Raw genomic sequence first — 576,716 nt, 5'->3', positions numbered from 1 at the left:
AAAGGCTGTTTAGTTTGTCAATGGCCTTCCTAAAATGTAGTACCTAGAGCTGTAAACAATGTTCAAGGTGTGATCTGACCAGTGAAGTATAACAAGAGTTAATAACTTTGTTTCTGATACTATGCAAGAATATATTGGAGTTTGCTTTTTTTTTTTTGCAACTGTATTGCACTTGTAGAAAGTTACCACCCATCCAAATCCTAGAACCGTGATGGCAAACCTATGGCACGCGTGCCACAGTGGGCACATGGAGCCATTTGTTACAGCATGCGAGGCGTTGCCTTGTCAGATCCAGCACGCATGCGCACACTGGCCAGCTGACTTTGGCCTTTTTTAAAGGCTGTTTTTCGCCCTCCGGGGACTTCCTTGGAGCCTCAGGAGCGCGAAAAACTGGCTCTGGGCAAACCAGAAGTTCGGGAACAGATTTCCGCTTTGCTCATGTGGCCGTTTTTTGCCCTCTGGAGGCTTCAGAGATGCCTCCGGGGTGCGGGGGAGGCTGTTTTTGACCTCCCCAGGTTCCTAGAAAGCTCTGGAGCCTAGGGAGGGCGAAAAAAGTGTGCCAAAAGGGGGGGAGCACTGGTCATGCGAGCATGCATGCTGGGTCGCACACATAGCATTACGGGGGTGGCACACCTGTGCATAACCCCCTGCACTCCCCCCACTTTTGGCACACGAGCCAAAAAAGGTTGGCCATACTGTCCTAGAAGAATTAAATATTCTAGGAAATATTAAAAAGGCAGAATATTTCCCCTAAAAGAGAAATAAAAATCTTAAAGGAAACAGAAACAAAAGACCCCAGCTCCCTGCCCTCAGCAGATATTTTGGTGCCAGCTTATCTACAAAAGACTGGGCCAGTCTATCTACAAAACAAAAGACCTCAGCTCCAGGATGATGGGATTATTCTTCAGGGCAAAGCCACTCAGCCACAATAGGAAATTGCCCTTCATTGCATCACCCAGCAAGATTCAACCAAGTCTGGGACACAGACAGCCTACAAGGTTAGCTGGACCCCTGCATAGCCTCCTGGGAGTCTGACAACTAGTAGGATACATTTCTTGCAAAGCTCAAGAGAGTGTATAAATATATCTCCCTCGCCACTCCATGCGTTCAGCTATCCAGGACTTCAAACCTATGTGGTCCCATTCACCATTAAACCATCCTTCCAAGCAGTCTCCCATGTTTCCAGTGTCTTTCTTCCCACTTGCAACTGAACGCAGATGGACATTTCTTCCAATACACCTTTGGCTCAGAGAGTTATCCGATGAGGTAAGAATTCAAAGAAACAGGTACTTAGGGGACTGGAGGCTAAAACATATGAAGAACGGTTGCAGGAACTGGGTATGTCTAGTTTAATGAAAAGAAGGACTAGGGGAGACATGATAGCAGTGTTCCAATATCTCAGGGGTTGCCACAAAGAAGGAGTCAAACTATTCTCCAAAATACCTGAGGGCAGAACAAGAAGCAATGGGTGGAAACTAATCAAGGAGAGAAGCAACTTAGAACCGAGGAGAAATTTCCTGACAGTTAGAACAATTAATCAGTGGAACAGCTTGCCTCCAGAAGTTGTGAATGCCCCAACACTGGAAGTCTTTAAGATGTTGGATAGCCATTTGTCTGAAATGGTATAGGGTTTCCTGCCTAGGCGGGGTTGGATTAGAAGACCTCCAAGGTCCCTTCGAACTCTGCTATTGTATTGTATTGTATTGAAAATAGAAGATCTTTGCAATCACCAATTTTTCTATTTAGTCCTTGTTATTGCATTGATTCCTGGCTCTCTTCTTTCTCCATAGGGCTTGAAAACCCTCCACACCACTTTTGCAAATTCCTAAAATTGCTTCACTTTCTTGCCCAGTGCTTCATAGTGTCTTGCAGTGTTTAAAGTAAATTTGCTGATATATTTGTTCCCATATGCACTAATAGCAACAGTACTTAAACTTATATACCACTCCATAGTGCTTTATGGCACTCTCAAGATGGCTTACAATATCAGCACATTTCCCCCAGCAATCTGGGTCCACATTTTATCAACCTCAGAAGGACAAGAAGTCTTAGTCAATCGAGCCCTGTCAGGATTGAACTCCAGGCTGTGGGCTGTTAGCCTGGAATACTGCATTCTAACCACTAACCACATAACGACACCAGGGCTATCATCAAAGACTCCTCTTGATTGAAAGAGATTTGTCTCTGGGCTTAACAATTCCATAGTATTTGTTAAATTTCTCTAAGTGAAATGCATCTATTGGTAGGCTATCAAGCCAATAGATCGATGGTTTGATTCCACCCTGTAGAGCATAGGTTGTCAAACTCGTGTTGTCATGGAGATGTCACATGATGTATTGGGACTTCCCTCCCCCTCACTAAACCAGGCGGAGGCGTGGCCAGTACATGACACAATTGGCCAATGGGCCGTGAGTTTGACAACCTTTCTGTAGAGGATCTCCATTCATTACTATCTGTTGCTTTTTTTCTCTTCAGGATGCAGATAGGAAGCTTTCCTTTTACAGAGCCTGGAGATTCCACTTCCTTGGTTTTTGAGAGCTGTGGCAATTGTTTTTCATCTAGGAGTCTAGAAACATGATCAACAAAGGAGTCTAGAAAATTCTGAACCTCAAGAGAGGCTTGGTTTTAACAGGCTTGGTCTTTTGTATCACATTCCATCATCCCTTCTGGTACCTTTTTATCTTCTGTAAAAAAATTTGGGTAACTTTGTTCCTCTGTATGTACTTGTCTGGTTTGGTCTACCTAAAGAGGCTGGCATTCATAATGCTGGCATTAGTAGTTATAGGCACAACTTGATGTGCCCACATACAACCGTGTTCTGTGGGCTGTGTTCGATCCTAGGGGGATTCAGGTACAATTCAAGATGCTGGTTTGACACCTATGTAGCTCTTCATGACACAGGACTAAGTACTTGTAAGAACTCTCTAACCCTTTGAATGTGGCTATTCCATGATATCTGACAGATCCATGATATCTGACAGATACTCTAGGTTCCCTTTATATAAAGGTCTGGTGGCAGTCAGGAGGTACATCTCTTTTGCTGGGATGCCTGTCCTCTAGAATAGCTTCTTGCTGGCTTTCAGTAAAGTCTTTAAGGCTTGGCCTTTCCCCAGCCTTTAGGCCAGGGAAATACATAGACCAGTTCTTGGAAAGTGGGTGGGCTAGCCACAATTATGTTTTAGTTTTTATTTTGTTTAGTTTTTCAATTTGTTAGGTGTTCAGAGTTGCAATTTGTAAGTTGGATCATCATATAGAAATAAATCCAAAAAGATGCCTAAACAATAATATTTTACACATGGGCATGGCCTACCTTACTATGATATAAAATAGGTGTTTCAGTACACTTAGGAAATGTTAATGGGCCACAAATAAACCATTTCTGACATCACTCTCCCCACCCTTGGACTCACACCAGGTGTGTCAAGCTCGATTTCATTGAGGGCCGCATCAAGCTTGTGATTGATCTTGGGGAGCTAGGGTGGGCATGGCCAGCTCGACGTCACTCGTGTTGGGATACCTGTGGTAGCCCAAGCACTCTGCCAGCAAAAATGGGCTCCCGAGCTCCGTTTTTGGATGCAATAGCCTCCTGCAACCCTCTGCCAGCGAAAATGGAGCTTGAGAGGACCACATGTGGCCCTCCCAAACTCCATTTACACTGGCAGAGGCACCGCGGGCTTCTCCTTTGCTGTTTCCAGGGCGGCTCTGCAGGCCAGATCTAAGCACCTCAGACTGGATCTGGCCCACGGGCCTTGAGTTTGACACCCCTGAGTCAGACATAAAGGTATCAACTCTGTATCAGCTATACACAAATTGATTGGCAGAGACATCTGTCCAGAGTTTCAAGTGTTTTATGAGCAAGTACACAAAAAATATACTGAATCAAAAGCTTGCAAGTTTTCTATTTGCATAGTTCAGTGTAGGGCAAATGCAATGAAAATGCAAAATATCAGTGATATTCTAAGGTGATACCTTAGAATCATAGTGAGAGCTTCTCTAACTTGAAAAAAGTTCAAGACAAGCAGCTGAAACTAGTTGAGCAAACTCATAATGAAACCAGTCATTCTGATAGCCAGCAAAGCCAGAAGTATTGCGCAACATGGTTGGGGACTCAATTGTAATTTCTGAATTATCACCAATAGCATCTACCCCTGAAATAGACACAGATCTAGTGGCTGCTCCACAGTTGCTAAAGTATCACACTGAGTATGCCCATTTGTGGTGGTAGAGAGGCTATTCTAATTTCATATAAAAGCCTCCATAGGAGCTAGATTTGTATACATACTGTACATATACATACATACATACATACATACAGTCAGGTCCAGAAATATTGGGACATCGACACAATTCTAACATCTTTGGCTCTATACACCACCATAATGGAGTTGGAATGAAACAAACACAACGTGCTTTAACTGCAGACACTTTAATTTGAGGGTATGTACATCCAAATCAGGTGAACGGTGTAGGACTTACAGCAGTTTGCATATGTGCCTTCCACTTGTTAAGGGACCAAATGTATTGGGACAGAATAATAATCATAAATCAAACTTTCTCTTCTTAATACTTGGTTGCAAATCTTTTGCAGTCAATCACAGCCTGAAGTCTGGAACGCATAGACATCACCAGATGCTGGGTTTCATCCCTGGAGATGCTCTGCCAGGCCTCTACTGCAACTGTCTCCAGTTCCTGCTTGTTCTTGGGGCATTTTCCCTTCAGTTTTGTCTTCAGCAAGTGAAATGCATGCTCAATGGGATTCAGGTCAGGTGATTGACTTAGCCATTGCATAACATTCCACTTCTGTCCCTTCAAAAACTCTTTGGTTGCTTTTGCAGTATGCTTTGGGTCAATGTCCATCTGCACTGTGAAGCGCCGTCCAATGAGTTCTGCAGCATTTGGCTGAAGGTGAGCGGATAATATTGCCCGAAACACTTCAGAATTCACCCTGCTGCTTTTGTCAGCAGTCACATCATCAATAAATACAAGAGAACCAGTTGTATTGGCAGCCATACATGCCCACACCATGACACTACCACCACCATGCTTCACTGATGAGGTGGTATGCTTAGGATCATGAGCAGTTCCTTTCCTTCTCCATACTCTTCTCTTCCCATCACTCTGATACAAGTTGATCTTGGTCTCATCTGTCCATAGAATCTTGTTCCAGAACTGTGAAGGCTTTGTTAGATGTTATTTGGCAAACTCTAATCTGGCCTTCCTGTTTTTGAGGCTCACCAATGGTTTACATCTTGTGGTGAACCCTCTGTATTTACCCTGGTGAAGCATTCTCTTGATTGTTGACTTTGACACACATACACCTACCTCCTGGAGTGTTCTTGATTTGGCCAACTGTTGTGAAAAGTGTTCTCTTCACCAGGGAAAGAATTCTTTGGTCATCCACCAGAGTTGTTTTCCGTGGTCTCCCGGGTCTTTTGGTGTTGCTGAGCTGGTGCATTCCTTCTTTTTGAGAATGTTCCAAACAGTTGTTTTGGCCACGCCTAATGTTCTTGCTATCTCTCTGATGGGTTTATTTTGTTTCTTCAGCCTAATGATGGCTTGCTTTACTGATAGTAACAGCTCTTTGGATCTCATCTTGAGAGTTGACAGCAACAGATTCCAAATGCAAATAGCACACTTGAAATGAACTAGGGGCCTTGAATTGCACATTGTAATTGGAGTAATGAGGGAATATCACACACCTGTTCCCACACACATGGAACAGCTGAGAAGCCAATTGTCCCATTACCTTTGGTCCCTTAACAAGTGGGAGGCACATATGCAAACTGCTGTAAGTCCTACACCGTTCACCCGAGTTGGATGTACATACCCTCAAATTAAAGCTGATGGTCTGCAGTTAAAGCACATTGTCTTTGTTTCATTCCAACTCCATTGTGGTGGTGTATAGAGCCAAAGATGTTAGAATTGTGTCGATGTCCCAATATTTCTGGACCTGACTGTACATACACACACACACACACACACAAACACATATATGACAAATACCACTCACTCATCACGAAATCTCCAGAACCGTAAAGCCTACAAACTTGAAATTTGGCATGTATGTTCCTCTTGACTTCTAGGTGCTTGCTAAGAAAAGGCTTTTTGAAGTGACCATCAGATCATTAGTATTTCTTATACAATAATTAACAAGCTCGGATGCTAAGGAGTTTTACTTCCCCTCCCCACCTGAAAAGAACTCTGTTCCAACTGCTAGTTGTCTCATGTTCCTTCACCTCAGTTCAAACTGGCAGACGTTCCATTCCTTCATTCTAGAGTGGTCGGGGCTCCTTACAGTACTAAATGTCAGTACTTCGTCAAAATGTCTACACCTTCTACCTATGGAACTGCTTCTGGACTCAAGGCGGCGGGAGCAATATTCCCTTATGTGTTTTAATCTCCGACCACCACTGAGCCAACAGATTGTAAACCGAATTTCTCCTGCATAGTCCGATCACATAGTTTCGTTGTGAAGCACGGGTATCCAGCTACTTGTATAATATATAATCTATATTTTCCTGTGAAGAGGTACAACATACTGGATTATTATCACTGATCAAGCATGTCCATTACCCACTATTGTAACTCAGTTACAACTCCTGCCTATGTAATTCTTGCAATTGGTGTTCTAGAAGCTTAAGAACTGGAAGCACAAGAAAAAATATATTCTTAATTTTAGTATCTTTTTCTTGATAAGTAAAAAAGACAACAAGGGTCATTTCTGGTCTACGTACTATATTGTATTCCAACTCCAAAAGCCCAAAGATGCATACTTAATGAGGTTGACAGTAACATATACACCCACATTTTCCTGTTCTAGATTATGATGATACAGCTAGCTGAGACTGTTATTTTTGTTTAAAAATTCACATAATAACAGCATCTGTGAAAGAGCAGCAGCCATATTTCTTGAGAAAAAAAAATCCAACATGGTCCCACAGATAGAAAATAAAGACATGCTGATTTTGGAAAAGCTTTGTCACCCTTAATATGAAATAACTACTGAACAAGAAGAGAATTTTCTCTGTTTCTCTTTTACGAAAGGTCAGTCCACATTTTTATTGGTTTGAAGTTAACTGCTTGGATACAGGTAACATTAAGCAGGGCTATTTTTCTGTCTCTTTCATTCAATATGAAAAATGAAAAGCTAGAGCAAAAGAATTCCAATTCCCCCACCCCTACAGTTTCACCAAGTCAACGTCATTCTCATGTCAACTGAATTAATCATGTGGAAAACATGTTTTATGCATCACCTGAAATAACCCTGAAACTGTTCATGCTTACTAAAATAAGATGAATTGATTCACATTATATAAACTGCATTATTAAAACAAAAGGCATATTTATTTGCATCCTGCTTTATTGTTTTTACAAATAACTCAGCAGTGAGCATATCCAACACACTTTCTATCTTCCCAAAAACACTCTGAGGTGGGTTGGACTGATAATGACTGGCCCAAGGTCACCCAGCTGGCTTTCATGACTAAGGTGGAACTTGAACTCATGGTCGTCTGCTTTTTTTAGCTTGGCTCCTTAACTACTAATCCAAACTGGTTCCCAGTTTGATTCCTATATTCACTATATGAATAGTGTCTTCTCTGAACTATCATTTATGTAAGTACCGTGTTTGCGTCTATCACTATTAATTGTATCTTCCTTGAAAACAGCCCATGTTGAATTGTGCAGCAGAGTCAAGCTTTAGGATTTGACCACAGGACATGTTTTATGACATTAATATTATATCATAAACGAAATTTTTATGTCAAAATGTTTTATAAAATTTGACAAATTTTAATTGTAGGGGAGTCATTTGACACATTCTGTAAGTCTGCCCATTTGAGTTCACTTGGTCAAAAATTGATGCTCTATGATCAGAGGTGGATTTCAAATCCCGGCACTACCAGTTTGTTCATGTGCGGGCATGCACACAATGCTTCTATGCTTGTGCAGAAGCGTCCAGGTGTGTGGGCGGAGCCTCCTGCCACCGCCACTACCAATTTGGCTGATCTGGGCCGAACTGGGAGCAACCATCTCTATCTATGATGCATTCTTTTACCCAGTTAGAGGTTACCGGAACCAGAGTTTTAGTAGTATGTAGATATAAATACACCAGACACACCTCATAAAGTTGTTGTTTTAGGGAAAATAGGAAGCAGAAGAAATGTTGGTATATTCTCTGCTTTGAGTTATGTATGAAAAAAGGGGATAAATATATAAAAAAGTGTTTTTGCTGGTAAAATACCATCATTCAAAAACTTAACTGGTAGGAATACTTAGCTGGGTGGGCATGGCCATGGGGTTACTTGGCTTACTTGGCTTCCTGCACTATGGTGGGGGTGGGGGTGTTTGCTCTCCCCAGGCTCTGGAGGCTTTCTTTGAGCCTCCGGGAGGGTGAAAATGGTTTTCCCTGGGCTCACTCAATGACCATATAATTTGCTTAATGACTGTGGCAATAAAAGGTGAAAAATTCAACCACAACACACTTAATGTCTGCTTTGCTTGGAAATGGAAGTTCAGTTCCCAATTGTGATTGTAAGTTGAAGACTGCCTGTATAAGATTATATTTATAATCAGAAAATTCACTTTGTAATTAATCAATAACCATTCACATGTCTCCAAATTTTTTTCCCAGATTAATATTATTTTATTTTTATTTATTAATTTATTCATTCAATTTATTTGCCCCATCTCATTTCAAAGCGACTCTGAGTAGCTTACAATATTAAAAGCCTTAAAACCATTGTTTCTAAAATGATAAAAATGGAACTACAGTCAGAAAATAAAAGATAAAACATTATAGTTAAAGATTGGGAGGGAGGGAGCAGGAAGTGCAGGGTGGGGGTGGGGGAGGTGGGATTGCCTCTTAATATTAAAAGCTTTTATTCCTACATTCCGAAAAGCTTTGTAAATCTGGCTTTGGTCCCAGCCTGCAGTTGATGTTTATTTTTTTAAAAAATGTTTTGTCCAAGAACAAAGAGCTTTAGAACTGATCCATGGATTTTCAAATCATTTTGAGGAAAAATATAATTAGGAAATGGCGAGGTGATCATAAAAGCAAGCAGCTGGGGAAAAGTTGAGCCTTTCAAACCATTAATTTTTGACATTGCTTTAATATTGCAATATTATTTACTTATTTAAATTTATTGATTGCCCAACTCCAGCGGACTAGAAAAAAAGCAGCTAAAAGTATTAAATAAGATAGTTCAAACTAAAATAGTGTAATAAACAGAGCAAAAAGAGATTAATAGTTAATAGTTCCCTAGTTGTTCCTCTTTTATGACAAAAATGTCATTATGTACCAGATCCATTTCTTGGGTTGTATGCATAGGGGTGCTGTAGATTCTAGGTGTTGCATTACGATCTCTGCTGAGTCCAGAAAGTGGCGATCCCATAGGTGTTTCTTTGTTGATGTATTTGTCCATCAAACTAAAGTTATGTGGTCAAAGGTTAAGAAGGTCTACGATTCTGGTTATTTCAATCTTGGTGTATTTGCTTAGGTCAGGTGTGCTATATAGTAATGGTGTCATGGATTCTTTTGCTCATTTTGGGTTTTTGGATATAAAGAGTGCTATCAAATATCAAATGAGACCATCATTTGATAATGAGATATCAAATGAGACCATTATTTCATCTTCATCTATTGTCAGGTCTTTGATTCTTCGGAGGCATTGCAGCAGGGAGTTGATGGAGTATTTAGTTCCCTTTGTGAAGTGTCCAAACTTCTTTGTCAATTCTTTAGTACAATGTTGTAGGTTGGGGTCCCTGGTAGTGATACAATTACACAGAGAGGTATATCTGGCTCATGTGTGTTCAGGCATCCATAGAAGCATGGGAGAATGGTCCATTCTTTTCATCAGTCATTGTTTTTCTTTACTGATTTGACTTTTTTTAGTAAGGTCACTGAGAGTTTTCTTGATCTGATTGACTAGTTTCTGTATTGAATTGGTGTTCACTAGGATGTAAGTTTGTACTTCTTTGTCTTTTTGTATATATTATGATCTATCCATAATAATCATGATTTGGCATTTGTCAGCTGGTAGGATGATGTTAGTTTCGTCCTTCTTTAGGTTTTTGAGGGCTGCCCTGTTCTCTGTTTTGAGTTGGTTTTGTTTGTGTCTTCTCTTGGAATGGTCTATGACAGTTCTATTTTGGTCAGTGTTACAATCTTGGTATTAATTATCTATATATCAATTAAGATTTCATAAATCCAAAGTTCACAAAAACTTCACAATTCTCCCACCCCCAATAAAAGTGCCACTTTTTAAGGTGCTACAACAGTTTTCAGACAAACATAATACTTTCATGTATCTATTATTTACTTATTGGATAAATGCTGCAATAGTTTTCAGACAAATATAATATTTTTATGTATCATTTATTTATTGGATGTTTATCCCACCTTCATTACTTTGTAAGTAACTCAAGATAATCAAAATATACAATATTCCTTCCCCCTATTTTCCCCACAACAGTCCTGTGATGTGGGTTGGGTTGTTGCTACCTGACTGTACGCACAACATAGCAGGTAAAGGTACTGTAGTGCCTCACACAAATGTATGGTTGCAGAGTATTGTGCTTAGGTTCTTCTTATACAAAAACCTGTCAAAAAGGTCCCAAGAAAACAAATGTGCATTCTGGTATAAATTTGAAAATAGTAAGCACAATTAATTTAAAAAAAAGAATTTAGAGGGATTTAGCTGTCTTTTAGTATCTTTAGAAATGCTTTTGCTAACTAAAATATGGTATTTGTGTGCATCTCTATTTAAAAATTCTGTATGACTTCACAGGACTTTTCACCCAGAATATTCCAAATAGAATTGTTCTTCTTCAATTAGTTTCTGTAGGATTATCCCTCTTTAATAAACTCATGGAATAGGATTATCTGTAGGATTATCCCTCTTTAATAAACTCCTGGCATAATTCAACTGTCCCTCCTGGCAAACATACTATATCTGGTTATTTTAGGTTTTTTTTAATTTACTGTATTTGTTTTTAGGGGTTTGAATTTATTTTATATCTGCTCTGTACAGTTCTTTTAACGGCATTTTAACCTCCTCCATGTCAACTGTCAACTGTACATATTTAATTTTATTGTATCTTGTTATATTTTGTATGAACTGTACACCGCCCCGAGTCCCTTTCGGGAGAGGGGGCAGTCTAGAAGCATTAAATTAAATTAAATTAAATTAGAAGACCTTGGAAGGTATAGGACAGCCACAGGATTTCAAGTTATGTTTATATGGGATTCAAAATGCTGGTTTTTTTTAGGTGCGAAATTAAGCCCTTCCAAAATGGCTGCCGCTCCGGTGCGAGGGTTAGGAGGAAGATAAGATGGTGGCCGTGCATTTAAAAGCGGCCGCGCACCTCTCCGCGGCAGGCTGCACCTTCCCAAAGGCAAGAAAACTGGAAAAAAACCAACAACAAAGCAAACTGCCGGCAGCCGCCGGGAGCCTTGCCTCCCTGCCGCGTTTAAAAGTTGATTCGGCAGCTCTCTGCTGCCGTCCAAAGGTGGCACGGTGAGCGGAGCATCCCCCCCACCACACTTACCTCCGAGTCTCAAGAAGAAAGTCAACGACAGTGAAAAAAATTAATTCTAAATAGCCTACTCTAAGGAGTAAAAAATACAAATAAGGACAACAAGGAAAAAGAAAAAGGGGAACAAGTAGTAGGAGAGTCCAAGCCTAGGATAAATTAAGCTGGAGCTCTCAAAAACAAGTCCTGAATGGGTAGACTGAGGAAAAATTCTGAAATTTGAGTTGAATCTCATTTACGTTTTTGATTTGAAAGAATTCTAATTGCAATTTATTTCCATTATTGTCACCAATTTATAGTGTTTTTATCCAGAGAGTGGCAGCTAATTCTTCTCTAAGCAAACCTATTCAATGTTTTTTGCTATCTTATGATTCGGCATCTCCTCTACCTACCACATGGGAAAAGCTGGTGAAGGTAGTCACTGTATAACAATGCTCAGTTGCTCACACTATACTTGTCAACACTGTTGTGCAAAAGAGTTTTTCCCCAGTGGAAATATTACAGGAAAGCATCTGGTTTAGTATCACTGCACAGACACACTCTCTCTATCCAGCATAACATTACTTTCTTAGTATCAAAAGCACTTACCTGAACTACTCTTATTGTGTTCAGTGCAGTGTACTTAAATGTATATTGTAGAATCAGATCTGATGACATTCATTTGGACATTCAGATAAAACATACAATTGCTGACCTCCTAGTAATAATTGATATGTTCCTCATTCTTCTTTTCTTCCGTGTCTAGATCAAACTTTAAACTACCAGAATGAAGCCACCTTCTGGGCTTTGTTGCTGGCCAAACAAATCATTATCAGTACATATTTATGGTAGTAGCCGACTTCCCAGCAGAAGTGCTGGGCTCTGCATCTTTCCACATTCACATAGTGTGAGGACCCTGAATAGGTTGAGAGTTGGAGTGCCTAAGTGTAAAATCAATATGCTGAAGTGGAGGCTCTTAGCAGATAACAAGAGCTTCCACTTCACAGCATATTGGTTTTACACTTAGGCACTCCAACTCTCAACCTATTCAGGGTCCGCCAAGTAGTATAAGGGAGAGTACACAGAAGAGGCCTCCTCAAAGATTGTGGATCAATACTTCAAACCACAATTGGGCCTGTTTGTACCCTGTTTGCTGGCTAATCCTTCTCACGCTAGATCAAACCTGGGAAAACCATTGAATGACTTCACAAAAAGATCTTTGTCAAGACCAATTTTAACAAGGATCTCAATAAATATTGAGGGATTCTCTAGCAATAAGAGTACCTTATTAGTGGATATGTGCAATTTGTTCCTCATATGTTACTCAGTGCCACTGTGACACAATTAAAAAAAAGATGTAGAAAATATAGAAACAAATGGTTGAAATGGTAATAAATGGTAATTAAAAACCCTTCTGTTAGGAATTCTACTTTTAGACTTATTCACAAAGGTTCTTGACTTGAGTGAGTAATGAGCAGGAGAACATTGCAAATAGTGCTGAATTATTGCAAGTGGTAAATACCAAAATCAACGAGAAAAAAAATGAGAAGCATCTTTTTAAAATGGTGGTCAATCAAAAGGCAAAAGTGGATTTATTTTAAGTAACAATAAAGTGATGCATGCTGAGACAAAACACCTAATTTCACATGTGTACTGGTATCATCTAAGCTGGATCTTGGAGTTTTAGTAGATAATGACATTGACTTGACATTGTGTGCAGGGGCAATGAAAAAAAAGGTGAATTCCAGATTAGGGGTCATTAAGAAAAGGATTTAAAATAAACCATCCAATGCTTTTATACAAAGTTTTGGTACTCCTTTGAGAAAAGATATAATAGAGCTGGAAAATATGCAAAATGTGAGCTGAGGAAGGACATGATAGACATGCATAAAATCACACCTGGCTTGTAGAAAGCAGCCATAGTTTGTTCCTCACCAGATGTCCTCCAATAAAGCTAATTTTTAAGAGATTTAGAATAGGCAAAAGAAAATACCACATAATTATCTTGTGGCATTTAAAAGATGATGTGGTAATTGTTTCAAATTGGTATGGCTTTAAAAGTGTTGTATGGAGGACATGTTTCTACATGGGTTATCAATCTTGCTGCTGTATAATGTACCTGCTATAGCAGCATGATTCTAAATACTAGGCGCAAGGGAATAATAGTGGGTGAAAAGTATATCTTTACCTCCTGGTTTGACATTGGCATAGAATCTAGCTAACTCGTGGGTAAAACAAAATGGTGAAAATAATTGAGCTTGGCTTATTTCCTCAAAACTGTTCTTAACAAAGATTGTTTCAGAATGGCAGTTTCAGTAGGATTATCCCTGTTTAATAGACTCGCGGAAAGCTTACACTTCAGGTTTTAGACGACCTTGGAAGGTATAGGACAGCCACATGATTTCAAGTTACGTTTTTATGGGATTCAAAATGCTGGTTTTTTTTTAGGTTGCTCACTTTATTTTTTTCATGATAAATATATGTTTTCTATTCCATTTTTTTTTCTATAGCCAATTTTTCTCCTTCAGAAATAGATACTTCATGTTAATGACATAACACAGCTAAATATATAGCTTCCCTTTTTAAAACATAGAAGTAAGAATTATGGAAAATATTTTACAAAGAAACGAAATAGCAAGAAAAAAGAAACCAGGAGAAAATTTGCTGGTTAAATTACAAGGTATTATATAAACATAATATCGTGCTGCATCAGAAGATATGTGCAAGTAAGTAGGGTTACTCATTGTTTCTTAGGAACTGAGAATATAAATAATATATACTTGCAGCTATAATTTAGTTGATGTTTATATGAACTGCAATACTTTTCATATGTTGCTTATTAGAGTTACATTACAATTCCAAATAAAATGCAATTTGAATTGAATTTCATATTTATGTTTTTGATATGAAAGAATTCTAATTGCAATTTATTTCCGTTATTCTCACCAATTTCTAGTGTGCTTTTATCCAGAGAGTGGCAGCTAATCCTTCTCTAAGCAAACCTATTAAATGTTTTTTGCTATTATGTTTCGGCATCTCCTCTACCTACCACATGGGAAAAACAGACATTTCATTCTGAAGTGCATCTGGAAATGAAGTTCATTAAAATGATTTCTTAAGGGAAAAAAAAGCATCCAAAATCAGACCCAAGATTTCAATCTTTAAAGCACTGACTATTCAGGAAGTAATTGGTTATTTCAAATTCTACTTTCATTGTTTGTCATTGATTTATATTTCATCAAATAATTCAAAACTGCAGTTAAAGGATTCCTCTTTCATTCAGAGGAAGTCTAATCATATAGAGCAGGCAACTACTTCATATTTCTTAAACCTATGCTTAAAATTATGTATATTGTAAGACATTAAGTGTATCTTTCTGCACAGTGCATAGAGTTAATATTTTAACTGAATTCCCATGCTCCAAAACATTTAGTTACTTTGTTCAGACTTTGTCAATATAGATATGAATTTAATCCTTGACATTTTCTCAACTCAGAAAAAAATGACTGAACCAAAACAGTTTTCTTAAATTACTACTTTGGAAAATGAATGTATATGCATGTCTGAAGGTACCTCTATAAAATGATTAATAAATATTAATATTTTTCAATTAGCAGAGAATGGTACCCTTAGAAGATTTGAATTGGGATCTAAGAATAAGAATTGGGGTAATGTTTTCTAATCCTTGCAAGTTGATTTAAGAGCTGTTCTCAAATCAAGAATAGGTAGAATGTTTTTAAAAGCAGAAGTTAATCATTCCAATGATGCCAAGAGGCAGGAGTTATGCAAATTATCTCAGAACCTTTAGCTAAGACAGTTGAGAAATAACTGCTATTTCTAGTTTTCTAGAATCTATCTGATTCTCAGAAGATTTCATTTGCAATTTGTTCAGCATACATAGTGAATTGAAATACAGTGTGGCTAATCAGTTTCCTAGCAAAAGGTGCATGTCTCATCTACTGGGTAATAACTTAAATGTTAAATTTCTATTTTGGAAAAAAAATGACAAGTATCAAAATATCAGTGAACATTATGGAATGAAATCTCACACTCCTGGAGTTTTTATTTGCAAGTCCTAGATTGCAATTTCAAATAATCAAATCACATTTCAGTTAGCTTAACTTCTTGCAGTTGTACTTCTACTTTAAATATTGCACAATGCTCTAAAATTCTAGATTTGAGGAACATTATATTTAGGTATTATTAACATAATATTATATTTAGGTATTATTAACATAATATTATATTTAGGAATTATTAACATAACAAATTTAAAATTAATGAGAAAACATGACCATCTTTGGATTCTGGCTGTATATCAATGAGAGATATACAATTAAATGGTACAGTTTAGAGAACTAATTTGAAGTACACTCCTAATTTCTGGAAATGTTTCTAAGACTCCCCCCCCCCCGTTTGTTTTGAACATTATAATTAAAGGTGGTCAGAAACTAATCTCAGAATCCTTAAAAAGCCTTATAAAAACACTAACCACACAAATAATTTTTGCTTACCAGGCATTTGTCATTTAAATCAAAGGCAGATATCTACATGCCATATTATAGATTATAGTACCTTGCCAGACTTTCTACTTAAACTATGTGCTTTCAGAGATAATTCTGAGATAACTCGGAATTATATAAATCAGAGCAAGATATGATGAATAAGCAGGTACCGGTAGAGTTATTATATTTGGTGTTTCTCATGTGTAACAAATGTATGGTTAGTTTTTATGAATGACAAAGAAAAGTTCATTGTCACTCATGTTCCACTGTTCTATCACTTCACAAACCAATTTAATTTCAGTACTGCAGATCACCAAGGCAGGTGAGAAAACTGCATGAAACAATAATTATAATAAAATAACACAGTAAGATTAATTTTTTGTAATCAAGTCTTGTAAAACCTGGACTGCTTAGTCCATTTTTTACACAGGATAACTATGTGAACAAAGAAGCATGATTGCTTCTCCCAAAGGATTTAACCAATTCCCCATTTTGGACCCAATCCTTTCAAATGGAAGAACAGTTTTGTACCATACTGGGTAAAATTGCTACATTGTAATGTAGTCATTGACTTACAACTATTAATTTAGTGATGATCTGAAGTTACAATGCCCCTGAAAAAAGTGACTTACGACTGTTCTTCGCATTTATGACTCAACAGTCATGTGATCAAAATCTGGATGCTTGGCAACTGGCAAGTATTTATGGTGGTTCCATTATCACGGAGGCATGTGATAACTTTTTGTGACTTTCTAACAAGCAAAGTCAATGGGGTAGCCAGATCCACTTAAAAACCATGTTACTAACTTAAAAACCGCAGAGATTCACTTAACAATTGTGACAAGAAAGGTTATAAAATGGTGCAAAACTCACTTAATTGTTTTGCTTAGCAACAGACATTATTGACACTGTGGCCAGTAAGTCGAGAGCTACCTGTATATAAATATCAATTTCATTTACCCCTGGTTAATAAAAACAAGAACAAAATCATTTATGTAAAAAAAATTATGCTAATATAACTCATCACATGAACAGTACATGTAATCAGATCTGAAGAAAAATATAGGATTCACTATCGCACTGAGAATAAGGTTTGCTTATGTGTGTAGACTGGGCATTTTAAAATTAAATATTCTATGATCCAAAATTAGAGGGTTTACTGACAGACCACAAATACATACTAAAGTTGACGTAACAAAGATGGTATATATAGCAAAGCTTGCTCTTTTTGAGGTTATAAATATGGTCTCTAAGAAGAGTTTTAATACATCTCAGACTTCAGAATTTATTTTTTAGTGAATCAACACAAAATATAGATAGATAATAGAAAGAAAGTAATGCACAGCAGTCTCAGTGAGGTACTGTATTCCTTCATATCTTTGGCTTCTGTCATTGACAATGTTGAAGTCATCAAGGTAACTACATCCGATTTGAGATCAACTTCAATATTGCCCCCGCAATACTGTTTGAACAATATCTTCACATACTGTAGGCAGAGTCACTGTCTTTCCCCTCTATTTTCAACAGGGATTGAAGTCCGTTCTTCATTTTGCCTCTTTCTACAATAGTATTTCTTTCTTTAATAGTATCAAATGATTACCCTAAATATTTTACACACTGTAAGCATTTTATGTTATAAACATTTTTTTAAAAAATAAGTTATATGAACATTTTTTCCTTTTTCCAATCTGTTCTAATATTGAAACATAAATAGCAAAGAATTTGTCTTAAGAAACATCTGAGTTCTTGGTTTTTTTTTTGCTTGATACATTTATAGTCCATTTCAAGACTATAGGCCTGATGGCAAAATTATGCCTTCAGGCCCCTTCTGGAAGACTAGTAATGTTAGGGCCTGACTGGTGAGTGAAAAATGTTCTAGCTGGCAAAAAAGAGAAGAAATCTATGTTAATGAGAGGCCAAAATCATGTATTGTAATGATTAATACTGTGTGTTCATGTGTTGAAGGAAAGTGAGGCTTTATATCAGTGATGGCGAACCTTTTTTTTACGGCGTGCCAGAATTGTGTGCACGCTCGCTACTGCACCCCCCGCATGCCCACTCAATTCCCCACCCAACTGTGCATGCACACGTCTCTCTCTCTCTCACACACACACACACAGCATGCACCCCCCCCCCATGCTCCGGAGGCTTTCCTGAAGCCTGCGGAGGGCAAAAATGGCCTCCTCCGCCCTTCTAGATGCCCTCTGGAAGCCAGAAACAGATCCTTTGGGGCCGTTTTTTGTCCTCTCCAGCCTCCGGAGGCTTTCCTGAACTCTGGCTCCTCTTCCTTCCTCGGCTGTTGGAAGAGCGCTGCGCCCGTTTCATTCTCTTTGGGAGCCATCATGCTTGCCCTGGCGCAAGACTAGCGCTGCCGGGGAGAAATCAGCAGGAGGGGGAGAAGAACACAAACTTCTGCTAGGGATGCCTTCTCCCCCCCTCTCTCCCTGATCTCGCCGCTGTTGGGGAAGGGAGGAAGGGGTGGCGGTCACCTGTTCTCGCCACCGCCACCCCTTCGCCCCTGATAATGGCGACTGTTGCACTGCTGCTTCCAGCCAGGACGCTGGAGGAGCTGCTGGCGGGGAGGCGAGCTACCTGCAGAAAGACGCTGCCGAAGGCCTGGCAGAATATATCCCGCTGGAAGCGGCAGCACTCTGGACAGCGGATCCTCATCAGAGCCACAGCCTGGAGCCGTGCAAGAAGGGTGGGGAGGAAGGGAAGCCCTTGCCCGTCCTTGCTACCACCGTCCCCTCGTCCCTGGCGGCTATCACAGTGCCGCTTCTGGCTGGTGAGTGGCTGCAGGGGCCGGCTGGCCGCTCCTGCCCTTCCCCTTGTGGCTGCCGATGCCACTGCTTTTCTGAGGTGCCCGAGCCAGCCAAGTCCTTCGGATTGCAGATGAGCCATGGGCTGGAGGGCGAGGGCCACGCAAGAAGCCCACTCGGGTGGGGAGGGAGGGAAACCCCGACCACAGCTCTGCTCTACTAAGCGACGGCTGGGATCCCCTCTCCACATCTTTTGGCATGCACGGCCCTTGCTCTTCCTGTTGGTGTTTTTTGTGTGCACATGTGCACCAGGAACCAGATCACCAAACGGCCAATACGCATGTGCACACTGAAAACAAGATCATTTTCCTGGCGTGCGCATGCGCATCGGGCGGCTCCTCTTCTGTTTTCTGGCACGCCAATGCACGTAAAGACCAGCTGGCTGCTGCGCCCGAACCCGGAAGAGCAACTGGTGATGGCTCCGCGTGCCAGGAGAAATGGCTCTGTGTGCCACTTCTGGCACGCGTGCCATAGGTTCGCCATCACGGCTTTGTATCTTTACTCAGTGAATTAAATTTATTGGGTCTATCTTTCTTAACACCTAGCATCTTATCTTTCTAATAAGCAGTATTTGTGCCCCCAGATTAACTATATATCTTTAAACACAGCCTGCTGTGTTCAATTTCTAAGCAGCAGATTAGAATAACTACCACATAAAAAAAATTCTAAACAGCCAATATAGGAATCTTCCAATTCATGTTACCTGTTTCATGGATTATTCAAATAAAATAGGTCAAAAATAAAAAATTAGCATAACAAATACTGCATTGAAACAGCCTGATTACAACTGGTTCTTAATGTTCTCAAATGGAAAAGTTGGTCTCACAAAAATCACTTGTCACCTTTTCAATTTGTTTCATCATGCTTTGTATTATTAAAATTAAATTGCATTTTGTTAATGCATACAATAGCTAGGTACCTGTCAAAATCCAATGCTGCTTCATAGAACCATACTTCAAACCTTCAATCTGAAAATGTTCCATCAATTAAAAATTGCTAGCTGGGGGAATAAATACAATACACTACTGTTACCTGGAATTTTAGGCTTCATTATTAGCATGTTAATAAGGGTTACATTAGCATTTTAGCCTTGCAGTCTGGACCCCTTTTGTAACTTTAGAAAAACGAGTTTCTCCTTTTTGCCATCTTTTGGTATGCGAGAGCATGCCTTTTCAGCAACTAAACAATATAGATAGCCCTCAATTTACGACAATTGAGATTTTGAATCTTGATCATTGAACGAAGTGGTCATTAAAACAAGGTATCACATGACTGCTTCATTCTATGACTGCAATCCAAGTGCTCTTGGTTATGGTCATTAAGATTATTGAGCATATGGAGTACCAGGTTAAGGCATATTGAGTGCCAAAGGGAGGTGAAGACCTTGGAAGGCCTAGCACAGGCCACTCACAAGTCTCTGCATCCTTCATGCAACCAGCACTTCTTACCTTATTGCACTCTGTTCAGGAATTTAAAAATTTGCTTGGATTTCTGATCTCATTTATCTCTGGGGGCTGGTTGAAAAAGCTTCCTGCCAAAGGATTTCAGCTCTATCCCTACTTTGATTTAGAAAGTGTGAATAGGTTGCCAAGCATCCAGATTGTGATCATGTGACTAAAAAGTGGTGATGCACTGTTTTGCAACAATCTGAAGTGCTTTCCAGGCCACAAAGCACCCTTTCTGAGACCATCATTAAGAAAACAGTTCTAAATCGAGGACTACTTCTATACAGCATATTGTTAAAGTCCTTGAATACACTTGCACGTTTTAAGGAAGATATAATAAGAAAGTAATATAACTCACCAATTTACCACTAGTAGAAAATATTCACTAAGAAGCAATATTTTCTACTGTTCAATTCTCACATACTGATCAGTTTTATTGTTTGATCACTTGCTTTCTGAGGTACCACATAGAGTGACTATGGGTACCATTTGTTTCACTATGTACCCAGTAAAAAACGCTTAATCCCCTTTAATAAGTGCTTTTTGCTTTGCCTGGATTACTTGGCCATTTGAATTTTTGGTTAGGTGAAGAAGCCACATCGCAATGGTCTCTCTCAAATTCAGGGATCAAATTCTTATCAACTCCATGCCAAATTCAGGGCCTCTGAATTTCAAGGCAACATTACCTGCATTAAATCTTCCACTTTCAAAAGATAATAGATGACAGGCGGCAACACATTTCCTGTTTGAAAAGAATCGTACAGAAGAAATGAAGCCGGTCCTTGGCGCAGAGAAGCGATTGTGGTACCCTACAAAACAAAACCTTTTGTTTCAGGAAACACGCAACCCCTCAGGAAGTTCCCGGTTTGCTACAGTCAATTTTCTTATAACAGTTTTTTTTTTGGGGGGGGGGGAAGAGGAGAAAAATCCAAACTTAGCAAAGCTTTTTGCTCTAGAAAAAAAAGGTAATTTCATTTGTAAAAAATTATATATATTTTAATGACAAGACAGCTGTTTAATGTGAAGACCGGTGGAAACTGACCATTCACTGAGGCGGGCGGCGCGCGGAACTCTTGTTGCCGGAGCTCCTCTCGTGCCTCACGGTACTGTCCGGATCCGGGTAAAAAGTTTCCCACAGCAATTCCAGGGGAAAAACCGGACCTTTCCCCGCAAGTCCGTCAGCGGGAGAGCCGTTCAAATTTTGCAGCGAGCGTCCTTTAATCGCCTTGTACACTTTACCACAGGGAGCTCTTCCTTCTCTCGGCGTGATTCCTCCCGTCCCCCCCCTTCCCCTCCAACACGACCACCCCTGAGGGCCTATCCAACAACTACTGCGGGAGCGGCGCGAGGAAGGCCTGTTTGAGTGATTTTTCTTGCCCAATGAGGCCGCGCGTCGTACTTCAGTGACAGGAGCGTCGCGCGCAGCCTTAACGGCTCCGCCTCCTCCTCCTCTGGCCCGTGGGCGTGTGCGCGAGGCGGAGCGGTGAGGGTAGCATGTTGGGCTGTGAGTGAACGGCTGGTTTGGGTGACGGCGTGAGCGCGAGCGAGCGAAGGTGCGCGCTCCACGGAGAGCGAGCGAGCGAGCGAGCGAGAGAGAGCGGGAGAGGGCGCGAGTGAGCGGGCCATGGCCGGAGCTCAGTGACTGACTGACTGACTGACAATAGAAACCAGCGAGAGCTGCAGAAACGCCCGCAGTCCCAGGAACAGAAGAGGAAGGCCGCAGCCGCCAACAGAACGCCGCCTCTCGTTAGCTTTCGCCGAGCCTCCTTCTTCTTCTTCCTCCCCTCCTCCTCCTCCTCCTCGCACCCCGCAGGCAGCTCGGGCCGCGCTCGCTTGGCGCCCCTCCTTTCCCCAGGCCGACTCGCCGGGAATGTGAGAGAAGCAGCCGCGGTGAAGAAGGAGGAGGAGGAGGCCTGGCAAGCGGCGGTCGGCTCGTCAGGAGGAGGAGGAAGGCGGGAGAGGCCCCGGCCCGGAGCGTTGCATGGGACCGAGTGGAAGCTGCTGCTGTTGCTGCTGCCGCCGTCGCCGCCTCCGATCCTGACTCCGCCGCTAACGTCGCTTTGCGCTGGGGAGGCCGACGAGGCCTACCAGGCTGCGGCTGCTGCTTCTGCGGCAGGGAGCGCACCGCAGAAAGAGAGAGGGAGGGAGAGACACGCGCCGACTAGGCTCGCCGCCTTCGCTTCAACCAGGGATCGATCTCGTCCTTTTCTCTCCTTTTCTTGTCTCCGGATTCTCTACCAGGAGGGATCAAGGTAACTTGCTTACCAGGCCGGGGAAGCCGAAAGACCCGCCTGCCGACGGGGAGAAATGGGGGGAACATTATTAGAGAGGGGGCGGAGAAAAGGGAGCCGGTGGAAGGAGAGCGGCTTAGGGTTTCCTGTAACAAACCCGCCAGCACGCGAGTTCTTTTAGGACTTGATCTCTTCCTTCTTGGGGGTCATCCAGCATAGGCAATAAGCGAGCAGCCGATCGCACATCGGGATTGGTGTCTTCAAAGGGTCCCTTCCCTTTTAATGTCCTTGGTATATATATATGTTTTTCAACCTCGTTTCCTAATTTTCCCTTCTCTCAATCTCTGACGTCTGTGATAAATCAGTTGCTTTATAGTAATCATCCTCTTTCCATCACCTCCTTTAAAAATAATCTCTCTCATCTCTGCACTGTCTCCGTGGTGCCGATGGTGGGGATAAATGCTGCGGTTCACCTTAATAAATGGCAGTTATTTCAAGAATAATTTGTTATTCCCATTTTTAAAGAATGAGGTCCTATTATAGAAGATATGAAGGAGGGTGGGGGGTAAACCCTCCACGATCTCGTTTATGCCTATTGCTAAGGATGGCTAACTTAGAGTGAGGTTTAATAATTTATAAAGCAGGAGAAAAGAACTGTTACTAAATTTATAGCTGAGAAGTGTTGCTTCTTGTTGACACAATGATCCTGCAGCTGAACTGATCTGCTTGAGGACTTGTCAGTTAATATGGTGAGTGGTTCGCTTTTTGTGGAACTGTGGAAATATTTCTGGAGGGATGGAGATAATGTAGTCTAAGAGTTATGGGCAGTGCAAATATAAACCATCCTTAATATATTCAGAATCTAAGATTCTCATGATCACCATTGCATTGTTTCACCATGTTGCATAGCCTAGTATGAAAATATAGTGATACTTGATTAGTATAATAGTTATCAATTTTAACATAATATAAACAATTTATATGTAGGCTTTCTGCAAGAGTAACATTGCTATCAGTATTTTTAGTTGCATGAAACCAGCACCTTATGCATACTGAGAAATGTTCTTCAAATGACAAAAGTATTACTTTGTTTCCACTGGGAATCAGATATCTCCACCAAATACTGGTAACATGGACAGCACAATTCCAGCCATTAAATCCAAAGGTTCTACAAACCTTCGCCCCCCCCCCCCCAATATACTTAAACTAGAATAATGATATCAAGTAGCAATTGATTTTGATAAATCTGCTTTTCCCACTGAGCATCAGTTGATGTGATCTTTGTAGTAGAAAAATAGTTGTTATGTACACAATTGTGGTTTATCCCACTTATATTTTATAGCTATATTGTCATGCCAGATATTAAATTTCCAGTTGGTTGGGATTGTGTAGATGTCTCATTGTGTGGTCTTATTGACCTAATTAAATTTACTAAAGAAATAAATGAATCTTGTAGTGATTTTAGTGAGTTTTTAAAAATAATATGTAATTTTACTATTATGCTGAGTATCACTTGAAAATCTGTTTTGGGCATAAGCCTTGCTTTAAAAGCTTGATATTATATATTTAATATATTCTCTCAGACCTACATCTCCATCAAATAAACAAGAAACCACTTTTTTTTCCTAGGAGGACCTTTATATATATTTAAAGATAATAAAACATTTTTATTTTTATTTGGACATACTTTTACTATATTTACTTTTCCATCTTTAGCATTATTGTCATCATTATAAGATGGTAGCACACAAAGTCTTTCTCTTATAACATGAGCAAGGTTGAACTAAACTTGTCTGAATGCCAAGATACTCTAAGAATCTCCTCAGCCTCCGTGTATTTGCTATATAAATAGATGCTTTGGCATGAATGGACTGAAAATAGTAGAGGAGAAAACCCCTAAAACATGCAAGGTGAGAAAAGGATCATAGCATGGAAATGTTATGAAGTTATGAGTTTGAAAAAAAAAATCTTGTGCTTATCGGAATGCTACTGCTGCATTTATATTTTCTTCTTACCAGGCTATTCCCTACATTTTGCTTAACCAATGCAGAGTGGTATTTTGGCTCACTGACAAAGGTGACCAGATGCCACATGCCAGGTTTACGAAGGAAGCAGTTACTTGACTGATAATACTCAGAGAGATAAGATGTGAAAAGCAAAAGTAGAAATCTGGTCTACTAGTACCTCCCAGATCTGAATTAGCTGTGAGAGGGACAGTCCATGATGCGCAGGGAGCACAAGTAATGGGTAAGGTGGGTTTAGGGACTTAATATATAGCTAACCTAAATTTAAATAGACAATTGAGTTATGTATCATCCACCGTTTCCCCCCATTTTCTGTGAAGCAAAGATAAAAGTAGCATAATAGCAGATATATAAACTGTCTAACTTTTGCATAAACTCTTATTGGATAGATGTCCTTGAATGTGGAATTTTTCAATTGTGATGTCAAGAAGACACATACTCTTGCCAAAATATAATAATTGTAGAAAAAAATATTACCTATTATATATGTCTGTGTCTGTGTGTATTACCAAAGTGCTATTGCTATTAAGATATTACGGACTTTTCTCTGCCTGTTAGGGGCAGATGAATGTAATAGATGCAGGAAAATTTTGAAGAGTATCTCAAAAGAAGGCGAATACAATGGTAATAAAATAAATTCATGGCACAGGAAACTGAAATACTTGTGAAGCTAGACAACATGGAAAAGTTCAAGTTGTTGGATAGATCTGACTAGTTGCTTTCAAGATAGGGTAATCAGAACTGGATTAGGATAATGGGACTTAAATATATACCCAGCAATGTTCCCTCTAATTTTTTTTCGATGTGAGCAGAAAAGTATAGTGTTTGAGCGGCACATTTTCATGCCTGGGCACCCGAATTTTTTTCACAGATGTCACCTAAGACAACAACGAAATCAGTATGATTTGAAACTCAAAGTTATGTTTCTTCAAGGTACCCGCTTAATTCAAAGTGTTATATAATATCAGTATCACTTAACAACGCTCCTGCTTAGCAACCAAAATGTTGGCTCAGAAACTCTGGCATTTGAAGCACGCAACTCTTAAAGCTGTCAAGTTACAAGACCCTTGCACCCCTAACCCTTTAGGGAAAAAAAACCCCAGGGGTCTTCAAACCTGACAGCTTTAAGATTTGTGGACTTCAACTCCCAGAATTTCTCCTCCAGTCCTGTTGGCTCAGGAACTCTGGCATTTGAAGCATGGAAGTCTTAAAGCTGTCAAGTTACAAGACCCTTCCACCCCTAGAAAAAAAATGCAGAGCTCTTCAAACCTGACAGCTTTAACACTTGTGGAGTTCAACTCCCAGAATTCCTCCTCCAGTCATGTTGCAGCGACGTCATCTGCGTGGATCTGCTCCATCTCTGCTTTCTTCATTGTGGGCAGGGCTGCTGCTGAAGTTGCCAGCAGAATAACTGCTGCTACCTCCTCCTCCTCCAACAGCACCACCAGATTTGCTCCTGAGCTCAGCGCTGGGTAACCCGTGCCCGCTCCTCCTCCTCCGTGCTTTTGAAGAACCATGAGGCTTTTTTTCCCCCCTGCTCCCTCCCCGCCTTCCTACTGTCTCCCGCAGCACGGGAGAGGAGGAGGAGGGGGCAGGCAGGGGTAACCCAGCGCTGAGCTCAGGTGCTCCGAGCAGAGGGGAGGCGCCGCTGCCACGCGCGGAGATGCCGGCTGGGGCTTTGCCGGCTTCATCTCAGCCGCAGCGCCGGGCGGCAAATCCGGCAGTGCTGCCTGTTAAGAGGAGGAGGAGGAGGTGGTGGCAGCAGTTCTTCCGGTGGCGGTGGGGGCTTTGGGGCTTCACAACTAGCCTCAGTCGCCCCGTGCTCCTCAAAGCAAGTCTGGGGAAGTCCTTTGCAGGCGGCCCGTTCTAGCTGCCTGCAAAGGACCTCCCCAGCTTCCAAAGCCTGTGGCAATAGAAATCACTGCGCGGCAGTTGAAAACTGCTGCGCGGTGTTTTCTTGCCACCTGCGCGCTAGCGCAGCCGCGCACCTTAGAGGGAACGTAGATACCCAGTATATTAAAGACACTCTTCCTCAATTATATTGATGTTACCTTGTACTGTCAGCATTGGTCAAGTTGGCTGGAGAATTCGTGATAAAATTTCAAACAACTGGAAGTTATGCAGTTTGTAGAAGGTTACACTAAACTATACACAGTAGTTGACTATTACTTGATACTGTGATCTGAATGAGAGAATAAAACGTGGACAGATTATGATTTTTTTCCTTCATATTTATTTAGAAATAATGTCTGTTTTTTTCAGTAGGGATATGTCCTCAGCACCAACCACTCCTCCATCAGTGGATAAAGTAGACGGATTTTCTCGGAAGTCCGTCAGAAAAGCTAGGCAGAAGAGGTCGCAAAGCTCCTCCCAGTTTCGGTCTCAGGGCAAGCCTATTGAGTTAACTCCACTGCCTCTGCTAAAAGGTAAGGCTTTGTAGCCCTTTTGAGTATTGAGAAACAATGGTTATACAAAGTCTATCTGAATATGCATTTACTATTGTGTTAGTAAATTTGAATATTTGTATGTATGTATGTATACAGATATGATGTTCCTTAAGCCTGACAGGAATATACCCAGGGACGTGCGGTCAGGGGAGGCAAGGGAGGCAGAGCCTTACCTCTCTTCATGAAATAATAGTATATAATATAATATACATCCGCCCGGCCGTGCCCGGGAGCTGCGGAGGCAGAAATGTTGTCGGCGCTCCCGGATGACGAAGCCACGAAAGCGACTGGGGAACGTCGAGAACCTTCCTGCCTCTGGTTCTCGTCGTTCCCCAGTCACTTTCGTAGCTTCGTCATCCAGGAGAGCCGAAAACATTTCTGCCTCCGCAGCTCCCGGGCACGGCCGGACGAATGTAGCCAGAGCGACGCCGAGATGGTCCGGGCTGACGAAAGAGCGAGCGAGCGAGCGATGGAGGTCCTCGGTCGCTTGCCCGCCAGACTGCCTCGGCGCCACTCTGGCTACCTCCGTCTATCCGCGCCCGCGAGCTGCAGAGACAGAAATGTTGTCGGCGCTCCCGGATGACGAAGTCACGAAAGCGACTGGGGAACGACGAGAACCTTCCTGCCTCTGCTGGACTGCAAAGTCCAGCAGAGGCAGGAAGGTTCTCGTCGTTCCCCAGTCGCTTTAGAGGACTGCGGAGCGCGAGCCGGTGGAGCACGCTCAGGAAGGCGGGGAATGGGATCACGTGTGCTGGAGGCTGAGGCAGCCTCAGCTTCCAGCACACGTGGTCCCATTCCCCGCCTTCCTGATGACGTCACCAGCCTCACCAGCCATAAACCTCACCGCACGTCGCTGAATATACCTATGATGCAGGAATATTTCAGGCTCACTTCTGCTTGTTAAATAGCTGCTATTTTAGCAGGAAGTACAGGATTTGTAAATTACTGCTTCATCATAACATCTGACTATTTTTGAAACATTTAATCTTTAATAGTTTTGTAGCCTAATGAGAGAGGAAAATGTGTGAAAAGTATAAAACTATGGTGAATGTTTGTTTATTTTCTATTCTGGGAACAATTTTACTGTCAGACGTTTTAGCCTATGGAAAAGTATAGTTCTCACTACATGTTATATTTTGTAAATATGGCAAATAGGTATTAGAACATTTTGTTTCGGTTATTTGAACCTATCTTGGTTTTGTTCAACAGCTGCTCACATTTTCTCTTCCATCTGGTTATTTAGTTCATTTACATAGAGCAAGGTATAGATTGTAATTGAACAAAGATGATGCATCATCATTTCACTAGAGTGAAGCAGAACTTTTTAAAAATATGTATCTCACAGTAGTGAAAGTAGCCTGATAATCATGACTTTGTATGGCAGAATTGGTTTGTGTTGGACTTATGGACATACCTTGTTGATAGAGGTTGGGTCTTTACTCAAAACTCAAGCTCAATCAACTTGTCTACTTTCTTAAAAACTTAAGATATTGGAGAAGAGGGGTAAAGGATATATTGTCCTTTCCTAGTGCTATATAGTATGTTCTAAGACAAAGTAGCCAGATCCTCTGAAAATTCTATTGTTTTGTAAGCTTTTTCCAGTTTCCTCTATGTGCACACATATGTTTAGAAAACATTTCTGTTAGGACCAACTCATTATTTTAATATTTTGAGGAGGGTGCTTCGCTTCCAAAATACCTTTTGTGCTATCCTTTGCATTGCTTTACTAAAACACTGCAGCCAACGTTCTTGGTTTTTCATGTCTTATTTTAAATGAAACAATATTGCATTTGAATATTAAGTATTGTTTAAGGTTTCAGCATAACATTCCATGTGACTCTTGAATTTTACATAAATCTACCAAAACTAAAATGCTTACAAAGTAATGGAGCCGACTTGCCTTATGTTGGATTTTTAAAAAAAGCAGTTTGACTGATCAAATGGTGATTGAGACTAGAGAAATTATATAAGAGAAGAGAGGGTGGTAATAATTAGAAAAGTCTTGCTTCAAAGATTTATAATGGCTAAGCAATATTCTAAACTATTGCAACCTAATTATTATAAATAATTTATGGATTGTTACAGATACTAGGAATTTAATACGTAACCTTCTGTATACAAGATGCTTGTTTTATGACTGAGTACACTTTCCAAATATTATTGCAATGCCAACAGTTTTTGAGAAAGTGGATTATTTTTATTAATTTATTTATTTTATTAATAGCAAATATTAATTCAAATTTGAACTAAAACTAACCATCCGATGAACAGAATTATTTTTAAAGTGGAAGTAGTGGTGATAAGGAAATTTCATGATTTAAAAGGGGAAGTATATTTGTATGTGTCCAGTCCTTGTATAGCTGGGTAGTAAAGAACATTGATTTGTTTTTGTAATTGTTAGCAAAACATGTCACATTTTTCATAAGAGGTATTCTAGACTTCATAGAATATTTATTTATTTAAAAAGGCTTGTTTTCCTCTCCAATCCTACAAGATGTTTGAGTACCTTAGATTCCTTTCTAACAAATTAAAATATAAAAATGTTTTATAATTAAATGGGATATTTGATCATGGACAAAATGAGCTTGAAAAACCTTGAGTGCTAGACTTAAAATTAAATGTAAAAAATACTTAGGAATTCTATGAGTTATCTATCTAAGATGCAATTATTCATATATAATTGTACATCACACATAGATAATATAAGTTCTGAGTTACATACTTTTTATAATTGCTCAAATCTCTTTATTAAATTGTTGGGATAAGAGAATGTTTCTGATTTTTCAGTACCACCATTACATTGCACAAGGGTAAATAAATATTTAGTAATACTTTTGATCATTTCTTCAGTATTCAAAACATATAACCTACCTAACTAGGTTGTGGTAAGTTGCTTAGAAATGTAGTTCTATACTACTGTTCATATGATGGGGGACTCTGTACTCATGATTGAAAATTAAATTATATACTCATTTATAATTCAGTCTACATATTACTACATTAATTTGGTTTAATTTCTTAATGTTTGGGAAAACGTTTACTCATTGAGATTTGTAAATTTAGGGCATCAAAAAATTTCAGGTCTCCAGCACAAATTTGTAAAAAACAATTCATTTATTAATAAACTAAGTACATATCAGAAGTACCTGATGACAATTTTTACACTAGGACTATGATTTACTCAATGAGTAATTTGTACAGGTATGCAGGTTTGATGGAAGATTTTATCTTTTAATTCTAGAATGTTAACTTGAATTATTGACTACCTGCCAGAACTTCATTGATTTAGGTAGAACATTATATATTTAAAGAGCTAATAATTGTGTTGGTGGCAGGTATAATTATGTCAGCTGAAGAATTCATCTATCAAATGAAGACTATTGAACTTAAAAGACTGTTGAATCTCTATATTAACTCTGTTGTAAAAATGTTTACTTCAGGATTCCCTCTCACAGAAAGTATGTTTGATATTCTTGAAATTATATTGCATTCATTGCTCATTATCATGAAATATTTCTTTTATGATATCAGAGTAATATTAATGGCTCAAATGAAAGACCCCATGATAGGAAAATGGGCAGAATGAATTAAGTACTTTGAACTACTTATCAGAATTTTATTTAGTGATGAAATCTTTTAGGTAAGCTCAGAAGATCTAGTTATGCTGATTTTAACACTTTCTAGAATAACATATTCATGGAAAGTTATGAAAATTAATCAACAAATCTGGACTTGGTGAGTGGAAGTATATGAATGTATATTATTTTCATTTTCCTAATTTTTTTCATAGCCTTTTGTGACTCATCACATCTTTAGTAGGTGTTGCTAAAAGAAGTGATAAAGAGATTTAGATTTTACAAGTTGTCTAAGTGAATTTATTCAAACAAAACGTCCTAACTTAACATAGATGTTGATGGGATTTGATTTAACTCTGATGGTCCAAGGGAAGGATGTTGGGTTTCTGCAAGATGGCTGGAATATGTTTATCCAATGTCTGGCTGCTGTGAAAAAGACAAATTTTATATTAGGAATAGAGTAATTGAAGATATTAATATCAGTATATTAATATAAGTATAATAATACTTATATAAGCTTGCTTTATGCTATCTTTATTTTGAGTCTCATACAAATCTATGATGCAGAATAAACTTGTATATATAAGGACACATTACGACATTTAGATTTTTAATTGAAAACAATTACAGGTTGAAATGGTAGGAATGTATTATGCACACTGTAGAAAAGGTTTATTCCATATGAGAGTTGGAAAGAAAGATTTTTCTAAAGGGGCCACATTTCATTTATAGATTGTTTTGGTGTTAATGTTGAGTATTTCTATCTGGTAAGAATGCTGAGAGAAGGCCTGTAGAAAACTGGACACTGTATCCCAAATGAGGCCTAACAGAAGTAGTATTGAGTGGTTCAAGTTCCTGTTAATGTATTCAAAACAGAATTTGTCTTTTTAACATCATATTATTGGGTCAAGTCCAGTTTCTGATTCTTTTCATGATTGCTACCACTACAGCTCAGGCAAATTCTCTTATACTGTCTGGTAGCCTTTAACTTATGACCATAATAGGACCAGAAGTTTGGTTATAAGCTGTGTCAGTTGTACATTGAGGCACCCACATGATCAACCCCCTTTTACAATCATTTTTACAGTGGCTGTTAAGTGAATCATAGACTTGTAAGTTGTAAGTCCTAATCTATTCCCCTAAATGGGTATTTTTTGCTGGAAACTGGAAAAAACTTTGCAAATTATGGCATGTGATCACAATGTATGTGTGACATTTTACAACAGCTAGAAGTGCTTTTCAGTTAAAGAATGAGTCATGAATCAAGGGCTACCTCTAATTATGACTGCTGCTTTTCTCCCCAGATGCACAACTTTACATTTCTCACCTTAAATTTCACTGTAGTTGTTTTTGTATGAACTTGTGTATATCTTTGCTTTTTATTCTGAAGAATTAGCTACTACTCCAATTTTTGTGTCATCTGCACATTTGATAATCATATTCTCAATCCAAGTCATTAATAAAAATGCACACTCTAGGACACTTCATTCAGTACTACTCTGTAATCTGTTGTAGAGCCATATGTCAGTATTTTCTGGATGTGAATGTTCAGTCAGTTTTGAAGCCATCTAATAGATTTATCACCTAGCTTATATTTTATCATTTTATTAATTTTAATTAATTTTATTAAGACATTATAAAATATTTTGTTGAATGCTTTGCTGAGGTTAAAATATTCTCCAGTATGTCAATGGCATTCTCCTCAGCGCTGCTCGGAGAGTCCAAGCATGGGTTAAATTCTGCCTTCTGCCCAAGGACTGAATTGAATTTCTTTGGCCACGCTCTCTGGTGCTTATTCTAGCCAGTTTTTCAATTCAGTCTATTGCCCAGTGGACGTAGTCAAAGAAGCCCCAGCAGTTCTTGACCAGATACGTGGACTCTCTTCTTTTCCCCCCACTTCTTTCTTCTTTATTGTTTAGTTAGTATATTTTGCTATCAATGTCAATGACATTATCAAATCTATTAAACTTGCAATTCTCTCTCAAAGGAAGAGATAAAGGTTATGTGACTTATGTGACTTGACATATTTGTGACAGACCCATGGTGGCTCTTCTTAATTGTTGCATTCTTACATAAAAGTTCACAGATAAAAGTTCACTATCTGCTCAAAAAAATTGCCCAATATGAAGGAGCTGCAAATCTGTTAATTTAATTATCCTCCTCCTTTCCTTTTTAAAATTTAGGTATTTTTGCGCTCTTCTATTCTTCTGGGACCTCACTGATTTTCCAGAAGCTCCCCTACAGAGGTTATCTTGAAGAAAGAATATTACTCTTAGCAAAATATTATTTAAAGCTGGGAAAACAAAAGAATATTAGAAAATAGCTCTGTCTTCATTCTTTTTGGCATAAGCGGGAGGGAGGGAAAATGCTGCTAGAACTTCAGCTCTGTTACTTCTTCATGTGATTTTACTTGATCTATTGGTGAATTATGGTATATGGCTCTAGTCTACATCATTTTAAATCAAAGGAATACTTTCTGTGTTGTACAAGACTCAATGTCAAACACAGAAGGTTCTCTTCAAAGTATGGGAAAAAATGTGGACACTGCTTTGGTCATTAAATCCCTCACCTTTCACTTTATCATTAAAACTCCCAAACTCTCTGAAAAATAAATTGTATCCACTCCAGCAATTTTGATATCTCACTGGCTCTTGTGGTAATATCTGGTCTGCAAGCCCATCTCCCAGATGTTGAGAGTGTAACCAACTATAGTACAAGTTGGTTTTCAGAAGGTGGAATTTCTGGCTCAGAGTACACCCTGCTTAACATATTTCATTTGCCATATAGTAATTTAGTAATTTTTAAATAACCTAAATTATTTAATATCTCAAACATTACCATATATACCAGTATTTATTAGTTGTGGATCTATGCTTCTTGTGTTTTAACTGGTGTGAAAACCTATCTTCTCCTATGAATGTTAATAGGTTAAGTGCTTTGGGTAAGGAGTTTTGTCAAAAACCATTTTAAAATCTAAGTATATAATGAAATATATTCTAAAAACCAATTTTAATAAATTGATAGAGAAGTCTGAAGATGCGCTGCTGTTTCTTGAAATCTGAAGATACTGTTCTGTTAAATGATCAACTATTGTATTGCATCCAGTTTTGGTCGCCATAGATGTTGAGACTCTAGAACCGTGATGGCGAACCTATGGCACGCATACCACAGGTGGCACGCATACTACAGGTGGCATGCGGAGCCATATCAGTGGGCATGCAAGCTGTTTCCCTAGCTCGGCTCAGCACACATGCGTGCACTGGCCAGCTGATTTTTGGCTGGCCCACTCACACTGCCCTTGCCTTCCCAGGAGTCTCCACGTGATACCACGTAAGTACAGACTCTGGAAGGGTATTTTCAGCCTCCGGAGCAAGGGGGGATGTGGGAGGCTGTTTTTGTTCTCCTCAGGCTCCAGGAAAGCCTCTGGAGCCTGGGGAGGGGAAAAAACAGGCCTACCTGGCCCACCAGAAGTTGGGAAACAGGCCGCTTCCAGCCTCTGGAGGTCCTCGGGGGGAGGCTCGTTTACGGCCTCCAAGCTCCAAAAAAGCTCTGCGTGCATCTGGGGGGATTAAATTATGGGTATGGCCACATGCGCGATAGTACACACATGCTTTTGGCATCCAAGGGGAAAAAGGTCCGCCATCACTGCTCTAGAAGAAGAGCAACAAAGATGATTAGGGGACTGGAGAACAAAACATATGAAGAACGGTTGCAGGAACTGGGTATGTCTAGTTTAATAGAAAGAAGGACTAGGGGAGACATGATAGCAGTGTTCCAATATCTCAGGGGTTGCCACAAAGAAGAGGGAGTCAAGCTATTCTCCAAGGCACCTGAGGGTAGAACAAGAAAGGGTGGAAACTAATCAAGGAGAGAAGCAACTTAGAACTGAGGAGAAATTTCCTGACAATTAGAACAATTAATCAGTGGAACAATTTGCCTCCAGAAGTTGTGAATAATCCAACACTGGAAGTTTTTAAAAAGATGTTGGATAACCATTTGTCTGAAGTGGTGTAGGGTTTCCTGCCTAAGCAGGGGGTTGGACTAGAAGGCCTCCAAGGTTCCTTCCAACTCTGTCATTCTATTCTATTCTATTTAAAAAGGACAAGCACTTAGATTGACAAGATAGCTTTTCTAGATTCACCTGGATCCTTTTTTTAAAATTCGCCAATCACTTTCAATAAAGAGCTTCTTTTCCTATTTCACTATAAATAACCAATAGTGTGATCAGTCTATTGCCTCTGTGCTTAACAGATTCTTTGTGGCCAAATGTCCTGTTAAAATCTTTGTCATCTACTTTTTAAAATATGGTTGCATAGGAACCATATCATTTCCTTTAAATGGAAATGATAACCGGCCCTTTCAAAATAAATAAAATTGTCATGCTTTGCTGTTTTCAAGATTAGATCATTATTTTACACTGTCAATTAACAATAATCTAACAGTGATGTCTATATTACCAACTTCACAGTGAAGGTCCCTCACATGCCTACCTATATGTTCCCTGCCAACTGTATACTGGTTCCAGTTCTCCCATGGCTGTTTGAGGCACTGTGCATGAATTCCTAAGCCCAGTCAAATAAAATCTATTTCATAATGGTTCAGTCTTTTTTGAGCACTCCCAGTTCAAGTAATGCTCAGGAATGAAGAAACTGTCCACTTTCTCTGCTTTTGAATCCCACTTCCTATTCCTCTTTGGAAGAGGATATCACTATGTTTTTATGAACACTGAAGGGTTCTTAGCTAGCCAAAAGTCCATTCATTTTTAGAGACACCCAAGTTAGCTTTTAGATCACTGTGTATAATGCTATAAATAACTTAGTTTATTGTGTTTTATTTCTAATTTGCTGCTGACAAAGGCAAATGTAAGTTTCTTAAAATATTAAAAATAATGCAATATGCTAATAAGTACCAAAAAAGAATATAGTACAATTATATAAAAGCATATATCTCAATATAATATGGTCACCTAAAATAAAGCCCATAAAATTATTTGAAGAAAATAGTTAAAGAAAAAGAATGGCTTAGTTCAGCATTAAAAATTGCCGATATGGGCATCAGGCTTCCTTTAAGTTGGCATCTCATAAATTGTAGACATCTCATAAAGCCACATCTGAGAAGGCATGAAAAAAAGCAGAAACAGAATCTAGTTTCCTCTTAGGGTTGAGTGTACAAGACAATTGACTGGTGTATCTGCTAACTGATGTACTGACACGAAACTCGTATTTTGTTTCCTGTTTCTTTGTTTTTGTTTGCTGAATAATTGTTATGGCCTGACAAACAGTAGGAAGGTATTACTTGACTATGTTACTTTCAAGTGATGGCTCTCTTCCATTTAATTTTGTTTACTATCCAACAATACCTTTCCCCAGTTTTCTTGCTCATTTCTCATGAATAAGTTTCTCATAAGCTTTGTCATTTTGGATGCTCCAAATATCTTCTGCAAATTGCAGTGATTAGCTGTAGCCACTAGAGAGGGACAGATAACACTTGTGGGTGATGTTATGCAGCCGAAAACCCTATTTTACAAAGTGAGTATTTCAAACCAGTCAAACATTTGGTGTGTTCAGCAAACATACAGTATCTCCTGTAGTTTTAAGATAATGAAATGTTGCATAATATGCTTACTTTAAGTATGCTAAGTTTTAATAATTTAACAATTGTTATTTTGAGTGAAAGTGCATTTTAAATGGTTATAAAAGTTGATTATTTTTTATAGAATGTTGTTTATAATAATAAGTAAATGTCTTCTGATGGCAGGGACTCCATAATTTAAATGAAATGTTAAAAAATGTAGGGATCAGTAAGCAAGTATTTTGTATTGGTGGTCTTCTGTTGACATAATTTTGTTACTTATATTTCATTTTTCTAATGTCTAGAATATCTGCCTCATTTTTTATGACTTCAGAATCCCTTGGTGAACTGGGGGTTAGTTACTATGTGTGTGAATACAAAATTAAAATTGCTGCCTCTATTCCCTGTTGAGATCTACATTCAGGAAGGATATTTTTTGCCCTTATTTTATAAAACTGAAACGAGAAGGATAGAAAAAACAGCAACAGCAACGGGGAGGGGAAGTAATGCAAAAATAAAAAGTATGTTTAAGGGTACATATATTGAATGTGTTTATGGGTGTATAAATTCTATGCAATTTCAACAAAGGATAACCACATTTCTTTATTATTTACAACTTGCTAATGAATTGCTTACCAATGTTTCTTATGTTATATATATTATATATATCCAATTGCAGCGAAATATGGTTATATTTTGGAATCAGAACTGGAGGGGCGGTTCATCAATCGTTAGTTGTCATAATTCTGTTGAGGCATTTGATCAAAGTCTTTCACACAGCTAGTAGCAAAGCTGCTTTTCCCAACAAAGTATGCTTCCAAAAAACCATAGGGAATCCCAGTTTCTAATTACAGGAAATAATTACTTATAACCACATGGTGGTTTGTATCCATGTAATGAAGGCTGTGAATATCTCATACACACAAGCTCTAGATTTTGCTTGCATATTTTCAGTATTAAAGGGTATGCTGTTATTGGTGATATGATGATCTATATTCATGATGTCCAAGGAAACAAATTTAGTAACTAGTTGGGATATTTGAAAACAGTGGCATCCATGGGGTATGTGTATGTCAAAATCAGCAAAATGTTGGGTGCAGCAAGCTCTGCCTGTTTTGTACACGTTTCAACATTTCACTGCAATTTCAAAGAGGAACAGTTTGCATTACAATCCTCTGTCTGCCATCTTTGCAATTTTGATTTCTCCTCCTCTTCCTATGGACACCACTGTTTGAAAAATCAGATCTTCCAAAATAGTTTTCTCTGAAATGTTTCTGTGGATGGCTAGCACCAATAGATGAAACAGAAAGGCCCTAACATGGATGAGATAATGACATAAGGAGGAAGAATATTTAAATGTAATTATATAGAATTGCAACTATAATATTTTATAAACTTGATTATTTGTAGATTGAATTTGGTAAGATCCTATACCGAAAGGCCAATTACAATAGATTCACTAGGAATCTGAATTAAAGCAAGATTCTTCTGAGAGAGACTAAAATTTGCTTATAATCTGGAGATTTAGAAATCCTGAAAATGTTTGTTATGGTCGTTTTTCCCTTCATAGAAAAAAATGGCCTAAGAGGCGAGTTGCAGAGGAAATTATGAAGTATGGTTTTGAGATTATATAGTACTCAATCTAACTTCATGTTTGGGGAACAGGGTATTTCAATATTTTATTGTATGACTGTTTTAGAAATTGCTAATTTTTTAACTTTTTGCTTCTGAAAGAGGTAGAGTTTGTGGGATGTAGAAGGGTGTAGCATTGGGTGTTTGCTTAGAAAATTCTGGATGTTCAGGTCCTTCTGCTTCTACCATTTTTTGCTCACATCAATCATCCAAACCTGTCCTATTGCACTTACTGTGATTTAGGTTCTAATTGAGAATTAGACCTAAAAAGCCTTTAATTATTTACTTATTACAGTGATGGTGAAACTTTCGGGTTCAGTATGTCAACAATTCAGAAAATGCCTAATTTCACTTTGCTGGCATGTCACATGCACACACCCTCCCAAACAAAAGAGAAATAACCTTAACTGCAATTTCTGTTTGATACAATGCTGCTATTTGACATAATTAATCCAGTTCAAATAAATGGTTTAGCAAATCAGGTGGGTCTGGCTGCTGTTCTTAAAAATTAGAGACTTTTATCTGAACCTAAGATTTAACCCTTGATTATATGTGCAGATAGGGAATTATTGTCTTGGTTTCTATAATTAAACAGAATTTGAAGAAATTTCATAGCAGTATTTGAAAATGATAAATGGAATTGTAACATTGCAACTTAAAATAGAAGTAAAAAATCTGTGAGCATCTTCTTTGTGAATAACACATCATCTTTTGATGACTACTCATCAAATTAGTATAACTTCCTTTTGACTTATACTCGTATCATATTATCACCATTGAATTGCATTCATCATCTTATTTAATACATTTTTCATTGATACTTGTTGAAGATACAACCTCAACTTTCAATAGTGATAGATTTAGCGAATTATGGTTATAAGTCCTAGCAGTCATAAAGCAGGTAATCACGTGATCAACCAAATTTGGCAGCTTTTTTGTGGTCATTAAATGAATCACCGTAGTTATTAAGCGAATGCCATGGTTATTAAGTGAACACTGTTGTTAAGCAAATGACCGTAAATGTGGGCTGGTTGCCCAGTGCCTAAAATGCAGTCATGTGGGGCGACTATCAGAACTTTGGAAACAGGTCATAAGTACCTTCGGTGGAGTCTGTCATAACTTGGAACAGTTGCAAACAACTAGTCGTATGTCAAGAACTACCTGTAATCTTTACTACTCTCTTAATTCAAAGTTCTGCTATTCTAAATTGTAACTTGCAAGAGTCTTTCTGCTGTATGAATAGCAAATGTTATAAATGCTATTTTGTGGATGAGAATCATAATGATATGATTAAAGAAACATAACCCATGTCAAATTAATGGTTGGTTAAATGAAGTGTGACAAGTAATTTGTCACTACTTAAGAATGGGAATATATCTGCAAAGAATGTGTGCATCTTTTATACAGTGTTGGTTGGAAAAGAGAAGCATTCAGTTAGCATGAAACACTAGAAAACCTGTAGGAACAGTATACAAAATGGCAGATTTTTATAAATACAATATTTTTTGTGGAACAGTATGAATCTACTTTTTAAATTTGGATTCAAAGAACCATGTTCGTGAACAAAAGGAACGTCATTTAGGCAAGTGAGAGTTGCTGATGCAGATAGTCCTCAATTTGCAACCACAATTGAATCTGGAATCTTGGTCATTAGACATTGTGATTGTAAATCGAGTCACCATATGATAAGACTCGATTTTACAACTGTCTTCGCTGGTTGCAAGTGAGACACAGTGTTATTAAGCAAGTCATGTGATCATACGTCCTAATGGAGTTTATCAAATGGTTTGACACTTCTTGCCAGAAAATCGCAAAAAATGTCGCAAAATGCAATTAACTGGGATGCTGCAACTGGTTGTTATTGGTCCAGTTGCCAAACACATGTGGAAATGTAACCATGTGATCACAGGGGTGGAGTGTGGTAGTCACAACTTTGAGTACAAGGTATAAGTAACTTGCTTTGAGCCTGGTTTACCTTTGAACGGTCATTAAGTGACTGTTGTAAGTCGAGGTTTACCTGTACCCTTTTCTGAGTGTATTTTATGATGTATAGAGCTTGTTTTCCTGTACACCGCTTGGAGAGTCCAAGCAATGGGTTAATTCAGTCTGCTTGCCCTTAGGACTGAGGAACTATTTTTCCTTAAGCCACACCTCCTCCTGGTGTGCTCAATCCCCCAGAATTCTTCCTCAGTCAGCCCGTTTGGACGTATTTAGTTAGAGCTCTGAGCTAAATTGATCTTTTTTTTTTGGCTTGGACTCTCTAATTGCGTTTAAAGTTTTTTCTCTAATATTCCCCAACCTCGTGAGACGTTTCTCTCTTCAATTCTGCGACTTTCTTCAATAGAATCTGCACTTGAAGGCCAGGAGGTAAGCTACAAGGTGGTGGGGGGTGCCCCTCAGCCGATCCTCTTGGGACGGCTTCGGAGGCCTGCCGCTTGTCGTTTAAAACGGCGCGGCTGCAGCGGCGAGGTTCCTAAGTCCCCAGGCCCCTCGTTTGTTATTTTCGTCGAAGTTTTTTCGCTCCCCGGCCTGCTAGAGGACCTCTGCCGCAGGGAGGAGTGGGCGATCGTCGCCATTGCGAGGCGCGTTCGCCCCTCGCTCTCCCTTAGCCCCACGCTGTTGCGGCGGCCATTTTTAGGCGCGAAAATAGCGCGCCCAGCCATGGCCGCCATTTTGCATCAGCCTCGTTGTCAGGAGGCCGCTGGAGGTGGCAGGGCCTAGCAAGGGTTTCTCGGGCTAGGATCGCCACCTTCGCCATTTGTCTATTTTTGCGAGCGGCGCTGGTTCCTGTGCCATTCCAACGGTCATCATACCGGCTCAGGGAGGAGGCCTAAGTAAGCGCAGGCCTGAAGATTTTTTCTATAGTCATTCTCCTCCCTGCTTCTCCTGCGGAGCCTTGCACCTCGGTGCAGGCCCCAATCCTACCCCTGGGCCTCCGACTGGTGTGAAACATGGGATGATTTCATAGTATTGATTCGATTAATTGTATATATGGCAATTTTAACGATCATTTCGTTTTGTTTCCCATTACAGCACCCAGTCTATATCTATCCTTCTGCCTTATCATAGCCTTGCTCCATCTTGTGTGGTCATTGACTATGGACCTGCCCAGTCCTCCCGATTCCCAAGACGCTAGGCCGAGCCTCTCGCAGGCCCCTAGCAAGGGTTCCTCCTCTTCGGGGAGTGGGGGTGCGGGCAAGAGTGGTGGGGGTAGCTCTGGGAAACAGCGTTCCAGAACCCCTTCGGTAGCTGAGGCCAAGGATGCTGAAAGGCGCCAGCGGGCCCTTGACAAGCAATTCGAGAAGGCCAGACGCCAGGCAGACAGGGTGCAGTCCCTTTCAGGAGCCCCTCCCTCCCGGGAAGATCTCCAGTCGGTCCTCGCCGAGGAGGTGGAATCCCAGGACCTATCCCCTAATAGGTCATTTGCAGAGCCGGCTTCCCCGGTCCCTTCTTGGGCCTGTGAACAGGTTCCTCCCCCTGGGGATGCTAGCATAGACGATATGCAGGGTGAGGCTTCACCCCCCCTAGAAGAGGGCTTGGATCCCGATTCTGACTCTGAGGAGTTATCGCCCCGCATGCAGGAGCTAATGGCCCGCGCCATTGCCAAGGGCATCACGGAGGCCATGAAATTTAAAAGCCCTACCGCAGCGGCCCCTAGGGGTCCCAAGCCCGATCAGGCAGCTCCGCCCCCAAGCAAGCGTGCTCGCCATCCTTCCCTGGAATCCTCGGTGGTCAGCGAGGCCTCTGCCATTGAGGACCCTGACCCGGAGGTGCTAGGCCTCTCGGACGACGAGGACCTTCCCCCCGAAGCGCCCGCCTTTGCGGGTCTCTTCAAGCCCAGCCTTTTTAAATCGGTCCTTCACAAGGTCAAGGCTGCCACCAGGGTGGGGATCAAGCCCAAGCCGACCGCGCCGGCGGATGATGCCCCTCCGGCTAATCCCAATGCGGTCATGTTTGATGTGCCAGCGCCCCAGCAAGAGCTGGTTCCGGTCCCGGGGCTGTTCCTCGACTTAATCCAGCGCCAGTGGGCTCAGCCAGCCACGCAATCCTCTCCCAGTGGGGTAGATAGGAAGCTTTATACTATGGAGCCAGTGTTGGAGGACCTTCTGGCCCTTCCCACTGTCGACCCGCCCATCGCTGCGCTCACTTCCAACTCCTCGCTACCGGCCGACCTCCTGGAAGGCCTTAAGGCGGAGGACAAGAAGGCGGAAAAGGCGTGCCACAAGACCCATCTGGCGGCTGCCTGGGCCATCAGGGCCTCTTCTTCCGCTTCCTTTTTTAATAGGGCTTCTGTGATCTGGCTGCGCGAGCTCCTAAACAAGCTCCCGGCGGGAGACGTCCGTCTCCACCAGGACGTGTCAAAAATAATCGCGGCCTCCCAGTATGCCGCTGACGCGTCCCTCAATGCCACCAAATTTGCCTCCAGGGCCCTCGGTTCTAACATAACTTCCCGTCGACTGATCTGGCTCCGACATTGGCAAGCGGACCAGAAAAACAAATGGAAACTGGCTTCCGCCCCCTTTAAGGGGTCCAAATTGTTTGGCGAGTCCCTGGATCCTCTCCTCATTGAGTCCAAGGACAAGAGGAAGATCCTACCTTCTCTAAATAAAAAGCAGGAACGTAAGGCCGCTCCCTACTCTAGGAGGCAGTCCTTTCGTGCCTCCGAGCCTTCCACCTCTGCCTCTTCCTTCTCTCCCTCTAATAGGTCCTTCGGCCAGCAGGGCGACAGGTCCCAAGACAGAGCGCCCTTTCGGGACAGAGGCAGGCAGCAGTTCGGCTTCCGCAAGTATAACCGCGGTGGGGCCTCCAACAGGCCGTTCCGTAAGTCAAAGTGACTGCCAGGGTTTGGCGCCCATCGGGGGTCGCCTACAGCTGTTCGCCTCCCATTGGGCCCAGAACACCGAGGATGCTTGGGTTCTGCAGACAGTCAGGGAAGGCCTCTCCTTGGAATTCCTGTCCCTTCCCCCTCGGACCTTCATCCGATGCCCTGTCCCGTCCTGCCCCCAAAAGAGGCAGCGTATGGACCAGGAAGTCCGTCATCTCCTGGACATCAGGGCCGTGGAACCAGTTCCCCAAGGCGAAGAGGGGAAGGGGTTTTACTCCATCCTCTTCCTGGTACCAAAGAACTCGGGGGGGTGGAGAGCCATCTTGGACCTCAAGAACCTCAACAGGCATATCGCCTACCGGAGGTTCAAGATGCAGTCTCTGCAGTCCATTCTGGCGGGGATTCGACAGGGAGATCTTCTCACATCTATAGATCTCAAAGAGGCATACCTCCACATCCCCATCCGTCCTCAGCACAGGAAGTTCCTGCGCTTCTATTATGCGGGTCGCCACTTCCAGTACAAAGCTCTTCCATTCGGCCTCTCGTCCGCTCCTCGGACGTTTACCAAAGTGCTGGCGGTAGTGGCGGCTCAGCTAAGACGCAGGCCCATAAGGCTCCAGTGCTACCTGGACGACATCCTGATCCAGTCGTCGTCCAGGCAGCAGGCCCTTCGGGATCTCCAAACCACTATGAGATCCCTCAGAAATCACGGCTTCACTCTAAACATAGAGAAGAGCCATCTCACTCCAACCAACAGACTTGTACACCTGGGGGCGGTGATAGATACCAACTTGTGCAGGGTTTTCCTTTCCCGAGACAGGTTGACCGGTCTAAGGTCCATGACCCACAAGGTGTTGAGCTTGAGGCAGGCTCCAGTGGTCCTTCTGTCGCAGCTGCTGGGAAAAATGATCTCCTGCATTTCCATCGTGCCGTGGGCCCGCCTGCATTCCAGGTCTCTTCAGTGGCTGCTGCTGCCGCACCAGAGGGCATCCAGGAGCAACTCTACCAGGCCGATTCGAGTTCCCCCGGACGTGAAGAGGTCTCTCCGCTGGTGGGTGTCTCCGGCCATCCTCAAGGGCCACCTATTCAAGGAACCCGAGAGGTTGATCATCACCACAGACGCCAGCCTCTCCGGCTGGGGAGCCCACATGGGGTCCCTGGTTGTTCAAGGCAAGTGGTCCCAAGTGGAATCCAGCTACAGCATCAACCTGCTGGAACTGAGAGCTGCTCGCCTGGCCCTGCGACATTTCAGCCGGCCCATCCATCGTCAACATGTGCTTCTGATGACGGACAATGTGGCCACCAAGGCCCACATCAACCGTCAGGGCGGCACCAGATCCAGAGCACTGATGAGAGAGGCGGAGTCCCTGGGACGCTGGGCGGAGCGCCATCTGGAATCCCTTCGCTCCGACCATATCTCCGGAGTGGACAACACACAGGCCGACTGGCTGAGCAGGACGACCATAGATCCTGCGGAGTGGAAACTGGACCCTCGCCTGTTCCACCAGATGTCCGACAGATTCGGGACTCCGGCCGTAGACCTGTTTGCGTCAAGGGACAACAAGCAGCTCGACCGCTTCTACTCCCGGTTCTTCACCCCGGGGGCGGAGGGGACAGACGCACTGCGTTGCAAGTGGCCCCGCGAGCTACTGTATGCCTTCCCTCCCCTGCCTCTCCTTCCTCAATTCATCTCCAAAGTCATCGCAGAGGGAGCAGAGGTCCTTCTCGTGGCCCCGCATTGGCCCCGCAGGTCGTGGTTTGCCGACCTTGTCCACCTGTCGGTGTCTCCTCCGTGGCGCATTCCTCCGGACCAGATCTCCCTCAGCCAGGGGGCCGTGATTCACCCAGAGCCCCAGTGGCTCCAGTTGGCCGTCTGGCACTTGAGGGGGACCAACTAAAAGACCAAGGCCTGTCGGAGGAGGTAGTGAACACCATTCAGGCGGCTAGACGCCCTTCAACCACTAGGATTTATGATGCGTCCTGGGCCGCCTTCGCCAAGTGGTGTGAGGAGCTGCTCATCGAGCCGACGACCGCGCCTGTTCCCAGAGTGCTTGACTTCCTTCAAGCGGGACTCAACAAGGGCCTGGCCCCGAACACCCTTCGACGCCAAGTGGCGGCTTTGTCTACTGTCTGGTCGGGCGACCACCTTTTGCCTCTCAGCAAAATCCCGAAGGTGCGTCTTTTCCTCAAGGGCGCTTCTAACCTTCGCCCTCCCACCGTTCATCGCTATCCTACTTGGCAGCTGTCCGTGGTCCTGCGGGCCCTCTCTGGCCCTCCATTCGAGCCTTTACGCACTACTTCTCTTCGATTCCTGACGCTGAAGACGGCCTTCTTGATTGCCATCACGTCAGCTCGCCGGATTTCGGAGCTGGCGGCTCTCTCTGTTCGCCAGGATCTGTGCGTCATCCACCCTGACAGGGTCATTTTGAGGCTGGACCCGACCTTTACCCCCAAAGTAAACTCATGGTTCCATAGAGCGCAAGACATTGTGTTGCCAAATTTTTGTCCTCATCCGTCGCATCCCAGAGAGCGATCCTGGCACAATCTTGATGTCAGGAGGGCCCTGAAGGTCTACATCGCTCGTACTGCGGAATTCAGGAAATCAGAGGCTCTTTTCCTCTCCTTCCAGCCCGGTTCCCTAGGGAAGAAGGTCACTTCCTCCACAATTGGCAGGTGGCTTCGCGCTTGCATTGCGACTGCCTATGAAAGTCAATCCAAAGCCGTTCCGCGCGGCATCACTGCACACTCCACACGAAGTGCTGCTACTTCAGCGGCCTGGGCCACCCAGGCCTCGATCCTGGACATCTGCAGGGCCGCTACGTGGTCCTCTCCTTCTCCATTTGTGCGACACTATAAACTGGACATTTTCGCCTCGGCTGAGGCGTCTTTCGGCAGGCGTGTGCTCCAGGCGGTTGTGTCAGAGACCGAATCCCGGGAGCCTTCTTCTGCCCACCCAGATGGACAATAACTTTGGTATGTCCCATTGCTTGGACTCTCCAAGCGGTGTACAGGAAAATGACCATTGGCTTACCTGAAGGGTCCTTTTCTGTACACCGCGGGAGAGTCCAACCCACCCTGACTCTCAAGGCCGGGATTCGGGTTCCTCGTGTCAACAGTACATCATCTTGGACGCTTCGCTCCGTCCGCACGAACTGACTCCTTCAAAGAATTCTGGGGGATTGAGCACACCAGGAGGAGGTGTGGCTTAAGGAAAAATAGTTCCTCAGTCCTAAGGGCAAGCAGACTGAATTAACCCATTGCTTGGACTCTCCCGCGGTGTACAGAAAAGGACCCTTCAGGTAAGCCAATGGTCATTCTGTTCAGCCCCTGATTTTTCCAGAACAGCTCTTTTGGAGGTATAAGAAACAATAGAAATGTCTGGTGGAAATAACCTACACTACTTGCATTAATTTGGTAAGTCATATATAATTTTCATTCATTTTTTTTTAAAAAAAACCTTTATTATTGCAGATGACAGCATCTAGTCAGCCTTTGTTATCCCAAAAAAGCTAAGGTGTGTCAGGCCACTAGGAAATCCTGTTGCATGAGACTGGAAAGTTGAAAAAATTGCAAGAAGCCGTTGAACTTTCCTTACGTTGTGAAGAAAACAACTATCAGGTCCAAGCAACTAGAACCGCTAGTGGATAGGCACAATTTGATATTTTATTGTTGATCTCTATATTATAAGAATCTGCCAAACTGTCTGTCTTCTCTTAGGAAACAACAGATATAGATCTGAGGGTTTGACCTCAGATGTTTCCTCTCCTGAACAGACTCTAAATTGGAATGTGCCTTTAGTCCCTCTAGAGAGTCCCTTCACCTTCAGCTGGTGGTTCTGTCATAACAACATAGTCATGTCCATTTAGTGAACAGAAGACAAAGGGAACTTTATCTTTTTTTAGGATTTGTTTTCAAATAAATAGAAAGCTCACAGATATTTAAACTTGAACAGTTAACATACAATAATATGAACAATACATTAAAATAATATAAAATTAGCATTCATGTTAAAAGGAAGAATAAAAGCAGAAACAAAATAAACGTTCATACAAGGATTGGCTGTAATGATATTTTTTTCGCTCTAGCATTTTCAAGCAAGTTCAGGGACCAGTTTTTGGGGAAAAGATCAACTGAATGTTGGTCCATTAGTTACAGCAAGAATTGACTGGCCAGCTTGTCGCTGATCTGACATCATGGGCTGAGAGGCGATGAGTGACCTAAAGTCACGCAGCTGGCTCTTATGAATAAGGCAGGATGATTTGGGGCCAGGTACTCTTTCTCAGCCACCTAAAGTCGGTCTCAGGTGACAAGCTGATTGGTCAATTCCAGTTGCAACCAATGGACCAAAACTTAGTTGATCCAGAGGGGGAAAAGGCAGACCTTGCACTTGTGGGAAAACGCTAGTAGGAAGAAGAAAAAAATCTTGACCCTGTCCTACCTGAATGGATATGTATTTTGTTTCTGCTTTTCTTTTCCCTAGTTTTTCAGGAATGTTTTCAGATTAATTATTATAAGTGCATCTCATATCTCAGATGTGGGGAAGAGAACATGAGTATTTGGGTAACTCTTAAAAAACACAGTAGTGACAATTTGCATTGTTTTAGGTGAATTAAGGCCTACTTATATTCATAAGGATTTAATCATCTGTATTAGAGTTATGAGCTGTCCACATATTCTTTGCTAATGGGAAACATCCTACTGGAGAAGGGTAGAAGTGATTTTAACTTTCCTTACTCTTCTTTTCTCTGAAAAATTTCAATAACGGTAAGAAACTCCTTTGAAACAACATGGAAGCAGGTTGTTGACTATGAGCTGCATAGAAAGTGGAAATATGTGAAAAACCAATTTCTACAAACTTTTCTATAGTAAAAAGCATCTTCATGACCCAAGTGCTGCTTTCCTGCCTTCTTGCACTGCTTGGAAGCTTTGAGGACCTGGATGGGGACAACAGGCTTCGACTGAAACCAGGCAAGATCAAATGGCTTTGGGTGCACGGGGCCTCAAGATTTGGGACTTTGACATCTTTAGGTCTACTATGAGGTGGTGCTACAGTTTGGGGGGGGGGGTTCTCTTGGATTCACAACTTCTGCTTGAAGAGCAGGTGGCAGTTGCAACTAGGTGAGCCCTTGCACAATGTTGGGTTGTGTTTTGCGGCTTTCCCTGATCAAGAATTCCTGTGCTCAGTCGTTCGTACCCTAGTCATCTCGCACTTGGACTATTGTAATACGCTGTTCATGAGGTCACCCTTGAAGAGCATTTGGAAGCTACAGCTGGTGCAGAGTGTGACAGTATGGGTACTTTTTGAGGCTCCAAGAGTGGTCATGTAACACCACTGCGCTGCAAGCTGCATTGGCTGCTAGTTTGCTTCTGGGAGCAATTGGCAATCATCTTTAAAGCCCTTCATGGCATGAGTCCATCTCATCCCAATGAGATTGGCCCATCCCACCTATGCTGGCAGAGGAGCCGTGCTACGGGCCCTATGGCCTGCTGGAATCCAGGAGAAGAGTCTTCTCTGCTGTCACTCCTGCCCTTTGCAACATCTTGTCTTTGGCTCCAACCTTTCTGATCTTCCATAAGAGCTTAAAAACTTGGCTCTGCCATTTGCTTGGAGCTTCCGTGGAGGAACTTTACATTGGAGGTGGTTGATAAATTAATAACAGATCCCACCTTCCCCTCCATGTTCATCCTATTACCCCCCCCCCTTTCCATCTTTCAGTTAGTGTTGAGAATTTGCATTTTTATAGAATAGTTTTTTATTATTGTAAGTCGCCAGAGTTACCCTGTGTTAAAATAGGTGGCCAATAAATGTAATAAATAAATAATAATATTAAAGAGTCACTGCCAGAAAGTGCATATTGTACAGAATTTAGATGGATTATTGTATTTACTTTGTACAGGTAGTCCTTGACTTACAACCACAATGGAGCCCCAAATTTATTTTGCTAAGTGAAAAATTCATTATGTGGATTTCCCCCCATTTTATGACTTTTCTTGCTACATTTGTTAAGTGAATCACTGCAGTTTTAAATTAGGAACACAGTTTCCCCATTGACTTTGCTTGTCAGAAGGTCGCAGAAGGGGATTGCGTGACCCAGGATGCTGCAACCATAATAAATGTGAGTTTGTTGTTAAGAGGATACCTGTATAAGACACCTTTTGTTATTTATTGAATGTTAGATTTATTCAGCAAATAAATAATTGGCGTAAATATAAGAGATCATTTGTTTGGCATCCATAATCCCAAAATTATACATGATTTTTGCTTGATACTTTAGAACTCACTATACTAATATCTTTGAGGAAAAAAGTTGTAATTTTTTACATAATGTAAATTTTAGAATCAAGTTCAATATCATCTAAGGTTAAGGGCTGAAAAAGATATAATTTCTACAAAATACATGTTTGTAGAAACACACACAATCATGCAGTACTCTCTCATGTTAAGCTCTCATGTCTGTGTTGATTTCTTCTGAAAAGAAGTCTAGGCACAAAAGGTCTCTATTTTGCAACTGAGTTCATTCTAAATCTAGTTATTCCAGTACGATTTCTTCAAGATAGTAAACCTCTGCTTGAACTGCTTAAGAAGCTGTTGGCATTCTGTTTAGCCATGGAGGAAGTAAGTTGTAGCTTGATGGAAAATCTACATTCCAGACATAGCTAATTCAAGGGTGTGTATTTGTACATCCAGGAGAGAAGGAAGTCATCAATCTACTGATGAAATAAAAGGACACATTATTTCAGATGCTTTTTTTTGCATCCTTGATAGAAACTGCCTTTTAAAAATCCTTGCTCAAGAAAGAGATTATCATGTCTTATAAAAACAACAATGTATTTATTTCTTCTGAAAAAAGAATCCAGAATATTAAACAATCATATCTTTAACCATTTATTAGTAGCATAAACTGATGCAGCAAAATAACGCATATTCCCTTGCTTTAAAGCGCTTGTACGTATTTCTAGCTTATGTAGAATAAATATCTTTCTTTAATTTTTCATTCATTCTTCTCCTCCCTCCCTCTCTCTCTCTCTCCCCCTCCCTCCCTCCCTCCCTCCCTCCCTCCCTCTCTCTCTCTCTCTCTCAGTTTTATTATTTTTACAAATAACTCAAGGTGATAAACACATCAAACACAACTTCCTCCTCCTATTTTCTTTCTAACAACAACCCAGGGAGGTGGGTTGGGCTGAGAGAGGTGCTCAAAGTCACCCAGCTGGCTTTCAATACAGAATGGAGCAAAAACTTCATTTGATGCTGCAAATTAGCAGAAGATTGTGACAACAGTCAGCATCATAACCTTGAGGAAACTAGGACTGCAGATTATTTGGGGGCTGTACAGGGCCTACAGATTATTCACTCTTGTTTTATCTCCAGAGGGGTTAATGTATTTCCTTTGCCTTACACCTGGGGGTCTGGCAGTAGTGGTGAGCCTTGGCAATAGCTATATTAAAAGGGTGTATGATTTACGTTCACCACCTGATTATGATTCTTATTTTATTAAACTTTTGTGATTTTAGAATAGTTGCATGCTGTTGCATTTATATTTTACCATTTCTATTGCTTTAATTGTGATTGTCCAGAGTCACACTAATGAGATGGGTAACTACAAATTAAACTAAATAAATTATTTTTCACATTTATATTGTCATTGACCTTACATAGAGACTAAATAAATAAATAAAACCTGTTTTACAATTGATTTCAATACAACTGAATATCAACAGGTAAACATACCGTGTTTCCCCGAAAATATGACATGTCCTGATAATAAAGCCATGCCACAATTTTCTGGTGGGCAAAAATATAAGCCCTCCCCCGCAAATAAGCCCACTGGACAATCCCCCCTCCGGCCAGGCAGAGTGGGGAATGGGGAGGGGGGGGAAAGGTGATCGCGTTGCTTAGCGTCTTCGGGATACCGCTAGTTTGGTAAGCGTTGCTGTGCCCATCTAGAGAGGGGGGTTGCTGGGCAGCTGCTCTCTTGCGAGTGGGCTCCCAAAGAGCCGGGCACAGCATCAGTGTGAATGGCTATGTTGCGCTGTCGCAGCAGCGCAACACAGCAGCCATGAAGTGACCGCGCTCACGAGCAGTAACCTGGCAAACCCCCTTTCCAGCCGACCTAGGGGTATTGCCAAGCGGCATGAGTGCCTGTTCGCTGCCGAATGCCCCTAGGTCAGTGAATGGGGCTTTGCACGACTGGAGAGGGAGGTTGCGCGAGCAGCTGTTCCGCTGCTGCTCGCGTGCCTTCCAGCCTCACCATGCCCTGGCCCAGCTCTTTCTGAAGAGCCAGAGCACCTCTGCTGCCACCGCCATCGCAGCATGGCTTTTTCGGCGGCTTCCAAACTGAGTCTTCCGGCAGTGGCTGCTCTGGGCGTATGCTCTATGGTTGTGGGCCGGCTGCCAGCAGAGCGTACTCCCAGAGCGTACAACCATAGAGTGTACGCCCACTGGCCACTGCTAGAAGACTAGGTTTGGAAGCCGCCGAAAAAGCCATGATGACAGCGGCGGGAACGGAGGTGCTCTGACTCTGCAAGGGGAGCTGGGCCAGGGCATCGTGAGGCTGGGAGGCCTGCGAGCGGGAGAGGAATAGCCGCTCACGCAACCCCTCTCTCCAGCCGTGGAGAGCACCATTCACTGGCATTTCGAAGGTGCCAAGCCACGGGAGCCAGGCGGTGGCGAACAGGCGCTCATGCAGCTTGGTGATACCCCTAGGTCAGTGAATGGCAGTGTGCCAGGCTGGAAAGGGGTTTGCTAGTTGGCTGCTCGTGAGCGTGGTCGCTTCATGGCTGCTGTGTTGCACTGCTGCAACAGTGCAACACAGCTGTTCACCCCTGAGGCTGTTCCCGGTTCCTTGTTTTGCATGCCCGGACTGCCTGCAGTTCTCCTTCCTCCTCTCACGGACAGTCCGGCAGCCTCAGTAATAGTAGTAATACAGGTGGTAGCAGTAGCAGCAGTTTCTTTGGCAAGACGCACACACACTCACACACACACACGGCCATCAGCCACCATGCACTAAAGAAGCTGGCGGTGCCGGGGGAGTTGGCCAACTGGGCATGCAAAACAAGGTGCCCAGTGCAATCGCCCTCTCTCTGGCTGCCCGCCCCTGTGTGTCTTGGGAGCGGAAAACTCAGGGAGCGGGTGTAAATAGGGTGAAAGCTGCCAGGTGTACTTATTTGAATGGAAGGGAGCAGAGGGATTTCAGAAAGCTGGGGCGTCAGGACGCCCCTGCATTGAGGAGCTTGACTTGATCTCACCTCCCTGACGGCGGGAAAATATTAACGATGACAAGCAGTGGATCTCTCTCTCCCCCCCAGCATTAAATTCTTCTGGGATAACACGGAGTAAGTCTGAGCTGAGGATGAGACAGTCACAAGTGGCCACAGCAACCCCATGCGATCGAAATGGCTGTGCTGAGAACTGTATGATTCTTGTTCCAAAGAACTTGTTTTCCAGGCAGCAAGATTGGCTCTAGCGATGTGAGCCAAATTCTGTATTTCTTGCTTGCATTTACTTTTGATTTCATTTGTCTCCAAATGCATACATACATACACACATCTCCCTTCTCTCTTTCTCTCTCTTGCTTTCTCTCTTCCTTGAAGCCTCCGGAGGGCGAAAAACGAACTTCCAGGTTGCCTGTAGGGCCATTTTTCCCCCTCGGAGGCTTCAGGGAAGCCTCCGGAGGGCCTCTGGGGAGTGGGGGGGGGGCTGTTCGCCCTCCCAAGGCTCCTAGTAAGTCTCTGGAGCCTGGGAAGGGCGAAAATATGTCCATCCGCAAAAATGGGAGGGGGATCACGCGCACATGCATGTGTGTGGGGTCGCACGCATAGCATTATGGGTGTGGCACACAAGCGCATGACCCCCTGTGCTCCCCCTAGTTTTGGCATGCGATGGCAAAAAGGTTTGCCATCGCTGCGCTAGACCAACTGGCTATCTACATTCTTCCTAGGATGTCAGGACAATGAATAATATAATATATTAAATATTAAATGTGTATAATACAGTAATACCATCAAGCATACACACATACACAAGCTGCATATAATTTTAAACTACGCATTAAAATGATGGTAGCGTTAACAGGAAGCAAATTTGAGTCGGTAGGCTGTTTCAACACTATCATTGGGATAGAACACATGCTTTCCATTCCTAGTAGGATTAGTAAAACAGCTTGAAATTCTAGAGTGTTACTTAAGAGATAAATCCAAGATTTCTATAAGAGACCTTTATATTTTTGTATAAAAGCAATAAGTCTTATATGATATCTTAAAGATTAACCAATATTAGTATAAAATTATAATTAATTTCATTAGATGCATCAGGGTTTTAGAACTGAGAGAAGAATATTATATAGATACCCAGTTGTTTAGCAGGGAGAGAGAGAAAGGAAAAGGTGAAATGGTGGGAAGAGAGGTTAGGGACAATAAATGCAATGAATACAATAATTTATGTAGTGGTTATAAATAAACAGTTAAATGTCTTAGTTTCCAAGGAAGCAGATTTGTCAGTATATTGCAGTAAAAATAGCCAAGAATCCTGTAATATTACAGACAATAAAGCAAATGCCGCAAACCTATTGTTAATATATTTTCTTAAAACTGGATGCCAACACAGAGAAGGTCCTCTTCTAATTCTCTCATAGTAAACTACTTTAAAAGAAAACCAAGAAAAGAATTACTTTATTAGGGTGCAGACTTTCTTTTCCAAATGTTTAGCTCCAAAGAAAATTCAAGCACCAGCACTTAGAATAGGCAGTAAATATAACTCCCAGTATTAAACTATTATCAGGTATAATCCTTAGGGCAACATTCTCATAATGCTGTGTTTTTCCAGGCCAAATGAGAAGTTATATGTGAATTTAGATAGGATTTAGAATGTTGAATGGATACGATGATCTGGTGATGAAATATGGTGGCCATGGTGATCTTTTGAATTTGGAACTGGTAAGAAACTATGTGGCAGAGAATGGAAGACAGAAGCCAAGGGTAATATATGATTCTCTAAAGTAATGGATAGTAAGGGTGAAATGGGGGTGGAGGATGACATTACTTCCCTTGCTGATGTAATTGGAGTAGATTCCTTACACCAGTGTTGATGAATCAGGCTAGGTGCAAGGAGGTACATCACATATTGCTTAGTTGGGGATTTGCTGGTAGTATGCTGACATAGGTTTCAAAGGCCATGGCATTTCCATTGGCTACAGTGGCTATTGGGGGTTGTGATACTGTGGAGGGCTGCCTATATAGCTTCTGGCACCTTTGACAATCTCCCTTTCTCTCTAATTACAACTGGGTCAAGTACTTGCACTCACATTCTCCTTGAATAAGAAACAAGGGGTGAGGTGAGAGTGCTTACCCCACAATAAGAGGTTGGGAAAGTAATGTCTCCCAAAACGTTGATGGAGCTTTTACTGAGGGGATGCTGTTGCAGTACATGTGATTATAAGTTGATTGGGCAAGTCAGAGTAGTAGTCTTCATGCTGTTTGTTTGCTAAAGTATATCTAATGTGATTGATGGTACATGTTGCGATTAAGATGGCTCAGGATGAGAATAGTTCCTTTGGCAACAGCCACTTGTCAGGAGGTGGGCGTCACATAAAGATGGGGGGGAAAAAAAGCAAATTTTGGTGGTCATGGGTTGGAGATAATGTAGTGAATGACACGGAGAACACCATCATAGAGCAAGGAAGACCAGTGATTTAATGGTGAGCCCTGAAGATTTTGCCCTGAAGAACTCATTCCTCAGTTCAGGAGTCACTATCACAGACAGCATCTTCTGTTGGTAAACACCAAATCTTGAAGTGATAGAGTGTGAAAATTAAATTGTAGTGACAGGTTGGGGAACTTGTTCATTTACCATCCTGCTGCCTGACTAATTGCTTCCTGAGCTATAGGATCTCATGTGAGATTGTCCTATTGGTATTTGAGGATTTCAATTTCCATGATTTGGGAGTGGCTTCTGGGAAGTCTCAGCAATTAATTATCTTCATGACACACATGAATTTGGGCTAGGTAATTGAGACTCCAATGCATACAATTATGCTGTTCAAGAGCAGTTGATACGTGATCTGAAGATGGGAGACATTATTCTGAGTTCTTTGCCTCAGATAATTTATTTGGTCCAGTTGATATTTCTTCCTTCTACTTTTAAGATGCTTTAATATATGTAAGTGATCTTAAATATTATATATGTAAGTAGATTGTGTATACTTTTAAGTTAGTGGAATAGAGACAACAGTATATTGGTTTATGCGGTGATATCTAAATTGAAGACCTTAGATTGCATAGAATAGCAGATGTTTGTTACCCTCTAGTGAGTTGTGATAAGAACAAAATAGTTCTGGGGAAATTATGTAGTACTGTTAATCAGTATCCAGAGAAAAAATATTTGGCTGTGTGACATGTTTGGACAAGCATGAAGAAGAAAATAAAGTAATTGGGCCATTCAAAGAATGAATGAGAATAGTGACTGGTGAGCATCTCTTTAAGGAAAGGTGATTTTGAATATATGGAAGAAAGGAAGAAAATCTGGAGTGAAAGCAAAATTACTGTGTTTGTCCTATGTAAAGACAAATTAGTAGTTTATTAATCTCCAAACCTTATTAATGGCAGGAGGATACAGAAGCTGATTCAGAGTAAAATCATAGAATGCCATAGAATTGTGTGAAGGTACATATGCCAATTTTAATTACTATAAGTCTTAACAGTTCAACTTATAAGAAAAAATTATGAAAAAGCCAAAACTACATTAAACACACTTTATTAGGCAAAAATGGGTAAAGTATGCCAAATAAAAATGTTTATAACAACATCATTGGCAACTTTAATCTTAATACTTTTGATATTAATTTGGAAAAGTTCAGTCCTTCCCACATGTGAATTTTGAAATATTCAACAGACGCCTCAAAAAACTCTCCAAAAAAGTTACTATGAATTGTAGATTGAAGTTATTAAAAGGTTCTAAGTGCCCAAAACTTTAGCCTTGATTTTTTAAAAGTCTGTAATTGTAGTAATCTATAGGTACAACTAGAGAAGTTCTCTTGGTTCATTTGTGTTTTAATTTTCTACTTTATTTCAGCTTCTCTTATTTCATTATATGTTTCTGGCTGCTGATGGTTAAGGATATCAGTGTGTAGCTTACTGATGCTCTGTGGATCTCAGTTGTTAGATAAAAACAAGATGAAGAACAAAACAAATTTGATTCCTGGCCAAACTGGAGTCATGTTGAACTGCAGTTTGTTCTTCTCTCCCCCTGTGAGCTGCTTGAAAACTCTATCTGGACTGCTTGTTAAAAATAATTGGTAAGCAGACATATTAATTAAACTATTTTCTACTAAGTTTTGAATTGGGGGAGATTGAATGCCTTGTAAATACATGAAACAGACTCTTCCTGCTTCCATTTCACCCACTGGGGTGGTATTGTCTTGGATGGAGATAGAACAATCCCTACCAGCTGCTGATCCAATTATTCCTGTGTATAAGAGCTTGGCTCCAACAGAAGAGGCAATTGTTTTGGCTGTTAACATGATTGAACGTCAGATTGGAGATGTGTATCAAACAATATTAACTTAAGAGCTGCCATCTGAAATTGAGCCAGTAGTCACCAATTTTGAGATTATTATCATGATATATATCTACAAGTAGAAGGATGACAAAATCTGAGTGAAGTTGATACACTAGAAAGAGCAGCTGATTCTATGCATAAGAGAACTAAAGAGCTTCAGAAAATGTTTGAATGCACAAGAAGAACAGAAACACTGAAATGAAAGTTGGAAAGGAGAAAGTGGTACTAATTCAAAAACAAGAGATATAGATTATTACATTTCCAATAAGTAGGGGATGAACAGCTTTAGTGGTTCTTATGGAGAAATGTTTTTAGAAACTGAAAGAAATTAGTCATCCTTCCCGATTTGGCTTCAGAGCTTGCTAAAAAGTATAAATAATTGAACCATGACAGCAAGAAAATAGGAGCTTTATTTCCTTATTCTGCAGGTTTTCTCTAATCTTTCAATGGAGCAACAACATTTATTTGCTTTACTGAAACTGTTTATACTCCTGCCCAATTTACTAAAGTGTGACTCCAGGGTTTGTATATCTTAACCGTCTTTCAGTTGGCTTCAGGCTCAGGTGGAACCCAAATGACATTGATTGCATGGGTGGATAATCTCTAGCAACAGTGGGATAGCAGTAGTGTGTCCATCCTGTTGGTCTTTTGACCTCTCAGCAGTATTCAAAAGCATCTATCACAGTATCCTGGACTGATTCCAGGAGTTGGGAATTGAGGCACAGAGCTGCATTCGTTTCCTTCCTCTTCTGGGATTGGTTTCAGTCAGTGTTGATATGGTTAGTATTAAGACCGACCATTTTTTCCAATTGTCTTTACTTGCAGAATCTAATCTGGGTCAGTCACCAGGACCAGAGCTTTGCCTTCTGAGCTTTCAGACTCATGCTGGAGCCCATGCTCAGGGAGCTTCTCTGTAGCAGAGAGTGTGCTTTGGACTATTGTGTGTGTGTGTCCCAAAGGTACTTTTTTCAAGAGGCAACTGGACTTTCTGATCCAGAAAGTCCAGTTGCCTCTTGAAAAAAGCAGCTTTGGGACAACCATGATCTGGATGATTGAGAATTTCCATAGGCAGACTATTCTCTTTGTGTGTTATTTGTATAGTGCCTGGTTGTGGGTGGCTTTTTATGTGTTGATTGGGGTGCTGATGACTGGCTATTAAGTTGCTGTCTATTGTTTCCTTGGATTGTCAAGCCCCTGCATCCAAATACTTGGTAAACTGGTGGTAAATCAGCACTTCTATTGACTGACAGGGGCCAGTTTAGCAGGCTTCAATTATTTCCCTGGCTGTTTTTGTATCTGCTCATCCAACAATCTTGGTAGCTGCAAAACTGAATGTGTGTCCTTGTTTGTTGCAATATGAGGCTACCAATAACTTTGTGTCTCCTTGTCTGAAGGCTTTCTTGTGTTCTTGCATTCTGGTGGTTAGTTTCCTCCTACATAGTCACAAGGGCAATGCAAATCCATACAGGGTATCCGGTAGATTACTTTGGAAGTATCTCCTACCACCAAGTAATCTTATCACTGCATAATTTGTCCTCGTATGGTAGTCTCTGGGCTGTGTGCAATACTCACTTGCAGAACTCGGAAATTGTGTTTTACTGATTCTGAACTGTTTTTGATGTATGGCAGGGTATGTCATGTGGTTGGTCTTGTACTTTATTTCTTCCTTTCTCTCCGCACTGTGTTACACAGACATCTTGTAACAAATGCTTGTGGGTGCCTATTCTGCCTGAATTGTTTATGTAGGTACTTGCTCTCCAGTAGTTTGGTTTGCTGGGTATTACAGTGAGTTCTCAACCTACCATATAATGTTCTGATGGAACTCTTTTTTGTCTTTACTTGCCCCATCAGATCTGGAAGGATGGGCACTATCCATTAAAGAGTATTACTTAGGGGGAGCCAGGGTGTGTTTTTTTGAAACACCATCCCGCCTAAGATTAAGATTGGTCCAAGTCTGATGGTGTTTTAGAAAACCCCTATGACATTGCTGTTGTCCCAGGCATAGGGTTTGGAAAGTTAGCTGAGTCTTCCATTTGTTGCTTTTAATATGATTATAATGTTTATAACCTGTTTGTTTTATTGTTACATTGATATTTTAAATTGTGCTTCCTGCACAGGGTTGCCTTGCTGAGATGCCTGTATATCTGTTTAAATGTATACATAACCCACAAATACACATGCTACCATGTTTCCCCTAAAATAGGACATGTCCCGAAAATAAGGCCAAGACTGATTTTTGGGGTGGGCCTAAATATACATCCTCCCCCCCAAAAATAAGCCCCAGTGAAGGGGTAGGCGTGGGCAGCACAGGAGGCAGTCCTTCCCTTCCCCAGTCAGCTAATCACAGCTGGGCCCCTTAATTTCAACCTGGGGATCAGCTGAGCTGATCAGGAGCTGCCTCTCTATCTCTCCCCTGCGTTATTGGTGCTCGCCCGTCTCCCATCCATCCATCCCCCTCACCTGTAATCTCCTACCCTGCTCACAAGAGAGCAGCCACCTGGCACCTCTTGTCACGTAGTGGCCAGCCAGCGGACAGCCCCCTCCCTCTGGCCAGCAGAGCGCCACTCACCAACTGAGCAGTATCCCAGAGGCGCCAAGCTGCATGAGCGCCTGTCCCTCCCATTTGCGTGCCTCCCAGTCCTCAATACATCAATGTGGGCAAAGCCGGTGAGTACCAGATCCTTGAGGAGCTCACAGCCAAGGTCGCCAGATGCCAGTACCTGCACAGAAGCCACGGCGTAGGCCAGCTCCCCCTGCAGGGCCAGGACTGCTGTCGCTGTTGCCACCATCCCAGGACTGAGGATGGCTTCCTCTGTGGCTTCCAAACCCCTGTCTGGAAGCGCACTCTTAGAGTGGCCACTTCCCACTGTATGGTTCTGCCCTGGCTGCCGGAAGACTCTCTGCCCCGGCTGCCAGAAAACTTGGTAGCAGGCGGCTGGCCTGACCGGCCTCTTCTCCACTTCCAGCGGCTTCCAGCCAAGGGTTTAGAAGCCGCAGAGGAAGTCATCCTCAGTGCTAGGATGGCAGCGGCAGGCTTGGTCCTGCAGGAGGAGCTGGCCCAGGTTGTGACTTCTGCGCAGGGGCTGGTGGTGGGCACCAGCAGCATTGGCTGTGACTTCCTCAAGGACCTGGTGCTCACTGGCTTTACCCACGTCAACGTGGTGAGGATGGGGCGCGCGTGGGGGAGAGAGGACAGGTGCTCATGTGCCCGAAGAGCCTGCGCTGTCGCAGCAGCACAACACAGCAGCCATGAGGGAGGTGTCACTGCCTCCTCCAAAATAATAAGTCCTCCTCCCCTGAAAATGTCTTATTTTAGGGGAAGCACGATATATACCTTCTGTGATATACTGTACATACATCCATACATACCTGCACCACTTGAAATTGCAGAAAATTGGCACATCTATGATTGTCCCAAAGCCATTTTTAAAAAAAGTATTACTAAAGTCTATTGTGGTCTGGGCCACCCAAATTTTGTCTGTGTGTGGGGGAGTGGGTGTGTGTGGAACTGATAGAAATCATTGCAAAAGGCAAATGCTGCAACATTTAAACAAGGTTCCTAACTCCCATTATATGACTTTTGCTCAGGGAGGGCAAAAGGGAGGACTTCTGCTCAGAGAGGAGCATACTGATCTGGTGAGAGGCAGAAATAACCAGAGACGGGTGCTCCCACAAATAACATGATTAAGTTGTGTATTGTAAGACTTTGCAAGTGATAATAACTGGAAATAACTGAAATTTGTAAGATATTCTCTGATAAAAATAGCCAGAACCCCCATCCCTGCCCTATAATCTCAGCTGACACACTTGAAACTTGGCTAGGCAAATTTCAGAAAGGGCAACCTTCCCTTTTTGAACATGCCATGATCAAATGGATAAGGGAGGCTTTGTTACAGTGTGACTTGGCATTCAGTAGCAGCAACCAGAGTTGCTTTTTCTTTTCTTCTTATTACAAATTGAATTATTCCCTTCCCTCTAACCAACATGTAATATGGAATCTGTCAGTGATGTTTGCTATCTTATTTTAGACATTTGATTTATCATGTTAGGCAATGTAGCAATATTCAGTATAAACCATTACAGCCACTCATTTAGTGATTGTTCACAAATATGGTAATATGTAAATGGATCATTTTCTGACCAATGCATGCATTAACAGCCAAATTTTGTGTGTCTGACAACAAAAGCTGCCATTTTAAAATCTACTAGAGGAAGCCAGAAGGCAATTAAAGGGCAAGTTTTAAATTTGATTAGTTGACATAGATTGGAGCAAAATAATTTAATATTGGATTTATTGAAGAATATTTGTGAACAATGGACTCAGAAGTTAATTTTTACGATCTCTGCCAAAATAGACTGTGCGTAAATAATGTTATGGATGAAGAACAAGTTCTACTGGACAAGAATGAAATAGATTTTAATGTGGATTTTAAAATGACAGGCTACAAGAATGATCTGGAAAAAGATGATATACTGGATATACAAATGAAACCAGCTGATGTCCTGATAATTAAATAATAATAATAATAATAATAATAATAATAATAATAATAATAATAATAAATTTTATTTGATTAGCCGCAACCCTCTCCCGAAGGACTCAGGGCGGCGTACAATCAAAAGGATAAAATACACATAGGACACACATACATACGAAAAAACAAGGACAATTACATTTGTGCATGAAGGAGAGTAGACTTGTAAGTGAAGGACAATAAAGACAGCTAAAAACACAATTAAAACACAGTTTAAAATCCCCTTAAATAAAATTGCTAAATTAAAAACCCCTCAGGAGCGTAACGAAGTTATGGTTGAGCCAGGCCAGATATTTGAAAAAGGTGGGTCTTGAGCTTAACACGGAAGGAGCGGAGGTCTGTAGTGGTCCTAATATCCGGGGGGAGGTCATTCCACAGGGCTGGGCCCGCCACAGAGAAGGCTCTGCTCCTAGGCGCCGCCCCATGGCATTGTCTAGTGGACGGCACCTGGAGAAGTCCCTCTCTGTGCGAGCGAATAGGTTGTAGGGATGTGTGGGGCAGAATACGGTCCCGCAGGTAACTAGGTCCTGAGCCATGGAGCGCTTTAAAGATCGTGATCAAAACCTTGAAACGCACTCGATAGACCACAGGAAGCCAGTGCAGCTCGCGCAGGTGTGGTGTCACATGGGAGTACCTGGTGCTCCCCATAATCACCCGCGCGGCCGCATTCTGGACCAACTGTAGTCTCCGAGTGCATTTCAAGGGAAGCCCCATGTAGAGAGCGTTGCAGTAGTCCAGGCGAGACGTCACCAGCGCATGGGTGACTGTGCGTAGGGCGTCCCGGTCCAATAGGGGGCGCAATTGGCGCACCAGGCGAACCTGATGGAACGCCCCCCTGGCCACGGCTGTCACATGTTCATCCATGGACAGCCTGGCATCCAGGAGGACGCCCAAATTGCGCGCCCGCTCCACGGGGGCGAGTTGAATGCCCCCAATGGCCAGAGATGGAATTATCTGGTTGAACCGGGGAGCCGGAACCCACAGCCACTCCATCTTGGAAGGGTTGAGCCTGAGTCGGTTGTCATCCATCCAGACCCGTACGGCTTCCACACACCGGGACATCACTTCGACGGCCTCGTTGGGGTGGTTCGGGGTGGAAATGTACAGCTGAGTATCATCAGCGTACAGATGGTATCCCACCCCAAAACCACGGATGATCTCACCCAGCGGCTTCATGTATGTGTTGAACAGGAGTGGCGAGAGGACCGACCCCTGTGGCACCCCACAGATAAGGGGGCTTAGGGTCGACCTCTGCTCTCCTGCCAACACACGTTGCGTCCTGCCGGAGAGGTAGGAGCCGAACCACCGCAAGACGGTGCCCCGGATCCCCAACCCCTCCAGTCGGTGCAACAGGATACCATGGTCGATGGTATCAAAAGCCGCCGAGAAGTCTAATAGGACCAGGATAGAGGAACAGCCCCTATCTCTGGCCCTCCAGAGATCATCCACCAACGCGACCAAGGCCGTCTCTGTGCTGTGCCCAGGGCGAAAGCCGGACTGGCGCGGGTCTAGATAATCATTCTCCTCCAGATGTCGTGGAAACTGAGAAACCACCACACTCTCCACAACCTTCGCCAAAAAGGGAAGGTTGGAGACAGGACGATAATTGACCAGCTCCATAGGGTCCAGGGAAGGCTTCTTGAGCAAGGGTCTCACCACCGCCTCTTTCAAGGCGGCCGGGAGAGACCTCTCACCCAACGAAGCGTTCACTAGGTCCAGGAGCCAGTCGCGTGTAACCTCCCAGGATGCCAGTACAAGCCAGGAGGGACACGGGTCCAGTAAACATGTGGTAGGTCGCAGTCCTACGGATATGGATAACAAACAGGAAGAGTGACTTGATTGGATTTACAAAGGAGACCTGTTGAAGTTTTGAAAACTGATGAGAAGGAACCCACCAAAAATATATATATCAAGCTCTAGGGCTTTATTTGAAGGGATTAAAGACTGAGGTTTTAAAAAGGGAAGGAATGTGAAGTTAGCTTTTTGATCAAGGTTAAAGTAAATGTTATTTCTGGTAACCCTTAATGGATTTTTGCTGACAAGGACTGAATTACAGGGTTTTAAAGATGTGTTTATAGAAAAGTGATGAAATATGGGATGTGGAGATTGCTGCATTTTAAGAGAAGGTGATAAGTTGTTAAAATTGTCTATACATGTTATGAAAAAGTATACTTCTCAATTACAGCCATTCATTGAATGATGGCTCAAAAGTGCAACAGTCTAGGCAAATGTGACTTGCAACTTGTTCTTGAAGTTATGACTATTTCACCAACTCCATGGTCACATGATTACAACTTGAGCGCTTGGCAACTGGCAATGTATTTATGATGATTACAGCATCTTCAGGTCATGTGATTGTGATTTGTGATCTTTCTGGCCAACTGCTGGAAACCAAATTTACCTGGGGAAGCCCTCTTCTCTTAATGACCACATGGTTCACTTAACTAGTGGTGTACTTAATGACTGTAGTAAAAATGGTCACAAAATCAAGTCCAATAACATGGGGACTATTGACTGAGCCATGGTGGCACAGTGGTTAGAGTGCAGTACTGCAGGCTACTTCTGCTGCCTGTTGGCTGCCTGCAGTTTGGCAGTTCAAATCTCACCAGGCTCAAGGTTGACTCAGCCTTCCATCCTTCCAAGGTGGGTAAAATGAGGACCAAAATTGTTGGAGGCAATATGCTGACTCTGTAAACAACTTAAGAGAGAGTGGTGTATAAGTCTAAGTGCTATTGCTATTGCATCGCTTAGTGACCAAAATTCCAGTACCAATTGTGCTTGTAAATCGAGCACTACCTCAATTTATTGATCTATTTTCCAATTATGAATTATTGTTTTACTCTTTTGAAATCTTAGAACCTGTTGTTTCTAATTTGTCAGGAATGTACAACCAGATCCACACCTTTACTGTTGAGTTCAAACTAGCTTTATTGTTCTATGCCTAATTCACAGGAATCTCCCCAAACTGGCAGGTTTTTCAAGAAAGACAATATAAGGCTCACAGGCATTGTTGAGGGGTGGGGGAATGGAAGGTCAGAGCTCTGCCACTTGTGTTGATGCAATGAGTCCAGACTAATTTCCTGCTGGAGTCTTTCTCCTTACTGGGACGGTTCATCTCCAACAAATTATAGCCAAAAATGTATTGTATTTCCAGGACTGAAGGCAGTTAGATACTTTGGATGAAATTGGGAAAGGAATTTGGGATTTCATGAGAATTTGTTTCATTGTTAATGATTCTTCAAAAACCTTTGAGAGTCACGAGAAGAATGCCAATATATTCAGAAAACTCCATATGGATGACTCTGAATCTTTATCAACATACTCAAATAAACATTTGGTATGTTCTCATTTTGACCAGATGTATTGCATCGTCAGACATTCCTATGATATATGGGAAGATATCTAGATATATGGGAAGATATCTAGATATATGGGAAGATATCTAGATATATGGGAAGATATCTAGGGAAGAAAATAGTAAGTTAGCACCTGACTACCCTAGACGAGTTCAAATCACCAGGACCGGCAGGAACTGGCAGATGAGATCTCAGAACCACTGAACTATATCTTTCAGAGATCCTGGAGCACAGGGGAACTACCAGAGTACTGGAAAAGAGCTGATGTGGTTCCCATCTTCAAAAAAGGGAAAAAAACAGATCCAGGAAACTACAGACCCATCAGCTTGACCTCAATACCAGGAAAGATTCTGGAAAAGATAATCAAGCAACGAATTAGCAAACACCTAGAAGCAAAAAAAGTAAACCAAAAGCCCAACACGGGTTTGTCAAAAACAGATCATGCCAGACTAATCTTATTGCATTCTTTGATAATGTGAAAAAATTAGTGGACCAGAGGAATGCCGTCGATATAGTTTACTTGGACTTCAGTAAGGCATTTGATAAGATAGACCAGTGATGGCGAACCTATGGCACGCGTTCCACAGGTCAGGGCACACGAGGCGCTGCCCTGTTAGCTAGCCAGCGCGCTGGCCAGCTGAGTTCACCCTTTTTAAAAGCCATTTTCGCCCTCCCCAAGGTCCAGAGGCTTTATAGGAGCCTGGGGAGGACAAAAACAGCCTCCCCTGCCCCCCCCCCGGAAGCCCCCCGGAGGCGTCAGGGAAGCCTCCGGACAGTCCCTGAAGTCTTCGGAGCGCTCAAAATGACCCTCCGAGCAAACCGGAAGTCACTTACGGTTTGCTCGGAGGATCGTTTTGAGCTCTCCGAAAGCTTCAGAGACTGTCCGGAGGCTTCCCTGACGCCTCCGGAAGATGTCCGGGGGGGCGGGGGGCTGTTTTCGCCCTCCCCAGGCTCTTATAAAGCCTCTGGAGGCTGGGGAGGGCGAACAAAGCATGTAAAAATGGGAGGGGGAGCGCCTGTAGTGCACACATGCGCACTGGGGGTCGCGCATTGCATTATGGGTGCGGCACGCCTGCACACGACCCCCCCCTGCACTCCCCCCACTTATGGCACGCGAGCCAAAAAAGGTTCGCCATTGCTGAGATAGACCATAACCTACTACTAGATAAAGTAGAAGAATGTGGGTTAGACAGCATCACCACCAGATGGATTCGTAATTGGCTGACCAGCCACACTCATCGTGTAGTCCTCAATGGAACTACATCTTCATGGAGGGAAGTATGCAGTGGAGTACCCCAAAGCTCTGTTTTGGACCCAGTACTCTTCAACATCTTCATCAATGATTTGGATGAAGGAATAAATGGGGAACTCATCAAATTTGCAGATGACAACAAGCTGGCAGGAATAGCCAACACTCCAGAAGATAGGCTAAAGATACAGAAGGATCTTGACAAACTTGAACATTGGGCACTATCTAATAAAATGAAATTCAATGGTGAAAAGAGTAAGATTCTACATTTACGCAACAAAAACGAAATGCACAGGTACAGTATAGGTGGTACCTTCCTCAACAATAGTAACTGTGAAAGGGATCTTGGAGGCCTAGTGGACAAACATTTAAATATGAGCCAGCAGTGTGCAGCAGCTGCCAAAAAAGCCAACACAGTTCTAGGTTGCATAAACAGAAGGATAGAATCAAGCTCACGTGAAGTGTTAATACCACTTTATAATGCCTTGGTAAGGCCACACTTGGAATACTGCATCCAGTTTTGGTCACCACAATGTAGAAAAGATGTGGAGACTCTAGAAAGAGTGCAGAGAAGAGCAACAAAGATGATTAGGGGACTGGAGACAAAAACATGAAGAATGGTTTCCAAGGCACCTGAGGGTAGAACAAGAGGCAATGGGTGGAAACTAATCAAGGAGAGAAGCAACATAGAACTGAGGAGAAATTTCCTGACAGTTAGAACAATTAATCAGTGGAACAGCTTGCCTCCAGAAGTTGTGAATGCCCCAACACTGGAAGTCTTTAAGAAGATGTTGGATAGTCATTTGTCTGAAACGGTATAGGGTTTCCTGCCTAGGCAGGGGGTTGGACTAGAAGACCTCCAAGGTCCCTTCCAACTCTCCTATTGTATTGTATTGCATTGTAAATAGATATATAGTTTTCTTAAAACTAAGCTGACAAATCAAGTTTTGTTAGTTATTAAATAATTTTATTAAAGTAAATATTTAATAATTCACAAGTTTGGAATGGAGAATTGTGCTATTCACCATGTCTATTGCTCTCTGGTTTTTAAAAAGTTTGGAAATACACCAGTGTACCAGATACCAAAAGCTGGTTTGGCAAAATGTGTGAATTTTGCCTGAACTGGATGTCCCTCAAAGAACAATATGATTTTGTATGGCCAAACTTCAATTTGTTGTTTAAAAACGGAGTTGAATACATATTGTGTGTCTATGTGTGTAAGCAGTTTTTTATTTAGTTCTTTTTCTTATATGTTCCATTTTGGGGTTTTCTTTTGTTCTATTAAAGCATTAGAATATAAAGTTAATATAACAAGTTTCTCTTTTTTTTTTCTTTTTTGCACAACTAACATGGAAAAAACTACTAAACATTATAGAATATGAAGTTATTACATGCCACAATTACATATGCATAATATATTTTATATTCTGTCTTTACAAGTGGCAGATTGATTTGCTTATGATCAAGCCCATCAAAATGTTTTGAGGGATGTGAAAGTTTATGTAATACTTTCCCTTTCTTTTGCTGTTATATTTTTTAGTAATATTTGTTTTTCAGTAATATTTGTTCTTCAAGGTATATGGGTTGTTCAGCATTTTCCACTTCTGTTAGGTCGGAATTTAGAATGTTATTTTCTTTTCCAGGACTTAGGCTTTTTAAGCCACCATTAATTTAACTCCAAATCAGTGACCTAGCTATGTTGCTGAAAAATTATACAAGTATTACAAATTGATAACTAAATAAGTAATTCTCTGCTCAAAAAGTTAAGACAATCACCAATTGTCCTTATTTTGCCAAAAAATATGTTATTAGTTATGCTACTGTCTTCTAAATCTAAATAATGATTTGTTTTATGCAATCATTTTAAAATTATGTTTTTTTTCATCCTGCAGACGTTCCATCTTCAGATCAACCTGATTTGTTTCTAAAGAAACTTCAGCAGTGCTGTGTAATTTTTGACTTCATGGACACACTATCAGATCTTAAAATGAAAGAATACAAACGTTCAACTCTTAATGAACTTGTGGATTACATTACAATAAGCAGAGGGTGTTTGACTGAGCAGACTTACCCTGAAGTAGTTAGAATGGTAAGTTATTCTTTTAGAAAACCATAAATGCTTTACAGATACCATTATTTGGTAAACAGGCTTAATGTGAATATTACATTTCGGTTAGTATTCCACCTTAGTCTTTTCTAATACAAAATAAGAAAGGCATTTAAATTGTAGTTGTTCTTAATTTCAGATAAATAATATGCCTAATAGAAGAAGTGGGGGAATATAAAGGCATATTTTATTCTTAGCTTATTTATATCCATGACTGTTTTGTTAATTTGCTACATTCAGAAAGATGTTATGCTTTATTTAAACACTACGTAGTATTTTGATTATTTTAGGAAAAAATAATGTTCATCTATGAGGTTAAGAAATTTTCTGTACCGGCTATAGTTATAAATCAGCCTTTTTAAAGTGTGGTTTCAATTGCCTCTTGTATTATTATTTTGATTTGCAAAGTAGTGAGATTTCATTAGACTGATCTCCAGGTAACCAAAAATAATCTTGATTGCTGTACAATAGTTAACAATTTGGGACCTGAAATCATTTCTAGATACTTAAGGGGCTACTAACTGGAAGTGCTTTAATAAAGCCATTGCTTTATACCAGATTTGGCTGGTACAAAAGCTATTCATTTTTCTGAAAAAGGGCATCCCTAGCCAGAAATATTCATATAGTGGTAATTTGTAGACTCAGTCTTTAGTGAACTGTATGTGGGATTAACTTTGAAACATATTATTTTGTGAATGCAATCCACTACTTCTCTACAAGGAAAAAGATCACTTGGAAAAATAATAGCATGTGTTATTTTCTGTATGGACTGGCACATATTAGTTGTTACATCTTCCCTGATTTTAATGATGAACAGCTCTTTTGATGCTAGGCCAGTATCACTATGTTGCTGTTACTGGTATCTGCTAAGTCACCTCTCTAACTGCAGATGTTCTTCAGAAAACTTTTTACATTAGAAGAACAAAAGTGTGTGCGTAACTCAGAATCTCATCTCTCCTACATTATTTTTTCCCCAAAGTTATGTTGCATGCAGCAGATTTTAACAAATACTTTGTATGTAATTTGAACATATATTATAAGATTCTTTGTGTTTTTCATAGAAAGGAGGAATTTTTAAATAGAATTATAGAAAAAAAAATTCTGTCTAATCCAGAAATAACTTGAAATAAGATGAAGTTGGATATCTTTATTTTGGAAAAAATTAAAATATAAAGTCCATTGAATTGATGGGAAAGTGAATCTGTGAGATACAGGTATTATCTACAGGAATGTAGATAACCAAGATATTAACTTATTTTCCTTGGCCATTTTTTGATGATGGTTTGGTATTTTTTGACTCATTGAAAAAAAGAAATATTCTTTTTACCTGATTTTTTAATCATATAAATTGCTAATAAATACAGTTTTCTTGTTATAGCATTCACTTTTTCTCCATGTTAATATGATTTGGCATCATCTAAATAGTGAAAAAGATCTAAAAGCAAAGAAAATAGTAAAAGAAGTCATGTGCAATAAATACTTGTTTCAACTAGAATATACATGCACCTATATACATCTGCTCCCTATGTAACTAAATGCTTATTATATAGACCAGAATAGCAGTTTTGGGTTCAGAGACCACAATATAACTTCTGTTCTGCCTGTGGCCCACAAGATCTTTTGTTAATGTGTATTGTCGCTGGAAAGATACTCAAAATGTTCAGCCCTTTTACTTGTTTAGGTTTTAATTTTCAGATGGGAATGGAGGGATTTACTTAATGTAAAACTTGTATACACATTAATCAGACCTTCCAAAATTAATTAAAAATTGCAATAATAAAAATTGGTAGTTTTCCTACAGTTTCAGTAGTATGTTATCTTTGAGATTGTATATAATGCAGGAGGCATTATACTTAAAATTTTAATTTAATGATTATACTTTGTATGTAAAGTCTGTACATAAAGAATGCTTTGCCTTTTATGGAATTTTCTGGTAGAGGGTCACCATATTTTTATACCAATTGGTTGTACTTGGTCTTTGAATACTATATAGATAGTTCTCCACTTACAGCCACAACTGAGCCCTTTCCCAATTTTACAACCTTTTTTACTGTGATTGTTAAGCAAATTAAATTGGTAATTAAATTAAAATGGCTTCCCTCATTGACTTTGCTTTTTGGAAGTTAGCTAGGAAGATCAACATTGTAATTACATGACTGCAGAACTCTGCAGCCATGGTAAACACAAGCTGGTTGCCAAACACCCAAATTAGCGTTGCACGACTTTGGCGGCGTTATAATAGTCATAATTTTGAGGATAAATCATGTTACTTTTTCCAGCACTGTTATAACTCTGAACAATTAAACAAACGGTTGTAAGTGAAGGACTGACTATATTTTAAAAAATGCCAAGTTGGATCAGAATAAATTGAATCGAAAATCATTAACAGTTGAGTTAAAACAACTCAATTAATATAGTTTCTCCTCAGTTAATAATTTTCCTCTTCTTTTAAGGATTCTAATTTGGTAAAAACCTTTAGGAGCTTGGGGCTCATGTTGAAAGTTTTTGGTGGCTTCATGTGTGCTAGCAACTACAGGCTATGCATTTTGCTTCGTTGTATAACTAATAACTTTTTCTAGCACAGTCATAAGTCTGAGCCATCAACCATTTGAGGTGGATGTCAAAATGTTAGCATCTTATAAATATTAATCCTGTAAACAGTATACTTATCATTTGATTTCTGGTGTGTCAATTGACAAACATTCCTATGAGAGATTATTGGAAGAAATGTCCTTCTGGGTTCGGCTCCAAGTGGGGGAAAAGACACTGGAGACATGGAGGCTGCTTGGAAAGAGGGTTTTAATGGTGGAGAGGACCACATGACCTGAGTCCTGAACAGAAAAGGTGATCACATGCTTCAATGTTGGTGGAGAAGAACAGAAGGAATGGGAAGGGGAGAGAAGAGAAGAGACTGAAGAAGGGCTTGCAGGGCTTTTTATAATCTGTTCCCACCTATCTGTTTCCTGTTCCTGTGTAAGAAATGTATTCTGATTGGTTGTCAAACTCACATGGGCTTCCATCATTTGGCTTTGGGAATTGCAGTCTAAACTTCCAGTGGGAGACACTCTTTTCCGCCAGGACGTGATAAAAATCATTGCAGCAGCCCAGTACTCGGCCAATGCCTCATTTAATGCGGCGAATTTCGCCTCCAGGGCGCTGGCTTCTAATGTCACATCTTGGTGCCTTCTTTGGCTTTGTCACTGGCAGGCCGACCTGAAAGCTAAGTGGAAGCTAGCTTCTGCACCCTTCAAGAGGTCAAAACTGTTTGGAGTTGCAGTTTTGTATATTATTTGACAAATAATATACTGGATTGATGATATGAGAATTTGTTTGAAATGAGTTGATAATTTGTGATCTTACATACATTTGAAAGTGAGGCCTATGGAAGTGATGCACAAAAACATTACAACCAAATGACATGCTGTATGTGATTGAAGAAGGTTCTATGTGTTATTTGTTGTCTGTCTTTGTCTGATCAAAAAAGAAAATATTCTTTTTTAAAAAAAACAAGAAATGGTATACAAAGATTTTTGGGTTTGTGGAAATACCACCCCAAGAAAATAGAAATTAAGAGCGGGAAGAGACACCTGCAGCAATAGAAAAAGAAAGGAGGAGAGGAAAAGGAGGGAAGGAAGAGAGAAGGTGAGGAGAGGAAGATGGAAGGGGGGAGGAGAGAAGGAGATAGGGTAAGAAGGGGAAGAGGTAGAGAGAAGTAGGGGAGAGGTAAGGGAAGAAGGAAGGGAAAGGAGAGGAGGAAAGAAGAAAGTAGAGAAGGGAGAGGGAGAGAAAGAAAAAGAGGAGAGGAGATGAGAAGAAGAGGAGGGAAGGAAGATAGTGAGCAAGAGAGGAAGATGGAAGGGAGAAGGAGAGAGGGTAGGAAAGAGAGGAGGAGGGGAGAGGTAAGGGAAAAAGGAAGGGAAAGAGAAGGAAGGAAGTAGAGGAGGGAGAGAGAAAAGGAAAGGAGAAGAAGGTGGTGTCAAAATAGGCGAGGGATGGTAAACAAAACAACCCGAATGGAATATTACAATTCTATAAATGGAATGACAAATGTATTAGAATTATGAATGTTAAAAAAAAGAATAATAATTATGTGAATGTATATATGTATGTATGAATGCATATGTATGTGTGTGTGTGTGTGTGTGTGTGTGTATAAGAAGCAAGACCGCAAATCCACTCCCTACTTCAGGAGGGAGTCCTTTCTTGCGAACGACTCCTTTAATTCTTCCTCAGGCAACAGACCCTTCAATCAACCTTTTGCAGACAGGTCCCAGGACAGGCAGTCCTTTCGGGACAGGGGTATGCAGCAATACTCTTATCGCAGACCCGGCCGTGATGGGGCCTCCAACAGACCCTTCCGCAAGTCCAAATTACCACCAGGGGAACCCTCTCATTGGGGGACAACTTCAACTCTTTGTCGCCCAATGGGAGCACACCTCAGAGGACGCCTGGGTTCTGCAGACCGTGAGAGAAGGACCCTCTCTAGAGTTCGTTTCTCGTCCCCCCAGGAATTTCATCCGATGCCCCACCCCCTCTTGTCCAATGAAGAGAGAGCTCATGAACCAGGAGATCCATCACTTTCTGGAGATCAATGCCGTACAGCAGGTACCATCCGACCAGGAGAGGACGTGGTTCCTCCTCCCCCATCAGAGATCCAACAGAAGCAACTTTCTCATGAAGGTCCCACTTCCTCTGACCGTGAAGAGATCCCTCAGGTGGTGGCTCTCAGCAGCCTTGTTAAAGGGACATCTCTTCAAAGAGCTAGAGAGAGTAATGATCACAACGGACGCCAGCCTTCTCGGCTGGGCCGCGCACATGGGACATCGCGTGACTCAGGGCAAGTGGTCTCCAGCCGAAGCGGCCTGCAACATCAACTGGCTAGAGCTGCGGGCAGCAAGACTCGCCCTACGTCATTTCCAGCAGGACATTCTACACCAGCATGTACTATTAATGATGGACAATGTGGCCATCAAGGCACATATAAATTGCCAGGGCAGTACAAGGTCCAGGAGGCTCATGGCAGAAGCAAAGGCCCTGGGTAGGTGGGTGGAGCGTCACATCGAATCCATCTGCTCCAATCACATCTCGGGGGTGGGCAACACCCAGGCAGACTGATTGAGCAGGATCACCATAGACAATGCAGAATGGCGGTTACACCTGTTCCCGTTCTGCCAGTTGTCCTGCAGATTCGGCATCCCCCGTAATCAACCTGTTTGCCACCTGCAAGAACACGCAACTCCAGCAATTCTTCTCCTGCTTCCACTCGCCGGGGGCGGAAGGGACGGATGCCCTCGGCTGCAGATGGCCTCAGGGACTGTTGTACGTGTTTCCTCTGCCCCCCCCTTCTGCCACAAGTGATTCGCAAAACCATTGCGGAGAGGCCGGAGGTGCTTCTGGTAGTGCCCCACTGGCCTCGCTGGTACTGGTATGCCGACCTCGCCAGCCTCTCGGTGTCCAGCCCATGGTGAATCCCTCCGGGCCAGGTCTCCCTCAGCCAGGGGGCTATCATCCATCCGGATCCCCAGTGGCTCCAGTTGGCCGTCTGGCACTTGAGAGGGACCTCCTGAGGAGGGATGGCCTGTCAGAAGAGGTGATACGTACCATCCAAGCATCCAGGCGACCCTCGAAAACCATAATTTATGATGCCATGTTGGCTACCTTCGCCAGAAGATGCGATGAGCTCCACATCGATCCAGTCACAGCACCAGTCCCCCTCATATTGGACATTTTACCGGGGGGCTTGATAGGGGGCTTTCTCCCAACACTCTTTGCCATCAGGTCGCCACGCTATCCACTGTGTGGTCTGGAGGCTCAGATCAGCCCCTCAACAAACAACCAAAGGTCCACTGTTTCCTTAAGGGCGCCTCAAACTTACGTCCCCCCTATCGTCCATCGGGACCTGACCTGGCAGTTATTGGTTGTTCTACAAGCACTCTCTTCAGGTCCTTTCGAGCCTCTGCTTGCGTCTTCCCCATGGCATCTCACGCTTAAGACAGTTTTCCTTGTCGCAATAACATCTGCATGGAGAATATCCGAACTGGAGCCCTATCTGTCGAGAGGACTTACGTATCATACATCTGGAAAGAGTTGTGCTTCGTTTGGATCCGGCCTTTGTTCCAAAAGTCAACACATGATTTCACAGGGCGTAGAAGATAATTTTGCCGAACTTTTGCCCTCGCCCTAGACACCTGAGGGAACGAGTCTGGCATACTCTAGATGTCAGACGGGCCCTGCGTAGGTACATTAAAGCTGAATTCCACAGTTCCGAGGCCCTTTTCGTGTTGTTCCAGCCAGGGTCCATGGGACGAAAAGTAACATTTCCCACCATCGGCAGATGGCTAAGAACGTGCATCGTGGCTCCATATGAACACCAGTCCAAGGCGTTCCATCAACATATCACTGCTTACTCGATGAGGAGTGCTGCTACCACCGCCGCCTGGGCAACTCAGGCTACAATAGATGAAATCTGCAGAGTGGCAACGTGGTCAAACCCATCACCCTTTGTCAGAAACTATAAATTGGACATGTTTGCTTCAGCCGAGGCATCATTCGACAGGTGGGTTCTGCAGGGGGTTGTTTCCATGACCGAATCCCAGGACAGACCTTCTTCCCATCCCTGTGACAGTTAACTTGGATATGTCCCATGGTTGGACTCTCCAATTACCTCAGTCCTAGGGCAACTAGGCTAATTTAACCCATGCTTGGATTCTCCCGCAGCGCACAGAAAAGGACCCTTCAGTAAGCCAATGGTCATTTTTACAGAATGTTTAAAATGTTATTTTCATAAATTAAGTTTTGATTATTGCTCATGTAACACATGATGAGGATATTTCTCCCTTTACCTGAAATTATCTCCAGAAATCTTAATTTTTCACTCTTTTGTCTGTGATTGGCAATATTAAGTAGAAAAGTAGAAGTCTTTCCCTAGCCATTTCCCCCCTTTTTCTTGCATCATGTACCAGTGTTTTCCCTAAAATAAGACCTGTCTTACATATTTTTTGTCACCAAAAAGGCACCAGGTCTTATTTTCAGGGGGAAGATGTCATCCACTGACTCAACTCACTTATGCGCGTTGCCCCAGGCCTCTTTTTTCACTATCAGAGGCCTTCAGGAACTTCTTCATCCAGCAAGGCCAGTAAGTCTTTCTTGAAAGGCTCTGCAGCCAATAACAGAGTTCCAAATCGATCCGGACCTCTGTTATCAACTACAGAGCCCTTCAGGAAAGCCTTGCCAGCTGCAGCAAAAGAAATGGGTCAAGGTGTGCGAGGCCTGGCTGAAACTATCTGAAGTTAAGTAGTAGGACAGCTCCACACACACACCCATCTCCACCCTAGCTTACTTTTATCTATTCATCCTGGAGTGGGTGGGGTCTTAATTTGGGCTTGTTTTGAGGAGTAGGACTTATATTGGGTGCATGTGTAAAAATTGAGCTAGGACTTACTTTCTGAGTAGGTCATATTTTCGGGGAAACATTATCTAAACTTACTTTCTTGATAGTTTAAAATAGAGTTTATTTCTGTTCCTCAGAAGCATGCCTCACTGTCGATTCTTAATTTTGAAGTGGGGAGGGAAATTTAAGGACATACAATTCAGATTAGATATATGACTTCTGTAGAAAGTGTAATCCTTTCTATAACAGAGGATAATATGTTCTGGTTTGCAGAATATCTGATCATTATTCTTTCAAGTGATTATCAATATCATTTTTCTCAGCTTTAATAATTTTCTTAATTTTTAATATGTTTTTACAAATTAGAGTTGTCTTGATTACTATGATAAGGGCCAGCATTAATAGCAACAGCACTTAGACTTATATACCGCTTCACAGTGCTTTTACAGCCCTCTTTAAGCAGTTTACAGAGTCAGCATATTGCCCCCAACTATTTGGATCCTTATTTTATCGACCTCGGAAGGATGGAAGGCTGATTCAACCTTGAGCCTGGTGAGATTCGAACTGTCAAATTGCAAGCAGCTGGCAGTCAGCAGAAGTAGCCTGCAGTACTACACTCTAACCACTGCACCACCATGGCTCTTATTAAGTTATATTTGTAGGGATAAATGACAAATACTATGTTCATTGGAACATAAACCTGTTGGAAACAGTCTTTGTAGGAATTCTTCATTTCTCCCAATGTGCCTAATTTGATTGACCCTGTTGTCCATGCTTAGTCAAATAGTATGAATAGCCGACATTGATCCTGTCACATAGGTCTTAATTTAATTATGGAAAACAGAACATAGATTATGTTAACAGATATGCCCAAAAGAAAATTAAATATATCATGGTATTTATTACTAATTATAAGGATTCTTTCTTCTGAAAATAATATGCTATGTGAGATGCATGCTAAAGATCTCAGTAAAGATAATCTTGTTTTTACTAGCAGTATATTAGAATGCACCCTCTTGTGGTGAGGAGATGCAGAACAATTTATTCTTAGTTACAGGTGAAACTCGAAAAATTAGAATATCATGCAAAAGTTCATTTATTTCAGTAATACAACTTAAAAGGTGAAACTAATATATGAGATAGACTCATTTCATGCAAAGCAAGATAGTTCAAGCCGTGATTTGTCATAATTGTGATGATTATGGCTTACAGCTCATGAAAACCCCAAATCCACAATCTCAGAAAATTATAATATTACATGCAATCAATAAAACAAGGATTGTACATAGAACAATATCGGACCTCTGAAAAGTATAAGCATGCATATGTACTCAGTGTTTGGGGCCCCTTTTGCAGCAGTTACTGCCTCAATGCGGCATGGCACTGCTGAGGTGTTATGGAAGACCAGGATGCTTCAGTAGCGGCCTTCAGCTCTTCTGCATTGTTCTGTCTCATGTCTCTCGTCTTTCTCTTGGCAAGGCCCCATAGATTCTCTATGGGGTTCAGGTCAGACGAGTTTGCTGGCTAATGAAGCACAGTAATCCCACGGTCATTGAGTCAGGTTTTGATGCGTTTGGCAGTGTGGGCAGGTGCCATGTCCTGCTGGAAAATGAAATCAGCATCCCCATAAAGCTCGTCTGCAGAAGGAAGCATGAACTGCTCCAAAATCTCTCCGAGAGAGAGAGGGGGGGGGGAGGGAGGGAGGGAGGGAGGGAGGGAGAGAGAGAGAGAGAGATTAGCTTAACGACCTTGTGATTCACTTAACAACTGATTAGATTCACTGAACATCTGTGGTAAAAAGGTAGTAAAATCAGGTGTGATTCACTTAACATCTATCTTGCTTAACAATGGAAATTCTGGTCTCAATTGTGGACATTTGAGAACAACCTGTACTATCACTTGACCTGGATTAAAAATTAGGGTCCTTGGTGCCCCTCATTTCAACCCTGAGCTACAAATATTCTCCTTTATTGGATTAAGAATTTGTGGTACAAATTCCTACAGAATCCATTCCATGGTTTTAGGAAGACATTATTCAAGGATAACGTTCTGTTCTGTTCAATAGGGTAGCTCCTTCAGGCTGGAACTTAAAGGTCCTAATCAGTTTACAGTACAGATAGTCCTCGACTTACATCAGTTCACTTAGTGACTGTTCGAAGTTTCAACAGCATTAAAAAAGTGACTTACGACCATTTTTCACACTAATTTATTTATTTATTTATTTATTAAACTTCTAGACCGCCCCCTCTCCCCGAAGGGACTCGGCTGTTGCATGGTCTTGTAATTTATATTTGGATGTTTGACAGCTGACTCACATTTATAATGGTTGCAGCATCCTGGGGTCATGTAATCACCTTTTTTGACCTTCTCACAAGCAAACTCAATGGGAAAACCAGATTCACTTAGCAACTATATTACGAATTTAACAACTGAAGTGATTCACTTAACAAATGTAGTAAGAAAAGTCATAAAAGGGGGCAAAACTCACTTAACAAATACCTCACTTAGCAACATAAATCTTGGGCTCAATTGTGCTCGTACGTTGAGGACTATTTGTAGTAGCAAAAATATAGCCACTTCAGTGCTGTCAGAAGCTGTTACCTGCTTTTATTACAAGAGGTAAAAAAATTGATAAGAATCATTAATGCACTTATTAATCATATAATGCCATATAGATTGTTACTATCTAAGAATAATTTTCTAAAATCTTTTGTAGAATGAATTCTTATAAACTGTAAATTATCCAAAAATATTCTATTTTAATAGCTGCATCTCATCTCTTAGAACTGGCTGATTTTTGTAGTAGATATTTGAACGTTCTTTCTTTGCAATTTCAAGGTTTCTTGCAATATATTCCGAACACTTCCTCCAAGTGATAGCAATGAGTTTGATCCAGAAGAAGATGAACCTACTCTTGAAGCATCATGGCCACATTTACAGGTAATTTTATTTAGCACAGTCTTCAAGCAACCCCAAATGCCTGTTGAAGAGCCATGCTTTCATAGCTCTCAAAACTATAATAGGGAGGGATAGGCTATTGCAGAGGTTGTGGGAGCATCAGTGGGATGTTTGAAACCAGTGTGGATAAAAAGCAATGTTTTTTTTTTTAAAAAACAGATAATTTTATTTAAATAAGATTTTTTTGATTTTTATCCAATTTATTTCTAAAGATGTTTTCTATTTAAGATACATTAATAATTTAGTTTATTCAGCATGAAATTAGTTATGTAGCATGAGGCTGTATATTCTGCAATATTTATATTTTTGGTAAACTCATTCAATGAATCCAAGCTCTGCAAGCTGAGATAACGTGCTTTCTAAATAGGAAACCTTCATTTTGTTTGCAAATAATAATATTAAAGATTTCAACTACCAGCAAGAACGAGTCCTTACATTTAAAGAGCACTTGTTAGTTCAGACCATCATGGTAGCACCTGTTAGCAGGCATCCACTCACCTTCTGTCACTGCTACATCACCAGCCGTCCCAGTAAAGTGAATGGGACTGTCGGTGAGTCAGTAGCAAAGCAGGAGGAGCCACTCTGGGACCAAGATGACAGTTTCTCTTTGAAAATTATGATTTAAATCAAATTGATTTAAATCAAGCCTTTTTACTAGTAATTTACATTGTGATTTAAATCGAATTTATTTTATTTATTTATTTATTTTATTCTTCGCATTTCTAAACCGCCCCCTCTCCCAAAAAGGGACTCGGGGCGGTGTACAGTCCACACAACAAATAACAAATAAAATACAAATATAAATATAACTATAAATATACATATATATGTGGAGGAGGTTAAAATTAAGAGTACTGTACAGAAGAATAAATATGGGTCTAAAAGCCCTAAAAACAATTAGAAATTAAAACATTACCCTTAAAATAACCAGATGAGAGTATACTACCAGGAGTTCATAGTTGTAACATTTATAATTATGCCAGGCCAGCTAATCGGAACAGGTGAGTCTTCAATTTTTGTCGGAAGGAGCGGAAGTCCAAGGTGGTTCTAATGTCAGGGGGGGGGGGAGGTCATTCCAGAGGGTTGGGCCCATCACAGAGAAGGCTCTACTCCTTGGCGCCGCCCGCTGGCATTGCCTAGAATTGATTTAAATCAAATCTACCCTGTTTGAAACAAACCAAAGGCAACATTGGACGGTACACAACAAATGAGTAAAACCACATATAAAAACCACAGATACAACCCCCCCACCACACAATTACATAAACATAAGAACAGAGATACAAACCTTAAGCAAAGAATAAAAATAGCCAGCATTGGAGCCAACTAAACATGTCTCCGGGACCCTGGGAACACGAGGAGTGATAATTTAACCAGGCCTTGAGGGCCTTCGAGAATATCAAAATAACACCTAATTTTTTTGCATCAGATATTGACCCTTAGCTGATGGCACCCAGAACATGCCTTCTCTGGCAGAGCTAATGGAATGGTCATATAAGTGATTTTCAGGTGGAAAGAAGCCAAGTTTTTATAGTATGCTAGAGACTTCTGATTAAATCTGATCAATCAATCAGACATCTCTTTTGCTGTAGTGTATAATAGTTCTATATATTTTCTGATTGCTATTACATTAATCCAAACAGTTTAATTAACTCTCTTCAATGTTGTAATTGCTTTGTTTTATGTGATTTCAAAAGTGTGGAGAGAAAAAGAATATGCTGTTGATTACTCCTAGGAAATTTGACAATTCAGTGAACAAGTATACAGGTGGAGAGTGTCTGTTCTTAGCTGAGTTCTTCTGATGATAGTTTTAAGAAGAGTTAATGAGCACTATATTTGAGTCACAAAGATTCATGTGAACCCACGGAAATAAGACACTTGTCTAGATTTATATTTACTTTTTTTAAAAAAATGGATTGAACAGTGGTGTCAGCAAACTGTGTACATGGGGAACATTTAGGGCTTCCGTATATGAGAAATGGGGCAGCAGATGGGCAGTTGAAATGATCAAAATGTATATGTTAAATTACTTTTTCTTAACAAAAATTACAAAAATAATAACATATTAACATGTGCAGTAGAATTACAACATGCAATTAATCAGGACTAACCTGTGTTATTATTTTTTGCAGCTTGTATATGAATTTTTCATACGATTTTTGGAAAGCCAAGAATTTCAGCCCAGCATTGCCAAAAAGTATATAGATCAAAAATTTGTATTACAGGTACAGAGCTCTATTTTATTTAATCTTATGGTATTAATAGATATACCAGTCTTCGTTAATCAAGATGAATAATAATGTTTACTTGTACTCATTCAGTTCAAGGGATATTTTGTATGAATGTTTAATATTGGAGAATTACAGCTAAGTTCAAGAAATAGTAAATGCCATGACTAAGAATTTTATATAAAAGTTTTCCAGAATCCACTAATTGAAACATTTCTTGTTTCATATGAATATACCCTAAGTCCTGCAGTAAATCTGAATTGACCCTCTGGCTATTACTTGCTAATAAAGAAACATGGCAAGAATTAGGCAGAAAGATAAAAACTAATGTGATTTTGGAACATAGTAAATAGAAAAGTGCAGATTTTGGATAGAATAAAGCATTTCAGAGATATTAAAAGATGAAAGTCAAATAGCATTTGTAACCTGTTGTGTTTTGCTTTATTTTATTAGCTTTTGGAGCTATTTGATAGTGAAGATCCTCGGGAACGGGACTATTTAAAAACAGTCTTACACAGAATTTATGGCAAGTTCCTTGGTCTTAGAGCATTTATCAGAAAACAGATTAATAATATTTTTTTACGGTAAGTTTTAAGAATAGGGGCACAAGAAACTTCTTTTGGTGTTACATGATAATATTACTGAATAAATATGAACATTTAATATATGCAATTTGCTTTGCAGGTTTGTTTATGAAACTGAACACTTCAATGGTGTGGCTGAACTGCTGGAAATATTAGGAAGGTAATGAAGTCCCATTCTTTACAACTAACTAAGAATATAAATATAGTAATATTATGTAAATATACTGCTCTTTCATCAGAGTTTATATGTTAAAGCTATATTTATTTATTTATACATTAGCAAAAACTTACTTCATTAAAAGTAATATAAAAACTAAATTTAGATGCAAGATCACACAATTACATTTCCATTATATCCTGACCCTCATTTATTCATTCATTCAAAAGACAAGAAAACAATACAATAGCAGAGTTGGAAGGGACCTTGGAGGTCTTCTAGTCCAACGCCTGCCTAGGCAGGAAACCCTATATCGTTCCAGACAAATGGCTATCCAATATCTTCTTAAAGACTTCCAGTATTGGGGCATTAACAACTTCTGGAGGCAAGCTGTTCCACTGATTAATTGTTCTACCTGTCAGGAAATTTCTCCTCAGTTCTAAGTTGCTTCTCTCCTTGATTAGTTTCCACCCATTGCTTCTTGTTCTACTCTCAGGTGCCTTGGAGAATAGTTTGACTCCCTCTTCTTTGTGGCAACCCCTGAGATAATGGAACACTGCTATCATGTCTCCCCTAGTCCTTCTTTCTATTAAACTAGACATACCCAGTTGCTGCAACCGTTCTTCATATGTTTTAACCTCCAGTCCCGTAATCATCTTTGTTGCTCTTCTCTGCACTCTTTCTCGAGTTTCTACATCTTTTCTACATCGTGGTGACCAAAACTGAATGCAGTATTCCAAGTGTGGCCTTACCAAGGCATTATAAAGTGGTATTAACACTTCACGTGAGCTTGATTCTATCCCTCTGTTGATGCAGCCTAGAACTGTGTTGGCTTTTTTGGCAGCTGCTGCACACTGCTGGCTCATATTTAAATGGTTGTCCACTAGGACTCCAAAATCCCTTTCACAGTTACTACTGTTGAGCAAGGTACCACCTATACTGTACCTGTACATTTCTTTTTTGTTGCCTAAATGTAGAACCTTACTCTTTTCACCATTGAATTTCATTTTATTAGATAGTGCCCAATGTTCAAGTTTGTCAAGATTCTTCTCTATCTTTAGCCTATCTTTTGGAGTGTTGGCTATTCCTGCCAGCTTGGTGTCATCTGCAAATTTGATGAGTTCCCCATTTATTCCCTCATCCAAATCGTTGATGAAGATGTTGAAGAGTACTGGGCCCGAAACAGAGCCTTGGGGTACTCCACTGCATACTTGAGGTGGAGCTCTGTGCCCATTACTGATCCAGCCACAGACCATCCATCTGGTCGGTCAAGAGTCACTATCATCTCATCAGTCCATAAAGCCTTTGAAAAATCTGTCTTCAGATATTACTTGGCCCAGTCTTGTCGTTTCAACTTATGTGTCTTGTTCAGTAGTTTCAGCTTTCGTTACCGTGGCCATGTCTCTGAGCCATTGAACACCTTGTACTCCTAGACACTGCAGGTAGGTGGCAGTTCTGGAATATGACAACACTGGAGGATAATGGGTTCCTGGTAGCTTCACGTTTGATTCTTCTCTAATCTTTGGCAGTTAATGTGTGTCTTTTTTCCTCAACACGTTTCTTGTGACCTTGTTGACTATTTGCAACAAAACGTTTGCTGGTTCTGTGATCACCCCCCAATATCCTAGCAATTTCAAGAGTGCTGCATCCATCTGAAAGATTTTTTGTTGACTTTTCAGAGTCACTTAAATCTCTTTTTTTGGCCCATTTTGCCCGAGGCAAAGAAGCTGCTTAATAATTATGCACATAATTAATATAGGGTGTTGATCTCCTTAGACCACACCCTCTTATTACACAAATGCACATCACCTGAAATGCTTATGTCCATTAAGCATTCAATTTTATAAACTTGGAGGTGGAAGATATGCATTAAAGTGATATAGTCAAAATACGCACTTTCCTAATAATTGTGCACACAGTAAACATTCTGCTTATGATACCTTTAACATAATCAAACATCCACATCTGCCAATTCAAGGTCCTTGCGAAGGAATCAATAGGTGACAAAAATGCCAAATCCCATCTAAACTTTTGGCTAATTGTGTGATGAACCATAATAATCAGAGAAAAGTCTCTAGGCTTGTTTAGCTTTTTATCAGTATTTATAGACTGATCTGTTCTAGCAAATGGACAAAGTACATAAGCGAACAGTACAGAATGTCTCAGGAATTAAAGCAATCAGAACAATAAATCAGTCAGTCATCATCAACAAAATAGAATTATACACACTGTGTTACATGTGGTGGGCTTTTCAGAGTCTAAACCTGTATATAAGTGATCAGTGATTATGAATGTGCAGTATTTTGATAACATAGCCATAACATTTTCTGAATTCAGAAAGTGTTTTCTCAAACCTACGTAGCTTCTATGCAATTTCATAAAAACACGTGTCTCTTTAAGGAGTTGCTTACAGCTGCAGAAAGTGCACTTGTGCCAGATCAGAAGCAGTTTTGCTCCTTTCAGATTTCAGTATATTGTATATTGAGTACATTATAAGTAAGATGTAGAACAAGGTCCAGGGAGATCTAGGTTCAAGTCCACTCTTCACCATGGACACTGACTGGGTTTGGACCAGTTGCACTCAACCTAATTCACAAGGTTTTTGTGGTGGGAATAAAATGAAGATGGAGTTCGTTTGGAGGAAAATCAAATTATAGATCATATTACAAATTAATAAATTAAAAAAATCTTTTTTTCTTATTTCTAGTATTATCAATGGCTTTGCTTTACCTCTTAAAGCAGAGCATAAACAGTTTTTGGTGAAAGTATTGATCCCTCTACATACCGTTAGAAGTCTATCGCTGTTCCATGCACAGGTAGAAATTTAAGTACTATGTTATGTATTACATTTTTGTAAGAATTGTGTCACATTCTGTTCTATAAACAATGTACAATATTATTAAGTTAAAACAAATTTACTACCATGCATAAAGAAGCACATGCTGGGTCCACAAATAGTTCTAATCCGTTCACTGTTGTAAACTAGGTTTATCAAATAGACCACATTTGACTGGATTCTTAATGAGTTATCTCAATAAGTACTATTACTACATCTAGCAGAAAGATGGATGATGTTTTGGTAACGGTGCTACAGTGAATGATATTGCATAGATTTAAGCCACATCAGTATGATTGAAATTCAGAGCTGGGTAGGTTCCCTTAATTTTTTAAGAGTTAAACTATTTTATGCTTCTAATGCATTTATTCTACCTTAAAGTCATGGAAAACTGTCAGTGATTTACAGTAATCATACCAGTAACATTCAACAGCTTGTTTGAAAGATGCTCTGAGGCTACAAAAGAAAGATTTTGAATCTTTATACAGCTTGGGGAGTCAGAAGCCCTCCCCCCACCCTACAAATTAGCACATTTGGATGAGAACAGAAATGGAATGAGTTATGTCACCAAAAATAAAATAGGCTCTGGGTCAAGCAGCTATCTATATCTGTGTCTGTTTATTAGTAGCTGCCGTCTTTCTTTCAAAGTAGGAAAATCAGGTTTAATATGTCCCCATATTTGATTGGGGAAAAGCAAACAGTCATAATAATCTACTTACATTTTTTTTTCCTTTCTTAATTTGCTTCTTGGTGAATTCTATGTCAGTTGAAGGTTACATCTGAAATGGAACTATAGACAATAAGAGGAGTGCTTTATGTTTTAAAAACAAGCTCTATCCAGTAAGGAGTATGGATAGAGCTAAAAAAAACTTGTTTCTGATGTTATACAATTAACTACTTGTGTCAGATGTGATCATGGTGTGCGAAATATCCAGCATGAATTCTGATTGCTTCCTGTACTTTAGGTTATATAATATTCTTCTTTTCTTAAACTGATAATTGTTACCCTACTGCATGCCTAATCTTTTCCTCAATCAGTGAAAGCATTGTTTGATAAACATTTCCTCTAACGTTCCTGCAGATGTAGCCTTGCTAACTTTTCATATATCTATTTTCTACTACTAATTACTAAGCTACTAACTCATCTCATAAGATCTCAGGAGGTGTTTAACGCTTTCAGAAATGTAAAGGAAAAATATCTTAAAGACAAATTATATAGTGATGAATTGTAAATGTTATTAAATTCACATTTATGTAGTTGCTCTGGCACACAGGTACTCCTTGACTTATGACCACAGTTGAGCCCCAAATTTCCATTGCTAAGCAAGTTAAGTGAATTTTACTCCATTTTACTACCTTGCCAAGTAAATCACTGCAGTTGTTAAGTTATCAACACGGTTGTTAAGTGAATCTGGCTTCCCCATTGACTTTGCTTGTCAGAAGGCTTGTAAAAGGTGATCACATGACCCTGGGATACTACAACCTTCGTAAATTGCCAAGCCTCCGAAGTTTAAAGTTTGATCATGTTGCCATGGGCACAAGTCACTTTTTTCAGTGCCATTGTAACTTTAAGTGATCACTAAATGAATGGTGGTAAGTCAAGAACTACTAGAAATGTCTTTTTGTAACTGTTTAAATCAGAGGTGAGGAAGATGGCTGTCTAAGGAGTTCTGGCAGTTGGCAGTCCACAAGTCATAAAATACATGACTTGTATTATCTGGACTACCTGTACAGTGGAATGTGATTTAGAACAAATGGGTTGAAGTCTTGCTTGCAGAAGCAGAGTATGGCTTGTAGTGAAATAAGACCTATATCCCAAACCGCCCACTTACAGACAGAGAAGGAAGCTCCCAATCTGTCCTTTTATATTACAGCTTCATTGCTCCTTGTTCTATTTTAAAGGAATCCCCCAGACTATAGTTGCAGTTAATGAAAGGTGGAAGACACTGTGGTAAAAAGTAGAACTAATGGGCATTCTGTCCTTACTAGTTATGATTCAAACTATGTATCAAGTTTAATTGCTTATAACTATTTTTGTTTCCCTTTCAATTAAATATTTTAATGTGCATGTTTTCTTTTGTTTCTGCAGTTGGCGTATTGCATTGTGCAGTTTCTAGAGAAAGACCCTTCACTCACAGAACCTGTAAATATAAGAAATACATGCACAGATGAACATTTTAAAATATTGAATAAAAATTTTGTGGACTGATATATTATTATTTCTAATTGGTCTCTTTACTTTTTCTGCTTTAATTTAGGTCATTAGAGGTTTAATGAAATTCTGGCCGAAAACGTGCAGTCAAAAAGAGGTATATTTGATGAACAGAAATCAATTGTATTTCATAATAAAGAGAAGAATATAATTCTTAAGAGGAACATAAAGACTTGGTTGTCCTTAGCAAATAATTCTTAAGAGGAACATAAAGTCCTTGGTTGTCCTTGTCAAAGTAACAAAATCTGCATTGCCCCTTATTTATTTGCATGCAACTTCCTGACCACTAATCTGTAAGGAATATATTTTGTATTGTAATATCATAATGAATATTTTCTCATTTGTTGTCATCATCACTCCAGTGTAGATTTTTATATAATACAATATTATTAGGCCCCATATTGTGGTAGGAATAAAGAAATTCTTTCTTAATGCCATCTGAAAATATAAAAGGATGTTCTTAAAAGTAATATTTAAACTTTCATTTTAAATATTAGATGCCAATCTGAAATACAAAGCAATAAAAAATATTGAAACATGTTTTGCATGATATTATCAATTAAAATGTATTTACAGCATTTCTGAAGAAACAGCCCAATAATTGCAGCTAGTATTAACGAACATTACCTGTATTTTTCGGAGTATAAGATGCACCAGAGTATAACATGCACCTTATTTTTGGGGAGGAAAATAGGGGGGGGGGGAATTCTGCCTACCAGGCATTCATTTTTATTCCAATAACACCAGAAAAGCAAGCAAACACAATAGTATAATAAAATGACACTTTTTTTCTTTCCCCAGGCTGAGGGGAAACTCTTAATAAGCTTAACTATATGTCAGGGCATTCAGCCAAAAGCACTTCACACCTGTAAAAATGTAACAAAGCTGAATCAACAAACCAGCCAAGCGCTTGCCTGGAAAACATTGAGAAAGCTCAGATAGCCATATGAAAAATCCTTGCCTTGCCCTTAAAGGGACTATCTCCAAAATAATAGAAATTGAATAGAAATCACATAGTCACCGGAACTCTCTGCCTTACCCTTGAGAGGATTATCTCCCAAAAATCTTTCATGTCCGCTTCTCCCAGCTGGAAGAATGGGAAATTTTTCCAACAGTATGCTGCAGTAAAAATATTCAAAGCTTTTTTCCAGCCCTAATGAGGTGCTAATGAGTGAACCTATCTTCTGTTCTATTAAGATCTCAGATCGATCCCTTCACTTGTTAGCACCTTATTAGGGCTGAAAAAAAGCTCCCCAAAAAGCTACATTTGGAGTATAAGACACACCCAAAATTTCAGCCTCTTTTAGGGGGGGGAAAGTGTTACCGGTATTCTGAAAAATATGGTACTTTAGTTCATAAAATTGAATTGTTGAATTGATGCTTCTTTGGAAACATAATATATAGGTTGTAAGGAAAATATGTTTGTACAGTATTTCATATTTTTTTTAAATTTTATTTTAGGTCATGTTCCTTGGAGAGCTGGAAGAAATATTGGATGTGATTGAACCTTCACAATTTGTCAAAATTCAGGAACCCTTATTTAAACAATTAGCTAAATGTGTCTCTAGCCCTCATTTTCAGGTCAGTATTGCAACTAGATGAGACTAATTATTATAAACGTGTTATGTCTGCAAGATTAGGTTCAGATTGGAGTTTAGGAAATGGCTTAAATTGCTTCATATTAATGTGGAGTTTGATTGGAATTGACCTTCATTAGATCTAATTCTTCTTCAGAAGCCCATTTCTATCATTTCTATTATTACAAATTAAATATAAGGTGATGATTGGACAAATTTCAATCAGATAGATGTAAATGGCTTTGTGTGATATTATTATACTAGTAATAGTTGCTGATATTATTAGTATTATAACTGCCATTATTTTTAAAATGACAATGTTAATTCTATTTGCTGGAAAAATGTAATGAAATTTGCAATAATATTTGTTCCTTTTAGATGAATAGGTTCAGGATTTTTGTTTCTTCATGCAAGATTTTCACAGTTTGTGACAAGCGAGTTTCACATTCATATAACACTCACACTTTTCTTTCTAGTAGGAGATTGTTATGAAAGAAACAGTATTGGATCCATTCTAATAAAATTATTACAGTTTACTGAAAAATAAATGGAGATAGGTGTAAAAAAGTTTCTTTTAATTGCTCATGGACATCATAGAAAAATTAATAGAATATGTTAGAGTGATAGATGGAAAATGTATATATGATTGTGAAAGATCATTTGCTAAGTACAGTGGACTCTTTGTCCCTCATCTTTCTGTGTCAATAGACACTATCAGATGTAATTTAATATTTCAGGTCCCCAAAGAGAGAAATAATTAAGAACATTTAATTAGAGATATACAAAATTAGCAGGATGTATTGATTTGATGTTCCGTGGAACGTTCCATTTTCCTTCTGGTATATGCCAGGCTAACCGTTCTGGGGGCTAGTCTGATAGTTTCTTGGAAGTCAGTAATCTGGAATAGGAAATAATTTACGATATTTCAGTTGTAGTCCTGAGAACTCTGTCCTTGCCCCACATCCCCTTCCCAGCTATTAATTTTGTCTGGAGCTTGCTTTACTTTATTTTCTCTCTTCTCTCCTCCCGCCAACACAGAAATATTTGTAGGGATATGGTCAACACTGGCAAGATGGTGGATGGAGTATTGTAATTCACTCTGAAGGGCCAGACAATTATGGATCAGTATACACTCACACGTGCATGCATACCAAATATTTCTGCTTGTGTTGGGAAAACTTTATCAGATTTCTGGGGGAGATAACTAAGAAAATTTACTCTACTTAAGCAAATTCCTGCTTTTGTCAGTTGGGTGTTACCTTTATAATTTCTTTTTCGGGGGAAAGTTTTTTTATTTGCTTTTGTTGCAATTAGTCATAAGCAGTTTTGAAAATAATACTATTTTTTTAAAATTTCAAGGTGGCTGAAAGAGCACTTTACTATTGGAATAATGAATACATAATGAGTTTGATAGAGGAGAATTCCAACGTAATACTTCCTATCATGTTTTCCAGTCTATACAGGATTTCCAAAGAACACTGGAATCCGTAAGTTGTTGTGGTTGCTGTTGCTGCTGATTTTTTCAGTACATTTGTTTGAATTTAGTGCTTTATTTTGTATTGTAATATGGAGAACTACATATGAATGGTGGTAATGTTATCAGTAGTTTACCATACTTACTCAGTATTTTGTATACCAGCACCAACTAGGGAAATGTAGACCATGATATTATTTTAATCATCTGACAAAGAATAAAGCATCCCTTTGCTACTTGAAAATGCATATTTTTGGGGATGGAACCTGATTTGATTTATTTAAAAAAAAAAATCTTCACAATGCTTTTCATAAGGTGTTGTTTTACTCAGTGTGCTCTGCGGTAGAAAATTATTTTGAACTGAATAAGAAGAATGTGAAACTAAAGTTTCAAAATAGCGCCCACCTATGTTTAGGTATGAGCCTAATAAGATCAGTATTATTAAATTTATAATAAAGATCTTTTTCTTCCATGATAGCCATGGACCTGACCCAATTAATTCAGGGCCCCACACACGAAGGTGGCCACACTCTGGACCTTGTTTTCGTATCTGAACAGTGGACGAGTGATCTGGGAAGAGGGGATGTAACCATCACTCCCCTGTCATGGTCAGATCACTCATGTCTCCGGCTGGACTTCCCTGGCGCTACCCCCCACCGTGAGGAGGCGGAACCAAACTGTCCAAGTTGGTACCGCCCCAGGCGCCTGATGGAACCGGATAGGTTCCAGACGGAGCTTGGGCCATTCCCTGTAGCCCTGACCCGCTCTCACTCCGAGAACCTAGTGGCCGCCTGGAATAGGGCGGCCGCTGGGGCCCTGGACCGAGTTGCGCCTTTGCGGCCTCTCCTGCGGCGACGACCCACCCGGGCTCCTTGGTTTACCGAGGACCTGAGGGTGATGAAGCGCCATAGGAGACGCCTAGAGGGCAGGTGGAGGTCCTCACGCTCCGAATCTGACCGAACACAGGTAAGAGCCTATTCACGGACTTACCTTGTGGCATTAAGAGTGGCCAAACGCAGACATTGTGCCACTCTTATTGCGTCCGCCGATAACCGCCCTGCCGCCCTGTTTCGGGTGACCCGCTCTCTCTTATCACAGAGGACGCGGGAAGCCCCTTTACAGGGCAGAGCAGAGGAGTTTGGGGAATATCTGCAGGACAAAATCGCTCAGATCCGGAGCGGATGGGCCCCCTTCAGTGGACCAGAGGAGCCGCCAACAGTGAGTCTTGTGAGACCATTCTGGGAGGAGTTTGATTCTGTTGCCCCCGAGGATTTGGATAGGTTGCGTGGACGGCTGTGACCGACCACATGTTTAATGGACCTGTGTCCCTCCTGGTTGGTACTGGCATCCTGGGAAGTGACACGAGGCTGGCTACTGGGCTTGATGAACGCCTCTTTGAGCGAGGGGTCCTTACCTGCCGCCTTGAAAGAGGCGGTGGTGAGGCCCTTACTCAAGAGGCCTTCCCTTGACCCGACGGAGCTAGCTAATTATCGTCCAGTCTCCAACCTTCCCTTTTTAGCGAAGGTTGTAGAGAATGTGGTGGCACAGCAGTTTCCATGACACCTTGAGGAATCCGAATATCTAGACCCACGCCAGTCCGGCTTCCGGCCCGGACACAGCACGGAGACGGCCTTGGTCGCGTTGGTCGATGATCTCTGGAGGGCCAGAGATAGGGGTTGTTCCTCTATCCTGGTCCTATTAGATCTCTCGGCGGCTTTGATACCATCGACCATGGTATCCTATTGCGCCGGCTGGGGGGGATGGGAGTTGGAGGCACCGTTCTGCGGTGGTTCGGCTCCTACCTCTCCGACCGGACGCAATGTGTGTTGGCAGGGGGGCAGAGGTCGACCCTAAGGCCACTCACTTGTGGGGTGCCTCAGGGGTCGGTCCTCTCGCCCCTTCTGTTCAACGCATATGTGAAGCCGCTGGGGGAGATCATCCGTGGTTTTGGGGTGGAGTATCATCTGTACGCTGATGATACGCAGCTGTACATTTCCACCCCAGACCACCCCAACGAGGCTGTCGAGGCGATGACCCGGTGTTTGGAAGCCGTCGGGGTCTGGATGGGGGACAACAGACTCAAGCTCAACCCCTCCAAGACTGAGTGGCTGTGGCTACCGGCACCCCGGTTCAGTCAGTTGATTCCATCACTGACCATAGGGGGCGAGCAATTGCCCCCTGTGGAACGGGCGCGCAATTTGGGCGTCCTCCTGGATGCCCGGCTGTCAATGGATGACCATGTGGCAGCCGTGGCAAGGGGGGCGTTCCACCAGGTTCGCCTGGTGCGCCAATTGCGCCCCCTACTGGACCGGGATGCCCTACGCACGGTCACTCATGCACTGGTGACGTCTCGGCTGGACTACTGCAATGCCCTCTACATGGGGCTTCCCTTGGGACGTGCTCGAAGACTGCAGCTAGTCCAGAACTCAGCCGCGCGGGCTATTATGGGGAGTACTAGGTACTCCCACGTAACACCGCTCCTGCGCGAGCTGCACTGGCTGCCTGTGGTCTTTCGGGTGCGTTTCAAGGTGATAATTACCATCTTTAAAGCGCTCCATGGCTCAGGACCTAGGTACTTGCGGGATCGCATCCTACCACACACTTCCCTGCGACCGATTCGCTCTCACAGGGAAGGACTCCTCCGGGTGCCGTCCACTAAGCAATGCCAACGGGCGGCGCCTAGGAGTAGAGCCTTCTCTGTGATGAGCCCAACCCTCTGGAATGACCTCCCCCCCGATATCAGAACCACCACCGACTTCCGCTCCTTCCGACAAAAACTGAAGACTCACCTGTTCCGTTTAGCCGGCCTGGCCCATTCATAGTCTTATTCTACCTCCTGGCAGATATTTTAATTGGGTATTTTTAGGGTTATTTAAATATTGTTTTTAACTGCTTTGCTTTTGTACAGTTTCTTATTGTCTCCTCTTTTATGTTTGTATTTTCTACCTATTGATGTGTTTTATCTGACTGTACACTGCCCCGAGTCCCTTTGGGGAGAGGGGGCGGTATAAAAGTCTAAATAAAAGTAAAGTAAAGTAAAGTTTCTGAGGTTCCACATTTTTAAAGATTATAGTGTGGGAAATAATTTTAAATGTGTTTTTTTCTCTTGTGCCTTCAAGTAACTATTTTATCTTCTTTCTGTTTTTCAACTTTGTATCTGTCAGCATTATTAAAATATAGGTCTAAATTTCCTTTTCTAGCATTGGGTCAGATTGCATGGGTTACTAATAGATTTGGGGAAATAAGGAAAGGCCATATATCAAAAGAAAATTATTGTCTTTTATGGCCAGTGCATCCAGAAAATTTGTTTAATCATTTTTTAAAATTATTATTTTTGGATATACATTAATCAATTTTAATAATGTTGTAGATGGACAAAAGCCTGAAACATTGTAGAATGGAAGCTGACGTGAATCATTCAAATAAAATGTCTCCAAGAGTGTCTCAAAGGTCTTTGAGATTAGATTAGAATAGTTTCCCTTTTGTGAGTAAAATGAAAGGAATTTGAATATTAGAAACATGAACACAGCAAATCTACAACAAAATGTTTTCTAACCTTTTTGATGAATTTCTTTCATATTTTACAGGGCTATTGTGGCATTAGTATACAATGTGCTGAAGGCATTTATGGAAATGAATAGTGCAATGTTTGATGAGCTCACAGCAACTTACAAGTCAGATCGCCAGCGGTAACTTTTTAAAGCTTTTTGTCAGCTTTGCATAAAGCCTGCAGTTTTTGGTTCCTTCCTCCCTCCCTCCCTCCCTCCCTCCCTCCCTCTTTGCAGTAATTGCATAATTTTCACACACAATTGATTGCAATGCCTCATTTTTTTTCTTCCTGCATGCTCATTAGCCTGGCCCTTGCAAGACATAGATGGTTATTTTTTTTCTCCCTTTATGAGATACAGTACCCATTGCGTAGCTTGTGAACTTGCATTCCTCACAGAACTTCTTTTGGCTCTATGTTATTAAAGACTTACATGTATCAAGAATTTAGGTCTAATAAAAACCATACAGTTACCAAAATAATAATAATAACCCCCTCAACAATTTAATCATCACTTTGCTTGAAGATAGTGTTCAGAATATACTAGACTTTTTGGTGGAGTGAGAAGGTATTTGACACTAACCCTTGTGATTTCTACCTGATCATTTACTGAAATCTCTGAGCAAAGTGACACATTTTCAATCCTGCTTTTCTGCATCTGTTATCTTGATACATCCAAGGCTTTGACATTGCAGGATCTAGAAGAAGTGTCATTCATACAATCATTAGTTGCACCTTAGATAAAATGTTTCTCTGTCTTTTCCTTAATAATCCTTCTCCAATTATAGTTCATCTTTTGTCTGAAATTTCAGCTTATCCAAAGCAGCAGGTGAAACTAATGAGGAAACTTCGGGAACTCTGGGCAATTTGCGACTTGGTGAAAGTCGTTTCTTTTGTGAGACTTGGGGTTCCCACAAGCAAAGCGAAGGGTACTGTATGTCATCAAGCCTTGTTAGGTTAGTATAGCCTCACATATTTTTGGAGGCCACGATGTTGTTTAATTCGATTACCAGGCTCTCATGGCTCACTGCTTTTTTAAAAAAATTAGAAATATGAAATGTAATTGGTGGGTTAATAGATGCTCTTAATATTATCTGAGCTTTCTACATTGTGGTACAAACCAATTGAGTCTATATTATGCTTTCTTATTAACTTTTTTCTTTCAACTAGACAGAATGCTTTAATATGCAGGAATTTCTAGGAAAACTCATATAAAAAGTTGCTACTTATAATATGAATCATTTTGTAAACTTGATTGATTATTCATAAAGAAATTGTACAACCTCGGATGTCAAGCATACAACTATCATGCTTTTGGCATCTTGGCTGGAATCTTATATTAGTTAAACTCAGATTGTCAAAATTAATTTTCACCAATTTTCCATCAAATATATTTTAAAGCTATGTCCTTTTTACATAAGAATCAAAGAAATTATTTTAAAATTTAAGAATGGTTCTTCATTGGTGATTTGTTTATTCTTTTATTTAAAAAAATAAAATAAAGCCAACATTTCAATTATTACAAATCCAACCATAATATTGTTTAGAACAAGATATTGATAGCAATATGGTAATTATAAATAAAGAAAACTTTGATGAGCTATAGGATGCAAACCTTTTGTTTTTGCTTTGTTTTTTATTAAAATAAAGTTCTAAGATTTCAGGTTGTTCATGAACATACAATACTATATTTTCTACATGTGTTTGATATATATTATTTTTCATTCTAGGAATGAATGATTCACTCTATTATACAGATTTTGATGGTAGATTAGTTGGACTTTGAAAAATGGAAAATGAAATATTACAAAGCTTGTAAACAGGAAAAATATACAAATCTAAAATAGTTATTTTGTGAAAAGCTGGTCTTAAAATTTTTGATCACCATTAAATTACAGTTCAGTGTGAAAATTAATGCTAGCAACAAATGTTTTCATAAATAAGGAAACATAAGAATAAGTAAGGAGAGAACAAAAAAAAATTCCTAGACACAAAATGTACCTCTCTCGTGCAGGTTTATACTAGACTTTGTGCAATGGTAACTTCTCAGTGAAGAGATACATTAAACATAATATAATTTTAAATGGCTTTAAATGCAGGAATTACAAAAAAAATACCACAGTATATATTTGATACATAGCTTTATTTCATTAACTTTTAGCAATCTTTTGTTTGTTATCTAGAGCACATTTTCAATTCAACAGTGAAGAAATTCAAATACATTATGAGAGCCAATGATGCAACTTTTGGACTTGAAATAATTGAATATTACAAGGCACCATTTGTTTGTATTGTTATTTAAATCCATGATGTTACTATGAAGTTTATCTTTTTTTATATTCAATTTTAGAATTCTTCAGACAAAATTGGATGCTTGGTGCATAATTTACATCTAATGCTGTTTTGTAGTGGTTCAGGTGTTAAAATGTTGCCATTTTTTAAAAATTTTGCTAGTGAGAAGAAAAAAGAGAAAGAACGTGAAGAACTATGGAAGAAACTGGAAGATTTGGAACTGAAAAGAGGTCTTAGACGTGATGGAATAATTCCAACTTAACAAAAAGAAACAAAGCAACATTAATTAACCTGTGGAGTCACACATGTATGTAGTAGAAGATGGAGCAACAGTTTTCTGTATTGTGCAACTTTACAGTAGATTTCACATTTGTTTCATTATTACAACAGCACTGTATATATCTGTCTCTAAGTAAAAAAAATAAGGACTTCAATCCAAAGTTTGGACAACAGATGGACTTTTCAGAACTTAAAAAAAAATCATTGTTTTAACCCTTTAAACCAGTCTTCAAAAGATCTGTTGATGAAAATTGCTATGTCCAAATTCCATTGTCAGGACCTGTTCCTTATTTATCATTAGCAGAGAGTGATACAACTTCAAATGTGAACAATCTTAAATTTAGCTTGTGTTTCTGCTAAACTGTTAAATGTATTTATAGTAAAAGAGAAAAAAGATTGTCATTTTCTTATGAGTTTGTGTAACATCTTTCTCCTCTGATAACTATGATGTAATTTGACTTTTTTTTCTCCTTTTTGCACATCTTCTTGAGTTGAATGTTTATACAGAATAGGGCCATGAAAAATAGAGGTCCTTAATACTAAGAAGTTTTTTTTCCTGGTATAAGCAACTTTTGAGTACCAGACTTGCTTTGGTGCTCCTTCAGTGTGAACTTTATAAATAGTATGAGGTGGTTATAATCAGGATTGGGAAGTATGCTCTGAATTCGTCAATGAATCAATTGACAGTGAATCAAAGCTCATCTCACCAATCCTTAACTGAGTGTGCAGTGGCAGCAACACAGACTTCAATATATGATCAGTATTAAATGTACACCGTTGATCATATGACCAGATTTGTGTTAGTAATACTGAGGCTAAATTATTGTATTGCTATATTTTTCTTTAGGCCATTTGAAAATAATTTTTTAAAAAATACACCAATGAAATGGGTCTGACTGTCATGATGGATCGAATATGTGTTAACAGGTGAGGGATGAGTTGAGTAAAGAGTTTGAATTATTTGAAGTTGTTGCCTTCCCTCTCTAGATATATATTTATTAAACGTTCCAGCCAAAAGGAAAAAAAAGAAAAGATGTAATCTTTGGGGAGGAAAGTTTTAGTGGTGAGTTGCACCCTAATGGTATTTCTCATCACAGTAACGTCTTTTTTGGTTTGAGCTGGAATGGATTATGGATAACATGTTTCAGCATCCTAAAGGTGGATGCCAATCCCAGTTTTATTTGTTATCAAAAGCAGTTCTCAAGATGCTGTTGAAAGAAGAATAGCCCAATTCTGGCAATTCTAATGTCCTGAGTATTAATAATAAAATTTAAAATGATTTTATATCAAAGGTGCATTGTGACCAAATTGTTCCAGGTTTAAAAAACAAAGGAAAAAAGAGGGCTGTATTATAAGTATACATTACTGGCTATCTGCTTTGTATTTAAAAGTGGAATCTCACATCTTTGGTAGATAAAATGCTGATAAGACTTGTGTACAGTATATATTTAGCTAATGCAGGTGCATTATTATATACCGTAAGGTATGTGTTTTTCAGGATTTTTCTCCAGGATGCTTTTGAACTGTTATAGACAGCATATGACAACAGTGATTGATAATCCTAAACCATTGATCCAGCATTACTTACAGTATGAAACTGAGTTGTTGTTCATGAGTCTTTTGTGATATTTGCAAACATGAATTTACAACTTGTTGACATTGACAAAAATGTGGTATTAATTATAAGCTTATGTTTTTTTCTTCCTGCCATATACATATTTGGTAGACTTTGTGGGTTTATTGTTTTCACCCCCTGCCCCAGCTTCAGCCCCCAAGACAACTGGGAGAGAGAGAAAAACAATCCTATCTGATATTTTGGGATTATCAGGTCACAGTTTGTACATATGGGTCTTTCATACTGATATTGTGAATTGAAGAGCTTTGTAAAAACTTGACACTGCTAAATCAGGGTGGGTTGGGGGATTCAGAATTAAACTAGTCATATATAACACTAAACACAACATGGTTAATGATATTAATCTAAGCCTCTTTTAAGAACATTGACTGGGACTCAATGTAAACTTGGCAAATGTTGCCATAGGCGAAATGTTCTATTTTAAAAAGTGCTGGAGCAAAGGTGCAACCTGAAATTCTGAAGATGAAATAAATTTATAACAAATCATATCCCTCAGACCTTCTTGATTTTGACGGTCCTTTTTTATTGTAGGTTTTGGGTTTAATCTGTTTCTCTGTAACTAAAATATTTTAAAGTAGCTTTTTTTTAAAAAAAATTCATGTTTTAGAGTTAGTGACTTCCAGTTGTTTTCAGCAGTGTTACCTTAGGGACAGTTTTTGAGATCATTTTTTTCTTTAGAGAGGAAAAATATTCTACAGGCAGGTTTCTATCTGAAGAGGTATAAACATTTAATATGAGATGCCTTCCATTAAGTGACTTTCTCTGAGTAAAGAACCAAGATGGCTCTGATTACTCTAGCCCAGAGCTCGGCAATCTTAAACACTCAAAAGAGCCACAAAGGTCCTAACCGGAAGCTCCTCATTCAGTTCTGGAGCCAACCGGAAGTCTGGTTTCCCCACCATAGACTCTCCTCCTAGCTCAACATCCTTTTTCCTCTGCTGACTGGAAGTCCAGTTCCCCCATCATAGAGTCTCCTCCTAGCATGGAGTCCTTTTTCTTTTTACCGACTGGCAACAGGGAGCTGCAGCAGAAGGATGAAAGAGCCACATGCGGCTCCAGAGCCGCAGATTGCTGACTCCTGCTCTAGCCTGATTCCATTTCATTTCCTTCACAAATATTAGGTTTGTCTGTTTGGTTTTTATATTTCTTAGCCACCCATCTCTCTAGGAGAGGGGCTCTTGGAGTGGGACTCTTGCAGATGCCATATTGGTGAAGACTAGAATAAAAACAGCTTCCGCACAAAAAATGAGTTCATCCCAACCATATATTTTCACATAGGTAAAATAAGGAACAAAATATTAGATGAATGCTAGCAAAACAATGGCTATTATTATGTAAGTGCTAGGGTGTTAACTGTCCCCCCCTCCCAATGACAAAATTATAACAAATTTATACAAGTCTAACTAACTTGTACAAATCTAAGCCTCTATTACATCCATAAAGGTAGAACACATTTAACAATTTTATAGCAAATTGGAAAAAGTGCTAAATGCAACATATTTTTAGCTCAAAAAAGATAAATATAGAAGTAAGGAAGAGATAAAGAGGAGGAAGGCAGTGACAAATTTCCACAAGATCATGAAGGAAAATATTATTTCTATAGAGGAAATAGCCCAAATGCATTGTAAAGTCTGCAAAATGAATAAAAGGGAGAAAAAACCACCTTCAAATAATGAATTTGGAGTTAATTACTGAAAGTAATAAGGACTTCTTGAAGAACCAGTCAATCTTGGACAATATTTATGTTGAGGTGGTGATGGGCAAGCAGTAATTCACATACTTGGGTCATGTGAAATGAGTAGACGAACCAGAAAAAAATGGCTATCTTCAGCAAGTTTGAGGAAAGGAAGAAAAGGACCATGAATCAGACAATGGATGGATCAAGGACATTGCCAACATATTCATGTAAGAGCTTCAGATTGTAGCCAAGAACAGTTTAAAATGAGGGCCCTTTGTCCATTCAAATATCAGGGACCAGGTGCTCAGGGCACTTAATATTTAAAATTATTTTGTTTTTTTAAAGGACTTATTTGAAAAGAACTGTTGTGGAAGACTACCAACCTGATTTTTGTCATCCTGGCCTCCTGATGCTCCCCACCTTCCCCCTCACTGCTGTTCTCCTGATACTGCTAATGCGCCATCTGATGCCACTGACACAGGCAGGACTTGGACATTTTATGACCCAAAGGCCATAAAATGCCCAAGTTAGCACTTGCCCAATCTCACTTGATAGATAATTGAAGCATAGCCTTTCTTCAAGAAAAACCAAGCACTTAATAGTGAGTGCCATACCATGTGCATGAATCATACAAGTGGCAAGAAAATAGGGGCAGTCAGGCATAACACAGGTTATGTAGACAGTAAACACAGAGTCAATCAAAATGGACTTAAATGTCTATACACCAATGCACAGAGTATGAGGAATAAACAGGGCAAATTAGAAATTCAAGTAAAAGAGGGCAGATATGATATTGTTGCCATTACAGAAACTTGGTGGGATGAAACCGACAAATGGAACATACAGCTAGAAGGATTTAAATTATTTAAAAGAAATAGACCAAATAAAAGAGGAGGTGGAGTTGCACTATATATAAGAAATAATCACCTCTCTACAGAAATAGAGGACAACAATGATGAGAACTATCTTGAATGCATTTGGGTCAATATTAAAGATTGGGGGTAATGACATTGCCCTAGGTCTATACTACAGGCCACCCAACCAAGCAGAGGAAGTAGATGAACTTTTTGCTAGTCAGCTAACTAAGGTATGTAGGAAGCACACCACAATAGGAGTGGGGGATTTTAACTACCCTGACATCAAGTGGGAAACAAACTCTGCACCAAGTGGAAGATCCAACAGGTTCCTAACAAACCTAGCAGACAACTTTGTTTCCCCAAAAGTAGAGAAGGGAACAAGGGGATCAGCCATATTGGACTTAATTCTCACTAACAGAGAGGAAATGATAGAAGGTGTTGAAGCCACAGGAACCATGGGACCATGCAATATTGGAATTCAACATTATGCAAACACAAGTAGTAGAACAAAGCCAAACTAGAGTCTTGGACTTTAAGAGAGCTAATTTCAATAAACTTAGAGCTTGGGAAAAATTCCATGGATGAAAATCCTCAAGGAGAAAACAACTCAAGAAGCTTGGGAAATTTTGAAAAATGAGATTACAAAAGCCCAGTCTAGCACAATGCCAATGAAGAAGAAAAATAACAGCTCCCAAAAGAAACCAGCATGGCTGCATAAAGAATTATCTGACAAATTGAAAGACAAAAAAGATAAGTATAAAAAGTGGAAAGGGGGGGACATAACTAAGGCAGAATATCAGCAAATAACCCGAGCATGTAAAGATGAAGTGAGGAAAGCTAACGCTCACAATGAAGAAAGGCTTGCCACAAAAGTAAAAAATAACAAAAAAAGCTGCTTCCAACATGTTAAAAACAAGAAAAAAGTTAAGGAAACAATTGGTCCATTGCTGGGAGAAAGTGGCAAGAAGGTGACAAGCAACAGGGAGAAAGCAGAACTATTTAACTCATGTTTTGCATCTGTCTTTACACAAAGGGATAAAACAGTCCAACCTATCAAAAACACCACAAAAATCAGATTAGGAACACAAGTTGAAATAGGGAAGAAAATGGTAAGTGAGCACCTGTCTACCGTAGACGAGTTCAAATCACCAGGACCCGATGGATTACACCCCAGGGTTCTAAAGGAACTGGCAGACGAGATCTCAGAACCACTGAACTATATTTTTCAGAGATCCTGGAGCACCGGGAAACTACCAGAGGACTGGAAAAGAGCTGATGTGGTTCCCATCTTCAAAAAAGGGGGGAAAAAAACAGATCCAGAAAACTACAGACCTATCAGCCTGACCTCAATACCAGGAAAGATTCTGGAAAAAATAATCAAGCAACGAATTAGTGAACACCTAGAAACAAGCTAAGTAATAGCCAAAAGCCAATATGAGTTTGTCAAAAACAGATCATGCCAGACTAATCTTATTGCATTCTTTGAAATGTGATGAAATTAGTGGACCAGAAGAATGCCGTCAATATAGTTTACTTGGACTTCAGTAAGACATTTGATAAGGTAGACCATAACCTACTACTCGATAAAGTAGAAGAATGTGGGTTAGACAGCATCACCACCAGATGGATTTGTAACTGGCTGACCAACCGCACTCAACGTGTAGTCCTCAATGGAAGTACATCTACATGGAGGGAGGTATGCAGTGGAGTACCCCAAGACTCTGTTTTGGGCCCAGTACTCTTCAACATCTTCATCAATGATTTGGATGAGGGAATAAATGGAGAACTCATCAAATTTGCAGATGACACCAAGCTGGCAGGAATAGCCAACACTCCAGAAGATAGGCTAAAGGTAAAGAAGGATCTTGACAAACTTGAACATTGGGCACTATCTAATAAAATGAAATTCAATTTAGGCAACAAAAACGAAATGTACAGGTACAGTATAGGTGGTACCTTGCTCAACAATAGTAACTGAAAGGGATCTTAGAGTCCTAGTGGACAACCATTTAAATATGAGCCAGCAGTGTGCAGCAGCTGCCAAAAAAGCCAACACAGTTCTAGGCTGCATCAACAGAGGGATAGAATCAAGCTCACGTGAACTGTTAATACCACTTTATAATGCCTTGGTAAGGCCACACTTAGAATACTGCATTCAGTTTTGGTCACCATGATGTAGAAAAGATGTGGAGACTCTAGAAAGAGTGCAGAGAAGAGCAACAAAGATGATTAGGGGACTGGAGACAAAAACATGAAGAACGGTTGCAGGAACTGGGTATGTCGAGTTTGATAGAAAGAAGGACTAGGGGAGACATGATAGCAGTGTTCCAATATCTCAGGGGTTGCCACAAAGAAGAGGAAGTCAAACTATTTTCCAAGGCACCTGAGGATAGAAGAAGAAGCAATGGGTGGAAACTAATCAAATGTCAGCGTTCCAAGTATCATGCAGAATTAAATCAGAATCCAAGGCAAAACTTTCCTTAAAGTTCCAATTTAATAAGTCAGACATCTTAGCACATCTGTGGAATTCCAACTCTGATTTGCTTCCTGGAATTCCACCCAGTTGAAAGTTCATGATCTATCCCCACACCCATAAATCCATCACATGGTCCAATCTTCTTCTTCTACGCTGGCATCTACACTCCTCTGCTTCCGGTCAGGTGTCGAGGTGCGGAGACAAAGGATGACCTTGGCTTCTAGAAAAGAATGACAACAACACATTCCACAATTCTACTCCTTTCTATTCCCCCCTCCCAACTACTACACTAATGAAACAGCATAGGAAAATAATAGAAAGTGTGGCAGGCCAAAGATCCTAAAAGGAACATAACTACAGGCCTGACAGGTGGCCTCTCCTCAGAAGAAAAACGTTTCCTGAAAAGAGAACAACATAAAAGTTAACATAACACAATTAACCACCTCTTCTCCCCCCAGGGGGACCCTTTGACTTGTCGGGAAACTTCTCATGGAATTGCTTTACTAACTTCTCCACTTTTAGGTTCCCACTGTTCACCCAAGTAGCTTCAGTCAAAGGGTAACCCTTCCAGTGCACTAAGTACTGTAAGCGACCCCTATTCAGCCTGGAGTCTACAATTTTTTCCACCTCAGAGTGTGTTTCCCCTTCTATCACTACAGGAGGAGAAAAAGCTTGGATGTTGGACCCAATGACTGGTTTCAATGAGTTACAATGAAATTCTGGGTCAATTTTCCCTAGAATTCTGGGTAGACTGAGTCGAACTGAAACTGGGTTAACTATCTTCACTATTGGGAATGGACCTAGAAATTTCGGACCCAATCCCTTACTAGGCATTCTTAATCTTATGTATTTGGTAGATACAAAACTTTGTCTCCCACACGAAAGGGGGTTTGGAGCAAGCAATGTTTATCAGCTTGCTTCTTGTAGGCTTCTGCCGCAACAGCTAGAGCCTTCTTCGTAATCTCCCATCCTTTCTTTAGCATGTCCATCCTTTCATTCAAAGACATGGAGGAGGGAGGTTCTCTAGGCAGTTCAGGCATGGCAACAAATTCCATGCCACTGGTAATCTGGAAAGGAGTTAATTCAGTGCTGCTGTAGACTGCATCATTGTACGCCACTTCCGTGAAGGGTAGCAAGTCTGACCAGTTGTCTTGCTGATAGTCCACATAACACCGGATGTATTGTTCCACCACCGCATTGGCTCTCTCTGCTGCGCAGTTCATGCTGGGATGAACCTCTGAGCTCAGTTCTTGTGTGGACCCAATGGATCTCAGGACCTCTCTCCAGAACTTAGCTGTGAACTGGACTCTGCAGTCTGAAATGATCCTCTTGGGCAATTCATGCAGGCGATAAATGTGTTTCACCAACATTTTCGCTAATTTCTTTGCGGATGGCAATCCTGAGCAAGCGATGAAGTGCGCCTGCTTGGGAACCAAATCAATGACTGTCCAGATTGCTTTGTTCCCACTGCTGTTTGGGAGTTCCACGATAAAGTCCATTGCGACCTCTTCCCATAGTCAGTTAGGGCTGGTCACTCGTTGTAGCAGTCCAGGGGACTTCTCCGGCAGTTGTTTGGGCTTTTCCTCCTCCGAGGCTTCCCCTTTGTAGGACTCTTCGTCACCTTAAGTTGGGGATCCTCTTCCAGAGGTTGTTTGGGCTTTTCCTCCTCTGAGGCCTCCCCCTTGGTAGGACTCTTCATCACCTTAAGTTGGGGATCCTCTTCCAGAGGTTGTTGGCCCTTTTCCTCCTCTGGTGGTAGCGGCTCAACCACAATCATCAATTTCCTACCACCGTCTTCCCACTTTATCGTAGGCTTCCACTTGTCAAGCCATGCAAGCCCCAAAATTATTTTTTCTGGCATCTCTGGAGCCACAATGAATCTGAGAAGTTCATAGTGGCGGCCAACTTATAACTTCACCAGTTCAGTTATTAGCGTGGCTGGGGCCCCTCCAATTAGCATTCCATCTACCTGCTCAACCCGAATGGGACAGGCTAGAGGTCTTGTGCGAATGCCTAGTTGCTTGACAATCGACCTGCTGATTAAGCATCGAGTGCAATTGGTGTCCACAATTGCTTCAACTTCCCCTTCCACCCCCCTCTCAGGTACTTGAGGTTGACTTGGAAGGCAAAGGGATGGATGGGTGCACTCACCATTGGGTCATCTTTGGCATTTTCCTCCTCCGAGGCCTCCCCCTTGGTAGGACTCTTTGTCACTTTAGGTTGGGGATCCTCTTCCAGAGGTTGTTTGCCCTTTCCTCCTCTGAGGCCACCTTCTTGGTAGGACTTTTTGTCACCTTAAGTTGGGGATTCCAGAGGTTGTTGGCCCAGATGACTTTTTTCTGGTGGCATCTGGGGCCTTCTCTTTACCGCCATCGCGGTTGGTGTGCACGTTTGTGGCATTGGGGCTGGAGCCAAGCACTCTGACGCTCTGTGCCAAGTTGACAGCAACGGTGGCATTTTATTGCCCCCCCCCCAAGGAAGGAACCTATTACATCTCTAAATTTAGGAACCGCCTCTACACATTGTTCTGTTATCCATCCTGCAGTCTTCCCCTCATTCATCCCTTCTTCCATTGTTGAGAACTCTTCTCTGTAGGAAGTGGGGTAAGAACCTTTTGAGGCATTGTAGGTGCACATGGTCCTGCTATCCATCCTGCAGCCCTCCCTTTGGTAATCCCTTCTTCCATTGTGGAGATTGCTTCTCTGTAGGAAGGTGGGGTAAGAACCTGTTGGGGCATTGCAGGGGAGAGTGGAACCGGTGGGGAGGTCAATCCCTCGGTTGGCCACTGCCCAGTTATCTGCCATGGTGCCATCTGCTGAGGGAGGGCAGGTGCCCACTGGCATCCCTTCCATCCATGACCTGGAGTTAAGACCCATCCCGGGGTTGCCTGATTCACAGGTTGCAGTTCAACCAACAATGGCTGGCTAGGGGGGGGGGTTATGTGCCAAGGACCCCTCTGCTGGCTTGGAGGAGTTATGGGCCAAGTAGGTGCCCTCTGCTGGCTTGGTGGATTTTCCCATGCTGATGGCCACGGATTTGCCCACTGGAATCTTTTCCATCCATGCCCTGGGAAGAAAGTCCAATTTGGTAGTGCTTCATTCACAAGCTGCAGCCCAATTTGTGGTGGCTGGCAAGTGAAAGATGCTGGCCAACTCCATTCTTGCTGTCTGGGTTGAATTTCCCATTTTGATAGGGAATCTGCTTCAACTCAGTTGCAGGGTAAAGTCATTTCATTTATCGCTGTTTGGAAGGAGTCAAAATCTCCACTCCAGTTTTTTCCCCCAAGCCTTGGCTGGGGGAAGGAGGGGGAGCATGCACTCACGTTTAGTTGTTTGAAATGGTCCAGGAAGCCCATCAGAGATGAGTGTGTGAGGGCGGCTGGGATCTCCATTCATTAGATCTTCGGGCCATCCTCCAGTCGGGTGTAGAAAACGCCTTTCCAGCCCCCTCCGTTCCATCCCCCTCAGGCTGTGCCTCTTCCCAGATGCTATAAATCTTAAACAGGAATTCCTTCTCCTTTGAAGATTTGCAGAGAAGCATCTCATCTCAGCTTCTTATCTCAAAAAGCTTACTCATAATTGTTCACTGATATTTTACTCTGATCCGGTCAGCGTTGGGAATTCAGCACCCCCTCACCATGCGAGGGGGTGCTGCTGGTGTTTTATTTTAAAGAGAGAGTTGGTATAATGTCAGCGTTCCAAGTATCATGCAGAATTAAATCAGAATCCAAGGCAAAACTTTCCTTAAAGTTCCAATTTAATAAGTCAGACATCTTAGCACATCTGTGGAATTCCAACTCTGATTTGCTTCCTGGAATTCCACCCAGGTGAAAGTTCATGATCTATCCCCACACCCATAAATCCATCACATGGTCCAATCTTCTTCTTCCACGCTGGCATCTACACTCCTCTACTTCCGGTCAGGTGTCGAGATGCGGAGACAAAGGATGACCTTGGCTTCTAGAAAAGAATGACAACAACACATTCCACAATTCTACTCCTTTCTATTCCCCCCTCCCAACTACTACACTAATGAAACAGCATAGGAAAATAATAGAAAGTGTGGTAGGCCAAAGATCCTAAATGGAACATAACTACAGGCCTGACATCAAGGAGAGAAGCAACTTAGAACAGAGGAGAAATTTCCTGACAGTTAGAACAATTAATCAGTGGAACAGCTTGCCTCCAGAAGTTGTGAATGCCCCAACACTGGAAGTCTTTAAGAAGATGTTGGATAGCCATTTGTCTGAAACAGTATAGGGTTTCTTCCCTAGGCAGGGAGTTGGACTAGAAGACCTCCAAGGTCCCTTCCAACTCTGCTATTGTATTATTGTATTCATGTATTCTGAATTTTTCAAGAACAAAATTACTTCCTTTTTCGATATAAAAAGTTTTTCTCTAGTTGTTAAATTATCTAATTTAATCCGGGCTGAAGATAAATAACATTTAAACATAGTGCTTGGGGATATGAAATCCCAATACTGTAAGCTGTCCAGAACTATCTTGTGATAAGTGGGTCAGCCAACACATTTAATAAATAAAAAAATTAAAATAAAAAGACTCAGAAAATAAAACCAAATTAATTGATTTCAATCTTTTTTAAATATTCAGGAATCAGGATACTATTTTGTCTATTTTGACTTATGATCACAGCTTTGTAAACATTCCATTGCGCATATTGTTACTTTTGTTTTAAACTTAATTAAATGCTTTAGACCTCAAAAATCCCCAATGTGCAACTCTTGGACCAATATGCCTATGGAGATCTTTCTTGGCATACATCAGAATCCTGCCCATTGTTTAATATTTATTAATATAAACAAAATGACACCTAAGGGGTAATTCCAACTGAGATAGGTTTCTATCCGATCCCAGATTTTTCCAATCTTTTCATCATTTCTCCATTCCTTCTTCTAATCCTGCTGTTCATTCAATCGAGTAAAATCAATATTTTGGCTTGAGGCACAAGGTGCAGAGAAATGCTCTAAACTCTTGTTTGTTTAAAAAAAAAACCAACCCAAATTTCATTTATGGTGCACAAAGCTCCAATAATCAAAAAATATATGTCGTTGGATTCTTAAGAGAGAGGCAAATACAACTTTTCACTCTGGTCCAAGGGTTTCTGATTTAGAATGATGTTTCAAAAATCTTAATTGTTATATTTTGTTATACTTAAAAAGAAGGCATTTAAGTTCTTTCATAATCTGCTGAGCAGTCTCACAGAAAAGAAAATGCATATGCATAATGAAACAGTTCATTTGTAATTCAATGGTGGGATTTGAGACAAAAAAGGACTACATAGATAACAGGAAATTTGCAATAAATCAATTTAAAATCATCCATCCTAACATGGCTATCTGCAAGGGTAAGTGTGTCAAAACCTCCAAGATATTGGGTGAGTTATTGCACATCAAACATAGTCCTTTTTGTATATCTAGCAATGTTGCCCAGGGACTTCAGTTGTGATGCTGTGCCTAACATCTTGCAGAGTTTGACCTCACTGCCACAAACAAGTATATTTAGATACATATTTTTGTTGGGCTTAAGGCAAATACTGATTTAGCCTCAGTTACTAATGCCTCCCTTCTCTAGATTTATTTATTTATTAAATTTATAATTTATTCAATCTGTCCAATAAATAAATAAAAATAAATAAAATTTATTGGGTAAATAAAAATCTCTAGCAACTATTGTTAGATGACCTCAAAATTCTAGCATCCTGAGAAGGCTAAAAAATGTATCACCTCTCTTTGTCTCCAAATCATTCCTCATTTCCAAAGCTTGTAATATGTCTATATTTAATCATTAAATCCTCATGTTTAGAAGTTTTTTGGAGGCATATATTTCTCTAAATTGGTGTCACATAGATGTATTCAACTATGATGACTGAAAATTATGGAAAATTTCTCTGACATATTTATTTGCATTATATGCTATTTTAGTAAGTACTTGAAACAGTCTGGTGTAAATCTAGTTCTCCCCTTCCATGGTGCACTATGGTTAGGAGGAACTTAAGCGCTGAACAGACTCAACTAGCATCCTAGGCTGTCAGGACTGCATTGTGTCTCTAGCATGTGTAGGTTTCCCTCGCATTGTATGCCATGCTAAATAATAACTAATCCTTGATACGACTGATAATCTTAAAAGTATAAGATGCATAAATTAAATTAAATAGACACAATCTGAGAGAAAGGGGATGAAGGAAGGCTGATATATGTGTACTTTTAATCAGTCTTGATTAATGCTGGCCTGGGACCATAATAAAGATTGTCAGTCTTGATTCCTGGCAACCCCATGGACAAGTGAAGGGTCCTTGGTGCTCTCTGAGCTTCTTTTCTTGCAGATGTTTCATTACCCAACTAAGTAACATCATCAGTGCTGGTTCTGAAGTGTTGACACCCATATGGTACCAATAAAGGAGAATATCTGCTAGCAATGTTGATACCACCTAGGTTTGCTAATGAAATGTCTGCAAGAATAAAAGTAAGCTCAGAGAGCACCAAGGACCCCTCATTTCAACCCTATTCTCCTTTATTGGTACATGGACAAGTTGAGGCAATTTTCAGAAGTGATTTGCTGTGGCTGCCTTCTTCCTAGTGCTGAGGGAAAACTCATTGGGGCAATTAGCTTTGATGCCTAAAGCAAGAATTCAAGATTCCCATTCCGAGTCCAATTCCTTAATCACTAGATCGGATCTTTGATTTTAGTGACTTATTAACTTTTTTTGAATTGTGTTGTGGTTGAAGGCTTCAGCACAAGAGGGCAGTAAAAGCTTAATTTCTACTTTGTAAAACTGTTGAGGTCCATTGCACTTTTTAAAAATAGAAATCCATGAAAATATATGGAAGCCAGTGGAACTAGTTTATAGGAATGAATGAATGAATGAAAGAATGAATGAATATCATTATTTAAATAAAAGAAAAGTTACCTGGAATCAACGTGAGCTTGAGTATTTCTGCAAGGGGACTCGAAATATTTGCTAGTTATGAACTAATGAAATCTAAGTTATAAGTCTTTTCCTCGGACGTTGCTGTAGCACAAATTCCCAATCATGGCCCACATTTGCTGGACTTCTGGGGAAGAAATAATGAAGATTGCTCCATTGAATGCAGAGCCAACTACTACGGTAGAATGACAAGCAATAAAGTAGAGCAACTCTGTAATTCTCCGGAAAAGGAGAAGACTTGAGATCACCCACAATGCTCCAGACAGTTGCTCCTTGTGAGGATACTGCAGAAGAGATGAGAGAATGTCATCTTCACTCAAACCACAGTTGGTGCATTTATGGACAAAGGGTCTTCATAATCCTTTTTTATAATCAGTTTTATGAATTGTTTACAACTTTTTCCTTGATTTACAATAGTTTATTTAGTGACCATTCGAAGTTACAACAGCATTGAAAAAACAACTTATGACCGCTTTTCACACTTATGACCATTGCTACATCTCCATGGTCATGTGATCAAAATTCAGGTGTTTGGTAACTGACTCATTTATGACGGTTACAGTGTCTTGGGATCATGAGATCACTTTTTGTGACCTAACAAAGTCAATGGGGAAACTAAGTTCACATGTCACTAACGTAATAACTTCAGTGATTCACTTCACAAATGGGGCAAAAAAGGTCGTAAAATGAGGCAAAACTTATTTAACCACTGTCTCACTTAGCAACAGAAACTTTCAGCTCAATTGTGGCCATAAGTCAAGGATTACATAAATGGAACCTTTGGTTTGAGAAGTCTGAAAACACCAGGCGAGTTTTCCTTCAATCTTTATTGAAATAAATTTTAAACAAGTTTAAGGAAGGTCTTAAAATAGTCCAGTTTTGTTTTCTGACTAAACAGTGAATGTGTGACTATAACATTGATTTTGGAAAGTTACAGGCAGTCTAAGGGTCCAGGTGGATTTGAAATAAGATTTTGAAATTAATTATAAAAATCCACCCTGTTCGAAAATACTGTTGTTTTAGATTTTTTTAAAAAAAGAAAAACCAGTGGAATTTTGAAGGTTGGAGACTAGAGATTAGAGTACATTGTTAAAGACTGCAATTAAGAAACAAACACTTAAATTTGATTTACATTTTTTGACAAAGTTAGTAATAGACCAGCGAAATGCTGTGGACATAGTATACTTAGACTTCAGCAAGGCATTCAACAAAGTAGATCACAACCTATTGTATTTTTCAGCGTATAAGACGCTCCGGAGTATAAGATGCACCTTAGTTTTTGGGGAGGAAAATAAGAAAAAAAAAATCTGCCTCTGTCTACCAGCATCCATAAGTATTTATCTGGCTAGTGTCCTTAGCAAACAGCCTGGTCAGCTTCAGCACATTAGCCTGAATCAGCATGAGCAGCTGATTGGCGGGTGGATCTGCCTTCCAGAATACCGCCAATCTGCTGTTCCCACAGGTCAACTTTAGCAACAGGGTCACTGGTTGTGAGCTCGCGTGTGGCTTGTTCTATGAATGCTGTTGAAATCATTTAGCTTGGGGAATAGGAAATAACCTAAGAAGCTTAGAAACAAGGTATCTAACACTGCTAGTGCACAGGCAGGAGAAAATATCAGCAGGGTTTGAATGGAAAAAATTCTAGATTTCGTCATGTTTATTTCATTGTATTTACATAGCCACACATCTCACAGCAGGTGACTCTTGTTAAGATTGAGTTGGAGTATGATGAGGCCCTAACTTTGAATGATCGAGCAATCGAAAATTAAATTGGTGTAGTCAATAAACAGTATCCAGTATTTAAATATTTCCCTACTTCTTCCCAATTAGTGAGGACATTTGGTCTTTCATTAAAATTGACCTTGCTCAGAACATATGGCTTAGTGATGGAGCTTTGCCTGCAGGTAGAACTCCAAACATCCCCTATTAAATTAATTTCAAATAGTGGATGATGTGGAAGATCCTGTAATGCTACTATTGGTCAGAATATTGGACATTCCCATATAAAGGGTGTCATACTTTATGTAAGTAGTGTTAATAAATGGGCAATATGCACAAATAATTTTCCATTTCCTACTGGATGTAGCTCAGGATATCATATCTGAATTACAAAAATATGCACTATCACTATATGACATCATTTTATGTATTCCCCTGTTGCTGTTTTCGTACCTGAATTTCTGTGGCCTAGATGTGGTAGCCCTGAAATCTAGTCATAACATTTGGTTTTCAAGAACCATCTAAACAAATAACGTTGACTGGAGGATGACCTCATAAAGACATCGTTGTCCTCAGCACAGCCTTTGGAGAAAAGTGTCATTCAATACCTGCCAAATATCTGATTTCCTGCCCTTGGCTGCTGGGAATTGCATGGGTACGGTATTACTGAATTGTTTTGTCTCTGTGCTGAAGAAATCTAATGAAATCAGATGGATGTCATGAAGCTGAATGCAGTTTAATTGTGCATTATTAAAATAGAGCCTACAGTATATGGCTGAATTACAGGGGGAAAATGTCATGAGATGTGCCATCAGTTCACTGATAACATGAATTTACTAGTTAGTTAAACACAAGACATGGCTGAGTTGTGCAAGTTAATTATGGTTTAAGTACAAACATGCCCTTTCCTCAAGGTTATTATACACATACTGTACCTTCTTTGTATTTCTGTGGTAATCTGTGAACTAATAATTGATTTGGGCATCTGAGTTCCATATTTCCTCGCTCAAACAAACTTGGACATTTATTTGGAATTCTCAGAAACCAGGATTAAGCCCTTCACTTCAGTTCACCAAGCAGCCTACTTAATAAGATTTGAACACTTCAGGATGAGATCACAAAAGCAAATTTTCTGCAGAATGAAAAAAAGGGAGAGCTACTTCACCCCAGTTCTTGGAGGAAATGGCATGTGATTGAATACTGTGTCCATATTTCTGCTTTTTAATTCTCCTTTGTATGACATGTTTACTAAATTTAATAAATATATTGCTGGAGAAATAGGCTCTTTATAAAACTTTATGTATTCATTGGGTCACTTCCAAAGTTCACCTGCTATTTCATAGGCTTACACAAGTACAGGCTACATGTAGACCAGTGAGCTTCCTCACTTCCATCTGGCCTGTTGCACTCGTCACCTTTTATCTTTATATTTTATCTTTTACTGATTTTATAGTAACTTCTTTTATTATTGTGAAATCTCCCTCTGAGCCGCTGAGAATCAGGTGACATACAAGTTTAACAACAACAACAGCAACAACCAGGTCTTTGGGAAGGGTTTGATAGGTGGATAAAAATGTCAAATTCAATCTAACCATTTGGTCAACTATGTGATAAACAGTATATATATTGCTTCCTAATGCTTTACAGCTCTCTCTAAGGCACCGCATAATGGAGTGAGCTCCCATTATTTGTCCTAACTGGCTATGGTGGTTCCAGTGGGTACATTGGGTGCCATACAAAAAATCTTTGACATAATTTAGAAAATCTGCATGTTGACAAAAATTTCTATCTATCAATTACAAAAGGCCAGACTGCTTGGATCTGCACATATCACACACTATACACATTATGATATATTAGGTTCTTGGGAAGAACTCAGTGTAAATGAAGGCCAAAACCAGCTAAAGAACTGGCATTGGTCACTTCATATTGCTGTAATCAGATTATAATAATAGTTCTGGTCTGGAGTATTGTAGGAAATTATAATAGTTGCTTTTGCTCACTTAGAGTCTTACAGAGTTTGCTATTTTGACTAGGGATGCTGAATTATTTTTAAAGAAAAATGATTATATGAATTTAAGATGAATTTAACTAATTCTTGTCATTATATATTCTTATATTAATACGTTTTTTAAATAACAGATTAGACTTGCCAATGCAATTTTTCCATGGATGGACGCATTGACTATGGATGATTGAAAAGTTTGCATTCCTTCTTAAACATATTTTTTCTCTCTCTCTGTCTTTCCACACATACACACACCTTTATAGTCATTCAAATTTTCATAGTTTTAAATAAGTGGAAATTTATGGATAATTTTTTTTAAAAAAAAGTCAATTTCCAAGAGAAATGGACATAAGTTCTGTGTGTGTGTTTTTGACACACGGAAGAAATGGGTGAACAATACAAAAATGTTGGTTGCCATTTCAGTATTTCATAGTGCCACATAGTTGTTTGAACAGAATTTTCTACTTTTGTGATAGAAAGCACCCCACCCCCCCGAGCTCCATTTTCACTGGCAGAGGATTGCAGGAGGCCATCGCAGCCCAAAACAACATGAAAGGGCTGTGTGCAGTGCTCTGATGCTTCGTTTTGCTGGCAGAGGCACCATGGGCTGGTCCTTTGCTGTTTCCAGGGTGCCCAGTTGGCCAGATCTAAGAAGCCCATGGGCTGAATCTGGCCTGCGGGCCTTGAGTTTGACACTCCTGGCTTAATCTAATGTGACAGTGGGATGCTGCGAGGTAAATGCAGGTCAGTTGCCAAGGGCCAAGATCATGATCAACTGTGAGGATGCTGCGATGGCCACAACTATGAGGTCCTATCATAAATCCTGTTTGTTTAGTGCCATTGTACATTTGAAAAATCACTGAATGGTGTTAAGCGAGGACCATCTGTAGTTCTATTAAAAAAAATTACTCTCAAATTTGGGGGGTTTTAAATTGGTTTTAGAATTGTTTTAATTATTTAATTAGTTTGGGTTATATTTACAGACTGTATGTTTGCGTTGTTATGTCTGGTGTTTCATGTCATGTTTTGTTGTTTTTATGTATGAACGGTCTGTACACCGCCCCGAGTCCCTGCGGGGAGAGGGGGCGGTCTATAAATTTAATAAAACCTAAAACCTAAACCTCTCATTTTAAAAAAACCATTCTTTTTTCATGTTTTATTTATATAACGCTCAATTTTCATCAAACAGTGTGTATTCTGGGTACAAGTATGTTTAGATAGTCATATTTATACATCTTCATTATATTTAGTCATCACCATCATAATAATAACAACATTATAATATTCTAACCTTTATACTTAACATTTAGCATCATCTTCTTTAACGACTCTTCTCTATACCATTATCTACCTTTATATCTCCTTTTTAAAAAACCATTCTTATTGAAGTACATAAATTTCCCCCCAAATGAGAATATTTTGCTCAATCTCTCATAGGTGGAGAATGGGACTATTTTACAAGGTAGCTGGTGGGTAATTATGTCACTATCTCTGTGATAGGCCACCTTCAGAAGATTTGATGCATTCAAAAATGTCAGCAATGAACTAGAGATGTTCATCTCAGCACTTGATGGAACACTATTCAAATTGCTATTGTGAATGGAAAGCAAAATATATGTGTTTGGCTTAATTGCCAGGGAAAACAGAAATTCCTAGGTAAGCCATTAAAAGGATTCTCTTGTGATGGAAACTAAATTAGTTACTTTGGGAAGAAATCCAACCCCAGTTGCATCATGCCTGGAAAACTTAGGCAGGGTGTGGGTGAGCTGAAAGGGAGGTGGTTATTTTCATTTAAAGAAAAGCTGTATTTTAAAGCCAACCCTTTGCTCCTCCCATGATTTCAAGTGGTAATTCTTTTTAACAGTTTCTGAAAAGAGTTGAAATAGTTTTACAGCAAGTATAGAGCTAGTTTTGCTGAGGGTGCATCCCAGCATTTGGACTAGTAGAATTAGCCTTTAAAAGCCTTTGAAAAATGATGATAGGTAGGTAGGTAGGTAGCAGTGGTGGGTTCCTGCCGGATCGCACCGGATCGCGCGCGCTCCCTTTCAGCGCTCCACCTGGCTCGCGCGCTCCCTTTCAGCGCTACACCTGGCTCGCGCGCTCCCTTCCGGCGCTAAAACCGGAAGTACAGTTTTGCCCGGCCCTGGCGAAGCAACGACGCCTGGCTGCGCTCCACCAGCTCGGCTGGGAACGGAGATGTTTCCTCAGCGGAGCGGAGCGCCTGAAAAGACTTTTCAGGCACTCCGCTCTGCTGAGGAAACATCTCCGTTCCCAGCCGAGCTGGTGGAGCGCAGGCAGGCGTCGTTGCTTTGCCAGGGGCGGGGCAAGACTGTACTTCCAGTTTTAGCGCCGGAAGTGAGCGCGCGAGCCAGGTGTAGCGCTGAAAGGGAGCGCGCGAGCCAGGTGGAGCGCTGAAAGGGAGCGCGTGAGCCAGGTGGAGCGCTGAAAGGGAGCGCGCGCGATCCGGTGCGATCCAGCAGGAACCCACCACTGGTAGGTAGGTAGGTAGGTAGATGATAGATAGATAGATAGATAGATAGATAGATAGATAGATAGATAGATGATAGATAGATAGATAGATAGATAGATAGATGATAGATAGATAGATAGATAGATAGATAGATAGATAGATAGATAGATAGATGATAGATAGATAGATAACTATAAATAGATGATAGCTGGATAATAGATAGATGATGGGTGGGTGGGTGGGTGGGTGGGTGGGTGGGTGGATGGATGGATGGATGGATGGCGGATGGATGGACAAACAGGTTAGAATGCAGTATTGCAGGCTAATTCACTGCCACCATCAGGAGTTCAATTCTGACCGGTTCTAGGCTGACTCAGCCTTCTATTCTTCTGAGGTTGGTAAAATGAGGACCCAGATTGTTGGGAGCAATATGCTGATTCTGTAAACCACTTAGAGAGGGCTGTAAAGCACTATGAAGTAGTTTATAAGTCTAAGTGCTACTGCTGTTGCATGATAGATGACAGATGATATATGACAGATGATAGATACATAGACAGATGATAGAAGATAGATAGATAGATGATAGATAGATAGATAGATAGATAGACAGACAGACAGACAGACAGACAGACAGACAGACAGACTTACTGATACCTTGCTGCAAAGTATCAATGTCCAGTAACATTTATTTTTATCAGAACAGAACAGAACAACAGAGTTGGAGGGGACTTTGGAGGTATTCTACTCCAACCCCCTGCAGGACAAAGGGTAGTCTAATCTCTTCTTTAAAACTTCCATTGTTGGAGCACTCACAACTTCTGAAGGCAAGCTAATTCCACTAATTAATTGTTCCCACTGTCAGGAAATTTCTCCTTAGTTATCTAGGTTGCTTCTCTCTTTGTTCAGTTTCCATCCATTGCTTCTTGCCTTGTCTTCTGGTCCTTTGGAAAATAGCTTGACCCCCTCTTCTTTGTGGAAGCCCCTCAAATATTGATCATGTCAAAAAATGTTTATATATTTATTATACATAAAGACTGCCAAGTATCTTAATGGATTGCTAGCAAAATACAAATCCACAGTTGGATGCTGCTGGAAAATATAATGTGATCGTGGGGAGGGGTGGGTGCGAGGACGGAAGAAAATCTCGTAGTCGGTTGGGAGACCGTGGCTGCTGGACACGCCCGGTCGCTTGTACCAACCCCCGCAGCCTACGTGGCCAGGACCTACAGAGCCAGGGCCTGAGGCTGATGCTCTGCAATGCAAGGTCCGCTGTTAACAAGGCCCCCCTCATCAATGAGTTGATCTCAGAGGGGGAGCCGGACCTTGCAGGGATAACGGAGACCTGGTTGGGCCACGAGGGTGGTTTACCCCTCGTGGAGTTGTGCCCGCCAGGCTACCGTGCATTCCATCAGCCGCGGGCCCTGGGTAAGGGTGGTGGGGTGGCGGTAATTATACGGGAGAGTCTGGAACCGAGGGAGTTCACTGTGCCACAGATATCCGGTTGTGAGTCCCTTGGTGTGAAATGGGGCCCGGGGAGGCAGTTGGGCTTGCTGATTGTATACTTGGCTCCTCGCTATGCATCAGCGGCCCTGCCTGAGCTCCTCGAGCTGATCACGGAGACGGCGGTTGATACCCCCAAACTTGTGGTTATGGGGGACTTCAACCTACCGTCGACGGGTGACGCATCCGAGATGGCTCGGGAGTTCATGGCTTCCATGAGAGCCATGGACCTGACCCAATTAATTCAGGGCCCCACACACGAAGGTGGGCACACACTGGACCTTGTTTTTGTCTCTGGACAGTGGACGAGTGATCTGGGTATAGGGGATTTGGTTATTACACCCCTGTCATGGTCAGATCACTCATCTCTCCGGCTTGACTTCCCCGGCGCTACCCCCCACCGTGGGGAGGCGGAACCAAACTGTCCCAGATGGTTCCGCCCCAGGCGACTGATGAAACCGGATAGGTTCCAGACGGAGCTTGGGCCACTTCCTGTAGCCCTGACCCGCTCCCGGACGGAGGACCTAGTGGCCGCCTGGAATAGGGCGACTGCTGGGGCCTTGGACCGGGTAGCGCCTTTGCGGCCTCTCCTGCAGCCACGAACCACCCTGGCTCCTTGGTTTACCAAGGAGCTGAGGGTGATGAAACGCCACAAGAGACGCCTAGAAAGCAGGTGGAGGTCCTCACACTCCGAATCTGACCGAACACAGGTAAGATCCTATTTACGGGCCTACCTTGTGGCACTGAGAGCGGCCAAACGTAGACACTGTGCCACTCTTATTGCGTCCACAGATAACCGCCCTGCCGCCCTGTTTCGGGTGACCCGCTCCCTCCTATCACAGAGGCCGCGGGAAGCCCCTCTGCAGGGTAGAGCAGAGGAGTTTGGGGAATATCTGCAGGACAAAATCGCTCAGATCCGGAGTGGATGGGCCCCCTTCAGTGGACCAGGGGAGACGTCGGAAGCAAGTCTTGAGGCACCACGCTGGGAGGAGTTTGACTCTGTTGCCCCTGAGGATTTGGACAGGTTACGTGGGCGACTGCGAGCCACTACATGTTTATTGGACCCGTGTCCCTCTTGGCTTGTACTGGCATCCTGGGAGATTACACGAGGCTGGCTCCTGGGTCTTGTGAACGCTTCATTGGAGGAGGGGTCCTTGCCGGTCGCCTTGAAAGAGGCGGTGGTGAGGCCCCTACTCAAGAAGCCTTCCCTGGACCCAGTGGAGCTAGCTAATTATCGTCCCGTCTCCAACCTTCCCTTTTTAGCGAAGGTTGTAGAGAGTGTGGTGGCACAACAGTTCCCGCGTCACCTGGAGGAAACCGACTATCTAGACCCGCGCCAGTCCGGCTTCCGGCCCGGTCACAGCACGGAGACGGCCTTGGTCGCGTTGGTGGATGATCTCTGGAGGGCCAGAGATAGGGGCTGTTCCTCTATCCTGGTCCTATTAGATCTATCAGCGGCCTTCGATACCATCGACCATGGTATCCTATTGCGCCGGCTGGAGGGGTTGGGAGTAGGGGGCACCGTTTTGCGGTGGTTCTGCTCCTACCTCTCCGACCGGACGCAATGTGTGTTGGCAGGGGAGCAGAGGTCAACCCTGCGGCCACTCACTTGTGGGGTGCCGCAGGGGTCGGTCCTCTCACCCCTCCTGTTCAACACATACATGAAGCCGCTGGGTGAGATCATCCGTAGTTTTGAAGTTGGATACCATCTGTACGCTGATGACACACAGCTGTACATTTCCACCCCAAACCACCCCAACGAGGCCGTCAAAATGATGTCCCGGTGCTTGGAAGCCGTTCGGGTCTGGATGGGGGACAATAGACTCAGACTCAACCCCTCCAAGACTGAGTGGCTGTGGCTGCCGGCGCCCCAGTTCAACCAGTGGATTCCATCGCTGGCCATAGGGGGCGAACAACTGCCCCCTGTGGAACGGGCGCGCAATTTGGGCGTCCTCCTTGATGCCCGGCTGTCGATGGATGACCATGTGGCAGCCGTGGCAAGGGGAGCGTTCCACCAGGTTCGCCTGGCGCACCAATTGCGCCCCCTATTGGATCGGGACGCCTTACGCACAGTCACTCACGCTCTCTACATGGGGCTCCCCTTGAGATGCACCCGAAGACTGCAGCTAGTTCAGAATGCGGCCGCACGGGCCATCATGGGGAGGACAAGATACTCCCATATAACACCACTCCTGCGCGAGCTGCACTGGCTGCCTGTGGTTTTTCGGGTGCGTTTCAAGGTGTTGGTTACTATCTTCAAAGCGCTCCATGGCACGGGACCTAGTTACCTGCGGGATCGCATCTCACCGCACACATCCCTGCGACCAATCCGTTCTCACAGGGAGGGACTCCTTCGGGTGCCGTCCACTAAACAGTGTCAACGGGCGGCGCCCAGGAGCAGAGCCTTCTCTGTGATGGGCCCAACCCTCTGGAATGACCTCCCCCCTGATATTAGAACTATTACCGACCTCCGCTCCTTCCGACTGAAACTTAAGACCCACCTGTTCCAATTAGCTGGCTTAACTGATTTAGAGTCCCATTTTAACCTCCTGGCAAACATCTTATTGGGTAGTTTTTAAGGGTAATTTTAATGTTTATTTGTATTTTAATTCAAATATTGTACAGTGCACATCCTACCTCCTCCGTTTACCTATTTGTATATTTAAGTATATCTATATTTTGTACTTATACTGTTTTTAATATGACTGTACACCGCCCCGAGTCCTGTTTAGGAATGGGAGTGGTCTATAAATTAAAATTTTTTATTATTATTATTATTATTATTATTATTATTATTATTATTATTATTATTATTATTATTATTATTATTATTATTATTATTATGTTAAGTCACATTACGTGAAACCCAGGGTCCAAGTCACAAAATCACCATTCTATTGTAGTCTGAATTAGTTAGGCCACCTTTAAACACTGCTTATAGATTGGGTATCACAGTTGATGCAGGTTTTCAGCAACTGATGCATCTCCAGAAAAGAATAACCACAGAGTTAAAGGTTCTAGAAATCAAGGCCTGGAAGGAATTACTCAAACCACTTCTTCTGGAATAGACAAGGTTATGCGGAGATAATGGCAATAATCATATTTGAAAAACTGCTAAATGGGAGACGGAATTAAAGTGTTCTCCTTTGCTCCGGAGGACAAGATTAAGTCCCATGCCTGGAAACTGCAAAGAATCAAGAATCAACTTTTGGAAGAAAGGACCTAAAGTAAGTATTGTTCGACAGAAAAACAATTTAATTTCATATGGATGGGTCTCAGTTTTGCCTTAAGAAAAGAGGAGTGAAGTTTCGGGGAGCCAAGAGTTATCCTCTATAAACTAGCTAAAGTCAGGACAAACATGGACATAGTGTGAGAATAAAAATTAAACCTGATGTACTGTAATTTAATTTACTGTAAACTTAAACCAAATGAAATTATTTTGCAAAAATCTTTAAAGCGTGAAATGCTCCTTGTAGTCAGTTACAGCCCCTCTCCCTTAATTTAAATTACCGTCTTTTGAAAACTCTTGAATTGTGCCAGAATTGTTCTTATCAGATCTTGATCTGCAATTAATTCAAACATAAAAAGTTCACTGAGAAAGAAACAAAACGGGAAATGGAAAATACACAATGAATCCATTGTGTAATTGAACTTGTTTTCCCTCTTTCAATTAATCAGTTCTGAATTGAATAAGGCTTGTGTCTCTTTACAGAAAATGTAATGGTATTATCCAAAGCTATATTTTTGACTTATTTTTATTGGCATAAAAAGTTGTCATGTGGCACTTTTTGATATAATTGCACAGCAGAAATGAATTTGTTTATCTTCTTGTTTGGAAAGAGAGTAGTAAAGTGAAATTCTTCAAAGTGTCTAGTCCAAAGAGGCTAGTCCAGCTCCTGTAAGATAATTTTAAAATAGTCACAGTGGCTAAACTGTTTTAGCAATGACACAGGAACCTTTACAAAAGGAACATATAATAAAGAACATCAGAGTTGTAAGGGACCTTGGAGGTCTTCTAGTCCAACCCCCTGCTGAAGCAAGAGACCCTATACCATTTGGATAACCATTTGTCTGTAGTGAAGACCTAGAAGACCTTCCAACTCTGTTATTCTATTCATTTCAGACAAATGGTTGTCCAGTCTCCTCTTAAAAGCCTCCAGTGATGGACCCTCAACTTCTGAAGCCAAGCTGGAACAATACACATGTAACACATCTGTGTTAGAGCTATCAGAACTTGGATTTTTAGAAATGCATTTGACAAGTTCATTTGTCAAATGGGTTCCATTTCTCATTTTGTCATTTTATATCAAGGAATTAACAGAATTATTTTCAGTCCAATTAATGGTAAATAGATCATCTAAGCTATGGCTTGTTTTAAGTTTATCTGTTGGGTTTACGTCTTGTTTATAGTACTATAATTGTAAGTCCATTAAGTCACCCATTAATACATAAACAAATATTAGCTAAAGAAAGTGTTCTATGTATGTCCACTTTCCAATTGTGCTTCCACCAATGAGATGCATTGTTTGGCAAGCTCTGTGAATTACTTGCATTCTGTCTTGGAAGATGGAGGGTCTATGGAACCATCATAACTAATAGCTATCAATAGCTTCTCCTCCATTAATTTGTATACTTTCCCCTTTAAAATCATATAAGCTACTGATCTTATGTCATACCATGGCAATATATTCTAAATGGTCTATTACAGGGGTCAGCAAACTGCGGCTCTGGAGCTGCATGTGGCTCTTTCCTCCCTCTGCTGTGGCTCCGTCACTGGTTGGTGCCACAATTTTGAGAGGAACTTCCGGTGGGGAGGGGGGGAGAAGCACAGTGTGCCAGGAGAAGACTCTATGGCAAAGGGAGGGTTATCCAGTTGTCTCCACAATTGGTAGGGCTTTCGGTTATGACAGGTGGAGGAAAAAGTACGCCTCGCTAGGAGGAGACTCTATGGTAGGGGAACTGAACTTCCGGACAGCTCCAGAATTGAACAGGGGGCTTCCGGTTAGGACCTTTGTGGCTCCTGGTGTTTTCTTTTCCATAGGAAACAGGTCCAAATGGCTCTTTGAGTGTTTAAGTTTGCCGACCCCTGGTCTATTATATTGAGCCATGAGGGCGCAATGGTTAGAGTGCAGTATTCCAGGCTACTTCTGCTGACTGCCAGCTGCTTGCAATTTGGCAGTTTGAATCTCACCAGGCTCAAGGTTGACTCAGCCTTTCATCCTTCCGAGGTCGGTAAAATGAGGACCCAGATTGTTGGGAGCAATATGGTGACTCTATAAACCGCTTAGAGAGGGCTATAAAGCATTGTGAAGTGGTATATAAGTCTAAATCATTGGTTCTCAACCTTCCTAATGCAGCGACCCTTTAATACAGTTCCTCATGTTGTGGTGAACCCCAACGATAAAAAAAATTTCGTTGCTACTCTATAACTGTACTTTTGTTACTGTTATGAATCGTAATGTAGAGATTGATATTGGAAAACTGCTATCATATCACCCTTAAGTCCTTCTTTTCATTCAACCAGACATATCCAGTTCCTGCAACTGTTCTTCATATGTTTGAGCTTCCAGTCCCCTAATTCTCTTGGTTGCTCTTCTTTGTACTTTTTCTAGTCTAGAATCTCCACATCTTTTTTATAGAGGCAGCCAACATCGTGTCTGCTCCTAAATTTTGGGTCTCAAAAGAATCACATCCTGAAGGCTGGACAACCTCGGCTGCTATACAATCATACACACACATACACAGAGACACACAGTGGCTTTATTCCCACAGCCTCCTTAACTAAGTTGCCTGCAGCTGCATTCACAAACTTGCTTACCCTGCCTGGATGGATCTTCAACCTGGTTTGGGGTTGTTTTCAGGAGTGCTTTTAACCTTGGTGATGGTGGTAAGCTTAACCTTAATTTATTGGGCAAACGTCGTTCATTGTTTATTTATAATTTTTATTTTTTTAAAAAACAAGTTTTTTATTTTCTCTTTCAAGTTTATTCACAAATATACACTCTTATAATTACCATTAATTATATCATTATCATTAATCATTTATCGTTATTTTCTTACAAATATATAGAATACAGTTTGGGTCACTTTCTTGCCACCCCATTTTATTTTGCAACAACCTTGCTCCTTCTATCTTCTCTACCACCTTCCTCTGCCTTCTTCTTTCCTCCTCTCCTTCCTCCCTTCTTCTTCCCCTCTCTTTCCTCCCCTCCTCCTTCTTACCCTCTCTCCTCCTCTTATTTTCCCTCCTTTGCTTCCTCTGCTTTACCCTTTCTTCTTTTTCCTCCTCCTTCCTCCCTTCTTCTTCCCCTCTTTCCTCCCCTCCTCCTCTCTTCTCCTCCCTCTTACCCTCTCTCCTACTCTTAATTCCCCTCCCTTACTTCCTCTGCTTTTACCCTTTCTTCCTTTCCCTCCTCCTCCTTCCTCCCTTCTTCTTCCCCTCTCTTTCCTCCCCTCCTCCTCTCTTCTCCTCCTTCTTACCCTCTCTCCTACTCTTACTTCCCCTCTTTTGCTTCCGCTGCTTTACTCTTTCTTCCTTTCCCTCCTCCTCCTTCCTCCTTCCTTCTTCCCCTCTCTTTACTCCCCTCCTCCTCTCTTCTCCTCCCTCTTACCCTCTCTCCTACTCTTGATTCCCCTCCTTTACTCCCTCTGCTTTACCCTTTCTTCCTTTCTCTCCTCATCTTTCCTCCTTTCCGTTGTTGCCCTTGCTTATTTACTTTCTCTGATGGGTTCTCGGGGTGGCCTTTCAGGAAATACAACTTTATATTTTCATACATATCATTTTCTCTGTTACATTTTATTTCTAATAATAATTCCACTTGTATCATTTTTTAAATTGTTATCTTGCATTGCATTTTTTTTGCTCTTTTCTTTTGTGCAAGGTTATGTCACTTTTAGCAAGCAGGTTTTCATTGTATGAATGGGGCCAATTCGGGCTCCTGAGCTTGGCTCTTGATGACAGGTCTGGTTGTGGATTTAGATATAGTTAAAATATCCTGGCAGTGGCATGGATAACATAGCCGCGCTCACGCCCCGCACAATTACAGCATGGAGCAGGACCTCAGCCCCTTCCTCCCTCGTAGGAACACTTCATTACGAAGTCTCTGAGGCTAATTGTATGGGATGTGTGCACGCACTTATGTTTTTTACGGTGTGGAGCTGCGGCGACGCTCTGGAGCCCATCCGCGGGGATTTCAAGGAACGCAAGGTGGAATCTAAACTTTAGAGTTGTGCTGGTCTCAGCGACCCCTGTGAAATGGTCGTTCGACCCCAAAAGGGGTCGCGACCCATAGGTTGAGAACCGCTGGTCTAAATGCTATTGCTATGCTATATAGTTTAATTTTAATTTTATTGCTTTTTTTTCATTGGATGATCCTGAGTTCCCAAAGCCACTACACCTCTGATTCAACTCTTCACTGATTTATATTTTCTTATTTGTTCTTTTGGAAAGAAAGCTGTTGAGAGTAATTTTCCACATATTAATGGATGTGGTACAAAGTATTCCTGCCTTCAGATTTTAGCTTTTACTGACTTTTAGTTTTAACTGTAAGTTGTATTGATTTTTTTTTTCAAATAAAAAATGGGATATGCATCTCAGTAATAAGCTGATCTGATGTTATGTATGCAAAGGAGTAAGACGATTAGGAAAATTGTGGCTTTCCTATCTTGGGTGATCATTATCAGAAGCTTAGAAGGATAAGAAAACTGGAAACATTTTTTTCTTGAATGAGACAAATTAAGTCTCACAAGTATCACCATTTCCATTCAGCATAGCCGTTTCCAGGGCAACATTTATATACAACAGAATTTAAAAGAGGGAGGAGGATCAAGCAAGTGTGTGTGTGTATGTGTGTAATACATTAACTCATTTCTTTTCATGATAAGCCAGATAAACTGTCTGAAAGTATTACCATATTCTACCCAATATTGTGGCAAGTTTAGGATCTCTACAATATGTTCCTTTCAGTTGTCATCTGTAAATCAGACTTTTTGGATGGATATGCAATCATGGGAGAGAACAGTAGGGAGTTTGGGCCTTGATTTTGGGAAGACCCTTAATTTTGCACAGTAAGCATTATTATTTTTTATTGACTAGAATAGAATATAATTCTTTATTGGCCAAGTGTGATTAGACACACAAGGAATTTGTCTTTGATGCATATGCTCAGTGTACATAAGGAGAATAAAATACATTCATCAAGAATAAAAAGATACAACACTTAATGATAGTCATAGGGTACAAATAAGCAATCAGGAAACAATCCATATCAATATAAATCATAAGGATACAAGCAACAAAATTACAGTCCTGCAGTCATAAGTGGGAGGAGATGGATGATAGGAACGATGAGAAGACTAATAGTAATAGTAATGCAGCCTTAGTAAATAGTTTGACAGTGATGACGCAATTATTTGTTTAGCAGAGTGAAAAACTGTTCTTGTGTCATGTTGTCTTGGCGTGCAGTGCTCGATAGTGTCATTTTGAGGGTAGGAGTTGAAACAATTTATGTCCAGGATGTGAGGGGTCTGTAAATATTTTCACTGGTGCAGTGTACATGTCCTCAGTGGAAGGCAGGTTGGCAGTAATTGTTTTTTCTGCAATTCTGATTATCCTCTGAAGTCTGTGTCTGTCTTGTTGGGTTGCAGAACCAAACCAGACTGTTATAGAGGTGCAGATGACAGACATACTACTTGCTGCTTCCTTAGTGCAAGGACAGACCTCCCTTTTCTGTGCTGATCATCCTTGGTCAGGACTGGGGCTGAAATTCTGTAATTTGCTATGTAAAGCACATGGGCATGGTGGCGTGGGAAAGGATTTCTTTGTCTTCTGGTTTTTGGGGAATGGGAATGCTGGTGGTTTTCTTGTTCAAATTATTTTAAATCCATTTTAGGACATTGATTTTATGATTTTTCACCATAAGAAGGTAGGAATATTGACAATTGTGGGTGGAAGGAATTCTTGGAGACATAAAAAGGGGAGTTGCACTTGCAACTCTGGGGCTTCTGGTTCCTCACTCCACCTTAGCATTGGGAGACATAGTTGAATCAGGATCCTAGAAATGTGTGCTATTGCCTTCCTCTTTCTCTTATCTTTCAGATGGTGCTTCTTCCTTGTCCACTGACAGTAAAGCAAATGAAGAGACGACTGATAGGTATTCTTGTAAATGAGATTTCTGGGATGTTTTACATAAAAAGAAATAGTGATCAAAACATATAGACCCCTGGAATTTCACACATTCCCTAAGTGATATTGATTCCTCTCTCTTGCCATTCCATACATTGATTAAAACAATTCTATTCCACTAGAGTGAAAGTTAAAGTTTGAACTCTAGTTCATTGTTTTATGGTATCCCTCCTGGATGGGTTGATTAATCTTATATGCTATTTTTATGTGTTTATTCAGTTGTTACACTATCCAGAATCTTTGGATTAGGCTGAGTTGAAAAAAAATCTTTAAATAATGCATGAACGAAGAAATGCATTGGTGATGGTTTCCAGAGCTGCACACATATACACAAACACACAGAGTTAATGCCTTTGAATAATCACTACACAAAAATCAAAACAAGAAAGTAATCTAAAACCCATATATGCCAAGTAAAAAAAAAATGCCAAGAGCACTCACGTTAACCCAGGATTTTCTTTGTGTACCCTTTTTTGTGTATGGGTGTGTGTCTAACGGACTTAGCTCTCCCCCCCCCCCACGCGTAATGGATAACTGAGAGACTGACTTCACATAGTTCAGAATTTTAAGACTTTGAAAATGCCACGAAGGGGAGGGGGAGAATCCAATGGGCTTCTCATTCTTTCCTTAGGAAGATTCTGCAGCCCCACCAAGGTGTTCCTTTTGTTTCAATCAGGTGATGCTAGAGAACAAACAATACTCCTGAAGTTAATAAGCATTGAAAAGGAGCACCTCATTTTCTAGCCCAGTACCTTTGATGCTGCTTGTTCATGTAAGGATCTGCCTCCATTGTGATTTGACTGACACGGCTCTTGCCTATAAGTTTGAGCAATTAAGCAGGCTAGGAGGCAGCTGGTAAGGAGAGGTGCAGAGAGAAAAAACCTGCAAGAAGTTACAGTTTCAGGTCTCCTGATTTTTGCACACAACCATTTTCAAGCACAAGTACGACAGTGGGAGAAATCAGTGCTGTTGACACATCAAGCTAGGTAAGAGATTTTGCTACTTTTTGCCAGATGCAAGTCACTCCTTCAGCTTTTTTTGAGACAAATAAGAGAAGACAAAGAATAAGTCAATTAAGGACCCAAAATATTATTATTATTATTATTATTATTATTATTATTATTATTATTATTATTATTATTATTATTATTATTATTATTATTATTATTATTATTATTATTATTGTTATTGTTGTTATTATTATTATTATTGTTGTTGTTGTTGTTGTTGTTGTTATTATTATTGTTGTTGTTGTTATTATTATTATTAATAATAATAATAATAATAATAATAATATACTTTTATTGAAAAATTATGTTTGTGAACCAATGACTCAATTTCTAGATATAAGATATGTACATATTCACAGAGAACTGTGTGACATAGTAATTGAGGCAAGGGTGAAATGCTACTGGTTCGGACTGGTTCGGCCAAACCGATAGTAAAAATGCTACTGGTTTGCCTGAACCAGTAGTAGAATAATTGAAACCGGTTCAGGCAAACTGGTTTTTCCGATGGTTCACTGTGCCGCGCGATTTATATTAGCTAGAGAGCAGGATTTCCTGCTTTCTAGCTAATATAAATTGTGAGGCACAGCGGATTCCCCCCCCCCCCTTGCTGTTTGCTTAGCTTACCTTTTTGTCTGCACATGAGTGAGAGGTACTGTGCATGCACAGAGGTGGCACGTGTGAGTGAAGTGAGAGCCAGTGCTATCCGAAGATATCTCTTCGTCTCCCTTCATGATCATGTGGTCGACATTACTAAACTCCAAAGGTGCATGGAATGCTGTTACTTTTCTACAAAAGTCATCCCTATTTTTCTACTTGCAATTTTTACGTGCTTTTGAACTGCTAGGTTGGCAGAAGCTGGGACAAGTAATGGGAGCTCACTCTGTTACATGGTGCTAGGGATTCGAACCACCACACCTCCAATCTTTCTGATCGACAAGCTCTGCGTCTTAGCCACTGAGCCACCGCATCCCTTTAGATTGCTATAATTACATGTAAATCAGTAAGATTGATTGATTGATTGATTGTCATCAGTACAATTACATTGATAGAAAATACATAGATCTCAATGACAATCTATCCCTAACCTCTTCTTCCAGGACTCCCAAGGATGCACACTGTATTGCTGTAACTAATATCCATCTTAATAATAGCAATAGAACTTAGATACTGCTTCATAATGCTTTACAGCACTCTCTAAGAGGTTTACAGAGTCAGCATATTGCTTCTAGCAATCTGGGTCCTCATTTTACTGACCTTGGAAAGATGGAAGACTGAGTCAATCTTGAGCCAATCAGAATCAAACTCTTGGCAGTGGTCAGAGTCAGCCTGCAATACTGCATTCTAACCATTGTGCCCCCATGGCTCTTGCTGTGCAGTACTTGGTAGTATGTGTAATAAACAAAATAATAAATCAATTATGTTGACTAATCAATGAGATTGGCCCCTGTAGCTGATTCATTATTTGTTTATTTTGAGTATTCTATACTCTTTAAATAATCCCTAAGGAAGTTTGCGATGAGGGCAATAAAAGATGATTAATTAAATGAAATAGATTTAAGTAATGCCTGACTTCAAATTATTCTAGGAATTTTATGTCTAAAAATAGCCAAGACATTAAAAAGAAAAAGATAGGTGTCCAGAAAAATAAGAATCTAAGAAATAAAAATCTTATCAAACTCTTCCCTCCCTCCCTTAGCTGTCTGCAAACAGAGCTGCAAAATCCTTTCAATTGTATGAACATCTGGTCATCTCACTAACAACTTCCCTACAATGTCAGCAATAGGATGCAATTTTTATCCACAAACTATGTCAGAGTTTGTTGCATAAAAATCAAATCCAGAAAACGCACACAGATAATGGATTCAGCTGGATTCATTAATTTCTTTATATACATAAGAATAGATGAATAAATGTACAATACCAACAGGTGGTTCTTCCAAGTAAACCCAAGGCAGGAGAGTTACAGACAAACACAAGCAGCTAGTAGTTTACTTCTCAGAGCAGCAGACTGTTAAAGTTTCTGTTTCAACTCTTTGCACAGATTCAGATTTGTTTAAGCTCCCATTGGCTTAGTTGCTATGCCTAGTCATTGGCTGACCTTGTTCCCATGTCTCTCCCAGTCATGAATATTTTAACAGACTATGATATCTGTGAAAAAATCCTAGTTCAATTCTTCACCTGATCTTTTTCTTTTGCTGCTTTTCTTAGAGGATGAAATGCCAAAGGATGACCCAAGCCATCTTATCTCTCTTGATTTTGGCTGGCTGCATCACTACACACAAGCCTTCTAACGCAAACTTGCAGACATTCATTGGCTGTGCTGTGCGAGAGTTCACTTTCCTAGCCAAGAAGCCTGGATGCAAGGGGCTGCGCATCACCACAGATGCTTGCTGGGGCCGCTGTGAGACATGGGAGGTAAGACCTATGGCCCATGGCTCATTGTATGGGTTTGGCTCTCTTGTCCAGGTTACTAGTGATCATGTTTTAAAGGGGCAGGGATACATTTTAGTGGCAAAGGAGATGATTTTGGTGAAGAAGATCCCAGATCCAGCACATCTACGGTAAAAGGAGTAAGAAGATGCCTGTTTGAAATGCACAGCAGTCCATTCTATGCTGCCAGTACTGATGTGTAGCAGGTCTCCAGCATTTCATGTAGAGGTATTTACCTGTTCCCTGAGCTATTCTAATAATTAAATAAATGCATATTTTCCTGACCTGATATTAAGAAATGTCCAAAGAATTGGGGAGCCCTGACCGAGATGATGACTATACTATGCAAATTAAGGAATACTTCTTAATTTTCTATTTTGCAAAATTTGTTCTATCTGCTAATTATGTGAGAAAGCCAGGATATTGAAAACCTGCTTCCAACTTTCGCTTTCTGTTTTCTAAAAATTTTAGGCAGTATCTCACTTAGATTTCAGTAGACATTAACGGTAAACATTGGAAACATATTTGTTTTTAAATGAAAGCCAGCATTCTTGGGAACCTAAGCTAGGTGTTCAACATTATATTTTCTCTTTGGTGCTTTTTGCACTTCCATGGAATTGTATCATGTCCATATTGGTATAAATGCAGGATTGAAGTCAAGAAATGAAGCAGATATCATCACCCCAATGTTCTATAAATACATGGGTGCTGCTTTATGTGGATTAGAGAGACATATAAATATGGAAGCAAATAAATGTCAGAAGGCAGAAAAAAGGCACAAACCTGATTTAAAATCCTGATCACACTTACAAATTGTTTGGAAGTCTATAGTTATTCAGCCCTACACAAAAAGTCTCAAGGAGAGTTTGTGTCGTACATATCACATAGATATGGGGAATGGGACAGAGGTGGTATTCAGCCAGTTTGGACCCGTTCTAGTGAACCGCTAGCAGAAATTTTTAATAGTTCAGAGAACTGGTATACCGCCTTTGGCTAGTCCCACCCTCCTGCCCCCGCCGTTTCCTGTCCTATATTCCCTTCTTTTTTAGCTCAGCTGATTAGCGCTGCAGAGCGAATTGCTGTGCCTCAACTGAGCTAAACAACAGCTCAACTCACCAGTGCTCACACTGAGGGGGGTCTTTGAGGGCTGCGCACATGCACGAAGTATGTGTTAGGCACGTATGCGTGCACAAAGCGCTCTCTCATAGAACCGGTAGGAAAAGATTTGGAATCCCACCACTGGAATGGGAGTAGTCAGCTCCCAACTCACCTGCTGCAGTAATCTGTTTCCATAACTCCTGAATAGGCCTTTACCTCCAGTTATGAGATATTGGCAGTCCTCAGTATGTATCTGCCCAGGACCAAGTCCATTTACTAAGGCGGATGCATATAAGATAGCAACTATCATGAATTAAAAGGGAAAAGTCAAATCAATGCCAAATATTTCTGCTGAGTTTTCAGGGATTGAGAAATGTGGTCATGGAAGGTTCAGCCAGCATGTCTCATTGATATTCTACGATTCAACTGGTACTGCAAAGCCATGGCTGAAAGGAAATGGGCCTGATCCACCATATAAACGAGACATAGTATTGCTGCAGGGCAGGGGCCCTTTGTTGCTTTTTTGATGCACAATTCAATGACCTTACAGATATCCAGAGCATTGAAGTGAGGTTTGTTCCTTATTGACAATCAATTGCTTAAAAATTTCAGGCTCCCTGATCCTCCCCCCTCTCATTTTTTAAGCTTTAATGTTGTATGTCAAAGCATTTTTGCAGAGTTTATGTAATGCTTTAATTGTATAATTCGGAAAGCTTCTTATGACTTAAACACTTAATGGGAAACTGTCCTTTATTGTTCCATTGACAGAAAATTCCCTGGAGATTAAACTAGAGCCCCTGATTTACAAGTGATACATTTTATTCCATACCTTAATAATAATACCTGTTTCTAATTTTAAGTGGCCTCAGAACTGTGGCAAATATGGATAACTTTAGAAGAGGAATATGAGTAGCTCAGAGTTGAACTGGTACTCTCTGAGTTTGATTGTTTCCTTGCAGTTGTCAACAATCTAGACAACATCACAAGTGTTAGTAGGCTGTGGGATTTGCTTTCATTTTATATACTAGTGGTTTGCTGTGTCAGTGTTGATGGGGGTGGGTGGTCTTAGAAGCTCCTTGCAGAGGTGGGTTCCTACCGGTTCGGCCGAGTAGGTAGTAACTTGGCCTGCCATGCCCCTGAACCAGTTCTTTTGGTGGCACCTATGGTGCTGCCACCTTGTTTTTTGCTTCTGCGCATGCACAGAAGCATTTTAAATACATTTCATGCGCACTTAGCATGCATCAAGCGCGCATGTCCCTGAGTGAACCAACAGTAGCAGCAACCAGAACTCACCCCTGGTTCCTTGATTAGGCTGTTGTCTTCTGTTAGCTTCTTTGTCTGAGATAGTGGTGTGGGGATGTTATTTAATAGATTGTTAGGTTATTTTGGATTATGTTAAAACATAATATTTAGCTTTACCACCTTTAAAACCTGGAACAAGTAATCATTCAACAAGTCTAGATTAAAACTAGACCAACAATCAAGGAGCAGAAAAAAATGCTTCCAGCAAAGGCTATCTAAATATAGTTAGCCAGATGTGTTACGAACTCAAAGTCTGATACAATACAATACAATACAATACAATACAATACAATACAATAGCAGAGTTGGAAGGGACCTTGAAGGTCTTCTAGTCCAACCCACTGCCTAGGCAGGAAACCCTATACCGTTTCAGCCAAATGGCTATCCAACATCTTCTTAAAGACTTCCAGTGTTGGGGCATTCACAACTTCTGGAGGCAAGCTGTTCCACTGATTAATTGTTCTAACTGTCAGGAAGTTTCTCCTCAGTTCTAAGTTGCTTCTCTCCTTGATTAGTTTCCACCCATTGCTTCTTGTTCTACCTTCAGGTGCCTTGGAAAATAGTTTGACTCCCTCTTCTTTGTGGCAACCCCTGAGATATTGGAACACTGCTATCATGTCTCCCCTAGTCCTTCTTTCTATTAAACTAAGCATACCCAGTTCCTGCAACCGTTCTTCATATGTTTTAGTCTCCAGTCCCCTAATCATCTTCGTTGCTCTTCTCTGCACCCTTTCTAGAGTCTCCACATCTTTTCTACATCATGGCGACCAAAACTGAATGCAGTATTCCAAGTGTGGCCTTACCAAGACATTATAGAGTGGTATTAACACTTCACTTGATCTTGATTCTATCCCTCTGTTTATGCAGCCTAGAACTGTGTTGGCTTTTTTGGCAGCTGCTGCACACTGCTGGCTCATATTTAAATGGTTGTCCACTAGTACTCCAAGATCCCTTTCACAGTTACTACTGTTGATATTTGAAAGCATAACATTTCAGCCAATAGATTAATCTATTTAAAACTTTAAAAACCTATTTAAGCCAGCCCAACATCTTATCTTGTAAAGACACTTAGTGCCATGGATGAACATCTGCTTTTCAAGGAGGAGCTCCTAAATTCAGCCCTTGTCATCTCCAGTTAAATGATTGAGTAGCAAGTCATAAGAGAGATTCCTGCTTGACACATTGCAGAGTCACTAATTTCGATGAGATAATCCAGCAGAAGGCTAATTTTTCTTTTTTCCTCTTTTATAAACAGAAACCCATCCTGGATCCCCCTTATATTGAAGCCCACCACCGAGTCTGTACATACAATGAGACCAAACTGATGACAGTGAAGCTGCCAAGCTGTGCTGCCAATGTGGATCCTCTCTTCACATATCCCAAAGCCATCCGCTGTGACTGCAGTGTGTGCCTTACCACAACCACAGAATGTGAGACTATCTGAATGCTTCAACTGATCAAGAACATTTTCTGGGTCAAATTCTCTCCAGGTGAAGACTACAATAGGACAATGATAATGGAGCATAGTGATGCACGTCAGGAAGGTGTAACTGCCTAGTTCTGAAGCTTTTCTTCTGTTTGCCAGCTTTGAATAGACCTGAGTAACTTGCAATTTTCATTCCATTCCATTTCTTTTCAGCATAGTTGTACAGTTAATGTCTTTTCAATGGTTGTCAATTTTATACAGATTAGAATTTCTTTGGGATCATTTCTTCAGAAATTTGCATAAAACTCAAACTGTATTTTCTATTCCCTTCCTGATATTATCCCTAGGATGTTTTTTGAAAGCAGTATAAATAGGACCAAAGTTTGCATTTGCACTTTTAACATTTTCAGAGGATCAGGTACAGGAGTGGGTTCCTGCTGCCAACATTTAAAAAGGAATAAAAATCACAATTTTTTTAATGAAGATTGTTCTGAGCATGTGCAGAACAGAAAATAAAGATGGTGGCACCCAGGGTAGAACTGATATGGTCACGTGTCCACCGAAATTACTACCTATTTGGCTGAAGGAACCCACCTCTGATCAGGTAGAAGCAGTGGTAAGTTGCAGGCGGTACGCCCCGGTACGGGTGTACCGGAGCCTGCCTGGAGCACTGGATACCGTTCCGGTACGGTGCTCTGGAGGGCCCACTCGCCCGCCGAGCTCCTTACCAGTCTCTTAAGTCTTCGGTGCTTCCACGCACAGCGCATACAGCACCTGTGCAACACTCCGCTGAGCAGCTGGAGTGTTGCGGAGGCGCTAAGACGCATGCATGCACCAGTTGGAACGGGGTTAGGATTAAATATATACTAAGGGGGTGTTCACACACTATATTTGATGCACGGGCTGTACATGTTTAGCCTAGATTTGTCAACATTCCTAATTTGACAATTGAACGAATTCATTGTGGGGATTTGTGCAATATACTGAACTATAAGCTAAACAAAAATAGCAATAGCACTTAGACTTATATACCACTTCACAGTGCTTTACAGCCCTCTCTAAGCGGTTTACAGAGTCAGCATATTGCCCCCAACAATCTGGGTCCTCATTTTACCCATCTCAGAAGGTTGGAAGGCTGAGTCAACCTAGAGCAGTGCTTCTCAATTATTTTCTGTCATGCCCCCCCTAGGAAGAAGAAAACATTTCGCGCCCCCCGCGCGACTGTAAATAGTATCATTTGTCTATAAAATTGTTATAAGTACACCTCTGCATAACACTGTATTCTTATTAACGTATAAGAGAATAAAAAAAGAAAGAAATGTGGATCAATTTACAACAAAGAATAGCTTTATTAACTGTAGCAGAAAAGATTTAAAGGAGCACAGCTAGAACATATACATACATATATTTATATATAGAGTATCACAGAAGTGAGTACAGCCCTTAACATTTTGTAAATATTTAAGTATACTTAAATATTTACAAAATGTTAAGGCCGGAACTAGATCCGGTTCCCGTACGGCTCCAGCGGCCGATAAAGGTTCCGGGTCGGAGGCCTGATAAATGGGCGCCACCGCTGGCCGCGGGAGGAGCAGTCGCCTTGTTGTGGCTGCCCGAGATGGATAGGCTTGAGTCGCAACTGTGAGGGCCGGTCGGAAGAAGGAGAAAGAGAAGGGGCGGCTGAGGGAAGAGAGACGCGGGCGGGCTCAGCGATCCTGACGGGCAAACGAGCCCCCCTTTATGGAGCCTCGCGTCCCCCCTGGGGGGGGGGCGCCCCACTATTTGAGAAGCACTGACCTAGAGCAATGAGACCTGAACTTCCGAACTGCTGGCAGCCAGTGATCAGTAGAAGTAGCATGCAGTACTGCACTCTAACCACTGCACCACTGAAGCTCTTAAAAACCATTTGTATATCAGTAGGCACAAAATTCTAACCATAATTTAAACTAACTAGGTTTCGCATATTGTGTAAATGCAAGACATTTGAACATTGGCTGACTTGAAAAAGCATGTATGAGCACATGTACTTACTTATGTGGCCTATTCATTACAGTTATAATCAAACTATGCTGTTATGCAAGATAAAGGATCGTGCAAAAAAGACATAAAATAATTGTGTTTGCTCTATCATACCCCTCCCCCATTCTTATATATTTTCAGAATTGAAACTTAATAAATTCAAGAATTCTCCTTGTTAATCTTCCTGTTCAAGTAAAGAGAGATCGTGAACATTGAAGACAGGCTGGCTCATGCAAGAATGGGGGAGAGGGATGATATAGCAAACGCAATTATCTTGTGTCTCCTTGCTTTTATATATACGGTATATGATTTCAGATATACATTTAGATTAACATTTAGATGAACTATTCACTGACTATGGATTTGCATACCAGAACAATGTTCAGATATAAAGGATGAAATATCTTTTTTCCTATCAAAAAATGTTTCTTCGATGAAAGGACCGGCACAGGACATTGAATCTTCTACAATGCTAAAACATGGGTCATTATTCTTAATTAGCAAGTGGCGGGTAGGGGAGGGATTCAGGCTCATAAAAATACTGCAGCTCTTTCTGCAGAGAAAGATCTTCCACTTTGTTCATTTAGGCTTGGATAAATAAGATGGTGACTCTGGAAAAGTATTCATTAAACCAGAAGGTAGTTGGTTATCTATAATTTATCAGCTAAAAACCTTACTTCTGAAAACTAAATAAAAAGTCAAGGGGTTTTATTGCCAGTAATTTATTCAATAATGGAAGAGAGAATATAATGCAATCAGAACAATTAAGGTAATGTATGATTTGAAATAGGTTAAAAAGAAAGGATGGGGAGAACGGAGTTAAAAAAATAACTCTCTGTGAGCGAGCATCTATTCTTGGGCACTTGTTCCCTCATACAATTGTCAAACGTGGTAATTCTTCCTTGCCTTTTTAACTGCCTCAACACAGATAAAGATAAAATATCCCAAAGCTGCTTTTTCAGCAGGCCAGTCAAGGAATAGAAATCCTTCCATTCCCCACCATCCAGCCAGAGCTGAAGAAGCTTCTTGGATGAGAAGTGAAACATCTTCAAAGAAAAAAAACAAGAAAATCCAGTTGCCTCCTGAAAAAACACCTTTGGGACAACCATGATCTGGATGACTGAGAATCTCCATAGACAGATAAAGATAAAACATAACCAAATGTGAATCTATGTTAACATAATTGATTTAATTTTAAAAAAACTTTTAAGTTTTCAGAAAGTGGACAATTTGGTGATGAAGCCTAGTAATGGAGGCAATGAATTGAACAGCTTGAGAGTAATGCTGGAGATAACCCAGGGGTGGGTTCTGGTTTGCTCGTGGGGGTGCTGTGCGTATATGCACATGGGCAGCGCCATAAAAAATGTTCTGCGCATATGCAGAAGCAAAAAACAAGATGGCGCCGCCTATGGCGCCACCTGGATAATTAGTTCGGGGACATGGCAGGCCTGAGTCGCTGCCGATTCCAGTGACCCAGGCCGCCAAACTACTACCAGTTCACCCAAATCGGTCTGAACCGGTAGGAACCCACCACTCCTGTATTCTCAGCAATCAGATCTCTGTAGTACAGATGACCATATCCTTAAAGGCTAAGTGGCTTATTCTAATGGCTGGCATATCCTTATTGTTAACTATAGTAACTGGCTTGCTTGAAATGAGAATAAGCTGATTTCCATTTGTTTTTTAAAAAAAAATATTGCTGTAGTTTGATAAGTCTTTGTAGGAGAAAAACAGGCCCAGAAGGAGACAAGTAGTACTTTTCTAGACAGACACACAATTAATAAATGCAATTTATTAAAGGCATACAGCTTATGAAAGCTTTGGTCTTTTCATAAAAGGAGCTACCAGACTGTTTCTCATTTTTGAACAGGTTGTAAAGCATCTTATTTTTCTTCCTTCACCACATTAATTAATTAGGATTCTCATCTTCCATAAGCTGCTTGTCTGAAGGGTGATTTCCTTTCAGTAGTTACATTTTTTTTGGGGGGGGGGGACGGACAACTACTCAAAGGCAACATTTAAAACCCGCAGAGTATTTACAAGAACTATCCTGGGATGTAACCCTCTAGCTCACACTGGCTTCAGTCAATTCAATTGAGCGTACCCTGCATTTGATTACCCTATTTTTTGGACTATAAGACGTACCGGTGTATAAGATGCACCAAGATTTTGAAGAGGTAAGTAAGAAAAAAAGGTTTTGTCCTCCCTGGCCCCCAGGAGCACTCTGCAGACTTCAGCAGGGCTGGGGGGAGGCAAAAATGCCCCCATTTCTGTGAAAAACAGGCAGAAAACAGGCCATTTTCCACAAAAACTGAGGTGTTTTTGCCTTCCCCCAACCCTAATAAAGCCTGCAGAGTGCTGCTGGGGCCTGGGGGAAGGGAAAAATGCCTCAGTTTTTGCAAAAAAATGGCCCATTTTTCACCTGTTTTAGGAGGCCAAAAATGGCTGTATTCAGTGTATAAGATGCACCAACATTTCTATCTCTTTTAGGGAGGAGAAAAGATGCGACTTATACTCCAAAAATATGGTAACTTGAGTATCTCTTTGGTAAAGACATCATCATCATAATTTACCGCATTTTTCAGATGGGCCAAAATCGAGCAAATGGGTGGGCCAAAAACGAGAAAAAAATGGCTTGTTTTTCGTGAAAATGGGCTCATTTTTTTTTGTCAAAAAAAGGGCATGGATAGCCTTCAGAAGAATTATAGAGTGCTCCTGGAGGTTGGGGGGGGGGGAAATTTCTGCCCTACCCAGCCTCCAGGAGCTCTCTGAAAGCCTCCTAAAAGCTATGCAGGGCCGTTTTGGTGAAGGGGGCAGGGTTTCGGGAGACAAAAAATTTTGTATTCAGTGTATAAGATGCACCCAGATTCTCAGCCTCTTTTTTGAGGGAAAAATGTACGCCTTATACTCCGAAAAATACGGTAGTTCCATCATCACTTTGTAGAAAACAGTGTTGAGATGTTGTGTCAGCAGAGAAACTGGGGATCTTTTGAGTTACACCTCTTAAAAGCCATCTTGTCTGATGTCTGTTGAAACAAGTTTGCTGTTCCTTTTACACCTGTTGTTTTTTAGGAGAAGATCCTCTCCCAGGAAAGTGAGCTGTCAGAATGCAATCACAAGTTGGCAAGTAGATCCTTGTGCATTCCATCCAGCTGTTTAGCCTTTGCTTTTCAAGTTAAAATTTTGCACAATATTTCAGTTTGACAATGAACTTTGTGATCTCTTTAAGGGGGACAGGGACTAGCTTCATCTGTACATGCACTGTCAGCAGGATTTAAGAGGCTACCTTAAATCTAATAACAATATATCTTCTTTTATTTTATTCCATGATATTTCCATGCTAGTTCAGGTCTTCCGAGCTTCTTCCATAAACATTCTAAAGCAAATGGTTAAATTGCAGTTACAATTTAAAATAGCACGGCAGATTTTAAATCAATATATTGATAGTGGAGCTTCGAACTTTAAAGAGGAGAGAAATTCACAATGCCATTAAAAGAATGTTCTACTCTAAATCCTTAAACAGACTGATGAGGTTTCTGGAAGGAGTTAGGCTTACTGAAGCTGTTTATATTGTCTCACTTGGAGCAGCATTCAAAGAAGGCTGGATTTCATGTTGTTTATGATTTTATAGATTAAGAAGAGCAAAGCTAAGACGAGAAACAGAATGAAAACACCATCTTGTTAGTACAGTAGTTCTGCAGAATATTAAGCAGATAATTTTCTCACCACATGATAGCTGAGATGCCAGGAACTGAATGTGCTTTACAACTCAGCTATGGTCCTTCCTCCTTTAGACTGTGATGTGATTGATAATAATTTCAGGGTTCAGGAAACCTCATGATGGGACCTCTTGGGATCCCAGACATCAGGGGTGTCAAACACAAGGCCTGTGGGCCAGATGCGGCCTGCGGGGCTGTCCTGGAAAATGTAAGGAGCTGGCCTGCATCGCTTTGGCCCAGTCTACCCAGTATGAAAAGGAAACATGGGGCCCGTGTGGCTTTGGCCCAGCCTACCCAGTGTGAAGAGGAAACATTGGACCAGTGTGGCTTTGGCCCGGTCTACCCAGTACAAAATGGAAACATACCAGTTTGGGGAGTGGTGTCAAGCTGGCCATGTCCATCCAGTTGGCCATACCCAACCAGTTGGCTATGCCCACCCAGTCAGCCACTCCCCCTCCCGAGGTCAACCACAGCCCTAATGCGGCCCTCAATGAAATTGAGTTTGACACCCTTGCCTTAGATAGAAGGCTATTACATTTTTTTTCTCTTCCCTCAAAGCTTCTTTTTTTCTTGAAACTCAGGTTACAATGCACCACATCCTGGAACATTGGCTGGCAGTGATGATTCTGATAAGCTTCCGCTTGTTCGATAACTTATGTCCAGAAAAGGGCAAACAAACGCACACGCACAAAGATTACTCAATTCAATTAGCAAAAATCTAGCTTGATATTTATTAAACACCGGCACTTAACTGCATCAGAATAGAAATGGAAAGTAGGACAGCAGGCGATTCCTCCTGTATTCTGCATAATGAAATAAATAAATGGTGGAAAAGCAATAATATATTCAACAAGAGGGATCTTATCTCATACCCCAACTAACTGACAAACTGGCTAACTGACTGGGTGGATATTTGCAGCATCATGATTTGAGAAAAATAACTCTAAAATAAATTATGCTTGTTTTGGAATGATTTTTCTTTTTTTACTAGTAGACTAGAGACAACCTGTGATTCTTTGGTTCATTCTTCTTTCCACATATAATATGGGCTTGTGCTGTTTCTCCTCCCCTCACCAACCCCAGAAGAAGGAGAAGCCGCTTCCTTCTTCTCTTTAGTTGACTCGTGGAAATGCCTGCCACTTTACTAAGGGGAGTAGAAACAAAGGGAGTGATGAACCATGAGAATAACTGCCACACACCCCCTCTCCATTTTGGTATGTCCCCATGGTCCTGTTTATCAAAGGAGGTAGAGGGTTTACTTGTCACTGGCACTTTCTAGTCAGCCCTACCTCATCAACAGCCATCCCAGTTGCTCCCTTGTCCTTTATATTTTCACATAGAGATTTGTGCCATTTCTCCTCCCCTCACAACCCTTAAGGGAGCAACTGGTGAAGAAGCCTCTTACTTCTCTGCCTCAGCTGAACCCATAATACTGCATGCCACTTTGCTGTGGACTAGGGGAACAAAAGAGAACAGCAGAACGTGGGGATAACTGCATCTTCGCTCTCCATTCTAATGTATCCTAAGGGCTTCCACCCTACTGGGAGGAAGAGAGCTCACACGTCAACTGATCATACTACCTATGCAGCCCTTATGTTGCCAGCTGATATCCACGTCACTCCCTGGTTCTCCCCTCACCAGTCTTCATCATTAACAGAGTTTGAATTTTGACTTCAGTCCAAAGCAGACAATGGTTGTTTGCCCATAGGGCCTTGCCATCAGCTGATTGGGTATTGGAGGAAGAATGTGGAGATATGCACCACCCATTTTCCTTTACACAATACAATTTACAGATTTTTGGGAAACGTAGTCAGAAGATGTGGTTGTGGTAAAGTGGCTACAAGTTTGCCAAATGTCAATTCTATAGGAGTCATGGGTCCAGATTTTGGACACCTTTTGTAAGTTTGCTTATTTGCAGTACATTGATTCAAACACAGTTGTTCCATGGTCCATCGTTTTGCCTAACTGAAGGTTACAAAGTATCAAGCGGAGAGAAGAGTTTTAGTAGTTTAAAGATACTATAATATATGCAGCTAAGGATTGAGCTGTTGAGCCTTGGTGTTCTCTAAGCTTAGTTGTTTTCCTGCAAACATTTCATTACCAAGCTGAAAATTCTTCTTTTCTCTGCATGAGCCCAGAAAAACTCATATGTACCACTGGTGTTATCTCTGTGGTAGTACTTCTAAAGACTTCTATTTGTTAAAAAAGAAAATGAAGAGAGGGGAAAATAGCTACTTGGACAAAGCTTGAAAGGTGTGTGGATGAATACAGATGCAAGTAAGAAACCTGACTACCAATGAATCATCATCATCTTTTAATGACCCCATAATCCCTTCTAGGGTGCAGTCTGGGCAACTGAATGGAGCTGAGTGTTTACTGACCAGATGCCCTTCCTGTCACCAATGCGGAGTTATATTCAGCAGATATATTCTCACTGTGCCCAGAGAGAGAAATATCTGCCTCTACCTAGGATCAAACTTGCAGTCTCCTGACTGCGATGCGAGAGTTCCACCTCTAGGCCACTTCTAGGCCACAGCACCACTAAACCTGACTACCAATGAATGCATGGAAAAATTAGGAGGCCACTCTACATTGAAACCTCTATTCCTGGCAGCTGCAGGACATGCTTTGGATGGAATCTGCTGTCTTCTGTCTGTCACATTTTCCAGAAATGTTCTGATTTTAAAGCTGCACTTGTCCAAATATATCTTCTGTTTCATCTTTGCTTCCTGTCCCCTCCCTTTCCAGCCCCTTTGTGATGCTGAACCTGTCATGTTGAATGCTCCATTTAGCTCTCTTCCAGCTGTATAACAAATGTTTCAGAGTATACCTTTCTTGCTCTCTGGAAGCAATGACTTGAACAACGTGGAATTTTTTGACCTCTTGAGTAACATGTCACCGTTGGAAACGTTTGCCTATATCACAGGTGGTATTCAGCAGGTTTGAGTAGTTTGTAATCTCATTTTTTGCATCATTTAATCCTAATCTCTGAAATCAGGCAGAGTGGGCTTGCTCCAAGACAGCCAAAACCTGTCATCTATCAGGAGATAGATGAATCTATTACAATTTCTCTGCAATTTCCAGATAAAGTAAATGTCTGCTTCAGAGGTGGTATTCAGCAGGTACTGACTAGTTCTGGAGAACTGGTAGCAGAAATTTTGAGTAGATTGGAGAACTGGTAAATATCACCTTTTACTGGCCCCGCCCCCATCTATTCTTGAGTCCCAGCTGATCAGGAGGAAATGGGGATTTTGCAGTAAACTTCCCCTGGAGTGAGGAGGGAATGGAGATTTTGCAGTATCCTTCCTCTGCTACACCCACCAAGCCACGCCCCCAAATCATGTCATGCCCAAGCAATGTCTATAGAACTGGTAGTAAAAATGTTTGAATCCCACCACTGGCCTATATACAGTAAGTAACAATGACAGAAGCAAACCAATCAGTATATTAAGAGATGTGCTCAGTGTCAACACTTAGACAGTTAACTGTCCTTGCTGACCCCATGTTAAAGTCAAATGTTAACCAAACATTAGGCTACAATCATCGGCAGATTCTCCAATCTGTCCTGACACAGCTGAATTTCCTGATGTACTCTTAGAGAATTATAACACCCCAAGCCAAGAACTCCAATAGCATTTAACTGTTTAATATGTACCCCCAAAGCAACATTAATCCAAACCATAGTTTGACAAGGATTATATTAATGCAAAAAAGTTCTTGCTATCATTTACCAGACTTATGTATCCAATACTACACCAAGGGCTTCACAGGACCTCCTCCAGCAGAAAAGATACAATACAATAGCAGAGTTGGAAGGGACCTTGGAGGTCTTCTAGTCCAACCCCCTGCCTAGGCAGGAAACCCTATACCATTTCAGACAATTGGCTATCCAACATCTTCTTAAAGACTTCCAGTGTTGGGGCATTCACAACTTCTGGAGGCAAGGTGTTGCACTGATTAATTGTTGTAACTGTCAGGAAATTTCTCCTCAGTTCTAAGTTGCTTCTCTCCTTAGTTTCCACCCATTGCTTCTTGTTCTGCCCTCAGGTGCTTTGCAGAATAGTTTGACTCCCTCTTCTTTGTGGCAACCATTGAGATATTGGAACACTGCTATCATGTCTCCCCTAGACCTTCTTTTCATTAAACTAGACATACCCAGTTCCTGCAACCGTTCTTCATATGTTTTAGTCTCCAGTCCCCTAATCATCTTCGTTGCTCTTCTCTGCACTCTTTCCAGAGTCTCAACATCTTTTCTACATCGTGGCGACCAGAACTGAATGCAGTATTCCAAGTGTGGCCTTACCAAGGCATTATAAAGTGGTATTAACACTTCACGTGATCTTGATTCTATATGTTCTATATGATTCTAGACATCTTGATTCTAGATGCTGTAAACAGTTGCAAGAAAAAGGAAGCTATGGAAAACAATTGGACATGACTCATTCAGTCAACCAAATATAATGATTCAGATTCATTTTGGTCTATTGCATCATGCTTCCAAAGAAATGGTCCAGGCATGGTGGACTGTCGCATCTCCCCAGGCTTTCGGTCAGGAACTCTGTATGGACACCTCTTTTGGAAGTAGAAACCTTAACCAATATAAATATAGTACTTGACTTAGGACCACAATTAAGTCCAAAATTTATGTTGCTCAGCAAGACAGTTGTTAAGTGAATTTTGCTTCATTTTACGACCTTGCTTGCCACATTTATTAAGTGAATCACTGCAGTTGGTGACACGGTTGTTAAGTGAATTCCCCATTGATGTTGCTTGTCAGAAGGTCACAAAAGGACCCTGGGACACTGCAACCATCATAAATATGAATCAGTTGCCAAGCATCTGAATTTTGATCCCTATGGCCATGAGAATGCTGCAACAGTTGTAAATGTGAAAAATGTTCATCGGTCACTTTTTTCAGTGCTGTTGTAACTTTGAACAGTCACAAAATGAACTGTTGCAAGTCTAGGGCTACCTCTGTAGAAAATCTGCCAATGTGGACGCCAGTGACAAAGATCAAGAATCAGATTGTGAACATACTTGTTATATAGGACTCATACCTACCATGAGAGTTTCATTCAAACAGTCTTCACTATATTAACTAAAAAGTCCCTGTTATTTATAAACACACACACACACATTAAAAACACGCATAAACAAATATATATTTAAAATGTTTCTTTTAAGAATCATGTATCAATGATATAAATTGTAGAAAACATTTGCAAAGAAGGCATTTACAACAATAAAAGCCTTTTTGGTTAGAATAAGTACTTTCTTATGCTTTCCTAGTGGGGTGACAACCATTTTTTTCCGTAATGACAAGTAGCTTCTAAGTTATATGTTTATAGCTAGTTACGCCTGATAGAAAGAACAGAAGTTGTGATTGCTTTCAATCACATAGCATCTATACTAATGAAGCTAGCCAAGCCTGGCCACTCTGTGCAAGGGGGAATCAGTTCCAAAGACCACCAGAGGAGGCCCTAGACTGGAATTGTTTTGCATCTGCATAGATTTATTGCCAACTGGATTGAATCAAGAGAGGCGGAATTGGCAAAAGCAATAGGAGAAAGAGGTGAAGCTACTGAAAAAGAGAGCAGTTGAAGCCATTCTGCATATGTTTCATCCCAAAACTGAACCTTCTAATGCTTCTACTGCTGCTCCTTCTAAAAATCTTTCATTTAGTAAGCATTTTGGTAGTTTCAACTATTTTTTTCCAGGTCGGGGAAAGAGGTAAGAGTGGCGGTTTGTGCTGGTGTATCTATTTTGTGTGAGCACACATCCATGTGCGTGAGATGCATGTATTCGATTTTCTCAAGATCTTCTTGTGTTCTATCTCGAGCTGCCTTTTGATCTTGATTGTGCAAATTAGCATCTTTAGTAAGGGACCCTAGTTGTCCTAACCTATCTGGGTTGAGAAGTTAAATAGTTACAGGCTTATTTAGTACTCAGATGGAAGACACCAAGGAATAATACCAGACCCATGGATTATCCTAAGAGTTAAAAAAAAAAACAATCCCAGAAGAAAACAATGGCCAATTGCTTTCTTGTCATTGTCAAGAAAATTAGTAATCAGTAACTGGATTTGAGCTGAGACCATCTACACCAATGTTTCTCAACCTCAGCAACTTTTAGATGGCTGAACTTCATGCATTCTGGGAGCTGAAGGTTGAGGAACCTCATTTATGCTGTTTAAAGGGCAGTTTGTAGTTCTTATTGTAGTTATGCATAATGCTTGAATAATAATAATTATAATAATAAATTCTAAGAAATGAAGTCTAGATTTGCAGATAGGGCATATGTACATTTCCCCCTGAATTTTCTGACTTCTCAAATCCAGACAATTACAATTTCGAAATGATTTTGAAAAAATGCACAATGTGAGAGCTTTAGATTTGATTTAAGAAGAGGAGAATTCTCACAGGTTCAGTGGCAAAATGACAATGTAACCTGAGAGTATGTCTTTGGATTATGCTTCGTTTATAAAAGGAAGACAAGAATAGTGTATGAATGACTTTGTATTCTGTGCCATCTCTTTCAAAAGCATTGCTGTTCATTCAGTTTGGAAAGATTGAATTGACACTGATCTTCTACATGAGTCAACATGGTTGACTCCTAAAAAATGTCTAAATGCCATTTTGTGTGTTTCAAGTTTAATCATTATTGCATATTCATACTGGGATTTACTATCTGCTGCAAACAAATATCTGCTGCAAACTCCATGTAGGTGTCAGGAAGGGCATCCAGTTAGTAAATGCTCAGCTGCATCCAGCCACGCTGGCATTATCCTGAATTAAAGGACTACAGGGACATAAAAAGAAAAGAAAATACTGGGATTTACTCATTTCTTCCTGTGGCTTGCTAATGACAAAGCTTGTTCTTTTTGGCTCAGGTGTAGGATTAGGATCCTTAGATCTTTTTTTCCCTTCCAGGTGCATCAGGGATTCTGACAATATCAAGAATTTCTAAAGGTTCCCCCCCCCCCCCCCTTGTATCTGCTGGATAAGCAGAGAGAAGTTATCACAACATGAACTTGTATTTATAGATGCATAGTCATTAGGGGAAAAAAACAAGCAAGGCATGAAAGGTCTACAAAGTTGCATTTGAGAGGAATCGCAGATTCGGAAGAATCACTTTATAAAGTAAGAGTTTTTTTTTTTCTGGTCACGTCCCTCTGTGCAGGATTGGAGTATTAACTGGCAATACTGGTCCACTTTGAACTCCAGGCATCATAGAACTGAACAGCAGCTGCAACACTTGGCACAAAGTTTCTTCTTCCTCTTGGGATTGAAGATTGTGAGGATTGCTTCATCAAAGACAGTTTTCAGGCCTTTCTGGGTCAATGCTGAGCACTCCAAGTAGCACTGGGCTCCAATCTTGAATGAAAGAGAAAGAGCAAGAATGCTGACAATGAGAAGTAAAGCAGAAGAAGAGACCTTGCTGGATCAGACTGAAGGCCCACTTAGGTCAGCATCTTGTACCAAATGACTCTGGGAACTCAGGAGCAAACCAGAAAGGTGTTTGCTCCTTTTGTTCCTAATTCCCATTTAAATGTAACTGAGATATACACCTGTTCAGTGCTGGGTCCAAATTATATTTATGATTCTGTTTAGGTACAGCATTTGTTTTAGTTGATCTAAGAAAGAGTTTACCTTAAAAAAAAAGAAGATTTGGGATCAAACCATTTTGTGGTCACGATAAATGACTGACCAGATTATGAATTTACAATACAATACAATAGTAGAGTTGGAAGGGACCTTGGAGGTCTTCTAGTCTAACCCCCTGACAAATGGCTATCCAGCATCTTCTTAAAGACTTCCAGTGTTGGGGCATTCACAACTTCTGGAGGCAAGCTGTTCCACTGATTAATTGTTCTAACTGTCAGGAAGTTTCTCCTCAGTTCTAAGTTGCTTCTCTCCTTGATTAGTTTCCACCCATTGCTTCTTGTTCTACCCTCAGGTGCTTTAGAGAATAGTTTGACTCCCTCTTCTTTGTGGCAACCCCTGAGATATTGGAACAATGCTATCATGTCTCCCCTAATCCTTCTTTCTCTTAAGCTAAGAGTAAATTTAGTTTAGTTTACTTTATTTTATTGTCATTGCACATCATACAACGAAATTAAATGCCATCTTTAGTGTACTATACATTATAACTTTAAAAATAAAAACACAAAAACACATACTTCACATGCTATATAATTGAAATTGAAAACCCGATATTGCATTAATATTGCACTATACCGTAGAATTCAATATAGTTACTGCTCTGGGATAGAAGCTGTTTTTCAGCCTATTTGTCCTTTTTTTTATTATTCTGTACCGTCTAGTTCAAAAAAAGGGTGTCCAGGATGAGATGGATCTTTAAGAATGTTTTGAACTTTCTTAAGGCAGCGGGAGCTACAAAGCTCTTCCAAAGAGTGGAGAGGGCAACCAATGATCCTCTGGGCAATGACGTTGAGCCTCTGGAGCGCTGTCCTATCTTCCACTGTGCAATTGGAAAACCATACACAGGTGCAGTAAGTTAAAATACTCTCCATGGTGCACCGGTAGAAGGTCACCAGCAGTTTTTCATTCAGTTGTTGTTTCCTGAGAAGTCTCAGATAGTATAATCTCTACTGTGTCCTTTTGACCAGTGAATTTTATTTAACCATGGGCAATAGGACAACATCCCTTGTAGCATCTGAGAATGCAGGTAGGTACTCTAGAAACAGGAATCTCTTCTTCTCATTTGTCCTCTTGGCCCCCGCCCCACAATCATTATCCAAGAATTTCCCTCCCTCCTACCTATCCTTTGAGGATGTCTTCTACAAACGCCATGGAAAAAACAGGAGAGTATTTCTTAAATTGCCATACACTGTAGAGTTAAAAATATAGGCATTGTATTTAAGGGTCTCTCATAGTTTGTGGTGCTGCCCCAAGTGACTCCTTGTTTCTGAGCTGGTTCCATCAGTTCCTTCAATGGAAGAAATGAAACAAAAGTAAAATAAAATGTGTGTATCTATTAAACTGGGAACCAAGTCTAAAATAATGGCAACGTGATTGGGGCTACTCACATAATTGAAATCATCGAGAAGCCAATGCTAAAAGTAGACAGGTTTTTTGAAATTTCTCTCCAGATGTATTGAGATAACAACAACCCAAATTCCATTGACCAATGTCTAGGAATGCTAGGACTTAAAGTATTTCTAAAAGCTACCAATTTGGGGAAGGTTTTCTTAAGGGTCAGCATACAAAAGACTTTAGATGGTGAAAATAAATTATACTATACAATAAAAATCAAGATCTACAAAAACTCTTAGATATATCTATTGTTTCATATTTCTTAGGGGACAACAATGAGTGAATGAAATATCTGGTGTGTTTAGCCCTGAGAAAAAGAGAAAAGCCTTTGGCTTAACTCCGATGAGATCAATTTAGGAACTATTACTGTTGTTGAAGGAAAACAGTACCTCTTTGGCCAATTTGATGCCATGTTCATAAGTCAGGGGCTTCTCTTTCATGTATAATAACCGAGCCAAAGTTTTGGGGTCATCTCGAAGGTCAATCTAGAAATATACCGACAAACAGAAAACTTAAATACTTAGATCCTTCTCTCTCTAATTCTCAAACAATAAACTTCATCAGCAAAATGCTCAGATCTATTTGAACAACTTGTAGGTGAGATGTTACTTCTTCCATACTGATTTCCATACTCATTTTCAGTACGTCTGTAATTACAGTGGACCAAAATAAGACAAACTATCCAACCCCCTTCATTTATCGAAGTCTTTGGATCCTTTTGTGATCAAACATAATTCATTGCAGGAAAGTTTTCCCTGCTATTCCCCCAACTAGGTTATATTTCACAGAGTATCCTGGTCTACAACTGATGGACGTTTCCACTGTTTCTTTTTGGTCATTTACCTGTGTTCCTATCAGAACATAAGGCACATGTGGCATGCAGACTTTCAATTCTGGAACCCATTCCTCTTGGACATTGTGATAGGAAGCAGGGTTTACCACAGAGAAACAGATCAAAAAGACATCTGTGTTGGGGTAGGAGAGGGGTCTCAGTTGATTGTAGTCCTCCTGTCGGAGCAAACAAGTACACAGGATGAGACAGAGAATTGCTATTTGATCTCGGTTGTGGGGAATTCACTTCTTATTCAAAAATGTGAAAGAAAAAGGTAGGAAGACTTCGGAATCTTTGAAGATGCTCCAAAGCTCCACAAGTTGTTCAAGGATATTACTATTATGTGGATGATAGCTTTAGAAACAGTCTCTTAAATTAAACAGAAGGTGGTGCTAGTTGCCAGCGTAAACCACAAGATTGGCTTTCACATTTTCAAGTTCCTACTGCTGTATTCTGAGAGTCAAACACTGAAATCAATTTAAAAAGGTCAGAAACAAAGCTAGCGGGATTAAAGGAAGACAATCCACAGGATTGAGACGGCTGTTCTTAATGATATGAGAGGGCGGCCTCGTCAAAGTTTTATGCCAAGAGAAACCTGCGACATCTCTGAGATGCAGAAAACTGGATTTGCTCTAATTATTCATCATGGCTGATATTGTAAGTTTAGGGTGGCAATTATATGATGTTTTTTGTAGAAATGTATATATTTCTGTCTTTACAGAAATGTAAAATGTCTATTTCAGAATGTCACAAGGAAATGGAAAACAGCTTTGTTCTTCATGACTAAAAAGTTATGGCCTGAAAACAATAAATAAACTGGAGATGTTATTTACCTGTCCTGCTGTGTCATAAAGTCCAAGCAAATGTTGCCTGCCTCCAACTGTCACGGTAACTATAAAAGGAGGAGATGTAGAAGAGAAAATACTTATTATTTGTTAAATTTATATGCTGCATAACTCCCAATGACTCTAGGTCCGTAATGGCAAACCTATGGCATGCATGCTATGCAGTGCTGTCTATGGGCACGCAAGCCGTTGTCCCAGTTCAGGTCCATCATGCATGCGTTCATGCCTCCCACTGGCCAGCTGATCATTGGGTCTCCACCATGCATGCATGGGAAGTGGGGGGCATGCATGTGTGGGGAGTGGGACGTGTGTGTGGGACACACAGACATGCGTGGGGGTGGGGCACACGTGGGGGAATGCGCACATGCACTGGGAACATGCACGGGGCTGTGCACACATGTGTGTGGATGGGGCGCATGCGCAGGGCCATATGCACATTTCAGTTTGGGAGTTTGGGTGCGCATGTGCAGGGGGCATGCATAGGGGCTGCACGCGCATTGCATTTTGGATGTTCTGGTGTGCACACACTTGGGTTAGCCATCATGGCTCTAGGCAGATTATATGCCATTTAAAACATTAAAACAAGATTTGAATATAATAATATAAGGGGTAAAAGTGGCAGAGATAACAAACCCGGATGGAAACAAAAGAAGAAAAAGGGGCTTCAAAGGCTTGGTTGAAGAGCTAAGCCACATGGAACAATTCAGCCATAGTTCAGATATTTATCTGCTTACACGCAACAGACAGAATCTTGCCAGACTTAACCCTTACTACCCCCAGCCTAATGGACATACCCTGGAAGATTCTATGGAGTGGCTATCTGAATTCTCTTTTTCTGTCTGTTATCCATCTCTGGGCTGTGCTTCTTCTTTTCTGTCTTCCCCGCTTTCTAGAATTTACTCCTTCTTTCTGAGAAACTGCCACTTCACTATAGTCCTTCACATCAGCTCCCTCTCTCACAGGGCCCTTTGAAACACCAGCTGGATGGGGACATTCAGATCTTGAGAGGAATGTCATTTCTCAGTCAGGGGCTGCTTCAGAGAAGGTACATTTCTAGAGTCCAAATAGTTAGCATTGAACTGACAAGCAAATAAGCATCTTGCTGGTGGTCCCCCCTCCTCCTTTTCTTATTTTTGAACCATTTGCAAGATACATTTTTCCCAAACTGATTTCTTGCTCTTGAGTTTGCTAGATAAGCAAAAACATTCAAATATCGTATCTGAGGCTGCTTCTGAACATAAGTATTCTATCCACAACATAGCTGTAGAGATCATGAATCTTTATGAATCTAACCAGGTTCTTATTACAGAAATCCTATAGAGATTTAACTGTGATGGTTATTAGCATATTTGTTGTCCAACATAATTGAAACATATAATGTTGGGGAATGCCATACATAGAGATACTGTATATAGAGTAACATTGTTGTTGTGGTTCCTTGGACATGTCCCCAAAACTTTGAAGTTACGCATAAGAAAGGTAGCTAGGAAACTGGGATTATCCAAGACAATTTGAAAAGAATAATTCCATAGATTTAGGCTTTGATTACAGTTAGGAATATTTTCCCACTATGTGTTTCATAGATTCTGAAATGTTCTTTGTGTAAAAATTATTTTTGCCATCCTCAAGACAATTGTGGATTAAAAGTATTGCAGAAAGCTGACCTTCAGCATATAGAGCCTTGTTTGTTTATTTATATCTCACTTTTATTATTTTTTACAAATAACTCATGGCAAACACTCCAGCACACCTTCCTCTTCCTGTTTTTCCCACAATAAAAACCCTGTGAAGTGAAATGGGCTAAGAGAAGGACTGGCCCAAAGTCACCCAACTGGTTTTCACATGTGAGGCTGGATTTCAACTCATGGTCACCCTTTCTAGTCTGGTGCATTAACCACTAAACCAAGTGGCCTCTCTAGTAAGCATTATTAGCACTCTTTGGCTACAAGGGGATGTCATTAGGATCAAGGACAGGCCACTAGGTAGTTGAGTAGTTCAGAGAACTGGTAAATACCACCTCTGACTGGCCCCTCCCCCATCTATTCTCTGCCTCCTGAGTCCCAGCTGACTCACTTTCGGGAGAAAATGAAGATTTTGCAGTATCCTTCCCCTGGACTGGGGAGGGAATGGAGATTTTACAGTAGAAGGATACTGTCACACCCACCAAGCTACACCCACCAAGTCACATCCACAGAACCGGTAGTAATTTTTTTTTAATCCTACCACTGGACTGTATCCTCTTTAAGGTCTTGAGTCAAGTAATTACTCTTTCCCACTGGCTATGCTTTAATATTATCTGACATGACTCTTGCTACAGTATATTATTTTTCTTGTCTTTTTTCACACTTGAATGGATGGCTTTTTAAAAATTAAGTGTATTCTAATGTCTTACTGTTTTGATGAAATACGATTGATAGTCACAAAGCAAAGCTCTTATGCTATACATTTGCATCTTCCCATATGTACTGGTTGAAATCTTCTGGTGTGGGTTCTATCCTTCCTCTAAAGCAGGCCTGTATGATTTTTACTGCATCAGGAACCATGTTGATTGTTAAGTGGCACGCCATGTGGAATTGTGCTTTGCTTGCATTACATGTAATTAAAATTAACAGTTTTATAATGATAGCTTGTATCAGTGGTGGGATTCAGCCGGTTCGCACCACTTTGGGAGCAGAGGTGGGTTCCTACGAGTGCGGCCCGGTTGGGCCGAGTAGATAGTAACTTGGCCTGCCACACCCCCATACAGGTTCTATCGGGGGCGCTGTAGGCACTGCCATCTTGTTTTTGTAAGTACATTTTTAAAATACTCCACATGTGCATGTAGCATGCAACAAGTGCATGCATGCAGTGCATCCCTGAGCGAACCAGCAGTAGTAGCAGCCAGAACCCACCCCTGTTTGGGAGAACCGGTTGTTAACTTTCTCAGCAGTTTGGTGAACTGGTTGTTGGCAGAAATCATTAGGGCGGAGAACCAGTTGTTAAATTATTTGAATCCCACCACTGGCTTATATGATTACTTTGCAGCAATATATTTAACCGTTTCCCATTTATGTCACCTTTCAAAGTACTTGGTTATAACTTTTAGAGGTCTTTGAGAGGCTCACCCAAATTTCTTGGAGGGGGGAAGTTGCATGTAGTTCTCAGATGGTATATTTCTACCGTCAAGGCATGAGACCACAGAAGCATAAATGAAGACTTAGACAGCCCCCATCCAAAAAGTCATCTTACGTCTGCTTAGTTTTACAGGTTAATAATTATATTTGGCTGCCATTACATGACTCATTGTTTGGTTGGATCACCTCCTTTGGCAAAAGGACTAGATGGAATCAGTTGCATGAAAAGAAAACCGGAGCTCAGCTGGGAGAACAGCTGTGAAGATTAGGACATTCTTGCAACAGATCCCGTAGTGTATATTCTGTGATATGGAAAACAGAAATCAAAACCTAAACTTTAGTTGGTGCAAAATGAAACCCTGAAAATGGCCTTATCATATTTTATTTGTCTATTATGTATTTGCTTACTGACTAAAGTGTGCATGAGTAACTGACTAAAGTGTACTTGAGTAACTCCAAAGGAAAGTAGTACTTAATAAGGAGCTATGCACTAAGGATTGCACTAGATTTACCTGAAATCTGGATTCCATGATAGTTTGAAGCAGGGGTGGGTTCCTGCCAGTTCTAACCTCTTCTATAGAAGAGGTTCCACAAATCTGCAGTGTCGTTTAGAACCGGTTCCAGCTCCCTCCCTCCTGCCCGTCTGCACATCATCAAGATGAAGAGCGAGAGGAGGAATTCTGGGAGTTGAAGTTCACAAGTCTTGCCGGCAAGCCACTCCCACTCAGTCACATGGCCGGCAAGCCACTCCCACCCAGTCACATGGCTGGAAGGCACTCCCACAAAGCAGGCCACACCTGCAGAAGAGATTCTAAAAAAATTTGAAACCCACCACTGGTTTGAATTGACTGAAATAAATTTATCTGATCGTAGATCCACATATCTGTCATGTTCCAATTCTGGTTCTTTATGAAGCTTCAAGCCTACTCTGCTTTAGAAGGGTGAGATTTTCTAAAAAGGCTGCACAGCTATATTTGTATTGCCACACATAGAAATAACCTATAACAATTTATAGAGTACAGATAATCCTCGACTTACGACCACAACTGAGCCCAAAACTTCCATTGGTAAGCAAGATAGTTATTAAGTGAGTTTTGCCCCATTTTATAACCTTTTTTTGCCCAAGTGAATCATTGTAGTTGTTAAGTTAGCAACTTGGTTGTTATGTGAATCTAGTTTCTCCATAGATTGTGCTTGTTAGAAGATTGCAAAAGGTGGCCACATGATCCCAGGACACTGCAAAATGTTATAAATACATTCCAGTTGCTAAGCATTTACATTTTGATCATGTGGCCACAGGGATGCTGGAAGGTCATTAGTGACTCTAATGCATACTTCTAGTTTATGCTTAGTGTCTCTAAATTATCAAGTACATTGATATTAAGGAATCTGTATACATCTGTAGATATCTATGAATAGACATCTACATTCCACATGGGATAACTCAACATGATAAACATTATCCACCACTGTTTCTTCGACATTATTTCCATTCACAAAGATAACATTTACCATGTTGAGTTATCCCATGTGGAATGTAGATGAATATTAATATATACATGGATTGCCCATAGTGAATTGCCACACACAGAGCTGGCTGTGTCAAGATGGCCATGGTGGTTGGCTGTGTCAAGATGGCCATGGTGGTTGGCTGTGTCAAGATGGCCATGGTGGTTGGCTGTGTCAAGATGGCCATGGTGGTTGGCTGTGTCAAGATGGCCATGGTGGTTGGCTGTGTCAAGATGGCCATGGTGGTTGGCTGTGGCAAGATGGCCATGGTGAGTTGGCTGTGGTGATTTCAAGGGTGATTTCAATGGGAGAATGATGATCCAGTATTGGATTTAATCTTTATGTACCAGCCCAATGTATTCTATTTGGTTTTCCGCTATGTCTATAGAGGATTGGAAGCAAAGGATAATGTTTTGATCAAAGTACTGATTCTAATACTCTTACAGCTAATTTCAGAAGCTGCAGATACTGCTCATAGAAAAGACACTGTGTAAGAACACATAAAGATTGTGCTCATTGTGTAAAAATAAAGAACATGTACAAAATATAAGTATTTTAAAGAAGAAGTGCAAGTCGTCCGTGTAAGATTAAGGCAATATTTGGATATTAACACATTCTAAAAATCACACATGATCTTTGTTAGAACTTGGTTTAAATAAATGTATCAAATTAGTTTTGTTTCTTCTTGGTTTCAATAACTGATTTAAATGGCCTTGACTGATATTTATTGTAACAGTGATACACACTTTAGAGCAGTGAGCTGGCTTCAAAGATGTGAGCTATTGTTTTGTTTTGTTTAACTAGAGTGTACTACACTGAGATGTCATTATGAATGAAGGGGAACAGGGCACAGATAAGCCCTTAGATACAAAGCTTGTGAACAAGAGGCTCGAAGTTCATGTCCTTATCACTCAACCACTCGCACATCACTTCTTGTTTTCCTTATTTCAGCCAACAATAGGTGGGAAGAAGTACTTCTTAGGGATATTGGTAGGAACTGAGGATGTTACTTTAGTCCAGATCAAACTATTTGTTCATTAACGTATGCAATTTTTCTTCTGATTTGAAATAATAAAGACTCTTCTCTAGAGCTGAGTTGCAGTGCTATTTTCTACCCATCCTTGAGTTGGCAGAAGAAAAAATGAATATTAGGACCTTATTTATGTATTCATCACATCACATTGGGTGGTCTACAATAAACCCTGCCTCTATTTCTGTTTCTATTCATGGCACTTCTTGGACTTCCTAAGCCTAAGATTTTACATGCTTTGAGGACACCCTGAGATAGAATTAGAATAAGGAGTAAAATAAATTTTTAACAGTGGTACAGCTTAAGAATGACTTAAGAATGATTTATCTCTACCTTAGTCATTGGCTGAGGATAAAATGGAGACAGCATCATGGGGATACAGGAGAGATAGGTGTTGCCAAAGCATGTTTGTGCCATGCTTAGGTGCAAAAGAGCCTTTTCACATCTGTGATTGATTAGCAGCAACCCAGATGTTGCTGTGGTGATATAAAGCCTAGTGTTATATTATCACAACATTGGCTGACTGGTACCATAAATGGCTAATGTGAATGTTTGGGTTCTTTAGTTTTATCATCTATTTTTAATTGAGTAGTAAGGACTGAATTTGGGCAGGTGCTTTACCACGGTCTCATAAGAATTCACTGGGAACCGGGTACTTTTGCTCAACTGCTGCAAGTCAATCAAACATTTACCAGCCAGATCCAACTTTCTGCTAAGAGGTGCGCTTTCTGTCAATTATAGGCTTGGGGTGATAAGTTACAATGGCAAACAGATTAACTGCTCAGCAGGATTTCCATAGGAAAGTTTCCTGAGGCTGATAGACAAACCCAGGGCTTTGATATTTATTTGGCGATCTTGGGAACCGATATTAGGCCTGCATAAATATCCCATCTATAGTAAATTATGCCCTTCTGCTGGCAAACAAACAAGTCACGTTACAAACATGCAATCATTTCCAGCAGAATCAACCCCAAAATTGCTGCTTCATCCATCTTACTTTAAAATTCATCAACAACTGAAGGAAGGGAGAGAGAGAGGGGGGGGTGGGAGGGAGGGAGGGAGGGAGGGAAGGAGAGAGAGAGAGAGAGAGAGAGAGAGAGAGAGAGAGAGAGAGAGAGAGAGAGAGAGAGAGAGAGAGAGCGCTTCACAGTTTTGTTTTTTTCATCTAACATAGATCTCTGGAAGTTTGACTGAAGTTGGAAGAGAAGGAAACAACTCCCTCTCTGTAAAAAAATAAAGAATGTAAGGTGTCAAACTCTTGTTCACATGACCAACTAATACTTTTTTTAAAAAAAAATCTCTTTTGCTACTTTACACGGCCCTCATCTTTACAAAACGATGTCTTGTGTAAATGATCTTTTCTCTCCCCCCCTTTCAGTGCACACCTTTCTTAGCTATGTACAATCATTGTCATCTTTTAACGACCCCATAATCCTTTGTGGGGTGGAGTCTAGGCAACTGAATGGAGCTGTTTACTGGCCGGATACCCTTCATGTTGCCAATGTAAAGTTTTGCTCAGCAGATATAGTCTCACTGTGCCCAGAGAGAGAAATATCTGCCTCTACCTAGGATCGAACTCACAGCCTCTAAACTGTGAAGGGACAGTTCCACCTCTAGGCCATCTCACCACTCTTCTTAGCTAGGTACGATGGTACGAATTAAATAAATGATCTCGACTTTTGAGCCTTGTTATCACAGGAATATCCATCCTGTTGTCTAATTTTGTCACTCCTTCCTCTCTAGAATAAATCTTCCTTTTACTTCTCCAGTACATGGTCCTTATTTCCCATTCTTGATGTCTCAAAGCAAAACTATTTGCCATTTTGATTCTTCACAATAAAGTATAAGTGCGCTAAGCATGCCTAGTTGGTGTTAACTTAATCTTAATATTTACCACTAATCCAGATTTTTAACTTCGCATCTTTACTTTCATAATAAGCTCTTCTAGGTTTATTTTACTTCCATGTATCAATGAAGGGTCACAGATTGTTAGTGTTTCTGTCAGGCTTCCCAGCTTGAATTGAGCAAAAGCTACCCAGACAAGGCTAAGTCTTTATTGCCTGCTATAATGCTACAGAAAAGTCATTTCGAGAAAGACAAAGGTGACACATGTGTGTTTGCGTGTATTTATTTGAGTTCGAAGAAGACATAATGTTGTGCAGTTTATCTATGGGCACAAAGGTGGCTTTGCAGTCCCAGTCTGGGAGTGTAGGGTCTAGCAAAACAGGGGTTCTGGAAGTCCATTGTTATAATAAGTGGATGTTATTCTTGATACTGCTGTGGTTTTGGTAGTGCCTGTCTTCCAAGCCTTTGTAGCATAGGGCTCTCCCGTGAGTTCTGTCAGCAGCTGCAGCTTCTAGTTCCTTTGGCCGGATGTCACAGCAGCATATGGTTTCCTTCACAGTATTTTTGTATAACTTGTGTGGATGAGCTCATGGTTATAGTCTCCCATACATGCTAGAGGAATTGCGAGGCATAAGGTGGTTGGCCATTCTGATGATGTGTCCCACCTCATTCATTGGCATCCTTCAGTCTCAAAAGACCATGGTATCGTGCTCTGGAAAGAGGTCCCAAAGCAGCATCTTGTGTGGCTAAAAAGGCCAATTTGGGAGTGGCGATCCCTTCCACACTGAGGGCAGATACATTCTGTCCCCTGCCTAGCCCCTAGTTTTCGCTGGTTCTGGGACTGCCTCTTTGCCTCAGCCTGCCAAACAAGTGTCTCTTTGAATTGGAGACGGCCATACTGCGTCTTTAGCCTCCAAGCTGAACAATCAGAGGTCAAGGTTTCCCAGCTGTTAATGTCCATTCCTAAGGCCTTTAGATCCCTCTTGCAGATATCCTTATATCGCAGCTGTGGTGTCCCTCTGGGGCGCTTTCCCTGCACTAATTCTCCATACAGGAGATCTTTCGGAATCCGACCACCAGCCATTCTCACAACATGGTTCTGATAATCAGAATCTTAATGCTGGTGGACTTTGGGTAATCCATGGCCTCCTGGTGGGAGACAGAGCCTTGCCAACAAATGGTGAGGATGGAGTGGGGAAAGCACGTATGAAATTTCTCCAGTTGTTTAATGTGGCATAGGTACAGAATACAGGGTGTACATCTGTATAGGTGAGCAGGGATAATAACCGCAGCTCTCTGACTTTCAGCTTTGTGGCGATATGCATATTGTATTGATTGAGCACTCTAGTGTAGAGCTGATGCACAGCCTGGCTGTACCAGGACTTCCTGAGAGGAAAGCAGAACTATGTAATGCATTCATTTATTCCAGTAGGTAGATATGTTTTTCAGCAGAACATTATGATTCCTATTCTGTAAATCCTGTCACTCTGTGATTTCCCTTTCCAAAAGAACATATATCTATTTGCTGCTTCCAGTAATGAACTGTCATCTGAAAACTTGGTCTGAGCGCAGTAATGTCACTGTTATAATGATGAAGTTTGGTTACTCTGTGTGCTGTCTGTCTTTCAGGCCTTGATGCCTTGTCTCTATCCAGCAATCTGTCGATGTTCCAGGTTTTGATAAGGGTTTTTTTTGTGTGATTTGTTTTTTTCTTGATACTCAACTGCTAAGGAGATTATCTACCTGTCTACAGTTAACTAGCCAAATGTTGTAGGGTAAGCAATGTTTGAGGTACCTTTTCTAACTCCCTCCATCATGCGAGGGAGGGCAGTACTATCCTAAAAATGGTTGCCCAGGCACTCTGGATGCTGATGGATGCTTTTGCTGCCAAGGGTACAGAGACGAACACTGGTCCAAAGGCTACCCATGTGCACAATTGTGATTGCAGCTACCCATAGTCATTTTCACTGTTGCTTCATCATTCCCCCATCACTGGAGTTGGAACTGAAGTGAATTGCAGATGGTTTGTACCGTGTTTCCCCGAAAATAAGACAGGGTCTTATTTTCTTTTGACCCCCAAAATAAGCACTTGGCCTTATTTTCAGGGAGGTCTTATTATTTTTGAGGTGCAGAAGGTGGCGAGTGTGGTCACCTCATGGCTGCTGCTGTGTTGCAATATTTTCAGGGAGGGCTTATTTTTTTGGGGAGGGCTTATTTTAGCGCATGCGCTCAAAAGCCCGATTGGGCTTATTATCTGGGAAGGTCTTATTTTCGGGAAAACGGAGTAGATGAAGATGAATTTCACAATGGAAAAAAGGGCATAATGGAGTCTTAAGTGGAGCAGCCATTATTCTATGGACTGTCCCACACCCAGCAGAAGAGACCCAAATCCAGGTATAAAGACAACCATTGCATCTGGAGATCTCTTCTACTATGGTGGATTACCAGGATGTCACACTCTTAGCTTTTTACAATGCCTTCTTGACCGTTGGACTGTTGATTGGTCTCTTCTGTGCATTTTGCTGGGTCCAGACTTCACATGCTGCAAGAGAGAGAGATCTTCTACTTCACCGAAGGTTGAAGACCTGTTGGCAACCCTTACCTGGTTTGGTTCTTCTGCCAAGATGGTTTACCAGGGAACAGTTGCTGCATGTGTTATAGCTACTTGGAGTCACAGGTAAAAACCGAGTGCCAAGTGGGGTCCAAAGTTGAATGAGCAGAGCTTCAAACCTACTATTTGTGGCCATCTTGACTTTTTTTGACCCTACTGTGTGAACACCTCTGAAGCAATTGATTGCCCTCCTATCAATGGGAGATTACAGCTGTGTGTAATACTCACAGCAGAATCTATGACTCCTTCTTCATTCCTTTCCCTTTCTCAGGTTTGATCCTGGGTGGCATTGGATTGTTAACATAACTCTCACATTAGTTGCAATCATATAATTGGAACTCATATAATTCCTACTATTCTGATAATGTATTAGCTTACAATAAGTCAACCAGATGTAAGATAATATGCATCCTTACTTCACTTTTTCTTCTTCTATCCACTCCCTTTCTCCAATTTCATTTCTTACAGTAGCTTCTTATCCATGATAAAAGTTCTGCAGAAGACTAATATGATATTTTGGCACACCCACTAGCCTTAGTAAATTCCTTGTTCTGGCATGAGTTTCATAACCAAAGGCTATGCTGTAGTCAGTTAATCTGCTTATGTTGTCATATACTCTTCCTTTAGCTAATTTTATATTCTTGTTTCTGATCCTACTCTGCCCTTTAAAAAAACTATTTCTTCGTTGTCATTTCATTGCCTTGTATCATTCTATTCATCTTTGTAAGATTGTGAGTATAACTTTGATGCAGTGAGGAATACATGCAATAGTTCCATACTCTGCATATTCTCTATTGTCTTTTCATTTTCCTTTGGCCACCAGTGGTTCAGTTAGACTTCTACTGTAATTATTCTTGATTATAATAAAATCTCAATTCTCTGGGTGGGAGTGAGGGAGTGTCTGTTAAAATTGGAATGTTAGTTTTGAACATAAGTTATGAATTCAAATTCATACAGCTTCATGACAGCTATGTAAATTTGATATAATATATGCATGAATTTCATATAATGTATGAACACTGATTCATCAGACAATGGACTTCATTTTTTAGCCAAATATCTATATTCAGATTTTACTTGTTGCATCCTAAGTCTGTTGATCATGCCATGATTTTTCTGATCTTAAAAATCTCTCAGATTTTCTTGTTATTTGCCCACATTTCTTGATATTCAACCCAGATATCTCATCATTTGGGATCCAAATGCTTGAATATTTCAGTCTGTCCATGCAGTTGTTTGCAGGTTTAATTGTGGAGTCCCTTCTCTTAGGTGAGTTGGTATCAGTCCTTCAAACAGTCAGGATACCACATGAACTATTAACTTTATTGTTAAAGGATGTAATAACAAAATCTTGAAAGACTGATAGAGTTTTCTCTCCCTCTCTTTAATATCAAAGAAAGTCAAGGCAGAATAATCTTGATTTTCTTCTTCTTCATCCTCTCCCATCTTTGGGAGCTAAAATCATGTTTTCTTAACAATTACTCCATACCTTCTCCAAGACTATCTCTGTAGTCCTCTACATGTGATTTGCTCATGCACCCACCCTTAACCTCATTGTGGATTACTCTTACCCAGAGGTAGTTCCCAGCAGTTCGGACTGGTTTGGCTGAGTAGGTAGTAACTCGGCCTGGGAGGAACTCGGTCCATATTTATTTTGAAATTAATACCAATAAGTATTTATTTACACATTTAGGCTGCTTAGAAGACTGCCAATGGACAGTAGTGGCCAAAATTGTGGAAACCTTTTGGGAAAGGTATATTTTATAATACTAGCTAATAACACCACTTTTTTTTGTATGAAGTTTTTTTTTATTTTCATAACATATAACCACATGTATACCATTACATAGCCAACATTGTATTGTATTATTAAATGTTTACATCAATTCATCTTACCATCAAATCCCAAAGACAATTATTGGCTCTTCTGCTCTCCATACGCCATATTTGTCACTTTCTTCTCCCTCTCTCCTCCTCCTCCCTACCTCCTTTCTTCCCTCTGTCATCCTTCTCTTTTCTACTTCCCCTTCCTCTCTCCTTCTCCTCTCTCCCCTTTCCACTCCTTCTTCCTCTCCTCCTCTTCCACCCTGCCCTCTCTCCTATCCCTCTCTTCTTCCCTTACCTCTCTACTTCACACTCTTCATCTCATTTACTTGGTGCATTTCAGCTTCTGAGAAAGCTCCATTTTATGTTGATGATATTTATAATTCCTTTTCAATATACATATTTAGTTTTAACATATATCTTCCTTCTTTTTAAAAAAAAAGAGAGAAAAGGGATACATATGTAGTAATTGTACTTTTAATATATAGTAACGCCATTTTTTTTGGAGTAGTACCATAAAATTATACATCAATGGAAAGATAATTTAATCAGGAATGTAATGCAATAATTTTCATGAAGTATTTGCTATTAGAATAGCAGTTATAAAGAAGAAAAGTGAAACGAGATATACAAAAATTATCATGATAGAAAAAATGAGATACACAAAAATTATCACCATGTCATTTAATACTTAGTTGGGTGACCTTTAGCATGAATTACAGCCTTACAATGTCCTCCCGTGGAGTGAACCAAGTCTTTTAGTTCTGCAGCTGTTATAATGTGAAACCAAGATTGAATGATTGTTTCTATTAACTGGGTTTTATTGCTGGGTCGCTTCTGAGTAACAAGTTTCTATAGTCGGCTCCATGGATTTTCAATTGAATTAAGGTTTGGCTATTCTCAGGCCATTCCAGCAGTGGAATATGATTTATTTTGAAACTCCAAAAAACAAAAAATTGGTGTTATTAGCCATCAAACTTCAAAAATACACTTTTCCCATAAGGTTTCCACAATTTTGGCTACTACTGTATATCAATCAGCAGTTGACAATTGTTTACAGTTGTTACCTGAATCGCTGGACTTTAAATGACTATACTTTGGTTTGTATTGATCAAATCCACAAAATGTGATCAAAGCATTGCAGGAGGAAAATAGCTTGCCTTACAATTTCAGATCATTTGCAAACTGTGTGGGGAGCTCCAGCAAGGTGGAGAAACAAGTCAATAGTGCGTGGGGGAGATCAATGTGTTTGATATCGCTGCCTCTTATTAAAATGGCCTGGCAGTAAATCTAGTTACCAACAATGACCTATGCTCTGCCAAGAGCCAATATAAACAGGTTCTAATAAAGATGCCCATGACTTTGTGATAGGCAGCTAATGAGCAACCTGTCCCCAGAGAAAGGATTCTTCCTAACTTTAATCAGCTGGAGGTTGACAAGCTGGTAATAGGAATACCAGGTACAATGAGTCTGTTCTTTAAATGATGAAAAAGGGTGAAGGAGACAGATAAACAGAACAACAGCCCTCTGATACCTCCTTGCACAAGGTGGAAGAATAATCTTGATTTGTTAAATGCCTGGAACAATGCTGATCGGCAGAGTTAGATGTATAGTCCTAGATCCTGGAAAAAAGCTGCCTTTGATTGTGTCTTTGCAGCCGCTCCACTCCATTCCAGCAGGCAGTTGCTTACACAGGCCTCGCCCTACGGGGGGAAGTGTTTTTATTATTATAATCTGTCAACTTCAGAGGGTTTTTTCCCCCTTTCCCCAACAGTCCAGAAGAGAGAACAATTCCACTCTTCTGAAAGAGAAAGGCTTATACATGAGCCAAGAAGATGGTCCAGATGAGTTTTCACCTGTTGTCGGCAACGAAGAAATAAATAACCTGTCCCTTTTTTTGAAAAGCATTATTTTTCTGTTCTAATGCAGAACAGAGGTGGTATTCAGCAGGGTCTGACCAGTTCTAGAGAACCGGGAGCGGAAATTTTGAGTAGTTTGGAGAACCGGTACATGTCACCTCTGACTGGCCCCACCTCCATCCTCTGATTGGGAGGGAATGGGGATTTTGCAGTAACCTTCCCCTGGAGTGGGGAGGAAATGGAGATTTTATGGTATCCTTCACCTGCCACACCCACCAAGCCACGCTGACAGAACTGGTAGTAAAAAAATTCGAATCCCACCTCTGATGCAGAGCAGTGGTGGGTTGCCAATTTTTTTTACTATTGGTTCACCCATGCGTGCACGCTCAACACTTCTGCACATGCGCAGAATCATCCAGGCGGATGGGCGGAGCCTCCCCCTACCAATACTACCTGTTTGCTTGATCCGGGCCGAACTGGGAGCAACCCACCTCTGAGGCAGAGTATGATTTTAACTCAGCAGAAAGCAGTGTGGAGGGCATGAGTTTCCCTGTAGCAAGGCTACAGTTTTATTTCTTAGCAACTCTGATTGAGAAATTCCCACTGGCATTGCTGGAAATAAGCCTGGGAGGACTTTAAGTAAGAGCAAGACCTAGCATTTCCGGCTTAGTTTTGCTAGGAGGAGAGCATCTCAGGTTCTTCATTTAAGGAATAGGCCTGGAAAGTCTCATGATTAAAAAACAACAACAACCCATAACCCTGGCTCAAAGCTTGGATAATAAAATTAAAGAAAATCATGGGAACTGCTTTTCTGTATCACTTTGTATTGTGAACGTCTCATGCAAAAATGTCTGGCTTTTGTCAGAATGATGAAAGCAACATTGCAACAGTTCTGTACCTTTTGCATATCCTGTTTCCCTGAAAATAAGACCTCCCAGGATAATAAGCCCAACCGGGCTTTTGAGCACACATGCTAAAATAAGCCCTCCCCCCCAAAATAAGGCCACCCAGAAAATATTTAAACAGATGCGCAGCTGGTCCCCCCCTCATTTCCACTGGTTGCTTGCCATGTAAACAACACGAGGTGAGGAGGTGAGGCTGGAGGGGGCAAAAATGGAGGGGGGAACATGCTCCATGCACCCCACATGCCCTTACCTAATGGCCGCTCCTGCAACCCTAGCCATCGCTGTCACGCTAATGGCTGCCGCAAAAAGAGTGTCAGGCCCAGCGACGTGCAACACAGCAGCAGCCATGAGGTGACCACGTTCACCACCTCCGGCACCTCAAAAATAATAAGACCTCCCGGAAAATAAGGCCAAGCGCTTATTTTGGGGGGTCATAAGAAAATAGGACCCTGTCTTATTTTAGGAGAAACACGGTATGCCCATGACACCATAACACTCATAGGAAAGTATTGAGACTTGCCACAATGTCTGCTTACATCACTCTGAATCTTTTCCCTCCCCCCATTTGACTGGAATCTAGGGCTCCAAAGGACATGGCTAAATGTTTATGGAGATTCTCAATCATCCATGGTTGTCCCAAAGGTGTTTTTCTCCAAAAAGCAACTGGATTTCCTTGGTATTTTCTTTGAAAATGTTTTGCTTCTCATCCAAAAATGTTCTTCACTTCATGAAGAAGCTTCTTGGATGAGAAGCAAAATGTTTTCAACGATAACACCAAGAAAGTCCAGTTGTCTTTGGAAAAAAACACCTTTGAGTATGGCCCTAAAGCCTCCTTGTTGTGTACTTAACAAGGATCAGAAACAGAACAGAGTTGGAAGGGACCTTGGAGGTCTTCCAGGCCCCTGCTGAAGCAGGAGATCCTATACCATTTCAGACAAGTGACTGTTCAGTCTCATCTTAAAAACCTCCAGTGTGAGGCACCCACTATGTATGAAGGCAAGCTGTTCCATTGGTTAATTGTCCTCACTGTTATGAAGTTTCCAAGTTGCTTCTCTCCTTGATTAGTTTCCATCCATTGTTTCTTGTCCTGCCCTCTGGTGCTTTGGAAAATAAATTGAACCCCTCTTCTTTGTGGCAGCCTTTCAAATTATGGAATACTGCTAATATGTCCTGTCTAGTCCTTTTCTCTAGACTAGCCAAACTCAAATCCTGCAACCGTTCTTCATATGCTTTAGTCTCCAGGCCTTTAATCATCTTAGTTGCTCTTCTTTGCACTTTTTCCAAAGTCTCAACATCTTTTTTGTAATGTGGTGACCAAAACTGGATGAAGTAGTTTGCGTGTGGTCTTATTAAGGCTTTATAAAGCGGTACTAATATTTCATGTGATTTTGATTGTATGCCTCTGTTTATTCAATCAAGTATTATATTCATTTTTTTGGCAGCTGCTGCACATTGCTGACTCATGTTTAAGTGATTGTTAACTAAGACTCCAAGGTCCCTCTTACAGTTACTGTTTTTGAGCCAGGTTTCACCTAATCTGTACTTGTACCTTTGGTTTTTCCTGCCCAGATGTAAACCTTGCTTTTCTCCTCATTAAATTTCAATTTTGTTGGACAGGGCCCATTGTTCAAGTCTGTCAAGATCTTTTTGGATCCTGAGCTTGTTTTCTGGGGTGTTAGCTATTCTTGTCATCTGCAAAGCTGATGAGTTCTCCTTCTATTCTCTCTTCTAAGTCATTTATGGAGATATCGAAAAGTACTGGGCCTAAGCTGACTTTATAATTATTTGGATCTTAGCTTCAATGCCTCCTGCAAAGCATGGCATATCATACTAAATTGACTTTACTTAGAACATGCTTAGGAAACAGATACGTCTGAGAAAGACATAAGTAAAAGTTACTACATTGTTTTAATGTCCTGAAAATTGTTCCTTTTTTTGTGAATATCCATTTTTCCCATTCTTATTTGGTTGCATGCAAGTCATATTTCTGAACTTCTAATCATTGGACTCTGTAGAACTTCATGTAAAACAGAAATATGAATATGTTGTATACAGTTTTTCTTGAGAGTTGTGGGCACCCCATAAAAAGAAAATGTGGACAAAGGGGCATTATTATGCCTAATTGAACTACTTTCTTAAAAATGACATAAACCTCAATACCCTGATTGATGCTCCTTACAAGAAGGGATAACATTTGGCAGTCTCTCCCTAGGAAGATGGAGAACAATTACAGCTGCTCATTTTACTTGTTCTACTTTTCAAATTATAGATAAGTGAGTCTACAATGATTTGCAAAAACCTGGGGGAAAACTGAGCATGTTTCAAGACGTTAATAAGGACTCAGAACTAAGATTAAGTTGGGATTCTGGGGCATGTTAGAGGACTTAACCCTAGACCTCAGTATCAGGTTGCAGGACTATATACACCCAAATTAGTAAAGGATCCCTCAAATTGTGTCCTACCAGAAGTGGAAGTATAAGTATAATCTTTATTGTCATTGTTCTTAAATACAACGAAATTGGTTTTAACCTCACTGGTGCAAAATTTTAGCAGAAATGAAAAAAGAAAGAAAAAGAAAAAAAAACTAGCATGTGCATGGAGTGATTGTGGTTGTATTTAAAAGTCTTGACAGCCCAAGGATAGAAACTATCTTTAAGCCTATTTGTTCGGCTGACTATACTTTGACATCTTCTGCCCGATGGTAGAAGTGCGAAGAGACACTGACCAGGGTGTGAATCATCTCTGAGTATCTTCCTTACCCTGCTAAAGCAGCGAGACCTGGCGATGTCATCCAGTGGTGTCAGAGGGCAACCAATGGTTACTTGTGCCGAATTGATCACTCTCTGTAGTCCCTTCCTGTCCACAGCTGTTAAACCAGTGTACCATACTGTAATGCAATATGCGAGGACACTTTCTATGGTGGACCAATAGAAAGAGGTCATCAGCTGTTGTTCCACCTGATTTTTTTCACAGGACTTTAAGGAAATGAAGTTTCTGTTGGGTCTTTTCAGTCACCAGAGATGTGTTGTTTTTCCAGGTGAGATCTTGACTAATAAGCACTCCCAAGAATTTAAAAGAGGAAACCCTCTCCACACAGCCCCCCTCCATATAGGCTCCTCTCTGTGCTTCCAGAAATCTAACACCATCTCCTTTGTCTTACTAGTATTTAGTTGTAAGTTGTTTCTTGAGCACCATGCGTATACCTTCTGGACTTCTTCCCTGTATGCTGATTCATCCCCTCCAGTTATGAGACCCAGCAGCGTTGTATCATCTGCAAACTTTATTATGATATTGGATGGATCAGAGGATATGCAGTCATGTGTATACAGCGAGTACAGTTATGGGCTGAGCACACAGCTCTGAGGGGAGCCTGTGCTGAGCTTCAGCATGGAAGATGTAAAGGACCCAACCCTGACTGTTTGTGGACAATCCATCAGGAAGTCAGAATATGTTTTGCTTTTCTTCAGCACTCTTCAGTCAATTGGCAATTTAACCAGACTAAGCAGAGAAAGTAAAAGCCCTGCAGATTATTCCATTAAATAAAATTAGGAAAATATAATCCAGATTAATAGTTATTATCAATACAGAACCAATTAGATACCATTCATGTATCATGATTAAAACTTTGCTCCCGCTCATTAACCTGCTATTTCTTGATCTGATTACATCTGGAAGACAGAAAGAATATCTTGAACAAATGTCAATTGTGCAGGATCTGAAACTATAATGAAATGTATAACAGATTCCATAAACTTGGAGGATAGCGCAAGGACAGAGGAATCTGCTCTTGGGAAGGAAAAATATATGAGAAAGAGAAAGGTATATTTTGAGCAGGAGAATTGTTTTGATAGATTTTCAAGATTCATTAAAGTAAAGATAAAGGTTCTCCTCACACATATGTGCTAGTCATTCCCAACTGTAAAGGGTGGTGCTCAACTCAGTTTCAAAGCTGAAGAGCCAGTGCTGTCTGAAGATGTCTCCATGTTCATGTGGCCGGCATGACTAAATGCCAAAAGCGCACGGAACACTGTCACCTTCCCACCAAATGTGATCCCTATTTTTCTACTTGCATTTTTTATATGCTTTAGAACTGCTAGGTTGACAGAAGCTGGGACAAGTAACGGGAGCTCACTCTGTTATGTGGTGCTCAGGATTCGAACTGCAGAACTGCCAACCTTTCTGGTCGACAAACTCAGCATCTTAGCCACTGAGCCACCGCATCCCAAGGTTCATTAGACCACCCTAATAGCAATAAAGATCTTTCCAGAAATCTAAGTAGATCTTGTTTTCTAGGCTTGGCAGCCTTGCAATGGATGAGGGTGAAGCTTTTATGTGCTTTCCCCATTTCATGGCATATATTGTCTTCATCAGGCTATTGCATCAAGGATTTAAACCTGCCTTGATGCAATATACCCAAAAGCTTAGGTCAAGAGCATTAAAGTGAATTTTGACAATGGCAAATGTTAATGTGCAGTGTGATAAAAAGAAACTGCAGAGTGTAACGGGGTCAAGGAGCCAACTGGCTCAAATTCTGTATAACCTTGATGAGTCTGGTGGATTTCACACAGTTTCTGAACTGAAGGAGCAGCCAGAGAGTCCAATTTAAGAGATAAGTTGTAAGGAGAGAATGCCTTTTTTTTTTGCCTAAAAAACAAAAGCTTATATGAGAAAGGTTCTTCTAAGTGTGTTATGGGCAGCCAACTTCCAACTGTTTGAAGCACTGGTAACACAAATTCTGGGGCTGATATTGCTTACCAAAGCTTGTGAAGTGTGGCAAAAATGAGATGAAAATAGGTGCTTCAGAAATGGATACATATGGAAGGATTGGTGTGGTTTCAGCCTGCTAAAGAGCTAAATGAGAACTTCCAGAGTACAGGGGAAAAGGAGCCAGTTCTTCAGCTTTATTGTGCTATTTGATTGTTTTAAAAGTTGGGAATAGGTACAAGTTGAAAACAAACTGCTTTCATTTCTAACCTTAAATTCCTTAAAATCATCACCTGCCAAATGGGTGGAGGCTCATGTGGTTAGAATGCTGAATCAGGTGACCATTGAGAGATCAACAGGTTGACAGTTCAAAATCCAAGAGTGAGCCGTGTGATGGAATGAGCTCCTGTCAATTTGTCTCAGCTCTTGCTCACCTAGCAATTCAAAAGCATGCAAATGCAAGTAGATAAATAGGTACCACTTTGGTAGGAAAACACCGGGGACATGAAAGGAGCTTCTTCAGGAATCCCCTTGGCAATGGCGATGTCACCAGCTAATCCTTTCAATCTGGAAGCGCTTAGGCTGCTTCCAACACAAATGTAGTAGTATCGTCTGCCCGCTTGTTCAACATTGCCTTCACAATGAGTCTATTTTGCTACTAAATTTCACTATCACAATTTGGAGAGAGGAATTCAGCCCCTTTGCCCAGATTTCAGGAATTCAAATTCAGGATGCTAGAGAAGAATGCAAATACAATAGTGATGTGGCTTTGAGCCCCAGTGTTGCCTACTTGAAACACATTATGGAAAAGACTTTTATGCAATAACAATACAAAACTGACCTCTTTGTTCATACTGAGGGCATTTCTCCAATTTCACATACCTATGGCATAAACATGTCTGGCAACATCTTTTATTTGCTAAAACATCGCCTTCATTTTGTCCCCAACTTTTGAATGGGGTTGGTATCATTTTCATTGAAGATGGATAGTTAGTTTTGGTTTCTTTATATGAAGTGTGTTAGTACTTCCATATTTGATTGTATATTCTCATGATGTTTTAACTCTATATATCATGTGGAGTCTTTACAGTTGGCAGACTTTTCAATCTAAATCCTTCTCCTTAGCTGTATTGACTCTCTGAAAGAAATCTTAGGCCATTAATGATTTCTTCCAAAAATCTACTTAAATGCTAATGCTTTGATCTGAACTTTTGTACCTACACCATATTAATCATAGTAATCCTTTTGGGGGTAAGCAATATGTCAAATGAAAAGAGGAGTCAGAAACTGTAAAGTAAAGAAATTAAAAGCATGAAATAAAAAAGAAAGAAATCTTAGCTCAGACTGGTTTATACCACCATCATTGACCATAGTTAGTTTCTCATACCTTTTCATGGATGCTTCTACTACTTCTTTACACTGCTTTATATATTGTCTTTTATTATTTAAAACTTACTTTTCTCTTTTTTGTGGATCTCATCTGCTCCATTCATTTCTTCTGAATCCTTCATTCTTGTTTCAGAATTTTGTTTTGCAATTTAATCCCCATTTTATTAAGATAGAGAGGAGTAGATTATATTTTCAGTCTTAGCCATATCAATAGCCATTGCATCATTTTTAGCTAACTGAAAGGCCAGTGTCAGTACTAATGAGTTTGAGTCCATTTTAACTGCAATAAGCAACTAAAGCCAGATTTTCTACAAGCATGTTCTATGCCAGCTAGGATTGTTTACTATAGACTATCTTGCAAGGCAATATATTGTTTCATTCCACAATCAAGAGATGCTTGTGGTATAATCACATCCATTCAGATACTATGTATGATGATTAGAGAATCCAAACATAATTATTAACTGGATGTTGATTTTCTACCACTATATCACTGATGGAGAACCTTTTCGGCACTAAGTGCCCAAACCAGAATGTGTGCACATGCATGTTCATACATGCGCACACTGGAGCGCTGGAAACCCGTGTTGGCCAGCCAGTCTTCGAATTTCTGGCAGTCTAGCGCATACAAAAACCAACTGGCCAGCACACATATATGTGCCGGAAACCAGAAGAGCAGCTAGTGACAGCGTGTGTGCCAGTGGTGGGTTGCAGGAGGTACACCCTGGTACGGGCGTACCGGAGCCTACCCGGAGCACCCGGTACCGTTCCAGTACGGTGCTCCGGAGGTCCTACCCACCCGCCCGAGTTCCTTACCTGTCCTTTAAAGCCTTTGGTGCTTCCATGCATGTGCATGGCACATACAGCACTTGTGCGACGCTCCGCTGAGCAGCTGGAGCATCGCAGAGGCTTGCGGAGGCATCACTGGCAGGTACGACGCATGCTCGTGCCGTGCACGTCCATGTGGGCGACGCCGGGCCCATTCCAACTGTATCAGTTGGAACGGGATCCATAACCCACCACTGGTGCATGCCCACAGAGAGGACTCTGCATGCCACCTCTGGAACATGTGCCATAGGTTCATTATCATGGCATTATATCCTTAAATGAAGGCAGAAACCTCACCCACATTCAGTGTTTCCCATGTGTCAATACTCAGGATGTACTCAGTTTATGTATATGTATGCATCCATGTGCATGTATGCGTGTATCAGTGACGTGCGGTGAGGTTTATGGCTGGTGAGGCTCGTGACATCATCAGGAAGGCGGGGAATGGGACCACGTGTGCTGGAAGCTGAGGCTGCCTCAGCCTTCAGCACACGTGATCCCATTCCCCGCCTTCCTGAGCGTGCTCCGCCGGCTCGCGCTCCGCAGTCCTCGAAAGTGACTGGGGAAAGGCGAGAACCTTCCTGCCTCTGCTGGACTTTGCAGTCTAGCAGAGGCAGAAGGTTCTCATCGTTCCCCAGTCGCTTTCGTGGCTTCGTCATCCGGGAGTGCCAACAACATTTCTCCCTCTGCAGCTCGTGGGCGCGGACGGACGGAGGTAGCCAGAGTGGCACCGAGGCAGTCTGGCGGGCAAGCAACCGAGGACCTCCATCGCTCGCTCGCTCGCTCACTCTTTTGTCCGCCCGGACCATCTTGGCGTCGCTCTGGCTACATCCGTCCGGCCGCGCTCGGGAGCTGCGGAGGCAGAAATGTTTTCGGCTCTCCCGGATGACGAAGCCACGAAAGCGACTGGGGAATGACGAGAACCTTCCTGCCTCTGCTGGTCCAGCAGAGGCAGGAAGGTTCTCGTCGTTCCCCAGTTGTTTTTGTAGCTTCGTCATCCAGGAGCGCCGACAACATTTCTGCCTCCACAGCTCCCGGGCGCGGCCGGGCAGATGTATATAATATTATAATATTGTGTTGTATTTGTGCTGATAAATAAATAAAGGGAGACTAGTACGGATCCATTTCAAGCTATTTAGCTCTCATCAGCTAGCCTTACCCTTACTGGGATTTGAACCTGGGATGTGTTACATATTAGGCAGATTTGTTAGCCACTACACCACAGGCTCTCCTCCTGTTATCAGCTAAGCCAGGGAAATAGGTATGTATTTGTGTTACAACCCCTGGTATGCCCAAATATGGGAGGGAGCTCACTCCTCCCTCTTTCTGTCCTTCGGCTCATCACAGAAACCATCCAGGCAGAAACCCATATTTTTATTTTTAATGTTGCCTATATATATATATATCCCTGGCGTGTATCCATGTGCATGTGTGCATGTTTGCGTGGGTAGGAGTGTCAAATAGTTCTTTTAAAGAAATTGAGCAATAGATAAATGGTATCCCTGAATGCCTGTTGCTTAGAAGTGAGATGTTTGCCCATAAAGAACTCTGCTGACAGTAATTATTATAGCTTGTATATTTGTAACATTTATCTTCATATAAATATTAGACTACATAAGTGGCCACCTTAGCTTCTCAAGATTGCGAGCCTGACAACAGAAATGGCTTCATTTTTATTGATTCTTAAGTTCATTTTGAAGCCTTTTCGGTTGAAGAATGAATTGCAAATGCTTTAAACAAGCAAAAGTAGCAAACAAACCAGGAACAGAACAGGACTTTGGAAAAGGATTCAGTTCCAAGAGTTACAGTGACCCAACTCTTGATTTTCCGCTCTCAAATGGAGAGCGGAAATAGAGTGGAGACTCTTGAAAGAGTGCAGAGAAGAGCAATAAAGATGATTAGGGGACTGGAGACTAAAACATATGAAGAACGGTCGCAGGAACTGGGTATGTTTAGCTTAAGAGAAAGAAGGACTAGGGGAGACATGATAGCAGTGTTCCAATATCTCAAGGGTTGCCACAAAGAAGAGGGAGTCAAACTATTCTCCAAGGCATCTGAGGGTAGAACAAGAAGCAATGGGTGGAAACTAATCAAGGAGAGAAGCAACTTAAGAACTGAGGAGAAATTTCCTGACGAACAATTAATCAGTGGAACAGCTTGGCTCCAGAAGTTGTGAATGCCCCAACACTGGAAGTCTTGAAGAAGATGTTGGATAGACATTTGTCTGAATGGGTTTCCTCCCTAGGCAGGGGGTTGGAGTAAAAGACCTCCAAGGTCCCTTCCAACTCTGCTATTGTATTGTAAATATGTCTAAATAAATAAATCCCCGATTAAGATACATTAAGAAAAACATTATCTTAGTTATTTTGATGCATACTTTAAGTAACACATATTAGAATTGCTGGCACAGAAAATGGAGAATCAAGTAATAAATAATGTTCTTATGTTGAAAAAAAAGTTCTGAGCTTTGTTTTTGATCTTCTATTGTTGCAAAGAGTTTCAAGAATTCAAATATTTTTAGTAGGACTGTTGAGCTACCTTTTATGATGAAAGCTACATTTAAGGTTTTGGGAGGTATATAGGATTGGTTTGTCCCCTTGGGCCAAATGTTGTAGACCAGGGAGGTATATAGGATTGGTTTGTCCCCTTGGGCCAAATGTTGTAGACCAGGGGTGTCCAAACTTGGGAACTTTAAGACTTGTGGACTTCAACTCCCAGAATTCCCCAGCCGACTGGCTGGGGAATTCTGGGAGTTGAAGTCCACAAGGCTTAAGGTTCCCATATTTGGACACTCCTGTTTTAGACTAAAAGCCCATTGCAATCCTTGGAGATTCTGGCCCTGTTACTTTCCTCTATTCAGTCTCTCTCTCCATTCAGTCATTGTCTCCTTAAAACCATTGCTAGAGAAATAAATCCTGTTGCAGTACAAAACAAGAGAGAGGAAACAGGAAGGGGGACACTGCCATCATTCTTTTCAACTCTCTCCCAACAGTAACCATAGGAAGCCTCTGCCCCCCCCCCCTCGTGTAATAAGGTAGAATGTTGCATTTTTGTGTGTTTCCTCTTGTAGGACATTAGCACCCACCCATCTCCTAGAAAAATGAAATATTTTAGGAAATATTAAAAGGATAGAATATTTCCCCTAAAAGGGAGGCAGAAACTCATCCCCCCCTTTGTCAATGGGTCATTAAGGCCTGAGCCAAACTATTCTACGTAACAAAGATCTACCTCATTCAAGCAGAGCCATAATAGGAATCCCAAAGCACTTTCATTACATCATCGTCCAGCAAGGCTCAACCAAGCTTGGGACTTAGGACAGCTTACAGCAGGGGTGTCCAAACTTGGCAACTTTAAGACTTGTGGACTTCAACTCCCAGAATTCCCCAGCCAGCTCTGGCTGGGGAATTCTGGGAGTTGAAGTCCACAAGTCTTAAAGTTGCCAAGTTTGGACACCCCTGGCTTACAGAGTTGCCCCTGCATGGCCCCATGGGAGTCTGACAACCAATCAAAATACAAGCTCAAGTTCAAAAGTCCAGAGAGGGTATAAAATGGGGGCACTCTCAGCATCTCTTCCCTTTCCCCGCAGGACCTCAAACCTTGTGGTCCTGTCCATCATCAATAAACCACCTTTCCAAGCAACTTCCATGAATCCAGTGTCTTTTTCCCCACTTGGAACTGAACCCAGAAGGACATTTCTTCCCACACTCTATTACCACTCTGTATATATGTTTACACAAGGAAACCCAGGGCAGCCTGCATATAATCTTCTTTGGGTCACATGACCCTGAGGGAAGAGTAAGGGGACTTAGAATGGAGGATTTGGGTGAGAATTGTTTAGGATTTGTTTTTCTCTGCAACCCCAAGCAGGATCTGGCCCATTTTCAAACTCAACATTTCTTTTGCTGGCATCTATAAACAAGGATCTATTAACAAAATTAGTAAGGAGGAGGGGATCTACTGAGGACATTTTGTGCAAAAGTCCCTCCAAATATAAAATGAATACTGGCTGAAACTTAGAGTTAGTCTTTCTGTTGCTCTTGGATGACTCTCTGATCTGTGGATTATCTCAGCCTGTCAAACATGCAGCCCCCTGCATGCAACTTTGCATGGCTGCCTTTGCCATCTTAATATAGCGTTGGTTTTGCAATCGATATTTTTATTACAGCACACTGTATACACCTGTGCCTATGGGTTCGATGGATAGTAAACAATCAGGTTTATGTTTATTTTCGGAACTCTACGGAACAAATTGTCTGCCGCTCATCCTACTATTGGCACAGTTCCAGACAGTTTTGTTAGCAGGAAAATATGTTGTTCCTTCAATCTATTTGCCTTCTCCTAGTCATGGTCAGAGAGCTTTATTGTAAAATGGATCGCACAAAATGTAGTCTTCATTAGATCATAGTAGTAGCTGTAGCCATGGATATGCTTTCACATCTTCTTTGCCAAGAAAAATCTGTTTCCACACGTTAGATAAACAAAATTAAATGCATTAATTTTGATGGATTTACTAGCCACAGCATCTATAAGTAGAATGGTGGTCCTACAGAATTGTGAAGCTTTCCAGTCCTTTGAAAACATTCCAAAGCTGCCTTTCATTCCAAAAAATTTCCTAAGTGCTGTCAGCTTGTTTCCAGGCTCCTTTCTGAAACGAGGACTAGATGCTTGTCCCTGCCTTTTAAAGCTGACTTCTGAATTCAGTATTGTGGATAAACGAGGTTGAGCAGCCTGTAGAGCAGCTTCACAATGGAAAAAGTGCTTTTAAAAAAAAGAATATGAAAAGATTGAAAGAAGTCATGACGCTTCTTAAATGTTCAGACCAATTCATGTTTGCTCAAAAGACTTTTCCTTGTTCAGTGAGTAAAGAATATAAGAGGTAGTCTTAATATTTTTCAGTGTGATGCTATCATTAGCGTGTGCAAGTCTGCATACATAGGTTTGCTGTGTATATATTTATACTGGCTTTAGGCCAAAGATCCTGAGCAACACAACCCAACTTTTCTTTAGGGGGAAAAATAAATGTTAAAGACAAATATGCCCTTTTATCAGATTAGATATTGCCAACTGTTCCTAACTTCAACAATTTAAAGTTATATAGATTGTAACTCCCAGATTTCCTTAGCTGGCATAGCCATTGTAAGAATTCTAGGAACTGAAGTAAGTCCGAACATTTTGAAGCTACTCAAAGTTAGGAAATTCTAGTCTAACCTGATAGGAAGTACATTTAAAAACCATTCCTAGCTTCAAGGATTATAATCTTTTATATACTTCAGGGGTGTCCAAACCTGGCAACTTTAAGACTTGTGGACTTCAACTCCCAGAATTCCCCAGCTGGGGAATTCTGGGAGTTGAAGTCCACAAGTCTTAAAGTTGCCAAGTTTGGACACCCCTGATATATTTGTTTGCTATATTTGCACCTGTCTTTCCAAGTATAAACTAAGAAGAGCTCAAGACAGCTTCCATGGAGAAAGCTCTTCACTTGATCTCCTCAACCACAATAAGTTGAAGTTGGTTGGGCTGAGAGATACAACTGGTGAGTTCCCATAATCAAGAAAGGATTTCATCTTGATTGTCTCTCTGATAATTCAGCATCTAACCAGTTTACTACAAAGGCTCTCTTCCTTAAAAAAAACATCCATTATAAATCAATATTGTCATGTGCTGCAATGGTTATGATAAAACAGCTGGCTCATGTTCTTTAGTGCACAAACAGCTTTTAAAATATATTATAAGATACCGCTGTCTTGCCAAGAATAACTTAGTAAATCAATGCATGAATTTATTTGACCTGAAGGATTAGTGAAAGATTTATCCCTCAAACTTTGGAGAGCTGAAGCAACTGGGAACATACTCTATGCTTTCATCTTGCACGCTTTCCCTTTACAACATGATCCAGTTTTATTCTGGGACATGTGAAAGATTGACAAAAGGGAGCCCTCACTTATATGAGGATCATGGATCTCAGGGATGGATAAAACAAGGGATCTTGAGTTAGGGCAAGGAGCAAAATAAGAAAATAGTCCCTGTTACAAAGGGGCTGAATTAGACTATAGTTATATTTAAACATTTTATCTCAGTCTATGAATAGATAATGTTTTGGGACAGGCAGGAAATAGAATCATGCCCAAAGTGTTGGCTGACCCATATCTTACATCAGGTGCTTGATGTAAAGCCACCTCTGGCAGTCCCAGTCATTGAGACTAATGTTGAGGAATGCTGGGACATGTAGTTAAGTAAAAGCAGAGGACTACAGGTTGCTACCCTGCACTCATCACCTGTAAGGTCTAAACCTAGTAAGTTGGGAACCAGCAATGCCCAGGCCAAAGACAACCATTATCAGTGGTGGGTTGCTGTGGGTATGGCCCGGTATGGCCATACCAGTACTGACCAGGAGCAGCTGAGAGCATACCGGTATGGTGGCTTGTTTGGCCCATGCTCTATAGGCTGTTTTTATGCCAAAAGGCACACTGCACATGCGCTCACAGCATGCAGTGCCTGCGCACGCCCCAACAAACATCTGAGTGTCACAGAGGCGGTGGATTGTGCACACGTGAGCAGTGCACCTCAGGCGTGTGCACAGCGCGTGTCAGGCGCATGCACGGACAGACCATGATCAGCGTACCAGTAGCGACGGTAAGAGCAAACCACCACTGACCATTATGTAAATGCACTGCAGCTCCTCTGAAAATCATCAAAAGACCAGCCAAATATTTGGCAAGTCAAACTAAGTTCTGAATAACAAATTACATTATCAGCAGAACTGTGTTTTACTCTTAGTTAGGTAAAACAGCTGAGTTCTAATGTCGCCAGGAAGAGAAAATAATTATTCAGCCACCATTGAGAGTCCCTTCTAATTCCCTGACTCCTTCCCCAAGCAGAGGAAATTCAGCATTGAGTGGTGTTTTAAAAACTTCAAGGATAATTTGGGTTATTTTAGTCATTTCCTCAGTGGCTTATTTTCTTTTCCCCGTCCTCAGTTATTCTCTTCCTTTTATTATGTTTCCTTCTATTTAGTTAAACATTCTCAGTGAAGCCAGGGCCTCCAGGCCTGCAGTAAAGGGATTACTTCTCATAGCCTTCAGCAGGCTAATAATGCCAAAGCCCTGGGATCATGGACACTTCCGTTATCAAAGTAACCTACATTCCAGGAAAATAATCCCCCCCCATCCAATCTGGTTTACCAAACAACTACACTATTTACCACATTGCTTAATTTTCTCTTTCCCTCTATAATTTGGAATCCCAGGGGAATTCTGGGAACTGGAAAACTGATCTAACTCAAGTTGGCTTTGAATGAATAATTGAGTGCTTTCTTCATATTTAGCATTCAGGTCCACATTTCAGCATTTCCCCTTAAAATTAACTCTGTTTGATTAGCCTGTTGTTCCCTGAAGGAACTTTTAGCATCAATCTCATTTTGTAACATTGCACCCATTTTTGCTGTTTTGCAATGAAACCATTGATTCTAAGATCAGCATTTATCAACCTGGGAGGCTTTATGACATATGGATTTCAACCTCCAGAATTCCCCAGCCAGCATTCAACTCTGGGAGATGAAGTCCACAGGTCTTAAAAGCTGCCTGGGTTGAGAAACATTGTTCTAGAGCAGGGAGGGGGGGTGAAGCTTGATTTCATTGAGGGCTGCATTAGGGTTGTGTTTGACCTTGGGAGGCTGGGGTGGGCATGGCCAGCTCGACATCACTCGTGTTGGGGGCACCTGTGGTGGCCCAAGCACTCTGCCAGTGAAAATGGGCTCCCGATCTCCATTTCAGCTGTGACGGCCTCCTGCAACCTTCTGCCAGTGAAAACGGAACTTGGGGATGTGTGGGTGTGCATGCAGCCCTCCCAAGCTATTCTTGCTGGCAGAGGCACTGCAGGCTCGTCATTCACTGTTTCCAGGGTGACCCCGTGGGCTATGTCTAAGCGCCCCATGGGCCGGCCCCGGCCCCTGGGCCTTGAGTTTGACCCCTGTTCTACAGTCTATGTTGGACCTCACTGACTGTTGAACTCTCCTTGTATGATATAACTTTCTATAATGGTTAGTATAAAACATCTCCCCACAACATACATGTATCTGTGCAGATTATGATGCTGCCATAATATGGGTGGCTGTAGTTACAAATATAAAATTCATCCTATGAATCTTGAGAAGAGTTGAAAATACAACTATGTACCAACATCATCATATTTTTCTACACATTGACCCACACAATGAATGATATTGCACTTTCTGAACAACAAGCATGATTTGTTATGTCTTTATCCTGTTACTTGCCTGTTTTGTGGCCCAGCAGGATCCATTGGAGCTGCTGAGGGAATCAGATAGTGATGAACCCTATGAGTTGGCTATGGAAGAGGTGGAGGACCCTGGGCAGGGTTCAGACTCAGAGCAGGGACCAGAGAGGCTGGTTGGCCACCAGGAGGTGCCTGAGGCATGGAGCAGTGGGGAAGATCATAGGGAGTTTGTCCCTGATGCCCGGCAGAGAAGGGCAGAGAAACGAAGGCAACAGCTGCTCCGGAGACAAGCTCGTAAGAGATAATCAAGCCCAGGTGGTTGTGGCTTGGCCCCTCCCAAGAGAGTATATAAGAGGGAATAAATGGGGAACTCATCAAATTTGCAGATGACACCAAGCTGGCAGGAATAGCCAACACTCCAGAAGATAGGCTTAAGATACAGAAGGATCTTGACAAACTTGAACATTGGGCACTATCTAATAAAATGAAATTCAATGGTGAAAAGAGTACGGTTCTACATTTAAGCAACAAAAATGGAATGCACAGGTACAGTATAGGTGGTACTTGCTCAGTAGTAGTAACTGTGAAAGGGATCTTGGAGTCCTAGTGGACAACCATTTAAATATGAGCCAGCAGTGTGCAGCAGCTGCCAAAAAAGCCAACACAGTCCTAGGCTGCATCAACAGAAGGATAGAATCAAGATCACGTGAAGTGTTAATACCACTTTATAATGCCTTGGTAAGGCCACACTTGGAATACTGCATTCAGTTCTGGTCGCCACGATGTAAAAAAGATGTGGAGACTCTAGAAAGAGTGCAGAGAAGAGCAACAAAGATGATTAGGGGACTGGAGACTAAAACATATGAAGAACGGTTGCAGGAACTGGGTATGTTTAGCTTAAGAGAAAGAAGGACTAGGGGAGACATGATAGCAGTGTTCCAATATCTCAGGGGTTGCCACAAAGAAGAGGGAGTCAAACTATTCTCCAAGGCACCTGAAGGTAGAACAAGAAGCAATGGGTGGAAACTAATCAAGGAGAGAAGCAACTTGGAACTGAGGAGAAATTTCCTGACAGTTAGAACAATTAATCAGTGGAACAGCTTGCCTCCAGAAGTTGTGAATGCCCCAACACTGGAAGTCTTTAAGAAGATGTTGGATAGCTATTTGTCTGAAATGGTATAGGGTTTCCTGCCTAGGCAGGGGGTTGGACTAGAAGACCTCCAAGGTCTTCTACTACTCTACTATTGTATTATTGTATTATTGTATTAAGAAGAGACTTTGGGATGAGTCTGTTTGCCGGACACAACCATTCATAACAATCTAAAGAAGCTCTTGTCTGTATCTGTTAGGGAGAAGCTCTTGTCTGTATCTGTTGGAGTCTGGGTTGCTGCCAACATCTTGCCTGTGAGTTGTGTTTGGGATTTCAGGCAACAGGATTATAATTACTGTAAATAAAGAGTGGCAAACAGCTAAGCCTGTGTCGGCATTCATTACCGGATGGAGGGGGGCCAGAACACTTGCCCATATTTTTATTATTGACTTTTTCAAACCGAAAAGGTTCAAATGGTTGAGAATCTGGAGAAGAGTTGAAAATATAATCACCAACATTGCAATGTTTATCTACAAATAGATCCTACAGCTACACAATGATATTGCATGCCTGGAAAAAAAGAGTAGAACAGGGCAACCGAATAGATCAGTGATCTGGAACAGTGTTTCTCAGTCTCAGCAAATTTAAGATACATGGGCTTGAAGGCTCAGAATTCCCCAGCAATTGGGCAGCCAAGTTCATAGATCTTAAAACTGCTGAGGTTGGTGGAATTCCCCCATAAGGGAAGGGTTAACCACTTGAACCTTTTTGGTTTGAAAAAGTCAGTAATAAAAATATTGGCGAGTAATAGGATAAAGACATAAGATATCATGCCTGGTGTGCAGAGAGCGCATAGAGGTTTCCCCACCCTTCTGCATAATTTTTCCTATGAGTTTATGTTAGATATTAGCATATATCGGGATAAGTCTTCCCTCAGGTCCGCTCCTACAGCGGGAAACAGGTATTCCTCTGATTGGTCAATGGGCGTGCCTCATCCCTATAAAAGGGGAACCCTCCGACCACAGAGTAAGCTGGATCACTACTATTACTAATAAAGAGCTGTTAAGTCACGTCGTGTCCGCAGTCTGTCTCTCGTTGCCCAGATCTAACATTGGCGACGAGGGTGGGATTGAGAGACAGATAGGACGAAGAACGCTACTTCAAGAATCTCCGGATTTGATCCAGCCCAGGAATTCGGCAGAAATTCCGGCAGCCATCTCAGATCACCGCAGCGCGGCAAATTCAAACTGAGAAGATGGCGATGCATGCTCCCCCCGCTCCTTTCGACCCAGCAACCGACGAATGGGAAGCCTTCATGATTCGCTTCGAGTGTTTCCTCGAAGCAAATGAGTACACGGGGATCACCGATGCAAGAAAGAAAAATATCTTCCTCGGCTACTGCGGAAAGGAAGTCTTCAATACGGCCAGAGACCTCACCGCGCCTACTCCAATACAAGCAGTACCATGGGCGACGCTGAAACAAGCCTTGGAAACACATTACGCGCCAAAACCGTCCCGCCATGTCAGCCGCAAAGAGTTCAACATGAGGACTCAAAAGGCGGGAGAATCCATTAACCAATTTGTTGCAGCTCTACGAAGAATAGCAGCCCACTGTGAATACAGGGATTTGGAAGAGCATATCTTAGAGCAATTCATCTGTGGGGTAAGAGACATTTCGTTGCAAAAGAAACTGTTAGCCAACCCGAATCTAACCCTACAGTCAGCATTGAACAAAGCAAGAGCGTCGGAATCAGCGGAGAAATCAGCAGTGACCATACAACGAAGGGTCAACGAAACCCAGCCAGCACCGAGACAAACCAGAGTCCACTACGAAGACGCAAGCCCCGACTACGTGGATCCCGAGTTCGAGGACAGTCACCTAATGCAGAGCAGTCACTGGAGGCCTGGGGGGAAACCCGGATCCCGTTTGCCGCCCTGCGCAAGCTGCGGAGGGAATCACCCCAGGTCTACTTGCAGGTTCAGGAACGTTGTTTGTTCGCACTGCAACAAACTTGGGCACATCGCACGAGTGTGCCGGAGCGGAGTCCCTGCCTCACGGCAGCCACCCATGTACCGCCAACAGAAGCCCAACCCAGGGGCTTGGCGAAATCAAAAAGGGCGCCCAGAGAAAAATCCACAAGTGTTTACCCAGAGAGAAACTCCCCAAAGAGCTGAACGAGCGTATTCCCAGAGAGATTACTCACAAGAAAGTGAGCGAGCGTATCCCCAGAGAGAATTCACACAGAGAGCCGAAAGAGCGTTCTACCAAGACGCTCAACGAGAGTATTTTCAGGATATAGACGATGAGATAGAGTTGACCCAGAGAGAGGAGTTGCGAACGTATCTCACCACGATACATCAGGTCCGCCCTAAGCGGCCCAAAAGGCTGAAAGTCACAGTCCTCTTGGAGGGCTCACCCTGCGAGCTGGAGGTTGACACAGGATCAACCCTGACGATCATTTCATGGGCATCCATGAAACAGGCCATTCCCAGCCTCAGAAAGAGCCAACTGCGCGCTCCTGACGTCCTGCTACGAGACTACCAGGGGAACCAAGTCCCCATCGTGGGCCAAGGCACATTCCACATCCAGTTTAAGGACATCGAAGCCCAGCTGCCCGTGACCATCTCCAGCGCGCCATTGCAGAACCTCCTGGGGCTTGATTGGTTTGAAGCCCTGGGATTAGAAGTCACCGGAATCAACGCCGTGAGAAACAGCAGCGCTGAAAAGATCTTTAAGGAGTTCGAGGATGTGTTCAGCTCCGGTCTTGGTAAGTATGTGGGCAAACCAATATCGTTCAATTTAGATCCAAATGTGGCGCCAATCCGGCTTAAACCGAGACGAGTGCCTTTTGCACTCCGCCCAAAAATAGATAAAGAGATAGATAAGTTAGTGGAACAAGGAATCCTGGAGCCGGTAGATCACGCGCGTTGGGAGACACCTATCGTGACCCCAGTTAAGTCAGACGGATCAGTCCGCTTGTGCGCAGACTATAAATGCACAATTAATGTCGCGCTACAACAGAGCGCATATCCGGTGCCCGTAGTACAGCACCTATTGCACTCATTGGGGCCAGGAAAAGTTTTCGCTAAATTAGATATGGCACAAGCTTACCAGCAACTGCCAGTAGATAGCGCCACAGCGGAGGCCCAGACTATAGTGACGCACAGAGGAGCGTTTAAATGCAACCGGCTACAATTCGGCGTAAGTATTGCTCCAGGATTGTTCCAGAGCGTCATGGAACGACTGTTGCAAGGGATACCGGGAGTCGTCCCATATTTTGACGATATCTTGGTGTCCGCTGCAAACGAGGAGCAACTAAACAAAAGAGTCAGATCGGTTTTGGCCAGAATCAGAGAGAAGGGTCTCCGCCTGAAAAAAGAAAAATGCCAAATTAACGTGCCTAGCGTAGAATTCCTGGGTTATAGAATTGATGGTCAGGGAATTCACCCCACTGAAAAGAAAATTAAGGCGATCCAGGACGCCCCCACACCACGAAATCAAACCGAGTTGCAGGCCTTCCTCGGACTACTTAATTTCTACAGCGTTTTTCTGAGACAGAAGGCGACCGTTGCTGAGCCACTACACCGTCTACTCCAGAGGAACGCACCATGGAGATGGGGACGAGCAGAAGCTGCAGCATTCGCCGGGGTAAAGCGCCTGCTCACCACTGACTCACTACTTGTACAATACAGTCAGACCCTCCCGCTGGTATTGACCTGCGACGCATCGCCGTTCGGGGTTGGAGCAGTCCTCAGCCACAGGATGCCCGACGGGAAAGAAGCACCCATTGCTTTCTACTCCAGAACTCTTTCATCGGCCGAAAGGAACTACAGCCAAATGGACAGAGAAGCATTGGCTGCCGTTGCAGGTGTGAAACGTTTCCATGAATACCTCTACGGCCGCGATTTTGAACTCATTACTGATCACAAACCGCTGTTAGGACTTTTGGCGGGAAATCGCCCCACTCCGGTCTCCTTTTCTCCACGTATGACCAGGTGGACTGTTTTCCTGGCTGCGTACTCTTACAAGTTAATTCATCGACCGGGCTCCACTCTAGGGCACGCAGATGCGCTCAGCCGTTGCCCATTACCAGACATTTTGCCAGACCCCACTCCAGAAGTACCGGTATTGCTCATTGACTGTTTGGATTCGGGACCGGTTTCTTCTTACGACGTTGCAAGGTTCTCCTCGAAGGACAATTTAATAAAACAAGTGCAAACTTGGGTATGGAGGGGGTGGCCAAAGGGAAATGTGGGCCCGGAATTCAAAATGTTTTGGTCTAAACGGGACGAACTCTCCGTGTTACAGGGATGTTTGTTGTGGGGGGATCGAGTTGTTATTCCTTTTGCGCTACGAAAAAAGGTATTGAATGCTTTACATATGGGGCATCCGGGGATCGTGAGAATGAAAGCGTTAGCGAGAAGTTATGTGTGGTGGCCCAATATGGACAAAGAAATAGAGGAGTGGGTGGCCACTTGCGATCCATGCCAGGAGTCGAGACCAGCACCCCCGGAAGCGCCCGCCACAGAATGGGAGAAACCCAAGGCACCCTGGTCACGCATTCATATTGATTTTGCAGGGCCATTCCAGGGTCAAACCTTCCTCATAGTTGTAGATGCTTATTCTAAATGGTTGGATGTAGTCCTAATGACATCAACCACGGCAGAGGCAGTTATAAAGGTTCTTAGGCGGCTTTTCGCCACCCATGGTCTACCAGATCTGTTAGTATCGGACAACGGGCCCCAATTCACGGCCATGCAGTTCGAAACATTTTTAGCAGGGTTGGGAATCAGACACGCCCTCATCGCGCCATTCCATCCAGCGTCCAATGGTCAGGCAGAAAGAATGGTGCGGTTCGCGAAAGAGGCCCTCGCCAGGATGGGCCCGGGGGATTGGCAAACACGCATTGACCATTACCTCCTCATTCAACACATTACCCCGAGCGCAACGACGGGTAGAAGCCCCGCTGAACTACTAATGGGTCGCCGCCTACGATCTCACCTGGACAGGCTCCACCCGAATTATTCTACCTCGGCTCCCCCAGACTCTACAAGTAAGGTCAGATCTTTTAGAGAAGGAGACACTGTTTATGCTCAAAATTACACAGGGGGGACATTGTGGATACCGGCAAGGGTCATTGGCATCATGGGCCCTCGATCGTATTTGTTAGAGCTTGAAGATGGGCGGAATTGGAGAAGGCACATCGATCAGCTTCGAGGTCGCCTAGCACACTCCAACTTAAGGGATGAGGGCGAAAGTTTCCTGTCCACAGAAAGACAACCGCAGGGAAACTTCATCCCAGGAAACGACGACACCGGCGAGCTAAGCGGGGGACAGGACATCACGCACGCAGCTGAGCAACCCCCCGTCATCACAGCCGCTGAGCAAACCCCCGTCATCGCAGCCGAACAAGATACCAGGGAAAAGAGCATCGAAAACGCAAGACCTCCAGAAACAGAAAAAGCACCCGATCCTGCAACTACTTCAACCCAACAGGAAACCAATCCTGCAAGTACTTCAACACAACCTGAACTCCGACGTTCCTCCCGAGCAAGACAAACACCCACCTACCTAAAGGACTATGTCACCTACCGCAACGTCCCATCTAGGAGGGGAGGGGTGTTAGATATTAGCATATATCGGGATAAGTCTTCCCTCAGGTCCGCTCCTACAGCGGGAAACAGGTATTCCTCTGATTGGTCAATGGGCGTGCCTCATCCCTATAAAAGGGGAACCCTCCGACCACAGAGTAAGCTGGATCACTACTATTACTAATAAAGAGCTGTTAAGTCACGTCGTGTCCGCAGTCTGTCTCTCGTTGCCCAGATCTAACAGTTTAAACAAGAAGTAGGAATGGAACCATTCTTTTTGTGTATTTATCACAATGAGTGTGCAGCGTGGGTTCAATGCCTGTGAATGTTTTGCCAGGAAGCTAAAATATTATCTTTCCCAGAAAGAGACAGATACATTACTTGGTCCTTCTGAATATTTTGATGAACCCAAAGAATAAATAGTGTCCAACAATAACAGTTTCTACCAAAAAGATGAAATCCAAAGCAACATTCATAGAGCCTGACTAGATGGGAGCGTGGGCTTAATAATAAACTTTATGCTGCATTGGGTGGGGGGTGGAACAGGGCAGAGGTCAATTCCTACCAGTTCGGATCGGTTCAGCCTAACTAGTAATAGCTTGGTGGCCTGGGTCGCTGGAACCGGCAGTGACCCAGGCCTGGCACGCCCCCGAACTGGCCATCTTGTTTTTTGCTTCTGCGCATGCACAGAACAGTTTTTGTTGTATTGAGCATGTGCGTGCAGCATGTCGCATCCCTGAGTGAACCGGCAGTAGCAGCTGCTGGAACCCACCCCTGGAACAGGGGCTCCATTTAATTGCCTAGGGAAGGGATGGCCTCTCCATCACTGGAGTTCTCCAAGTGGAGACAGCCTTCTGTGGGAGAGGTCTTAGTACTAACAAGGGAATTGCACTGATTGGTCTCACAGCCCTTGTGTCTTCATCGTTCTTTGAGATGTGATAGGAAACAAGGGAATAAAACTTTTCTCTTTTGGCATTTTGTGGAGGTCTTTCCATAAAGGAGGCAAAACCCAGAAGCTCTTTGCTGCTTAAAACAGCTGCATTTAATTTCCATTCGTGCTTCAGAACAATTCTGGGTCATCATAAAGCATATTTAAATGGATGGATGTGTGTGTGTGTGTGTAAATGGCATCCCTCTACTGCTACCTTCCATCTGAGGCATCTCCTCAGACGTCTTCTCTCCTGCTGTTTTTTTTTAAAAAATAGAATTACACTGTTATGTCACAGAGTCTTTACGGAATACCACAGAAGCAGCACACTCATACTATCTGTGTCAGACGTCAGGCAGGGTTAGAGACACTGACTCACCAAAGGTCCCTTGTCTTATCGCTTGGCAAACTGATTGCATTATGCAAAACAAACTAATCTGACTTAGTACATCTTGACAGAAATGTCTGGTTTTTGTGGTACTGTAAGATAAATGGGGATGTCCATTTCTGACATGTTCTTCTTCTTCCTTTGACTGCTGTTACCAAGTCCAGCTAAGAGAAAGGAGGGTTTTTTGGTGCTTATTCTCATCTTGCCAACAGAGATAACAAAGGAAACAGACTGTGGAGACCGATAGGCAGGGAGTAGAAAGAGGGGATGGGAGGGGAAGATAAATGCTTTCCACAATTCTATCATAATGGAAGAGGATTATGACTAAGGGTAGAAGAATGTGGATTATGGAAAAATAACTTCCAGTGAACACCACAGACACACAACATCACACTTCTACAGTATTTTTTCAATAAGCCCACTGAAGACAAATGATTGATCTATCCCTGCCCATGTTTGTTTGGCAGTGATCTTACAAATCCAATCTACACCTCCAACTGGATATCTTTGTAACAACATAGAATAGGCTGGCTTAGAGTTGGTCCAAACATTTTGCTGTCAGACAGGAAGACCTTATTTCTTCCTGTTATTTTTTACATATGGATGGGTGGATAGCAATAGCACTGCGTGTTATATACAGCTTCACAGTGCTTTATAGCCCTCTTTAAGCAGTTTACAGAGTCAGAAAATTGCCCCCAACAATCTGGGTCCTCATTTTACCCACCTCGGAAGGATGGAAGGCTGAGTCAACCTTGAGCCGGTGAGATTTGAACTGCCGAACTGCAGCTAGCAGTCACCTGAAGTAGCCTGCACTCTAACTGCACTCTAACCACTCCGCCACCTCGGCTCTGTGCCATCCACCTCTCTTGGATGGGTCATAAGTCACTTTTTCAGTGCCATCATAACTTTGAATATCACTGTAAATGGTTGTAAGTTGAGGACTATCTGTAATGAGTTATCTCTAATCATGGAGATAACAAAAGAACCATTAATTATTCTAACCTCTTTGAATATATCTAGCCTCCCTTTAAAATTGGTGGCCATCACTATATCTTATGATGGTGAATTCCGTTGTGTTAAAATACAAAAGATATGAAATATGAAGAGTAACCACAACCAATGGAAAATGTTTTAAAACTACACTTATACACACACCAAATTATCAAAATTTCCCTAGAGGAGAGAAGCTGAAAACATGCCTCCTTCCTTCATTTCCACTATCCAGGCCTGTTTGTTGGGTTTACTTATATGTGATCTTGGAGATTATGTGGGCTTGGAGAACAATTAACACTAAAGGTGATTTATAGAAATATAAAACTAAGCCTGGATAGTAGAAATGAAGGAAGGAGGTATGTTTTCAGCTTCCCTCCTCTAGGATACTAGGCACAAAGCAAAATAAATTGCTAAGGATGATGGATGGCAACTAGTTATATGCAATAAGGAACAATGCTGTGAAATAAATTTTAGCTTCTTTTTGTTTCATTCAGAATTTATATGCAACTGCTTCCCTTAGGGTTTCTTTTGTTGTGTAGCAACTTTCCCCTTGAACATTGGTGAAATCGTTCTTTAGGATCACTTGATTTTAGCACTAGTAGGAGTGATTTTTATACTGTATATTATATTCGTAAATGCTAAGTAAAAGAATTCTTTTCTCTAGATGATAATTTTGATTACTCTGTCAGAAGTTCATTCACCCAAATAACTAGCATCATAAAACATCTGGTCCACTTGGATGGTTTTCTGTTCTGAAATTGAATATAATTTCTTTCTCATTTAATTTTCTGGAATCTGTTCAAGAGCCAGATTTTTTTTTCTTGAAATGGCCCCCGTAGCAAAGTAAGTCTATGAAAATATACTTTCCCACTTCAGGTAATTTTAAGATTAATTGTGAATTTCTCAGATTGCAGTAACAGTCAACATACTGACTGTTTAAGGAGCACACTCAGTGGTGAAATTGAATTTTTTTTTACTACTGGTTCTGTGGGCGTGGCTTGATGGGCATGGCAGGGGAAGGATGCTGCAAAATCTCCATTCCCACCCCACTTCAGGGGAAGGATATTGTAAAATCCCCATTCCTTTCCCACTCTGGGGCCAGCCTGAGGTAATATTTACCAGTTCTCCAAACTACTCAAAATTTCCACTACTGGTTCTCCAGAAAAATATAAAGAGATGGGTTCCTCCCCCCCCATAAACCCATTTCCTTGAGTGAATAATTTACTTCCTTCCCTTTGAAGCAGTGAGAGGTTGTGAGACTTCAGACATGCCTTATATTGCTGAGGACATTTCCACATCAACTGATCCTTGTATTAACTGGTAATTACTTCACCAAAGTTTAGAAATTGTGTTTCAAGTCTAATACTAGATTTTTGTCATGAATTAATTGATAGCATTTATTGCTACATGTGCCTCTAGGTAATCATTACAATATCTGGAAACCCAGAGGAACTGCCTTTTTTCTCTCCATAACATTTAGAGCATGCTGTCCTTAAAAAAAAACAACAACAACAACCAAGTGGAGTGATATTACCTATGGCCAGGCTACAACCTGTTCCTGAGTAAATATAAGATGAAGCAAGCAGAGCAGCAGATGTTGTATAAGCGGAAAGTATATGCTCAAAATCCTCTATCCCAAAGCTGCTTTTTCCAAAAGTCAACTTGACTTTATTGGGTTTTTTCCCCCTTGAAAATATTTTGCCTCTCATCCAAGAAGTTTCTTCAGTTCTTTTTTTTACATATAAAGTTTTTTTTCATTTTCATAACATATAACTACATGTATACCATTACATAGCCAACACCGTATTGTATTATTAAATGTTTACTTCAATTCATCTTACTATCAACTCCCCAAAACAATTATTGGCTCTTCTGCTCTCCATACACCATATCCATCACTTTATTGTCCCTCTCTCCTCCCTCTCCCTACCTCCTTTCTTCCCTCTGTCATCCTTCTCTTCTCTACTTCCCCTTCCTCTCTCCTTCTCCTCTCTCCTCTTTCCACTCCTTCTTTTTCTCCCCCCCCCCGTCCCTCTCTCCTCTCCCTTTCTTTTTCCCTTATCTCTCTACTCTACTTCACACTCTTCATCTCATTTACTTGGTGTATTTCAGCTTCTGAGCAAGCTCCATTTTATGTTGATGGTATTTATAATTCCTTTTCAGTATACATATTTAGTTTTAACATATATTTTCCTCCTTTTTTAAAAGAGAGAGAGAGAAAAAAACTAACTGAAGAACTGAAGGAACATCTTGGATGAGAAGTGAAACATTTTCAAAGAAATAAAAACCCAAGAAAATCCAGTTGCCTTTGGAAAAAGCACCTTTGGGACAACTATGACCTGAATAATAGAGACTCAAAACCATCTATGAGCCGTGGTGGCGCAGTGGTTAGAGTGCAGTCCTGCAGGCTACCCCTGATGCCTGCCGGCTGCCTGGAATTTGGCAGTTCAAATCTCACCAGGCTCAAGGTTGACTCAGCCTTCCGAGGTGGGTAAAATGGGGACCCAGATTGTTGGGGGCAATATGCTGACTCTGTAAACCGCCTAGAGAGGGCTGTAAAAGCACCGTGAAGCAGTATATAACCTGCAGGGAAGGTTCACTCCTGCTTGGTTTTTCAGGCAAGGATGGCAGTACTTCTGGGCTGCATTCCTTTAATGGGCCTTTGCTTCTGCTCCTTTGCCTTCTAATAATGTGCAGATAGTCCTGGACTTACAACAGTTCATTTAGTAAGTGTTTAAAGTACAAAAGTGATCTATGACCATTTTTCACACTTATAACAATTGCAGCATTCCCCAGGTCACATGATCAAAATTCGTTTGCTTGGCAACTGCTTCATATTTATGATGGCTGCAGTGTCCCGGGGTCACACAAACACCTTTTGCAACCTTCTGACCAGCAAAGCCAATGAGGAAGCCAGATTCACTTAACAATGGTGTTACAAACTTAACTGAAAGTGATTCGCTTAACAAGAAAAGTTGTAAAATGGGGCCAAATCCATTTAACAAACATTTTGCTTAGCAACAGAAATTTTGGCTCATTGAATTGTGCTCATAATTCAGGACTGCCTGTATTCCATCTCTCCAAAGAGTGAGAAGATGACCAATTCTTTGCAAGGAGCCCAAGTCTGAAAGTGGTTTGTTCGTGCTCATGAAGAAAAACACCCGGTAGATGTTCACCTCCTTTCTACTGAGGGCAGGCACCAAGTTGCTGGTTCCACCACCACGTTGCATGAACTGAACTGAACTGGTCAGATCACACCCCTGTGGAAAGTATGGTGGTTCACAATGAACACAATTGTTATCAGTGACTGACATCTTTGTGACTCTAGCTAGGCAATGGATAAGCATTTCAGGAACTCCTGGAGGGAAGTGAAATGTGCCTCTTTATATAGCTAAAGTGTTCCATTGGGTGGGAGAACCAGTCATCTTTCATGTGTCATTGAATGATGACTCACACCAATTCCAGACAGCATGAGTAGTGATGAGAGGATGGTGGGAGCTACAATTCAACCAAGTGAGGAAGGCAAAAGGTTTCCACTACTAAGTTTCATTTGATTCTTAAGAGTCTCTCCCAGAAGATAGGAGGCCACGTAGTGTAGGCTTTCCTCTCATCTCAGTAACTTTGTCAACAGCTCTGTATTTATTTATTTTTTTGTCTTAGGAGTGAGCGGCAGCCATGCATTTCAATGAGATAACATCCACATATATAAGGGACACTATCTACTATTTCTATTAGAGTTGAAAGAATAAATATTCGAATAATATTTTTCTTAAAGATCCACAATCCTGTGAAGAGAACTTAACCCCGGTCTATAAACAACTCCACCATGACCATTCCCTCAGTTTTAATTTCCTGATCTTTCAGTCGCAGCAAAGAGACAAGGAAGCAGAGTTTAAAAATTGGGTTTGCAGCATCAACGATTCTTGACTGAAGAATCACAGACAGTTTGCTTTTTTGGAGGACCAGCAAACCTGACAGCTTCCTTTCTTTCTAACGCTCTGCTATGTTCCCATAGCCTGCATTTAGAAAACCACATTATGTGCTTGTGGTTATCCAGTGTGGCCATGGAAAGGAAGTAGCCACAAACCACAACTTTTTCTCTCCTGGGAATTCAAGTGCCCATTTCACAAGAACTATTTAATCATTCCCCTTCAAAAAGAATAATCTTAATTTCCTTGTTTTTTTTAAAAAAAATCACTCACAGTATTTGATCTGCCCACATAATTGAAATTAGAAAGTTAAGAAACTGCTGCCTCATCCTGTTCTGGTGATTTGACTGTCAAATGTAAGACTGTCTATACTGGAGCTCAGAGCATTTGAAGAACTATGGTGGTGAGAAATTTCATCCAAGTCTTCTCGTCAATGGATTGAATGAGATCTCTCTCTCTTGCCAACCTGGTAAGTATATTCAGGAAATAATCTTTATGCGTCAGCAGGGAATGACTTCCCTAAGCCTGGTGCTAAGAAATCCTGCGTGAACTACATGTCATCATCTTTCTTTCTTGGTATATTGAGAATCTAGTGATCTGGTAAAAATGGATACATTTCATATTTTAATGTATAATTCCAAAATTTCAAGACAATATGAAAACTGAACATATTTTAGAAGATGCATCTAACATCTATTAGAAGAAGCATCTATTAGAAGATCATCTAGCATCATAGCAGAAGAAGCATTTAGCATCTATTAGAACAGGTCACCAACCTTTCAGACCTCAGGTACCACTAAATTCATAATTTTAAATCTGGGAGACTACTAACATGATCTGCCTAATGACGGGCTGGGTGGGCATGCCTAGGTAGTCATATGACTCGGTGGGTGTGGCCAACTTGATGTCACTCACATTGAGGGGTGCCTTGCTGGGCTCTACTCGCCCCTCCCCTCCTATCCACTCCTTGCCTGCCAACCTGGGCTCCTTAGGGCCCCAACAGGTAGCAGTTGTTGGAGCTAAGCAACCACCATGAGAAAGAGATGGCAAAACAGCTGGCTCAGTTCAAATTGTATCTGACCAAGAAAGAGGCTCAGCAGAAGCACTTCACTGAGGAATACAAGCAGAGGTTTTCCAAGCAGAGGGAAGACCTGCAGGAATGCAAGGCCAGGTACTGATGCCTGGAGGCTCAGTAGGCTGAGTTAGTCAGCCAGTTCCAGGCCATGGTGCAGTCCCACTGGAACAAGGGCCTCCAGCTCTTTGCCACCAGTGGAACCTCCCTCTAGTCTTCATCCAAAGCTCTGCACTAGGACGCTGAAGCAGACCCCAAGTCAGAATTTCTGCCCCCCTCCGACCTGCACAAAAAGACTGCAAAGGGGGAGACTCTCTGCAGCAACACAAATGTTCATTGCACATATTTGGCACAGGGGCCATAGTATGAGGACCCCTAATTTAATGCAATATAAAAAATGCCAATAATGTTTTTGCAGACCACCAAAATTTTCTCATGGACCACAGTGGTCCACAGACCACCAGTTGGTGACCACTGTATTAGAAAATACATCTAACATGTTTTTAAGAGGCTGATGTAATTTAGGGTAGTGTTGGGATGGATCCAGAATCTATCCCAAACTGATACATGTTCTGCATGGATAATCCCAGGCCATTTTTAATGTGCAAATCAGTACCTTACCTAAGAAGGATAGGAATGAGTAGATTTAACTTTGCTCAGTTTGAAGCCAAAAAAGGGGAGAGTTTGATCCCATTTGACTTCCAATGGCTTTTCGAAAACGGATGGCTTCTTCTCTCTCATATTTGGATAATTATTTTATGTTCAGATTTGCATTCTTAATTTGCTGTAATATTATTATTTTTGTCATTGTTATTTGTTTGGGTCAATATATATGCTCTAAATATGATACATTAATAAATGAGAAGTAAATAAGTTTATAAAAATGTGCTCCCTTCTCCCATGATTCTCCCCCTCTCCCAAGAATGAATGGCAACTCTCTTTATCTCATGAGCGACATGTTGCTAAAAATACCTCCAAGACTGTGATGTACTCTGACATTGAAATGGACTATATTCCCAACTACTGTAAGCTAGATAATTTATCTGCTCAAGCAAAACTTTCCTGTCAAATTGCACAGGCTGCTGACGTTTCTGTTAATAGATTTCTCCTTGCCTGTTAAATTGTATGAAAATGTTCTTTCTTGGATGGTTCAAATCCTAGCATCCCCAGGACAAACACTGTGAATTGAAAGAAGAAAGCAAATAAAACCCTAGGTTGCCTTTATATAGCTTCCATATTTTGAATCCATCAAAATAGTTGTAATACTGTAGTGAACTAGTTCAGTGTTCAAAGGAATTAAATGGTGAACCACAAAGTTATTTGTTCAGATTTCACCTATGTCCTTACAGTATGTGATTCTTGCAAGTATGTCTCTGTATCAGTTTCAACCTTGCAAAATAGGAATAATGATAGTTTCTTTTAAAACACATTTGAAGTGTATTAGACCCTGGAAAGCATATGCGAGTAGAAAAACTTTTCTATTTTTAATAGATCTCCAAGTTCTGGGCAGAGAAAATGAATGCTTTAATTAATGTAATGCAATTCTATTTTGCTGTATCTTTCCATAATGTCCTTGTTTGCTGACAGAATACAATGGGGATATCCAATATGTTTTGAATATGGGAAATGGTACAAAATAAGAAAGGTCAACATTGTCATCATCATTATGATGATGATCATTCATCGTCATTATTCATGATCATCACCACCATCATTTTGCCAAAAGTTAATTCTTTCAAAGTAAACCAAACAGGGGTGGAAGAATGTAACCCAGTGCCTTAAACTCCCTTCAGAAATGCCTGGGAAATCAATGAGGACTGTACTTTCTTTACCTCACCCTTTCTGCAGAAAGATACATTTTTTGAGTGCTAGGCCCAAAGAATCTTTTGAAATGTTAAACTATATTTGGGGGAGAAAAAATCTCTCTATTTCACGAGAGGAAAGAGACAGTCTATAAGAGGGGCTAGCAACCATCTTCAACCTAGGGTGCAGAAGCCATGCCATTGCCATTTGTGGGGGACTTGTTGCTTTGCCCATAGTGAGGTGTCTGGTGAAACCATCACCAAAATGGAGGCGGAGGAGATGATGATCACTTCCTTTTTCTTTCAAGCCATGGGAATATATTTCCTTTTGGGATCATGGAGCAGATGATTTCAGGTGGTGAGCCACATCCAGTCTGCAGACCATGGGTTGCTGAAGCCTGGCCTACCACAATTTCTTAATGATCTCAGTAGCATTTGCTCTGAATAGATCCAATGGGAAAATTTTATATGATGATGATTATGATTATCTGGCTTTTTATGATAATACAGAAATCCCTGCAGTGGCCTACAAACAATATAAGTAATTGTAAATGATTACACAGCCTAAAGCCTGTATATTGCTATCACTATACATTACTCTACTTTTTGTTTTATAAAGCTGTCTGTGTGAAATTTGTCTCTGTCCCTCTCTGTGCATAGCCCTACATTGGGAGAATTAGAAAAATGACCAAAAAAAATCCCATATTGGTTTAAAAATCTAAAAGAGAGAAAATGTGAGAAGACCGTTAAAATAATGATTATTTTAATGTATTATTTTTAACATCATTTTTGACTAATAATGAAATTTATCAAGTGTACCAGTATGTTGTCCTCTGGTAGAGTGCAGAGAAGAGCAACGAAGATGATCAGGGGACTGGAGACTAAAACATATGAAGAATGGTTGCAGGAACTGGGTATGTTTAGCTTAAGAGAAAGAAGGACTAGGGGAGACATGATAGCAGTGTTCCAATATCTCAGGGGTTGCCACGAAGAAGAGGGAGTCAAGCTATTCTCCAAGGCACCTGAGGGTAGAACAAGAACCAATGGGTGGAAACTAACCAAGGAGAGAAGCAACTTAGAACTGAGGAGAAACTTCCTGACAGTTAGAACAATTAATCAGTGGAACAGCTTGCCTCCAGAAGTTGTGAATGCCCCAACACTGGAAGTCTTTAAGAAGATGTTGGATAGCCATCTGTCTGAAACGATATAGGGTTTCCTGCCTAGGCAGGGGGTTGGACTAGAAGACCTCCAAGGTCCCTTCAAACTCTACTATTTTATTGTATTATAATCATAAAAACACAGTGCCAAGAGATAATGTTCCTTTGAATCTCTCACTGAGATATTGGGTGGGTGGGGGGAGCATATGTGGAACAGAGAACAACTCTTTTTCATAATTGTCCCACCTCGGGGGAATAACTTGCCTCCAAATTTACATGGCTCTCTTCCTCTTAACTTTTAGGATAAATAGAGATTCTATTTTGTGTGTGTTTGGAAAGTAATATTACCGCATAGGCTACTTTAAGTTTAATTTTGTCATAATTGTTTTTATTGCTGGTTTTAAATAACTTCGGGGATTATAGTTTTATTTTGAAGAATATTATTTGTTCACTGTTAGACCTATATGAATCACCTGAAATTTATTGAACGGGATGCAAAAAAAGCATTTGCAATAACTAAACAAGAAACTAGCAAAGTTTTAAAACTTTTAAAACTTTTAGTATCAGAAGGCAGGAGGCGAAGTCCAATGAAAAAGACTTCTATGTTGCTTGGCTTTTTTTCTTGTGATACTTTTTCTTGGGATTTAATGGAAGCATGAATTGCTGGGGACTGTCTGTAAAGTGAAGTCAGGATAATCATTGGGTTGACTCATCACTAAATCAAATCTTGAGCCTGCCCATGATTCTTCTTCTTTTTCTTTCCTTTGAAATAATCTCTAGACCAAATTCTTTCTCCTCTCAAAATATATGAGAACAATAGCTGCAGCAGCAGATTTTTGATGCTTGATGGATATCTGTTTTCTGATCCCATTCAATCTGGGGGCAGGTTCAGATTGGGGGCAGAATCAGTTGAAGGGTCCATAATAATTGTCTGCAAGACAGACACAGGAATGTCTTTCAGTCTTTCTCCCTGAAAATCATGTGGGAAGTGCTAGGAAAAATAAATAGAAACTCTACCTTTATACTGCAAGATTTGGAACTAAGAGAGTGTGATGCATGAAGTAGTGTAGGGTTTCCTGCCTAAGCAGGGGGTTGGACTAGAAGACCTCCAAGGTCCCTTCCAACTCTGCTATTCTATTCTGTATAGGGGACACTGAATGGAGACAGTATGAATGCTAAGATTATCATCTTCAGCCATTCTCTCTGGTTCTGACCATAACCCTGATTTTCTTATTAATACGTGTAAAGTTCCCCCCCTCCCCAATCTACCAGGGGACAACATACTGGTACACTTGATAAATTCCATTATTAGCCGAAAATGATGTTAAAAATAATACATTAAAATAATCATTATTTTACTGTCTTCCCACATTTTCTCTCTTTTAGATTTTTAAACCAATATGGGATTTTTTGTGTCATTTTTCTAGTTCTCCGAATGTAGGGCTATGCACAGAGAGGGACAGAGACAAATTTCACACAGACAGCTTTATAAAACAAAAGAAGAGTAATGTATAGTGATAGCAACATACAGGCCTTAGGGTGTTAGTATGCCTATCTCTGTGTGATGTGCTTTTTGCCACCTTGTCTTTAATGCTTTTCTGAACATCACCCCATTTGCTTTCTGTGAATTTTTTTATTTTTAGGAAATAAAATTTAAGACTCGGTTCTGGTTGGTGCAAAGAAAGAGACTTAAGTTTCTCTTCCCTTAATGGTTAAAGAGTGACTATAAAAGTAACTACTATTTCTATATTCTTTGGAAAAAAATTTTTTTTCTTCCTGCAATCATTTCAGAGCAAATCAAAGTTGGAATGAAGCTCCATATTTTTCTCTCTTTTAGAAAATTATTTACATTTTGGTAAAAAGCAACGGTAATATAGGAAGTTGACTGCAGATGGAAATTAATTATTTTAGTTTATTTAAAAGCAAAATGAAGCACAGCATCAAATTAATAGATGAGCCTTCCTCCTCGATTTGGTAAATTAGGAGAAGATAACTGCAAGCAATTAGAGTAACTCAAACCACCAGAGCAGAGGATAAATAAAGTTGAGTTGAGCCAGTTGAAGTTGACATAACTTAAAGTTATTAAGTTTGGGAAATACTGGGCTAGATCAAAGTAGCAGAAACCAGTTTGGAGATTAGATAGAATGGTATAGATGTTATTTTGTTCAACCTAGATACTCCATTACTGACTGGCAGTTATGAGACCTACTATATATCTGGAGGACATCAAGTTTGGGAATGCTACTCTAAGAAATAGTGTTTCAGCCTTTGCTTGCTAATATCCTCCTCCTCCTGTTTTATTCATATGGTATGCTGGTCATCATTCGAAGTAAGCTCAGTATTCTGTTTTATATCATTCTTTTCTGAGCCAATCTTAGTTGACAAGAAATATTCTGCACATGAGTCAGACTTATGTTCATCCCACCAGACTAAAATGAAAACATTCCTGGACATCCTCCCCATTGCTGTATTATGTCTAGATAAAGAGGCAAACACTTGTGATATATTATCTAATTTACAAAACCTTTTTTGAGCAGGGCTGAAGGTCTGCAGTGATTCTATATCTGTCTATTAACAGAAGGACTTCAGTAACGCATTAGATAAAGGTAGACCATAACCTACTACTAGATGAAGTAGAAGAATGTGGGTTGGACAGCATCACCACCAGATGGATTTGTAACTGGCTTACAAACCGCACTCAACGTGTAGTCCTCAATGGAACTGCATCTTCATGGAGGGAGGTATGCAGTGGAGTACACTAAGGCTCTGTTTTGGGCCAAGTACTCTTCAACATCTTCATCAATGATTTGGATGAGGGAATAAATGGGGAACTCATCAAATTTGCAGATGACACTAAGTTGGCAGAAATAGCCAACACTCCAGAAGATAGGCTAAAGATACAGAAGGATCTTGACAAACATGAACATTGGGCACTATCTAATAAAATGAAATTCAATGGTGAAAAGAGTAAGATTCTACATTTAGGCAAGAAAAACGAAATGCACAGGTACAGTATAGGTGGTACCTTCCTCAACAGTAGTAACTGTGAGAGGGATCTTGGAGTCCTAGTGGACAACCATTTAAATATGAGCCAGCAGTGTGCAGCAGCTGCCAAAAAAGCCAACACAGTTCTAGGCTGCATAAACTGAGGGATAGAATCAAGATCACGTGAAGTGTTAATACCACTTTATAATGCCTTGTAAGGCCACACTTGGAATACTGCATTCAGTTTTAGTCACCACGATGTAGAAAACATGTGGAGACTCTAGAAAGAGTGCAGAGAAGAGCAACAAAGATTATTAGGGGAGTGGAGACTAAAACATATGAAGAATGGTTGCAGGAACTGGGTATGTCTAGTTTAATAGAAAGAAGGACTAGGGGAAATATGATAGCAGTGTTCCAATATCTCAGGAGTTGCCACAAAGAAGAGGCAGTCAAACCTGTTCTACCTGAGGGTAGAACAAGAAGCAATGGGTGGAAATTAATCAAGGAGAGAAGCAACTTAGAGCAGAGGAGAAACTTCTTGGCAGTTAGAACAATTAATCAGTGGAACAGCTTGCCTCCAGAAGTTGTGAATGCGCCAACACTGGAATACTTTAAGAAGATGTCGGATAGCCATTTGTCTGAAATGGTATAGGGTTTCCTGCCTAGGCAGGGGGTTGGAGAAGACCTCCAAGTCCCTTTCAACTCTGCTATTGTATTGTATTGCAGTCAGAACTGGATAATAGGTAAAATGTAATGAACTCAATGTGAACTCAAATGTTTGAGTTGCCAACTGCTAAGAACTAATGTAGGCCACTCAAGAGTCATGGCGAATTGGGCAACCATATACCGTATTTTTGGGAGTATAAGGTGCACCTTCCCTCCTCCCTGAAAGAGCATGGAAATGTTGGTGTGTCTTATACACCGAATGCAGCCATTTTTGGCCTCCCAAAGCCTCACCCCTGCATTCCATTTTTGTGGAAAAATGGGTGAAAAACGGGCCATTTTTCACAAAAAATGAAACATTTTTGCCTTCCCCCAACCTCCAGAAGCACTCTGCAGGCTTCAGCAGGGCTGGGGGAAGGCAAAATGCTCCTGTTTTTGCCCCACCCCCACCAGCCCTGTTGAAGCCTGCAGAGGGCTCCTGGGGGCTGGGGAGGATCAAAACTGTTTTTCTTACTTAACTCTTCGAAATCTTGGTGTGTCTTATACACCGGTGCGTCTTATAGTCTGGAAAATACGGTATATTTGTTTAATAAAAATAATTAAATACCTTGCATTCACAATTCATTACAACTCTTTCAATATAGTAATTTGTCTCCTAATCCACTTGCTATGGCCAGCAGGTCTCCAGTTATGCTACACACTGTAGTTTAGAAGGAATGATCAGGTAACCACAGAATAGAGTAAATGGAATAGCTATAGTGCTTTCCTTCCTGTGCTTTAGTAGGTAAACATTGAGTTAATTGTGCCAGCAATTTAAAGCCTTATTTAAGTTGCCAAATTTTATTATTTCCTCCATTATTGCAAAATCACCCAGATTGAGTGATTTCCAAGATGGCTTTCTATGTAGTGTAGAAATCCTAATTAAAGCTGACAGGTTATTTCCATTTAGAGCAGGGGTGTCCAAACTTGGCAACTTTAAGACTTGTGGACTTCAACTCCCAGAATTCCCCAGCCACCTGGCTGGGGAATTCTGGGAGTTGAAGTCCACAAGTCTTAAAGTTGCCAAGTTTGGACACCCCTGATTTAGTGTGTATTGATTTTGGCCTAGGCCAGAGTTTCTCAACCTTGGCAACCTCTAAGATGTGTGGTCTTCAATTCCCAGAATTCCCCAGCCAGTTGAAGTCCACCTAGGGCATGTGTGCATTGTATTATGGGTGTGTGCACGCGTGCGCTTTCAGCACTCAGCACCAAAAAGGTTAGCCATCACTGCTATAGTCCACGGGGTTGTGAAGAATCAGACACAACTTAGTGATTGGACACCAACAACAATCCAACCCAAGTATCATACAGCGTACACATCTTTCAATCTTTCCATGTCACTGATATTTGTGAAATATTGTGAACAATTGTGAAATGCAATCTTTGTTTGCCTCTTTACATTAGTACAATAAGTAGGATCACCACTATTTATATTTATAGTGTATAAATATTGATAATATGCTCTATAAAATAAGCATCTAATGGTTTATTTTCCTGTTACTTCACAGGCACAGCAATAACTATTGATTCTTCAGAAATTCCACCAGAACTTAATAACAGCTGAATCTTCCCATTAGCTGTTGATGCTTACAGTGATTATTACCCTCAACTGGGTATGTCTAGTTGAATGAAAAGAAGGACTAGGGGAGACATGATAGCAGTGTTCCAATATCTCAGGGGTTGCACCTGAGGGTAGAACAAGAAGCAATGGGTGGAAACTAATCCAGGAGAGAAGCAACTTAGAGCAGAGGAGAAACTTCTTGACAGTTAGAACAATTAATCAGTGGAACAGCTTGCCTCCAGAAGTTGTGAATGCCCCAACACTGGAATACTTTAAGAAGATGTCGGATAGCCATTTGTCTGAAATGGTATAGGGTTTCCTGCCTAGGCAGGCGGTTGGACTAGAAGACCTCCAAGGTCCCTTCCAACTCTGCTATTGTATTGTATTAAGAAATAAGTCATAAAGCTGAATAGGCACACAAATAGGTTATTTGTGGAACTGCTTGTCTTCATTTGTTTCTTCTCATCCTATATGCCCATGATGGCAAACCTATGACATGCGTGCTGGAAGTGACACACAGAGTCATCTCCCCGGGCACGTGAGCCGTTGCCCATTGCTCTTCCGGGTTCCAGCACGCTGGCCAGCTGGTCTTCACGCATGTGGGAGTGCCAGAAACTGGAAGAGCAGTCGCCTGATGCACATGCATTGTTTCCAGCACACGCATTCATACAGGCCAGCAGGTCTTCATGCACACATGTGTTCCAGCAACCACAAAACCAGGTGGCTGGTGCACCTGCGCATGCTGGAAACTGGAAGATGATCTCCCGGGTGCATCCATGTGCACTGGGCAACTGCTTTTCCCGTTTCCAGTGCATGCATGTGCACCGGCCACCTGGTCTTCATGTGTGCATGTGCGTTGGAAACCGGAAGATCATCTTGGTGCCGAAAAGGTTGGCCAACACTGCTAGATGCTCTTGCAGTTTCTACTAAGAACTAATGCTATCTGAGAGGACCTGGGTGACATTTTTTTTTTCAATTGTGGTGTCTGCTCTATGGAATGATCTTTCCAGGCATGGCAGTGCGACAGAACACAACGTTGCTAGTGTCTGGGCAAGATTTGTTTAATTTGTACATATTTTAATCTTGTATTTTACATGTTATGTCATATAGTATGACTTTAAAAAAAATTGTGATGCTTCTGACACGAATAAAGAACCATTCTTTATGGTTCTTTAATTCTAAAGGGATTAACCCAGGTGTCTGCACATTGAGCAGGATACTTGAAAAGGGGCAGTGTTTGTGTACCATTAACAATTGAGAGCCTTCCGTGGACACAGAATACATGCATTGTCACAAGCCTACTGGTAGGTTTATTATCCAGGTGTAATAAGGGGGAAAATACTACACTTTTGCAAGAACTGTGAAAAGGAGGGCCCAACTCGGAGAATCAGCCCTCATTGTGTCTTCAGGAATGCTGATAAGTATGGAAATCATACTGATAAGTATAGATACACTAGGATATGCTTCAATGTAAGGAAAGCCTCATCAAGACTGAATTAATCATTTGATCAATAAAGTGATTGTTTTTCTATGGCCTGAAACTTAGAAGTTGTTGGTTCACAGTAGAACAGAGAAGGAACATTGTCAGTACATTGTCTCTTATGTGGTCCTATGATTCAGATTCCTATAACTTGACTACCAGACTCTAATACAGGGGTGTCCAAACTTGGGAACTTTAAGACTTGTGGACTTCAGTTCCCAGAATTCCCCAGCCAGCATGGCTGGGGAATTCTGGGAATTGAAGACCACAAGTCTTAAAGTTCCCAAGTTTGGACACCCCTGCTCTAATACATCGTCCTTGCAGTCTGGTTATTTTACTTCGATTATCATCATGGTGTTTTTTTTTTTTACATGAACCTTAACTGGCAGAGATTGGCAATCTCTTTAGGCAGAAAGCAGCATCATGTGTTGCAGTGGTAGGATTCAATTTTTAAAAAATTACCAGTTCTGTGGGTGTGGCTTGGTGGGTGTGGCATGGTTTGGTGGGTGTGGCAGGGGAAGGTTACTGCAAAATCCCCATTTCCTTCTGATCAGCTGGAACTCAGAAGGCAGAGAATAGATGGGGGTGGGACCAGTTAGAGGTGGTATTTACTGGTTGTCCAAACTACTCAAAATTTCCACTACCAATTTTCCAGAACTGCTCAGAACTTGCTGAATACCACCTCTGATGTGCTGCCATACAATGTTATAGATGCCAAAATATAATTTTTAAAAATTAAATCCCCCCCTCCCTTAGAATCTAAATCCTGGTTGTTTCTTGTATCGTTTGATTTCTTGTGTTCTTGTGCTCTGATGTGGCAACTCACTTAAAACACCATGATTTGAGTTTTTGCAACCCTAACATCCTGACACAAAGTGTTTTAACACACCGATGGATTAGAGGTGGGTTCCTACCACTTTGCGCCAGTTCGGTGGAACCGGTAGTGAAAATGGTGACTGGGTCGCCGAACAAGTAAGGACAGCATGCTCACCACGTCCCTGAACCGGTTCTTTGGTTGCCACGACATCATTTTTTTTACCTTTTGAAATGTTCTGCGCATGCACAGACCTATTTAGAAGCAACTGTGCATGCGTGCATATCACGCGTCAGGCGCACGAGCAAACGAAGACCATGCTTGTGCGCAAAATCGCACGTGCACCGAACCGGCAGTAATGCCGTCAGAAACCCATCCCTGCAATGGATTCATCTCCGCATACTACAGGCTAACACAACATGGGTCTACATCTTCCCTGTAATCAGGAAGTGTCTGAACAGTGCTGATTTCTCTCTCCTTACAACCAGTCGGCCATGTGGCTTTTCAGCATTCGCATAGAATTCTGGCATATTCCCTACCTTGGATTGAGTCTGTCTCTGGCCAATCAATATGACTGTAATTAGCTATAATCTTTGGGTTAGTTTTTTTCTTGTTATTGCTGAAGTCTTTTAGAGAATCCTGGTGAAGGAACACAGTTGGCCAAGAACCAGTTTTATTGGCTCTGCAGAGTCACGTAAAATACAATGCGCTTACGTTGGTGCTGAACTTTACAGAATGTTCTTTTTGCTGGAGCCAAGTAAAAGGCTCTTTAGAAAATGGCTCTGTTGTGTTCTGGTTTTTCACGCTTGGTACAAACACCAGTATTGTCCTTGCTACACAAAGCCTGCTTGGATATGAAGAACTGCAGTGTACATTAGAGGTTCATTGGATTGCCATCTGACTATTCTTTATGATCAGATTTCACATTAGGTGATAGTCAAGGACTTAGTTCAAGGACACATGGATGTGCAGGGATATACACAGAAAAGTACATTTAAGGCAAACTTATCACACTTTGAACCATAATGCAACTTTCTTCTGTAGTCTACACTTCCCGGGATTTTCTAATGCAGATTTTAAATGATGGATCAAATTGAATGTAATGGAGAAAAGTATACAGAAACACCTATATGTGAGTGAAAGGTAAGACACCAAATGCATGGTAAAAGAGTTGAACAATTGTTTCACGAGTCACTATAGAGGTGGCCTTAGAATTCCAGTGCCTAAATGTCAGCTTTGAATGAATCTGCACATTTTGCTATCTACAATTTGTCTATTTTCTGCTGCAGAAATTTTTCCTTTCCCCTTTTCTCCATAAATTTATGCGTAGGAGGGAGGAAACTCCATTAAAAATCCACACACTTTCTGTACTGTGCGCATGGCTTTCCCGAGTTGTGTTTTGTGACAGTTGACCATATAATTGTAAGTAAATAAATGCAGTATGCAAATAAACAAAATACTACCTAGATTTCTATTTTACAGGGGTTTTTTTTGTAATATTATTTGCACCCATTTTTTCTTAATGTACCAGTGGTGGGTTTCGAATTTTTTTAGAACCTCTTCTGTAGGTGTGGCCTGCTTTGTGGGAGTGGCTTGCTGGCCATGTGACTGGGTGGGAGTGGCTTGCCAGCCATGTGACTGGGTGGGTGTGGCCAACTTGTAAAATGTGGTGAAACTCACTTAAAAACACTTTTGCTTAGCAATCAAAATGTTGGCTCAGAAACTCTGGCATTTGAAGCAATCAAGTCTTAAACTTGTCAAGTTACAAGACCATTGCACCCCTAACCCTTTAGAAAAAAAACCCCCAGGGGTGTTCAATCTTGACAGCTTTAAGACTTGTGGACTTCAATTCTCAGAATTCCTTCTCCAGTCATGTTAGCTCAGGAACTCTGGGATTGAATTGTGCAAGTCTTAAAGCTGTCAAGTTACAAGACCCTTGCACCCCTAACCCTTTAGAAAAAAACCCTAGGGGTGTTCAAACATGACAGCTTTAAGATTTGTGGACCAACTCCCAGAATTCCTCCTCTTGCTCTTTATCTTGATGATGTGCGGACGAGCGGGGGAAGGGAGATGGAACTGGTTCTAAACAGCACTGTAGATTTGTGGAACCTGTTCTATAGAAGAGATTAGAACTGGCAGGAATCCACCCCTGTAATGTACACACATTTTGTGCACAGTTTCTCATACTGCAGCCCTAAATGAGCAGCCCATTTTATTGCGGAAGCCAATTTTTTCTCCTTGTTGGGATTATTAGCTTTTAGAATGCCTAGCTAGCAGGATCATTGGCAGTGGTGACTTTACTTTGAGAATCAGTCTCAAAGCTTCTGGAAGACTCCAGAGAAGGCACATAGTAAACACTTTATCTATGAGAAAACCTCCAGGTTTAATCACCGGATTAAAACAGAGGAATCAAGACTGAATCACAGGATAAAAGGTCACTTCCTAAAAAAACAACAACCCATAACTCCCCAGGTTTCCTTATATCCACATTGATGAACACAATGGCTTTCAAATGAAGGCTGTGCAGGAGGCCCATGAAATTCCTGAAGCATCTTTGTAAGACTGTTGGCATTTTATTCTTTGTACAGTGAGAAGGAAGAAGCTCCCAGCGGAGTTCCCTTAAAAAGATGCAATAGCTTCTTTTTGAAGAGTGGCAACAAATGATACCTTCAGGCTTCACCTGTAGAGAAAATGGTTCTCTATTGCAGTAAAAAACTCTGAAGCAGTGCAAAACAGCTGGTAAACAAGCACTTTCTGTCAGGCTGCAAAAACCAAGACAGACACATAAAATTACTTCTAAGCCATTTCCTTTATAGACAGAAATTTTGTCAACCTAAAGCAACTACCTGCATCATTAAAGATGAACTCTGAGAGGTTCTAGAGATGAGTAACTTGGCCCTTTTTTTGCCCAGACTATCTAAACTTTGCCATCTCTTGATCTTCTGGAATGTATTCCTTCCCTCCTGGGAATCCAGACTATATTTTACACAGTGGTGGGATTCAAATAATGTAACAACTGGTTTTCTGCCCTAATGACCAGCTGGGTAGGCGTGGCTTGGTTCTCAATTGACTGTGTGGGCGTGGCAAAACTCAACGTCACTCAGGTCGATGGGCACTTCACCTTAGCTGTTACAATGTAATAAGGAAATAACCAGAGGGGCAGTTTCTGTAAGCCGGGCAATAAAGATTAGGCTGGAAACAACACCAGAATATTTCCTTCCTGCCTTCCTTACAGGATTAGCTCTGTAAAGTGAAAAAAACACAAAATAAGATTTCTTCCAACAACTGGTTCTCCAAACTGCTTAGAAAGCTAACAACTGGTTCTCCTGAATAGGTGCAAATCCCAACACTGATTACCACACTTTCCCCAGTATAATAAATGATACAAAGAGTGTGGCAATGATATTGACAGATCTTGCTGAGATGGGTAAACTGACTCTTGATTAGAGAAAAGGCAATATCTACATTTATTGGTGTCTTCTCTCTTTTGATTTCCTCAAAAATTCCTTCCTAGATACAGATATAGCATATAGTTTTATACATCCAAAATAAGAAAATTGTCTGTCACTTTTCTGAGTTAACATCCATAGATCCAACTTGTTTTTCTGGTTTATTATTTGTGTAAGCTTTTAACTATTAACATCTCAATATCATTTGTTGGTCTTATATAACATCTTTTCAATATCATTCTTATCTCCTGCCAGTTTCAAATCCATATACAAAACAGTTTGATATTCAACTACATCCTCTTCCATCCTTTTGGGCCCGTTTTTATTGTATCATACAGTTAAAAAAAGTTCTGAGTACATTGTTGCCAAATATTCCTAAATTTTTCCAGAGTTAAAATATTTTTCTCCATTCTGTATTAGTGGGAATTCTTCTTTAATTGAAATCTTTAATTCTTTCTGGTTGCCTCTAGTAACAAACCTTCCAAGATCTCTTATCATGTTTTTCTCTCATGCAGAACATTTCCCAGGAAGACATTTCTTACGCTTAAACTCAGATCTTCATATATTTTAATAACATTTTAAACAAACCAAGAAATCTTCTTATGACTTTTTCAAAGTCTTGTTTTCAGTCAATCTGGCTCATTAGTTTGATTATAATCTTTCCAAAGATCAATATTCTAATTGTACTTTTGCTGCTTATTTACATTTTTTTAAAAAAGTTTTCCTTAACTTTTAAATGTACATAAATCTTTCACTGTGGATTGGAAGAAAATCAACCAGTGTAATAAAACTTGCCCTTCTGAATGTTCTTAATACCAAAAAAGCTATTTTTAAGCCATTTCCAAAAACAGCGCTTGAGAGAGGAAGTGGGCAAACCTAGTGTCTTTGTGAAAATTACAACTTGGACAAATCTGTCTCTCCTGACATCCAGACATGATAACTTTTAAATATATGTAAAAAATGATAGCAAGGCATAATATGGAAAGGAGGGGAAGAGATGGGAAAGCTGCCATGAATATATACAATTGAAATTATATTTAATCCTCCCACCTACCCATTTCAGTTGATTTGAAAAATTACGGTATACTGTATTTTTTTCCACAGCTACACATTTGGAAATATGGGCATAGATGAAGCTCCTATCTAAGGAACCCTTTTCTCTTTCCCTCCCTCCAAATCCATACAGTCCTGTGTTGTTGTCTTGTACCTGCACTCTGCTCTGTTCTGACTAAACACAGTACTAAAGCATGCTAGACGAAGTGTGGCCATAATATGGCCATGAGCCACTGGGATGCAGTGGTTAGAATGCAGTACTGCAGGCTACTTCTGCTGCCTGCCTGCAATTTGGCAATTCAAAGTTCACCAGGATCAAGTTTGACTCAGGTAGACTCGAGCTGTCCATCCTTCCAAGGTGGGTAAAATTGTTGGGGGAAATATGCTGATTCTGTAAACCGCTTAGAGAGGGCTGTAAAGCACTGTAAATTGGTATGTAAGTCTAAGTGCTATTGCTATTCAGTTCCTCTAATGAAAGCACCTCTACTAGGTAATAGTAGAATAATGGGTGAAGTCCAAAGCACTTTTTCAGAATTATTTTAAAGTATGCACAACTAAAAATAGCATTCAAGCTCAGCTCCTACTTGCTGTTGACAATGCATCAAAGTCCTCCTATTCTTTAATTCTACAAGATGGGGTTTCATAGATGTATTGACAGGGCAACATTCGGAATTTCCCGCCACAATAAGTCTTAATTGGGTGAGAATTCTGGAACCTAATAATCCTAGTCTCTAGAGCCGTGATGGCGAACCTATGGCATGCGTGTCTGAAGTGGCACATGGAGCCATGTTGCTTGGCACACACGGCATCACCTATTCCTCTTCCGGGTTTCTGGCATGCATGTGCGTGCCATGATCAGATGATCGTGCATATGGCAGTATCAGAAACTGGAAGAGCTAGTCTTCCATTTTCCATCGTGAGCATGCGTGCCGGCCAGCTGATCGTTGCTCAAGCATGTGTGCCAGTAACCGGAAGACTAGCTGGTGGGCATGCCTGCACGCACCGGAAACCAGGTTCATTTTCACGTCTGTGTGTGTGCGAAGTGCACGTGCATGCACGCACTCCCTTTTCAGCACTCAGTGCCGAAAAGGTTTGCCATCACTGCTCTAGAGCTTTATGGTAATGCTGTATACCCCACAAAAGAGACCTAAAACAAGATGAATTGATGACATCAGCAAGTATTGTGGGCTCAATTGGCAAAAGAAAGATCAGGAGCGTATTGGTTGGAAACATGCAGAAGAAGTCTTCACTTGGCAGTGGATAGACAGTGAACCAAATGATGCTGATGCTGATGGTGTATACCCAAGAAAAAACATCTTCTGCTTGAAATGAATCTTGCTTGTTCTCTATCCTGCCACTGGGCAAGGCAAATATGCCACTCATCAATCATGCATGCCATCCCATAAACTACAGAATTTCAACCTTAAACTTTTTCTATCTCAATATAACAATTTGCACAAAAATTAATAACTAGTGGTGTCCTTAGAGCCTCTTGAAAGTATGTGCTGTAAGCAAGATGTTTCTTTTTCTTCTTGATGAATTAATTCTTGGGTATCATAAATCTTATCACTCCGGTATTCTTAGAGGTTAAGAGCATTTTCCAGAGAAACGCCTTATGGAAATTATCCACAGTCTTTATTTCTGCATCTGTCTTGCCTTACTTAATTATGATGAAACATTTTCCAGGGCTTTAAGAATCTGATTTAGAGTTTACTGTACAGGTTTATTTTGTTCAATGATTTGAATTCATAAAACAATTAGTGGTTCAATTGCTTAGCCTATTGTGAGAAGTGGTGGTAGTGTACTACTTTTAATTATGTATATTTTAGTCCACTGCAAATGGATCAGTAATTTGCAACAAAACATCTATACTTAAATAAACAATTGAAACTTAAAAATTGCAGGTAATATTAAAAACATTTAACTAAAACAAAAGCAACAGTACATGAAGTATATGATTGCTCTTACATCTTGAACAAATGGAAGCTTCCGAATGATCTTTGGGGGCAGACTTGTGTAGCTATTGTGGTACTTCAGACAACTGGTGGTTAGGGTCTGAGTCATTACAGTCAGATACTCCTCTTCCAGCGAAGGTTGCAACTGACATACCAGCTTAAATTGGGCAAAAACCGTCTGGGCCATAGCCTGTCTTTTCCCATCCAGCAAAAGCTGTGAACCCAAAAGGACTTCAGTCTATCTCATCCCAACTACCCCTTGTTGTATTCAGACACTGGATCAAGCCACTGGTACAATCTCTAGTGCTGACCAGTAAGATATCATCAGCATATTGTTGATACCAAATCATCAGGAAATCTCTTCTAGTGGCTTCATGTAGAAGCTTAGCAGAAGGAGAAAAAGCACAGGGCATTGTGGCACCTTACAAAGGAGAAATTGCTTGGCTCTTTATACTCCCCCATCATCACGGATCAGAGCCAATTATTCAGGAAGGAGAAGAACCACTGAAATTAAATACTTAAGCTCCCCAGGTAAGGTATATGGTATATAGAATACTTAATGATGCTAGTATCTTTTAAGTTTTTGATACTCACTATTTTACTTCTACATCCCCTGCAAATGTATTGGGTAGTGATTTTTTTTAATCATTCTGAGCTAGGATTGGAAATGTTGTACTCTGTGTGGTTATAATGAATGGCTAATGTACCAAATGAATATTTTAATAATGAAGATTAATGGGATAAAATTAAGGAAAAAATGCCCAGGCTGCTCAAAATCCCTGGAAGCCATGGATACCTTAAGAGCATCAAATAAAACCTACTGCCATGAAGGGGCTATTCCTTCTAGTGGCACTTGCAGGAAGTAGTTTTTCTCTAGAACGACCCAAAGCAAAAACTCGCTTATCTCACTCAATATCTCATCATTTGTGACTTATCACTCAATAACACCCAACGCCATGTGTAAATGCGTGCATTGTTGCCATAAATAGTTTAAGACTGAATTGATTACAAGTCATATCAAAAATTCTAAACTTGACATTTATGTGAGAGTCTCAGCCTTGTCTAACAGATTTTTGCCTTGTTTAGCATTCTGATAACCTGTCAGTTTGCAAGATGAATATTTTTTTTTAAAAAAAAAGGAAGGGGAAGGTGAGATGATTCTCTTGTAAATGTTTCATGAGGAAACAAACCCAGAAGGCTTACAGAGGTTTGATCTGCTGAGGTTGATCTCCTATGAAAAAAGGGAAGAAGCTAATTGTCCATCATACATTTCTGGTTGTTTTCTGCCCTGCATGGCATCCCAAGTCTATATGTGTGTTTGTGTGTAGCGGGTGGATTGAGGGGCTGTTTGGAATATAGCAGTGATGGCAAACCTTTTCAGCACCGTGCCCAAACTGGAATGCTGTGTGCGCCGGCCACCTGGTCTTCAGGTTTTTGGCATGTGCATACACGCCAGCCATCTGGTCTTCATGCATACTGGAGCACTGGAAACCCAAAGACCTGCTGGTTAACGATTTCCGGGGCTCCGGCACATGCAAAGATCAGGAAGAATAGCTGGCGACAGTGCGTGTGCCGACAGAGAGGGCTCTGTGTGCCACCTCTGGCACTCATGCCTTAGGTTCACCATTACGGGAATATAGGAATGGTTAAGCAGGAAGCAACTCCTTTGCCTACTTGCTGCTTGTTTTCCTTCCAATTTTCTTCTTTCACAGGAAAAATAACTTGTTTTAGCAAGTTTAGCAAGTCTCGTGTACACTATCATTATTATTTTTTTGCTCAAATTCAAGTATTGTTAATAGAAGGGTTGTTCCCAGTTCCGGAAACCTGGAGTTTGTTTCCTAAATTTAACCCCTTTTTGCTTTCCTACTAATTTCCCCTGCTGGAAGATCCTACGGAGACTTGTAATGCTTTTTATAAACACCCACATAAGTAACGAGGGCGATTTCAGTGTCAAAATAATTTTTCGGATGATATTTTTATTGCATTCCTTAAAGGACAAACATTTCTAAGGCTTTATTAATATCCACAGATTGTCTGGCCTTGTGATCCAGCTGCTGTTTTCCAAGCAAGACAAGCCCATCATTCTGAGAGTTTGTTCCATGACCTCTGCATTGGTTTGTCCGAGAGATAAATCAATAAACAAACAAACAAACACATGATCTTTCCAATCCTTTGAAGAGCTGAGTTTGGAGGAAACCTCAGATTAAATGGCCTCAACTATTTGTCCTCTGGCACCTTGGCAGCACAGGAGCCATTTCTTCAGCCCTTCTGCACCAGTCATTGTTAACTTGCCCCATCCTGCTAGTCTTTCATCCCAGATGGAATGGATGCTTAAACTATTTTACCCAGATGCTAAATTCATGTAGTGGGTAATAAAATAAACCTCTTTATAACTGAAATAGCAGATGTACCTGCCTGTGGTCTCAAATACTGATCCAGCCTTATCCTCTTTTTTCAATTTTCTATGAAACTTTTGATACTTCTTTTAAAATGTAGCATGAATAGGTTTAGTGCATTGATCTGTTTTTCATCACTTTTTAAATTAAAAACGTGTCTGGCTTGATCATAGCAGGATGGTTACACACCTTGGCACTTAGCTAGTTTCAGGTGGAAACTTGAAGAATTAGATTCTTTTTTTCAGTGTGTGATTCTAGTAAAAAAAAATCATTTACTTGAATGAAAAATACAGAAATGGTTCTACCATTTTATTCCCTCAAGTTTGTGGTTTCCCCCCTTTTCCTGATATTTGAAGTCTTTTCATTACCCTCTAAGTGACAGAAAATGCTTCTTGTTAACCTCTCGCCTTCTCACACACTAAAACTCTTTTGGGTGTTATTTTGGTGCCTCTAACTTCCCAAATCACTCTTTAGATAGTTAGGAACAATGTAATTATATCTTCAGAAATGTGTACAGTTTTTAAACGAATGGTATGGGTATTAGATGTTAACATGACCCTCCTTGCTCTCTGTAAAGCTGCTAATTTAAAATAAACCACCGATTAAAACAAAATAGTTCTTCATGGAGAGTTGAAACTTGTTGAAATAAAAGAGAGTGGAAATGATCTCAGCTGATTGCCATTTCTAGATGTAAACCTATGTACTATTTGTATCAAACTACATATTTTAACATGTGGTGGCAACTGTTGAGTACAATATGGAAGAGCAAAGCACGTTTTCACTTAGTTTCTTCTACAAAGATTCATATATGTTTTTCAAACGTGTATCTTATATTACACATTAACAGAGTTGGAAGGGACCTTGCAGGTCATCTAGTCCAACCCCCCACTCAAGCAGGAGACCCTACACCATTTCTGACAAATGGCAGTCCAATCTCTTCTTGAAAGCCTCCAATGATGAAGCTCCCATAACGTCCGAAGGCAAGCTCTTCCATTGGTTGATTGTTCTCACTGTCAGAAAATTTCTCCTTATTTCTAGGTTGAATCTCTCCTTAATCAGTTTCCATCCATTAATCCTTGTCTGGCCTTCAGGTGCTTTGGAAAATAGTGTGGCCCCTTCCTCTCTGTGGCAGTCCCTCAAATATTGGAAGACTGCTATCATGGCTCCCCTGGTCCTTCTCTTCTCTAGACTAGCCATGCCCAGTTCCTGTAACCATTCTTCATATGTTTCAGTCTCCAGTGCCCTAATCATCCTGGTTGCTCTTCTCTGCACTTTTTCTAGAGTCTCAATATCTTTCTGTGGGAGTGGCTTGGTGGGTATGGTCTGGCTTGGTGGGTGTGTTTTAATAGTGTGATGACCAAAACTGGGTGCAGTATTCTAGGTATGGTCTCACTAAGGCTTAATAGAGTATTCTTAGTACCTCACTTGATCTTGATTGTATCCCTCTATTAATGCAATTTAGGATTGCATTGGCTTTTTTGGCTGTCATTGCACACTGCTGGCTCATATTTAACTGGTTGTCCATCTTTAATCAGGGGCATTTTAATATATACTTTCTTTGGCGTGGATTTTTGATAAACACTTTCATTTTTTATTAGCAATAATATACATCCTTTTACCCATTTTAATATATTCACTTTAACTTTTTTTTAAAAAGTGAACTGCAGTCACAAAACCTCCCATCTAATACGGGAATCCAAATTAAACTGTCTCTGAAAGGTGGTTTTTCAGCCCTATCTGAGCACTTCAAGTGAAAGAGAGTCTATAACCTTTCTTTAAAAAAAAACCCCTCTCTTACCACTGGGAAGTATTTTGTTCATGCATTTCTGTAAATTAAATCTTTTATTGCATGTCTTGCACTTTGGAATAATTAAAAAAAAAACATCCTGACCTTCTGTGTGTCATTTATCTCAGGCATTTGGAAAACGCTTTTGTGCTTCCCACAATGTTCTTATCTTTAAAGCTAACAATCTTTAGTTCTTCCAACCACTCTTCATGGATTTTAGTGTCGTTATTGCCTTTCTTTTAAGCTGTTTATTTATCTGAATCCTTTTTAAGTTTGGTGTGTGGGGCTAGATACAAACTCGAGATGGAATCTGACAAGCGTGAAATTAGGTCAAATGATATCTAACTATACTTTTATTGGTGGAGCCTAAAATCACATTTGCTTTTTACACAGCCATGCTACACTATTGACTCTTATTCAGTTTGTTAACAATTATAATTCCAAACTGTTTTTCACACTAAACCCAGGCCACCTATTCCCATCCTATGGTTGTACATTTGATCTTTGTTTCACTGAATTTCTATCATTTTGTCCATTTTCTTACCCAGTTAAGATCACTTGGAATTCTATTTTTGCCTTCTAAAGGCACTAACTCTGCTACGTATTCTTTTGTTACAGTATCTGCAGATTTGATATTTTGCATTGTTTCTTTATCCTACTTATGAACAAATGTTTATGTTTGAGAGTACGTAGACCAGGACTGATCTGTCTCATACTCAAATGCAGACATGAAATATATACATAAGAATACATGCAACTTGTCTGACGTTGTCACATTCTACCGGTAATGGCCAAAACAACAAGGAAAGTTGAGGCTTACTCCCATGGTTAATCTTGTGGAAAGCAGAATGTCACACATGTTGATCTAGACTTGCAATAATGTAGATGGCGACTCATACTAGTGAATGCAAGAAGTGGACTACAGCTGGTAACCAAAACTGCTAAGATTTTTCCCATGAACATCATGCTCTGAAATGGTCATATGTAGAAGGGCCCTACTGATGTATATCTACACTAAACTGAATGTCAAAGCTGCAGAAAAGATGCATATCTACCAGTGATAAGATTCCCTGATATTGCCCTCAAACTGCATAATTTTACCGATGACAGCATTTCTATGAGATACGTAGCTCCCACCAGGGACATAGTTCATCTAAACTACAGTATATGGTGAATTCAAACATCAAGCTGGGAACTGGAAAATGTAATTGTGTCACTCTTTCTGAACTATGGAATACAAAAGATGGTAATTCTTGTGAACCTGGAGTGAAATGAACCAAGAAGGATCTGCCAATCTATAATTTTTAACCTGGCTAAAAGAAGCACAGCTAGTAATGCTCCCAAATGGTTGGCCAAGTTCCATTTATCATCATTATCCCTTGGAGGTACTATGAAATTGGCTTTTACAGGTAGTGTTGCCTTTTCTTTTGTGATAATTGCAATTCTTTGATGCACCTGCTTATTTCACAAGGAAATTTGGCTTAAAGAGGCCACAATAATTTTTTTTTGCTGGTTTTAGAAGATTGCGTTGTGTTCCTCATCCTTTTTTAAGAGAGAGCAAAAGATTCAGTGATAACTCCACCCTAAGTGAAATATTGATACAATCTTGCTTTGTATATAATTTTTTACTTTAACTCTATTTTCCCTAATTGACATGGGAGGCTGGATTTTATTTGTTAAAAGATTTTTACATTGCTTTATCTCAGGGGTATCAAACTCAGGGCCCAGGAAGCCTAGATCTAGTATGTGGGCTGCCCTGGAAACAGTAAAGGACTGGCCTGCGGTGGCTTTCACAGTGAAAATGGAGCTGGTGACCCTCCCGAGCTCCATTTTTGCTGGCAGAGGGTTGCAGGAGGCCATCACAGCCGAAAAGGGAGCATGCGAGGGTTGTGGGCAGCCCTCCTGAACTCCATTTTTGCCGCCAGAGGGTTGCAGGAGGCCATCACAGTCAAAAACAGAACTCGGGAGCCCGTTTTCACTGGCAGAGTGCTTGGGCCACCACAAGCGCTCCCAACACGAGTGAAGTTGAGCTGGCCATGCCCCCTCCCCCCAAGGTCAAACACAACCCTGATGTGGCTCTCAATGAAATCAAGTATGACACCCCTGCTTTATCTGGACTGCAGGATTATCCAGTGTGCTTAGATAGTAATGAGATTGGTTTTGGTTACATTTATCTTTGTAAATAGTGTGAGCAGATGAAGCATTGTTTATCCTTTTAAGCGAGTCTAATTTCTAATAACAATTGCTAATTAATAATGATCTTTGTATCCCATTCTTCCTTCAAGAAGCTCAGGGAAGTGTTCTTTCTTTCTTCCTAAACCCTCTGCATTCTCCCAACAAATCTTGGAAGTAGATTAGGCTAAGACAACTTGACTGGAATCCCATATTATGAGAGGCTATGGTTTGTTTAACCATGCTTTACTGATTAAGAACTAATTGGTTTGATTTGTACCAGATATTTAGCCATAAAACACTGACCTACAATAATAACTGAATTCTGACAATGCACTCCATCTAAGTTCCATCTAAGTTTCATTCCAGTAAACTATAGTCCAATAATTTCAGGAAAATATCCCATTTTCTACCCCAGTTTTATTCCTTTATCTTATTGAACAACTGCCCACCTATTAAAAATGTAACCCAGAGAAAAATCAAGGTTAATGAGTTTACATTTCAAATCAGATTTAGTTCAAATCATGTGGGGACTTTAGATCCCAGCAACCTCTGAAAACTGTAGTTCCCACTCGCACACCTGTTATTTTTATTTTATTTCTTTCCCCCTTGTGGAAAATGATTCATACCGTGAAAATCAGATCTTTTCTCCAAACTAAGTTTTCAGGGGAAATCAGAACTACCTTTTCCAGTCCTTGTATTATGGAGATTCCTGATGTTTTATAATGGATTGGAATCAAGAGCATTCCAGTTAGATTGTAAATGTTATTAGCGTGCAATATGAGCTTCCGAATAGAATTCAGCACCCTGATAGTGAGGGATGGATTTCCTGCCTTACAGGGGAAAAATACTCTGAAAACTTCCTCTGTTTCAAGGGTTGTTTAAAAGGGGGAAAATACTAAACCGAGCAGCAGATAATCAGAGTTGTAGGTTTCCCTACTACAGAAGAAACAGTAGGGCATTTCCTATTTCAGTCTGAACAACAAGCTCTAGTTTGGCATGCATATGAATAGATATAAACAAATATTATGCAAAATGACAAACCCACATTTAATTTTCAATTTAGATGAAACAAATAGCTGTGCTTCCTTTAGATCTACTTCTCAAGAGATGGCAATATTATGGCTGAAGTACATTTGGTTTTATGGCCTAGGTGTGCTTGTGTGAGCATGTGTGCTTTGCAATATACCAAGTTCCCTGATACTAAGTGAATTAGAAATATAAATAAGCAAACCAATAACATGATTTCATGATGCCTGAAGCCAGCTGGTCTTATGGAGAAGGCATTGAGGTAGGACTGGCATACTGGCTCTGAACCAGGCAAGACACCACATGAACTTTTAGACCAGACAGAACACTAATTAGTGTGGTGGGGAGAGAGATTAAGTGAGTGAATGAGAGACACACAGAGAGAAACTTTCCATCACCATGACAACCGTCCTCTCAAGCTAGGCTGGACGTCTTCATGCCTTGGACAACCTTAGGCTGGGGTCACCTCTTCAAAGAGTAGAAGAGGAAAAAAATGATATTAATGTTAAAATTTAAAGCCAGCCAATACCATTAGATTAGAGTGGTATGATTAAAATGGTCTCACTTTCCAAATTTTATCTCTACCTACCACAAAATAAGTAGTTCATGAGGAAAGGGATGGTAAAGTCCTGGCCTGGTTCATTCATTACATGTAGGGCTTCTTTGTAGAGGGGAGGTTCCACAATTGCACTCCTTAAGAATCCTACTTCTCTGTCTACTATCACTGTGAAAGGCATACTTAGCTTTGATAGGGTCTGTGAATGTAAATGTACATTCGTGGGGAGGAAACAGGCTAGCATTTGAAGACTTCTGGCACATATAAGAAAGAGGAAGGGGTTCTTCTTACCTGCATAGTGGTCAAACACTGTTGGTACATATTCTTCTGGAAACGCATCATTGGCATAACTCATCAGCAGGCAGGTCTTCCCAACAGCTCCGTCACCAATCACCACACACTTGAGCATCTTCTTCACGCTGCTATCCGAGTAGCCGGGCTCTTCTTCTTTGCTACTCATGCTGGTGGTTCCTGCTTTTCTTGTTTTTCCTTCCAGCTTTTGCACGCACACCCGAAGGAGCACAGATCCCAAAGGAGAATTTCAGTGGTTGATAGCAGGCTTCTTCTTAAATGAGTTGTTGTTGTTGTTATTGCTATTGTTGTTGCCGCATGGCAGACAATCAGGAAATCATAACTTCAGTTTGTACACTTGATCTTTTCAAGCCGCAGAGAACCATGTGAAGGAATAAATAGACAACCGACACGCGTGTCGTTCGTAGTTCGAGTCAGGAAATCTTCATCTTGCATACAGAGATGGTGGTATTTCGCACGGCTTAAAAATAGCAGCAATCGGAGGAGCTGAATGTCTGTTCCTCTGCTCTGTTTTGGCCTGAAAAATCAGGGATTCGTGCTAAATCCATTCCATTTTTCCATTGCATTTCCAAAGAGAAAGGGGAAACTGGAACAAATTCACAGAGGGACTCTCTCTCCCTCTCTCTCCCTCTCTCCCTGTGTCTCTTGTTCTTTTTATTTCATGCAACCCCTTTATTTTCTCCAGTTTGCTGTATGTCAGGAAATCATGAGTTTCCTGCTGAATTCCATATTAGGATCACTGGGGCTCGTGAAGGGCTGCAAACAATAGAAGCTCTGTGTGTGTTTTTACTTTGCAGGAACTCTGCCAGGATGTGGAAGAAGAAAAACACTAGAGGTCTCACTGCAGACTGCAGTTCACAAGCTTCCTGCTCCAAAAGATCCATCTGGACATCATCGTCACCCTTCTCTCAGGAGCGCCCACACATAAAATCATACTTGGTGAGATTGATATTATATTGAGCTACCCCTGGATTGACCTCTGTGAGAGTGATTGGCGGCATCTGGGACAAAGTAGGAACAGTCATCATCATTTCTGTTTAAAAACACCTCTTGTGAACTCTTAGAATTTTCACTATACAGACTTCCTCAAACTTCACTGTGAATTTATCTGCTCCTCAGCTGGCCACAAAATCTTATCTCTGCTTTTTCTTATTTTCCTACCAGGAATTCTGAATGTCTGTAAATATTTTTTTTGTTAAATTACAGGCAGGGTTATGAAGAAAATGCTTCAGCTGTCTCCTCACTGAGTAGGCACTTTAATATGTGGCACTTAATCAGCTATTGTTTAGGCTCAACAATTCTGCAGTTAAGAACCAAATGTCCAGTAGTATAATATGAACTTAATACAGTATTACAGTATGTCATTAGCTATGACATTTTAATTGTTTGTTCTTATCCATTCAGATTAAACTTCCTTTGGAATTATGTACCTGTTGCTCTATTTCTAGCTATGCTCTGATTAGAAAGCAAGAACTGAGATTTCTTACTTGCGTGAAGAAAGATACAACACTGAGGGAATAAATTAAGCTGAGGTTAAGGTTTAGACATAGCAACCTTCTCCAATCTGGAACTGTCGGTGTTTTGAGCATTCAACTCTCAAAATTGCGTGGCAGACTAGCTCTTGGCTCCCCTAGATAGAAATTTGTAAAGCTTTTTGAAGCTATTCCAATAAAGGTAATCCTCAGCATATGAACACAATTGAGACCAAAAATATCTATTGCTAAGAAAGGTGGCTAAGTGAGTAGCACCATGTTTGTTAAGTGAATCTGGCTTCCCCAATTGACTTTGTCGCAAGCCAGCCGTGAAGGTCACAAATGGCAGTCACATGACCCAGGCTCGCTGCAACAGTCACAAGCACATGCTAATTGCCAAGCATTTGAATTTCATCATGTGACCTTCGGGATGCTGCAACAGTTTTAAGTGTGAGGACCAGCTGTAAGTTTTTTCAGTGCAGTTGTAACTTCATACTATCACTAAACAAATGTTTGTGTCGAGAATGATCTGTATGGTGCTTTTTCACTCATCTAAAGGCATTTTCGGATGCAGTTTTACACCCTCCTTGTTTGGAGGCTTCTGATCAGTTGGTGACTTTATTGGACACTTTCCTTTGCACAAGATAGCAATTTACTCCTAAAACTTCTGATATCATCACAGTAGGGGGAAGTACAATGGAAAACGACCAGCAAAATTTTCAATTGATTGGTGGGAGAGGGGAATTCTTCAGTTCGTTTTTCATGGCACATCTGGTAAGGGTCTAAGTTTTGCTCCGGGAAGCTTGCTTTTTAAAAGTGAAAAAAAATGGTTTCAGTGTAGTATGAAGTAAAAGAACTTCTTTTATTAAGCAGCAAAAAAGTAAAAGAAAAATGCTCAGTGGGCCAATTCCCCAGTTTACCATTTGAGTCAAGAAACAGACTTACTACAGCTGAGGTCTGCACAGTAAATTGATTTACAGGACCTGCATCCACCAGTTGAGTTCTTCATACAAACACTATCAGCTGGATATCTCATAAATTTACTTTTATGTATGCATGGATGTATAGTGGAATGTTCAGACTTAATATGTTAAGAGTTGGGTATTTAGAAGAGTATTTCACTACACCAAATTATGAGTTTTTGCCCCCAGACATTTGTTTTAGAAAGGAGTCTCCCATTTGAAATGTAAAGGCCTACCAACTAAAACATACAAAGGATTTCAGTATGGCCAGTCTACAGAAAAGAAGGACTAGGGATGACATGAAAGCAGTATTCCAGTATTTAAGGGGCTGCTACAAAGAAGAGGAGGGGGTCAAATTATTCTCCAAAGCACCAGAGGGCAGGACAAGAAACAATGGATGGAAACTAATTGAGAGAAGCAACCTGGAATTAAGGAGAGACTTCCTAACAGTGTAAACAATTAATCAATGGAACAGCTTGCCTTCAGAGGTTGTGAATGCTGCATCCCTGGAGGTTTTAAGAAGAGACTGGACAGCCACTTGTCTGAAATAATGTAGGGTCTCCTGCTTGAGCAGGGGGTTGGACTAGAAGACCTCCAAGGTTCCTTCCAGCTCTATTTGAATTGAATTGAATAGAAAACAGAACACTATGTAAAAGTTAAATTTGTCTTTATCAGTTCAATCCATGAACCAAAGTCAGTTTTGATGTAAGCACATTGTCCAAAGTCTTATCGCCTAGGCTATGAGATTTTTTGTCAATTCTTTAGTACTGTTGTAAGTTAGGGTTCCTGGCAATGATACAATTGGATGGAGAGATATGTCTGGCCTGTATGCTTTGCGTTGGCTTACATTGGCCTGTGTGGTTTGCACTGTGTCCAAAGCACACAGGCCAGACGTACCTCTTGATCCAATTGTATCATTGCCCCACTTACAACATTGCTAAAGAATTGACAGAAAGGCTTTGACACCTTACAGAGGGAATCAAATGCTCTATCAACTCCCCCATGCAGTACCTCCAAAGAATCAGACGTGATGATGGATGAAAATGAAATAATGGCCTCAATTGATGTCACAGCACTTTTTACATCCACGGCTCCAGAATTGGCCAGGGGAGCCATGGCAACACTGCTGCATAGCAGTGAACCAAGTACACCAGATTGAAATACCCAGAATCCTGGATCTTGTCAATCTTTGCCTAATCACGTACTTTCAGTTCAATGGAAAAATATATCAACAAATCAAAGGAACACCCATGAAATCACTGCTTTTGGGACTGATAGCAGAGATTATGGTGCAGTGTCTGGAATCTATAGCACTTCCTTGCATATGACCCAAAGTGTTTGATCTGGGCAACGAGAGAACAGACTGCGGACTACGAAGTGACTTAACAGCTCTTTATTAGTAGAAGTAGTGATCCAGCTTGCTCTGTGGCCGGAGGGTTCCCCTTTTATAGGGATCGGGTATGCCTCTCGACCAATCAGAGCGATACCTGTTTCCCGCTGTAGCAGCGGACTAGAGAGGAGACTTACTGCGATATATGTTAATATCTAACACCCCTCCCCTCTTAGACAGAACATTGCGGTTAGTTATGTAGTCCTTAAGGTATGTTGGCGTTTGCCTTACTCGGGAGGAGCGTCGCAGTTCGGGTTGGTCAGAAGTAGTTGCAGGATCAGTTGCTTTCTTTGCTTCGAGTTCTGGGGTTTGCAGGCTTTCGTTGCTTGGGCGTTCGGGGGTCTGCTCGCTTACGTTGCTTGGGGGTTGTTCCGTTTCGCGCTCGACCTCTTGTTCTGTCCTGGGCTCGCAGGTGTCGTAGTTCTCAGTGTTGGGGCTCTCGAGTGGCTGACTTTGCATTGGTAGGTAGCTCTCGTTCTCGGCTCGTAGGTCTGAGTGCGCCAGGCGACCCCGAAGTTGATCGATGTGCCTTTTCCAGTTCCGCCCATCTTCCAGTTCTAACAGATACGATCGTGGACCCGTGATGCCAATGACCTTTGCCGGCATCCACAATGTTCCCCCTGCATAGTTGTGGGCGTATACCGAATCCCCTATGCTAAAACTCCGAATTTTGCTTGTGGAGTCTGGGGGTGCTGTGGCAGAGTAATTGGGGTGAAGACGGTCCAGGTGAGACCGTAGACGGCGGCCCATGAGCATTTCAGCGGGGCTCCTACCCGTCGTTGCGCTGGGGGTAATGTGCTGAATGAGGAGGTAATGGTCAATGCGTGTTTGCCAATCACCTGGACCCATCCTAGCGAGGGCCTCTTTTGCGGATCGCACCATTCTCTCCGCCTGTCCATTTGATGCCGGATGGAATGGCGCGACGAGGGCATGCCGAATTCCCTGACCTGCTAAGTACGTTTCGAATTACATGGCCGTGATTTGGGGCCCGTTATCGGATACCAGGAGGTCGGGCAGGCCATGAGTGGCGAAAAGTCGCCGTAGAACCTTAATGACTGCCTCTGCCGTGGTCGAAGTCATTAGGACTACTTCTAGCCATTTGGAGTATGCATCCACAACTATAAGGAAAGTCTGACCTTGAACTGGCCCTGCGAAGTCGATGTGTATTCTCGACCAGGGTGCTTTCGGCTTTTCCCATTCTGTGGCGGGCGCTTCCGGGGGTGCTGGTCTCGATTCTTGGCATGGATCGCAAGTGGCCACCCACTCCTCTATCTCTTTGTCCATGTTTGGCCACCAAACGTAACTTCTCGCTAAAGCCTTCATCCTAACGATCCCCGGATGCCCAACATGTAACGCATCTAACACATTTCTATGTAAAGCATAAGGAATAACAACTCGATCCCCCCACAATAAACAACCCTGTAACACTGAGAGTTCGTCCCGTTTCGACCAAAACACTTTGAATTCCGGGCCCACGTTTCCCTTCAGCCACCCCCTCCAAACCCAAGTTTGAACTTGCTTTATTATATTGTCTTTAGAGGAGAACCTTGCAACGTCGCAGGAAGAAACCGGTCCTGAGTCCAAACAGTCAATGAGTAACACCGGTACTTCGGGAGTGGGGTCTGGCAAAAGGTCCGGTAGTGGGCAACGGCTGAGTGTGTCTGCGTGTCCTAGAGTGGAGCCCGGTCGATGTATCAGCTTGTATGAGTACGTGGCCAGGAAAACAGTCCACCTGGTCATGCGTGGAGAAAGGGAGACTGGAGTGGGGCGGTTTCCCGCCAAAAGTCCCAACAGCGGCTTGTGATCTGTAATTAGTTCAAAATCACGGCCATAGAGGTATTCGTGGAAATGTTTTACTCCAGCTACAGCAGCTAACGCTTCCCTGTCCATCTGGCTGTAATTCCTCTCGGCCGATGAAAGAGTCCTGGAGTAGAATGCGATGGGTGCTTCGTTTCCGTTTGGCATCCTGTGGCTGAGGACTGTGCCAACTCCAAATGGTGATGCGTCGCAGGTCAATACCAGCGGGAGCGTCTGGCTGTATTGGACTAGCAGTGAGTCAGTGGTGAGCAGGCGCTTTACTGTGGCGAAGGCTGCTGCTTCGGATCGTCCCCATCTCCATGTTGCGTTCCTCTGGAGTAGTCGATGTAATGGCTCAGCAACGGTCGCCTTCTGTCTCAGAAAAACGCTGTAGAAATTAAGTAGTCCGAGGAAGGCCTGCAGCTCGGTCTGATTACGTGGTGTGGGGGCGTCCTGGATCGCCTTAATTTTCTTTGAAGTGGGGTGTATTCCCTGACCATCGATTCTATATCCCAGGAATTCTACGCTAGGCACGTTAATTTGGCATTTTTCCTTTTTAAGGCGGAGACCCTTCTCTCTGATTCTGGCCAAAACAGTTCTGACTCTTTTATTTAATTGCTCCTCGTTTGCAGCGGACACCAAGATGTTGTCGAAATAGGGGATGACTCCCGGTATCCCTTGCAAAAGTCGTTCCATGACGCTCTGGAACAAACCTGGAGCAATGCTCACACCGAATTGTAGCCGGTTGCATTTGAATGCCCCTCTATGCGTCACTATAGTTTGGGCCTCCGCTGTGGCGCTATCCACGGGCAACTGCTGGTAAGCTTGTGCCATGTCTAGTTTAGCAAATATTTTTCCTGGCCCCAACGAGTGCAATAAGTGCTGTACTACTGGCACAGGATATGCGCTTTGTTGTAGCGCGACATTAATTGTGCATTTATAGTCCGCACAGATGCGGACTGACCCGTCTGGCTTGACTGGGGTCACGATGGGAGTTTCCCAGCGCGCGTGATCCACCGGCTCAAGGATTCCTTGTTCCACTAACTTATCTATCTCTTTGTCTATTTTTGGGCGGAGTGCAAAAGGCACTTGTCTCGGTTTAAGTCGGATTGGCGCCACTTTGGGGTCTAAATTGAATGAGATTGGTTTACCCACATACTTACCAAGACCGGGGCTGAACACATCCTCGAACTCCTTAAAGATCTGCTCAGCGCTGCTGTTCTCCACGGTGTTGATTCCGGTGACTTCTAGCCCCAAGGCTTCAAACCAATCTAGTCCTAGAAGGTTCTGTAACGGTGCGCTGGCGATGGTCACGGGCAGCTGGGCTACGATGTCCTTGAAACGGATCTGGAATGTGCCTTGGCCCACGATGGGGACTCGGTTCCCCTGGTAGTCTCGAAGCAGGATGTCTGGAACGCGTAGTTGGCTCTTTTTGAGGCTAGGGATAGCCTGTTTCATGGATGCCCATGAAATGATCGTCAGGGACGATCCTGTGTCAACTTCCAGCTTGCAAGGTGAGCCCTCCAAGAGGACTGTGACTTTCAGCTTTTTAGGCCGCTTGGTGCGGACCTGACTTATTGTGGTGAGATACGTTCGCAATTCCTCTCTCTGGGTCAACTCTATCTCAGCATCTGTATCCTGAAAATACTCTCGTTGAGCGTCTTGATAGAATGCTCTCTCAGCTCTTTGTGTGTAATCTCTCTGGGAATACGCTCGCTCAGCTCTTTGGGGATTTTCTCTCTGGGTAAACACTTGTGGATTTCTCTCTGGGCGCCCTTTTTGACTTCGCCAAGCCCCTGGGTTGGGCTTCTGTTGGCGGTACATAGGTGGCTGCCGTGAGGCAGGGACTTCGCTCCGGCACACTCGTGCGATGTGCCCAAGTTTGTTGCAGTGCGAACAAACAACGTTCCTGAGCCTACAGGTAGACCGGGGGTGATTCCCTCCGCAGCTTGCGCAGGGCGGCAAACGGAGTCCGGGTCTCCCCCCAGGCCTCATGTGACTGCTCCGCATCAGGTGACTGTCCTCGAACTCGGGATCCTCGTAGTCGGGGTTGGTGTCCTCGTAGTGAACTCTGGTGTGCCTGGGTGCTGGCTGGCTTACGGTGAAACCGCGTTGTATGGTCACCGATGATTTCTCCGCTGACTCTGATGCCCTTGCTTCGTTGAGTGCTATCTGTAGGGTTAAATTTGGATTTGCCAACAGCTTCTTTTGTAGTGAAATGTCTCTTAACCCACAAACAAATTGTGCCAGGATATGCTCGTCCAGATCCCTGAACTCGCAGTGAGTTGCTGCTTTACGCAGGGCTGCAACATATTGGTTGATTGATTCTCCCGCCTTCTGGTTCCATGTGTTGAATTCCTGGCGGCAAACGTGGCGGGAAGGTTTTGGCGCGTAATGAGTCTGTAGAGCCTGTTGCAACGCCATCCATGATACCGCTTGTATCGGAGTAGGCGCGGTGAGGTCTCTGGCCGTGTTGAAGACTTCTTTTCCACAGTAGCCGAGGAAGATGTTTTTCTTTCGGGCGTCGGTTGTCCCCGTGTATTCGTTCGCTTTGAGAAAACATTCGAAACGGATCATGAATGCCTCCCATTCGTCGTTCGCTGGGTCGAATGGAGCGGGGGGAGTCACTCATGCCCTCGTCCTTTCTCGCCTGGACTACTGCAACACTCTCTACATGGGGCTGCCCTTGAAGAGCACCTGGAGGCTTCAGCTGGTGCAGAATGCTGCCGCGCGGGTTATCATGGGGGTACTTAGGTGCTCCCATGTTACACCCCTTTTAGGCGGCCTGTACTGGTTGCCGGTTGTTTTCCGGGTGCGATTCAAGGTACTAATTATGACCTTTAAAGCACTCCATGGCTTAAGCCCAGGGTACCTGCGAGACCACCTATTGTCACCAGTAGCCTCCCACCAGCCAATGTGATCCCACAGAGTTGGCCTCCTCAGAGTGCCATCAGCCAGACAGTGTCATCTAGCAACCCCTAGGGGGAAGAGCCTTCTCTGTGGGAGCACCTTACCTCTGGAATGAGCTGCCCCCGGAGCTTCGCATAATCCCTGACCTCCAGTCCTTCCGACACGCCCTAAAAAGTTGGCTTTTCCAGCAATACGGCCTGGCCTGAACAGAATAAAATAAATGATTAATTTAATTGTTAATTTTAATCTAATTTTTAAAATTTTATTGTTAATATTAATTGGGTTTGTTTTTGGATACTTTATTTAATTTCCTTTTTAACTTTTGTAATATGAGTTTTTTTAATGTTGTACGCCGCCCTGAGTCCTTTGGGACAAGGGCGGCATATAAATCCAATAAACAAACAATAAACAAACAAATACCACCTTTGAAATCCAGTCCTACAAAGGAAAACAATCCCTTATACCACCCAACTCATACAGTATTTGCAGACATACAATTTAGAATCCCTTCATAGAGTGGAATAATATAGTATCGTTTTGCAACGCATCTGATTTACCCTCATCTTTAAATGACATTATTTTCTCCCAAAGGAAAATATTGCATAATGTGAATTTCAAAATGATTGCTTACTAATTTGATTGGGGGATTGAAGTGACATGAAACCAGTGGGGAGGACAGAGAACCTGCCTTATTAATGTGCATTTTTTTCTGAATTATACTGACCATGAACTGTGTCAGGTTACTTGAATACAAAATACAGCTGTTGCCCCTTTAGCAGAGCAGAATCCTCCCTTCCAGCTGCTTTGTTCATAGCTTCACAGTTTTAATTTTAGTTTTCCATGGCAGATGTGATGACATATTCAGATCTCCGAGTGCACACAGTAATTGTGGGAATATCCATGTTCTTGGATTCCCACCAGTTCTCTCAATTCCACGCTAGCTGCAGGCTTATTTCCTCTTTTTATTGCGTTGGCTATTCAAATGCCACGATGGGATGGATGACAAGCAAATTTAATAAATAAAAATACATATGTATTTTTTGCCCCTTAAATTTGGTCATCCCTGTTACCAGTAGCACTAATGCCAACATCCCCACCACCCCTTTCAGAGTTTTCCAACTGATAAAGTAATTTGGCATCACAGGGCTTTAAAACTGGGCCTATCCACTATGATTATATGGCATTCTCCACCCTGTTGAAAAGTCAAGACATAAATCTTCCAGAGGGAAAAACTGTCCTGCAAATTTTTTTTTTTAAAAAAGGAATGTGCTGTGTTTCACCGATCTTCGTGTTTGTACATATACAACCCGAGAAGTTTGCAATGGATTGTGCTGTTCTTTTTAACTGAGGGGAAGTGTCTAGCTCATACTGTCCCTTCTCTGGGTCCCTCCCTCCAGATGTGTTGGGATTGACTCTCTTCTGATTCAGAGTTTGGGGAATTATAATCCCAAAATATCTGGAGATTAATAGTTTGGAAAAACTGTTTGAAAGTATGTAGATTAGATTCCAAATTAAATGTCTGGTAAAAAAAAAAATCCATCCTATTTCACCACTTCAGTCTCTCTCACTTTCTCTTTCAGTCTCTTCTTTTGGCATCAAAATTGCCCACTTGGCTTTGTGATCAGAACATATGCCTGCACCTGATTTAAATCATTGGCGGGGATTCTGTGTTTTTAAAGGGCGTACTTGGAAATTAAGCATAATAATTGCTTTGCATGGGAGAAAAAAAACGGTTGCAGGAACTGGCTATGTTTAGCTTAAGAGAAAGAAGGACTAGGGGAGACATGATAGCAGTGTTCCAATATCTCAGAGGTTGCCACAAAGAGGGAGTCAAACTATTCTCTAAGGCACCTGAGGGTAGAACAAGAAGCAATGGGTGGAAACTAATCAAGGAGAGAAGCAACTTAGAACTGAGGGGAAATTTCCTGACAGTTAGAACAATTAATCAGTGGAACAGCTTGCCTCCAGAAGTTGTGAATGCCCCAACACTGGAAGTCTTTAAGAAGATGTTGGATAGCCATTTGTCTGAAACGGTATAGGGTTTCCTGCCTAGGCAGGGGGTTGGACTAGAAGACCTCCAAGGTCCCTTCCAACTCTACTATTGTATTGTATTGTATTGTAAAAAGGGGTTTGTTCCTTTGTGGAGCTTTGCCTCCCTCTGCATACAGATAGAAGGCTTTCTTATAGAGTTCCTAGAAGACCTCCAAGGTCCCTTCCAACTCTAGTATTGTATTGTATTGTATTGTATTGTATTGTATTGTATTGTATTGTATTGTATTGTTGTATTGTATAGTTCAGGAGATTACAGGTAGTCCTCAACTTACAATAGCTCATTTAGTGACCATTCAAAGTTACAACGGCATTGGAAAAAAAGAGACTTATGACCATTTTTCACCCTTATGACCGTCGCAGCATCCCCACAGTCACGTGATCAAAATTCAAATGCTTGGCAACTGACTCACATTTATGATGGTGGCAGTGTCCAAGGGCCGTGCGATTCCCCTTTTGCGACCTTCTGATAAACAAAGTCAGTGGAGACACCAATTCATTTAACAACTGCGTGATTAATTTAACAAGTGCAGGGGTTCACTTAACAAATGTGGGAAGAACAGTCGTACAATGGGGCAAAACTCATTTCACCAATGTCTCACTTAGTAACATAAATTTTGGGCTCCATTGTGGTCATAAGTCGAGGACTACCTGTACACATGGGAAAAGGCCACAGGAATAAGTGGAGACAGTGCGCTCTGCTTTGGAATGTTCACTCCTTGAAGAAATCCTTTGGATGGAAGCACTAGGGCTGCACTATGCTTTCGATTCATTCCCAGGGTGAACATAGTGCTTGTCTGCAACACTTTAAAAAGCCAGGTCTTTTCCTGAGATGATAATGCACAACCGTTTTCAATGATTTCAAGAAACTAACAAAATCTAGATAGTCCTTAGATACCCAAGGGGTATATATTTTGAGAAGTAACATCATCAGAAGAAAGAAATTGGAAATCAATTCTATGGTGTTATATGATGCTATGGTCTCTCTCCCTCCTCCCCTCTCTCTCTTCCTCTCTCCCTCTCTCCCCCCCCCCCTCTCTCTCCCTCTCTCTCTCACACACACACGGAGTCTTAGGGTTATTTGTTATAGCAGGAGTGGGTTTGGGAGGCATTCAATATTTTTCTGGAAACCTGAGAACTGTAATGAGCATGATGAAGAAGTAAAATAGACATTTCCCCTTGATTTTGTGGAGTTTCTTTCAATTTGGTTGTGTCTATGTAAGATTTACACTACAGTGGTAAAATCTTTGAAATTCATTGGATTTTGTTTTGGCACTCCTGTTTGTTTGTTACTCAATGCACAAGCCAGAACTTATTTGTGTCAGCTGCCTTATGACTCACTACATTATTTTTACGGGAAAATTAGTTTGATACTCATTGTGCCTCTAGGAAGCAATTAACAATGGGTCCCGAGGTACCACTGTACATTTTTCAGGTATGTAGGTGCTAAATAATATGAGTATCTGGAGTGCATTTCACTTTGTGTGATACATGAAAGTCACCATGTCCTCTCCATGTGTTGGAGATAAGGCCAAACTTTCCTAGGCTACTCATTACAGTATTAGGAATTAAGTGAGAGTTAAGCATCATGAATACTACAGGAGTAGAAGCATACCAAGTATATTATATTTACTGATAGGAGAGAATATTTGTAGCTCAGGATTGAATTGGGTCTTTGGTGTTCTCAGAGCTTAGTTGCTTTCTTGCAGATGTTTCATTACCCAACTAGGTAACATTTTCAGTGCTGGGGCTTGGACTCTGTTTATGTACAATGTGTTGGCCTTTCAGTATTCGTGGGAATATTGTTTTTTCTTAGCAGCTTCTTGATTAAGCTGTTGATTATTATTTGATTGTTTATTTAAATTGATAGTTGCTTGATTTAAGGTATTATTATTTACTGCTTGATTCTGGGTGTTAGATACTCATACCAACTACAGTGGTTTCCACCAAGGTCCTCTGTTTCGGTGGGTACAGAAGTTTAATCTCATTGGTCGAAGGTTCTGACAGCTCCCTATAAAAGGGCTGCTGTCAGACTCAACCTTTGCTGCATTGTTCTCACTTGTTGTACTTAATAAAAAGCTGTTGTTACCGTTAAACCTGTGTGTGCCTATCCATTACCCAATCTAACACTGGCGACGATGGTGGGATTGGAAGGCAACTCGGCGAACTGAAAGAACATAGCAATCCAGCAAGTAGATCCAGCCCAGAGCTCAGCGCGACTTCGAGCAGCCATTTTTGAGCGGCAAACTCAAAACGCCCTCTAAATACAAAATGGCCATGCACGCCCCACCGACTCCGTCGACGACGCTCCGAGTCTGATCGAACACAGGTAAGAGCCTATTTACGGACCTACCTTGTGGCATTGAGGACGGCCAAACGTAGACATTGTGCCGCTCTTATTGCGTCCGCGGATAACCGCCCTGCCGCCCTGTTTAGGGTGACCCGCTCCCTCTTGTCGCAGGGGACGCGGGGGGCACCCTTGCAGGGAAGAGCAGAGGAGTTTGGGGAATATCTGCAGGACAAAGTCGCTCAGATCCGGAGCGGATGGGCCCCCTCCAGTGGACCGGACGAGCCGTCAACAGTGAGTCTTGTGGGACCATTCTGGGAGGAGTTTGACTCTGTTGCCCCTGAGGATTTGGACAGGTTGCGTGGATGGCTGCGACCCACCACATGTTCAATGGACCCGTGTCCCTCCTGGCTGGTACTGGCATCCTGGGAGGTGACACGAGGCTGGCTTCTGGGCCTGGTGAACGCCTCATTGGGTGAGGGATCCTTACCAACTGCCTTGAAAGAGGTGGTGGTGAGGCCCTTACTCAAGAGGCCTTCACTTGACCCAATGGAGCTAGCTAATTATCGTCCAGTCTCCAACCTTCCCTTTTTAGCGAAGGTTGTTGAGAATGTGGTGGCACAGCAATTTCCGCGACACCTTGACGAATCCGAATATCTAGACCCACGCCAGTCCGGCTTCCGACCCGGGCACAGCACAGAGACAGCCTTGGTCGCGTTGGTTGATGATCTCTGGAGGGCCAGAGATAGAGGCTGTTCCTCTATCCTGGTCCTATTAGATCTCTCAGCAGCTTTTGATACCATCGACCATGGTATCCTATTGCGCCGGCTGGGGGGGATGGGAGTCGGAGGCACCGTTTTGCGGTGGTTCGGCTCCTACCTCTCTGACCGGACGCAATGTGTGTTGACTGGGGGGCAGAGGTCGACCCTGAGGCCACTCACTTGCGGGGTGCCACAGGGGTCGGTCCTCTCGCCCCTTCTGTTCAATGCATATGTGAAGCCGCTGGGGGAGATCATCCGTGGTTTTGGGGTTGAGTATCATCTGTACGCAGATGATACTCAGCTGTACATCTCAACCCCAAACCACCCCAACGAGGCTGTCGAAGTGATGTCCCGATGTTTGGAAGCCGTCGGGGTCTGGATGGGGGACAACAGACTCAAACTCAACCCCTCCAAGACTGAGTGGCTGTGGCTACCGGCACCTCAGTTCAGCCAGCTGACTCCATCGCTGGCCATAGGGGGCGAACAATTGCCCCCTGTGGAACGGGCGCGCAATTTGGGCGTCCTCCTAGATGCCCGGCTGTCAATGGATGACCATGTGGCAGCCGTGGCAAAGGGGGCATTCCACCAGGTTCGCCTGGTGCGCCAATTGCGCCCCCTCCTGGACCGGGATGCCCTACGCACGGTCACTCATGCACTGGTGACGTCTCGCCTGGACTACTGCAATGCTCTCTACATGGGGCTTCCATTGGGACGCGCCCGAAGACTGCAGCTAGTCCAGAACGCAGCCGCGCGGGCTGTCATGGGGAGTACTAGGTACTCCCACGTAACACCACTCCTGCGCGAGCTGCACTGGCTGCCTGTGGTTTTTCGGGTGCGTTTCAAGGTTTTGATTACCATCTTCAAAGCGCTCCATGGCACAGGACCTAGCTACCTGCGGGATCGCATCTCTCCACACACATCCTTGCGGCCAATTCGCTCTCACAGGGAGGGACTTCTCCTAGTGCCGTCCACTAGGCAATGCCAACAGGCGGCGCCAAGGAGTAGGGCCTTCTCTGTGATGGGCCCAACCCTCTGGAATGACCTCCCCCCCGACATTAGAACCACCACCGACTTCCGCTCCTTCCGACAAAAATTGAAGACACACCTGTTCCGATTGGCTGGCCTGGCATAATCATAACTGCTACCTCCTGGCAAACATATTTCTTAACTGGTTTTTTAGGGGAATTGTTTTTTAAATTGAATTTTATGGGATATTTGTTGGGGTTTTAAATTATTTACTCAGCTGTACTGTTCTTTAAACCTTTTTATCCTCCTTCGTATCTATCTATTTATTTAATAATTTTTAATTGTTTAATTTTATAGTGATTTATTGATGTATTTCTGATATGGACTGTACACCGCCCCAAGTCCCTTGCGGGAGAGGGGGCGGTCTATAAGCGCTCAGTAAATAAATAAATAAATAAATAAAAATGACCCAGTCACCGAGCATTGGGACTCATACATGCTACGATTTGACTGTTTCCTCGAAGCAAACGACCTCATGGGCCTTTCTCAAGGCTGCAAGAAGAACATGTTCCTCTGGTACTGTGGCCGGGAAGTGTTCGAAACGGCAAAAGACCTCTCTGAGATTACACTGCTACAATCAGTCGCGTGGTCCGTGCTTCAGCAGATGCTAAGGACTCATTACGCGCCCAGGTTGTCCAAGTATGTTCGCTGGCATGAATTCAATATCAGGAACCAAAAGGAGGGTGAGTTGATTAACAAATATGTTGCCGCACTCTGTAAAGCCGCAGCGTACTGTGAATTCAGCAACTTAGATGAGCTGATTCTGGACCTCATTATATGCGGCGTTCAGGACATTAATTTGCAGAGGAGGTTGCTTGCAAAATCAAACCTCTCTCTGCAAATTGCCTTGGACAAAGCCAGGGTGTCAGAATCAGCTGTCAAATCGACTGAAACCCTGCAGCATCAAAGCGTGCCCCAAGAAGCGCAGAAAAGCACACACATTCATCACGAGGCCGCAGAGCCCGAGAGTTCTGAAGAAGAAGATGACAGCTGCCGCATGCGCAGTAACTGCGCCCCGCCAGTGCGCAATTTCAAACAGCATCTCCTGCCTTGCCTGAGCTGCAGAGGAGACCATGTCAGATCGGCTTGCTGTTTCCATGAAGCAACCTACCAGCGCTGTGAGCAAAAGGGGCACATCACAAAGGTGTGTCGGAGCGAATTCCCTGCCACTGCTGGCAGCCTAGAAGCGCACCAAGCCGTAACCGAGGGCCAGCCAAGCTGGCTGGAAGAGGCCACCACGACACTCAGAAGGTGACGACAGAGTCACATCAATCGGCCAAGTCTGCACCAGGCGGCCAAAAAAGCTGAAGGTCATAGTCCTCATCGAGGACTCTCCATGTGAGATGGAGATCCACATCGGGTCATCACTAACCATCATACTATAGTCTACCCTGAAACAGGCTATCCCTAGCCTCAAGAAGCAACACCTTCGCACCCCTGACATCCGCCTACACGATTACCAGGGAAACCAGGTCCCCATCATGGGCCAAGGCACCTTCCAGGTGAACTTCAAACAATTCAGTGGGAAACTCCCAGTGACAGTGGTCAGCGGCAACCTGCAGAGCCTCCTAGGGCTAGATTGGTTCCAAGTCCCGGGCCTAGAGGTGACCGGTATCAACGCCTTGAAAGATGACGGCGCTGAAGCCATCTTGCCATCTTTAAGGAGTTTGAGGACGTCTTCGGCACCGGTCTGGATAAGTATGTGGGGACCTCAATTTCATTTAATTTGGACCCCAACATAGCCCCAATAAGGCTAAAACCCAGGAGAGTGCCTTTTGCTCTCCGCCCAAAAATTGACAGGGAAATTGACAAGCTCATAGGCCAGGGAATCCTGGAGCCGCTTGATCATGCACACTGGGAGACCCCTATAGTGACACCTGTCAAATCTGATGGGTCAGTCTGCATCTGCACAGACTACAAATGCACAATTAATAAAGCACTACAACAAAGCGCCTACCCTGTATCCATTATACAGCACCTCCTCCATTCACTAGGCCCCAGATTTTTTTTTGCTAAATTGGACATGGCGCAGGCATACCAACAGTTGCCTGTAGATGGTGCTATGGCAGACGCCCAAACCATTGTGACGCGCAAGGTTGTATTCAAATGTCACTGCCTGCAATTCGGCATTAGTATCTCCCCTGGACTGTTCCAAAGCGTCATAGAACGGCTTTTGCAGGGGATTCCAGGAGTTGTCCCCTTTTTGATGAGATCTTGGTATCAGCTGCAAATGAGGCACAACTTTTAAAATGAGTACGAGCAGTTTTGGCTAGAATTAGAGACAAGGGCATCTGTCTCAAAAAGGAGAAATGCCAAATTAATGTGCCAAGGGTTGAATTCCTAGGGTACCTGATCAGCGGCTCTGGGATTCACCCAACCTCACAAAAAATAAAAGCAATTCAGGACGCCTCCACACCTTGCAATCAAACCGAGCTGCAGGCATTCTTCGGGCTCCTTAATTTCTACAGCATCTTTCTTAAACAGAAAGCCACAGTTGCTGAGCCCCTACATCATCTACTGGCCAAACACACGAAATGGTCCTGGGGAAAAGCCAAGGCTGCTGCATTTGCCGCAGTAAAATGGCTCCTGTCAGCGGATTCGTTCCTTGTCCAGTACAGCCAGACCCTGCCGCTGGTGCTGACCTGCGATGCTTCACCATTCGGCGTCGGTGCCATCCTCAGCCACTGTATACCCAATGGAACTGAAGCCCCTATTGCCTTTTACTCCAGGACCCTATCCGCCGCAGAACGGAACTACAGCCAGTTGGACCGGGAGGCTTTGGCTGCTGTGGCAGGAGTAAAAAGGTTCCACGAGTACCTTTACAGATGGGACTTCAAACTAATTACAGACCACAAGCTGTTTTTGGGTCTACTGGCTGGGGACCATCCTACCCCAATGTCGTTATCACCCCGCATGACCAGATGGACTATTTTCCTGGCTGCCTACTCATACCGCCTTATCCACCGACCTGGCTCCACTTTGGGGCATGCTGACGCTCTCAGCCACTGCCCGCTTCCAGAACTTCTTGCTGACCCTATCCCCGAGACGCCAGTCCTCCTCATTGACTGCCTGGAGACTGGGCCTGTCTCATCCACTGATGTTGCCCGTCACTCTGGGAAGGACTCCACCATCAAACAAGTTTTGAACTGGGTGTGGAGGGGGTGGCCCAAGGGGCCTGTTGGGGCTGATTTTAAAATGTATTTTGCTAAATACGACGAATTATCGGTGGTAAATGGCTGTCTACTGTGGGGGGACCGGGTTGTTGTTCTACCCAAACTGCGCATTGCAGTATTAGAGGCTTTACACGTAGGGCCTCCTGGAATTGTCAGGATGAAGTCTTTGGCTAGGAGTTACATGTGGTGGCCTAACATGGACAGGGAGATCAAAGAATGGGTGGCTACCTGCACACCGTGCCAGGAGTCCAGACCAGCTCCCCCAGAGGCGCCCACTAAGGAGTGAGAACATCCTCAAGCACTATGGTCTAGTGTGCACATTGACTTTGCTGGTCCAGTTCACGGCCAGACATTCTTAGTAGTTGTGGATGCCTACTGGATGCCTACTGGTTAGAGGCAGTCCTGATGACCTCCACAATTGCAGAAGTGGTCATCAAGGTGCTACGGAGACTTTTCTCCATGCACGGCCTGCCCAATGTCTTGGTCTCTGACAACAGGCCCCAATTCACAGCCATGCAATTTGAGACCTTCCTAGCAGCTCAGGGAAATAGGCATGCCCTGGTCACACCATTCCATCTGGCCTCCAATGGTCAGGCGGAGAGAATGGTAAGATCTGCAAAAGAGGCCCTCTCTAGGATGGGCCCAGATGATTGGCAAACATGGGTTGACCATTACCTACTAATTCAGCACATCATGCCCAGTGCCATTACTGGGAGAAGCCCCTCCGAGTTTCCCATGGGTCCCATCCAAGGTCTCACTTAGACCGGCTACACCCCAATTATTCTGCCTCATTGCCCCCAGATTCCACAAGCAAGATTCGGTCTTTTAGCATAGGGGATTCGGTATACGCCCACAACTATGCCGGGGGAACTCTATGGATTCCAGCCACAGTGATAGGCATCACTGGCCCTTACTCTTACCTCCTAGAGCTTCAGGACGGTAGGAATTGGAGAAGGCATATTGACCAACTCCATGGCCACCTCTCCAACTCCAATCTTAGACAACCAGAGGTAACTCCTGCATGAGTTAGCCAAAGCCTTACCCAAACAGAGCATACGCTCACTCCTTCCACAGTCAGCTCAAGTCTGAGGGTACCGGGAAACTTATCTGGTTTTGTTGCAGGCCCGCAGAGAGCTTGAAGCAAACCAGCTCCAGAAGCTCCAGCTGCGGCCTGTGAAAGGTTCTAGGAGCTTCCACCAAGTGGAGCTGTGGAGCAAACAGGTCCGTCTGACCTGTCCAAGGAAACCCCTCCTACTGAACTGCGCAGGTCAGGCAGAGCTACCCAAAAGCCCGCCTACCTGCGTGACTACGTTACCAGTAGGATTGTTCCATCTAAGAGGGGAGGGGTGTTAGATACTCATACCAACTACAGTGGTTTCCACCAAGGTCCTCTGTTCCGGTGGGAACAGAGGTTTAATCCTATTGGTCGAAGGGTCTGACAGCTTCCTATAAAAGGGCTGCTGTCAGGCCCAACCTTCGCTGGATTGTTCTCACTTGTTGTTAATAAAGAGCTGTTGTTACCGTTAAGCCGGTGTGTGCCTATCCATTACCCAATCTAACATTGGGTGTGATATTAATCCTAGTATTAATCTCTGTTTAGCTGATTGTTGATTGCTGGTGAGGAGGTGCTTGGACTCCCCCCCCTTTTTAGCTTTTTGATTGTCTTTTTTGAATGGTAGGTGTTGTGGCCCAGGAGGAGCTGTTGCCGCTGCCACCAGACTCTGAGAGTGAGGGTCCCTATGACTCGGCTCAGGAGGATGTGGAGGACCCTGGACAGGGTTCCGACTCTGAGCAGGGATCGGAGAGTCTGGTCGGCCACCAGGAGGCGCCTGAGGCATGGAGCAGCGGTGAGAGCCAGAGGAGGGGGGCTCCTGATGTCATGCCTTGGAGCAGTGGGGAGGAGTCACGAGACAGTGAGTCAGAGATGAACAGGGAGTTCCTGGACGCTCGTTATCGCCGTGCCCATAGACGCAAGGAGCGTGGGCGTAATTATCGGCGGTAAGGGCTCTCAGCTGTTGATCAGGAGACTCCTCTTCAGGCTATAAAAGGGTTGACTGTGGATACACCCTTTGCAGCAATCAACAAAGGACTCCTGCAAGAAGTTTTGGTCTTGAAACATAGCCAGCTGGATAGCTGCTTTCGTGTCTTGTCATTGTGAGCTGTGTCGTGGTTGTTTACTGCCACGGAACGTTCTGTCTGTCTGTGAAATAAACCTTGTTCATTTGTATTGTTCCGGAGTGTGTTCTGTGTGGGCGAAGGAGGAAGGGGGGTCAGAACAGGTAGATAAATGTTGTTTATGTGCCTGTTAATGGCTATTACTGGTATATATTATACTGAACAAGTATCAGCTTGCTTAAGGATTCATGTCACCATATAGAAAGGTTTCATGGTCTATGGACTGTACAGGTTTAATCCCCCATCTTGAAGCAACTTTACAGTGTTTGAAAGTTAGCAAAATTTGAAGATGAAGCAAAGTATTGCTTTGCTTCAGATTGTGGGCCTAGGTCTAGTCACTTTATTGGAAATTAGAATAATTTGAATAATGGCATTATTATATATTTGGCATTAGAATAATGCCAAATGTATAATAAGCACCAACTGAGCTTGAGAGTGGTTCATTTATTTGGAAGTCAAAAGCAACGTGAGAACTGCCTTCTTGTATTGACTTAGACATTGACATTTTCTCTGACAATCCATATGACTCATCCCTTGCTCTTATGAAATTGTTTTCAAAAAGGAGTAGAGATTTCAGAGGACTTCTGCTCCCAAAGTGGTTTGCTTATTTTTTTTTCAAAATTATTCTGAATATTTGAAATCAATACTTTTTTTTCTCCCGAAAGGATGAGCTTTCCCCCCCTTTGGTTTGATCAAATTTATTTGCTGAAATAATATTTGCTTAATATTTTATTCATCTGAGCGCCTTTAAACTATGCAAGTCCTTTAATGGAAACCAACTTTTCTCTTCTCCCTCTTGTGGCCAGAGAGATGGCTGCAGACCAGAACTTTCTAAGAAATCTCTAGAATCCATAAATGCTGTTTTACTGGGGGGTGGGGTGGGGTGGGGATCAATCTAAAAATATTCCAAGTCACAGGGCATACATTATTCAGAATTTCATATCTGTAAATAAATGGATATGTGAAATAAGTGTTATATACACAGTGTACTTCTATTGATAACAGTTGGCTTTCAACCAAGCAAAAGCAGAAGTGCAAGTCTAAGCTATAGGAACTTAAAAAAAAATTGGAACCCAAATCTGAATTTTGTTTATCATTCTAATAGACAACATGATGTACATTCAGAGAAGTAAGATGAAACAATAACACAATCACCCCTATTTCTTTGGCATTATTATGCTTTTTAAAAAAAGAATTGGGAAGGGATAATGATTTAATAATGTGTGTGAATCGGACCTTGGTAGATTCCACAAATCAAGACAAACCTGGACGTTTGTGCTCTTGAGAGAACATCAAACATGAGAGGCTTCCTAAGGGAAATTTCGAATGAAAAGTGGGTTAGAAGCCTTATAAATAAATACCACAAAGAAAAATGCAGCCTTCAGTGGTTACCACTTTCTGTATAAGGAAAATTCTGAGTAATTCCAAATGTTCATGTTTTGAAACAAATGAAACCAAGGGAGGGGAGGTGAAGAAATTTTTTACAGGTTGCAAGGAGAAACCTATAATTGTTTCTCATAGCATTATTTGTGCCTTTGTTGAAATCCCTTTCTTCTTCAAAGATTTGGAAAAGAATATAGCTTAGAAGAAGGACTATGGTTGTTGTTGCACGTTGTATTTCCGATGGATTCTGGGGTACATTTCTTTTTATATTATTTCTCTTTTTTCTGTTATGTTTAGTTCTTTATTTTCCTGAATATTAAAACTCTGTTGCTTTCTTCCACTTCCATCAGAATTGACTGAAGAGCGTGGCACCATTTCCACCAATACCTTCTTCCAGTTTATTTTCAAATTTCACTCTTAGCAACTTCTTGGATCTAGATTTTAATCCAGTGAGATCTACCAATGATGGTGATAGCCACAAACTTTGTTCAAGGTTTTCCAGTCAGCATCACCACTGCAATAGCTGAGCTTGCAGCTCACACGCCTGTTACACTGTTAATTCTGTCACCTCAACACAGAATCCACGCAGCTTGATCTTGATGCCCAACAATTGGTCAAACTTCATCTACAAGTCCTTCAGTTTCTCCACAAAAACATGCCGTTTGCAGCTACATCTTCTAACCTTCCTCCTAATTTCCTACTCTCATCGACCTTTCCTCAATCATCTACCTAACCCAACAACTACCCCAAACAATTGATAACTCATAGTGGATATTCTAACTTTTGTTTATGTAGCTGTCCTCAACTTGATTCTTTAGGCCAAAGGTGTCAAACTCAAGGACTGGGGGTCAGATGCGGCCTGCAGGGTGCCTAGATCTGGCCTGCATGGCTGTCCTGGAAACAGCGAAGGATCGGCCTGCGGTGCCACTGCCAGCTAAAATGGAGCTCGGGAGCACTGCGAGCTCCATTTTCACCTTCAGAGGGTTGCAGGAGGCCGTCCCAGCTGAAACGGAGCTTGGGAGCCCATTTTCACTGGCAGAGCGCGAAGGCCACCACAGGTTTCCTGACATGAGTGATGTCATTTTGGCCACATCCACCCTGGCCACGTCGACCCAGGCCACCTTCAGCCTAGGCCCCTGAGGTCAAACACAACCCTGATGTGGCCCTCAATGAAATTGAGTTTGACACTCCTGCTTTAGACCTTCTTCTCAAGTACATCTGTGGCATCTATCTAGAGCTGTGAGTCCAATAATTATCAGGGCTCCAATTATAACGAATGGAAATCTAAACACACTTTAAGCAAAAGCACAAAGCTAGGCTTATCAAATACGACATGCTATTTGAGGCTTTTCATTAAAGTCCTTAATGATATCATTAAGACTTCAAATATTGTTTGCTGCTTACCAAGTGAGATGGTTTTATTTTGGGGCACAATAAGCAGTAGTTTTGCATTAAGAAATTATATCGATTCCTTTCAAACCAAGGCTTACTTTTTCAAAGTATGAAAAAGACGGAATTGGTTCTTGAACTTTATTTATTGGTCATCTTATTTTTGTCATGGGATAAATTTGGTTTAATCACAGATGGAAACACTGTTGCCACTGAATGTAGTTTCCAAAAGGTCCAACTTGGTTGCAGCTCTGTCAAATTCTGTCTTTCTTTTGTAAACTGTCTAGATTCCAGTGAATCTCTTGGGTAAAATTCTGAGAGGTTTCATGTCTTTAATTAGGAGATAGAGAAGGGCATTTATGAATCTCCTGCCGCTCAGTTCCCCTCACAGCCCAAAACCTCTTTACCGTTTTATGTTTTCCCTAAATTACAAAAGAAGAAATTGTGAGGGTCCCACGAGACTTTTTCACATCGAGGAAATGGGGGAAATCAGGGAGGCTTTCGAAGTAATGGAAAAGTTTGGAACAGAGAATTCTACCGCACACCTTAACTGCAAAGTGGACTGAAATCATCCCTAAGAGAAATTCTCAAATGCTCTGAGTAGAAGATACTATTTGGAGGGTACAAAAAGGATCAAGAAATTACCAGCCACCCACATATGCTGTTCATCTTTAAATTACTGTGACATTCGTTGCAGTGCTTTTAGGTAAATAATGTGCATTTATTTCTAGTATGTGCAGTGAATTTCACAAAGTATATGTTCATTTCTATATAGAGATTTTTACCGATTAAATGTTTTCCCTGGTTATAGTATAGTATAGCTTTATTGATTAGCCTCTTTGCCATATCAAATGCCTGGTTATATTCATTATTGTTTCTACTAGGCTGCCTTGAGCAGATGATCATATGTGCACACATACATATCCATGTGCAAATAATAAGCCCAAATGTTCAGCTTCCTGAGTGGAAAGTCCATCCCTGGGTTCCCAGATAGGCTACACCCTTCCCTTTCCTTCTCTTCCCTTCTGAAATATGTTGGCAAACAAATGAAAGTATTGTTAAAAGCTTGCTCTTTAGCTTAGAGTGGTTTCCACAGATACTTGCAAAGAGGAATAATAATAAAAAAAGTCTTCGGCTTCAATCCAGTAGTGAAAAACAACACAATAGACTATGAAAAATGGGGCTGGAGGAGGGGGGAAAATGCAATCCCTCTGGCCTATTTTTTAATTAAAAAGTATTTATAATTGCTCTTTGTGGTTGGAAAGGGTGAAACAACCAATGCCACACTGGTGTGTCTTAGGACTCAGGGCAGTGGTGGGTTCCTACCAGTTTGGATCAGTTCAGCTGAACCGGTAGTGGTTTAAGAAGATGTTGGATAGCCATTTGTCTGGAACGGTATAGGGTTTCCTGCCTAGGCAGGGGGTTGGACTAGAAGACCTCCAAGGTCCCTTCCAACTCTACTATTGTATTCTATTGTATTGTATTGGTGGCCTGGGTCTCTGGAACCGGCAGCAACCCAGGCCTGCCATGCCCCCGAACTGGTTTTCCAGGTGGCGCTATTGGCGCCATCTTGTTTTTCAGTTCTGTGCATGCACAGAACAATTTTAATAGTATTGTGCGTGGATGTGCAGCGCGCGCCTACACAGCGTGTACACCAGTAGTAGTGCCTGCCAGAACTCACCCCTGAGTCATGGTGAACCTCTGTATTGAATAGACAATATAACATTTGGTTTCCCAAGTGGATGTGACCTGTCAGAAAACAGCCATTTGCTGGAAGGCAAAAGTAGCTCCATGCAATCCTTTTTGCCAGGCATCTAGGACTTCAGATCAGCTTCAAGTTGGAGAATCAAGATTTGAGGAAGGCAATTGATTCAATTTCAGTTTGCGATGTGAGATCCGAAGACAAACACATTTGACTTTGTTATTTGATTTAAAAATGCCTTTAGGGTACAATGAGGATGGGGTCATGATGCTCTCAGCTGCTTCAGAATGGGATAAAAATACTAGGGATGATAGCTCTTTTTAGAGGGCATTAGCCCTGCCAGGGTTCAGCTAAATATCTTGGGGATTTCATGATACTAAATTGTTCCTCCCATGCTTTTTTTAAGGCAGGGCTAGAGTTGAGGGAAGGACAGCACAGCAGCCTCCCCATTATTTAGCACAAGTTGTGTTGCTTGAACTGATCCAGAAACTCCAGTGTACAATATAAACATGTCAAAGCCTGTTTTGAAAAATAAAGTTTTCCAGTTTCACTTGCTTTTCTGGGGTGCTAAGTCTTAGTATGGAACTGAATCTCATTCACTCTTTAAGGTAGATCTGTTGCTTCTGGTAATGGAATTTTATGAGTGCCGAGAGAGTTGGCCAGAGAATGGTTTCTTCAGAGAAGGACTCCCCATCATTATTTTTGGGGGAATACCAGCTTGGACAGAGCCTCAGGTTGTTTGATTGGCTGTCACCTTTAAAGCCTCTCATGGCTTGGGACAAGGTTACTTAATGGACCATCTCTTCCCAGTTGTTTCTATCCGTCCTACCTGTTCAGCAGAATGGGCACACCCAGGGGCCCTACCGGTTTAACAACCGGTTCGGTGGATCGCGCACAGTTTTGAGAAAACGTACCTTCTGCATTACTGCTGGGGAGGAAATCAGCTGAGGCAGGGCAATCCATTCTGCCACGCGAAGGGTTGGGAGCTGAGAAGATATAGGTAAGTAAAGTGCAGGGGGGGTTGGTGGGCCCACCTTCAGTGGTGGGTTTCAAAAAAATTTAGAACCTCTTCTGTAGGTGTGGTCTGTTTTGTGGGAGTGGCTTGGCCGTCATGTGACTGGGTGGGAACAGCTTGGCAGTCATGTGACCTGGTAGGAGTGGCTTGGCAGTCATTTGAGTGGGTGGGCATGGCCAACTTGCAAAATGTGGTGAAACTCACTTAACAACGCTCTTGCTTAGCAACCAAAATGTTGGCTCAGAAACTCTGGCATTGGAAGCATGCAAGTCTTAAAGCTGTCAAGTGACAAGACCCTTGCACCCCTAACCCTTTAGAAAAAAAACCAGGGGTGTTCAAACTTGACAGCATTAAGACTTGTGGACTTCAACTCCCAGAATTCCTACATACATACATACATACATACATACATACATACATACATACATACTGTACATACATGCAGTTTTTATGACTCACCAGCATCTGCATCTATAGATAAAAGTATGCCAATAAAATGTACATTCATTTCACCGTATCCCATCTATGATCCAACTAGAAGTATTCATCCATCCATCTTTAAAATGACCTTCATCTTGACAATATTCATGTTACATTTAGCATAAAAGATAGGTAGTGGATATTGCATATTAAACATTTTGTAAATCATCTTAAAACATGCTCACTAAATATCAGAATTCCATATGATACCAAACAGAAAATTCTTTTACCTATTAAACAAATTGTACTGAGAAAATAGAATTAATTCATTGCATTATATTGTTCTTACCTTGATATGTACTTAAAAAAAATTAAGATGAATGGTAATCTAACTAGTTTCCTCCTCTTGCTTTCTTAATGTTATGACATTTTAGAACCTAAAAAGCTTCCGGTATTTGATCGACCTCTTAAACCAGTGACAATAGATGAAGGCAAGATCCTGCAACTTGCTTGCTATGTAGTTGGATCACAGCCCATTAAGATCCAGTGGCTCAAAGCTGGGAGAGAGCTTAGATCCTCTGATAAATGCAGCTTCAGCTTTGCAAATTGAACAGCTCTCTTAAGAGATCCAAGCAGTTACTAAAACTGATTCTGCGGAATATGTGTGCAAAGTCAAAAGTCTTCTAAGTCAAAAGTAGCAGGGAAAGGTACAGTTAAATTGAATATTTAGAGAGAGAACAACAATTCAAAGGCTGCCTGATCCTCCCTTGCTCGCTCGCTGGGAACCTCTGGGAAGCCACGAAAGTGACTGGGCAGCGCTGAGAACCTTCCTGCCTCTGCTGGACTTCATGGTCTTCTTTTGCTCCTCACGACAGCAATAGATGTCCAGAAGTGGCGGGGCCTGTCAGGCTGGAAGCCCAAGACCCATTAGCCAGGAAAGCGGCTTCTGGACGTCTATTGCAGTCGCAAGGAGAGCGCGGAGAAGAGCGTGAAGTCCAGCAGAGGCAGGAAGGTTCTGAGTGCTCTGGAAAGCCACGAAAGCAACCTTCCTGCCTCCGCTGGACTTTGCATTCTTCTCTGCACACTCATCGCGATTGCAATAGACGTCCAGAAGTGGCTTTTGTGGCTAATGGGGCTTGGGCTTCCAGGCTGACAGCCCCCACCTCTTCTGGAAGTCTATTACAGTCGCGAAGAGCACGCGGAGAAGAGCGCAAAGTCCAGCAGAGACAGGAAGGTTCTCAGCACTCCCAAGAACCTTCCTGCCTCTGCCGGTTGCCCAGTTGGCACGGCCCCGTGAACACACCTCCTCCTCTCTCCTCCTCCTTCCTCCTCCTCCCTCCTCCTCCTTCCTCCTCCTCCCTCCTCCTCCTCCTTCCCCAAAAGCTCTTCTCCTCTTTCCCGGAGTTCAGTGGGAGCCAGCCACAAGGTATGGGTGGAAAACCACACCTTGGAAAACTTTGCCAGGAAGGGAGGTGGGGAACCAGTGGTGGGAATGCCCTAGAATGCCCCTGTGCTTTGCTGGTAGCCATGCATCCTAGGCAGTTTCAGGGAGGTCCTAGGAGGCCGGCTGCGCTGCACAAGCTACCGCCTGTGAGCGGCAATGGAAGGGGTAGGGCACGCGAGTGAGGGGGGTGAGGCAGGTACTCCGTGAGGAATGGGTTCTAACCAGTTCGGTAGATTTGTGGAACCTCTTCTACCGAACTGGTTAGAACCGGCAGGAACCCAAACTGGTCCAAACTGGTAGAATCCCACCCCTGGGCATACCCCATCAGTTAAGGAACGTTGACTGCCAGGCTCAGAAGGTGAGGTTTTTCTGCCATGGTGCCTGTCTCCTGGAACATTAACACCCAAGAAACCAGGTTGGCACCAACCCTGCTGGCATTTTGTATGGGTCAGAGGTGGTCCTTTGTGCTTGGGCCTTGGGTCTTGACTGTGTCTAGGGCCCCATCTCCTGCTTGTGTTGGTAGTGATTGCTGTATTTTTTTTTCAGGTGCTATGTATTTTAGTTTTTGTAGTTGTGATTATAATTGCTTTAATTATTATTTTAAATATTGTTTTCCACCCAGAGTCATTGGCTAAAATAAGCATCTACTGTATGTAAATTTATTATATCAATAAATAAAGGAATAATCTTCATTACACTTTGGAAATACTCAAATTGTAATACATATTAAGGCATTCAGACCATCCTAACATCTAAAATTCTTAGTAGAGTGGTATTTTGGCATCTCCTCAGAAATACAAGTGAATTAATTTGATCATATTTCAGAAAGAAATTGGGATAAAGAAATAGAATGAATAACTGCCATACCATTGCAGCCCAACCAAGGAGGAGATGAGGAACAGGCTTTCTAAAAGTTACTCTTAGCTCTTTTAAATAGGCATGAAATAGTAGTAACTAAGTTTAGAGGAGTCATAGAAGGGGGCACCCTGAACTGGACAAAATATCATAGATACTGTTTAATGACTACAGACTGGAGAGGAAGGATGAATACTTTTGCTCTTGACTCTATATTTCTACAATGCAGCCATAATCATATTTGTAATTTTTTCAGCTATATCTCACTGGTTAACAGTAGAAGACGCTCACATTTATGTAAGTCTGTGCATGTATAAAATATACAGGAAGTCCTCACTTTTGTTTCATGTAGCAACCATTTCAAAGTGACAATGGGGTAAAAAACCCTCAGCTCTCTGACCAATCCCTGCAGTAAGGACTGTTGCAACATCCCACCATCACCATTCCTGTGCTTTGCGATCAGGTTTCGACAAACAGCTTTAATGGATAATGTAAGAATCTCAAGGCACAGTCACATGATGCTCCACTTAATGACTGGAATGATTCACTTAATGAATCTGAATCCCCTTCTGGCATACTTTATGACCTATTGAAGTTTCTGCATACTTTTTAAAAATATTCCTACAAAGAACACATTGCCACAATATTTTGCTGGAAGAAATTTCTTTCGGATTTGCTTCTCCTCTGAAGAAAATTGGGATTTGGGGGCTTTTTTTTGATTCAAGGTAGATTTGCAGTTACGTTATATAATTTTAACAGTTGGCAGAAGGCATCTCGTTCATCTTTCAGCTAAACTTTTTTTCCCTCTCAAAAGGCCCAGATGCCCAGAGATGGAAATTGTTCTCTGATATGGCATCATTCGCAAAGCATTCTAGGAAGTATGGCCAACAAAAAACCTGAGAAAACCCTTGTGCTGCAGAAAGGGAATCAAGTTTTGAACTAAAAGGTGGGGGGGGGGGAAATGAAATGAAAAAGAAATGGATCTTATCACTTTCTATGTCACCATTTTTGAGACACTCAGCTCTTCCAGATTTGGAAAAGAGGTGGAGTAGTTTTGCTCTCAGGTGGATGCATCAGTAGTGATGGTCACTGGCTTCAAAATACTAAGCAATACTGGTGAATAAACCCCTCACAGCCAGTGGTGGGGTTCAAATAATTTAACAACTGGTTCATGATGGCCAACCTGACCCTGGGCGAACTGGTTGTTAAATTACCACCCCCCCCTATCAAAATGGATCAATGGTGGGATTCAAATATTTTACTATCGGTTCTGTGGGCATGGCTTGGTGGGCGTGGCCTGGTGGGCATGACAGGGAAGGATACTGTAAAATCTCCATTCCCTCCCCACTCCAGGGGAAGGTTACTGCAAAATCCCCATTTCCTCTCGATCAGCTGGGACTCGGGAGGCAGAGAATAGATGGGGGCAGGGTCAGCCAGAAGTGATATTTACTGGTTCTCCGAAGTACTCACAATTTCTGCTACCAGTTCTCCAGAACTAGTCAGAACCTGCTGAATACCACCTCCGAAGTGGATCCTGGCCACTGCGCTGCAATGGAGAAATGGGAAATGGAGCAGCCGGCATGAGGGGATGAGGAGGAGCAGGGAGAAGAAAGAGGGAAAGCAGCCTTCTCCTTCCCTCACACCGGCCTCTCCATTGCCCGTTTCTCCATTGCAGCACAGTGCAGCACTTTGATAGCAGGGTGGGTGGGTAATTTAACAACAGGTTCACCTGAACTAGTGCGAACCAGCTCAATGCCACCACTGACCCACCACTATATGCAGGCAATACATAAGCATGCATTGCCTGCATATAAAAAGGGGTGGGGCTTCAATTGCCAAGTTCCACCTGCCATTTGGAAGTGAGTGAGCATCATGGAAGACTTCCCTTCTGCTCTCACCCATCCAGAGAAGGGTCAAAGTTCCAAGTCTTTTTGTTGAGACTTTGCTTTAACCTTTTTTTCAACAACCCAAAGAAGAAAAGATTTGACCACAAAGTCATCTCTCTTTTTTAAATAAATGGTCACGTTTCAATATTTTTGTAATCAAATAAAAAGTCCTTGCAGTTTTTAACAATCAAGGGAGCATCAAACTTTAGATACCTAAATATAAAACAATTATGAAAAAAAATAGCAGCAGGAAATGATTGGACCAGTTTAAAATAATTGTGTAAAAAGTAAAAGAAAATAAAAACAAAAAGGTAAAGGTCAACTCAGCAATCACCATGATATTAAAGCTCATAGCATCCTTTTTCTAATAATGCTTCAGGGTCATTAGGGAATGAGTTAATTTATCTTCTTCCAGATGTTTATGTGGTACTCTAGGGCATATTGTTTCCGAACATGGAAGTGTTATTATAGCCATACTTAGTTAATGAGGGTTTTAATGTTGCTGAAGTTAGGGGACATCATCACATTATTAGGATACATATATTATTTAAATATGGATTGGGTACATTACAGCTGTCACAAACTGGTGGGCAAATTGTGTGCTGCCCAGGGGCGCTGCACAAAAATAACAGCAGGCAAATATGTATGCACACAGCTGCAGTATTTAAAAATTCCTGTTTTAATAGCAGGTGAGTGCATATGCAGGTGGCTAGAATAGAATAACAGAGTTGGAAGGGAGCTTGGAGGTCTTCTAGTCCAACTCCCTGCCTAGGCAAGAAATCCTACATCCTTAGACAAATGGCTATCCAACATCTTCTTAAAAACTTCCAGTGTTGGAGCATTCACAGCTTCTGGAGGCAAGTTGTTCCATTGATTAATTGTTCTAACTAGAATATTTTAAAAAATGTTCTGAGAAGGGTATTACGGTAAGTGGAATTCTTCATCAGGGTGTCTTGTATGGTAGCCACACCCCTAGGTAGTGTGAAGACATGTTATTTCCCCCCATTTTCATTATTTTATCACGTAATAAAAAAGTAAAGGTAAAGCGTGCAAGTCGTTCCTGATTCTAGGGGGCGGTGCTCATCTCTGTTTCAAAGCCAAAGAGCCAGCGCTGTCTGTAGATGTCTCTGTGGTCATGTGGCTGGCATGACTAAACGCCAAAGGTGCACGGAATGCTGTTACCATCCCATTGAAGGTGGCCCCTATGTTTCTACTTGCATTTTTATATGCTTCCGAACTGCTAGGTTGGCAGAAGCTGGGACAAGTAATGGGAGCTCCCTCTGTTACATGGCACTAGGGATTTGAATCGCCAAACTGCCAACCTTTCTGATTGACAAGCTCAGTGTCTTAGCCACTGAGCCACTGCGTCCCTTTCTTATTATTCTTAAATGTAACTTAATCCATGGAAGGTGCATGGAATTAGTCTCTGTGAGTTGAAATGGCATAAAGATAAATTAATGAAGGTTAGGTCTACTTGCACAAGTTTGCTCTGAGAACTGTTATTGTGGTGAAACCTGCTGCTGAATTGCAAGAGGAAGGAGTGAAGAGGCAAATCAGCATTGTGTCTTTGGTATACAGAAAGAGATTTAGAAGAAGGGATTTTCACTAGATCTTCACAATGCTTATCTGATAGTTAGGCAAAGTATGTGTCAGTCTAGCAAGTTTCCTTTCTATAGGCGAACAGCAGTAAAGAAACTATCTTGAGTAATTCATTGCATTGTTCTTGGTTCCCTGTCCCTGACCATCATAGAATATAATGTCAGTTGCCATTAACTGTTTGAAGCCCCCCTTGTGTGTGCAGAAACACCTTTATGTCCATCTAGCCCCTCAGTGGACATAAGGCTGGCCATTTGTTGCTTTCCTGCATATGTTATAGGCTTAATTAATTAATGCTCTTGCTCGATCTTATATCTGAGGCTGATTTTATCCACGTTATTGTGATGTAGGTACTGATGAGTCAATATGAAATGCTTGCAACTACCTCTGCTCGTCTTTTGACTGTATTGTTTAAGTTATAGAATAGCTGTGTTCAAAGATATTATATCCCCAGAATGCCTGTAAGGCTTCAGTTGGGAAGTCTGTTATCTTTCTGACCTAATTCTAAGTTTCTCAGAAGGATTTGGTTGGCTGTTGTGAAAAACAGATACCGGTAGTTGGGTTTAAAGAATCTTTGGATGGATTCAGATCAAGGGTGTCAAACTCAAGGCCCGTGGGCTGGATCCAGCCTGCTTAGTTATCCAGGGCCACCCTGGATACAGCAAAGTACCAGCCCACAGTGCCTCTGCCAGTAAAATTGGAGCTCAGGAGTGCTAAGTCCTCAACTTATGTCAAGCAGAGCGTGGTGCTGAAGTTGTTGAGGTTTAGTTCTGTTGCTGTTTGAAGTTGAACAAACAGGTTCTGTATTACCTCAGCATTGTCTCCTTCATTTGTCAGCTAGTATTTAGCAGGGAGGACCCCCAACGCAAGAGACATCGAGTTGGCCATGCACACCTGATCCCCCGAGATAAACACAACCCTGATGCGGCCCTCAATGAAATCGAGTTTGGCGCCCCTGACTCAGATGGATTCAAGGAATGGGGAGTCAGACGAGTTAATATGGCAATTACTTAGTTCAAGTTTGTATCTTACGCTTTACAGCTTCCATCCATTGTGTTGTGGAATAGATGCCCTTTTTTTGCAGTAATGTACTTTTGCGATTGAGACGTCAGTGGATGGAATTCTAGATCATTTCTGCCATTCGGAGAAAAATCAGAAATAACTCTGAGAGTGACAATGCCAAATTGATTATCTGGCAATGCTAACAGGGAGGAAGAACTGGCAAAAGGACAATGCACCGAGCCAGGACCTGAAATCAAAGGAAGACCAAAATTCTCATATTGATTTGAAATAACCAGCCAAATCTTTGATTGCTGTGTAAGCTTTTTGCTTGATAGATGTTTCTAAAAATCAGGCACAGACTTCTATGCAGAAACTGACCTTCCAGCTTTTTCAAGCCCGTATAAGATTCCTGGAAGCAGCAAATGCCGATCATGCCATTTCAGCTCCAGTTTTCTTTAGAAATGATGGATTTGGAGGGTGGAGATAGAATTCAGTGGGTGCATCTACAAATCAAAACACATAGAAATAAAGTGACCTAAGAATGACCTCACTTCTGCTATTCACTATTGGAGGTAGGAGATCATCTGGGCACTTTTTGATTGGGCTTTAGGTCCGGGTAGAGAATTAAAATTCTCTAGCACAGATTACTTGTGGATGATCATCTGGCAGGACTGGGATAGGGATGTGTGAATCTCCTGTTTCTGCTTGTTCTCTAGGCAGTTTTCAAGACCATTGATCATGATAGCCTTATGGGTCAAGCCCAGAGGTTGGGAGTAGGTGTGGGTGTGCCAGCTTTCAGTGGTATTCCTCCTTTCTCCAGGTTACTTCCAGTAGAGGAGAGATTGAGCATGAGGTTCTTGCTTGTAGGGTTCCTCAAGGCTTGATATGCTCCCCATTTTTATTTAATATCTACCCAAGGCTACCCATTGCTCCTGGCAATGAAAATTCCTTCATGGCAATAGTAGGGTGCCCATGCCTCACATCAAGTGAGGCCATGGTAGAACATCCCCACAATATTTGCACTTAAACTGTTATGAGAGTAGTGTGGCCGTGGTACACTTCTATGTGTGGTGATGCCTTCAGGGTGTCCTGACCTAGGTTTCCCAAGAGCATCCTAGTCCTGACAAAAAACCCTTTTATTAATTCACTGTGAATTCTGCTCATTCACATACAGCAAAGTCTTTCCAGGGACGATTTACAGCCGCAAACCTTATCTGACGTAGGGAGCTGCCAGGCCGATATTTGCAAAACTTGGCAAGGAGTCTTGGAGGGTCATGAACCCATTAACTGGATTAATTGCCTCCTGCAAACTCCACTCCCCTTTTGCTCCTCTTTTATTTCCTCGGGGAGGGGCCATTCATCATCTGGCCTTACTCCCAAGTCGATCCCTGCTCTTTAGCTGTTCCCTCGTCTGGCAACTCTGCGCATGCGCACACTGGGAACAGGCTCCAGCTGTTTGCCTGCCTCATTGCTGTCTGACTTTGACAACAGCTGATAACTGGCTTAAGGCTCTGGCCTCTCTCTGCCTCTGACACAGAGCCCTCATCAGAGCCTTCCCCAGACTCCAGGACTGGCCCATGTTCCTCCCCAACCTCCTCACTGTCCGAATCTGCTGTCAGTTCTGCTGGCCACTGGTGGGCCACAACACAGGGTTTATTTGGGGGCGGCGTGTGTTTGCAAATGTAGGAGAGCAACCACCGTTCTCTTTTCTTCACATTCCATTTTTTGCTTTATTTTGCTCTCACGAACCTGCTGGATGGTGCCCTTTGGAGCTGTCCAGGCTCTATTTATAATTGAGATGGGTTTTTGTTTTTATTTTCCTCCGAGACCGAGAAACTGCTGACTAGAATATAGGGCAACTCAGAGCCTTTCTGATTGCATTTTCCCCTCTCAAAGATGGAAATATTTTTATATCTACGTGGGTGGTTCTTGCTTGGTGCTCAGGCAGACAGCTCCATATGTGCCTGTCACACCTTGGCACCCTCGGATATTAATTGGGGCGGTGGGGGGAACACAATAAATAAACACAATTTGAAACAGAAATAGAAAACTGCTGAAAAATATTTACTCTCCCCTCTTCACATGGGACTTTTAAAAAGAAATAAAGCACATCAAGCTGATGAGTGGCTATATTTAGATTGATTTATGTAACCGCTCCATTGGTCTCGAATAGTGACCTCACGCCTCTTCCTTCAGCCCCATACATTCAGCCCCATCTCCCTCCCAAATAAGGCTGTCTCTCTGCTTTTAAATTGGTGTAGTCAGGGGCATCTGTGTTTGTCTGAGTGCCTAATTCCAGAGACCAAGATGGCAGCCGTGATGTACATAAAAAAAGAAGTGAGGGTTTGATTATGCATCTTGGCTCCTTTTGACACTCCCACCCTCACCAAGAAAATATCCCTGTGCAAAGTACAAGAAGACCTCTTCCAAACGTGCACAAAGAAGGTCGGGTTTTTTGTCCATCACTGCATCACGGCAGCTTGCTCATCCAGATTTAGAAGAAGTAAAAAAAAAAAAAAAGGAGGGGGGTTCTGTTCAGGCTTCTGGTAAGGTTGATTTATGGCACCTTTCTTTTTACAAATCTGCTTTAATAACAAGGTTGGGCAGCACTTCAGATCTGAAGAGCGTAGAGTGTGAAACAGTTCTCCTGTAAGAACTGTCACCCATTTCTTAAAGTAGCTGAGCTGCGTGATTCTGGGAATAGGCATCTTTGGTTTGAAGGTTTGTAGCCAGATATTGTACGGGTACCCAAGCATAGTCTGAAAGACATTTTCTCCTTGAAACCCAAAGAATGGCCTAGCCTTACTTGATCAGACCTGGAAAACATAGTTCCCAACCAGCCAATGTGGTACAGTGGTTAGGATGTTGCATTAGGAGCAGAGAAATTCACTTCAATTCTTCCCTCAGCCTAGGAAGGAAATTCACAAAGTGACTTTGGGCCAATAATTGGGGTCAACTTGATTGACCTTGTTGGATTGTTGTTTGGAAAAAAATATGCAGGAAGGTTTGTTGTGCATGTTGCCTTGAGTTGCATGGCATTACAAGGCTTTACAATACAATACAATAGTAGAGTTGGAAGGGACCTTGGAGGTCTTCTAGTCCAACCCCCTGCCTAGGCAGGAAACCCTATATCATTTCAGACAAATAGCTATCCAACATCTTCTTAAAGACTTCCAGTGTTGGGGCATTCACAACTTCTGGAGGCAAGCTGTTCCACTGATTAATTGTTCTAACTGTCAGGAAATTTCTCCTCAGTTCTAAGTTGCTTCTCTCCTTGATTAGTTTCTACTCATTGCTTCTTGTTCTACCCTCAGGTGCCTTGGAGAATAGTTTGACTCCCTCTTCTTTGTGGCAACCCCTGAGATATTGGAACAATGCTTTGAAAGTCTTTCTAAGCACTTTGCAGTTTGGGGCACTTTTCTATGGTTTCTGCAGTAGTTATAGACAAATTTCAATGTTGCAATTTAAAACCCACACTTGTAGAACACTGGGAAAGAGTTGGGTGGTGTGATGGATCTATTTCTTTGGTCCCTTGATTAAACTCTTTGCCTTTCAGAATTCTTTTAGAGTGGAAGAACATCCAACTTCCCTGCTCTTAATTCTTCTTCCATGCCAGCTCCTGTTTTTTCTCTTGTGCAAATGAAATCTCATATTTCTATGCTGGTCTTCTCAAGATAACTGTGAGTTGCTTTGCTTAGCCTGTCTTCCCACCAGGGAGAGTAATGATAAGATCCTCTCTAAGAAGAGTCAAGCTTGCTAACCAGTTATATCAGCCCACCTGCTGCCCCAGAAAGTCACTGATAACACATTGCAAATCACCCCACTTTACAAGGGTAAGTCAGGGGAGATTGTTAAGAAAATGTCTGCGGTCAAAAGCTTAAAGGTATTCAGTTGATATGAGTCAGGATTAATGTGCTCTAGAGAGTCTGTCATTTTTGCTATTTTTTTACCCCATTCTGCCAAAAATAGAACAGCTCCATTTGTTTTGAAAATTAGACAAAGCTGTAATGGGCAAAATTTGTGTATGTATTTCTATCAACAATTCTGTACAAATTGATTTGGGTTACTCTTGAGGCCCAAATTTGAAGGATTTCAACTTATACCCTCTTCAAGACTTGAATCTCCAATGTAAATGGGATCAAGGCTGATTTAGACAGACCTAAGAGAGATACACACTGTAGAGAAGGCCTGCCCACCTACAACACAGTGTCAAACTCAGTGTATCATGTTGCCATCGCGTGACGTTTCATGTTTTTTCCCCTACACAGAGCTGGGGTGTGACCTGTGAGTGATGCATCTGGCCTGTGGGCCACCAGTTTGACACCCCTTGTCTACAAGGTGAACAGAGATTCCCTTGTTACTAGGGAAGAGTTGATGAAAGGAAGGCACAAGAATGGGAGTGAACAGGTGGATTCCTTTTCTGCCTCAGCAAGGATTTTCTTGATCTGCTCTCTCTGCAGTGACCAAATTCCATTGATACAACCAAAAGTAGCTTGAGCCAGCCGCATTTATTATGTCTATTAAGAGGGGAAAAAATGAACTGACAAATCTATCCTTCTCCCATTCTGAGCTGCGGTGTTGCAGTGGTTAGAGTGCAGTACTGCAGGCTACTTTTGCTGACTGACGGCTGCCAGCAATTTGGCAGTTGAAATCCCACGAGGCTCAAGGTTGACTCAGCCTTCCATCCTTCTGGGGTCGGTAAAATGAGGACCCAGATTGTTGGGCGTAATATGCTGACTCTTTAAACTGTTTAGAGAGGGCTGTAAAGCACTGTGAAGCGGTATATAGCTCTAAGTTCTATTGTTATTGCTATTCCCTTATATTCTGTTTTTAAAATAAAGCACAAGCTGTGGCAAGCCAGATATTCAATACAAGATACTCCTATACAACTATGACAATCAAATGAATGTACGTTGGTTCACACTTAACATCTAGGCAACTAGTAAAAAACTGCAGACAGGAAAAACACAATTCATCGAAAAACCTGGGAAACTGCATCACAAATAGGTACCGACCAGGTGAGCCTCCATGCGGATGGCTGGGATGTAACTCTGAGAAGATTGTCATCAGTTGTTCCACTTCAGAAATGGAGTTAATAGCATTTAAGAAGAATCCCAGTGTCTGAGAATCTGTTCGTCATCATCAAGTAGGCAATTGCTCCTTAGCTATCATGGTATGACTGATATGAAGAAGAAAAAACAAACGAACAGGGCAGTTCTTACTTTCTGCATTTGACTTCTTTCTCCATTATCTGCCACTTGGCAGCAGTTACTGTCTATTGAACTGAGAGAAATCTGTCCAAATGCTCAGAACCACATATTCCAGTTACTTGTAGGCAAGAATGAATCCTGCACATTGCTCATTCTCTTCTTCTTCTTGTCTCCTATCCATTTTCGTTTTCTGCTGTGTCTATGAGATTGTAACTCCAAGGGAAGCTTTTTACTAATCTTAAATGTCTTGTCCTCAAAAGGCTTTTGTTTCTCATCTGAAGAATGGAGTAAAAATGCTTCACATAAGGAAAGCGAACAAGTAATGTGTAACTGCTATTCTGTAACCCTAGCTTTGGCTGGTATAACAAATGGTTTCCTTGTCTCAAAAATGTCATTCCAATCTATAGATACAAAGAACAAAATACAGTGGAAAAATACACAGGATACTGTGCGATTAAAAGCAACTGCTTGCACCTCATATACAACCTTCTTGTTCCGTCTATGCTGATGTAATATAAAACAGTTAAGTGAGCAGTGGTCCTCACAGGAAAATTTGGGAGCAAGGGAAAAAGAAGTTCTCCCTTAATTTGTGACTTGAAAGCCATCCTCTCCTGGACATCGTGGATTTGCCAGAGTGCATATGCTACATTCAATGCAATTTGGAAATTTTAAAAGTAGGCAAGATGCAGACAAGGACACTGCAAAAATTGTACAACTTACAATTGAAAACGTTGTGTTATTTGCTAGAGATGCATTACAACTGATGCTTGGGTCCACCCATCCACCTCCATATCAGTTGTACTGGAAATAGTGGAAAAGGTGGACAGTGAATGCACTGGAAAAATGTTTTTCAGATCATTAAAAAATACTATTTATAGCACAATATTCAACTCTATGTAATCTGCGGCACTTAAAAGATAGATTTCTGCTCAAGCTAAGTGGGCATGAATAATAACAAAAAATGCAAGGCTTAAATCAGAGATTGATATATTCTGTAATTAAGACCAAAAAAATATCTAAGGAAAGATTCCACTGTTTGTGGGAAAATGTCCAATATTCTAGTAAAAACAATTAAACATATTAATTCATGTTTAAGCAGATGTTTGATGCCAAACCATCTAATTGAAGGCCGTAGTAAAGAAAAAACAGCTTCAATGCAGATTGAGATGTTATTGTGATATCAGTAGTGATATCAATGGTCATGCTTTGTTTCACTTCCTTTTCCACACTTAAACTTCCCAACAGAGCATTGGGCCCTGCTGTGAAAAGTCTCCAAAGACTCTTTCTAGATCCAGCTTAATATGTCCTTCCATACAAAAAAAAAACGAAGAGTGGCCGCTTGAGAACCTCTTAGCTTTGGAGTGCTCTCCCTAAAGGAGGCTCACCTGGTACCTGCTTTGTTGACTGTTGGATTCCAGGCCAAGATATTTCCAGATGCAGAAGCATCTAAAGAGATAAATCTTTAGATTTATCCATGGAGCCATGGTGGCACAGTGGTTACAATGCAGTATTGCAGGCTACTTCGGCAGACTGCCGGCTGCCTGCAGTTTGGCAATTCGAGTCTCACCAGCTCAAGGTTGACTCAGCCTTCCATCCTTCCGAGGTCGGTAAAATGAGGACCCAGGTTGTTGGGGGCAATAGGCTGACTTTGTAAACCGCTTAGAGAGGGCTGTAAAGCACTGTGAAGTAGTATATAAGTCTAAGTACTATTGCTGTACCACAAAAGACTGAATCCTTTATCACCCTAGAATGCAGGAACAGCATAATGGATTTAAGTAACAGATAGGCAGATTCAACTGAGTATACTTAAAAAAACAAAAAGATTGAGCAGAGGAACCAATTACTATAGTCAAGCACAAGTTAAATAGCTGTGTCAGAGACGCTTTAATTAGGATATTTGCATTGAAGAAGAAGGTAGACTAAATGGTCTTGGATCACTGCGGTTGTCTTCTTCCTGGTTCTTGAACATTACCTCTATCTGCTGCAGTAAGGCTTTTAAATTCATTTTAACGTCTGATGGGCTGCTTCAGTGGTTTTAATTATGTATGTGTTTTTTTGTTTTGCCCTACATGTATGTTTGCTATTTTTAGAACCTCTATTTTTGGTACTATTTTTAAATTGTTTATAACCCAAAAGCCTGCATTTGCAGGTCAGCTAAAGATTAAATCATTCCATTTAAACAATATGTAAAGCTTGGTTGGTTGTAACCTTAATTTTTGTTTTTATTTCTGTTTAACATACTTGTGGAAAGAAAGGACTGGATATATATTGCTTTTCCTAAACATTTTTGTGTCAGATATCAAAGTGGGGCTTCACAGGAGAAGAGCCAAGGCAATTACAATTAATAAAGCTTTATTAATGAAATCCCTGTATTTACGCCATCAAAAAAAGTCCCTACCAAAATGCCTGCAGTGAGCCAAACTACAGAGAGAAAATTCCATGGAAGAAGCTCTCAAAAGAGGTTAATTTCATTGGGCAAGTTTTATAGCTCTTCAATCATCTCCCCCCAACCCCCAGGAACATACAACCTTCCCTTGGAGATGCCTAAATTTTTGTCAAGTGCAAGTAACCAGATCCACACATAAAAGGTTCTGATTGACTATTGACTACTTTATTATATTCTACCTGTAGTACAAGAATCTCCTTGGACTGCATGCCCTCCCTTGGGAACAAACAGATAAGGTTACATGGAACCTAATAGGGAGTCAGTCCTAGATGTCTCTTGTGGCTGTGCAAGAACTAAAGGCTAACTCCCTTGCCTAGGTGGGTGTTTCCCAACAAGTTTAGGGATCAGCAACAGAAGGTTGCATATTGGTGATAACCCTTAGACACCTGCAAGTATCTTATCTCCTTAAAGTCTTCTATTTTTCATTAAATATGCCCAACACCTATTCCCCATGTTTTTTCCCCAATTTTTTTCTCATCTTGGTTGATCTTCTCTGGACATACTTCAGTTCTTCAGTGGCCTTCCTAAAATGGAGTGCTCAGAACCAGATGCAATATTCTACCTTGTCTTGCCAAAGCAAAAGAGAAAAGGATGATGACTTCTCTTGATTTTGATACCATTCTTCTGTTGATGCAGTCTTAAATGGTTTTTTTCTACATTGTCGACTCATGTTCTCTTTGTGATTCACTCATATCTTTTTCAGACATGCTATTGCCCAGTATCGTCTTCTACATCTTATACCCATGCCTTTGATTTTTCCTAACCAAATGAAATTGTATTTGTCCCTGTTGAAACTTATCTTGCTGATTGCTGCCAATTGTTCTAGTCAATCTAGTCAATTGTCAGCTGTCAAACTTCATGTATTTTTATACAGTTCTCTAAGATGTTTCCCTACCCCTCCCTGGATGTCATCAATCACAATTTCTAATACTGATCCAATTTCTCTATAAATATAACAAACTGCATATGGGCTAGATACAGTTTGGCATTTGGCACCTCCTTTCAGTTTGACAAAGAGTCATTGATAGATACTTCTTGGGGACAATTGTTCAGCCATGTATCAATCTAATAATAGTGACATCCAGCTAGTGTTTTGCCACCTTCCCTAACAGTAGTCATGCAATACTTTACTGAACTCAAGCTACACTATGTCCAATAAATTCTCATGGTCATCTCCGCTGGTCACTGTCAAAAATAGAATTTGAGCTGGTTTATTGTGACTTGTTTTTCATAAATCCTGCTAAGCAGTGCCTTCTTTTCTAAAGAATAACTTAATAAAGTTGGAAGGGACCTTGGAGGTCTTCTAGTCCAACCCCCTGCTTAGGCAGGAAAACCTATACCACTTGCTCAGCCAGCTGACTGCTTAGCCAGCTGAGATAGGCTTTGTCCAAAATCATTATCAATCTCATCAGTCTGTAGTTATTCAAGTCCCCTTTCCTTCATACTTAAAGGCAGGAGCAAGGCTTGCAGTTTTCCAGATATTTTCTTAATTTGTCTATCCTTTCTCAAAAATCACATCTGGAAGCTTCTGCAAGAGCCTTGGGTGTAATTGATCTGGTTCTGGAGACTTATACTTGTACTTGGTAGCCAGGTGTTCTCTAACTGATAGGACAAACAGGATCATTTGGTGAACTTATGATTCAACTTATCATTTACACTCTGAAAATGGGCTAATTCAGTAAATGAGAAAAGTGAGTTATGAGAACACAGACAATACTCCTTGCAAAAGAATAAAATACATCCAAAATTGATATTCTGCCACTGCAACTGATTTGTAGTTCAGCAACTAAGAAACTGCTGATGAGCAAGGTAAATTAAGAAAGACCCCTACAATTCCACCCAGAAGGGAACAAAAAATCTTGCTGCATCTTTGTCACTGCCAATGGTGTTGAGATGGTGAGTTACCTTGCATTTCTGCTTATGTGTAGGGGGGTCCTCACTGAAAACCATCCATTCATCAACTGTTTGAATAATGGTGGCATTGAATGAGTGGTGGTTACAACTGGACTATATGATTCACAGCATATCCATGGTATAGGTGTGTGATTTGTGACCTTCCATGTTGACTTCCCACAAGCAGAGTTGATGGAAAAGGAAGTCAGAAGGTGTGGTCACATAAGGGCTGTGCAATCTTTGTTTAATGATGGCAACTGCCAGAAATGCCACCACTAAAAGTAAATGTAAAGATTCCCCTCACACATATGTGCTAGTCGTTCCCAACTCTAGGGGGTGGTGCTCATCCCCGTTTCAAAGCCGAAGAGCCAGCACTGTCCGAAGATGTCTCCATGGTCATGAGGCTGGCATGACTAAATGCCGAAGGCGAAAGGAACACTGTTACCTTCCCACCTAAGGTGGTTCCTATTTTTCTACTTGCATTTTTACATATTTTTGATCTGCTAGATTGGCAAAAGTTGGGACAAGTAACAAGAGCTCACTCTGTTATGCGGCGCTAGGGATTTGAACTGCCGAACTGCCGACCTTCTTTAATGCCATCACTAAGTATCACTAAATGGCATGTTCACATGCTTTTTTTTTTAAAAAAAACTTATTACTATGTCACTGAATGACAGAATTTTCAATGTTGTTTTCCTTTTGTGCTTTTGTGACTATTGATTTCGGTAGTCCTGCTCTCTGCCCTTTGCTTTCACCCAGAAATTAACAGATCTTGAATATCTTACTGATACTTCAATACAATGTCAAGAAATAAGAAGACAATATCACACCTTGGAGCTTTTTAATGTATCTTTCTCCAGAGTTCTTTCTTTTAAAAACCAGGCAATTATTTTGGCAAAAACAGAAGCTAAAAAAATCTTCGTCCTCCCTTCTCAGCTCAACAAGCTCAACACTGGACATGTGAAGCCAAGCAGATGGGCAGTATCTTGAACAAGAATAACCTTCCCATCTAAAGTATGGAGTGAGAAAATGAAGCAGAGTGGATGGGGTAAATTCAGAATTTGGGGATGGTGTACTGGGGATGATTGAGAGTTAAAATAGAAAGGGGGTCAAGATTCCCAGCTCAGCTATCTACCAGTTTGCTGTTTCTGCTGCAGATTCCAGACAACTCTAGATGGCAGCAACGAGTTAGCATTTTCTAGATTAGTTGTCTGGATTTTTACTGTCGGAGTCTAGTAGCAGTAATGTTCATGTTCATCAGATGAGGATGAGCTATAGTAGCCAATAGTGAAGACTTTCTCTTGCATATAGAGCATCCAGTCACAGCCACATCTGTTTAAAAGACTTAGCTAGTAAAGTGGGGGGGGGGAGGGACTGCTGCTTATCAGGAGACAATACTGCTGTTTTGCCATAAGGTAAACCAGATGTGTTACTTGATATAATGAATTAATGCATAATGTGAAAGTATACGAATCATGCAAAGACTAGTGGTTGTTTTCCTTCAGCCAACTGACCCAGAAACTGGCCAATCATATTTTAAACTACTGGGTTTTGCCAAATCAGTTTAATGAAAAGAAATCTAGTTTGATGAAAAGAAGAATATGGGGTAACATGACAGAGCAGTGTTCCAATATCTTGGGGGCTGCCAAAAAGAAGAGGGAGTCAAACTATTCTCCTAAGCACCTGAGGGTAGAACAAGAAGCAATGGGTGGAAACTAATCAAGGAGAGAAGGAACTTAGAATTGAGGAGAAATTTCCTGACAGTTAGAACAATTAATCAGTGGAACAGCTTTCCTCCAGAAGTTGTGAATGCCCCAACACTGGAAGTCTTTAAGAAGATGTTGGATAACCATTTGTCTGAATCAGTATAGGGTTTCCTGCCTAGGCAGGGGGTTGGACTAGAAGACCTCCAAGGTTCCTTCCAACTCTGCTATTCTCCTCTCTTCTCCTCTCTTCTCCTCTCTTCTCCTCTCTTCTCCTCTCTTCTCTTCTCTTCTATTCTATTCTATTCTATTCTATTCTATTCTATTCTATTCTATTCTATTCTAATCAGCTTCTGTAGTAAGCTTCTGGTGCAGCCTGTCATTCAGAACCAGCAAATGAAATTCAGTGATGAAACCATGGGCACATGTCTCATTTGAAGCAATAGGGAGCAAATTTGAAGCAAAATAAAACCACAGTTTTGAGTGGCAGATAAGGAATTAGGTCTTACTTCTTACCAGCTGCCTTCCTGACCCAAAGGTAAAGCAGTCACTGCATCATACCTAAAGCTCTTTGGAGTAACCCCAGTGGCTGACCTGTAGACTTGACTCGGAAGTGTTCTCAGAGCAGGTGATCCTGAAGAAACTATAGCAGTTGAAGTGTAGGGTATTTGGGAAACTTGTTAGAAGAACAGGAAAGAGTGCATCACAAGAAACTTTGTCACAGGTAAGGAGCAGCAGGTGAATTTAAGGTAAGTATCAAAGACTGAATCTATAATACTATAATACTGCTGTGTTATAGTCCTTTGACAGTGATTGGTTTAAAAGATGTGTCTCTACAAAGAACCAAACTCAGCAGTTGGCAGATCAGGGTCCACAATGAGAAAAGTTTATCACAAGATTGAAAGCTGCCCTACTGACAGAAAAATGCCATAATGCTAGAAGTCCAGCCTTGTCCCACATCACAATAATTTTGTCCCCCATCACAATAATTTTCTATTAGAGAATTTCATTTTGTTCATTTCATTTTTAACTCTGCAACCCTTCTGCAACCTTCTATCCTCAGAACTCTTCACTCGGGGTAAGTGGAGGAGTATGAATGAAAATCTATCATTTGGTAAATTTTGGAAAGAGCAGTTTCTTTCCTGGATAGCTGCTGAAGCTGCTGCGATGTGAGATGACTGGCTTAGTTAGCAGTGACCATGGTGATCTACCCCAAATCAACGAGCCCACTTTTGTATTTCATTGTAGATTGGGTTAAATCTTAAGTGGTCACTTCCATGCATCCTGATGTTCCTGATAGGCTGCTGTTGCATTGTCATACCACTCAACCTCTGTAGTTTCTAACACTCCTCAGCCTTCTTCTGAGTAGTCAGATTTCTCTTTCTTCGTGCATTGGAGGTCTTTCTTGAGCTGGACACTCTCATGTATAAAATGGCTCTTAAGGAAGATGCAGCTGGCAAAGGAAGAAGTGGAGCCTGGCAGGTTCTATATTTGCTGATCATGGCATGTTTTGGCACAATCTAAGGATTTATCCCCAAATGCTGTATATTCTCAAAACGATGACATTCACAGTGCTCTGGTTAGACATTGTTTTATGCTTTACTTTCAATTTTTCCCTCTGTTAAGGAATAAAACTATGTGTAAATGCAGCACTTTATGCCTAAATGTCTATGGAGTTTCTCAGTCATCCAGGTCATGGTTGTCCCAAAGGTGTTTTTCAAGGAACAACTGAACTTTCTGGTTTTTCTTTGAAGACATTTTGCTTCTCATCCAAGAAGCTTCTCCAGCTCTGAAGCTTTTTATGCCTAAAGCAGGCTGCAAAAGACTGTTCACTAATCAACCCCTGGGCGGTGGCTCACTAACAGGCTGTGGCCTGTTTAGAACTGGGTTGCAGAAGTGGGAGCCAAGCACGTGCAGCTCTACTTGCACAATCAGTGGGCAAGTGCACATACACACAGCCCCATTTGTGCACCCACCACTCACACAGAACCATCCCCTCTCTCCTCCCTCTGATCCCCAAACTCAGAAAGTGCACAAGCAGTGGGCAAGTGCACATACACACAGCCCCATTTGTGCACCCACCACTCACACAGAACCATCCCCTCTCTCCTCCCTCTGATCCCCAAACTCAGAAAGTGTGGGGACTTCTGCACTAACAGACACATTATTTATGTTTTTGTCAGACAGGGGCAAGTGAATATTGGAGATAAAACAAGAATCCCTAGTTTTTACCTTCTCTCCACATTTTTGTGTTAAAGTCATAGCAATCATATTTGGTTCTAGCTTTTGAAGGGGATGAAATGTAACAACCTAAAATATATCTGTATCTATAGTCTTCATCACCAGTCGAACGACGATTAGGAAGGCACTAGATGGAGTAGCCAAATCAGTTCCATCTTCCAGAGCTATCAGTTGGTTCTGAAGTCTATGGCAGGAAACAATCCAAATCAAGTATTATTTCTTGGAAAAGGAGTTCTCTAGCTTTGAATACAAGACAAAGCTTCAGATTAATTGTTAGCTTTTAGACGGATCAAGTTGCTGTGTGTGTGAATGATGAAGAGAAGAAATGTCTGATAAATGAACACTTTATCCTTCATTTCGAACAATTTCAGTTTGGCAAAGTCATTGATGATAGTGAAATTACTTGACTGGAATGCTACTAGTTAAATTAGTTTTCAATTTCAAGACTTGAGATTCAATATTCTCATTTGGGTGAGAAATCTTTAAGGCCTTTGATCTATACCAGTGATGGCGAACCTATGGCACGTGTGCCACAAGTGGCACACGGAGCCATTTGTCAGGGCACGTGAGGCGCTGCCCTGTCAGCTGGCCAGCGCGAATACGCGCGCTGGCCAGCTTAGTTCACCTTTTTAAAAGCTATTTTTTGCCTTCCCCAGGCTCCAGAGGCTTTATGGGTATGCAAACTCTCCTGGTGCTGAATGTAATAGCTAGTAAACACCTAAAAAGCAGGTCAGATTTCGAACAAACACAGATGGCCACACTAAATGAGGTGAAATGAAATGAAGCAATGTGCTGTTAGGGACTTTTGCTCATTAATAACCTTTGACATGGTTCCCACAACATCTTGAATGCAGAGAACCAGGATTGTGATCCTGACAGCGAAGGGAGGCTGGAATGGGTCAAGATGTTGAGAAAGATTGAATAGCTGTGACTGCCAGCCTCATCATTGATTCCATAGGGATTCTTGCTCCGAAAAAGAAAGCTATAGAATGTCCTAATTCCAATAATAATAATAATAATAATAATAATAATAATAATAATAATAATAATAATAATAATAATAACAACAACAACAACTTTTATTTGTCATCAATAGATTAATCTATTTCCCCACAGACATGGAGATGAAAGGCGATTATTTCCCTAGCCAGATTCCATAGGGCCAGTAGGTGATGCTGTGGAGCGTATTTCCTTTTTATCATGTACAATACAATACAATACAATAGCACAGTTGAAAGGGAGCTTAGAGGTCTTCTAGTCCAACCCCCTGCCTAAGCAGGAAACCCTATACCGTTCCAGACAAATGGCTATCCAGCATCTTCTTAAAGACTTCCAGTGTTGGGGCATTCACAACTTCTGGAGGCAAGCTGTTCCACTGATTAATTGTTCTCACTGTCAGGAAATTTCTCCTCAGTTCTAAGTTGCTTCTCTCCTTGATTAGTTTCCACCCATTGCTTCTTGTTCTACCCTCAGGTGCTTTGGAGAATAGTTTGACTCCCTCTTCTTTGTGGCAACCCCTGAGATATTGGAACACTGCTATCATGTCTCCCCTAGTCCTTCTTTTTATTAAACTAGACATACCCAGTTCTTGCTCTGAATACCCATACCTATACCCATGCAATTTTTTTCTTTTACTTATTAAGACATACAGCTGTAAGAGCACCATTTTTATGGACTCAGCATGGCTGCTATCATTATATTTCATAAAATAAATAAATGTCAAATTTCAAATACAACCCTGAAAGTTTCTCCAATTATCTCTTCTGTTTATGAACAAAGAATCAGTCAGGTGCAAAGGATCAGGACTATGTCAAGGTGCAGCACAGAAGGTTTATTTAAGCTTATAAACAAGAATCTAGTCAACTAACAACACTAAAGTGGCGCTAGATAAGGTTCAAAGGAATTCAAGAGAGGCTGGACTTGGATCATTTGTGGCAACGCAAGGATTCTAAGCTGATGACACATTTAACTCCAACCCTTAGATCTGCCTACTGTTCTCCTACATAATCCACCCTTCTTCCTTTCATTCTTCCCCCAGACTGACAATTAAGCCACAATCTGCATGATGAGCACTTCCAGGGAGCGTACAGATGACACGTTAATATATTGAAAGTTATATGACACTTATCAATTCTAATCTAGTTAAACAAGATTTCTAAAAAAGGAAATGGTAGACAAAGGTTACAAATAAATATGATTTATTTTTATTAATGTGCATTTGCCCATTACTATCACTTATTTATTTCCATTTCTTATGTTGCCTTTGCATTCAACTTCAACTTTCCATTCGGTTACTTTAATTTTTGGTGTCACCGGTGTCATTTCCAAAAGGATAGAAATTGGGTGAAACCAGAACTAATTCTAGTTGCCAATTAAATGGCAAACTTCAGAATTATTCAAATTTGCATGTTACCCAAAAAATAAAAATGTATAAAATTTGTATAAAAATTGTCAGCTGGGTAATAGTTCTTACTTTGATTTAAATTTGATAATCGTATTAATATTCTAATTAGACCTGGATACTTTCTCTGCCATGATCTTTGCATTTCCCTGATTTGGGAGTACTTGCTTCGATCTGGGAAATCATGTTTTACCTAGAACATCATTTTACCTTGCTCACATTTCATCACTTTATTCCAGATTCTGCAACTGCATATATGGGCTCTATTAAGGTAAAGCCCTCTCCATGGAAACCAATAAACTGGAGAGGATCCAATGATCATTTAGTAGTCCAAAGCTAGGAGGCTACAGCCTCTTGCGTAGATGAGTCAAGAGCAAAAGTTAGTGACTGATCTGATATAAAAGATTAATAAAAGGGAAGTTCAGTGCTGCATAATTATTGAGTAGGGACCACTACCATGTTATCTGCAAAGTAATATAAGGATGTCATTCAAGTTAAAGCAGAATGGGCACATTTCCTGATGGCGGCACAGAAGCTTTCGATTATACAAGTCACATGAATGATTTACTTTTTCTAACAAGTTGTTCAAGTAGTCCTTGTTTATCTACCATAGTTGGGACTGGCAGTACGATAATTAAACAAGGAGGCTACTATGTGAAACCACAACTGTGCATACAATTTATTCCAGCTTTCCTTTGCTTTATAGACTTGCAAAGATTTACGTGAGGATTGGTTGCAAGGTTAATTTTTCATCACTATCATAACTGTGAACAGTCGCTAAGCCAGTTGCTAAACAAGAACTACAGTACATCTATTGCGTTTCTCACTAAAAACAATAAGGAAAATAATATACAACAGCATGCATCCCAAAATCTTTTGCTTCTGAGGCTTGATGTTCATCCAATTAGCTATTGCAGGCACAATAAAAACAGTCCTTAAAACAAATTTACGCAACTTATATAAATGCACAGTGGAGAATAGACATATAAGTGCAAGCATATAATTTTGTTTTGGGGTTGCAAATTTCTGTTCCAACTCCTGATAGGCTATCTTTTTAAAGCTGTTTTTTTTCACTTACCAGATGTTTGGGACATGGAGATCCTCTTTTCAAACATAGTAACTGTTACTCCAGTGCTTGGAAAAGGCTCCATAGATACATGAGTACAAACAATCTGTCCTTTCATCTTAGAGTTGTATTATGCCACTGGAAAATTTTATTATGCACACACACTTCCAATTAGTTCGTTGGTCAAATGTACCAAATAATACACAACATTCTGTAGTAAAAATAAATGGCACCAAAATATTATTGCAATGCATTGATCCCTGAATGTCTGAAATACACCGTGCTTCTGAAAGGCTGTAAAAATGCATTCAGTTAAATAAATACCTCATCTATTTAAATGTTGCTTTTAATAGTCAACAAAATGATAAAAACCACCAAGGCTGACCCATTGCTTATGTCCCCATTGGGATTGCAAACACCTAATAATTATATCTAGAATTACATTTGGAATTATATCTAGAATGGAGCATCAAGCATTTATCCATTTCTCTATGTTCAATGCACTTTAACAAGAGAATCTGCATGCCCAAAAAAAGGTGTAAGAACTGTCTGATATGGTACGCTAGACTGCCAGATATGTGCATGATAGTGTTTACATATTTATTTCTAAGTGAATCCATTTTCTGACTTTTAAGACACAATAGCCAAATGGATCAAGTTGATACAATGTGTCAAAAGAAAACAACCCCAAAATAAACCAAGGTAGAACTAATCATATACTTTCAGCCACTAAGTCTTTAATGAAGCTGATTATTTATAAAGAAAATCCAGTTGTTGTGGCTAATGATTGAGCACATCTTTTTCATGCAGAATGTCCCAGGTTCAGTTTTTACCTTCTCTAGGTAACAACTGGGAGGAAAGAAAGAATTTGAAATTTGGGGAGCTTCTTTTGATTTACTCTCTATGGTTCCTTTAGCACTAAGAATGTGACTTCAAGGGGTCAGATTTAAAATCTTCTCCTTTATGATGGGAGGCTGAATGGGATTCTTCAAGAGATGGAGAATGAGCTAGAATGAGACCAATGTTAAAACAAATGACAGAGTTGATGGACTTTATTTATTTTTTATTGAAGAAAGGAAAGGAAATCCTGACATTTGTATTCTCGGAGGCAAGGCAGGGGTAAAAAAGAAGAAACATGTGTCATAAATAGTCCATTGAGGCTTCAAGCCATTATTAACTTACCTAGGAGCAAATCCCATTTGCTTCCAAGTAATAGTATTACGTACTATTTTGAAGAAAACACCCCAGTGAAGACATACTATTTCTTCACTAGTGATTTTAGCAGTAACCCAACCATCTTTATGCCAATATATCAGTAATGCATATAGGCTTTATGGTGCCAAGGTAATGATTGTGTGATGCTCCATAACTCGCTAGTAAGATATAGTCTTAACTTGTGAGAAAGGGTTGTGGAAACCAGCAAGTCCTCAGAAAATGGAGAAGATGAAGGCTGAAACGTGTCTACAGCATTACCTGTTTACTTGAACAGATCTCCCTTCAAAATATAAAGGGCTATTTCTTGACTCCATATCCAAAATTTAAAATATGGAGCATACCACGAGATGTACTGTGACATAAGTCAGTCAGATGCCTCGGCGAATCCCCCAAGGAGAGTCAGAAAGGGATCCAGCCCTTCCTCCTAGGTCCTCTTCACTTCGCGTGGTATTCAGTCATTCTGCTCTGGAACACGGAGCTTCCAGTTCGCGATGGTGGGCTAAGGATGAAGGGATTCAGGAAACAAAGAAGCCTCGCCGATTCCCTTTTCCAGCGTCTCTGTTGCTCCTTTCCAACTTTCTCCAACCCAAAGCAGAAAAGAAAGTTGGCCTTTTCTTCCCTCTCCTCCTACTCCATCCTCTGTATCCGAGTGAACCCAGTGGCCGCCTCCGCCCCCACTAGCTCTTCATTTCGCCTTTCTCTCATTCGCCTCCACCTCTGCATTTCCCCCCTTTCCGAAACAAACGCCCGGCTCTTATGAATTATTTAGCCTTTTCTTTCCTGGCGGAGAGCTGTACCAGGGCGGTATTGGCCTGGGCTGGACAGCTCCGTCGGACACTTCGAGCCACCAGGTCAAGGAGTCGGGGGAGGCAGGGCCACGCGGAAAGGGGAAAACGGGACAGCTCAGCCCCGCCCCTGGAGAGTGGGCCGCTCCTGGCAATGCTCTGCTCTCCGAAGCCTTCCCCCTTTTCTCACTTCAGCCATTGGCCTTTCTGCTAAGTGGGCTGGTGTGGTCTCTGCGCGTGGAGCGGGCTTCTCCGCCAGGCTTTTTCGGCTCTTGCTCTGAGTCCCAGGCAGATGTGCAGAGAGGCTCATCGCGCGGCCACATCGCAACCGCTCAGCTCTTCCCTGGTTCGACCTAGTGGCGCCGCTGACTCCAGATTTACGAGGGCAGCGGGGGAAGAAGCAGCGAGAGAAGGAAAGGAAAAGGCGCTTGGCCAGCGCTGAAACCGGCAGGCAAGTTGAGAGCTGTCCAGGGTCCTGAACTTGCTCGATGGAACCTTTAGGAGACCACTTTGAAAACTTTCTCTAGGGAAGCCGGAGGAATGCTGGAATACGGGGCTCGTTTCTCTTTGCTCGGTCCTTGACAAGTCGAAAAGTCGGACAATTCGTTTATTGTTCCCTCGTTTTTTAAGGGAACTGCTCTATACACCGTTTACAATCCCCATCTCCCGGTTCCCCGCCCCTTCCGTGTAAGAAGCCTTGAGATCCAGGCTCTGGTTTGGGTTGATCCTCCGTCCAGCTGCAGCAGGTTCGGGAGCTGTCGCTTCGGAAAGCAGGCTTGGTCATGTTGCCTGCCCGTTGGGGCAGTAAGAGCAGCGGCAAGAGCAAGAGCGGGTCAAGCGCGCAGGCGCACTCTCCTCCGAGGCTGCAGTTTCTGAGCTGTGAGCGCAGTCTTGCCACAGTCTGGGCTTTATCAGCTGCTGGAGCGCTACTACCATGAACTGCCTCATCAATCTTCCCACAGCTATTCCACAGCACTGGGCTCAAGAGACCTTCCGAGATCCACCCAGCCCGCCCCACTGCAACCTCTTGGCTCCAGAGCCCAGCTCTGCAGGCACAGGAGGATGCCGGGGGGCAAAAGGGGGCTGGTGGCACCACAGAATACATTTTTGGAGAACATTGTCAGACGCTCAAGTGGTAAGTCGTCTCTTCTTCTTCCTCGGCTTTCCCTTGGCCCCTGCAATAGTCCAGGGGAGGGATTGAACTGCCCCTAAAGTTCTTAAAGTGTTTGTAAAAACATTTTTGCACTTCTGGACTTGAATGGACTATGTTAGACGCTGAAGAAAGTGGTAAATTCTACAAGATGGAGTTCTAATCAGCACTTTTATTGTAGGATTATCATGTTGTACTTTTAAATACGTTAAACACTAACTCTCAAAAAGTATTAGTGGGTTAGCTGTGATAGGATTTCCAACAACTCAAGAGTTACAAGAAAACCTCTTACTTTCTTGATAGATCATATAAATATGATGATTTTGTAATTATCATATTCACATTATATTTCTATTATTATTCATATTAATGTACATCTTGTTTAGCCAATGGTGATTAGCAGAATATCAGTAAGAAAAACTGAAAAGAAAAGATAGATTGTTCCCTGCCACCAAGGACACCTTTCCCAATTCATCATCTTTCAGATGTCTTGTATACAACTCACACTATCCCCATTTACTTCCATCAACCCAGCCAGACTTTATCAAGGCTGTTAGAGTGGATAGGTTTTAAATACTTAAGGTTGAGCAAGGCTGAGGCATATGTTTGGAGAGGGGATCTGCTCACTGGTATATATGTTTCGCTAGGTTAGGAAAGATGCAATTTAGCAGGAAAGCTGATTTAAAGTAGGGTCCTGTGCATTTTTCGTATGTAAACCTCATTGAAGTAAGCCTCATTAAATTCTATGAGATATTTCACTAGATAGTAAATGTAGGACTACAACTAAATTTTGCATCTTATGTAAACAACGATAATAGCAACCAGCATTTTTTCCATTGGAAAAAACAAAATGCTTGAGGAAGCCCTAAGTCGGTTCTGTAATTCTGAAGTAGAAATTGTTGGAAAAAGTTAAATACTCACTGTGTATGGCAGTTTCACCTCTCCCTGAATTTTCTGCAAACAATAATAATTTAAAGACATATGGATTATAAGGAGCATGCCTCCAGATTTAGACATGTTTCACTACATAATGGGTTTTTGAGTCTTTATATTTATAGCTATACTGTATCTATACCTTTATCAACCCATCTCCTTCTCTCTCCCTCTCCCTGTGTATTCACAGTTTCTTAACTGAAGAAATTTAAATTGGGAATAAAATCTAGGTTAGAAAAAGACACAAAACTCTCTTTCCCCAAACTTCACTTCCTTTATCAAGCTATTTAAAGCAAATCTGCAAGAAGCATATCTATTTATCTCTATATGTGTATGGGCTGATGGTAAAACTAGTGTGTTTGTTTTGGCTTCTGGTTGAAATTACAGTTTGCACAATTATTACTTGTCATGTGTTGTGTAGTGAGAATATCAAAATAGCTATCAGCTTTTAGAAAAAGTGCTCGTAATAGATGTGTGATCATTTTTAAACAATGCACAACTATATATATCCCAACTTTCTCCCCAAAGAGCATGGGACAGATTTTAACCACAGGTTTGAAAAATGGAACAGACTGGGAAAAAAAAACAGTGATTAGCTTAAGTCCATCAAGTGTGCAAACCCAACGTGATTTAAGAAGATGCAAATTTGAGGTCAAATGAACAGTGTAACTGAGAGCCACTTGAACTTAAGCCATCCTGTGAAAATGAACAATTTTACTGGTTATCTGATATTACTGATGTGTTTTGTTTTATATGTAACATTTTCCTCTTCTTTTGTGTTTTTGTAAACATTTAAAATTACTCGTTCTGTCCAAGAGTGTTCCAGTGCTTGTAAGACCACAGTACATACTAAACAAGCCTCAAGGAAAGTGTGTTCTAAAAATGTACTGTAAAAAAAAAAAAGGCTGTGAGGTTTTGTCTTTAATTCCACTGTTAGGATAATTAATACAAGAACATTGCTGTATAAAATATTGGCAAGATATCTGGAAGGGTTCACTCTTCTTCATTTCATGAATGATTGAAGATATGCCACATTGTTCCATTAAAGTAATAACAAATTGTGTGTATATGTGTGTGTGTGTGTGTGTGTTGTGTGTGTGTTGATGCAAGCTGGCCTAAGAAAAAGAATAATACAGTTTGTTCTAAGTTTGTACTAAGCGATGGTTAATTCCCCATTTTCCCCTGGTAAATATATTTTCATGGATATGCAATTGTATTATTTTTAATATACTTAAGATTTTTTTTCTTACCATCATACAACCCCCAAAGAGCTTTAAAATGATTCCATGCTAAGTGATACATCTCTAATAAGACATTGCTTTGTAAAACTTGGGCAGAGCAATCCCGTAAAATAGGTAGGAGAAACTGAAAGGTGAAGTGAAATTCTGCTTGACGTAAGAAAGGGAGAAGGGGGCTGGCTAGTTTACCTTCCTCCAATTTTTTATTCATCTTTTTATTGGTGTATGTACGGCATATGAGTGTGTATGCAATTTTTCTAATATCTACTTTCTCATTGAACACAATGGAAGAAGGTTCAGTCCAAAGCGTGTTTCTCCTATTCTACTAATTTACTAATGTTTACTAATAAAGTAAACATTGCGGTAACAAACTGAAATCATACATACCACAATTTAACTTTGATAAGTCCAGAATCTGGTTTCTAGCAGTTTTCATAAGAAACTTGCAGAACAGGGCAGAGCAAAGGGATGGTAGTTTAGTGTCCTTTAAGGTAGTGGAATATTATAACATGAGAGTTTCTCTGAAGATGATTAGGCCTACAATGAAACCATAATACAGCTGTCTTTTACCATGATATGGAGCATCATTTAAGGCATTTATGGATAGATGATCAATGGATATCATGGCATGTGACGATGCCGTGACAATGCGAGTTTCACACCCCTGGGCTATATCATTGGGAGAAAAATAATACATCACAAACAGGTTTTCCTATAAAGAGAGCTATTGTCAGTTAAGACAAATAAGAATGGACAATACATGTGAATATGTATCCTGATCCCTAAGTAAGTTAAGTAGAAGTCTCCAATGGCTAAGTCTATTTGTTATTTGGAAGGCTTCCATCTGTTGGGTGTTTGCTCCAATGTCAAGAGAAGCACACAATCGTTTTATCTTCTGGGGAAATCTCTGGTCACATTTGACAATTGCTACCATCACTGTGAAGTAAGCATGGAATCCATCTGAAATGAACTTATCACCATTTTTATAAGGAAGAACTTATAAAACTCTTTCAATCATTAATTAGAAAGGTGCATTTTTGACAGGGATGCCTCACAAACATAACATCAAAGAATGTTCGTTCTAGTTGTAATGAAATCTGAGTTTACCTTCTCATGCTGGAGTCAGTGTGTGCTGACCTACTTTCCACTTACTTATTTTGAACATCGCTTTGTTTACTGCATTAGCGAAGAGGCACAAAATACATTTATGAACTATTTTTTGGTATATTGACTGTTTTTGAACTGAGAAACGTGTGGGGTCGCTGTTTACGATGCAACAATGCAAAATATATTCCGCACTTTGGGAAAGAATACAGATAAAAAGCTGTACTTTGCAAGGTATCCCAAGATTATTCACTCTTCCTCTTTACTTCGTGGAAAGTTAAAGCTTCTTACTTTCCCCCTTTTTAATAGGGAATTTATGCCACAGCATCGCTGAACATAGTGTTTTTAAATCTCTTTTTACGTGAATATAATTTTGAAAAATACATTTTCTTTTTGGCAATGGATCAAATTGATTAGTTATAGCAATGGTGCAGCATTGAAAATTCTAGGTAACTTCTGAGATATAGGTATATATTGTATGTGTGTATAATACATATGTGCATTTGATGTCTCTTTGTGTGTAGCAGGGGTGTCAAACTCAAGGCCCATGGGGTGCTTAGATCTGGCCTGTGGGGATACTCTGGAAACAGTGAAGGACTGGCTCGTGGTGCCTCTGCCAGTGAAAAGGAAGCTCCATTTTCACTGGCAGAGGGTTGCAGGAGGCCGTCACAGCTGAAAACGGAGCTCAGGACCCCGTTTCCTCTGGCAGAAAGCTCGGGCCACCACAGGCGCCCTGACATGAGTGACGTCAACCTGATCACACCTATCATGGCCATGCCTCCCTCCCTCCTGATGTCAAACACAACCCTGATGCAGCCCTCAATGTTTAATACCCCTATGTATAGAATATTAACTCCCCCATTTAGAATTATAAAAAGTAGTAATTAAAAAATAGAATGGAAGGCAATAAAGATAAAATAATTGATGATGGAATATTCTAAATTTTCATGAAGTATCTTAGTTCATATCAAACATGGATAAACTATTTTCACTTTTTATTTCAAACTTCTCTGACTTTAATTGACAGAATGTTAGGATAAGAATGAATTATCTGTCAAGAAGGAACAACAGACATTATCTTTATGTGCTGCACATATATTTCCCATTTTTATATACCCCTGTCAGGAAGCATTGTATTATATTATGCCCATATTTCAAATAGGAATGCTGAGGTTAAAAGTAATCTAATGAATCCATGGGAGAATAGGGCAACTCTTATTAATTGGCTGATTAAAAATATTCTTGTGAAAAAGTGATTGTATAATCATGTCTTCCCTACTTTGGCACCATTTCCACATATGAAAAATCAGGATTAGGTTAGAAGTTCTTTCTTGACATTCTTTTGTTCTTCATCCTGTATCTCTGCAGTATGCTCCCTCCCATATTTGGGCAGATCTGATGCTTTGACAGAAGTAAAAACACTTAATCACTCCCCTGGCTCAACTGATAAAGGGAGGAGAACTTGTGGCTTAGAGGTTAATACAACTGCCTAATATGTAAGCAGCCCAAATTCGAATCCCATCAAGGGTATGGATAGCTGATGAGAGCTAAATAGCTTGAAATAGATCTATACTAGTCTCTCTTCATTTCTTTATCAGCAAAAATATAACATAAAGAGTAATAAAGTAATGCATTTTAATGGATACTCTAATATCTGGAGCTGTCACATTCCTTTTCTCTAGTTTGGTTACATCTCCATTTATCTTTCTGGACATGTAATATGGCTATCTTTCCATTTAAATTTTACCTTAGCCACCAACTCACCAAGCTCCAATCTATACTAGATCCTGTCGTATTTCAAGGTACTTCCTTAGCAAAAGATTTATTTTTTCACATATGGATGTGACTTTTAGATAGAAAAACATCCTTGCATGTGATATGGGATTGGATCTGAAGGATTTTTTAAAACAATGATTCGAATGATTCGGATTGCCAGTCCTCAGGGTTAACAATGTATTGACAGGATCAAAAATATATTCTGGAAAGGTTTAGATCTCAGATGTTATATGGTATAAACAGAAAATTTTCAGATGTTACATGGTATAAACAGAAGGATCAATAGAATTCTGGGAAATGTTACTTCTAAATATAGAAGTCACTCACTTTATGAGTGAGAATTTTTGAGGGAAAGTGAAGAATTTAGCAGGTTTGGCAAATAATTTTAGAATTACAAAAATAGTGTAGATGATGCACAGTTCATTTTTTTAAATTTTGGCCTGACAGCCATTTTTAACATACAATAGATTCAATCTCAATGCATATCTATAGTAGAACAAATCATGTCCCTTTCTATTCATTTAAGACAGTGCACAATAAATACATCTGTAGTATAATGGCAGCATTCACACCTTTGAATAACATTCAACATGAGCGAACTGTAGGAACCCATCCCTGGAAGGGTCCTTATAGGAAATTGCCTGTTTGCTTTTGAAGTATTTAAAAACTAATCAGGATATTTTGTTTTAAAGTAAGTTTTCATTTATAACATAGATTAGCAGTGGTGTAGGGAAAGATGCCCGAACAACAACAACAACAGGTTGGAAGTGTTGGAAAAGAATTGGCAATTCTGTACCAACCTGATATTTACAAATGAGATTTGATGAAGATCTTGGAATGCAGAGTTATTGGTTCTGAATGCGGGTTAGCTAGCTTTTGCTAGCATGAGAAAATATGCCTTCTAATACAAAGATGAGTTCCATCTGTTGAACAGAGATGGTTTAGAAATCTAGACTGTTTTGTTAATCAAATATATTTCTACATAGTCAGGTTAAAGGCATTATTTGACTCTAAATGCCTTTGATATAACTAGGTTTCTTTTTATTTTCTTTATTATCCTTTCTGGGAATATTTATTAGATTTTTTTTCCTGCTAAAGACCTTGGCATATGAAGGTTGTGAAATGGATATCAATTCAGGAGAGAGTTTTGGTTACTCATGCATCTAATCACAACATTTTAAAGATGATTGGTAGCTATCATAGATCATTATAGATTTGCAAAAATACATCAGTTTCCAAAGAAACCAACATACCGTAACTATATTCAGGTTAATATGCTTGATGAAATTTATGAGATGGCTTTAGATGATGGTTCATTTTTGTTGTTCTGGACATTAGATTATTTTTTATAGTTTGTTTCTCATTGGAGCAGTAGTCCTGATTCAGCTATTCAAAATCAAAAATCATAAAGAAGGTGCTTCAGGAACATTTATTTTAACTAGCTCCTCAGACCAGAGTTGTCTAGAGCAGTGGTCACCAACTGGTGGTCTATGGACCACTGGTGGTCCATGAGAACATTTTGGTGGTCGGCAGAAAAATTATGTGCATTTTTTATATTGCACTAAATACTATTTATCTTTTTAAAAAATCATATTAGTGGTCTGTGGGATATAAAATTATGAATTTAGTGGCCCCTGAGGTTAGTGACCTCTGTTCTAGAACCACTAGAGTATCTTTGACAGATGACCATCTATCATTTGAATAATTGAAATGAAGAACTCTTCGCAACCTGTTTGTGTTGGCTAGTAGCTTATTCAGTTAGGAAATTCCTCCTGATACATAGCCTGAACCTCCTTCCTTGTAGTTTGGCATAATGATTACCCTCTGATGCAATAGAGGATTAATCCATGTCCTCTTCAAATATTTGAAGAGTGTGTGACAAATCTTCAAATTCTTGAAATGTACAATTACATCTCCTCTCAGCCTTCTCTTCTATGGGATAAACATAACTAGGTCTTTTAACTTTTATTTATTTTATTGATTGATTTGATTTGTCAATCATCTACAAGATAATAGGTATAAGAATAGGTATAAGAACTGTTGCATATAAGACTTGCTTTCCAGTCGCCTAACCATCTTGGTAGCCCTTTCCCCAACCTTCAATTTATTATTGTCCTTTCTGTTCTCAGAACAGAACATAGTATTTTATATGAGGACAGACAAAGTAGAGTAGAACATTTGCTTCTCATAATTTGGACTTCTGTAAATGCAACTCAAGGGGGCCTTTGCCCGTTTAGCAGCTAAACCATCCTATTGGCTTATGTTTAATCTGTGGTTGACACAAACACCCAGATTCTTTGCAAACATACTGTAATACTTCAAAACCAAAACTTCTCTGCATCACACTTGTGCTTTTCCTTTTCTCCACATAACTTTCCTTTTATTCCTAATCAATTCCATCCTATCATTTAGTGGACCAGAGGAATGCCGTCAATATAGTTTACTTGGATTTCAGTAAGATATTTGATAAGGTAGACCATAACCTACTACTAGATAAAGTAAAAGAATGTGGGTTAGACAGCATCACCACCAGATGAATTCGTAACTGGCTGACCAATCGCATTCAACGTGTAGTCATCAATGGAACTGCATCTACATGCGTACCCCAAGGCTCTGTTTTAGGCCCAGTAGTCTTCAACATCTTCATCAATGATTTGGATGAGGGAATAAATGGGGAACTCATCAAATTTGCAGATGACACCTGGCAGGAATAGCCAACACTCCAGAAGATAGGCTTAAGATACAGAAGGATCTTGACAAACTTGAACATTGGGCACTATCTAATAAAATGAAATTCAATGGTGAAAAGAGTAAGGTTCTACATTTAGGCAACAAAAATGGAATGCACAGGTACAGTATAGGTGGTACCTTGCTCAGTAGTAGTAACTGTGAAAGGGATCTTGGAGTCCTAGTGGACAACCATTTAAATATGAGCCAGCAGTGTGCAGCAGCTGCCAAAAAAGCCAACACAGTTCTAGGTTACATAAACAGAGGAATAGGAATCAAGATCACGTGAAGTGTTAATACCACTTTATAATGCCTTGGTAAGGCCACACTTGGAATACTGCATTCAGTTTTGGTCACCACGATGTAGAAAAGATGTGGAGACTCTAGAAAGAGTGCAGAAAAGGGCCACATAGATGATTAGGGGACTGGAGACTAAAACATATGAAGAACGGTTGCAGGAACTGGGTATGTTTAGCTTAAGAGAAAGAAGGACTAGGGGAGGCATGATAGCAGTGTTCCAATATCTCATGGGTTGCCACAAAGAAGAGGAAGTCAAACTATTCTCCAAGGCACCTGACTGCAGACAAGAAGCAATGGGTGGAGACTGATCAAGGAGAGAAGCAACTTAGAACTGAGGAGAAACTTCCTGACAGTTAGAACAATTAATCAGTGGAACAGCTTGCCTCCAGAAGTTGTGAATGCCCCAACATTGGAAGTCTTTAAGAAGATGTTGGATAGCCATTTGTCTGAAAGGGTATAAGGTTTCGTATCTAGGCAGCGGGTTGAACTAGAAGGCCTCCAAGGACCCTTCCAGCTCTGCTATTGTATTATTTCAGGCTACTTCTGCTGGCTGCCAGCAATTCGGCAGTTTGAATCTCATCAGACTCAAGGTTGACTCAGCCTTCCATCCTTCTGAAGTTGGTAAAACGAGGGCCCACATTGTTGGGGGCAATATGCTGACTCTGTAAACCACTTAGAGAGGGCCGTAAAGCAATGTGAAGTGGTATATAAGTCTAAGTGCTACTGCTATTGCTACTCCAAAGCCTATTGAAATCTTTTTGAATTTTCTCTCTTTTCAAACCTCCCTTCACCAGCTTTGTGTTAGCCTTCCCCAACTCTCTCATCCAAGACAATGATGAAAAGGTGCACAGTACCCAGGACAGATCCCTGTGGTGCTCCACCTGAAAATTCCCTTCAAGATGAAATAGAATCACTAATAAACATTCTTTGGATGCAATCATTCAGTCAACTGTGAGTCCATTTACAATAATAACATTAGAGACTCTGACGTAGTCAGGTGGCATTAACCTGATCTACTAAGCCAGTAGCTCTATCAAAGAAAAAGCTAAAGTTAATCTGGTTTGATTTGCTTGTGACAAATCCATATGACTCTTGTTAATTGTAACATGCCTGTCTAAATGCTCACAAACGCAGTGTTTCATCATCTTTTCAATGATGATTCCCAGTGTAGACATCAAAGTTGACAGGTAGGTAGTTTTCCATGTCCCTTTCCTATTTTGAAAATCAGGGCATTTGCTTTCCTCCAGTCTTGCAAGTTGCCCTGGAATTCTCCTATAGATGGGATGTGAAAGTTTAAGTTATAAGGATCCCTGGTGTCACAAGGTTTAAAATGCAGTGTGGCAGGCTAACTCTGCCCACAGCCTGGAGTTCAATCCTGGCAGGTTGACTCATCCTTCCATCCTTCCAAGGTCAGTAAAATGAGGAGCCAGATTGTTGGGCGGATTCTGTAAACTGCTTAGAGAGGGCTGGAAAGCATTATGAAGTGGTATATAAGTCTAAGTTCCACTGCTATTGTACAAGGTGATCAACAGCTGTGAGAGAATGCATACATGAGAAAATGAGTCTTTCATTGTTTTCTCCAGTGCTCTATAGTCTTATTGGCTTTCCAGATCTATAATAAATGCCAAAGGAAGTGATTGTGAGGGAATTCATTCCCTGGATTTTCTTTATATCAGGAGGATATCTAGTATGGTGCATAGTGACAGAAAAAGAGTAAACAATTTTACAAGGGAAATGTTGTTTTGGGTAAACAAAATATGTATTTATTGGTATGATTCCCAATAACCCATCTTTCAGCATACAAATCCTACACCTGCTGCTTCTAAGCAGTATCAATAATTATAAATAAAACAGTAATATGTATTTTAATAATAGTGCTCTGGGTCTTTAGAATTCAAACAGACAGGCATCTGCCACATAACACCCAGGTTTAACAATTGTCAACAAGAAAGACAAAAAAAAAGTCTGGATAATGGATGTGGCCTTATTCTGGAAACTGCAGAATAAAATGAAACTGGAAAAGGTAACAAAATATGAAGATCTACAAATAAAAATAGAATGACTGTGACAAAAGTAAGCAAAGGTAGACCAATAGTCATAGACACCTTGGATGGAATCCCAAAACACCTGGAGCACCAGTTGAACACAATCGGCATTAACAAATTCGTCATCAGTCAATTGCAAAAGTGGCTTACATTCTTTGATGATATCTGTAATAGCATCAAACATCCAGATCTGCTTATCCCAGGTCCTTGATCTCCCCCCGCTCTCTCTCCCCGCTCTCTCTCCCCCTTCTCTCTTCAGGGTGTGTGTTCTGTTAAGATACAGCTTGTTGTGCCATTCTGCAGTACTGACTTCTACTGTACAGTGCAATGGAGTTTCCATGGTAATGGCTTCACAGTACTCCACAAGGGGGCTTCCTCTAGTAAGGGGGAAAAGCCAACATTAGGAATTATGTTTGGTCCGGATATTTCCCCCTTTAAATAAATACCTGGGCAATGCCAGATTATCAGCTAGTAGGTTGGATAAAAATGTCAAATCCTGTCTGGACATTTGGCTGATTGTGCCATGAACCATCATCATCATCATCATCATAAAATAACAAATGGATCATCATTTGGAACACAACATGCCAGATATCATAGCTTACAGTTTATTGATATCGCTGTACCAGGAGATGCCAAAGTTGAAGAAAAAGAACAGAAAAAAATAATGAAATACCATGACTTGGCCATCGAAACTACCCAATTATGGATGAAACATGTAACAGTGATACCCATTGTCATCGGGGCACTTGGTACCATGTCCAAGAATTTTATAAGATACATCAACAAATTGCAGCTTCTTGCAATAACGCCAGGGGAACTGCAAAAAAACTGTGCTATTCGGAACATTTAAGAAGGTACTTGGTTGATACTTAGAACACTAGCAGCAACCCATATCAACCATTAGCACCAGTCAATGGTATATTTAATGCATTTTTGAATGTTCAGTTGACTGAGTTTCATGTTTAATGAATAAAATATGATGCTGATGATGTTTTTTGGGATCCTAACCTTAATGGTTTAGGCTGGTTTTTGCCTGCTGCCTTCAGGCTTTCTTGGAGGATCCTTCCCACAGAAACTGAGGACATGTCAGCGCAGTTTGGCTAAATTCGACATTTCATCCTTTGATAATTGTAAGAAGACGAAGAAAACAAATCTCTGACAATGGGGTGAAGGGAAGTTGTTTAAAGAAGTCTGGATAAAGAGAATGTATCAGTAAATAAACAATTAACTAGCCCTAAAACAGTCTGTACTACAAGGATTCAACTTCTTTGCTTTCTTCCTTTGCTACCGATGCAAATGAAGCTGCTTTTTCAATAATGTGCCCAAAAGGCAGCCTTTTTTTCCTTTACAGATTGCAAATTCAAAGCAGGGAGAAAAGAAACCCCTTATAAGTCGACCCACCTTTTAAATGGGACAGTTAGAGCAGCCTTAAAGAATCAGTTCTAGGATCGAAAATCCAAAGCCTTAAATTCTATGAAACATTTGCAGAATGTCATTCAATAGCAACAGAGCTCACTGACCGAAGTCTGGGCGAAAGGAGGCTTGGCATCACTGCATGGCAGCTACTGCTGGCATTCTAGAGAGCTGGCAGACCTCCTTGGCTCCTGCCCAAGAGGGATGTGAAGGTTGTCTGTAACAGTCTGAAATATATTGTTGGGCTTTGGTGAGAGCAAGAGACTCTGACAATGAGTCTGTGCAAGCAGAACATATTTAGCATACATAATAAAGCTCTAGAGGATCACTAGCACTGGGAACACCAGCCACACTAATGAACCCATTGCTCTTGGACTGCAAGTCCTGACATCCAAGCAACCAGAAGACTGGATAGTCAGAACTTGCAGTGGTTGATATTTATTTCAGTGGGGTTCATATGACTTCAGGGCTGCTTCTTATAAATTTTAAATGCTTCCCTGAATGGGTCTATGCCAACTTGCCATGGGCAACTCGCCATGGGCAACTTGCTGTGGTCAACTCGCCATGGGCAACTCACCATAGACAACTTGCTATAGCTAACTCATCATGGGCAACTCACCATAGGCAACTTGCTATAGCTAACTCGTCATGGGCAACTCACCATAGGCAACTTGCTATAGCTAACTCGTCATGGGCAACTCACCATAGGCAACTTGCTATAGCTAACTTGTCATGGGCAACTCACCATAGGCAACTTGCTGTGGCCAACTCACCATGGGCAACTCACCATAGCCAACTTGCTATAGCTAACTCGTCATGGCAACTCACCATAGCCAACTTGCTGTGGCCAACTCACCATGGGCAACTCGCCTCAGGACAAGAGTTACACTAATATTGAAGAACATAATGGAATAGAATCATTAAAGAAAGGATGCCAAAGGAGGGACAACATGAAATGGGAATGAGAAAAAATAAAATAATGTTTTAATAATTTTAAATAATTAAATTGAATTGTTGAATTTTCCCACAATGAGTTGTTCCATGACAAGTTGGCCATGTCAAGTTGTCTCAGAGTGAGTTGGTTGTGGCGAGTTGCCCATGGCAAAGTGTTCCATTCCATCCTTGAACAGATGTCTTCTAATTACATTAGTGTTCTATCCCTCTAATTATAGGAGGTGATGGCACTGTAAGAATGAAGCAGATTGTTCCACTGTTATCATTATAGTCCATTATTGAGGAGACTCCCTGTGCAAAGGTATCAATGTCTAGGCAAAAGGGAGTCCCATTCCTAAAGTGAGTAAATATAGAATTGCAGCATCAAATCTCCTCATGTTTAAAAACCAGGATGCACTGGATATTTGTCCAGTTTTAATGTTTAGATTGCCAACAGCTTTCAAAGGCACAACAAAGCAAAAATCACTTAAGTTAATGGATGAAATTGATTGATTGTTTTGCAAATATTTTGCTCAAATAAAAAGTTATAAAATAGAAAAGTGGGCTGGGTGCATTGTTAAACCCCACTGAAATTAATTGGGTTTAAGATTTTTATAGTCACAGTTAATGAAGCCCCACTACATTCAACGAATTGACTCAAGGTATGATTTAATTTAGGTCCAATGATTTTTTTTCATAAGCAATCATAAATATAAAAGTTCATGAAACTCTATGCCATTTCAAAAGGGGAAAAAAGCCACTTGACATAATGAAAGCAGCAACATGTGAATGTATTCTGTGATGTGTGTGCATGAGAGATATGAATTATTTCCATTATAAGTACACACATGTAGATTGAAATTAATTAACAATTCATTTGCTTGTATGTGTATATGTATATGTATACCAGTATGTATACATATATGTATCTGTTGTTTAAAAAGTTGTTTAGTCTATAAGCTTGCAAATTGTATTAATTGAAAAAAGTCTTAGTGCACTCAAGATGAGGCTTCAATAGGATTATACTATATAACTAAATTACACGTTTGTCTCCTGAGCTGTCATTGGCCAGTGGGGTAAAAAAATTCACAAGAGGCTGGCTGACTTTGTCAGTGATGGTCACAAGAAGCCACACTATGCCCACCAGGTGAAACAGAGTAATTGAGCGATAATGCTAGTGAATAATTGAAGAAAATAATTACACAGTGCATGAACAACTGATGGACCTATTTCACTGGTGGTTTTCTTGGCAGTAGGCCTTGAGATGAATGATTGAAATGAGTTATTTTTAGCTAATGTACGGATGTCCTCTCCCTTCCCGTACCATTTAAATGAGAGGAGTTACAATATGGGATTGTGCAATTTAGCCTATTGTTTTGCAGCTTGAGCGTTTCCAAGAGCTTCTCAGTAAAGGTATTTTGACAGGAAGGAATTGCTGTTGGTTTTCGTGTGCTCTGTTGCTGAAGTGTGTGGCTGACAATATTTTGACAGCTTGGCTATACAAAACCGGGAGCTTAAAATCCAGATCTGCAGAGCTTTCTTGGAGGAGGTGGAAGAAATCACATTAGAGTGAAAACACACACTTCAGAGCCAACCTGAGATCTGTTGACTGTGGCAGATGAAGTTCCTTGAATGCTACAATTTCCCTAGCTGGCAAGGATTCCTTTATTTGTTTGATAAAGGCTAGGCTACCCAAAGCAAATCAGATGGCCTTATCTGATTCATTTTCTAAACAAGAAAAGACCCCATGTTTATATTTTTCTTTTAACAGTTCTGATTTCCTTTCTTATGCTAATTCCTCTGCTGTCCTGCCCAGATCTTAAATGAAAGAGGAAAAGAATATAGTTTTCTCTTCAATGATTTATTTTACATGGAACCACTGATTGGTTCAAAATTGGGAAAGGAATCTGGCAAGGCTGTACATTGTCGCTCTGCCTATTTAACTTATATGCAGAGCACAGCATGAGAAAGGTGGGGCTAGATTAATCAAGAGTTGGAATTAAGATTGCCAGGAGAAATAGCAACAACCACAGATATGCAGATGATACCACTCTAATGGCAGAAAGTGAAGATGATCTAAAGAGCCTCTTAGTGCGGGTGAAGAAGAGTGCAAAAGTTGGCTTGAAACTCAACATTAAGAAAACTAAGATCATGGCATCTGGCCATCTCAATTACTGGCAAATAGATGGGAAAGAAATGGAGGTAGTGACAGATTTTATTTTCCTGGTCTCCAAGATCTCTGCAGATGGGGACTGCAGTCAAGAAATTAAGAGACACTTGCTCCTGGGGAGGAAAGCTATGGCAAACCTAGACAGCATACTAAAAAGCAGAGACATCATCCTGCCAACAAAAGTGCGTATAGTCAAAGGTATGGTTTTCCCAGTTGCAATGTATGGCTGTGAAGGTTGGACCATAAGAAAGGCTGAGCGCCAAAGAATTGAGGCCTTTGAACTCTGGTGCTGGAGAAGACTCCTTGTGAGTTACTTGGGCTGCAAGGTAACCAAACCGGTCAGTCCTAGAGGAGATCAACCCTGACTGCTCTTTAGAAGGCCAGATCCTGAAGATGAAACTCAAATACTTTGGCCACCTAATGAGAAGGAAGGACTCACTGGAGAAGAGGCTAATGCTGGGAAAGATTGAGGGCAAAAGAAGAATGGGACGACAGAGTGGCTGGATGGAGTCACTGAAGCAGGAGGCATGAGCTTAAATGGACTCCAGAGGATGGTAGAGGACAGGAAGGCCTGGAGGAACTTTGTCCATGGGGTTGCGATGGGTCCGACATGACTTTGCAACTAACAACAACAACAAGAAGAAGATAGAAGGAAGAATGTTCACTCATATAAGGGAGGAGTGTTCCATACCATTTGCAACATGGTTGTGAATATTTGGCCCAAGTTTCTCTTTTGATTTCTCAGGTAATGTTGATGTCTTGCTTGCTATGACGATCATATATAAAAACCAGATCCAATAAGATGTTTCAATATGTTTGTCCATTAAGCTCCTTCCCCCAATTCTCTGAATTAAATTGCCATCACTTTGAAAACCTTCTATATCAAAATACACAATATTTTGAGCATGCTATTTTCTAAGCTTTCTTACATGTCCACCAAAGATGAAAAAATGCTCCCTCAGTTTGATTACGTTTTCAACGAATATTGGAAATTTCCTATTTGCCTGCCTCCTCCCTGAATCTATTCAACAATACTAGTTAGAAATTTCTAATAAAGGGGAAAATAACCCCACAAGGTTATTTTACTAATTTTCTAGGAGAAATCTAGGTTTTGTGCTGTCTGGTCATGATGTAACTTTCACTGTGACACACAAATTCACATGCTGCTCTAAGTTGAGGTTGAGGTTTTATAGTTGTAAAGAGACTGAAGTACAAACATAAAGCACCTGGCTGAAAAGTTATTTTTAAAAAACCTTTTAGTTCATCCATCAGCAAAGTGATCTCGACACTGTACAGTCAGATTCATAAAACCATTCATTTAAAAAAGATGGAGATAAAACTAAGACAAGCAGAAGAACACATTAAAAAAACTCTTAAATTTTCAGCCAAGTAGTTTTTGAAAACGTACTTAATTATTGTTGCATTCAAATAGAAATATCCTTGTCTGATGAATAGAATAACTTCAGAGCTGTTGTCCAGCTGAGTAAATGCACTGTTTAGATACTCATCTATTTGGAAGGTTTGTTGTAATATCTACAGCATGCTAATACTTTAAAAATTCTAATATTTTTCTTAAGCCTGGTTTGGTAGTCAGTCTAATATTAATTACTGCAGTTATCCACCTGCAGATTTAAAACTAGATCTCTTGTCCCTTCCCCTCTCATCTCCTCTCCAAAATGTATGCATTACATTGATGTACTTTAAAAAGAAGTAGGTCTTTAATTACACACTTGTTACTGCTACATTGACACTTTTAATACCCTCTGTGAATACCGTGGAAGTCAATGCTTGAAAAAGAAGTCTGTCATCTATTGTTGTAATAACACAGAGGGAATAACACAGAGCGGTATCTCAAGGTTCTGTCTTCCATACTCTTCAAGATTATTATTATTTTTATTATTAAATTTAATTTGTTAGCCGCTCCCTCTCCGCAAGGGACTCATGGCGGCGTACAATAAAAATATACATACATACATATAAACATATAGATACACACATATACATACATATACATACATGCATGGAGGAGGTGATAATTAAATATACATTACATTAATAATAATAAAAATTAGCCATTAGAAAATACCCCAAAATAATACAATTTAAAAGGACTGTCAGGAGGAATAGGATAAGCTATGGTTGAGCCAGGCCGGATAATTGAAAGAGGTGGGTCTTGAGCTTTACAAGGAAGGAGCGGAGATCGGAAGTAATCCTGATGTCAGGGGGGAGGTCATTCCACAGGGCTGGGCCCATCACAGAGAAGGCCCTGCTCCTGGGTGTCGCCCCCCGACACTGTTTAGCGGATGGCACCCGGAGCAGTCCCTCTCTGTGTGAGCGGATTGGTCGTAGGGATGTATGGGGCAGGATGCGATCCCGCAAGTAACTAGATCTTCATAATGATCTTGACAAGGGGCTAGAAGGGGAACTCAGCAAATTTGTAAGTAATGCCTATGGCGCCGCCATCTTGTTTTTTCTTCTGCACATGCACAGAAGCATTTTTTCGCTACTGCGCATGCGTGTCTAGCATGCATCAAGTGTTCATGTGCGCACAAAGCAAACTGGCTGTAATAGAAGCCAGAAACCACCCCTGATGAAGGTGGAGGTTCCTTCTCTGAGTTTGTGGATTGGTTTCTGAATGTTTCATTACCAGATACCATCTTTAGTGGAATTCAGGGTAATTCCCTAAATTCTGTGAAGATGTTACCTAGTCTGGTAATGAAATGTTTAGAAATCAAACCCACAAGCTTGGAGAACCAACCTCCAATCCTCGAGCTAAGTATGTCTAGCCTACTGAAGATAAGGAATAGGAGGGTGGGGGGAATGATAACTGTCTTCCAATACTTGAGGGTCTGTCACAGAGAAGAAGGGAATGACTTATTCTCCAAAGCACCAGAGGGTAGGACGAGAAGTAATGGGTGGAAGCTTGTTAAAAAGGGATCCAACCTGCAAGGTCTCTGCATTTTCTGGAATTATTGTAAAAGTTAATTTTAGTTTATTAGAAGAATGGCACAATTATCTGCTTAGAGATGCCAGGATGACATTACTGATAGTGCTGATCTCCAGGGCTCAAACTGGAATGGTTTTCCATGTTTAAAAACAACCTTTTAACTTATGAGACCCTATCTAGCTAAAAACATTCTGTGATTCTGCCAAAGTAGAACTGAGACTGCTTATCAGCACTGCATTCATTACCATGGATGTACTGTACAACCATAACACTGTATAGTTAGTTCTGGTTGGGAATACAATAAAGCAAATATTTTTTTTTTGAATAAGGTATGTGTTGAATGTGGTCTGTAGGGTATCATTTTAGCTCATATTAATTATCCTCTATGGTCCTCCAAATGTATTCGACTTCAAATTCCATCATCCTTACCCAGCATCCAATTCCAAATGAGGACCTCCAGTTAGGGAAAGCTGCAATAAAAGTTTGAATCCAGCAGTCTCAAGCTGATCTTAAAGATCAAGGGTTTCTGGTATTAGATTGAAGGGCACCCAGAATCCCTAAGGATTTTGGTGCTCTTATTTTTGAATTCTTGGATACTTCTGGAGGGCACGTGGTTGAGGAAGGTTGAGCAAGTGGGATCGTGTTCAATTAGATTTTATTTTGTTTCTCTTCCTGATATTTTACTTTGCTGCCTTGAGAGTCCTTGTCAGATGGAGAGAGACAAATCAAGTCAATAAATATGTAGTAAAACTGACTGGCAGAAAATGTATGACAAGCAAATAAGCTGTAATTACTGATTGGAATTTATTGTCACAAAAAGTGAGAATGGCATTTAATTCAGAGGATTTTCCAGCCACTGTTTTTCTCACACAGTAAGACAGACAGCAAGGCTTTACAACTGGGTCTCTCCTTTACTGTTACTTCCCAACCTTCGGTTGTGTTTCCATCATGCCCTGGAAGATGAAGGTCAACAGAATCTATGATGCTTTCAGACTCCTCCCTGCACAGCTTGAAGTTTGACACCAGCTAGTTTTGAATGATGGGTTGACAATTTTTGTCACACGATGAGCTGTAGGGCATGGAACAGTCAAGTCACCTTTGAACTGAACTTGGTTCCTGGTGATTTCATGAACATGTTCATGTGAAACGTTGTGAAGTTGGTGCAGGTGAAGGTGATGTGGTTTAATATCAGCAACATTTCATTAAATGAACTGAATACAGTTGTTGTTACTTTCCATATTAAACAGCTTTCCCTGATCATTACAGTCATATTTTCGATTTGGTAGCAATATTGGAGAGGTTCTAGGAGCTTCACCCAAGGCTTTGAAAGTTGAGAGCTCTTGTTCTAAAACATGGAAGAATCCACATAAATGCAGCAAATTTTCTACTGTTTGCCTCTATGTCCAGATTAATGGGTTGGGAGACACTATGCAGAGGAGGAGGTGGGCCTAAGCTAACACTTCTCCGTGGTTCTGTACACAAGAATCCATCAGCAACCATCATGATGTTTTGGGAAGCCAATTCATGGAAGCCAAGTTGATCTTAAAAGACTATTCAGCATGACACATATACTGCTTCTGAATACCAGATATTCTGGCTTCTTCTCTTGAAATTGCCCCTGTAATTTGTAGGGCATTTTTTAGTCATGGAAACTGTGCATTGGGGGTAATATTCTGAAGGGTCAGAGAAATTTCTAAAGGTTTTGGACCCTGGTGAACATTTTTGCAGATTGTGGTACAATTTTGTTTATGGCCTTTTTAAATAAAATTAACTGTGGTGATGGAGCTTCAGCCTGACATCTAGGGGACTTCTGTGCCTCATTTCAAGGGTAATTGAAGAGAAGCGGGAAGTGATCTATCTTTTTTTCCCCTCAATGAACAATGCCTTTATCATGTCATTAGTTTTTGACACCATTTCTAGTATTTTTGGGAAGAGCCAAGACAACAAAAATACTAGTCTGCATCTTCTTCCCTATAGCTGAAGGCAGACAAAATCAGCAGAAAAAGAATTCTCATTGTATAAACCACTATACTTTAAGGAAATGACTTCTGGTAGTTAATTTTTCAAAGCATTTCTATTCATTCACCTCCTAAATATTGATTGTTCTTTCTAGCTGGTTTCCAATAAACTTGTTTCTTCTGTTTCTTCATCTTTTGAATGAATGAGCTAGCTTGGTAATTACTAATGCTTTTCCTAAGCTAGTTCTCTTGAAAATGGAAGAACTAGATCAAACTAATGCAACTTTTACGGTTTGGTTTTAAGGTTAGGTTTTTAATTTTTATAAACTTGTACAGGGGTCTGTTTAATCTGATTTTAATTATATTTATTATTGATTGTATGGTTTTAATTTTGTACCTGTACACCGCCCCGAGTCCCTTCGGGGAGAGGGGGCGGTCTAGAAGTCTAATAAACTAAACTAAACTAAACTAAACTTCCACACTTGCTAAGTGTGTGGACTTATCTTTCAGAAATCTCAGCAGGGCTCCACTGGAATTCTGGATATTGTAGACCAAAATCTGGAAGGCGTCCAGTTTATGGAATGCTACATTATATTTTAAAGCCCTTTTTATTATTTCTATCCCAAGATAATGTAAAAAAAAACATAAAGAGGCTTGGAAGTTTCCATAACTATATCCTCAGGAAACAGAATGGAATGGAACCAAACTTTCTATGAAGGAAGAAGCTGGTAAAAGAAAGCGAGAGTTTGAAAATGGACCAGATTCAGCTGTAAACTATAGAATATAAAATTGTCAAAATATTTTTTCCAGGGCATTCCTAGAGGAGTGGGAGTTGGGCAGTGGCTTGGAATATTGCTGAATCTGCCTCTGTCAGCTCACCCTCCCTTTTGATCACAGATCTTTCAAATCAGACTTATTACTAAGGGTTTAGTAAGAATTTGATAAATCATGTTCCGCATGCTTTCTCTATCTTATTTAAGATATTATTTGTTCTCTAATTTGTACATTAGTAGAGGGCAATTTAGCCTTCCCCAGCCTGATGTGTTGGGATCAATAACACACTGGGAAGGCATTAAGAACTGCTATGGCCAATACTTGAAGTTTTAAGAAGCATCTGAGAAAAGCAACTAGTGGTCTTATTTCAGCGCAAAATTGAATTTTAGTGCAAAAACTATGCGTAAGGACCCTTTTGAAAAGTCAGTAGAGATTCTCAGTCATCCAGGTCATGGTTGTCCCAAAGGTGCTTTTTCAGGAGGCAACTGGACTTTCTTGTTTTTCTTTGAAGACGTTTCGCTTCTCATCCAAGAAGCTTCTTCAGCTCTGACAGGATTCTCCACTATCCTGTCAGGGTTGAAGAAGCTTCTTGGATGAGAAGCAAAATGTCTTCAAAGAAAAAACAAAAAAAGTCCAGTTGCCTCCTGAAAAAGCACCTTTGGGACATTTCCAAAAGCATAACCCATCTTTTCTCAAAAAAATAAAGAATTCTTGTAGGTCTCTCCAATAAAAGGACATAGACAAATAGTCCTGAATGGAAAGCAGGCAGTATGAAATCTAAAGCACTGGGCCGAGATCAGGAGTGGCCTGCTATGGGTTTGGGAGAACCCATAGTTAATGTTATGGCCAGTTCGGAGAACCTCCATCCCACCCCTGGCTGGGCCCACCCACCCCACCCTCCCCTCCCTTCCCAAGAGTCTCCATGCAGCCCGTTTTGGATGCGAGGTAAGTGCAGAGACTCAAGAGACTCGAGGAGGGGAAAAAGCAAACCTCCTAGAAGTTCCAGAAGCTGGAAACAAGGACCTCTGGAGCCCGGGGGAAGCAATTTTTGCCCCCCCCCAGAGGCTCAAGGAAAGCCTTTGGAGCCTGGGGAAGGAAAAAACACCACCTAGCCATAGTGTAGGAGGGTGACTAGGCCAAGCCCACCATGGCCACACCCAGCCAGCACCTGGGCAGAGAACCCATTGCTGAAATCTTTGAAGCCCACCCATGGCCTAGATACCTTCATTGCTACATCTGCACATATAGATGCTTTGATTTGTTATATATTGAGAGAAAGAAACAAAGGACAAAACAAAAACCAGGGCTGGTTTAATTAGTTCAAACCAGTGCAACTTTTTAGAAGCAGGCCTCTCCCCCTGGACTTCCCTTTACTGATGATCTGACGTAGTTAATTTTATTTTATTTTATTCATTTATTCTAATTCCACACACTAGCTGCTTTTTTCTTTTTTCCCCCCAAGAGTCTCTGAGGGCAGCTTACAAAAGACCAACATTTAAAAAATGACTAATTAAATCCCAGTAAAAAGCAACAGTTTAAAAATAGACAGGAAATGCAAAATGAGGCAAAAAGGAGAACAGGTGGCTATGCTTCAAACACGAGAAGAAAACTTAGGGAAGCAAAGGGACATCCCTCTGGGAATTTTTCCAGACAGAGCAAAGTTCCTCAATGAAAGAGAACAAAACACAGAAGGCCCACTTCCAACTATATTCGGTTAAAGCAGGGGTCGGCAACCTTAAACTCTCAAAGAGCCACAAAGGTCCTAACTGGAAGCCCCCCATTCAATTCTGGAGCCAACCAGAAGTCTGGCTCCCCCACCATAGAGTCTCCTCCTGTGCAGCATTCTTTTTCCTCTACCTGTCGTACCCGAAAGCCCTATCAATTGTGGAGCCAACAGGCGACAGGGAGCCGCAGCAGAGGGATTGAAGAACCACATGCGGCTCCAGAGCCGCAGGTTGCTGACTCCTGGATTAAGGAATTAAGAGTCATTTATATGAGAGGCCCAGTTCTCAATAGTATACAGATAATCCTTGGTTTAACTCAGTCCATTTAGTAACCATTCAAAGTTACAATGGCACTGAAAACAAACTGACTTGTGACTATTTTTCACACTTACAACGGTTGCAGTATCCCCATGGTCATGAGATCAAAATGCTTGGCAACTGACTCATATTTATGATGGCTGAAGTATCCCAGGGTCACATGATCACCTTTTCTGATCTTCTGATAAACAAAGTCAATGGGGAACTGCCAGCGGTTCAATCCTAACTGGCTCAAGGTTGACTCAGCCTTCCATCCTTCCGAGATCGGTAAAACAAGGACCCAGGTTATTGGGGGCAATATGCTGACTCTGTAAACCATTTAGAGAGGGCTGTAAAGCACTATGAAGCAGTATATAAGTCTAAGTGCTATTGCTATTTCACTTCCTCTAACATTATTTTCCAGTACGATATAATGGTAGTGAAAAACAATGATCCAAAGCAGGGGTGTCAAACTTGCAGCGTCACATTGTTGTCACATGATGTAGTGTGACTTTTCCCCACTTTGCTAAACCAGAGGTTGGTGTGGCCAGCATGTGATGCTTGTGGCTCATGGGCCGTGAATTTGATACCCCTGATCTAGAGCGGTATTTCTCTACCTCTGCAATGTTAAAAATTCTGGGAGTTGAAGTTCACACATCTTAAAGTTGCTGTGGTTAAGAAACATCATTGTAGAACACTACCTTCAATAACTGGAAGAATTCTTTATATGAGGAATTAATTTTGTTTTGTTTTCTTTCAATTTAGAATCAAGTTTTTTATTGGGCAATGCTCAGATTGTGGACTGGCCTGTAGTTTATAGTAATGACGGTTTCTGTAAACTCTCTGGATACCATCGAGCTGACGTCATGCAGAAAAGTAGCACTTGCAGGTGAGTCTCAATGGGTGCCCTTGATTGGTTCTGGGAAGATCCTTGGGGGAATTCGTAATCATTACAGTAAAGGAAAGTTTTTGCAACCTGGTGCTCTCCAGATGTGGCAATTCAACAATTATGCTATCTGAGAACATTTGGGATATATCCTATTACTGTGAGTAGTATATAAAATTGATAAGTATTTTTTAAAACAAAAGTTTTCCCAGAGCAACTTCAAAACCACTTTAAATATTCAAATAGTAATAATTTCTAAGCAGCAAATATATGTGAAAGACATCAAACCGGGGAAGATTGATATAAGAAATAGCTGCTCAGAAACCAGTTAGATTACTTTTTAATAAATCTGCATGCATTTCATAATGGACTAAATGAAGCTCATCAGTTTTCATTTCCATCTATTCTGAAAAGAAATGGATAGAGGAAAAAATCAAGAAGGCTACATTTTTTCAGTGCCCCCATTTATATTCTAATTTGATGACAAGGACTAGCGGTGACATAACAGCATGATAATTCTGATATCTCAGGGGCTGCCACAAAGAAGAGGGAGTCACGCTATTCTCCAAAGCACCTGAGGGTAGGACAGGAAGCAACGGGTGGAAATTAATTAAGGAGAGAAGCAACTTAGAACTAAGGAGAAATTTCCTGACAGTTAGAACAATTAATCAGTGGAACAGCTTTCCTCCAGAAGTTGTAAATGTTCCAACACTGGTTGTTTTTAAGAAGAGACTGAATAATCATTTGTCTGAAATGGTGTAGATTTTCCTGCCTAAGCAGGGGGTTGGACTAGAAGACCTCCAAGGTCTCTTCCAACTCTGTTATTCTATTCTATTCTGCTCTGTTCTGCTCTATTCTATTCTATTCAGATTCAGATTGCTTCTAGGGTCCACACTCAGATAATAGTAGAATATCTTTCTGGAGGCCACAAATGGAGAACTGGTTTTAGTGTCTGCCAGCACTTTCTGCTGGTGCAGCATTGTTCCAGAATAATCTGTAGGAAAATATCCAAAAAAGGTCACAGAGGTCATGGTTATGATTTCCACAGATTAAAAACAAAGGGAAGAAATTATAGAGAGGAAAAGTGAGAGAAATTCTTTTAAAAAGAAAAGAAACTAGCTGGAGTTATTCAGTGACATTTAAGTTAGCCACAATTATCCTCAAGCAGATCCATCTAAATGAGTGGAAATTCATTTAGCAAGGCTTAAGTTATTTGATGAAATAAACTCCCCCTCCCTTTTTTTTTTGCTCCTGAATACATAGTTGAGAAAAGTGGTGCAGTGGTTAGACTAATTCTGCCCAAAGCCAGGAGTTTGAACCTGGTGGGCTCAATGTTGATTCAGCCTTCCATCCTTCTGAGGTTGTTAGAATGAGGACCCAGATTACTGGGGACAATATGCTGACTCTGCAAACCGCCCAGAGAGTGCTGTAAAGCACCGTGAAATGGTATATAAGTCTAAGTGCAATTGCTATTGAAATCTTTTAATTACTTACTTGCCTATACTTGTGTGCTGCCCTTATGCAGTTCTAGGTTGTTTTGTGATATTGACCAAAGAAAATTAAACATCAGAATGAATTAGTTGGAATTACCCATTGATTTTTTTTTTGGGGGGGGTATCTGCTTTCCAAATTGTGCCATTTAACAGGATGAGGCTTTTTTGTATATGTGTGTGTGGTGGTTTGGGAATTTTCTTGCTGTTGTGTTATGTTTGGCACAGAGTTTTTTAAGCTTTGGGCACCAGTGTAACACATATCCATCACCCATACTTTGGGTTAAGTTTGTACTGCTCTGCTTTCTTGTCTGCCTTGCTGTTGATTCTCTGCCTCGTACAGTTTTTTTATACTGCCTTGTGATTTTAAACAAGCAGTATTTGAGGCATTCTAACTGTATTTAAAATATTTGTTGTAAATAGTTATATTCTGCTTTGGTTCTTAACAGTAAAAAATGCAGGGTTAAAAAAATCAATATACAGTTAATAAGATGTCATTTTTAGCATTCTGAATCCTGTATTTACAATGAAAGGTGGGGACTGTTGAGAAAATATTTCCTTCCATCCTTCCTTCTCCCTCCCCCCCTCTATCTGTCCCTTCCCTCCCTCCCTCCCTCCCTTCTTTCTTTCTTTTTCTTTCCTTCCTTCCTTCCTTTTTTCTTTCTTTCTTCCCTCCCTCCCTTCCATCCCCTCCTCCATTTCTCCCTCCCTTCCTATGCCCAGAACATCTGGTACACTAAGTGATATAAATCTTTCCTCCATCAAAGGTCTCTGCCACCTAAATTTCGTTTTAGGGACTTTCATAACAATTTTGTAACTATAATTGATGAACCACACAAAGTATAAATCACAGTTAAGGATACATGGCTGCAATTATGTTGCAATCTAAAACATAACTATGTCTGTAAGGATGTCAGGTTGCCTATTTTTGACAATGAAGCAAATTATTTTTCTTCTCTCTTTTATTTCTCCAGTTTTATGTATGGGGAACTCACAGATAAGAAAACGATTGAAAAAGTTAGACAGACATTTGACAACTACGAATCAAATTGCTTTGAAGTCCTTTTGTATAAGAAGAACAGTACGTATATGAAACCGTGTGGATTTTGGTTGCCTTTGAAAGGGTCATATATGCTGGTAACATACTTATTGTTGATCTTAACAGAGAATGCACACAAGAGGGAAGTACCGTCACAATAAACAAGTGTTTGCAGAAATGTTTTAAAAAGTATTTGGGGAAAGAAAGAAAGAGGGGGGAGGGAGGGGGGGAGGAAAAGAAAGAAAGGCAAAAAGCATTGTGAAGTTTGATTAATGATCATTGAATGCTGACTGATTTTGGCAGGAAAATTGGACTGGGGGTGTTAGTATGGCATGCCCTGATCAAGAGGTTTTCCTGCTTATATTTCTGTCCAGAGCCTGTATTTTTGCTACTAATGGATACTATAGTAATAAATTTTAAAAACAACACTCTAACTATAAATCATGGTAAAAGAAGCAGGGCATGGCCTCAGGCTACTTAAAATGAAAAATTTTGGAAAAAGGCAATGGGAAACATCAACTTGGTTCTTGTGCATGGAAACAGGTGCATTACCATTGAATTCAACTAATCTTCTGTCCTCTGTGTTTATTCTGGTTAAATGTAGTTTCAAACATCTGTAGAAATCCTTAAAAAAAACCAATGTCACACTGAGATCCTTTATCTTTGTAAATTGCTGTAATAATTCAGAAGCTCAGACTTATTCAGATATTTTATAAAGCTACATTCTTCATTAAACTACAGAGAATAAGCTGAAGTAAATATATGAATTAAAATTACTAGAAATCTTTTAAATACATACAATCTCTGAATTTATAAACTCTGGCAAATGTAGAAAGTCCAGTGCAATTTTCTCTGGTAACTGCTGAAAGGAAAAACAGTGATTGGATTTGTCAAGAACTGGACATTTGGAGAGGTGTAGTTGTTACCTCAATCCCAGTTGCATTGGAAACGATAGTTTTGGTGAGCATGTTATGGCCAATTTACAAAGGGAAGAAGGCTCCTCAGCTGAGCAAGAGGACAGTGGTTTACTGGCCTGTCAACATACTGAATTGTGTATGACACTAGTTCTCAAACTTTAGTGACGATAAAAGGAAAGCAATCTACAACTAGTTCCCCAGCAAGAAAAATCTGTCATTTAAAATAAATGAATGGAGCTAGCAGATTGTAGAACTTCATTGCCTAATATACAATGTGTTCTTTTATGTTTTGAAAATCTTCAGTTGTAAATAGAGATGATCAAGATGAGATTTTAGCCCCCACCTCACCAGCATCTCTCAGCAGAACTGACTCCTGTTGTTAGGCAAAAAAATTAAAATGAAAAAAAAAAAAAAACCCAGCCACTGTTTGTGGGGCCACTAAAAATACATCCAGCTTTTTTGAATCAGAGTCTGCAACATTCAGAGAATTCTTTCTCTGAAACAGACTCGCAAAATCAATAAGGCATTTCCAAATGAAATGACAATGGCTTCCTTTTAAACACTCCCAGTTCTCCAGAGAATACTTTGGAAAATCAACTTCTGTTCCCAGACTAGTGGAAATGGTATGTCTTCCTCAGACACTGATTTCTAATGGTAAGAATCAATTAATAAAAAAACTTCCAGGTCTTTTTCCTGTAACAATGATTAGAAGTATTCTTTGGAAAGAACTATATTGCATAATCACACCTCAGCTGAAGCAGGATGAATGTTTTATTGTAGATTCAACAACTTGGAAGAAAGTGCCAATGAATATATATATATAATAGAATATGCCCTTTTTCGATTATGGATAGTCCTAAAATTAGTTTTCATCTCACACTCCTGCTCTTTAATTAATGCTGCTACAGTCACGGCATCATCTTGAGCAGCCTTGGGACAAACATTTTGAATATGACACAGCTACTGTTTTTCATTATCTTATGAACAATAACATTCATGTGAGATTAAGTGATGTGACTGCTTGGTACAATCACTTGGCTCTTGAGTAAAGTTCTTGTTCAGGGTGCCTTCCAGTTTTTTGAATCTGCTTACAAAGTATGGCTATTAACCTTCCATACCCTAAGCAAGAATGGGCATATCAGGTCTTATCGGCAGAAATTTAAGAGGTCTTTTCTCCTGTATTTTGATAAGGCCCTACCCAGAATTTTCACACTGCTTGAAGTGGATAGCATTATGTTAGTTGCTGTCTTCTTGATTAATGTGACTTATAGTGATGCAATTTCATTGGCTAATGCTGTTGTTTTTGGTTGACAAGAGTCTCTGATGGAGCGCTTCATCATAACTCCAAAGCAATTCCTCAACTGATCTCAAAGTTTTCCAATTTTGAGATAATTACACAGCTATGCAGCTCAGCAAAGCATTTTGCAGGTTGTCAAGGCTGCTTATGAAATTTAAATCTGCTATCTTTATAAAAAAAAAAAGACAACACTACACCAAACTGGGATTTTTTGGCTGCAGTGCTAAGATCAGAGGATAAAACAACCTTCCTTCCTTCCTTCCTTCCTTCCTTCCTTCCTTCCTTCCTTCCTTCCTTCCTTCCTTCCTGCCTCCCTCCCTCCCTCCCTCCTTCCCTCCCTTCCTGTTACATATGCACCAGCCCTTTCTCTCACACACAAATGTGTATGATATAACTTACATCTTGATTCTCAATATGTTCTTGATGCTGAATTGCAGCTGCCTCCTTTTTTATTTCTTCCAAACCAATGGGATGTTCAAAGGAAATTCTGTAAAGACAGAACTTTATCTGTCTGGCTAAAAGAAGGACAATGGTCTGTAAACAGAATCAAACAGGATGTAAAGACCTGCCTCAGCTATCCCCTCAGGAAAGCATGACTCTTGAAGCAATTAGTTATCAAAAGGAATTTTTACTGAGAGAAAGTGACTTCAGAAAAGTCAGGTGGAATCTGAAATTCCCATGTAAAACATAAAACTTTTCTTACCAATTTAAACCTCAGCCCCCCTTCACCAGTCCATTGGTAGCCAATACAATTGCACATAGGTGTTTTGAGAACTCTGAGTTGTTAACTTAATAGCAGTTCATCCCCAGGATGCAGCGACCTTGGTGTCAGGCTGGAACCGTCTGGAGGCCATCTATATTGGTTGGGAAAAGAGTTTGCAAAAGAAAGACTCTAAAGATGGGTCAGATTTTTAGAGGGGAAAAAACAGGAACTACCCTCCCCCCATGCATCCTAATGAGAGAGGTAGTTGGGCAGCAGCTCAGAATGCAACTGACTGTTTCATTCGTAAAACCCCTTCCCTTGCAATCATGTCGCCCAAAGTAGAGCTATTAAGAAACTGGAAGGAATTTCCAGAACCATTTTTTCTCCGTGTTCTCTCTAGTCTAACACAATATTGGAAAATTTATGGAATTAGTTTGGGATTATTCTCTTGCTGACACAACAGAACCACATTTGGCAATGATGGTAGTGGCAGAAGCTGGAGAAATGAAGGAATGATGGCTCAGATCAGGACAAAGGCTAGAAAATTAACAAAAAGTATTAATACATCTGTAGGCAAAAAACCACTGGGCAAATGGTGCAGTGATGTTGATGTTGATCCATTCTTTGAGAGTCATCAGACTCCCTATGTGCAATAACTACATGATAAGTAGCTACCACATGGCTAGGGAGCAGAGTGTCTATTGACTTTGGTTGTCTATAAAAAGTATAAAGCTTATATTCATACATAGTTTGAGTTTTGAAATAGTTCATCATGATTTTGGTTGCCTGGCCCACATCATTTTCAGGTCTCTTGTCCTTTGGCTACAGATGGTTTCTTTGAAATAATGGAACATAATTTTCAAAATGCTTAGGAAATGGGTACATTTGTTCCAGAAAGAGTGTATGCAGAGGTTCTCCATTGCTTTCTAATAAAGGTCATAAGATTATGCCATTATAGTGGTGAGGATTAAAAAAGTTGCAATCAACGTTTTTATAGGGGAAGCAGAATGGAAGCCTAGTCTAAATAGCAGACGGTGTGATGAAGTCCATCTTCTGAGCACCTCCTGGCATCCACACGGAAGGCTGTCAGAAAAAGAATGCTGGGTTAGATTAGATTATGTAGTTTAATTTCACAATGATCTTTTTACATACTTAGATTTATAGAATTGGCAGCCAGAGATATTTGAGTCCCACCTTCAACCTCATGCTGATCTGTATGCCAGGCAACAGACATAGTAACCTCTACTAAAGAAAAAGGGGGCTCAGATTGTAAGATATGGAAACAGGAGGATCCACTGCGAGTGAAGGACAGGAGGGAATGTCAAAAAAAATCATGATGGTAGCTGTCAACATGCAATCAAAGCATTACTTTTTTTGACTAAAGGGGGATGGGGTGGTTGATTGTATGGTTGTGATTACCATCTTAAGTTTTTCAACCCTCCAGATCCCCTTGTCTAGAAAGCAAAGATTCAAGAATGAAACAGAAAAGGAAGAGAAGAAGGGTGCAGCTACTGCCCTTGTTTGCAGTCCCATCTTTTTGCAGATTTCCAAATTAAGGCCAATTTCTTAGATCAAACACATTACCACAATGGTTTGCCCAGTTAAGAATGGTTAAGTCCTAGTTCTTTCAGTGACTAATTCTCCCATTCTATTCAGTGGCACTCAAATGCCTTTCGCTATAATAACAGCTCATTGTAAACATGATAAGTGATCATTAGGATGATGAGCCTGATTTCATACTCCTTTTGATCTGATGTGTGCTTTATTTATTTATTTTTCAATTACAGGAACACCTGTTTGGTTTTACATGCAAATTGCACCGATAAGAAATGAGCACGACAAAGTGGTGTTATTTCTTTGCACTTTTAAAGATATCACTTTATTCAAGCAACCTATTGAAGATGATTCAACCAAAGGTACTTCTGAAAATAATGTTTAAAACAGATTCCCAGAAACTGGAAATTCTATTTTTCTGTCTGTCTCACTCTCTCTCTCATCTATCTATCCTGAAAATATATTGTATATATATATATAAAAAACCTAAATAATATTCTTTCTTCTTCTGCAAGATAGGTATTCTAAAATCTGGTTGACTGTGGATCTGGAAAGAGAAATAGTTCATCATTGCAATTGTAAATAGTTACTATATGAAAGACCTCCCAGATTTCACCCCTATAGTAACTATATTATGTGTTGCTACAGTGAAAATGAGGCAATAGCTGATGCAAGTCTGAACAATGTTTTTTTTTAAATTATGGTTTATGTAATTTACTGTTCCTTAAGTGAATTAAAATTGATTGATGTTATTGACTTATTGAAAATGGATTCTTCTACTGTAGTATTGCACACCACAGAATTCTCAAATATGAATTCCTCTAATAATGTTAGACTTTATTTGGCATCCCTTTTTCAGCAACCTTTTTATTAAAAAATAATCCCTCTGTTGGTACAATGCAAACATGGGAAGCAACAACAGGGACAGGCTAAATGACATAAGAACTAGAGTTCAGCTTAAACTTAAATTCAGCTCAACAAATCAGTAATGTCAGAGTAGAGCCTCTGACATTGCAAAAAAGTGATGAACAATTTCAGTCAATGTATAAGGACAGCATCAAGTTTAGGAAGGTTTACTTTGACAGGCGGCAGTCCTCTGGGTTTAACTCTCTCAGCAATCCTCTTGCTAATTTTAAACTTTTTGCTTGGGAAGGGTTATAAGTCTACAAAGGAGTACATTTCAAACTCAACCCCTGGAGTCTATACTTGAAGAATCACAGATTGTGCAGCTGAGATCATGAGGTTCCAAAGGACCACCGTGTTAAAAGTAGATTGAAAATACTAAGACAAAACAATTGCCTGGCACAGCTTTAACACAACCTAATGACCTCCAGATGTTTTGAGACCACAAAACTCTGAATTCCTGATCAACACAACCAAGTCTTATGATTATAGAAGGCACCAAGTTTGGATCACTCCTGTATGTGACAGACTTAAAAAGTAATTGAACTAGTACATGGAATGCTAATATCTAACAAAAGAAACTCTCTTTCGGCAGTTGTTACACTCTGGAAATTGCATAATTCATATTCTGTCTCCTGAAAACAATATTGTCATACTATTATACTTAGAAACTTCCCAGCAGAACATAGCTTGGGGGGATGAACAAGAGGATTATATACAGTGCACTGGGAATATATAGGAATTGGGGAGAAGGAAGATTTGTGTGGAAAAAATAACTCAAAATATGTATGGGGTGTGTAATTAGGAAACTATATTTTATCACATGAAAAGAAAAGAAAATCAGCAACACCAGACTTATACATAATAAATAACCTTAATACCACAATCTCATGGTAGATAAACAGTGTATAAATATGAGGCTGTATTCATTATGCATGGGGAAAATAAGTTCCAATGAAAAATTCAGTGAAACTAAAATATTGATGCTGACATACAGCAAGCTTCCTATCCAATCTTTTGAATTATATTATTATATAAATTTCAAACTTGAAATAATAATAATTTCACTTTACAAACTAAGATTGAATGTCTTGATGAGGTCCATTGTGTTCATGGAAATATTTTCTACCAAGAGTCTTGGCATTCACTAACTATTTCAGTATAAATAAAGGAGGGCTCCAAGGAAGACATGCTTTGTATGCTGATCTTTTTAAGTTGAATATTTTGGGGGGATTTCTGATACATTCAAATTTGAAATATCCTTTAACCCAGTGGTTCCCAATCTTTTTTTGGCCATGCCCCACCTAAGCATCTCGAAAATCCTGATGCTCCCCCAGAGGTGAGTACCTACTCTTTTGGCCCGGTTCAGCTGAGTAGGTAGTAACTCAGCTGGCCACACCCCTGAACCAGTTCTATTGGTGGCGCCATAGGCGCCACCATCTTGTCTTTTGCTTCTGTGCATGCGCAGATGCATTTTTTTACCTACTGCGCATTCGCATGTAGTGCACATCAAGCATGCATGCATGCATACAATGCCACACACACCCAAAGCACGTCACTGAGCAAACTGGCAGTAGAAGAAGCTGAAACCCACCCCTGATGCCCCCCCCATGACATATAATTCTTACTATTCAAAAAGTGAACTCCTACTCATGCGGAGGTAGCCTAAAAGGCCATTAACTTGGTTTAAACAAGATTCCGAAGAACGTGGCATCCATGAAAGTGAAAAATAAAAGAACGAACTTGGGTCCTGGTTCTGTATCCTCACTGCTGGGTTTCCCCCAGCAGCCATCCACTCTCTCTCCCCACAGAGCAGCTCTCCCTGCAACCACCCAGCAGCAACGCCCACAGGAGAGAGAGAGAGAGAGAGAGAGAGAGAGAGAGAGAGAGAGAGAGAGAGAGAGAGAGAGAGAGAGAGAGAGAGAGAGAGAGAGAGAGAGAGAGAGAGAGAGAGAGAGAGAGAGAGAGAGAGAGAGAGAGAGAGAGAGAGAGATAGATATTCTGTGTCAGGGTTCCAAATAGCATCCAAAAGTAAATCAGAAACCAAGGCAAAGTATTGCAAAAAGTTCTAATTTATTAAGAGAGCCACGTTGGCACATCTGAGAAAACCCGAATCTGAAAGCTTCCCAGTTTTCCCCACCCAGTTGAAAGTTCAAGATCTTGCCCCCACACCCACAAGTCCATCACACGGTCCAATCTTCCACTGCCATACTGGCAGTTCCACCCATCCAGTTCCGGGCAGGGGCAGAGGTGCAAAGACAAAGGATGACCTTGGCTTTCTAGAAAGAATTTGGTTATGACTACATAGCATCTCACTCCTACAATCCCTCCCTCCCATTTTCCCACAATAGAAAATGCATAGTAGAATCATAGAAAGTGTGGCAGGCCAAAGATCCAAAAGAAAAGATGGCTCTAGGCCTGACTCTCTGCTACTCCCATGATCTTTAGTGGGAAAACATCTGATTGGCTGGCAATTGCTCCCCCCCTCCCCAGCTGGGATATCCTTTTCAGACCAGGTCCTAGGAAATGCACTTTAACAAAGACAACAATAGGTAAATGAAACACAGCTGTTTCATCACAAATGTATAAGAACAATTAGCAGGCTTTCAAAAATTCAGTTAATAGCTCATTTTTGAATTGCTCCTGCTAAAAATCAAATTGCCCCCCTGTGGGGCATGGGCCCCACATTGGGAAGCACTACTTTAGCCACTTCTTGAAAAGCTGTTGTCATATGCAACAAACAATACAAGTAGTCCTTGACTTGTGATCACAATCGGACCAGAAATTTCTGTTGCTAAGTGAACAGCATTATTGTTAAGTGAATTTCACCCCATTTTACGACTTTCCTTGCCAGAGTTTTCAAGTGAATCGCTGTAGTTGTTAAATGAGTAACACGGTTGTTAAATGAATCTGGCTTCCCCACAGTTTGTTTCTCAAAATGTTGCAAAAAGGGGGTCACATGACCCCAGGACACTGCAGCTGCCATAAACATGAATCAGTTGTCAACTATCGGAATTTTGATCATGTGACCATGGGAATACTGCAACGGATATAAGTGTGAAAAATGGTTCTACATCACTTTTTTCAATGCCGTTGTAACTTGAATGGTCACCAAATGAATTGTTTAAAGTTGAGGACTACCTGTACTATTCTCCAAGGCACCTGAGGGTAGAACAAGAAGCAATGGGTGGAAACTAATCAAGGAGAGAAGCAACTTAGAACTGAGGAGAAATTTCCTGACAGTTAGAACAATTAATCAGTGGAACAGCTTGCCTCCAGAAGTTGTGAATGCCCCAACACTGGAAGTCTTTAAGAAGATGTGGGATATCCATCTGTCTGAAATGGTATAGGGTTTCCTGCCTAGGCAGGGGGTTGGACTAGAAGACCTCCAAGGTCCCTTCCAACTCTACTATTGTATTGTATTGTAAATGAATTAATTCTCTAACACGGTATAAAGTAGTTCCATTCATTAAAACAGGGGTCCCCAAACTTGGCAACTTTAAGACTTGTAAACTTCAATTTCCAGAATTCTCCAGCCAGATATGCTGGCTGGGGAATTCTGGAAGTTGAAGTCCACAAGTCTTAAAGTTGCCAGGTTTGAAGACCTCTGCACTAAAACATTAGCAAGCTTCATAATTCAGTAATTGACTGAATGATGTATCTATGTAAAAAATCTAAACATCTCAGTCCCTTGAGCCTGACAATGCAGTAGGCCTGGCAAAGTTCCATACAGCTTCTGCAAATGTCAAGCATATATTTTACAGTCTGACTGTAATATATCTTTAGGTAAGGCAACCTAAAAGCTGCATTTCTGCATCTATCTATTTAGGGAACTGCATGCTCCAAGTTTAATTTCTCAGTCTGATTTCACAGGTCTGCAAAAAAAAAAAAAAAAAAAAAAAATTCCGAGAGCTGTTTTGGTTATTCCACATAATCTTTATGTTTTTTGGTGCGCTGAATCCGAAAATGACCTCCATTTTGTCATAGGACATCACGTTTCCTGACAATTTAGGTAACTATGTTAAATAAGGCAATACTCAAAATAAATGGAAATAGACTTATAAAATTAAAGTTTTATTACAATATTTTCATGAAAATCCTTTTTTGAACTGAAATGAGCTCACCTACACACACTAAACTCGATTCTTCTTCCTTGTGAGGCTCCTCTTGGTGCATTTACGCTTGTGAGTAGCATCTGGAATGTCTCTCTGAAGCATCCAACAGTAGTCTGCCATCATTGTAATGCTCCATTTTCCCTGGTATCTCCTTTCCATCTCTTTAATGTCTTGGTGGAATCGTTCACCTTGTTCCTCACTCACAGCTCTCAAATTTTCAGGAAAGTAGTCAAGATGGGACTGGAAGAAATGCACTTTCAAACTCATCAGACAACCTAAAGCTTGAAATGCTTTCAGCATTCTTCCGACGATCTTTTTGTAGTGAGGATCTTTGTTATTGCTTAAAATTTTCTGTACGACTTCTTTAAATGCAATCCACCCTTCTTTTTGAGGATCCGTCATGGTATTGACAAGCCTTCTAATGTCTGGTCTGACAAACACACCTTCCTTCAATTTTGCCTCCGACAGGCATGGAAACTTGGTGACCAAGTATTTGAAGCATTCTCCATCTTTTGGAAGTGATTTTACGAATTGCTTCATGAATCCCAATTTTATGTGGAGAGGTGATAGAAGAACTTTATGGGAAGGTACCAAAGTTTCACAGGACATTTTTTTCACTGACTCTTAGCACCCTCAGCTGCCAACTCTTCTTGGTCCAGTGATTTTGTCGGTCTCGACTGTCCCATAGACACAGAAAACAAGGGTATTTGGTATACCCAGCTTTTGCCCGAGCAGCATGCACAAGACCTTCAAGTCCCTACACACTTGCCAACCATGCTCTTCATATTTAAGTTTACGAAGAACCAATTCCAAGTTCTCGTAGGTTTCCTTCAAGTGTATGGAATGACCTACAGGTATGGAAACGTAAAAACCATTGTGGAGTAAAACTGCTTTGAGACTTCTTTTTGAAGAATCTATAAAAAGATGCCCTTGCTCTGAATCATATTGGATTTTAAATTGACCCATTAGACCTTCGACATCGATGCAATAAACCAACTTGTCTTCCTGGGTAAAGTAAGGAACGAACTCCTTTTCACAATGTCTAAACCATGAAGATGACACTCCTGGCAACAATAAATTCCTGCTTTTCAGCCTTGATCTGAGTAACTCAGCGGCATCTTTGGGAAGATTCAAGTCTCTTACCAAATCATTCATCTCCTCCTGAGAAAACAATTTTGGTCTTGTATCATCTTCAAAGTCAGAACTTGATTTGTCATCTGGTTCAGGTATGACTTCACCTTCATCGGAGCTATCTCTTCCAAGGTAGCAGGGGGGATGGTTCCTGGTACATCTGTGCCATGGGGGATGGGACGAATTGCTGAGTGAAGATTGGAGTATGAAATGGAATGCTTCCATTTGGAATTAAACCCTTTCACATCGCATGAACAAAAATAACAGTCATCACAATGGTTCTTTTGCTTTCGCCATACCATAGGAATCCCATAACGGAAATATTTTTTCTTACCCTTGAACCAGTTTCGGAGGTCCTCAACACACCATTTGCACACTTTATGAGGCGCCCAAACTTTATCTTGATCTCCAATTTTTAGTCCAAAGTATGCAAAGTATACTTTTTTCACAAAGTCTGTAATATTCTGCTGTTGCTTCAATACTGTATATTCACCACAGATGAAACAGAAACTGTCTGGCGAATTAATACATTTTCGCGGAGCCATAACATAACGGTTGAAGAATGATGAGCTAACATGAATTGCGATGAAAAAGTGTGAACAGCCTAGAACCAACAACCTGATGATGATTCGTGCACAAGTGTGGCATGCAGGAGAGAGCAGCTCTGTGTCTGTACACGAGACGTCACAGTGCTGGCCATGCCCCCTGCACTGACCGGAGATGTTGCTACCTGCCTTGTGTCTCCCTCCCACTGGATTCTTCAGGAAAGATTAACCCCTTCTACCATTAGAAGCACAGACTTAAAACCTGCTTAGCTTATGTGTATATATTGCTGACCATCAGATTTACAGTGCTATATTTTTTTTACATAACTCGGACAAACCCTTTAAGGTTTTTTTTTTGGCATTTTATGTCTTAAATGCACTTATGTGAATTAATTAATAGTAATTTGGACTTTAAATTTGGTTAAAAACCCATAATATAATTTTTTTTTTAAAAAAAATGATAAATTTGAAGACAATTTTGCATGTCATGGCAAATCATGATGTCTAGGAGTATTTTCAATATTTTATTTGTTTTCAGCACACCAAAATACAAGGAAATTAGATGAAAATAATCAAACAGCTTTTTAGTCGCAGACCTGTGTAAAGATTTTTTTTTATCTTATTATTTTTATAAATAAGAAAGCAGACATGCTTCATATATTTTACTCTTCCTATTTTTCTCACAACACCACTAAGAAGTGGGTTGGGGTGAGAGAGAGTGACTGGCCCAAGGTCCTGTAGCTGTCTTTTATGGCTAAGGTAGGACTCACAATCTCCTAGACCAGTGATGGCGAACCTGTGGCATGCGTGCCACAGGTGGCACACGGAGCCATTTGTCAGGGCACACGAGGTGCTGCCCTGTCAGCTGGCCAGCACGCATGCGTGCACTGGCCAGCTGAGTTCACCCTTTTTTTAAAGCCATTTTTCGCCCTCCCCAGGCTCCAGAGGCTTTATAGGAGCCTGGGGAGGGCGAAAAGAGCCTCCGCCGCCCCCCCGGAGGCCCTCCGGAGGCTTCATGAGCTTCTGTGAAGCCTCCGGAGCATAAAAAACCACCCCTATGGGCAAACCAGAAGTTCGGGAACAGACTTCCGGTTGGCTCGGAGGGTCGTTTTGAGCACTCCAAAGGCTTCAGGGACCATCCGGAGGCTTCCCTGAAGCCTTCGGAATGCTTAAAATGAACCTCTGAGCAAACCCACACTTATGGCTGCGCTCCCCCCACTTAAGGCACACGAGCCAAAAAAGGTTCGCCATCGCTGTCCTAGACTTTAGCCTGCAAACTTAATCATTGGTAAGGTATCTCTTCCAAAGTTGTGCTAAGTTTATCCTTGGCCATGAACACATATCTTAATAAGATGTGATTATTTTATGTTATTATGTTTTGAAAGTATGCCTGTGCTGCCCCAGCAGTATATAGCTAGTGTAGGAATTAAGAACTGTGTCCTTTAAGAAACTACCTCATGGGAAATATAGGCAGAGACTGCCTTATGGAAATGTAGTTCCATAACATGTGATCACATCTGTGTTTCTGATTGGCCACTGGGATATTTTGCCACTGGGACATTTTGCAAAGTTTATAACCAGTCAGTTTGAATGCCTTTGTGAACCGGAATAGTAGTGTTTTATATCTCCGCTCAGCATGGGAGTGAAATCATCATCTTTTTATACCACCTGATGGGACAGATTACGGAGAGTCAGAAGTATCTTAACACTGAACTGTAAGTTTTGCTATTAAGAATGCCTGATAATAAACTTGATCTGAAAGAGATTCCTAAGTGTGGAGTTAACTGCATGCCCCGAGCAAGCACACAACGCCCAAGGCAGAACAATGCCTTATAACTGTGAGGGCGAACCTATGGCATGCATGCCACAGGTGGCACACGGAGCCATATCTGCCAGCACGCGAGCCATCAGCTCCGGCGCCCATGCGTGTGCCAGGCAGCTGATTTTCGGTCTTCCGGAGGCCCTCCCCTGGCTTCAGGAAAGCCTCTGGAGCCTGCAGAGGGCGAAAAACAGGCCCAACGGGCCAACCGGAAGTTTGGAAATGATCCATTTCTGGCTTCAGGGAGGGCCTGCAGAGGGTCGGGGGAGGCCGTCTTCACCCTCCCCAGGAAAGCCTCTGGACCTTGGGAAAGGCAAAAAACGGAACTTCTGGAAGTTCCATTTTTTGCCGTCCCCAGTTTCCGGAGGCTTTCCTGAAGTGTGTGGAGGGATAAGATGGCCTCCCTTGGCCCTCTGGAGGCCCTCCCTGAAGTCTCCTGGTGCCAAAATGGGTGTGTTTCCGACCTCTGGAGGGCCTCAGGAGTCCGGGGGAGGCCATTTTTGCTCTCCAGGAGGCTTCAGGAAAGCCGCACCAGGGGTGGGGAGTGTCACACATGCATATGTGTGAGTGTGTGTGTGGGGGGGGGGGTTGAATGCGCAGGTGCAGGTGGGTGGGGTCATTGCATTGTGGGTGTGGGGCTATCGCGCACACGTACAATTTTGGCACGCGAGGACAGAAAGCTTCAGCATCACTGCCTTATAAGAAGAATTGGAGTTTCATTTCCAGGAAATGAATAAAACCCTTTTGAGGGTTTTATTAACTTGTCCACCAAATATAATAAAATATTTCTTCTAATGAATATAATTTCCAGCATTTATTACTGTATGATTTGTCTACCCTAGCAATTATTGACAGAGTTGTATACCACCTACACAATACAAAAGTTTTACAATACAAAAGCCCTACAATATCCTCCTTTAGACTTTTTTGTTATAGCAAAAATAATTAGTATTTCTTCCTTACATTCTCTAAATTAATTTAAACACCACCTTTAAAGTAGAGTTAGATTTAAAAGTATGGTTAGTGGAAAGAAAATTTGCAGTAACAATTAAACATACACAAACACAATAATTTTTTTCAGCACGAAAGAAGCAATTATTTATTAATTAGTTTATGAAATGATAGGACTTAAACTACAAATTATTTTTTTTTCAATTAGAGCTTACCTTGAATAGTTCCTCTTGTTGTAAATTCCAATAAAATGGGGGGAAAAAAGAGCATAACAGAATTACTACTCAGCTTTTCACAGTAATATAAATATATATTTTCTCAGACTATATTCTCCAGAGGATGAGTGCTGCATATTTTACCCTGGAGAAATGTTTGTTCATTTTTTTCCTGCCTAAAAATAAGAGGATAATGCTAGGGAAATATTGAAACATCTCTATAATAGAATCAATCTGCAGATGAAGCAAACAATGCCAGATGCGTTAATAGTGAACTAAAGCCAACTCACACACACCTGTGCATCACTGGATTCACTAATCCCTAATTGCTCATAATTCCCTAATTGCTCATTATATGTATTTCTGCAACCAAAAGTGTGCATTCATTAACACAATTGAAAGCCGCAAAGGCACTTTCCTTGTGTTGAAAGTTGTGTCAGTGGAATACTGTAGATTGAATTTCAGTCTATCCCTTGATGATGTTGAAATGAAAGGGGGAAATCAGGATGGGGCATTCACACTTTTTACCTGCTCTTGGGGGGAAATCCAAGAACTGTAAAATAAGAGGTTTCCTTCCAGTCATATTAAGGATCCATTAAATTCAGCAATTTATCTCCATAAGGGTCAAAAGTAAAAAGAGGAGGTGAGTAGGAAGCCTTCTTGTTTCTTCACCTCCTTGCAAATTCTTCAACCATATTAACCATTAAGTAAGCTCAGTCCCCACTGGGCAAGTTTTGCATTCCCATTTATTCCCTTTCCCCCCTGACAGATTTGAATTTCTCTGAGTCTTCTGCTACACACCATTTCTCTCTAGATGATGCTTCTTTAAGGTTTCTAACTTAGAGAAGGAGCCACCTCTTAGTTTCTCCGCTAAAATGTTATATGCAGACCTAATTAATGGATATTAGTCAATCCTGAAAACATTTAGCAGAAAATAGTGCATTGTTTAAATAATGGAATGGGGTGATAATTTGAAAATGTGTAATTTGTGATTTTAATGAGCTGCCATCATGTAGAATGTCAGGGATGGTTTGAAGTATTCCCTGCTATTCTTCAAATGCTGATAACTAGCTTTCGGCAGAGAAACTAAATAACTTTGCCTTTGGCCTGTTGACAGGTGCTCAATCATTGGAAAAGTTTCATATTCTTCCAGTAGTGAGTCTTGGTCCCATTTAAACTACCAAATGAAATATTTGTGCTGTTTCTTCTTTCAAAGCAATGTGGATTCACTCTTCTGCAAAAGGCAAGCCCCCTTCAACCTCTTCCTTTGCTTCAGGTGATCTCAGTCACAAACTTTAGGTCATGATTTCCACTCTCTCCATGCTAGAAAAAATCTTCACCTGCTGAATTAGTATGTACAGTATTCTACTATTATCAGAAGCAAAGGAGACATGGGTGAATTGAGCCTGGCTGAAAACTGCACAACCCCCAGCCTTTCTCTTTAGGTGTTCCATGGAGCCCTGTTAGAATTTCAAGAATCCAAACTTTCATTTAAAAATATTGTATCTAGGGGTCATGGTTGCCATGGTTTCAGAAGAAGAAATTGTCTAGTGTCAACTGTGGTTTCCATAAAAACTACTCATACTGACCCTTCTTTCTTGTTTCAAACCAGTGAGCATGATTGGAACAATATATAGCTCTTTCAGAATTTCTCCCATGATGAGTGTAGTCAGACACAAAACATCCATTTATCAGAAGGAAGATTAGTGAAGTTGCTTCCTGTTAAACCCTCCAGCTTCCTGGAAATTTTGACCTTTATTTTTTCTTTTTTCCTGGACAATTGAACACACTTTTGATCAGAGCACTGAACTTCAACCACTCTCTTGTTCCAGTTTCTAAAATCATGTATGGCCTGCTTACCATATGATTGTTATTTTGTTAATTAAAAATAAAAATAATTTAAAAAAAAAATCAGATGGAACAGAGAATCTGGAAGTGATCAAGGGATTTATTGGTAGGCTTGCTGGTCCCAGGAGATTCACACTGCAACTGTGAATGAACAATAAAAGAGGAGTGAAGTATATAGTTTCTGTGGGAACGAGGTCGCCATTGTATATGTGCAGATCAGTTTTCCTGATTGGAACACATATACGGAATTTGGGATTGAAATAAATTGAGTATTGAACGCGGGTTGAGCTGGATGCCCACTGGGAGGACCCAATTTAGAAAGCTGTGCTTGCAAAGGCAAAGCAATATCGAAACCATCTTAACAGGGACTTTCCAGACTGAGGCAGTTACCAGCAGCCTAGGAAAACACGTGGTTAAAGCCGTTAAGATACTCATATTGAAAACACCGCTTAAGCAGGTAGAGACTAAATATAACCATATTAGGCTATATTCTATATGTAACCAAAGATAGATCAGAATGCTTTTGTTTCCTTATACGCTCTTAATAAAAGAGGGGTTCAGAACACGCTCTGGGCTCACTCGCCTCGAGGAAATGCTTGTGTGTTGTCTTCATTATGAGTAGTCCACCCTATGCGGTTAAGCAATCCCGCAAGTTTCCCTGAAGTCCTACAGCTGATACAAAGGACCAGATTGGTATAATACAGTGGTGGGATTCAGCTAGAGAACTGGTTGTTAAATTATTTGAATCCCACCATTGGTATAATACTAAATGCTGGAAACTGGAAGACTGTGAATTCTAGTCCCTCCTTACTTACAAGGCTAGTTGGGTGACCTTGGCCTGGTCATTCTCTCTTAGGCTTAAGAACAAGGAGGAAATGGCAAGCCAATACTGAAAAACCTTGCCATGAAAACTGTAGGGACTTGTCTGGCAGGTATTAGGAGTTAAAAACTGACTTGAATTCACACACACACACTCACACACACACACGCACATTTGGAAACAGAGCATTAAGTGAGCTGAATCCTTGCTTTGATTAAATAGGACAGATATTATGTATTTATAACTCTTGTAAGATCTATAAAAAATTGGATTATTTCCCCCCTTATTGTTCTTGTTTTCTTCCTGTTGCTATTGCTGCTTTCTAGCTGTTCCTATCTAAGCTTGCCTGATCTAACTATGCTTTACTTCCATCGGTGTACCTACTGGTGTGTTTACATTTCTATTAATTGTTGCATGATGGATTGGAAGATGAGCAGAATGACTTATTTCATGTCCATGGTATCACTTACACTTGCACTCGTATGGACAGAGATCAATGGGCAAATTATATAATTACCCTCCCAGAGTCTTTAGATCCTGTATTCCATTTTTAACTTAAGCATTTTTGCTAACAATTATGATTGCAAATGCAACTCTGACACATTGATTTAAATGCTTTCATTATTTTCCTCATTCTAAAATGAGACAAGCCATGACAAAGAGGTTAATTGCAACTCAATAGACCTATGCTAATGTTTTATTAAGAAGAGAATAAGTCACGACTGCCTTTTTGGCAAAGCAAACCTGCTAATAATAAGGCAATAAGAAGAAACTTGGTTTCTGTATCAGCCTTGAAAATAGCAAAGCAATCTTTAAGGCACTGCCTTAGAACAGAGAGAAAATGAAGTTCACCCTTCCCAACAGAGAGATGTTGAAACGTATAAGGTGGCTACTGCTCCAGATGTTGGAAGCATTGGCTCAATTCCCCACTTATCTCAATCTGTTTCTTTGGGCCACAGAAGGGCTAGTCTTCTGCATTACAAAATAGTAGCTGATGCAAATTGTTATGTTCCAGCTTCAGTCTTCCATTTGTGACAGGGAGCTTGCAACCTTAGTTTATTATAGAGAGAAATGAGACTCTTTCAAACTCATCCACCACTACTAGTCAGGTTGCCAAAGATTTTCAGCAACATCTGGGTATCTGTTGCTCTTCACCTCCGTTTTAGAGTGTCTTAGAATGAACACCACAAAATTTGCTTCTCTTCTGTACAAAAATGTCGTACTGTTTTGGCTCAGAGCAGATTTCCCCACATCCGATATCACTTAATGTTATCCATTATTAGAAAGCTGGTTGTTTGATTCATAAATCTGATCTGAAGGAGAGAGTTTAATGTCCAAAGCAAATACAGAACTGGTTTCTAGCTCAGAGTAATGTTTGCTTATTTGCAGTTTGTTTACCCTTATGGTGCCTGTGTGTGTGTGTTGGGGGGGAGAGGGGAGGTGCATAATAGCTTGCAGTTGCAAAAGAGGGGTTTCTGAATTTGAATTCAGAGTGCACCTGCTTCTCAAATTTTTGATCTATCTAATCTCTTCCCATCCTCCTTGTAATACTTTTGTTAGCCAAAAGAGGAAGAAATGGTTTATTTTGTTTATTTTGTTAAATTTATTTGCTCCCTATCTTGTTGTAGGGATGATCTAGGTGGCTTGCAATAACAAAAAGGAAGAAAAATGAAAAGCGTGTAAACAGAAATAAAATAATAGAAGAATAAAACTAAAAATCACAAAGGAACACAATGAGAATAAATACAAGGAGATGGGACACAGTATACCCCAGGACAGTGATGGCGAACCTATGGCATGCATGCCACAGGTGGCACGCGGAGCCACTTGTCATGTGCGCACTAGCCAGCTGAGTTTACCCTTTTTAAAAGCCATTTTCCACCCTCCCCAGGCCCTCCCCAGGCTCCAGAGCCTTTATAGGAGCCTAGGGAGGGCGAAAAGAGCATCCCCCGCCCCCTGGAGGCTCCCCGGAGGCTTCATGAGCTTCCCTGAAGCCTCCGGAGTGCAAAAAACCAGCCCTATGGGGAAACCAGAAGTTCGGAAATGGACTTCCGGTTTGCTCGGAGGGTCGTTTTGACTGCTCCGGAGGCTTCAGGGAAGCGTCCTGAAGGTCCCTCAAGCCTTCGTAGCGCTCAAAACGAGCCTCTAAGCAAACCGGAAGTCACTTTCGGTTTGCTCAGAGGTTTGTTTTGACTGCTCCGGAGGCCTCAGGGAAGCATCCTGAAGGTCCCTCAAGCGTTCAGAGCGCTCAAAACGACCCTCCGAGCAAACCGGAAGTGACTTCCGGTTTCCTTGGAGGTTCATTTTGACTGCTCCGGAGGCTTCAGGGAAGCATCCCGAAGGTCCCTCAAGCCTCCGGAGGGCTTCCGGGGGGGCAGGGAAGACTGTTTTTGCCCTTCCCAGGCTCCTATAAAGCCTTTGGAGCCTGGGGAGGGCCAAAAAACATGCAAAAAATGGGGGGTCGCACCTGTAGTGCGCGCATGTGCACTGGGGGGTCACGCATTGCATTATGGATATGGCACACCTGTACACTACTAAAAAGGTTCTCCATCGCTGCCCAAGGAGTTCTGGAGTGAGAAAATATAGACTGAGAAAATTCAACATTTAATTTGTCAGACTACAGGTCTGGCTCAATTTGGACACCTTTTCTTCCTACCCATACTACTATTTCTATATAAACATGGGAGGTCCAATGTCAGGCATTGGTCTTGTTGTAATTGTTCCAGATTAGAGGAAGATCGGAAGGCCAAAGGGATAGATGCAGTCAGAATGAGACATATGGTGTACAGTCAAGAATAGTCTATCACTATGTATAATGACAAGATGCATGGTCTGATGCATGACTTTGCTACAAAGAATAAAATACAATAGCAGAGTTGGAAGGGACCTTGGAGGTCTTCTAGTCCAACCCCCTGCCTAGGCAGGAAACCCTATAACGTTTCAGACAAATGGCTATCCAACATCTTCTTAAAGACTTCCAGTGTTGAGGCATTCACAACTTCTGGAGGCAAGCTGTTCTACTGATTAATTGTTCTAACTGTCAGGAAATTTCTTCTCAGTTCTAAGTTGCTTCTCTCCTTGATTAGTTTTGACCCATTACTTCTTGTTCTGCCCTCAGGTGCTTTGGAGAATAGTTTGACTCCCCCTTCTTTGTGGCAACCCCTGAGATATTGGAACACTGCTATCATTGTCTCCCAGTTCCTGCAACCGATCCTCATATGTTTTAGCCTCCAGTCCCCTAATCATCTTTGTTGCTCTTCTCTGCACTCTTTCTAGAGTCTCCACATCTTTTCTACATCGTGGTGACCAAAACTGAATGCAGTATTCCAAGTGTGGCCTTACTAAGGCATTATAAAGTGGTATTAACACTTCACATGATCTTGATTCTATCCCTCTGTTTATGTAGCCTAGAACTGTGTTGGCTTTTTGGCAGCTGCTGCACACTGCTGGCTCATATTTCAGTGGTTGTCCACTAGGACTCCAAGATCCCTCTCACAGTTACTACAGTTACTACAAGGGCTTTTTATGATTGGCTTGTTTTGAGACTTAATCAAAAGGCTTGTGCTGAAGCTTACCAAAAGCAAATGCCACAGTCTGTCCTGGGCTTCTGAACATCTTTGAGAAAAAACAAATAGTTTTTCTAGTGGTGATCAGAAATCTTCAGTTCAATTCAACATTGCTTCAGTTCATCACACTCAACAGCCAAACTGATTTGATTCATTTTACATCATTGGATTAATTTGGGAAAAGTGACAATTCAATTCGCCATCAGACTGAACATTTGAAACAAATATTCTCATGGTAAATACTTTTCTAAAGCTCTTGAAATTTACTTTTTCCATTGTACATCTTACTTTGTTTAGAATACCAGAAATTCTGGATTTTTGTTTTTGTTTGAAAAAAATATTGCCATATATGATTCAATGCTTTTTCATATTTGTTTATATCTACTATTTTGAAACTACCATAATTTTAAAGGGAATATAATTTAATTCAATGTGATTTCAGTTCCTGGAACCCATAGAATGAACATTCTCAAAATAGTCTAAACTCACTTACCAATCCTGGATAAATACAAGTAATGTTTATTTTGCTTAACTTAACTGGAGTTCGTGCTACTTTGAAGATTTCATATCACACAGACCAGGAGGTGAATTATTTCTTCCCCATGTACTGTATTATCCTTTATAACACAATTGGGATATTCCAAAAGTGTGGACCCTGTATGTGGTAGATCTATGCCCATTGATCTTTTCGTGGATACAGGTGTAACTTAGAAATACCCTTTCCCGAAGCTTCTTTCCATCCTAATTTCCTTTGGATAGCTGTCAATGTGAAGGATTAACATTACTTTGGAAGAAGGAAAATAATTTATAAAAGTTCACAATATTTTGTTTCAGTTAAACGTGAGTATATAGCAGCTTTATTTTTTCCTCAACAGATTCCTTATTTTCCTGATTCCCATTTGCATCCATAAACTGTGCATGCACTGTCATTGAAAAGGCATTCCATTTTGGAATATTTGGATATAATATATGTGAAATATAATAAAGTATGTGAAAAATCAGTGTTGAGAAAAAAACAACTGAGCCCAGAATTTGTTCTCTGTTATAGCATGTAATTCAATAAATAGGAGTATGAGGGAAATTCAAAATAGTGAAATCATTCTTGGGTTGCTGTTGCTTTTTTGTCTTTTAACGGATTAACTTTACTGCCTTGATATTATCAGGCCATCTGACAATTTTTCTGATCAGAAGGCCTGAGGTTATTGCTTAGAAAAAAGGATATAATTTCAGGGCTGTCTGATTCATCAGAAAATAATAGATGGTTCCTGAAGCACTAAAGTAAATAAAAGGAAACCAGGCTGGTTTTCTTTGTGCTGGGTTAAAGCTGTTCAAACTTTTTGCTCATACTTCATAAACAGGATATTCAGAGAAGAAACCTTATCTTCTCCATAGCTCCTGAGGGTAATGGAACAGCCTGCCTTCTTGAGTGATAGTTGCTATCTCACTGGAGGTTTTCATGCAAAAGTTGGGTTGCCATTTGCCCTGGATGGTACATTCTGGATGGTATGGTTGAACTATGAGAACATCCAGGCCTCTTCCAACCTTATGATTCTATCATCTATCTATCTATCTATCTATCTATCTATCTATCTATCTATCTATCTATCTATCTATCTATCTATCTATCTATCTATCATCTATCATCTATCTATCTATCTATCTATCTATCTATCTATCTATCTATCTATCTATCTATCTATCTATCTATCTATCATCTATCATCTATCTATCTATCTATCTATCTATCTATCTATCATCTATCTATCTATCTATCTATCTATCATCTATCATCTATCTATCTATCTATCTATCTATCTATCTATCTATCATCTATCATCTATCTATCTATCTATCTATCTATCTATCTATCTATCTATCTATCTATCTATCTATCATCTATCTATTTATTTATTTATTATTATTATTTTGTTTTGTTTTGTTTTGTTTTGTTTTATTTTATTTTTATTTATTTAGTTTGTCATACATGTACAAGATAACAGGTATAAGTATAAACATGGACATGAACAAAGGACATGAATACAAATAAATGGGGACAGTGGCACAGAGACAGTAGGCACACTGGTGCGCTTATGCACACCCTCTTTACGGACCTCCTAGGGATGGGGTGAGGTCCACGGTAGATAGCTTGAGGTTGAAGCTGTGGGAGTTTGAGGATGTAACAATGGAGTCAGGTAGAGCATTCCAGGCACTGACCACTCTGTTGCTGAAGTCATATTTTCTGCAATCAAGTTTGGAGCGGTTTACCTTGACTTTGTATCTATTGTTTGCCCAACTATTATTGAGGTTGAAGCTGAAGTAGTCGTTGACAGGTAGGATGCTGTAGCAGACAATTTTGTGTACTATGCTTAGGTCAGACCGTAGGCGGCGCAGTTCCAGGTTGTCCATTCTATGGTAAAGTCTGGGACTCAGGATGACATAATAGCAAGATTGCTTTATCAAATTTTGTCATGCACAATATTTTACTTTCATTAGCCTAAATGAACAAGAAAGGCTGGGAATATAACCTTTCCCTCTATGTCCTGCCAAACCACTGCACAAGAAATGAATTCCAGAATGGCTCATTGATTCGAAAGAGTGCATAAATGAGCACAATTGGCTTCTGATGGAAGAAAGAGGGGAGAAAGAGGGGGAGAGAGATTTTTTCCCTTCAAGGCTAGGGTGAGTCCATGCTTCTGCATCTGCTTGTCAAAACGAGGTCAAGTTGATGCCACCTCCTGAGCATCTTCCTGAAAAAGGTCTGGAACAACGAATTTGAGCAGCTAAAATGTTAAACGAGGGAATGTTTCTTTCTGCTTGAACATATTAACCATGCCAACAGCTTTCTACCACTGAGATGGAAGCCCTTGGGGCTAGCAGCTGCTACTATTCAATAGCAGTTGAACAGAGGAAGACCACTTAGTGTAGTGTTTCGAGTGTGGAGAACAGAACATCCTTCAACCGTATCTAATTTTTATTGGGTGGATCGGTTGGTTTACTTAATTAAACTAATTTGAATCCCTTAACAAAGATGTATACTGTTAATTAGACCATATATTAGATATATATTTAAATATGTTTTCAACCAGATTAAAAACAATAAAAATATAAGAAAAGAAAGTTGAAAATTAGTAACCAAGAAAGAAAATAGAAAAAAAGAGGAAAGGTTGAAAGGAAAAGGAAAGAAAACTTTATAAAGAAGTGGCTTTCAATTTCTTTTCCAGTAGTTATAAATGCATTTGTATTTTACCTTCTCTAAGGATACATTATAATTTTCTTCTTCTGTAAGCTACCCTTTTTAATATTCAAACCCATAAATCAGAAATCAATTCTTTTTCTCCAGCAAGAAATCCAGAAGCGATTTCCAATCACTAATAAGTGTAATTGTTGAATCTTTCTCTAAACAAACAAGTGGATTTTCTACTAGTTCCATCATCTTCATTATTCACCCCCATTGTGAATTTTAACAGTCTTTTCATTTTTGTGTGTATATAGTAGTCTCATAGTAGTGATCATATATAAACATGGTCTTCTGAGGCTCTTTTCTAGTTGTCTGTTGTTAGTGCCCAAGAGAACAATTCTGTTTTCAGTTGAATCTTAGTCTTTAACATTCTTTGAATCAATGTAAGTATTTGAACCCAAGATTTTCTGGGGGTTTTTTAAAGTCCAGGCATGATAAAATGACCCTTCATGCTACCCACATTCCAGCATAAATTTGAAGTACACATTCTGGATAATTTTTTAGGAGGCATATACCAATGTTACATTATTTGTAGAAATTATTTTTTAAATTATAACAATATGAATTCCAGTCCTTTCAACCACTTTTCCAACTGTTCCAACAATATGCTATGTCAAAATTCTTAGTCTATTTTATCATACATTCTTTCACTTGTTCATCTTTCACTTCAAATTTCAGCAAGGATTGGCACGTTTTGGCAATTACATGTTCATCATTTGCACATAATTCATCTTCAAAATTCTGTCTTTTGTTGCTGAATTCCAAATTTCCTGTTATCTACCTTGAATCTTTCTATTAATCCATTATACAAAACCATTGAAAATTAAATCCCTCTGTAGTCAATTGCTCTCCAGATTTCATCTTATATTCACCATGCTCTTGTTCTAACAACTTAAATTGCTAACCATTACCTGCTTTTTGTTATTAAATACTTTTCTTCTTTCGTTTTTCTTTCATCTAACATTGCTTATGTTTTCTCTTTCTCTTTTTTTTGAGCTTGCTATTATGCTGTATAAAATGTCCTAAACACTTTACTTGCATTCTAATGCATTTTTCTATCTGTGTCTATATTAAGATTATTCTCAAAAATTATTTCAAGTTCTTTTTGCAATCTTCAATTCCCATTTCTTTCTGCAATAACCTTCCATTTAATCTCCACCAGGAACAAGTTGAACCTGCAGCAAAATGTTGTAGTGCATTTTCACCTCCCAATAAGACAATTCTGCAGGATCTGTCCAGCTAGCTGTGTTTGGTCTAGTGGCGTGATGGCGAACCTATGGCAGAGCCTCTCTGCAGGCACACAAGCCGTTGACCCAGCTCAGCTCCAATGCACATGCCCATGCGCCTCCCGCTGGGCAGCTGGCTTTTGGATCTCTGCTACACGAGCACCGGGGGGGGCGGTGCATGCGGGAGATGCGTATGCATGCATGGGGGCAGAGGAGTGCAGAGGGGTACATGCATGCGTGGGGTATGGGGCTTATACAAGGGTCACGCATGCATGTGCGGGGCAGTGAGGGAGGTGTCACACACCCATTGCATTATGGGTGCCCACGCTTTTGGCATGTAGCAACAAAAAGGTTAGACGTCACTGGTCTAGTGGTTTAAGCAGCAGGCTAGAAACCAGGAAGCTGTGAATTATAGTCTTGTCTTAGTCATGAAAGCCAGCTGGGTAATCTTGGGCCAGTCTCAGCCAAACACACCTCACAGGGTTGTTGTTGTGGGGAAAATAGGAGGAGGAAGGAGTATTAGGTATGTTCTCCACCTTGAGTTATTTATGAAAGTAATAGAGGCAGGATAAAAAAATTATTAAACATAAATGTTCTTTGCCAACCTGCCATGCCATTTCTCTCAACATACTTCTCAGTGTCAGTATACTAAGACTTGCACCATTCTCTTTGAGTCCCAAAGGTGCTTTTTCAAGAGGCAATTGGACTTTCTGGTTTTTCTTTGAAGACATTTTGCTTCTCATTCAAAAAGCTTGTTTAGCACTGATTGGATGGTGGGGAAAGGAAGGCTCCAGTCAGAGCTGAAGAAGCTTCTTGGATGGGAAGCAAAACATCTTCAAAGACAAACCAAAAAGACCAGTTGTCTCTTGAAAAAGCACCTTTGGATAATTAAACATCTCCATAGATATTCTCTTTGAGATTTGAAGATAAATTCAGAGACACAGTATATTTTTTCATTCACTTATTCATTCACTCACCCACTCATTTGCTCGCTCACTCACTTTCACACATACCTACATCTTTATTGAAAACTTTAGGGTTTTCCTGAGCATGCTGATGTCTTTCACTTGTTTCTCCATGTCCCATTTTTCACTAAGAATCACCATAGTTATTATAGTGGGTCGTGTCCAAAAGTTCTATGTTTGAGTCCACAAGTGAATGTGGAGTCAACATGCTGACACTGGTTAAAATTTCATTTTCCATTAAGCTGTAAAGAATGGTTTAAAACCTTCCATTCCCCACCATCCAGTCAGAGCTGAAAAAGCTTCTTGGATGAGAAGTGAAATGTCTTCAAAGAAAAACCAGAACGTCCAGTTGCCTCTTGAAAAAGCACCATGACCTGAATGACTGAGAATCTCCATAGACGTTGAAAACCACAGTGATTAGGTTCATGAATTGCACACAGCTAAAACCAGATATGCCATATAGTATATAAGCTCACCCAAAATATAATGAACACAGATATATGGGGCGGGGGGGGGGGGAGAGATATGCAGGATGGATGGATGGATATACAGCTATATTCAATGCAATGCAGTATTATCTATTAGCTTTTACATGCCTATTATTATCTGTACTTGGTTTGGTTACACATCAGTTATGTAATTCATCTGCTGGTTTCATCTTTGTCTAATAAAAATCTGGCAGTAATACTTGCAAATGCTGTTGTTACTTATCTCCAGTGCCCAGTGGATGCTTTTCATGTTGAAAATGGATTTTGGGATCTATTACATTGGTAGACTGCAGACTTAGTGCTGCATTTTTCATGCAGATACATAATAGGAATTGTTTTCTTCAATATGTCAACTTAAACAGAATCATTGCCTAAGCAGTGAAAGATTAAAGAAAAGAGGCAAAATGAAGGCCTATTCTGTCATTCCTTACACAAACAGCACGGAACAAAATGTTAAAAGCTTTAATCTGATCACTATGCAGATTAATGATCTAAAGTTATGGGAATAAATCTTGACTGACCGACCATCTGTCATCAAAAATTCAAAATAGCTGACTAAGCCGAGATTATTCAGACAAATGGAGGAGTCATAGATGGCATATAGCATTGTGCTGGAATTACTGGTTATCTTCTTGTTCCTATAATGCAAGGCTGATTCGAGGAGATATTTCTAAATAAAGACCTTATAACTGTATTTTACATCAACTGTTATGTGTTCCACTTGGGGCTGACCTTGAAGACCATTCAGAAGCTTTAGCTCATCCAGAAGGAAGCGACACTCATAGTTCTGGATGCACCTCTATATACCGTGGAGGACATTATTGTTGTGTGAACTGCACAGGCTTCCATTAGGTTTCTCGATGCAATTCAAGGTGTTCAAAGCCCTATGTGGCAAGAGTCTTTCTCCCCAATGGTTTCTGTCTACTCACCAGATCTGGCAGAATGTGCATGCTCCAAGTACCCTCAATAAAACAGTGATGTTTTGCAGACCTTTGGCATCATGCCTTCTCTTTTAAGCGCTTGCTTTATAGGGCAGCCTCCCTCCTGAATGGTAGACAAGCCTTACTTTACTGGCCTTACTGGCTTTTTGCAAAGCTGTGAAGATTTGGCTCTTTCCCCAGGTGTTGAAGTTGGGAAGTTAGCATGGGGTTCTGGTACTGGTGTATGTGATTGGTAGTTTCGTGGCTTTACTGAGTCATAGTATGGTTTTATTTGTTTTTAGTTTAGTTTAGTGGAATTCTTTGTTTTTATCTTGTACACCATCTAGAGCTGGGATGGCGAACCTATGGCACGCGTGCCACCTGTCATTTGTCAGGGAACACGAGGCGTTCACATTTGCCATAGGTTCGCCATCATGGGCAAAAGGTCTCCTTTTTGATCAGGAGAATGGACTAGGAGACCTCCAAGGTCCCTTCCAGCTCTGTTCTATTCTATTTGTTATATAATCATAAGACGAAGAAAAATGTTGGATATATTGTCACAAACTACTATTCAACTAGTTCTGCATTTCAATGATACCAAATTGTTCTGAACCAAATTTGAACAATATATCTTTTGTCACTTCACAAATATTTTAATTGTCACCAAACGGTAACTGTAATTATCTAATTATAGCCCTAAATATTCTGTTTAGAACTGCATGAACAATACTGGAATAACATCATCGACATCATAAACTGCTTTGCTTTTTTGTTGCCTAAATGATAGGTGAGTCATGGTCATTCATGGCCCAAAATCTTTTTTCCCCCTTTCCTCAGGCTGGACAAAGTTTGCCCGTTTGACGCGAGCTCTGACAAACAGCCGGAGTGTTCTGCAGCAGCTAACTCCCATGAACAAAGCTGAGGTGATCCATAAACACTCTCGATTAGCTGAAGTAAGCTTTCATTGAAACATAAAAGGAAAAGTGTTACCTTTTATGATTATGGGATCTAGTACCATATAAAGACCCTAGAAAAGATCCTGTGGTACAAAGGACTTAAGGAAGGAGACAATGGAAGGTTGGGGAGAATGGAACAGGAACATCATAATAAGCAGGGGTGGGATCCTACCGGTTTAACAACCGGTTCGATGAGCATGCGCTTCGCTCCGCGCCCTCACAGTGCATTTGAAAACTTACTCTCTACTGCAGCCCCGGTGCAAAACAGCTGAGGCACGGCAATCAGCTCTGATGCACCGCTCAGCTGGGCTTCAGAAAAGGGAATATAGGTGAGTATAGTACAGGGGCAGGTGGGCCCAGCTGAAGTTCGGAGTGAACTGGTTTCCTCCCAGCTGATATTCAAAGCTACTGGTTCACCTGACTCCCACCCTTGACAATAACACTCAAGATGTCCTGAACTATCATTAATACATGTCCTCTCTATTAAATCTGTTGTGGTAAGTAGAAATAGTTGGACTAAGACAGCCAAACAAGTAGCCTGACCGTAGGTGATGGAGAGCTATGTAGGTGATGAGTGGCACCTTGAATTGTACTGGGAATCCTACTCTGAACCCATGTAAATCACAGAGTAGTGGTGCTGCATAGGTGTAATGAAGAATGTCAAAAATTGCCTGCCCCGCTAGAGTCGGGTATGAGTAAGCCTAGAATGATTTCATTTTAATTCATCTCTAATTTGTTTTATCTGTTCTGCCGTGCATGAGTGTGCCTGTCATTGCATTGTTCTAATATCTGTGTCTCTTTTGTCGAAGGTTCTCCAGCTGGGATCTGATATCCTTCCACAATATAAGCAAGAGGCCCCAAAGACTCCACCACATATAATTTTACACTACTGTGCTTTTAAGACCACTTGGGACTGGGTCATCTTAATTCTCACCTTCTACACAGCCATTATGGTTCCCTACAACGTTTCCTTCAAAACAAAGCAGAACAACATTGCTTGGTTGGTCCTGGATAGTGTGGTAGATGTTATTTTTCTGGTGGACATCGTTTTGAATTTTCATACTACCTTTGTTGGACCTTGTGGAGAGGTAATATCTGATCCCAAACTCATCAGGATGAATTACCTGAAAACCTGGTTTGTGATAGACCTTTTGTCATGTTTACCTTATGATATCATCAATGCCTTTGAGAATGTAGATGAGGTAAGCAATATCACTTTACTCTTATCTGTTTGATCATTGTTGTTATAGTTTTCATAGATGATCAAAGTTGCTTAAGAATGTTTAGCTTTGATGAATGACATCTCATGGAAGATCTTACAGCTCTCTAAGAATCTGATATCACAAAAAAGAAAACCATGTCTTGTTTTTTAATGTCTCCGAGTAGCACATTTACTTATGGTAAATTGAAGCAAGAATGGCAGACATTTCTTGGATCAGAGGCATACTGGAATCTTGAAAACATGAGATGGATCCATTCAGAAAGTTGCTGCTTTGGGAAACATTTGACCATTCATCTTTGCAGCCAAAGGCTGGATTTTTTTGAACCCCACCCCGCAGCCCACATCCCTGTACAGGCTCTCTTTCATTCGTAGCCAACTAGATAACTCTAAGAAACTCATAAGTATGGCAGAAATGCAGTAGTGCTCGGGTATCCCTGCAGCTCCTATTGAAAGGCAAATTGCACTTGGTTCTGGGTGCAATGTGCATTTATTCCTAGCATTATTCTCCATAACTTGGTACAATCCCCTTTAGCAGTTTTTGGAGACATTGGCCTTCATGTTACATTTGTAATGCTTCTCTGTATTGGTTCTTGTTCTATCCTCAGAGCTATGGAAAATGAATCAACACTCCCCTGTGACAGCCCTTAAAGTATCTGAAAACTTTTTTTTATTGTAAACCATCTAGAGTAATTTAGAATATATGGGCAGTGTAGAAATTTGATAGATAGATGATGACAGATAGATAGATGCATAGATAAATCAATAAAGCTGCTGTTGTATCTTTTCTTAGTCCTCACTTTGTTAGACTAAACATATCCAGTTTCTTTAAGTGTTTTTCATTAAATTCAACCTCCCAGCCCTTCATATCTCAGGATTCACATTTTGCTTTTAATCACAAACCATTCTAAATAATTTGGTGTCATCTGCAAACATGACCTTGCAACTATTAACTCCTGATTAGAAACGTCAAGTTTAAAAGCACCATTTTGACAGGTCTTCAGAGTTTAATAAATTATTATTATAAGGTTGGTAGCACGGTCAGGCAGATGACACTGGATTTGACATTTTTATCCACTTGCTGAGTTCTTCCCAAAGACTAGGGTTAGGCAGATGTTGGGGTTTGATTATTTTAAAGGGATCATCACAAGATGTAAACTGTTCCAAGTAAAGCTACCTTTTACAATTGATGGTTTTGTCAATGTTAGTAGTGTTCAAATGGTGCTCTGGATGCTTTGGGATTGCACCCAAGGCACGTAGAATAAATGGACACTTATCTTTGCTTTGTTTTGCCATGGTCATTCTACTTGTATTTGCAGGCTTTTCTATTTTGTGATTCTCTTCTCTTCTTTCTCTTCTCTTCTGCCGTCTCCAGGACTGCAATGTCCATTACCCAGATTTTTAAAAAATCTTTCTTATTGACAATTGTTAAGTCTGGAATGTTGTGTGGCAGGTGTTTGTCTCTTTGAATTCAAATGTCCCTAAGCAATTTAACACCTTCGTTTTCTATTACTTTGTCTACTTTGTGGTCCCACCAATTCTTGCTTGCATGCAAATGATATTTCTCGCAGATATTCCAATGTACCTATGTTGCTACTATGTCATGCTGTTAATAATAATAACAATAACAACAATAATAATAATTATTATTATTCCTCTTATTTTCATTTGCTATTTATAGTCCAATTGCTAATACCTAGGAGCTTTCAATCTTTTTCTCATATTGCTTACTGCTAGGAGCTTCTTATCCTAGCTACTAAGTTTTCCGGACTCACTGGGGTGGGACGTCTAATGAACATTGCTATCAAAATCCATGTAATTTGAAGCTGCCTTTTGCTGAGCATAATGTCACCAGATCAATGGAATATGGCCAATAGCAATGCAAACCTGTTGCTCATAAACTTCCAATGGCCCCACCTGAAATACCTTGAGATTCATCATTGAAATTGGCTGGATAATTGCTAGGTGGCATGATTTTCACATAAAACCTAAAACACACATAAAACATGCAAATGTTTCATTTCTACCTAACAATGCAGCTCTATGCTGCTATTGCTCCTGGACTTAGCAGCATTTATTTGTGTAAGAGTCCAAATTCACAAGAGGGTAGATGTAGAGTTGTGTTCCAAGCCCTTCATTTTCCAAACTACTTGTATATGTAAAAAATTGAACTTTGATTTCCCACCATATTGCAGATCTGACCTCTCCCCCTTCAGATACTGTTGCTTGGAGGCTGAAATATTTTTTTTCTTCCCTTGGCCACATGCACACAGACAAAATCCACCCATTATCCAAGCCTTATCTAAGAATGTAATTCCATGATCTATTGCAGAGCTATTTCTATTGCAAACCTTAAGGCTGCCTTCCACATATAAAAGAGATGAAAAGTACATTAAAATTTGAAAACTACATTTAAAATCAGCCCATAATGTCAAATTCTATTTTAAACCATTAGGAAAATAGCAGTTGAGAGCGGGCAAACATGAATCTAATTATTTAATACAAACCATTCAGCTGTCTAAAGCCCTGGATGAATTATTATGTTCTTGCTTCCAGAGAGGCATTTTAATACACGGAGAAAAAGAAGTTAAGGTTGTATGAAGAATGTGAATAGATAATTTCCCTTCTTTTGTAATGGTAAGATGAAATTGGTGAATTTCCTTACAAAGTACTTATTAATTAAATTCAATTCATGTGCCAGAATGAGATGAGAATGGCCTCTGTCATGAAGGTCTTTAACTGGCAATATTGAATAAAGCTGGTGACTACTAAGCCATCATTTATATATACCAGGGCTTGTATCCTGGCTATCTCTATGTGCTTTGAACTATAGAAGTAATAATCCTAGGCAACATGGCCAGTTTAAATATCTGGAGGTTGCCTAGCCTTCAAGTTGAAGGGCCTTAACAAAGCCAATTTATCAAGGTCCTAAAAAGTACACATTTTTTTCTGTGGTCACGCCTACCACTAGGCTCCCATCCTTCTAGTCTTCTGGAAGGACATCAACATATGTCTCCTAATGCAGGTATAGATAGTCCTCGACTTACAAGCACAATTGAGCCCAAAATGTCTGTTTCTAAGCGGGACAATTGTTAAGTGAGTTTTGCCCCATTTTGCAACTTTTCTTGCCACAGTTGTTAAGTGAATCACTGCAGCTGATTAAGTTAGTAACCTGGTTGTTAAGTGAATCTGGCTTCCCCATTGACTTTGCTTGTGAGAAGGTCACAAAAGATGATCGCATGACCCCGGGACACAGCAAAAGTCATAAATATATGATCCAGTTGCCAAGCATCTGAATTTTGATCACATGATCATGGGGATGCTGCAAAGGTTGTAACTATGAAAAATGGTCATAAGTCACATTTTTCATTGCCGTTGTAACTTTGAGCAAACACTAAATGAAATGTTGCAAGTTGAGGGGTACCTGTACTTAGGATAGAGTGATAGGAGTAGTGGTGGGTTGCTCCTGGTTTAGCCCGGTTCGGCCAAACCAGTAGTAGCAGTGGCAAGAGGCCCCACCCACCCACCCACCCGGACACTTCTGTGCATGCGCAGAAATGTTGTGCGCATGCGGGAGTGCGCCCAAACCGGTAGTAAAAATATTTGCAACCCACCACTGAATAGGAGTCTGGAGATCATTGTTGAGGCATCTCTAGAAAGAACATGGAAGCACCTGGTTTTCAATTTTTGTTGTTTTTATGGTTTTTGGTTCAGCTGAGCAGAGTTGTGCCCTAAGATGAGTGGCCACACAAATCTTTTAAATAAATAAATCATCATCATCACTGTCCTCTTAGAAATTTCTATGCTCAAAGGTACTCTGTGTGCGTAGGTATGTGTGTATATACATACCCACACCCACATATACCCACACTAAGCAAATAATTAGTCTATAAAATCTGATCATGACAATGCCAGATAAGCCTTTAATAATCCTATCCTATGGATTAACTTCAAACACATAAGACGTAAGAAGAGAGACAGCAAATGATAAGGATTTTTCTCCTTTCTAAGCGAAGCTATACTATATACTATAGTACTGAACTGTAGATTCCCCACACATTTTTCTGCTTTTTAAAAACCTATTTATATTTCATTTGGCTTTGGGCATTTGTGTGTCAGTATGCACTATTTAAAAAAAAATGTTCTATTTTGTAAGGCCCATTTATGGGGACCATTTTAAAATCTGGTTAACAACAGTCACTCTCAACCAGGGCTATGGATAGTTTCATGGCAGATGCAGAATCTGACAGATTTCTTTAACCCTGAAGCTAAACCAGCTTTCCTCTCACCGAAGTGGTGCATTTTAAAATTTCATAGAAAGTGTCTGATTTTCTACTATACTATGCAAAATTCGCATTAGTATTGTGCGAAGCAGCTCAATCTTTTGCAAGAACTGTATGTGTTCAGAAAACTGTTCAAAGTAACAGGTGTATATAGACACATACATGCCCAAAGCCAAACAAAAATATAAATAGGTTTTTAAAAAGCAGAAAAATGTGTGGAATCTACAGTTCAGTACTATAGTATGCAGTTTTCCATTTCTGTTGAGATCAAGGAAATAGGAAGGAAGTTACCATAAGTGTTTGGGAAATTTATATATCTCGCCACTATAACATTATTTGGTAATCTTAAATAATAGTTTTTTGGAGTTCTCTGTAAATTACTCCAAATCTTGGGAAGATCGTAACCTCCTCCAGTTAAAATCTCCTCAGATTTTGTCTCCCTCTTTCCAAGATACTGTGAGATCTTGTGTGAGAATGCCAAAATCTTTTGAAATTATGCAAAGGTTTTGATATTCTCATGGCCAAATTAGTGTAATCTTATATGAGAGCACCGAAACAGTGAACAATCACACAATATTTTGGTAATTTTGCAGGGTTGGTAATGGTAATCACATGACCTCAGATTGCTGCAATCATTGTAAATGCATGCCAGTTGCCAAGCACCTGAATTTTGATCAAGTGACTGTGGGGATGCTACAACAAGTGGTTATAAGTCACTTTTCAGTTTTGCTGTAAATTTGAACAGTCACTAAATGAATGGTTGTAAGCTGAAGACTACCTGTATTCCATCTGCTGCCTGTGAGTGTTGCTACCTCAAAGTATGACACAGATACTTGTAATTTAATGACTATTTGCTAAAAAAGGTCAGGGAAAATTGTTCAGTGATTAAATGGATATTGTACTTCCTGTTGGTATTTAATTGATAGAATAACCATAACTTAATGTTTTTATTTAATTGGCACTGTATTTTGCTTGTAATATATGAAGCACTGGTTATCAAATTTCAGACAGATTACTGAAATGGTTTAAACATCAGCTGCTAATCAATTCATTTTGGCTTTTGCTTTCTTGACAGCAGTTCTACAATTCACTATTCAATTATTCTCTGGGTTTATTTATATGCAGAATTTTGAAGTCTAAGATAGAAATTTGACTATACAGACTATAGAAAGTTTTAGCCTTGTTTAAAATACAAAGATTTAGCATTATGTGACCACTTCCTGTCATCTAAGTTTTCCTTAGATGCTACTGAAGCTGGTATTTCCCACTGAAATACCAAGTTGAGTATTAGTATCAAGTTCTACATTGTGCAATCCCCCGAAGAAGAAAATTTTCAGCAGAAGAGCCAGGAATTTCCTAAAGTTAAATCAGTGGAACAACTTGCCTCCAGAAGTTGTGAATGCTCTAATACTGGAAGTTTGAAAGAAGAGATTGGATAACCATTTGTCTTAAATGTTATAGGGTTTCCTGCCTAAGGAGAGGGTTGGACTGGAAGACCTCCAATGTCCCTTCCAACTTATTTATTTTCCAGTAGAGTGGAGGGAGGGGTCACTGAAGGGTTATTACAGCCTGATTGGTCCATTTGACTGAGAGAAAACTTCTTAGCCTTCGGCTTCTCCCGTTGGCTCCCAGTTTCCTCTCAGTCAAGAAGGTCCAAAGACTTAAAATTGGTTCCCAGAGTGATTGTGAGTACTAAATTCAAAAAATTAATTGGATCAATTGGATACTTTAAATCAAAGCAAAATTGCTAGAATAAAATAGAGCTGTGCCCAATAGGACAAACCATCGCGGTCCTAAATAGGCAGGGAAAGCAGCGCGGAGCGAAGCTCTTTCCATCCTAATCCCTGCGGGCCTTTTCCCCCCCCGACTGATTCCTGGTGTCTCGGGCGTGCCGGGGGGCTTACAGCTCACAAATCCTCCCCCAAGACGATTTGCTTGCCTTGAAGCCGCAGCGCCGGCGGCCTTTTGCCGCGCGTGAAGACCGGCAGCCACTAAACGCGACCGCACTGCCTCTACCGGGTCGGCGGTGCCCTCGGCGGCGCCGCGCAAACGAGACCGGAGCGCCAGCGGCTTTTGCCGGGCGTGAAGACCGGCGGAGATCGTCCACGAGCCGCGATCCCTGAATTTAAAGCGGCAAGCCTTACAAACTGCTGGGGAGGCAAGCGGCAGGCTCGCGCGCCATTTTAACGGCCGCTTGAGGAGAAGAGCAACAATCTTCAGCCGGTGGCCATTTTGGACACATGTCGGGCCTAGCTCTAAAGGCCTACCGAGCTCCCACCAATATTCAAGGCCCAAGCTGAGCGTTCCCACCAGCAAGAGGCTTCTGGCTGCGACTACTCTACATTCCTATTTCATCAAGGCACGTGAGTGGGGCGATGGCAGCGAGATCCGAGGCCGCTCAAACTGCGACTCCTCAGGCCCAAGAAGATAAGTCAGGCCCCACTGCCCCAGCCAGGCCTCGTGTTTCTAGGCCTTCTGCGGAGGATCGCCCCTCCAGAGCCCTACAAAGGGACGAGCTTAGGCGTTCCAGGGCAATTGAGAAAGCCATTGAGAGGGCAGAAAAGAAGAAGGCCAGGGATCCCAGACCTAGATCTAGATCCCCCAGACCTGAGGCTCCTAGTCATTCCCCTTCTGTCAACAGGGGGTTCAGCCCTTCTTCTCCCTCTTCCTCTTCATCCAGATCAGTTAGGAGTGAAGGACGGGGGGCCTCACCCCCACCCCCAACTTCCCCTGGGACAGGGGGCTTGGATAGAAATGATCATTTAGAGGGCCCCTCTGCAGGCCCCTCCTGGGGTAGGAGGTCCCACAGGGATTCGATCCCCCATGACTATGATTCTGATTATGACGAGGAGGATCTAGAACACCTCCCTGAAAATCTAAAACGATTAATCTCTGCAGCCATTTCCAGGGGAATAGCTCAAAGAGACAGACCTTCCCGGCATAGCAGGATTACACCATTCAGCAGGGTAGGGTCTAGGGCTTCTTCTCCCTCCCTCATGAGCGAGGTCTCCTCTAGGGGGGAGGCCCGTCGCCAAGACGACTGGGGTTTCTCTGAGGAAGAGGATGTGGCCACTGATCAGCCCTCCTCTTCCAACTTATTCATCCAGGCCATGTTTAAGCCCTTACTGAAAAAGGCTAGGAGAACCACCAAGGTGGGCACGGGGGACCCCACAGTGCCCCCGCCCAGAGATCCGGATATGGTAATGTTCTCAAACACGGCCACCAATAAAGAAGAGATCCCTGCCCCTCCTCTGTTCTTGGAGGTGGCCACCAGTCAGTGGGCGAGACCTTCGAATTTTTCTCCCCCTGGCAGCAATGACAGGCGGGCTTATAACATGGAGAAGGCCTTCCTACAGGCCATCCAATTGCCGGCCATAGATCAACCGATAGCTGCCCTGGTCTCATCTTCCCCGGTGGTCTCGGGGGATGTGGCAGATAAGCTTAAGCCGGAGGATAAACTGGCGGAGCTCACCTTGCGGAAAAATTACAAGGCTTCCGCATGGGCAATGCGGGCGGCGGCCGCCGCCTCGTATTTTAATCGCACAACCGTTATGTGGCTCTGCCAACTCCAGGATCGTATCCCGATCCAGGACGATCGCATCCATCAGGATTTAACTAAGATTATGGCGGCCTGCCAGTATTCGGCCGACGCAACCCTGGATGCTATGCGATTCGGCTCCTGCGCCTTAGCTACCTCTGTGGCCGCACGCCGGCTCCTTTGGCTTAGAAATTGGCAGATCGATAATAAAGCCAAATGGGATTTAATAGCTGCCCCCTTTGCGGGTCCCAATCTGTTTGGATCTGCTCTAGATCCAATTTTGGTGGAGAATAAAGACAAGAAAAAGGTGATGCCCACCTCCACCAAGAAGGCCGAAACATGCAGTCACCCGTATTGCAGGCCTTCCTTCAGGAATTATGACAGGGACCAGGAGCCCCGTTTCCAGCAGTACAGACAGGATAGGCAATACAACAGGCAGAATTTTCAAGAACGCCCCAGGTACCAGTCCCAATCCAAACGGCCCTTTCGCGGGGGGGGGGGGGGGCGGCCGCCCCTTCCGCAGAGGGAAATGACTCGAACCCGAGTCATCCCATAGGCGGCCGTCTGGCTCTGTATGCGGACAAGTGGGACCAGATCACATCAGACGGGTGGGTCCGAGCAACATTCCGCCACGGCCTAAGACTGGAGTTCCTCTCCTACCCTCCGAGATGCTTCAGAGTGTTTTCCCCATCCCGGGATCCGGAACGCCGTCGTCTCATGGACCTCGCCGTCTCACACCTTCTAGAAATCAGAGCGGTGGAGGTCGTTCCAGAGCCGGAGAAGGGGCGGGGCTACTATTCAAACCTCTTTGTAGTCCCGAAGGCCTCGGGGAGTTGGAGGGTGATTCTCGACCTGAAGCGCCTGAATCAGTATCTAGTTTACAGGCGCTTCAAGATGGCCTCCCTAAAGTCTATCCTGCAGGGCATTCGAAAGGGGGATTACATGGCCTCGGTAGATTTGACGGAGGCCTATCTTCATATCCCCATCTTCCGGGCTCACCGTCAATTCCTGCGATTCTCCCACAAAGGCCAACACTATCAGTACCGGGCCCTCCCATTCGGCCTGGCCTCGGCCCCTCGGACGTTCACCAAGGTCCTGGCGGCACTGGCTGCTTACCTGAGATCCATCCCGGTGAGGCTCCAGTGCTACTTGGACGACGTCCTGGTGCAGGCAGGGTCCCTCCCCAGAGCCAGGGCAGACCTCCAGCTGACCATCCAATGGCTCCAGACACTAGGTTTCTCAGTAAACTTTCCCAAGAGTCACCTATCCCCATCCAGACAGATTCTGCATCTAGGGACAGTAATCGATTCCCAGTCAGGGAGGGTTCCCCTATCCCCAGACCGTCTGGTCAGTCTGAGACAGTTGATCACGTCCATCAGGACAAAAAGGTCCGTTTCCACCCTGACCTTATCCCGACTCCTGGGGAAGATGGTATCCTGTATAGGGATAGTCCCCTGGGCCCGTCTACATCTGCGTCCCCTCCAGTGGGCCTTGATACCAGCCCAAAGGAAAATGTTGAGCAACTCTCTGTGACCGCTTCGCTTAACGCCGGAAGTGAGATGCTCGCTCAAGTGGTGGATGTCCCCGGCATTGCGACAGGGGGGCTCAATTTGGGAGCCAGAGAGAGTACAAGTCACGACGGACGCGAGCCTTTACGGCTGGGGGGCCGTGATGGGGTCCGACATGGCCCAGGGACGTTGGACTGCCTCGGACCTCAGGCACAATATAAATTGGCTCGAGCTCAAGGCCGCGAGACTGGCCCTCCGGACTTTCCACCCCCAGCTGCAGGGGCGACACCTCCTCCTGCTTACAGACAATGTGGCAACGAAAGCTCATGTCAACCGTCAAGGGGGGACTCACTCCCGAGCCCTGTGGCGGGAGGCGCAGACATTAGGCCTATGGGCGGAGAGACACCTGGCCTCAATTTCGGCAGAACATATATCGGGGGAGTCCAACCACCAGGCAGACTGGTTGAGCCGAGCGACTCTGGACAACGGCGAGTGGCAGCTGGGCCCAGAGTTGTTTCGGAAGATTTGCCTCAGATTCGGCAACCCCCTTGTAGACCTGTTTGCCTCCCCCGGCAACGCACAACTGCCGAGATATTTCACCCGATTCAAGACTCCAGCAGCAGAAGGAGCGGATGCTCTCAGGTCCCGGTGGCCTCCGGGTCTCCTCTACGCCTTTCCCCCCCTTCCCCTCATTCCCAGAACCATTCGGAAGGTAGTCTCAGAGAGGGCTCACGTCATTCTATTAGCCCCATATTGGCCGAGGAGACCATGGTTCGCAGACTTTGTCCAGCTCTCGGTCACAGACCCCTGGAGGATTCCACCAGAGGAGGTCGTCCTGTGTCAGGGGGTCTTACTTCACCCAGAGCCGCAGTGGCTGCATCTGACCGCGTGGCTCTTGAAAGGGGATTACTGAAGGGGAGGAAGTTGTCGTCAGGGGTCATAGCTACCTTGGAGGCAGCTAGGAGACCGTCCACAATTAGAATCTACAACGCCACCTGGTCGGCTTTCGCTAAGTGGTGTAGCCCCAGGGGGGTGGATCCAGCTAGGGCCACGGTCCCAGACGTTTTAGAGTTTCTCCAAAAAGGGCTAGAGGACGGGTTGTCCCATAGTACACTTAGGCGACAGGTAGCGGCCCTATCGACTATTTTGGGAGGAGAGGGCTCCTCCACCCTCTCGCGCGCACCATTGGTGAAGAGATTCCTTAAAGGGGCGGCCAACATCCGTCCGCCCCCCGTTCATAGGTTCCCTACATGGGATCTTACCCTCGTCCTGAAGGCATTGACGGGTTCTCCCTTTGAACCGCTCAGGTCGGTCCACATGCGTCTCCTCTCCCTTAAGGTAGTATTTTTAGTGGCCATTACATCGGCCAGGCGTATTTCTGAATTGGGGGCCCTTTCTGTTAGAAGTGACCTTTGCATGATCCATCAGGACAGGGTGGTCCTGCGTTTGGATCCTTCGTTCATCCCGAAGGTTAACACTCTGTTTCATAGGGCCCAGGAAATTGTCCTACCAAATTTTTGCCCCAATCCAACAAGGGAGAGAGAACAGGCGTGGCATCGGTTGGATGTACGCAGGGCCCTCCGTATTTATCTGAGACGGACGGAGGGCATTCATAGGGCCGAGGCACTGTTTGTCTCGTTCCATCCGAGTTCCCTAGGTAAAAAGGTCTCGTCTTCAACTATTGGGAGGTGGATCAGGTTGGCCATTGTTGAGGCTTACGGAGCCTCGGGAAAATCCCCCCCTTCGGGGATCACAGCTCACTCCACTCGTAGTGCAGCCTCCTCAGCGGCCTGGGCCACAAGGGCGCCTTTCGAGGACATCTGTCACGCGGCCACCTGGGCCTCACCCACTCCCTTCATAAGACACTATCGCCTGGACACTTATGCCTCGGCTGAGGCGTCCTTCGGGCGGAGGGTTCTCCAGAGGGTGGCGGCCGATCCTCCCCCTGGGACCCAGTCTTCCCTCCCTGGGACGTAGAGTGGGTATGTCCCTTCAGTGACCCCTCCCTCCACTCTACTGGAAAAAGAACGTTGGTCTTACCTGAATGTTTTTTTCTGGAGAGTGGAGGGAGGGGTCACTTTCCCGCCCTAGGTAGATGGACAGGGTCCGGGAGGGGTAGGATCGGGTGGCCCTGGGCGGCTTTCCCTTGTCTTCTTACATCATGCAGACGCTGACCGTGACATCGCGGAAACTGGGAGCCAATGGGAGAAGCCGAAGGCTAAGAAGTTTTCTCTCAGTCAAATGGACCAATCAGGCTGTAATAACCCTTCAGTGACCACTCCCTCCACTCTCCAGAAAAAAACGTTCAGGTAAGACCAATGTTCTTTCTATTCTAAACGGACTGGAAGACCTCCAATGTCCCTTCCAACTCTGTTATTTTATTCTATTCTAAACGGACAATGCTTTGAGTGAGTTTGTCTTTGAAACAGAGGTTATACAATTCTATAATTATAACTTTTTCCCTCTTCTAAAGTTCTGCAATTTGCTTTGGATAGCATCATCCAACTTCTCCTTGGCTGGAGAGGCAACAATAACTGTAGTGATTTTATTAGTTTATTCTTCCCCTTGTTTTAATCCAGTTCTTCTGTGGAACATCACTGTTTTGATTTCTGAAGAGCAGTGGCTGTTGCTTCCTTTCCCCCCATTGTTTCTCTTTTTGTTCAACAAGTGGTACAATTTAATTGCTATACTCCTCTTGAGGGAGGCATCATCCTAGGTCTTTTATACCCGTTAAATCCTATTTTGCTTTTTTATACAGAGTTCATGCTCATTTTTTTCTATTTGTCACACTGAACATTGGTTTATGGACAATGAAGGCCATGAACTTTACGAGACAGTGTTCTTTTGATTTTTCAGCTAGTGGTTTCAGCAATACATCCACTCTCTATAATGCAACAGTCATTATCCTGTTCAATTTATCTTATACAATTATTATATGCAGAGCCCTCAAAAAAGACTGAAGGGGAGAAAGTCCTAACCAAAGAACCACCAAATCCAGGGCCAACCAGGTTGCAAAAGAAAACTGAAAGGGAATGCAAATAAATATGATAGGTGAAAGGATGGCTTTTTCTTCCATTCCACTGGCATGTTAGGGATTTTGGAGAACAATATAGCTTGGTTATATAAGGAAGTATTTTTAATGATAAAAAAAAATCAAGCATTTTGGGCTTAAATACATTTATATCTATTGTGTAACGTTTTTCATGAGTGCTCCCAATAAGAATTATAATAAATTAAAAACATACAGAGTATATTAGCTCAGTAAGCCCTGTTAAACTAGATAATTACACATTACTTGGCTCAAATTGATTTAGACCTGATGCCAGATGTTAAGAGTTAAGTTCAGAAGAAATTTTTCATGCTCTGGGGAATGACCCGGAGGAGGTCATTTCATAACTGGGTGCTATCGATGGAAACATCCTTTCAAGTCGCTCAAATCCGGATGGGATGGGCCCCTTTCAGTGGTCCAGTTGAGACGCCCATGGCGAGTCTTGAGGGACCGCTTTGGGAGGAGTTTGACTCGGTTGCCATCGAGGATTTGGACAGGTTGCGTGGACGTCTGCGACCCACCACATGTTTATTGGACCCGTGTCCCTCCTGGCTTGTACTGGCATCCTGGGAGGTTACGCGCGACTGGCTCCTGGGCCTAGTGAACGCTTCGTTGGGTGAGGGGTTTCTGCCGGCCGCCTTGAAAGAGGCGGTTGTGAGGCCCCTGCTCAAGAAGCCTTCCCTGGACCCAACGGATCTAGTCAATTATCGTCCAGTCTCCAACCTTCCTTTTTTAGCGAAGGTTGTAGAGAGTGTGGTGGCACAACAGTTCCCACGTCACCTGGAGGAGAATGATTATCTAGACCCGCGCCAGTCCGGCTTCCGACCCGGGCACAGCACGGAGACGGCCTTGGTCGCATTGGTTGATGATCTCTGGAGGGCCAGAGATAGGGGTTGTTCCTCTATCCTGGTCCTATTAGATCTCTCGGCGGCGTTCGATACCATCGACCATGGTATCTTGTTGCACCGGCTAGAGGGGCTGGGAGTCAGGGGCACTGTTTTACGGTGGTTTGGCTCCTACCTCTCTGGCCGGACGCAACGTGTGTTGGCAGGGGAGCAGAGATCGACCCGGAGCCCCCTCACATGTGGGGTGCCACAGGGGTCGGTCCTCTCGCCTCTCCTGTTCAACACATACATGAAACCGCTGGGCGAGATCATCCGTGGTTTTGGGGTGGGATACCATCTGTATGCTGATGATACTCAGCTATACATTTCCACCCCAAACCACCCCAACGAGGCTGTTGAAATGATGTCCCGGTGTTTGGAGGCCGTACGGGTCTGGATGGATGGCAACCGACTAAAACTCAACCCTTCCAAGACGGAGTGGCTGTGGCTTCCGGCCTCCCGGTTCAACCAGTGGTTTCCATCTCTGGCCATTGGGGGCGTGCAACTGGCCCCCATGGAACAGGTGCGCAATTTGGGCGTCCTCCTGGATGCCCGGCTGTCCATGGATGACCATGTAACAGCCGTGGCAAGGGGGGCGTTCCATCAGGTTCGCCTGATGCGCCAATTGCGCCCCTTATTGGACCGGGATACCCTACGCACAGTCACCCATGCGCTAGTGACGTCTCGCCTGGACTACTGCAATGCTCTCTACATGGGGCTTCCCTTGAGATGCACTCGGAGACTGCAGTTGGTCCAGAACGCGGCCGCGCGGGTGATTATGGGGAGGACTAGATACTCCCCTGTAACACCTCTCCTGCGCGAGCTGCACTGGCTTCCTGTGGTCTACTGAGTGCGTTTCAAGGTTTTGATTATGATCTTTAAAGCGCTTCATGGCACAGGACCTAGTTACATGCAGGATCGCATCCTGCCCCATACATCCCTACGACCAATCCGCTCACACAGAGAGGGACTTCTTCGGGTGCCGTCCGCTAAACAGTGTCGGGGGGCGACACCCAGGAGCAGAGCCTTCTCTGTGATGGGCCCAGCCCTGTGGAATGACCTCCCCCGTGACATCAGGATTATTTCCGATCTCCGATCCTTCCGTGTACAGCTGAAGACCCACCTCTTTCAATTATCTGGCCTGGCTCAACCGTAAATTTTTTCCTTATTCCTCCTGACAGTTGTTCTAAATTTTAAATTTTTAAATTGTGTTATTGTAAATGGGGTATTTTAATGGTGATTTTTAATTGTCTAAATGTGATGTAATTTGTTACCTCCTCCGTGCATGTATGTCTTTGTATATGAGTATGTTTATGTGTCTGTACATGTTTTATGCTTTATATGTTCCACTGTACGCCGCCCCGAGTCCTGGCTGGAAAGGGAGCGGCTAATAAATTTAAATTTATTTATTTATTTATTATAACCCTAACACCAAATCTCACCTCCAGGACACCAAAATGGATGTTGGAACCAAATGTTGCAGTTCAGGCATGAAGTAGGAGATACGGACTTATTCAGTTACTTTGATAATGGTGGCATGGGGGTTCAAAGTCTGATCTATGTAAAAGCTTGGAAATGAACAGGGACTCAGAAAATAAGAAAAACAGGAAGCATGATATGTCTTTATCAAATAAACCCTTGTACATTGTATGCTAGACTAAGTGAAGTTTCTATGTGGTTCTAGAAGGCTATTTCAAAAACAACATATTGCAGTAGCCCAAATGGCATTTTATCAGAATATTGGAACCAAGTGAACCTACGCAAGAAGATTTGGTAAAATGTATACTGTGGCATGGAGGTGTCTTGAGCTAGACCTCCTTAACAGCAGTGAATCAAGGGGCATACTAGATAAGGTCAGTGGTGAAATCTAATTCCCCCCCCCATCAGTTCTGTGGGCGTGGCTTGATGGGGTGGGTGGGTTATGTGACTGGGTGGGCGTGGCCAACTTTTTTTCACTTTTTAAAGCATTTTTTTTCCTGCCAGTTTGGGCGAATAGGCAGGAAAAAATGCTTTAAAAGGGTGGGGGGAGCTTCTGATGATCATGCGGCTCACAGCTGATCCATGCAATCATCAGAAGCTTCCCCGCCCCCTGCTCTTTAAAGCATTTTTCCCTGCCTATTCACCCAAACCGGCAGGAAAAAAAATGCTTTAAAAAGCAAGGAGGAGGGAGCTTCTGACGATCGATTGTGTGGCTCACAGCTGAGCCGCACAATCCTCGGAAGCTTTTTTTTTAAATTACTGGTTCGCAGAACCAATAACAATAATCCCTACTTGTTAGGCCTAACCGGGCTGAACTGGGAGGATTTCACCCCTGGATAAGGTATGATATTGGGATTGTGCAAGGCATTTGAAGGGGGTTTGTGAACTGCTCCTCTGAACCTATTGCTCGGAGGTTCAGATGGGAACATTATTGGAAAAATCAATGACTCACAACTGTCCCATTCAGTCATCTAGCAAAAAGAGACTCCTGGGCATTTGCCTTGCCAAGAGTATACTTTACTGAAGCTTAAATGGTAAAAGAATTAGCGTAAGCTGAATTTCCCATGCACACAACCCGAAGTTCCCTCTTCCTCCCACCTGGCCATCCTCCAGTTATCTGCAAATGTCCAATCAGGTGTTTGTATATTGTTTAGAAAACAGGAATTCCCAGCTTTGCATATTGTCACTTGATCCTGGCTGACTGTAGCTTTTCACCCGGCTCAGCTGGGCATCCATCCACCACCTTTTTCCTTACATTCCAATCTTTCCCTCTCCCTCCCACCCATGCTAATGCCAGACTGCCAGTTCATGAAACTTGGATAGGTGAGATGCAATCATGACAGTGTCACTTCAAGACCCTTTCCAATTCAGTATGATGGACTGTGTAGGTATATCCATCCTCAAAAGATTATGGAAGAGTCTTAAGGCAGCTGCACCAACATTCTGAGATGTCCAAGCCACAGAATCAGAAAGGGTCTTCAAAAGTGTTCCTCCAAATCTTTGGCTGTACTCTGTCACTTATCTTTTAAAGTGGACCATCAGTTGCTCACCAAATATCATCCACTTCTGTAAACTTTCTTTTTGTCTCATTTAGGTGACCTTATGTTCTATTTACTCCATAATTTGAAGAGTTAAATATATTCATTTGAAGAGCTGGCCAATTCCAGTCTAGAATCTGGGCAAGTTAATGTAGTCACAGTCTTTTCTACTGTGATAAAATTATATAGGCTCAGAGCCCACGCTTGAAGATGGCAGGTGAGATCCTGCCGAAACGTTGCAAAGACAATCTCAACCTTACACGGGAAAAGACCCGAATACAACAAAACCAGCATATATATATGTTGTATTTGTGCTGATAAATAAATAAAGGGAGACTAGTATGGATCCATTTCAAGCTGTTTAGCTCTCATCAGCTAGCCATACCCTTACTGGGATTTGAACCTGGGATGTGTTACATATTAGGCAGACTTGCTAGCCACTACACCACCGGTTCTCCTCCTTTATCAGCTAAGCCAGGGAAATAAGTATGTGTTTGTGTTACAACCCCTGGTATGCCCAAATATGGTATACTAGTCTCCCTTTATTTATTTATCAGCACAAATACAACACAAATATAAAAAGGCAACATTAAAAATAAAAATATGGGTTTCTGCCTGCATGGTTTTCTGTGATGAGCCGAAGGACAGAAAGAGGGAGTAGTGAGCTCCCTCCCATATTTGGGCATACCAGGGGTTGTAACACAAACACACACACACACACACACACACACACACACACACACACACACACACACACACATATATATATATATATATATATATATATATATATATATATATATATATATATATATATATAATTTATGAGGTAGCTATGCCACTTCATTATAATTATAAAGATCTATTCTTTTTCTTCCTTGGTATACTTTCCTGCATTTGGCCAAGTGGGCTGCCTTACAGATGAATAATTCTTTTCATGGCCTGAATTAATTAAAACAAATACATTTTCAGAGACTCTGCTATCTGTTGTTGATTTGATGGAGAAAGTCATAGCTTGGTTCATTTCCTCAGCAGATGATGAAAGTATAATGTTTCCTATGTGCATTAGAACAAGCGTTATAAATGGAAGCTAACACAATTAGCTTTGAAGTATTATCGTTCACTTTAATTTACTGAAAAAATTTGCTTCTCCTAAAGACTTTAACCAAGAAGTTTATCAGCACTGATCACAGCATGCTACCGAAAATAGAGATGAATTGGTGACAGTAATAATTGTATAACTGAAGTGTTACGCAATAAAACATGCCTCCTTTTTGACTTGCCACTTCTGCACTGTTAAAAATAAAAAGAGGAGCAGCATTCCAGGAAGGTAATACAAAGGGGGACATATTTCCAGGAACTTTGTCTATGCACTCTATCTTTTGATGCAAATTAGAAAGCATTACTGTAATTTATAGTAAGCATGTCTGGTCTATCTCCCCTCCAGACTTTAACTATCGATTCACAAGCTCAAGATCACTATTATCTCAGCTGCTTATGCCTCTCTGTGTCTTAAATTGATCTTTAAATAACATGGGTCTTTAATATTACAATACCTAAAGTGGTACAGTGGCCACATGATTGTATTAGAACTCAGGAGAATCGGGTTCATGCTTGTCCTCAGCTATGGAAAGATTATGGATGACTGAGCTAGTCACTCTCTGCCCAAGTTGTTAGGAGAATAAAATACTGGTTGATCCACATGTAAGCTGCCTTTGATTCCTGGAGAAAAGACAGGATATAAATACACACATTAATACAATAATAAATAGTGCAGAATCTTCTGACAGCCATTTCAAGAGGAGTCTCCTCAGTAAAATACCATATGGATATTCTATTCACTTAATTATACGTGGCTTCCTTACCAAGTTTAACATCTAGCAGTAAAATATGGAAATTACTGGTGTAATATCATGCTGAAGGGAACAATGATGTGCCTGTTGTTATTTCTACACAATTTAGCAGAGGCAGTTAGTTATTGGCAAGGAAGGCTAGCTGATTAGATGTCAGTGTCACTGACAGCCATTGACATGGAGTGAGTGATTTTTGTAGTGTCTTCAGACAACATTGCCTAAGATTATCTTCATTATCAGTCATTCTAGTCGTATGAATGGTTGTGGGTGACAGAATCATAAGGCTATACGTTTCTGGTGATATAAGTTTCATCAGAAAGAATGCTATGGCTCTCTTTTCCATAGCACTTCAATAACAATATCAGAATAAATTGACAGTTCTGGTCAGCCCCCGTAACGTGTGAGAATAAATGCTGTCTTTGGTGGGAGAACTCCTAAGTGATTTGAATGCTGTCAAGAACATAATTCTCTGGCATCAACCTGAGAATAGGGCTGATAGAAGAATTTGCTCTTTGCACATTTTGATACAATTAATGGACAGATTAGAGTTACGTTTCTGACTAGTTTTGCATATTTCCCATTACATTTCTCAGGGTGTATATTTAAACAGTGATTATGAAAGAGATTTTTTTTTAAAAAAAAATATGTATTTCAGTGAACTTCAAATGCATTCTCAGTAGATTTACAAAAATAACTCATAGATTGATGGGATGGAATGGGAATGAAGTCATGCAAAGAAGTGAGAACTGAAAATAAGGTGATATCAGCTGTGGGATTCACTTGCCTTCCCTACCGGTTTGCAAATGTGAGCGCACGCGCCTGTACATGCGCACCACCTTCTGCGCAAGTATAGTTCTTGTGCATTACATTGGGGTGGGTGGGCGGAGCCTCCCGCAGCTGCTGCTACTGGTTTACCGGAACCAGAGAGAACCGGCTGAATACCACCTATGGGTGTTAACCATTGCTAAGTGGGTTAGAAGGGGTCACCCACCCTATAATATGTGATGATATGTGAATTCTTAGATTTGGCATTTGAAAGAAGGAATATATTATGGGCTACCATCTTCAGGTCAGGCCTAAAATATATAACTTAGCTGTCAATGGTTAAACACTAGAATGTGATGTGCAAAGGAGAGGAGGGGGCTTCTCTTCCTTTGACTGTGGATCACATACTACATCACTGGTTAAGCGTGGTAGGAATTTCCTGTAGGAAATCTCATTCTTAAATGCAGCTCTGTATGCTGCCCGATTAAATTTTAACCCTGGCAGAACTAGAATAGAACAGAATAGCAGAGTTGGAAGGTCTTCTATCCAATCCCCTGCTCAGGCAGGAACTAAAACATTATTTATTACATAATATCTGAACAAATACATTATCATATATGACTACAAATGTAGTCATATATGAATATGTTTCATCAATACAATTTCATTTTAATTAAACTTACATTTAAAATAGACTTATTCCATTTCTGGACTCTGGTCATTTTCTGGAGTATGATCTCAAAAACAAAAGACAAGTGTAGTCTCAGTTCTCAAAATATTGCATATTTTATACTTCTGACATATCATTTGATGAAGCTCCCCAGGTTTTTAGACTGAGATGTTTCTACTTAAGCATGAGGATGCTGGGAATAAAATATACTTGGACCCAGAGGTACTGTACACCAAAAATCTTTTTCTAATAGGGTCAGTAGGATCAATAGTGCCTTATACAAAACTGAACATTGATTCAGTCAATTTATTGCATTTAAGGATAGTAAACACGTCTCCTTGTCAGGCAGTTGTTTTTTCTAGCTTGTTTTGGAGGTGCCAAGATTGAAACTGCTGCCTTCTTCTGTATTAAAATGGATGCTTTGTGGAGGTGAAAGAAGGCATCTAATAGGTCCTCTGGTCCAACTCTCTGCTCATTTCACAATTCACTAGAGCACAATTAAGCAATGGAACAGCTTGCTTCCATACGTTGTGGATGCTCCTCAGTGGTGGGTTTCAAAATTTTTAGAACCTCTTCTGTAGGTGTGGCCTGCTTTGTGGGAGTGGCTTGCTGGGCATGTGATTGGGTGGGAGTGGCTTGGCAGTCATGTGACTGGGTGGGTGTGGCCAACTTGTAAAATGTGGTGAAACTCACTTAACAATGCTCTTGCTTAGCAACCAAAATGTTGGCTCAGAAACTCTGGCATTTGAAGCACGCAAGTCTTAAAGCTGTCAAGTTACAAGATCCTTGCACCCCTAACCCTTTAGAAAAAACCCCCAGGGGTGTTCAAACTTGACAGCTTTAAGACTTTAAGGTTTAGATAGGACTCTTAGAGAAGGGTGGGATGATTGGTGAGCCAGCCAATCAGTGGGCAGCAGGAGGGGCAAGTGTGATGCGGATGGGTTGGGGGAGGGAGCTGGAACCGGTTCTAAATGGCACGGTAGATTTATGGAACCTCTTCTATAGAAGAGGTTAGAACTGGCAGGAACCCACCCCTGGTGCTCCTCCATCACTAGAGATTTTCAAGAAGAGATTGGACAGCCATTAATCTGGAATGGTATGAGGTGTCCTGCTTGAGTAGGAGGTTGGCCTAGAAGACTTCCAAGGTCCCTTCCAACCCTGTTTTCTATGTTCTATCTCTGGCAATCTCTTCCCATTATTTTTAATAGGTATACTGGTGGAACATCCTCAGTTTTACTTGATATATACACCTGCTCTCTTCCTCTCTGCCTCTGATTATCCTGAGATTGGAACTCTTATTTCTTAAGTTCTAGAACAGAGATTTGATAACAGAGATTCTTAGTTCAAAAGAAGCAAGCCTGCTATTTTAATTTAGCCTTTTTATCACTGGATGTGCAAGAGGGCATAAACAAAGAATGGAAACATCTTTTAAAAATGTGTTATTGAGATGTGCCAGAAGTGAAGAAAAAATGTCATTAGCCTAGGCTACAGTTTGGTAAACTCCCCCCCCCCCAAAAGGTCTATGAACAGTGAATGGAAGTAGCCATTCACCTCCTCTCAAATTTATATATTTATAAATAGCAGATGTTGAATTCATGTTATTAAAATGCATGTGCTTTGTGGGAGACATCCTAATTAATCCCAGGTCTAATTGAAGTAGAGTTCTGTCTTTGAAGCTGCAGGAAGAAATATTTATGATTGGTATTTTAGGGAGATAGGAGAAGAAGTAAAAAAAGAGAGCAATTTTGCTCAGGAAATAAAATAGTCATTTTTCAGTGCAGCCTTAGACAAATGCTGACAGCAAGTATGCTGATTTGTAACATTTGTTTTTGTACACAACAGGGAATTGATGGGAGGATCGGGGGGGGGGGGTGTAGCATAAACCCTGGATCATTTCCAGGATGGTAATCAAAATACAGCCTGAGATGTAAAGAAGGCGGCAGGGATTAATTTAAGTTTTAAAAAGCCTGTGGAAATTTGATGAATGATAGAGGTGGCATCTCAGAAAGTGACTGGATGAGATATCCCAATGTGTCTGCATTGTGAATAGAGTTTCCCCTTCTACCAATGGCTCTGCTTACTGGACCCTAACTGCCATTGGCTGAGACATAAAGAGATGAAGAAGACCAGAAAAAGAAAAAGGGTTGAAGGTAAAAATGTAATAATTGAAAAAGAACAAGCTGAGAGGACCCTAAAGGGACAACAGGCTTAGGAAGGTGAAACTGAACATGAAATGGGAAAACAGCAAGACGAGACAGTCAGAATCTGTGTTAAACTCAAAACAAGAAGAAAGGAAATGCTTTAAGAGACAATAGCAATTGTTTACAAAGTAGTTTCAAATATATTATGAACAATACACACATCTGCTGGTGTAACACAATAGGGAAAATATGTATTGCATTTAAAGGTTCAATACCTTGGACAAAAGGCTTTAAAAACAGGTGGGCTCATATAAAAGATGGCCCTTTCTGGTCATTGCAATACGCCCTTCTTGAGTTTTACTGACTATTTTGAATATATCATTTATAGAGGAAAAAAAGTCTACAACCTGTTTATATAACATCTCCTTTGAAACTAGCTAGACTAGATTCTAGACCTAGCTTAATGATCTCATAGATAAAGCCACATAGTTGTTTTGGCAGTGAATGGAAGTTACTATTGTATTCAATGGGATATATTTGCATATCCTTTTTTTTTACTCTGACAATTTCTTATCAAGGTTCTATTTAGCTTTTTAAAATCAAGCTATAGATGTAAATATATAGACTATAAACAGATGTCAACGGATCTTTTGCAGCTCCTCATATAGGCATTAGGATTCTAAGTGACTTAAAGGTGAGGTAGTTCTTTTGTTCAGTTACAATTCATTATTGATCTGCTTGATCATTATCTAGCTTCTATTTTAAAACATCTAGTGAAATAGAACCTACCACTTAATGTGGCAGCCTGTTGTACTTGCTGATAGTTGGTATTGTCAAGACATTTCTCCTGAGATCTAGTCTGAACCTTCTTCCTTGTGTGACTATGGAAACTCTCAATCATCTAGGTTGTCTTGGTCAAAGTCCAGGATATTGTGTCCAGGTCCAGGTATCCCTATTCAAAATGAACCATGATAAACTGTAGCACGTTCAGGTGAGATAATATTTACCTATTTAAGTTTGCAGATATTTTCAATTTATAAACTTGTTTAGGGACACGGTGGCTCAGTGGCTAAGATGTTGAGTTTGTCGAGAAGAAAGGTTGGCAGTTCGGCGGTTTGAATCCCAAGTGCCATGTAATGGAGTGAGCTCCCGTTACTTGTCCCAGCTTCTGCCAACTAGCAGTTTGAAAGCATGTAAAAATGCAAGTAGAAAAATAGGAACCAACTTTGGTGGGAAGGTAACAGCGTTCTGTGCGCCTTCGGCGTTTAGTCATTCCAGCCACATGACCACAGTGACATCTTCTGACAGAGCTGGTTCCTCGGCTTTGAAATGGAAATGAGCACCACCGCCTAGAGTCCAGAATGACTAGCACATATGTGCGAGGGGAACCTTTACCTTTAAACTTTTTTTGGATTAGATATTTGTTCAAACTGAGGACTTCTCTTTGTTTCCCAGGATACATGTCATTATATTAATAAATGGTAACATCTCCCAGAACTAAGCCATTTCAGGATACGTCAGTGGCTTATCTCTTGTGAATAAATGCCCATCCTCCTAAACTCTAAACCAATTTATCCCCCTAAAAAAATGAGATGAACATGATCTGTCTTGGTATTCTTAGAATACCAAGACAGATCATGTTCATCTTAATTTTTTAGGGGGATAAATTGGTTTAAGTTGTCATGAACAATCTGATTTCATACCCATCTGGAAGTTGTAGAAGGATTAAAAGGATTAAATGTAGATGAAATAAATGGATTTTTATTTTTTTGCTATTCAATTTTACTTTTTCTGGAGTACCCTACTTTGAGAGGTGGTAATTAGTCATAGATGTGATAGAAAGTAGACTTGAATTTCAGTTTCCTAGATTCTGATCAATCCCTTAACCATTATACTGCTCAGGTTTCTCTGCACTTTTAATAAATTGGTTTGGAATCAATTGTCTATTCCAAATCTTGTGTCTGAAAGTAAATTCTAACTGTGAATGACAAGACGATTTATTTTTAGCTAGGATGAAATTTGGTTTTTTAAAGCAAGAACAACAACATTTTGCACCATAAATGGCTTTTATAAGCATGAATGATCAATGCAGAACCCTGTACCTTGAAAAGTATTCTGTGTATAAGGGGCAGGAATCCTCAAAGTTATATACTGCTAACATTAGCATAATAAGAGAAGGATTAAACAGCTCATAGCGGTTTTGGGACTAAGCTTTTCATAAGTAGCTCATCTTGAAATCAATCTCTTTTTCTCTCTCTCTCTGAATTCATTCATTTAAAATTACATTTACTTATACAATTCTCACCAACATATGCTTCATGATGTGGCTTACATTATATGATTTTCAGAGATTATCTATCAGAAATTTTGTTAAAGGGGAGAAGCCAAGGATTCTTAACAATCATTCATCAGGAACAGCGTATGCATATGCCCAAACATTCTGAAGACAGTTCTGTAATTGAAGATATCATCTATTTCAGGAGTAGACAACCAGGTGTGTTTCAGACATTTTCTGACCACAACTCAAATAATCCCTTGCCATTAGTCCTATTGCTGGAAGTTGATCAGAGGTGACACATCGAACATCTGGAATGCACAATGTTGCCTATCCCTGTTCAATTTGAATAGCTCATTAATACATAAAAATGCTGAAGGGAGTAGGTAAGAAGAGTGAAGACCTGATGTTTTTCAGCAACAGAGCATGAGAGTGAGCAGGAAGAATGCAAATTATCTGATCATAGTATTCAAGCCCTGGTTTTAATATATATTAAAATATATATAATAATAATTTATAAAATGTCACCTTAACCTTTACTATAGATAAATCTTAAGTTTCTATTTGTCCATTTCATTGCTTCTTTGTTTCTGTTTTTTCCCTTTACTAATAAAAGACCATCCTAATCTTCTTCTCCTTACAACGTGACAGCTTCTTTTATGTACATTTCCTGATGAAGTATCAGGGTTCCTCATTAGGCAGGATGTATCCTGGTGGACTCTAGTGCCTAATCTTAATTTCATATATTATGATGAGAGGCTTCACAATGAGCATCGATGCCATTCAGAGCCTCCACATTCCAGAGTCCACAGGACTATAAATTCTTCAGTCCCTGGACCAAAGAAAGGTATATATTTTGTAGCTTGATGGTATAATTACTGAACATTTTGAGTACACTGATTTGATAATGGTGCATGGAAAATGACCATTTAAACCTGGCAAGGAGAGAATAAATGCCTCATTGCCTCCTGTTAAATGAAATGTCTTTGGCTGCTGATTCTTTTGTTGCTTTTGTTGGTATATTTCTCTATTGAGATAGGAATGATGCTGAATAGAACAGTGAACACACCATCTACACACCATCCCCGATACACACCCACCTCTTTAAATTAAGAATCCATAATTCTTGCTTAATACTGCACTACTATCCACTATACAACATATATGGACTTTGAAGCTCAAATCAATAACATTCAAGCAAACTTCCCCTTCTGTACTCTCTCACACACACACGTATTGGGCTACATATGACTTGCCACAAAGACTAATCAGCTGTCACTGGCTGGACACAGGCTTGACTTTTTATATGCATAGGTGGAAGATGTGTTACAGCTGTCAGAAACTATTCAGAAATTTTAAAAGGAAATCAATGGAAGGTTAATTACTCTAAACTTACACTTCATTAACGCTAGGAGCATTTAAGAAAAAAAGAACACTTATTATATACTCCAGTTGAAAGAATACGAGGGGAAGGAGGAAATGGGTTTGGTGTAGTTCTTTATGATAATAGTGAGGGTTTTTTCAATCCTAAGAAGCAGTACTTTAACCCTACATAGTGTGAAATAATATAGACAAGAAGAAACAAAACACAAAAAGAGGAAAATGCATTTATTTTTGTTGGGCTCTTGGTGTTGGGTTGAGCTTGTTTTTTTTTTTGCAGACATTTCATTACCAGATGACAAGAAGGAAACCAAGAACCCCACAATTCAAACCTGAGCTACATGGATCACAATAATACAATAGCAGAGTTGGAAGGGACCTTGGAGGTCTTCTAGTCCAACCCCTTGCCTAGGCAGGAAACCCTATACCATTTCACATCGGACTTTATTTTTGCAGGTTTTCTTTGTGCAATGTAATGTACTCAGAACTACATCATATTTTTTTCATATGTTTTCTCAATAACAGCAGTAGAAATACCCCATTTAGGGCAACGTGCTTAGTTTCTGTGAATGCAAAATGATTGAACAGAGGAAGGGACAAATCTAATATTTCAAAAACCGGATTTTATCTACTATATGCCTAACCTCCGCACCAATTTTTAGACAATGTGAATTTTACTTACTTGAGGCATCCTTTTTTTAAAAAAAAAATAAGCAACACCCTTTAGAACAGTGGTTCTCTACCTTCCCAATGCCGTGACCCTTAAGTTCCTCACGTTGTGGTGACCCCCAACCATAAAATTGGTGTCTCGATTCCTAAGACCATCGAAAATATGTGTTTTCCGATGGTCTTAGGCAACCCCTGTGAAAGGGTCGTTTGACCCCCAAAGGGGTCGCGACTCACAGGTTGAGAACCGCTGCTTTAGAAAGAGAGGGAAGCAAATCAGAAACTTAAAGATTCCCTCTGTACATCTCCCCACCTACTTTGTCAAAAAGAAAACAAGCTAGTCTGAAAAATGCAGCCAAATTGATGATAATGGTGACAAGCATTTTTAAACTGAATGTAGTCCATTTTGTTTCAACAGTGTCTCAAAGTTTTGGTGCAAAATAGTAAGGTGGACTAAGTTGATTCCACATGGTGCAACTTTTTGAAACCTTGTCAATCCAGGTAGCTAACAGAGTAAACAAAGACTTTTATTTTACAAACCTGAATGAAAATGACCCAAGGTGACGCAATGGTTAGAGTGCAGTACTGCAGGCTACTTCAGCTGACTGCTAACTGCAGTTCGGCAGTTCAAATCTCACCAGGCTCAAGGTTGACTCAGCCTTCCATCCTTCCGAGGTGGGTAAAATGAGGACCCAAATTATTGGGGGAAATATGCTGACTCTGTAAACTGCTTAGAGAGGGCTGCAAAAGCAGGGTAAAGCAGTATATAAGTCTACGTACTATTGCTATATGTGTATCGATAGCTTGTTAGTAATTTGCAGTGTTTAGTCTTGCTGGATGTAGGCATTAATGTGTTGATGTGTAAGACTGTTTCTAGATTAAAGATCCTGCAAAGAGTAGCATGTACATCACTGGAGTACCATTGAATTTTGTTTCTGCTCCTGCATGTTGATCAAAGAAAAGAAAGAATAAGTTGTCAACGGTGCCATGTTATGCTCCAAGGGTTGTTGATAAAGGAAGAAGAACTAAGGGTGTGTTTGGGGAAAATTGGACAAGAGAATGAATAAATGTGAAATCAGGAGAAAAATTACTCCATTAGGTATGTTATGAATGAATGGATGGATGGAATGAAAAAGAGGATACAGAAAAAAAAAATGATCAGTTCATTTGGAGATCTAAGAATAAATGAGAATGGTGACCTCTTTCTAAGTGTCTGAGGCATGTTTCTAACATAGTATGTGACTGAAGAATAAATCTTTTTTATATGTATGTATGTATGTATGTATGTATGTATGTATGTATGTATGTATGTATTAACTGCAAAGGAATGAACATACAGTAGATGTAAAAACATGATTTATTTATTTAGTGAAGGATTGTCAGCAATTCGGGTAGAAAAACAAAACCATGACCACTACTACTACGTTTATTATAAGGTTACAGGAACAGAATCTTGTAAATCTGAAAAAAACCACCTGTTTTGCTATTACTTTCCAGAGAACTAGGGAAGGTCCCTTTTGAGATGCTATTCCCATTTATGAACTGAGGTAGCTGTTATCTGACCATTGCCCTGGCTGCAGTTCTTCCTCCTGTCTCCAAAGGTTATTCTAACAACCCATTATAAGAATATAAATATGTTAAAGGAATTATAAATGTGGGATTTGTCATATTTTCATAGAGTCGGGAATGGACTTTAAGAAAATATGGAATGGAAGAAAGCGAAAATAAATTCAATTTAATTCAGTTCAATTCAACCTTTATTGTCAGTGCACAACATGTGTACAATGAGATTGGCTGAGCATTCTTTAGTGCTCCCCCTCAACATAAATACATATGGGTATTTATTGGTATGTCTAGTTTAATGAAAAGAAGGACTAGGGAAGACATGATAGCAGTGTTCCAATATCTCAGGGGTTGTCACAAAAAAAGAGGGAGTCAAGCTATTTTGCAAAGCACCTGAGGGTAGGACAAGAAGCAATGGGTGGAAACTAATCAAGGAGAGAAGCAACTTAGAACTGAGGAGAAATTTCCTGACAGTTAGAAAAATCAATCAGTGGAATAACTTGCCTCCAGAAGTTGTGATTGCTCCAAAACTGAAAATTTTTAAGAAGATGTTTGATATCCATTTGTCTGAAGTGGTGTAGGATTTCCTGCCTAAGCAGGGGGTTGGACTAGATGACCTCCAAGGTCCCTTCCAACTCTGTTATTCTAATTCGTAAATATCAATAACTCACAGTGAAAGAAAGAAAATCCCTAACACAATAAATGATACTAACAATACACAATCCTCTATACATATATGTGTGTAACATTACATTATAGTATATTGCACCAATATGAACATTTTGCGCCGGCCCTGAAAGTCTATTATATTACATATTTATGATGTTACGTTGCATTCAGGAGTCTGACAGCCCACGGATAAAAGCTGTTCTTGAGCCTGTTCGTACGACTGGCTATGCTTCTATATCTCCTGCCCAATGGTAGGAGAGTAAAGAAGTGTTGACCAGAGTGTGAGTCGTCCCTGAGGATTTTCCTCAGTTTTCTAAGGCAGTGAGTCCTAGCATCTCACTAGTTGGGAAGCAAAATGACTGCAGGAAGAGAAAGTGTAAACTCTCAAAGGAAAGATACATTTCCCAAAAGAATGAAGAGAAATGGAAAATAGAGATGAGAGTATGGAATTTACTTTGAATGGAATGAAGACAGTTGTGTTGCCAAAAGCCACAGAAAATTATGGAGTTATACCAACAAAAATATGAAAACGTGTCTTTGATGGAGTAATGAATAGTAAGAGGGTATGGATGAGGAAAACAAGTATATTGGAGAATGGTTATTGCAAAAAAATAATAATGAATGGTTAAAATTAAAATGCAGATAATTTTTTATAGAAAACAAAAAAAATCATGAAATCATTTGGGATGAAATTGAAAAAGATAAGGCTGAAAGGGATATTTTAGAGGGAATATGGGAATGCAATAGTATGTCAAAGAATGGAATTAAATGTTAGCATTCATAAAATAATTAATTAAAAAGAAAGTTTTCCCCCTTCCCTTTTTATTTTAGGCTGTTTCAATTTTGTTTTTATTTCTTTTCTAGCATATATATTAAATAATGGTTTACACTTTCTTGTAAAATGTATATCACTGTATGGTATTTATATAGACTACTTAATTGATGTATTATTAATCTTTAACATTTTTCAGGTAATCCAATGCTTTTAAAACATAAATAAAACTGTATAGAAGCTCTCTACTCAGACAATTGTTAAAAAGAAAATAAAAGAAAAACAATAAAAGAAAAGAAAATCAATAATATGACAGCATTGAAAAATGATGTTGCCTGATGTGCATATAATTGGAAAACATTAAAATATAAATATAACTTGCTCCTGCAGTGACTGTGAAATGTCTGTAATATACATTCAAAGAGAACATCTGTGGCTAATGTTTGTTCCCTTCTACAAGTGAAAGGAGGCAAGAGTGAATGCAAGAATTATGGGGTGATTAGTTTGTGAATGTTAGATTATACTCTATGATGCAGCATAGAGTCTGGATTATTGATGTATTTTAGACCTAGCTGTTTCTGACAGCAAATGTGGAGAGCACAACTGCAAGATATACATAAATAAAGGAAGAAATATGGGAAATAGATGAAATATGAAAAGCAAGAGTAAATGAGTTGAGAAAGTAGGTGGATAAAATTGACATAAGGTTCAAAATGAGAGAGATGAGAAGTGGTTAATGGACATGGTGGATCATTTGGAAAGTACAAAATGTTAGAAACATGAAGATGAAGTTATAAAGTAGAATTACTTATATTTCCCTGTTCTACTTATATTTCTTTAATTTCCTTGTTTACTATTTCATAGTTTTCTAACTTTTGGATAATGCCACTTATCCTGAAAAGAAATGGCTTGATGGGATATGTATGTAGAGATGATAGGTAGAGATGTACTGTATATATATTTCCAAGTCAAAGGATGTTCATAATTTTGCAGAAAGTAAAGATCTGTGTTCCTTTCTAGGGTATCAGCAGCCTCTTCAGTTCCTTAAAAGTGGTGCGACTCCTGAGATTGGGCCGTGTGGCTAGGAAGTTGGACCATTATCTGGAATATGGCGCTGCAGTGTTGGTGCTCCTGGTTTGTGTCTTTGGATTAGTGGCCCACTGGCTTGCGTGCATCTGGTATAGCATTGGGGACTATGAAGTTATCGATGAGATCACGAATACCCTCAAGAATGACAGCTGGCTCTGCCAATTGGCAGAGAGTATTGGAACACCGTATCGGTACAACGCTACTGGATCAGGGCAGTGGGAAGGCGGACCCAGTAAAGATTCACTTTATATAACTTCTCTCTACTTTACCATGACAAGCCTTACGACAATAGGATTTGGAAACATAGCTCCAACCACTGATGGAGAGAAGATTTTTTCTGTGGCCATGATGATGGTTGGATGTAAGTAAATGGTTTTTTTATTTGTTTCAGGTTGTATTTATATCTGCTGGTCCAGGGGTTGTTGTTTTCATATTATCACAATAAAGTCACAAAAAAGAATATTATATTGGTATAAAATCAAAGGAATGGTATCATGCATAGGATTACTGGATGTCAGGCAAAAGGAGGACAGGTCTTCCTTTTCATTCTCATGCCCTCCATCTGGCAGGCACAACCTTAAAAGCAAATATTATCTAGTTTTTTTCAATGGTGTGTTGTTTTTGGAGGGCAGAAGACTGTTTTTAGTCATTCAAACTTTTGTGTATTATAATCTTGTAAATTGTCTGCTTCTTCCTGACACAATAGCTTGAATTTACATTATTTAATTTATTTCCTGATTCTAACAATTGACTTCAAGCCCCTTCAAATCCATGATTGCTATAATCTGTAGATCACATAATTTCTCATGTTGTTTCTATAGTGAAATTTGAAATGTGTGTTGTCGATTCTATATTATCACTAGCATATATCCACCAGCATATAGCCAGGAACACTGGCAGTCAAATGCCACAATCCCAAATCCTTAATCTCTATACACACTGACACCAAACAGTACCAGTTAGATTGGTGTAACCTAAAATTCACTCTACCACCCACCACGCTCATGAATTAAACGAAGTCTGGCACTCCACAAGCAATTCCATCAACAGGCACATTGGCCTATCACCAGCCTACAAACCCTCAGAATCCAAATCAACCACATAGCCCACCAGAGACAACACCAACCCTCAGCCAACCCATGCAACCCTCCCCTACCTCCCTATGACCCTCACCTGATAAAACCTCCCCATCACAAGACCCATCACAAAACTCCTACTGAGGATTCACACCTGACCCATCACAACACCCTCACTTGACACACCCACACCTTACCCATCACAAGACCTACTGATCAAACAAAGCCCTTATAAACAGAAGAACACAGACACCCCCTAAATATCCACTGAAGACGTTACCTAGCCTGGTAATGAAACATTTGGAAACCAATCCACAAGCTTGGAGACCAAACCTTCACCCTCACTAGCATATATTCTTGAAAATAAAGATTTGTTGGAAAAGTTTGCTTACAGTATATTTACTCACAATATACAGCATTGCAATTGAAAAAAAAAACCCACAGCATTTCTGATGCTGGAAAACATAATTTTATATACATGTAGGCCTAAGTACATTTTTGCAATTTTTCGCTATAATTTTTGTTGCAGATGTCAAAATAAAATAGTGTCTCCTCCTTTCCCCCAATTGTCCTCCTTCTTTCCAATTGCCTGTGTCCTCCTTTGCCTGTCCAGATAGCTACTCATCCAGAACACCATCAGCTTTAGTGAGAATAGGGAAGCCGCTATGATAACTTGTGGTGCCTTTTCTATCATTTGCAATTGCCTTCATAAAATATCAGTGACAACTTTATTTCTTTATAAAAGTGTATACATGTATGTTATATGTTATGTTGTAGACATAACAAAGCATTTCTATGTAATATTTGTCTTCGTTTTCAAGGATCCCAGGGCATAGTGTATTTGCTTGGAGTATATTTAGCTTTTTTGGGTGGTGGGGGACAAACACGTTTGAAAAGATTAAATAACATGGTTATCTGAGAGGGGTGGAAATGATTCCTGGTCGAGTTCAAGTCCATTTCCATTGCTCACTTTGAAACGGGTGCCTATGTACAGGGAGTTCTCAACTTACAACCAGAATTGAGCCCAACATTTCTGTTGCTCAGTGAAACATTTTTAAAGTGAATAGTGCCCCATTTTATGACATTTCTTGCCATCATTGTTAAGTCAATCACTGTAATTAAGTAAGTGAATCTAATTTTCCCATTGTCTTTGCTTGTCGGAAGGTTGCAAAAAGTGATCACGACATTTAAGCAACCGTCGTAAATGTGAGTCGGTTGTCAAAGTCTGAATTTTGATCACATGACCATGGGGATGTTTCAATGGTTATAATTGTGTGAAAAATGGTCATAAGTCACTTTTTTTCAGTGCTGTTGTAACTTTGAAGGGTCACTTAAGTGAACTGTTGCAAGTCAAGGATTATTTGTAATGTGAAAACTGATACTGACATGCAAGACTGGGGTCTGGTTTAGTAAGAATTTGTGTGACCCTCTTTGTAAAATCTGGAGGAAGGATGAGTGTGGTGACATGCCTCAGAGATAAAGAAGGATGTTAAAAATACTGTGGCATTAAGGCTTTATGCAGTGTAAGCACACTCTGTGCATGCAAACATTTAGTGGCTTGTATAAGTTTGTATTTATTTCTTTTTAAAAGGTTGACTATAGTGAGGTTGAAAATACTGAACTCAGGCTGCGTTCATGGAAGTCAAACGGAAGTCACCAATTATTGAAAATATTGAAATCACTGCATGGGGTTAAAGATATTTCGGTTTGTCTCAAAAAGTGTGCAGTTTGAGCTGGGCTAAAGTATCTATTCTTTTTTTTAAAGTTTTATTTTCATTTCTCATATATACATTCACAAATATACATTCTCATAAGTACTGTTAATATTGTGTGTTATCTTTTTACATTTATCACAGTTCATTTAAAAGTTTAAAAATATAATTGGGGTCACTTTCCTGCCACCCCATCCATCCATCTTATTTTACAACAACCCTACCTCTTCTTCCGTCTCCTTTCCTCCCAACCTCCCTTCTTCTTTCCCTTCTTCTTTCCTCCTTTCCTTTCTCTTTTCTTCTTCCCATCCCTCTCCCTCTCTCTTCTTTCCCTTCCTACCCTCTCTCCTACTCTTACTACCCTTATCTATTCTAATCACCTGATAATGTTGTTCTTCATCATTATGGGAGCTATCAGCAACCAAAATGATTCCTAGATATGATACTTTGAACAAAGTATGACTGTGGTTCTCTCAGATTTCTTGTTGATCTGCTGCACTAATCTTTCTTCAAAAGGACAGTTACAACAAATTATATTTTTGTCTTCAAATGGACAAAGTCACAAAAAGGAATATATCATATTTGTATAATGAATGCCCACAAGGTGATTTGTGTATCTGGAAAATGCTTGTTGTGCAGTCAGAGACAAAATATTTGGGATTAAAATTGGTAACAGAAGCTGATTTATATTTGACCAGGGCAGATTGTGATCCACCAACCCAAATTCAAGAGCAATCTATAGCCTAGCTGAAGAAACTGAAGCCCATGGAGATCCACCTCTGTATGGAATCCTGATGGTTCACTTGAGTATGATCTAGGCTAGAGATAAAGGACCTGGAAGAACTGAAGTAATGAAGGGACATCTGCAAGGCCCACTGAGATGTTCTTCAATTCTCTGCATCTCTAACATCTGGCCCATTGCAGATAAAACACAGCAATGGGGAAAGTCTGTAGAGATTCTCAGTCATCCAGGTCATGGTTGTCCCCACTGGAAGTCCACTTGCTTCCTGAAAAAGCACCTTAGGGACAACAATGGGGATCAAGTTTGTTCAAATGGGGAAACCCTGGCAGTGGATTTTATTTTAACAAAATAACAGAATTGGAAGGGATGTTGGAGGTCTTCTAATCCAACCCCCTGCTTAGGCAGGAAACTATACCCATGATGGCGAACCTATGGCATGCGTGCCAAAGGTGGCACACAGAGCCCTCTCTGTGGGCATGCATGCTGTTGCCAGATGCTCTTCTGGTTTCAGGCATGCCCTTCACAGATGCCAGAGTGCTGGAAAGCTGAAGAGCAGCTGGCCAATGGGTATGTGTGTGCCGGCCAGCTGGTCTTTGGTTTTCCAGCACTCCAGTGAATGTGAAAACCAGTTGGCCGGCAAGCATATGCACACCGCAAACCCAAACCCCAGTTGGCTGGCATGGGCATGTGCATCACCAGCTGGTCTTTGGGATTTCAGTGCTCCTGTGGGCAAACATGTGCAGGCATTCCACTTTTGCCACTCGGTGCCAAAAAGTAAGTAAGTAAGTAAGTAAGTAAACTTTTATTTATAAACCGCACCCTTTCCTCAACAGGACCCGGGGCAGTGTACAGACATATTAAAAACCATATAGATACAAAATATAAATGTACATAAATATATAAACATATAAACATATAAACAGAGGAGGTAGAATGTGCTGTACCAAATTTAGATTAAAATACAAATATAATTAAAATTTCCCTTAAAAATTACACAGTAAGATGTTTGCCAGGAGGTTAAAGATGGGACTATACATCAGTCAAGCCAGCTAATTGGAACAGGTGGGTCTTAAGCTTCTGTCGGAAGGAGTGGAGGTCGTTAGTAGTTCTAATATCGGGGGGGAGGTCATTCCAGAGGGTTGGGCCCATCACAGAGAAGGCTCTACTAGGCGCCGCCCACTGGCACTGCTTGGCAGATGGCACCTGGAGGAGTCCCTCCCTGTGAGAGCGGATTGGTCGTGAGGATGTGTGAGGTAAGATGCGATCCCGCAGGTAACTAGGTCCCATGCCATGGAGCGCTTTGAAGATAGTAACCAACACCTTGAAACGCACCCGAAAAACCACAGGCAGCCAGTGCAGCTCGCGCAGGAGTGGTGTTATATGGGAGTATCTTGTCCCTCCCATGATGGCCCGCGCGGCCGCATTCTGAACTAGCTGTAGTCTTCGGGTGCATCTCAAGGGGAGCCCCATGTAGAGAGCATTGCAGTAGTCCAGGCGAGACGTCACCAGCGCATGAGTGACTGTGCGTAAGGCGTCCCGATCCAATAGGGGGCGCAATCGGCGCACCAGGCAAACCTGGTGGAACGCCCCCCTCGCCACGGCTGCCACATGGTCATCCATCGACAGCTGGGTATCAAGGAGGACGCCCAAGTTCCGCGCCCGTTCCACAGGGGGCAGTTGTTCGCCCCCTATGGCCAGCGATGGCATCCACTGGTTGAACCGGGGCGCCGGTAGCCACAGCCACTCAGTCTTGGAGGGGTTGAGTCTGAGTCTGTTGTCCCCCATCCAGACCCGGACGGCTTCCAAACACCGGGACATCATTTCGACGGCCTCGTTGGGGTGGTTTGGGGTGGAAATGTACAGCTGGGTGTCATCAGCGTACAGATGGTATCCAACCCCAAAACCACGGATGATCTCACCCAGCGGCTTCATGTATGTGTTGAACAGGAGGGGTGAGAGGACCGACCCCTGTGGCACCCCACAAGTGAGTGGCCTCAGGGTCGACCTCTGCTCCCCTGCCAACACACACTGCATCCGGTCAGAGAGATAGGAGCAGAACCACCACAAAACGGTGCCCCCCACTCCCACCTCCTCCAGCCAGCGCAATAAGATACCATGGTCGATGGTATCGAAAGCCGCTGATAGATCTAATAGGACCGGGATAGAGGAGCAACCCCTATCTCTGGCCCTCCAGAGATCATCTACCAACGCGACCAAGGCCGTCTCCGTGCTGTGACCGGGTCGGAAGCCGGACTGGCGCGGGTCTAGATAGTCAGTTTCCTCCAGGTGACGAGGGAACTGTTGTGCCACCACACTCTCTACAACCTTCGCTAAAAAGGGAAGGTTGGAGACGGGACGATAATTGGCTAGCTCCACCAGATCCAGGGAAGGCCTCTTGAGCAGGGGCCTCACCACCGCCTCTTTCAAGGCGGCCGGCAATGACCCCTCCTCAAGTGAAGCGTTCACCAGACCCAGGAGCCAGCCTCGTGTAACCTCCCAGGATGCCAGTACAAGCCAGGAGGGACAAAAAGGTTCACCATCCCTGCTCTATACTATTTCAGACAAATGGTTCTCCATTTTATGGCAGCACCGAGAATTTCAAAGTGTCTTAGTTCTCTTCTGCTTCTCAGGAAGCAAATTTTGTCCATTCAGCCAGCCAGTTTGTCCTGTGTGCTATTACCAACCTCCTGTTTCAATTCTCTTAATCTCTGAAACAGTTGAGATATTTATGTTGGATTAAGTTAAAAATCGGGTATGGAAGCATAGGTTCACTCACACAAATATTCTCCTCCTACAAGTACCATTAAGTTGTGAGTCCTGTCCCCCATACAAAACCTCTGATATCAGCCCATTTAGGCTCAGCTCTTTTGAAGTTCACTACCTATTGGCAGGTTCACTGCTGGAAAAACCTTGTTTTCTATTTGTTCCTCTTACCTTTCTTCTGGTGATGTTGCTATATAAAATATTGTTGTAATGCAGGGCTAGAACTATTGCCCTGTTTGCAGCCCTTCTTTTGCATTTTGCTTTACTCTGTTGAGATCTCAGCTGTGTCAGGAATTAAATTCCATGCTGCAGAGGGTGCATGTATTTGGGCCACTGAATTTCTTCTGAAAACGCAGTGATGAATAAGCCAGCTAAAGGCATCTGTTGCCATATAGTAAATTGTGCCAAATGCTGATGTAAACATGCCATGCTCAAAGCTTGTAAACAAAACTGCGCTGAGAAAAACCTGGTCCCACCATAATTGATTAAGCAGCATTTGTAAAATGGAGTAAAGCATGCATTCTCTTTCTCTCGTCTCTTCTGCCCTAGCCTTTGGGAGGAATTCAAAGAAGAGAGTCTGGCTAGGTCAGATGAAAGGACAAAAACCCTCCTTTGTTTTGTTGTGTTTGTATGGTCATATTTGATCATGGGGAAGGTTCTATCTGAAAAAGTTACAGGTGAAGTGGAAAGAGGTTTGGCCATATTGATGGAAGTTGTAGACTAATTCATTTAGACGGTAACAGATGAAGACTGTTTCTTTATGCCACTGAAGTTATAATTACCAATTTATGCAATCTTGTTAATGTACACCATATGCTATGGAATTTAATAAAACATAATCACCCCATAGTTTTCCCTTGGTTTTTTTTGGTAAGAATGATGGCATGGATCCAGTGGATTTCTTCTATGAACAGAAGGCTTTTTGATTTACAGGAGGGACCATATTCCAGCCAAAATTCCTGTTGGGGGGGGGATGGGGGAAGTCTCCTGTGTTACCTGTTACATAATTCCAGATGGTCCCCATTCCTTTTAAATAACATTCAGGGAATTTGCAGAGGGAGGAAAAAACTTCCCAGTCTGCACTAGAAGCATTTTAGGAATGGATTTGCATTAGTGGGAATCCTGAACTAAACCCATTACTAAAACATGATGGTTTCTAAGCTTTGGAAAATATTCTAAATAGAAATGTGCCAGTGTTTTAAGGGTTATTGTCCCAAAGGTGCTTCCCCCTGCCCCCAAGAGGCAACTGGACTTTCTGGTTTTTCTTTGAAGACATTTCGCTTCTCATCCAAGAAGCTTCTTCAGCACCGACTGGATGGTAGAGAATGGAAGGCTCCAGTCAGAGCTGAAGAAGCTTTTTGGATGAGAAGCGAAACATCTTCAAAGAAAAACCAGAAAGTCCAGTTGCCTCTTGAAAAAAAGAGAAAAAGCACACCTTTGGGACAACCATGATTGAGAATCTCCATAGGCATTTAAGTGTTATGGTTTGAAAAATGACAATTGATTAACTTGAATGAATGTGAGCTTTAATATTAAGTTCAGTCCCCTTGTTGTCTGCTACTTGGAAGAGGCAATTTGCAAAGTTTCAGAATAAATGGAACAGAGAAGAAACATTCATTCTTCTTAATGTATGCAGGTCAAGCTGCTGTTAAAGGAAGAGCCATTGAAACTAAATTGGCCGCATCAGCTTAGATGCCCTAAGCTAGCCTTCTCCAACTCAGTATCTTTACTGCCTTGGAATTCTGGGAGTTTCAGCTTCAAATCCGGAGGGTATCTATGCATGTTTTGTTGTCTAAATAAAGCAAGGAAGTATAGCTTTAAAGGGTATTTTCAACCTCCCTATTACAAGCCTCTCCTTTGCCAGCGTTCTTGTATTTTTATAGCACTTGCAGCATTGCAGCAATTCCTTAATACAATCAGGGAACAAAAAATAGTAAAGACACTTCAGGATATAAGCTTGCATGTTTAATCAAGTCCTCTCCAAATATTAATAATATGAAGCCCAGAAAGTTTTCTCCCCTCCCAATTCATTAGTAGGATCACCAAAGCGTCCCCAAGTTTGTTTTCTTTTATTTCCCCCCCATGGATAGCTTCCTTTTGATTATGGTATATAAACATCCACTTAGGGTTTTACAGTTTGGGTGACTTTCTGGACATTTGAATTTGTTTTCAAAACACACACACACACACACACACACACACACACACACACAGCCTTTCCTTCTCCCATATCATCAACATTAGAAGCTTTTGAAATTGGGGGAATAAATCATTCATTATAGCTTCTTCCTCAGACATACACTCTTTGTAGTGCCTTTCCTTTTTATGATCATTGTGAAAGTGTGTATGAGATTCCTTATTTTTATTTCAGAGCAACCTTAGGAGTTTCAGTTATTTGAAGCAAAGTTTGTTTGTTTGGTTGTTTGGTTGTTATTTTACTTATATACCATTCTATCACTAATGAGAGCTTCTGCACGAGAGACAAATTCCTTGTGTGTTTTATCACACAGCCAAATAAACCGATTCTGTCCTGTCCTGTCCTGCCCCTGGCCCTAATCCTAACCCTATTTCCAAAGTCGTTAAAAAACTTTCACTTTTTAATGACTGATGATTTCCCTTGGCTTTTCCAGGTGGCTTATCATCTCCTCATTTGTGATTTTGTTAGCCCAGCTAATACGTAACAGCTGTCTGAAAATCCACATTTCAAATGCTTCTAGTTTCTTCAAGTGGTTTTCTGTCAGAGACCAACTCTCTCCTCCATAGAGCAGGATAGAAAAGATGTAGCATCTGGCAAGCCTGATTTTCAGTCTTAGGCTTATGTCGTGTCTGCAGAAAACCTTTTTCATTTTGAAGGATGCTGTTCGAGCTTTCTCTATCCTTGTCCTTACTCCACTGATCATGTCCCAGCTTTCGTGTAAATTAAAACCAAGGTACGTGATCCTTTCAACTTTGTCTAGTGGTATTCCAGTGGTAATTCTACTATATACATCTACATAGTAGAATTCTTTTCATGCTGGCTGGGGAATTCTAGGAGATAATGTTCACACATAGTAAAGCTGCTGAGGCTGAGAAATACTGGTCTATACCAAAGGGCAGACATCACCTGCCACCTGCCAGGCATTCTACTGAAAGCTGACTTTCAATTTTCAGAATCTGTTAATTAACAAACAGGAAACAGACATGCTACAAAGCCAGTGCCAGGTCTAGCATCATTTTCAATTACAACAATCTCCCTAGGACTGAAAAGAGAACCCTGGCATTCTTAGAAAAGAGATGGTGAATGGCTGCAGTCCAGAGGTTATGTTCGGAAGAGTGCCCACAGGAACGAAGACAAAGAGAGCCTGAAAAGATAGCATGTATTCTGAGGGTAGTGTTTAGTGCAGTGTTTCTCAACCTTGTTGAATGCTGGCTGGGGAATTCTGGGAGTTGAAGTCCAGACATCTTCAAGTTGACAAGGTTGAGAAACACTGGTTTAGTGCATGATGGCAGAAATTTGAGGACTAGCTACGTAAATTGCTATGGCATCATATTGAGAGACAATCTGTGTTAATCCCCAGGAATGAATCCAGAGGTTGAAGAAAAAAAAGACTGCTTGGAACTGACCAAAACTCAGGGACAGAACCAAGCCTTCTGTTACTTCCAAGCCTGATATCCAGACACATGATCTTGAAGTCGGTTCTTGACCCCTACACCAGCAAGACTGTCATTGCCACTGTGATAGAACAGCATATAGAAATCTAAGTAATATTACAATTCAAGGCCAGGATCCTTGGATGTAAAGGATAACTTGGCAGATAGAAAATTTTCCTAAGTAGACCATATTGCATGGAAACCAATTAGACGTACCTGATCTTGGATGGAGTGTCCGGGTTGTTTCTATTGACAGCAATGGCTCCTTGTTGTTTTCCTAGGGTGTCTGGCTTTGGTTCTCCCTCTCTCCTCCATTCATAAATCTTGTTCGGTTTGCATTAGTTACTGGGCCTGTTTCTTAGTATTTATAGAATTGTCTTGGTTGTTTTGAAATTAAATTTATTCTGACTATGGTCACTACTTTCTCTCTGTAAGTATATATGTGGATAAGACTTTGGCTTAAAGAACCATGCCCTTTGTCAGGGTTCCAAATAGCATCCAAAAGTAAATCAGAGTCCAAGGCAAAGTATTGCGAAAAGTTCCAATTTATTAAGAGAGCCATGTTGGCACATCTGGGAAAACCCGAATTTGAAGGCTTCCCAGTTTTCCCCACCCAGTTGAAAGTTCAAGATCTTGTCCGCACACCCACAAGTCCATCACATGGTCCAATCTTCCATTGCCATGCTGGCAGCTCCATCCATCCTGTTCCGGTCAGGTGCAGAGGTGCCGAGACAAAGGATGAAATATTTTTTATTATGGCTACATAGCATCTAACTCTGTACAATCCCCTTCTCATTTTCCCATAATAGAAAATGCACAGTAGAATAATAGAAAGTGTGGCAGGCCAAAGATCCAACAGAAAAGATGGTTGCAGGCCTGAAACCCCTGTTTTTTCCACTTTGGGTAAGACACCTTTTCTGGACAGTCAAAATGATGGTTTCAATAATCTGGGACAGGATGATTGAAGTCCCACTCCTTTTTTTTTTTTTTAACAAAATTTTATTGGTTTTAAAAAAGCATATTCAAGGAAAGGGGTAATGGATTAAGTACAAATTTTGACAGTTACATTGTGCAGGAAATGGCCCTCCCCCCCATTCTCATAATTTTCATTTACTAATACATTAGATTGTTGTTACTTAATAATATTTTGTCAGCATATAAACTTTTATCTTAAAATAATTTCAATCATTTTATATCAAACAGATTTTCAAGTTCATTTTTGTGATCTGAGTTTTCTCAATGTTGCCTCTTCTCCCCCCCCCCCCAGTTAGTGTCTGTTGTCCGCTGGGGCTAGATGTTGAGGATGTTGGGGCGGAGCCCACAAATCCCGGCTTCCCCGTGGTGGTCTTTTAGGTGGCATTTTAGTAATCAGAGCTCAGAGATGAAAATGTCAATGCAGAGAAGGAGCACACGGGGGGGGGGGGGGTGGATAGCCGAGTGAGATCGTGAGGCAGGAAGCCCAAGCACGTAGGGATCTAGGCAATAAAGCAGTAAAGTCCTTTGTTCCAAGTCCAGGATAAAATGTAACACGAGACTTCTCTGAGTGTCACGGAGACAAAAACAAGATGCCAGCAATTTCTATGGGTGGAGTCAAATTTCAAAGTACATGAAGACAACGGAAGTGTGCCATCTTGCCCTGCCAGCTCCGGGATCCAAAGGCAAAAGTTTTCAAAGTTTTCCAAAGAAAACAGATCATCACCTCATTTTCACAGTTGCAGTAAAGGAAATCTGCTGTTTGCTACGAGGGTGATTCCATTCCAAGGCTCCCCCCTCCTCCTCTTCTGGGGGCAGGGAGCAAAACAGTTTCAAGCCGCTTGTCCGAGGGGGGGGGGAAATCCCCCTCCCTCCAATCACACTTCCCAGCCACAAGTTGAAAGCCTTTCCAAGAAGCTGACAATCTTTTTGTTTTCATTCAGTCATCAAAGGGAATGGGGGGAATCTCCATCTCACCGCACAGCAACTGCGTCCTTCGAATCTTGAATTTCATCCGGCTGCCTCAACGCGAAGACGCCGCAGTGCCTCCTCTCTTGCCTCCCGGTGCCTAGGGCGATGCGGCCCCCCCCGGCCGCTGCCGACACAGGGGATCCCCCGCTATGCTGCCCCCTCAGCAGGAGCCCCTCCAGGGCGTCCTGTGCCCCCCCGATCAAAGGGGAGCCCACCAGGAGTGCACAGGGCGAGCAAAGCCTGCCCGTCGCGTACCGCAGCAAGTCCCACTCCTTTTTATGTGCCTGCAGGTTAAAAAGGGATAGAGCTTTGATTGCCTAGTTGTGCCCACCATTTTGAGAATGTTAACCATTTCTGTGGATGCTTTTTTAATGGGGAGTGGGGAAAGCAAGTGATAAAATAAGAAAAACCACACAAAAACAAAACAAGTTTTGTAACTGCCAAGAAGAAATTTCCTGACAGTTAGAACAATTAATCAGTGGAACAACTTGCCTCCAGAAGTTATGAATGCTCCAACACTGGACATTATAAAGAAGAGATTGGACAACCATTTGTCTGAAATGGTATAGGGCTTCCTGCCTAAACAGGAGGTTGAAGTAGAAGACCTCCAAGATCCCTTCTAGCTTTGTCATTCTAATTCTAATATAAATATGTAGATGTGGAATTTGTATTGTTATGTCTCTGCATGACTGTCATCCTTTTGATATGATCTGGGTTGGTTGCAGATACTTTTGGTGGCATTCATGCTACCCTTTCAAAATTTCAGATCGATAACTTGCCCCCCAAATCTTCCCTTTTGTGAAAAACATGGGGTCAAGGAATCATGAAAAGAAAATTCTAAGGCATGCCTATTGACTGACATTTTAAGATGGCATTATAAATACTAAAAAATGTGATTTGCTCTAAAAATTTGGGACAGCTATGGCATATATTGCTCCTAAAAGATTGAAGAATGCACACACGTCATATATAATTTCCAGTCTAGTAATTTCTCAATTTTTAAAAAAGTTCCATATTATTATGCAGGTGGCTGAGTGCCTTCTGTGATACAAGGAATGTCAAAAGCATTATAGACTCATGGTGTGAGAAGCTTGATTAGCTGGGGAGAAGAAACAGCACAAGCAATTAGAGCTGCATTCAAGAACTGCAGCGTCACCTGAGGGAAGGTCTTTCTTGACCTGCTTTTAGTATAGCCAAGATTCTTGCTACCAAGTTGTGGTGTGAGAAATGGCTCCTTTTCCTATGGTAAGAGGACTGTGGTAATGGGCTGGGAGCAAATGGGGCTGAAATCGATCTTGTTCTACTTTATTTATTAATATATTGCCAAACATTTTCATACTTTTGGCAGCTTACAATGATAACCTTACAATTAGTAAAATGCAGGGTAATATAGAAGATAAACAAAGATAGAAAACATATAAATTAAAATTACACAAGAATGACCAATGTTGAAGTGGTCCTTGAAAGTCTTCCAAAAGTCTTTGGCTTTCACCAGATTGCCAAAGGTGTTTGTCGATGGAACCATGTTGGCACTTTCTGGCCTTAGTCCTTTTTCAACTCACAGTCTTGATGGCAACCAGGTCCTGCTGCTCCTTGGAAGGTTGTCTCAGCCTCTTCTAATAGTGATGGCCATATTAGGCTCTTGGTACTATTTTGAGGCAATAAGTGTCAATGTAATGATGGTCTCTTGCAATTGTGAGAAGTAGAAATGACACTGAGATCACAAATCTTGCAAGATATTGATCACATCTATATTCTTCTGACAGCTCTTCTGTGTACTATACACTGAAATCTCAAGAGATTGGGCAAGCTTATATGGAACATTTAAATAATAATTTATTTCAAATGATGGGCTCCGTGAATGCTTTTTAGCAGTACCATATTGGTGATTTATATTACCATATTTTTCAGAGTATAAGACACACCGGAGTATAAGACGCACCAAGATTTCGAAGAGGCAAATTAAAAAAAAAAGGTTTTGCACTCCGCAGACCTCCCCAAAACGGCCCGTTTTTCATGAAAATGGACCAATTTTTGTCAAAAAAAGGGCATGCATAGCCTTTAGGAGGCTTATAGAATGCTCCTGGGGGCTGGGGGGGGCAGAAACAAGCAAAATACAGCCCGTTTTTCACTCATTTTTGTACTCCCCATCCCCCAGGAGCACCCTGGAAGCCTCCTAAAGGCTATGCATAGCCATTTTTGCAAAGGGGGAGGGGTTCCTAGAGACCAAAAATGCTATCAGTGTATAAGACACACCCAGATTTTCACCCTCTTTTTTGAGGGAAAAAGGTGCGTCTTATACACTGAAAAATACAGTACTTTGAATTTCAGTCACTTTCAGTCACAAGATTGTGCTGAAACACAAACAGGAACTTTGCATGTGGGTGTTGGATAACATAAGAATTGTCTTGAACCTGAGTAAAAGTTCCCAATCTATACATCAGCACCCTTGCAGAATCCAGTTTGTGTTCTAGGCATCATTCTTCATTCTAGAGAACTTTCAACTTCTGCTCTCCACCTCTTCTAATTTTGAGTCCCCGTACACCTGAGTCTCAGTTTTTCTCTTTGATAAATCTTATTTGTTTGTTTGTATATCAAATTTCTACCCTGCCCATCTGAGCTAAGTGATGCTGGATGATTTACATACATACACACACACACACACACACACTATATATATATATATATATATATATATATATATATATATATATATATATATATATATGTATGTATGTATGTATGTATGTATGTATGTATGTATGTATGTATGTATGTATGTATAACAAGCATAGTTAAAAACAAAGATAAAAACAGCATTAAAATTAAAAACAGAATTAAAATGATATTTTAAAAATTAGGATGTTACAAAGTTTTAAAAGGTGTTTGAAACTTTTAAAAGTATGAACACATACTGGATTTCAATATTATCTAACCAGAATGACTAGAAGTAATGAGAGATATAGTTCACTTACATCTGATGGCCACAGAAATTTGAAAAAAAATGGATCCATACAATTTTGCATACCCAAAGGAATGTAAACTATATTACAAGTCCTTGTAAAAATCTTGGTCAGAGAAAAAAGTAGCCTTATATTGGCGAATGGCTAAACTTGAGTCTTGCACAGCTTCTAATAGGCAGCGTAATTTAATTTTATGTTTTCCTTATTCTTCATTGTGATTGCCTAAGAGTGATATTTGATAAACTGGGTCAGGGCCAAACATAGGTCTTACAATATCTATCATAATACAAGCTTCCTCTAGGATCATACTTCAGCCACTCAGAAATTAAGATGCATTGCATAGGGAATTGTCAAGAGCATAAGTCTGTTTAGGATAATAGAGATTGTAGGAGCAGTCCAATAATCCTATTTTAGGGACTGGATGTTTCAGTTTAGGGTTAAGTCGGGATAACAACAGATGCTAAAACATTGCAATTTGCCTGGTTCTCATTTATTGTTCTTTTAATTAATATTTTTAAAAAATAAAGTCAGATCAGAGAATTGGCAGGTGTCAAAGGAGTTGATTATGGGCTTCTGCAGGGGTAGGTTCTAACCTCTTCTATAGAAGAGGTTCCATAAATCTACAGTGCTATTTAGAACCGGTTCCAGCTCCCTCTCCCCGCCCGTCTGCACATCATCAAGATGAAGAGTGAGAGGAGGAATTCTGGGAGTTGAAGTCCACAAGTCTTAAAGCTGTCAGGTTTGAACACCCCTGGAGGTTTTTTTCTAAAGGGTTAGGGGTGCAAGGGTCTTGGAACTTGGCAGCTTTAAGACTTGCGTGCTTCAAATGCCAGAGTTTCTGAGCCAACATTTTGGTTGCTAAGCAAGAGCGTTGTTAAGTGAGTTTCACCACATTTTACAAGTTGGCCATGCCCATCCAGTCACATGGCTGGCAAGCCACTCCCACACAGTCACATGCCTGGCAAGCCACTCCCACCCAGTTACATGGCTGGCAAGCCACTCCAACAAAACAGGCCATACCTACAGAAGAGGTTCTAAAAAAATTTGAAACCCAGCACTGGTTCAATTATGGTAATAAAAATAAGCCAAGAACTATTTGTACCTAGATGTTTCAGGTTATTCAATCTTATTTTGCTAATAGTTTGACTTTTTTCCTTGAGAGAAGAGGGTACTGTGAAGAAGAAGGGAGAAACCTGCTCCATTATCATATTAGCTGTACATCAATCATCAGAGAAATTATTCCAAAAGAGGTTCTAAATTTTTTTGAAACCCACCACTGGGCTTCTGATATGCTCAGATTCTTGTTATCTACTTTTTCTCAATGTCATAAACCAGTGTTTATGTAGTTATGTAAGTAGTTTCTTCCTGGATATACCAATAGATTGATTTGTTGATGTATTGGAATCAATAAATAGACTGATTCCAATGTCATAAATCAGTGTTTATGATGTTGGAATCTCTCTATTTATTGATTCCAATACATCAAGAAATCAATCTATTGAAATATCCAGGAAGAAATTACTTATAACCCCCCACTTTCAAGTGGTTAGGTGAGGCTGAAGCTAGAAAATACCAATTTCAGTAGCAGTGCCAATACTTCGCACTATCTTTCCAATAGAGATCAGATTAGGTTTTTTTGAAAATGTAAAAACTAAATTATTTTGGTTGAATTTTTCTTAAATTTATATTTGAAATTAAAATTTATATTTGATGTCATCTTATTTTCATTGTTCCTCCTATTTTTAAAATGGTTTTTGACTTTGTTGTTTTTAAAAAAAATCTTTTTATTGTAACTGAGGCTGGCAATGGGATATGGATACTTATTCTTATTTTATATGCATGGTGTAGGTTACCAAAAGTCATTTGATTCTCAAATAAATAAAAATAAGCAACAAATTATGGTCCGCCTACATATGATAGTAATAATATATTGAATGGTATTGGAGGTGTTGATCACCATCTTCAAAGCGCTCCATGGCACAGGACCTAGTTACTTGCGGGATCGCATCCTGCCCCATACATCCCTACGACCAATCCGCTCTCACAGAGAGGGACTCCTCCGGGTGCCGTCCACTAAGCAGTGCCAAAGGGCGGCGCCCAGGAGCAGGGCTTTCTCTGTGATGGGCCCAGTCCTCTGGAATGACCTCCCCCCCGACATTAGGATTACTACCGACCTCCGCTCCTTCCGTACAAAACTCAAGACCCACCTTTTCCAACTAGCCGGCCTGGCTCAACTATAGTTCTATCTCTAATCCTCCTGGCAATTTTAAACTTTAAATTTTAAATTGGGGTATTTTAATTTTTAATCTTATTATTATTATTGTTGTATGTATTGTAACAATTGTTGTGGTGATTTTTATACCTCCTCCGTGTAATGTCTAATTGTGTAACATGTGATTTATTTATTGTACGCCGCCCCGAGTCCCTTCGTGGAGAGGGAGCGGCTAACAAGTCTAATAAATAATAATAATAATAATAATAATAATAATAATAATAATAATAATAATAATAATAATAATAATAATAATAATAGGTATAGTTCTTTAAAATGTTCCAAACGTTTGATTGTTATATTTTATTATTGGCATTGATGTGTAGCTATACATCTGTTAGTGCAAGATTTCCTGTAATTAAAATGTTTCTGCATCTAGAAACAACTTTGCCAAGCTCATATGTTATTATTATGAGCTTTCTTTAAGAAAATGTATTCAAGTGAACTGAAAGAAATAGTAAATAGAAATGGATTGGAGGAATGGGTAAAAATGTTAGCTATGATAATCCTTCATTGTTTATTTAAATAAATAGTGATGGGGGTTCCCAGGAGACTTTGTTTGTGACCAGATTTATGCTGCCGATAATATCTAGAATGCCTATAATAGCATTTCTTTGTAAACAAAGGTTTTCATTCATGCATCTAGATTACACAGCTTCCTTTATGACTGGATTAAAAAAAAAAAACCAAATATCCAGCAGAGATATTATGCAAGATTGCTGCAGTTATTTAATGTGCAAACTTAGCATTTCACTTATTCAAATGGACAATTAATTGCTTCACTGGACGTGAACCACTGGCTTTGTCCAATTCCTTGTACAGCACTTGTTTTTCGGCTAACACAAACTTAGGTATCAAACATCAGAGTCTCATTCCCATTCTTTTAAATTATATTCCCATTGTAGCAAACAGTTGTTCTGCAATAAAGCTGTTTTCTTTTAAAGTAATAGCTTAATATGTTTACAAATTAGTTGAGCTCTTGCAAGAAAATGGAAAACTTGTGAAATCTATGGATATTGCCAAACCTTTTCTTTTTTTTAAAAAAAAGGTAATATCTCTACATTTATCTCCAGCAACGTTAAATTCCTAAACCAACAGTGTGAATTGATGTAATGGAATCCAGGATTGGAAAATGATTTCTAAGACCTCTTTTAAAATACAGGATTTTCACAGTGGTTGCTTTTATTATAAACAAATTTGTTTAGGTCTCTTATTATTCAGTTTACACTTGAGAACTCAGCATGAACAAGCTCCATGGAAAAACATTGCCCCAGGGCTGATATGAAGGCTGCCTTAATCATGCTTGCAAAATCACCCCTTTGTGATAGAAGTAAAATCAGCTCCTGCCAAACGTGGATATGTGAAGCATGCGTACATACAAATTCTTTGGGTATTAACAATCTACAGAACATTTCTTTTTATAAGCTTTTGAGTCATTGTTGATTCCTGGTGTCTGCTTGGACTGCAGTTCCCTTTGCAAAAGCTTTCATAAGTGGTTTGCCATGGCTTCTGTCTTCCAAGAAGGAGGCTAAAAGAATAGAACTCGCCCCAAATCACCCAGATGGTTTTGTGCCTAAGCTGGGACTCAGGGACGTGCGGTCAGGGGAGGCAAGGGAGGCCTCACCTCTCTTCATGAAATAATAGTATATAATATTATATAATATATATATATATATATATATATATATATATATATATATATATATATATATATATATATATATATATATATATATATATATATATATATATATATATATATATATATATATATATATATATATATATATATATATATATATATATATATATATATATATATATATATATATAATATTCTAATATTATATACATCCGCCCGGCCACCCGGGAGCTGCGGAGATAGAAATGTTGTCGCCGCTCCCGGATGACGAAGCCACAAAAGCGACTGGGGGAAGGTTCTCGTCGTTTCCCAGTCGCTTTCGTGGCTTCGTCATCCGGGAGCGCCGACAACATTTCTGCCTCCGCAGCTCCCGGGCGTGGATGGACGGAGGTAGCCAGAGTGGCGCCGAGGCAGTCCGGCGGGCAAGCGACCAAGTACCTCCATCGCTCGCTCGCTCGCTCGCTCTTTCGTCCGCCCGGACCGCCTCGGCGCCACTCTGGCTACCTCCGTCCATCCGCAACTGGGAGCTGCGGAGGCAGAAATGTTGTCGGCGCTTCCGGATGATGAAGCCACAAAAGCGACTGGGGAACGACGAGAACCTTCCTGCCTCTGCTGGACTTGCGCAAAATCCAGCAGAGGCAGGAAGGTTCTCGTCGTTCCCCAGTTGCTTTCGTGGCTTCGTCATCTGGGAGAGCCGAAAACATTTCTGCCTCCGCAGCTCCCGGGGGCGGCTGGACGGAGGTAGCCAGAGCGACGCCGAGGCGGTCCTGGCGGACGAAAGAGCGAGAGAGAGAGCGATGGAGGTCCTCGGTCGCTCGCCCGCCGGACTGCCTTGGCGCCACTCTGGCTACCTCCATCCATCCGTGCCCGCGAACTGCAGATGCAGAAATGTTGTCGGCGCTTCCGGATGACGAAGCCACGAAAGCGACTGGGGAACAACGAGAACCTTCCTGCCTCTGCTGGACTGCAAAGTCCAGCAGAGGCAGGAAGGTTCTCGTCGTTCCCCAGTCGCTTTCGAGGACTGCGGAGTGTGAGCCGGCGGAGCACGCTCAGGAAGGCAGGGAATGGGATCACGTGTGCTGAAGGCTGAGGCAGCCTCAGCCTCAGCCTCCAGCACACGTGGTCCCATTCCCCACCTTCCTGATGACGTCACCAGCCTCACCAGCCATAAACCTCACCTCACGTCACTGGTGGGACTAGAACTGATGGCCTCTCAGTTTTGAGTCCAGTGCCAAACTGGCTGTACACATAGAATAGAAATAAGAAATAGTAAGGTGAATAAGGGACATGGTGGCTCAGTGGCTAAGATGCTGAGCTTGTCGATCAGAAAGGTTGGCAGTTCGGCGGTTTGAACCCCTAGCGCTACATAACAGGATGAGTTACAGTTACTTGTCCCAGCTTCTGCCAACCTAGCAGTTCGAAAGCATGTAAAAATGCAAGTAGAAAAATAAGGACCGCCTTTGGTGGGAAGGTAAAAGCATTCCGTGTGCCTTCGGCGTTTAGTCATGCCAGCCACATGACCACGGAGACGTGTTCGGACAGCGCTGGCTCTTCAGCTTTGAAACTGAGATGAGCACTGCCCCCTAGAGTTGGGAACGACTAGCACATATGTGTGAGGGCAACCCTTACCTTTAAGGTGAATAAATTAAAAACACGTAAAGGAAAAAGGTACAGAGCTAAAAGCAGTGAACCAACACTACACATCTGATACTTGCATTTCCTTGAAAACTCTAGGGTTTTTCTTGAAAGCCTTGTGCTGGCCTGCTTGACTGACTCTGTTTACCTCTCTTATCCCCTGTAGGTTCTTTTTGTTAAGGCCCAAAGTTTCTTCTCTTCATTTTACACACACATCATACAGAGGACAGAAGCCTTGGATCTCCCTTTTAGAAGGTGAGAAATTGCGTTAGTGCCGAAGTAAATTTTTATAATGCAAAATTGCAGGGAATCCCCTGCGCAAGCACACACACGCACACACACACACACACACACACACACAGAGCTTGGTTTTCTAAACCAATGGTCCCCAACCTTCCCATCTCTGTGGACTGGCAGCAGCAGGAGAGGGAGATGGGTTTGTTTTGTGCATGCACACTGCTTGCACAAATGCAGTTTCATGCACTCTCCTGCCGCTTGCACAGCCCACTTCCCAATGGTCTGTGGCCCACTATCATGCCACAGACAGGCAGTTGGGGACCCCTGTTCCAAACCAAATCACATTTCTTGTCTTCAGTGTTTCCTCTGAAATCATGTCAGCAATGCACTGTTCATAATGTATTAAAATAATGTCTAAGGAAGGAGGGAAGAATGGAACTGGAAGGGAGGCAGGGAAGGAGGGAGGGATAAAGGAAGGATAGGAGGATAGGGAAAGAGGAAAGAAGGCAGGCAGGCAGAAGGGAGGGAGGTGCAAGGAAGGAAGAAAGCATAGATAAGCAGGAGGGAAAGAAGGCAGGCAGGCAGGGGGAAAGAGGAAGGAGGGAACTGGAAGGAAGGCAGGAAGGAAGGGAGGGTGGAAGGAAGGATAGACAAGTAAGAGGGAAAGAGGAAAGAAAGCATGTGACTACGGTGGGAGACGAGGAAAGACCGGTGTGCTATGTTATGCAGAGGTGTACTTATAACAATTTTATAGACAAATGATACTATTTACAGTCGCGGGGGGGCGGCGGCGAAATGTTTTCTTCTTCCTAGGGGGGGCATGACAGAAAATAATTGAGAAGCACTGTCTTAGGGTGTTACAATTCTGCAGGATTTATGATATCTGAAATGTTTTTTTCCCCATTCAATCTAGTTTTACCCAGAAGTGGGACTGAATTTTACATTATGTGTTTAGAGTGAAATGGGAAGAAAGAAGGTGTTTTTTAATTAATAAATAAAACCAGCCAGAATTTATGAGCTAATGGCTGAACCAATTGCATGATTAATGATACAATTTAAAAGCTCAAGTTTCCCTCTTGGCAATTTCCATGTGTAAGATTAAACTTGTTCTACTTATGAATACTGTTTGGCTTAATGAGGGCGTCATCGGAAGATTAGGATATTTTCAATTAGGATATTCTATATCAGGGTACTGGAACAGCAGGAGAGGATTTAAAAATCCTTTCTTAGTATATACTTGAAATGTAATTAAGAAATGAAAGCAAGCACTTCATACAGTATGGATTCTTAATCTAGACAATATTGAGATATTCCTGGTTAGGAAGCAGGGACTGGAATAGACTTTCACCTTCTTGTGGATGAAAAATTAGAGTCTTTAGGATTCTAGGACTTTTTTCCCACCTAGATGTTCATATAGCACTCGGATAGTCTTTGCCCAATTCTACCTAATATGCCCATGAAAGTCACATTCCTTGGTTACCTATAAACTGCATTAGAGGGCAGCTCAGAAGAATCTCCATCACTATTCAATCAGAACTATATGCCACTGGTACTGCAAGGGCCAAAAGGCTCATTAGCTTGATTCTAGACCTAAATAACTCAGAGTTGGAAGAGACCTTGGAAGTCTTCTAGTCCAACCTCCAGCTCAAGCAAAAGAACCTATACCATTTCAGACAAATGACTGTCCAATCTCTTCTTAAAAATCTCCACTGATGGAGCACCCACAACTTCTGAAGGCTAGCCATTCCATTGATTAATTGTTCTCACTGTCAGGAAGTTTCTACTTAGTTCTAGGTTGGATATCTCTTTGATAAGTTATCATCCATTACCTTGTCCAAACCTCAGGTTTATAAATAAAACTGATGAGCATCAGTCAACAATATCCAGAGCATTGGATATTTTACAGACTGAACCCCCTGATTGCATTAATGCTCTTGCATTCAATGAGGAAAACTCAAGGCTCAATTTTATGGCCCACTGTGAGCATAAAAGTATTTGCTAAAGCAATGCATGAACTACTCTGTTGTAGAGTGATGCCGGCTGTGATTCTCATGTGCTTGTTTCTCCATTTGATTCCATCAAATAACAGTCTATCCCCATGACAGTTCTCTAAAGAACGACAAGGGCACATGAGTACAGTGTGCTTCTGCAAATTAAAAGTTGCCTGTGGAACATGAATGGGAAAAAAAGCCATGCATATAAAGGAAAGCTTGTGCTTCGAGTGGCAGGTTACATCTAGGAGACCTGGATTCAAATATGCAGTTGGCTTTAGTGACCTCAGGCCAATTAAGTTTTAATGATGGCAGTTTTAGCTGACTTTGGCTGATCTAAAAAAAAAACCTAAGCAATACAACTGGTTAGTAATTGGATAGGAGACAACCAGGATTGATTCCAAGCTGGAGTGAGAAGTGTTAAAAAAAAACTCTGTATGAACGCAATAATAAACTACTTGTGTAATTTTGTGCAGAAATATATGGATGCATCCATGTATTAAACAAAAGTCAAGCTCACCTGGAGGAAGCCTTTACATTTAATCTATCACACAAGATAGTTACAGGGAAAGAAAGTGAGGGAGGGACAATACTATATTCCATTTTAACAGATTTTGAAGAAAAAAGGTGATTAAAAAGTTAAGAAACTTAACATAAATGAATGCTGATTAAAACAGGTACATAAAAAGTCCACTGTTTCTGAACCTGAGCAATGTACATCTGCTAATTCTAAACAATTGTATCATAAGTCACATTGCTATTGGTATAACAGCAAAAAATGAGTAATCTAAAATTACTGTGCTCCTATTTATAGCTCTTACTGTTGCTTTAAGTTCTTCCTTGGTGGTTTGGAAGTTAATGGATTATGCTACAGAGAAACTATAGTCTTACTTCATGTTCCATTATCTGACAGTGGTGAAAGCAGCCTTGTGATGGTTTTTAATCCACATCTCCAAAAGGTTTTAAAGCTGGGAGTCAGCCAGCTCACTCCTGCCTGTCATTGGGAAATACAGGAAACTTCACTTCCCATATACTGAATTGATTGCTGGAGTAGGAAGAACAGTGGGGCAGCCATTTTTTAAAACCCAACTCTTCTTGCTTTTAAAGAAGGCCCTTCAAGGTAAACCAGACTAGGAAACTAATTATAAGAGTACAGTAACGGAATCCTGAAAGTCTGAATATGATTCCCCTCTGTCCTTTTATCTTTGTGAGAATAAGGAGTGCATTGGCTCACATGGTTAGAATGTTGGGTTGGAGATTAGCAAGCTTGTGTTTGAGATATGAGTGCTGCTCCCATCATTCACTCCAGCTCCTTGACGGGGACATGAAAGGAGCCTCCATTCATTGTTTTAGAATAGAATAGAATAGAATAGAATAGAATAGAATAGAATAACAGAGTTGGAAGGGACCTTGGAAGTCTTCTAGTCCAACCCCCTGCCTAGACAGGAAACCCTATACCATTTCAGACAAATGGTTATCCAACATCTTAAAAACTTCCACTGTTTGAGCATTCACAACTTCTGGAGGCAAGTTGTTCCACTGATTAATTGTTCTAACTGTCAAGAAAATTTTCCTCAGTTCTAAGTTGCTTCTCTCCTTTATTAGTTCCCACCCAATGCTTCTTGTTCTACCCTCAGGTGCTTTGATGAATAGTTTGAGTCCCTCTTCTTTGTGGCAACCCCTGAGATATTGGAACACTGCTATCATGTCTCCCCTAGTCCTTCTTTTCATTAAACTAGACATACCCAGTTCCTGCAACCATTCTTCATTTGTTTTAGTCTCCAGTCCCCTAATCATCTTTATTGCTCTTCTCTGCACTCTTTCTAGAGTCTCCACATCTTTTCTACATTGTGGCGACCAAAACTGAACGCAGTTTTCCAAGTGTGGCCTTACCAACACTTCACATGATCTTGATTCTATCCCTCTGTTTATGCAGCCTAGAACTGTGTTGGCTTTTTTGGCAGCTGCTGCACACTGCTGGCTCATATTTAAATGGTTGTCCACTAGGATTCCAAGATCTCACTCACAGTTACTACTATTGAGTAGTAACATAAAGTACTTTTCTTTATGGTTCTTCCTCCTGTTATCCAAAGCTATTGGAGGTTGGAGCCTCCCTTCTGTTTCTGGGTTGGTTTTTTTTTTTGGGGGGGGGGTTACATTCCCTTCCATCATCACCATCATTTTAACCATTGTTTATCCACTGCAGGATGAAGGCGTCTTCCACTTGTTTCCAACCTATATGGTCCTGTGCTTTATTTTATTGCTATTGGGCCCGCAATAAAGCAAAAGTTGAGGTCTAGCTTTTACCACTAGGCAGATTGAGGTGTGGGTTTTTTTGACATGGTAAATGCTAGAGAAGTTTTTCTGTTAGCTACATGAATCCCCCCCCCCCTTGGGGTGGGTTGTTCACACTATCTTAGATTTATACTGATCAGTATAAATTACTTCTTAGTCAATATCGACTATGCCAACATTCTGAGACACAGGTGTCAAGTAAAACTATGATGATGTCAGATATATTAAGATGTCTTTGTATGTAGATTACAAATAATTTGCACACTACCTTGACTGAATCAGGAGATTATGTGAGTCTGTTGAAATTATCCAAATCTTTAAAGGCTCCCAGGCAGGGGTAGTTTTCCCTACTGGTTTGCAAATGTGCCCATCTACACATGCGCCTGGCCTTCCGTGCATGCACTTTGCTCAAAAAATGTCCCTAAATAGGATGAAATAGAGTCCGGGTGGGTAATTTTCCACGACTGGTTCAGGCGAACTGGTCCGAACTGGCAGAATACCACCTTTGCTCCCAGGATAGTTCTGCACTCCCAGAAAGCCAACATTGGCATGGGCCATTAGGGAACAAGACAACATTCTTCTTAATATGTCTTAGCTATGCTAGGATAACATAGATGGGATTTGCTGGCTGATGTTTCTGAGTGATTGTGCCAGTACTTGCTAGGGTCTATTTTCCTTTTTCCTTATGCAGTTGATCTTCAATCATCTCCAGAAACCAGACAGGCAGGGCATCTGAAAGGATCATTCTAATGACTTTCCAAATGTATTCCTAATGGATTCCCCAGAGCAGCTCAGGATCTAGACAGTTATGCCTAAATTGGGAGTTTTTTCAGGCTGAGATATTTCTCCTGCCTTTTGGTTTCCAGAGGGGTTAGCTAGACTTACATAGCTCTTTGTGAATTTCAAGAATATGTGGACTGAGATGTGTGTAGGTAGGCATGTGGGAATTTGAGACCTTGTTACAAAAGTTAAGAAGTAATTACAAGTACATGTATCTCTTACCTGAATCTGTCTTTGCAGAGTCAGTGATTTGGAGAACAGTGAAGTCAAAGGAGCATTTTATTGAGTTTCTTGTGGATCTGCTTCCACAATCCCTTGCTTTCCACTCATGATTGTCAAGTTACTCACCGCACTTTCCCTGTTCTGTATCATCTGTTGTTGCTTCAGGGCAGGCAAATGTGGGTTAAAGAAATGCTTTTACTTTATTGTAAGGATCGGACCACTCCACAGTTTCATTTGCAATCACCATCCTGAACTTGCAGTCAGTTCCAGCATTATGCAAAGATTTCCTTCCTGGAATCTTTGTATTAGCCCATTTCTATGCATATTGGATTCTACATAATGGCAAAATTACATAAATCGGGGCTTACACAATCATGGGACTCCCTGTATCTGCCTCAGTTTGCAAATAGAGAAAGAGCTGTTCAAAGGATTCTTTCTATCCACTCTATCTCAGCTTTGCACTGTTGCACTTCAATTATAGGCCTCAGATTATTCTGTCAACACAGCAGGCTGCTGCTGCAACAGAAAAAGATATGAAACCAGTGTCGTTCTCTTTTATGAAGTAAGAGTTCTGTGAGCCTTTGGCAAGGAGAGAGCTAGTTCTAGAAGATCGGAGTATGTAATCAGCAATCTAATGTACCAGGAAGTTGCTCATATAATGCAATTTAGCAATATTACAATTTAGCAGTCCAGGATACCTGTGCTAGTTTTCTAGCTTCCAAACACGAAGAGCGGTTTGGAAATGGAACAATTAGCCAGAGAGGTGATGGCTTGTTTTACTGGATCAATTCAAGCAGGGTCTAAGCAGCCATCTGTTTGGGATGCTTTAATCTGCATTGAACGGAGTTTGGATGGGATGGCCTTACATGACACTTCCAACCCTTGGATTCTATGATTTTTGGGCCAATATTCCCATCGACCTGACATGAAAGTGAAAACAGACAATAGAGGATGTAGACCAGGGGTGTCCAAACTTGGGAACTTTAAGACTTGAGGACTTCAACTCCCAGAATTCCCCAGCCATGGCTGGCTGGGGAATTCTGGGAGTTGAAGTCCACAAGTCTTAAAGTTCCCAAGTTTGGACACCCCTGATGTAGACTCTATGTTAGTTACAACTTTAACACAAATACCTCTGAATAATGTTTTACAGGTCATCCTTGTTTAATGATCATTTTGTTTAGCAACCGTTCAAGCTTGGAATGGCACTGAATGTATGGTACCTATTTTTATTATTTAGCATATTATGAGAACATGACAGAAGAGAAGTAAACATAAACCCACAACCCATGTAATTTCATACAAAATGCCTCTGAGGGTATGGCAGTAGCCTCATATCTGGATGTCCAATTCAGCTATCCAGGCAATTGTCTCTGGCATTGCTTCATGCAGATCTTCTAGGGAACCAGAGAATGCACATCATGGGCAATATTGCACAATATGGGCATTGTACCAACTTCTGGAGATTAGCAAGAATATTCTAGAATGATAAGCAATATACTGTATGTGAACATAGAACATATGAGTCATACTTCCCTAATATGCATATTGATTCCCAAGGCCATCTTAAATTATAGCTCCCATTGTTTAATTAAGTGGGAAAGCATATAAGATATAATTTAATAGAATAATACATTGGTTTTCTAACTGTTCGTTTCTGGCAAGGGGAAGTTTAATACATATCCTTTTTTGTATATATTATGGCTCTGATTAAGCTTCATTCAAATGCATATAATAATAATAATAATAATAATAATAATAATAATAATAATAATAATAATAATAATAATAATAATAATAATAATAATAATAATAATAATAATAATTTTTATTTGTTAGCCGCTCCCTCTCCACAAGGGACTCGGGGCGGCGTACAATAAAAGCACATACATATATACATATAAACATACACATACACACATACACATACACGGAGGAGGTAACAGTCTTTAAATACATAATAGAAATAAAATTAGCAATTAAAAATACCCCAAATTTAAAATTACAAATTTAAAAAAGACTGTCAGGAGGAATAGGATGAAATTGCGGTTGAGCCAGGCCAGATAATTGAAAAAGGTGGGTCTTGAGCTTTACACGGAAGGAGCGAAGATCGGAAGTAATCCTGATGTCAGCGGGGAGGTCATTCCAAAGGGCTGGGCCCATCACAGAGAAGGCCCTGCTCCTGGGTGTCGCCCCCCGACACTGTTTAGTGGACGGCACCCGGAGAAGTCCCTCTCTGTGCGAGCAGATTGGTCGTAGGGATGTATGGGGCAGGATGCGATCCCGCAGGTAACTAGGTCCTGTGCCATGGAGCGCTTTGAAGATCGTAATCAAAACCTTGAAACGCACCAGAAAGACCACAGGAAGCCAGTGCAGCTTGCGCAGGAGAGGTGTTACATGGGAGTACCTAGTACTCCCCGTAATCACCCGCGCGGCCGCATTCTGGACCAACTGTAGTCTCCGAGTGCATCTCAAGGGAAGCCCCATGTAGAGAGCATTGCAGTAGTCTAGGCGAGACGTCACCAGCGCATGGGTGACTGTGCGTAAGGCATCCCAGTCCAATAGGAGGTGCAATTGGCGCACCAGGCGAACCTGGTGGAATGCCCCCCTTGCCACGGCTGTTACATGGTCATCCATGGACAGCCGGGCATCCAGGAGGACGCCCAAACTGCGCACCCGTTCCATGGGGGCCAGTTGCTCGCCCCCGATGGCCAGAGATGGAGACAACTGGTTGAACCGGGGGGCCGGAAGCCACAGCCACTCCGTCTTGGAGGGGTTGAGTTTGAGTCGGTTGTCATCCATCCAGACCCGTACGGCTTCCAAGCACCGGGACATCATTTCGACGGCCTCGTTGGGGTGGTTCGGGGTGGAAATGTACAGCTGAGTATCATCAGCATACAGATGATATCCCACCCCAAAACCACGGATGATCTCGCCCAGCGGTTTCATGTATGTGTTGAACAGGAGTGGCAAGAGGACCGACCCCTGTGGCACCCCACAAGTGTGGGGGCTCAGGGTCGAACTCTGCTCCCCTGCCAACACACGTTGCGTCCGGCCGGAGAGGTAGGAGCCAAACCACCGTAAAACGGTGCCCCTAACCCCCAACCCCTCCAGCCGGTGCAACAGGATACCATGGTCGATGGTATCAAAAGCCGCCGAGAGATCTAATAGGACCAGGATAGAGGAACAACCCCTATCTCTGGCCCTCCAGAGATCATCAACCAACGCGACCAAGGCCGTCTCCGTGCTGTGCCCGGGTCGGAAGCCGGACTGGCGCAGGTCTAGATAATCATTTTCCTCCAGGTGACGTGGAAACTGTTGGGCCACCACACTCTCTACAACCTTCGCTAAGAAGGGAAGGTTGGAGACTGGACGATAATTGGCTAGCTCCGTTGGGTCCAGGGAAGGCTTCTTGAGTAAGGGTCTCACAACCACCTCTTTCAAGGCGGCCGGCAGAGACCCCTCGCCCAACGAAGCATTCACTAGGCCCAGGAGCCAGTCGCGTGTAACCTCCCAGGATGCCAGTACAAGCCAGGAGGGACACGGGTCCAATAAACATGTGGTAGGTCACAGACGTCCACGTAACCTGTCCAAATCCTCGATGGCAACCGAGTCAAACTCCTCCCAGAATGGTCTCTCAAGACTCGCCTCGGGCGTCTCCACTAGGCCACTGAAAGGGACCCATTCCCTCCGGATTTGAGCGATTTTATCCTGCAGATATTTCCCAAATTCCTCTGCCCTGCCCTGTAGAGAGGCTTCCCGCGGCCTCTGAGACAGAAGGGAGCGGGTCACCCGGAACAGGGCGGCAGGGCGGTTATCTGTGGACGCAATAAGAGCGGCACAATGTCGACGTTTGGCTGCTCTTAATGCCACAAGGTACGTCCTTAAGTAGATTTGTACCTGTGCTCAGTCAAATTCGGAGTGGGAGGATCTCCAATGACTCTCTAGGCGTCTCTTGTGGCGTTTCATCACCCTTAGCTCCTGGGTAAACCAAGGGGCCAGGGTGGTTCGTTGCCGCAGGAGAGGCCGCAAAGGCGCCACTCGGTCTAGGGCCCCGGCAGTCGCACTATTCCATGCGGCTACCAGGTCCTCTACCCGGGGGCGGGTCAGGTCTACAGGAGGTGGCCCAAGCTCCGTCTGGAACTTATCCGGTTCCATCAGGCGCTTGGGGCGGAACCATCTAATGCCTTCCAGTTCCGCCTCCCCGCAGCGGGGGGTAGCAACAGGGAAGTCAAGTCGGAGAAGTGAGTGATCTGACCATAACAGGGGAGTGATAGTTAAATCCCCTATTCCCAGATCACTCGTCCACTGGCCTGAGACAAAAACGAGGTCCAGCGTGTGGCCTCCCTCGTGTGTAGGGCCCTGAATTAATTGAGTCAGGTCCATGGCTGTCATGGAAGCCATGAACTCCCGAACCCCCTCGGACGCTTCTCCCATCGACGGCAGGTTGAAATCCCCCATCACTAAAAGTTTGGGGGTCTCAACCGCCACCGATGCGATCAGCTCGAGGAGTTCAGGCAGGGCCGCTGATGTATAGCGAGGAGCCAGGTATACTATCAGCAGGCCCAACTGTCTCCCTGGGCCCCATCTCATGACAAGAGACTCACACCCGGATGTCTGCGGCACAGTGAACTCCCTCGGCTCTAGGTCTTCCCGGATAATCACTGCTACCCCACCGCCCCTTCCCTGGGCCCGAGGCTGGTGGAATGCTCGATAACCTGGTGGGCACATTTCCACAAGGGGTAGACCTCCCTCGTGGCCCAACCAGGTCTCAGTTATTCCTGCGAGGTCCTGCTCCCCCTCCAGAATCAGATCATTGATGAGAGGGGCCTTGTTGACAACGGACCTCGCATTGCATAACAACAGCCTCAGGCCCTGGGTCTGTAGATCCTGACCACCTAGTATGCGGGGGTTGGTGCAAGCGACCGGGTATGACCAATAACCACGGTCTCCCAACCGACTACGTGTTCTTAATCTGTCCTCGCACCTGCCCCTCCCTACGACCGTTGGTATCAAAGAGCCCTGTATTGGAATGCTATCTTCCCTCTCCTCCCCCCCTCCACTCCTCCATATGAAGTAGTTATGCATGACTAGTAACAAATGAAGATAAATAAGGAAATGCATCCATGAAGTTTAGAGGGTTCCATATAAGAATTACAACGAACAGATTTAGATTTAACAAAATGTTTTAACAAAAAAATTTGCTCAGAATTTTTTTTTCGATGTCTTAAGTATTCTTCATTGGATTCAATTGTGTGTATTTATATTTGTGTTGGATCATCATGTTTGTGCACGTACACAAATGATTGAGCAAAGGTGTAATGTCACTGTGATCAACCTAAGTACTATTTTACAGAAGAATGGTTCTCAACCTGTTGTGACTTAGATCCCATCAATCTCCTCTTGTTCAAGACCACACATCCCAAGAATGACATTTCTAGCCAAATTGTTGCTAGGTTTATCATTTATGATAAGCTTTTAGCTTGGGTATCACTTAATAGCTGAGTCCTACATAATTTTAAACCATGGTTTTGAGTTCAATGGTTTTATATACATTTGAAAAAAAAACCTATACTTTGCAGATAGATTTCTTTGAATTAAGATAACTTTGTTTTTACACTCAAGTAAAGGAAATAGCACAAAAACTGATTGTTGTTCAGTTATAGTCAAACATGGACCTTTCATGGTATCTCTATATTTATCAGAGATATGGATGTACTATATTGAGAAGATACTTACCAGTATATATAGATTCTATTAAGTGGATATCAATGTATTCATCCCATATCAGACATGGAAAAGGGTTTTATACTTTGTCTTGTGTGGTTTTTTTTTTTCCACCGTAGGACAAATTTAAGATTTAAAATGGATAGAAAAGACACTACATTTGAGCACTCAGTTTATTAATAATTTATAAAATATGTAATATGTAAAGAATCCATTCGAAAATGATAGGTGATACACACAGCTACAAATTAGTAGAAATATTTTGGCCCATAACAGATTTCCTTATCCTACTCTCTTCCACTTTGATCTGCCCCACCCAGAAGAGGGATGTGCCCTGTTGCATTTTCCTCAACAGAGTGTGAGGCCAGAATAGTGAAGAAAAATCAAGAATGCATTTAGCCAGCAAAATTGATCATGGTTTATATCCTCTATAAAATAGGATGTAATCTCTTCTCTTCAGCTTTCTTTACATTTTGTATGAGTTTCTGCTTTTGTATTACTCGATTGAGTATAGTTTAGACTTCCATGCCATATTGGCAATTCTCTACCATAGGGATTAGTGACCACACTTGGCCTTTGAATGGCCTTTGAGAGGTCAAATTGAAAAGTAGGCAAAGCCATGATATATAAATTGTTAAGATCTAGAAAAACTATATTTGATCTTAATTTTAAATGTTCCATTAAGCAAAAATCTTTTAAAATAATACAGTCAAAATGATTGTTCTACGTATTTTTACTAATAAACTATTTTCTGGCAGGTTAAAAATTGCAACTTGCAACAATTTTTACAAGGTTTCAAGACGTTGTAAAAGACCTCTTCAGGGGTGAGTTTCATGCTTAGAACATTCTATAGATTGCCTGATAGAATATAAGTTAAATGGATGAAATCGAAGATGCTATAGTAGTTCTGGCCTACCCTTTGCATACTCTAAGTTTGTTGCAGAAAATGACAGGCTTAGACTTCTCAGGATACAGGAAAAGTTTATTTGGCAGCCAGGTTCAGAAACGTTAGCCCATGGCCAACATTGCAAGTTCTGAACAATCTTTATTATTGATGCACGCATTCTTATACATTCTCAAAGACAGCGTAACACGGAAACACTTTACTCATTTCTTATTGGTTACCTTGAGGAAAAAGCCTTATAAGGAGATGGGGGTCTTGCTTCTCCTTTTGTTACAGGTATGGACTACGTGCCATTAACGAACTTTATTTGAACCTTGTGGTTTTGGACTTTTGACATAGGGACATTTGCTGGAACATGTTGTGGTTGAAGGCTGATGACATTTCCCTGTCCCTTTAAGCAAGCTTCCAACTGTCCCTTTTATGCCACGTCTTCATTCTTATATTTTAATCCATATTTTATTCTACTTTAAGTTCAGCATGGGTGTCTGAATGAAAATTCAAATGCTTATTTGTGTGACAAGTGTTAGTCCTGCTTAATCACAGTCTCTAGATCTGGATTGCACAACAAGCATTCAAGCAAATGTGCTATTCATATTCAAGGAAATGCTCAACTGAACTATTTAATTCATCCTGCAGCGAAGAAGGCAATGCCAGCGTGTTCATTTTCCCTTTTAAGCCTTTATATTTTCTGAGAAGAAAGATAATGGATTTGCTGCATCGTATCCAAATGCCTGGAAAAATTATCCTCTTTGAGACTTGCTGCAAAACTCTAGGCATTAAAATAGGCTTTGTGTCTTTTTAGCAAATGTATTCACCCCTTGAATGTGTAGACAGAACCTAGAGGAAAGACAGCTGCTTAATATATCCTAACGCAGCTTAATTAGAACTCTTTGCATAAAGAAAGAGAATTGTCTTTAGAGTTGACTTGATCATGGTTTAATGGTTTGAACCATGGTTTTGTAGGAACTTTATTACTTAACCAAATTTGTTCTGAGCTGGAATTAAAATAAAAAATAAAAACAGGCAATTGCATGAAATTAAGTGCTTTATTATCTATCCAAGAGCAATGTCAGCAAGCTACAAGGTAGATAACTACAGAGAGCCCTCCCATCACCTATCATATATTATATACATTACAGTCAGCCCCTCCAATGGAATACCACTCCCTTACCCACTAGTCATCCACTTCCCATATCAGCATGATTGCATATATGGGACTTCTTTCCTCCTTTGTTGGGATCTTTAACTTTTGTGAGGATACATTTATCTAAAGAGGAGCTATTCCTGAAATGCACAGTTTATCCCATAGGTAAACTATCTTCAAGGCCTGTGAAAAATGAAACTAAGAAGGCCAACAAAATCTAATGGGTCGTGGTTCCAGAGTCTTAATTAAAGGGTAAAATGCTGTAAAACTGCAGTATATTCTAAAATATATTCTAATGGAAAAGCAATAACCCGTTAAGTTTGCCTTTAGTCATAAAACATGAGTGCAATTGTACAGAATGCTAAGCTGAAACTGCACAAAATGGAAGGAACCTTGGAGGTCTCCTAGCTCAGGCAGGAAACTCTTCAGACAAATGGTTGTCCAATCTCTTCTTAAAAACTCCAGTGTTGGAGTCCCCACAACTTCTGGTGGCAATTCATTCCACTAATTAATTGTTCTAACTTTCTCCTTAGTTCTAGGTTATTTCTCTTCTTGATTAATTTCCATCCATTGCTTCTTATCCTGCCTTCAGGGGCTTTGGAGAATAGTTTGAATCCTTCTAGTTTGTGACAGTCCTTCAAATATTGGAACATTGCCATCAGTCCTTCTTTTTATTAAACTAGACATATCCAATTCCTGCAACCACTCTTTATATGATTTAGCCTCCAGTCCCCTAATTATCTTTGTTGCTCTTCTCTGCACTCTTTCTAGAATCTCAAGATTTTTTTTTAATATCATGGCAATCAAAACTAGATTCCAAGTGTGGTTTTACCAAGGCATTATAAAGTGGTAACATTTCACCTGATCTTGAGTCTATCCCTCTGTTAATGCAGCCTAGGACTGCATTGGCCTTTTTGGCAGCTGCAGGACACAAAAATGCATACGCCCTGGAAGTATGCCTAAGGTATCAATTTAGACTGTTCTGATGTGTGTGGGATATGAATAGAAGAGTATATTTGTAGCTCAGGGTTGAACTGTGGCGTCTTTGGTGGTGTCTGAGCTCGGCATTTCATTACCCAACTACTGTAGGTGACATCTTCACTAGTTCCTTGACCTTTCAGGGTTGGTGGGAGTTTGTTTTCTTCTTGGTTCTTCCTTGATTAGGCTGATTACTGTTTGATTGTTTTTCTGTGTTCATGGTTTCTCGATTGTGGTACTGTTTACCATTTAATTGTAGGTTTGGTATTAATCCTGGTGTACATCTCTACTTACAAATCAACAACAGATATCGAGTACCTTGCTCAAGTTATAATTGGACTAGACAGGTAAAAGGGGACGTTTATAAAACTGTAGTATATATGGCAGAGTTGAATCTAGATTGAGGAAGCCCTTAGTAAAGAATGCCTTTCTACATTAAGAGGTGGCAGCCAAGAAACCAATTTAATTACCTTGCAATGATTAATTAAGCATAACTGGCAGAGCATTGTGGAAAATTTGAAATTTTCTATTCTCAGCTTTCTATGTCTTGCGACTGATGAAGCATAAAACATTGTGTGGAGCCAGGAAATTCTTAGAGCTATTAAAATATTAAATATACAAACATCATGTGAATATTTAACTTTAACAGCCACTTAGGTCTGGGAGGAATATGACTGATCAAGCAATTTGTGAAAGACATAACAGCTTTCACTCAGGTAGGTGTCCTTAATGTACTTTGACAGGCCTGAAAAGAAAAAGGGAGGGGAGAAAAAGAACCAGAGTGGAATTATCCTGGGAGAAAGCTTACTAAGTCTTAATAGCTAGAGTGGATGTGAGTCATGAGACTGCCTATCTAAGCTTCCTTTTGCTGCAATTTAGGCACAGTATAACCACAACCCCCCCAAAAGGAATATTTTATTAAACTCATTAAACCAAACCCTCCAGCAAGATTACTTTTTAAAAATGGAGAGTATGAAGCACAATCCATTTGAGTTCATATTTACAGTGGGAATAAGGGAAATAACAAAAAAGAGCCAACAACATAACAATGAGAGGAACTATCTCTAGGAAAGATAATTCAACCTGCTTTGCAGTGGAAAATTATCTTCTAAAGATTTCCCAAAATGGCAGCATTTTGAAATTTTCACCTCTCTGATTAACTGCCTATTTTGGGTTCCCTCTAATTAGATTTGTTATAGAGCCTGGCAGCTGAAATTTCTGTGTTTGTGGATCACTGAAGTGATTGCATAATTTAAAAAGATTTGGTCAAGTGATGCAATGGGACTGAAGGTTTCTGCTTCACATGATGCTGCCCATAAAATGGAGATTGTATCAGTGGTGAAATTCATTTTTTTTTACTAGCGTTTCTGTGGGCATGCCTTGGTAGGCGTGATGTGGCTTGGTGGCATGGCAGGGGAAGGATACTGCAAAATCTCCATTCCCACCCCACTCTGGGGGCCAGCCAGAGGTGGCATTTGCCGGTTCTATGAACTACTCAAAATTTCTGCTACCGGTTCTCTAGAATCTGTCACAACCTGCTGCATTTCACCCCTGGATTGTATCCTGATCCTGTAAAACAGAGGAGAGGGGAGTTTTTTTCCCTTCAGTCTGAAAATCTAAATGGCACGTGGATAACATTTTGGAAGCTTCCATGCCAACCAGAGGGCTATGGGTACAGCCTCCAAAAACATGATGGCCATGATAATCTGTTTTTATCTGTGTTATTGTGAAGAGCCATACATATAGCCACCGTATGTCAATCACACTTCTTGACTTTTTTTGACTATACCCTGCAGATACACCTGAGGCTAACAGTGGGCAGGGTTTAGATTGACAAGGTGAAGCTTTGATATTCTGCTTTGGAAACTGCATGATAGATAAAGTGGATTTCTCCTTTCCCCCCCTTTTTTCCAGTGCCTTATCTTGTTACAGAATCTTCCATCAGTTTATTATTTATTTTTAAAGGGCAGGACTATATCAATCATATGGGGAAAGACAAGGTTTTATTTATTTTGTTTACTACTTAACGGAATGCACAGGTACAGTATAGATGGTACCGTGCTCAATAGTAGTAACTGTGAGAGGGATCTTGGAGTTCTAATGGACAACCATTTAAATATGAGCCAGCAGTGTGCAGCAGCTGCCAAAAAAGCCAACACAGTTCTAGGCTGCATCAACAGAGGGATAGAATCAAGATCACGTGAAGTGTTAATACCACTTTATAATGCCTTGGTAAGGCCACACTTGGAATACTATGTTCAGTTTTGGTCGCCACAATGTAAAAAAGATGTGGAGACTCTAGAAAGAGTGCAGAGAAGAGCAACAAAGATGATTAGGGGACTGGAGACTAAAACATATGAAGAACGGTTGCAGGAACTGGGTATGTTTAGCTTAAGAGAAAGAAGGACTAGGGGAGACATGATAGCAGTGTTCCAATATCTCAGGGGTTGCCACAAAGAAGAGGGTGTCAAGCTATTCTCCAAGGCACCTGAGGACAGAACAAGAAGCAATGGGTGGAAACTAATCAAGGAGAGAAGCAACTTAGAACTGAGGAGAAACTTCCTGACAGTGAGAACAATTAATCAGTGGAACAGCTTGCCTCCAGAAGTTGTGAATGCCCCAACACTGGAAGTCTTTAAGAAGATGTTGGATAGCCACCTGTCTGAAATGGTATAGGGTTTCCTGCCTAGGCAGGGGGTTGGACTAGAAGACCTCCAAGGTCCCTTCCAACTCTACTATTGTATTATTGTACTTCCCCCCACCCACCCTTTTTTAAGTAAGGTAAACCTATGCAAGGCAAGAGCTACAATCTTTGTGATATTTGCAGTTTCAGAATTGGGAGTGAATGATAAGCTTTCTTATTTTTCAACAGTAACTGCTTCTGTAAGAAGGGGCAGATGGATAGAGGTCTTGCAGAAGAACATTTGAAAATAACTAAGCCGAATCAATAGTAACCAAGTTCACAACCTATTACTTGTGAAATTGCAGAGAATGAGAGTGTCATTTGTAAATGAGAACAATCAAGTGTAAACACGTGGAGATGAAAAACAATGGACAATGCAAAGCCAGCAAGCAGCTATGAATTTACTGATAGAAATACCAGTCTACTTTCTTTTTCTCAGCCCAATCTATTCCATGAGGCTGATGTTATGGAGTAAATTTGGAAGATGGATTATTATAGATGACATAGGAGATGACAGGGCATGAAAAATGTGGCTGCTTCTGGACCCAGATGACCAAAGTTTGACTCGAGACATTATCCTGGGCTTCCTCTTCTCTCCTGCTGTTTAAGTGATATGTTTAAAGCCATTTAGATAACAGATGAGTGATAAGTTTAGCAGAACTGTCAAAAGGCTTTTATTTATCTCCCCTCTCTCTGTATTGTGTGTGCAGCCATAAAGTAGCACAGCATCTGAGATGGAGAGAAAATGAAGCTTCCAGCAAGAGTATTCCAGCATCTTTCAGCAAAATTCCCAACATGCAGAAGTATTTTTGAGTTAGTGGGAAAATGTCAAAGATATTTATTTATTAACTGTGGAGGAAAAGTCAACAGTTTTCATTCAATCTTCATGCTAAGTAATTAACTGAGATGGTTTCAGAACTGCTTTGTAATTAAATCATACTTGCATATTAATTGTGCAATTTGCTCTAGCCTAGCAGACAGAGGTCCTGAAAACCAATTAAAAATTTCCCAATAGAATTAATCCTTCTCCTTAGACTTAAACATTTGATCTCATCTTGACTTTCTTCCTTTGGTGTTAGAAAAACGACAAGTTTCTGGAATTTTTGCTGGGCATCCAGTTAATAAGTACAATGACTAAACCCTTATGGACTAGGCAGGACTAGCCTAGCCTCTCTGGAAACAAATGTTGCAAGGGGAATGCACCCAACTGACAAAATTGTTTGAAGGTGCCCAACATTTAATATGCCAATCTGTTCTAAAGGAATGTCTGACACTGTGATGGAAAGTAGTGAGCAGGTAGATCCCAGGAGTAAATGGATGCATTGCAGAGGAGTAAGAGGCAACATAATCCAGATGTGTGAGAGAAAGAGGATGGAGACAGTCCCATCTTAATTCTTCATAGAATATATTGTAGATGTGGATAGTAAAGCTTTCAGTCTGATAAGATTTTGTCTATAAGTGTGAAACAATAAAGAACTCCATTTGAAATAAAATGCCACAGGTCATTCTTGATTTTGGGCAATTTGCAATGAGTCCACTGGCTACTCCAGATTTCTTTGAACAGTAGCAATTCTTCTTCTTTTTTAGAATTGTAGCTATGTCCACCTTTGCAGCTTTCCCACCCCAACTTTTGCAACTGGGACGAAAGTTAATCTAGTCAATTCACTCAACAAAAGGCAGGACCACACTGGTGGTGTAGAATTGTTGGAACTTCTCTGTGGTTATTGCTATTGTTATCGCTATTTGTGGATGATTTATCTCTAGACAAATATAATGTGTGACAGACACCTAGATTTGTTTAATGTGGTGGCGGTGATGATGATGGTGATGATGATGTTTTCCATTCAGTTGTGTCTGACTCTTGGCAATTCTACAGACCCAGACTCTCCACATCCTCCAATCTTGCAACGAGGTTTTCTATGCTTTTGACTGGTGTCTATTACCATGTTCTTTGGTGGCCTGGTTTTCTTTTATTGCCAACTCTTCCAAACATAATTGCTTTCTTCAGGGAATTCCCCCACATAACATGACCAAAATAGGTGGGACACATTGTAGTGATTTTCATGTAATTATAGTCAGTTTCATTCATGAATTCGGCTAAGGTATCATTTATTATTTCCTCACTTTTCTATTAGATCAATATTCCAGGTGTCTGATTAAAAGGTATCTGCTGATGAGGGAAGCTGTTTCCCTTTGATTTGTCTCTCCGTAGCCCATTGTTTACTGCTCCCCCACCTTTTCCCATTGCTGGAAATGAGCTGAGCTTGGAAAATGAGTCATAAGCTAAGAAACTGTTGGGGTGCATCCTGATTCAGAGGTGGCAGTTAATTCAGGGTTCCACAAATATCTCTTCTTAGTTTTTTTTTCTTTTAGATGCCAACCCATAACCAGCAATTATTGAAGGGATCTCTAGTGAACAGGATGGATTCAATGACAATGAAAGTTTCTGGTACCTATTTCAAAAGCAAACTCTTTGAAGGGAGCTACCTACAATGACTAAATCTGGAGTTCAAAATCTTGATGGCCATTAGAAAACAGTAACTGTGTCAGCGTTCCAAATATCATCCAGAATTAAATCAGACTTCAAGGCAGAGTTTTCCTCAAAGTTCCAATTTAATAAGAGGGACATGTTAGTACATCTGTGGGAAACCCGAATCTGAAAGCTTCCTGGGTTTTCCACCCAGTTGAAAGTTCATGATCTTGCCTCACACCCACAAGTCCATCACATGGTCTAAGCAACTTAGAACTGAGGAGAAATTTCCTGACAGTTAGAACAATTAATCAGTGGAACATCTTGCCTCCAGAAGTTGTGAATGCCCCAACACTGGAAGTCTTTAAGAAGATGTTGGATAGCCATCTGTCTGAAACAGTATAGGGTTTCCTGCCTAGGCAGGGGGTTGGACTAGAAGACCTCCAAGGTCCCTTCCAACTCTACTATTGTATTGTATTGTATTGTATTGTATTGGTCAAATCTTCCACTGCCACGCTGGCATTTCCACCCATCTAGTTCCGGTCAGGTGCAGAGGTGCGGAGACAAAGAATGACCTTGGGCTTCTAGAAAAGAATGTTTTATTTTGACAACAACACATTCTACTCCTTACTATTCTCCCTCCCAATTACCCCACTAATGAAACAGCATAGAAAATAATAGAGAGTGTGGCAGGCCAAAGATCCTAAAAGGAATATGACTGCAGGCCTGACAAACTGTTTGTAAACATCCAGCCAATATTTGCACTAACTTATGAATGATACTTTCTGTTTTTAGTTCTAAATTGACAGACATCTGTGCTTTATGATGCATGACTCTGTAATAAATCCCAACCATTAATGTTCATTAGAACTTGAGACATGGACTCACAGTGTGGCTTAGTGGCCAAGATGTTGCCTTTAGGGCTAGAGCAGTGGTTCCCAAAGTGGGTGGTACTGCCCTCTGGGTGGGGTGGGATGACTTAGGGGGCACTAACAGGCAAGGGAGGTGTCAGAGGAGTGCTGGAGGTGGCCCCCTCGCAGGGCGCAATTCTGCCTGGGGTTCTGTTGGCCGCTAGTCAGCTGAGCACTTCTGGCAGGGGTGAAATTCAGCCAGTTCTGACCAGTTCTCCTGAATGGTAGGACAAATTATGGGCAGTTCAGAGAACCAGTAAAATGCACCACTTACTGGCTCCGCCCTCGCTTATCTCAACCACACAGCCCAGCAGATCTCTGCCCGGTGAGTGTTCCTTTGCTTCTATTCTAGCTACCTCCCCCATGTCCCAGCCAAGGTATCTATTCTTTTCCCAAGCTATTTCCCTCCGTCTGGGCTCTCCCTTGCAGAGATGAGCCTAGCATTCAGTTTAAAATCCAGGGCGGGGGAGGGGGGGGGTAACAGAGCAGCCAGGAGGAGGGGAAAAAGTTTTCTTTTTTTCTAAATTATTTCCCTCTGTCTGAGCTCTCCCTTGCAGAGCTGAGCCTAGCATTCAGTTTAAAATCCAGGGTGGGGGAGCTAAGGTGTTAATTATGTCAATGGAAGAGATAGGAAACTGCATTAGTGATATATATGTCAATGCATTGATTTGTACTAAAATGTTTAGGTTAAAGAAGTTATAAGGAATCACAAATATGTAAGTTAAAAGTGTGGAAAATGTAATGTATGTGTGGATGACCCTTTGCATGAGTTGTATTGGGAAAAATAAAAAAATGTATAATAATAATAATTTTAAAAAGAAAATGATTCCCCAAAGAAGTAAAAGGCTACATTTTGCTAGAGTTATTCTTGCTTCCAATCTGTTGAGGAAGAGGATTGGACTCCATTGTCTATATTTCCCTTTCCATCCCCATGGTTCTTTAGTGAAAATTATAACCAAAGAACATATAGATCTGTTAAAATGTTCCTATTCTCACTTTCCATATTGGGAATCCCTAGGTACCATGCAATAATCTCATCAAATAATTCAAGCAAATGTTGGTGCTTTCTTAATTACACCAATGCAAACCATGTGCCCACTTTGTACAGCGAAATTTTATTTAATTGGTCATCTCATCCTGCTTCAGAATCCCAAAGGTGCTTTTTCAAGAGGCAACTGTATACTTTCTGGTTTTTCTTTGAAGAAACTTTTTGTATGAGAAGCAAAACCTCTTCAAAGAAAAACCAGAAAGTACAGTTGCCTCTTGAAAAGGGACCTTTGGGACAACCATGACCTGGATGACTGAGAATCTCCCTGTAGACATCAAGCTCCAGAATCCTTGCTTTGCTGCAGAGTAAAGAGCAACATCCTGGTTTATTTGCACAGAGAAGGCAGGCAGGGAGTTGGTAGGGTTTATTTATTCACTTTGCAAAGCCTTAAGCCAGATGTGAACACACACATATTGTAAGTATTCTGATTTTCAGAGCAGAAATGGCAGAAGCAGAAAAATCAAAGAAGAAATGTAGACAATATAGTGTGGAATATCTGAAGTATGGATTTATACCAGCACCATCAAACCAGCAGCTGCCCCAGTGCCTACTATGTGAAAAATATTTTCTAATGAGGCAATGGAGCCTTCCAGACTGAATGAACATTTGAAGAAGGCACATCCTGACAAGGCAGACAAGAACCTAACTTTTTTCCAATCACTTCGTGACAACTTGCAAAAGCGCCCAACACTGTCATGCATGTTTTACAATGCTTTCCAACAAAACACTGATGCTTTCCGTGCATCATACAACATTTCATTGCTGATTGCTAAGTCTGGAAAGCCACATACTATTGGTGAAGAGCTCATCCTACCAGCCATTAGTGAGGTTCTGAGTACTGTTTTGCATAAGTCACCATATGATATAATTAAGACAATTCCTCTCAGCAACAATTCAGTGCACAGACGCATAGATGAAATGGCTGAGAATGTGGAAGATGTATTGTGCAGCAGACTACGGACAACAGACTTTGCGTTACAGCTGGATGAATCAATTTTGCCAGGCAATGAATCTTTGCTTCTTGCTTATGTGCGCTTTACTAAAGATGAAAGTTTGACTCAAGAGTTGTTGTTTGCGAGGCAACTAAAAACAGATACTAAAGGAGAGTCAATATTTCATGTTGTTGAGCAGCTTTTCAAAGACAAGGAAATTCCACTTACCAACATACTAGCTTGTGCAACTGATGGAGCACCATCAATGACTGGTCGCTACTGTGGATGCGTTGCTTACTTGAAAAAAGCAGTGCCAAGTGTCTTTACTGTGTCATTCATCGCCAACATCTGGTTGCAAAAAACCTTAGTGATCGCTTGCACAAGTCATTACACACTGTCATTACTGCAGTTAACAAAATTAAAGTACATGCTCTCAATGATCGACTATTCAGAGAGCTCTGTGTTGAGAATGATGAAGATTTTGATCGTTTGCTGCTTCATACAGACGTTCATTGGCTATCAAAAGGCAACGGTGTGAGACTCTTTTACAATCTTTTTGACACTGTTATGGAGTTTTTTGAAGACAAGAATGCTTTGCTCAGTGTTGAACTCAAAGAGATCAGACATGACATTGCTTATTTATCAGAACTATTTGCAAAGTTCAATGAAGTGAATTTGCAGTTGCAAGGAAATGAGGTCAATCTTATCAAGGCCAAATTTGTTCATCTCTACGTTTATTTCAAAGTTAACTCTATTCAAGTGCAATATTGGCTGTCGGGAGCTATACCAATTTCCGAGCTTGTCTGAGCTAGAAGAGAGAGATGGGATACAAGATGATGATCTTCAAGTTTTTTGTGACCATTTGGACATGCTTCATAAAGATATGTCTGAGCGATATCAGGATCTTCTTTTGATTGAAATTCCAGATTGGATGATAAATCAATTTTCAGATACTGAGGAAGATGGGGAAGTGGAGGAACAACTCATAGAGCTGCAAAATGACATTGAGCTGAAGCCAAAGTTTAAGAAATCGTACCAAGAATTTTGGTTACAGAAAGAAATTTATGATCGCTGTCCTGCACTATGGACAGTGGTTAAGAAGCTCCTTGTTGCATTTCCAACATCATATTTGGTGGAACGTGGCTTCAGTGTGGTCATCCAACTTCTCTCCAAGCAAAGAAATCGACTCCAGATTACTGAAAGTGGTGATTTAAGACTCCTGCTAAGTGACTTAAAACCAGACATTGGGAAACTGGTATCACTTCATCAAGCCCACCCATCACATTAAGAATGTACTGAACAGTGGTTACTAAATTTTACTGAGTTTACTAAGTTACTAGTTACTAAGGTTCTTGATAAATGACTATCAGATTGAAAACCTGGTATCACTGGATCATGTTCAACAATTTTGTTGAATTAACACTAACTAAAAAGGTTTTTAAATTGGTTTTTGAATAAATGTGCAATTAATTGTTACAGTTTTGAATTTTACTGTTACTGTCTTCCTTCCATTGTGCAAACTGCCCAGTCACATGACCCCCCCCAAGCTATGCCCACCAAGCCACGCCCACAGAACCGGTAGTAAAAGAAATTGAATTCCACCACTGGGTGGGGGGCACTGAGGATCAGTTTGTAGCACCAAGGGGGCGATGGACTGAAAAAGTTTGGGAACCACGGGCTAGAGACACCCAGATCCATGTCCAGACTCATCTATGAAAATCCATTCTCTCTTAACTTTCCTCACAGGGCTTCTGTTGTGAGGATCAAGTGAAGGGAGAACCCATGAAATATGAGCTGAACTCTTGGAAGAAAGCTGAAATATAAAGCTAATAGCAATAGCACTTAGACTTATATACTACTTCACAGTGCTTTAAGTGGTGTACAGAGTCAGCATATTGCCCTCAACAATCTGAATCCTCATTTTACTGACCTCAGAAGGATGGAAGGCTGAGTCAACCTTGAGGCAGTGAGAATCGAACTGCTGAATTGCTGGCAGGTGGCAGTCAGCAGAAGTAGCCTGCAGGACTGCTTTCTAACCACTGCATCACCAAGGCTGTTAATGAATAATTAAAGTAATGAGAGTACTGAGAGTAATAGTAAGAAAATCTTGAATATAAAAATAATAATCCCAAAATAATGTGACCTGCTAATTAGTAGGTGGTTAACTTGGCTTGCAAACATAGATACAAGCCAAGCATGTTGGTGAGTTACTTTAGAATAACTTTTAAAACATGGAAGAAATCCTGTTATGAGGTCCTGTGGTGGTGTTTAGCAAATAGTAATGCAAACTTTTTGAACTATCAACTGGGATGTCACCTTTCAAAGATTAGTAAAGATAAAGGTTCTTCTTGCACATATGTGCTAGTCGTTCCTTACTCTAGGGGGCAGGGCTCATATCGTTTCAAAGCCAAAGAGCCAGCACTGTCCGTTGATGTCTCTGTGGTCATGTGGCTGGCATGACTAAATTCCAAAGGCGAACGGAACACTGTTACCTTCCCACCAAAGGTGGTTCTTATTTTTCTACTTGCATTTTTATGTGCTAGGTTGGCAGAAAGTGGGACAAGTAACGGGAGCTCACTCAGTTAGATGGTGCCAGGGATTCGAACAGCCAAACTGCCCAACCTTTCTGATCGACAAGCTCAGCATCTTAGCCACTGAGCCATCGCATCCCATTTCAAAAATTATTGCAGCCAAAAAACAATCCAGGGATATCAAAAATAAGTGACCTTTCTGCTTGATATCAAAGTGGCCACTTCTTTTGTTTTTTTCCATGTTGCCACCTCTTTCTTTGGTCAGCAGGATGAGAAGAAGAATGCCAAACCACTTAAAGGCATTTGGAAGGAACGCTAAGATATATCCTTTATGAGAAATAGTTTAATATTTGGAAAATCCTCAGGGTTCAATTGTGGATCCTGCGTTCATCAGATGAGCAAAATTCCTTCCTATTTCAAAAGGCTTGGTATGCTACTAAATTCAATCACTTTTCAGTAAAGACCCCGTTTATATATCGACGTCATCAAAAACTGCAAAAGATACACCTAAAAAAAATGGAAGTGCATTATGAGAAAAGATAAAAGGGAGAACAGATTTCAGTTGTAATTCTGCAGATTATGCAAAAGAGAGTTATATAAAATTTGGATTATCAGGCTCTTATCATTATGAGATGGCACTCCAGGCAAAGGTCAGCATTTACACAGCATTATGCAAGCATGTGATTGTCGACTAGGCAAAATTTTCTGCCCATCTCTCAGCAATATACTTGCATGTTATCCACAACAGAGTCTACCTACAACAGAGTCCCTCCATCATAACTGCCTCCAGAGAAGTTTTGGGATTCTTTCCTTCTCCCTCCATCTTCTTGCTGGTGAAGAAAGAACAAATTGCTCACTGCTTTAATTGGTGGCCAAGCAGTTCCCACATATCCAGCTTTATATAACTCCTGCTGGAGACTTCACCTCTGTTTCCTAGCTCTCCTCACATGCAAGAGAATGTGCTTTTAAAGAGTGTCTATAAATATCCGTTTGTTTATATAAAGTGCATTCCTGGAACAGTTTCATGAGCACTGGAGTTTGGCTACCTGTTTTTTTTTTGTTGTTGTTGTTATTGTTACTAGAGGCAGCTGCCATATGTTCATGCATCTAAGCAATCAAAAGCAAGAACAATCATCTGCCACCTCTTAGACATTAAATATGAAATACACACACAAAAAAGACAACTTCTGTGAAGATGCTTTTGTGGTATTTTTTTCCCCAGTGCAACCTTTTTTTGATCCCTTTAAAGCTCATCAGAGCAGTAATTAGCCATACTTACATCTCATAATCATGATTGTTTTGTTGTTGCAAAATTATCTGTTCTCCGGCTTGATGAAAATGATTTATTATCAGACAAGATGTTCTCTACACAATAAGCAAACACATAAATAAAAATGAGCATGCTTCCCACTCTAGGTCAGCCATATAAATCATGCGCACCTATTAGAGCTTCAATTTTTACAAGCATTTACAAGCATTTTAATCAGTATCCAAAAAAGTATCTTCATTTACAGCAGTGCTTCTCAATTATTTTCTGTCATGCCACCCCTAGGAAGAAGAAAACTTTTCGCGCGCCCCGCACGACTGTAAATAGTATCATTTGTCTATAAAATTGTTATAAGTACACCTCTGCATAACACTGTATCCTTATTAACGTATAAGAGAATAAAAAAAGAAAGAAATGTGGATCAATTTACAACAAAGAATAGCTTTATTAACTGTAGCAGAAAAGAGAGAGAGAGAGATTATATCTCTCTGAATAAATATTCAGAAGAATCTATCCACTATAGATGATTGCTCTTTGCAGAATTACTATAGCTTTGTGTCCAAGCGTAGTTAGTTTAGCACTGTTTTGATAAGGCCTAAAAAGTGGAACTTGAATACGCTTAGGATTGCAGATATAAAACAAAGGGAAAAGAATGAACTTTCAGTTTTGTTCAAATAGTTACATATGCTCTGATAGAAAGACATTACCACTTTCAAGGACAAAGTTCTCTGGCTTCCAAACTCCAAAACTCAGCTGCAGAGAGTCTTCCAGCAGCGGTGGCTCTAGGAGGCTGCTTTATGGTTGTGGGCTGGCTGCTGGAAGACTCTCTGTCTGGAAGACTCTATATCCAAAAGACTCTCTGTCCAGCAGCCAGCCCACAACCATAGAGCGCACTCCTAGAGCAGCCACTGCTGGAAGACTCGGCAGCCGAGTTTTGAAGTTTGGAAGGCGGAGAAGAAGTTATCCTCGTGAGCGTGGTCACCTCATGGCAGCTTCGCTCCTGACAGTCAAACGAGGTCGAACGAGCCCCCCTTTACAGAGCCTCGGGCCCCCCCTGGGGAGCGTGCCCCACTATTTGAGAAACACTGATTTACAGTGACGTGCTGTGAGGTTTATGGCTGGTGAGGCTGGTGATGTCATCAGGAAGGCGGGGGATGGGACCACGTGTGCTGGAGGCTGAGGCTGCCTCATCCTCCAGCACACGTGATCCCATTCCCCACCTTCCTGAGCGCGCTCCATCGGCTCGTGCTCCGCGATCCCCAACAGCAGTTGCTTTTCAGTGCTTTTCTGTGCGTCTGGCGTTTAGGACATCCGGCTATCTACCTAAATGCAAGATGCGCAGAAAGCACTGAAAAGCACTTCGCCTCCAAGCCACTTCGTCTTGATGACGTTGCCGACGTTGCTGCTGGGCGCGGCCGGACAGAGGTAACCAGAGTGGCGCCGAGGGGTCCGGGCGGACGAAAGAGCGAGCAAACGAGTGATGGAGGATCAGGCAGCCTGATCCTCAGTCGCTCGTCCGCCGGACTGCCTCAGCGCCACTCTGGCTACCTCCGTCCGTCCGCGCATGGCAGCTGCGGCAACATCATCAAGCCCCTGCAACTTCTGGACGTCTATTGCAGTCGCGAGGATCGCGCAAAGTACAGCGGAGGCAGGAAGGTTATTGGCGCTTCTGAGAACCCTCCTGCCTCTGCCAGTTGCCCAGCTGGCACCGTCCCGCGCTCGCTCCTCCTCCTCCCTCCTCTTCCTCTTATATATATGAAACTCCCTCGTGGATATTATTATTATATATTATTATTTCATAATAAGAGGTGAGGCTCTGCCTCCCCTGCCTCCCCTGACCGCACGTCCCTGTTCATTTATAAAAAATGTTTAACAAGCTTTACTGGCTTCAGCAATGTTATTAGTAGCTAAGCATGATTATCAATATAGCATTATGAAATCAGACTAATCCAGAACTTGCTTCCTACTGGGTAGATGCATCAGTTCAATGAATATTTTTTAAAAAGCTTTACCTTCACTATCAAATATTTATTTGGGGTTTTTTTTCACCTTCATTACAAATCTTTTTGACCCTGAAGCATCATCTATTAATTAATATGTTTTGTGTGTTTGATATAAGTATAGAAGTTATACAATAATACAATAGTAGAGTTGGAAGGGACCTTGGAGGTCTTCTAGTCCAACCCCCTGCCTAGGCAGGAAACCCTATACCGTTTCAGACAAATAGCTATCCAACATCTTCTTAAAGACTTCCAGTGTTGGGGCATTCACAACTTCTGGAGGCAAGCTGTTCCACTGATTAATTGTTAACCTAGGAAGATTTTTTTTAAAAAAATGGGATTCTTCCAACATTGAAAGTTCTGAAAAGTCAAACCAGAAATCTCTTAGCAAAGTATTTCTTACTGAAATTCCAGGCCACACATCATAGATTTTATTGTGAGTAGAAGCCTATTGATAAAATGTTTACATATAATGTGTATTGGTATCCCAGTTGCTTTTAATAAGCATAATTTATGCCTATTTTAAAATAAGGCAGTTGTTGTTGGTTTTTAATGACTGCCTGAAGGAAATTTCTTTCCTACCAATGTTTCTTAAAAAATAAACATCTTGAAGTTAATGTGGAGTATTTGCTGGAAGAAATTAAGAAATTAAGCACAAAATTCTACTTGAACCCAACAGTTGGTTAATGATGGTTGCATTGATGGAACTGCTCACTTGGACATTTTTATGAAAATTGTTCATACTGACCCCATTGGCTTTGGAGCTATCTAACAAGAAAAGCACCAAGTATCTTTTTGTGTGCCAAACTTATTATTTGTGACATTCTTGACACAATAAGCCACATGGCAGAACAAATAAATAAGCTATGCTTTTATATATAAAATAAATGTGCTCATGTATCCTATATACGAGAGAGGGGGGGAGAGGGAGGGGAGGAAGGGAGGTTGAGGGAGGGAGAGAGAGAGAGAGGCTAAGCTCAATACATAATTCTACTGATTACACTGATCTACAAATTTTGGGAAATTATTGAACTCTGAGATAAAATGTGTTAATTTTATATATTTCCATTAGATGAATTAGAAAACAGGTATAAAGGTGCTGGCTAGCTAAAGTTTTCAGGATATTTCACAATAAAGATTTATACAGAGGCGAGTATTTTTGCCTACAAGGGAGGAAGGTGTCTAATGATCATGATGCCATGTACATTCTGGACAAAATGCGGTACAACAATGAAAATGGTACCACATGGAAGTGTATAAATCTATCTTCACTTTGAGAACAACAAGGCAGATGACTATGAAAAACACGACAAAAATTTGCTTAGGTCCTATAAAGCACTTGGTGCAAAGGTGTCACTGAAAATTCAGTTCTTACATTTGTGTTTAGACTATTTCCCTTTGAACTGTGGGACAGTGAGTGATGAGCATGGGGAGAGATTCCACCAGGATATCACAGGAATGGAGAAAAGATACCAAGGGAAATGGAGTCTGTCCATGTTTGCCAATTACTGCTGGAATCTCCCCAGGGATGATTCTACTGCAGTTCACAAGAGAAAAGCCAAAAAGCACAGTTTAGATACCGAACCTTGTCATTCAATCTGATGTTAGAGTTTGTTAATCTGATGTTAGAGCTTTAATCTGATGTTAGAGCTAAAGCATGAATATGTTACATAAAAAAACCAATAACTGAATGGAAAGGTATGTTAATGGAATCAATAAAAATATAAATTTATAATGATTGGTGTGCCACCATTCTCATTGCTATGTCACATTTTGCAGAAAAGTTATGCAGTATAATCGCACATTCCCCCCTGTAATTTTGAATTATTTTGATGGAATTTAAATCTGAAGTTGTAGCTTGGAAACTGGAGCCAATTAATATCAGGCTTAATTTTTCTTTATTAGTGACCCAATTCTAGTAAAATTAAGTTACTTACAGGCTTTCCCCCTGTAGACCAGTGTTACTTAGCAAGTGTTTTTTCCCCCCCAAAAATGCTCAACTTTGACCAGGTACACCAGTATTTGAAAGGCTCTAAAAATGTGTATACTGGGGAAGAAGGAATAGGAGAAGAAAAATGTCATGTATCAAGAGCTTTGCTGCTGTTGCTGAACAACGTCAGATGTATTTAGCATTCTGGGATGTCCATCAGTCACTAGTAGCCATATTGATTATTCAAGAGAAAGGTGTACAATCTACTTTTCCCAATCCAAATGTTGCACTTGACTTTTGAGTAGCATACTGAACAGGGTGGGTTGCTGCCAGTTTTACTACTGGTTCGCAACCTGCTGCATTGCGCAGAACAATTTACAGTGAACTGTGCATGCACAGTCAGTAGAAGCCAAAATGGCGGCGTCCCAGCAATGGCAAGGGAGCCGGTTTGGAGCATGGCAGGCCTGGGTTGCTGCTGGTTCTGTGACCCAAGCCTGAACGCCACTACCGGTTCAGCCGAACCGGGAACAACCCACCTCTGGTACTGAAGTCTGCAATGGCCAAAAATAATGAGCTTCATCGGAACTAACATTGAAACTAATTTTATTTTCATTTGGAGCTGTATTCTAATGCAGTTAAATAAGAATTATTCTCCAGTCATGTATTAAATTTCTGTTTATTATGCCACAATAAAATCACAATGTGGTGACAATCTGCAGAAGACTCTTGAACCTGCATGCAAATCTGTTATAGGCTGTGCACTTTTGAAAAACAAACTAGTGTCGTGATGGCGAACCTATGGCATGTGTGCCACAGATGGCACATGGAGCCATTTGTTAGGGCACGCAAGGCATTGCCCTGTCAGCTCCAGTGCGCATGCATGCACTGGCCAGCTGACTTCAGCCATTTTTGCCCGTTTTTCGCCCTCCGGAGACTTCTCTGAAGCCTCCAGAGGGTGAAAAACAACCCAATGTGCAAATCAGAAGTTCGTGAACAGACTTCCGGGTTGCTCATAGGGCCATTTTTTGCCCTCCAGAGGCTTCATGGAAGGGGGTGGGGGGATGTTTTTGCCCTCCCCAGGCTCCTAGAAAGCCTCTGGAGCCTGGGGCTGGCGAAAATCGGGTCCATCGTGAGCCAATAGCGGGGGGAGGGCAGGGGTTGTGTGCGCATGCCTGGGGGGGGTCACTTGTGCATGTGTGCAGGGGCTCACATGCATAGAATTATGGGTGTGGGCATGTCTGCGCACGACCCCCCTGTGCTTCCCCCACTTTTGGCACGCGATGGCAAAAAGGTTAGCCATCACTGAACTAGCGTTTACCAGTATATTCAATGAAATATAAAGCATATGGTTTATATTTTAATACAAGGGGAAATCAGTGAAATTTGTGCTAGGCATTTTAGTTGACCCACAATAAATAGCATTGTAAATTTGTGTTCACACTTGGCACAGTGGCAGACATGTTTTCTATATTTATTTTCAGTGTTGTTATTTCTGCTGAAACCCCGATGAATCGGGAAATTCATACCTGGAAAATTAATGTCAGCACTCTCACAAAAATTTACCTGCAGTGAGGTTTCTTTCCTTGGTGAAACATCTCCAGAGATTTCTTCAGAAGGTTCTGAAGAATATTACATACATTGTCTGATATATGACTGTCTGCCTGTTGGGCATAATTTGTGGTTCTGTGCTACAGTGCAATAACATCCTGATTCTCAGCAAGCAAATCTATTCCCTTGAAACCGAAGTGGCTTAGATAGAGAGGTATACAGATAAGACCTTTCGTGATAATTCCTGCTGGGGAGAATGAGTGGGAGGAGGACATCATTTCAAGGATAAGGGAGAGGAGAGGCCCAGTTTTTAGTCGATGAATCTAGTTTCTCTTTGAAAATAGATTTTCCTCTGAAGGATGGAAGGGTTTTTTTTAGTTATGGGTAACTCAGTCATGAGAAATAGAGACAGATGGGTTTATGATGGGTGTGTAGATTGCAAGGTGGTCTTGTCTGCTTGGTATGAAGATTTATAGAGGTCAAAATCCATATATAATCTATATATGTATATATTCCCCTCTTGATCAGATGACCAAACAGGAGAAGGAAGGGGAGTTTAGATTGGAACAGCAAGCAGTATTGCAATCTGCTACTCAGCTGCTTCTCCCACATTTTTCAGAAAGTTTTTCTTCATAGGCACCAGCAAAATTTGTCCATTTGTAGCTCAAGCTTTCTTTTGCTATCTTCTTTCACCCTAACCTTCTCTTCTCTTCTGCCCTCCCCTCCCCTCTCCTCTCCTCCACACTCGGCACTCTGCACTCCATTAATGAACTGTGCTGGCACAATGGTTAGAGTGCAATATTGCAGACTGACTCTGTCCATAGCCAGGAGTTCAATCCTGAATGGCTCAAGGTTGACTCAGCCTTCCATCTTTCCGAGATTGGTAAAATGAGGATGCTAAACCTAACCCTAACCTTAACCCAACCCTAACCCTATCCAATCCTATCCCATCCTAACCCTATTCTATCCTATCATCCTACTGATTGACAAACTCCCAATCCTTTGTGCATTATCTCTTTCCAAGACTCCAATAAAATGGAAAAAATCAAAATATAGCAGATCAGCTTTTAAATTGTGGATTCCTGCCACAAAGGCAATAGGTACTGAAAAGCATCTAATTTGGAAGGGTTTAGCTATTTTGAGAGCCAGTTTGATGTAATGGTTAAAATATGAGGCTAGAAACTGGGAGACTGTGAGTTCTAGTTCCACCTGAGGCACAAAGCCAACTTGGGCCAGTCATTCTCTCTCAGCCCTAGAAAGGGGGGGGGGGGGCAATGGCAAACCAATTCTGAAAATCCTTGCCAAGAAAACCTCAGGAACTTGTCCAGGTAATATCTGACATATTTGAATGGACACAATTGAATGGAAAAAACAAAAAATAGATATTTTAGGAAATGCTATAAGGAATAAAATCAAGGTTGAAAATGGGCTCATGGGGGCTTCCGGTGGTGACGTCGAGGCAAGTGCGGTGAAGAAAACAGGGCTGTCTTCTTATCCCGATTTACACGTTTGGAGGGTCCCTTAGGGGATATGCTAATCTTGAAGAGAGACACGGAGGAGTAGGGATACCCTAGAACTAATGAGGCGGAGGGCGACTGCCCATTACAACGTGGGGATACTCTTTTAATCCAACGTGCAAGCGTCTGCCTTTTTTTCAATGGCGGACTTGAAGTCTCGGCAAACCATCTAAAAGGGGAAGGAAGATTTAAATCAACTTGTTGTTATATCGTCGGGTGGACTAACAGACCAATTTGCGAGTGGAAACAGAGGAGAGTGTGGGCTGAAAAGGAAAGATCGCTGAGGAGAACGGGCAAAACAGGGAGTCTCCAGAGACTGGGCGAGAGAGCCCTATAAATGAGAGGCCACTTGGAGAAGTGAGATTGGCGGATTCTAGAGATAAAGACCAGCCCGAAGAACTGTTTGGAGTAAGTAAGCGATCAGAGGGAAGACAACAAAGAAAGAAAGAAAGAAAGAAAGAAAGAAAGAAAGAAAGAAAGAAAGAAAGAAAGAAGAATACGAACTGATCGAGGTCTTATAGACTCAAGCAGTGAAAGAAATCGAGTTAGAGGGAGGTCTTGGAGAATTATATTATACTGGTGAGCAGCAGCTGACGGCCATTAATTAGGAAGAGAAGAGAACAACAAAATGGAAGAGGAGGCTGATGCAACAGCTGTACTGAAATCATTTAGAAGAACGTGGACAACTTTATAAAGACTGAAAGAAAGTAACTTAAAGAATTTAAAGAAAAAGTGGTGAATGAACTGACTGCATTAATAATATATATCTATACATAATATCTATAATAGCTATAAATAAGTATTTATAAATAAGTATTTAAATTAATATCTATATTTATATTTATAAATAAGTAGAAAACTTGTGGCTACTCCTACATATATATGTCTATGCTACAAACACATATCTAAGTTAAATTTTAGCAATATTAAGGATGTAGTGAAGGATACAGTGAAATATCTATAATTTTAATGTATAGCATTGCTGATATGAATGAACATTGAGATTTTCCCTCTCTGTCCCTCCTCTCTGTCTGTATAATCCCTCTTTCTACTATTTCTAGGTATTATTGAATAACCTATATATATTATTTAAGTTTCTTATATTGCTTTAGGATTATTGTTTGTATATTAATATAGCTAAGTTAAGGAATTATTAATTAAGTATTTAAAAAAGGGGGCTAAAAAAAGGAAAGATATTGGATGCTAATCTGGGACAACATATATAAGATACTAAAAGAACAAGATAAAACCTTAAGAGAAATAGCAAATATCACAACAACAGTATTAAGAACCAGGAAAAAGACAATTGTAAATCCAGTGACAAATCCAACGACAAAGGTATTGACGGCCTCTCCAGCACCCCAAGGGTCAACAAAAGAAATGACTACAACAGAAAAATCAAACTCTGGATCGAACACCGAAAATGTGCAGGCAGCACTACAAGCTATTCAAGAAACTATGATTAAACTTCAAGAAGCAGTTGCTAAAAACCATGGTGAAATGAAAACAGATATGAATGAAATGAAATCAGAGATGAGTGAAATGAAAAATGAAGTCAAAAATGACATACAGAAATTAGATGACAAAATGTGAATTATACAACAAACACTGGAAAAAAATAAGCAGTCAATAAAAGCAGTATAAAAAAGAACAGAACAAACAGAGAAGAAGTTAAACTTAGTTGAACAGCAAATGAAAACATCAAGCAAAAACTTAGAGGACGCTCTCATCCACATGGAAATGGACCATGCAGCATTTTACCTTCGATTTCAGAATGTAATGGAGACAAAAGAGGAAGATTTAACAATGATAATGTCGGGATTAATAGCAGAGATACTAAAAAGAGATAGACAAGAGATTTTAAATGAATTGGACGACATATATAGAGTAAGTGCCAATTATGCCAGAAAACACCGACTACCTAGAGAAGTACACATCAGATTCGCGAGGAAAAAAGTAAGAGATATAATTTATAAAATAACAAGAGGCAAGCCGATGATGTGCAAAGGGAAAGAGATACAAATACTAAAACAAATTCCACGAAGAGTGAGGGAGCAAAGGAGAGAATACCAATTTCTGGCAACACAATTAATTAAACGAGACATACTATTTAGGTGGTTAGTACCTGAAGGGATGCTAGTAACCTGGCAGGAGAAAAGAATTAAAATTGACAATTTGGAGAAGGCACAGGAATTATATGAACAACTAATAGACCCGGAAGAGAAACAGAGTAGTAAAGAGGAGATGGAATATAGAAGCCAGGAGGAAAGACAACAAAGGGTAATGGAAGGAAAACAGGGAGGAAGTAGCAGCGAGGAGGAAGAACAACAGAAAGAGGAGGAAGCAAGACCAAAAACAAGAAGCCAAAAAAGGAACTAGAGTTAACAGAAAAACAAAGACAGGTAGAGAATCAGGAGGATGGAAGAAGAAATCCAATTATTATCGGTAAATATTAATGGATTAAATTCGCCAACAAAAAGAAAACATATCTGGGCAAAATTAACAAAACAAAAAGTAGACATAATATGCTTACAGGAAACACACATTAAACAACAAGATACAAAATATCTGGAATGTCCAAAATTAGGAAAATTATATACAGCATCAGCAGAAGAAAAGAGATAAGGGATAGCAATATATGTTAAAGATGGGATAAAGACAAATTTAATTTATGCAGACCCAAAGGGAAGAATATTAATGATAGAGATATGGATAAATCAAAAATCAATATTACTGGTAGCAATATATGCCCCAAACGAAAACCAGAAGAACTTTTATTAAAAAATACATGAAAAAATTAGAGAAATTGGAGTGAGAAATATCTGCATAATAGGAGATTATAATGCCATAGTAGACAGCAAAAAAGATTACGTAAGTGACAAAAAAAACCTTAAAAAAAATACTACCAACAACCTGTTTTGAGATGATGGAGGAGTTAAACTTGATAGATATTTGGAGAAAAATGGAACCAGAAAAAAAACAATTTACTTTCTACTCTAACCCACACCAATCTTGGTCACGGATCGATATGGCATGGATGAATGGGGAAATTGAGGCAGAAATACAGACAATTGAAATACTACCAAATACTTGGGCAGACCACAATCCCATTAAAATAATTTGGAAAGGGGGAAAAAAACTAGACGAAGGTGGACGTTAAATTTGCAAATATTAAAAGAAAAAGAATTTATTCAAAAATGTAGAAATGAATTCGAGCTATTTCTTAAGGAAAACACAAAAGAACAGACATCAATACAAAATTTATGGGACACTATGAAAGCTTACTCCCGTGGAATTATTATAGCATATTCCGCAAAAAGAAACAAAGAAAAATGGGCACAACAGAAGATATTAGAGAAGGAAATTAAACATTTAGAAATAGAACTACAAAATAAGCCACAAAATCACAAAATTAGAAAGGATTGGATGTTAGCAAAACATAAATTAAATATATTAGTTCAGGAAGAAATGGTAAAGGATCTAAAACTAACAAAACAAAACTTCTTTGAGCAAGCAAATGAACCAGGGAGGTGGCTGTCATACAGATTGAGAAAGGAAAGAGAAAAAAGATTAATATATCAACTTCAAGAGGAAACTGGTGAACTACAACACACAATGGAAGGGAAGAAAAAGATAGCATATAAGTATTTTGAGAAGCTATAGAAAGGAGAACAAGTAGATGGAAAACAAATAAAAGAATATTTAAATAGAGAAGAAATCTCACCAATAACAGAAGATATGAAAGAAATGCTGTCAAAAAAAATAACAAAAATGGAAATGAAACAAGCGATCCAGAAACAGAAAAATAATAAAACACCAGGCCCAGATGGATTCCCAGCAGAATGGTATAAAATAATAGATGATTTGAATGAATCAATAGAACCCTTGATGTTGGAAATGTACAATGAGGCATTGACAAAAGCCAAAATACCGCATTCATGGAGGGAAGCACACATTACATTAATATTTAAAGAAGGTACAGATAAAAAACAGATTCAAAATTATAGAGCAATCTCATTGTTGAATGCCGACTATAAAATATTTACAACAATAATAGCAGAGAGACTGAAAAGAATATTAAATGAGTATATACATCCAGACCAAAACGGATTTCTCCCAACAAGACAAATCAGAAATAATACTAGAATAATAGCAAACTTCCTAGAATATTATGAAGTGCATCCAGAGAAACAAGTGGCACTTGTCTTTCTGGATGCACAGAAGGCATTTGACAATCTAAATTGGGAATTTATGAAACAACAAATTAAGAATATGAATCTAGGAGACCAAATTTGAAAGATTAATAGAAACAATATACTCCACCCAAAGGGCAAATATACTATTAAACAGGGAAAGTACAGAGTTCTTTAAAATAACGAAGGGAGTAAGGCAGGGTTGCCCATTATCACCTCTGCTCTTTATTCTGACGCTTGAAAGTCTCTTAATAAGAATTAGACAAAATTCGGAGATAAGAGGAACCAAAATTAAAAAAGAGGAGTATAAAATTCAGGCCTTTGCAGATGATCTGGTATTTATTATAGAAGACCCACTAGAAACAGGAAATAGCCTAATGAGAAAAATAGGAAAATATGGAGATGTAGCAGGATTAAAGATCAATAGAGAAAAAACTAAAATGATAACTAAAAATCTGAAAGAAGAACAAAATAAAGAATTAGAAAGAATAATAGGACTGCAAGTGACAAAGAAAGTTAAATATCTTGGAATATAGTTAACTGCAAAATGCTCAGCTATAAAAGAAAATAATTATACAAAATTAGTGCAACAAATAAAAAATGATCTAGAAATTTGGGGGAAATTACAATTATGAATATTAGGGAAAATAGCGACGATAAAAATGAATGTACTACCGAGAATTTTATACTTATTTCAAACAATCCCCATAAAATTAGATAATTTTTTTTTAATTGAATTGAATAAGATTATATTAAAATTTATATGGCAAGGGAAGAAAGCCAGGATAAAATTGAAAGCATTACAGGATGATAGAAGCAGAGGTGGTTTGGGACTCCCTGACTGGGAACTCTACTACAAAGCAGCAGCATTAACATGGATTAGAGATTGGATAAATTAAAAAATAAAAGAATACTAACAATAGAGGGCCACGATTTGCAAACAGGATGGCATTTTTTCTTATGGGAAGAGAGCAAAAAGAAACAAAAAATATTTTCATAGACACTATATTAGAGATGCATTGATATCACCGCCCCGAGTCCCTTTTTGGGAGAGGGGGCGGTCTAAAAATCTAAGAAATAAATAAAAATAAAATACAGGTCTGGAATAAAATTAAAGAAAAACATTATATGAAAATACCGACATGGCTTTCTACTATGGAAGCCATGGTACATCCCAATATGCTAGATCTATCAAAAATGGTTAGATATAGTGAAATTCTAGACAGTCAAGGGAATGAAAACAAATCAAGAACTAAAGGAGAATAATATAAATATAGATTGGTGGACATATCTCCAACTACAATCAAGGTACAAAAAAGACGTAAAAGAATATGGAATATATACAGAATTACAGCAAATAGATAAAATCTTAATTGGCCCTGAAAATAAATTCATAACGAAAATGTATAAATATTTACTAGAAGTAACATTAGAAGAAGAAAAAGTTAAAGGTTGTATGATAGCGTGGGCCAAAAGTTTTGGTTATAACATAGATCTAGCATATTGGGAAAGAATTTGGAACATAAATTACAAATTAACAAGATCAGCAACACTTAAAGAAAATACGTACAAAATGTTTTATCGTTGGCACCTACCACCAACAAGACTGGCCAAAATGTACCCAAATGTGAAACCGACCTGTTGGAAATGCAAAAAAGTACAAGGGACTTTTTATCATATATGGTGGACCTGCCCGGAAACACAAAAATATTGGACAAAAATCTGGAAATGGGTGCAAGAAATTATAGGAGAACAAATAAAATACAAACCCGAAATCTTTCTGCTGGGAATAATCAAAGGGAAATATACAGAGAAAATTAAATATTTATTAACACATCTTTTAACTATAGCTAGAATAGCATTTGCCCAATGCAGGAAACAAAATAATACCCCCTCGGATGAATTAGTGATAAAAAAAACTTTAGACTGTGCAGAGATGGATAAATTAACACTGAAATTAAAGGATAAGGAAGAATCGGAATATTATGAAATTTGGAACAATTGGTATAAATGGCTACAAAACAAGAAAAATAATTAAGCCGAAAAACAATATATATAAATATTTATAGAACTGTGTATAAAAGTATGTAAATATAGAAGCGGAATGTTATATATATATATATATATATATATATATATATATATATATATATATATATATATATATATATATATATATATATATATATATATATATATATATATATATATATATATATATATATATATATATATATATATATATATATATATATATATATATATATATATATATATATATATATATATATATATATATATATATATATATATATTTGTGTTACATATTTGTGTTACAACCCTTGGTATGCCTAAATATGGGAGGAAGGTCACTACTCCCTCTTTCTGTCCTTCGGGTTCATCACAGAAGACCATGCAGGCAGAAAACCATATTCTTATTTTTAATGTTGCCTTTTATATTTGTGTTGTATTTGTACTGATAAATAAATAATATATATATATTATATATACAGATATGATGATATAACAATGTAAACAATGTTGATATAATGATTGTAATGTGTGGTAGAAGGAGAAAAATAATAAAAAATCTACTGCAAAAAAGAAAAAAGAAAATGGGCTCATGGGTGGCCATATCTGTTAAGAAAAAAAAGAGAGTCAAAAGGCTATGAAAAGGGCTGGTGCCAATAATTTTGGGGCAAGAATAGCCTATATGTTTCTATTACTGTGCTAGTAGTCTCTGACCCAATTAAATGGGAATTAGGGTACTTGGTTATGAAAGTTAACACAGACATAGGAAGTAAAACAGAAACCTTGAAGAATGAAAATAATGAATTGGCAATAATCATACCTGGATATAAAGTTTATAAAAAGGACATGAAAGGGTTTACTGGGAGGATAAATTGCTCTTCTTTGACAAGGAGAATAAAAATTCTAACGTATAAAAAAACTTTAGAAGAAAAGATTTCTCTATAGAATTATTATGAGTGGGAATATCTGACTGCAAATGTAAATTAGATCTAGGAATAATCTGTCTCCCACAAAAAACACCGAAGGCTATATTGAGAAATTGAAAGAGATCAGGCATGCATGTCAAGGAGAAGCAATAATAGGGAACTTAAATTACCTTCATATAAAATGGGAGCATTTACATTCAGGCCATGGCAGAGAATCCCATATTTTAGATAGTTTAAATGACAGTCTTTTGGAAAACTTGGTACTGGAACCACCCAGATAGCACACAATGCTACATTTAATCCTACATAGTGATCACGATCTGATGTAAGTTTTATGGTACTAATAGTAATCAGTAATCAATAGAAATATTTTTATATTTAGAATATACCCAATGGGTGATTGAGGATGATGGAAAAAGACCCTTTAAAATATCTACATAATGCTCAATAGTTATAGAAAATCATAGTAATTTTTACATTTTTCTTCTCTTAGGACCACATCCCACTTTAAAATATATATATGGAGGACCTCAAAATTGCTTTTGCTTGGATGGGTTATATTTATTGATATTTACTCTATTAAAAATTAAAATTGACAAAAGTGATGCCATTACCACTTCCAAGGACTGTTTGATGGGATTTTAATACTGTTTTAGTTTTTAACATAAGTTGACAAATAATTTGGATTTCTTGGAGCCCAGGTGTCCTAAGCCCATCCTACCCCAGAAGTTGTAAGATATGACCTTGTATTGACTTTCTCTGGGATGTCATTGAAACAATCGTAGCAAATTGGTCTAGCAAGAGAAGATATTCTAGGATATTTTGAGAGACCAAATTTCAAGAAGCCACTGTTTCCAAAGAATTTAAATGTGAATTTGCTGATAGATAACCCCCTGCCCAGTGCGGAAGGGGTACCCACTAAGTGTACCCACTTAGATTGGTACAGTTCAGTAGGACTGGAAGGGAGCCAGTATGACATCAATGTTTTACAAAGGTCTCTAGGAGACATTAAGAAAGCTGTATACCAGTCAGCTTAATGCTTATTGTAGGCCAATTGATGGAAATGATAAAAAGAAGATTACAAAAACCCCTAGGCACATAAGGAATAGAGCCTCATTGAAGGAGAATCAGCATAGATTCTATAGAAATAGTCCTCTCTCACCAATTTCATATGCTACTATTCTTTCCACCAAAGTAGTACTTATTTATATGTTGCATGTATTCGAACTGCTAGGTGGGCACAAGCTGAGGCAAGTGACAGGACCTCAGTCTGCCACATGGTGCTAGGACTTGAACTGCCAGAACAAAGACTTTCTCCACTGACTTTAAACCACTGAACCACTGTGCCTCTTGCTAAAGGGATAGTCACACTAAAGGGGAAAAAGGCAAACAGTGAATTGCCTCACAGCGCACCTTTTTTAAAAAAACGAACTTAAAGATTTGGGCCAGCAGGTGAAAGATGTAGGGCAGGAATCTGCATATTCTCAGGACTGAAATCTGTTCCAATTCTGAAAAATTTAAAGAATTGATCCCACATTCAGAGTATTGGAAGCTCTCAACTGAACTCATAGTTGTGTTGATGGAACCAATATAGAAGTATGACAGCAAACGTTAGAATAAAATAGAGGAACACTACAGTTGACTAGTTAAAGAAGTAAATTGGAGAAAGAGAATATAGTCATTCCATTTAAAATTGCTCTGGTAGGCAGAGTTTCATAAGATAAAAATGATGGTCAGCTCTCTATTCATAATAGTGGCAGTTGGCCCATTCTACATACATTTCTTTCCGATGTTTCTTCAAACGTGGGTGTTGAGTTGTAGGATTCTACATTGCTTATGACAACCTGAGAAGTAAGAGAAAGTCTGTGACTCTGTGAGCACTTTGCAAGGCTATAAAGTATTTGGAAGGCACCCATTCTGATTTGCTGTATTGAAGTGGGGATTCATGACCTTAATCTTATGGATTGGTGCCATGTTTCAGAATGAAAGAATTCTTACTGGTTGGTTGGTCTCTCTCACTCCTAATTATGGATTTTGCAGACACTGCAAGTCCAAGCCTTAATTTTGAAAGACTTTCTCAGGTCTTTAATCTATAATGTTTTGAAGATCAGGCAGTAAAGGGTGGGGAAATTTCAGGTAGGATGCTGAATTGCCATCATTTTGACTATGATTACTAGATGCAATGTTGCCCCATTGCAACATTTACAGAATGAATCAGTCTCTACATTAAATGTAAGTATAAATACTACCCAATGGCTGCTGCTCTAAGTATGATCATTGTAGTAGAACAAAGTGAAACTAGAGTCTTGGACTTTAAGAGAGCTAATTTCAATAAACTTAGAGAGAGCTTGGGAAAAATTCCATGGATGAGAATCCTCAAGGGGAAAACAACTCAAGAAGCTTGGGAAATTTTGAAAAATGAGATTACAAAAGCCGAGTCTAGCACAATACCAATGAAGAAGAAAAATAACAGCTCCCAAAAGAAACCAGCATGGCTGCATAAAGAACTCTCTGACAAATTGAAAGACAAAAAAGATAAGTACAAAAAGTGGAAGGGGGGGGGGGCATAACTAAGGCAGAATATCAGCAAATAGCCCGAGCATGTAAAGATGAAGTGAGGAAAGCTAAGGCTCACAATGAAGAAAGTAAAAGTAAAAAATAACAAAAAAGCTTCTTCCAACATGTTAAAAACAAGAAAAAGTTAAGGAAACAATTGGTCCATTGCTGGGAGAAAGTGGCAAGAAGGTGACAAGCAACAGGGAGAAAGCAGAACTATTTAACTCATGTTTTGCATCTGTCTTTACACAAAGGGATAAAACAGTCCAACCTATCAAAAGCAGCACCACAAAAATCAGATTAGGAACACAAATTGAAATAGGGAAGAAAATGGTAAGTGAGCACCTGTCTACCCTAGACGAGTTCAAATCCCCAGGACCGGATGGATTACACCCCAGGGTTCTGAAGGAGTTGGCAGACAAGATCTCAGAACCACTGAAGTATATCTTTCAGAGACCCTGGAGACCAGGGAACTACCAGAGGACTGGAAAAGAGCTGATATAGTTCCCATATTCAAAAAAGGGGAAAAAAACAGATCCAGGAAACTACAGACCTATCAGCCTGACCCCAATACCAGGAAAGATTCTGGAAAAGATATTCAAGCAACGAATTAGCGAACACCTACAAGCAAACAAAGTAATAGCCAAAAGCCAACATGAGTTTGTCAAAAACAGATCATGCCAGACTAATCTTATTGCATTCTTTGACAAAGTGACAAAATTAGTGGACCAGAGGAATGCCGTCGATATAGTTTACTTGGACTTCAGTAAGGCATTTGATAAGGTAGACCATAACCTACTACTAGATAAAGTAGAAGAATGTGGGTTAGACAGCATCACCACCAGATGGATTTGTAACTGGCTGACCAACCGCACTCAACATGTAGTCCTCAATGGAACTGCATCTACATGGAGGGAGGTATGCAGTGGAGTACCCCAAGGCTCTGTTTTGGGCCCTGTACTCTTCAATATCTTCATCAATGATTTGGATGAGGGAATAAATGGGGAACTCATCAAATTTGCAGATGACACCAAGTTGGCAGGAATAGCCAACACTCCAGATGATAGGCTTAAGATACAGAAGGATCTTGACAAACTTGAACATTGGGCACTATCTAACAAAATGAAATTCAATGGTGAAAAGAGTAAGGTTCTACATTTAGGCAATAAAAACAAAATGTACAGGTACAGTATAGGTGATACCTTGCTCAGTAGTAGTAACTGTGAAAGGGATCCTGGAGTCCTAGTGGACAGCCATTTAAATATGAGCCAGCAGTGTGCCACAACTGCCAAAAAAGCCAACACAGTTCTAGGCTACATAAACAGAGGGATAGAATCAAGATCACATGAAGTGTTAATACCACTTTACAATGCCTTGGTAAGGCCCCACCTGGAATACTGCATTCAGTTTTGGTCACCACGATGTAAAAAAGATGTGGAGACTCCAGAAAGAGTGCAGAGAAGAGCAACAAAGATGATTAGGGGACTGGAGACTAAAACATATGAAGAACGGTTGCAGGAACTGGGTATGTCTAGTTTAATAGAAAGAAGGACTAGGGGAGACATGATAGCAGTGTTCCAATATCTCAGGGGTTGCCATAAAGAAGAGGGAGTCAAACTATTCTCCAAGGCACCTGAGGGTAGAACAAGAAGCAATGGGTGGAAACTAATCAAGGAGAGAAGCAACTTAGAACTGAGGAGAAACTTCCTGATAGAACAATTAATCAGTGGAACAGCTTGCCTCCAGAAGTTGTGAATGCCCCAACACTGGAAGTCTTTAAGAAGATGTTGGATAGCCATTTGTCTGAAACGGTATAGGGTTTCCTGCCTAGGCAGGGGGTTGGACTAGAAGACCTCCAAGGTCCTTTCCAACTCTGCTATTGTATTGTATTTTATTGTATTGTATATAGACGTGAGGGCTATTTAATTCAATAGCAGTAGCAGCTGCCATGAGGCACTAGAAGATGCCAGTGTGGACTTTCCCATCTTGGTGAAGTGAAAGCATATGCAGACCTGGAGCTCAGAACTGAGCTTAGCTCTTTCTTTCCGGCGAGTGGGAACAGTCAGACACGGTTATTTAAATATTTTTGTGCGTATTATTTCTAAAGTGCTGTTTGGGTGTAATGTGATATAGAGCAACTGTTTTGGCAAGGAAAATTGAACATGTATAATTGTAGTAAGATCGGGAGCCGGAAAAGAAGCTAGAAATGAGGCACAGAGTTATTTGAGTCATTGATCTTGTGGTTGCAAATGTATTTTTCATGCTTACCTGTTACACAAATTGAATAAGGAGGAAGAAACTTAACAGAAGAAATGCATTCCTTATAAAGTACCCCATAAGCCAATCTGAAACTACACTATAGTAGCTCTTGTGCTGCTTTAATGAGGGAAGAATTGAAATGCTCAAGTGATGCTAATCACCCCTTTCCAGCTAGAAGGTAGCTCACCACCAATTTTAGGGAAAATAGCCAATCAACTGAATGAAGTTCCACTGGATACAGTTATGTTGTAATGTTTTGAATCATTTAATTGTCTATTTCAGAGTTGTTTGCCTGTCTTTCCTCCATAACCTTCGAAACATATATACACAGAATCCCCCAGCACCAAGTCTGCCTTGGGAATTTTTCTTTTCTTTTCTTTCTTCCTCTGCCTTTAATATCCATTGCAATAAGAGAAGATGTAAGCATATGAGTCCCTTATGATCATTGTATCTCTGTGACAAGGAGCAAAGATTCATCAGGGACATGCGGTCAGGGGAGGCAGGGGAGGCAGAGCCTCACCTCTCATCATGAAATAATATATAATAATAAATTATAATATATATTTCCTCCCATCCCTTTTACACGGTTCCCGCTAAGCTCCGGTAAGGAGAAGAGCTTTTGGGGAGTGAAGAGGAAGAGGAGGGAGGAGGAGGGAGGAGGAGGAGCGCGTGCGGGGCGGTGCCAGCTGGGCAACCGGCGGAGGCAGGAGGGTTCTCGGAAGCGCCAATAACCTTCCTGCCTCTGCTGTACTTTGCGCACTCCTTGCGACTGCAATAGACGTCCAGAAGTGGCAGGGGCTGTTGGGCTGGAAGCCCAAACCCCATTAGCCACAAAAGCCGCTTCTGGACGTATATTGCAGTCGCAAGGAGCGCGCAAAGTCCAGCAGAGGCAGGAAGGTTCTCGTCGTTCTCCAGTCGCTTTCGTTGCTTCGTCATCAAGATGAAGTCCAGGAGCGCCAACAACATTTCTGCCTCCGCTGGAGTTCGTCTTGATGATGTCGCCGCAGCTCCCGGGATGGACGGAGGTAGCCAGAGTGGCGTCGAGGCAGTCTGGCGGGCGAGCGAACGAGGATCAGGCTGCCTGATCCTCCATCGCTCGCTCGCTTGCTCACTCTTTTGTCTGCCCGGACCACCTCGGCGCCGCTCTGGAGGTCTGGCCACGCCCAGCCGCTGCGGCGACATCATCAAGACAAAGTGGCTTGGAGGCGAAGTACTTTTCAGTGCTTTTCTGTGCGTCTGGCGTTTAGGTAGATAGCTGGATGTCCTAAACGCCAGACACTCAGAAAAGCACTGAAAAGCAGCTGCTGTTGGGGACTGTGGAGCGCGAGCCGGCGGAGCGCGCTCAGGAAGGCGGGGAATGGGATCTCGTGTGCTGAAGGCTGAGGCAGCCTCAGCCTCCAGCACACGTGGTCCCATTCCATGCCTTCCTGATGACATCACCAGCCTCACCAGCCATAAACCTCACCGCACATCACTGATCTACATAATTACTCAGTGTTTGGTTGTCTACTTGGTGTGTAAGTTTCTCATTGGCTAACACCTATCCCCATTTTGTCCATTTCTGTCACCACAGGTAAAAAAAAAGATTCAGAGAAGTGTGGCAAAGAATGTAAAAAGCTTGGAACCTTAAAGCCTATGAAGAATGATTTTTTTAAAAAAACTTGGTATGTTTCATCTAAAGAACAAACTGGCTACAGCTATATTGTTAAAAAGCTACAAATACCATATTTTCAGAGTATAAGACGCTCCCTTTTCCCACAAAAAAGAGGCTGAAAATCTGGGTGCGTCTTATACACTGAATCCAGCATTTTCTGCCTCCTGAAACTCCACCCCTTCACCAAAATTGCCGTGCATAGCTTTAAGGAGGCTTTCAGATAGTTCCTGGGGGCTGGGGAGGACTGAAATGAGCAGAAAACAGCCCCTTTGCCCCCCCCCCAGCCGCCAGCAGCACTCTATAAGCTTCCTAAAGGCTATCTATGCCTTTTTTTTTTGACAAAAAACGGGCCATTTTTTGCTCATTTTGGCCCCCCACCTCCCAGGAGCACTCTACAAGACTCCTAAGGGCTATTCATGCCCGTTTTTAATGGGCACATTTTCACAAAAAAAAAAAAAAAAACCAGCTGTTTTTGGGAGGTTTGCAGAGTGGAAAAACTTTTTTTTTTTAAATGTCCTCTTCAAAACCTTGCTGCGTCTTATACTCCAGTGTGTCTTATACTCTGAAAAATATGGGTATGTATGCTGTTAATCCTAAACTTTTACCCACTATAACATTTTTAGACAAACTAACTCATTCCTAAATACACTGAATAAGCTATTATTAGACGTAACCTGGGGTTAATTTTGTGAAGGATCTTGTCTTGTACATATCATTTATAATAAATTCATCTTTCTGAAAAGGTTCAATCATTTAGAATCATTTTTACACATACAATTTTTTGTTGTGGTTTTAGAAAAGTGGCTTTATCCAACAATTGAAATGTGTGGCACATTTAGGTGAAATATGGAGAGTCAATGAGTGGCTTATACTGTCTGTGGCATATCTTTTCTTTGGCCCAAGTTGGTGATTGATTGATTTTCATAAAAGTTTCCAACCACCTATATTTAAAAAAAAAAAAACCCTAGAGAGTTCAACAAGGAACAATTTGTAGAATAGTCTGGGATTAAATAACGACTAATATCTTTGAATTCATACCATGCTGAGATGGACAGAGATATTTTTGAAGGAAATCAGGCAAGATTAGTTGTTACATACGTCTGTGTTTCTCAACTCAAACCTGGTGCTATTTGGCTTTTAATATTAATAGGATTAATTTAGAGGCTGTGAGTTAGAGCCTAGGTAGAGGCAGAAGTTTCTCCCTTTGGGCACATTGAGAATATATCTTCTCCGCACTGGCAACAAGAAGGGCATACAGGCCAGTAAACTCTCAGCTACATTCAGTTGCCCAGATTCCACCCTGCAAGGGATTATGGGGTCGTAAAAAGATGATGATGATGATTTCAGGGCATCTAAACATAAGGAGTTCTTTCAGTGCAAAACTGGCTTTGGAAATTCTGGGAGTTGAAGTCCACATATCTTAAACTTGTTGAGAAACACTGACATACAGTAAGCAGGGTTGTCCCGCTTACTGGCGGCCCGCAGGCCAGATGCGTCACGTGCAGGTCACTCCCACTCCAGCTCCGCGAATGGGGAAAATGTCACAAAACATCATATGACGTGGCGAGTTTGACACCCATGCAGCATAGGATCTGAATTGCAAATTCTACTTTTAGTGAACTAATTTTGCATCCTGATTTTTATTCTTTAGAGTGTAATCATACATGTTTATCTGGAAGTACGGTAAGCATTAATAGAATTCACTCTCACTTAACTCTTGGCTAAAAGAGTTATAGAATCATAGTTTTAAGAATCTTAGGAATCTGTTGAGGTCCCCTCAGAGGTGGGTTGCTGTCAGTTGGGCCCAGATCAGCCGACCAGTAGTAGCGGCGGTGGGAGGCTCTGCCTACCCACCCGGATGCTTCTGTGCTTGTGCAGAAGTGTCATGCATGCATGCAAGTGCACCTGACCTGGTAGTAAAAAAATTAGTAACCCACCTCTGCCCCCTTCTGTTTTTTGCACTAGCAGGGACATTTTGTTAATCGGCACCTCTTATGTATGGTTCAGCTCAAAATACCTCAAATGAAACTAACTGCACATTTGAGAATATTAAACTTGGTGCTATTTGGTTTTTCATATTAATAGTATTAATTTAGAGTGCACATTTCAGAGCATCAAAACATAAGGAGATCCTTGAGTGTTATGATGATACACTTACTACTGAAAGCAATTTGCTTGCTTTATACACAACTGGAATCTTTAAAAAAATCATATTATTACCCTATTTAAAGCAGTACTGCAGAACGAATCCTGAGCAAAACCTTTTCTTTTCAAATGCCAGCAACAGTGATGAAATATTAATTTTCTGATTAATTAGTACTTAGCGGTAAGAGTTTTGTCATTGCCTAGCCTGTCTATATCTTTGGAAGCCACCATCACCATCAATGTTTTATGGAATTGCTATCTAATCAGTAGGTTTTTATTTTATTTTATGTACACAAGCTTTTGGGATCAATGAACATATTTAGAATTCATACTGTGGGGATATTCACAAAGCAAATGTCATAGGTAGGTGGTGTCCCTGTCACAACATGTGTCATCTTGCATTTGTACCCAAACACAAAACACTCTTTTCCCAGAAGGCAAATGGTTAAATGCAGGGTTGAAATTCAGCAGGTTCTGACAGGTTCTGGAGAACCGGTAGTCAGACATTTTGAATAGTTTGAAGAACCGGTAAATACCATCAGCAAATACCACCTCTGGCCAGCATATAGATTTTGCAATATCCTTCCCCTGGAGTGGGTTGGGAATGGAGATTTTGCAGTATCCTTCCCCTGCCACACCCACCAAGCCATTCTCACAGAACCTTTAGTAATTTTTTTTAAAATTTCATCACTGTTTAAATGTAATTGTTCTGGGAAGGTGAATACATTTTGGGGGGAAATGGGGCACATTTACTAACTTATTTTTATTTTCTAAGGATGTAGAACAGAGAGCCATTACTGAAAGTCAAGATGATATTACAGAATTGTTTACTTGATAGCATGCAAGCTCCCCCTCCAAGGTTTTTTTTTCAATTGTAAGAAGCTTAAAGCAGTGAATCTAAAAGGAGCCAAGAAAGAGGCCTGTGATCACAGCAATGCCCCAACAGATAGTCCTCAACTTATAACCATTCTGTTCAATGTTACAACAGCACTGAAAAGAGTGATTTGTGATTGGTCCTCATACTTACGATTGTTGCAAAGTCCCCATGATTATGTGATCAAAATTTGGCCATTTGACATTTATTTACAATGGCTGCAGCATCATGAGGTCATGTGATTACCGTTTGTAATCTTCCTGGGGACTTCTGACAAACGAAGTCAATGGGGGAAGCTGAATCCACTTAACATCTATGACCCCAAAAAAGGTCATAAGATCAGGTGCAGCTCACATATCAATGGCATTGCTTAGTGATGGATGTTCTGATCAGAGATGGGTTGCTGCTGATCAGGCGAACCAGTAGTAGCGGCGGTGAGAGGCTCGCCCACCCACCCAGATGCTTCTGCAAATACATAGAAGTGTCGCAGGCACGCGGGAGCCTGCCCAAATCAGTAGTAAAAAATTATCAACCTGCCTCTGGTTCAACTCTGCCTGGTTGCAGGGTGGGCATGGCCATGGTGGGCATAGCCTAGTCGGCCTCCTGCACTGGGGGAGGGGTGTTTTTGCCCTCCCAGGGCTCCGGAGGCTTTCCTTGAGCCTCTTGGGTGGGGGGCAAAAACAGCTTCCAGAAGCCCTCTGGAGCTTCCCCAGGCTCCAGAGGCCCTCTCTGGCCTTCCCAAACTTTGGGTAGGCCCATTTTTTGCTCTCCTCTAGCCTCCACGTGCACCCTGCAGTTATCTGCACCCAAAACAGGCCGCATGGGGACTTCTGAGAGGGGAGGACAGCCAGGAGTGGGATTTGGAGGTTCTCCAAACTTCACAGAATCTTAGCTAGAGGTTCTCCCAAACCCCTGCGACACACACACCCCAGCAGCCCATCCCTGAATTGCCTCCCCACTGGTGCCCCCTGTCATTTATAAAATCTCAAGTGCAGGTGCTTTGAATCCACAGAAGCCTGTTCTGGCTTTTGCAAGCACTGGGAGATTTTGAGAGGCAATTGCAGATGAGAGCATTGGTTTTGAAAGCTGAAGCCATTTTTGGCTTTTGCTAAATTCAGAGGAGAATGAGGTGGGGCTTGGAAGCAAAGCAACTGCCCCTTTTGGCTTTTAGAAATGAAGAAGACAGGTTAATTCATGGAGCAGCTTCAAGGGGCTGCTTTACTCAAGTGAACTTATATCAAAGTGAAGCCTCCCTTTGAAGATTTACACATCCTTAGCCCTGCTACAGGAATAAACTTTAATATTATTTGACGTTTTTAGACACATGGGTTATTGAAAGGCATATGGATTTTAAAGAAGCCTTTCTGAAATCTACTACTCCAAGAATGATTAAAGTTGCCAAATATTCCTTTTCTTTTGCCTTAAAAATTAATGAATTAATTGGGGTCTACTGTCAGGGAGCAAATATTTATCATCATAAATATTTGAAAGGCCCAAGGAGGAAACTCCAAAAACAGAGAAAATATAATATTTTAATTTTCATACTAGATCCCAAAATTTTTCAAGCACAAAGAATTTGGAAGGTAAATTTCCCCGGATTCTAATTGCAATCTTTTCAGTTTTCTTGTTCAAAAACTCAAACATTATCAGAGGATATTTATCAGGATCTCTCTTAGTTTTCTACTTCCATCCACAGTCAACAAAACAGAGAATCCAAGGAACACCTTTCCTTGGAGTTATACATACAATGCTAAATCTGCTAACACTTTGCAGACCTGTCATGAGAGAGACTGTAGCCATCCAAAAGACATTTTCTTGATGAGACAAACTGTAACTTGCTTGAAAACTTTGAATCAAAAGAAAACGATAAATGGACCAGATTAGAGAGCAGAGATGTCAGTGCAGAACATTTGCAAATTAAATATTAGCAGTCCAAACTGTTTAGCTGCATAAATATTAATTCAATATATCTTAATTTTATGGAGTTTAAAAATAAGGCCATGGTGTTCATTGATACAGATAGCATCCTACTTAGAATAATCTAACTGAAATCAATGAGGCTTAAGTTAATCATCCTTTACTGAAGGCTTATTGATTTCACTGGATCAACTCTAATTAGGACACAAACACCGTGGAGCCAGTCTTCAACTACTCTTGCTGTGATGGTGTGGATACTCAAATTTTCCTTCATCTTCTCTTCTACTCCATATATATTCTTGGTTTCCATTTTACATTGCTTGGCGAAATCTTGAGGTTAAATTATTTTGTTTGAGACCAGCATTGGGCATATTGCTCTAAAAGATTTCCCACAATCCTTTGCATTATACTTTGGTTTGGCAGAACACCCCCCCCCCCATGGATGATTCAGCAGAGAAGCTGGTAAAGAAAAAGTCATAGCAAGTAAGACATTTAAAAAGAGGAAAGGGAATATTACACACTTTCCTGTTAAAGTACCTATGAAATGCAATGGTTCATATGTCCAGGTAAATGTAGGATTGATCTGTATGTAATTTTTATTCCAAGAAGCAAAAATGTTTCCTCATAAATATATGTTTTCAACCTTTCCTGATTCATGGTACTCTTAGTGTCTTAGTAATGTTTTCACAATGTCGGCTACCACTGTGTTTCCCTCAAAAATTTAAAATTGTCCACAGTGTCCCTGTGACTTTGCTACAGGGCACAATTTAGGAACCACACAGCTTTTAAATGATTGTTGTATAAATTTGTTTATGGGCTTTTCTTGAAAATAACAAAAGACAGTGATTTCAACAAAAATATTTCCTATTTCCTTTCTGAAGAACCGATTTAAAGTTGCTGAAACAGCAAATATCTTTTTAATAGCCATTGATGTTATGGCTACTTTGTAATTGATAAAACAACTCTAATTGAACTCTGTTCCAAAAGTAAACAGCTTACGGCAGAGAACAGCTAAGTGGCCTCAGAGTTGGACCTTTAATCTGATTCAATCCAGTATGTTGACTCCTTTAATCCCTAAGAGTGGGTACTAATTACAGAATTTGAACAGATGTGTAAAGGTTTTAATCAAATCAGACTTTTTAAAAAGCTCCCCATTTAGATGCTGAATTGTTAAGGTTCCTAATGTTTGTTGTACAATTCTGTGGAATCTTTAGATGTTGTAAATTCATACCTTTCCCTCTATGTTGCTTGATTCTCTATATTCAAAAAAGTGCAAATACTGAAGAATAATTTTATTTCGAATAATGAACCACAATTTTGGCAACATGAGAGTACAAGTTGAATATCCACATGGAGGGATACACTTGTGAAATACATGGGAGTGGGAGATTTTAGGAAAACCCCAACCAACCAACCAACCAACCAACCAATTAACCAACCAACCAACCAACCAACCAACCAACCAACCAACTAACCAACATACATACATACATACATACATCATACATACATACATACATACATACATACGTACATACATATATTGTATGACACATCACATACATGGACTAGCAATACATATTAATATTTCATCTAGATTAGTGGAACACAATAAAATATAAATGTTAGAAAGATCTATGTTCAAATGGCAATGTCTTCTAGGCCATCTAACCATTGAAGCACAGCATTGTTTATATTAAAAAAAATCAGATACTGGACCGGTATATACCCTCAGAGATTAAAGCTGATCACAATGTGCTTTACAGTTTGATGTGGGACCTTGCAATCATACTGAGGGGAGGGTACTATGCCCCATTTATATAGAGAGTCCTGGCAGATGCTACGTGAGGTGCAAATCCTATTCAGGATTGTCCATTGCTGATGTGGTAGTTCAAAGCCCTGCACTTTTTTTGTGGGGTCATTTATATGTTGCGCAAATGCCTGTGGGGACTTCCTGGATTTGAGTCTTCCTGTTGATAGATGAGGAAGGTCAGTATCAGAGGTGGTATTCAGCAGGTTCTGACCAGTTCTGGAGAACCAGTAATGGAAATTTTGAGTAGTTTGGAGAACCGGCAAATACCACTTCTGAATGGCCCCACCCCCATCTATTCTCTGCCTCCCGAGTCCCAGCTGATCAGGAGGAAATGGAGATTTTGAAGTAACCTTCCCCTGGAGTGGGGTGGGAATGGAGATTTTACAGTATCCTTCCCCTGCCATGCCCTCCAAGCCGTGCCCACAGAACCGATAGTAAAAAAAAATTGAAGCCAACCACTGGTCAGCATGCACTGGTAGGAATGAGTTAACAATAAATAAATATTAGATAACATAATACATAATAAGTTACTAGAATGTTTTGTGGATTCAGAAAAAGCAACTGTAGCAGTAAAAGCAAGGCAGTAGCATGATAAGTGAAGGTGTTAACCACAAGAATGCCAAGTAGCCAAATGGCCACTGGAAATAGTAGATGGCTAAGAATGGTTATTTGCTAAAGCTGGGAGCCAAGGATTTATAGATAGCAGCTCAGGAAACTAACCAATTTAAGATATATTATAAAAGATTATTGTCTTAGTAAAGACATCTATTGTGTAGAAAAATATTATTTCACTTACCTTGTCCCTTAATAGAATATCAAAATGGTATTAATCAAACCAATTAACCAATGTAAGATAGCCGATTAGATCTACAATAGAGAAATGGCTTGTAAAGATGATGGCATTTGCATGGATGGCTAAATTAACATTTTTCGATCAGTGAAAAATAATGTCTGCATTACTGGAATGACTGGAAAACCCTTATAGACTTTTTTTTTGCATAAATGGAGAAAAATTGTTTTTGATGATTAGAAAAAAAATTGATAATAGAAAAAAAACAGTTATATTTTATAGTGTACTTATATTTGCCCCTCCCTCCCTCCTTCTCTGTATTAGCTTGTGTTAGCTTTTACATGTTCTATAAGATCTTTAATTACATTTATTAAAAAAACATAACCAATTAAATGGAGGGATTCATTTGCCTATGTCAATAAAGAGGGCTTATTGTAATCCAATCCCTCCCCAGACTTTGTCCTTGGGCCTCCAATACCAACATTTGTCAATAAAATGAATTTTCAGAAATGAAGGCAACTATCTCAGGATAACGTTGTATGATCCAATCTGGGTTGGTCACCGGACCAGCTCCAAAGACTAAATATCTGGTCCCAGTGACTGACTGCAAAATAAATGTTCTTCAGTGTAGTTTGACCTCTCGTTTAAATAAACATCTTAGGGGTGGGGGAAATTTCCAGCTGTAAAAGTAATAAATAATTACATAAGGCATCAGAGATCAATTGACTCCTTTCCTAAAACAAGAACAAAAAACCATGTAGCCTCCCCAGTTAAATTAAATTTAAGTGTGAAAACTGTATCTTGTAAGATCCCCAGATTCATCAGATCTGAATTTCCATGTAAGCATCTTCAGTGATTTAAGCACATAATCTCACAAAAGTCATTATGAGATTTCTGGGTAAGACTGATAATATTTTCAATGTTGTGAAATTTTGACTAATTAAAAAATATAGATCATATGATAACTGGTACTGCTGATTCAGTGAGTTCAGGAAATGTAGATCTGCCAAGTTCATATTCAAATGTGAACTGACCAACTTTCTTTTATATCCATGACTTTAGATAATACAGGAAGCACTGCAATATTTATATCTTTAACTCATGAAACATGACAAGTGGATTGACAGAATGAAATTAGCATGCCGGTGTCAATTTGATATAAAGTGCATTAGTAAATTTAATGAGGAGAGACAAAAATGACAGTCACAAATGTTTTAAATTGGCTACAGTGATACATGGCCTCTGTCATTTTTGGATATCTACCTCCCCGTGATTTTATTTTTATATGATTGTATAGACTTTGACTCGGGAGGTGGATTCATCTAGCATGCTGATTTAGCTACTGTATTAAAGTAATTTTTAGTTTCTACTTCTCGTTCCAGGTGTGTAACCTAGTTAAATGAGCTGTTTTTGCATGGTATGCTAAGCTATAGATAGACTAATTAAGATTAGAATGTTATGGGAATGCTAATAGTTGTGTCTTTGACAGAACTGTTTAATCGTATGTGAAATCAGCCATTATATTTAATAAAGGCTCATAGATTTTAGGAGCTTTATTCATATATTTGCTATTGGTTTAAACATCAAGTTTAGAGAGATTCCTTTAAACACAATTTGCAATCCTAGGCAGATTATATCAAATAAAATAAAGCAAGGATCCTCACCCCCCAAAACCCCTCAATAGTGCCAAAAATTATCATTTTCAGAAGTCCTAATTAGGAAACCAGTAAAACCTATTACAAAGCGGTATAAAACTACTTCAGCCTTCAATTTTAAGGCTTTACAAAAGCACAGTAAAGTTGTGTCTATAGGGACATAGGATGGAAGCATGTTTCAGAGGGCAGGAACAGACATAGATGATGTTGCCTTACTATGGGACCAAGGGTGAGCCATCTTACTGGATGGGCAGAAATAGCCAGAGAAAGACACAACCAAGGTATCCAGATTCTAAACCATAGAGGTATTTATGTGCATCACCAGCAACTTAGATGGCACCCAAAAGCCAAATGGCAACAAGCACAACTTACAAATTATGGTTATTACATTAAGAAACCAAAAAAGACCAGTAATGATTCATGCCATTGTATTCTAAACTAGCGGTAGCTTCCAAGTAGTCTTTTAGTACAGTTCCTTGTAGTGTAGTCATTGGAAAGGTAGGTGACTAAATTATGAATGTTCTCACCGGGTGGCCTCACCTAGTGACCACAAAGTAGAGCTTTGGGCTCCGTCTGTCTCCCCCACCAGTAGCAGCTAGAATTGATCATGAAGGAAGAAGGAGAAACTCTCACTCCCAACATGAGGCAATCCATGATTAGTGATATCACAACCAGTAAGATTGAGAAATCAAGCAGGACTAGGAATGTTACAACACTCCATTCCTATCCTACTACAGGTCATTGACAAGTGAGATCAATGCTGCTTTGGAATTAGACCCAGGCTGGAAAAAGTCCAGGAGTTACTAAAGATGTTTAAAGGTAAAGGTTCCCCTCGCACATATGTGCTAGTCATTCCCAACTCTAGGGGGCAGTACTCATCTACGTTTCAAAGCCAAAGAGCCAGCACTGTCGAAAGACGTCTCCATGGTCATGTGGCCGGTATGACTAAAAGCCAAAGGTGCATGGAACACTGTTACCTTCCCACCAAGGTGGGTCCCTATTTTTCTACTTGCATTTTTATGCAAGTAGAATTGCTAGGTTGGCAGAAGCTGGAACAAATAATGGGAGCTCACTCCGTTACGCAGTGCTAGAGATTCGAACTGTCGAATTGCTGACCTTTCTGATCGACAAGCTCAGCGTCTTAGCCACTGAGCTGTTTAGGAGATCTTAAAGATTGTTGCATGCATGCAATCTGTTGGTTTTTCTGTACTTGGTACCAATTAATGATATCCCAAGAATTCAATATTTAGATGCAAAGGTAGAAAGCATGGGGAATGGAGAAGACTTTAATTTGTCTAAAGTGGCAGCAGTTCTTGAAAAATTACATTTCCTAGGGATCAATTGCAATTAACATACCCCAAGCAGCACATAAAATCTTTAAGAGAGTAGAGAAGAAAACCTCAGTATTTTTGGACAAAGGTGAAGTTTATATATCTGAAAAATAGCTCACTTTATTTCCCAGATGATACAATCTCAGATGAGGAAACTTTCCAGTAATGACTGTTCTTCTTTCTCCAGAAGTCCTGGTGAACCCTGGGTATTCAGGTAGCATGACCCTCGCATAACTGTCTTTTGTGATCTAGTGGCATGAGCCAGGAAAAAAAACAATTTATTGCCAATTCAAATGCAGAAATTAAAATTATGAGACTACAAAGAAGAAAAAAAGAACGTGTTTCCCTTTTTGTGGCTCTTAAACTTTATATTCAACAGTACTTTATTATAGTAGTCCTTGACGTAGGACCATAATTGAGTCTTCACTTACAATCGTAAGTTGTGTTGGTCATTAATAGAACTTAGCAATAGCACTTAGACTTATATACCGCTTCACGGTGCTTTACAGCCCTTTCTAAGCGGCATATTGCCCCCAACAATCTGGGTCCTCCTTTTACTGACCTCGGAAGGATGGAAGGCTGAGTCTACCTTGAGCCTAGTGATCTGCCAAATTACAGGCAGCTGGCAGTCAGCAGAAGTAGCCTGCAGTACAGCACTCTAACCACTGTGCCACCACAATTCATGGAGGTCATGAGCAGGTCATCATGTGATCACACTCAAGTTTACAGCCTTTTTTCAGCAGTCATTAAGTGAACTTGGTGGTTGTATAGTAAATGCTATGTTTGTTAAGTGAATTCTGCAGTTGTTAAGTGAATCCATTGTTCGCTATGGCTTGGGATTTTTTTTTGCTAGAAACTTGAAATAAATGCTGGTTTCAAGCAAAAAATGTAAATAGCAAAGGACATAGACTCACTTACCACTAAGTGCTTTCCAGCCCTCTCTAAGCAGTTTACAGAGTCAGCATATTGGCCCCAACAACATTTTACCAACCTCAGAAGGATGGAAATCTGAGTCAACCTTGAGCTGGTGAGACTCAAACTGCCAAGCTGCTGGCAGCCAGCAGTCAGCAGAAGTAGTTGCATTCTAACCACTGCTCTACCACAGCTCTTGGTCATCTGATTATGGGATGCTGCAATTGGCTATAAATGTGAGCGGGTTGCCAAGTGCCCCAAATGCAGTCACATGACCATTAGGAGGGGGCCAGCTGTTGGAACTTTGAATTCAAATCCTAAGTATCTTTTGTGGAAGTCTGCTGATTGTTAAGTGACCAATCATAAGTTGATGCCTATCTGAAACCTGATGACAGGGACCTCTGAATCAATGAGCAACTTCCTAACTTTAAATGATAACAATATCCTTTTTACAGTGTTAGAAATATAACAATCCATTCAATTAAACAATGCTATTATTTCAAGGAGAGATCATAGATGTGTAAACTAGTTCAATATGTACCTTCAGACATGGTTGGTTACGTTCAGATTTTATTTTTATACTATTTACTTGTAATACATATAAGTTCACTACAGTGGTAAAATATTTATAGTAAACTATTCACTGTATCTTCCTGTATGACAGGGAGAGAGTGGAGGTGAGAAGGAACAATAATATTAAATAAACCAGAAAGATTTGCACAAAATAACTCTTCCTCTGACCTGAAGTTCCAGAAAATGAAACATCACCTCAGAATGGAAAGCCAGTGTGAATGGCAGGAAGCTCAATTTGGACGGAGAAATTGTGTCATTTATTCTGTTTTACCATGTTTATCTGTTTCTACCACTGAATGAGTAAGCCCCATTATGTTCTCCCATTGATCTGAACATCATTTACTTCTGTCTTAGCCTATCAGATCTAAGTCCTTGGCCTGCCAAGCTCTATCTTTTAGGTCTCATTCGATCTGAGAGCTATAGATATCTGATGGCTCTGTTGCGAACTTGTGGCACTCTAAATAACTTTCCTCATGTGTTTTCTTAATCTACTATCTCCACTTGCATCTTGCTCCAGAATTGCCATTAATATATTTTCCTAGCTCAGCTCAGCAGCAAATTGACTGCAACCAAAATATTCGATGAAACAATGAAGGAAGCTTTAGCATTGATTAAACTGCTGGCAGTTTGTGTCTCTTTGCTGGTTTTTAATTACTCTTTTGGATCTCTTCCAGCTCTTCTTTATGCAACTATTTTTGGAAACGTCACTACAATTTTCCAACAAATGTACGCCAACACCAATCGGTACCATGAGATGTTGAACAATGTGAGGGATTTCTTAAAGTTATACCAAGTCCCCAAAGGCCTTAGTGAACGTGTCATGGATTATATTGTCTCCACATGGTCAATGTCGAAAGGGATCGATACAGAGAAGGTACGAATGTGTGAGTGAAACTCCAGCGGTAGAACATTTGAACATTAGATAATATACTAAACACAAAGGGAATGGTGTAAACATGCAATTTTCATTTCTATTCTTGAAATCTTTTTATTATGATGAATGCATGACTCAAAAACAAGGGGTTGAGAAGCAATATAAGACATTTAAAATAGTATTGAATTCTTATGGTTTTGCTGCTCAAACCAAGATGGTTTGATTGACTCCTACAGACAGGCCAGATTCATGAAGCAAAGTGGTAGAGAGTGACACCTGTACAGTACATACTGGGAGCAGCCGCCCTGCCTTGTTTTAACTACTTCTTTGGTATCTTCTGCATATTTGCCTCAAAGTGAAAATGTAGACAAAAATGAGTAGCCTTGCATTAACATTCAAGAGCTGTGGTGGCACAGTGGTTAGAGTGCAGTACTGCAGGCTACTTCTGCTGACTGCCGGCTGACTGCAATTTGGCAGTTTGAATCTCACAGGCTCAAGGTTAATTCAGCCTTCCCTCTTTCTGAGGTCGGTAAAATGAGAACCCAGATTGTTGGGGGCAATATGCTGACTCTGTAAACCACTTAGAGAGGGCTGTAAAAGCACTATGAAGTGGTATATACGTCTAAGTGCTATTGCTATTGCTTTTTACAAACCCAAAGATGTCACCTTTAGCACTTTAACCTTTTATATGGAAAAACAAATATGTAAAAGTGATAAAGATAAATAAGAATAATAACTATGTGAATATATACTTGTAACTATATATAAGAGAATAAAAATTTAAAATTTTTTTTAAAAAAAGAAATTGATTCACACTACTGGTATCAGGTACTCAATGCCATCAATCCAATACAGTTACAGACTACAATTTTCTTTCAAACTTTTCCTGGGAACATGAAGAGATGAAGCGTGGGATGAACAGGACCAAAATACATATTTATTTATCCTTTCCCATAACTTCTTTGTTATAAAATTATTTTGCATAACTTTTCCTTCAAGCTTCTATCTCAATTATTGGCAATAGATATGTGATGCTTTTGGCTGTTTGTTCATGGTTTTTTTGGTGGGTTTTTTTTTTTTTTGTAAATTCATATAGTATGCATTCTGTGTGGCATTTCCATTCATTCACTATCCGTTCCCAAAGTCATTGCATGAAGCAAATATAATTGCATGCTTATTCTTTCTCCATAGCTGCATAGGAAAAGTAATGCAATGCAATATTTAGCTGGAATTTATTTCGGTGAGCCATGAAAACAAGTCCTGCTACCTTCACAGCCAATCTCTATTTCAAAAGTAAGCTCATTCTTTATAGTGAAATTCATTACATTACAGTATTATCTAATGCTGCTTCAGATAATACATTTCAGCAGCACATTGCTCAGTTATTACAAATTTAATTCCATTCTTTACAATTCAAATAATAAAAGGATTAGGGAGCAATCACATGTACCTTAAATAGAAAAAAAACTATATTTAAACTTTTTTGCAGCAGGGTTCCTATGGTGACAGAAAAATGATAATCATATATTGTGAGAGTTTAAAAACAATTGTTGGCCAATAAAACAAATCAAATTTTATGAAGAAATGATTGTAGCTTTAGGGTTACTCTAAATCAGAAGTGAGCAAACTGTTCTAAGCCAAGTGCTACATTCAAGTTTTGTTTAAAACACCAACAGTTACACTCCAAAAAATGAGATAAGCAATGAGATAGTGGACTCAATCTTTGAACCCTGTAAAAGAGAAAGAGAATTTTGTCCAAGACTTCTACTATTGCTTTTTAGTTTGATAAATAAATACAGAATAACTATTTAATATGGAGTCTACGCTTGATTCTTTGGTTTTAGTACAGTATATCTTGTGAATCATATGATAGATGATTTTCCACATCTGTGATTCTGTCATGGAAAATGGAGTACTATACAAAACAAACTGCTTTCTAATACCTTTTTGCAAATAATAGCAGCAATGTATTGGGTGTGTGATTGTGTGTGTATGTGTAAAAGAGAAAGTGATTTGGATTTAGGTGTGAATACATGGGGTGGTAAATTAACCTTTCATTCTCTATTGTTTCCCAATTTAACTCAAGCTTACATAGTCAGATCTTGTACCTCATGACTAATCATATTTAGTCATGAGTTACAAGTCCTAGAAAATCTATTATTTTACAATGAACTGTTAGTTAGATGCTACAATCAAAGCAATCTAACAAGATTTCTTAGATAAGACATAATGTCTTCAACTACAATTCTGGGATTTTTTTTTCTGCATTCTCCAATTACCAGAAATGAAATTATTGTTTTATGGCGGTTCAGCTAAATCAGTAGAAAGGAATACATTCCTCAGTTCCTATCTTGGGAATCTTTACTTAAAAGAAAAAAACAAAGATCACATATAGTGTGAAAGACCTCTGTTTGAATAGATGTTCATACTGTTGTTGATAACCACTTAGGTCTTGGACAAATATCATGGAGGCTGTCTTTTATAATTCTTGGGCCATCCGAGGAAGCTCCTTACATAATTGGTGACCATAATTGTAGGTCATTTTTTGTAGTAGCTATAGAGAACAATTTTATTGATACTTGAATAATTTTGCAGTTCTTAGTTCAATTAATTTACTGAAATGAAATTATCATTTCATGTCTGAACTTCTCAGAGGTTTGCATTTGAGCTTTCTGCTTCAACTTTTTACTTAAGTTACCATGATATGGTTTTCTACTATCAGATGCTTGAAGTTTATTTTCTTTGCATTGTTTTATAAAATGAAGAAACGTGTGTGTGGTGTGTGTGTGTGTGTGTGTGTGTGTGTGTGTTTGCATGCAATGTCTATATGTCTATATTTGTGGAAAATATGGAAAATTATTATGAAAAATTGGTTGCAATAAATATGTAGATTCTATATTAGGCAAGCACATATTAAATAGCTGCAGGCTGATAAAATGAGTAGAATAAATTGGAGATGTGAAAAGTTAAAAACTGAGAATAATGGATGCATTTTTGTTATATGTCTCAAGTCTTCTCTGTTTTTAATGTTGAGTTTCTCAGGGAATATGGTAGTTAACAGATGTTCATCTAGTCAAGCACTTCTCATAGATAACATATCTATTTTCTAATGATGCTGCCAATGTTTGATTCTTTTCTATTTATTTTAATATTTTGATCCTATCCAGAACAATCAAGACATAGACCTTAAATAAATAAATAAAATCTTAAGAAGACCATTAGTGGATGCATACATTTCCCATCTTGCCTCAAAGTAAATCATTTTTATTTCATTTTTACACCAAACCAGCATGGAAAGCTAGGCTACGAAATAGTAGATGGGCAAATGTCATCCAATAAGCTTCATGGAAGATCTAAGACAGCAGTCAATCTGCATTTCCATCTAAATATTTATTTGGAAACCAAAATTAAATTGAAAAGTTCCACTGCTTTTCCGTTTTCAGACACCCATATCTTGAATGTGGTGAATTTAATGTGTTTTTTTTGTTTTTAATCCAACCCTATCTTAAGAATCAGTTTGGTCTAGTGGTTAAGGTACCAGGTTAGAAGACAGGAGATTGTGAGTTCAAGTCTTGCCCTAACTATGAAAGTCAGTTTAGTGATCTTGCGCCAGTCACTCTCTCTTGGCTTAACTCACCTCACAGGGTTGTGGTTATACAGAAGATAGGAGGAGGAGGGTGTATTGGATATGTTTGTTGCTTTGAGTTATTTGTAAAATAATAAATAATAAAGGTTATTTGTAAAATAATAATAAAGGTGAGATATAACTAAATAAAAAAATTAAAATAAATTAAAATGTCTGAAGTAGTCCACCAAAAACTGGCGAAATGGCCAAACACGCTCTTCAAATAACATATCTTAAATGGCTATAATAATGTTTACCGTATTCTTAATTCAGTGAAAACACTTTCCTTGGCTATGAACTTCTTAACTTTAATTGAAACACGCTTGACAGCAAGTGAAATATTAATAGGCAACATCTCTAACTATGGAAAAAATAGGTCATAAGACAGAGAACTGAGGACTCTGTGTGCTCAGATGAGAGTAACAATTAAGGTAGCTGGTAAGGAAAAAAATAGTCTGCGTGCTTCTTGATTACAGTTGAGTTATCGTGATGGAAAGGTCCAGAGAGAAAGGAAGTATGGAACAGCTTTAATAATATCTGATTGAACCCCTTTTTCGTAGTCCTCCCTTGATGGATTTCAATGGATGGATAGATGATGGATGGAAGGAAGGAAGGAGAAAGAGAACATTAGAGCTTTCATGTGGCTTTTTTTTTTAAAGAGAAAAAGAAAAGACAGACCTATTTTTTCCTTATGGCCAAAGTGAAAGAATGAGATGAAATCCTAGAAAGAAGGTTTTTTTTTTTAAGGAGGCTTCATTTGCAGTTATCCATGAGAGATAAGCAGCTTGAGGTTGCAATGTGAAAAAGTCTTTTTTTTAAAGTAGAAAATGAGTTGTTTTCCTTTTGGGATGCATGGGATGAAGTACAGTGTTATGCTGTACTGTCCTCAAGAAATTATCAGTGGCCTGTATTGGAACACGGGAAAGTTGATCGTGTGGATCAGCCCTTTGTTACATGGTAAGCAATTTACCATTTTATTTTAGTGCAGCCATAGATTTTGTTAGATTGGGCAATGGATAGGCAGACACAGGCTAACAGTACAATAGCTCTTCATTAACAGCAACAACAAGTGTGAACAATCCAGCAAAATCTGGGTCTGACAGCAGCCCTTTTATAGGGAGCTGTCAGACTCTCAACCAATAGAATCAAACCTCTGTTCCTGCCGGAACAGAACTTGGTGGAAACCATAGCTGCTATTGTAGATATCTAACACCCCTCCCCTCTTAGATGGAACAATCCTACTGGTGACGTAGTCACACAGGTAGGCGGGTTTTTGTGTAGCTCTGCCTGACCTGCGCAGTTCAGTAGGAGGGGTTTCCTTAGACAGGTCAGATGGACCTGTTTGCTCCACAGCTCCGCTCGGTGGAAGCTCCTGGAATCTTCCACAGGCCGTGGTTGGAGCTTCTAGAGCCGGTTCGCTTGGAGCTCGCTGCGGGCCTGCAACACCACCAGATAAGTATTCTGAAAACCTCGAGCTTGAGCTGATGGTAAGCGGAGTGAGAGGTTGCTCCGTTTGGGTAGGGCTTTGGCTAACTCATGCAGGAGTTACCTCTGGTGGTCTAAGTGTGGAGTTGTAGAGTGGGTGTAGAGTGTAGAGTGGGTGTAGAGTTGTAGAGTGGGTCAATATGCCTTCTCCAGTTTCTACCGTCCTCGAGCTCTAGAATGTAAGAGCGAGGGCCAGTGATGCCTATCACTGTGGCAGGAATCCACAGTGTTTCTCCGGCGTAGTTGTGGGCGTATACTGAGTCCCCTATGCTAAAATTCCGAATTTTGCTTGTGAAGTCTAGGGGCGATGAGGCAGAATAATTCAGGTGTAGCCGGTCTAAGTGGGATCTTAGCCGGTGACCCATTAGAAGGTCGGAGGGGCTTCTCCCAGTGGTGGCACTGGGTGTGATGTGTTGAATTAGTAGGTAATGGTCAACCCGTGTTTGCCAATCTCCCGGGCCCATCCTAGAGAGGGCCTCTTTTGCAGATCTCACCATTCTCTCAGCCTGACCATTGGAGGCCGGATGGAATGGCGCGATCAGGGCATGCTGAATTCCCTGGGCTGCTAGGAAGGTCTCGAATGGCATGGCCGTGAATTGGGGCCCGTTGTCAGAGACCAAGACATTGGGCAAGCCGTGCATGGAGAAAAGTCTCTGTAATACCTTGATGACCGTTTCTGCCATTATGGAGGTTATCAGGACTACTTCTAACCACTTCGAGTAGGTGTCCACAACTACTAAGAAAGTCTGGCCATGAACTGGGACAACAAAGTCAATGTGCACCCTAGACCATGGTGCTTGAGGATGCTCTCACTCCTTAGCGGGCACCTCATGGGGAGCTGGTCTGGACTCCTGGCACTGTGTGCAGGTAGCCACCCATTCTTCGATCTCCCTGTGCATGTTAGGCCACCAAATGTAACTCCTAGCCAAGGACTTCATCCTGACAATTCCAGGATGTCCTACATGTAAAGCCTCTAATACTGCAATGTGCAGTTTGGGTGGAACAACGACCCGCAGCCTTACGGAGTGCGCCACATACTCATTTATCATTTCGCCCTCTCTCTGGTTTCTGATATTAAACTCATGCCGGCGAACGTATTTGGACGGCTTCGGCACGGAATGAGTTTTTAGCATTTGCTGGAGTACGTACCAGGCAACCGATTGCAGCTGTGTCAGCTCTGACAGGTTCTTTGCCATCTCGAACACTTCCCGGCCACAGTACCCGAGGAACATGTTCTTTTTTCGGCCGTCCAGTATGCCCACGAGGTTGTTGGCCTCTAGGAAACAGTCAAATTGGAGCATATACGACTCTCAGTGCTCGGTGACTGGATCATACGGAATTGATGGGGAGTGCATAGTCATTTTTTCGTATAGAGGGCGATTCGAACTTGCCACTCACAAATGGCCGCTTGACACCGTGCTGAGCTCCGTGCTGGATGTACTTGCTGAATTTTCTGCGCTCTTTTTTGGTTCGCCTTGTTGCCTTTCAATCCCATCCTTGTCGCCAGTGTTAGATTGGGCAATGGATAGGCAGATACAGGCTAACAGTGCAACAGCTCTTTATTAACAGCAACAAATGTGAACAATCCAACAAAATCTGGGTCTGACAGCAGCCCTTTTATAGGGAGCTGTCAGACTCTCAACCATTAGAATCAAACCTCTGTTCCCGCTGGTACAGAAGACCTTGGTGGAAACCATAGCTGCTATTGTAGATATCTAACAGATCTGATATTATTGCCTCCAGGATGGGGATGGAGTATAGAAAAAATAATATGAGCAACATTAGATGTGACCTTAAATCGGATCTCACTATTGTCCATTTAGCTTTGTTGTAATTGGCACTGAGTGTGTTCCCAGGCAGAGATCAGATTCTTCCATCGTTTAACTAAGGGATGGACAAACCTGTCAATTCCATTTTGTAGGTCTCATTTACTATTTAAACATTTTGTTCAGTTCAGATTCTTCATCAGTTTATGAATTTGATAATAAGATATCTTCATAATATTTGTATCAATGTCCTTCTGTAGTGCCGATGTATGCATTTTTGTTCATACTTTTTTGAATGTGCAGCCGTTGGGAAGCAGTTTTCTCTCTATTTTTTTTGTCCATTATTGGTTCTAAGTATGTATTTTTTCAACAAGTCTTTCTTCTTTCCATTGTATATTGTATATTGTTTTATTTTCCTAACCCTATATCAGTATGGATCTCGATATGTCTCGCTATTCTTTTATAGTTTGAGAAGAGGCAACTGTAGCAAAAAATTGAAGCTGTATATAAAAACTATTAAAAATTAAATGAAATCAATGTCCTATCCTTTCTAAATTCTCATTGCCAAGGAAACAATTAGAAAACCACAGTATTTAGGAATGGATTTTTCCTTAAATTAGTGCAAATATAATTTCAAAAAAGACTCTGTCTCCTTGTAAACACAAAATGTTTCTATTAAACTCAGCAGTTCTAACTACTTTATGATACTTGCATTCTGGTCCCACAGGCTTATATCAATGTAAAAGATCTATTTTTTTTCCAAATGAGAAACCACAATTCTTTTAACAAGAACAAATACTTTTTAGAAGAGTTTTGTTTGCTTGCGGTCATGCCTAAACCACATACCAAAAGAGAAATGGCTCTTTTTATAGCCTTGCTTTTAAGGCAGCCAGTTTCATAAACTCTGCAAGACCAAAGCCTTAGAAGGATTTGTGTGGTCTTAATTGTACAGTTTGTTTTCTTACTAGTCACCCTTAATTGATTTTAAACCTTTTCTTAGCCACCTGGGACAATCAAACAAAGAAAATAATATTGTGAACATTTCAAACATTTCCTTTAATGAATGAAGACAAATATATGTGTCTCCTGATAAGGTTGAAGGATCCTATCTGGTTCAGTCACCGGGACCAGAGTTTTAAATCTTCCTAGCTTTCGGATTCATGCTGGAACCTATCCTCAGGGAACTGCTCTCTACCAGAATGTGTGTTTCCTTTAATGGCCTAAGCCAGAGGTCACCAACCTTTTGGATCTCAGGGACCACTAAATTCATAATTTTAAATCCCACTGACAACTAATATGATTTTTTAAAAAAGATAAATAGTATTTAGTATAATATAAAAAATGGAAATAATTTTTCTACAAACCACCAAAATTATCTTGTGGACCACCAGTTATCCGCAGACTACCAGTTGGTGACCTCTGGGGTAAGGTACCTAAACATTAAAAGATTAATAATCTTTTTTTAAAAAACAAAATTTTATTGGTTTTTTAAAAAATAAACAAGGAAAGGGGTAGTGGAATAAGTTACAAATTTTGGCAGTTACAATATGCAGGAGGTGGTCCCTCCCCCCGTACTCATACATTTCATTTATTAATACATTAGATTATTACAAATTGATGGTATTTTGTCAGCATATAAACTTTTATCTTCAAATAATTTCAATCACTTTACATCAAACAGATTTTCTTGTTCATTTTTGTGATCTGAGTTTTCTCGATGTTGCCCCTTCTCCCCCCGCCAGCAGAGCTCCGGCCCCTCCTGTGTCTTGTGTGTCTAGTGTAGTGTCATCAGGCTTATCTAGGAGGGCTCTATTTTTTTCCATAAAGGCCTGAGCCTCTATGGTTGTATTAATTCTGACTCTTGTGTCTTCCCAGAAAATTAGCATACCTTCAGGCATCAGCCATCTGAACCACACCCCTTTCTGGTATAATTTCTTCACTAGTAGCGAATAGTTTTTTCTTCTCTCTCTCACTTTCTTAGGGATCTGTTTCAGAATGGCTATTTCTCTATCCTGGTATTTTAGTGCTTGCCCCCTTTGTGCACTCAGAATCTCATCTCTTGTAGTCTTTCTAAGGAATTTAATGTGTACCTCCCTTGGAACATTATGTGTTCTAGCGTTTGCTGAGTTTACTCTATAAACCAGGTCCATGTCCCACCCCATCTGTTGTTTGTCTTTTTTAATGTATTCAGCCAAAAGGTTTGTCATAATGTCCCTTAAATCTTCATCATCTGCCTCAATCACATTTTGAAACCTAAGGAAAAAGGACATTCTTTCAAATTCCATTTTTACTGGTGGTTCTCTAGCTCTTGGTTCCCTTTCTGCACTCCCCCCACCTCCCCTCTCATCTCAGCCGTCTCCTCCTCCAAAAGATCCAGTCTCTGTGAATTATTAATCGCCCGGTCTTGGTTCTCTCTAAGCTGCTCATTCATCTCCTTAAATTGATTTTTTAAATCCTCCTGTCCCTTTAAAATCTGTTGAAACATCTGCTGAAAGTCCACCTCAGAAGGCTTGGGCTGAAGCAGGGAGGTTAAAGTCTGTTGTCTGCTGGGGCTGGACGCTGAGGATGTCGGGGCAGAGACTGCAAAGCCTGGCTTCCCCGGGGGTGGTCTTTTGGGTGGCATTATAATGAGCAGAGATAACAATGTCAATACAGAGAGGAAACAATTAGGGAGGAAAACCACCAAGGAGGTTACAAGGCAGAGAGTCCAAGCAGATAGGAACCTTTTCTGTATTCAGCTCCTGGCAATAAAGTAATAAAGTCCTTTGTTCCAAGCCCAGAGTCCAATGTAACAAGAGATTTGTCTGAGTGCCACGGAGACAAAGACAAGATGGCTGAAGCTTCTATGGGTGGAGTCACGTTTCAGTGTCTATGAAGACGACGGAAGTGTGCCATCTTGCCCTGCCAGCTCCGGGATCAGAAGGCAAAGACCAAAAGTTTTCAAAGTTTTCAGATCATCACCTCATTTACACAATTGCAGTCCAAAATCTGCCTTTGCTATGAGCGTGATTTCGTTGCATGGCTCCCTCCCTCCTCCTCCTCTGGGGGCAGAGAGCAAAAGCGTTTAAAGCCGCTTGTCCAAGGGGGGGAAATCCCCCTCCCTCCAGTCACGCTTCTCCAAAACAAGTTGAAAGTCAGTTTTAAAAAGCTGGCAATTTTTTTTCCTTTCAGCCAAGTAAGGGAACGGGGGAAAGTTTCCACCTCACCACACAGCAACTGCGTCCTTCAAATCTTGCTTTCTTCCAGCTGCCTCATCACGAAGACGCCGCGGCGCCTCTCCTCTTGCCTCCCGGTGCCTAGGGCGATGCAGGGAGCCCCCCCGGCCGCCGCCGACTCAGGGTGTCCCCCGCTATGCTGCCCCCTTGGCAGGAGCCCCTCCAGGGCGTCCTGTGCCCCCTGGATCAGTGGGGAGCCCACCAGGAGTGCGCGGGGCGAGCAGAACCTGCCTGTCGCGAACCGCAGCCGGAACCGGAAGTCAAAAGATTAATAATCTTTAGTCAATACTCTACAAGTAGCATTGTATTGAAATAATACAATGCATTATATATGTTTAGAATACTATTACTAATAATAACAATAATAATAATAATAATAATAATAATAATAATAATAATAATAATAATAATAATAATAATAATAATAATAATACATTTTAACATACTTTTGTCAGCTATGTCCCACCCTAACTACAGCATCTCGTTATGTAGGTTGTCATTACTGTCCACTTTTCCTTTTCAGTTTTTATTGTCCCTGCTCTCTTTGGGTGTTTCTCAGCTATTCCAGCCACTTATCTTAAACTGCTGGGCTGGGTTTAGAAAATGCTGAAGGAAAGGAAAAACAATATTGGATTCATTTCCTCTGGGATAAGAAGCTTGCTTTCTCAATCTCAAGGGGAACATAGATGAAGAAGCAAAGAAGTGATTTCCACCCCCACCCCCCTGGATTGTTCCTAGTTTTTTCCCTCTGAATGTCACGTATTTATAAGAGCTACTTCTGCATCATCAAACAAAGAGAATAGAAGAAAATATGAATTGACATCTGTCTATCTCTATCTCTCTCTATCTGAGAGCCAGCATGGGATAGTAGACAAGGTCCTGGACTGTGAGTGGAGAGATGAGAGATAGGAGCTATCCTTCTCTTAGCATAGAAATTATTTGGGTGGCTGTCCCTTAGCCCTAGGCTGGGAAGAAGAAGAAAAAATCTATCCCTAACAATATGCCCTGGAGGCTTTCATCCGGCAGTTGATTGATTCAGGATAATGATCATGATCGTCGTCATTGTCAAAACAAGAGCAAAACTTACAATTACCATATTTTAGACAGAAATACAGGATGCCTCAGTATATATCTATTTCAATCACAGTAATTTAGTAATTTGGAAACTGCAGCTAGTTGCTCTGTGTGCCTCTTCATTCAGCTATCCAGGTATTGCAAAGCTTCTGATCTTTCTCCATTTAGGTGTGTTTAAAACTAATTTATTCAAAAACAGAATATTTTTAAACCGAGATTTTCATTTAACAACTCTTTGAATAGAGGATTGTCCTCTGTAAAATTAAGAAGATTTGTAATCAACTTAAATTACAGGTAGTCTTTGACTTACAACCATTTGATTAGTGATTGTTGCTGAAAAAACTCCAGTCTTTGCACTTATGAATGGTCCTTCCACTTATGACTATTAAACTACCACCATAAGGTCTACATTACCCTAAGGTCACATTATTTCTATTTTTGGTGCTTGGCAACTGACTCACATTTATGTTGCAGTCAAAGTCCTGCAGTCAAATTTGTGACCTTTTTGTTGTCACCACAAAAAATGGTCATTCAGAAGAATGGGTTCACACTTACAACCACAAGGTTCACTTAACAACTGCAGTGATTCACTTAAATGACCATCGTAAATATCATTGTAAAATCTGATCTGCCTCAGTTTATGACCATGATGACTTATGACGGACATTCCAATCCCAATCTTCATAAGTCAAGAATAACTACACACACACAAACACACACTCACACTAGTTGAACAGTAGAATGTCTATGATTTTAGCTGTGTACTGCACTTCTTTATCTGAATTGTTTCAATCATACAGAGATAGAAGAATACAGGTACTGGAAGATGTTGATTTTAACATACTGGTTAGTATATTACACTTAATTGTTAAAATTGATACAGTGATGAAATAGTCATATGAAGATCAAGAGAAAATTCATAGCAGAACTCAATATGCATATGCTTTCAGCATATACATATTTCAGAATTTTGTAGTGTTATCCTAAATAGAATGAATAAAAAGGATTACATATAATCTATGCTCTGAAGAGGACACCAAAAATGATTTGGTTTTTAATTTTAACCCTGCCCTTTACAGCTACTTATGAATTCCTACCTGCTTCTGAAGAACAGATTTGGGGGATAAATATAAGGGAGACCAGCAGAGATAAAGCAAAACCCATACTGTGCAAACAAATATTCATTTTTGTAATGTTTGATAAACTGCAAGCATGTCTATTAGGGAAAAGAAGTAGAAAAAGGAAGATAATAGTGAAAAAAATATACAACATATAATTGAATAAGGAAGAATAATTTACAAAGATGATTGGATCAAAACGCATGCAATATATTCATGAGAGAAATAATGTATCTGAAAAAACAGGAGTTTTCTTACAGGTTACAAGTCACCAACTAATGTGAAAGATTAGGAAAAAAACAGAATCTGATATAAAAGCTCAAAACTTCTCCATCTGAATTTAGGTCTGCTTTTTTTTAAAATCTCTACCCCTTCTGAGTGCAAAACTATGTTTATGCACCAAATTATTTACACAACAGCCTTTTTGATAGCAATTATAACTGGCCTTTGAATAGTACACTGTACCTGGCTTTGAGAAGTGAACATGGCAGCTTGCTTGACTTTTGGAGGTGAAATGGGTTCCCCTGGAGGGAAAAATTATGAGGCAGCATGCTTAATACATTGGGGTGGACCATGGATAACATTTATCCAGCAACTAATTAGTTTCATACCAATTCCAGCCTCATATAGACATGAAACCACTGGAGAGTGAAACAGAGCAGAACAATCCAAACAACACTGCAAGGCATACATTCAAAACCAATGTCAATCTTAGTTTCTGTGCTCTGTCTTGCTGTGTATCTCCCAGACTGACTGGGAATTGAAGCAGAATTTGCTGAGATTAATTTGAAACATATACCTTGTCAATGGTGGATTGGAAAGAAAACTGAACATCAAGAAGGAAAAAGCTGTTTGCGAACTTTAAAGAGGATTGACAATTCCCTTTTAGCCTCCATACAGTACATAAGGTTGAAATGTCAGTAGGATGAAGAGAAAGGAATGCTAGATGGCCTTGTGATTTTGAGAGCTGCTGTAAGCAAATGTTGAATGTAGAGATTAAAACTATTTTTGACTGAGTCCAAGTGGGAGCAAGTCTGGGGATTTCACTGCAACTTAATCAAAGGCAGGAAGGAAATCTGCAAGCTGTTACTCCAAATTGTTACTGCTCTTACTTTAAACATATTACCAAATGAGATGATTATACAGAAATCAGAAACTGAATTCAAAAAAGTGCGTCTGCTCTTCAGAAACATACAAAATAAGGGATCTTTTTGCCATTTTTAAAGATAATACAATGCAACTTCTGTCCACCCTCAAGTCTAATTGTTTGCTTGTTTTTTTAAAAAAATAATTTAAAATCTGAATGAAATATAGAACTCTGAATGATAGATTGAACTCTGTCCCCAAAATGGACAAAGTGAATCCTACTATTGTCTTATGATACCTAACTGACCAGCCATTCTCTAATTAATAGAACTTCTGTTTGAAGACATTCTTTATTTGCAGGGCTGTCTAGTCCAAATTCATTTTCAAACTTATATACCTAGAATAGACAGCAGAGCCTTTTAAATTATCTGTCAAAAGGGTTAGAACAGCAGTCATTTCATTGACACGAACAAAGCCTGCTCTATTGCAATAATGTGCATTATATTTCAAATCAAACCATAATTAGAATTTATAGATTAATTCAAATGCGCATTCTAATGGAAATCTTTGCCACTGTTGTTTTCCTTTGGTAATGTGCAAATGACAATTTTGGAAATGACTTTTTGGAGATTGAAAAACCATCCTTCCTGCATTCTGCCTCTTAGTCTTCTTTTCCTCCGCTTGCTCTGCCTCCCTATTGAAAGGGACAGTTATAGCACTCCCTTACTTCACCCACAACAAGAGCTCTATAAAGCTGAGAGGTGATGATTTGCCCACTCTTGCCCCAAGGCTTTTTTATGGTGAGGTTGGACTGAAATATGAGTCTTCCAAGATTTTAGCCCCTGCAGCACACTGTATGTTTCTATCCTACCCGCGTCTTCCTTCCTATTTAACAACTCTAGCTTTTTGTGCAAGAACAGAAAAAAAAAAGCATGGATCCACGTCAGACATCAATTCCTCTCCCACATCATAGAACAGTGAAGTCAGAATCTAAATTTTTCAGAGAGGTGGAAAATGGAATTGTTCACTGAAATCAAAACTGAGCAAGACTCCATTCGTACCTTCTTAAAGTCTACTACAGCCACAGAGAGTTCAGTGTAGCTTCTAGCAGGCCATTTCAAATTCAAGAATTGACAATGGAGAAGATTGCATGCTTACGAAAAATGTATAAATACGGTATAATTGGGGAAATTATGTTAGTATTAGGGTGTGAATGGTCATTACCTATTAAAATACACAGAAATGGAACAGAATTAACTCAAAGTTTCAAAAATGAGAAAACATACAAATTGGAAATAGACAGATCTGTCCCTGTGTATACGTGGTGGCTGATGACTAATACAATCCCTATATTCACCCCAGGTTTTCTGCTCCAGCAGCAATTTGATGTGACATAACACCAGGCTAATTGTTACACTGTCCTCTATATTGTCCTATATAAGGGATGTGGAGGCTCAGTGGCTAAGACGCTAAGCTTGTTGATCAGAAAGGTTGGCAGTTCGGCGGTTCGAATCCCTAGTGCTGCGTAATGGGGTGAGCTCCCATTTGTCCCAGCTTCTGCCAACCTAGCAGTTTGAAAGCATGTAAAAATGCAAGTAGAAAAATAGGAACCACCTTTGGTGGGAAGGTAACAGTGTTCCATGCGCCTTCGGCGTTTAGTCATGCTGGCCACATGACCACGGAGACGCCTTCAGACAGCGCTGGCTCTTTGGCTTTGAAACCGGAATGAGCATCGCTCCCTAGAGTTGGGAATGATTAGCACATATGTGCGAGGGGAGACTTTACTGGTCTGCAGGGTGCTTAGATCTGGCCCACAGGGCCACCCTGGAAACAGTGAAGGACTGGCCCATGGTGTCTCTGCTGGTGAAAATGGAACTTTCTCTGGCAGAGGGTTGCAGGAGGCTGTCGCAGCCGAAAAAGGAGCTCGGAAGCCCGTTTTCTCTGGCAGAGCATTCGGGCCACCACAGGTGCCCCCAACACAAGTGATGTCAAGTTGGCCACACCCACCCTAGCATTGCCTACTCTGCCCCCCCCTCCCCGAGATCAAACACAATCCTGATGTGGCTCTCAATAAAATAGAATTTGACACGCCTATTCTAAAGGAAATAAGACATGAAATAAACGTTCATGTCCATGATGAAGTTCTTCATAGAAGTAGCTAACTTTGCTTAAAGAGAAATTAATTCATTAGTCTACAATTGCTCAATCTTCTTTAAAAGTATGAAGAGTAAGGGATTATTCTAGGTCATTCTCTTCATTGACATGGAACACTAGAAATCCAGATTTTCCCCAGAATTCATTGCAGTGCACTGACATTGTGTGGTTCCTTCTAAGGGAAGAAACCATAGATTTTTCAAAAGATAGATTTTTTTTAAAAAAATACTACTATAGCCCTATATTTTGGGTTTATATTAAAGCCTAGTGTAGGCATTAAGTTTTCAGTACTACTTACCATCTAGATCAGGGGTCCCCAAACTTGGCAACTTTAAGACTTGTGGACTTCAACTCCCACAACTCTCCCAGCTGTGCTGGCTGGAGTATTCTGGGAGTTGAAGTGCACAAGTCTTAAAGTTGCCAAGTTTGAAGACCTCTGCTCTAGATAGTCCCCACTCTTGCCAATTTCACTCAAATGACATTGGCTTCTTTATGTCAGGAATTAAGTATGGTTATCTGCAGAAGTGAATTTTAACATTTAACACAGCATTTAGCTATGAAGCCATTAGGAGCCAAGCCCAATATGATGGCACCTAACCATCTGGAGGAAGAAAAAAATGTTACATCTGCAGACATCTGCAGAGTGATGTCAGTAAGGGATGGGTTTACAATGAAAAGCACAATAGGCAGAGGATCATAGATCTAAGAATGAAGAACCCTCAAAGCAGCTTCTGGCTACTACTGGACAATTGTTTCTTTCTGTGTCTATCCCAAATCCTAGGATCGGTGAATAAATTAAGTTGTAGATTCTATTCTATTAATTGAAACACTGTTTTTCAGGCATTCCTTTAAGAGCCTACTCCTGCTGTTTCTGTTTTTAATCATCTCTTAGATTGTTTTGGTGCTATTAATCTGCTCTTGATTAATTGCAATTTTCTCTGAAGTCATTCTTAAAAAGAAATCCATTATACAAAAAGAAAGAAAGAAAATAATTAAAAACAAATTGGCTTGGGAGATTTAGGGAATAGAGAGTTATTTATCCAAATATTTACTGTATGTATTATATGAAAATTAGTCCTGCTGAATTCAAATAAGTGTTAAATGTTTTCATTTGTTTCATTTAAAACTTGTGTATGGCACCGCCAAAAACAAAGTATTCTGAGCAACTTACAACAAAAGCAATTCAACTATAAAATAAAACAATGGGGATTCAAAATCAATGTGAACCTTGGTATATCCTAAATTATAACAAGTTTCACACTGATTATATATCAGTATATGGGAAAGAACTGTACTTTCTGCAAAATATATGCCCAATGATTCAAATTCTTGGTTCCAACATTTCTTTTCTAATAATTTTCTGGAAGCATTTAGAAAAATTATTATCACCTATTGTAGTCTCTCTAAATTATACATTTACAATATGTTCAGGTAATACAGGCTTGCCTTAAAAAGATTTGACTAAGTAAGTATTTTAGAGCGCTTTAAACAATATAAATGTATGAGGGTGGCGGTTCATTCTCCGAGCTTGTGGGTTGGCTTCTACACCCGAGCTACAGATATTTGCCACTATCACAAAGATAATGTATTAAAGTAGGTATGTATGTATGTATGTTAAGCTTCATACTGTCTGTTTAAATTTCACTCATTGTCATGTTTTTCCTCTCCCTCCAGGTCCTTTCAATATGTCCCAAGGACATGAGAGCGGATATTTGTGTACATCTCAATCGGAAGGTTTTTAACGAACATCCAGCTTTTCGGCTAGCTAGCGATGGCTGCCTGAGAGCACTTGCAGTGGAATTCCAGACGATCCATTGTGCTCCCGGAGACCTTATCTATCATGCTGGTGAAAGCGTAGATGCCCTCTGCTTTGTTGTCTCAGGATCATTAGAAGTCATACAGGATGAGGAGGTGGTGGCCATCTTAGGTAGGATAAAGATGTGGTGGCCATCTTGTATGGCCACTATTACTCTGATACCAATGGGGCATTTTGGTACACTTTAATGTAATGTGATAAGGTAATTCAGGGATGGGTTCCAGCTGCTGCTACTGCCGGTTCGCTCAGGGACGCACTGTGTGTGTGCGCACTTAATGCGCGATATGTGCGCATGCATAGTACTAAAAATGCTTCTGAGCGTGGGCAGAAGCAAAAAACAAGATGGCAGCATCTACAGCGCCGCCGAGAGAACTGGTTCAGAAGTGTGGCAGGCCAAGTTACTACCTACTTGACCCAACCGGTCCAAACTGGTAGGAACCCACCTCTGAGGTAATTGTTTAAAATGTCAAGGCGGTACTATTGCCCAGTTCTTGTTGTTTAGCAATTTCTATTTAGAAATGTTGTTATTGGTAAACTCCATTGATGAGTTTATTTTTTGACAAAATTACAAACTACAAAAGTTTAGACGGTGTTTGAATCTATTTCTCCCACTTAGCTATTGTGCTTAATTCTTATTTATTTTTTATATAACATAAATATTCATATCTTCCCTTTTCCCTGAAAGCTCATGAATGCATACATTGAATTTTCTCCCTTGATTTTTAACCACAAGAATTCTGTAAGGGTTTGGGCTGAAACAGCCATTAGAAACTAGGAACAAAAATTGATCAGCCTACTTCTTTACTTTACTTTACTTTACTTTACTTTATTTCGTATTTCTAGACCGCCCCCTCTCCCAAAAGGGACTTCCCACACCATACCCATGGGTGACATGATAGTGGTGATTCAATATCTAAGGCAGGGGTGTCCAAACTTGGGAACTTTAAGACTGGGGAATTCTGGGAGTTGAAGTCCACAAGTCTTAAAGTTCCCAAGTTTGGACACCCCTGATCTAAGGGGTTGCCACAAAAAAGTGGGAGTCAGCCTATTCTCCAAAGCACCTGGACAAGAAGCAGTGGTTGGAAACTAATCAAGGAGAGAAGCAACTTAGAACTAAGGAGAAATTTCCTGATAGTTAGAACAATTAATTAGTGGAATAACTTGCCTCCAGAAGTTGTGAATGCTCCAATACTGGACATTTTAAAGAAAAAATTGGACAACCATTTGTCTGAAATGGTATAGAGTTTCCTGCCTGAGCATAGGGTTGGACTAGAAGACCTCCAAGGTTCCTTCTAACTCAGTCATTCTGTTCTGTTCATCCCAAATTTGTTTATTCTATTAGTAAGAGTCATTTTTTTAATGACTTAAACCCTTCTTTGTGCCCTCATACATTTTGAGAGTAGGTTGTGAGAGCATAATTATTTCAAGCTAAATAATGGGCACAAGGTCACCTAGATGTAAATATTAATTGCTGACTGTTAGGAGCTGCATATAATTTTCTATTCTTGTTTATATTATGTGCAATATTAATTGCAATTAAGGGGAAAAAAGGAATACATGTTATTTTTCTCTTGCCCATGACTTGCTCTAATACAGTAATTAGCTAGAAATGTAACAGGCTTGGCTATTGTATGAGCTTGCTAATACTGTGGTAATGAAGTGTGTGTAATATAATAACAGCCTCCCCAAGGAAACATCACAAAGTGTGCTGCACATCCCATCAAAATGAGAGACATCATTCTAAAACTACATCCATCAGAACAGAAATAACTCATTCATAAAAACTGTGAATTGTTTGCTTGGCATAATATTGGGAAAAATAAACACACCCACCCCATTTAGATTTAACAATGGGTAAAATGAGATAGTCTTTATTTACTGTTGATGGCAGTGGTGGAATTCAACCGGTGTAACAACCAGTTTGCTGAGTGCACTCCGTGAGCTCACAGTGCGTTTGAAAACAGCTCAAAAACTTACCTTCTCCTGCAACCCTGGTGAGTAATACAGCTGAGACATGGCAATCCGCTCTGTCGTGCCTATCAGCTGGGCTTCAAACAAATATAGGTCAGTATAGCGCAGGGGCGGGCAGGCAGGCCCACCTGATTGTTGGAGTGAACCAGTTCACTCTCAGCTGATCATAGGAGCTAGCAGTTCACCCGGACTGGTTCAAACTGGCTAAATCCCACCCATGCGGAATGAAACTTTAGACCATAACTTTCTTTGGGCCAAGGCCACATTTGATTACCTGTTTCCCAAAGTAAGGAGCCAAGAATAAATATTGAGATTGATTTAATTCAGTTTAACTATTAGCTTAAACTAGATGGATCAATTAAATACAGTTAAATACATTTCTTCCAACTCATTCTTATTTGGGAGGGGAGAGAATACTCCATCCTATTAGATAATATATGAATTAAGATGGTTATAGAATAAAATGCTTTGGATAGAATGTGGAGATCTATGCTTAAAACCTACCATATTTTTCAGAATATAAGACACACTGGAGTTTAAGATGCACCAAGGTTTTGAAGAGGCAATTTTTTTTTTAAAAAAGTAGGTAGGTAGATAGAGGTATAGAGAGGGAGAGAAAGAGAGAGAAATACAGTAGGTAGGTAGGAAGAGAGAGAGAGTAATTAGGTAGGTAGGTAGGTAGATAGAGGGATAGAGAGATAAAGAGAGAAATAAAGAGAGATAGAGAAATACAATAGGGAGGGAGGGAGAGAGGGGGTAGGTAGGTTGGTAGGTAGAGGGATAGAGAGAGAAATAGAGAAATAAAGTAATACAATACAATACAATACAATAGTAGAGTTGGAAGGGACCTTGGAGGTCTTCTAGTCCAACCCCCTGCCTAGGCAGGAAACCCTATACCGTTTCAGACAAATAGCTATCCAACATCTTCTTAAAGACTTCCAGTGTTGGGGCATTCACAACTTCTGGAGGCAAGCTGTTCCACTGATTAATTGTTCTCACTGTCAGGAAATTTCTCCTCAGTTCTAAGTTGCTTCTCTCCTTGATTAGTTTCCACCCATTGCTTCTTGTTCTACCCTCAGGTGCTTTGGAGAATAGTTTGACTCCCTCTTCTTTGTGGCAACCTCTGAGATATTGGAATAATGCTATCATGTCTCCCCTAGTCCTTCTTTCTCTTAAGCTAAACATACCCAGTTCCTGCAACCGTTCTTCATATGTTTTAGTCTCCAGTCCCCTAATCATCTTTGTTGCTCTTCTCTGCACTCTTTCTAGAGTCTCCACATCTTTTTTACATCGTGGCGACCAGAACTGAATGCAGTATTCCAAGTGTGGCCTTACCAAGGCATTATAAAGTGGTATTAACACTTCACGTGATCTTGATTCTATCCCTCTGTTGATGCAGCCTAGAACTGTGTTGGCTTTTTTGGCAGCTGCTGCACACTGCTGGCTCATATTTAAATGGTTGTCCACTAGGACTCCAAGATCCCTTTCACAGTTACTACTACTGAGTAAGGTATCACCTATACTGTACCTGTGCATTCCATTTTTGTTGCCTAAATGTAGAACCTTACTCTTTTCACCATTGAATTTCATTTTATTAGATAGTGCCCAATGTTCAAGTTTGTCAAGATCCTTCTGTATCTTAAGCCTATCTTCTGGAGTGTTGGCTATTCCTGCCAGCTTGGTATCATCTGCAAATTTGATGAGTTCCCCATTTATTCCCTCATCCAAATCATTGATGAAGATGTTGAAGAGTACTGGGCCTAAAACAGAGCCTTGGGGTACTCCACTGCATACTTCCCTCCATGTAGATGCAGTTCCATTGAGAACTACACGTTGAGTGCGGTTGGTCAGCCAGTTACCAATCCATCTGGTGGTGATGCTGTCTAACCCACATTCTTCTACTTTATCTAGTAGTAGGTTATGGTCTACCTTATCAAAAGCCTTACTGAAGTCCAAGTAAACTATATCAACGGCATTCCTCTGGTCCACTAATTTTGTCACATTATCAAAGAATGCAATAAGATTAGTCTGGCATGATCTGTTTTTGACAAATCCATGTTGGCTTTTGGCTATTACTTTGTTTGCTTCTAGGTGTTCGCAAATTCGTTGCTTGATTATTTTTTCCAGAATCTTTCCTGGTATTGAGGTTAGGCTGATAGGTCTGTAGTTTCCTGGATCTAATTTTTTCCCTTTTTTGAAGATGGGAACCACATCAGCTCTTTTCCAGTCCTCTGGTAGTTCCCCGGTGTTCCAGGATCTCTGAAAGATATAATTCAGTGGTTCTGAGATCTCGTCTGCTAGTTCCTTCAGAACTCTGGGGTGTAATCCATCCGGTCCTGGTGATTTGAACTCATCTAGGGTAGACAGGTGCTCACTTACCATTTTCTTCCCTATTTCAATTTGTGTTCCTAATTTTGTGGTGCTGCTTTTGATAGGTTGGACTGTTTTATCCCTTTGTGTAAAGACAGATGCAAAACATGAGTTAAATAGTTCTGCTTTCTCCCTGTTGCTTGTCACCTTCTTGCCACTTTCTCCTAGCAATGGACCAATTGTTTCCTTAACTTTTTTCTTGTTTTTAACATGTTGGAAGAAGCTTTTTTTGTTAATTTTTACTTTTGTGGCAAGCCTTTCTTCATTGTGAGCCTTAGCTTTCCTCACTTCATCTTTACAGGCTCGGGCTATTTGCTGATATTCTGCCTTAGTTATGTCCCCCTCCTTCCACTTTTTATACTTACTTTTTTTGTCTTTCAGATAGTTGTTTATGCAGCCATGCTGGTTTCTTTTGGGAGCTGTTGTTTTTCTTCTTCATTGGTATTGTGTTAGACTGGGCTTTTCTAATCTCATTTTTCAAAATTTCCCAAGCTTCTTGAGTTGTTTTCCCCTCGAGGATTCTCATCCATGGAATTTTTCCCAAGCTCTCTCTAAGTTTATTGAAATTAGCTTTCTTAAAGTCCAAGACTCTAGTTTGACTTTGTTCTACTACTTGTGTTTGGATAATGTTGAATTCCAATATTGCATGGTCACTTGCCCCCAGGGTTCCTATGGCTTCAACACCTTCTATCATTTCCTCTCTGTTAGTGAGAATTAAGTCCAGTATGGCTGATCCCCTTGTTTCCTTCTCTACTTTTTGGAAAACAAAGTTGTCTGCTAGGTTTGTTAGGAACCTGTTGGATCTTCCACTTGGTGCAGAGTTTGTTTCCCAGTTGATGTCAGGGTAGTTAAAATCTCCCATTACTATTGTGGTGTGCTTCCTACATACCTTAGTTAGCTGACTAGCAAAAAGTTCATCTTCTTCCTCTGCTTGGTTGGGTGGCCTGTAGTATAGACCTATGACAATGTCATTTCCCCCACAACCTTTAATATTGACCCAAATGCATTCAAGATAGTTCTCATTATTGTTGTGCTCTATTTCTGTAGAGACATAGTTATTTCTTATATATAGTGCAACTCCACCTCCTCTTTTATTTGGTCTATTTCTTTTAAATAATTTAAATCCTTCTAGCTGTATGTTCCATTTGTCAGTTTCATCCCACCAAGTTTCTGTAATGGCAATAATATCATATCTGCCCTCTTTTACTTGAATTTCTAATTCTCCCTGTTTATTCCTCATACTCTGTGCATTGGTATATAGACATTTGAGTCCATTTTGATTGACCTTGTGTTTACTGTCTACATAACCTGTATTATGCCTGACTGCCCCTATTTTCTTGCCACTTGTGTGATTCATGCACATGGTATGACAATCACTATTACATGCTTGGTTTTGCTTGACAGCAGGAGTGATTATCTTACCTACACACACATCTATGTTACATGCATTTAGTAGATAGATAGGGAGAGAGAGAGAGAGAGAGAGAGAGAGTAGATAGGTAGGTAGATAGAGGGATAGAGAGAGAGAGAAATACAGTAGGTAGGTAGGGAGAGAGAGAGTAGGTAGGTAGATGTTTCCAGGTGTATTTATCCACATGCTGGAGAAGGAAATCATTGACAATCTGCAGCACCTAAGACATTGTTTCTGCTGGCACAGCACTTGATCAATGTAATTCTCATCAATCAGTTAAAGAGCTTTCCAAAAAGAAAAAAACGTTTTTGCACTCTGCAAACCTCCCCAAAATGGCGCGTTTTTCACGAAAATGGCCCCGCCTTTTCTTTTTTTTTTACAAAAAGAAGGCATGAAAAGCCGGGGGGGCTTGCAGAGTGCTCCTGGGGGTGGGGTGAAAGCAGAAATGAGCAAAAAACTGCCCGATTTTTGTGAAAACGGGCCTGTTTTTGTCAAAAAAATTTCATGCATAGCCTTGTGGAGGCTTATAGAGTGCTGCTGGGGGTTGGGGGAGCAAAAACGGGCTGGTTTTTTGCTCATTTCTGCCCTCCCCAACCCTTAGGAGCTCTCTGAAAGCCTCCATAAAGCTATGCACAGCCATTTTGGTGAAGGGGTGGGGCTTTGGGAGGCAAAAAATGCTATATTCAGTGTATAAGAAGCACCCAAATTTTCAGCCTCTTTTTTGAGGGAAAAAAGGTGCGTCTTATACTCCGAAAAATACGGTAAGTGTTAAATAACCCTACATATTAAATAAATATCCCATTTCCTCATTTCAAAACTTACAATTTGACGAGGAATTTGGAAAACCTTTGATGGCTGCATTCAAGACTTCAGAGGCCATGTGATCCTGGGATCTAACATTATGCAGAATCATCCTAATGTTAACTGTCCTGGTAAAACATTTTTTCAAAACAGGGAGCACCAAAATATTTACTTAAGGATGTAGTTCTCTCACATGGTGCTGTTTCTCCCTCATGAAGCTGATTTCAGGTGGGATTCAGGAATCATCCTTAGCTGATCTTCTCATTTTTAAAATTAGTTGTGCGAGCAAAGTCAGTCTGTGTTCTGAGGTGTTTTGGTTTCTCTTTTAGTAAACTTGGTGGTCCTCAATATACTTTTAACCATCTGCAAGGAATCAATCAATCTTCCCTCCAGAAAGATCCTTCTCTTTTTTTCTGTCATTCTGATGACAACAAAGAAGAGGTGGAACAGATGAGAGGGAAGGGAGAAATGATGAGAAAATGAAAGAAATTGAAAAAAGAATGGAAGAAAATGTGGGAAAAAATGTGGAAAGGAATCATGGCTGTAAACACTTTAGTGTCTGGTCTTACAAGAATGCTCTTCACTCATGTTCTTCAGATAATCATAGAAACTAGTTCTTAGAACTGTTTTAGCCCTATTATTTCCCAAGAGTCCATTGATGGATTACACCCTGTTTCTTACAGTTACTGTCATTTACTATGCTGTAATTTCTGTACATGAAACTCATCTAAAAAAAACAAAAAAAAGAATGAGTATATTATAAGAGTAAGAGTATAATCTGTACAAGAGCAAGCAGAGCTGGACTGTTTAGATACATTTTCTGCTATATATATATAATGTCACATTTATAGGAAGTTATAAATGTTAGCACCCACCCAAGTTAGCACCCACCCACCCTCCTAGAAGAATGAAATATTCTGGGAAATATTAAAAAGGCAGAATATTATATTTCCCTGGATGAGAAAAGGAGAAAAATGATTTTAAAGACAAAGCAGTTCCCTGCCCCCCCTTCAGCTCCAAGGTGATGGGATTAAGACATGGCCCTCAGGCCATGATAGGTGTTAGATATTCACCTGTCTACTATGGTTTCCACCAAGGTCCTCTGTTCCGGCGGGAACAGAGGTTTAATCCTATTGGTTGAGAGGTCTGAGAGCTCCCTATAAAAGGGCTGCTGTCAGACCGAATAGTTGTTGGATTGTTCACACTTGTCACTTGTTAATAAAGAGCTGTGGTTACGATAAAGCCTCTCTCTCTCTCTCTCTCTCTCTCTCTCTCTCTCTCTCCCTCTCCCTCTCCCTCTCCCTCTCCCTCTCCCTCTCCCTCTCCCTCTCCCTCTCCCTCCCTCCCTCCCTCCCTCTCTCTCTCTCTCTCTCTCTCTCAAATAAAATGCTTTGGATAGAATGTGGAGATCTAAAGCTTTCAAGTACATATCCTTCTTTCTAAAATGGCATCAGAACGGTGTCACATCCTTCTTAGACTCCCATTTATCTACAAGCAATTAGCAAAGAATGAATGGAATATATCTGCAGAAGCAGAAATTTCTTTTTAAAAAGTGTCTATTAGGGCAAATTGTGTTAAAATGTGCACAAAAAGGGAAACTTAACAGAAAGGAATAAATTTGAGTGTGTATGTTAAATCACAGATCGATGTGGAAATTGGATAAAGTAAAGTTGGAGTAAAACCAACTAAGATCAAAATTAGACAAAATTGTCCACTACTGGTTTATATTGATTTGATATATTAGATAGTTGTTGCTTTCTGGGGATAACAGCCAACTAATGCCTATACTTTAAGGGGGAATGATTTACTATCAACCAGCTAAAGGTCTTTTGCCAATTAAATGCTGACTTTTAACCAATTACTATTAATTCCTTTGCTACAGTTTGATATGGGAACATATTAAGACTAGTAAATTTTAGAAAATATTGAATAAAGGTGTCTGCTTTTGAAATATGGAATAATTTAACAGTTAGCAAGCATTAACTATGTACATCCTAAAGATAGAGAAAGTGACATAGAGTACAGTGTTGGGACTTGTTAGAGACCAGATTATTATTTTTCAACATCACTAGGTAACCTCTTACCAATTAATTGCTGTTAAAGGAAAAGTCAATAGCTCCACCATTGTCTTGATTAAATAGTGTTCAGTTATGCTTCCTAGCCTACCCAAACATGCCTTAAACCCAATCCCAGAAGCCTTCCTCCTTTGGCTGCAATTCATGTTCTTCTGTGTTGTGAAATGAAGCCAGGAGGCCAAGCACAACACTTTACTATTGCAAAACAAAGGATTGGAGACAAATATACACTTGTAACACTTTCCTTCTGTTACACAGGCACTTGGAAGAAAAAGAAAAGGATTTTAGTTGCAGTGATTGCACAGCAGTCTGTAATTAGCTACCACCCAATTGCATTTAAGTTAGTGGTTCTTGCTAAAGACATCTAAGCTACTGGCCAATCTTTTATCTTATGAAGGCAAAATCCATAAATTCATTTTTTGCAGAATATGCATGTTCACACTTGTCACTTTTTAATAAAGAGCTGTGGTTACAATAAAGCCTGTGTCTGCCTTCTCAATACCCAATCTAACACTGGCGACGAGGATGGGATTGGAAGGCAAATAGGTGGAAAAAAGAGCAGCGAAATCCAGCAAGTAGATCCAGCCTGGAGCTTTTGGCGCGGCATCGAGCGACCATTTTGAACAAAAATTTTATTGGTTTTACAAAATTTTCAGGAAAAAGGGTAGTGGAAAGGGGTACAAATTATGGCAGCTACATTGTGAGAGAATGGCACCCCCCCCCGACTCTCATAGTTTTCACTTGTTAATACATTAATACATTAAGTAAAATACTACTTAACAATTTTTTTGACAGCATATTTTGCCTTATATCTTCCAGTATTTTCAATCTATTTTATATCCAACAGAAAAATTCCCTGTATCAGCAATTGCAGTGTTTTTCTAGCTCACTTTTGTAATTAAGTTTTCTCGATGCTGCCTCTTCCCCCCCCCCCCCCCCACCAGCAAGGCTCTGGCACCTCCCGTGTCCTGCATGTCCTGTGTAGTATCAACAGCTTTATCTAGGAGAGCATTGCTTTTTTCCATGAAGGCCTCCGCCTCCGTGATTGTATTAATTCTAACTCTGCCACCCTACCAGAATATCAACATCCCTTCTGGCAGAAGCCATCGAAACCAAACCCCTTTTTCAAATAGTTTTTTCGCTAAAAACGAATTGCGCTAGCTGTGGAGGAGACCATGCCTGGTCTACTTGCCATTTCCGCGACGCAACCTGTCAGTGTTGTGAGCGAAAGGGACACATTGCCAAAGTGTGCTGGAGTGAATTCCCTGCCACCACATGGCAGCCTAAACCTACACCGAGCCACCAAGAGAGGCCCAACCCAGGGGCCTGGCAGAAACAGCAAGGGTGCCCAGAGAGAGAAGCCAAGGTTACCTATCACACTTCGATAGGACAAGTCCGCACCAGGCGGCCAAAAAACTGAAGGTCACTGTCCTCATAGAGGACACTCCATGTGAGTTGGAGATAGACACTGGATCATCATTAACAATCATGTCATGGTTGACCCTGAAGCAAGCCATTCTGAGCTTGAAGAAGCAGCACCTTCTCACCCCTGACATCAGCCTGCGAGACTACCAGGGCAACCAAGTTCCCATTGTGGGCCAAGGCACCTTCCGGGTGAGTTTCAAACAATTCTCAGGCAAACTCCCCGTGACCGTGGCCAGCGCCAACCTGTAGAACCTCCTAGGGCTTGATTGGTTCCAAGCCCTGGGGTTGGAAGTGACCAGGATCAACTCCGTTAAAGACGACGGCGCTGAAGCAATCTTTAAGGAGTTCGAGGACGTCTTCGGTACTGGTCTCAGTAAGTATGTGGGGATGCCAATCTCTTTTAGTTTGGACCCCAACATAGCGCCAATTAGGCTAAAACCAACAGGAGAATACCTTTTGCTCTTCACCCTAAAATTGACAGGGAAATTGACAAGCTTGTGAGCCAGGGAATCCTAGAACCAGTCGACCATGCACGCTGGGAGACCCCTATTGTCACCCCAGTCAAGCCTGATGGGTCAGTCCACATCTGCGTGGACTATAAATGTACAATTAACAATGCACTACAACAAAGAACAATTAATCAGTGGAACAGCTTGCCTCCAGAAGTTGTGAATGCCCCAACACTGGAAGTCTTTAAGAAGATGTTGGATAGCTATTTGTCTGAAACGGTATAGGGTTTCCTGCCTAGGCAGGGGGTTGGACTAGAAGACCTCCAAGGTCCCTTCCAACTCTACTATTGTATTGTATTGTATTAAAGTGCATACCCTGTACCCATTTTACAGCACTTACTACATTTGCTAGGCCCAGGAAATTTTTTTGCGAAATTGGACATGGTGCAGGCATACCAACAATTGCTTGTAGAGGGGTGCATTCAAATGCCACCTCCTGCTATTTGGTGTTAGTATCGCCCCTGGACTGTTCCAAAGCATCATGGAATGGCTTTTGCAAGGGATACCAGGAATTGTCCCCTATTTCGACGACATCTTGGTATCGACTGCAAACGAGACGCAACTTTTAAAATGAGTAAGAATGGTTTTGACCAGAATTAGAGAAAACAGCCTCCATCTCAAAAAGAAAAATGCAAAATTAATGTACCAACGGTTGAATTCCTTGGGTACATGATCGATGGCTCTGGGATTCACCTGACATCACAAAAAGTAAAAGCAATTCAGGACACCCCCACACCCCTCACTCAAACCGAGCTGCAGGTGTTCCTCTGGCTTCTTTTGAGTTTTGAGTTTTATTAAATTTATATACCGCCCCCCTCTCCCTGCAGGGACTTTCTACAGTGTCTTTCTTAAACAGAAAGCCACCGTTGCTGAACCATTACACCGTCTACTGGCCAAGAACACAAAGTGGTCCTGGGGCAGAGCCAAGACTACCACATTTGCCGCGGTCAAACGACTCCTGACAGCTGACTTCCTTCTAGTACAGTACAGCCAAACCCTGCCATTGGTGTTAACCTGCGACGCATCTCCATTCGGCGTCAGTGCTGTCCTCAGCCACTGCATGCCAAATGGCACAGAAGCCCCTATTGCCTTTTACTCGAGAACCTTATCCACTGCTGAATGGAACTACAGCCAAATGGACCGTGAGGCTTTGGCTGCAGTGGTGGGAGTAGAATGGTTCCATGAGTACCTTTACGGCCGGGATTTCGAGCTTGTGACTGACCACAAGCCATTGGTGGGGTTACTGGCTGGGGACCGGCCTACCCTGTTGTCGTTATCACCTCGCATGACCAGGTAGACTGTTTTCCTGGCTGCCCAATCCTACATACTGATCCACCGACCTGGCTCCACGTTGGGACACGCAGATGCATTGAACCGTTGCCCCCTACCAGAACATCTTGCTGACCCCACTCCCGAGACACCGGTCCTACTCATTGACTGCCTGGACACTGGACCTGTCTCTTCCAACGACGTTGCCCATCATTCTGCAAAGGACTCCACTATCAAACAAATTTTGAACTAGGTGTGGAGGGGGTGGCCCAAGGGGCCTGTTGGGGCTGATTTTAAAATGTACTTAACAAAACGCGATGAGTTGTCGGTAATCAACATCTGTTTACTGTGGGGGGAGCGGGTGGTTGTTCCAAACAAACTGTGCATTGCAGTATTGGACGCTTTACACGTGGGGCATCCTGGAATTGTCAGGATGAAGTCTTTGGCTAGGAGTTACGTGTGGTGGCCTAACATGGACAGGGAGATAGAAGAATGGGTGGCTACCTGCACACCCTGTCAGGAATCCAAACCAGCTCCCCCAGAGGCGTCCGGTAAAGCATGGGAGCAACCTCAAGCACTCTGATCTAGGGTGCACATTGACTTTGCTGGCCCAGTTCATGGCCAGATATTCCTCATAGTTGTGGATGCTTACTTGAAGTGGTTAGAGGTACTCCTGATGCTCCACCATGGCAGAAGGGATCATCAAGGTGCTACGGAGACTTTTCTCCATGCACGGCCCATGACATCTTGGTCTCTGACAACGGGCCTCAATTCACGGCCATACAATTCGAGACCTTCTTAGCAAGACAGGGAATCAGGCATGCCCTGGTCACGCCATTCCATCCGGTTCCAATGGTCAGGCGAAGAGAATGGTGTGATCTGCAAAAGAGGCCCTCGCTAGGATGGGCCCGGGGGATTGGCAAACACGGGTTGATCACCATTTGTTAATCCAACACATCACACCAAGTGCCACTACAGGGAAAAGCCCCTCCGAGCTTCTCATGGGTCCCCGGCTAAGGTCCCACTGAGACCGGCTACACCCAAACTATGCATGGTTGTCATACCTTTAGCATGTCCACATTCACCTTTGCTTCCATATTGATTATGTCCTCAAAGTTCCATATAGCCTGGGTCTTCCATAACACTTTTGTGTCTTGTTCTTGGATAGACCAGACCTTCTGTGGTACTGGATCTATTGTGACAAGAAAAGCCCTTTAGCGATAATGAAGCAAAACAGCCAGTGACTTCCTAAAGCATAGTCAAAGAGAGTCAAACTGGCGGCCCACAGGCCAGATGTGTCACACGCAGGCCATGCCCACCTCAGCTCCGCAAATATGTCATGTGACAGCAATGTGATGGTGCAAGTTTGACACCTGTGGACTCAAGATTCAGATGTAAAATTTTACGTAGCGCCATGGCTTCCTGCTCTCCCAAGCTTAGCAAGAGCTCAATTTAACAAGGACAAACTATTTTTAAAGATACAGTAGACCAGTGATGGCTAATCTTTTTGATGTTGGGTGCCAAAAATGCAAGCGCACGCATGCGATAGCACATGTGCGTGCCAGCAACCAAAATGCAAAGCATGACCCCACATGTGCATGTGCGCACCCCCCCATGTGAGCCGCACTGCTCACCTCCAAGCTGAGCTTGGTATTTCCTCCGGGGGGCTGGGGGAGGCCCTTTTCGCCCTCCCCAGGTTCTGGAGGCTTTCCGGGAAGCCTGTGGAGGGCAAAAATGGCTTCCCCTGGTCCTCCGAAAGGCAGAAAATCAGGTAGCTGGCACACGCATGTGTGCTGGAGCTGGCAGCTTGTATGCCAGCAGATATGACCTCACATGCCACCTGTGGCACCCATGCCATAGGTTTGCCATCACGGCAGTAGACTATTTTGGTTTGGCACCTTGATATCCTTGCAGAAAGCATATGGCATGATTTATTAAGTAATCTTAAGTGAAACAAATCGAAGAGCAAATAGTGTATATTGATGTTTAACAGTAATAATTTTACTTTTCTCCCATGTATTTCAACATTTCAACCTTTATTTGATCAGTGACTGGTAAGAATTTCAGTCCATCCTAGCTTCAATAGGAGCAGCTTTAATTACCTTTCACTCTTTTCATCATCCTGGGTAAACCATCCTGTGAATTACTTATTATGTCACCAAGAATTCTGATAGAAAATATAAATTGATCTCAAAGGGAATTGCGCAATAAAGAGTTTGACTAGGCCTTTTCCTATCGTACGTTGTCAAATTGCTTAGCTGCAGTGATTCATGAAGCTGGTTTGTCTTTCAAACAACAACCAGTGGAATAGCTGCAGAGATGGAAGAATCTGTGCCAGATGTATGAGGAAAACCTCCTCCCATCCTTGAGTTACGCTGCATGAAATGGCAGAGAAGAGATCAAATAATGGCACCTTTTATTCCTGAAGTGTTACTTTTCAGAGACAAGAAAAGCCATTTGCCAGTGGTAAAGTTGATTTTGAGATACAGGTAGTCCTCGACTTACACCCGCAATTGAGCTCAAAATTTCTGTTGTTAAGCGAGATATTTGTTAAGTGAGGTTTGACCCATTTTATGCACTTTCTTGACACATTTATTAAGTGAATCACTGCAGTTGTTAAGTTAGTAACAAGGTTGTTAAATGAACCTGGCTTCCCCATTGACTTTGCTTGTCAGAAGGTCGCAAAAGGGGATCATATAACCCCAGAGACACTGCAACCGTCATAAATATGAACCACCTGCCAAGCATCTGAATTTTGATCATGTGACACCGGGAGACTTTAATAGTCATAAGTGTGAAAACTGGTCATAAGTTATATTTTTCCAGTGCCATCGTAACTTTGAATGGTCACTAAACAAACTGTTTCGAGGACTCCCTGTATTTTGCTTAGTATCTGCCAATGAAGATTCTCAATCATCCAAGTCATGGTTGTCCCAAAGGTGCTTTTCAAAACGCAGCTGGGCTTTCTTGGTATTTTTCTTTGAAGTAGTTTCGCTTTTCATTCAGGACAGGTCTTCAGTTCTGGCTAAGTTCCGCCTCAGTTTGCTTAATATCTTAAATATACTAAACATTCCTTTGGTGGAATTGCCTTTCTAGGTACTAGCTGCGAACTACTGCATAGTTAGCATAGTGAGTATATTGTAGACATAGTCATCTATTAAAAGTCATGGTTGAATCCTTCCTGACTGGGTTCAAACCTGAGCATGAGACAGAAACTGCACTGGTCCTTCTGTTGGGGCCCGCTAGTGGCTAGCAGAGCTGGCAGCAGATTCGGACAGTGAGGAGGTTGGGGAGGAAAATGGAGTAGCCCTGGAGTCTGGGGAAGGCTCAGACGAGGGCTCTGCATCGGAGGCAGAGAAGCGACCAAGGCCATCTGGTAGTTATTTGCTGCCTCCGGAGTCTGACATCAGCGAGGCAGAAGAACCACAGGAGCCTGTTCCCAGTGTGTACATGCAGAGCTGCCAGAAGGCAAGAACAATTAAGAAAACAGGGTCAACTTGGGAGTAAGGCTTGTAGATGATTGGCCCCTCCCATAAGAAATAAAAGAGGAGCAAATGGGATGTGAGCTTTCACAGGAAGCAATTAGTTCATCTGGTCAGTTCCAACTGAAAAGTTCTGTTTGACTGTGTGCTACGTTTGGCATTGCTCTGCATTTGGTAATCAGGTCTCTGGCAGCATTCAAAGGGAGATAAGGTGGGTGTTTAACAACATCCCCCTGAAAGATTGTAGCAACTCGAGCAGATGTCTGTCAGAACCTTCACAGACTGTTTGTGAAGACTTGCAGACTGTTAATGACCATAATTTACAACCGTATAAATAAAAGAGGGTTTTTGGGACTAAGATTGTGATTTATGCTTTCTCAGGAAGCCTAGGCCAGAACACCTTCTTATGGATGAACTGCAATAGAAGTGGATGGGGGAACCATATCTTGGATTCAGAAGAAATGGCTCCCCCATTCTCCCCTAAGTATTGAGACTTTTTTGTCTCAGCAGCATTCAACCTTATCGATTATGGCATCCTTTTGGACTGTTGTATGCACCATTCTACCGTAGGCCTTCTCCTTCCAGAATGTTCCACAGTGTTAAGGATGGATAATTTGAGTTCATTGGCACTCCAATCTCAGGTGTCTCAATGCTTCCCCCTCCCCCCCTGTTTTTTTAACAGTTACATGAAGCCACTTGGTAAAGTCAACCATTGATTTGGGATGAGGTATCATTAATATAAAAGATCCAAATTAGTGCAGTGGTTAAGACATCAGACTAGAAGTGAGACATCATGAATTCTAGTCACTCCTTAGGTACAAAGTCAGCTGGGTGATCTAAGCCAGTCATTCTCTCTCAGCCCAAGAAGAGGAAGGCAATACAATACAATAGTAGAGTTGGAAGGGACCTTGGAGGTCTTCTAGTCCAACCCCCTGCCTAGGCAGGAAACCCTATACTGATTCAGACAAATGGTTATCCAACGTCTTCTTAAAGACTTCCAGTGTTGGGGCATTCACAACTTCTGGAGGCAAGCTGTTCCACTGATTAATTGTTCTAACTGTCAGGAAGTTTCTCCTCAGTTCTAAGTTGCTTTTTTCCTTGATTAGTTTCCAACCATTGCTTCTTGTTCTACCCTCAGGTGCCTTGGAGAATAGTTTGACTCCCTCTTCTTTGTGGCAACGGTTTGCAATGGCAAACCATGTATGAAATCTTGCCTAGAAAAATTGTAGGAACTTATTCAGACAGTTATCAGGATTCAACAATAATAGACACTTAGAAACACATAGAAATTCATATGCTGATGACACCCAACTATATATCTCCAGTTAAGGCCAAACAAGAAATGCAATTGAGATTAGGAGCTCTAAGGGATGAACAGAATAGAATAAACTCATCTAGCATGATGAAGTTTCTCATCGTGCAGAGGCTTACTGGTATCAGGGAAGTTTCATTTTTAGCTCTAAATAGGGTGACACCTATAAATGGTGATGTGTTTTACTCAACCCTCAATTTTGTTAAGCAGATTGTTATAGATACAGCTGTACTAAATACTTATTCTTAAATTTTGGGAACATTTTGAATTGCACTTAAATGATTCCCTATAAATCAGGGTTACTTCCATTACCAACAATATTGTTTCCTAATGAGTTCTTTTCCTAATTTGTTCTATTGTGTCTTTTATTTGCTTTATTTATTTATTTATTCTTCGCATTTCTAGACCGCCCCCTCTCCCAAAAAAGGACTCGGGGCGGTGTACAGTCCACACAACAAATAACAAATAATAAATACAAATATAAATATAGATATAAATATACATATGGAGGAGGTTAAAAAATTAAAAGAACTGTACAGAAGAACATAAATATGGTTCTGAAAGCCCTAAAATCAATTAGATTTAAAACCATACCCATTAAAATACCAGTTGAGAGTATATTTCCAGGAGGTAACAGTTGTAACAATTAAAATTATGCCAGGCCAGCTAATCGAAACAGGTGAGTCTTCAATTTTTGTCGGAAGGAGCGGAGGTCCGTGGTGGTTCTGATGTCGGGGGGGAGGTCATTCCAGAGGGTTGGGCCCATCACAGAGAAGGCCCTACTCCTTGGCGCCGCCCGCTGGCATTGCCTAGTGGACGGCACCTGATGAAGCCCCTCCCTGTGAGAGCTTTAATATGGAGATGGCAAGTACTGAAGCTATAACCACCTATATGCATATATTGTTAACGCTATACCTAACTCATATAAATAACCCATTGACAAAGTAAAAAAAAAAAACTTATTGGGAAGCACCCAGCCTGACAGGTGAAGGATAAAAAATAAAGTCTAGAGCTAATCTAGAGTCACTGCACAACTCCAAAAGGGCTAGAAACAGCCTTCCCCGAATTCCTTGGATCCTTATCTAATTGTAAACTTATCAGAATAGAATACAGAATAACAGAGTTGGAAGGGATCTTAGAGGTCTTTTAGTCCAACCCCCTGCTTAAGCAGGAAACCATGCACCACTTCAGACAAATAGTTATCTAATCTCTTCTTTAAAACTTCCAGTGTTTGGAGCATTCATAACTTCTGGAGGCAAGTTGTTCCACTGATCAATTGTTCTAACTGTCAGGAAATTTCTCCTTAGTTCTAAATTGCTTCTCTTCTTGATTAGTCACCAATTGTCTAATCATCGTTTACTAATTGTCACAAATTAAAGCAAATATACATGTCCCAGGATAATGTTGCAGGATCCAATCTGAGTCAGTCATGGGGACTAAAGCTTTCAGACTCATGCTGGAGCCCATCCTCAGGGAACTTCTCTCCACTGGGATGTGAGCTACTTGATGCATAGTATTTACAGTATGTGGTGCCTGATTGGGTGTGATTTCTTATTGGTTGATTGGGGTGCTGATGGCTGTTAAGTCTAATTGTTCCCAAGGGACAGTTGCCAGACTGGGGAGATTCCTTTATTATAGGCAGAACATAATAAAGTAGTTAGCTTGAATTTTGCATGTGTACATCTGTTTGTTCCTACCTGGTTATAGGACAATAACAGCCCTATAATACTGTACATTAGCACAGTCACAAATTTTCTATTTATGGTTTCCTCTCTTTGCTTCTGTGTTTTGCCGACTGATCAGATGTATAATCCAAACCAGTCAGAGACCCGTGGTGAATAAAATCAAGGATTTGTGAACTTTTGCCCTAAAAAATCCCTGAAAATTATTGAAAGGAATTGTAATCCTCTGAAAATATTCATCAAAGTGTCTCTTTCAGGTCTCTTTTTTTTTGTTTGTAATGTCATGAAACCTAGAAAATCTGTTTGACCAGAAACAGTAGCAAATATCTATGTGTGTTTGTGTTTGAAGAGCAATCACTTTCAGCTCTTTAAAAACTGATGTTAATCAACCAGACCATCTGTTTCTCTTTCTAATAGTTATTAAATCCCAGGAGTGACTTCCAAATGCTCAGTCTTTATTCAGTTTCCTTATACTTCAAAACCTAATAATTTGTTAGGTTGGGCATGTGGCTCTATGTAGGTTATTAGGATGGACAGCCCAGTAGATCAAACCATCTCAGAAGTTTGTGGTCTCACAAGCCTGGATAGTCAAGTTAACTCAGACATCTTGTGGTCAAAGATTACCTTTTTCTTGCTAGTTGAGACAAGATGCTGGTCTTAACATCCAAAGCTCGATCATATAGCACAAGGCAGTTAGATCTTACTAGATGCTTCTTGGGCCCAGATTATTGTTCAGATATATTTGGTTATATCAAGTACATTATTAGGGCTGTAGCCAAGAAAGTCTGTCATCAGTTTCCAGTACACTTCTTTTCAACTTTCTTAGGAATAATAATAATCATCATCATCATCGAGCTGAAAATTGGAAAAGCAAAGCTATGCATGGCCAATACTTGAAAAGTATTGAAGTCAAAGCTGACCAAAAACTAACTTGGAACTGGTTAAGATCAGGAATACTGAAAAAAGAAACAGAAGGCTTTATTTAGGCAGCTCAAGAACAAGCCTTAGCTACAAACTGCATAAAGGCAAAAATTCAACATGTTACCACCAACAGCAAATGTTGCCTCTGTAATGAGAAAGATGAGACAGTCGACCACTTGATCAGCGGGTGCAGCAAAATTTCACAAACTGACTACCTACAATGCCATGACCGTGTTGTTAAGATTATTCACTGAAATTGTGCCAAAAGTTTGGATTTGAGTACAGCAAAAACCACTGGGACCATCAGGTTGAGGAGGTTTTAGGAATGAGAAAGTCAAGATCTTGTGGGACTTCAGAATCCAGACTGACAGGCACTTGGCCTACAACACACCTGACATAACAATAATTATTGAAAAGAAAAAAAGTACGGTTCATTGACATTGCAATACCTGGTGATGCACGAATTGAAGATAAACAGCAAGAAAAAATCACAAAATACCGGGACTTGCAAATTGAGGTTGAGAGACTATGGAAAAAGAAATCATGTGTTGTCCCAATTGTAATTGGAGCCCTTGGAGCAATATCTAAAGGGCTACCTCGCTATTTGGAAATTCTAAATTTACCTGAATTGAACATTCTGACTCTACAAAAAACCACCCTACTTGGAACAACTTATATCCTCCGAAGTTACCTTAACAGTTCCTAGGTCCTTGGTTAGGACTCGAGCTGTTAGGCTATCAACCAGCCCCAAAGACTGTGAATCTCACCAAAGATTAACATAATAATAATAATAATAATAATAATAATAATAATAATAATAATAATAATAATAACAACAACAACAACAACAACAACAATAATAATAATAATAATAATAATAACAATAATAATAATAGGAAACAAACAACATCTTGCCAGTAGAGCAGAAAGGCAACAAAAGAAGGAGCAGGGGCACAAAAGATCAGCTCCTAATTGATAAAATGATATTAGAAAATTGTAAGAACAGAAAAACGAACTTGAATAGGGTCTGGATTGATTACAAAAAGGCATTCGACTCATTGCCATATAGTTGGATCATAAAATGCTTAGAAACAACTGGCATTAGCAAAAATATTACATCCTTTACTGAAAAGGCGATGAAACAATGGAGAACCGAGTTGGCAGTAGGGAATGAGAACTACGGAATGGTTAATATCAAGCGAGGAATTTTCCAGGGTGATTCACTTTCACCTCTTCTCTTCATCATCGCGATGATCGCAATATCAGTAATCTTTTAAAAAATGAAATTAGGCTACCAAACAGCCAAAGAAGCCAAAAAAAATTCGCATTTATTATATATGGATGATTTGAAACTCTATGGAAAGTCAGAAATAGAAATCCAATCATTGACAAACACAGTCCGAGTATTCAGCACTGATATTTCAATGCAGTTTGGCATGGAAAAATGTGCCACTGTATCCATAAAAAGGGGCAAAATCACTACATATGAGGAAATTGAAATGCCCAATGGCCAACTAATTAAATGCAATGAAAATGAAGCCTACAAATACTTAGGCATTCTGCAGTTGGATAACATCAAGCATGGAGAAGTAAAAATTATTGTCAGGGGAGAGTACACCAATAGGGTTAGGAAAATTTTGAAATCTAAATTGAATGGTGGAAATACAATCAAGGCCATAAACACCTGGGCAATACCAGTTATAAGATACACAGCTGGTATAGTTAACTGGACACAAGCTGATTTGGACATTTTGGACCGAAAAACCAGGAAACTAATGACAATGCTCTACAGTTTACATCCACGTGGTGATATTGATAGACTATACCTACCCCGAAAATCAGGTGGCAGAGGATTATTACAAGTGAAGCAAATAGTTGAAGAAGAAAAACATGCACTGGCTGATTATTTAAAAGAAAGTCAAGAACATCTATTAATCGAAGTAAAGAATAAAAATCTATTGAGGGCCCAACAGACGAAACAAGAATACAGAAAAGATCTGATAAAATTAAGACTCCCCGAGTCCCTCCGGGGAGAGGGGGTGGTCTAGAAATCTAATAAATTATTATTATTATTATTATTAAGAATGGAGAGTTGGCAGAACAAAGCATTGCATGGCCAATTTCTGGAAAACATAAAAGATAAAGTGGACAGTGAAAAAACTTGGTTATGGTTAACAGCAGGTACATTAAAGAAAGAAACAGAGTCACTAATCCTGGCTGCGCAAGAACAAGCTATCCGCACAAATGCCATTAAGGCCAAAATCAAAAAATCCTCTGATGATGCCAAATGTAGACTTTGCAAAGAGGCTGATGAAACTGTTGACCACATACTCAGCTGCTGTTAAAAAAATGCGCAGACTGACTATAAAATGTGGCACAATTCAGTGGCACAAATGATCCACTGGAATTTGTGCAAAAATTATAATATTAAAACAGCAACAAACTGGTGGGAACATAAGCCTGAAAAAGTCGTCGAGGGTCAGATGGTCAAGATCTTGTGGGATTTTCGCATACAAACGGATAAAATACTGGCGCATAATACACCAGACATCACACTGGTTGAGAAAAATAAGGTCATAATCATAGACATCGCAATACCAGGTGATAGCAGGGTCGCCGAGAAGGAATATGAAAAAATCGTGAAATACCAGGACTTAAAAATCGAAATCCAATGATTATGGCACAAACCAGCAGTGGTAATTCCAGTGGTAATCGGCACACTGGGTGCTATTCCAAAAGCACTGGAATTACATTTAAAACAGTTAAAAATTGACAAAATCACCATCAGTCAAATGCAACAGGCCGCACTGCTTGGATCTGCACACATATTACGAAAATACGTTACGACGTCCTAGGCCCCTGGGTGGGGCCCGACTAGTAATTAATGCCAAATCCGGCGAAACAACTGGCCGCTGTGATACAATTCTGTTGATGCAATAATAATAATAATAATCTGTTAAATTCCTTTTTTTTGTGACAGGGTAGTAAATGACAACAAATCAAAAATCACTGCTATATCTGCCACTTAAGTATGACTATATTGCATAATAAATTTGTACTAAGAAATTCAGAAAGACCACCTATGAGATTAACATGAATACCAATACTTTATTGGGATTATACAATTAGCTGTTCTCATAAATGCTTTTCAGTAGCATTGGTGTGTCCACGGGTGTGTCTATGTGTCAAAAGAAAAAGGATGGAAGCCATGATTGTGTATGATCAAAGTCCCATTCCTTTTTATGAGCATTGTGGAAGTCCCTGATTCATATGCCAACCAACTCTCCACCACAGGATTGATTTGTGTAGCCTACACAGTCAAATATGTATTGCAGTTCTTAGCTATCTTGATCTCAGACATAAACTTACCAAGATCCTAAGGTCAGCTCATGCATTTTCCTCCCTGTATGTTTTTTTACTGACAATTTTATCCATTATCATGCTATTCTGTGCTCATGTAACCCAATTTCTTGGTCTTAAATAATAAAATTGTAGCAAGCAGCAGACTCTGAATTCAGCCAATAATAAATTCATGATAAATGTGCATTAGCAACAGCCCTCACTTGCACTCCTAACTTTATATTAAGACAACCACCAGAGGTGAATGCAAGTAAACAGTAATACAAATCAATTTTTAAAAATCCCCTTGTTATATCAATATGAAGAAAAACTCCCATCAGGCCTTATTATAGCCTTCATAAGACAGTTTTCATTATATATCTATGATGTTGTCATTCACCCTTAAAACATAAATGGGATAATAGATTAAAACTGGCTGTTATCTTTAAAATACACTTTCTGGGCCTTTTCTAAATTGCACAATATTACAGGAAAACCCCAAAGCATAAAAGAACAGGAATGGCTTTAGTGGGACTAATGACAGATTAGTTTAAGTTAGAGAGCAAAACTCACATAGGTTGGGCACTGTTGGCGAGAAAAACATAGGAATAAGACAACAAAACTTGTTGATTTAGATATCAAGAAGGCTGGAATGTGGTAGACATATCGTACATGTTTATATCTCCTTAAAAATCTTTAAAGCATTGGAAAAGTAGAGTTTATTTTGGTGTATGAATTTTTTAAAATTATAAATTTTATACATTTATTTTTATCTATTAAGTATATTTTAACTTATCCTTTGTCCTAGTGTACTAGAGTGATATATAAAAAGCATAAAGCCAAACTGTTATACAATAGTACAATGGAGTACTATATATGTTGCAATACAGTACAATTCCTAAAGTTTTAAGTTATAAGTTATTAAAACAAATTAGAGGCACAAAAACAGCTGTGTATAGGAGAATGTGGAAGTGCTGGATTTAATTCAGGACAATTTAAAATAATTTAACCTATTTGGAATAGAATCCATAATGTCTATCATACAGATTTAAATATCTTAATAGTTGGTCAGTTCCAACCTTGTCATCTGGGTAAAATAACAAAACCATTATTTTAAAAAATAAACCCTCTCCAAAATCTTTATATAACATTTCTCAAGTTAGGAATGTATTACACTGCTGTAAATATTTTGCAAAGCTTTGCATAAGTCAATCTTTGCATACATTAGAATTGCCTACCCTACCCAAAACAATGTATATGTGCAATACCTGAAAGTACAGAGGTTTAATGACTTAATTACTGGATAAGAAAGAAGGAGAGAAGAAATGTTGGAAGAAATGTCCTTCTGGGTTCAGCTCCAAGTGGGCAAAAAGACACTGGAGACATGGAGGCTGCTTGGAAAGATGGTTTTTAATGGTGGATAGGACCACATGGCTTGAGTCCTGAACAGAAAAGGTGACCACATGCTTCAATGTTGGGTGAAGAAGAAAGAGAAAAAGGGGCTGAAAGTTCTTGGCTTTATACTCTCTGTTTCCAGTTCCTGTGTAAGAAGTGTATTCTGATTGGTTGTCAGACTTCCTTGGGGCCAAGTTTGAGTTTCCAGATGCCTTGTGTTGGTGAGTTTCTGTGGAAGGCTAATGCTATCATGCCTTAATCCAATCACCCTGGAGTTGAAGGGGAGAACTCTTTATTATGTAGAATAGACTGGCTTGGGCATTTTAATGGGCCATTAAGGAAAGTGGGGGCTATTAAGAGTGAGTCTGTTTCCTGCCTAAAAACATGTTTCTCCACTTCTTATCCAGGGAAATATAATATTCTGCCTTTTCAATATTGTTAGATCTGGGCAACGAGAGAACAGACTGCAGACGCGAAGTGACTTAACAGCTCTTTATTAGTAGTAGTAGTGATCCAGCTTACTCTGTGGCCGGAGGGTTCCCCTTTTATAGGGATGGGGTACGCCTCTCGACCAATCAGAGCGATACCTGTTTCCCGCTGTAGCAGCGGACCAGAGAGGAGACTTGCTATGATATATGCTAATATCTAACACCCCTCCCCTCTTAGACGGAACATTGCGGTTAGTTATATAGTCCTTAAGGTACGTTGGTGTTTGCCTTACTCGGGTGGAGCGTCGCAGTTCAGGTTGGTCAGAAGTAATTGCAGGATCGGTCGCTTTCTCTGTTTCGTGTTCGGGCGTTTGCAGGCTTTCATTGCTTTGGCGTTCGGGGGTCTGCTCGCTTTCGTTACTTTGGGGTTGTTCCGTTTCGCGCTCGACCTCTTGTTCTGTCCTGGGCTCGCAGGTGTCGTAGTTCTCTGTGTTGGGGCTCTCGAGTGGCTGACTTTGCATTGGCAGATAGCTCTCGTTCTCGGTCCGTAGGTCTGAGTGCGCCAGGCGACCCCGTAGTTGATCGATGTGCCTTTTCCAGTTCCGCCCATCTTCCAGTTCCAACAGATATGATCGTGGACCCGTGATGCCAATGACCCTTGCTGGCATCCACAATGTCCCCCCTGCATAGTTGTGGGCATATACTGAATCCCCTATGCTAAAACTCCGAATTTTGCTTGTGGAGTCTGGGGGTGCTGTGGCAGAGTAATTTGGGTGAAGACGGTCCAGGTGAGACCGTAGACGGCGGCCCATGAGTAGCTCAGCGGGGCTCCTACCCGTCGTTGCGCTGGGGGTAATGTGTTGGATTAATAGGTAATGGTCAATGCGTGTTTGCCAATCACCTGGACCCATCCTAGCGAGGGCCTCTTTTGTGGATCGCACCATTCTCTCCGCCTGTCCGTTTGATGCCGGATGGAATGGCGCGACGAGGGCATGCCGAATTCCCTGACCTGCTAAGTACGTTTCGAATTGCATGGCCGTGAACTGGGGCCCGTTATTGGAGACCAGGAGGTCGGGCAGGCCATGAGTGGCGAAAAGTCACCGTAGAACCTTAATGACTGCCTCTGCCGTGGTTGAAGTCATTAGGACTACTTCTAGCCATTTGGAGTATGCATCCACAACTATAAGGAAAGTCTGACCTTGGACTGGCCCTGTGAAGTCAATGTGTATTCACGACCAGGGTGCTTTAGGCTTCTCCCATTCTGTGGCGGGCGCTTCCGGGGGTGCTGGTCTCGATTCCTGGCATGGATCGCAAGTGGCCACCCATTCCTCTATCTCTTTGTCCATGTTTGGCCACCACACGTAACTTCTAGCTAATGCCTTCATTCTAACGATCCCCGGATGCCCGACATGTAACGCATCTAACACATTTGTACGCAATGCATAAGGAATGACAACTCGATCCCCCCACAATAAACAGCCTTGCAACACTGAGAGTTCGTCCCGTTTTGACCAAAACACTTTGAATTCCGGGCCCACGTTTCCCTTCGGCCACCCCCTCCAAACCCATGTTTGAACTTGCTTTATTAAATTGTCCTTCAAGGAGAACCTGGCAACGTCACAGGAAGAAACCGGTCCTGAGTCCAAACAGTCAATGAGCAGCACCGGTACTTCAGGAGTGGGGTCTGGCAAAAGGTCCGGGAGTGGGCAACGGCTGAGTGCGTCTGCGTGTCCTAGAGTGGAACCCGGTCGATGAATTAACTTGTATGAGTACCCGGCCAGGAAAACAGTCCACCTGGTCATGCGTGGAGAAAGGGAGACTGGTGTGGGGCGGTTTCCTGCCAAAAGTCCCAACAGCGGTTTGTGATCTGTAATCAGTTCAAAGTCGCGGCCGTAGAGGTATTCGTGGAAACGTTTTACTCCAGCTACAGCAGCTAACACTTCCCTGTCCATCTGGCTGTAATTCCTCTCGGCCGATGAAAGAGTCCTGGAGTAGAAGGCGATGGGTGCTTCGTTTCCGTTTGGCATCCTGTGGCTAAGGACTGCGCCAACTCCAAAAGGTGATGCGTCGCAGGTCAATACCAGCGGTAGCGTTTGGCTGTATTGGATTAACAGCAAGTCAGTGGTGAGCAGGTGCTTTACTGCGGCAAAAGCTGCTGCTTCGGATCGTCCCCATCTCCATGTTGCGTTCCTCTGGAGTAGTCGATGTAATGGCTCAGCAACGGTCGCCTTCTGTCTCAGAAAAACGCTGTAGAAGTTAAGTAGTCCGAGGAAGGCCTGCAACTCGGTCTGATTTCGTGGTGTGGGGGCGTCCTGGATCGCCTTAATTTTCTTTGAAGTGGGGTGTATTCCCTGACCATCGATTCTATATCCCAGGAATTCTACGCTAGGCACGTTAATTTGGCATTTTTCCTTTTTGAGGCGGAGACCCTTTTCTCTGATTCTGGCCAAAACAGTTCTGACTCTTTTTAATAATTGCTCCTCGTTTGCAGCGGACACCAAGATGTCGTCGAAATAGGGGACGACTCCCGGTATCCCTTGCAAAAGCCATTCCATGACGCTCTGGAACAGACCTGTTGCAATGCTCACACCGAATTGTAGCCGGTTGCATTTGAATGCCCCTCTATGCGTCACTATAGTTTGGGCCTCTGCTGTGGCGCTATCCACAGGCAACTGCTGGTAAGCTTGTGCCATGTCTAATTTAGCAAATATCTTTCCTGGCCCCAACGAGTGCAATAAGTGTTGTACTACTGGCACAGGATATGCGCTTTGTTGTAGCGCGACATTAATTGTGCATTTATAGTCCGCGCAGATGCGGACTGACCCGTCTGGCTTGACTGGGGTCACAATGGGAGTTTCCCAGCGCGCGTGATCCACCGGCTCAAGGATTCCTTGCTCCACTAACTTATCTATCTCCTTATCTATTTTTGGGCGGAGTGCAAAAGGCACTCGTCTCGGTTTAAGTCGGATTGGCGCCACTTTGGGGTCTAAATTGAATGAGATTGGTTTACCCACATACTTACCAAGACAGGGGCTGAACACATCCTCGAACTCCTTAAAAATCTGTTCAGCACTGCTGTTCTCCACGGTGTTGATCCCGGTGACTTCTAGCCCCAAGGCTTCAAACCAATCTAGTCCTAGAAGGTTCTGTAACGGTGCGCTGGCGATGGTCACGGGCAGCTGGGCTATGATGTCCTTGAAGCGGATCTGGAATGTGCCTTGGCCCACGATGGGGACTCGGTTCCCCTGGTAGTCTCGTAGCAGGATGTCTGGAGCGCGTAGTTGGCTCTTTTTGAGGCTAGGGATAGCCTGTTTCATGGATGCCCATGAAATGATTGTCAGGGACGATCCTGTGTCAACTTCCAGCTCGCAAGGTGAGCCCTCCAAGAGGACTGTGACTTTCAGCTTTTTAGGCCGCTTGGTGCGGACCTGACTTATTGTGGTGAGATAGGTTCGCAATTCCTCTCTCTGGGTCAACTCTATCTCAGCATCTGTATCCTGAAAATACTCTCGTTGAGCGTCTTGATAGAACGCTCTCTCAGCTCTTTGTGTATAATCTCTCTGGGAATACGCTCGCTCAGCTCTTTGGGGATTTTCTCTCTGGGTAAACACTTGTGGATTTCTCTCTGGGCGCCCTTTTTGATTTCGCCAAGCCCCTGGGTTGGGCTTCTGTTGGCGGTACGTAGGTGGCTGCCGTGAGGCAGGGACTTCGCTCCGGCACACTCGTGCGATGTGTCCAAATTTGTTGCAGTGTGAACAAACAACGTTCCTGAACCTGCAGGTAGACCGGGGGTGATTCCCTCCGCAGCTTGCGCAGGGCGGCAAATGGAATCCGGGTCTCCCCCCAGGCCTCATGTGACTGCTCCGCATCAGGTGACTGTCCTCGAACTCGGGATCCTCGTAGTCGGGGTTGGTGTCCTCGTAGTGGACTCTGGTGTGCCTGGGTGCTGGCTGGCTTACGTTGAAACCGCGTTGTATGGTTACCGATGATCTCTCCGCTGACTCGGATGCCCTTGCTTCGTTTAGTGCTATCTGTAGGGTTAAATTTGGGTTTGCCAACAGCTTTTTTTGTAACGAAATGTCTCTTAACCCACAAACAAATTGTGCCAGGATATGCTCGTCCAGATCCCTGAACTCGCAGTGAGTTGCTGCTTTACGTAGGGCTGCAACATATTGGTTGATTGATTCTCCCGCCTTCTGGTTCCGCGTCTTGAATTCCTGGCGGCAAACGTGGCGGGAAGGTTTTGGCGCGTAATGAGTCTGTAGGGCCTGTTGCAACGCCGTCCATGATACCGCTTGTATCGGAGTAGGCGCGGTGAGGTCTCTGGCTGTGTTGAAGACTTCTTTCCCACAGTAGCCGAGGAAGATGTTTTTCTTTCGGGCGTCGGCTATCCCCGTGTAATCGTTCGCTTCGAGAAAACACTTGAAACGAATCATGAATGCCTCCCATTCGTCGTTCGCTGGGTCGAATGGAGCGGGGGGAGTGTGCATCGCCATCTTCTTTCGTTTGAATTTGCCGCGCTGCGGTGTCCTGAGATGGCTGCCGGAATTTCTGCGGAATTCCTGGGCTGGATCAAATCTGGAGATTCTGAAGTAGCGTTCTTCGTCCTATCTGTCTCTCGATCCCACCCTCGTCACCAATGTTAGATCTGGGCAACGAGAGAACAGACTGCGGACGCGAAGTGACTTAACAGCTCTTTATTAGTAGTAGTAGTGATCCAGCTTACTCTGTGGCCGGAGGGTTCCCCTTTTATAGGGATCGGGTACGCCTCTCGACCAATCAGAGCGATACCTGTTTCCCGCTGTAGCAGCGGACCAGAGAGGAGACTTGCTACGATATATGCTAATATCTAACAAATATTTTCTAGGATATATCATTTTTCTAGGAGAGGTGGGTGCTAACTTCCTACAGTGGATAGCAAAAATATTGAGGAAACTGCCAAAGTGGAATGTTCAGGCTCATCAGTCTTCCTTATTTGATGGGCTTTTTTCTCTTTGTATAGCTCTATAACATGTCCATTCCTTTGTCTGTCCCTCAAGAAGCATAGGGCATTGGGGACCACCTTGGCAAACTGTGCTGTTACTAATGCAGTCTCATCAGATAGGATTTGATTACCTCTTGAACATCATTAGCATCAGTCTTCATCTTCAAATGCTTGGAAAGCTGTGCAGTGCTTTTCTATAATCTCTCTCTGTGTTTCTTCACAAGTCTATTTGTCTTTTGCATCTAATGCCCATCCGTATATTCTACATAATTACTGTATTTGCCTGAAAACTTGCAATGACCCCTTCTGACCATGGCCTACATAAGGGATATCGTAATCAGCAATGGAAATAAAACTTTAATATTGTTTAAAAATGTTTAACACATGCCTGAAAGAGGTAATAATCTAAAAGGGCAGGATTGCCAAGAGCATTATTGATTACAAACAAAATCTTGAATGTATTATCCATTGTTTTTCTAACTTGGGAACAAAACTACCAATGAATCAATCTTCAGAAAATGTTGTTGTGATCCAAATACTAAGATCTGAATGACATTAGAAAACAGGTACAATGGTTACAATGCAGTATTGGAGGCCAATTTTGCCTATTGCCAGAAGTTTGATCCTGACCAGTTCAAGATTGACTCAACCTTCAATCCTTCTGACGTCGGTAAAATGAGGGCCCAGATTGTTGGGAGCACTATGCTGACATTTGTAAATCATTCAGAGAATGTTGTAAAGTACTATGGAACAATATATAAGTGCTATTACTATTGCTGTAACTACTAATCTTAAATACACAATTATTTTCTGTGCTGAAAAGTGATGTATGGATTAGTTGACTTTTTATTCCATGTTCTTTTATATGTCTGATCCCTCCTGTTTCTGCATAAATCTGAAATTTTCTTTTAGGCACACAATACTTCATATTCTTTTTACAATCCTTTTCAAAAGTAATAATTCACTATAAGTTTACTCTCAGATATGTTTGCATTTAAATTAAAAAAAAACTTATTACTGCATTTAGAGGAATATGAAAATTTTAATCTGCATATTGAAGAAATAAATGCTTAAAATGCAAAGGGACCTTAAGCACCCATAGTTTTGGGTGGCTAACTGGTATAGGGCTGGTTTGCTAGGATTTGGATATCAGCTTTTGAGAGTAAAAACAATTCATACTGTGTTGCACAAATGCTTCCACTGTTTTAACTGCCCTGAGATCTTTCTGTTACAACAGATGCATGTCAAAAGTGGGCTGCACAGATAATACGTTTGATGATATTTCAGTTGAATTACCTTTTCAAAGCAGCACCCCAGATTAAAAAACAGACTTCCTTATCCACAGAAGCTTAATTTGCCCTTTAAAACTTACTTTTAATTCTATAAAATTTTGTAATAGAAAACGGTGGATATTAGTTGTGCAGTCTCAGAGAGCTGTACGATACGTAAAACTGGAGCTGAGTAGCTATGAATGGGGCCCACTCTGTGGGTTTGCTTTCTTCAACTCCATTATTTGTTTCAACAGCAGCATAAAAAGCAGACAAAGCAAGAAGGAATGGATTCAATGATAATGAAGAAATGGAATTTTGGTTATAATACAAAGGGTTGAACAGTTCTTAATACAATACAATAGTAGAGTTGGAAGGGATCTTGGAGGTCTTCTAGTCCACCCCCCTGCCTAGGCAGGAAACCTTATACCATTTCAGACAAATGGCTATCCAACATCTTCTTAAAGACTTCCAGTGTTGGGGCATTCACAACTTCTGGAGGCAAGCTGTTCCACTGATTAATTTTTCTAACTGTCAGGAAATTTCTCCTCAGTTCTAAGTTGCTTCTTTCCTTGATTAGTTTCTACTCATTGCTTCTTGTTCTACACTCAGGTGCCTTGGAGAATAGTTTGACTCCCTCTTCTTTGTGACAGCCCCTGAGATACTGCCCTATCATGTCTGCCCTAGTCCTTATTTTAATTAAACTAGACATACTCAGTTTCTGCAACCGTTCTTCATACGTTTTAGTCTCCAGTCCCCTAATCATCTTTGTTGCTCTTCTCTGCACTCTTTCTAGAGTCTCCACATCTTTTCTACATCGTGGCGACCAAAACTGAATGAAGTATTCCAAGTGTGGCTTTACCAAGACATTATAAAGTGGTATTAACACTTCATGTGATCTTGATTCTATCCCTCTGTTTATGTAGCCTAGAAGTGTGTTGGCTTTTTTGTCAGCTGCTGCACACTGCTGGCTCATATTTAAATGGTTGTCCACTAGGACTCCAAGATCCCTCTCAAAGTTACTACTATTGAGCACAGTACCACCTATACTGTTAGATCGGGTAATGGAAAGGCACACTTAGGCTAAGGCAGTGCTTCTCAATTATTTTCTGTCATGCCCCCCTAGGAAGAAGAAAACATTTTGCGCCCCCCGCACGACTGTAAATAGTATCATTTGTCTATAAAATTGTTATAAGTACACCTCTGCATAACACTGTATCCTTATTAACGTATAAAAGAATAAAAAAAGAAAGAAATGTGGATCAATTTACAACAAAGAATAGCTTTATTAACTGTAGCAGAAAAGATTTAAAGGAGCACAGCTAGAACATATACATACATATATTTATATATAGAGTATCACAGAAGTGAGTACACCCCTTAACATTTTGTAAATATTTAAGTATACTTAAATATTTACAAAATGTTAAGGGGTGTACTCACTTCTGTGATAACACTGAAGAAATGACACTTGTATGTGCATGTATACACACACAAACACACACATATATATCCTGCACGCAGTGATTTCTAGAAACAACACCTGCTCATCTCAGTGGGAAAGACCCACGCATCCCAGATGCGAAGACTGTCCAAGTGGTCATTAAGATGACCGCCGACTTAGGGGGGGAGGGAGCCGCAGAGGCTTTTGACTTTTATGCCAACCAAATGCTCGCCGATTGGCTCCCTCAATGAGCTTCTCTGCAGCGGGGCTCAAAGGGAAGGAGAGCGGGATAAAACACCGGAGCGCTCTAAGCTTTGGAAACTCTCGCCTTTCCTTACCACGGAGCCTTGGAAACTCTCCAGACAGAGACGCATCCTTGAAGCCCGGGTTTCGCTTCTCTCCACCGGGGCCCCGCCTTACTCCCCACCCATTTAGCCGGCACTAGATCCGGTTCCCGTACGGCTCCAGCGGCCGATAAAGGTTCCGGGTCGGAGGCCTGATAAATGGGCGCCGCCGCTGGCCGCGGGAGGAGCAGTCGCCTTGTTGTGGCTGCCCAAGATGGATAGGCTTGAGTCGCGACTGTGAGGGCCAGTCGGAAGAAGGAGAAAGAGAAGGGGCAGCTGAGGGAAGAGAGACGCGGGCGGGCTCAGCGATCCTGACGGGCAAATGAGCCCCCCATATCCTCCAGTCCCCCCCCACCGGCTCCCCACCCATCCTGATAAGCGGTACTTTAAAGTGCTGATAGTACATTTCTTGTGTCTTATTAAATTGCCCTTGGTCTATTGGTTAGATCTCTTTTGAAAAAAAAGGGGGGACTCAGATGCAGCCTTGAAAGTTAATATCCCAAGTATGCTTCAATCCATCCTTTTAATTCTTTTCTTGTCCCGCTTTTTGGGGACTAGAGCAAAGCAGCGTCTGTGCTTCTAGCACATTTTCTGGCCCTGGGGATGTGACCCTCTTCTGCTAAAGACTTATGTGCAGCCTCAAGAGCATCTAAAAAGTTGCTGCTGAACTGTAACAGAGGGGGAAATTATTAAATACATTAATTATATCAAGTGTATTATAATACTTTAATTTGTTTTAACGTGACTTCTGGGCAGGATTCGGTTGCGTAAGAGTACAGTGTGATAGTCCCTTGCTACTATACTCTATTTCATTTAGTAGATAAAATAGAAGCAGGCTGGTGGAATGAGATAGGCAGGCAACAGAGAAAGTGATATTCATTGTCTTGGCATCTTCCCAAGCATTTGAGCTAGTACCTATAGCAGTGATGGCGAGCCTATGCCACAGGTGGCACGCGTAGCCATTTTTCAGGGCATGCAAGGCGCTGCCCTGTCAGCTGGCCAGCACGCATGCGCGCAGTGGCCAGCTGAGTTCACCTTTTTAAAAGCCATTTTTTGCCCTCCCCAGGATCCAGAGGCTTTATAGGAACCTGGGGAGGGTGAAAAGAGCCTCCCCCCCCCCGGAGACCCTCCAGAGGCTTCAGGGACTGTCCGGAGTGCTTAAAACCACCCTCCGAGCAAACCGGAAGTGAGGTCCCTGAAGCCTTCAGAACGCTTAAAACCACCCTCCAAGCAAACCGGAAGTGACTTCCGGTTTGCTCAGAGGGTGGTTTTAAGCGTTCCGAAGGCTTCAGGGACCATCCGGAGGCTTCCCTGACGCCTTCGGAGCTCTTAAAACGACCCTCCAAGCAACTTTCGGTTTGCTCGAAGGGTGGTTTTAAGCGTTCCGAAGGCTTCAGGAAAGCCTCCGGACGGTCCCTGAAGCCCCCCTTAAGGAGCCTCGCGCCCCCCCTGGGGGGCACGCCCCACTATTTGAGAAGCACTGGGCTAAGGCAACAACAGCTCTTTATTGTAACAGAACAAGTATGTACAATCCAGCGAAGGTTGAGTCTGACAGCAGCCCTTTTATAAGGAGCTGTCAGACCCTTCGACCATGAGATTAAGCCTCTGTTCCTATCGGAGCTCTTTTTTTTTACTGCTGGTTCACAGAACCAAGGACAATCATCCCTACCAGTTTCGCCAAACTGGGCCAAACCAAGAGGATTTCACCCCTGAGTGCATGCCAATGTCACATAAATGCCATGCCTATTTTCTGTGCATAAAATGCCAGAGCCATCCTTGCAAAATGTGGACAGCAAAACCCGGGAAAGAGGTTGATGGGATAACTGTGGAGGGATCAATTTCATGCAGCTCGTTTGCATCTCAACTGCTTTTGTGCAGATATTTTTTATGGAAAATGTACGTAGAATTGTTTTTTTTTTTTTACTGTATAGTCAAAGATATTTGAAAGCTGCCATGTTGAAAAGAGCTTTGAACTGCTTATTCACATGTTTCTTAAACAAAAAAGCCTACTGTGCTACCAGACAATTTTGAAGAATCCTCCTGCTTCAGAAAAGTTTTCCTGTCATATGTGACGGTGACATGGCTCTAGATGTCAGTCTAATTCTTTTGATCTTGCTTTGCTTAAAGATGTCACACCCTTATTGAAATCAAAAGGTTGTGTAGCTTCTATATATGCTAGACATTTATAAGACCTTTAAGCCAATCTTATTTGACTTCGTATGACAGTCAGTAAGAATGTTTATTGATCTAACATAGCTTTCCCCAATCTAGTAACTAGTGCATAGTGAAAATTCTGGGATTTATAATCCCAGTCTAAAGGATAAGGTTGTTTTAGCATTAATTTTTATATTAAATTATTTATTCACTTCATTAACAGTGTATTTCCACATGGAAATGTCTACTGCTTATCTCTGTTATTTTTCTATCCTGCAATTTTTGTTTTACTGTAGTCAAGATGTACTATGTCTCAATGTATTTCAATGTATCTCAATTCCATAGAAAGTTCTCACTTTGCAAATTGCATTCAAAATACACGGGAGCTGCATTTATAATTTCTCTTGCATTGTTCCCAATCAGTTCAATTAAATTCTTTCCCCTTAATTATAAACTTCATTTCTCTCTGTTCCTTCCTTTAAGTGCCCAGTCTTCAAAGTTCCATCTTATATTGCTTTTCTTCCAAATGCAAAGTTATGTGTGCTTACCCATGGGAAGGATTCTTATATTTAATGTGTTATTAAATACATCTAGTCCATTAGCTAAAATCAACACTTTAATTCAGTGTTGGTGAACCTTTTCGGCAATGAGTGCTGAAACGGGAGCATGTGGGGGCGCGCAGGGGAGCACCGTAAACCAGAAGAGCATCTCTCCGATGCATGTGTGGGAACGCCAAAAACCAAAAGAGCATGTGCATGTCAGGAAGCTGAACTTCCGGTTTACGATGTGCGCACATGTGCATTGGTCACCTCGTCTTCTGGCATCTGGCACTCCCACATGTGTGAAGACCACATGCGCACCAGAACCTGGAAGAGGAACGGGCAATGGCTGGCATGCCCGGAGAGATGGCTCTGTGTGCCATTTCTGGCATGTATGCCATAGGTTCGCCATCACGGCTCTAATCGCTCTTTTGCTGTTAATTGCCTTTACTTTGTCACCGCTAGTTAAGAAAGATATTGCTTCTAAGGCCAGTAATTTTCTGTGTAAAGAATAGGTACCAGGCACCATCTTGGGAATACTTTAGATCAGTAGTGTCAAACTTGTGGCCCATGGGCCGGATGCGTCATATGCCGGCCACACCACGCTCAGTTTAGCAAAGGCGGCAAAAGTCACAATACGTCACGTGATGCCACTGTGACAACACAAGTTTCACACCCCTGGTTTAGATCAACACTACTGATTTCTTATATATCATAAATGGGCAGACAAGCAGCTGTTTCCAGGCTAATTTCATATTATGCTTATTCAATTAATTCTTTTAATAAATCACATTAATTATTTAGTAATTTTCATGTATTTATATTTTATTATGGTGTTGCAAATCATCTGCAATCACTTAGGTGAGATGGAGTAGTAATGTAATAAATAATTATTATTCATTTCTATGCTTAGAAAGTATCCTAGGATATGCAGACAAGTAGGAGAGTGGTGCATTTCAGTGAGAAAATGAACATGCTGCAGCACACCAACATTTTATAAATTTGTTGTTTTAGGTTTTGAATAATATTTAATTATCAAGCAAGCACATCTAGAAATAGTACACTGAAAACAAGGACATTTTAACAAGTTTTTTATGCTGTGGTTATGAACAGGAAGAACAGCTAATTCCTGAATAACTACATTTAACTATCATAAATAAATAAATAAATTTTAAAGCAGTACATAAAACATGTGTCTAGCAGCAAACTCAGCAGGACAATCATTTACTTTCTGCCATGGTGTTATCTAAAAATCATTAGCGGAATTATGTTATTCCCAATCCATCATGTTCTTCTTAGTAAAGCTATTAAATCCATTCTGAAATATCCATTTAGAGTCCTCCTATAAATTGTATTACAAGAGGTAGCTGCCTGACCCAAATAAAAAGTTCAGGCAAATTCAAACAGATTGCATCAGATTTACAACCTCATTATGTGCTAGGGTTGAGAGTCTACTCGCTCTGCCATGTTACTCTTCTAAACAATGGTGGTAAGATGTAAGGAAGTTGACAACAAGAAGCAGGCCTGTTTCCACTGCTAGACCTTGATAGAGGCAAGGACAGCTCTCCTGTTCTTTCATGCAATTTGATCCAAAATACTTTGAAGACATTGCTTGATCTGTAGGACCTAGTGCAGGAGTGTCAAACTCACGTCATTATGGTGGCATCATGTGATATATCCCCCCTTTTCCCCCTTTGCTAAACCAGGTGTGGGCATAGTCAGCACATGGCACATCTGGCCCATGAGCTGGGAGTTTGACAGCCCTGATTTAGTCAGTCAAGTAGCCTATAATCGTCCCACATTTGACTTTTAGCTAAATGGGTGGGGGTGGGGGACAAAACTACCTTCTTTCCTTCATGTTTTGGGCATTAAAGACAATTTTAAAGATATGACCAAATGTCAACAGCAAACATTCCGTCTTGTAGACTGCCACCATTCTTCTCTTGAACCTCTATGGCAGGGACTCAAGGCCCGTGGGCCAAATCCGGCCTGCGGAGTGCTTAGATCTGGTCTGTGGGGCTACCCTGGAAACAGTGAAGGACTGACCCGCAGTGCCTCTGCCAGAAAAAAATGGAGGGGCTCTGTTTTCACTGCAACAGCCTCCTGCAGTCTTTTGCCAGCGGAAATAGAGCCCAGGAGACTCCCGGGCTCCATTTTCACTGGCAGAAGGTTTCAGGGTGACAAGCTGCCTATGCCCAGTCTGGACATGCCCACCCCAGCCACACCCATTTGGTGCCCCAAGGTCAAACACAACCCTGATGCAGCCCTCAATGAAATCAAGTTTGACACCCCTGCTCTATGGCATTATGTAGTATGCTGGTAATTTGAAGGCCATGCTAGATACATCTGCATATATCAGCGTTCCCCAACCTTTCTGGCTTTGTGGATGGGCGGGGTGGGGTGGGGTGGGGAGGGAATAGTGGGCGAGTGTGTGCACATACGTAAGCAGTGGGCACCCACCACACACACAAATGGAGCTCGTGCAAGTGGAGGTATGCTTCGGTGGCCCCCTGATAAACATCTTTTTATATCTTTACTTGATAGAGATATGTGAAAACACTTGACAGTAATGTGCATAAAAGAGGACACTAAAATCTGTCCTATTTTACACGAATCATATATTTACCTTAATACAAATATGCAGATTGTACTTTAAACAAAATAGTCTGTTTGTCAAAACATGTTATGGGCTGCACCTAGTAGAAGAATCTAAAATATATTAATGCTGGTGTATCACTGGGGGAGCGCTATAACAATAGAACTGTATATATATTGTTTTTTAAAAAAAGATCTATATTTGAATGTGACTTATCCTGAGCTCCTGAGCTCAGTTTCTAAAACTTTCAGTTTTAGAAGTTAGTTTAATAGCAACATACGAATCTGCCTGTTCTTCAATTTTTTCTCCCAAGGTATTTCTTGCAATTGCTTCCTAAATTGAGTAATATGTTACTCAACTACAACAAATGAGCTTTCTCAGCAGTGGTAGCTCCATTTTAGAACATTTTTTCTTCTCATTAAGATTTTACAATCTATTTCAACACCAGGAGGAGGGAAAAAAAACCCTTCATTTTTATTAACCCATAGAATCCTACTATACTCACTATAATCTATATAGTTTATTCTACATGACATATTTTTTTTATTTGATGTTTGTTATGCATGAAAATGTAGACAAAAATGGTTGAAAAATTAAATCAAACAAGTCTCTTTCAACTCCCAATGACTACCTTGTGGGCTGATTTTCAAATTTCTGTAAGAGCCTATAGCTCTGTTTTCCCTGGAGTCCTTTCTACACACAGTGTTGTGCAGGTTGTTGAAACTTGGCAGAAAAGAGAAGCCATGAAAAGAAGTGACACTCATTTTCTGGTTGTTGAGGTGGAGTGGCAGAAGTCAGCATTATTAAAATGTAGTGTCCAGTAGAGGCTGATCAGAAGTGCCACCATGGCAGGTTAAAGAAATGTCCTCTGCAGGGCAGATCAGCATGACCCATATCCTCCAGTCCCCCCCCCCCCGGCTCCCCACCCATCCTGATAAGCGGTACTTTAAAGTGCTAATAGTACATTTCTTGTGTCTTATTAAATTGCCCTTGGTCTATTGGTTAGATCTCTTTTGAAAAAAAGGGGGGGACTCAGATGCAGCCTTGAAAGTTAATATCCCAAGTATCCTTCAATAAATCCTTTTAATTCTTTTCTTGTCCCGCTTTTTGGGGACTAGAGCAAAGCAGCGTCTGTGCTTCTAGCACATTTTCTGGCCCTGGGGATGTGACCCTCTTCTGCTAAAGACTTATGTGCAGCCTCAAGAGCATCTAAAAAGTTGCTGCTGAACTGTAACAGAGGGGGAAATTATTAAATACATTAATTATATCAAGTGTATTATAATACTTTAATTTGTTTTAACGTGACTTCTGGGCAGGATTTGGTTGCGTAAGAGTACAGTGTGATAGTCCCTTGCTACTATACTCTATTTCATTTAGTAGATAAAATAGAAGCAGACTGGTGGAATGAGATAGACAGGCAACAGAGAAAGTGATATTCATTGTCTTGGCAGCTTCCCAAGCATTTGAGCTAGTACCTATAGTGTCGTTTGGCACCCATTCATTCATTTTTGAGATGGCTGTCTCAATCAGGCAGAGTTTGGAGATAAAGTTTGAGATACAGTAGGTTTGCACTGACTTATACACAGAATACTGAGAATTGAGTGTTTTAATACAGTATTTCTCAAACTTGCCAACTTTAAGATGCCAGAATTCTCTAGCCAGCATGAGAGTTGAATTCTGGAAACTGAAGTCCACATATCTTAAAGTTGCCAAGGTTGAGCAAACACTGAGATTACCGGGTTAGTAGGGCCAGTTCAGAAGTACACCTTTAGTTCAGGAGAGAGAAAGATAAGGCTTTCATCCACATACTCTTCTTGCCTAGTGCAGAGGTAGCCTGTTAACCATTTGTTGAGGGCATTGCCTCACAATAGAGACTCTATTGCAGTTCCAGTGTGTCCCTGAGGCAAACCAAAGCAGGATCCAAGTGAACCATCAGGAAAATGGCATTTTCTATTAGAAAACAGAACACAACCCCCAATATGAAGGTTCTGATTCACACGGAAGAAGGATTCTGAAGAAGGTTGATGATCTGCAGGACTCTAGTTGGCTCTCTGCAGAATCATCTCCACCCTTCAACATCTGAACATAGGACACTGTGCTTCTCTTGCCATTTCTCTTTGGGTGCTAGAGAGTACAGGACCTCTCCCCTCCCTTTTTTTAAAGGTTCATGTAGGGCAGTGATGGGTTCCGGATCCTGTTGCAACCGATGCGGTGCAACGGGGCCATGCCTCCACCACATGCACATGCGCAGCATGTGTGCAGCACGCTCATGTGTACTTACCATCCGCGATGTCTCTGCGATGCTCCAGCTGCTCAGCGGAGCATCGTACAGGCCCATGTGCAGAAGCCCCGATCGGCTCAAATACAGGTAAGGAGCAGGGACGGGTGGGCCCTCCAGAGCACTATACCAGAACAGTACCTGGTGCTCCAAGCAGGCACTGGTACACCCATACCAGGTATCCCTCCACTGATGTAGGAATAGCAAATTTATGGAATAACTTCCATAAACCACTTCCCCAATTATCAGTAACTTCTGCTGCTTGTTTTTTCACCTCCCCAGCAAATACAAAAGCTGGATAGAAAGGAAAAGGAAACATGCTGGAGAAAAGAAACCAGAGAGACAAGGAACCTTCATTCTCCTTGTTCCTCTTCCCTTCTCTGCATCTGCTCTTACCTCCCTACTTTCACCACAGCAGCTTCTAATACGGATGTCAAACTCAAGGCCCATGGGTTGGATGCAGCCCATGATGTGGTCGGATCCGGCCCATAGGGACATCCTCGTCTACCCAATGTGAAGAGAAAACATTGGGCCAGCATGGCTTCATGCCAGTCTACCCAGTATCAAGAGGAAAGATCAGGCCAATGTAGCTTCAGCCTGGTCTACTCAATATGAAGAGGAAAGATCAAGCCAGAGGAAACATGCTAGTAGTTTGGGGAGTGACATCAAGATGGCCACGCCCACCCAGATGGCCACACCCATCCAGTCAGCCATGCCCAGCTGGCCCCCCGAGGTCAACCACAGCTCTGATGCAGCCCTCAGTGAAAATGAGTTTGACACCCCTGCTCTAAAAGTAGAAAGAGGAAACAGAGAAATGATCTGCTTTGGGAGCTGCTAACAAACACAGAGAAAGAAAAGAGTTGAAGACTTATAGTATCTTTAGCCCAAAGGGAAATTCAAGATGGAAAGCCACATTCCACGTCATGAAGTTATGGGGGAGTTAAAGCTAGATATTAATATCCTTTGGAAACCATCAGATTTCTGGGCAGAGCAATTGGATGGATAATTTTTCCAAACTTAACCTTTTTGAAGAAATAGTTTTCCAATAATATCTTATTCATTGGACTTTCCCCGGTAGCTTGGATAGCAAAAAAAATAAAATAATAAAAATAAAAACCAATCAGAGGCATTCTTTCATGATGTCCTCTCCTGGAAGCCAGAGAAGCTGCAGAACACTGGGGAACTGAGTATTCGATGAATGGCAGGACACAAACAAGCAGTCCTTGGCCACCTTCGAATTGAATTCACTGCCAGAACACATTCTTTTTTAAAAAATATATTTTTATTATTTTTACATTTAAAACAATGCAATATCGCGGAGTCGGAGTGACCGTACATTCACATTATGTACAGCTAGTTTTAACCATTAACAATCAATCTACTTAATACATTGTCTGTCCTTCTGTTCAATCACAATATATACATTTGTTCCAGTCTTGTCATCTTGTCTTATACCAATCATAAAATCTGTTCCATACTTCAAAATATTCTGATTCCCCTTTATTTTTAAGTTCAAGAGTGAGCCTATCTGCTTCTGCACAGGCTAACACTTTTCTGATTATATCTAGCTCTGATGGTATATTTTCTTTTTTCCAATACTGTGCATAGGTTATGGCGCTGCAGTTAGTATATGTATAATTAAATAAAGTGTATCTTTCTTAAACCCCTCCGGTATTATGCCTAGGAGAAAAGTTTCTGGTTTAAACATAATTTGTTTTCCCACCATTTGCAGAACACATTCTATATGTGAAAATTTCATTGGATTTGTCTTCTTTTTTAAAAAGTGGAAGTTATTGTTTCTTTGAAGGGCAGAAAGTTTTAAAAGAATCAGCCTTGGAGAGCAATAACAAGACCCAGTTTCTGACAGAGACACACACCATAAAACCCCTGAAGTTCTTTTCTTGCACTAAAAATTCCATGTAACTAATTTACTCAAAACCCAGTACTTCAAAAAAAAAAAAGCCTCAGTGGATAATGTTCTCTTTGATAATTTCACCTTCAGTGTTTAGAAAACACAGACACAGGTGACTATTTTATCATTTTTTGCAGCATGGTGACACTTTTTTCTTGTGTTCAAACATGAACTCATAATTTCATTTTGGTAGGCTTCTAATTAAAAAAGGATTAAGCAAATGCCTCTTTTGCAGCTGACCAATTGGCGGCATTTGGGATTATAGTTATTTTTAACAGAGCCATTGAATCAAAAGAAACGAAACCTGTTTGGGTTTCTCTGGCAGTCTCTCATAAAGGATTATGTATTTTCTATGACCAATATTTCCATGCATCTTCAGGAGAATCATACAAGTATGAAATCTAGTATCTGTCAGATCTTTAATGTAGGAAAAAATGCCAATAAGTTTTCTTAGTCCTTAATGATGTATTAACTATATATATTAAAAACAAGCATGCAACTGCACCTGATTTACAATAGAAGTTCTGGCAATTCTGACTGAGGTCATTAAGCAAATCACCATGAAGTGTTGTTAAATGTCCTGTGACTGTCCTGCAACTTCCTACCAGAACTTTGCTTGTCAGAAGGTGGCTGTGAAGATCACAAATGGTGATCATATGGTTGCAAGAGCACTGTGATGGCTGCAACTTTAAGGATGGTTATAAGTTCATCTTGATTAGCATTGCTGTAACTTTAATTGGTCTCTGAATGAATGGTTGGCAAACAAGGACTATCTGTACTAATGGTACATCATACTGTCATTCAGGCTTTTTCCAAGGTGACCTCAAGAAGCTTCAGAAGATAGCAATAACAATAGCAATAGCGCTTAGAGTTACATACTGCTTCACAGTGCTTTACAGCCCTCTCTAAGTGGTTTACAGAGTCAGCATATTGCCCTCAATAATATGGGTCCTTATTTTACCCACCTCAGAAGGATGGAAGGCTGAGTCAATCTTGAGCCTGGTGAGAATTGAACTGCTAAATTGCAGGCAGCTGGCAGGCAGCAGTAGCAGCCTGCAGTACTGCATTCTAACCACAGCTCTTTAAGATAAGATAGTTATCAATCAGGAAATATAGTGGTCAGTTATAGCTCAGAATATCTGTGGTATAAATTCAGGGGGCACATTTCTTCTTATAGTAAAGGGGGAAATAATCTGTTTCATTTTATAATTCAGAAGCTGCAAAATTTGCTTTGGAGGCTGCTTTCCATCCTGCCACTGAGAGTGTCAGATTGCCATCCATCTGGTATTTCCCAAGTGACCCTCTGGAAGCTGAGAAGAAAAAAATTCTCCCTGAAATAGCTCAGATCGGGATAGCAGCACACAGCGTTCAGGAAGAAATGAGGCAAAGCTTCTCAGTTGTAGTCTTGGAGAAGGAGCATTGTTGGATAGGAGATAGCTTAATGCAGCAGAAAGAATGCATACTCAGAGAGAAACACTTAGAACAATGCTCCTCAAGCTCGGCAACTTTAAAAAGTGTGGATTTCAATTCCCAGAATTCTCTAACCAGTCTGATAATGATGTCCATACATTTAGAACTGGCAAGGTTGAGAAACACCGAATTAAGATGATAGCATTTTAAAGAAAATATTTTAGAGGTGGGTGCTCATGTGTATGAAAAAAACAACAACCTGAAAGATAAACATTATTTAATAAATAATGTAATAATAAGACAGTCTGATTGACTCAAGTTTATCAAAAGCTGTGTGCGTGCTATTGGAAAGTGAGTGAGCCAGCTACAGATATGAGGCCAGAGATGGTAGACAAAGAAAAACTGAGCTGAGAGAGGAAGGATGCTATGAAATGTTTGAGAATATCAATCTAGCTAATAGTATATGCAAGGTAAGTATTTTGCACAGAAATATGCAAAGTCTCTATCATGTTTTCCAGAAAATAAAACTGGGTCTTATATTAATTTGTGCTCCAAAAGATGCATTAGGACTTATTTTCCGATTAGGTCTTATTTGGGGGGAAATACGGCACTAAATGCATCCATCTGGCTGACAATCTTAACTGGAGCTTATTTTGGGGTTAGGGCTTATATTACGAGCATTGTGAAAAATCATGCTAGGACTTATTTTCCGGTTAGGTATTATTTTTTGGAAAACAAGGTATTGCTACATCAATTATCCCTATGTGGAGAAACATAGAAAGCCAGTGCAATGCCATTAACTATTGCTGTTTCACTGAGAGCCAGTTTGGTGTAGTGGTTAAGGTACCAGCTAGAGACCAGAAGTTCTAGTCCCACTTAGGGCAGAAGCCAGCTGACTGATCTTGCGCCAATCACTCTCTCTCAGCCCTAGGAAGAAGAGGGCAACAACAAACCAGTTTCAAAGAAATTCCAAGAAAACAATAATGCAGGTGCACACAGATTCAAGCGCGCATGTGCGCGCGCACATACACACACACACACACACACACACTAAGCAAAAGGTTTCAACTTATTGGTGTTTTAAGAAGGGGCATGCCCAAAAAGCAGACAAATAGGGTTGCTGTGAGGCACCACACCAAGTGTTTCCTTGCAAGAGAGAGTTTGGGCTACAGTGGTCTGAATGGTAGAACCCGCAGAGGCATTCCTTAACTTTTATTTAAATTGCAGGGATTTGTGAAATTTGTAATTTCATTGCACAGACATGAGCACCACCAGTCGTTATGATGAAGACTTAGATTTCCTATTGTAAACACTAATTTAGGCATGAAGACTTATGAAAGAGCAAATACTGATTGCTGTAGCCCAAACCTTTGATTCTGAAGAACTACTTTAGAACCTGTGAGCTTTAATGGGAGTAACCATAAAAATCATGACTTATCAAATAAACTATTCACAGTTTCCTCATGATAAAAGAATAAAGCTAACTAGATGATGCCTCCCCTTCTCCAGAAATTTCACTTCTCATTTATCTATAGTGATTCTAGATGACAGCCACTTTTTCTTGCTGCAGGTTGAATTGCTACTTTTAAGAAATGACAGTGTTGATTTTTATTCATTTGTTTATTTTCTATAAACTTTGGTTTTTAATTGCCTTTTACATTCCTTTACCAGGTAAAGGGGATGTTTTTGGTGACATCTTCTGGAAAGAGACCACTCTGGCTCATGCGTGTGCCAACGTACGGGCCCTAACCTATTGCGATTTGCACATTATCAAACGGGAAGCTTTGCTGAAAGTTCTGGACTTTTATACAGCTTTTGCAAACTCTTTCTCAAGGAACCTCACTCTAACCTGCAATCTAAGGAAACGGGTAAGATCTCTTTAATCGAATTTTACATGGAAGGTTTTTTGTACAGTAGTGATCTAATTTTCAAGTCAGAAGCTTCTCTCCTAGGGACTAGTTTGTCAGCTATGTATTTAGCTCAAAAGTACAGTAAAAGCTTTTTCATGAATGTTGAGAATGTTGAGACTAAACCAGAGAAAATTAATGATAAAGAGGTAGTGAAACTGCAGGAGAAGGAAAGGCATTGTATAATGCACTGATTTAGATTTGCAGGTCAGAAAGTTCACATCCTTCCTGAAGGAATATGAAATGTTGAAGAAGCATCTGTGGGGGTTGCTTCATGTCCTTTGTTAGTTACAAGGAGACTGAGTAGGTAGAAAGGCCTGTGCTTATAACTGGATGAACTATGCTATTACTAGAAAATTTCTGGGCAAGCAAATACAAGAATGGAGTAAGCAGAAGATTCTGGAATGTTTTAGAGTGAGTGGTCTATAACAATATAACAACGCAAGAAGGAAAGAGAGAAAATGTAGGAAATCTGGAGAAAGAAGATGCAGGGAGAACATCAGGTTGGAATTAAAATGTTGTCTCATTTAATTCATCTTCCTCTTCTGTTAGATTCGGGCAATGAGAGAACAGACTCCAGACGATAGTGACAACAACAGCTCTTTATTTAGTAGTAGTAGTGATCCAGCTTGCTTTGGGGTCGAGTAGCTTCCCTTTTATAGGGATCTGGTAGACCTCCCGTCCAATCAGAACACCCCCTAGTTCCCGCCCTAGTGGCGGACCTGAGTGGAGACTTACAGCGGTTTATGCTAATATCTAACATCTTCTTCCTCCCTTCATGCATACTTATTCAGTTCCCTGAATTAGTGTAACATATTTTTAATCAAATGTGACTGCAAACTAAATCAAACTGAATTTTTTGGCATGGCTTCTGTTTTTTTTTTTTAATTGTACATTTAGTTCACTCAAAGGGTAAGCTTCCTCCATCTCATCTTAAAGAACTCAAGTGTTACTGGTATAAGCAATAAAAATTGTGCTCTTAAGAGTAACTATGAGTAGATATGGCAAAAATAATAAAATAGCAACTGCAAAAAATATCTTCATACTTTATCAAGCAACAGATCTCTCTATCAGTTGGAAATAATGTTCTATCCATGAATTATCTATTAAAAATATTTATTAAGGTTGCTTGGGGAGACGTCTTAGCTTTATGTCACTGAAGAAAAAAAATGTTCTCTTTTTTATGTTGGTGTTTCAAAAACAGAGTAATAATTGCCATATAAAAATTGTCTGCATGAGCAATTCTCATAAGACCGATGAACAGATTTATGGAGCATTGATGCCAACAGTTTACTGCTAGAATAGATTTATTTATTTATTTTCTATAACCCTATTTTATCATGGGATTAGACATTTGTAGGCACAAAAGATCTCCACTTATGAAAATTTGTAAGCAAATCCACATAGTAAAGCATGTGTGGCTGTTGTATGGTCTCAGAAGACCATCTCTATTTCAGCATATGGAACACTACGAGCGATATGAAGATGTCCAGTAGCATGCATGTATCATCCATTATTCCATATGCAATTTAAAACTGAAATCTGATGCATACTTATCCTCATGCTAGGAATGTATTTTTCACTATATAAATATATGAATTGTAAATTCCGCCAGTTTGGTAGAACACAAATTGCTCTGAAACTTGGGTTTATTCATGGCCTTCTGGCTGCTAAGTATATGTTCTGCAAGTTCTGGTTAACAATAGAAACTCCAGAGAGAGTATAGCCTTGGTTTTCAGTTTTTCTTTGTCTTTAAAGAAAAAGACCAAAAACATTACCTTTTGTAAAGAAAAAAATCAAGTTTCAGATTCCAAAGTTGTAAATGGATTAGTTAATGAAGATGAACTTCATAGAACTTTGTGTCGGCCACTGTTTTATTTTCTGATCAACATTTAAAGTACTTTTCACTGTTTCTATTGATTTCCCCAAATTTGCTGAAAAGGGCTTCTCTAATCTTTGAAAAATATGGCCTGTTCCTTTCAAACAAACAGTTCATTGCAGATGTTGTATTTTTGGAAAAATTGTATAGTCAGAACTGAGAACAGGTAGTAGACTAATCAAACATTCCTGCCATCTTTTAGCTCTGAACACCATTTGTGTTTTGCTTTTCTATTTTATTCCAATTTTAAAGATCCTGAATGCATTTTTAAAATGTTTGGTTCCTTTGAAGACTTTTTTTTTTTTTAATGAAAATGGGTTTCTGTTCATATGGCAGGAAAATTTTCTCTGCTGCTCTAGTTTTACAGCAAGACTGTTTTTGATCAGTGGTATATTCTTGCTGAAGAATGTAGTGAGTACCAGTGGCGTCATTCTATCAATTGAAAATACCTTATTTTTATTCTTGTTCAAGTCACAATTAATACATGGATGCTGCTTGCATGGGCTGCTGTCCAAATATTTTCTCACTCCACTGTGATTTCATTGCCCTGGAAATTGTTCATATTTTTGTTTCCCCATAAGTATAGCAGTAGAACTAGCAGAATATATATATATATATGAGTATACTCTATCTAGCATTATTTAAATAATAATAAAGGAACCTGTAGCCTTTGGACTTCCTACCAACCTTTCCACCATGTCCATTGATGACGGATCTTGGGGCTTAGAATATAGCACTTCTAAAAGAAAAGAAATTTCATTTATTTTCATCTCTGTTCCATTAGATATAGCCAAATAATTTCATTTCAGAAGGCTTTAGTTAGATTTGAAAACAAGAAATCACAACCTGCATCCCAGCAAAATAAATATAGCTCCTCTTTATATACTTTATGATCTTGCCATTTACTATACACCAAAACAAAGACACAAGAAAATTACTTTTCTGGAAGAATTCTTAATGTGAAGAAAGGGACAATCTGTTAAGTGATTAATAGGCATTTTCTCATATTTCTTTCATTTCTGCTTCCTTCTTAAGGGAAAATTATAGTGAGGGTGCCTGTTTGGATGGATATGATCTTCAGCATTTATAGAGACTTTCTCTTGCAGGAAGTCGGCTGTTATAAGCAATTGTTTGACTGTTTGACAAGGTCAAACCTATCATGTGTAGGTGATTTATGGATGGGAAATTCTGGAAAAAGTTACTGGAGCATCACTACTGATATTAGGATTGCACTGGAAATTCCTTTCTAATACTCCAAGGCTGCAAACTCATGGTCATTATACTATATCAAATACTAAACAAGATGTATGGTCAAGAGTTATTAGAAGCTTAAAAAGATTCCAAACTGCCATGATAGACTCTTTTTCTTCTCTTATTTTCTCCATTAATTTTCTCCACCCCAGAATGTGTCTTTTTCAAGGAAGTAATAAACTGTTGATGCAATCTAGCTAAATTATGAAGGAGTTATACATGACAAAAATCAGTATTGTTTCATTTTTCCCATCACAAGCCCTTGCAGCATTCTTTATAAATTCCCACTGTCTTTATTATACATTCCTTTTTGGGTTGTCTTTTGGGGTATTTTGGTTATTTCTAAATACCTTCTCTGCTGTTTAATTTGGCCCTCACAATTAACCTTTGCAAAGCAAAGGAGGGAAAAGAGTGTTTGCTACTAAAATAATCAGGTTGGGAATTGTTATATATTTATTGAACTGATTTGATGTTTTTTTCATGATGCCCAACTTTAACTAAATTATTCACAGAGAAACTTTTCAGGGCATACTGCTAAAAGAGGTCTTTTGTATGAGGAAAAAAACCTTTTCTATATCAACACTATATAATTTAGAGCTTTTGAGAGTTGAAGTTGAAGTTGAAAGATCCAATGTTTTTCACTGATTAAGAAGAGGAAACTAATTTTATTACAAAAGTATATTTTGGAGGGGGAAGGTTAAGGAACTGACATTTGACATTATTTTGTTACTCAGGTGTTAAGTGATAAGGAACATGGGAGTGCCAGAGAAAAAGTCCTCTAGGGAACCCTTTTATTCCAGAGGAACAACTAGGTATAAATGGTTGATAGAGAATATGTTCCATTTGGAAGATAACTATACTGATAATGTGCAAGTATGTATGTATGTATGTACGGTATGTATGTATGTATGTATGTATGTATGTATGTATGTATGTACGGTATGTATGTATGAGTGTACGTATCAGAGGTGATATTCAGCAGGTTCTGACCAGTTCTGGAGAATTGGTAGCAGAAATTTTGAGTAGTTTGGAGAACCAGTAAATACCACTTCTGACTCGCCCCGCCCCCATCTATTCTCTGCCCCTGAGTCCCAGTTGATTGGGAGGGAATGGGGATTTTGCAGTATCCTTCCCCTGCTACACCCACCAAGCCAAGCCATGCCGACAGAACTGGTAGTAAAAAAAATTTGAATCCCAGCACTGGTATGTATGCATGTATGTATGTACACAAACACACATCTATGTATAATGTACAAAAATGTATACAATACCTGATAGGAAAATATACCATTCATACCATTAAGTATATTGCAAAAAAAAATGCAAATGCTTAAGCCATTGCACTATGCTTGCACACTATGAAAACATGCATGTAAAATGTATATATTAGGAAAAGTATACAGGAAAAAGTAATACATACTTAGTAAAAAGTAAGACCACACCTAGAACACTGCATCCAGTTTTGGTCCTCACATTATAAAAAAAATGTTGAGGCTCTAGAAAAAGTGCAAAGAAGAGCAACCAGGATGAGTAGGGGACTGAAGACTAAAACATATGATGAACCGTTGCAGGAACTGGGCATGGCTAGTCTAGTGAAGAGAAGGACCAGGGGAGACATGGTAGCAGCCTTCCACTATTAGCAAAGTAGAAAGGGGTTGCCATTCCTTTGTTCAAGCAGCAAGCTTCACAATTTTTTTATCAATCTCTTAAAGAAGAAGTGAAGAATTCTATCTGCCCTCTATCAAGTTTCTCTTCCTATATTTTGTTGCAATTTTTCCAGCTTATTGCTGCACACAAAACTAGTACAATACAGAAAACAAAATTGCATTTTTGTATCCCTTCTTATTAAATTTGATGCAGGAGAATTGACATCATATTTCTTAGGTCGTTACCTTCTTGTATTACACAGTCCTCTCTGCTTTTCAGTATTTCACAGCCACATTGACTTCTATTCATCTTCAAAGTAGGACTCCTCCCATTTGACTACTTTATGTTCAGAAGGGTGAAGGCCAAAGTATTTCTAGTGGAAATACCTCAAGGTGATAGAAATACATCTATCAGAAATTCAACAACCTCAGCAGTAACATTGTCCCTCATTAATAGTTAAATAAGTTGAACAAAAACACCAGGAGAAAGTAAACAAGAAATTTGCAAGTACCATGAGAATACAATTTATTAAAATGTTTTTTTTTAAATCAGGAATAAAACTCATTTCAGAAATTGTGAGGCAGCTTTTCTAAGAGGAGTTTTAAAAATGCAGTGCTCAGCTCCTCTTCTCAGAGCATCCTTGGTATAAAAAGCAAAAATTATTTGTCAGATGCTTCTCTCCATTCTCATTTTAGCCCAGTTGCAGAGAAAGAGATGCTGGAGGAAGGATTTCAAGGATCTGATCAAGAGGCCCAGTGATCCTAAGTTTCTTTTTGAGTATTCTTTGCATTCTTAGATAGACAGAAAGCTGACATTATTGTCTGATCAGATGGCTATTGCAAACTTATCTCAAAGAGATCCAATCCACATGGAACTGATCCAGATTTGGAAATCACATTTCGAGAACATGGTTTTTCACCAATGTGCTGAAATTTCCACAGATAACCCTTCTAAGCAGATACAGATATAGCAAAGCACTTCTGCTACTTTTACTGGCATTTGAAAAAGACTCATTAATTATTCACAATTCTTCCTTCAATTGAGGTTAGACTTACTTATGATTTTTCTGAAATGTTTTCAGAATTGATTCATACAAGATAACATAAGATCCATCTCTTAGACCTCTAGCCTTAACCAACTTTGTGAGAGATTTCCAATGTAAATTCCACACTGAAGAAACTAGTCATTCCCGGTGCTGAGTAAAGGAATAGAATTAATTTCAATAATTGATACCAACTTAAATATAAAGCATTAAGCTAAAACAAATCAGTAAAACTCAGCTCTTGATTTACTAAAAGGCTTCCATTTGATTAAATTTTGTGCTTATAGACTCTCTTTACAGGGACCATTAAAATGAAGCAATAAATCAAAGGGGGAAAAATTATCTACTAGACAATAATAATTGTGTTCAGGCAGCTGAATTCTGTAATATATGTAGGGGAAGCTCAGGGTCAGATTATGATATAAGAGCAACTAATGAAGGAATTTGGCTAATTTGGCAGTAATTTGGTCTTTGCTGAACTTTAAAGGGGTTCTTTGCTTTGATGCTGATTGAACTGAAACAGGACTTTGATCCTGCTTCGTGAAGAAATACCTCACCCACCCTCTTCTAAAGAGAAAAATCTGCACTGCTTAACTTCATATTGCTCCAACTATGTTCTTCAAAACTTTCTGAGACCTGAATAGGCTTCTGAAGTCAATGGAAGGACCAAGGAGGGACTTCCGGGGTGACGTCACGTTGGTACAGTTACAGGAGAATGAGACTCGGTTCTTCCTGTCTGAATTTTCCTGTCTGGAGGCTGGCAATGGCAAAGCTGGGCCTTGGAGGGGCAGCGATAGAGAGGGAAAAATCCAGGGATGATGGGGGAGAAGAGTGGAAGGGTGGAATCCCTGAAATCAGCATGGAAGAGACCAGCTGTCATGGCTTGGTCTGGATGCATGACGCCTGATTGATGATGGAGGAAGCAAAAAGGACTTTGATCCTGCTTTGTGAAGAAATATCTCACCCACCCTCTTCTAAAAAGAAAAATATGCACTGCTTAACTTCATATTGTTCCAACTATGTCCTTCAGAACTTTATGAGACTTAAATAGGCTTCTGAAGACAATGAAAGGACCAAGGAGGCTCCCAAACTGACACAACGTGCTTTAAATAGGTGAAACTGATAACCACTCGTCTCAAGCATCTCTTCTCCATTATGAAGCATCCTTGTGAAGCTGTAAATCATCGTAATAATTGTACAGTGATAAAAGAAGCTGAGATATACTAGGTGCCTTTTTTGGTAAAAAAAATAGATATAATTTTCCATTTTCACCAACAATAACAAGAATTGCATGATTTAAAAAAAGGAAGTTCAACTAAATAAAATTTTAAAAAGAGTGTTGACTAGATTCATTGTGGTTATTTCTCTAACAAATTGTGCTTAGGATAATGCAAGATTTTAGGGGCATCTATCAATTAAAGGCATGGAATGAGTATTTCTAAAATTGCCCGTAAAAGTTAAAGTTGTATAGCTACTGGTCTGGGCACCATAGCTTAAGAGCATTCTTCTAAATCATTCTAACAACGCAAATATTTACATTGGTGGGAGGTTTCACCATCAGTCTCTGTAGCCTAGGGATGCAACATGCTTTTCAATCAGCACAGTAGTTCCAGGTTATTTATTTATTTATTTTTATTAATCAAATTATATAGTCACCCATCTCACCAAAGGCAAAGGCAAAATTATGGGTGTGCATAGTAACATAAATAGGTACAGACTGCTATTAATGTTAACCCTTTTGGGAGAGGGGGCGGTCTAGAAGTGCAAAGAAATAAATAAACTGTTAGCAGCACTGAAATAAATCTGGGATCGATGCATTGAAAATAATAATATAAAAACATTGTCATTTTGCCTCTGTAAAGTTTTCATTTTTGTTATCTCCTTCCCCATAAAAAATATTTTCCCTTTCTTCATCCAACTCACAATCACAGAACAATTTCAGATGAAAAGTTCATGACTACTAGTTTTCTATTCCAATTTAGAGAAGAAATTTCAGGGTATGATAATCAGGTTGCATTTGGGATAAACAAAACAAACTGCCATCATGTATATTGCCAAAGTTAGTGAATAAAAGACTCGGTAACATTATGACCTTAGTAGCAAGAAAGGCTAAACCCTTACATTGGGAACAACTTTCAAACAATAGGCTTCTTAAAATGTGAGCATTCATCAGAGATAATGTTGAATATAATCCAAATGTCAGCTGCAAAGTACTGTAAGAAACAATGGCTTTGAAAAACAATATTTTTTTTTTACCACAGTATAATTGGATCCTAAGGGAAACATTTTGTGCATCAACTTTGCTGGGAAAAATAGATGGGGAAAGAAAAGGGAGAATTTTGAGTATAATAAGTTTAAACTCATCTTCAAAAATTGGCTAGTTTCCAAGGCAAGAAGCATTAATACTGTGACAAAAGGCATAGAAAGAAGACTTCACACTCTGTAAAAAGTCAGATTTCCCCCCCTATTGTACATTTGTGTTTCTCTATCTTATAGGTTGGGTATGAAATTAACCATGGTGTTAATCCATCAGCATGCTTTCATGCCTTGAAAATTAGGTAGGTCTTGAAAACTCATTCTTCTTGTCCAGTGAGAGTGGATATGGCTGCTTCTTGATCCCATTCATGTTTCCAAGGGATCCAGATCAGGGGAATAAATACTAACATTGTATTACAGACGTAAAAAAAATCTTTGGTGGCTGAAGTTATGTTTGGACCTTTGAAAACAAATGGTGAGAAGGCAAAGCTGCTTGGAGTCATTGAAAGCCTTGAGACCAACATCTGGAGAACTTCAGAAATAATTTCCAAACAAAAAGATAAAATGACTTTGGATCAGTTGAATTTGCACCCTTCTGGATGGTAGCAAAGTCTACGGAAGTCTATCTTACTATGTTGAACACAGAGAGCTGGCCTTCTCTCTTTAATTGAGCAGGGCAGTGCCGTCTTATTGTGTTCTGATGTGTACAAATGCACAGTTGTGGCATGACCAAACAAGGGGTGGAATAAGCAAGTTTATTACAACTCTAGAGGAAAAAAATGTCCCAGATTTTTTCCATATACAATTCGTTTTAATGATCCATGGAGGAATATGTTGCAAGAATCAATTTTTTGCCTACAAAAATGGTAACATGAAAGACTGCAGATGTTTAATAAAATGTTCAGATTTGGAAGGTTGCCTGATTGTGCTGTCATCCATTTTCATTGTATAACCAAGAGCAAGTCTCTTATCTACCCAAGTTGCTGTATAATTTAATACGACTTATCTAATGGCAAAAATATGGTGTATCAAACAAGGAGGATTGCACTCAATTTATCTGAGGGAACAATTGGAACATATAATGGAATAGTTTGCTTTAGAGACCAAATTGAAAAGCAAAGCAATTTGAAACAGAGTTTAATAGGAACAAAAAATGTAACACTTTAGTTCTTCCATTATAGTTTTTTTACTTAATGGGATGAGAAATAGGTAAAACAAAGCAGAAGGAACTTAGAATATAGCATGCCAGAGGCCTTTCAATTATTTGCATCTCCTCATTCTGATCGCCAAATAATTTCCATTTAGTGATTTTAGAAATAGGTGGTTGGCAATACCATATAGACATAGGGCCAAATGTTGTAACTGGAAGATAAAATATAGTCAGAGGAGAAGGACATTCTCTCTTGGGGGATGGTTGGGGGAGAGATTGCTGTGATTGGCATTGTTGCTATGATTTTAATGCATGGGATGCTGTTACCTTCCCACTGAAATGGTATTTATTTATCTACTCGCATTTGCATGCTTTCAAACTGCTAGAGCTGGGCAAGTAATGGGAGCTCACCCCATCACATGGCACTTGGATCTTGAACCCAGCCATCAGCTTTCCAACTGACAAGTTCAGCATCTTTACTGAGCTATCACACATCTACCTTCCATTTCTATGGTTCTATAATTCTACATCTGTGAAGATAAAAGCAAAAAGCTCACTCTCTTTAGCACCGTGATGGCGAACCTATGGCAGGTGTGCCAGAGGTGGCATGCAGAGCCCTCTCTGTGAGAACGTGTGCCCTTGCCAGCTGCTCTTTGAGGGCACTGGAGCACCGGAAAATGGTCTGAAAAATGGCCTAAAAGAAGGGTGTTTTCCCGGCCGTTTTCAGGGCCACAAATGGCCTGAAAATGGTCCAAAAATGGCATGAAAACAGCCCCCAAAATGGCCAAAAATCTGGCATGCACATGCCAGCCAGCTGGTCTTTGGGCTTCTAGTGCTATGGCATGCGCACATGAACATGTGTTCCGGTTTGGGTACTTGGTGCTGAAAAGGTTCACCATCACTGCTTTAGCAAGAAGTTCACAAAGAAATTGGAAGAGGTGGAGAGATAGAATGAAACCCTAACTTTCCATCCCTTTGAGTCAATAAATTATCAGGTGCTGAAGAGTCAGTGCAACTTCCAGGTATACACTTCCAACTGAACTCAGGTACAGATAGAAGAGAATGTTTGTAGCTCAGGGCTGAACTTGGTGTCCTTGGTGGTCTCTGAACTTGGTGGTTTTCTTGCAGATCATTCATTACCAAATTAGGTAACATCATCAGTGCATCAACTCAAGTAATTGTGTGATCATTTTGTGAGGAAATTAAAGGAAAAGCGCCTTAAATACTAGCATATGTTTATTATCTAAACTTTTTCTCACCTAATAATCTAGAGGCTACAGTGGCTTATAAGAAGCTTACAAGCAAAACACGAATGCAATATCAATCTCTTGGACAAGTTTCCTAGCAGCTGGTGTTCAGATAATATTGCCTCTAATGCAGGAGATAATATTTAATTACCATTAGTCTTTGATAGCCAATCTCATTAATCTAATTCCATGCAAATTATTCCCTTTTTAAAAATCTGCCACTTATGTGATTATTTTGTTGAGCTAGTAGGCTTTCTTCTCCATAATTGGAATAACCTCACACCATTTTTATGGTCCCTCAGCCAATTTGCTGGTGAAAATGCAATTATACTATAGCTGAAAATAGGAAGTTCAGAAAGTGCAAATTTTGCCATGAATGCATCATGTATATCATTTGCATATCAGCGTACCAGCTTCCATTTCCTAGCTCTCATCTGCAAAACAGAAGCCTACAGTACAGTGTTAAAATAATTTCTGATTAACATAAAGCAATGTACATCTGATTGAAAAACAAAATATTGAGACAATGGAAATATACTTCTAGAAAATCCAGTTAAATCCAGTTAAACACAGCAGCTGTAAATTTATTCATACATCCCTGAAATAAGCTCTACTGAATATTAGAGGACTTATTTTCATAGAATTGCATGGTACTAGGTTTTGCTAGAGAATTTGATTAAACAAGCTGAGATAATTCTTAGTTCTTATAGTGGCACGCAGATTATAGTATTCCTACATCAGTTCCTACATCCAATATATCAGTTTATATATTCCCTGAATTTGTTGATTGAGTTCTTCCCAGGTCAAATATTTCATAAGAAAATGCAGGCATTCCAGAATGCTTATTAAAAATATGAACATGTACATATAGGTAAGGATATGAGGGTAAAGTTAAGGATGAGCTTAGGGAGACTAGTCGTGATTCTTTTTCTTCATTATGGCTGACAGTTTGTTGTCTGCTGGATTTCTTCCAGCAGGTGAACCGTTGCTCTTCGCATCTTTTGCTCTCCACTCATAGCATCCCCACTGTGCCTTCTGCATTGGTGTTTGAATAATCCACAGTATTCTTCTTCCTCTTTTGTTCTTTATTAGGCTTTGGATAGTGCCAAACAATTCTCTTCAATCCAATTTAGCTCTGCCAGCCCTGTTATTCTTACTAAGTCTAACGACACATCAGCAGCAGTCATTTGCTATCTACATCCAGTTAATTGCTAAGCAACTTCCAAACCTCCATCCAGTTCTTTTCCTTCCCAGTATTCTGCCATCAATCTCTCCAGTGGGCATACAACACCAAGACTTGTCATTTGCAGCCTCACCTTTCTTAAGAAAGCAAGTAAACCTTTGATCTTTGTATCTTTTGCCCTCAACTCAGAGCATCCCAACTGTGCCTTCTTTATTGGTGTGTGAATGCTCTGTAGTATCCTTCTTCCTCTTTTGTTCTTTAGCAAGCTTCTTTGGATACTGCCACTTGATCTATGAGAATCTCAACTATTACCAAATGTCAGAAAAGCAAACTCAAGCTGTTTAGGTTGGGTGTTTTTTTTAAAAAAGCCATGAGATCCGCCATCATTCAGTTTTATTTAAGAGTCCCTAACTTCTTGTATTTTAAACAATGGATAAATTGAACTAATAGTAGAGGTATAGAGATAAGTCAGCAAGAAGCCACGATTAAAGGCAGGTTTGTCGTAATACCCATTACAATATTACTGGAAGACTTTTTCTTACAGTTATTATTGCTCCATGGATGATAAATCCTGATTCAAAAGTGGAATGACTCCCTTGAGTTGAGATCAACTCCTGACAATTATATTCACGGACCGAACTGGATAGTTTTCTTGCTAGCACTACATAACTGGTTTGTTCTTGCCTTTTGGGGGGATGTCCTACTGATTTCCCAGCATGGAGTGCTGTGCTGGTGTTTCATGGCTCTTTGTCATACAAATATTCCCTGGATTCATCCTTGCTTAGCTTTTTCAACCCGACAAGGTTGATTAAGTATTGTCCTCTTTCTGGGCAAATCCTAGGTACTTGGAAAACATTTCTTTTGTGTCGATCTGTGTACAGCAGCAGACAATGAAACTGTGGCATAATTAACCAAATTTCCTCTCACCGTTCCTAGCCATTTCTAACGCCAGAGGCTCTATGTAAAATTGCTTTTTTTATTCAGCCTCTTCAGCATCTCCCAATAGCATTTTATAATGTTCTCCAATTTTTACAGAAGCATAATGAAACAAAATATAACAAGAAAAAAAGAATCCAAACCAGTCCACCAAGCCCATCATTATTGCCTCACTTAATGGCATCATTAGACTTGTTTACTTACTTCTCATATTATTTTTGTTGTTGTTGTTGAGCTTTATAGCTCTGGGCATAGTCATCCCACACACAGTTATCTTTGATTGCATAAAAGGAATTAGATTGCTGATAGGCAAGGCAAAGTATGCCGGACCAATTTTCTGTCAAATAAAGATGAGGCTATTTTTCAGCCACAATGCACACAGATGTAAGGTTTAAAATTGCACACATATCAGCTGCCTGGACAGAAGATGTCTGAATTAATTGGTAACTTTTTTTCATTAACCACATAGAAATTCTCCTTTTCACCTCTGACAGGGATGATCAAAAAAATCAAGATGACAGCCATGACAATACAATCAATCCTCCACCAATTTTTTAATGCACATAAAAAACATTCAGCATTTCTATTGCACCATTGTTGTAAGCTGCCCAGAATTGCTTTGAAATGAGATGGGTGGTAAATAAATTTCATAATAAATAAATTGCGATCACCATTTTTCTTTTTATCATCTTCTGTAGATAATCCAGGGTGTGGCACATGCATGGCTTGCAATGATGTGGGTAGAACAGAGAACAGAAAAAGTTGTAGCAGCCAAGAATGAAAGTTTTCTAGACAATCTTGTACTCACCGTTGTAGTTTGACTCTGAAATAGAGGACTGGAAAATAAGAAGAAGCTTTTATCTTGCTTCTGTGTATGCCTTTGTCAACAACTTTTTCCATTTGGCCTCAGTAAAAATGCTCAACATGGGGATGTGATGAATTTCAACTTTAGCTTATGCAAATCTGATCTCAATCTTATATACATTTTTTTAAAAATGTATCTCTTTAATTTTTTTCAATTTTGACATGCTATTTTGAAATCCCCTTATCTTTATTTAAACCAGTATCTAGCAGTTCTGTGCCTACATTTCTAAATAATTTTATATAACACATTATGTTTAAGCATTGGTACATTTTGTAAAACTGAAATGCCCAGACCTTTTAAACAGTCCTGCATGCTAACTGTTGATTGATGCTGTACATCAATAATCCGTGTTACATAATGGGGATTACTTATTTTTGTCCAGAAAAGTTAGCATTTCATTTGCAAAAGCAAAACCGTGCTCAGTTCACTATTTGAATAATACATTACAAATGAGGTTTTCTCTCACAACTTGCATTTGCACAGTTTCTTAGCTGGAAACATCTCAACAGAAGTTTTTTTTTCAACCAATGTAATTGTACAAATAATATTTGGGGGAACAGTATATGTTAAACAATCACCTGTATAATCCTACATGAGATTCTTGTAAAATTACGCGTGTTAAAAATGCCCCTCCCTTGCTTTCCTTTACATTCCCCAAGATCACACAGTTGTCCACACTGCATGGAAATGTATTGACCCTTTATGTAAACATTATAAAACTGATGTATATTTCTAATGCAATCATGGTGTTAGAGTGGATAGTGCATGTCACCTTGGCCTACATAGACCCTATGACACTTAGTTGAAATAACACTTACAAAGATTTAAACAGAACATATTTAGTTAGAACCACCAATATATGAAATGATAGAATCAATGATAGTTCTTTGATAGGTCCTACACAGCACTATACCAGCTAACACAGTATTCAAAACATAGTATATACTTGAGCCTTTATTCTATTTTTGATCCACAAAATCTCTTTCTTATGCCTCTTATTATTTTGATGGCATTTCTTTCAGAAACCATGGCTTCTACGTGCTGCTGGCACAGTGGGGTTCAAGTTGAATTTCTGGTGATATTGATGAGACCTATTGGTAGAGCAAAGATAGACAATTTTTACAGTATCAGGCAATGGTGCTTATTCCCCTAAACATCATCCAAGAGATTTGTGAACAGGAGTGAACTGACTTCTCTTATTATTGTTATTTTTAAAGCCTCAAATGAATAGTTACAAAAGATGGATGACTCAAATGTGTGTTCATTTGCAGACAGAAAATGAAACGAAACCGACATATCCAGCAGCAACTAAAAGCATGTGGCCTTTTAAGTAAATCTTTTTTCTCCCACAGTTATGGAGTTGTGGGTCTCAAGATCACATTATCAACACAGCAGAAATTGCAATATAAATGCTCATCAATTGTCTACTGAACAACAATTGAATTTTGGAAATCAATCATGACTGTAATGTTTTAAGTGCAAAACCATCTTGATTATAGATCAATTTGTGGATGCCTGTTTGTGTGCAATTAAATTTTTGTAAGACTTAATCTTTAAAACCTTACAAACTGCATAATAAAAAGATGTACCTCAAAGGTTCTCTAGAAATATAGGTTGGAGCTAAAAAGGGGGTATGTGCTAAATGTTAAGTAAGACCATGTAAGAATGTATGAATTTGGAAAGGAGGACAATCTACTTTGTGTTATCCTCTTGGGAAGCTTGTCCAAGCCAATTTTTAAAATTATTTTATTTAGAAAAATTATATCACTGCCCAACTTAGTCATGATGACTCTATAGCTTATGAGAGTAATATCTCAAATACAAGACCCAATGAACCCCATTCCTGGCAACAACAATCAAATTTGATGGGCTCCATACCACCCTGGGGTTCTCAGGCCCATTAGCAAAATCACGTGTTCATGGCCTTTTGAAAGAGTACCAAGATACAGGCCAATCTTATTTCCTTGAGGATGATGTACCATAGGCAAGGAGTCACCACGGAGAAGGTTCTTTTTCTTGGTCCTACTAGATCGACTTCCTTAACATACTCCACCTCACTGCTCTGCTGGGACAAGTGCATTAACTGGGATAAGACAATTCTTCAAATAACCTGGTTCCAAGACACATAGTTTTGAATTCTGAAGCATGAATGAAAGTATGAGGCTACACTATCCTCAAAGACAACCCAACAAGGTCTCATGTAATTAACTAATCTACTATCAGGTCTGGCCTAACAACAGGACCCAAAGAGTTAGTAGACTAAGGCAATTGAAGACTAAGTAAGAATTTTGGAAACAATGATATGGAAAAGATTATTTGGGGATCAGAGAAGTCCCTATGCACATTAAATGACAAAGGGACTGACATAGTAAATGACATATCAGGATCCCACCCACTTATTCATCTCAACTCTTGAGGTTTGAAGTATAGATTTCCAGGCCCCTAATCGTATCCATTTCTTCCTTCCGCAGAGGATGTATGTCTGCTGCTGGATTATTTTTTTGAAGTACAGAAATAGCTGGTTGGTCAATGGTGGAAGCAGAGCCGTCTGTCTACCTTGTTCTAAGGCATTTTTTAAATGCTGACCAACAATTAAACGAAAAGGCTGACCAACAACTAGATAAAAAGCCCAAAATATATTTTATGTGCTATGCCAGTTTCTAGAGCTGACTTTCTCTGTTATATCTTTAATTAGTGCTTTTGTTGTTTTATTATTAGTTATTATTTATTTTATTAGTCGCTCAGATCCGGAGCGGATGGGCCCCCCCCCAGTGGACCGGACGAGCCGACATCAGTGAGTCTTGTGAGCCCACTCTGGGAGGAGTTTGACTCTGTTGCCCCCGAGGATTTAGACGGGTTGCGTGGACGGCTGCGACCCACCACATGTTCAATGGACCCGTGCCCCTCCTGGTTGGTACTGGCATCCTGGGAGGTGACGCGAGGCTGGCTTCTGGGCCTGGTGAACGCCTCATTGAGCGAGGTTCCTTACCGACTGCCTTGAAAGAGGCGGTGGTGAGGCCCCTACTCAAGAGGCCTTCACTTGACCCAACGGAGCTAGCTAGTTATCGTCCAGTCTCCAACCTCCCCTTTTTAGCGAAGGTTGTTGAGAATGTGGTGGCGCAGCAATTTCCACGTCACCTCGACGAATCCGTATATCTAGACCCACACCAGTCCGGCTTCCGACCCGGGCACAGCACCGAGACAGCCTTGGTCGCGTTGGTGGATGATCTCTGGAGGGCCAGAGATAGAGGTTGCTCCTCTATCCTGGTCCTATTAGACCTCTCAGCGGCTTTTGATACCATCGACCATGGTATCCTATTGCGCCGACTGGAGGGGATGGGAGTCGGAGGCACCGTTTTACGGTGGTTCGGCTCCTACCTCTCCGGCCGGATGCAATATGTGTTGACTGGGGGGCAGAGGTCGACCCCGAGGCCACAATCTTGTGGGGTGCCGCAGGGGTCGGTCCTCTCGCCCCTTTTGTTCAATGCATATGTGAAGCCGCTGGGTGAGATCATCCGTGGTTTTGGGGTTGAGTACCATCTGTACGCTGATGATACTCAGTTGTACATCTCAAACCCAAGCCACCCCAACGAGGCTGTCGAAGTAATGTCCCGGTGTTTGGAAGCCGTTGGGGTCTGGATGGGGGACAACAGACTCAAACTCAACCCCTCCAAGACTGAGTGGCTGTGGCTACCGGCACCTCGGTTCAGCCAGCTGATTCCATCACTGGCCATAGGGGGCGAACAATTGCCCCCTGTGGAACGGGCGTGCAATTTGGGCGTCCTCCTAGATGCCCGGCTGTCAATGGATGATCATGTGGCAGCCGTGGCAAGGGGGGCGTTCCACCAGGTTCGCCTGGTGCGCCAATTGTGCCCCCTTCTGGACCGTGATGCCCTACGCACAGTCACTCACGCACTGGTGATGTCTCGCCTGGACTACTGTAATGCTCTCTACATGGGGCTTCCCTTGGGACGCGCCCGAAGACTGCAGCTAGTCCAGAACGCAGCCGCGCGGGTAGTCATGGGGAGTACTAGGTACTCCCACGTAACACCTCTCCTGCGCGAGCTGCACTGGCTACCTGTGGTCTTTCGGGTGCGTTTCAAGGTTCTGATCACCATTTTTAAAGCGCTCCATGGCATAGGGCCTAGTTACCTGAGGGATCGCATCCTCCCACATACATCCCTGCGGCCAATCCGCTCTCACAGGGAGGGCCTTCTCCTGGTGCCGTCCACGAGGCAATGCCAACGGGCGACACCGAGGAGTAGGGCCTTCTCTGTGATGGGCCCAACCCTCTGGAATGACCTCCCCCCCGACATTAGAACCACTACTGACCTCCGCTCCTTCCGACAGAAACTGAAGACACACCTGTTCCGACTGGCTGGTTTGGCATAATTTATAACGTCTACCTCCTAGCATACACATTCCTACTGGTTTTTAGAGGAATAGTGTTTTAAATTTAATCTGATATTTTAAACTTTTGTATTGATTGATTTATTAGCAGTACAGTTTGGCATATTTTATCCTCCTCTTATACATGTATTTCTGTAGTTATTTCTATGTTTTAATCTGTTGTATTTTAATACGGACTGTACACCGCCCCGAGTCCCTTTCGGGAGAGGGGGCGGTATATAAACGCTAATAATAAATAAATAAATAAATTATCAGGACTACACTGAGCACCCAAATTGAACTCCATTGAACCATCCTGTGTTAGGGACAAGCTGCTTTTTTCACATAGTTCTTACAGGTTATCCAACGTTTGCTTGAAATGAGACTGGTGCTAGGCTGGATTTAAAGTTGAGGTTGAATTAGTTTTCATTTATCTAAAATATGTGAGGAAGAGATGGCCAGGTAGTGACTGTAGAACAGATCATCAACTTCTCATATGCAAGAAGAAAGAAGAAAAGAAATCAGTTTCTACAATATGATCCTGAGCATATTATAACCATAATTTTCAATGAGAACATCAGGAATTACTTCAAAGTCTGAACCTCATTGATAGAAGACCGGATAAACTGTGGAATGAACTGAAAAGCTACACAAGATGAAGAAACAGAAAAAAGCAAACTGGATGTCAGAACAAACCATGGAAATTTCCAAGAAGATAAGTCATAAAAGACAAAAAGTTTGGGAAGCAACTTGAGAAAGAGTTTCAAAGAGCTGTTAGAAGAGACAAAAAAACAGTATTACAACAATATCTCTAAAGATATTGAAGATGGAAACAGACAAGTCTTTAACTGAGGAGGAGTGTCCAACCTTGAATTGGTATGCTAAAGGATAGATAGTAACCAATTTAAAGAAGTTCAAAGAAAGATGGAAGGAGTATGCTGAAATACTGTGCATTAGAGAGGCTAATATCCAAGGTATTTTAAAAGGTGTTTCTTATCTACAAGAACCTCTAGCACTAAATGATTACGTTAAATCAGCAATTACCAAATCAGAAGGTTATAGGAATTGATGGACTACGAAGTATTGTACAATATCCTTAATTTCACATGCTAGCAAAATAATGTTTACAATAATTCAATGCAGATTACAGCCCTATATGAAAATGAGATGCCAAATGCTCAATCTGGTGTTAAAAAAAAGAAGAGGAACATGTGACATTATTGCTGATGCATACTGGATGATTGAAAGTCAGAGAATCAAAAAGAAGACAGTATGTGCTTCATTGATTCTACAAAGGCTTTTTTATGTGTCAATCACATCAAGCTGTAAAATCCCACAAAATTTCATTGTTGTCATGCGAAACATATAGACAGGTCAGGAAGCTACAGTACCGACAGAACATGGTGAAAAAAAACCTGAGTTCAAATTGGCAAAAGAATGAGACAAGTATTCTCTCTCATATTTATTTAATTTTTATACTGAATATATACTGTATTAAGGGATGTTGGATTGAGAGAAAATGAACATGGTTTTAAAACTGGAGGAAGAACTATCAATAATGGGCACTATGCTGATGTCACTACTCTGGTAGCCAAAAATGCAAACGAACTGCAAGCTCTAGTAATAGCAATTAACTAGTACGGTGAAAAATGGGATTCAAAGAAAATATAACAAAGACTAAAGTAATGACAAGTACCATAGCCAGCTGACAATGGAGATATTGAAATGGTAGGTGGCTTCTGTCTTTCAGGATCATCCATCAACAGTTAATGAATCCGTAGTCAAGTAATTTGTTGTAGGCTAGCATTTGAGAGAGTAGTGTTGAAGGACTTTTGAAAAATATTCAGATGTTGTAATAAGTCGATGTCCACAAAGATCAGAATCGTGTAGCCAATGGTGTTTTCTGTGACATTTTATGGAAGTAAAAGTTAAATAGAAAGACTATTGGTCCTTTTGAACTTTGGTGTTAGAGATGAGTCCTAAGAACACCATGGATACAGGTAGTTCTCAACTTACATCTAATTGAAAGTTCAAAGTTACAATGTCACTGGGGGAAAAAGGGAATTATAACTATTTTTCACATTTTTAGCTGGTGCAGCATCCCTGGAATCAATACAATACAATAATACAATAGTAGAGTTGGAAGGGACCTTGGAGGTCTTCTAGTCCAACCCCCTGCCTAGGCAGGAAACCCTATCCTGCTTCAGACAAATAGCTATCCAACATCTTCTTAAAGACTTCCAGTGTTGGGGCATTCACAACTTCTGGAGGCAAGCTGTTCCACTGATTAATTGTTCTAATTGTCAGGAAATTTCTCCTCAGTTCTAAGTTGCTTCTCTCCTTGATTAGTTTCCACCCATCCATTGCTTCTTGTTCTACCCTCAGGTGCCTTGGAGAATCACATGATCAAAATTTGGATGCTTGGCAAGAGACATCTATTGTGACTGTTGCAGTGCCCTGGGTAATGTGATTACCATTCACAACCTTCTGCTATCCAGAAGTCTTGCATATTTTAAGTGAAAGATATTCTAAAAATCTATGTGTTCTAAGTCGAGAGTTGACTGAAGACCTCTGTGGCAAAAAATTCCATTTAGTGAAATTAGTATTGTCCCTGGCACTGCAATCCATACAGTAACAGGTGAAGCCTCAGGAAATATCATTGTTTACTGATATATCCTATGCTTGGTTGTGTATCCAAGTGCCTAAAGTCTGCTTTTCACAGCTCAAAGCTGAGGACAAGTACTGCTCAATGGCACATATTATTGGTTTGTTCTCCTATTTTGTGCTGTGCGTTTATGAAGTGGTTGTTTTGCAGTTCTGTACACTGGAAAAATAAAACAACCACTTCATAAACGCATGGCACACAATAGAACAAACATATCAAGACAAGATTCAGCACTCCAACTACATTTAAAAAGGCCACTCTTGAAGACAGCAAAGTTCACATTTTGGAAAGAGAAGACTGATAGTTTGAAAGAGGGGTCAAAGCTCATCTATATCTATATTGGATTATAAACCAATTATAATCTATATTGGATTATAAACCAACCCATCACCCTCCATTTAGAGACATACAATCTACTTTCTAACAAGCAGTTTGGTTTCAGGAAAAAATTGTCCTTTAATCTGCAACTCCTACACTGCAGAAACATTTGGACCACACTACTTGACCAGGGTAAAGCAATAGACGCAATTTACATAGACTTTTGCAAAGCCTTTGATTTAGTGGTACATGACAAACTACTGTTAAAACTAAGCTCTTATGGCATTTCCAGATCACTGCACAAGTGGAAAGTAGCGTTCCTGTCAAACAAGCAACAAGTAGTCAAAATAGGGAGCATCCTATCAAACCTGGCACCAGTTAATAGCGGGGTCCCCCAAGGCAAAGTTTTAGGACCCACATTCTTTTTGCTTTACATAAATGACCTATTGCAATCATATAACAAGCAGCTGCATCCTCTTCGCTGATGTCGTAAAACTATTTAACACCACCAACAATGCTGCTATCCTACAAAGCGATCTTGACTATGTGTCAGAATGGTCGCACAGTTGGCAACTCCAAATCTCAACTAACAAATGCTCTGACCCACACATTGGCAACAAAAATCAGAACATCAAATACAAGCTGGATGGATATGACCTTGTAGACGACTCTCACTTTGTAAAGGACCTAGGAGTACTCATTTCAAACGATCTAAGCCCCAGAGCTCAATGTAACATTGCCAAAAAGGCACTAAGAGTTGTTAACCTAATCTTGTGAAGCTTCTTCTCTCATAACATTATACTGCAAACTCGGGCATACAAAACCTTTGCCAGACCAATTCTTGAATATAGCTCATCTGCCTGGAATCCACGCTGTATATCGGACATTAATACAATAGAACGGGTCCAGAGGTATTTCACGAGAAGATTACTCCACTTCTCTGCTCACAATAGAATCCCTTATGCCACCAGGCTTGAGATTTTGGGCTTGGACAACCTGGAACTATGCCGCCTACAGTCTGACTTAAGCATAGTACACAAAATCATCTGCTACAATGTCTTACCTGTCAATGACTACTTCAGCTTCAACCTCTATAGTACATGGGCAAACAATAGATACAAACTCAAGGTAAACCACTCCAAACTGGATTGCAGAAAAGATGACTTCAACAACAGAGTGGTCAATGCCTGGATTACTCTACCTAACTCCATTGTTACATCCTCTATCCCCCACAGCTTCAACCTTAAATTGTCTACTGTGGACGTCACCCCATTCCTAAGAGGTCCGTAAAGGGGGGTGTGCATAAGCGCACCAGCGTACCTACCGTCCCTGTCTCATTGTCCCCATTTATTTGTATTCATTTCCTTGCTCATGTCCATGTTTATACTTATACCTGTTATCTTGTACATGTTCGACAAACTAAATAAATAAATAAATATCAAAATTGAACGGTGCTCTCTCAACAAAGAGGAGGGGTACGGCATCATCTATCTTCAGTCTACAACACAGTCCTTTCAGCAGTTCCAATAAGACTCCACCCATTTGCACCACTCAGGTGATCCTGAGGACACCAATAAACCTCCAGGTATCATCAACAACTCTCTAAAAGAATGTAAATGACCAACTGCCTGCAAGGAATATAAATCCTCCTATTCCCCACCATCCACTCAGAGCTGAAGAAGCTTTTTGGATGAGAAGCAAAATGTCTTCAACGAAAAAGAAAAAACTCCAGTTGTCTCTTGAAAAAGCACCTTTGGGACAAGCTTGACCTGGATGACTGAGAATCTCCAGAGACATGTAAAATTTGTGCAGTCTCTTTATCCTCTGCTCATTTTCTTAATTCTCCTCAACCTCACCACCATTTTTTTCTAAAATTACTTCAATGTTTTTGTGTCATGTTATTTTTGTTGATATTATTTTTGCAAACTCTAGCATTGCCGAGTACATGACTGTGTTTTGTAACGTGTCCAGAGCACCAGCTGTAGCAAGAGAGAGAGAGAGAGTGACATATAATTAAAAATTTTTATTTGCTATCCCCTGCAGCTTGGACTACAGAAAACAGCAGTCAAAGGAAGGAACACGCAGCTCTTAAATGAATATCTGTCTATTCTCTATTTGGGTCATATCAAAGAGATAAAAGCATCAACCTGTTTTTCCTCCTCCTCCCCCTTCCCCTCTTCCTCCTCCTCCTTCCCCTCCTCCTCCTCCTTGATAGATTCTAACTGGCATAATTTGAAGTCCTAAATTATTGCGAACAATTGCAGTAACTGCAGGCTGTCATTGCGTCCTTATTATATTTGATACGCTTTCATTCTTTTATTTAGAACAAAGGCAACTTTGATCACTGAACTGATATTCTGGATTAACTTTCAGCATATCAGATTCCTATCCTACTCATTCATTGTGGTCTCGTCAAAAACACTCTTGCCTTCTGTACAACTTTATTGAAATGCCAATAGATTTAATTGCTGTAAGAACCTTTATAATATATTGTAAGCAGGGCCTAACGTCTTACCAGCTTCAGATATAGTTTCTTCCTGGTAAACCTTTGTAAGGTTGTTTATAATTTATCCATTTATCATACATCCTTGTATTAAAGGGAGGTATTTCATTAGCTTTTGGAATTACTACGGTGAGTTTATTTTGGGCCATGCTCAAGAGAGCTGTAATTATAGTGCACCTGCACCACAACCTATTTACAAAATCCCTGCTGCAGAATCCTATATGTTTTTGGCTTATATTCTTCTGTCTTCATTGGAACTTGTCCCAAATAAATTGATATTTTTATTGTTATGCTTTTGTGTGAATGTCATCATTAAGGGAAATAAGCTCTAACTTTCCCCAGGAAAGGTTATAAAATAATAGAGTATGGTGCAGTACATAAAGTTGGGGGGTTATACAGTTACAAACAATGGATAAGCTAAATTTAGATATCCGTCTCCAACATCCATTTTGTGTTGGCCAAATATCTTTAAATTCACTTTCAAGAATTGTTTTTTTTAAAAAGTAAGGAAGCATTACTCTTATTAAACTTGTAATATATTCATGTTCATGTTGAAAATATAGCTGCTTCACTCACAAAAGTTGGTTTCCTTCTTATCACATAACTTGTTTATTTCCCTTCATTGCAGATTATTTTCCGAAAAATCAGTGACGTCAAGAAAGAAGAGGAGGAGCGCCTACGACAAAAGAACGAAGTGACCTTGAGCATCCCGGTGGACCATCCGGTCAGGAAGCTCTTCCAGAAATTCAAACAGCAGAAGGAAATGCGGAACCAAGGGACGACAATCATTGATCCTGAGAGGAATACCCTCCAGGTGGACACCCGAACCATGCAGAACGGTGCTGCCATCACTGGCACAAGTGTGGTCACAGTATCTCAAATTACACCCATCCAGACATCATTGTCCTATGTGAAAACCAATGAGGTGGTCAAACCAAACAACAGGGATGCCACAGAGCTCAAACCTAATAGCAATGGTGACCCCAAATGTCTCAAAGTTACCAGCCCTGTCAGGATGAAAAACGGCAATGGGAAAGGGTGGCTTCGATTAAAGAACAACATAGCAGGCCAGGAAGAGAAAAAGGAAGAGTGGAATAACGTCACCAAGGCAGAGTCCATGGGGCTGTTGTCAGAGGACCCCAAGAGCATTGACTCAGAAAATGTAACAAAAAACCCACTGAGGAAAACAGACTCCTGTGACAGTGGGATCACAAAAAGTGACCTTCGTTTGGACAAAGCTGGGGAGAACCGTAGCCCCCTAGAGCACAGCCCTAGTCAACCAGATACAAAGCACCCCTTTTACCCTATCCCAGAACAAGCCTTACAAACTACACTCCAGGAGATCAAATACGAACTCAAGGAAGACATCCAGCTGATAAGCAACCGGATGGCCATCCTGGAGAAGCAGGTGGCGGACATTTTAAAAATCTTGTCTGAAAAGAACACATTGCAGACACCATCTTCAAAATCACATTTATCTCCTCAGCTACCATCACAAATACCTTGTCAGGACATTTTTAGTGTCTCGAGACCTGTGTCACCTGAATCAGAAAAGGATGAAATTCACTTTTAATATATTCCTATTTTTCTTTGTATACCAAGCGTATGCTGTGAAATGGGCATGCACGCGTACTCCTACACAGATATACAAACACATGTCTGTGTGAGAGTGTTTGTAAGAGTTTCTGTTTGTCTTTATAGATACAGACCCAAAGAAAAAGAGATAAATGCAGAGTTGTAGTTTGTGTAGGTGTATATATAAATTATAAATATAAAAATATATTTTCATTGCATTCAATATGACTTGAATATGAACAATGGATTTTGATATGTAAATATTGCATGTCCAGCTGGATTCTGGCCTGCCAAAGAAAACAGTTATTAACATAGATATTGCTTGTATAATATGCAGTTGACTGCATGCACACTTTCAATTATTTATAATCTATTATAAAATAAAAGGATGAATTTTGTTTTAAAAAAAGAGAAAAAAGGCATTATATTGCTTAAAGAACAACAGTCGTCTTATAATACCTGGATGAAAGGTTTTTAAATTGTTGGTAAAAACAAGAAAGAATCTACTCCAGGAAAATGCTTGCTATTAGTGTTATGTAATCACATACTCATTCATCGAAAGTTGTTTATTTGAAACACAATCTGATGCATCTAAGTCCTATTAAATACAGTGAAATCTGTCCTCGGGTAAGTATGAAGACAACTGTATTACTGGTCACTGTTCCATATATACAGTGTGGGCGCACACAAACACACACACACACACACATACATACGTGTGTGTGTGTGTGCGTGTGTGTGCAGTATTATATATATATATAATACTGCATAACAGATTAAAAATTGAAAAAAAAACTTCCTTATACATTTCCCCTATTTAATTTTGGTGTTGGCATCAACATACAATGATTATATAATGATGCCCATCCTCTAAAAAGATTCCCAAGGTACATTTACCATATAAGAAATATCTGGTGCGAATAGCAAATAGCAGAAGAGCACTTTTTTTTCTTATAAACATGGTCTTAAAATACTTTTTTTAAAAAAAAAATCATGAATTCAAGCAATATTGTTTTGCAGGGATAGTTCTTGTGCACGCTTCTTCAATATACTTGATGGAACTAATGATACATCTTAACCTGTATGTATGTACATAAATGTTATATATAAGCATCTCTCACAGATTCCTAGTTCATATTTCAGGCAATGTTATCTTCTCAAAAGCATTGCTTGCTGGGGATGGCTTGTTTTCCTCAAAGCTCTGCACCCTGAATTAAGTAGACTCACAATCTACTCTCACGGGAGTATATTGCTCTCTGTTCTTAATCACAAAGATTTCTCTGTTAGATTTCAACAGGTCCTACTATCTTTTGTATCAAAATGGTAGAAATCCATAGCAAAAAGAAGAGAATGTTGCATAACTCAATGCAAATCATCAGCTTCATTTATAGAATGTTCCAGGCTAGATTTCAAGCAGCCCCAGGTAAGGTTGGGAGGGACTCCAATCAGAAACCCTGAAAAACTGTTGCCAGTCAATACAGACAATCTTGACTTAAATAAGGCTGACCAAAGCAAAATCATGGCACAGGCAAATCACTATTGCTACTCTGAGGCAGTGGTGGGCTGCTGGGGGTTCGCAGGGGTTCAGGAGAACCTCTAGCTAAGATTCTGCGCAGTTCAGAGAACCCCAAAATCCCACTCCTGGCTGGCCCCGCCCACCCCTCCCCTCCCAGGAGTCCCCACATGGCCCGTTTTGGATGCAGGTAAGTGGGATGAGGGTGAAAAATGGGCCTACCAGAATTTCGGGAAGGCCAGAAATGGGCCTGTTTCTAGCTTCTAGATAGTCTTCAGAACCTGGGGAGGCCATTTCCGCCCTCCTGGAGGCTTGAGGAAAGCCTCCAGAGCCCGGGGAGGGAAAAACACACACACACCGCCATGGTGCAGGAGGCCGACTAGGCCACGCCCACTATGGTCATGCCCACCCAGCAACCGGGCAGAGAATCCCTTGTTAAAATTTTTGAAGCCCACCCCAGCTCTGAGGTCTCCTCGTGGTAACACCTAAGACAGATGGCTAGCACAGAAAGCTGGAAATTAAGCTGCTCCAAACAGCCAATGAAGCAGTGATTGTGGTGGCAGATAATGTGCCAGGATGAAGGCTTTGCCCAGCCCATAATCCAATTCAATATACCACTCATCTTAATCCACCAATGATCATAGGGCTACTTCTCCAAAATACAGTTTTATTTTTATTTTTTGTTCCAGAGATTGTTGTTCTTGTGACTGACATAGGACCTACTGTTTCATAAATTTATTTATTTTATTTATTTATTCTTCGCACTTCTAAACCGCCCCCTCTCCCAAAAAGGGACTCGGGGCGGTGTACAGTCCACACAACAAATAACAGATAAAAATACAAATATAAGTATAACTATAAATATACGTATATATATGGAGGAGGTTAAAATTAAGAGCACTGTACAGAAGAATAAAATATGGCTCTAAAAGCCCTAAAATCAATTAGAATTAAAACACTACCATTAAAATAACCAGTTGAGAGTATACTTCCAGGAGGTAGCAGTTGTAACATTTATAATTATGCCAGGCCAGCTAATCGAAATCATCATGTGGTTTTCTTAGACCATTTCCTCCAAGCTTGCCTCATATTTTCATAAAAGATTCTTCTGCCTCTTTCCATTATAAAATCAGCTCAGATCTTACTAATACTCAAACATTAATCCTGAATACATGAGTTCAAACTCATTTTGCTATCTCTATTCCCAAAGGAACACTGGAGGTTGAATTTTGTGTCCTTTTCCTAATCTCATGATTATTTGATATGACCAGTAGCAGCTTTCCAGGAGGTCCTTCATATTTAAATATACTCAATTATTTATTTTCATACCATTCTTCAAATGTATTCCTATAATGTTACAATATTTCCTATGGCTTTTTGAATATGTAAAATGTTTAAATGTGAAATGAAGTGTACTTTAGTGGCCTTTCCCTATTATTGCCTTATGCTGGACTTTCTATCATGCCCAACTAGCATTTGAAGTCCAACACAAGTAGAGTAGATTGTTCTATATGTCAGTGTGATATTTCTTTCTTAAATACTATGAAACATTCAGAAGAACTTTTCTGGGCTCAAAAGGGACAAGTGGAATGCCCTGAATGTCTACTTCTTCCTACTTCATGTTTAGGATGGTAACATTTTAGCTTCAGGGTTGGGACTCCGAAAAAGTATTTAACAGTTAATCTAATATCTGTGGGAAAGATAATGCATCCCATGGGTGGGTCTGCATATGTGTGTTTGAGTACTTGCGTCCAATGATGGGATCCTGCCAGTTTAACTACCGGTTCAGTGATCACTCCACGTGTGTCACCAGTTTTAACAAAACTTACCTTCCATGTTACTTCTGGGGAGTAACACAGCTATGGCGTGGCAATCCACTCTGCCACGCAAATCAGCTGAGAGGATATAGGTAAGTGAAGCGGAGGGACAGGTGGGAGGACTAACCTGATTGTCAGAGCGAACCAGTTCGCTCCCCAGCTGATTGTCAGAGCTACTAGTTCATCTGAACTGCTCCAAACTGGCTGAATTCCACCCCTCTTTGGGTCTATGGCTGAGTGTTATGAACCAAAGTAATAACACAATTCTTTGGGTGAAATTCAAGACTAAAGTTATTTTGCACCATTAGAGAAGTGATTTGTGATTATCAAAGATGACAATCTTCAGGAACCTGCTTTAACTTGGGTTTTACTTTGTGATTGGAAACAGAAATGGTCAATTAATTGTCTGCCTAAACATGTACAAAGTCAAATGATATCCCTGCAGATTATTATTATTATTATTATTATTATTATTATTATTATTATTATTATTATTATTATTATTTCTTAGCGCTTATATACCGCCCCCTCTCCCGAAAGGGACTCGGGAGTTTGATTCTATATGATGCTTGATTGGGCGTAGTAGGAAGTCTAAAGAAGAAACTTCAATAAATTTAATTCTCGTTGCAGCCTGAGATCTATGGGAGATTTTGCAAACCACTGCTTCATTTCTGATCTGGAAAATGAAAAATAAGAAAGTTGTGCAGTTGTTCTAAGCCAGGAGTGTCAAATTCAAGGCCTGTGGGATGCATCTGGCCCACGGGTGCTTAAATGTGGCCTGCAAGGCCACCCTGGAAACAGAGAAGGACTGGTCTGCGGTGCGCACAGCCCTCTCAGGTTCAGTTTTCGACCGCAACAGTTTCCTTCAGCCCACTGCCAGCAAAAATTGAGCTTTCGGGGTGGGCCTTCATTTTCACTGGCAGAGGCTAGCAAAACGAGCTAAAAACAAAACAAAAGGAGAAATGTTTCCCCTTTTGCATTTGAGCATCCAAGAAGGGACCAGGAAGGAGAAAGGGAAAGAGGAAAAACAAAGAAAAAGATGGGAAGATGGGAAGAGAACAAGGAAGAAAAGGGGGGGAAGGAAGAAGAAAGAAGAATGAAGAGGAGGGAAAAGAAAAGGAAGGAAGGGAGGAGGGAGGGAGGGAGGAAGGAAGGAAGGAAGGAAGGAAGGAAGGAAGGAAGGAAGGAAGGAAGGAAGGAAGGAAGGAAGGAAGAGATTATAATGAGAAGGACGGAGGGTCTGAGGGAAGTCCTGCCTTGGTATGTGGCTTCCACAGGTGCCCTCGACACAAGTGATGTCAAGTTGGCCATGCCCACCCCAGCCACGTTCACAACAGTCACACCCACCTTGGCCCTCAAGGTCAAATGTAACCCTAATGCAGCCCTCAATTAAATTAAGTTTGACACCCCTATTCTAAGCTGTCATAATATTTATTTATATTGCACTGCAGTTGTATACTATCCACTCTGTTCATCTTGCTATGTGGAAATGGGGGGGGGGGAGGCTTTGGGACCACAGGCAAAAGGCTCTTTGTTTTTCTTTGCAGTTGTGGTACATCCTAGAATGTAAATAGAATTAAACAAATTGCATTTTACAAGGTGCTTTAAAAATGCTTTCAAATCATTGTTGATTGCTTGGACAAATTCCTGTTGTTTTCCTGGCAAGATTTTTTTTTTTTTTTGGAAGAAAGTGATTTGCCATTGCTTTTTTCTGCCTTGGGCTGAGAGTGAGTGACTGGCCCAAAGTCACTAAGCCAACTTCCATACCTAAAGAGGAATCAGAACTCATGCCCTCCTGGTGATTGGCCCAAAATCACCCAGCTGGCTTTGTGTTTAAGGTGTGACTAGAACTCACAGTCTCTTCATTTCCAGCCTGTTGCCTTAACCATTACACCAGACTCTTTACAAGATGCATGCTTGTTCCAAAATGAATCGGGAATCATTTCCCCCCCCCTTAAATTCTACCATTCCAATTATAGTTCAGGTGACTGAATAAGAAAGACATCCTGGCTAAAAGATGGGCATTCTTCCAAAATAAGATTTTCTGAAATGAAGGCAGTTTGACACTTGGACCATTGCCTAGTTGATGACAGCATGGTTCTTCTATTTTTGGCATGGAGAAATTTAGACTTGCAACATCAATCTGCTTAGTTTTCACATAGATCTCCTAAGCCTCTGCAACTGAAACCATGTAGAGATTGTGATTTAGGAAGATTATATAAATAAAATTGTGGAATATAAGTCTTTGCTCAACCCAGGAGTTTGTTTTCTGGACCAGATTTAGAATATGCCCACACCTTTCCATTTTCATCCCAATGATTTCTTTATTTCTGAAATAAAGGTGAAGGTGAAAAAGAGGACTTACTGTTAAATTAATCAGAATCCTTGTCGATCTGTTACTGGACAAAAGGGAAATTCTTTTTGATATGAATGATCTGGGATAGTGCTCATAATCATGAAGATATTTTGCTGGGTTGAGGGATTTCATTTTGCTCCAGTGTTCTGATACGCAGGTAGCCAAGGTTTGGAATGGAAAGTGAATTTTTTTAGAACTTATAGCTATTTTTCTATATATTATAACCATTTCTTTGTTGGGTGCAGCTCTAGGTATGATTATAGTGGATTTAGTTCTAAGCAGACTTACATAAGATTGATTTAGTTCCTATGATATGCCCTGAAGAGACACGGTGGCTCAGTGACTAAGACGCTGAGTTTGTCGATCAGAAAGGTCAGCAGTTCAGAGGTTCGAATCCCTAGCGACGCATAATGGAGTGAGCTCCCGTTACTTGTCCCAGCTTCTGCCAACCTAGCAGTTCGGAAGCTTGTAAAAATGCAAGTAGAAAAATAGGGACCACCTTGGTGAGAAGGTAACAGCGTTCTGTGCACCTTCGGCATTTAGTCATGGCAACCACATGACCATGGAGACGTCTTCAGACAGTGCTGGCTTTTTGGCTTTGAAACGGAGATGAGCACCACCCCCTAGAGTCGGGAATGACTAGCACATATGTGCGAGGGGAACATTTACCTTTACCTTATATGTCCTGAATTTTCCACCTGTCAAACTTTGTAAGAAGTTTGTAGCCTGCATTGCACTTACTTTTTAAAACAAAGGAAGGAATACATGCTGAGCATGGGTTTTTGCTTTTTTTCCCCCCTTTACCAGCAGCATCCATGGGAGGTATTTGTATTTTCTTCTTCCTGAGAAAGTAACATGTTTCATCTCTCTGTGTATTTTTGAACTCTCCTTCACGTTGTATCTTTGTGGTATGCGTACACACACACAAACACACACTGAGAAGCAGAGGGTAGGCTGCTAATGCTCTTTCATAGACATGAACTGGAAGAAGAGGGCTTGAAGTGAAACACTCTGCTCAATTGTCTACCTCGTAAGGACAACTTGAGGAAAATTTTCTATAATATTTTTTAATATTCAACCCAGATCTGATCAAGCCTATTTTCAATTTCAGCTTTTCTTTTACCAGCTTCTCTCTCCATCCACTGACATGTGTCCCAAATTGGTCTGAATTGAAAAGAATTTTTAAAATAAAAAAATATTGAGGGAAGCAAAACCACCATGCTCAGCTGTGTGGAGAAGCTCTTCTCTTCTGAAGCTGCTAATGCCTCTAAAAAAGAAGCTTAGCTGATGCCAGCAATGCAATTAATTTTGTTTCTTGACTGATGCTACATTAATTCCAAGAAATAGAAACAGCTCAGGAAAGGCAGGAGAATGGAAGATGTTATGTTTGCTGCTTCTGTTTTTTTTTCTAAATATGTATTATGTTTTATCAACAAGAGTAAAATGCAGAACAAAGGAAACAGAAACAGGTATATCCAATAGTAACAAAAAAAAATGTGTACAACCCCCCTCCCCAACATCAAACAAATCTAACATTGAACATACAAAAAATAATCCACCCGGGCTAAAGACCGGAAAGAAAATAATAATTTAAAAAAACCTGATTGATTCTCCTCCCATTACATAATAGGTCTACAAATAATTATAAACTTTCTCATCCTTTTTTAACGTGTGTGTGTGTGTGTGTGTGTGTGTGTACATAAATATTTCAGATGAGGAAATTGTTTAATAATCAAATAGACCCAATGTCAAATAAATATATATGATCCTGTCATACACTAACCCAGGTCATTGGTCTGTCTGGCCCAATATTGTCAGTTTTTATTGGCAGGAGCTCTGCTTTCAAAATATAAGCACTATTGCTGACCTATGAATATGTCTCAAAATGCAGAGAATACAATATAAGAGCATTAGTTATTTAGCTCAAGGCTATTTACTGGAATTGGCTATGGCTTAATCAGATGTTTCTGACTTTCATAACAGTCTGACAGTTAGCACAATTAATCACTGGAACAGCTTGCCTCCAGAAGTTGTAAATGCTCCAAAACTGGACGTTTTTAAGAAGAGATTGGACAACTATTTGTCTGAAATAGTATAGGGTTTCGTGCCTGAGCAGGGGGTTGGAGTAAAGAACCTCCAAGGTCCCTTCCAACTCTGCTATTCTATTACTCTACTCTACTCTACTCTACTCTACTCTACTCTACTCTACTCTACTCTACTCCACTCCACTCCACTCCACTCCACTCCACTCCACTCCACTCTACTCTACTCTACTCTACGCTATACATTGGCATGACCTTCTACTAAACATGCTAATTTGGATTATTTTATCTCCTCATTATGCAGCAATTAGACAAAAATGGTGGGGGAGGGTATAAGGTTAGTGAAATTGTAGGATAGATTGTTTTACACAAACACACACAGAATGTTACTTCCAATTAAATTAAATTAAATTAAAACTATAGAATTAGGATGTAACATGACAGGGAGAGCTACATGATGGCAGTAGAGGGAATTCATTTGCTGGCCTCGCATTGCAGATTCATTCCTAATATTACTGGATCAATTCCGTTGCATGTTTTCATTAAATGTTAGATTATTCCTTTTCTTTTTCTTTAAATAGATATAATACCACAATTCTACTAAGAATAAATTATGGTTATATAACAAATAGAAATGGGAAGTGTTTCATAGATGATTCTCTCCATATCTAAAAGTTTCATGGCATGTCATATAATCAGCCAAGGAATCTGATGCTATTTTGGCACCAGGGAGCTGATGCGTATCACAAAGTTGCTTATAGAAAATTGGCAACTTCTGTAACAGTAGCATATAAATAAATTAGTGAGCACTGGCTTAAGGAACAACTTGAAGCAATTCAGATATCAAAGCAAAGTAAGTGCCAAAAAGTGAATACAAGGCTTAGATAAATTGCCTTTGTATTTTACAAATATTAATATTTTCCAAGTTAGGATAATATTATTTGTGATTCTAGCAAAATGTGCAGAGAAATAAACCAGGCCCATTGCTGGTTTGTGACCCAGGTCGCAAAGCCATTACTGGTTCGGCTGAATTGGTCCCAACTGGTAGGAACCCATCCTATACCATTTCAGACCAATGGTTGTTCAATCTCTTCTTAAAAGCCTGTAGTGATGGAGCATCAACAACTTCTGGAGATAAGCCATTCTACTAATTGTTCTCACTGACAGAAAAATTCTTCTTAATTCAAGGTTAAGGGGAAACATTATTATGTTTGATAAGCTTCTATCCATTACTTCTTGTCCTACCCTCAGGTGCTTTGGAGAATAGGTTGACCCCTTCCTCTCTGTGACAGCCCCTCAAATTTTGGAAGACTGACTACTATAATGTCACTCCTAGACCTTCTCTTCGTTATCCTAAACATATTTATATTTTAGCCAGCCTCCAGTTCCCTTATTATCTTTGTTACTTTTCTCTGCAATCTTTCTAGACTCTCAACTTCTTTATAATGTGGCAACCATAACTAAATGCAGTATTCCAAGTGTGATGTTACTAGTGCAGTATAAAGTGATAGTAACCCTTTGTGTCACCTTGATACGTCTGTTGATGGGGTCTAGGACTGCATTGGCATTTTTGGCAGCTTCCCCACTTAATCTCTGTGACCATGTGAGCTAGGAATTATACACATTTGATTCTTATATAGCAGTGTAAATTGACACTTATATACTGTAGGAAAGATGTTGATCTCATAACATTTGTGCTGTCCAGTGGTTTCTGCTAATAATGATCAGGTATTTAAGATCAGACACATTGTTTAAGCATTAAGAGAGTGCCACCACAATTTGCACCAGCTGTAACATCCAAATACTTTTCAAGGCCAGCCCCCTTGCAGGGTACGTTACCATAACCTAAATGAGGTAAAGTAGGATGTGGTGGCTCAATGACTTAGACGCTGAGCTTGTCAATTAGAAAGGTCAGCAGTTTGGCGGTTCAAATCCCTAGCGTCATGTAATGGAGTGAGCTCCCATTACTTGTCCCAGCTTCTGCCAACCTAGCAGTTCAAAAGCATGTAAAATGCAAGTAGAAAAATAGGAACCACCTTTGATGGGAAGGTAACAGCAATCTGTGCACCTTTAGCATTTAGTCATGCCGGCCACATGACCATGGAGATGTCTTTGGACAGCGCTGGCTGTTCGACTTTGAAACAGAGATGAGAACCACCCCTTCGAGTCAGGAATGACTGGTACATATGTGTAAGGGGAACCTTTACCTTTTAGGATATCAGTGATTGTGAATTGGGATTCCCAATTCAGAAGCAGCTGCAACTGATGCAGAAGATGTGACTGTTCTGTCCATATTCCCCATCCACAGCTGTCAACTGCAGACCAGTTTTGAATGGGGTAGAGCAAACCTATAGAAAACCAAAGGTAGTGCTAATCTGGAATCATTTAGAACCCAAAGTACCTCCACTGGAGGGTTTTGATGTGAAATCAAAATCAAACCAAGGTTTCTGCTTGCATACAGAAACCTGAGAGCCTTCAGAGACTTTTTTTTGCTTATAGATCAGAAATGATGGTCAGTCAGAAAAGCTCCAGAATGATGGGAGATGTGTCACAGAAGACAATGCCAGCAGTACACTTTCTCCACCTCCAGTTGTAACATAAGTTTGAAGATAAAGGTTCCCCTCATGCATATGTTCTAGTCATTCCCGACTGTAGGGGGTGGTGCTCATCTCCATTTGAAAGCCGAAGAGTCAGGTCTGTCTGAAGACATCTCCGTGGTCATGTGACCAGCATGACTAAATGCTGAAGGAACACTGATACCTTCCCACCAAAGGGGGTCTCTATTTTTCTACCTGCATTTTTACATGCTTTCGAACTGCTAGGTTGGCAGAAGCTTGAAAATACCCCCAGAAGAAATGTCAAAGACATTTTCAAACATTATGAGAAAAAAAAACATTAAAACAAATGTTATATTTGCAAGAAGTTTTTTAAAATGTGTGAAATTGCAAGTTAGATTTTAGCAGAGCATTAAAATATAACTTACTAAAATGATAGCTCTCTCTAGAGTATCACTTATATTTTTCTCTCTCTCTCATTTTCCCTTTTAAAATAAGAGTATGTGTGTGTTTGTGCATGATCTCATACATGAGATACTGTCGTTCATATATAATTGTGTTGATCTTCAGAGTCCCCAGTTGTTCACTCATCTTGTTTTTCATATAAACCTCATGGAAAGAGCCCCTAAATTGCATCTTCCCTTCACTTTGTTTAAAGTTTGAAAAGCTAAGAAAGTTAAATATCACAAAGGGATGATAGTGCCACAAACGTTAAGCTATTCAGACAGATGCTTTGGCTTCTTTGTGACTAGGAAAATAGTATGTGCCCTATCACACATTAGGGAGTTTTCTTCTTCTTTGAACATTAATTAAACATTTATTTTTCTGCCAATGTAATACAAAGGTTAGTGTAAGGGAAGGAAGAATCTATTTGCAAATCAATGATACAAATTCTAACTTCCTTCTAGAATTTAAGTTATACGAATTTGGCTAGAATCTTCCTACATGAGGAGGCTTAAATCATTATCTTCCTAACGGTGCCCTCTTTATAGCCACTAAGCAGCTCCTCGGAGATTAAAATTTAGGAAAAGCTTCCTTAGATTGACAGAAGGCATTGATAAATTTAAAAGTAGAGTGGAATTCTGGAAAGCTACAAAAAAAATTAACATTCCTGTCAGGGGTGTGTTGCTACCAGCATTACTACCGGTTTGGCGGACAAAACTTTTTGCGCGCGCCAAACGCATACTCAATGAGCGTGCATATTTACACCTAAAAAGAAAAGGGGAAAATTACATTTCTGCACATGTGCAGGGTGTGTTCTGCACATGCGCAGAAGCAAAAATAAAGATGGTGTTGCCGACAATAGAACTGGCTTGGGTGCGTGGGCACCCAAGTTACTACCTACTCGGCTGAACTGGTCTGAACCAGTAGGAACCAGTGGTGGGTTGCAGGCGGTATGCCCTGGTACGGGCATACTGGTGCCTGCCTGGAGCACTGGGTACCATTCCAGTACGGTGCTCCAGAGGGCTCACCTTCCCGCCTGCCCTCCTTACCTGTATTTGAGCTTTTTGGCGCTTCTGCGCGCAGAGAGTATGGCACAGAGCAGCTGGAGCATTGTGGAAGCATCTTGGAGCATCGCAGGGGGTAAGAACGCTGGGCCCCGTTGAACCGTACTGGTTGCAAAGGGATCCAGAACCCACCACTGGTAGGAACCCACCTCTGGTTCCTGTAGAGGAGTTGGCACCCAGCCACAAAGAAAAGTGGGAAGTGTGGAAATTGCTAAATAGACTGTGCAGGGGTAGCTCAAGAAATAGGTTGAATAAATGGCGATACTTGATGACTTCTGTCTATTGTGAATGTGGCGATCTGCAGACTACCACACACACATACATGTACACTTGCCCCCAATGTACTCTTGAGGACCTTTATAACTGTGCAACAGAATGCAATCAATATTGCGCGCTTCTGGGCAAGTCTAAGTTAGTCTTTCATATATTTTAACTGTTATGGTCTTATTTTATACCTATGCACAAAAATTGAATAATGATGCTTCTGACATAAATAGATAAGCCAGAGAAAATTACATCAATATTTGCATGTGAATTTATCCACATGTGAGGTGAAATGCATTAGGTTTTGTACTGTGCTCACTTTGGTGTTCCAGTATAAAAAGTTATATTTTTATAACTTTTTAAACTGGAACACCAAAGTGAGCATAGTACTTTACAGTAGGGAAACATAAGCTAAAATTGCTGACATTTGTTAAATACATGCAGGCATTCTATTGCTTTAAAATGCATATAAAAATGCATACATAAAGCAAAATTTGTGGGAATACCTTTCGTTGAATTCCTACCATTTAATGGGCTCACTCTGGGTGCTTAGCAGCCTTTTCCCATAGTAGCTCCTGCCCTCTGGAACATCCTGCCCCCAATATTATCCAACAGGTCTCCATCCAGTGGTGGGATTTAGCCAGTTCGCATCTATTCGGGAGAACCGGTTGTTAACTTTCTAAGCAGTTCGGAGAACCAGTTGTTAGAAGAAATCTCATTTTGTTTTTTCTCACATTACAGGACTAATCTTGTAAGGAAGTCAGGAAGGAAACATTCTGGTGTTGTTTCTAGCCTAATCTTTATTGCTTACAGAAATTGCCTCTCCTGTTAACCCTTATTACATTGTAACAGCTAAGGTGAAGCGCCCATCGATGTGAGTGATGTTGAGTTGGCCACTCCCACACGGTCACATGAGCACCGAGCTACGCCTACCTAGCTGGTCTTTAGGGCAGAGAACCAGTTGTTAAATTATTTGAATCCCACTACTGTCTCCACCCTTTTAGCAATCTGAAAAGCTACAAAAAGCTTATTCTTCCCTCAGGGATGGAGAAAGGATAAAAGTGGAACCTAACAATATTCTTCCAAAGTTCACCTTTAGTCTTCACAAACATTAAACACAGATAGACTATATCATATTCATATTTTCACATTTTTCCCCAGCTTCACTCTATGTACTTGCAGCCATATTTCTTAATGCTTCTTTTTCAACATTTCCCCTTGAATATTAGTATTTGTAGCATTTGTAACAATTCCACTCTTTGATAAATCTTCATTATCTCCGTACAAAACTGTAAAATATTCCTTCCAGTATGCCCTTATTATGATATAGAAATGGGATGCACCAATTTAAGATTGAAAAATAATAGAGAGACATTAAATGGATAGATCCAACCATTTCCCCCACAAATGCCCTTCCTGTCTATTCCACACACACATAAAGTTGAGTTTAACTCCTGGAATGATTGCTTGCAATGTTTATCAAGCATCATTTCCAAATTGCTGGAAACGGCAGAGGAGTTTTGGTGCATGGGCACATTTGCAATGGAGAACTTTTTTCAGATTCACCAATCCAAAGCTATGAATGCTTTTATGTGTAACAACCAGCATTTTGAATAATATCCAGCAACGAAAGTCTTTAAGAAGATGTTGGATAGCTATTTGTCTGAAACGGTATAGGGTTTCCTGCCTAGGCAGGGGGTTGGACTAGAAGACCTCCAAGGTCCCTTCCAACTCTACTATTGTATTGTATTGTATTGTATTGAATAACAAGCCAATGCAAATGGCTGCGATATGTTCTGAATTTGCGCAGTATGCTCTGGTTAAAGCAAAGCAAAAAGAAATCTGCCTGGCAGCTACTTTTTGCAACAACTGGAGTTTCTGAAGTTTTCTAGAACAATCACATACAAGCACACTGTACTAGTCTAATCTGAATGATCAATGACAGTAGCTAGATCTATGTGATCCATGCAAGAATATGTACATTCAATCCAGAAGTGCTACTTTTCTGGTTCTCTTTGCTGTTATCTAATGGTCATCAAGAATTTTGCAGTACATATTTGATACTTCTTCTTCCTAGCATATTCCCACATGTGCAGGACCTGCTTTTTGGGTTATTGAATGCCATTGAATGCCAATTTGCATGGTCAGCTGCATCTCCAGGGTGCAGGCCCGATGCCTTGTAGGTCATCTAGTCCAATCCCCCTGCCCAAGCAGGAGACCTTACACCATTTCTGACAAATGGCAGTCCAATCTCTTCTTGAAAGCCTCCAGTGATGAAGCTCCCACAACTTCCAAAGGCAAGCTGTTCCATTGGTTGATTGTTCTCACTGTCAGAAAATTTCCCCTTATTTCTAGGTTGAATTGACTTCTGATTGGTAGGCAGTCTTGGCCAAAGTGGAAGGTGCTGCTCTCTGGACATGTCCATATCAGCGGAGTGAGCCTTCTCTCATCTTCTCTATAAGTGGTGTCATACCAAAATGTTGTCAAATGGTATCATTTGTAATTGGTCAAGAAGGGAGATGCTCGATATCCAACGGAGCATTCACATTTCCATGGCTTGGAGAGAGCGTTTGGTCCCTGTTACTGCCTAACATTCGGTGCAGTGCATATTTGATACCCCTAACTTATATTGACAAAGGGTCTCTAAAGGACGAGATCTACCACTGAGCATCATCATCTTTCCTAATGCTGTCTTCATCCATTGAGTTTTACTTTCAAACAAACATCCTTTTTCTTTCCACTTTTTCAGGGCATCTGCATATCCATTCAAGAAGATTCTTGCATTTGCCATTCATCAGAACTACTACAAAAGGGAAGATGATCAAGAGGAAAGATGGTGATCGGACATGAGTCTTCAAGGCCATCAAATTTATTTTTAATAAGCAGCCAAAAGGAGAAAAAACTTTGCCATAGTTAGAAGTATATTCACAATAGTGCTTGCTGCTAGATGGCATCCTTCCTTTTGCCCTCCCCCTGTGATAATTGGTATCAAGATTTTCTGCAACTTTTCAGTGGAATAGGGAAGACTGCTCACCTTACATAGCCACTTTTGCATTTTAGTATTAAGTCTCCAATTTCACAGCAATCAATAAATGTAAGGCTCTGTATGTTTAACAGCCTTGTCAAGGATGTCGATCTACAGACATTTGTTTATTGTTTTACTGGTACTGAGCCAAAAGCCTCAGCAAGTGGATATTTTTTTTATAAAAGTTTTTTTTTTCCAAACAAACACAACGCATCCTTCTTTACATACTGTAGAAAGTGTATCAGTTGATTACAAAAAGGCTTATGTGCATCTCTTCCACAGTCAACAAACATGATTCATAATAACTCAAATATTTTATCTCAGATATTTATACATGTTACCATATATCTATATATACGTTGTTATCATTATACCTCCTTTATTTAACTATATTCTGTATCATAACCTTTTCCCCCTAATATTCAAGACTTAACTGTATCTAACTTAGTTCTTTTTTATTAACCTTTATATATAATCCAAAAGGATTTCTAATCTTCCTTTCATGGGTACCATTCAATATTCATATCCCATTATTACTTATCATAACACTACACATTGTATACATTATTATCATTATCAATTATTTATTTAACTATATCTATTGACACTAAATTTCACTAAGTTTAGCTAGTTTTAAATTATACTTTTCCATCTATCAACCTGTATCTTTCCAGTAGCAAAACAGTCTCATATCTTCTGCCATTTGTGGTGTCAGTCTAATCATCTCCTTAATCAACTTTGTATGGACTCCTCTTAGCAACTCTTTGCTTATAAAATATCTCATGCAATTTCGATGCCCTTCTTCTGTTTCCTTAATCAGCTTATCTTTGATTGTCGGTAGTGTTATCAATGATATTGCTATTAAAATTTCTCTCTTTAAATCCATAAATTCTTTTGTTTTTTCTTCTTCTGTATCTTGCCACCTGGGGTAGATTTCCCCTCCATTTAATACCTCTTTCCACTCTTTCCATTTTCAGAGACAAACCAATCACCATAAATATCATCAATTCTAATTTCTTTATATTCATTTTCCTCTTCGATTTTTAGGATTTTAACCGCCACTTTTTCCATTTGATAAACATCTTCAACTTCTTCATCATATTTTGCTGTTAGATGCACTAAGTCTTCCAACTTCTTCTCTATCCTCTCACGTGAATTTGATAATTTCTGTATTTCTGAGAATATCTTTTGCAGACTTAAAACGTCTTTCTGCTGTTGAGCAACTGGATATTTTTAACAACTAAAAGCCCTTCTGATAACCAACCGCTGCGCTGGCCCATTCAATAAATTGAATGTACTGCTCAGTGGCATTATGCAGTCCACATCTCCAAGAACAGCCATTGATTTAAGCAACAGTTAATCGGTTATTATTGGGAAGCCTTTTAGAAAACAGAATCTTATGCATGCAATTTGAGCTGTCTCTGGTTTTGATTTGCAAGTCAGTTATAGAATTTTGGTGAATTGAAAAAATATATTTTCTGATATAGTTAGGCATGCTGGCCTTTCAAAGTGCTATAAAGAGAAATCTGTAAAGTGGTTGTTATAGTCCTGTATGAAGAAACAATTCCTGTTTTTTGTTCTTGGGCTGCTGGGTCTTTTGGTTTACTTAGGATGTTTTGGAGGTCTTTGGTTGGTTTGTGTGCTTCAGTGATGCCACATGGTTGTAATAGTCTGTTGGTGGGCTTCTGAGATTTTTTTTTATGTATTGCAGCCAGTAAACAGTAAACAATAGCCTAATCAAGAACCATCCAGACCACTCTCACCACAACTGACAGGGCGAGCCATTAGAATATAAAAATAAGAGCAAACTCCACACCCTTCTAGTATTGATGGTGTTACCTAGTTTGGTAATGAAATATCTGCAAGAAAATCACCAATCCCAGAAAGCACCAAGGATCCCACAGTTCAATCCTGAGCTACACATATTCTCTTCTATTGGTGTTCTTTTTATTACTTTGAGAAAAGTCATAAGTGTTGTTGCACAAGGGGCTGTGGAACTGGTTGCTTCTCTTCTGAAACATTGAACGAAATCAATGAAAGCAGTTTTGCTCCTCTCCCAAGACACTCCCAAGCACAGAATAGCAGCAGCCCTGCTATTCTCTCCACCTTACAATGAAACTCAGAGGTGGGCTGCTGCTGGTTCGGACTGGTTTGCCCAAACAGGTTGTTCTGATTCTACACGGTTCAGAGAACCAGCTGGCACCGCCCCACCTATTTTTGGGCCATTTAGGGGCTATTTTGGGGGCATTTTCATGCCATTTTTCTGCTCAAAAATGGCCTGAAAATGGCCCCAAAAACAGCCTCGAAATGACCCCAAAACGACCAAAAAACAAGCCGTTTTCAGGCCAGAATTGGCCTGAAAATTGGCCCGGAAACAGCCTGAAAACCAGCCTGAAAAACAACCTGAAAACAGCCTGAAAAACACACAAAAAGTGGCCAAAAGCAGGACATTTTTAGGACATTTTTCTGGCCAAAGTCAGTCCCAAAGTCAGCCTGAAAATGGCCACCCAAATGCCCAAAAATGCCCAAAAAACACTTTACCCAGCTTCTCTTCCTTCTGCAGCCAGCTTTCCCAGTTTAGCTTGATGTAATCTACCCCCCCACACACCTCTCTCTCTCTCTCTCTCTCTCTCTCACACACACACACACACACCAAACAGGTTGGATCCTTGTTTCCTCCCACCCACCGGAGACCCCTGGTTTCCCTCCCCAACCCTGCCTGTCCCATACAGGTACCACCCACACAAGTGACATAGAGTTGGCCATGCCCACTCAGTTACATGACCTAGCCAGCCAGTCATTAGGGCATAGAACCGGTTGTTAAAAAATTTGGAGCCAACCATTGCTGAGACTGCAAGCTCTTTTGAAACCAAATCAAAGTCTAATGACTACAAACTGTAAGAAATAGAAAAGACACAGGAGGAGCAGATCTTAGGCCAAGTGTGAAGGTTCAGTGCTGGACTCACTATGGTGTCCCTCAGAAACTGCCTTGAAAATTGAACAAGTGTGTGGACGTCCTTGTGACTCAAGGCATATGGAGGCTACTAGGAACTAAGGAGTGTTTTAAATGGTGGGTCCAATGGTGCTAAATGGTAAGGTGACCAACCGTCCTCCTTTGGGGAGGACAGTCCTTCTTTTGTAAGTTCTGTCCTCCCTCGAAAAGTGTCCTCCTACATGTCCTCCTTTTCGATATTTGAAGACTAATCTGTTGCGCGTTATGTGACGTATTTGTATTTGACATGACAATTCATCAAGACTCGATATAGTGCGGTATAAGACGCAATTATTAGACGCATGCGCTCCGCACGGGAGACCTTGAGAGAGAGCGCCGCATGCAAGTGGCTTTGTTTACTTCTTACCGAAACGCAACATGGCACATACGCACGCAGTAGACTCACGGCATGTCGGCAATTGAATGACTCACGGTAATTATTTCTTTCTCAGTGAATATTCAATTATACAGAGGTAAGTACAATTCACGTTTTATTAAATAGTTTTTAATTGTGTTTTTTTTACTTCATCGCAAGTATATTGAACAGATATTGAATCTTGTGTTGAATTTTTATCTAAAGAAATGCTAGACATTAAAATAGACGACAATTGTCTCTTTGAAGAAATTAGAAGACTGAATGTATATTTAAATTCTGAAAAATTAATACAATGGGAAAATCAATATGTTGAAATTGATAAAAGATGGGTGGTTATTTTCAGCCATTTAAAAAATGAACATATTCCATGTGAAAATTTATTTATACTTGTTCAATTTACATTGTGCTGCCCTGGAACTAATTTAGCAGCAGTTGAAAGAGTTTTTTCAATTGCCAATGATTTTTGGACAAATGAGAAATCGAGATTGAATGTTGATACTCTAGCTGCAGCACTTGCCGTAAAATTCAATATGAAGGATATTTCTTGTTCAGATATTTCCAATATATTGTTAGAAGATGATACATTGACAAAAAATATTAATTCAATGGAAAAGTACTCATTTAAATAATAATTAACAGGCATGTAAGTATAATTACAATATAAAATGTTGCAAATGTTTTTATTATGCATATATCATATTTTAGTGTATTATTGTTGCAATGAATAAAATATTTCTTTTATTTACGATATATTTTTTCCAATTTATTTGTCCTCCTCTTCATTGTAAAAAAGTTGGTCACCTTATAAATGGGGGGCCCAAGTCTAGCCCTCATCATTGTCTGTGGAGGTGTCCAAGGGGGTAATCAAACAGCCACAATTGCATGATTAAAGAGCCCATGGAAAAAGCATCAGGGCTTCAATCACATCGCTGCAACCATCCTGGGGACATTTTAACCTCCCCACTAGGCCACACTCTCCTTAACATCAACTTATTTCCATTTTTGTTAATTTTATATTCACCCTTTTAAATTCATTTCATCCCTTTTACCCTCAGCCTATGAAGCCGTTTAACCTCAGCTATTTTTAGAAAGCTGAACAAAACCACCAAGGTTTCATTAATATTTCTTCCACTTGTTTGTCTCGTGGGAAGGAAACTGCGTCCTCCTGCCATACAGCCTCCCCCACTGTAATCAGAACAAAAGGTTAAAAATCACAATGAGAGTGGGTTTGGCACAAAGATTAAAATGCATCAGGAAACACCAATTTAATTGGGCAAATATTCCTTCCAGGCTAAGCTTAGCTTTGATTAAATAAGAAAAGATCCTTTCCCCGAAGAGATTACTGTTTCAAATTAGCAATGCTACTAAATATGCAGAAACTGTGACTCAGGAGGGTGCCTGACAGCAGAGCGCCCCCTCTCAGCACACTGGCTAAGTGCACTTTCCTGCAATTCCTCAAGGGTCCACTTTCAAACACTTTGTGAAAAAGTGTGGTTTCCCCATATAATGTGTGTTCAAGGAGGACTTGGTATTTCCAAAAGCTGAGGTAGATTATGCTCTCTGTACATTGTACACTACGCTCTCAAACATAAACCCTACTTCTAATTCATATGTACAATACAATACCAGAGTTGGAAAGGACCTTGGAGGTCTTCTAGTCCAACCCCCTGCCTAGGCAGGAAACCCTATATCGTTCCAGACAAATGGCTATCCAACATCTTCTTAAAGACTTTCAGTGTTGGGGCATTCATTCACAACTTCTGGAGGCAAGCTGTTCTACTGATTAATTGTTCTAACTGTCAGGAAATTTCTCCTCAGTTCTAGGTTGCTTCTCTCCTTGATTAGTCTCTACTCATTGCTTCTTGTTGTACCCTCAGGTGCCTTGGAAAATAGTTTGACTCCCTCTTCTTTGTGGCAACCCCTAAGATATTGGAACACTGCTATCATGTCTCCCCTAGTCCTTCTTTCTCTTAAGCTAAACATACCCAGTTCCTGCAACCGTTCTTCATATGTTTTAGTCTCCAGTCCCCTAATCATCTTTGTTGCTCTTCTCTGCACTCTTTCTAGAATCTCTACATCTCTTCTACATCATGGCGACCAAAACTGAATGCAGTATTCCAAGTGTGGCCTTACCAAGGCATTATAAAGTGTTATTAACACTTCACGTGATCTTGATTCTATCACTCTGTTTATGTAGCCTAGAACTGTGTTGGCTTTTTTGGCAGCTGCTGCACACTGCTGGCTCATATTTAAATGGTTGTCCACTAGGATTCCAAGATCCCTCTCACAGTTACTACTGTTGAGCTAGGTACCACCTATACTGTACCTGTGCATTTCGTTTTTGTTGCCTAAATGTAAAACCTTACTCTTTTCACCATTGAATTTCATTTTATTAGATAGTGCCCAATGTTCAAGTTTGTCAAGATCCTTCTGTATATTTAGCCTATCTTCTGGAGTGTTGGCTATTCCTGCCAGCTTGGTGTCATCTGCAAATTTGATGAGTTCCCCATTTATCCCCTCATCCAAGTCATTTTTTAATGAAAGTTTTTTTTTATTTTCAAAACAAACACAACACATAAAATCTTCCTTCTTAACATACTGTAGAAAGTGTATCAGTTGGTTACAAAGGAATTTCGTGCATTTCTTCCACAGTCATCAAGCATAATTCATATTAACTCAAGTATTTTAACTCAGATATTATAGTCAAGTGTAAATGGAGGTATGATGACAGTAACATGTATAAATATCTGAGTTAAAATATTTCATCCAAATCATTGATGAAGATGTAACTGCCTGAATCATTTATTCCCAGCTCAGAAATAATCCTAGTGAGGTTTCTTTCCAACAGTCTAATGTAGACATATACAGGTACTTACAACAATTCATTTAGTGGCCATTTGAAGTTACACCATCACCGAAAAACTGTTTTTCACATTTACAACCATTATGGCAGCCCCATGGTCATGTGATCGAAATTTAGACGCTAGGCAACTAATTCCTATTTATGAAATTGCGGTGTCCATGAGTCACATGATCCTCTTTTATGACCTTCTGACAAGCAAAATCCATGGAGAAGCCAGATTCACTTAACAATCATGTTACTAACTCAAGAATCGCGGTGATTCACTTCACAACTGTGGCAAGGAAGGCCATAAAATGGGGTAAAACTCGCTTAACAAATGTTTCCCTTAGCAATGGAAATTGTGGTCATAAGTCATGGACTACCTGTATTAGCCTTTTTTTTAAAAAAAAAACAAATTTTTTTATTAGTTTTACAGAATTTTGAGGAAAAAGGGTAATGGATAAGGTTACAAATTTTGACAGCTACATTATGCAGGAAATGGTACTCCCCCTGGTTCTCATAACTTTCACTTGTTAATACATTAGATAATTACTACTTAGCAATATTTTGACAGCATATTTTTACCTTATATCTTCCAATAATTTCAATCTATTTTATATCAAACAGAAAAAGTTCCCTGTATTAGCAATTGCATTATTTTTCTAACTCACTTTTGCGATCTAAGTTTTCTCACTGTTGCCTCTTCCTCCCCCCCCCCCATCACCAGCGAGGCTCCGGCACCTCCCGTGTCTTGTGTGTCTCGTGTGGTATCATCAGCTTTATCTAGGAGGGCTTAATTTTTTTCCATGAAGGCCTCTGCCTCCATAGTTGTATTAATTCTAACCCTACTGCCCTCCCAGAATATCAGCTAAAAGCCAATATTTTTTTCTTTCATCTCTAACTTTCTTTGGGATTTGTTTCAGAATGACTATCTCTCTATCCTTGTATTTTAACATTTGCCCCCTTTGTGCATTCAGAATCTCATCTCTTGTAGTCTTTCTAAGAAATTTAATGTGAACCTCTCTTGGAACATTGTGTGTTCTAGCATAAGCTGAATTAACTCTATAGACCAGGTCAATATCCCATCCCAGCTGTTGTCTGTCTTTTTTAATATATTCAGCCAATAATTTTGTCATAATCTCCCTCAAGTCTTCATCATCAGCCTCAATTACATTTTGAAATCTAAGGAAAAAAGACATCCTTTCAAATTCCATTTTTATCTGATGGTTCTCCAGTTCTTGGTTTCCTCTCTGGACCCCCCTCACCTCCCCCCTCATCTCAGCCGTCCCCTCCTCCAAGACTTCCAGTCTTTGTGTATTTTGAGCCGTTCAGTTTTGGTTCTCTCTGAGCTGTTCATTCATTTCTTTCAGTTGATTTTTCAAGTCCTCCTGCTCCTTTAAGATCTTTTGAAACATCTGCTGAGTTAAGTCCTCCTCGGGGGCTTTGGATTGTAATAGGGATGTTAATGTCTGTTGTCCACTGGGGCTGGACGTTGAAGATGTTGGGGCAGAGCCAGCAAAGCCTGGTTTCCCAGGTGGCGGTCTCTTCGGTGCCATTTTAATAAGGAGAACTCAGAGGTGCCTGTGTCCATACAATGAATTGGCAGTTATGGAAGGGGATAATCAATAGAGATCACGAGGCAGGCAGTCCAGACAGTAATAGAGACCTTTTCTATAGTTCAAATCCAGACAATAAAATCCATTATTCCAAGTCCAGGATACGATACCTCAAGAGATATTTCTGAGTGTCACGGAGACAAAGACAAAATGCCAGCAATTTCCATGGGTGGAGTCAAATTTCAAAGTGCATAAAGACAACGGAAGTGTGCCATCTTGCCTCGCCAGCACCAGGATCGGAAGGCAACAGACCAAAGTTTTCGAAGTTTTCAAAACAATCAGATCATCACTTCTCTTTCACAATTGCAGCAGGGGATTCATCTGCTTGCTTGCTATGAGTGTGATTTCATTCTAACACTCTCCCCTCTCCTCCTCCGAGGGCAGAGAGCAATCCAAAGCCACTTTTCCAAGGGGGGGGGAATCCCCCTCCCTCCAATCACACTTCCCAGGAACAGATTGAAGACCTTTAAAACGCTGCCAATCCTTCATTAGAGAATCAGAATGGGAATCGGGGAGAGTTTCCATCTCACCACATTGCAGCTGTAGCCTTCAGATCATCAAGTTCGTCCAGCCGCCTCGACGCAAAGCACTCAGAAGTGCACCCCCTTTCACCTCCTGGCTCCTAGTGCAATGCCAGGAGCCCCCCGCAGCCGCCGCCAGTGCAGGGGACCCCCAGCTTGCTGCCCCTTCGGCAGGACGCCCCTTCAAGGCTCCCTGTGCCCCCCCGATCGAGGGGAGCCCACCAAGAATGCGCAGGGCGAGCGAAACATGCCCGTTGCTCTCAACAGCCGGAACAGGGAGTCCCTGTATTAGCCTTTTTTTTTTGGTAATAACAATCTTATTTATGTCTTCTCTGGTTGGGTCCACCTTTTACAGTAGAAGCTATGTCAGGGATTATTCTCCATATATTTAATAATTCTCTTCCTGGCAAATGATTTGCTTAGCAACTGTGGCACAAAAGGTCATAAAATGAGGCAAAACTCACTCAACAAATGTCTCATTTAGCAGTTTTGAGCTCAATTGTGGTCGTAAGTCAAGGATTACCTGTAAATTGTCTTTCCCCAGACAATCCGTATAGGAATTCATCCTGATCTATGGAAAGAAAATCTGTTAGGCCCCAATTTTCCCTTTCTTTCTCTTCTGCATCTTGAGGTTCTTTTTTCTTATCTGCAGGTATATCTGCAGCTCACCAAAATGCAGATTGTGATCTGAGGCTTTCCTTTAGACAGCGATGACAGTGTATTTAGAATACTTAACGTTTGCTCATTTGTTTTTACAAGTTGATGGGCTCAGTCCCAAACATTAGTTCTTTCTGAATATTTCCTCACTATATTAGGGATCGTCTCTTCCTTTTTGTTAAATACTGATTAGGATTATATTTCACTACAGATCCCAGTTCAGTTTTGGTCATTTCATAAAGTATCCAGTTTTGCTTCATGGGATCAAAAACCTGATCCAAAGACTTCCAGTTCAATTTTACATTTGGTATTCAGCTGCATCTGATGCATATTATTTTTACAGGCATACGGTTCCATCAAGCCAATAATCAGCACTAGTAAATGCAATGCACCAATGAGATCAATATAAAGGAAATGAAACAACCAGATCAATTAAAAATGGCATCTTTCTTTCCACTTCCCTGCTAAAGGAGTTTAATGGTAGCCAAAGAAGAGGAGGTTGGCTCCAAATTCAACAATAAGGAAATGCTGAGAGTTCCTACCAAGAGGAATTTTGAAAAAATACATTCTCAAGCAGGGTGCCTGTTGGGTGAATGAGGGAGGACATTTAAAAGAAAAGTCAAGTTGGCAGCTGTATGATGAAAACCGAAAGCACGGCTATCATCTTGGATTTACTGGACCCCTTTACAGATGATCCTGTAAAATTTCAAGCTGTGACAAAACACAGGGAAAAAACAGAATCCTCTTTTGTGGGGCAAGAGAGTCTTTGAGAAACCAAAATGTAAATTTGGGCCAGGATTAGTCTATGGTCAAATGGACAGGGAGCCAGATATTATATAAATACTCTGTGACAGGAACTAATGACCGGCGAAGACTCATCAGCCACTATTACCAGCCTTCTTTAGACTGACTTGGCCTTAAACTTGCCTTTTCAGAGCTGAATGACAAATTCAGAGCTACATAACAAAGAGTGATGATTGCTTATGAAATATCCTGTAGGCCGCCCACCGCTGCTTTCCTGAATGGTGAAAGGCTGCTGTTAGGCCAACAAAAGGCCAGGGACAAGAAGAGTCCTGTCCCCAGCTACCACACCACCCTTATTTTTCTGAGCTGAAAATGAATGCCTTTCTTGACAAAAATCTGTTGGAAGCTACCCTATCTTTTGTGCTCAATTCTGGCCTGTTGTTGACCCAGCTGTGCAAATATCGGTGACGGAGGGATGGGAAAGGGAATGCATGCACACTTCCCCAGTGAAAAAGAGCTAAAGTTAATATCTCTTGAGTCTTTTTTGGTATATAAGAGGGGCTTTGAGCTATACAATAAGCTTTACTGCCTAGTGAGGGCAAATTTGTCAAGATAATGTTAAATTGTCTATAGAGATTCTTGGACATCCAGGTCAAGGTTGTTCTTCAGCTCTGAAGAAGCTTCTTGGATGAGAAGTGCAATGTCTTCAAAGAAAAACCAAAAAGTCCAATTGCCTCTTGAAAAAATACTTTTGGGACAACATGTTTGTTTGTTTGTTTCTCTGTCTGTTTGTCTATCTATCTATCTATTAGAATAGAATAGAATAGAATAGAATAGAATAGAATAGAATAGAATTCTGTGAGCTCACAATAACCCCCTCAAATCCATCTAGGTGCCCTGGATAGCTTATAATAGAGGGACCAGGGGGGTGTGTGTCTCCCTGTGGGCTGGGAGAACAGGGTAATTTCTGTACTGGTACCATTGAAATCCCCCCTTTCATTCTGAACTAAACAAAACAGCACTTCAGCACACATTTTTTATGATTCTCTCTGTCTGTCTGTCTGTCTGTCTGTCTATCATCTATTGTATTAACAATACCTTGTTTCCCCGAAAATAAGTCCTCCCTGAAAATAAGCCCTTCGCAAAAATATTGCAGCACAGCAGCAGCCATGAGGTTACCATGCTCACTGCCTCCTACACCTCAAAAATAATAAGACCTCCCTGAAAATAAGGCCAAGTGCTTATTTCAGGAGTCAAAAGAAAATGAGACCCTGTCTTATTTTTGGGGAAACACAATAGCATTCTGCTGGTTATGTAATTAAAAGTAAGTAGGCCATTTACCTAGAAAATGCTGGGGATTATTAAATAATTATGGTTTCCCTTGAAAAAGGTCAGTACTGGACTAAACAGTTTTGTTTGCCTCTTTGTCCTTTTGCTTCAGCTGAAAAAATCACTTAGAATTACAACTGCCCTGGTATACCAGAAGAGAGGCATTTTAAATCATTTGACCTCCTTGAAGTAAATGGACTGCCAATTACAAGCAGATTGTGTCTGCAAAGAAAGCAGAAATGAACAAAGTTATTGCATCTGAGCAAAATGAAATGAAAGCACAAAGATGAAAATCTATCAATAATGAAGCCAATGTAGAGTGGTTCCATTCTTAATCTCCATCTCCCTCCTCCCTCTCTCCCTCCCTCCCCCCCCCCTCTCTCTCTCTATTGGGGAAGAGATTGGGCAAGGGAAATGTTCCTTTATTAGAGGAACGAACTTCATTTTCTTCTTATAATAATTTTTCTTTCAGGAAGATTCTCTTCAACATGGTAAAAATACCATGGTAGAATAATTAAACTTTAAGACTTAATTATCTACCCTGCATCTATTTATCTAGAAAGCAATGTGTTATTTTATATATCTGTATAATCGATAGATAGATAGATAGATAGATAGATAGATAGATAGATAGATAGATAGATAGATAGATAGATAGATGGGTGGGTGGGTGGGTGGGTGGGTGGGTGGGTGGGTGGGTGGGTGGGTGGGTGGGTGGGTGGGTGGATGATGGATGATGGATGATAGATAAATATTGATGTATATCTATCTACATCTATATCAGCGATGGCGAACCATTTTTGGCTCATATGCCATAAGTGGGAGGAGGGCAGGGGGGTCATGTGCAGACATGCTGCACCCATAATGCAATGCGCAACCCCCCCAGTGCAAATGCGTGCACTACAGGCGCGACCCCTCCATTTTTACATGCTTTTTTCGCCCTCCCCAGGCTCCAGATGCTTTATAGGAGCCTGGGGAGGGCGAAAACAGGCCTCCCCACCCCCCCCAGAGGCCCTCCAGAGGCTTCAGCGACCTTCAGGAGGCTTTCCTGAAGCCTCTGAAACAGTCAAAACGATCCTCTGAACAAACTGGAAGTCACTTTTGGTTTGCTCGGAGGGTCGTTTTAAGCACTCTGAAGGCTTCAGGGACCTTCAAAGCAAGCCACTTCCTGTTTGCTTGGAGGGTTGTTTTAAGTGCTCCGAAGGCTTCAGGAACCTTCAAGAGGCTTCCCTGAAGCCTACAGAGCAGTGCAAACGACCCTGCGAGCAAACAGGAAGTCCATTCCCGAACTTTCGATTTGCCCTTAGGGCCGTTTTTCTTGCTCTCCAGAGGCTTCAGGGAAGCTCATGAAGCCTCCGGAGAGCCTCTGGGAGGCAGGGGATGCTCTTTTCGTCCACCCCAGGCTCCTATAAAGCCTCTGGAGCCTGGGGAAGGTGAAAAATGGCTTTAAAAAGGGTGAACTCAGCTGGCCAGCGCACGCATGCGTGCTGGCCAGCTGACAGAGCAGCGCCTTGAGTGCCCTGACAAATGGCTCCACGTGCCACCTGTGGCACACGTGCCATAGGTTCGCCATCACTGATTTATAGAGTATATAATCTATTACATATTATCATGTAAAGAACTAAATTATTATTTACAGCCCTTCTCTAGTCCATCTGGGAAATGAGAATGATTATTCTGGAAACTGCTATTTTAATTACCCAGAATGCACTAAAACAATCTGTTTATTAATCTTGTCAAAAATTTAAATGGTGGCACTAGTAGAATGAAGAAAGGGGCCATATATACTGGATCTGTCTCATTATGAGTTAGACCAAAAGTAGGACCCACTCCAATTTATCATTTTAGCTCCTCCTCCTTCTCGAAAGGGTATTCCAATTTGAGAACTCTTCTGTAGGTCTATAATTTTTCTACAGATCTGTCATAACTGGAGTAATAGTTGGAGAAAATGTGTTAAATAACATCTCTTGTCTGCATAATTAAAACTTTATATAAAAAGCTTTTGACTTTCAGGAGAATTTGTTTGCTTGCTTGTTTGTTTGTCAAACACGTACAAAATAACAAGTATGGGTATGAACATAAGCATGAACAAAGGAAGTAAATACAGATAAATGGTGACAATAGGAAAGGAAGGTAGGCACACTGGTGCACTTATGGACATCCCCTTTACAGACCTCCTAAGAATGAGGTGAGATCCACAGTAGATAGTTTGAGATTGAGATCCACAGTAGATAGTTTGAGATTGAGGCTGTGAAGTTTTGAGGTGTAACAACCGAGTCAGGTAGAGCATTCCAGGCATTGACCACACTGTTGCTGAAGTCGTATTTTCTGCAATCAAGTTTGAAAAGGTTTACCTTGAGTTTGTATCAATTGCTTGTCCATGTATTATTGTGGTTGAAGCTGAAGAGGTCATTGACAGGCAAGACATTGTAGCAGACAATTTTGTGTACTATGCTTAGATCAGACCGCAGGCGGCATAGTTCCAGATTGCCCAAGTCCAAAATTTCAAGCCTGGTGGCATAGGGAATTCTATTGTGAGTAGAGGAGTGGAGTACCCGTCTCATGAAATACCTCTGAACCCGCTCAATCGTGTTCATGTCTGTTATACAGTGTGGGTCCCAGGCAGATGAGCTGTATTCAAGAATTGGTCTGGCAAAGGTTTTGTATGCCCTAGTTAGCAATACAATATTACTGGAGAAGAAGCGTCACAAAATTATTTTAACAACTCTTAATGCCTTTTTGGCAATGCTGTTACAGTGAGCTCTGGGACTTAGATCGTTTGAGATGAGTACTCCTAGGTCCTTGACAGAGCGAGGGTCGTTTACAAGTCCATTTCCACCCAACTTGTATTTGGTGTTCTGATTTTTTATTGCCAATGTGAAGTATAGAGCATTTATTAGTTGAAATTTGGAGTTGCCAATTGCGCAACCATTCTGACACAAAGTCAAAGTTGCTTTGTAGGGCAGCAGCATTGTCAGTGGTGTTAAATAATTTTACATCATCAGCAAATAGGACGCAGCTGCTTTTAACATGATTGCATAGCTCATTGATGTAAAGCAGAAAGAGTGTGGGTCCTAGAACACCGTGTTGGGGGACACCGCTATTAACTGGTGCCGGATTTGATAGGATGCTCCCTATTTTGACTATTTGTTGTCTGTTTGACAGGAACGCAGCTATCCATTTGTGCAAGGATCCAGAGATGCCATAAGAACTTCATAGTAAGAGACCAATCCTCTACAACATGCAAATGTTGGCGACATAGAATGAAGACAGATGGAGATATGAGTATAATTTTGTGTTTATGGAATAGTGCTTCACATTGTCATAATAATCTTCACTGTGTCTGCAAATAGATTTGGGCTCCTTCTGTAGAATGCCATTATTTTCCCCAAGGAGTTAGTGAGACCTATCATTTCTTTTGGGATTTTATAACCATGACAACTCCTTTTAAGGACCTTCTTTTCTTCCTTCCTGAGATCTGAAATCAGAAACTGCTTTACTTTAAAGGGGTTTAGGAAACACTGTATGTATGCAGGTGAACTGCCATTTAACCAATGTTCTCTTTTACTTCCCTAGTGCTAATAATAGCAGAGAGAGAGAGAGAGAGAGAGAGAGGGAGGGAGGGAGGGAGGGAGGGAGGGAGGGAGAGAGAGAGAGAGAGAGAGAGAGAGAGAGAGAGAGAGAGAGAGAGAGAGAGAGAGAGAGAGAAAATGCCTCTCTCCTAGGAAGTTGAGAGAAAGGAGGAGGGCTACTTTTTATCATTAATTTTTAACAATGCTGAAATGAAATCATCCTTGCCTAAATCAAAAATCCTCTAAAAATATCATAAATGCTAATGATGACATTTTATACAGCTGGCATCTTTGAAGCTACCTCTTTTATATATCTTTGAATGCAAGGTAGGCTTTACAGAGAGAGTTGAAAGAGATTCAGTAATGCTAAAAATACTCCAGGAGTTAGCGATAAGGTAGCTAGTTAAGACCTGGTTCTTTTTATCTTATGAAAATCTCATTAAAGAGCTGAAAGGCCTGCTACTTTTTCTAGTGTCCCTTTCCAAATAGGGTTTAAAAATAAAATGTGAGTCATCAAGAGTCCAAGTGCCTTTGTTTCAGTTTGTGACTCTACTCACCTGTAACCAAATTGAAGCTGTTGTTGCAGAGTTACTATGGGGACATCATGCATGCATCTTAGGAACTGACATTGGGATTACCATAAATATCCATTTACATTATTCAATGCCTGTGCTTATAGCTGCAGCACAATACACCATCTCTCATAAGTATAGCAATGTTTCTCAACATATAGCAATGTTTCTCAAACTGGGAAACTTTAAGATGTGTGGACTTTGACTCCCTGAATTGGGGAGTTGAAGTTCACACATTTTAAAGTTGCCCAGTTTAAGAAACATACACACAAACAAACACACAAACACACAAATAAACACACACACACACACACACACACACACACACACACACACACACACACACACACACACACACACACACACACACACACACACACATATATATATATATATATATATATATATATATATATATATATATATATATATATACATTCATACACATACATACATATGCACATATGTATATATACATATTTATACATCTACAGTATATGTATATGTATAAAGATTTTCCTTACACATATGTGCTAGTCGTTCCTGACTCTAGGGAGCGGTGCTCATCTCTGTTTCAAAGCCGAAGAGCCAGTGCTGTCTGAAGATGTCTCTGTCATCATGTGGCCAGCATGACTAAATGGCAAAGGTGCACGGAATGCTGTTACCTACCCATCAAGGGTGGTCCCTATTTTTCTACTTGCATTTTTACGTGCTTTCGAACTGCAGTACTTTCATTGGCAGAAGCTGGGACAAGTAATGGGAGCTCACTCCGTTATGTGGTGCTAGGGATTCAAACCGTTGAACTGCTGACCTTTCTGATCAACAAGCTCAGCATCTTAGCCACTCAGCCACTGCGTCCCCTACATATATATCATATCACATCACATCATGTCATATCATACATCTGGTTTCTAAAATAGGAATATGTATTTGAAGCTTTAGGGTCCATTGTGGCCCCTGATTTCATTTAATGTTGCTCTAGTTTCAGAATTCAGGTAAAACATCTCTGATCCTTCCACGGCTTAATTAAAAAGAAACAGAAACAGTTTTTGCCATGTACAGTTTCATCCCTAGTATCTAGGTATAATTCCTCTCTTTTCTTGTTCCTATGGATATAATTTTGCTTAGAAGGAATGTACCCCTGTCAGCCACTATTTACATATGTGTTTGGATCTTGTTGATCCTAATACAGAACGTTCATCATACCATAAAAACAGAATCAAAGTCCTACAGCTAATGGAGTAGGAATGTGGAAAACTGGAATCAACATACTTTACGTCACTATGGCAGATTCTCAGGTGATGGGATTTCCAACTGAGAATATTTGAGTTTGCTAACTGGAGAACTGTTCCTGATAGGAAAACAACTCTGCTTGACATGTAGCATCCCATTAGTGACTTATAACACCAAATCTCCTGGAATCATTCAGCTTTTGTTACAATATTGCAGCAGTGATAAAGACAAGCATTTTATTTCCTCAGTAATGGATTATGCTAGAAGATGCTGTACATTGACTATTGAGGGAATTAACAGACTTCTGAGGCAGAAATGGCAAGCAAGAGAGCTTCGCAAAAAGGGATCTGTCACCTATGGTTGAATGAAGAGCTGGCAGTTAGACTGATTTTTCAAACTCCTCTCTGAAAAAGAAGAGGACTTGAGATTGCCCACAAGTGCTCCAGACTGTTGCTCATCATGGGGTGATGACAAGACAGCAGTTTCCAGTGGGTTTAAAGCTCTGGAATATGAAGAAATAGCCATATTGCTCAAGTTATAGTCAGTACCTTTGAAAGTTTGTATTCTTTTAGAAATTGCTTGTTAACTGCTTTTGAGCTGTTAATAACCTTTGGATCAACAGATGTTGCTGCATGGGTGGTAAATGGTGCTGGACGTACACCACTATTGTGTGAGCTGCATTTGTTGCCTGTTTGTTTCCAAGTGCAATTTAGGGTTCTGGTTGTCACAGTTAAATCCCTCAATGGCTTGGATTATCTGAGGAAGCTTTTTCTCCCAATAATTCTACCCATCCAATTCAGTCTGGCAGGTTGGGCATGCTATGGGTCTTGTCCAGAGGTGGTATTCAACCAGTTCTGACCGATGCTAGTAAACAGGGAGCGTAATTTTTTAGTAGTTCTGAGAACCAGTAAATACCACCTCTGGCTGGCCCCACCCCCATCTATTTGCTGCCTTTCAAGTCCCAGCTGATTGGCTGGGATTTCTTCTGTTGCCCTGCACAGGAGAACGGAGCTGGAAAGCAGGTTAGTGGGGTGGAGAGGGAATAGAGATTTTACAGTATCCTTGCCCTGGAATGGGGAGGGAATGGGGATTTTGCAGTATTCTTCTCCTGCCATGCCCACCAAGCCACACCCACCAAGCCATGCCATGCCCACAGAACGGATAGTAAAAAAAATTGAATCCCACTACTGGTCCTGTCAGTCATGCAATGTTCGGGGATTTGCTAGGAGATGTGCCTTCTCTGCTGTAGTGCTTGTCTTCTGGAACATTCTCTCTTCAGAACTGATGGGAGCACTTAGCCTTGAAGACCTGGCTTTGTGCCCAGGCCCATGAAGGAGCTTCATTTCCTGGTATATTGACATCTATGATAACTTTTTTTTTCTTGGCTGGAAAATATATTTAATTTTGTACTATATTGTATATTGTTTTTAATTGTTTTAGGATTGTTTGCTGCCAAAAATCACTTGTTTGACATTTATATACATTGAATAAATAAATATTTTTGAAGAATGGTTCTAGAAGTTCAGTTTAATAATGTCTGTCACTGGAGGATTTTAAGAAGGATCTGGAATGTTACATGGTCTCCTGCTTGAGCAGGGGGTGGACTAGAAGATCTCCAAGACGCCTTCTAACTCAGTTATTCTGTTTTATTATCTTTTAAGAGAATGTGATAAGTTACTAAAATTGCTTATACATATGAAGAAGGTGGGAGTTCCCTTATTAACATATATTTCTTTACAATTTTCTTTTTCCTTTTCTATTTTTACTTCTCTTTTTTCCTCTTCTGCACTTTTTACTTTTTATTGTTTTAGTTTTTCAAAAAAAATGTATTCATTTCTTCAGCTATAAATATAATTCTTAATAAAATTGCTATGTATGGCATGTCTCTGTGTCTTTGTGTGTAAATAAATAAATAAAATTAGTGAGGGAAATGTCTTAGTCAGCTCTACCAACTTTTCCCTTTAATAGTAACCACACATGACTACTCTTCTGGGTCAGCAAGAGCCCTTAATTGTATTTTTCTAGGTAAAAGAATATTCACATTGACTCAGTCAAATTCCTTGCATATATTAAATGCTCTTTAATCCCCTCTTTTCCTCCTTGTTTCCTAATAGCATTCTGCTCACTTTTCACCCCCTCCTTTTAATCTAACATGAGCCACTGAGCAATCTCAGCAGAATGGAATGGAATACAATCCCCACTGCTGGGATAACTGTTCCCTTTCGTACCTGAAGTGTTTTCAGCAAGGCACTCCTGGAGGGGAAAATGACAGAGGTTTTTGTTGGGCTTAATTATAAATCCTAAAATAGATCTTAGCAGGATGGACTGATTCTTCTTTGAACTGCTGAGATCAATGGAGCTAAGCTCTCTCATTGTCAGAAATTATTTGGGCAAACAGGCCACTCTAAGGTCATCATACATAATGAAGGGGCAGCCTTTGAATTAGTTGCATTCATAAATACCCTGTTTTCCCCAAAATAAGACCTCCCTGGTTAATATATTCAATTGGGTTTTTCAGTGCATGCGCATAAGCCCTCCCCCCAAAATAAGCCCTCCTCAAAAATATTGCAACACAGCAACAGCCATGAGGTGACTATGCTCACCGCCTCCTGCACCTCAAAAATAATAAGACCTCCCTGAAAATAAGTCCAGGTGCTTATTTCGGGGGTCAAAAGAAAATAAGACCCTGTCTTATTTTTGGAGAAACATGGTATCAAGGAATGTTAAGATTCATATGGGCTTCAAACACCTTCATTAAAATCCCACCATCAATTCCTCTCTCCCACACAACCCTCAAAAGCCTCTTCAGTGCTGAAATAATAGTCATTTTATTTATTCAGTTTTTATATCACCATCTCATCTAAGTGTCTCTGGGTGATTTACAACAACATAATAAAACAATATAAATGAATGAGTAAAAACGATACATTCTAAAGTTTACAAAATTTGTAAAGTAATTAAAAAATATTCTAATCCCTCTGTACTCTGCTTGTGCTTTGGTAACCACCAGACAGAACACACACACATAAATAATTATATAAGATTACAAAAGTTGAAATAAAACAAAAGTTACAATTAATTTTGTTTTACTTAGTGCTCTAAAACGGTGACTTCAATGTAAAAAGAACTGGCTACCAAGTTCCTTCTATTGCTTTCACTTTAAATCTTCTGAAACCTAAGACAAAACAAGCCATCCAGTAACTTTTAAAAAGTGAGTGTTAAAACAGGCACTTAGCCCCTTGGCCATAGTCTTCTATGTTAAAATCCATTTTAGGGTAATATTGTATAGCAATAACAGTAGCATTTAGACTTATATACCACTTTACAGTGCTTTACAGCCCTCTCTAAGCAGTTTATGGAGTCAGCATGTTGCCCCCAACAATCTGGGTCCTCATTTTACCCACCTCAGAAGGATGGAAGGTTGAGTCAACCTTGAGCCTGGTGAGATTTCTACTGCCAAATTGCAGGCAGCTGTCAGTCAGCAGAAGTAGTCTGCAGTACTGTACTCTAACCACTGCACCACCATGCTTCATTATGTATGAAGGTGATGCTGTTCCTCCTTCTCCCATATACCAATATTAGAGAATCCAAAAATATCTCCAGTTTTAGAAATATGATCTTAGAGACCCCAAGAAATAGGGTACCAGGCATGTTTAGCCTAATGAAGAGAAAGCTCAGGGGAGACATGATAACAGTCTTCCAATATTTGAAGGGCTGTCACAGGGAAGAGGGCATCGATTTATTCTCCATTAGCGCCTGAGGGCAAGACAAGAAGCAATGGATGGAAGCTCATGAGAGGGAGATTCAACCTGGAAATAAGAGGGAGTTTCCTGACAATGAACATGATTAATGAAGAGAACATTCATATATAACTTTATATATAATCATATTTCCAATTAAATAGAATTAAATTAATAGGAAAGAATGATTTGTTTTAGTGGACAATTTTAGTCACCTTTGGATGACATATCACAGCTCCTCCTTTTAGGCTAAGAATTAAATGCTAATTTGGAGGGAATATCAATTCTGATTTCAAGGGTTACATTTTTATTACATTCATATTTCACGTTTTGTTCAGGAACACAAGGCAACATACAAACTGTTCCTTTATCCTCTTTTCCCCCATAAAAATGACCGCGTGAGATAGAATGGGCTAAGAGAGAGTGACCTAATAAACTTCCTCATGAGTACCTGGATCTCTCCCTCATTGTCAAGCACCTTAGTCATTACATGTCTACGGAGAGTCTCAGTCATCCAGATCATGGTTGTCCCAAAGGTGCTTTTTTCAAGAGGCAATGGGAACTTCTGGTTTTTCTTTGGAGATGTTTCGCTTCCCATCCAAGAAGCTGAAGAAGCTTCTTGGATGAGAAGCGAAATGTCGTCAAAGAAAAAAACAGAAAGTTCAGTTGTCTCTTGAAAAAAAAACACCTTTGGGAGGTTAGTCATTACACTACACTGGCTGGGGGAAGCATCTTTCACTACTTTTCAAAGCAGAGGGGAGTTTAGGGGGCACACATCTGTTTATGCAGCTTAACCAATTCTCTCTCCAATGCCTCATTGACCATCGACAAATTGTTCTAACTGACACTGGTTTTCTCCCTATTCATACTAAAGCTGCCTACAGTCGGACCTAAGCATAGTACACAAAATTGTCTGCTACAACATCCTACTTGTCAATGACTACTTCAGCTTCAACCGTAATAATACATGGGCAAACAATTGATACGAATTCAAGGTAAACCGCTCCAAACTCGATTGCAGAAAATACGACTTCAGCAACAGAGCGGTCAACGCCTGGAATGCTCTACCCGTCTCCGTTGTTACATCCTCAAACTCCCACAGCTTCAATCTCAAACTGTCTATCTCACCCCATTCCTAACAGGTCCGTAAGAGGGTGTGCATAAGTGCACCAGTGTCCCTACCATCCATTGATGAATTCAAACATTTTTACTACCTGTTCTGTAAGTGTAGCTTGGTGGGCATGGCAGGGGAAGGATACTGCAAAATCTCCATTCTCACCCCACTCTGGGGCCAGCCAGAAGTGGTATTTAACAGTTCTCTTAACCATCCAAAATTTCCGCTACAGGTTCTCCAGAACCTGCTGAACTTCACCCCTGCTACTGTCCCTGCCCTACTGTCACCATTTATTTGTACTCATATATTTGTGTTATATTTTACATGTTTGACAAACTAAATAATATAAAAAAATAGAATGCCACCCTGGATCCCAGTATCTTCACCTGCTCTACCATGACACAAATGAATGAACTCCAGCTCATGTTTTTTCTCAAATTTAAAGTGTACAAATGGTCAAGTCAGAAAAAAGATACACCATAGAACCACATTCCTTTTGCCAAAGGATAGCATATTAATATTCTTGTAGTGCAGGTTTTTTTGTATACTTATGTTAATTACAGGGTGATAAACAGTGCGTGTAAATGTCCTCCATTATTCAATCATCTCCCTGGAAGTCAGCTGTTTCTCATGCCCTGAACTCTAGGAGGTTTTTCAGACCAGGAACAATAAGTTACCAAAGCTGAAGAAATAAGTAAGAGAGAGAGAGAGATACACTTGGCCCACAGAGATCCCAGAAAGATAAAATCAGCTAAACCAAGTCCACCAAATAAGATGAAAATGTATTCTAAAGAATCCAGGGAATGAAGGAGAGAAATAGAAGGTGGTTCCATGGGTCAGGGATGGGTTGAAACCTTTGGAGGAAATAGGAAATATTTTTCTTATCTTCTGCCTTATTAACTTCTTTTAGAATGGATTAGTGGTCTGACTACAAGAAGATTTGGCTCATTCTCCTTGTTAAAATTATTCTTTCTCATTCTTTAACATTTATTAGTTTCTGGAACATTTAGGGACATGAAGCACTCAGTTATACTGGCATATTCTAAAATGAAACAAGGCTACTTGTTAATTATTTAACAAAGCCTCAATCCCTTCAAGGAGTGTCATTAATTACACTAAAGGTCTTCCTTTTATGTGCTTCGTGTGTGAAAAATGTAAAGCTTACCAAGGTAAATAATTTTTTTAAACTGCTTGAGATTTTCTTTTTTTCTTTTTCTTGGTATGCTTTTACATAGATCTAATTAAAATATTGACCTAGCTAAGAGTTCTTCACTTATAGTAACTGTATACAGCTGAGCCAGCAATGTGGGAGGCCAGTCTTTTACATTTCATTATTTTGCAGAAAAATAACTGTATTCTCAACACTTTCAACTTTCAAACCTCTCCACTTTTTTAAAAAATTGAAACCTCAATTTAGTTTCATACTAAAATGCTAGATAGTAGAGTGGTTTTGCCTCAATTTTTTTTGATGAATCAGTCCCTTCTCTTTCACTACATTTCTCCAATGGCCAATCAAATATAAGTTTGGTGTAGGGGTTAAGGCATCAAGATAGAAACAAGGCGCCAGTGAGTTCTAGTCTGGGTGACCTTGAGCCACTCATACGCCCTCAACCAGGGATGAAATTCATCAGGTTCTGACAGGTTCTGGAGAACCGGTTGCGGAAATTTTGGATAGTTCAGAGAACTGGCAAATATCACCTCTGGCTGGCCCCAGAGTGTGGAGGGAATGGGGATTTTGCAGTATCCTTCCCCTGGAATGGGGAGGGAATGCAGATTTTGCAGTATCCTTCCCCTGCCATGCCCTCAACTCTAAGAAAGAAACAATGGCAAACAATGTCTGAAATATCTTACCAAGAAACCTGCTGAGACTTATTCGGGTAGTTGCCAGAATCAAAAACTGAGTCAAAGGTGAATGTGCACTTACTCATATACATGAAGTCAATCAACTAGCTAGAATTGAGCATGTTTGTTTCTCACTGGATAAACAGTTATATCTGCATTTGATTTTTTTTTAAGTTACTAACTACATTAAAAACTTGGGTTTATCCATGGGAGCAGTTCTTCCTTTCATTCCAGAAGATTTAGTGAAACCTTTTGGTTTGCCTGAAAAAATGTCGCATCTAGCACCGAGGTAGTTGGGTGAAGCGTTTGTATCTAACCCTATCTCTTTAGTGATTGTGATTCAGTTCCTGTAGCAACTTCACAGAGTCCATAATGTGAAATTTTTGAGGTCTAAAATGATAATGGTACATGGGAATGACCTCAGAAACCAGGAAGAAGAGCCACAGCCTAAACAACAGTCTGATAAACAAAATCTGAGCCCAAAGGAGGCATGGGATAGAAAAAGCATCTCAGAAGGAACTCTCTTAGTTTTGGGGAGAGTAAAAGTAAGGGGAGAACTTGTAAAATTCTATTATTCTAACTTTTCATAAATGTAATGCTAATATTTGGTGCTTCTTATCTGGATTACCTCAAAGGTCTGACATCAAACTGAAGTTTGAAAATTTCCTCACTTTTATTCTCTTAAAAACTAAAGAGGGTCCCTTCTGAGATGCTTTCTCTACTTCCATCCCACCTTTGGGCTCACATTCGAACCCTAGGCTGTGGTTCTTTCTCCTGTCTCCCCCAGTTCTCCTATTAGATTCTGAGCGAGAATGGAGAGAGGCCAAATGACGTTTAAGCAAAGCTCTTTTATTAGTTATCAAAACAACACAAATAACAGCCTGGCTGACATGGCTCCTTTTATAGGAGGCTGTCAGCCAGTTAACAATAGGATTAAAGTATTTTCCCACTTCAATAGCGGATTTGAGTGAGAACTTCAGCAAGTAGTTTCAGCTACTCATTTTAATATGTAACACATCCCTCCATATCTTTCCTCCAACTTCCCTTCCAGGTAAGGGCTCTACACACTGGCTCTACACACTGTAACTCTGATTTTTGCTCGATATAATTTGACTTACTACTACCATCTGAGAGATGCCTCACTTGATGCGTCCCTCTAATCTTGGCAAGAGAGAGAACACTTCCCTCACATAGCTAATATTGGAGGAAGACGACAGGTGAGGTATACCTCTATTTGACACAGATGCTGTTATTTTTCTGGCAAATCACAAGGGTAATATATGAAAAAAAATATGTAGCACTACCTCCTGACCTGGTACAAATTTCTCTTTGATTTGAAGTGGCCACCTGCAGAAAGGAAAAAAAAATAGTAAAAGAGATAAAAACAGAGTTGTCACAATTAGACAGCATGTTAATATAAATAAAAGTCCATAGGGAAATAGAAAGCTCTTGAGGATCATAAAATTATGATAGTCTGCTGTTATTTAGAGGCAATTATGCTCTACAGAGATGGCCAGGAGACACAGCATTTACTAGAGTTGTGTAGGGACCAGAAACAGCATAAAGCACAAAGATGTCTCTTTATATACATAACCAAAATAGAAATTATCTTATCCAATATTTCTAGTTAAATTTGATACATATTTCCTAGATTGACCTAATGCCCGGTGATAAAGCCCCTTCTTTCTACCATGGACATTTTTCCAGCCTCTTATAGTTTGTAGCTTTTTTAAAATCACCATGGCTTACTATTGCTTCCTAGCCCTGGGATTCAGCTTTATGCTTCTCTTTTTTCTTGAAAAATTGCCTGAAGTTTGGAAAATGTCTGCCTGGAGAGGAAGCAGTTATGGGGAGAGAACCTCTCCTTTTGTTGTCCTCAAGAAGTTCCTGGTGAGCCATGGGATTTGTAACCCCAATTGTGGGAAGCAGCTGTCACTCTAGGGTGGCCTTGCAACATCTCCCTATGAGCAATGCTCCCAAATCTAGGAGTCCAGATCTGAGGATTTGAATAGAAGAAGATCCTGAGAACTTTAATTAGAATTTGTATGAAGAATATGTTTAGTGAATGCCAGAGTTTAATAAACAATATTCCCTACTTTGGGCCTTTTTTCATGATGAAAAAGCAAAATAGATATTTTATGGCTAAATGCATAGTTGCAGATATGATTCAATACTAGTTAAGTAACTGAAAGCTGGAAGTTTTTTTAAAAAAGAATATCTGGAACTTGTCCGTTGCACACAAAAAAACCACTGCTGATAAAAATTGCAAGCACTAAGGGAGGATTTTACAAATTCAAATGTGCACAGCACGACATAACTAAATCATTGTAATTTAATTTTTGTTGCTTCATTTTATACACTTCATTTATAGTTAACCATAAATATGATGAAAAAAATGATTGCCTTAGTTATATAAAATATGACCAAGTGACATACCTGCAGGAAGCATATGTAGTTTTATCTAAGATTATTTTTCAGACTTTTGTGAGCATTATATACATTGCATCAGACATCTTCCTCAGCCTGAAATTTCAGGCAGATTGAGTGATGGTGGACAGTGGCAAATATTCCCTAGGAGAATTCCATAAACTATCTTTTCTCACTCAAATTTCCTTATGCTTGTGATAGTACCCATGACAAATCCAACCTTATATCATTAGAGATGGCATAATTCCTTCTAAACATATGAGATTCTTGAAAATGAGGCATCTTCATTAGGCTCACATAATACTACAAACTCTTGCTAGATGCAGAAGACGCATTTCCACGAGGAAAAAGTGCCATTTGTCACCTACAGAGAGAATCAGATGCCACAAGATGCCCTTGCTGAGGTAAAATTTGATCTTCTTGAAACTAGGAGCAGAACTCATGTAGTACAGCTTCCGATGAAAACCTGGAATTTTAAGAAGTTGGGAATTTTAGAAAATTGAAACACGGGAACTGATGATACAGGCAGTTGATTTTTCTGAAAAAATAAAATGTTCTAACAAGAAAGTAAACTCAATTTTTGAATTTATATTTTTAGTATGGTATTAAGTCTCAAACTCTCATTGTCTTGTATATTTTTATTTCTCTGTTATAACTGTGATGAAGAGTCACTTTCCTATATAAAGATTTATTGCAAGCTTAAGGGTCTCTGCAACAATCTAACAGTCAAGGGAAATGAGCTGGGACTTAGATCTCTTGTGGGCATGCAGGAACTCATGACTTATGATGCCTTTGACCCCTCCCTTGGGCTCAGCCTGGTCATTTCCTACAGTTTGGAATGTTTGTATGAGTTTTGTTTGCAAATTAAACTCAAAATATCCCAATTCAAGCCCTGAAAACTTGGGAGAATTCTTGGATCCCTCTTCTCAAGATACCCAGATCTACCTAAGAAAATATAATCATGTTTTCTGTCTTTTCAAATATACATATACATATACATTAGTGGTGGGTTTCAAATTTTTTTAGAACCTATTATGTAGGTGTGATCTGTTTTGTGGGAGTGGCTTGGTGGTCATGTGACCAGGTGGGAGTGGCTTGGTGATCATGTGACTGGGTGGGAGTAGCTTGGCAGTCATGTGACTGGTTGGGAGTGGCAAAGTCGATGTGACTAAATTCTTTGCCCCAAAGAATGACCTACAAAAAGAAGATATAAAAAAGGAAATTTATTATTTTGTGCACTTACTACTTAAATAAGAATAAAATAAGTACACAAAACAATAAAACAGCTACTTACAGAGGAAATATGGCTGTCCTTGCCAGTCTTCAACATTACTGACCACCTTACACACACTCTTCCAGCCCCTCTGCCTCTTCCCTCTTCCTGGATTCATTCAGACATTTTTAAAACTCACAGCCTGTGCACAGCACACACACTTCCAGCCCCTCTGCCTCTTCCCTCTTCCAGCCCCTCTGCCTCTTCCCTCTTCCTGGATTCACTCAGACATTTTTAAAACTTATAGCCTGTGCATACGCACACACTTCCAGCCCCTCTGCCTCTTCCCTCTTCCCCAACATCCTTCCACCCCACCCAACCCACCCAATGAGCCACTCACCAGTTCTTTCTTCTTCTGGTTCTTCTTCTGAGAACTTTTCAGCAGCATGGTGCGGATGAGCGGGGTGAGTGAAAGAGCGAATGAGGGGAGGGAGCGTTCCGGTACGGGGCCTCCTGACCAACAGGTATGGGAAGGCATGCTAAATTTCACCATCTGGTACGGCCATACCAGTTGAAACCCACCCCTGATATACATACTTAAACATGTGCATGATTATTACTCAAGGCCATTGAAAATAACTCTTGCTAAATGGGGAAAAAAATCTTGCTCCATTTATTTCTCTTTGGATCATCATCTCTACTAATATTCTTGACATTATAGCCCTACCTTCTCCTGCAAGTGTGAGAGGCAGTGGAATAAATACTGCCCAAAAAGCAGTGTGGTGAGGCAAATATCTCACCTTATATGTCCTTTAGACAAGACCACTCTGAGTCCTTCCGTGATGCCCTATCAGAGCTTCCCTCACAATTAGGCTGCGTTGAGACCAAGACTTGAGAATTTATAAAACACTAGTTTGCAAGCTTGGAAAGGCACAAAGAGCTAATGAGACAGCCTTGTCCAAATTCATTAGCAAGTTTCATGTCAGATTAAATCTATATTTTTGGCATAAAAGCTAAAGAAAGGCGGGGAAAGTCATTACTAATAGGTTTTCAGGTTTGCATGAAGAGCGAAATAAAAAGAGTGGAAGGAGGTGTTGGTCTTTTTCTCTCTGAAAGACGCAAGGTCAAAAAAGGCAACATTTTTCAAAGCTGGTCTTGAATAGCTAGCAGAAGCCGATCTCTAAAATGCTGATTGCAACATTCTAAAAAGTTAGTTATGTAGGGTAATTGGTCATGCAACTAAGAGCAACTTCATAAAGTTATTTTTTTAATTGCAATACAGAGGTCCCTATCCTTGTTTTAAATATCCTGGTGCATCTCAAAATTAATTTGATGCCTTCTTGTACCAAAAATCTCCCAAGATTTATCATCCCTAATCCCACCATTGATCTGATATCATGAAAAAGCCTGTAAATACCTCTTCAAACTTGCCTGTAAACCTGCCAAATTTAAAGAGGTAGTAGTTTAAAAATAGGAATAAAATGGAGATATTGAGTTTTAACCCCCACCTTTTGACCATATGCATGCTGGATGTTATAAATGGATTTATTTTTTTAAAAAACCTATTAAAAGCAGATTTGACAAAAAATATTCAATTTTAATTTGGGGGGGGGGGGATCCACTATGGCACAGAATTCATATCTGATCTAAATCTGTTGAGTCAACAAGAGCTTCTGTTTCATAACAAGTAAAAGAGTATATTAAAGCAAAACAAAACTGAATTTATTTCGACCACTTGGATTACACCTTGCAAAATTATGCTCTTATTCATTTTCATTACTCTCCCTTGCCCTCTTTCTTAACTGTCCCAAGGAAGATTGCATGCAGCCCCCCCCCAAAGGTTTGTATGCTTCTTTCTGAGATTTCCAACAGTTTTTACCAAAACTTCATTTATAATACAAGAGTATATGAACATTATTCAATATGTGATCAAGCACCAATAATACCACTGAAGTAAAAATACAATGGCAATTAATAGTGGGGGGGGGGACTCTGAAATTTAACAATAGGAAATAAATATAAGAGGAACAAATTTAAAGAAATAGAGAGAGAGAGAGAGTTAAAAGTTGACACCAGTAAGAAATTATTGTCCATCGCATGAGAGCATTCAGTGAGTTTTGTATATGCAATATACAATAGGTAGTCCTTGATTTAACAGCAGTTCATTTAGGGTTCAAAATTACAATGACACTGAAAAAAGTGACATAACCATTTTTTTTCCAAAAAAATTTATTGGTCTTTATACATATATGGGGAGAGGTAAGGGGATATACAAAACATTTTGGCAGCTCCCATACTAGTGATAGAAATCCATCCAAAACTCACAATTTTTACAATCTTAAAAACAAAATATAAGATATAAGCAGAAAACAAGATCTTATTCTATATTGTCAACCATGTGTTCATTTATTTTCCTTTGTCACTTTCTAGAATATCACCAATTGCTATCATTTCAAATACTTTTATTTTTATGATCTGAGCCTTTTCGATATTGCTCCTTCCTCCCTGTCCCCAGAGGAAGCCTCAGCCCCCCCCCCTTCTTGTCTTGCACCTTACTGTCCCTTCTGCTACCTTCGCTGTGTTCGTCCTCTGGGAGGGGAAAATGCTTCTTAATGACATAACCATTTTTCACACTTACGACCGGTGAAGCATCCTCATGGTCATGTGATCAAAATCCAGACACTTGGCAACTGACTCATCTTTAAGACGGTTGCAGTGTCTTGAAGTTCATGTGATCATCTTTTATAACCTTCTGACAAGCAAAGTCAATGGGAAAGGCAGATTCACTTAACAATCGTGTTACGACCTTAACCGCAGTGATTCACTTAACAACTGTGGCAAGGATGGCCATCAAATGGGGTAAAACTCACTTAACAAATGTTTCCCTTAGCAATGGAATTTTTGAGCTCAATTGTGGTCATAAGTCAAGGACTACCTGTATTAGCCCTGTTTTGTAGCAACAACCTTATGTCTCCTCTGGTTGTGTCCACCTTTTATAGGAGAAGCTGTGTCAGGGATTATGATTCATATATTTAATAATTCTCTTTCTGGCAAAAGAAGTAACTGTGGGGGCCATAACCAACAGTCCTAAGAATCACATTTTGCACAGGCCGCTTGGATTACATAGCTCTGATGGAAAAATATCCACTTCTCCATTGCCAAATGGAGAAAATTTACATACAACATGCCTACTTAGAAGCCTTGATTGAAATTAGCAGCTTGTGACCTATGAACCTCAGGTAGCCTTAAGGCCCCACGAGATCCCAGGCTGCGCTGTTAAATTATAGTTTCTTATCATTTGGAAGCAGGAAAAACGTGAAAACTGTAAAGGTAAAGGTTCTCCTCACACATATGTGCTAGTTGTTTCTGACTCTAGGGGGTGGTGCTCATCTCCGTTTCAAAGCCGAAGAGCCAGTGCTGTCCAAAAACGTCTCCGTGGTCATGTGGCCGGCATGACTAAACACCGAAGGTGCACGGAACGCTGTTACCTTCCCACCAAATAGGTGGCCCATATTTTTTCTACTTGCATTTTTACATGCTTTCGAACTGCTAGGTTGGCAGAAGCTGGGACAAATAACGGGAGCTCACTCTGTTATGCGGTGCTAGGGATTCGAACCGTCGAACTGCCTACCTTTCTGACCAACAAGCTCAGCATCTTAGCCACTGAGCCACTGTGTCCCTTATGAAAACTCTAAAACAGGGTTAAGCATCATTTTAACTAATACCATCTTCCCTTGTTCCAAATACTCCTCAGGGGAAAATAGAACACTTTTACCTCATGAACTCATAAAATCATAAAATATAACCCCAACTAGCAAATATTTGACAATTCCTAATACAGAAGCAGCTTTTTAACACACTAAAGTATAGTTTAAATAAAAATAATAGAAATGTAACAATGGCTTTAGAGTGTGATGAGCTGGGTCTTCAGGCTTCCTGCTCTCCCTCACTACACATTTTAACTTCTTTGAAGTGAACATTGATTTTACAGTCTTTCAAGTCGAACAACTATTGACTGACCACAGGTGCAGTGGAAAATTACCTCTTAAAAGCAAGATCATGATCATCATGTGTTGCCTGGGTGTGCATAGGAAGTTTATTTTCCTAACTCTAGGAAAGGTAAGGAACTGAAGTACATCAGCTCAGGAACAATGTGCTTTTGGGGCCATGTGAAAGGAAGTACTCCAAACCAGATGGTCATTGAATCCCTGCTTGATGTAAACCAGGGGTGAAATCAACTTACCTTCGCTACCAGTTTGCAAATGTGAGCGCGCCACTTCCATGCATGCACAGCAGTGGTGGGTTTCAAAATTTTTTAGAACCTCTTCTGTAGGTGTGGCCTGCTTTGTGGGAGTGGCTTGCTGGCCATGTGACCAGGTGGGAGTGGCTTGCCAGCCATGTGATCGGGTGGGAGTGGCTTGCCGGCCACATGACTGGGTGGGTGTGACCAACTTGTAAAATGTGGTGAAACTCACTTAACAACGCTCTTGCTTAGCAACCAAAATGTTGGCTCAGGAACTCTGTTATTTGAAGCACGCAAGTCTTAAAGCTGTCAAGTTACAAGACCCTTGCATCCCTACCCCTTTAGAAAAAAAACCCAGGGGTGTTCAAACTTGACAGCTTTAAGACTTGTGGACTTCAACTCCCAGAATTCCTCCTCTCGCTCTTCATCTTGATGATATGCGGACGGGCAGGGGGAGAGAGCTGGAACCAAATCTAAACGGCACTGTAGATTTGTGTAACCTCTTCTATAGAAGAGGTTAGAACTGGCAGGAACCCACCCCTAATGCACAGGACCTTCCACGCATGCGCAGAACGCAAAAAATGGGATGTGATGACATCCGGGTAGATGGGCAGAACGTCCTGCCGCCATCGCTACCAGTTCAACCAAACTGGATAGAACCGGCTGAATTGCACCACTGATATAAACTCTTAAGATTACCCTTTGTAAACAATGGCATGCTATTTTCTTTGAAGCAATTCCTAATTCCTAATGTTAGAATGAGAGTAGAGTGACAGCTTTAAACAGCTGATGACAACAAATGTGACTTTTCCTCTGGTGGATTGTTGGGAATGTCACTGGAAGAATATTTTTAAAAGTATTCATCCATTTAGACAGAGAGGATGCAAAGCCTTCACTCTGAATTGGCTTCATATACAGAGATGTGCAGATACAGAGTATGATGACTTCGGTGTAATTGCAATAATGTGAATGGCTCAATAAAATAGCAACAGATATCAATGAATTTGATACCAAAACAGCAACAGGTATGAAAATCAATAAATAAGGAATTAATTAATATAAAGAATGTTGGTTTTTTGTGAAAAGCTTTCCACCACCAGATCAAGCAAATAGTCCACATCAGTGGTGGGTTTCCAAATTTTTTACTACCGGTTTGCTCTCGCGCTCCTATGCACTCATGCACGCAATGCTTCTGCACATGCAGTAAGCCACCTCTGGTCCACATACTGTAAGTCTAATGGTTTAAGTCTCTGCATATTAGCTAATCATAAAAACAACCACTAAGAGAACAAATAGCAGCCGGCATTAATCAAATTAGGTTTATTGAATATATATTGCTCACTAAAAATTACTGGGGAAAATTTAAAAAAATTTTGTTCTAATTAATTCTAGGCTTTTTCTTTTTACTAAATTTATGGATAAACCAAGCAGTTAATTATCAATGAGCTTGCCTGAAATTAGTAATAAAAAGAAGTAACAAGTGTACAGTACTAATAATATTATTTTATCTATCTTGCTATTAAAGATGGATATGATAAAATGGTTTCCTTAATAGTCAGGTGCCCTAGAATGAAGAAAGGATAATTTCCATCACCGCAGGAATTTGCAACCTTTGTTACACTGATTTTGCATAAGCAAAGGCCAAAACAGCTTGAATTTCCCAAAGCGTCAGTCCAATTATATCTCTAGATATCCTGCATATATGTGGATCCCCTGCCATGATATGTTTTTGCTTATAAAAATTAATGATGACTCTGCGGGCATCTAACAGAAATTGTATACTTGGACTTGGAAAAGGCTTTTGACAGTTTTTCATCAAAATCTCCCAAAGAAATTTTGCAGTTCATGGGAAAGAAAATGTTCTCTTATAAATCAGTAAATAGCTAATAACTAAGACACTAAGAATAGGAATTAATGGGCAATTCACATATTTATTATTTAACACATTTATAGATTTTACTTTCAAAGCAGTTTAAAAATCAGACAGTCCTTACTTTGAGTTGGGACTAAAACGGAGAAAGGAAAAGTGAACTTGGAGAAGAATGTAGAAATTAAAAAGAGTCAGCATGGGCTTGTCAGAAACAACTCACACCAATCTAACCTGATTTCTCTTTTGATAGAATTACTAGCTTAATAGATTGGGGAAACACAGTGGATGTAGTATACCTTGTGTTAGCAAGGGATTCAATGCCATCTCTTTCTTGACTTCCGGTTCCGGTGGCTGACGGCAACGGGCAACTCGTTTGCTCGCTCCGGCACCCCGGTGGGCTTCCCCACTCCTTGGGGGGCACAGGACGCCCCGAAGAGGCGTCCTGCCGGAGGGGCGGCATCGCAGGGGATCCCTGCATCGGCGGCGGCCGGCAGGAGGTCCCCTGCATGCTCAAGGCACCAGGGAGCAATATCGGAGGGCGCGTAAAGCGTCTTCGCAACAGGCTGCACGGAGAATGAAAAAATAGAAGGAAGCAGCGGCGGTGTGGTGAGGCGCATACCCCCCTTCACTCCCTTTGTTGATTTGAAGAACTTTACAGCAGCTTAAAACTTTCTCTTTCGGCTAACTTGGGAGGCGTGGCTGGAGGGAGGGGGATTTCCCCCCCCCCTTGGACAGGCGGCTTGGAACAATTTTGCTCTCAGCCCCAGGGGAAGGAGGAGGGGGGAGAGCCAACCAATGATGCCACACCCTTGCTTAAAGTGACTTTCATTGAACTTAACTCCATACTTTACTGATGATTTCAGGACTTTGGGAACTTTGAAAACTTTGTTATGCCTCTAAACCCGAAGCTGGCAGGGCAAGATGGCACACTTCCGTTGTCTTCATGAACTGTGAAACCTGACTCCACCTTTAAAAATTCAGGCTTCCGGTCTTTGTCTCCGTGCTACCCAGATGAATCTCTTGTGGATTGCTACTCTTTGATCTCTCTGGGGTGAAAAACTTTACTCTATTGCCAGGCTGATTAGAGAAACTCTCTCCTGCTTGGATCCTCTGCCTCCTGGACTCATCCGGCTGCTCTGCCGCTCTAGCTGTCCATTCTCTACACTAACTGAACTCTTTATTCTATAAACAATGTCTCCTAAAAGACCACCCCCTGGAAAGCCCGGTTTTGCTACCTCTGCCCCGACATCAGCAACTTCCAGTCCTGCTACACAATCAAAGATAACAGACCTGATGCAACCTAAAAGTACAGAGATGGATTTGCAACAAATGCTTCAACAACTCTTACAGGGACAAGAGGAAATTAAGAAACAATTAAAGGAAATGAAAGAAGAAATTAAAGAGAACCAAGCCCAAATTCATAAGAACTCACAGAGACTGGACCTTGTGGAGGGTGGGGTGGCGGAGGTGAGGGGGGGGTAGAGGCGGTGCAGAAGGGAAACAAAGAACTTGATACCCAACAAATGAAAACAGAATTTGAGAGAATGTCCTTTTATCTTAGATTTCAAAATGTGATGGAAGCAGATGATGAAAACATAAGGGACATTATGATAAACATCTTGGCTGAATATACCCACAAAGAAAAACAACAGATGGAATGGGAGATAGATCTGGTTTATAGAGTGAATTCAGCCTATGCTAGAACACACAATGTACCCAGGGAGGTACATATTAAATTTCTTAGAAAAAGCACAAGAGACGAAATTCTGGATGTACAAAGGGGGCAAGCCCTGACATACCATGACAGGGAAATAACTATCTTGAAGCAGATCCCCAAGAAAATTAGGGAAAAAAGGAAAAATTATTCGCAATTAGCGAATAAATTATACCAGAAGGGGGTGTGGTTTAGATGGTTTAGAATTAACACACCCATAGAGGCACAGGCCTTTATGGAAAAAAACAAAATACACCTAGAAAAAACAGAAGATCCTACAATGGATATGCAGGACACGGGAGGGGCCGGAGCTCTGTCGACGGGGGGAGATGGGGCAATACCAAGAAAACTCAGATCACAAAAATGAATAAGAAAATCTTGTTGATATAAACTAACCGAAAGTAATAATGGAATTAACATGTGGATTATATATTACTATGTATTAAATTGATTGAAAGTACCAATAGAATTAATATGCTGATTATATATGACTATGTATTAATGACCTATATTCAGATGTATACTATGAGTTTGGAGGGAGGGGGCGCCTACCACACTTTGCAACTGCCAAAATTTGTATACCTTTCCACTACCTTTTTCCTTGTAAATTTTAAAAAAACCAATAAAACTTTGTTTTAAAAAAAATGCCATCTCTTTCTTAATGATATAACTCTTACATGTATTTATGAAAAGATGAACAAAAACTCCTAACAGTATTACATTATTCAGTATATTAGAGGTAAAAAGAGCTGCCATCTAGTTCAACAGTGAACAAAGTTAGCAAGGGGAAGATTCATTCAAAATTCCTTTCCGATTTCAATCTGATGTTTTTAAAAAGGTGTCTGTCAGAAGAAACAAATTCCTAAAAAAAAAAATTGTTCCAAATTCCAAATACCTTGTCCACTATGAAAAGACTCCTGCAAGATACTCCACCGTTTTGTTCCAACAAAAAATGTTGCGGTACTTCCAAGCAGGACATGAAAGCAATCAAATTTTCCCATTCGTGTTTCCCATGAAATACTTCAAGACATGATGTTTCATCAGTTGGAATTGCTTACCACATGCACTATTGTTCAGAATTGTCAAGTCTCCAACTCCGAAAAAGAGAAAACAGAGAAGGGGAGGTTGAAAGCCCAAACCCGACTCACAGACAAGATGTTGGCAGCAACCCAGACTCCAACAGATACAAACAAGAGCTTCTCCAGCTGGATTACAAACAGACACAAAAGGCAGATCAGACAAAGAGTTCTCTGGAATAATATGAACAGTTGTGTCCTGCAAGAAGTCTCGTCCCAAAATCTCTGTTTATATAAGGTCTTGGGAGGGGCCACGCCACAACCACCTGAGCTTCATTATCTCTTAGGAGCTTGTCTCCGGAGCAGCTGTTGCCTTCGTTTCTCCGCCCATCTCTGCCGGTTGTCAGGGACAAACTCCTTCCAATCCTCCCCACTGCTCCATGCCTCAGGCGCTTCCTGGTGGCCAACCGGCCTCTCTGGTCCCTGCTCTGTGTCTGAACCCTGGTCAGGGTCCTCCACCTCCTCCATAGTCGACTCATAGAGTTCATCGCTATCTGAGTCGCTCAGTAGCTGCAAAGGATCCTGCTGGTCACAACACTTTACTAACAATGAATTGTGACACACCAATATTGGAATACTGCATTCAGTTTTGGTCACCACAATGTAAAAAAGATGTGGAGACTCTAGAAAGAGTGCAGAGAAGAGCAACAAAGATGATTAGGGGACTGGAGGCTAAAACATATGAAGAACGGTTGCAGGAACTGGGTATGTCTAGTTTAATGAACAGAAGGACTAGGGCAGACATGATAGCAGTGTTCCAATATCTCAGGGGTTGCCACAAAGAAGAGGGAGTCAAACTATTTTCTAAGGCACCTGAGGACAGAACAAGAAGCAATGGGTGGAAACTAATCAAGGAGAGAAGCAACCTAGAACTGAGGAGAAATTTCCTGACAGTTAGAACAATTACTCAGTGGAACAGCTTGCCTCCAGAAGTTGTGAATGCTCCAACACTGGAAGTTTTTAAGAAGATGTTGGATAACCATTTGTCTGGTGTAGGGTTTTAAGAAGATGTTGGATAACCATTTGTCTGGTGTAGGGTTTTAAGAAGATGTTGGATAACCATTTGTCTGGTGTAGGGTTTCCAGCCTAAGCAGGGGATTGAACTAGAAGACCTCCAAGGTCCCTTCCAACTCTGCTATTGTATTGTATTAATATGGCTACTATACCTAAGTACACTCTTTGTCCTATGAATCTCATATAGTAATAAAACTAAAATTTCACACAATTAGAAGCAAATATGTGAGTGTAATATGAAGGCAGATCTTTCTTTAAACAGAACCCTTTAGAAGCCAAATTTCCAGTGTCTATCACTCCATCAAACTACTCATTAAGTGCAATGATGACACTGTGTAAAGATGTGTGCTGTGGCACAATTTGATATTCTTTTTAAAAAAATCCAAAATCCAATCTTAGAATGGTCACGTGTCTTTTGCCATTTTAAAAGCAGCAGGATTGAAGGAACAATTTATTTATTAAATAGCTACTTGTTTTCTGAACTTGGCATCAGAGATGGTACAGATAATCAAGCGTGGAAGTTAAATTTCTTCAGCTTCTTCAGGAATAAGAAGAGTCTTCCCCCCACTTCTTCTGACCAAAAATCAGTAAAACTCTTTCCTGGATTAGTCCTTAGGGGATGGCTCATTATATCTGCCAAACTCCAGCAAATCTTCAGACTAATGGCTCAGAACTGTCACAGGTAAATCATAAAAAGCTAAAATGTGTTTCCCCTGGATATCTATTGAATGACCTAGGATTAATGTATGACAGATGAAAACATGGTCAGGGTGCTTTGATAGCTAATGGTATAAAGCCACCTTCTATTCAGAACCACTGTGATCTTAGGAAGGAGAGGTAGATCTGGTATCAAAAACAGAACAGAACAGAACAGAACAACTCTTGCAAAGCATATTTTGGTTCCAAAGGTGCAGAACTGGCATGACTTTAATCATAAAAGAAAAGAAAAGCAACCCATCAAGAAACCTGAAATCAGGTTTCTGAAGTCAAATTTAGGATCTTTTTTGCAAAGGAAATACAGACAGCAATAGCACTTAGACTTATATACTGCTTCACAGTGCTTTACAGCCCTCTCTAAGCAATTTACAGAGTCAGCATATTGCCCTCAACAATGTGGGTCCTCATTTAACTGACCTCAGAAGGATGGAAGGCTGAGTTCACCTTGAGTCTGGTGAGATTCGAGCAAGCAACCAGCAGAAGCAGC

The 576,716-nt window shown here is 40.8% G+C and overlaps 4 protein-coding genes across 5 annotated transcripts; 3 read left to right on the top strand and 1 right to left on the bottom strand.

Annotated features, from left to right (window-relative positions):
- The first annotated feature begins 21,936 nt into the window (after window positions 1–21,936).
- Window positions 21,937–97,042, top strand: PPP2R5E (protein phosphatase 2 regulatory subunit B'epsilon). Of its 2 annotated transcripts, XM_081935610.1 has the most exons (15): window positions 21,937–22,532; window positions 26,798–26,961; window positions 67,170–67,366; window positions 77,613–77,714; window positions 79,865–79,957; window positions 80,414–80,544; window positions 80,645–80,704; window positions 83,409–83,517; window positions 85,627–85,680; window positions 85,796–85,846; window positions 87,211–87,330; window positions 88,686–88,813; window positions 92,388–92,489; window positions 93,160–93,303; window positions 94,802–97,042. In XM_081935610.1, the coding sequence occupies exons 2-15, from the start codon at window positions 26,805–26,807 to the stop codon at window positions 94,899–94,901; spliced, it is 1,548 nt and encodes a 515-aa protein (XP_081791736.1). In that variant the 5' UTR covers window positions 21,937–22,532; window positions 26,798–26,804; the 3' UTR covers window positions 94,902–97,042. The 2 variants fall into 2 exon arrangements, with proteins under 2 accessions (XP_081791736.1, XP_081791737.1); XM_081935611.1 differs by lacking the exon at window positions 93,160–93,303.
- A 31,570-nt stretch (window positions 97,043–128,612) lies between these two features.
- Window positions 128,613–132,675, top strand: GPHB5 (glycoprotein hormone subunit beta 5; the record flags this gene model as incomplete). The annotated part of the gene is made up of 2 exons (XM_081936586.1): window positions 128,613–128,816; window positions 132,487–132,675. The coding sequence occupies 2 exons, from the start codon at window positions 128,613–128,615 to the stop codon at window positions 132,673–132,675; spliced, it is 393 nt and encodes a 130-aa protein (XP_081792712.1).
- A 10,886-nt stretch (window positions 132,676–143,561) lies between these two features.
- Window positions 143,562–218,926, bottom strand: RHOJ (ras homolog family member J). The gene is made up of 5 exons (XM_081935617.1): window positions 218,161–218,926; window positions 149,117–149,175; window positions 148,295–148,459; window positions 147,841–147,936; window positions 143,562–145,768 (listed from the first exon to the last, which is right to left on the bottom strand). Exons 1-5 carry the CDS (start codon window positions 218,327–218,329, stop codon window positions 145,622–145,624), a joined length of 636 nt encoding a protein of 211 aa, XP_081791743.1. The 5' UTR covers window positions 218,330–218,926; the 3' UTR covers window positions 143,562–145,621.
- A 51,486-nt stretch (window positions 218,927–270,412) lies between these two features.
- On the top strand, window positions 270,413–524,391 carry KCNH5 (potassium voltage-gated channel subfamily H member 5). The gene is made up of 11 exons (XM_081935609.1): window positions 270,413–270,970; window positions 294,093–294,216; window positions 296,678–296,784; window positions 301,447–301,575; window positions 324,801–324,916; window positions 325,729–326,121; window positions 356,192–356,621; window positions 436,055–436,254; window positions 453,452–453,704; window positions 498,584–498,780; window positions 522,779–524,391. Exons 1-11 carry the CDS (start codon window positions 270,898–270,900, stop codon window positions 523,721–523,723), a joined length of 2,967 nt encoding a protein of 988 aa, XP_081791735.1. The 5' UTR covers window positions 270,413–270,897; the 3' UTR covers window positions 523,724–524,391.
- The last annotated feature ends 52,325 nt before the right edge of the window (window positions 524,392–576,716 follow it).

Source organism: Natrix helvetica (genome assembly GCF_964273705.1).
Source record: "Natrix helvetica genome assembly, chromosome: 1".
Lineage (NCBI taxonomy): Eukaryota > Metazoa > Chordata > Lepidosauria > Squamata > Natricidae > Natrix > Natrix helvetica.
The sequence above is the reverse complement of the archived record's forward strand: the minus strand, read 5'-3'. Positions and strand labels throughout refer to the sequence as shown.

Bases quoted from the DNA above. Each gene is read 5' to 3' on its own strand.
- PPP2R5E (XM_081935610.1), top strand. From the start codon at position 26,805: ATGTCCTCAGCACCAACCACTCCTCCATCAGTGGATAAAGTAGACGGA. The intron at 26,962-67,169 runs GTAAGGCTTTGT...TTCATCCTGCAG, and splicing joins TCCACTGCCTCTGCTAAAAG to ACGTTCCATCTTCAGATCAA. The intron at 80,545-80,644 runs GTAAGTTTTAAG...TTTGCTTTGCAG, and splicing joins ATTAATAATATTTTTTTACG to GTTTGTTTATGAAACTGAAC.
- KCNH5 (XM_081935609.1), top strand. From the start codon at position 270,898: ATGCCGGGGGGCAAAAGGGGGCTGGTGGCACCACAGAATACATTTTTG. The intron at 270,971-294,092 runs GTAAGTCGTCTC...CTTTCAATTTAG, and splicing joins CATTGTCAGACGCTCAAGTG to AATCAAGTTTTTTATTGGGC. The intron at 498,781-522,778 runs GTAAGATCTCTT...CCTTCATTGCAG, and splicing joins CCTGCAATCTAAGGAAACGG to ATTATTTTCCGAAAAATCAG.
- RHOJ (XM_081935617.1), bottom strand. From the start codon at position 218,329: ATGAGTAGCAAAGAAGAAGAGCCCGGCTACTCGGATAGCAGCGTGAAG. The intron at 148,460-149,116 runs GTAAATAACATC...TTGCTCCGACAG, and splicing joins TTTATGACACAGCAGGACAG to GAGGACTACAATCAACTGAG. The intron at 147,937-148,294 runs GTAAATGACCAA...GTATATTTCTAG, and splicing joins ATGTTCTGATAGGAACACAG to ATTGACCTTCGAGATGACCC.